Genomic DNA, 412,432 nt, shown 5'->3' on the forward strand with positions numbered 1-412,432 from the left:
TCTGTGAGATTTCCTAATGCTAAAGAAAAGCTTACTCACGTACTTTTAAAAATGGTCAAGTTCCCCAGGAAATGCTAAAAAATAGAGGTTTTTGTGCAGAAGGCTTTGCCGGGGTCCAGCCCCAGCTGATCCAGGGTATTCGAAGGGGAGACGGCTTCGGCGACTATTTAAATATTCATCAAAGATATAAAGAGTAATAGAATGAGGATAGCTCAGTAGGAAAATTCAGTGGAGAAAAGAGGCTGAGTAGCTTGGTTTACGCGGGAGACCAATAAAACTTCAAGACAAGAAGTTTGCACCACTTACGTAGGCCGCAGGCGTCCGTCCGTTCTCTCAAAGGAGAGGAGACACTGAGGTCTCCCTGGTCGGATCTTATAAGCCCAGGCATAATTAGTAAGCATGGCGGGTTCCGCGCTCCAGATGGAGACTCAGCCAGAGTGAGAGAGAGAGACATGGGGAGACCAGTCTTTTGAGGAACTGATCCCAATTCTTTATTTTCCAGAGTCTGTTTTTATACACTGAGATGTTATACAAAAGTCACGTGGGGACAGCAGTCCTGATTTTTATTAAAGTCAGGTGCTTCACACAAATGTATACAGAGGTCTTAGGGGTGTTACATCATCTTCTGGCCAGGGGCGCCTGCTGACAATTTACGACCCTTTCCTTGTGACAGTGGTCAGTCAACCAGAACACTTTTTTCTCCAAGGGTGATTATTCTTAAAACAGACGCCACCCAAATAAAGTTACATTCCTATAGGGTGAGGGTGTAGTGGGTTTAAGGAAAGAATTTACTTAGCCTAAGGTCTAACATGATTAATATCAAAGGTTAATACTTATTTCTTCTATATATTCATTAATGTGTGTAAGGGCAGGGGATGTGGAGTCTTAGCAACAAAAAATTGGCTCAACAAATGAAAAACCCTTCACCAATACATTTTCTAATCAGCCCACTATACTTATACTAATAATTTTCTAACTTCTCTAAAGAACCTGTTTTTAGAAGGTTTAAAGCATCTCATGCCTCTCACAGTTGGGAGGCTGTGAGCAATCACATGTGGCTGGACAAGCCTGTCAGGCAGGCTAGAGAACCTTCAGAGGAGTTTGTAGGTTGAAACACTCCTGTCACGCCCAGGAATTATTATTAACTGGAGCTCTAAGTTAACTCCTTCTCCAAAAGAGGTGGTGGGAGACAGCCCCCCGTAAAGTCAGAGGTGTAGGGGAGAGCACAAAGTGGTAAAGTAGGCAGGCTCTGGTTATGGGGGTAGATGCTCAAGAATTTCCAGGGGGACTCCTGAGGCTCGATCCCACCTTTGCGTATGTCAAGCCTCCTTCCTCATGACCTTTGTCATGGGCGGAGTGCCTCACGCCGGCCCCCAACAAGTCTTATTGGGTTGTACTTTGGGATGGGCTTAAGCTTTGGGAGGAGGGTATAGGAGAGGGAAGCAGAAATGGGTTGAAAGCAAAGGGGGGTTGTGGTACAGTTGCCCTAGGGGCTATATCCATCCCATGGGTGCTCTGGAGCTCCGATGGAAGAGTGAAGGCAACAGGGCCACGTCTCTGAGTCCCCACAATGAACCAGTCACTGGATGTGGCTGCCTTCCCAGGAGGGACCACAACCTTTGAATAGGTATCTGCCTTTCATCAAAACCACTTCTGGTGGAAGACTCAGATGTGTGCCAGTAGCAGACCCGCTCCAGGCAGAATAAATGTGTCAGCTGTAAAGTGTATACCAGGGTGGCATGCCATAGCATCCATTACATGGATAAAGGTGCTATCAGATTGGGATGGCATTTCAATTTTTAAAATACATTTAGAAAAGAGATGTAACCATTTCATCTTAAAACAGTCCATTTTATAACATGCTAGAAATTACGTCTGTATCTATTATTCAGATTTATGAAAATGCCTTGTTGTCAGTGTAAAAAATGTGTAAGAGAGGACTGACAGTTTTTCAAAGCTCCCTTAGTGGTTAGTGAGCAAAAATATTTAAAGAGCACTGGTGTAAAGGACAAGGTGTGGCAGCCATCACAAGTGATTGCAAAAATCTCTATTAATGTGTAAAATGTGTTTTGGTTACATGCTACAACAGTGATGATGTCTGATAGAAAAATAAATGAGTGGGTCATGCAGCCTGGGGATGTCTCAAGGAAGGAGTCAGAGTCCTAAGACAATGCCTACCTGTTCCTAAGGAAGAAAGTGTGCCTCTTGAGTGTGTCCGAGTACACAATCACGAAAACAAGTGTGCTCCCATAGCAATTCAGTGCTAAAGAGCAGTTTCAGCACAATTTTTCCAAACAGATAGTATCTATTTCAGGTTCTGCAGATTCTAAGTATTTCAAAACTACTCAACAAATGAGTGTGGGTACTCAACAAATGGGTGTGGCTATGTTTTACTAAAGCTTTATTTACAAAGAAAGGTGGCCTGCCAAATTTTGCCTGAGGACTGTGTCTTGAAAAGCAGTCAATATCTATAACTATGTAGACTAATCCTCACGGAAACTCCCTAAACCCTCACTGCCCCATATACTACAGATATTTTAGTTTTCAAAAATATGGCTTAGGCAAAACACTCTCGGACATAAATCACAGCAGGATCCTCTATGACCCACCTCCCAGAATATTGGAAATAAAAGCAAAAATAAACAAATGGGACCTAGTTAAAATTAAAAGCTTCCGCACAACCAAGGAAACTATGAGCAAGGTGAAAAGACAGCCTTCAGAATGGGAGAAAATAATAGCAAATGAAGCAACTGACAAATAATTAATCTCAAAAATATATAAGCAACTCCTGCAGCTCAATTCCTGAAAAATAAACAACCCAATCAAAAAATGGGCCAAAGAACTAAACAGACATTTCTCCAAAGAAGACATACAGATGGCTAACAAACACAAGAAAAGACACTCAACATCACTCATTATCAGAGAAATGTAAATCAAAACCACAATGAGGTACCATTTCACACCAGTCAGAATGGCTGCGATCCAAAAGTCTACAAGCAATAAATGCTGGAGACGGTGTGAAGAAAAGGGAACCCTCTTACACTTTTGGTGGCAATGCAAACTAGCACAGCCACTATGGAAAACAGTGTGGAGATTCCTTAAAAAACTGGAAATAGAACTGCTTTCTATGATCTAGCAATCCCACTGCTGGGCATACACACTGAGGAAACCAGAATTGAAAGAGTCATGTGTACCCCAATGTTCATTGCAGCACTGTTTATAATAATCAGGACATGGTAGCAACCTAGATGTCCGTCAGCAGACGAATGGATAAGAAAGCTGTGGTACATATACACAATGGAGTATTATTCAGCCATTAAAAAGAATACATTTGAATCAGTTCTAATGAGGTGGATGAAACTGGAGCCGATTATACAGAGTGAAGTAAGCCAGAAAGAAAAACACCAATACAGTATAATAACGCACATATATGGAATTTAGAAAGATGGTAACGATAACCCTGTATGCGAGACAGCAAAAGAGACACAGGTGTATAGAACAGTCTTTTGGACTCTGTGGGAGAGGGCAAGGGTGGGATGATTTGGGAGAATGGCATTGAAGCATGTATATTAGCATATGTGAAATGGATTGCCAGTCCAGGTTCAATGCATGATACAGGATGCTCGGGGCTGGTGCACTGGGATGACCCAGAGGGATGGTTTGGGGAGGGATGTGGGAGGCGGGTCCAAGATGGGGAACACGTGTACACTTGTGGCGCATTCATGTCGATGTATGGCAAAACCATACAATATTGTAAAGTAATTAGCCTCCAATTAAAATAAATAAATTTATATTAAAAAATAAAAAAATAAGGCAAATATTGCAAAACAAAAGCAAAAAAATATGGCTTAATAGAAAAAGTTAGGAAACAACTAGCACAAATGACCTAATTTCCCTTTAACTCCTCTGTGGAGTAAGATGATTTATTACAATCGTCCTCTCTTTTTAAGACTATTATTAAAAAGCTTCATTTTAGCCAGGTTTTCAAGCCCTTCTTCCATACCATTGCCATCTTCTCTGGTACATCTGTTAGAATGCAAATATGAGATGTTGTGAGGAAAGGGAAAGGAACTGTAGACTTGTGATAATTACATTTTCTGTAACATAGGCTGACTTGTTCTGCAATAGAATGTCAGCTCCATGAGTGAACAGGCGTGGTCTGCTAGGGTCCATGTTCAAATCCCTGTGCCAGAAGCAATGTCTGGATATGGTGCATATTCAAGAAATATCAGTAAAAGGATGACTAACGGACTAAAATGCAGAGGTAATACTGTTACGTGTTATCCTGAAATTTTTAAGTCGAAATTTAATTGACGTTGCTAGGATGCAGGGAGAAGGAAATGGCAACCCACTCCAGTGTTCTTGCCTGGAGAATCCCATGGACGAAGAAGCCTGGTAGGCTGCAGTCCATGGTGTCGCACAGAGTCGGACACGACTGAAGCGACTTAGCAGCAGCAGCAGGATGCAGGAGTATCTGAATTTGTGGAGTGAAGAAAAAAATGGTCATTATCTTCATAAAATATTAGAGGTAATAGGGGCCCAAAAGAGCAAAGGTTCCTCCAGCACCTCTGTAGATACCAGACTCAGGAAACAGAGACCCAGTGGGTCTGAGGATTAGGCTACACCCTGGTGGTGGTGGTGGTTTAGTTGCTAAGTCATGTCCGACTCTTTCGACCCCATGGACTGTAGCCCACCAGGCTCCTCTGTCCAGGAGATTTTCCAGGCAAGAGTACTGGAGTGGATTGCCATTTCCTTTTCTAGGGGGTCTTCCCAACCCAGGAATTGAACCCAGGTCTCCTGCATTGCAGGCAGATTCTTTACCGACTGAGGTATGAGGGAAGTCCATAGACTACACCCTGGTGAGGGTCAAAACAGGATTACAACTCCCATCTTTAGTCTAGAGCTTATTTCACTTCACAATGCTGTCCCTCGTTAGTCAGATTTTCTTGTTAGAGATGCAGAATCCCAATTTCTAATCAAATTCACTCTCTAAAACTTGATGTTTTTTTTTTTTTGGTTTTGGTTTTTAGAGCAGCTAATTTTGCTCTTGCTTTGCAAACCCTGAAATACAAGTTTTCAAATGCAGCTTATTTGAAACATTTTGGCTGTCTGAATTACAGATGTCCCAAGGTCTGTCATTGCCTGTTTACAATCCCCACTGAGAATACAAAGGTCTGTGGTTAGAGATGGCAGAAATACCATGTACTAGTTAATTTATGCACACACATGCATGCTCGCAAACACACACATACACCTCTCGTTGATTAAAGAAGAGAAAATCTTTGAAAATGAATGGAAACTCTCCCCATTGAACTAAGCATATTATTAGTGACTCCCTACTAAGCACAGAACTCTGCAGTAGAATTCAATAAATTATAAACCTATCTATGCATATATAAGTCAGCTTAACAAACTCAAGTCTGAATCACTGATTCTCAAATTTGGCTGCACATTAGAATTCCTCCAAGGAGAATTTTTAAACCTCTGGGGGTGAGACTCGGGGATGAGGACATAAAAAATCTCCTGAGGTGATTACTATTTGGACTCAAGGCTTGGCCTCACAGATCTCAATTTTGAGGAACTATTGACTTTAAAAGGTAAACTGTAAATGTGATTTCAGAAGCATAAACTAAATCAGTATAACACAGCTTAACACATTATACATTTACTACTTTACTCATTTTCTTCTTTTACTCTTCAATTTTTTTACTCATTAAGCCTCACAATGCTAATAGTTCCTATTAGCCCCATTTTATTGATGAAATGGAGAAACAAAAAGAGGAAATAACATATTCAAGTCATAAAGCTGGGAAGTGTCACAAATGGGGTTTAACCCAGGAAAAAGATGGCCCCATCTGGAGCAGAAGTTCTCAAAGTTTATCTTTGAATTACAATCACCTGGAGGGCCTTTTAGTTAGAATTTCCTGGGTTCCACTCCTAGAGTTTTCAGTTCATTAGAGCTGCAAGGCACCTGAAAATCTGTATTTCTAACAAATCCCCACATGATGCTGAGGTTGCCAAACCAGGGACCAGTTTTTGTGCCCAGAGTTCAGATCGTATTTTAAAAAACCCACCAGGTGACACTGATGCACACTGAAGTATGAGAACCACCCTTCTCAAAGGTTCTCCACCTGGGCTGCATATTAGAACCCACTGGAGGGTTTTGAAAGCTCCTGATATTCAGGCTGCCCCCAGACCATTAGATTCTCTGGGGAGTAGGAATGGGTGCCAGTTTCTTAAAAGAGACTTCCCATGCAGCTGGGGTTGAGAACCATTGCTTTTGAGTCTACTCTCTGAGCCAGAACTCTGTATCCTAACCTCCACACCACAGAGAGAGGGCTTCTGACACACAGTACTACTATAATTGTGAGCATAATGCTGGAATCATTCTCTGTCACCCGAGAGGCTGTATTTGAGTCATACCCTATTAGTCTACAAGTCCTTCCCTTCACCGCTGAGGCCTCTTCTAGAGGGGATTGCTTCTCAGTAGCAATTAGCTTCTGTTGTTTTCAAATGTTAATCTCTATTTGCAAACTGCAAAATCTGTGAAGCTGAGTCTCCGGAGATTTGTGGCTGATTTTAATCTTATGGACAGAGGAGCCTGGTGGACTGCAGTCCATGGGGTCACAATGAGTCAGGCACAACTGAGCGACTAACACTTACTTACTTAGCCTCTGGACAGTCATGGAGAGCTGAGTGCCAGTTCTCAGTAGAACCAGTGCTTCTGGCAATACCTAGCCCATGTGTCTCCTAAGGCTCAGTGTGAAAGGGTCGAGAACCCTGAGCCACCCCAGTCAAGGGATAACCTCTCAACTGAGTGCCTCTAACCAGTATGATAAAGAACTCCACATCTGTCCAGTCCAGACCTGGAAAACAGGTATCTCTGTTGATTCTAAGGGATCGGGGCAGGGCTACATCATAGATTATATTCACCCTGACTCTCAACAGTTATGTCCAGGGAAAACCAGAGTATAATGAACAAGAATGGTGTGAGGAGCACCAACAAAGAGAAAACAAAATTAGATAAGGATAATCTGAGGGCTTCCCTGGTGGCTCAGACAGAAAAGAATCGGCCTGCAATGCAATGCAGGAGACTTGGGTTCGATCCCTGGGTGAGGAAGATCCTCAAGAAAGGGTAATGGCAACCCACTCCAGTGTTCCTGCCTGGAGAATTCTATAGACAGAGGAGCCTGCTGGGCTGCAGTCCATAGGATAACAAAGAATTGGACGTGAATGAGCGACTAACACTTTCAATTTCAATCTGAGGCAAAGAGATGGAAAGGGACAAAGGTAGTCTCCATTCTAACTTTTTGGTATATAATAGTGGTTTCCACTTATGGGTTATTACCCCATTTACCTTGCATTGTTCCCATTAAGTAAAATCTAGTGGTAGACATAAGATAGGGCAGGTAGAGCTGGCCATCTGTAGTCATGGGTGCTACATTTGTGGATTCACTCAAAGACAGATAAAAAATTTACATTTTTTTTAATTCTAGAAAGTTTCAAAAAGCAAAACATATATTTGTCATGCACTGGCGACTATTTACACTGCATTTACATTTTATTTACAATTATTTACATAGCATTTACATTGTGTTAGGTAGTATAAGCAATCTAGAGATGATTTGGGCTTCTCTGGTGGCTCAGATGGTAAAGAATACGCCTGCGCTGTGGGAGACCTTGGTTGGGATGATCCGTGGGACAGGAAGATCCCCCTGGAGGAGAGCGTGGCAACCTACTCCAATATTCTTGCCTAGAGAATCCCCACAGACACAGGAGACTGGCAGGCTACAACCCATGGAGTCGCAAAGAGCTGGACATGACTAGCATATGGGAGAATGTACATAGATTATATGCAAACACTATAACATTTTATATAAGGGACTTGAGCATCCTTGGATTTTGGTGTCCAAAGAGGGTCCTGGAAACCCAGATACTAAGGTATGACTGTATTTTATAAATTGATAACACTTATTTATAACATTATATAAGTTTTATAAACAAAAAGAGCGGAGTGTTGCTCATCATCCAATACACAAAGGGTTAAGTCACAACTCATTGCAGTCACCCACTGACAGAACACCCTAAGGGGAATTCATAGTTAAGATGCATATCTAAGGAAGAACTTCAGTGACCCCAGATTCTTTCAGCTTCTCATACATAAAAAAAGCACTAAAATAATTAAATTGAGATGAACTGTTCTCTGTAATTAACAGTAACCTCTTACCAAAATGTATGCTTGATTATGGGCTTCCCCAGTGGTTCATCAGTTAAGAATCCACCTGCACTGCAGGAGACTGAGGTTCGATCCCTGGGTGGGGAAGACCCCCTGGAGGAGGGCATGGCAACCCACTCTAGTATTCTTGCCTGGAGAATCCCATGGACAGAAGAACCTGGCAGGCTACAGTCCATCGGGTGTCCACTGATGCAACTGAGCACACACACACACACACACACACACACACACACGCTTGATTATACATATTTCCCAGCTCCAAAATTCATATATATACTGACTTCAGCCGTATCTCTTCAGAGTGGTCCTCTCAGAGCTACTGAAAGATTGTTTCCTGGGCTATAGTCCTCAGTAAGTACCCTGGATAAGACTTAACTCATAATTTTTACACTGTGCGTTTTTCTTTAAGGTGATAATGTTATATTTTTACTTTTTGTATATACCCTATAATACACTCACCTCTAAAACTTATCCATCCAAAAGGATAAAGTTGAGTCCCTTTATTCATTCCCTTCCCCCTCCCACCCCTTCCCCTCTGATAATCACTACTCTGTATCTATGTTTGTTTTTGTTTGGTTTGTTCATTTTTTGTGTGTTTATTAGTTTTTATGCAGCCACTGTTGAAAACAGTATAGAATCTTCAAAAAATTAAGAAGAGAACTACCATATGACCCAGCTATTCCACTTCTAGGTCCTTATCCAAAGAACATGAAAACACTAATTGAAAATGATATCTGTACTCTTATGTTCATCACTGTATTTACAACAGCCAAGATGTGGAAACAACCTAAGTATCCATCAACATGAATAGATAAATAAGATGTGATGTATATATATATATGTGTGTGTATACACACACACACACATATATATATATACACACACAGTGAAATACTATCCAGCCATAAAAAGATGAAATCTTGCCATTTGCAGCAACATGGATGGATGGATGGACCTCGAGGAATGACTGCAGTTTAATTTTTATTTTACAGATGAGCACAAGAGTTTTGAGATTTTTCTACCTTTTGTTCCTTAAGGTTATATTCTGTGTAATTTCTTCAGAGCTATCTGCCAGTTCTTTTCTGTTTATCTAATCTCCTTTTTAATGCATTCACTGTACTTGTCCATTCAACAATTTTATTTTTCATTTCTTAATGTTGTATTTAGTCTTTAATCCAAGTCTACCTGTGCATTTTTTTCCACAAAAACTTGTCATCTGTTTGTTTTATATTCCATGTAAAGTCCATCAGTAAGCCTTTTTCATCTCTCTCTCTCCTTTTTTTCCTATATCTTTTTTTTTTTTTTTTTGCCGAGCCACATGGCGTGCAGGATCTTAGTTTCCTGTACATTCCTACTGAGTCATGCAGTTGACATGCAGTACATTCCTACTGACTCTTTGCCACCCCATGGACTGTAGCCCACCGGCGTCCTCTGTCCATGGAATTTTTCTGGGTTGCCATTTCCTCCTCCAAAGAACCTTTCCCACCCAGGGACTGAACCTGAGGCTCCTGCATCTTGTGTGTTGAAGGCAGTTTCTTTACCTCTGTGCCACCTGGGAAGCCTCTTAGTTCCCTGACTAGAGATCAAATCTGTGTCCCTTACAGTGGAAGCACAGAGTCTTCACCACTAGACTACCAGGGAAGTCCAATCATCTCTATAGTAAAGCATATTGAGAAACATTGAGCTATAACAATAGATACTGATTTTGAAATATTCAAAATGAATTGTTTAAGCTAACGCTAGCTAAAAAGTGATATGAAGTTGTGAAAACTAACTATTTGGTATAAGTCACTGATATGCACAAAAACTATTCTGATGTTTTTCTGTAATAGGCATAAAATAAGAATGAAATGCAATTGACTACAGGGCAGGGAAAAAAAGAAGTATAAAAACAACTTATACAGAAACTAAATTGAATTTCTAAACATGCCAAAAAACCTAAGGTATATATATTTATGTCACCTCTATCAACATTTAAAGAGGAGAAAGCATCTATGAAACTCCATGATAAAACCCTGGGATAATACTACAGTGGCAATAATCATCAATAGTATTAAGATAGCAAACTCTCTTATAACAGCAAAACAAATTTAAACATACATGAAAAGATAGATGCACAATGATATTGTCATTTATTATTCAGTATATCTCCCAATCCACCAGACGTTTCCTACCAACATTACACCTATTTCTTCATTATACCATGAGGCATGTGATTGTACTATCTACTTCAACACCCTCTCCTTTAACTACAAAACTGCAAATCTGTCTATTTATTTTTGACGGTCTTATGCTGCTTGCTAATTTTTTCGCTCTTTGTGTCATTTTATTTTTAGGATTTTTTTAAGTACCAACCAGTCCATTCTGAAGGAGATCAGCCCTGGGATTTCTTTGGAAGGAATGATGCTAAAGCTGAAACTCCAGTACTTTGGCCACCTCATGCAAAGAGTTGACTCATTGGAAAAGACTCTCATGGTGGGAGGGATTGAGGGCAGGGGGAGAAGGGGATGACAGAGGGTGAGATGGCTGGATGGCATCACTGACTCGATGGATGTGAGTCTGAGTGAACTCCGGGAGTTGGTGATGGACAGGGAGGCCTGGCATGCTGTGATTCATGGGGTTGCAAAGAGTTGGACACGACTGAGTGACTGATCTGATCTGATACACATAGTTACTTTGTATTCTGAAATGGATTCTTCTAACATCTGATATCTTTAGTGTCTGCAACTATTAGTTTATTATTTCTGTTAATTTTTCTTCTTGGTGGTTTATTTCTCATTTATTTGTCAGTACTGAGTTAATTTTAGTTTGAGAATAATTCTTTCAGGATCCAATTTAATGTGCCAATTTTTAATAAATTTCCCCCTCATTGGTACAAGGCTTAATCACCAATCTTAGTACTAATATCCCACTGCTCTCAGGGCATCCTTATTCTCCCATTTTGCTTACATGATCACTGAAGTTTTTTGCTCACCTTTTTCTAAAGCGTTTCCTTATTCCTTGCAAGTTCAGCATTACAGTAAAAATTTTAATTTTATTCAGGTTTCAGTTGTACTGTAGTGAGAAAGTCCTTTAAAGAAGCAAGTCCCTATATTACAAGAGGCAGACTTTTGATATAATCTTCAAATAATTATCTCATCTAATTGTGAAGTAAGAGAATATATTTTTTTCAAATATGCATAGTTAAAAATTCCCAAGAATAAGATTTGGGTTGACTGTGAAGATACTAGCAATTGAGACTAAATTTTTCTACAACTTTAGCTTCTTAAATGATAGCTTAACACAATTGTCTTAAAATGGTTGTGAAGAGATTTTTAAATCGCAATGCTGTTGTTATTGGCATTTAACATTGTAATGCTCTTTTTAGTGGCATTTAAAATTGTAATGCTCTTGTTAGTGGTATTTTTCCCCCTATTTCAACTTCAAGGAAGAGTTCACAGATGGGTCAAGGAAACAACTAAGTTGTATAAAACTTCCTAGTACAGAAGCAAAGAAGTATTCTACCTTTTGAGTACCTCAGTTTTAAATTTTTTTTCACTCTCTTGTAATATGTCTACTGGCTGGTAAAAGGAGACAAGCTCTGGCCTCTTTCTACTCAGAGTTAAGTAACAGGCCCCTTTAAAAAAGGGGGTAGACCTTGCAGCCTATTCAGCCAACTGTGCTGGTTTGTCCAGACCAAGTTCAAGTTCTGTGGCAGAAACTTGGTGGCAGAAAAATGGCTCAGCCTGGATGACTTTGGGGTCATATACATCCCCTGGTCAAACGGCAGGTCCTGCACTCAGGAAAGCCTTGGCACTGTCCCCTTCTTACTCATACCCATCAATAAATCTTACTTTCCTGTCAAGAAATAAAATAAAATTTAATTAAAATATTTTAAGAACAAAAAGGGGAATAGACCAATGTCTATTTCCAGGTTTGATATTGCACTGTGGTTAGCAAGGTATTTCACTGGGGGAGACTGGGTGAAGAATATATAGGACTTCCCTGTACACTGTTGTGTAAATTCAAAGGAACTGATCACTATCTAAAATAAGTTAAAAAAAAAAATAGCAGAGTGGAAACTAGGGTAAGGCCTAGAGACCACAGGGTGTGAAGGAGGATGTTGCTTCTGTCTCTGACCAGGCCTTAAAAGAGTGGGAGGGCTTTCTGGATGGCTCAGTGGTAAAGAATCCTCTTGCCAATGCTGGAGACACAGGTTTCATCTCTGGTCCAGGAAGGTCCCACATGCCACGGAACAACTAAGCCCATGCACCACAACTATCGAGCCTGTGCTTTAGAGCCCAGGGGCCTCACCTACTGCATCCATGTGTGGCAACTGCTGAAGCCTGTGCACCCTGGAGCCTTTGCCCCTAGAGCCTGTGCCCCACAAGAGAAGCCACCGCAGTGAGAAGCCCACACACACCACAAGTAGAGAGTAGCCCCCACTCTTCACAACTAGAGAAAAGCCCGTGCAGCAACGAAGACCCAGCACACTCAAAAATACACAATTAAATAAAAATTTTTTAAAAAGCCTGGGGAAAAGGGGCTCTGTGTGGCACCCTCAAGGCTTATCCTAGTTCTCCATAGGCATTGTGCAACAAAGCCCTAAGAAATGATTCAAAACAAACAAACAAACACTCATTTGCCTGCTTTATACTCTATCATAAAACCCTTGAGTGGCCCAGCAGGGTGACAGGTAGCTGCATGAGGGGACAGAAAGCAGGCATCTTCCCTTTGGAGACACAACTAACAGCTCCCTTTATGCAAAGTGGGTTTTTTGATAGTTATTAACGCCAGGTTTACAAATAAACACCATAAATTAGCACCACAGGCAAAATGAACCCTATAAAATGGAGTCTGTAAAAATGAAAGAAAACATGACTTTTAAGGCAGATCATTTAAAATTATAAGGAGATAGAGGATCTGTTTTTTAACGAAGTTAAGAACTCTGAGAACATTTGTAAACACTCCTGTTTGCTGTGCATATGGCTTTGATTAATTGCAGCATATGCTGGTACTATGGATAATCATTTTTGATACAGTAGTAAGACATCTGACAGAAAAACTGCAAATAAGGAAGTGTTTCTCTGTGATTCTTGAACTCTATTAATATTTTAAATCAATTAACAGCTTAATGGATAGTGCAGGAAAAAGGAACAAACTAATTTAGCTTTAGCAAGCAACTTGAACAGTTTTCACAACTCACTATTTTACATTTTGCAGAATTTCCATTTGTATTAATAACTTATTACTTCTATTAACATACATTTTCCCTTAAGCCTAATGTTTCTTCAGTGGAGACCAATTAACTAGGACAGTCTTTTCTTAGCTAGCCAATTATTTTAATTGCTGGAATTTTTTTAAAAAATGTGCTTACTTTGCACAGATTTGATAAGTTGAATTTGCCCCCAAAATGCATTGCCTTTGTAACACGTAGATGGAAGATTTTTGGTGAAAATGTGGATGTCAAAAAACCTGGATATTTGGGGTTCTGCAGAGTGGAGTGGTAGACTAAGAAGCCTATGTCTTTATTACATTGCTATTCATCCCGGTCTTTGCCTTTAATCTGGTGCCATTCTCAACCAGCCCTATTTTGTTCATTTTTCATTCAACTTCCATGTTGTCTATGTGAAGAGCTATGGCTTGAAGGATGGGCAAGCAATCACTGTACTAAAGCGGGAACTATAATATGGTAGATGGGACTCTGCAATAACAAAAATCTGAGCTTTGCTTTCTTATTCTTTTGGGACTGGTATTGAAAAAATACATGAAGTCCATTTTTAATAAGCATTGAAGAGTTAAAAGGAAAAACAATGACAGAGCATTTCATTCATTAGATCTCCAAGCAAGGGGTTCGAGGTGCTTAAACTGAAAGAACAAGAAGCACCATAGAGACAGAGTTTGTTTTGGAATTTAGTACCCTCCTGGCAATGCCAGGAGGCTGGTCGTTTTCATGTAAAAGACAGAAGTTCCAGAAGGTCATGTAAAAAGTCATTTCCAGCTTGCAGAGACACAGAACACACAACTAGGGAGGAAAAAGAATAGCAGTAATGAAGAGAAGGCTAAATAGTAACATACTAATAAAGTAGAAAAATTAGTAAGCAGATTGGTAGAATGAGAGAAATAATAACAACCAAAGAGGGAAAGGGGAAAAAAATCAGCTTACAGGAATTTAGAGGGAAGTTAGCAAGTCCCTAGCAACACAGTAATAGTTTTGCTGATGACAGGGTTACTTACAAAGGGCATAATCAAACATAGTAGTGCTAAGTACCACATACCACACATTAAAAAAGAAACTGTGACAGAGTGAAAACAGTGTTAAATTAATTAAACAAGGAAGCCACTAGACTTAGGTGGTTCTAATGCCTTAGCAACCTACTTAAGCAATCCAAAACCTAAACCTGTAAATGCCTCAAGGTTAAGAAATCAAAATCTAAGGACAACCTATCACAAACAACTGGCTAGGCTTTCCTAACCAAGGCAAACACTTGAGCTGAAGCCAATCAAACAATTGTTTTTCTTTGTTCCTGTTTCTTTTCCATAAGTCTTACCTCTGGTTCCTGCAGATAGAGTACTCCTGCTGCTGCTGCTGCTGCTTCTGCTGCTAAGTTGCTTCAATCGTGTCCGACTCTGTGCGACCCCATAGACGGCAGCCCACCAGGCTTCCCCATCCCTGGGATTCTCCAGGCAAGAAAACTGAAGTGGGTTGCTATTTCCTTCTCCAATGCATGAAAGTGAAAAGTGAAAGTGAAGTCGCTTAGTTGTGTCCGACTCTTAGTGACCCCATGGACTGCAGCCCATGAGGCTTCTCCATCCATGGATTTTCCAGGCAAGAGTACTGGAGTGGGGTGCCATTGCCTTCTCCGAGAGTACTCCTAACTACTCCCAATTGGTCACTGCCCACTGTGAATGAATTTTGCTCAAAGAAATGTTAAATTCTTTTTTAAAGTATTGTTGGCCATTTCTCTGTTTTTATTTTTATTTATTTTTAAATGTTTTTAGCCACACCTGGCAGCAAGTGAGATCTTAGTTCCCCAAACAGGGATTGTACCCACAGCCCATGCATTGAAGGCGGAGTCTTAACCCCTGGTCAGCTGGGGGAGTCTCTCTTAAAATTTTTTTAAATGCCTTGGTTTATCTTTTAACAGAGATAATATAATAGGAGAGTCAAAGTAGCTGAAAGAAACAGGCTAAAATAATGACCTCACTCCAGCAGACTACTGAATCCCTTTACTCCTTTGTTAATTTCATTCTCACTCCCATTTAATTATCCAATTGCTCACTCCATCATTCCACAAACCACTCCTTACTAAGAGTAACTAGCAGTCAAAATTCATTTATTTGCATGCTGTCTATCCTACCTTGGTCACTCTAGAAAGCTATTGTTGTTGTTCAGTCACTAATTGTGTTCAACTCTTTGTGACCCCATGGATTGCAGCACACCAGGCTTCCCTGTCTTTCACCGTCTCCTGGAGTTTGCTTAAATTCATGTCCATTGAGTTGGTGATGCCATCTGATCATCTCATCCTTTGTCACCCTTTTTCCCTTTCTGCCCTCAATCTATCCCAGCGTCAGGGTCTTTTCCAATGAGTCGGCTCTTTGCATTAGGTGGCCAATGTATTGTGGTTTCAGCATCAGTCCTTCCAATGAAGATTCAGGGTTGATTCCCTTTAGGGTTGACTGGTTTGATCTCCTTACAGTCCAAGGGACTCTCAAGAGTCTTCTCCAACATCACTATTCAAAAGCATCAATTCTTTGACACTCAGCCTTCTTTATGGTCCAACTCTCACATCCATACATGACTACTGGAAAAACCATAGCTTTGACTAGATGGACCTTTGTGGTTAAGGTAATGTCTCTGCTTTTTAATATGCTGTCTAGGTTGGTCAGAGGTTTTCTTCCAAGGAGCAAGTTCTCTTAATTTCATGGCTGGAGTCACCATCTGCAATGATTTTAGAGTCCAAGAAAAAAAAGTCTGCCACTCTTTCCATTGTTTCCCCATTTATTTGCTGTGAAGTGGTGGGACCAAATATCATCATCTTAATTTTCTTAATTTCAAATTTTAAGCCAGCTTTTTCACTTTCCTCTTTCACTTTCATCAAGAGGCTCTTTAGTTCCTCTTCGCTTTCTGTCATAAGGGTGGTGTCATCTGCATATCTGAGGTTATTGATACTTCTTCCTGAAATCTTGATTCCAGCTTGTGCTTCATCTAGTCCAGCATTTCACATGATGTATTCTACATATAAGTTACATAAGTAAGGTGACAATATACAGCCTTGATGTACTCCTTTCCCAATTTGGAACCAGTCTGTTGTTCCATGTCCACTTCTAACTGTTGCTTCTTGAACTGCCTACAGATTTCTCAGGAGGCAGGTAAGGTGGTCTGATATTCCCATCTTTTTCAGAATTTTCCACAGTTTGTTGTGATCCATGCAGTTAAGGCTTTGGTGTAGTCAGTAAAGCAGAAGTAGATGTTTTTCTGGAACTGTCTTGCTTTTTCAATGATCCGATGGATGTTGGCAATTTGATTTCTGGTTCCCCTGCTTTTTCTAAATTCAGCTTGAACATCTGCAAGTTCTTGGTTCACGTACTGTTGAAGCGTCACTTGGAGAATTTTGAGCATTGTTTTTTTAGCATGTGAGATGAGTGCAATTGTGTGGTAGGTTGAACATTCTTTGGCATTGCCTTTCTTTGGGATTGGAATGAAAACTGACCTTCTCCAGTCCTGTGGCCACAGTACCAGTAATCTTCCAGCTTGTGATTCATCCAGCCCTGCATTTCGCATGAGGTACTCTGCATATAAGTTAAATAAGCAGAAAGCAGAGCCCAAGCCTAAACCTCAGGTAGTACTGTTTCTTTAGGAAATGCAATTCCATGGAAGCAAGAGTGAGGAAGGGAAGCTGGGAGGAAGAGCCAATTCTACAATGCAGTTGAGCTGACACTGTCTGCAATCAAGGGCACCTGATGGTTAGTCTCATTGAATTGTCCTCTGAGACGCTAAGACTGGCGGTGCCTCAGGACGTTTGTGATGTGGTGGAGAAAGGAGAACTTATTCCTTGGCACTGATCCCTATTTGTCAAAAGTTTACTCCATACGTCCCCAAGTGTTGACTGCCAAGGTGACCTGCAAAGATCTCAAGAACTTGGAACATCTCTCCTTTGGATAACAGGAGTGTGCCATGGCAGTGATCTGAGGGGTACAAGGCAAGGTGTGGTCAAGTTGTGCCCACAGAAAGTTGGCCATGGTGATGGATGACACAGTAGCCAATGGCATAGGTGGGACCAAGATTTGAGGTAACACAAAAGAGGAGCCTAATACATGTTCCTTGGAGACATTAGTAATTAATTGTTTACATTTAACTTAACTGCACTTTATAATTTTATTCATGTTGTGCTTTTTATATTATTTTCATATTCATTTTGTTATATAGCCTTGATTATAGGATGCTAATTTAGGATTTACTTCTCTCACAGACACTTAAATTCTCTCAAACCATAATCCTTTAATTAGCATCCAGGAAGTAAATGATTTCCCCTTGGTGCTTGGTTGATTTCTCTCTCAGTCATGTTATATTAAGCATGGTCAGTTGCTATGGAACACTTATTATGTGCCTGGCACTGTGATGTGTGACTTTCCTGCATTATTTTACTTAATCCTCTCTTTGAGGTAATAATCATTGTCTCCACGTTATAGATGGGGAATCTGAAGATCAAAGGGACAGAGTAACCTGCCTATGGAAGGTCACACACACAGTGAGGGACTGAACTAGACTTTCACCTATGCTTGACTCAAAAGCTCATGCCCTTTACCAAAGTGCCAATGCTTCTCAAAGCATCATCCTGGCACCAGCAGCATCAAGTTTCCAGGGAACTTCTTGGAAATGCATGTTTCGGGGTCCCACTCCAAGACTTCTGATTCTAAAGCTCTGGGTTGGGGCCCAGGAATCTGCATTTGAATGAACTCTCCACCGATTCTGACAAACACCACAGTTTGAGAATGCTCTGTGCTATTCAGGTTCCTGTAATTTCATACCTGGTACAGGGTAAACATACATCATCCAGTGTCCCATTTATGTTTATTCTGCTCATCTCAAATTATCCTCAGTTCTGACACTGATTCTTTTCCCTTTGACTAATTTGAGTTTAAGGAAGGCAAAAAAAAAAAAAAATTTCCTCTGAAAGAAGAACCTGACACTCTTCACTGCTTCACTGTGGATTAATTTCTGAAGTGTTGTTGGGCAGACCATGGAGTATTATGAGTAAAAACTGAAGGGCAAACCAAAATTCAAATTATTTTTATTGCATTTCGTGGTCTTGCTGGAATCACCCTTTCCTGATTAGTTGAGATAAAAGAAGAGATGGAAGTTTGTGAAATTAGTGAGCTTCAAAACCTTCTTTAAAGATGGTGAAGATACCTTTTCCTGCATATGAGTCCATTGCTTAAAAGATAGATATTTGAGATGGTATTCTTTTTATCACACTAATTAAACATAAAGTTAGACTGAGTGTGCTTTGGAGACCTGTCCTCGTCAGGGGGGCCTGGCACCCGTGGCAGCGTTTTAATTCAAGAGGCCTAATTTAATTAGCACCCTGCCACTGGGTCGGCTGCTTGCTGCCTTGGATCTCGGGCCTGAGGAGAAATGTACAACCCCTGCTTTTTTTATATCTAGTTAGCCTTCTAAAAGGTAGGATGTCCAAGGAGGGAGAGGAACTTTGCTTCTCCATCATGTTTTGCATATGGTGCTAATTGAGCTGACAGTCTTGGACCACTGTCGGTTACAGCAGCAGCTGAGCCTTCAACTGATCCCCTGTGAAGGGATTGCAAATGTCAAATGGCTCATCTTTGCCCTTGTGGCTCTTGAAATATGGAAGGGAATTGATCAGGGGGAGCTTTGCGGTCTGCATGCTTGAGTAACTACAAGCAACACAAAACTAGGAAGGAATAAAGTATTCAAATCTTACTGGTAATGGCCATACCATCTCGCCTCACTTTCCCTATCCAGTGTGCTAATGAGGAGAGGAAAATGTGAAACTCCTTGGCTTCCCTAATTGCTGTGCTTTGCCCTCATAACTTTTTTGTTCCTGCTTATCGTGGTGAGAGTCTTGCTTCTGTCAATCATTTCTGGTTCTTTCTGCCTAGAAAATAACAATGTATGTTTTTTGAACCTTGAGATTATTCCAGCCCTCTTTTTTCCATAATTAAAACAGAGAAAACGATGATGATTTTTTTTTTCTTTTTTTTGGCTTGACTTTGCAATCATAAGCTATAGTAATCAAGAAAGGTTTGCTTTTTTATTTTTCTGGGTCCATGCAACTTCTCCTGGGTAATTCCCAAATTTTCCTCAGGCCTGCAGAACTGCAGATTTGTTTGTTTTTACCACAGTTTTGGATTGTGAATGTTGTTATTTTTATTCCTTTTTCTCCATCACAGTGGAGGCAGTACTATGTAGTGAAAAACTCATGGATACTAGTGCAAGACAAGCTGAGTTTTGAAACCTCATTCTGTTCTATAGAAGCTTGGATTCATTATTTACCCACTTCAAAAATAAAGAAGAGCATTCTCCCTTTCCAGAGATATTCCAAGAACTATTACTAATTGTCATAATACCCTTAAAATCATCTAAAACAGTTCTTGTCACACAGTAGATAATAAATATATATTCTTCCTACTTTTAAAAAGATTTCTGTTGATTGATTTATGGAGGTACTGGGTCTTGGTTTCCTCACACAGCCTTTCTCTAGTTGTGGCAAATGGGGCCACTCTGTAGTTGTGGCACACGGGCTTCTCGCTGTGGTGACTTCTCTTGCTGCGGAGCACAGGCTCTAGAGTGCTCAGGCTTCAGTAGTGGTGGCGCACGGCTTAGTCACTCCGAGGCATGTGGAATCTTCCTAGGGATTACACCCGTGTCCCCTGCATCAGCAGGAGGACTCTTAACAACTGCACTATTGGGTTCAGAAAAATAGATTTATAATTATCAGCCCCCTTGTTTGGGAAATTCTTTCTGGTTCTTATATTTCATTTAAAGAATTTCATTTCTCTTCAGGTTTTACTTCAAGTATAAATAAGACATCACTGTCTAAGGCTGATGGATCTTGACTCCAACTGCCTCAGAAGCCTAAGCTTGGCAGTTTGCTGTTTGCAAAGGTGGGTTTTTTAGGAATGTCGATGGTTATCGACAAGAGAGAAAAATCTCTACCCTTCTAATGCTCTTCTACTGTAGAACAGCTCTTTGGCTGCATGATGAAATATAACAATAAACAACATTTACAATATTAACTATGGTGTGGCAGGAATTCTACAATGCAGTTTATATTTATATTCTATATTCAATGCAATCCTTCTAGCAACTTTACACCATAATTTGTATTATCACCATCAAACAGATAACAAATGAGCTAGGGTAGGTAAAGTGACTTGCCCAAGGTCATACAACTTTTGTAAAAAATCGGAGTGACTCCAAATTTAATGCTTATTGTTGGAGGGAGAGAAGGAGGAAGGGAGGATGGAAAGAAGGGAGGAAAGAAAAAATTAAGGCAAGAAAGGCAGAGAGCATAAAGAGAAAGAAATCGGATATTTCATTTCAGATGGATTATCTATCACTAGCCCTTTTCCCTACTACTGGCACCCATTTTTCCCTCTTTCTCAGGGAAATGTCAGCTTTGGAAATAATTTAACCCAAATAATCACTGTGTTGGAATAACTCTTTCCTGGTGCTGCTGTTAATTTGGCTTACAATTATGGCTAATTGAACATCTTCTAAGTGAGCTCAGTGCTGCATGCACATGGAAAAAATGTTTTAATGTGCTAAGCATGCAAAAACATGATCATAGAAGTCCATTTTTACCAGCATAGAAAGAAAGCAATTAGTAAGACATTTTTTCCAGCAAGGAGGAAAAAAAAAAAAAAACCCATGATCTCGAGACAACTCTGAGATAATCCCTGGGCCCCGTTAAAGGCACAGTAATAAAAAGGCTTTGTGAGTTATAGGTTGGCATCTGTGAAAAGGTCCCTCTTCCCAGAAATCAAGATACATTAGTCTCATTATTTGCAGATACTTGATAAGAGAAGAGCCAGAGGGAAGCAGCAACATGAGATGTAATCTGGAGAGAGGAGGTGGTTAGAGGAAACAAAGAAAGGGAGCTTGACAAATTTGTTCTAGAAAATCCTTCTCTGAAAGAGGGGTATTTCAGAAGCGAACAGTCATTCCTCTGGATCTGGCCTCCATTCCGTGGGAACCTGGGAGGATGCCCATTTTACCCAGCACAGGTCTGATCAGACCCACATCCGTCATTACCCCTACTGCGAATCTTTTAGTTAAAATTGGTATGTACGTATATATTCAAAACTTTTTACCTTTCAAAGGTACTCCTTTCAACTCAACTCATAAAAGCCCCAAAGTTTCCCAGGCTGGTGCTGGCTCATTTCCTAAAGCAGCTAGAGCCGAGGACGAGAGGGAGAGCTGTGGAGACAGGTGCTTTTTAACCAGCCCTCTTCCTTTCCTTCCTTTTTTTTCTGTCTTTGCCAGAAAGTATTTTGCCTGTATGGCCACTTCAGGCTCCTTGGGTCCTGCTTATTATTAAGCCCCTTGGCGACTTGGTTGGTGGGATAGAGTATGTGAGACTCCAGAATAATTGGGTGGGAAAATGAAAAGGCTGGGGGCTAAAAAAGGATAAATCTAATTGGAAGTACCATGGTTTTTACTTCCTCCTCTGGATTCTCGTTGGGCTGTCACCAAGCTCTTCAGTACATGTAGGGGCTTTCAGCTTTGTGACCACAGGTCACAAGAAAATGTTCAGAAGGATTTAGAGATGGGGTTGCTGTTCTGATAGAAATTGCCCGCAAGCAACATAATTTCTAGTTCTTAGGGGGTCAGGAAGGATGGAACAGCTTGCCACAGACAGAAGGAGCAATCAGTGCTTATTCAGCTCTGTTTGTCTATGATTGCACATTACTAAGGAGGAGGAGAAAGCAGTTTTGCCTAAATGCAGCCAGCCAGAGTCAGAATCTATCTTCTCATTTCTCTTCAGGCTCCTAATCTCAAGATTGGGGGCACTGGCTCTTAACCTGGGGCAATTTTGTCCCCCCAAAACACATTTAGAAAAGTCTGGAGACATTTTTTATTGTTGTGACGTAAGGAGCTCTTACTGGCATCAGGGGGGAGAAGCCAGAAAGCTATTAAAAATCTCCCAGTGCATAGGACAGCCCCCACAGAGAGTCAGTTCCTCCAATAATTCTGAGATCCAGTAACCCTGATCGAGAGAGTGCCCAATCTTCCTTTACTAATGTTATTTCTCTTACCAAGGTGCAAAGCAGTCATTATAACACTGAATTTTCATTGTTTTCGGCTTGATTTTGCCAGGTCTATCTCTGAATGGCAAAACTATTTTGTTTGGTGGAAGTATTCCTGTCCCCCTGGTTGGGAGACTGAAGGGCAGATTTCTTATTTTCTGAAGGCAGCAGGCATCTTAGCTATCCTCCCAGTGCACCAGGCCAGACTCTAGCATGAATGACAGCTTTGCATTTGTGGGTTGCTTTCATAATGGTACCGATGGCATTTATGACACCTTGGTGATGACAGCAGCAGGTCACTCAGGCAGAGCACAGAGCACTTGGTACCATGTAGAGAGTAGGCCAAATAATTGTGCTATATATTTGCGAGCTTCTTAATCTGAAGATCATTACTTCTTTTTACCAGTATGTCTGAAAGAAAGGTGTACCTCGTGTAAGTCTTGTTGGAATGAAATACACTCTGAATCAATTTTGTATGCCACTAAAAATCTTTAATCACAGAACTGGGCACTAGAAGTAACATAATGAGATAAGAAAATGAACAATTCTAAGAAATCAATTGTATGACTTTCAAACACAAGTCTACTTAATTCAGTCTAGGAAGACATAATAATTGTTACATCCCCACCATGGACTGAGGCCCCATCTCCAAGCAACAACGTGAATTTATTTTTTTAATTTACAAAATTAAAAAAAATTCTTCAAATACATTTTGTTTTGGTTCTTGCATTTTATTCCTCAGCCCCAAATCCAAAGCCCAACTTGTGGTAGGGAATTAAATAGGACCAGTATGAGCAAGCCAATTTAAGGAGACCTTAGAGGGTAAAATATTATAATTGGAAGCACGACTGCCATGGTTGGAATTGTTACTGTCAGTTTGGAGGAAAACTCTCCTTAGGTAAATGTGGAGTGCTGTCAGCTGCTATCCTCAAAGCTGCCGCTATTCCGGCAAGAATGAAAATGCATCGGGCTCATGGGATCAGACACGTAGCCTGCATCAGGAAAGAAGTTCAGATGTTACTTATTAGCCTTTCAGCCCATCTCCCCATTTTTCTTTTCTTTTCTTTGTTTTAAATGTTTTGGCCGTGCCATGCAGCATGTGGGATCCTAGTTCCCTGACCAGGGATCGAACCCAGGCCCCCTGCATCAGGGGCTCAGAGTCTTGACCACTGAACTGCCAGCGAAGTCCCCTCCCCATTTTTCTTAACAGCTTCACCCAGTGTAACACATAGCTGCCAAGCAGCTTCTCCTGGCTCATGTAAAGAGTCTGCCTGCCCATTGCTGGCAAGCAATTATAAAACAAAAGCAAAATTTACAAGGATAACAGAGAGCTGAGACCAGAGGAACATCAATGATGGGAGTCTGATGTGAACCCAAGCTGGCCAGGTGACAGTTTGGAGTAAAGAAGGGTACAATTCAGGAAGGCGGTATATCATGATGGCTAAAAGGATGAGCTTCATGTCAGGCAAATCTGGGTTTGAGCTCTGGCTCCACTATTACCAGTTCTGTGATTTTTGTTAACCTTTCTGAACCTCAGTTTCTTCATTGTAAAGGGGAGAAGTAAAGTACTTAGCCAAAAAGTTGGTAACACACATAAGACAATTAGCAGTGTCTGACACACAGTGAGTGAGAAGCAGATGATGACTGCTGGAAAGGGGAGATATAGACGGCAATAGAGAAAAGCAGAGTATTCTGTATATCAGATTGGCTCTGATTGTTTTTTCTTTTCTTTCTGAGACTCCAATTTTTAAGTGTGCATTAATGCTTAGGTATGAATTCTAGTGGCATTTGATGCTCAGTGAAGCACTAGTCCTGGGTGTGTCCAGAAAATTGAGCTAGTGCCTCAGGGTCTGGCCGCGGTCCTAGAGAACGTAGGACGTGCCCAGGGAAGCAGTGTTACCTTTCCACTCTGAGCAGGGAAGCCATTCGTTGTTTCTGTGAAAATGGGCACATTTGTCAGTAGCTAATGCTGCTTTTGCCCCCTTTTGATAGCTGAGTTTTCAAAACCAACTCAGCCATCCACATTTTCATTAAGACATCTGGCGATACACAGTTCAATGGGCATATTTATTTTCATGAGAAAGGTCTCCATCAGCATCTCTTAGGCAGCACATAAACTCTCAGGAAAGGCAGAGCCACCACTGCTGATGCTGCTTGAAGGGCTCCTTTTGCTAGTGGGGCTGGCCCTGGCCAGCTGCAGTTAGGGGAAGTGGGAGTCACATTACTGAATCCTAACTCTGGGTGGGTGAAAAATCTGTATCTTGGAGCAAAAATATTTCCTTTTATTCAGCCTGAAGCTGCAACTCCATCCCAGGCATAGATAGATGCTTTAATAAGCTCGTAATTCTCTCATTACTGTATAATCAACTGTCTAATGTACCACATGCAATTTTACTGGTCTACAACGCTTCATGCCTCTCTCTCCATAGGGCTCCAGTGGAAATCTGATTGTGAGCGTCCTTCGTGCTAGTGTGGGCAGGCTTGCCTTCGGGTATGGGTAGCAAAATCAGCAGGACATAGATGCTGACATTTATTATTGATACCATAATCACCAGAGTTGAAGGGACAGTCTTTGTGCAATCAGTTGACTTAAGAGGGACCAAATGAAATTTGACCATGGCTGTAAGAAAAGACTGAATCATGTTTGCGTGTTTTGTTTCTTAAGGGTGAAAGGTCTCAAGTACAGCTATGTACTTAATTTTATCTGCATTCTCTAGCCCTGTTCTTTGGGGAAGAAACAGTTCATAAAGTTGCTGTTATGTACCACAAGTGGTTTATGAAGTGGAAATGGAGGGCAATTAAAGGGTTCTGTCTTGTACAATGTGATGTTCCTAGTGGGAGACAACGAAAACATCTTTTTCATCAACTGGGACTCTCACTCCATTTAAACACCCTAATGTTTTCTTCTACCCCTGGTACATATACACATAAGAAAAACCTACTGTTGTATGATTACATCTTTTTTTGTCTGACTTTTCCATCTTGAGGAATTCTGTTCAATGTATTATCCCTTTAAGAAACAGATCAAGAAGTGCTTCATTTTGAAACTCCACCAAGAAAGGATAGACTCCTGGTCAAAGCACACACTTCAAAGGGTGCCCTATATTTTGTGGTTGTGCAGTCACATCTGTAAAGGTTTGAAAAAACGATATTATATCTATAAAAAAATGTGATGATGTGACACTTAGCACATATTTTCCTCCGTTACTGGAGTGGCCAATTATGTCGTAAAGTCGACGATGAAAAGCACTCGGCTGCATTCTAGACATGTACTGGGAGTCAGAAGCACAAAGGTTTCTTTCTTTAATGTTCCCAAGTAGTTTGTCGTATCTATCCAGAACATTTTTCCCCTTCATTTCTTAAAGGCTTTCTAATGCCTTAGGTACTGATACTCTACAGACAAAGTGCATTGGTGAGGATCCCAAAGCTGCAGGGTCTGCTGGCATCAATAACACAGAGCCAGGACCATAACATGATTTATTCTTCCACAAACCCAGTTCTTGTAATAAATCTGATCTATTTAACTGACATACATTTTTTTTTTCAGTTCTACATATTGTCAAAGGAAGTTCCCATGAATAAATGAGCCCACTGTGCTAAAATTCCAATAAAATATAGAGCCTTTCAGGCTTAGAGGTTGGAGAAAGGACATCACAGGCCTGGCACTTTAATATGGGAGCTGATGATAACGGTTATTGTCCATCCTCTGGCTTCCAGGGGCAAGCACAGAACTGTGCTAACTATTTCAAAGAGCTCTATTAATTCTTTCTAAAGTAGTCCTGTGCAAAATGGATCCCATCAGTGAAACAGACCCTCAGCTCCTCTCCAGCTTTTTGAGAGAATAGCTGGGTTCACATTTTACCCACAGGTACTTGGTAAAGAGAAAACATTTCCCTAGGATATGGTGCAATTGTGGAAACTCATCTCTTGTTTTCTCCTCTTCCCTGTATGTCTGTGATGTGGGGCTTCGAGGAAGTGAACTCAATAAGGTGGCAGCAAGATGTTTGGAATGTCATGAGATGTAGATTATTTTCATAAAAGTTGTACTTTTTCCACATGTACACACACTCCCATATACTTGTACATACACTTAAAAACTTATGCACACATTATTAAACGCAAAGATAACTAGACTTATGACCTACAAGAGCAAATTTCCCACTTTTATAATGTTTTTCAAAGCACCCTTCATTTCTACTTATTACAAAATAGAATCTTCTCTCCCTCATTATCAAACAGATATCACCTTCCCAAGGGTAGTTTTCTTAGTCAATCTGGTGAATCTGTATACTTACCATATTTGTCAATGGTTGAGAACTGAAGACTTTTCTTCATGTCATCCAAAGACAGGCCTTGAGTGGAACATTGTCCAGCACTAGAAAATTCCATGAGACACTGTGAAAATTGCAGTGGCATTTGCTAATAACATTTTTATAAAACAGAATTTATTCTCTCAGCATAGATATCAGAGAACTGGCAATGTGATACAATGGTACTTTTATCTTATACTGACTTGTTGGGGAAGAACTCAGAATTATTTGCAGCAAGTTGATCTAAGTGTGTCAGATCTAGGTAGGCTCCAATTCCTAGCTGTATAATCTTAGACATAGAACCCTTTCTGAGCCTTAGTGTATTGATCTGTAAAATCAGGGAAAATACATAAATAATATGCAATTTGTCTTGATGATTAAATATAGCAAAAAGAGTTGAATATAAAATCTGGGTTAATATCCTTGCAAGTCTTGCTTAAAAGGAACTAATGACCAGAATGTTATCATCTTAGTCATAATCAACAGAAATGAAACACATCCCAAAATATAATGTTATTTTTATATGGATATTATTATAACACGAATTATAAGAGATAGTGATAATGGTATTTATTGTATGATTCTTATGTATTATTTGCATATATCATTATATTTAATCTTTATCATTATTATTTCTCTCATTTTCTAGATCAGAAGGGCTTTCCAGGTGGTGCTAATGGTAAAGAATATGCCTGCCAATGCAGGAGATGTAAGAGTCTTGGATTCCATTCCTGGGTGGGGAAGATGCCTTGGAAGAGAAAATGGCACCCCACTCCAGTATTCCTTCCAGGAGAACCCCATGGACAGAGGAGCTTGGCGGGCTACAGTCCATGGGGTTGCAAAGAGTTGGACATGACTGAGTGTCTCTGAATACATAGATTAGAAACGGAGGCTGGGGCAACTAAGAAACTTGTTACATACATTTGGTAAATGGCTCACCTAGGATTCAAACCCAAGTCTTCCATATTCTAAGGCCTATATCCTTGCCCAGTATTCAATTGGGAATTTTCTCATGATTCCTCGGCTTAATCCTTCTCTTTGCCAAACTTCTACTCTACCATGCAGGTTAATGGGATCGCTTCTTTTCTACTTTTTCAGACTCAAAACCTGAAGTTATCAGAGCTTTCAACCTAATATAAATCACATCTGTCAGTCATATATCTGTAATTCCTCTTGTATCCATTTCTCTCATCCATACTTTAGCATCCTTAAAGAGGCAACCCAAGTTACGCCCAGAGCTGTCCCACTATGTCCACTGTAGAACTTGTAACTCCCCCTGTCTCCAAGCCAGTTCTCCCCAGCTCATTACTGGTACTACACCATTCAGTTACTTAACCCAAAATTCTGGGGTCATTCTTGGCACCTTTCTTTTTCTTTTATCTTCCACCTAATTCAAATCTTTTTAACTTTGCATCCAAAATGTAACCCCAATCCATCCATCTCTCCTCCTTCAAGGTTTAGGCCATATATCTTTCTTGTTCGGACTGCTGCAATTTGCCTCCTAATTGATTTTCCTGCTTTTATTTCTGTCCCCTTATAATTCATTCTCCATATATTACCCAGAGTGGTCTTTTCAAAATATAAAAGCATAAGCCATTTACTGACTCATTTGAAAAGACCCTGATGGTGGGAAAGATTGAAGGCGGGAGGAGAAGGGGAAGACAGAGGATGAGATGTTTGGATGGCGACACTGACTCAAAGGACATGAGTTTGAGTAAACTCTGGGAGTTGGTAATGGACAGGAAGGCCTGGTGTGCTGCAGTCCATGGGGTCGCAAAGGGTCAGACATGACTGAGCAACTGAACTGAAGTCATTTACCTACCTAAGACATACTTAAGGGCTTCCCTGGAAGCTCAGTGGTAAAGAATCCACCTGCTAATGCCGGAGACACGGGTTTGATCCCTGATCTGGGAAAGTCCCACATGCCACAGAGCAACTAAGCCTGTGTGCCATAACTACTGAGCCTATGCTCTACAGCCTGGGAGCAGCAATTACTGTACCCATATGCTGCAACTACTGAAGCCTGCATGCCCTAGAGCCCATGCTCCACAACAAGAGAAACCACTGCAATGAAAAGCCCATGGACCGCAACTAGAAAGTAGCCCCTGCTCACCACAACTAGAGAAGTTTGTGCAGTGACAAATACCCAGCACAGCCAAAAATAAATAAATGAATAAATAAATAAATAAATAAAACATACTTAAAACCTTCCAATGACTCCCCAGTTCATTTAGAATAAAACACAAATACTTTGCCCTCAAATACAACGCTCTCTCAAACCTTGTTTCACACCCCTCTCACCATCTTTGCTAAGCACTTTTTTGGTCATTCTTTCTGTCCTTTGAACCTTCCAAGCTTTCTCTCAATTCACAGCTTTTGCATTTGTGAAGTCTGCTTGGAATGCTTTTCTTTTTCTCTTCTTTTTTTTTTTTAATTTTTATTGGACTGTAGCTGCTTTACAATGCTGTGTTAGTTTCTGCTATGCATATATATATGCATACACATATCCCCTCTTTTGGGGATTTCCTTCCCAGTTAGGTCAACACAGGACTGAGTAGAGTTCCTGGTGCTATACAGTAGGTTCTCATTAGTTATCTATTTTATACATAGTAGTATATACATATATGTCCGTTCCAATCTCCCAATTCATCCCGCCTCCTCCTTTCCCCTCTTGGTATCCATACATTTGTTCTCTATATTGGTATTTCTATTTTTGCTTTGCAAATAAGTCCATCTGTACAGTTTCTCTAGATTCCACAGACATGTATTAATATAAATTTGTTCTTTTCTTTCTGACTTACTTCACTCTGTATAGCCTCTAGGTCCATCTATGTCTCTGCAAATGGCACAACTTTCATTCCTTTTTATGGTTTAGTAATATTCCATTGTATACGCACACCACATCTTCTTAATCTGTTCCTCTGTTGATGAACAGTTAGGTTGTTTCTGTGTCCCAGCTATTGTAAATAGTGCTACAGTGAATGGGGTGCACGTAGCTTTTTGAATAATGGTTTTCTCTAGGTATATGCCCAGGAATGGGATTGCTGGGTCATATGGTAGTTCTATTTTTAGCTTTTTAAGGAAATGCTATACAATACTCCATAGTGGCTGTGCCATTCTACATTCCCACCAACAGTATAAAAATAAAGTAAAGTAAAGTGAAGTTGCTCAGTTCTGTCCGAGTCTTTGCGACCCCATGGACTGTAGCCCACCAGGCTCCTCCATCCATGGAATTTTCTAGGCAAGAGTACTGCAGTGGGTTGCCATTTCCTTCTCCAGGGAATCTTCCCGACCCAGGGATTGAACCAGGGTCTCCACATTCCGGGTAGACGCTTTACCGTCTGAGCCACCAACAGTATAGGAGGGCTCTCTTTTCTCCACATCCTCTCCAGCATTTTTGTTCAAAGATTTTTTTGCCTATGGGTACTCTGATCGTGTGAGGATTTACCTCATTGCAGTTTTGATTTGCACTTCTTTAATAACTAGAATAATTTGTGATACTGAGCATCTTTTTATGTGTATCTATGTCATCTCTATGTCTTCTTTGGAGAAATGTCTTTCAGCCATTTTTTGATTGGGCTGTTTATTTGTTTTATATTGAGCTGCCTGAGTTGTTTGTGTATTTAGGAGATTGATCTCTTGTCAGTCGCTTTGTTTGCAAATATTTTCACCCATTCTGAGTGTTGTCTTTTTGTCTTGTTTATGATTTTCTTTGCTATGCAAAAGCTTTAGATTCCATTTGTTTATTTTTGTTTTTATTTTCATTACTCTAAGAGGTGGGTCAAAAAAGATCTTGCTGCAATTTATGTGAGTGTTCTGTCCATGTTTTCCTCTAAGAGTTTTATAGTGCCTGTCCTTACATTTAGGTCTTTAATCCATTTTGAGTTTATTTTCATGTATGGGGTTAGGGAGTGTTCTAATTTCATTCTTTACATGTAGCTGTTCAATTTTTCCAGAACCACTTACTGAAGAGACTATCTTTTCTCCACTGTATATTCTTGCCTCCTTTAAGAATGACAATAAGCCTTCTGGTGCAAGACTCCTGAATTTGAGTCTTCACTCCACTGTTTATTAGTTCTACGACCTGTTTGGCAAATTGTTTAACTGGCATGTGCCTCAGTTTGTGCAACTATAAAATGGGAATTACAACAAGACTTCGCTTATGATGTTTAATTTTAGAGAATAAAAGAAATATTTATAAGTTTTAAAGTATTTTGAACAGTTCTAACATTTAGTAAGCACTCAAAAATGTTACCTACTTTTATTATTTATCAAGTTCCAACTCAAAGCATTTCCTCAAAGTCCTCTTGGATACTCCCAGTTGGAATTCCATATCCCTTTAGTACTTTTTACTCCAGACACAGGGCTTATCAGAGTCTGCCTTGGTGTAGAATGATCTGTAGTTCCATACTGCTGCTGCTGTGAAGTCGCTTCAGTCGTGTCCGACTCTGTGCAACCCCATAGACGGCAGCCCACCAGGTTCCCCCATCCCTGGGATTCTCCAGGCAAGAACACTGGAGTGGGTTGCCATTTCCTTCTCCAATGCATGAAAGTGAAAAGTGAAAGTGAAGTCGCTCAGTCGTGTCTGACTCTTCGCGACTCCATGGACTGCAGCCTACCAGGCTCCTCCGTCCATGGGATTTTCCAGGCAACAGTACTGGATATTTCCATACTAATACCCCACTAAACAGAATGCCTGTGCAGGTCTGAGATCCTAATACCTGTGGGTCTTCTGCAGGACCTAGCTGGTACTTTGTAAATAGTTAAAATAATAAAAGTGTGTTAAATTATTACAAAATATTCATTTGGAGAAGTTTAGACTTTTCTAAACACTTACATGAATTCATATAGATTAATTCACTTAGCTGCCTTAAAAATGATTACATATTTGGTTACTTTCTTAAGCTATAAAGTGAAGATACTGTTTCTTAGAGAAAAACAATGATTAAAAAAAGAAAGTATTAAACTAAAGTGGGACTTAGAGTGATCTCAATCAACATTAAATGGCAAATCACACTCAGTTTTGGACAACATAATCTCATTCCAGATATTTTTCAAAATCAAAATTACCTTACTAATTCCTGTAACCTCCTTAGCACTCAAGCTCCTTTTAAGAAATGAGCCATAAGCAGTAGTCTTGGCAACAAGAAGATAATAGGGAATAAATATTTTATCATCAAAAAGGCTATCTGGTTTCCTATGAATAAAAGCCCATCTCCAAGTTGTCTTATTTATTTAGTTGCTGAATGCAATCCGTGCCAGGGGACTTAACCTTCCTGCCCAAGAGATACCACATAAGCTGTCTCTGGCTGCTATTCTAGGATGACAGACAGATGGAAGCTAAGCACAGTCAAGGCAAACAAAGCAGAAGAAACCAGACCTTGATCAGTGGAACTAACTGTCCTCAACCCATGGGTATCCAGACTTCAGTGGGAGTTTCACAGAAGCCCAGAGTTTCAGAGACACACCAGGACCTCTGTTTGCTAAAGTCATGGCCAGTGTAAATAGGCATTTCCAGGATGCAGCTGCCCCATGAATTCAGTGAAAGTAAATCTGAACCAATGGCAGGTAAGTAAAACACTCAATTTTGTAGCACTTCATGTTACTGGTCACCTAGGAGGCTTTCTTTATGCTAAAAGGATAATATGTATCATATATAAGCATATATATGAATGATATATAATGTTATAATGATAATTTTATATATACCTCTTTTGGGAATGGAATGAAACTTTGTATTTTAAAGAGAATAAGATAGTCTTTAGGTTAGTTTTTGCATACTACAACATTATATTGATATATCTTAGTGCTAAAACAGTTTCAGTCATTTTAGGCTAAATAGTTCATATTAGCTCTGTGATGGACATACAAAGATAAGCATAATCATCAGTCACTTTCTCTTATAAAGATATCCTGTGTGTGTGTCTGTTCAGTCAGTCAGTCATGTGTGACTCTTTGTGGTCCCCACGGACTGTAGCCCACCAGGCTCCCACTGTCCGTGGAATTTCCCAGGAGAGAATACTGGAGTGGGTTGTCATTTCCTTCTCCAGGGGATCTTCCCGACCCAGGGATTGAACCCGCGTCTCTTGCGTCTACTGCACTGGCAGGCGGGTTCTTTACCAGCTGAGCCACTATACCCAAAAGGTACACTAGAGAATGAATAATTTATCCAACGCAACATAGCCTGCTTGCAAATAGTCACTCAAGTACCCTGAACCAAAATTCAGAAGTTATTTTTTGCTTCTCAGTCCACATGTTATGTTATAGACTACCTAGTTGATTGGCTGCTAACGAGGCCAGTTCACACCCAAATCCAAATAAGACAATTTGTATTTTTGTGTGTGCACACCATTCAGACTGTGGCTTGTCAGCGCAACATAGCCTGCTTGCAAATAGTCACTCATGTACCCTGAGCAAAGACAACAAGGACATTCAAAACTAAAATATGAGGCTATGTTGGCTGAAATGAATGCAGAGATAATGACTCTCATGACAAGCACATTAAGCAAAAATATTATCCAGGGAGAAGTAAATCAATATGTACATAAGATACAGAGGAACCTTGAAGAGTGGGAAAAGCAGTAGCAGATAGAACACACCCAAATATAGATTGAACTCTCCAAAGCAGGAGTTAGGCAGAGTTCACAAACTAAGCTGGTGGGTTAATGCGTACGATGGGCAAAACTCCCCAAAAGAATATGAAAACAGGTTTTCTGTACACTTAAAGACAGTTCTGATCACTAGAAGCTAGCATGGCTTCAGTAAGAAAAAAAATATGCCAGATTGGCTTTATTTCTTTTCAGTAAGGATAAACTTAAAGGGGCAATCCATAGGTTAGAACATAGAGCTAGACTCATATCATGGGCAGAACTTTGCCTGATTGCTTTATGAGTAATGAGGGGAGGTCTGTGCCACTTGACAATGGTTAGATTGGATTGTCACTGGTTGAATATCCAGAATCGACAAAGACCTCAAGTAGGTGACATCTCCTACAGTTTAGACATTGGGAAAAGTTAAAACAAAGTACTGCATTTCCTAACATTAGAACTGTCCATAAATAGATTGAGTTGTTCTAGAAGCGGGTACCATCCCATCTCCAGGCATATTCCAGCTGTGGTTGGAACATCTTGTTCCAGCTAGGTGCTACAGAGGGATCCCGGTATCCATCTGGAAGTCACATGACCTCTATTTTTTACATTCTATGATTCTTTAGAAGGTATCTGGAAATGATGTAGTCTCTGAAACTAGCTTTGATGTATTGGAAAGGCAGAGTGAAATTACACAGTTCCCACTTAGGCAGAAGATTTTTATCTTCCTTATCTGCACTGACTGACATTTGGCCAGGGCTGAATGCCTGATTCCCATACACACACCACCGCATACCTAGCTCTACATTACCACTTCTGCTCAAGCTGGTGTTTGTAGCTTTTTGTCTATATACATTTCATTTGATATAGTAACTGAACCATGCTATTTGCCTGAAGGAACCGTCGTCTTGAGTGCTTTTTTTCTTCAAAGGAAGAACCACGCTGCCATCTAAGATGAAGCAAAGGAAAGTGTAGAGAAGTCACTTTCACATAACCCATCATTAAGGGTTTGAATGACAGGCTGTGTAAGGTTGGCACTGAAAAATTCTGAGCTGCTTCACAAGGGTTTTTATATAAGGCACATTTATAGAATACTCATATCGAACACCTGAGGGGTGGGGAAAAACCCTAAAACACTGTCACCTCTTAATCCAGAAAGATATGTTGTTAAGGTCCATAAGGAAGGAAGAAAAAGATTGTCTGAAGAAATCCCGGGGAATCTGGGTCCCATCTCTCCTGAGTAGTGGGAGCAGGCAATGCCTCAGTGGGTGCAAATGGCCCCATTTAGATCCTCAAAAGCAGCCAGTATTGTGGCTTCCCAGATGGCACAAGTGGTAAAGACTCAACCTGCCAATGCAGGAGATGTAAGATGCGGGTTGGATCCCTGAGTCAGGAAGATTCCCTGGGTCAAGATTCCCTGGAGGAAGAAATAGCAACCCACTTCAGTATTCTTGCCTGGAGAATCCTATAGACAGAGAAACCTGGAGGGCTACAGTCAACAAAGAGTTGGACAGGACTGAGCAGGCACCCGCACACACACACACACGCACGCACCACATTGTGGCTTCCAAATCACAGCCTGCCAAATGCGTCTGGTATTGAAGCAGCAAATCATGGCTTTGGCTGTGGGATTCATGAATTCTCGGAATACCTGTTAGTGCCATAATTGCTTTTGAAGAAATTACATTCCAAAGAAGACTTCAGATGGGCATACAATCCATTTTTATCATATTATTCCAAATGTGGCTTATGCCGAGCTGGGGATTTTGCCTTAGTGAATTACAGCACACGTATACTGTCTACATGACTTGCAAGCAAGAGTAAAATTAAAGCAACCGGATAAAAATAAAGCAACCTAGAACATTAAGTTCTGTCACAGTGACATAAAAATAATTTCTTATATTTGCAGAGGGCTTTATAGCTTGCACATACTTTTCGATTGATTAAAGAATTTAAAACCTCCATGGAGTTTAGCTTAAAACCTCCATGGTTGTCCAAGAAGGCATCAATCCCATGCAGGTGGAAAGCCAGGCTCAAAAGTTTGAATCACCTGCATAAACTCACAGAACTAGCAAGAAGCAGAACCAAAACTTGATCAACAGGTCTTTATACTTCCAGTGCATGCTTTGTCTTCTAAAATACACGTCATTTAACAGCAGTATGGGCTTCTGAGGTAGTTTAGTGGTAAAGACTCTCCCTGCCAATGCAAGAGCCACAGAAGAAGACATGTGTTTCATCCTTTAGGTGGGAAGATCTCCTGGAGGAGGGCCTGGCAACCCACTCCAGTAACCTTGTCTGGAGAATCCCATGGACAGAGGAGCTGGCAGGTTATAGTCCATGGGGTGACAAAGAATCAGACATGACTGAACACACACACACACATAACAGCTGCTGCTGTTGCTAAGTTGCTTCAGTCGTGTCCGATTCTGTGCGACCCCATAGACAGCAGCCCACCAGGCAGCACATGTCAAATTGTTGATGTGTTACCACATGGGGAGCTCACTGAATGAGTCATGACTTAACAGAGTTTTGGACCCTTTGCATGCAAAAGTGATCAAGAAAATTCTTATGGAGAATATGCCTCCTTATCATAGAGAGACCAGAATCAGCTTCTCATGTTTTGCTTTGTTAGACCTTTTAAACAAGTATACTTTCCACTGTCTGACAATGGCTTTCCCATTCCTGAGCAGTGATGTCAAAACATGAGACACACACACCAAACTTTATAAATGAGATGTTTATGATTCTCCCCGACTCTCTGAGCTTGTGTAAGGTTTCCTAAGCTGCACACATGGATTCATCTTCCTAAACACTGTCCTAAATTGAATAGAAAACAATTAGGCTACCAGTGTGATTAAACACTTTAGGCAAAATTTTCTTCTTTCAAGTGGTTCCAGTTAGTTTTATGCAGCTAAAAAGGCCCTCCAGGGTGGCCTGTAACCTGGAAGATTTAGCCATTTGGATTTTGCATAAAATAGCACCATCTAAGGCCTCACAGCTTTGCAAATATGCTTGGTGGTTTGTGGATCCTTTTGCCGTCTGTCTGAACCCTGTTACCTATCTAAGGATATTAGCCCAAGGATCGGCGCCATATGCACCCTCATCCCCTTCCTTCAGAGGAATATATCCAGGTTAGGAGTCATTTATTTCACTCAAAAGGAAACAAAGACAGGCAATATTTAACCAGAATTTCAGAGCTTTGACACTAATCTAAAGGACTAATACAAAGAAAAAGTGAAGAAACAGCCTGCTGAGATCCCTAATAAAGGTGTTTACACAAAGAAAATAAATGCCTTGCCATAGAAAAGGCTACTAGAGTCATCTGGCTATTCCATTTGGCATTTAGCTGGAAACAAATACATCTATTTAAAACAGATCTGTCAGAAGGGATAAATGCCGCTGTACACTTTGCAATTTCTATGCCACACACCTTTTCTTTGGCCTAAAGAGAAAGACGACACTTCTATTAGATACAGAATCACCTTTGGCCTAACTTTGAAATAGTCCAGTCAGATTACCATGAATAAACCTTTGTTAATTTATCAGCTAGATTCAACATATTTATTTATTCATGATTTCCCTCTGGCTGTTTTGAAAACATTGTTTTGTCTTTGTCAATATTCCTTACTTGATAATGTCCTAAATTAAAACAAATTTATTGCACCCATTACAGTAAATGGGCAATGGCCAAAGTATTTAATGGGGTCAGAGGTCAGTGCAAAGTATCTTTTTCAGGAAAATCAAGCCCATCAGCTTTCCGTCAACGGCAAATGTCCCTGGGCTATAAAAAGACTGAAAGACTTGGCAATGGGTCATGGCTGTGTTTGAGCCATTAGGCAAATAGCCAAGGTCTCAGCTCCCTTAATTTTAAAGGAAAAAGCAATTAGGTAAAGAATTATGAATAAAGAAAAATGCAGTGAGAACTGAAAGTGTGCATTAATTCCTTGATGGTTTATAAATTATTAATGTGCTCAACAGTAACCTGACAACACTACCACCTCTCAATTTACCTCTGCTTTAAACAGGTATAAACGAATCAGCTGTACAGTCTAGCAGGAGGTGGACTTTGCCTGCTAAACTGAGGAAGATCCTTTAAATATAGCAGAACCTTTCTTATTCTTCACTGTTTGTATCCAAAACAGGGAAATCTTGTTAAATACAGAACTGTGAGATCTTGGTAGCATGAGAGTTATTAAGCCCACTCCTCATCCCTCCATTTAACCACCTCCCATTTTACTGAGAAGTACACTGAAGCCAAGTAAAGTGAATTAATGTACCCAAGTTCATATGCTAAGGTTAGAGTGAAGTCAAGAATATAAGCTGGAGTGGTAAACCTCTAGTCTTCTTTGATGATTTTTATTCTTCTTTTTAAGTGGAGAGGGGAAACTAAAATTTTTAGTACATCTGCCAGGAACACAATCAGATGCCTTACAATCCCTATAATCTTTGCTCCACCCAAAAATTCATTTTACATGCAAGGAAACCAAGGCTTAGAAAGTCTAAGTCTTGTCCAGGGTCACACAGTTGTAATTCAAACCTCAGGGAAATCAACCCTGAATATTCATTGGAAGGACCTATGCTGATGCTCCAATACTGTGGCCACCTAATGCCAAGAGCCGATTCATTGGAAAATACCCTGATGCTGGGAAAGACTGAGGGCATGAGAAGAAGCAGGTTACAGAGGATGAGATGGTTGGATGGTATGAAGCATCAGTGTGAACCAAGCTAGTGGAGGTGATGGAATTCCAATTAAGCTATTTCAAATCCTAAAAGATGATGCTGTGAAAGCACTGCACTCAATATGCCAGGAAATTTGGAAAACTAGCAGTGGCCACAGGACTGGAAAAGGTCAGTTTTCATTCCAATCCCAAAGAAAGACAATGCCAAAGAATGCGCAAACTACCACACAATTGCACTCATCTCACATACTACCAAAGTAATGTTCAAAATTCTCCAAGCCAGGCTTCAACAATATGTAAACCATGAACCTCCAGATGTTCAAGCTGGTTTTAGAAAAGGCAGAGGAACCAGAGATCAAATTATCAACATTCGCTGGATCATCGAAAAAGCAAGAGTTCCAGAAAAACATCTATTTCTGCTTTATTGACTATGCCAACGCTTTTGACTGTGTGGATCACAATAAACTGTGGAAAATTCTGAAAGAGATGGGAATACCAGACCACCTGACCTGCCTCCTGAGAAACCTGTATGCAGGTCTGGGAGCAACAATTAGAACTGGACACGGAACAATAGACTGGTTCCAAATAGGAAAAGGAGTACATCAAGGCTGTATATTGTCACCCTGCTTATTTAACTTATATGCAGAGTACATCATAAGAAATGCTAGGCTGGAAGAAGCACAAGCTGGAATCAAGATTGCTGGGAGAAATACCAATAACCTCAGATAAGCAGATGACACCACCCTTATGGCAGAAAGTGAAGAAGAACTAAAGAGCCTCTTGATGAAAGTGAAAGAAGAGAGTGAAAAAGTTGGCTTAAAGCTCAACATTCAGAAAACTAAGATCATGGAATCTGGCCCCATCACTTCATGGCAAATAGATGGACAAACAGTAGAAACAGTGACTGACTTTATTTTTTGGGCTCCAAAATCACTGCAGATGGTGATTGCAGCCATGAAATTAAAAGACGCTTACTCCTTGGGAGAAAAGTTATGACCAACCTAGATAGCATATTAAAAAGCAGAGACATTACTTTGCCAACAAAGGTCCTTCTAGTCAAGGCTATGGTTTTTCCAGTGGTCATGTATGGATGTGAGTGAAAAGTGAGTGAAGTCACTCAGTCGTGTCTGACTCTTTGAGACCCCGTGGACTGTAGCCTACCAGGCTCCTCCATCCATGGGATTCTCCAGGCAAGAAAACTGGAGTGGGTTGCCATTTCCTTCTCCAGGGGATCTCCCCGACCCAGGGATTGAACCCCGGTCTCCCACATTGCAGGCAGATGCTTTAACCTCTGAGCCATCAAGGAAGCCATGGATGTGAGAGTTGGATTATAAGGAAAGCTGAGCACCGAAGAATTGCTGCTTTTGAACTATGGTGTTGGAGAAGACTCTTGAGAGTCCATTGGACTGCAAGGAAATCCAACCAGTCAATCCTAAAAGGAAATTAGTCCTGAATACTCATAGGAAGGACTGATGTTGAAGCTGAAACCCAAATACTTTGGCCACCTGATGCGAAGAGCTGACTCACTGGAAAAGACCTTGATGCTGGGAAAGGTTGAAGGCCGGAGGAGAAGGGGATGACAGAGGATGAGATGGTTGGACGGCATCACCAACTCAATGGATATGAGTTTGAGTAAACTCCGGGAGTTGGTGATGGACAGGGAGGCCTGGCATGCTGCTGTCCATGGGGTCGCAAAGAGTCGGACACGACTTACTGACTGAACTGAACTGAACAGAGGATGAGATGAATGGATGGTATCATAGACTCAATGGATACGAGTTTGAGCAGACTTTGGGAGACAGTGAAGGACAGGGAAGCCTGGTGTACTGCAGTTCATGGGGTTAAAAATAGTTGGACATGACTTAGCAGGTGCTCAGTCGTTTCGGACTCTTTGTGACCCCATGGACTGCAGCACTCCAGGACTGGGTGTCCATCACCAACTTCCGGAGCTTACTCAAACTTATGTCCATTGAGTCCGTGATGTCATCCAACCATCTCATCCTCTGTTGTCCCCTTCTCCTCCCGCCTGCAATCTTTCCCAGTAACAAGGTCTTTTCAAATGAGTCAATTTTTCACATCAGGTGGCCAAAGCATTGGAGTTTCAGCTTCAGCATCAGTCCTTCCAATGAATATTCAGGACTGATTTCCTTTAGGATTGACTGGTTTGATCTCCTTGCAGTCCAAGGGACTCTCAAGAGTCTTCTCCAACACCACAATTCAAAAGCATAAATTCTTGGGTGCTCAGCCTTCTTTATAGTCCAATTCTCACATCCAAACATGACTACTAGAAAAACCACAGATTTGACTAGAAGGACCTTTGTTGGTAAAGTAATGTTGGCAATGCTTTGTTGGCAAAGCTTTTTAATATGCTGTCTAGGTTGGTCATAGCTTTTCTTCCAAGGAGCAAACGTCTTTTAATTTCATGGCTGCAGTCACCATCTGCAGTGATTTTGGAGCACCACCCCCCCCCCCAAAAAAAAAGTCTGCACTGTTTCCATTGTTTCTGCATCTATTTGCCATGAAGTGATGGGACCGGATGCCATGATCTTCGTTTTCTGAATGTTGAGCTTTAAGCCAACTTTTTCACTCTCTTCTTTCACTTTCATCAAGAGGCTCTTTAGTTCTTCTTCACTTTCTGCCATTAGGATGGTGTCATCGGCATATTTGATGTGATTGACATTTCTCCTGGCAATCTTGATTCCAGCTTGTGCTTCTTCCAGCCCAGCGTTTCTCATGATGTACTCTGCATATAAGTTAAATAAGCAGGGTGACAATATACAGCCTTGATGTACTCCTTTTCCTATTTGGAACCAGTCTGTTCCATGTCCACTCTAATGTTGCTTCTTTTTTTTTTTTTTTTTTATTAAAAAATTTATTTCTCATGTGTTCCCCAACCTGAACCCTCCTCCCTCCTCCCTCCCCATACCATCCCTCTGGGTCGTCCCAGTGCACCAGCCCCAAGCATCCAGCATCGTGCATTGAACCTGGACTGGCATCTCGTTTCATTCAATGCCATTCTCCCAAATCTTCCCACCCTCTCCCTCTCCCACAGAGTCCATAAGCCTGTTCTATACATCAGTGTCTCTTTTGCTGTCTCGTATACAGGGTTATCGTTACCATCTTTCTAAATTCCATATATATGCGTTAGTATACTGTATTGGTGTTTTTCCTTCTGGCTTACTTCACTCTGTATAATAGGCTCCAGTTTCATCCACCTCATTAGAACTGATTCAAATGTATTCTTTTTAATGGCTGAGTAATACTCCATTGTGTATATGTACCACAGCTTTCTTATCCATTCATCTGCTGATGGACATCTAGGTTGCTTCCATGTCCTGGCTATTATAAACAGTGCTGCGATGAACATTGGGGTACACGTGTCTCTTTCCCTTCTGGTTTCCTCAGTGTGTATGCCCAGCAGTGGGATTGCTGGATCATAAGGCAGTTCTATTTCCAGTTTTTTAAGGAATCTCCACACTGTTCTCCATAGTGGCTGTACTAGTTTGCATTCCCACCAACAGTGTAAGAGGGTTCCCTTTTCTCCACACCCTCTCCAGCATTTATTATTTGTAGACTTTTGGATCACAGCCATTCTGACTGGTGTGAAATGGTATCTCATAGTGGTTTTGATTTGCATTTCTCTGATAATGAGTGATGTTGAGCATCTTTTCATGTGTTTGTTAGCCATCTGTATGTCTTCTTTGGAGAAATGTCTATTTAGATCTTTGGCCCATTTTTTGATTGGGTCATTTATTTTTCTGGAGTTGAGCTGTAGGAGTTGCTTGTATATTTTTGAGATTAGTTGTTCGTCAGTTGCTTCATTTGCTATTATTTTCTCCCATTCTGAAGGCTGTCTTTTCACCTTGCTAATAGTTTCCTTTGATGTGCAGAAGCTTTTAAGGTTAATTAGGTCCCATTTGTTTATTTTTGCTTTTATTTCCAATATTCTGGGAGGTGGGTCATAGAGGATCCTGCTGTGATGTATGTCAGAGAGTGTTTTGCCTATGTTCTCCTCTAGGAGTTTTATAGTTTCTGGTCTTACGTTGAGATCTTTAATCCATTTTGAGTTTATTTTTGTATATGGTGTTAGAAAGTGTTCTAGTTTCATTCTTTTACAAGTGGTTGACCAGATTTCCCAGCACCACTTGTTAAAGAGATTGTCTTTAATCCATTGTATATTCTTGCCTCCTTTGTCAAAGATAAGGTGTCCATATGTGCGTGGATTTATCTCTGGGCTTTCTATTTTGTTCCATTGATCTATATTTCTGTCTTTGTGCCAGTACCATACTGTCTTGATAACTGTGGCTTTGTAGTAATCAAAAATCTTCCAGCAAACAAAAGCCCAGGTCCAGACGGCTTCACAGCTGAATTCTACCAAAAATTTAGAGAAGAGCTAACACCTATCCTGCTCAAACTCTTACAGAAAATTGCAGAGGAAGGTAAACTTCCAAACTCATTCTATGAGGCCACCATCACCCTAATACCAAAACCTGACAAAGATCCCACAAAAAAAGAAAACTACAGACCAATATCACTGATGAATATAGATGCAAAAATCCTAAACAAAATTCTAGCAATCAGAATCCAACAACACATTAAAAAGATCATACACCATGACCAAGTGGGCTTTATCCCAGGGATGCAAGGATTCTTCAATATCCGCAAATCAATCAATGTAATACACCACATTAACAAATCGAAAAACAAAAACCATATGATTATCTCAATAGATGCAGAGAAAGCCTTTGACAAAATTCAACACCCATTTATGATAAAAACTCTCCAGAAGGAGGAATAGAAGGAACATACCTCAACATAATAAAAGCTATATATGACAAACCCACAGCAAACATTATCCTCAATGGTGAAAAATTGAAAGCATTTCCTCTAAAGTCAGGAACAAGACAAGGGTGCCCACTTTCACCATTACTATTCAACATAGTTTTGGAAGTTTTGGCCACAGCAATCAGAGCAGAAAAAGAAATAAAGGAATCCAAATTGGAAAAGAAGAAGTAAAACTCTCACTATTTGCAGATGACATGATCCTCTACATAGAAAACTCTAAAGACTCCACCAGAAAATTACTAGAACTAATCAATGATTATAGTAAAGTTGCAGGATATAAAATCAACACACAGAAATCCCTTGCATTCCTATACACTAATAATGAGAAAACAGAAAGAGAAATTAAGGAAACAATTCCATTCACCATTGCAACGAAAAGAATAAAATACTTAGGAATATATCTACCTAAAGAAACTAAAGACCTATATATAGAAAACTATAAAACACTGGTGAAAGAAATCAAAGAGGACACTAATAGATGGAGAAATATACCATGTTCATGGATTGGAAGAATCAATATAGTGAAAATGAGTATACTACCCAAAGCAATTTATAGCTTCAATGCAATCCCTATCAAGCTACCAACAGTATTCTTCACAGAGCTAGAACAAATAATTTCACAATTTGTATGGAAATACAAAAAACCTCGAATAGCCAAAGCGATCTCGAGAAAGAAAAATGGAACTGGAGGAATCAACCTACCTAATGTTGCTTCTTGACTTGCATACAGATTTATCAGGAGGCCGATCAGGTGGTCTGGTGTTCCCATCTCCTGAAGAATTTTCCACAGTTTGTTGTGATCTACACATTCAAAGTCTTTGGCATAGTCAATAAAGCAGAAGTAGATGTTTTTCTGTAACTGTCTTGCTTTTCGATGATCCAGCAAATGTTGGCAATTTGATCTCTGGTTCCTCTGCCTTTTCTAAATCCAGCTTGAACACCTGGAAGTTCACAGTTCAGTATTGCTGAAGCCTGGCTTGGGGAATTTTGAGCATTACTTTGCTAGCATATGCTGCTGCTGCTGCTGCTGTTACGTCGCTTCTGTCATGTCCGACTCTGTGAGACCCCATAGACGGCAGCCCACCAGGCTCCCCGTCCCTGGGATTCTCCAGGCAAGAACACTGGAGTGGGTTGCCATTTCCTTCTCCAATGCATGAAAGTGAAAAGTGAAAATGAAATTGCTCAGTCGTGTCCGACTCCTAGCGACCCCATGGACTGCAGCCCACCAGGCATATGAGATGAGTACAATTTTGCGGTAGTTTGATCATCTTTGCATAGCCTTTCTTTGGGATTGTAATGAAAACAGACTTTTTCCAGTCCTGTGGCCATTGCTGAGTTTTCCAAATTTGCTGGCATATTGAGTGCAGCACTTTAACACCATTATCTTTTAGGATTTGAAGTAGCTCAACTGTAATTCCATCACCTCCACTAGTTTTGTTGGTAGTGATGCTTCCTAAGGCCCACTTGACTTTGCATTGCAGAATGTCTGGCTCTGGGTGAGTGATCACACCATCTTGGCTATCTGGGTCATAAAGATCTTTTTGTATAGTGAAGAACTATATAAAGAACTATATTAAGAAGAGTTCCACCTCTTCTTAATATCTTCTGCTTCTGTTAGGTCCATAACATTTCTGTCCTTTAATGAGCCCATCTTTGCATGAAATGTTCCCTTGGTATCTCTAATTTTCTTGAAGAGATCTCTAGTCTTTCTGATTCTATTGTTTTCCTCTGTTTCTTTGCATTGATTACTGAGGAAGGCTTTCTTATCTCTCCTTGTTATTCTTTGGAACTCTGCATTCAAATGGGTATATCTTTCTTTTTCTCCTTTGCCTTTCTCTTTTCTTTTCTCAGCTATTTGTAAGGACTCGTCAGACAAACATTTTGCCTTTGCACATTTCTTGGGAATGGTTTTGAACACTGCCACTTGTACAACGTTCATATGTACCTCCATCCATAGTTCTTCAGGCACTCTATCAGATCGAATTCCTTGAATCTATTTGTCACTTCCACTGTTTAATCATAAGGGATTTGACTCAGGTCATACTTGAATGGTCTAGTGGTTTTCCCTACTTTCTTCAATTTCAGTCTGAATTTGGCAATAAGGAGTTCATGATCTGAGCCACAGTTAGCTCCCAGTCTTTGTTTTTGCTGACTGTATAGAGCTTCTCCATCTTTGGCTGCAAAGAATATAATCATTCTGATTTCAGTACTGACCATCTGGTGATGTACATATGTAGTCTTCTTTTGTGTTGTTGGAAGAGGTTGTTTGATATGACCAGTGTGTTCTCTTAGAAAAACTCAGTTAGCCTTTGACTTGCTTCCTTTTGTACTCCATGGCTGAATTTGCGTGTTACTCCAGGTATCTCTTGACTTCCCCTAAAATGAAAAGGATATCTTTTTTGGATGTTAGTTCTAGAAGGTCTTGTAGGTCTTTTAGAACTGTTCAACTTCAGCTTCTTCAGCATTACTGGTTGGGGCATAGACTTGGATTACTGTGATTGTGAACGGTTTGCCTTGGAAACAAACAGAGATCATTCTGTCATTTTTGAGATTGCATCCAAGTACTGCATTTTGGACTCTTGTTGACTATGATGGCACTCTATTTCTTCAGGGATTCTTGCCAACAGTAGTAGATATAATGGTCATCTGACTTAAATTCACCCATTCCAGTCCATTTTAGTTTGCTGATTCCTAAAATGTCAACATTCACTCTTGCCATCTCCTGTTTGACCACTTCTAATTTGTCTTGATTCATGAATGTAACATTCCAGGTTCCTATGCAATATTGCTCTTTACAGCATCAGACCTTGCTTCCATCACCAGTCACAAGTGGGTGTTGTTTTTGCTTTGGCTCTGTCTCTTCATTCTTTCTGGAGTTATTTCTCCACTGATCTCCAGTAGCATACTGGGTACCTACCGACCTGGGGAGTTCATCTTTCAGTGTCCTACCTTTTTGCCTTTTCATACTGTTCATGGAGTTCTCAAGGCAGGAATACTGAAGTGGTTTGCTATTCCCTTCTCCAGTGGACCACATTTTGTCAGAACTCTCCAGCATGACCCGTCTGTCTTAGGTGGCCCTACATGGCATGGCTCACAGTTTCATTGAGTTAGACAAGGCTGTGGTCCATGTGATTAGATTGGTTAGTTTTCTGTGATTGTGGTCTTCATTCTGTCTGCCCTCTGATGCAGAAGAATAAGAGGCTTGTGGAAGCTTCCTGATGGGAGAGACTGACTGAGGGGGTAAGGATTTACTGGCTCAGTAAATCCTTAATCCAATTTTCTGTTGAAGGGCGGGGCTGTGTTCCCTCCCTTTTGTTTGACCTGAGGCCAAACTATGGTGGAGGTAATGAAGATAATGTGACCTCCTTCAAAAGGTCCCATGGAATCCCTGCTGCACTCAGTGCCCCCAGCCTGCAGCAGGCCACTGCTGACCCACGCTTCTGCCGGAGACTCCTGGACACTCATGGGCGAGTCTGGGTCAGTCTCTTGTGGGGTCACTGCTCCTTTCTCCTGGGTCCTGGTGGGCACAAGCTTTTGTAAGTGCCCTCCAAGCATCTGTTTCCCCAGTCTTGTGTAAGTTCTGGTGGCTCTATGGTGGGGTTAATGGCGACCTCCTCCAAGAGGGCTTATGCCATACCCAGGTCTACTGCACCCTGAGCCCCTGCCCCTGCAGCAGTCCATCGCTGACCCATACCTCCACAGGAGACACTCAAACACAGTTTTGGCTCAGTCTCTGTGGGGTCTCTGGGTTCTGATGCGCACAAGGTTTGTTCGAGCCCTCCAAGCGACTAAACAACAAACCTGCTTTCCCCACTTAACCTTTTTGGCTCTAGGAATGCTTCCCAAATTTATACCATAATCTTGCCTCTATCCCCCTGCCCATGGCTGTTCATCAAGCAGATGCCAGGCACTATGAGTAGGATGGATTCAGATATGAGCGTGTTGGGCATGGACACTACCCTCTGTGGTAGAAATGTGAGCTTGGACAGGTAAATGTTAATTCTGGGAACATGGTATATATTCTAGAGGGTACCCTCTCTACACAGAGGAAAAAAACATGACATGACAGACAAGCAAAGGTTTCCAAGGGGAGGGGACTTCTGGGGAAAGGACTGAATAGGGGTATGTGTGAAGACCCAGGAAATTAAATGGCTAAAGTGAATATATATTTTTTTAACTTTTCATTTTGAAGCAATCTCAAAATAAAAAAGGATGCAACTACAGTACATTTTTTCCTGAACAATTTAAGAGTAAACTGCCAATCCGACACCCATGATCTCCCCAATATATTAGTGTACTCCTAAAATAAAGACATTCTCTTACATAGCCACAATAGAAGCATTTCATTCCACCATCTACCCTCAGACTCCATTTGTCTGTTATCTCTATAGTGCTCTTTACAGCAAAATGGTCCAATTCAGAATAACGGTGTTATACTTCTTTAATCTCCTTCGATCTTGAAGAGTTCTCAGTCTCTACTTGAATTTCCTGACATTCTCTGACGATGATGAGCCAGTTATTTTGCAGTGTCCTTTGTGCACGTGTGCGTGTACAGTCACTTCAGTCGTGTCTGACTCTTGGCGACTCTGTTGACTGCGGCACACCAGGCTCCTCTGCCAAGGGATTCTTTAGGCAAGAATACCAGAGTGGGTTACTATGCCCTCTTCCAGAGGATCTTCCTGACCCAGGGATGGAACCTGTGTCTCTTATGTCTCCTGCATTGGAAAGTGGGTTCTTTACCACTAGCACCACCTGGGAAGGCTGAGTGTCCTTTAATTTGGCTATATTTGAGATTTACTAACAATTAATTTAAAATCATGCATCTTTGGTGGGGGGTGTCACAGATATGATCCTGTATTCTATTCACTGTATCTCACTGCATTTGATTTATCCTATTATTGTGTTCAAATAATAATTTAGATTATTTGATCAAGGTGGTGTCTGACAGGACTCTCCAATATAAAACTCCTTTTTTTCTCTTTGTAATGAGTAGATATTTTGTGGGGGAGATGTTCTATATCTCAACCAAATTTCATTATCTTTATTTATTTATATCTGTATGGATTTAAAGTTACTATTTCATTCATTGGATTATGATATTATGATCATTGTTTATTTTGATGCTTAAATTTTCTCACAGTTGATAGGCAGGAGCCCCTAAGCTGTCCCTTTGCCATATACCCATCTTTCTTTGAGTACCACTTTACTTCCTGGCATAAGATGTGATAGGCATATTTTGTACACTCCTTGTCCCAGACTTGAAATCTGCCATTTCTCCAAATCATTCTATTTCCTTAGGAGGAAAGTGAAGAATAGTATTTAAAAATCAAGATTCAGGTGCTTGTTATGATCCTAGGCCCTGTCACTGAGCAGGCAAAGCTAGAAAAACATTTATGTACACTTGTATATACACATTTGGACTCTCCTCCCTCAACTCTAACTCTCAAATAATAAATTCATACCTATATCTCCAATTCAAATCAACAGGGTCTCTCCTAGCTTTCCCCTTTTGCACCCCTTTTGCATATCTATAATGCCCTTTTCTGACAGTGAGAGATTCCCATCACCCTTAATATCTTTACCTATTTGATTAATGCCCCTGAATGTATAAAATCTCTGGCTGCTGTGGCATGCCAACCCCTCAATGCACACAGACACCCTCCTTTACCCCATCTGGACTCCAGCATTCCATGCCCACTGTTGTCTCCACAAGGACGCTCTCCTTACCATCCTGTGTTCTGACACCCTGCTCTGGGATTTCCCCACCTGGGTGCCCCAACTGCATGTCCCCTACACTCTGCTTGGATTCTAATCAGTGGCACTATTACAGCCTGCCTACACTTACACCCTCACCCCTCTCATGCCCCAACTTATTCACATCAGATATCTTCCTGTGCAGACACCCTTTTCAATCTGTGTGGGAGCACAGTGGCCACAACCTCCCTGTGTCAATGTCTTTCTCACTGTGCATGGGCTCAGACATTCCACACAGCTCTACTGCTTCACCGCCCCTTCTCACGACTGCTCCCTCTCAGACGTGGACTCTGATATCCCGTGCTAGATTTCTCTACTATGTGGACACCTTCCTCCTCATACCTGGGCTCTAGCATCTTGGCAGGGCAGCCCCAACCCCTATGGAAACCCCCTCATTCTTCCACTCTGGCTCCTACCCTTGTGCCAGGCAGCTGCTGCTCACCACTTTCACCATCTACGTGGACATTCTCTGCAACCTACTTGGGTTCAGACGTCCTGCTCCACCTCCATGGGGAAGTTGACCTTGCTCAGTTCTATCTAATGGCTTTTGGTATTAAACATTCAGGAAAGGAAGGGAAGGGAAAATAGAGAAGAAGAGTAACATGGATGAACTTTTAAAAATATTAATCAGATCATGTCATGAAAGTGAAGTGAAAGTGAAGTCGCTCAGTCATGTCTGACTCTTTGCGACCCCATGGACTATAGCCTATCAGGCTCCTCCGTCCATGAGATTCTCCAGGCAAGAGTGCTGGAGTGGATTGCCATTTCCTTCTCCAGATCATGTCATGTTCTTGCTTAAAAGCCCTCAGTGACCACCCAAGTGCCATGTCCTTGCTGATAAAGCCTTCATGGCCTGACCTCTGCCAACCTAGGACTTCATTCTGTACTACTCTCTCCCTGCACCCTATCATCTGTCCACCACAGAGAGCTTCTATTCCTCTCCTTTGTTTCTGTCTTGTAAACTGCACTTGCTTTTTATCTCTGCTTAATGCTGTTTCCCAGGGTCTTCCTTGTATTTGCTATTCTAAGTGTTGCATTTAACGTAGCTTTTCCAGTCATTCTTTACCCTATCAACCTGTTTCATTTGCATAGCACTTATCACCATCTCAGTTTTATTGAATGTTTATTCATTGTTTGTCACCTGGATAGGTAGATATAGTACTTGTATCTACAATATGCCTTGACCTACCTGGGAAGTACCTTCAGATGTTTTTATACATGCTCACAGTCTCCTGTGTCTCTCTATCCTTAAGTACGGGTGAGAGCTAATGTTCCTTCCAACACATTCAAATAACCCTCAGTCAATGAGGAACAAAAGTTGTTGGATCAATACTCTAGCTATCTTGCTGCTCACGGGGAAAATTCTGAGGCTATTCATTATAATTGCATACAGCAGTGACTTATGTATTAACATGCTCCTTATTTATTTTCCTTCCTTCCCTTTGTTTCACTGTACTTCTTGAGATTATGTTCAAGAAAAGCAGTTTACACTCATATCCTTGTTTCATGCTGTTTTGGGGAAAAGGCAAACTAAGATGGCCTGCCTCACCCAACTGGAATGTAAATTCCATCGGGCAAGGACTTGTATGTTCTTAGGTATTTCTCTGTCTGGATCTGTAGTGCCTTAAAATCACTGTCATGTACTAGACAAATAAATAAGTATAAAATGAATAATTGAACGAATGAATGAATGATGGTGCTTTCGCAATATCATTCATTTTCAACTTTGTTTGCTCACTCCTGATTCATGGGCCAACCTCCTTCCTTTTCTTTAGCCACCGTTCAAGGGTAAGCTGTATTCCCCTGACAGTTCATGTATGAGAGCAGTAGCCTTTGCAGAAGGTTTCCAAGCTTCTATTTCCTGCTCAGCCCATCCCACCCCCGACCTCATTGCCAGAAAAATCTGAGAATGATTCTCTGTCTGGTAGTCCTCATCCTTTTGGTGGCACTCAGTACCCTCCAATAGACAGGGAAGTGAGATGGAGAACAACAGAGGGCCTCTGTTCAAAATCCACCTTTCTGTGTAATGGAGCTGACGGCCATATGGAAAAGAATAACAAACCACGGTGGCCTGAGTGTTGCCCCAGCCATCTGCTCTGATCATTGGCACAGAAATCTGTCTCACTGCATATTCACCTGATTCTCAATCAGGGCACTGGGATTCTTCATGGGGAAGGACCCTCCTTGTGAGTCTTCTATCCGCAAGAGCCTTACACAGCACCAAGCGAGGTGAAGTAAATGTGCTGGCTTCCTGAAGGTAGCCTTTACATTTTTCCATGAGGAGATGAGTTTCCAATGTATGCAGTTTCAGAGTTATGTGACTTGGAAAAATTGGATTTTTTATGTTTGTAGAGCAGGGGTCAGAAAACTTTTCTTGTAAAGGGCCAGATACTAAATATTTTAGGCTTTGTAGGCCACGTGGTCTCTGTTGTAACTATTCAACTACTGCTGCTATTTGAGCACAAAAGCAGACATAGACAATATGTAAACAAATCAAGTACGACTGTGTTCCATTCAAAGTTTACAAAAGTAGACAGGAAGTTGGATTTGGCTTGTGGGTCATTTTATTTCCTAACCTTTGTTTTAGAGCAATAGAGAAGCCCTCTTTGTGTTGTTCCCCTAAGCTACCTTCTACCTTTGGGCCAATCAACACAACCTCAGTAAAAGTAGAAAATCCACTCATCTTTCATTTTAATAGTTTATATTAGAAGTGGAATGTTCAAGACTAAAACATATGAGCTAATGAGAAAAAAAATACAGGGTTTACATTTATTCAGTGCTTACTGTACATGTATAAATTGTATTCTCACTTAACCCTCATGGCAACCCGGGAAGAAGGGGATATTCTTATTTTCATCCTATAGATGAGACATTTGAGACTTGGAGAACCCAACTAGCCCAAGATCACATAACTTGTAAGTGTTAGAACTTGAATTTGAACTCAGGTCCACCTGAACCCAGGCTTTTAACCATTACTGGATGGGTTTGTAAATAAAAATCACAAAACCTATTTTATTGATAGAAGATGAAAGGAGCAACTACACAAGCGCCTACAGAGCAGTACATATTCTTTTCCCCTTCTGGATTGAGGAAAGTTCAAAGGCCAGCTTTGTTGATTTTACATCTCTAGGCTTCATCCTATGAACTCAGATCCCTGCAAGAAATTCCATGTCCCTTTGTTCTTTATGACAGGCCAGTCTGAATGGAAAGATTTTAAAACTCCCTAAACTCTTTGAACATGCACAACATTGATCTTCACAAACCATTTGAAACACCCTAAGGAGGTTACAAAATTACAAGCAATTTTTTTTTCTGTTTTGTTTTGTTTTAAGTGAATGTACACCAAACCTCTGGGACCTTTTGCCTCATCACACAACACCAAAGCTTTCCTTTCCTCCTCTGTGTATCCTGTGCTGTCAGACCCTGAATAACAAAATAGTGTTAGGCTGCTAGGGTGCCTTGTTCTCATTGAAAAGCTCTTCTCTTGCCAGTAATGTGGGGGCTCTTCCCCTACTCTGGTGTGATGTGCTGTGATGCTTCTTTGAATCCTAGGGCCGCCCGGGGTTTGACATTTCCTGCTGGGCCAACCACTGCTCCTGCCTTCTGTGTTGGCAGAAACGCAACTATGGATTCTGTAAGAAAGGCTCGGTGGCCATCTGCACAGCCAGATCTGCATGGCCATTTTTATATTGTTATTTATTAAGCCTTGATGTGTGACACAGCAGACTGCACACCCCTTCAGTACAGGAGCCATGCTTTGTTATTTATCTCTGAAGTCCTGGCATTTGGGACCTGGCACAGAGTATACTCTCAACATGTATTTAAAAAGTGAATTTGGTAGAACTGAACTCCTGCGGCTCCATCTCTCAGTCCCAGTGATCTGTGCAGGTGGGCTGAGTGGTCAGCAGCCTCAGGTCTGAGTCAAACAGAGTCAGGTTTCCAGTCCCAGTGCCTCCTCTTCCTAGCTCTCGTCCTTCAGCAAGTAGCTTCATCTTCCTATGTCTCACTTTTCTTCTGTGCAATGGAGCATAATGATATAGTAACTATCATAGTCATAGGGTCATTGTGTGGATTATATGGTGCTATATGTGAAAGGAGGTAGAAGAATCCCTGATACATACCATCTTCATTCTCATGACCACTTCAGTCTCTAGCATTCTTGCCTTCTCCTCTTCCACTGGATAATGCAACACAGCTTTCAAGCCTGGGCTTCCCTCGCCAACACTTGGTTAGCTGCCCTCTTTGTCACATACTTAATCACATTTTTATCATTGCTTTGTAAACTTGTCTGCCTTCCCCGGTACATAGCTCACAGTCTGTGCTAAATAAAATGTTTATTAAATAATTGTATAAGTGGAAAGCAGATATAAAAGAGTAAATTAATTGCGGCCACCATCGAAAACAGTATAGAGTTTCCTTAAAAGCAAAAAAATAAAGTTACCATACGATCCAGCAATCCCACTCCTGGGCATATATTTGGAAAAGACGGAAACTCTCATTCAAAAGATACATGTACTCCAGTGTTCATATCAGCACTATTCATAATAGCCAAGACATGGGAGTACCTAAGTGTCCATCAGCAGATGAATGGATATAGATTATGTGGCCTATATATCACAGACATACAATGGAATATTATACAACCATAAAAAGAATAAAATATTGCCATTTGCAGCAACATGGATGGACCCAGAGATTATCATACTGAATAAAAAAATTAGATAGAAAAGCAAATATGATGTAACACTTACATGTGGAATCTAAAGAAAAATGACACAAATCAAGCTTTTTACAAAACAGAAAAGGACTCATAGACATAGAAAAGAAACTAGGGTTACTAAAAGGAAAGAGAGGAAGGAAGGATAAATTAGGGGTATGGGTTAACAGATATATACCACTATATATAAAACAAACAACGAGGACTTACTGTACACCACAGGGAACTATTTTCAAAACCTTGTAGTCAACTATAATGGAAAAGAATCTGAAAAAAATAATATATATATATATATATATATATTTATCTGAATAACTTACTTGTATACCTGAAACTAACACAATATTGTAAACCAACCATTTTTAAATTAAAAAAATCAAATTAATTGACCACCATTCTTCTTGGGACAATAAAGCACATCACATAGGGTGATCCTTTTAAGAAGCAGCCTAATCACAACACTTCTCTGCTCAGTCCCTGCACTGGCATTGGCCTGTTAACATCAGTAAATCCCAAGTCCTCCTAATGGCCTACATCCCCGTGAGGACCTGGCCCCCGTTATGCCTCCACTTTGTCTGCTACTACTTTTCCCTATGAACAATTTGCTCCTTTTGGTTTCCTGGCTGTTTCCTGAATTCACAGACATGATCCTGCCTCAAGGCATTTGTACTTGCTGATCCTACAATCTGGAATGCTCTTCCGTGGGGGCCTGTGGTTTCCTTGTCCACTCTGTTCACAGCTTTGTTGTTCAGTTGTTAAGTTATGTTCGGCTCTTTGTGAACACAGGGGCTGCAGAATGCCAGGCTTCCCTGTCCTTCACTATCTCCCGAAGTTTGCTCAAACTCCTGTTCACTGAGTCGGTGATGTCATCGACCATCTCATACTCTGTCACCTGCATCTCCTCCTGTGCTCAATCCTTCCCTGCATCAGAGTCTTTTCCAGTGATCTGGCTTTTCACATCAGGTGGCGAAAGAATTGGAGCTTCAGCAGCTTTGTTCCAAGGTTACCTCCTAGGTGAGGCCTTCCTTGACCATCCTATTTAAATTAAAAACCACATCTCTTTCTCACTGTCTATCCCTGCTTTAATATACCATATAATTTACAAAAAAAAAATGTGTATTTCTTCTCCCCCACTAGAATAAAAGCCCCATAAGGGAGGGGGTTATTTTATTTGCCATAGTATCCACAGAGCCTAGAAGTCTAAGCCGTGGAAAACATTTACTAAATGAATGATTAAATTGAAGAATGCTCATAGTCCTCAGAACTGAGACAAATGGGAAATCTTTTATGAAACTCTTCTTGCAAAAAAAAAAAATAAAAAAAATTACATGACCTTTTGTTAATGCATTTTCCTATACAATATTTGTATAGCGAAGGGTTGTATGGGGGCCCTGTAGGGAGTTACCAGTTGGCTCTACCCAGATCTGGCCGCAGCCAGTGCGATTAGGCAGCAGCCCTGGATCCATATAGTGCCAGGGGCAGAGGGCTGGCACCTCACTATTAGAAGGGCCAAATCCGCCCCCTCCAGGCAGGCCCACAGAGGCAGCCCCTCTGCAGGTTTCCATGGCCATCTGAATGGGGCAGAGGCCAGGCTGTTAAAACACCCAACAGGCTCTTCTGATGCTTCCAAACAGTATTAATGCCAAGTACCACATGGTGACTGTGTGTTTTAAAGACTTTTCACATAGAAGAATTCACTGAAGGCTTTGTGGACCCTGCAGTAAAAATCACTTGACTGTGTTTGTGGCTGGCCGCAGCCGAGCTCTTACCAAATGCCAACGTTTTACAAAAACACTTCTCTGTTGAAAGCATCCTTGCCTCTGGGACTGTGGCTTGGGAGAACTGCCTTGTTCTCTTAGACACATGACTGAGAGAATAGAGCAAAACACAAATATCATACAATTCTGTGATACGTGTCTTTAGCTATTAAGTTTCACAGAAGTATCAATGAGGATAATATCTATAAAAGCACTTTTAAAAAATCTTGTTGTTGTTGTTCAGTCGCTCAGTTGTGTCCGATTCTTTGTGATCCCATGGACTGCAGCACACCAGGCTTCTCCATCCTTCACCATCTCCCAGAGCAAACTCATGTCCATTGAGTCGGTGATGTCATCCAACCATCTCATCCTCTGTTGTTCCCTTCTCCTTCTGCCTTCAATCTTTTCCAGCATCAGGGTCTTTTCTAATGAGCTGGCTCTTTGCATCAGGCCTTGTTAGAACATCTACTTCGCATATATATTTAATTTCTCACTTCATATTTCCAGCAACCATGGGGGTGGGTGGTCCTACTGTTACTATTATTGTGATTTGAAGAAACTGAAGGGCAGAAAGGTCAGGTTGTTTGCAGAGGTGAGTGACCTTGTCAGTAACAGGGAGGGGAAGGATGGGCACATACGCTGTCGCCCCTTGTTTTTCTGCCCTATGATGTTGCTGTATTGGAGAGAGCTTTGTGATCTGCTGGGGTGAGAACACATGGGGTTCTTCCTCTCATTAACCATTTGGATTTTTCAGTTTCCAGTGGACAACTGGGTTTGGTGCTAGAAATTCGGGCTTCTGGTCATGAACCTACTGAACTTTAGATCATGCAGCGCTGGGTTTTATGTGCTCACAGTCTAATCTCGAATTTCCTCTGCAGGCAACATTTCCACTAAAGTCAGGGGCTAAGGTAAAAAGACGATTTTTGAACCTGAAACAAACACCAATTTTAATCCAGATTTGAATCACACAATCAGTACTCCAGTCAGAAAATGTATAATGTTATTCTGAGATTACTTCCTTAGATATTTCTTTCTCTCTCTTTATCTTTCTCCACTTGCACACTTTAGGGACTTAGAAAAACAACATTTTTGGAATATGTGGAAAAAAGAGAGTCCCTTTTTTTCATGCTACTTTTAAAATGTATAATATCCTTGAGAATAAGTCTTCTATACTGTGTTGTGATAATCAGTTGGGCCACTCCCACTACAAATATCCCCCAAGAACTCCTATGGGAGTGTATCCCTTGGTCCCCCTTTTAATATGAGATGCCACGCTGAAAGGAGAGTGCCTCTGGGGAATGGGTAACCTGAGCTGCTCAGGTTCCCATAGGAATATCCCCTTTATTTATACGCATTTGCAGCAGTTGCCTCCATTGGAGTCCGGCCCCTAGCAAATGCAAGCAGCAGCTCCAAGTGCAGAATGGCCCTTAATGTCTCTCTTTGAAACCCTTGAGTCCACAGCCTTCTGTTTGTGTCTGGCCCTGATTTATGGGCTGCAAGGAGATCTAACCAGTCCATCCTAAAGGAAATCAGTCCTGAATATTCATTGGAAGGACTGATGTTGAAGCTGAAACTCCAATACTTTGGCCTCCTGATGTAAAGAACTGACTCATTTGAAAAGACCCTCTTGCTGGGAAAGATTGAAGGTGGGAGGAGAAGGGGACGACAGAGGATGAGACGGTTGGATGGCATCACCGACTCAATGGACATGAGTTTGAGTAAACTCTGGGAGTTGGTGATGGACAGGGAGGCCTGGTCTGATGTGGTCCATGGGGTTGCAAAGAGTCGGACATGACTGAGTGACTGAACTGAACTGAACTGATTCATCATGGGCCTAAACGCTTTACCTGCTATGATAAGTTTCCAATAGAGTCTGAACCAGGCTGTTAAAAAAGAAAAATCCCTTGCTGGTGCATCTCAGCATGAGAGCTGGAAAGGGGAGAAGTGTAGGAACTGAGGCAGACAGTAATTCCTTCCCAACATCTATCTTTGGAAGGATATTGAAATATCTTCCTTACCTGAACTTTTTGCTCTACTTGGATCCCAGCTACCTGGGATTCAACAACAATTGAATGTAGACCCCAAATCATTTGGGCTTTGGATCAGTTATGATGAACAATTTTAGAAATGTCATTATAAATACACTGCCTGTGTGCTCAGTTGTTCAGTTGTGTCTGACTCTCTGAGACCCTGTGGACTGCAGCCCCCGAGGCGCCTCTGTCCATGGGATCAGGCAAGAATACTGGAGTGGGTTGTATTTCCTCCTCCAGAGGATATTCTTGACTGGATTGAACCTGAGTCTCCTGCGTCTTCTGCATTGGCAGGCGGGTTTCTTACCACTGAGCCACCTGGGAAGCCTGCCTGAATAAACTGGCACAGGTTTTAAAGAAATTGTTACTTATTCTCTGGGATCAAAACACTTAACATTAAAGTAAAAAATAACTAGAAACATTCATCCTCCATTTATTCATTCAGGTATTCACTTCTTGGACTCTGTGCCCCTCTTGGACTCTGTTCCCTTCATGAAAAGTCACGAAGCTTTTCATCTACGAAAATCCTGAAATGGCCCATTCACCAACTCTGGAGGACAGGGATTGATTTGGTCTTGAACACTGTACCCCCTGTGCCTGGAACAGAATGGGTCCCTACCAGCTATTTGCTAAACAAAGGAAAGAAGAAAGGAAATAAACGAAAACATTTCCTCATTTTATAGATAAGGCAGCAAATAGAAATGTTAATTTTAATTAGCTTGGACAACATCACACAGAGGAAAAGCCATTGCCAGAACATGAACCCAGCCAGTGTGACTCAAAGAGTCTGTTTTTAACCACTACTATACACAACCTCCATGCACATCATTTCACCCGGCAAACCCCCAGGGAGATAGACAGAGGACTGTTTCCAAAGATGCTCTGGATTTGAAGCTGAGGCCTGGGCTATTGCCCAAAGGAGAAATACCTGTAAGAACACTGTCCCATCAGCACAGCCAGAGCACAGAGAAAGTGGATCTGCAATGCCACGGGCAGGAGCCCCACACTGCCGAGTGACTGCTGGGGACTCTCCAAGTTTCTCTTTATCTCTTGTCTCATATCACCACTATTCACACCTGAACAAATTACAGCCCCCAAGGAAACACTCCAAGATGAACGAGCTACACATGGAACTTCCAGGTCTGGTTTAGTGAGGGGCTCCTATGCCTTCCATTAGCCTGACTTCAAGTCCCCCCAGCAGAGCTGCTTACATATACTTCACTTCAGAGGGCCTTCTTCTTTTGTCACCCTGAGGTGGCATGCATGTGTGTGCTCAGTTGTGCGGTCATGTCCAACTCTGAAACCCTGTGGACTGTAGCCCACCAGGCTCCTCTGTTCACAGGATTTTCCAGGCAAGAATATTGGAGTGGGTTACCATTTCCTTCCCCAGGGGATCTTCCCAGCGCAGGGATCGAACCCAAGTCTCCTGTGTCTCCTGTATTGGCAGGCAGATTCTTTACCACTGAGCAACTTGGAAAGCCCCTTCCTGAAGTGGACCACACCTAAATATCTCTTATTACATCTCAGAGTTCCCTTCCTCCTTCCCGCTCTTTTGCTATCACTATATCAAAAATGGAGATGGATCAATAAACTTGTCTCTTTTTTAAAGTTGTGAGACATCAATTTTAATGAGGAAGGAAGAAGTTGAAGGTAGAGAAGATAAGGAGGGCCTGCGGGAGAACGAATCAGAGGCAGAGGAGGTGAGGGGACACTGGTGCGGGGAGCAAGCCTGGGAGATGGGAGGTGCCATCTATAGAAAAAGCAGCACTGTCTATCTGAAGGTAAAGAAGAGTATTCATGAAGTTTCTGAGAGGTTTGCAGGGACTAAGGAAGAAAGTTGGTGGCAATCATGGGAGATGGACTCAGATTTTTAAGAAAAGAAGGTGAATTCTGTGAATGTATTTAAATGTCATGAATTTACACTTTCACATTAAAGATCCTGGTTCAGTCAACTTTTTGAAAAAATGAATTGCCATTCTTAATCAAAACGTAGACGACAAGCATTTCACACTAGATAGTGAACATGATAAATGTTGACCTTTGGCTCACTTTAGAAAAATTCCATGTGTAAAATCCAATTTTCTTTTAAAGATATACTCTGTGAGATTGTTTTGTAAAATTATTTATTTTATAAAGAGATTCTCAGAAGTTTTCTTTCCTATTATTCTACCTCCTCAATTATTTTAGTTTAGAAAAATCAATTTAAAGACTTTTAAAAATTGTACTTTTAAGGTAAGGTAATTTGTTTTAAATTGAAGACTAAATACTCCCTCAAGGATGAATATTTATAAATGGGATTTTTAAAATTCATTCTTTATTCCTGGAAAAGCAATTACATAAAAGCAAAATGTGAGTGCCTAAAACCAATACAATAACTTTGAACTTATAAACAGACATTATTTTGAACACCACTCATGATGGATTATGAGGACTCTGTCACTGACCATTTGTTCCCAAGATGGGTTGCAGGTAAACACAGAAATCATAAACTCAGTCATGATTAGTAGAATCCATTAAGATCCTTGCACAAGGTGTGAGCTATACTACCAACTATAAAGGAAGAGCTGACGGCGGGTGGGAGAATCCGAGGTCCTCTGGAATAGGAACAGCAGCTTAGAGGAGAGTAAGAGCCTACAGTTGCACTTTGGATCAACCGGCCCCATAGGTAAAGGGAAGGAAAATGTTTTGGAAATCTCATAAATAAAAAGAGTAAATAGACAGAAAATCGTAGGAAGCTATGTGGAAATAGGAGATGAAATACACCAGCATGGAGATCTCCCTCTGTCTTCTCAATTTCTAGTAATGGTGCAACAATTCATCTGGTCATTCAGACCAAAAAGTAGAGGGTCACCTCAGATGACCCCTTTATTCCTGTCTCTCTGTTTCTATTTGTCTTAGCTGGGAACCTCCTGGTCTGCCATCTGTCCTCTGTGTGCTTAGTCACTCAGTTGTGTCTGACTCTGCGACCCCAGGGACTGTAGCCTGCGAGGCTCCTCTGTCCACTGGGATTTCCCAGGCAAGAATACTGGAGTGGTTTGCCATTCCCTTCTCCAGGGGATCTACCTGGATCAGAACCTAGGTCTCCTGCATTGCAGGCAGATTCTTTACCACTGAGCCACCTGGGAAGCCCATACATAGCTGCCAGATTAATCTTTTAAAAGCAGAACTCTGGCCAGGTCATGACTTGTCCAAACACTTTGAATGGCTTCCCACTATGTGCTATAAAAAGTCAAAGATGCTTATAAGCATTGGTTAAAGCAGTGGTTCTTCAAAGTGTGGAATCTGGATCATCATCCTCAGCATCCCCAGGAAATGGTTAGAAATGCAAAATTTTGACACCACATCATACCTATCCAAGCATAAACTCTGGGAGACAGCCCAGCAATCTGTGCTTTAAGAAGCCTTTCAGGTGATTCTGATGAATACTAAAATTTGAGAACTATGGGCTTAGTGATTGAGACCATGAACTCTGGCTTCAAATGGTCTAATCTCAAATCCTTTTTCTGCTTAGTAGCTGTATTCCATACACAAGTCACTCTCTGAGCCTCCATTTCCTCATTTAAAACATGGAGTTTATTCTGAAGTCTGTCTTTTCACCTTGCTTATAGTTTCCTTTGTTGTGCAGAACCTTTTAAGTTTAATTAGGTCCCATTTGTTTATTTTTGCTTTTATTTCCAATATTCTGGGAGGTGGGTCATAGAGGATCATGCTGTGATGTATGTCGGAGAGTGTTTTGCCTGTGTTCTCCTCTAGGAGTTTTTATAGTTTCTGGTCTTATGTTTAGATCTTTAATCCATTTTGAGTTAATTTTTGTGTATGGTGTTAGAAAGTGTTCTAGTTTCATTCTTTTACAAGTGGTTGACCAGTTTTCCCAGCACCACTTGTTAAAGAGATTGTCTTTAATCCATTGTATATTCTTGCCTCCTTTGTAAAGGGGAGGGTGAGATGATTTGGGAGAATGGCACTGAAATATGTATAATATCATATATGAAATGAGTTGCCAGTCCAGGCTCGATGCACGATACTGGATGCTTGGGGCTGGTGCACTGGGACGACCCAGAGGGATGGTATGGGGAGGGAGGAGTGAGGAGGGTTCAGGATGGGGAACACGTGTATGCCTGTGGCAGATTCATTTCGATATATGGCAGAACCAATACAATATTGTAAAGTTTAAAAATAAAATAAAATTAAAAAAAATAAAAATAAAACATGGAGTCTAATCAAGGTGTTAGTTATAAGCAACAGATCACATATAATGCTCAACCCAGAGTCCACACATATGGAGCCCTCCATAAATGTCACCATTGCTAACTATTTTTATTAAAGGCTACTCCCTACATTGATCCTAAACTACTTTCTGCAGGCTGGCTCACTGACCCACTCATCACTTCCTGGCAGGTCTGTATCACTAACCCAGTGCTTTGCTCATATATGGGCTTAACTTATATGAGTATCAGTGAGGAAATGCCAGAAAATTCTTGATACTAATTGAGTGCCTTAGGGAAGGAGCTTAGTTTGAAATTGAATGGAGTGAAAATTCTAATGAACATTAAGGAAGAATTGATTTACTATCTGATCAGAACAAATATAAGCCAGTTGCTTTTATTCCCATCTGTAAAATGGGATTAATATTATTCAGTTCAGTTCAGTTCAGTTGCTCAGTCGTGTCCGACTCTTTGCAACCCCATGAATCGCAGCACGCCAGGCCTCCCTGTCCATCACCAACTCCCAGAGTTCACTCAGACTCACATCCATCAAGTCAGTGATGCCATCCAGCCATCTCATCCTCTGTCGCCCCCTTCTCCTGCCCCCAATTCCTCCCAGCATCAGAGTCTTTTCCAATGAGTCAACTCTTCGCATGAGGGGGCCAAAGTACTGGACTTTCAGCTTTAGCATCATTCCTTCCAAAGAAATCCCAGGGCTGATCTCCTTCAGAATGGACTGGCTGGATCTCCTTGCAGTCCAAGGGACTCTCAAGAGTCTTCTCCAACACCACAGTTCAAAAGCATCAATTTTTCGGTGCTCAGCCTTCTTCACAGTCCAACTCTCACATCCATACATGACCACTGGAAAAACCACAGCCTTGACTTAGACGGACCTTAGTTGGCAAAAAAAATGTTAACCTCCTTTAAAAGAATTACCTCTATAGATTCACATGAAAAGTGCCCACAGGTGTTGAGAATGAGTCCTGTGACACATTATAATGAATCCCATGTGCTGAAATGGGGACATGCTATGAATAATCTAAATCAGCAGAGCCAGGGACGATGGTGTTTCTGTTTTGATTTGAATTGTTATCGGTGTTTCCTTTAATTCTGTTTATGAGAACATGCACTACAAATATTTCTTTTGGGCTTCTGTCACATTTGGAGAGAGGATGCTAAAGAAAATATTGCCCGTTGTGTGGTTAACAATTACTGCTATCATTTGTGTGAATTGTCAGTAAGGACATATCATCTAAGGATATTCTAACACTGGAAAATTCCAGGAATAAGCTGCCTTGCTGCTGCTGCTGCTAAGTTGCTTCAGTCGTGTCTGGCTCTGTGCGACCCCATAGACGGCAACCTACCAGGCTCCTCCATCCATGGGATTTTCCAGGCAAGAACACTGGAGTGGGGTGCCATCGCCTTCTCCGATAAGCTGCCTTAACCTGTCATAATAACAACTGGGGAAAGAGTATAGATATGGAGAGCACATATCCATTATTAAACTACTGGAGAAATAAAATGCTTGAATTAGTAACACCATCTTTTATTAAAAAAAAAAAAAAGTACCATTCTATTTGTAACCTATAATACTCCCCAAGTCTTATCTTTCTTCTTTAAAACCCATCAAGTTTAACTAAAGTCTGTTTCTGACAATATTATAGCTAATTTCTTCTGCCACTAGGCAATCCCTTCCCCCATCTAGGCTGCAGCAGAACTGTGGAAATGATCTTCCTATAAAACACGGCTGACCATGCCACCTACTGCTGAGGCCCCAAGGCTCAGGTCCCCAGCCCAGACCAGGTCTACTTCTCTACCCAGCAGCTTCCAGCCTCATAGAGGCTCCACCCCCAACAAACTTTCCTATGGTTTCCCTCACACAGATCCCCATAGTGGAAGGATTTGCTGTCTTGATTATAGGCACTTACTGCATTGCAGTTTATGGATTTGATAATGCCTTTCTGACCAAACTGTTATCATCTTAAGTCAGGAACCAGCATTTATCAACTTATCTGGAAGTTAGGAACCCTCTCCCATTCCATTAAATTCGCTCAACCAAAACCGTGAATGAATGAGTGTGTATGTATGTGTGTGTGCTTAGTCCTCTGTCGTGTCTGATTCTTTGCAAAGCACGCCAGGCTCCTCTGTCCATTGGGATTCTCCAGGCAAGAATACTGGAGTGGGTTGCCATGCCCTCCTCCAGGGGATCTTCCTGTCCCAGCTCTCCCACATTGCAGGCAGATTCTTTGCTGTCTGAGCCACCAGGAAAGCCTGAATGAATGAGTGGACAGCAGCATTCACTGACTAGTCTTAAACTCACTAATTTGTTTCTCAATAATGGGAAAGTTTAAAACAAACAGAAATGGGCAGATTTTTAAAAAATCTTGAAATAGCGAAGGTATCATCAGTCAAAAAAAAAAAAAAAAGTATAGATACAGATGATTTGCACTTGAAGTCCACAATCTCAGCCTAGTTCTGGCTCAGAGATGCCCAGAGGATGACTTCATCAGGAAGTAGGTGGATAATCTCTCCTTCATCTTCATGAGGCTCCTCAGGACATCGATACTTGTATACTCCATTCACATTTTCCACAGAAGGCAAATTCCTCCTTCTCAACTGAATCTGATACTCAGCATTGCAAGGGAACGAGGGAGGTAAACTGGCTGCGTGGAGCACTAGGCTGGCATAGGTAGGGGCAGAGTCCTTTTAACAACCAAAGATCTCCAGACTAAGGAAAAAGCCAGTTGAGAGAGGCTACATTTCTGAAGATGTAAACCTCAGAACTTACCTTAGATTCTGTCTTATTTACTGTTTGACTTAGCTTGGATGTCCTTGTCAGAGCCAGCTTTTAATGATTTCCATCAGTGTTCAGTCTCTAGTCCTCACCTGTTGTCTCTGCCCGCCTCAAACCTTGATCCCCTTAGTTTGGCTACATCGGATGTCAGTCACCTGCCCGACCTCGGTTGCGTTTGACCTCAATTACCTGCAATCTTTTCTTGACTCCTGCCCTAATTAGGCCTTCACTTTTAGGATGGGTTGCCAACAGCAACCATCAGAGAGACACCAGTAAAACTTCAGCTAAAACACATCCACTCCCAGTGTCCTTGAGACATGTGTGCATGCGTGCTCAGTCACTCAGACTTTGCCACCTCATGGACTGTAGCCCCCCAGGTTCCTCTGTCCATGGGATTTCCCAGGCAAGACTACTGGAGTGGGTTGCCACTTCCTACTCCAGGGTATCTTTCCCACCCAGGGATCAAACCCACGTCTCCTGCATTGGCAGGTGGATTCTTTACCACTGAGCCATCTGGGAAGCCTTGGGACATGCATGGACATTATAAAATGTTATAATTTAACCACAGTTTCAATTAGTCATATATTTTTGTTTTCTGAGAAGTCACCAAAATGATGTATTTCAAATCTCATCCTGGGTTAGGGGTGGGTTTTCTGTACAACCACAAGTGATGAAGGGGAAATGAGTGACTATTACTTCTCAGGCAGTGCATCAGCCTAACATCAAATCTTAGGCTGGCAAATCTCTGTTATCCCTTGTGTTAGGGTCCTAGGGCCCTGTAACAAAATTCTACAAACTAACAGCTTAAAACAACAGAAATTAGTTTTCTCACAGTTCTGGAGGCTATAAGTCCAAAATCAAGGTGTTGGCAGCATTGGTTGCTCCTGAAAACTCTCATGCCTGTGTCCAGCCTCTGGTGACTGCTGGCACTTCTCAGAGTTCCAGCTTGTAGATGCCACCATCTCTGTCTTGATGTCCCCACATGGCATTTCCCTGTGTGTGTCTCTCCCCTTCTTATACCAACACAACTCATTTTGTATTAAGGGCCCACCCCACTCCAGTATGACCCCATCCTAAATTATTACATCTGCAACAATCCTATTTCTAAATAAGATCACATTCTGAGGTACTGAGGGTTAAGATTTCAACATATCTTTTTTGGGGACACAACTCAACCTGGGACACCCCTCTCACATTTAAAACCATGGCCTCAACCTTGTTTTCATCATGAGTTTCAAAGGGAATTTCTTACGCTATCCCTGGAAAGAACACACATGAGCTTTGGGACGTCAGAACAGCTGAGGTCAACCCCAGCTTCCCTACTCACTGTCTCAGGGCATATATCCTGTTTGGATCAGCTTTGTCATTCACCGTGAACATACATATATAAGTCAGCTAGGAATGTTACAGTAGTCCATAGTAAGTTTTCAATAAATTCCGTCGAGAATTTCCTTCTTTAATGATAGATTATTAAATAGCAGAGAGAGGAAAAAAAGCACTTTCTACTAAAAATGAATAATGAACATTTCAGTACAGGTACACACACAATCACACCAATTGTCAAAAGTGTGATAAGCCCTTTCATTTTGTCAACCAGTGAACCTTAAAAAAAAAAGAGTTGTGAATAAATGCTTTAAAACACTCACTCCTGACATTTTGGCAAGAATGCATGTATTAGACCATATCTTATACTTGATTGTGAAAATACAACAGGGACCTAAATGGTCTGGTTTTATGTGCTCTATAAAATCTGCTTTGCAGTACTCTGTTCTCTGATTCAGAAAGGAAACTTCTATTTTGGTGTGCCTGGGTAAATCTGGCCATGTAAACTTTGAAAAGCCTTTGAATTAAAAAAAGACGTGGTTATGGTTTACTGCTTGAATATCTTTTTCAAGGGAAAAGAGGCAGGCGCTGTGTCACCAAGATAACTTTATTTAAACTTAATTAGTTGCTGGAAGATTATTTACTCCCTTTAGTCTATAAAAAAACAAAGGTCTGTCAGCACCAGATGCATCTGAGTTTTGCAGATGTGGTGTGGTTTCTGAAATCTTTAAAGATTCATCTTAAATATGCTTTCAGGTCTCCCTTTTGTGAGACTTTGACAGGATAATAGAATTAGATTTGCTGAATTTCACTAAACTGTAAAGTAACGTGTCATCAGCTTCACTTACTTCCTAAAAAATATTTCTCTCTGGTAATGCTCATCAATCTAGCTTTTCAACCTCTACACACGAAACTCTGAAACAAAAAGGATGACTCCATCAGTTTTGCAAGTGACAAGATGTTAAACATTTAACATCCCCACATTGTAGCACCAGCTGCCTCTGGATAATGTAGACTTGCTTAGGTTTGGTTTAGGAAAAAAAGCGGGAAGAAAAGAAGAAGGAGGGACAGAAAAGGAATTACTCTTGCAGTGAGAATGCAAAATTCTCTGCAGATGTGGAGGGTGTGGAAGAGGCACGTGCCTACTGAACAAAGCTCTTCTCCCAAGGGAATGTTGTCAGAGAGTCTCTGTCAGATTCACAGGTCCTCAGGGCCCCTGCGTCTCCACCTTTCCATGGACTCACTCTGACAAGAGTACTCAATGCATTGGATTAAAATTTTCTGTTCACTGACAGAAGGGATGGGGCATTAGTCAAGTAGGTTCCCAAAACCCATTATAAGTGCTCAATAAATGTTGGCTGAGTACATGGAAAAGCATATGGGGCCCTGCCAAGGGTCACGCCAACTCTCTTTCTAGATCCAGTTCCTCATTTCAGGCACCTCTGCTGTGATCTCAGGCCAGTCAAACCATACTGATACAGCAACCTGTGTGGTGAGTTGGTCTAACAACAAAATCCTTTGGCAAAGCCAGTGTTAACCGTCCCAAACTAGCATCAACTTTAGAGTCAAGAGTCTTTCCTGCTTCTGGTGTCTTGTCATGAGTAATGATTATAAGATGGCAAAGTCATCTATGGTGCTCCACGGTGAGCCATCTTCCTGGATGAGAGGCAGGAAAGGCTGACTCTGGGCTCTTGCAGTCTGCCCAGTCATAAGGCTTGTGAAGAGAAAAGTTTTCCATGTGGAGTGAGGCCTGCTGCAGCGAAATGCCCATTTTGAAGGACATAGTATGAAGCTCCCAACAGGGAACACAGAACAGTATAAATAGCACTCTCAGTGGTAGGTGTTGGTTCTTTCACTCAATGAACTTTTGATGAGGAACTACCATGTGCCAGGTGCTATTCTAGGCACTGAAAGGATGAAGGCAGATGGAAGTAGTGTGGGAGTAGAGAGGCATATAAAGAGGACTAAGGCATATGGCTGAGACGCTGGGCAGCTAACTCAGTAGGTCTCAGTTTCATCATCCACTTTTCAATGTGGAGATGAGAAAACTACAAGCTATGGAACCTTTGGGTAAGTTAATTTCTCTCTCTTTTTTTTTAAATCATGATACCTGGATCCTTGCATCGTCATTTCCCATTCCTCACCATTTAAGGAGACAGCCAGGCTTCCTTGGTGGCTCAGACGGTAAAATGTCTGCCTACAATGCAGGAGACCTGGGTTCGATCCCTGGGTCGGGAAGATCTGCTGGAGAAGGAAATGGCAATCCACTCCAGTACTATTGCCTGGAAAATCCCATGGACAGAGGAGCCTGGTAGGCTACAGTCCACGGGGTCACAAAGAGTTGGACACGACTGAGCAACTTCACTTACTTACTTACTCACAAACAGATGATCATGTGTGTGGTGTCATCAATACAGGACTAGCTGAGTGCCAAGAGCCACTCCTGCAGTGCTGACTGGTTTGTATAGTCCCAGGGGCCACTCTTGGGTTCATGGTGCCACTTTACTGTGTCTATGTCACTCATATAGCATCTGTATCAGCACATTTTCTCTACCCACCTGAGTCTTTCCAATGACCTATTCTACACACAGCTACTGAAATCATGTTCATTCAGAGTCACTTGGAATTTAAAGACATGCTCCAGTGAAATCTCAATGAAGACTGCTGGTTGCTGTATCCAGTCCCTCCCAAAGCCGTATATGCTCACTGTCTGGATGAAGAGTCTGAGGTCTTAGTGACTGAAAGTAAAGCTACACAAAGGAAAGCTGTTCTCTTCCTTCCAATATTCCTTGGATAATGAACTTCTCTGTCTCAATGTTCATATTTCTATTTCTGCTCAATTTAACTCTCCATGTATCTCTTCTGCTATAGTCACACCCAACTCTGAGCTATTTTCCAAATGCATCACACAGCTACTTTTGTCCCTACCTCTTCCTTTCCCTAGTACGCATTTTCTTCCCTCCTCTGCTTGACTGATTCCTCCAAACTCAAGTTCAATAGCGTTAGCTTCAGGAAACCTCCTCTGACCCTTCCCAGACTCCCAGGGCATCCTATACCTGGTTCAGTACTTATCTTCCTATTTGTTTCTCTGACCTCATCATTAGACTGAATTCTCTCAGGACTAGTAAGATATGTTACCTGTCTTTTCTTCTGCAATGTCCATTACAGAATCTGGCGCATAGCAGATGCTTAATAAATGCTAGATGAATGCATCTCCAATGGAATACCTAGACAAAGAGTAATAGAGTCAAGCCCCATAAATGAAGAGGCTAGAGAAATAAGGGAACTTGACACATGCACTGGGTTCTTTTAGTCTATGTGTAAAATATTGTTGATCCTTTAAATAAAGAAAAAAGGGAAAGACAATGAGGGGGGAAAGAACAAATGATAATGTATTCAATTTGCCAAGCGTCTGTATACAAATCTAGCTGTCAAAATACTGGAGGTTCTCCAGATAGGACCAGATGTAGTTCTGTGTACCTAATAGGAGCCCAACACATATTTGTGAATAACAATAATTCCATGAATTTTCCAATTCTAGCCATATTCAATTAAACCTGGTACACTATTTAAGCATCTTTATCTGTTTCTCTAAGATAAAGAGGCATTTAAACAAATGTAACACATAGATCTTTATACCTCAGGACAAATTATACTTTAAGGTGCTGGCCTAATTTAGTGGTCAGCAACTGAAAAACAATACAAGAAACCTGATAATATTTCAATTATTTCTCCTTTCTCCTTGCAGTCAGCTATAAGAAATGGATGAGAATTTATCGCCCTTTGTGCTAAAGATCTCGGGAAGTAAAAAATCTGGAGGACAATAATGCAGCTAAACTTTTATAAGTGGTATCTAAACTCTAACTGCCCACGATTTAAAAAAGAAGGTAAATAGTCAAATAAACAAACAGCAGAAGCATTGTTTAAAAAAATGAAATTCAGACCACTCAGTATCAGAGAGTAGTTCACATGTATCTTTCACAGTCAAGCACTCTATTCCTTAATGTTCATCAAAAACAACCAACTTTTTGACACAGTGTTTTGTCATCAATTTTTGTTTTACTTATTTTATAATTCCATAATTGTATTTCTCTATGTTTATTTGGTGAAATATTATTGAAGAAAAAAAAGTATAAGTCTCATCTTGCCCTGAACAATAAGATTTTTTTTAATATAGAAAGAAAAATGCTCATTTGCGTAGAAACAGTATATTTAGATGTGTTGTTTTTAAAGCATTTTAAATCTTCTCCATTTTCATGTAGTACTCTAGTGTTTAGCAGGCACATTTACAATTAACTACAGTTTTCTTTTCAGGGATTTCAAAGAAAGAAAAATTGAAATCCTTATTTCTGTCATTTCACGTAAATAGCTGTTGGCTAGAAAACATTCAGAAAACTTGACTTTAATCCAAATGGCAACTTGACTAGGAAATGGTCAACCCTGTTGAATTTGACAAACACGTAGTGTAGAAGGAGAAGAAAAGCTATGAGAAATTTATGGGTAAAGCTGCTATTTAATGAGAAAAAGAACTGTTCTACTATCTCAAAGAGAATAAGTGATAAAAGGGAGAAGAGGGTGCTTGAATTAGAATTCTGAATTCCTGGCAAACACAGGCTTTCTCTTCTCAGCCACAGAAAGGTTTATCCATCTCTGGGTAGAACTATGAAAGTGAACAATTATCTTAGTTTAAAACAACACAAACTTCGCATGGATGATATAAAATGTTTTGTAGTATCTTCTCCTATCCTTGCAAAAACCAGGCAAGGTAACTCTTTTGGTAAACCCAAGCCCAGGTTTAGGAGGCAGAACTGAGATTTGACACAGGTATCTCTGGCTCTAAAATGCTTGCCCTTTTCTAGCCTAGCACACAGCTTCCACTTCCATTGTCAGCAAATCATCCTCTTCCTCCTGAGCGTCTCCTCCACCTGACACCTGTGCTGGGCCAGATTCTCACCATGAACTAACTCTCAATATTCGGAAGGCTTTTCATTTCCTGCTAAAAGCGTATAGAACAGAGAAACATGCTGGTACAAGCTAGCTCCCCAAATGAAGGCATGATACCTGGAGCTGCTGCAGTCATTTTGTGACCAAGGAGCCACAAATATGAAAAAGACAGGTCAATGTGCTGAAGATGATGAAGGAGAAAAAAAGTAACCTGGGTCTTTGAAGGCCCGTCAAGCAGCAGTATCGTTTCCCATAACAATCTCCTTTCAGACTTCTTGCTATGTGTGAAAAATGAACCCGTTTTATTAAATGACTATCACTGAGTTTTCTGTTATCTTCAGTTGAGAGCGTTCCTGTTTGATACATCAGTGTGAGCAGAAAGCTAACTAACTAGGTATTAGGTAACCAGTGATGCATTGAGTAGACAAGGAAGAATATCACCTCTTGTCCTTCCTACTTCCTATACGTTATCCAGACGCCATTTTGAGGAGAGACAAATCTGGTGCGTTCTGAGACTTTTCTCTTTCCCCGTGTGGAAGCTTAGGAAAGGGCCATCTTCCTAGGGCCAAGATAGTGGTCAGCTCCAGACAGTTTCCCTTTCAAACAAAACCTTTCTCAGGTCAGAGGGGATACTTTCTCTTTCAAACAAAGCCTTTTCTCAGGTCAGAGAGGGGAAGTTTCATCCTTAAGTAGTCCCCCAGATATTCCCTGTTTCATTTTTCTTTTAAATATTCAGAGAGGAAAAGCATAGGATCCTTCTATAGAGTTGATCATTTTAAGGGATAACATGAGCTCAAGGGACTATACACTTGGATACTTCTCTGTCTATAATATTTTCCTATCAGCCCTGTTTCTTTTTCTTTCATTGAAATATAATTGACATACAATATTATGCTACTTCCAGGTATACTACATATGATTTGGCATTTTGCATACATTACAAAATGATCACCTTGGTAAGTCTAGTAACCACCTGTCCCCATCCAAAGTTATTATAATATTATTGACCACATTCTTCAGGATGTATATTATATCCCTGTGACTTATTTATTTTATAGCTAGAACCTTGTACCTCTTAATCTTATTCAATAACTTTGCCCACCTCCCAGCCCCTCCCTTCTAAAACCATACCTCTGTCCTCTGTATCTGTATTTTCGTTTTGTTTTGTGTTGTTTTTCTCAATTCCATATAAAAGGGACATAATGCAGCATTTGTCTTACTCTGTCAGACTTAATGTCACTTAGCACAATACCCTCCAGGATCCATTCTTGGTATTGTAAATGGCAAGATTACATTTTGTTTTTGGATGACTGAGTAACATGCCATTGTGTGTATATACCTTGTCTTCTTTATCTATTCATCAGTGGACATTTAGGTTGGTTCCACATATTGGCTGTTGTATATAACGCTGCAATTAACACAGAGGTGCATATACCTTTTTGAATTAGTGCCTTTGTTTTCTTCAGGTAAATACTCAGAAGTGAAAATGCCAAACTGTGTGGTAGTTCTACTCTTAATTTTCTGAAGAACCTCTGTATTATTTTCCATAGTTGTTGTTTAGTTGCTACGTCATGTCCAACTCTTTTGTGACCCCCTGGACTGTAGCCCTCCAGGCTCCTCTGTCCATGGGATTTTGCAGGCAAGAATACTGGAGTCGGTTGCCATTTCCTCCTCCAGGGTATCTTCCTGACTCAGGGATCAAACCCACATCTCCTGCATTTTCAGTCGGATTCTTTACCACTGAGCCACCTGGGAAACCCATAGTGGCCACATAAATCTACATTCCCACCAACAGTGTAGCAGGGCTCCCTTCTCTCCATGCCCCCCTCCAGCATTTACGGTTTGTGGATTTTTGGATAATAGCCATTCTGACAGGTACCAGGTGATATCTCACTATAGTTTTGATTTGCAATTCTCTAAGAATTAGCTGTGTCCCAGAGATCATTGTATTTCCATTTAAATTTGTCTCCATGTATTTTTTATTTGCTTTTTGATTTCTTCAGTGCTGCATTGGTTATTTAGTAGCATACTGTTTAACCTCCATGTGGTATTTTTTTGTTTGTTTTCTCTTGTAGTTGATTTCTAGCATCGTATGTTATAGTCAGAAATGATGCCTGATATGATTTCAATCTTAAGTCTACAGAGACTTATTTTGTCCAGCATGAGATCTCTCCTGGAGAGTGTTCCATGTGTACTTGAAAAAGAATGTGTATTCTGATGCTTTTAGATGGAATTTGATTTATATATAGTAAATCCATCTGGTCTAATATGCTCTTTAAGCCACTATTACCTTATTCATTTTCTGTCTACAAGTTAGGTGATGCTGAAGCTGCTGGTCTGTAGCCCACACCTTAGCAAGGTCCAGTTCACATGCTTAGAATAGATGAGAATCCTGAAACTCAGGGCAGGAAGGGACTTGCCCATGCCACACAGCTGATTAGTATGAGGGCAGCCCTCTGTCTCACACTGCAGCAGCTCAGCAAGTAGTGAAAAGATCATAAGACTTGGAGTCAGGCTGATCTAGGCTCAGTCTTGGCCCTGCTGTTTACTTGTTGCAAAGCCCTGGTAAGATCATTTATGTTTTCTGTGCTCCAGTTTTCTCATTTGTAGAATACTGATAAATAACTCCTAACTTGTAGAAGAGTTGTGATGTGACTGGCATACAAAAAAATGTACAACAGTGTCTGGAACATAGTGATCAAAGCACACAATGTGTCTTCTTTTGCTTTTTTGACCAGGTTACCACTGCTATCAGTGCACATGGCTTTATCTCCATCGTCTCTCTCTTGGGGCCTAGGCTGTATTAGCATCGAGTGACATGTAGGGGGCTGTTAACACAGGTTGGCTAATAGATTCCTGATTAAGGCTAAAAACAGAGGATTTAATTTTGTTTTGTTTTGTTTTGTTTTGCTGTCTCTTCCCTTGTGGCTCAGCTAGGAAAGAATTTACCTGCAATGTAGGAGACCTGGGTTCGATTCCTGGGTTGGGAAGATCCCCTGGAGAAGGAAAAGGCTACCCACTCCAGTACTCTGGTCTGGAGAATTCCATGGACTGTATAGTCCTTGGGGTCTCAAAGAGTCAGACATGATTGAGCAACTTTCACTTTCATTTCACTTTGTGAAAGGATTAAGAGGGTAAATATATTCTACTTGTGCATTTTTGGTACTTCTTTGCATCTAAGGTCTTTAAAAGACGGTAAAGCGTCTGTCTACAATGCAGGAGACCTGGGTTCAATCCTTGGGGTTGGGAAGATCCCCTGGAGAAGGAAATGGCAATCCACTTCAGTACTATTGCCTGGAAAATCCCATGGACAGAGGAGCCTGGTAGGCTACAGTCCATGGGGTCACAGAGTCGGACACGACTGAGTGATTTCACTAAGCTCATCAGAAAAAGCTTCACAAATATTAATGGTAAATATTTTTCATTCCACTTTGGTTAACATAGGAACTTTTTCTTTTCCTAGGTTACGATTTTTTCAGGTTAACTGCTTAACTAAATATTAAGAAAATCTCAATCTCATGGTTTTCAAGGAGATAATAAGAAACAATGACTTGTGAGATGTTTTCTCTAGTGAGAAATTTTCTGTTTCAAATACTGGCAAGCAGAAGGAAGGATATTTTTGCATTATATGAGGGTTAGATTCAGTCCACCTGGAAGAAGGTAAAGGTGAAAAGAAAAAAAAAATCTGAGGAATTAAACCTGTTAAATTGTGCAGTGTCAATGAAAGAGCTGCTTCAGAAGTCTATTTAGAAATCACTGCTCTTGTATCTGAATCATTACTGAGATACCAGCATCACGCACTTCTTATTACTGCAAACATAGCAACAGTTGCCATGCGAGCAAGAGATTCAGAGCACAAACACTGGAGTCAGGAGGGAGCAGGGCGGGGCTGGAGCTGGAGTCAGGGCAGCTGAACAGTGCACAGAGCTGCCTGTGCAGATTTAATTAGGCTGGTTTTTCTCTTTGGCCCTTGTGCTGTGTCCTGTCAGACATTTCAGTAGAGCAGCAGCAGTCTCAGAAGCAGCTTTTTGGGGCCAGGTCTTACTACAGGTCGTGCACAAACATCACAGGATCTGTGTGCTTTGGTGAAGGCAAGGATGAGTCTGGGCCCTCCTTTTGTTTACGAATGGAGGAAGGACCAGCATTCCTCTTCATTTCCAGGAATGAAAAACTCATAAAACTCTTATCATTAGGAATCAGGCCGTTCACTGTCCCAATATGTCATTTCATCTAATTGAAAACTGAGAAATCTGTCACCATTTATTTAGCAGTTTGCCTCAGGCGAATCTTTACACGTTCCCTTCCTGTGGCTGGGAATTAGTTAATTAGTATTACAAAACGCTTGAAGAGGGACAGGCACTCTGGATCGCCCTTTGGGTTACGGGGGAACCCATTTTAGGTTGCTAACTAGCACTGCTGAAGGAGATAAAAGAAAATGAGATTACAGCATCAGAGTTGCCGTGGTGCGAGCTACATCTTTCTCTCTTCAGTGCATATGTTGTAACCTACATATGTCACTCCCTCACTCTTTTCGTGCAAATCTTTTATGCTTGACAATAATTCAGGTCCTTAAAGCTTATTAAAAAAAAAAAAAAAGCTTATATGCCAATTTGACATACCTAGGGCTCTTCTCATATCTTCACTTTTATTAATTTCCTGTTTTTCATCACTTCCTCTTTGGAATAGAATATTTTGTCTGATGTTCTTGTTTTTACATTTTTTATGGAGAAAGGCTGTTTCAAACTATGGGTGGTTTAAAGTCAAGGCACTGAAGGGAAGGACTGACATTTTTCACGTGCTCCTAACTTTAAAGCTGAATGCCTCTGGTGAAATCTCTAAGCCTCTTCAGCACAGCAAGTCAGAAGGCCGGAGGCCTCACCCGTGCTTTGTCAACTGAATGCTAGGTGGCGCTAAAGAGCAAGGCAACTAGAACAGAGCTACGAACACAACCGCTGTAGGTGCACAGAAGCTGAAAGGAAGTTCTTACATTGAGATCTGGCACGTTTCAGAACAGACTGTTTCCATTTTTGATCGATGGTAGGATATCAGCAGCAAGAGATTCAGAGGACACCAGCAATCAATTTAAAGTCTTCCATCTTTCATTTTGTGTGTGTATGTTTTCATCTGGGAATTGTTTTATTTCACTAGTGTTTTCTGGGTGTGGCTCTTAGGGCTGTGGTGAGGAGATTTTCTGTAAATATAAACAACTGGATGTGCTTATTGTTTGACATTTATGGAAACAGTTTTAACTTCCTGCAAGACCTCTCCGCTTTCTTTAATTTCCCCCCCTTATTAGGTGACATTCAGGACATAATGAGAAGGTATAACAAGTGTGTTCACACCCTCACATCAACGTGCATAGCTATATATTTCCTCTCTCAACCCCATACCCCATGACATTAAGAAATTTTCTGCTTTTGTTAATTAGGAAAAAATGTATGGGCAGTTTTGAGCTTAAAAAGAAAGAGATAAAAGGCAACTGACAGGCATCATGGCACGTGCTTAGATTCCAGCTGCTCTCCTTTGCCTTTTATATTTTGCCAGCACAGACCCTTAATGAGCTTGATATCTGACCTTCAGCAAGTGAGTGTCACGAAAATTATACATCCCAGAGGTGAGAACCATCCCGAGGAAAAAACTTGTCTCGTACCTAGATTAGGCAAGCAACTTCTTACTCTAGTCATTATACAGACAATGTGAGAAAGGCCCATAGAATTAAGTCAAGTGAGTTAGGCAACTCTTTATACAAGCTCAGAAGATGCTGGTGAACTGAGATGGTTTGATATACACTGAGTTCTTTTGTACACACAATGTTTAATAAGTAAAAGACAGTTCAGAAAGTCAAAGATGCTATCTTTTTATTATTTCCTTAAATTTATAAATCTTGCAACTGATGTGTAGAATCAGCTAAAAGATTCTGGGCCTTCATTGTATTTACGAGTGAAAGGGCAGTATTTCTTTTCATTTCTAGGATTGAAAAACTCATGGAAACCCTCACCTCTGAATAGGTTTTTTACTGCACAAAAATGTCAGCTAAAGGATTTTTTTTTTTATAGTGAATTCAATTGACTACTGTAATAGAGAATACATATAATGAGAGAAAATATCTGGTTTTTACAAGGCACTTAATTCAATAAACAAACCATATTGAAGTAGAGTTATCTTCAAAACTGGTCCCCAAATATTTAGAAGGAAGGAATTTATCTTTTCGTATGTTCCGATTAGTTTTTGCTGCTACTAAAAATGTGGCCAGGGAGTCGGGCTGGCTTCCAGAGACATGACTAAAGAAGATAGAGGGCAGGGTTAGGCCATGACCTGCTGGTGAATGAGGCAGCAGATGTGGAATTTGTTTGGTTCAGGTTAGGTATGTATCAGTGCAGGCAGCTGATTATAAAGGATTGTTATGAGCAGACATAAGCTGAGATAAAGTGGCTATTATCAGAGGTAGTCAGAGTGAGAAGGGAAATTTTTCCTTCAATCAAAGGCTTGGCCATGGACTGAGAGTGTGCTGTGTGCCATTGAAGCTCGCAGAGCATCTGAGGGAGGTAGTTCAGTACTCTGGATAGCTCCCTGCTGATCATCCTCAAAGTGCAAACCAGAGGTTAGAAGTTTCTGCTTCTTAAAGATAGTTCAAACATGTTGGCCAAGCAGAGCCTCAGAGACAGCATGATGTAATGGAAACACTACATTACACTACAGACAGACCCAGGTTCAACTATTAATTACCATTTTCTCACTATACAGTTTCATTCAAATTACCTAAATCATTGGAGTCTCAGTTTGTTTTATCTGGAAAATGGAAACCAGGAGGCCAACTTTATTAAGATAATTCTAAAGATGAAGTGGAATAATATTGTGAGATCTGTCATGATCATTCATTAATTCCACAAGTAGGTATTTAGCACCTATCAGACCTTGTTCTAAGTACTGGAGATACAGCATCAAAAAGGAGAGAAGTTCATGCTCTCATGATGTTTACATGACAAAATAAAGAGCAAAAATTATCAGAAACAATAAGCTACATACTTATATCTAAAAACTTCATATATAGAAACAGAAGATATTCAGATATATGATAGAATATAAAATAAGTGTGTGTGAAAAAATAGAAGTGTGTGGAAGAAACGGATTTTCAAAAGAGTCTAGTCAAATTGAAAAAAGCATACAATTTCTAGGATTGAAGTAGATATTAGAAATGAATTGAATCAGAATTGCAATGAAGAGAGCAGCATGCTAGATCCAGCTACCAAGGGTACTAGATAGATTTGAAGAAGTTACCAGAAAGCAGCACAGAGAAAATAAAGGGTGGAAAAAATATTTTAAAAAAGAGTGAGGAATGTGGAAAACAGAGTGAGAAGATCTAAAATACATCTAATTAGAATTCCATAAAGAGAGAATAAGGAGATGGGGTAAAGACATATAAGAGGTGGTGAATAAGAGTTATTCAGAATTTATACAGTATATCAATCTTCATATTCTAGACACCTAATAAGTTCAAAGCAAGATAAATTTTAAAAAAATCCATACCTATATACAACATAGTTAAACTGTACAATACCAAAGACAAAATTCTAACAGCAATTAGAAAGTCCAGATTAAAAATTAAAAACATGATGATTAAGTTCACAGATGATATTTTAGCAGGTGCAACAAAGGTGTGGAAACGCATCCTAAAGGTGCAGGGGAAAATTAATTAAACACCTTAAACCCTATATCTGCTAAAATATCTTTCAGGAGACAGGGAAAACAAAGGTGTTTTCAGATGTTTACTTCTATTAATAACAGAGTCACGCTAAAAGAATTTTAAAAGATGTGTTTGAGAAAAAGGAAAATTATCTAGGAAGATGGTGTAAGATGTAAGCATAATGAATAGTGAAAGAGTATATATAGGCAAATCTAAATAAATCATAGCTATGTAAAAACCAAAATAATACTTAGACGGCAGAATCAGAAAAACCATGATGAAAATAAAACAGTGGACAGAAATATGTAATTCAGGAGGGAATGAATGAGACTAAAATTCTCTAAGATCTCTCTTTTTTTTTTGAGAGTAGGAAAAATAAATTAACATAAAATTTATTAAGTTTAATATGCTCAAGTTTCTAGGATACCCCCTAAGGAATAGAAAACCAGTGTGTCTATTCAAATAATCCAAAAGAAAACAAGAAAAGGATAGATTGAGGAAAAAACCTAGAGAGAATAAAGTAATATGGTAGCAATGAATTCAAATTATTTCAGCAAAAACAATGAATTAATATGGCAAAAGGTATAAGAACCTCACAGTGAAGATTATAAAACCTAACTAAAAGATATTAAGGAATATCTAAATAAATGCAAAAACATCACGTTCAGTGCAATGGAGACTCAATATCATAAAGATGTACATCTTCCCAAATTGATCTATAGATTTAAAATACTTATAATCAAAAGCTTATGATTTTGAGAAAAATGCAAGCTGATTATAAAATTTATATGGAAGAGAAAAAGTCAAGAATAATCAAGAATAGTCAGGATGGGATGTACCTTATCAGATATCAAGTATTTAATAATGCTATTGTAATTAAAATTGTATATAACTGACACAGGGATAAACAAATGTCCCCATGGAAAAGAACAGACAAACTGAAAACAGACCTATCTAAATATAGACCCTTGTTATGTAAAAGAACTATTATTACAGGTCATTAGGAAAGAGATGGTTATTCTTTTTAGAAAAGAGGAAAAGAAAGTTCATGGTCATCATTTCACATTTGTTTACCCTGTTTTGTTTTTACCTGAACTATATTTCCATCATCTCTCTCTTCAGTGAAACCTTTCCCAACTACCTCAACTCAAAGAAATCTCCCCTTTTTAAACACAATGGGAATAAAAGTGTTAATTCCTTCTCTCTTCACTCATTTCCAGCACCCAGTTCTTCTTTGGTTTATTAAAAAGAAATAGGCAGACATTTATTGCCCTAATATTGAGGGGATGGGATGGAAATAAGCTTGAATTAACTGGTGGTTTGTAACTTTTGGACAAAAAAAAGTTTGAATTTGATAAGAAGGTAAGGGTCAAAAACTCTGAGTGTTGCAGTTGTACTCAAATTTGAGAAACACAAAGCATGGTGTTCATAACCCAATTAATGATTCCTCTAATTTATTATAGTTAAAAATATTTAACATTCATCACATACAGTTCTACTATAAATGAGATACTGTAGGCACCAGAAAAAAAAAATCCTGCCTTTAAGTAATTATGAGCTAACGGGAAATTAAAAATAGTCATAATACATTCTTTCAAACTGTGGTGCTGGGGAAGACTCTTGAGAGTCCCTTGGACAGCAAGGAGATGAAACCAGTCAATCTTAAAGGAAACCAACCCTGAATATTCACTGCAAGGATTGATGCTGAAGCTCCAGTACTTTGGCCATCTGATGTGAGGAGCTGGGAGAAGGGGAGAAGAGAAGAAGGGGACAACAGAGGATGAGATGGTTGGATGGCATCACCAACTCAATGGACATGAGTTTGAGCAAACTCTGGGAGACAGTGAAGGTCAGGGAAGCTGGCATGCAGAAGTCCATGGGGTCGTAAAGAGTCAGACAGGACTGAGCAACTGCACAACAACAATCATTGTACAAGACAATATAGAAATGCATTGTCTAGTCAAGGCTATGGTTTTTCCTGTGGTCATGTATGGATGTGAGAGTTGGACTGTGAAGAAGGCTGAGCACCGAAAAATTGATGCTTTTGAACTGTGGTGTTGGAGAAGACTCTTGAGAGTCCCTTGGACTGCAAGGAGATCCAACCAGTCCATTCTGAAGGAGATCAACCCTGGGATTTCTTTGGAAGGAATGATGCTAAAGCTGAAACTCCAGTATTTTGGCCACCTCATGTGAAGAGTTGACTCATTGGAAAAGACTCTGATGCTGGGAGGGATTGGGGGCAGAAGGGGAAGGGGACAACAGAGGATGAGATGGCTGGATGGCATCACTGACTCGATGGATGTAAGTCTGAGTGAACTCTGGGAGTTGGTGATGGACAGGGAGGCCTGGCATGCTGCGATTCATGGGGTCGCAAAGAGTCGGACATGACTGAGCGACTGAACTGAACTGAGTGGCACAAACTGCCATGGCCATTTATAAGGCATGAGTGGGAAGGAGTTAGGTTCAGTAAAGCTTCTCACATGACATAGTGATCAAGCTGACTGAGATACTACTGATGGCTGATTCATATTCTTATAGACTTGGTGGAGGGGGAGCTGTCAAGCTTAAAGACTAGGATATGGGAATCAGTTGACAGTTAAACATAGGGTGTGCATGGGAAACAGTAGAACTTCTAGCTGTCTATAATGTGTGTCACCAGGATATTGTCATTTTGTGCAGGATAATTCTTTATTTTGGGGGGCTTTCTAAAGCACTGTAGGAAATTCAACACTTGCCCTGCCCACTAAACATCAGTAGTACCTCCCTAGTCACTGGGAAATATTAAAAATACCAAAACACAAAAAAATATTTCCTATAGTTCCCAAAACTCTAGACTATTTTTTGAGAAGTGATGGGATCATTGTCTAGAACTACTGGAACATCTGATGTTCAGGGAGAGGTAGAACTGGAAATGTGTCTAACTGGTCATTTTGGACTCTGGATTCAGGATGACATGACTTCACGTAATTTTAGAGGCCATGTGGAATTGGTGGTGGTTTTAAAGTAGGGTAGTGATAAAGCTGGAGGTCTACAGAAGGAGGATTGTGCTGGCAGTAGAAGGTTGAGTAGATTAGGGCATGGAGAAGCTGGAATGGGAGTGAGAGAAATTAGAGACATGCATGACAAAGGAAGCCCAAGTTTGGACAAAGGGACTGGGGACTAATGTTTCGTGTGTGTGTGTGTGTGTGTGTGAGAGAGAGAGAGAGAGAGAGAGAGAGAGAGAGAGAGAGAGAGAGAGAGAGAGAGAGAGAGAGAGAGGCAGAGTTTAGAAAGAGAAAGAGCTGGGGCCATGGGTTGAAACGATTGTGGTGAGCTGGCAGGAGAGAGAAATTGGGGATGAAGAAGGGATTGAAAGAAAATGAACATTTAAGGAGCTTGAGGGAAATTTTCAGTACAAAAAAGCATGTAGGAGCAGTGGTAGACTAAAAACGGGCATATTTGCCCTTCAGTAGTGAGGAGGAGACACCAACCATGGCTGTTACTGGATAAACATCTTGCTCCACAGCGGTGAGTGGACATGAGCCCTTCACTGCTTCTTTTTTTCATTCCTCCTAGGTTTCGTGGTGCTATCATCTTATACAATTGCTGCATTCTAGAAAAACTATGTGTAAATTAAAAATTTATACCTTATATTCAACTTTTGTAAATTGAATTGCATTCTAAGTGCACTAGGCAAGCTGTCTATTTAAAGGAATCCTCTGATGGACCCTTTTGTAATGTGAAAAATTAATTCCAAATGAATCTGTTTCACAGTTCCAATCTCTGTATCTCTGCTTTTCTTCTCCTGGACAGCTAACTAGGTCATAGCATTCTATTCTCAGAGCCCAGCCCCACACAAACACTAATTGGTTTTCACATCTGAAAGGTTGTGTATCACTTTGTCATTTCTAAATTTACATGATGCAATCCATGTACAAGATGGGAGATTTCATACCCTGTGGGAGGAGCAAGTGCCACATGCTTAGTTTTCCAAATATATCTAGAGACACAAAATATTTTTAAAAAGGCAGAACTTCGGGAGTGCCTTCCTTAAACTCAGATTTCATCAGTTTGGGGTTTCTTTGGGAATTAATGAATGCCTATTACCCGTGGAGAAAATATCTGACATAATTTCCCACCTTGATACTTATTTTATAATGGAAGATAATAATTAAAAACAAATGTGGAAACAAACAAAACCAAAACCCCCACCTAATCAAGAATTACAAAACTACAGACTGTAAACTTTATAACCCCAAAATTGAAAAATAAATAAATAAATGCACCATTTAAAATATATTGTTGAGGGCTCTGGAACCCAAAATTGGGAATGTACATTAGTCAGCATACAGGTCAAACCTTATTGCTATTTAAGAAAAAAATCATGCTGGGCTAAAAATCATACCTTGTGTGATTGTAATTAATTAGTTAGGCTGTCTCTTAGATCAGAGGTTGCTAGAACCTTGCAAGGACTTTTGGGAGAGACCACACAGGCATTCAGGTTTTACTAGTGGTGGCTCAGCGGTGAAGAATCCTCACCTGTAATGCAAGAGCTGCAGGAAACGCAGGTTCGATCCCTGGGTGGGAAAGATCCCCTGGAGGAGGGCATGGCAACCCACTCAAGTGTTCTTGCCTGGAGAACCTCCCAGGGACAGAGGAGCCTGGCGGGCTACAGTCCATAGGATCACAAAGAGTCGGACACAACTGAAGCAACTATGCACGCACACAGGCACTCAGCCTTCAGAATAGTCTCCTTTGGTAGCAGCTGCTGTTTCACCTTGGCTCTCAGGTTCCTCTTTGTTTATCCTATCAGTTGCATCAGAGTGACTGGAAGGTTAGATTGTAGCATTCTCTTCCAGAGTGTTTCTCATGTTTGGATGTATATTGGACTCAACTGGGAAACTTTAAAAGCTTCCCATGTCTGGGTGACATCGCCATGGATTTTGGTTTAATTGGTCCTGGGCGCTGGCACGTGTCAAAGTTCCCCCAGGTGATTCTAATGTGCAGCCAAAGAGCCACAGAATTCCAGGCTGTTAAATTCATGGCTCTGCTGGATCCTTGGGCTCTTGGACTTTAAGAACCTACTGATCTCTGGTCTCATGTGCTCTGTCTTTCATATACACATGCTGAAAAGACAGGCTTGGGAAGAGTAGTTGAATTCTTTCCCTGACCAACTTCCAGGAGGCACTGGAAGAAGTTCAACAAATACAAGTATTGGCAAAATACATCAAACTTCTGAAAAGTGACACCTCCTGTGCCAGAGAAATTCAGAAAGCATAGGAGCATCCTGGGTGAGAATTCCAATTCTGCTTCCTTAAACTTAATAAAATTACTTACCCTTTCTCAGCCTCAGTTTCCTTATCTATAAAATTGGAATACTTCCTTTCTAAGGTTTACTTAAATGACTATTCAAAGTGTCTAAAATAGTGCTTAACATGCCGTAGAAGTGCATAGTTATAGCTGTTTAAACAGAAAGAATACAGAAAATAATTAAAGCTTATCCACTGACTATGCTCCAAAATAATAATAATTAAAAATTACTGAGCCAGTTTATTCAATTATTTATCCATGGAACAAATATTTATTACATACTGACTTCATTCCAATCATACTGCTAGCTACTAGGGACACAGATATGAATTTAACAGACATGATTCCTATCTTGGTACATCTTACAACTCAGCTAAGTACTTTATTTCTGGAGGTGATTTCAAGCAGTCCAAAGACTGAGCTTTCTAGAGGAGTGGTAAGACTACAAACTGACCTTCACCACACCCTCACAGCAAATATTCAGAGTGTACTAGGCCGTTAAGAAATTTGTGCCAAACAGACAGACAAGCACTTTATCAGGGTTCCATAACTGTCTTGAAGGGCCAGGGAGGTATAAAAACCCTTATGAGAATATCAAAGGGAGCATCTCAGAACACCTGACGATTTGTGCCCACTCTGTTCGGGCAGTTTTAGGAGTAGTGGTGTACCTTCTGGGTTCTCCTAGGCCAGAGAAGCTATGTTCCCTCCACCCCCAGCTCACCCAGTTGGGAGTGCTGCTGTGCCTCCCTTCCACACAGCCGTCTATGTGTTGTAAGTTGTGACTTACCTACATTATGGGAACTTGCATCTTTTGTTTGGGTCTGTTAGCGTTTTTCAACCAATCGCTTTCTCTTTTGACAATACTGCCTCTCCCAATCACAATCCTAACAGCTAGTACTATTATCTGTGTATTACACATAAGGGGCTTCCCAGGTTGCTCTGTGGTAAAGAATCTGTCTGTTAAGCAAGAGATGGGGTTTGATCCCTGGGTTGGGAAGATCCTTTGGAGAAGGAAGTGCAACTCACTCCAGTATTCTTGCCTGGAGAATCCCATAGACAGAGAAGCTTGTGGGCTACAGTCCAAGGGGTCACAAAGAGTCAGACAGGACTTCATGACTAAACTGCCACTCACTATTAGGTGTAAGACTTAGGTAACTTGCCCAAGGTCACTTATCTGAGCTGTTAAGAGGCAAAGCCAAGACTGAACCTCTGATCTGTCTGACCCAAGAGCTCATTGTTTTAACCTCTGCCTCACTGGACAAATCTCAGGTGAGTATGCTTTAGAAATACCAAAATATGGCTCTTCAGAGAATTAATTTTAAAACCACAAGTAAAGAAAAAGGAGAGCAGGTGGAACTAGAAGATGATGCTGGGACTCAACCTAATCTAATATTGGCCTGTGAGCTCCTTATGAAATGATGTGAGACTGGAATCCAATAAAGAATTGTGTCCAGTTTGCCTTGTTATCAATCAGACCTCCTGATACTTAATTTCATGACATTCCATAGATTAAAGTCTAAATGATTAAGGTTCCCACCTCTTCAGAGCTGTAGCTGCAACCCTTTTGTCAAACCAGGAATGTAATAACTATGGCTAAAAAGGCAAAAGTAACAATTTGTAGAGGGTACAAGACCCTTGCTAAAACTAGATAATCTTTCCCCACCTTCAGGATAAAAATTTTGACAGAATGTGTGGATGTGCATATGTGTGTGTAAGTGCACGTGTGTAATGGCTTATGTGCAAGTACTCGGGTGTGTGTAGACAGACAGAGATTTTAAGCTAGCCTTTTCTGATTCTCCATAGGTTGCAGTATACACTTTGAAAGGTATCTATCCAGCTCGCTGTAACTGCTTTTATTGGTCCCTATCCCAATCAGGTCATTGTCAACCATGTTTATTGAATGAAATATGACCCCCATCTCCATTCCAACCACATTTGTTTAGACTAGAGGTGGTCATATGATCCAAAGGGACCAATCATATTTTCTCTCATGGCTAACTGTACTTATCATTCTGCTTTTTGTGTTTATGCCCTTTGCCATATGACTTTGTAGGACCTCCCACTAGAGGGTGAGTATATTTTCTCTCCCTATCAATGTCAGACTCAGCCCTGTGACTTGCCCAGGGAATGCCAGAGGATACAGGAGACTGTCTAGTGGGAACTGGGGCATGTAAATGGCAGTTTGTTGTGGAAGAAGGCTGAACTCATCTTTTCTCTTTTTCTGACTTGCCCTTTTGCTTAAACTTATTTGTGGCTTTTTTCTTTCATTGAGGTGAAGTTCACATAACATAAAATTAACCAGTTTAAAGTGAACAAGTCAGGGGCATTTAGTACATTCACAATATTTTGCAACCACCACCTCTATCTAATTCCAAAATATTTTGATCGTCCCCAAATAGAACCCTGTATCCAAGAAGCAGTGTTTCCTGATTTCCCCCTTCTCTACCCAGATCCTGGCAACCACCAGTCTTTTCGTTTTTATGGATTTACCTATTGCTCTTGACTGAATTGTGTCTCCCTCCCTCCAATTTCATATGTTAGAGCCCTAACGCCTCATGTGACTGTATTTGAAATAGGGCCTTTACAGAGGTGAACAGGGTGAAATGAAGTCAAAAGAATGAAGCCTTGATCTGACAGAATTGGTGCCCTTATAAAAAGATAAAAAGACTCCAGAGCTCTCTCTGCCATGTGAGGGTGAGGTGAGAAGGTGACCATCTGTAAACTAGGAAAATGGCCCACTGTAAGTCCCATTGGAACCCAACCATGCTGGTACCTTGTCTTAGATTTCTAGGCTCCATGGTAAGAAAATAAATTTCTGCTGTTTAAAACATTCAATCTATGGTATTTTGCAATAGCCTCTTAAATACACTTTACTCCGGATATTCGTATAAATACAGTCATACAATATAGATCTTTGTCCCTTTTCTTTATTTAGCATGTTTTCAGAGTTCCTCCATGCTGCAGTATGCATCACTACATCATTCTTGTTAAGACTGGGTAATGTTCTAGTGTATGGATACCACTTTTTAAAATCTATTCTTCTGTTGAAGGATATTTGTGTTAGTTTTCTTTTTTTTCTCCCCACCTTTTGGCTATTGCGAATAGTGCTGCTATAAACATTTGAGTACAGGTATTTGAGTATTTGTTTTCAATTCTTTGGGGAATATATCTAAGGGTGGAATTGCTGGCTCATATGGTAATTCTCAGAACACTGAAATTTTGGTGCTCAGATTTTTCAGAGCTATTTCCTGATTCCCACACAGAAATTCTCCCTTGAATTCCATAAGAAACTCTTAGAATACTTTCAACAAATTCCTTTTGCGGCTGTAGCTAGACAATTCTTGCTTCGGCAATGAATTAAAGCTTAGAGAACCTAAACTAATAGACAACAAAATTTCTACATTTTGGTCAAAATATTATAAGAAAACAGGCTCAAAACTCCCCTTTTGAAGTCTGTCACAGGGGTGGTAAATCCCCTGAAGATATTAATCAAGTCAGGTGACTATGTTGGGAAGACCCTGGAATCTGACTTGACTGTGTAACTGTTGCTTAGATTGCTGTTGCTATGTTGCTAAGTCGCTCAGTCGTGTCCAACTCAGCGCGACCCCATAGACGGCAGCCCACTAGGTTCCTCTGTCCCTGGGATTCTCCAGGCAAGAATACTGGAGTGGGTTGCCACTTCCTTCTCCAGTGCATGAAAGTGAAAAGTGAAAGTGAAGTCGCTCAGTCATGTCCGACTCTTAGCAACCCCATGGACTGCAGCCCACCAGGCTCCTCCATCCATGGGATTTTCCAGGCAAGAGTACTGGAGTGGGGTGCCATTGCCTTCTCTGTTGCTTAGATTACCACGTACCTTTGCGACCAGGCAGCATAGGACCTTGCATTTAGAGCATATTCCAGTTCAAAACGACTTCGTAGAGCTGCCACATGGCTCCGGCCAGGCCCTCCGCGGTTCACCAGACAATCAGAAGAAGAGGAAGGTGAGAGAGACCCGCTGCTGTTACTTGAAGCAGGAGACATCAGCTGAATGAAGGAGGGGCCATTTCAATCATTTAATAAATCCAACAGGCTTAAAAGCATAGTATTATAAAATGTAGATTTATTTTAGCTTTCTATTCTAGGATTTCTCATATTTTAATTTCTATTCAGCTCAGCTTGCTTCAGGCCTTTCCTTTCAGCTTCTGATGGCAACACTTGGCTAGCTTAATTTACTTTTTTTGACCCAGTTATATGCTGAGAACTGACCCATAAAACTTACGCTTTTCTTTCTCAAAACACAGTAGGCTCAAGTCAGATTCATAAAACAGATAGAAGATCATTATTCAATGGTTAAAAGATTCTCTACATTTTCACTATAGTGATAAGATTCATGGGAGAGTTCCTTAAAATTGGAACTTATGATTATTCCCTTCTTACATGAAATGATTCCCTTTACATGAACTGAATTTACACACTTTTCCAAGGATACATCCATTTCATAAAATGAAGGATGCTTTAATTTCCAGCAAGGATGAGGACTAAATAGAGTTAATGTAGAGAGTTTTGAAAAATAATTACACATAGCTAAGTGGACCATGAACTTTCAGATATTCAAGGTGGTTTTAGAAATGCAGAGGAACCAGAGATCAAATTGCCAACATCTGCCAGATTATCAAAAAAGCAAGAGAGTTGCAGAAAAATATCTATTTTTGCTTTATTGACTATGCCAAAGCCTTTGGCTGTGTGGATCACAACAAACTGTGGAAAATTCTGAAAGAGATGGGAATACCAGACCACCAGACCTGCCTCTTGAGAAACCTATATGCAGGTCAGGAAGCAACAGTTAGAACTGGACATGGAACAGACTGGTTTCAAATAGGAAAAGGAGTACATCAAGGCTGTATATTGTCACCCTGCTTATTTAACTTATATGCAGAGTATATCATGAGAAACGTTGGGCTGGAAGAAGCACAAGCTGCAATCAAGATTGCCGGGAGAAATATTAATAACCTCAGATATGCAGAGGACACCACTCTTATTGGCAGAAAGTGAAAAGGAACTAAAAAGCCTCTTGAAAGTGAAAGAGGAGAGTGAAAAAGTTGGCCTAAAGTTCAACATTCAGAAAAGTAAGATCATGGCATTGGTCCCATCACTTCATGGGAAATAGATGGGGAAACAGTGGAAACAGTGTCAGACTTTATTTTGGGGGGCTCCAAAATCACTGCAGATGGTGTTGCAGCCATGAAATTAGAAGACGCTTACTCCTTGGAACGAAAGTTATGAACGACCTAGATAGCATATTAAAAAGCAGAGATATTACTTTGCAAACAAAGGTCTGTCTAGTCAAGGCTATGGTTTTTCCAGTAGTCATGTATGGATGTGAGAGTTGGACTGTGAAGAAAGCTGAGCACCGAAGAATTGATGCTTTTGAACTGTGGTGTTGGAGAAGACTCTTGAGAGTCCCTTGAACTGCAAAGAGATCCAACCAGTCCATTTTAAAGGAGATCAGTCCTGGATGATCATTGGAAGCACTGATGCTGAGGCTGAAACTCCAATACTTTGGCCACCTCATGAGAAGAGTTGACTCACTGGGAAAGACCTGGATCCTGGGAGGGATTGGGGGCAGGAGGAGAAGGGGACGACAGAGGATGAGATGGCTGGATGGCATCACTGACTTGATGCACATGAGTTGGTGTGAACTCCGGGAGTTGGTGATGGACAGGGAGGCCTGGCGTGCTGCGATTCATGGAGTCGCAAAGAGTCAGACACTACTGAGAGACTGAACTGAACTGAAGTACAGTTAGAAAATAGAAGAGTGTGAGGGAAGAAAATGAGAAAGAGAAAACAAAAAATAATAGTTTTCTTGAATTTTTTAATAAACTTGCTGTTTACACACTCTGTGGTTGTGGTTTAGCTGCTAAGTCATGTCTAATTCTTGCAACCCCCTGGACTGTAGCCCACCAGGCTCCTGGATCCATGAGATTTTCCAGGCAAGAATACTGGAGTGGGTTGCCATTTCCTTCTCTAGGGGATCTTCCTGATCTAGGGATTGAACCCTGGTCTCCTGCACTGCAGGCAGATTCTTTACTATCAGAGAAGCACTATCAGAGCAGAACATTAATTCTTTGATATAATAATTTCATGAGACAGTAGATTTTTATTTAAAAAATAATATATGTAAATTTTAGGCTCTTCAAGTAGACAAGACATTTCTCAGTAAAGAATCATGCAATGTTGAAATGAACCTTCAGACTTTCCAATGATTTAGTCTCATCCTTGTCATCCTTACGCAGTCTGATGGGGTATCTACTACATCCAGATCCATTCATTTATCTTAGGATGGCTCTGACCATTGGAAAGTTTCCTCCTCATAATTAACCACATCTACTACTGGACTTCATTTCCATCTGTTGGCCCACAGAGAACTAGGCCAATCCCTTTCCTATATGATATAGTTCTTCAGATGTTTATAAACAGCTGTTGACTCATCCTAATTTTGCCTTGTCCAGGATAAGCATCTTTGATTCCTCTAATTGGTTGTCGATCCATTCTCCATTCTGATTTCTATTCCTTAAAATTTGTGTTCCAGTTTTAATAATCCCTTTATAAGAATATGTGCTCAGTCACTCAGCTATGTCCAACTCTTTGTGACACCATGAACTGTAGCATGCCAGGCTCCTCTGTCCATGGCATTATCCCAGCAAGAATACTGGAGTGGGTTGCCATTTCCTCCTCCATTGTAAGGATATATGTTGGGTACTATTTTGTTTGGCCATCTCAGAAGAGAGAGGAACGATCACATTCTTTATTCTGATGTAAGACAGATATTTCATATTCTAACTCCCCCAAGGTTTATTATCCACTAATCATGGTGCTCCAAAACCATTATCTCCATTGTTTGATGCTTCTGCTGTTGTTTCCTTGACTCTAGTGCATGATGATATATTTATTCCTGTTAAACTTATTCTTGTTATATATGTCCTACTACTTTATCTTCCAAAATACTCTAGAATCCTGCTTTCAAATATTTGTTCTGTCTCAACTTTATTATATCTGCAACTGTGATGAGCAGAGAGACTTCTTGACCAAGATCTGAACCACTGACCAAAAGTTGAAGAGTAGAGAACGGAGCCTTATGGAACTCCACAAGTTAAATCCCATAAAGATGATCCTAGTCCATTATTTAGTGCAACCCACTCCAGCAACTTCTCTTTGCATATAGCCTGTAGTTACTCATCTTCTCTACTAGGGGAGACTGTGCTAAGAGGCTTGGTCAGTTTAGTACATCCTACCATTATCTCTGTTTCTGGAAATCACTCTCTAATCTAACTGGATATACCCCATGCTTGGCACAACCTTGCTCTTTCAAACACAAAGGTTCAAAGTGAGAGGATACTTGAAACTGAAGCCTTAAAAGTGCTTCTCAACATCCCAGGCCTCTGGTAGATGCTCTTGTTTGTAGGGGCTACTGTAGCCCTACCAAATATGCCTTTACTTCTCTCTAGTTTGTATGTTTCAGGATTGAAGAGAAGGGAAAGGAAGCTTTATGTCTAAGACCAAAGTTTCATTCCATAGGAAAAACTTTCTCTTTATAAATCCCGGTAAAGAGTCATGAAATAGAGACACTCCCTGCAGGCTGTAGTTGCAGACCTGGGGCACTTCTACAAAAGATTGCATTCAGATCACTCTTGGCTAAAATTTTTAAAAAAGAAAACTTTTGTTGGATGGTTTCACTCTGGGATTTAGTTGTGCAATCTCAGATTGATGCTGTCTTTCTTCATTTTTGCCTCTACACTTCATACACTCATTTATACATGAGCCTGTATGTGTAATGTCCATCTTCCTCTCTTGTAGCACTTACCTGCATTGGGGAATATATTATTATTTTTGAATTAGTGCTGATGTTCCAGTTCCCTTGACTATTTTCAAATGCTATCTCCTGAACAGGTGTATAGAAGATTAAGGCAATTATAGAGAAAATTAAAGCAAACAGCTCCTTAATATTAAGGAAAGAAAATTCCATTAGCCTCATTACCAACACATATCTCTTTATGCAACCTATGTGTGGTACACAAGCAATGCCTCCCGATTAACTTAACATGCTAATTTTAGTAACAATTTTTTTCTGTTCTTACTGAACATAAATGGACAATGGCTTAATGTTTTAGCTTACATTTCATTGTATGTAAGAATTTTTGTATAGAAAAAATTGATTTAAATCATCTTCTAACATTTTTGTTATATTTTTAAAATTTTTACTTATCAATTTTTTAAATTATGCATTTGCTTGCCTGATCATTTCTTGGAAGAGCCCAAATTCACTCTGAATTTGCCTTTGTCCCTATAGATGCAGTTATTAGAACTTAAGTGACAGGGTAAAAATATGAATGGAGTTATGGACACTCACACTTATATTCTTTCCATAAGTACCAGCAACATCCATCCCCCAAGAATTCTGTGTATCCACGCCTTTTTAATGGACATATTTCAGAAGGTAAATTTCTTACCTCAATGTTGCAGAGACACTCTTCTAACTTGGTAACAACTTCAGAAAATTCAGGTCTTCCCTGTAAATAAAGAAAAGACTTTTTTCCCCCAAAGAATAAAAGAGAGGCAGCTCTCTTTGGATTTTAAAATTTAGTATTTGCATGTATAAAGAATGAGATTAACCATCAAGTATATTTTTATTTAAAATACACTTGTATTGAAGTGTTAATTGAATGTTCATTTGCTGTTCAGGGAGGAATGTTGAGTCTCCCTCTGATAAGAGTTTTAAGTCAGCATTTGCAACTACATTCAGATAATGGAATAGTGGAAAAGCTTTAATTAGCTTTGCATGCTTTTAAATGGCAGGTTTTCCTCTTCAAAATGAAAGAATAAAAGTGAATACTAAAAACTATTAACTATCTCTGTGCCTTATAATACACTGTACAATGTGTCTGTAAGAAAAGTACTGCTACAGCTAATTTTATAATTAGGTTCACTTTTGAAAATAGCATCTCAGATTCAAAACTATGATCAATAGCAACCCCACGACTATGCCCTACTTTAGAGGTTAAGATAAGCTTTTTATCTTCAAAAAGTGTCATTAAAGGTATTGTCTACTATGAATCTTCCTGCCAGATGAGTTTGGTTAAATAAACAGTTCTTGTATTCTGATTATATTGTAAGCTTTGTTCTAGTTGCTAGGGATATATAAGCGAGTATAGATCTGGGGGAAAAATTCTTGGGATTTTAGAAAATGTCGGTCTCTTTGGAAGAAATTATATGCCTCCTTTTGTCAGGTCCTAAGGACTACATAACCTATCATTTCTCCCTTTATGAAACTTTCACTGCCAGGAGGTGGATAGCCCAATTTAACATTCAGGTGCTGTAACCAACTAATTTAGATTCTTAGTAGAGCAATTTCTCCCTTAATATCTAGCCCTCTCCTGAGGACACTGCCTCCCCGGAGCTCTCCAAGAGGAAGCTGTTTTCTCTTACATGTTCCTGTACCTCCAGGAGTGTGCGGGTGATGGTGGGGTAAGCAGGGGTCTGTGTCTTTCCCACTGACTTTGCAAATTCCGAATGGTTTCTCCTTGAAAAGGTACCAGTTTATCAAGCTTTTCCACAGAGCCACTCTCCTTTGGTCAAAGATTTTGCATCTGGCTCACTGTTATGTTCTCTAGCATGACTCTCAGGGTTTTTATTATCCAAGCAGATAATCACAAAGGTGACCCCTGACTTCCGGGTTCCTTTGTCTCCTCTTCTTCGATGATCTTATCCTCTACCTTCCCTTAGTTAATTAGCTTGCTGGTCACTCATACCCTAGACTCATTCCTAGCGATGCTTGCAACTTCTCCGAGCTATTCCACCTCACACTTTCCACCAGATCACTCTCAGGGCTCTGCCTCCTTCCTATCTAGCTCACTTTTTCCAGAAGCCTGACTCCAACAAACTTTGACCACATAAATCATCTCACCACTTAAGAAAACCCTGCTTTTTATTGTGATGATTTTCAAATATACCCTAAAGCAGAAGAAAACAGTGCAATAAACCAATATCCATGTGTGTATATATATATATATAGTGTGTGTGTGTGTTTATTACTCAGCCTTAAAACCCTTATTCTTGCCAATATTGCTCTATCTTCTATCTATCATCTAATCTGTCTCCCCTACTTTCTGTTCCTGTTACCATCTTTTCACTGTCACAGGGTCACCACATTTCCTCCCTGATTTAGCTTGGATTTCATTGACAATCACTCCCTTCCACACAGCCTCAACTCCCTTGCCCTACTGTGTAATTGTACACAATTGGAAAAATCCTAGTCTTGATTAAATCATCCTGATAGGTCTTATTTCAAAATTATGACCCTCTAATCGGAAGTGACCCTTAGTACTGCTCAGAGAGCCTAGCTCATTCTGTTTAACACTCTATGTGGCTATTTTGCACCTTCTCTTTCCTCAAACCTTCAGCGACCAATGCAAAGAAATAGAGGAAAACAACAGAATGGGAAAGACTAGAGATCTCTTCAAGAAAATCAGAGATACCAAGGGAACATTTCATGAAAAGATGGGCTCGATAAAGGACAGAAATGGTATGGACCTAACAGAAGCAGAAGATATTAAGAAGAGACGGCAAGAATACACAGAAGAACTGTACAAAAAAGATCTTCACGACCCAGATAATCACGATGGTGTGATCACTGACCTAGAGCCAGACATCCTGGAATGTGAAGTCAAGTGGGCCTTAGAAAGCATTACTACAAACAAAGCTAGTGGAGGTGATGGAATTCCAGTTGAGCTATTCCAAATCCTGAAAGATGATGCTGTGAAAGTGCTGCACTCAATATGCCAGCAAATTTGGAAAACTCAGCAGTGGCCACAGGACTGGAAAAGGTCAGTTTCCAATCCCAAAGAAAGGCAATGCCAAAGACTGCTCAAACTACCGCACAATTGCACTCATCTCACATGCTAGTAAAGTAATGCTTAAAATTCTCCAAGCCAGGCTTCAGCAATATGTGAACTGTGAACTTCCTGATGTTCAAGCTGGTGTTAGAAAAGGCAGAGGAACCAGAGATCAAATTGCCAACACTCGCTGGATCATGGAAAAAGCAAGAGGATTCCAGAAAAACATCTATTTCTGCTTTATTGACTATGCCAAAGCCTTTGACTGTGTGGATCACAATAAACTGTGGCAAATTCTGAAAGAGATGGGAATACCAGACCACCTGACCTGCCTCTTGAGAAATTTGTATGCAGATCAGGAAGCAACAGTTAGAACTGGACATGGAACAACAGACTGGTTCCAAATAGGAAAAGGAGTTCGTCAAGGCTGTATATTGTCACCCTGCTTATTTAACTTATATGCTGAGTACATCATGAGAAATGCTGGGCTGGAAGAAGCACAAGCTGGAATCAAGGTTGCCGGGAGAAATATCAATGACCTCAGATATGCAGATGACACCACCCTTATGGCAGAAAGTGAAGAGGAACCAAAAAGCCTCTTGATGAAAGTGAAAGTGGAGAGTGAAAAAGTTGGCTTAAAGCTCAAAATTCAGAAAATGAAGATCATGGCATCCGGTCCCATCACTTCATGGCCAATAGATGGGGAAACAGTGGAAACAGTGTCAGACTTTATTTTTCTGGGCTCCAAAATCACTGCAGATGGTGACTGCAGCCATGAAATTAAAAGATGCTTACTCCTTGGAAGGAAAGTTATGACCAACCTAGATAGCATATTCAAAAGCAGAGACATTACTTTGCCAACAAAGGTCCATCTAGTCAAGGCTATGGTTTTTCCTGTGGTCATGTATGGATGTGAGAGTTGGACTGTGAAGAAGGCTGAGCACCGAAGAATTGATGCTTTTGAACTGTGGTGTTGGAGAAGACTCTTGAGAGTCCCTTGGACTGCAAGGAGATCCAACCAGTCCATTCTGAAAGAGATCAGCCCCGGGATTTCTTTGGAAGGAATGATGCTAAAGCTGAAACTCCAGTACTTTGGCCACCTCATGCGAAAAGTTGACTCATTGGAAAAGACTTTGATGCTGGGAGGGATTGGGGGCAGGAGGAGAAGGGGACAACAGAGGATGAGATGGCTGGATGGCATCACTGACTCGATGGATGTGAGTCTGGGTGAACTCGAGGAGTTGGTGATGGACAGGGAGGCCTGGCGTGCTGCGATTCATGGGGTTGCAAAGAGTCAGACACGACTGAGCGACTGAACTGAACTGAACTGACTGATAGCTCCTACTACTATTTCAACCACCTACCTATGTCTAAATTCACATAATCTGCCTTCACTTCTTTTTCTATAGATGAACTTTGCCTGATTCTATCTAAGGGCAGTTCCTTCACTGTGTGCTAGACCTTATCCCTGCTAATCTACTCAAGGACATTGCTCTAAGGATAATTCTTCCTTCTGTTTTTTGCATCACTTCACAGGTGGCTCAGTGGTCAAAAGAATCTGCCTGCCAATGCAGGAGACACAAGAGATGAAAGTTTGATCCCTGTGTTGGGAAGATCCCCTGGAGTAGGAAATGGCAAACCCCTCCAGTATTCTTGCCTGAAAAATCCCATTGTCAGAGGAGCCTGGCAGGTTACAGTCCATGGGGTTGCAAAGAGTTGGAAACAACTGAGCACACATAAAGTTGTCTAACAAATCATCAAAAATGCCATGGTTTAAAATAATGCCAACTTATTAGCTCACAGTTTCTGTGGGTCAGAGTTTAGTATAGGTTAACTGGGTCCTTTGCTCTGGGCCTCAACAGCTTAAAATTATGGCATCAGTGCACTCTGTGAATATCATCTGAGTCTTTTCCCAGCTTGCTGGTACAGGAAGAACTCATTTCCTTGTGGATGTATGACTCAGGTCCTTATTTTCTTGCCAACTGTTGTTCAGCGGTGACTGTCAGCTTCCAGATGATGCCCACAGCTCCCTGCCACACAGCCCCTCTAAGCAGTTCACAACATATCCATTTGCTTTCTTTCTGGCCAGCAAGGACGTGTGTCTCTAAACTTCGCCCCCTGTAACCAACTGAAGAAAAATTCTTTGCTTTTAAAGGGGTCATTTGAGTAGGTCACACCTACCCAGGATAATCTTTGTTTTGCCATATTAGAAAACATAATTACGTGCTTAATTGTTCATCATATGCATAGATTCTGCTCACACTCAAATGAAGGGAGTTATTCCTGGCATGTATACCAGGGGGTAGAAATCTTGAGGGGGCAACCTAAAATCCTCTTTATTAAATGTTAGCACTAAAAATGGGGGGGAAATCCTGGAAGAAAAGGGTCTGGGAGAGGGAGCCCCATTATTTGGATTTGCATGCATGCATGCTAAGTCTCTTCAGTCGTGTCCAACTCTTTGCGACCCCATGGGCTGTAGCATGCCAGGCTCCATTTGTCCATGGGATTCTCCAGGCAAGAATACTGGAGTGTGTTGCTATTACCTCCTCCAGGGGATCTTTCCTACCCAGGATTGAAACCCTGCCTCTTATGTCTCCTGCACTGGCAGGTGTGTTCTTTACCACTATGGCTACCTGGGAAGACCATTTGTATATAGACTCTGCCTAATTCTCTGGCTGACCTCTGAAACACATATGCATAGGGCAGACTCTAAGCAGTCCAGGGAGGCTAAAAGAAGGGAACTTGGATCTTCTGCTCAGTGCAGAACATTGTTCTTACTATTTTTTGAGTCTAGAATTATCTAACTCTTATTCTCTGCCTTATTCTTTGCCCTCTTCAAGTCCAACTTACAAGATACATCTTTTTTGAAAGTATCCAAGGACTTCACAAAATAATTTTTCACTTTCACTTCAGTCAATTCAGTTGCTCAGTCACGTCTGACTATTTGTGACCCCCATGGACTGCAGCACTCCAGATTTCCCTGTCCCTAACCAACACCTGGAGCTTACTCAAATTCATGTCCTTAGAGTTGGTGATGCCATCCAACCATCTCATCCTCTGTTGTCCCATTCTCCTCCTGCCTTCAATCTTTCCCAGCATCATGGTCTTTTCCAACGAGTCAGTTCTTCACATCAGCTAGCCAAATTATTGGAGATTTTGCTTCAGCATCAGTCTTTCCAATGAACATTCAAGACTGATTTCCTTTAGGATGGACTGGTTGGATCTCCTTGCAGTCCAAGGGACTCTCAAGAGTCTTCTCCAACACCACAATTCAAAAGCTTCAATTCTTCTGGGCTCAGCTTTCTTTACAGTCCAAGTGTCACATCCATACATGACTACTGGAAAAACCATAGCTTTGACTAGATGCACCTTTGTTGGCAAACTAATATCTCTGCTTTTTAACTTGCTGTCTAGGTTGGTCATAGCTTTTCTTCCAAGGAACAAGCATCTTTTAATTTCATGGCTGCAGTCACCATTTGCAGTGATTTTTGAGGCCCCCAAGATAAAGTCTTTCACTGTTTCCACTGTTTCCCCGTCTATTTGCCATGAGGTGATGGGACCGGATGCCATGATCTTAGTTTTCTAAATGTTGAGCTTTAAGCCAACTTTTTCACTCTCCTCTTTCACTTTCATCAAGAGGCTCTTTAGGTCTTTGCTTTCTGCCATAATGGTGGTGTCACCTGCATATCTGAGCTTATTGATATTTCTCCTGGAAATCTTGATTCCAGCTTGTGCTTCATCCAGCCCAGCATTTCTCACGATGTACTTTGCATATAAGTTAAATAAGCGGGGTGACAATATACATCCTTGACATACTCCTTTCCCTATTTGGAACCAGTCTGTTGTTTCATGTCCAATTCTAACTGTTGCTTCTTGACCAATACAGATTTCCCAGGAGGCAACTCAGGTGGTCTGGTGTTCCCATCTCTTGAAGAATTTTCCACAGTTTGTTGTGATGCACACAGTCAAAGGCCTGAGGTAGTCAATAAAGCAGAAATAAATGTTTTTTTGGAACTGTCTTACTTTTTCAATGATCCAGTGGATGTTGGCAATTTGATCTCTGGTTCCTCTGCCTTTTCTAAATCCAGCTTGAACATCTAGAAATTCATGGTTCACGCTTTGTTGGAGCCTGGCTTGGAGAATTTTGAGCATTATTTTGCTCATGTGTGGTAGTTTGAGCATTCTTTGGCATTGCTTTTCTTTGGGATTGGAGTGAAAAACTGACCTTTACCAGTCCTGTGGCCAGTGCTGAGCTTTCCAAATTTGCTGGCATACTGAATGTAGCACTTTCACAGCGTCATCTTTTAGGATTCGAAATAGCTCAACTGGAATTTCATCACCTTCACTTGCTTTGTTCGTAGTGATGCTTCCTAAGGCCCACTTGACTTCACATTCCAGGATGTCTGGCTCTAAGAGTGAGTGATCACACCACTGTGGTTATCTGGGTCATGAAGATCTTTTTTGTATGGTTCTTCTGTGTATTCTTGCCACCTCTTCTTAATATCTTCTGCTTCTGTTAGGTCCTAACAGAGAACATTCACGCCCTTGTTTGCATGAATTGTTCCCTTGGTATCTCTAATTTTCTTGAAAATATCTCTGTCTTTCCTGTTCTATTGTTTTCTTCTATTTCTTTGCACTGATCACTGAAGAAGGTGTTTTTCTCTCTCCTTCTTTGGAACTCTGCATTCAAATGCGTATATCTTTCACTTAGATTTTTTCGCTTTCACTTAGATTTTTAAAAGTCTTTCTTGTGTTAAAACTGGATATTTACATGTATATATCACTAGCTGAAACATGATTTGAGGGTAAGCAAAGGTCTGTTTACTCCTGTATACCTAGCATGTTCCATTGCACAGAACAGCTTAATTGACCTTAAATTTGTTACATTAAATTGCATCATGATAATAAAAAGAATTATACAGAATCTGACTACCTCTTATCCTTACCATCATCTTTTGCTAGTATTATTATAATTTTGTTCTAGCTGCTTTTGCTGCTTCTAATCTCTGCCTATTAAAAAAAGTGTGTTCTCAACATGGTAGCCAATCCAAAGCTACCATCATACTCAATAGTGAAATATTGAAAGATTTTCCTTTTAAGGTTAGGAATAAGACAAGGATGCCCACTCTCATCAATATAGTATTGGAAGTTCTAGTCATATACATTAGTCAAGAAAAAGAAGTAAAAGGCATCCTACTTGGAAAGGAGAAAGTAAGTACAACTCATTATATGTGGATGACTTGATGTAGAAAACCCTAAAGACTCCACCAAAAAACTCTTAGAACTAACAAACAAATGCAGTAAAGTTGCAGGATATAAAAATCAATATACAAAATCTTGTTTTGCTTTTATGCTATTAACAAGCTATCAGAAAGAGAAATAAAGAAAATTATCTCCTTTATAATTACATCAAAAAGAATGAAATACCTAGGAGTGTACTTAACCAAGGAAGTGAAAGACCTGTACACTGAAAACTATACGATACTGAAGAAAGAAATGGAAGACAGAAATAAATGGAAAGATGTTCTATGCTCATGGAGAGGAAGAATTAATAATGTTGAAATATCCATACTACTTAAGGCAATGTAAAACTATACTAGAAATGAAGTAATGCCACTCAAAAAGCCTCCAGTTACTCTCATTTTATATCGATTAAAAAAAACAGAGTCCTTGCTTTCCTCTCTAGGCCATGCACAACCTGTCCCTGCTACTTCCTGGCCTCCGCATCCTCTTGTACACCAGATCACGCTGACCTTCTGAGAAAAGAGCATACCATGCCTTCAGGGATTTTGTCTTTTTCATTCTTTCCACCTGGACAGACCAGAGCTATTACCTTTTCCAGGTCTTTGTTCAAATGTTACTTTTTTTTCTTGTCTACCATTATCGTCCTTTATTCCATACAACTTAAACCATTAGATGAATTAATACATATTAATACATATTGCATACTTTTGGTCTGTTGTTTACATCCCTTCCTAGCAATACTGGAGTGGGTTGCCATTTCCTTCTCCAGGGCATCTTCCTGACCCAGGGATCAAACCTGCATCCCTTGCATCTCCTACATTGGTAGACAGGTTCTTTACCACTAGAGCTACCTGGGACTGTCCAATAAGGGGAGGGATTTATCATTGATTATTCTATCCCTATTGCCTTGAGGAGTGGCTGGTGAACAGAAGGTGTTCAATAAATACTTGAAAGTATGATAGAATCACTAGTTTTAAATTTTATTTACATTTTATTTTCAAACTGTCTTTTTGTATGGTAGAGGATTTTTATTATAATTTCCTTTACTTTCTTTATTTTAACCAGTCAGGAAATGCATTATAAATGAATAGCCTTTTCTTGAACATTAAATCCAAATGACATTACTCTTTCATTGGAGGACTAAAAAAGTATCAAAATAATGGTAAAATATGGTATAACTTCATGGCAAATAGACAGGGAAACAATGGAAACAGTGACAGACTTTATTTTCTTTTGCTCCAAAAATCACTGCAGATGTTGACTGTAGCCATGAAATTAAAAGATGCTTGCTTCTTGGAAGAAAAACTATGACAAACCTAGACAGCATATTGAAAAGCAGAGACATTACTTTGCTGACAAAGGTCTGTATAGTCAAAGCTATGATTTTTCCAGAGGTCTTGTATGGATGTGAGAGTAGGACCATAAAGAAGGCTGAGCACTGAGGGATGGTATGGGGAGGGAGGTGGGAGGGGGGGTTCAGGATGGGGAACACGTATACGCCCATGGCGAATTTGTGTTGATGTGTGGCAGAACCAATACAATATTGTAAAGTAATTAGCCTCCAATTAAAATAAATAAATTTAAATTAAAAAAAAAGAATTGATGCTTTCAAACTGTGGTGTTGGAGAAGACTCTTGAGAGTCGTTTGGATGGCAAGGAGATCAAAGCAGTTAATCTTAAAGGAAATCAACCCTGAATATTTGTTTGAAGGACTGATGCTGAAGCTCCAATACTTTGGCCACTTGATGTGAAGAGCTAACTCATTGGAAAAGACCCTGATGCTGGGAAAGATTGAAGGTAGGAGGAGAAGGGGACAACAGAGGACAAGATTGTTGGATGGCATCACCAACTCAATGGACATTAGTTTGAGCAAGCTCTGGGAGATGGCGAAAGATAGGGAAGCCAGCATGCTGCAGACCATGGGATCCCGAGTCGGACATGACTGAGCAACTGAACAACAAATGATACTTACTAGACACTTAACATTTTATCAAACTCATAAAACTCTGTAATGTTGGCATTTATTATTTCTATTTTAAACATGAAAAGGAGAAAAATTAGAAAAATAATTTATCTAAGATAGTATAGTCAATAAATAGGAGAACTGAATTCAAAGGTAGGTGGAGCTTGTGATCTTAATGCTCCTTCATTCTCCCTCTCTATGTGTGGCATCTATAGCTATAAAGAATAATTTAGTTGTAATTATGTAAGATTCAATGCCTAAGATTAGCTTCTACGTACTAGAAAGAACAATGGATTTAGAATGAAAAGACTTGATGTTAAATACGTAATGGCTCTGTGACCTTGGATGGTTTATTAACCATTCTGAGCTTCAGTTTTCTTGGCCACAAATTGAGTTGCCAAATTAAAAGAATTAAATCAGGTAATGTATTTACAAAATCTCAACAAACTATCAAGTAACTTAATTTTTTAATAATCTATACTAATAGGTGTGCCTTAGATGTGATTTCTCTGAACTTATGGTCAAATGCTTTAAGAGTTCTGTTTGTTTGTTTATTGTGGGAATTAGCAAACACCCTCTTCCAACAACACAAAAGAAGACTACATATGGATATCACAAGTTGGCCAACACCAAAATCAGATTGATTATATTCTTTACAGCCAAAGATGGACTCTATATAGTCAGCAAAAATAAGACTGGGAGCTGAGGGTGGCTCAGATCATGAAATCCTTATTGCCAAATTCAGACTTAAATTGAAGAAAGTAGGGAAAACCACTAGACCATTCAGGTAAAACCTAAATCAAATCCATTATGATTAAACAGTGGAAATGAGAAATAGATTTAAGGGACTAGATCTGATAGATACAGTACCTGATGAACTATGGACAGAGGTTCGTGACAATGTACAGGACACAGGGATCAAGAAAAAGAAATGCAAAAAAGAAAAATGGCTGTCTGAGGAGGTGTTACAAATAGCTAAGAAAAGAAGAGAAGTGAAAAGCAAAGGAGAAAAGGAAAAATATACCCATTTGAATGCTGAGTTCCAAAGAATAGCAAAGAGAGATAAGAAAGCCTTCCTCAGTGATCAATGTAAAGAAATAGAGGAAAACAATAGAATGGGAAAGACTAGAGATCTCTCCAAGAAAATTAGAGATAGCAAGGGAACATTTCATGTAAAGATGGGCTCAATAAAGGACAGAAATGGTAGGAACCCAAAAGAAGAAGATAATATTAAGAAGAGGTGGCAAGAATACACAGAAGAACTGTACAAAAGAGATATTCATGACCCAGATAATCATGATGGTGTGATCACTGACCTAGAGCCAGACATCCTGGAATGTGAAGTCAAGTGGGCCTTAGGAAGCATCACTATGAACAAAGCTAGTGGAGGTGACAGAATTCCAGTTGAGCTATTTCAAACCCTAAAAGATGATGCTGTAAAAGTGCTGCACTCAATATGCCAGCAAATTTGGAAAACTCAGCAGTGGCCACAGGACTGGAAAAGGTCAGTTTTTCACTCCAATCCCAAAGAAAGGCAATGCCAAAGAATGCTGAAACCACCACACAATTGCACTCATCTCACACACTAGTAAAGTAATGCTCAACATTTTCCAAGCCAGGCTTCAACAATACGTGAACCGTGAACTTCCAGATGTTCAAGCTGGATTTAGAAAAGGCAGAGGAACCAGAGATCAAATTGCCAACATCTGCTGGATCATCGAAAAAGCAAGAGAAATTCCAGAAACACATCTACTTCTGCTTTATTGACTATGCCAAAGCCTTTGACTGTGTGGATCACAACAAACTGTGGGAAATTCTTCAAATGATGGGAATACCAGACAACCTTACCTGCCTCTTGAGAGATCTGTATGCAGGTCAGGAAGCAACAGTTAGAGCTGGACATGTAACAATAGACTGGTTCCAAATAGGAAAAGGAGTACATCAAGGCTGTATATTGTCACCCTGCTCATTTAACTTACATGCAAAGTACATCATGAGAAATGCTGGGCTGAATGAAGTACAAGCTGGAATCAAGATTTCCAGGAGAAATATCACTAACCTCAGATATGCAGATGACACCAAGCTTATAGCAGAAAATGAAGAACAACTAAAGAGACTTTTGATGAAAGTGAAAGAGGAGAGTGAAAAAGTTGGCTTAAAGATCAACATTCAGAAAACTAAGATCATGGCATCCAGTCCCATCACTTCATGGCAAATAGATGGGTAAACAATGGAAACAGCAGCTGTTCTGGGGGCTCCAAAATCACTGCAGATGGTGATTGCAGCCATGAAATTAAAAGACGCTTACTCCTTGGTCTTGGTCTAGAGTATGACCACCTCTAGACACCTAACTGGCACTGCTGTAACACACCCTTTGAGTTAAATGATTAATCACTTATTCAGAGTGATGGGTTTTTGTTTGTTTGAGTGATTGGTATCCCATCTCAGAATAGGCAAATGGCACTCTCCCCTGGTGGCTCAGAGGTTAAAGCATCTGCCTGCAGTGCGGGAGACCTGGGTTTGATCCCCAGATCGGGAAGACTCCCCCGGAGAAGGAAATGGCAACCCACTCCAGTACTCTTGCCTGGAGAATCCCATGGATGGAGGAGCCTAGTGGGCTACAGTCCATGGGGTCGCAAAGAGTCGGACACGACTGAGTGACCTCACATTCACATACTCCTTGGGAGGAAAGTTATGACCAACCTAGATAGCATATTGAAAAGCAGAGACATTATTTTACCAACAAAGTTCCGTCTAGTCAAGGCTATGGTTTTTCCAGTGGTCATGTATGGATGTGAGAGTTGGACTACAAAGAAAACTGAGCCCAGAAGAATTGATGCTTCTGAACTGTGGTGTTGGACAAGACCCTTGAGAGTTTCTTGGACTGCAAGGAGATCCAACCAGTCCATCCTAAAGGAGATCAGTCCTGGGTGTTCATTGGAGGACTGATGTTGAAACTGAAACTCCAATACTTTGGCCACCTGATGCGAACAGCTGACTCAGTGGAAAAGACCCTGATGCTGGGAAAGATTGAGGGCAGGAGGATAAGGGGACGACAGAGGATGAGATGGTTGGATGGCATCATTGACTCGATGGACACGAGTTTGGGTGGACTCTGGGAGTTGGTGAATGATAGGGAGGCTTGGCATGGTGCGGTTCATCCAGTCGCAAAGAGTTGGACACAACTGAGCAACTGAAGTGAACTGAACTTATGCTGGGAATGATTGAAGGCAGGAGGAGAAGGGTAAGACAGAGGATCAGACGGTTGGATGGCATCACCGACTCAGTGGACATGAGTTTGAGTAAGTTCTGCGAGTTGGTGATGGACAGGGATGCCTGGCATGCTGTGGTCCATGGGGTTGCAAAGAGTTGGACACAACTGAGCAACTGAACTGAACTGAATATGTATTTATTGAAGCACAGTTGATTTACAATATTATATTAGTTTTAGGTGTACAAAATAGTGATAGAAACGCAGATGTAGAGAACAGACAGGTGGCCACAGTGGGGGAAAGGAAGGGTGGGATGAGAGTAGCATTGATAGATACACACTAACATGTAAAAGAGATAGCTAGTGGCAACTTGCTGTATAGCACAGGGAGGTCAGCTGAGTGCTCTGTGATGACCCAGGTGGGTGGGATGGGAATGGGAGGGAGTGCCAAGATGGAAGGGATATATGTATACATACAGATGATTCACTTTATGTACAGAATTGTAAAGCAACTACTTGTACTCAGTCACTTCAGTCATGTCCAACTCTGTGACCCCATGGTCTATAGCCCACCAGGTTCCTCTGTTCATGGGGATCCTCAGGCAAGAATATTGGAGTGAGTTGCCATTTCCTTCTCCAGGGGATCTTCCCAACCCAGGGATCGAACCCATGTTTCTTATGTCTCTTGAATTGGAAGGCAGGTTCTTTAGCACTAGATCCACCTGGGAAGCCCAAGATTGTACTCCATTTAAAGTTATTACACAGTGCATACACATGATGGAATATTACTCCATTTGAATCAGTTCTAATGAGGTGGATGAAACTGGAGCCTATTATACAGAGTGAGGTAAGTCAGAAAGAAAAACACCAAATCAATATATTAATGCATATATATGGAATTTAGATAGATGGTAATGACGACCCTATATGCAAGACAACAGAAGCAGCAGAGATATAAAGAAAAGACTTTTGGACTCTGTGGGAGAAGGCAAGGGTAGGATGATTTGAGAGAATAGCATTGAAACATGTATATTACCAGATGTGAAATAGGTGACCAGTCCAAGTTTGATGCATGAAACAGGGCACTCAAAGCCGATGCACTGGAACAAGCAGAGGGATGGGATGGGGAGGGAGGTGGGAGGGGCATTCGGGATGGGGGACACATGTACACCTGTGGCTGATTCATGTCAATGTATGGCAAAAACCACCACAATATTGTAAAGTAATTAGCCTTCAATTAAAATAAATACATTTACCAATAAAGTTATTACAAATCATAGCTATATTTCTTTGCACTGTCCAATATATCCTTGTTCCTTATAATGGTTCAGTTTAAATTCTATTCAGATTAAGGATTCTTGCCATTTATCTGGCACCATATGAGAACTCACGTTGCTCATTAGAAAGGAGAAATCACCAAAATGCCTCCTGAACTGAATGTACTGAAATCCTTGGATAATAAATGCTGACATTATGACATGCATTGGCCTCTACTTTCCTTTCAGGTGGATGGCTCATACTCTGCCATCATGCTGCAGCTGGTGGTAGCCTGCCCTGCGTCGTGTGCGGTGTGCACCAAAGATGCAACTCTCTGTCACCAACTAACCTATATAGTAGGTAATAAAACCGATCACTCTAAAAATCAGTGTTCAGTGTACTTGGAAAATTCATTACTATGCTCTTCTTTGTCCTGCCTCATCTCTGGGCTCAGCCTGAAAGAGGTAAACATTTTTAAAGAGCAAGCCTTCTTTAGTAACTATATATTGATAATATTATTTTATTTTCCTATTAGTTCCTGGTGGTCTCAACCAAAACTATGTTAAGACCTTTAGAGGTAATTGAGATATCTTGCTATCACAAAAGAATACCATCATTTCAGTCAGTTGCACACTTATTTAATAAATGAAAAAAATAGATCACTTTAATTATATTTTGTCCATACTTTGTGCAGATTTGAAACCTACCACAGGGTGAAAGGAATATCAATGAATCAGAAACCTGAACTGCAATTGTTCAGTATTAGTAAGATTAAGTGATGTACCAGCAAAACAGATTATTATCAAAGTGCATCTAGTTTTGAAAGTGTAGTCTTTTTTTATTGGTGGTAAATGAGCTGTAGAAATGCTAACAAGATACACTGCCTGTATTCATTACATATTGCTTGCTTAAGTCAACAATTTAATAAGATACCTTATTAACAAATTTGAGGAGAATGTGATTTACATCCTTATATCCAAGAAGAGATAAACAAGCTATAAACTCTGCCAATCGAAAAACTTCAGAAAAAAATCTAAGATGGAGTAGAAGAAAATGAGTTCTTTCATTTCTAAAATCCTATGACTCCATGAGAATTAAGAGGAAAATAGCATTGTCCTTCCTGACAGGGAAGAGACAGTTTCAAGGCTAGTTGGTCATACACTGTTTCCAGTCTGTGTAGAAAACACTTTAAAAACACTAAATTCCCATCCACTCAAATAAACTTCACTACATTTTTTTTTTTGATCAGAGATAGCTGATGTCTGTAAGAAACAAATATTGCTCATCTACATACTGCACCTTTATATCTTCCTTCTCATTTACAGAATGCCACATTTGTGAAGTTAGATTTCATAAACACAGAGAAGTAAATGGATGACTTGTGAATGGAGCCTGTCTGGTCCTAGACAAGAAGTAACTGACAGAAACAATAGCTTGCTCCCTCAGAGTCAGAAATCTCTAGGGGACTGAGGATTCTTAAAAAAAAAAAAACAAAAAACAACTCTCTCAATCCATATCAAAAACAATAATGAAAGAAACAAAATGCCAGCCTGGCCAGAATTAACAGAATTCAAATAATCAGTAATAAATTCTAAAAAACAGCACCCCCACCCTGCCAAACAAAACCCCACGACACAGACTTGCTACTGCTACAGAAATGAGAGCAGTTCTTCCAAAAGAAGACGCTGTGGAAATCTTTTGTCTTTTACATTCTTTTTTCCTCTCTTTGTTTCAATGCTATAGTCTGAATTTCATAAGGGAATTCTGATTTGCTTCCCCCATGGCTGATTGTTCAAATATCACCTGTAGACCTCCCTGGGACAATGGACTCTTCCATCCTTATGACACTGTCATTGGCAGTCAAAACAATTTTAGCATGATAAAGATGTGTTACAATAACTCTTGATTATAATACATCTTTATTGAGTTAAAATGCTTTGATTTCTAATGACAGAGCAGTGATAGCTCTGGGGTGATTATGGTGAAGGGATTTAACAGTTGGAAGCCCTGAGTACCACCTGTCATCACATGATGGACTTCATTGGAGGGAACAGATATTAGACAGGAGGCCAGGATGGCCCAGACTATAATGAGAACCCCACTGACAGATCCTCGGCTTGTCTGGAGAGAATATAGATCCTTACCAAGTTGCCGACTTTTAGCCTGAAGCTAAAAAGCAGAAACCAGCACTCCTTCTCACTTCCCCCACCCCAACCCACACCTTTATGTTTGAGAAAAAATATGACTGGCTTTACAGTATAAATATACATTGCTTGCAGAAAACTGGTTAGGAACTCAGACACAGGCTCAGCTCTGGACTGAATCTGTCTTGGGCCAGCAGGGCTAGAGTAGGTTGGTACACAGCTTCACAGACAGAAAGCCTGAGAAGCCACTTTCAAAAAAAAAAAAAAAATTCATGATAATCCCAAACATTGAATTAAATTTGACATCTAAAGGAACAGATGGGTTTAGGTTTCTCAAATAAACATGTCATGGTAACAAAAAATATAAAAATCCATCATTCTGATAAAGAGCTGCCTTCCCCTTAAACTGAGAAATCAGAGGATCATTTTCATTTTGTTTATTGTTCTTACCCAGGTGATAAGATTGCTCAGAGGGTATTGATTATCTCTGCTCTCCGCGGTGCTCCCCTCCCACGTGTGTGTACTTGCTTCTAGTCTGTGCTTTTCTTCCCCACAGCAGCCCCTGTGACCACGAGGGTTTTAATCATCACTGATGGATATCTCTCCTCTATAGAGTACAAATCTGTCCCTCTTGTTTAATCTTGCCCTGCTCTCTTTGAGCAGAAATGGCATCGAGGATGTTCGGGAAAATGCCTTGCACAGCCTTTCAAAGTTGCAGTCGTTGTTGCTGGGGCACAACTGAATATCCAGCTCTTCACTCACCGATCACACCTTCAGCAAGCTTCGCAGACTGCAGGTGCTGGCGCTCAGCCACAACGCCCTCCACACCCTGCAAGGGTCTTGGTTCTGAAACACCAGGGGCCTGACCTGGCTCCAGCTGGATGGGAATCAGATCACTAATCTGACGGACAGTTCTGTTGGAGGCACACGTCTCCACAGTCTCAGGCATCTGGATTTATCTAACAATTTTATTTCCTTTATTGGGAAAGATGCCTTCCAGCCCCTGCCTCAACTACAGGAAGTAGACCTTTCTCGAAATAGGTTGGCCCACATGCCGGATGTTTTTACTCCCTTGAAGCAGTTAATCCATCTGAGTTTAGATAAGAACCAGTGGAGCTGCACTTGTGCTCTCTACCCGCTTGCCCGATTCTTAAGAAACTACATAAAGTCTTCTGCTCGCACGCTCAGGAACACCAAGGACCTAAGCTGTCAGCCGTCCACCATGGCTGCAGCCACTACCAACAGTGTACTAAGGCTGTCTGAGACCAACTGTGATTCCAAGGCTGCCAACCTCACTCTGGTTCTAAAGGACAGAAGTCCCCTCTTCCCAGGGCAGGATGTGGCCCTGCTGACTGTCCTTGGCTTTGCAGGTATGACAGGGAGAAGCGTACCCAGCTCTTCTCCATATTCTTGAAATTCACTATGATGTCTTTCTCTGGCAACTGGGGAGCCTTTTCAGAGCTTGTAGAAGACAGACATTGTCATTAGTGTGGGAAGATGCTAGCTGATTTGGCATAGGTTGCAAACATTTCCTGTTGCAAAGAAACTGTCTAACACAGAGGAAAGGGCCTTGAGCCAGAATTCAAGAGCTCTGTGTCGATGTGTGGGTGTGTGCTAAGTAGCTTCAGTCCTGTCTGACTCTTTGCGACCCTGTGGATCATTGCCCACCAGGCTCCTCTGTCCATGGCATTCTCCAGGCAAGAATACTGGAGTGGGTTTCCATTTCCTCCTCCAGGGGATCATCCCAATCCAGAGATCAAACTGGCATCTCTTACTTCTCCACATTGGCAGGCGGGTTCTTTACCACTAGCGCCACCTGGGAAGTCCCAAGAGCTCTGGTCCTGGTATAACTAGCACTGCGATCTTCAGTACTTTGCTGTTCAGACTTTAGTTTAATTGTGTGTAATGAAGGAATACCCTATATTTCAGTCATCCATTACTGATACGTACTGATACATTCATTAAGATATTAGGGGTTTCAAAAAGCCATGAGACCTAGTCTCTTTCTTCAAGGCACTCATATCTGTGTGCCTGTCTGTGGTAGTAAGAATCAGTGGGCTTTACCAAGGACAGGGGGAGGCTATAATGACAATCCAGTGTGTCCTGCTTTATAGCGCTTGTATAAGTGATGATTGGGCTTCCCTCCTGGCTCAGTGGTAAAGAATCCACCTGCTAATGCAGGAGATGTAAGTTTGATCCCTGGGTTGCGAAGAGCCCCTGGAGAAGGAAATAATAACCCACTATAGTATTTTTGCCTGGGAAATCCCATGGACAGAGGAGCCTGGTGGGCTACAGTCCAAGGGGTCACAAAAGAGTCAGACATGTCTAGGGACTAAACAAAAACAAATAAGTGATGATTAAGGGCATGAGCTCCACAGTTAGGTTACCCAGGTTGGAAATTTGGTTCTGCTCTTACTTGCTGTGTGACTTGGGCAAATTATTTAGCTGCTCTGTGCCTTGGTTTCCATCCATTTGGGGATTTTGAATTTTTTAAAGATTTCTGTTTATCTAACTTGTTCATATACTTGGCCCATTACCACACCCACTCCCAACTAAGGAAAGGATACCATCCAACCCTTTAATTTTTCTATAGTTGTTTTAAATTTTTTAAACTATTCATCATTACATCTCATTATATATCATTATGATATAGTGTAATGTTTCATTGTGATTAGTCAAAGACCAAATATGCGTGAGATTTGTTGAGTTATCTAGATGTTTGTATGCTTTCAGTGCATGGTAAGATCCTTTGTATTTGTGGGTACCATGGTGATGAAAAGTGTGTGAGTGTGTTTGGGGGATTTTTAGCTCTTGACACTTATACTTTTAATCAGGATAGATGGAAACCAGTATCAGGTCTAGACACTGAAACGACCACCAGCAGTAATCAAATTCACTTGAAAGTGAGTTCAAATCCTTTCAGAAAGATAAATTGTTTTAGAAAATGTGTAACCATCTCAGTAATTTTATGTGCTAAGAAACAATTTACTACAAAAGGCAAAAACACTAGGGCAACAGAGTTTTTCCTTAAATGTGTTTCTTATCATAGAATCCTACTTCAAGGGGAAAATTAATAGACATTCCAATAAAAATACCAAGAGATACCCATATAAGCAATATGTTGTCAGGTTCAAATAGATTTGAGCAATGCTGGATTAAAGTGAAATAGGCTTCTTTACCACAGCATTTCTTGTATCTTTCATTTTTCTAATAAACATTATGAGTCTCTAAGAGGAAGATATACTGTGGAGCATTTCTCAGACTTATTTGACCATTAACCTTTTTTTCCCCCACAGAGGAAATTTTCATTGAACTTGTATTTTGTAGGAGGTTGCTTTGGAAATATTACAATAGATACAATTTTTAGTATCTCCTAGGTATTTTTGATATATATTTTTAGAAAAGATTTTGCCAAGTTAACAACTCTGCATTAGTGTAGAGATACATAAAAATTCTGGAAGATTCCAAAGGTTTTATCAAAATGATAGGAAGCTAAACTTTATAAATATTATTATATGCCTGTTAAGTTATAGCATGTGAAATTACCAGAAAAATGTACCCTTCATTGATTAACTATTACAGATGCTGTTTTTAAGAGAGATTCATCTTTAAGACAACTCTTGACTTTTGATATTAATTTACTCCTTTTAAGGTGCTACTTTTCCTAAAGCAAAAGTGTGATCAATAATCTATATCTCTAGATTGTGGGAAGAAGACTTAGAACTAAAATTTGGCCTCTGATTTTATTTTCTTCTTTGACTATAGATAAATCATCACAATTCCAAAGAATATATAAAATCATATCCCGTGAATTTAAACCAATAAGTGGCTAATTGGCACCTAACCCTTCCTATTCTGTGAACTAGAGGATAAACAAGAAAGCTTTCATGAAGCTGTAACATTGCCAGTACTTCGATGAGATTTTTATCATTAATATTGCATTTTTCTAACTCAGAAGGATTGTTAGAACACTTTTTTAAAAAATTAAAAAATAGCAACAATGCCCATGGCAATGAAAATTCAGCCATCTTCTTGACAGCAGGTTCAAACTGCCTACAAGCTTCATTCGCTGCTTTTGCTCTCTGTACTAATAGTGAGTGACCATACCTGAGTGGTAACATGATACAGACATAGCTCTAGCATCAATAGTGGGAGAGTGAGTGGTTCCTCACTGTTTGGACACAATTACAGAGAAACTTTATCCCATAATCAAATTATATGTACTTTCGTTTCAATGGCTGAATCATCTGTTTAATAAAATTGAGGTCTTTTCTTCCTTTATTATGGTTTAGTAACTGCATCAGTCATACAAAGTATTCTCTTAATAATCTGTTTTGGACTTTTCTCCCTAATAGCTGAGGCTTCTAGGATCTAATAGAACAATACAAAGCCTACTTTGGTAGCACCAACAATTATAACCGCAATAATACATAACAATGACCACTCACTGAATCTCACTATGTCAAAGAACTGTGTTAAACATGTCACATATATTGTCTCACTTTATCTCTGAGTGGTATTAATTATTCCTGTTTGATAGAAAAGAAACAATAAGGCTTAGAGAGGTTAGAAAATGTGCCCAAGAAAAGTATCAGGACAGAGCTTTGAATCCTAAGCTTTCTTACTTAGAAAGTAAGAGATATAGAGATGTGTCTAAAATTTTATTATTTTCATACTTTTGACATTTAAAAATCAAAACTTTTATTTGGAATAGCCCAGACTATAAGATCTTGCAATTAAAATGTTCTGACCTAACTTCGGCTACTACTTTAAAAAAAAAAAAAATATTGTGTTTTTATTAGAGATTTCATTATCTCAATATGTTATAACATTCTCCAAGAGTGTATTGATGTTAAATAAACTAAAATGGGGTGCAAAACATTAAGATATGGTAAGCTACACAAAGGTTAGCAGATTTTTGTTTTTGATTTTTTTTTTTTTACCAGAAACTGCTATTCTATTTGGTTAATCTTCATCTTTAACAGAAAAAATGAAACAACTATGCTTGATACCTTCTCTTTTCTTGAAAGTTTAAAGAAATATCATCACATTTTCACTAAAGTTATCTGCCATAGACAGAACCAGGCAAAGTGCTATCAAGGAGTCTAGAAAGCTGATAACATCTCATTCACTGCCATTATCTCCAGAGTCAGGGAACTGAGTTTACAGGGCAACTGACTTGCTCAAGGTCACACAGCAAGTTATAGATAAAGCTGGATGTAGAACACAGAGCTCCAAACTCAGTCTATACTGACAACATGTTCTCCTGATTACCGTTCTGGAGATTTGCGAGATTAGATCACTCTGCTTTTCATTATTAGAATTCATAAAACAGAATTCTTTCTGTTTACTTAAGAGTATTCAATAAATATTTCTGGAGTGCCTCCTCTCTGCCAGTGTTGTGGTCACTGGAGATACAATGTCAAACAAGACTGAAAAAGTCCATTTCCTCAGAGTGCTTAATTCTAACAGGGGAGGACAGACAGTGAACAAGCAAATGAATAAGTGAACAGAAAACTTTTACATTGTTATAAGTGCTAAGAAAAAGAAATCATTGTGTCAGAGGAAGAGCTGGGTGTAACTGAGACTTTGGTTTGAGCATCTAGGTGGCTGAGGGTGCCATTTGTCAAGATGAAAAACTGTGAGGCAGAAAGAGGTTAGACTCTGCACTCGAGTCTGAGAAATACTGCCCTTTACTATTATATTTAGATGATAAGCTAGCCTACAGAGAACATGAAATGACAGTACCAGGAATTCTGAGATTAGATGTCAATCATTTTATTGTGGGAGTTCATAGAAGGGGGTGATCTTTGCAAGATTAAAAAAAAATAGCAAAACGATCAAGAAACCATGAGGTATTGGTTTAGATTTTAAAGGATAAATAAAATTCAAATAAGCAGAGATAGGAGAAAGTATTATAACCATGAGTAAGAGAATACACGAAGGCTTAGAAGGACATTTTAAGACTAATGAATTGAAGAGTTTGAAGCATAGTGCTTGGATGTGAAAAATAATTTAAAAAATAAGGCTAGGAAGGAAGGTTATGGCCAAATTAGAGTCTTGAATGCCAAGGAGTTTGACCTTTATACTAATAGAAGCCAATGATGTATTCTGAGGTAGGGGATAAATCCTTAGGGATGATTAAAATATGGCAATAGCTTGTAGAATCTTTTTTTCTTTGGGGGAGGAGGTTATTGTATATGAGAATTTCAGGGTATATGCTAAACATTGTCTATTTTTATTAATTATGGGATTAATAAATGGAAGTTTCAGTTCCCTTAGGCAGAAAAGAATGTTAATGTAGGAATTATTTTAATCTGAATGAATTTCAGTCCGTGAAAAAACTTTTTCTGTCAAACACATTCCAGATGGTATTGTTTCTTATAATTTTTAATAGATACAAAGAAAGATCCAAATTGGAAAACAGAACAATGTTGATTAAATAGCCTCTATCTGAACTAATATTTTCCACATGGTGATAGATCACCCACCCATTTCAATGCCCTCTAAGCCATTAACCTTGGTACTTGTGGATTTCACATTTGACGATTTATGTTTCTTTCTATGATGTTATCTTTTAATAGTCTCTCCATTTGTCACAGGAGCTGTTGGTCTCACTTGCCTAGGTTTAGTTGTATTTAACTGGAAACTTCAACAAGGCAAAGCAAATGAACACACATCAGAAAACCTTCCTTGCAGAACCTTCAATGAATCCCTGTGTGATCATGAGGCAAGAAATTACCACGCTCAGGGATACTGTAACTGCCACTTAACTCAGGAAAACGAGATAAAGGTCATGTCCATTGTGGGGGCCGGAAAGGAAATGCCACTTTCACAGGAAAGCAGCCATCAAGCAGTACAGGCCTCTGGCTCCACAGCCCTTGACGGATCATTTAGAAACCTGAAAGGGAAGGGCCATGGGGCAGACAGCACTTTCTTCTGCTTTGGTGGCAGATTGCTGCAGTCAGGATGTTCAGAGCCTTCTGGGAATATGGCAGCTTTTAATGAAGCTGGCTTACTTACAAGATATTGTCCACAGAGAGTTGAAGGGTGGAGGAATCATGAGCCTGGGGAAGGCCAACCTCAAACTTTGCCACAGCATGTAACAAGAACGACAGGTGAGTTGTCTTGCTTGAAAAGTCCCACTTGGTTTAAATCGCTTTTGATTTCCTCGAAAGAGTAATGCCATAGAAGTCACCATGGAACTAGGTTATTCTTCTCCTAAAGATACTGGATGTGCATTTTTGGGTGTATGTATGCACATGTGTGTTTACAGTGAGGTGTACATGGATGCTTCCAACCCTCAGGAGCTGAGAGTACATCTTGTACCCCTTGGAAAGTGAATTTCATGACCCAACACCTAAATTTTTTTTTTTTTTTAAAGAAGACTTTTCAATAGCAATAGCACTGTTAAGTGGAGAAGGAAATGGCAACCCATTCCAGTATTCTTGCCTGGAGAATCCCAGGGACAGAGGAGCCTAGAGGGCTGCCATCTGTGGGGTCGCACAGAGTCGGACACGACTGAAGTGACTTAGCAGCAGCAGCAGCAGCACTGTTAAGATTTATGGGAAGCCGAGTATTGGCTTCTGTTCCAACATCCGTCGAGCTCTAATGCCAGTTCTGCAGTAAGCAACCTTCCCAGAGCATGACATGTTAGAAGAATGGGCCTTCTAATGCTAGTGATTCATTTCAGGAATGATGTCAAGACACACACTATGCTTGCTGAGCTGTCAGGGATGATAACTTCCCAGTTCAGGGAAAGTCAGGACTTAATTCATCGTCCCATGTTGGAAGCCAAGTAAATCTGGCCGTGACACTACCCACTGTACATGGGCGATGTCAATATTTAGGTGGAAGCAATGAATTAAATGTCTTCCTTTTTCTCCCTGAATAGTAAGGCAATGCTCTCAGGCTTAGTGGTGAAAACTTTGACAGCCGCTCTGTAAAGAGGTTCCTGTCATTTATTTGAATTGGTTTACAACAAGCAGAGCTTTCTCTCAGAACATGAATGACAGAGGTGCTGCACCAAGAAATTCTTACCATGGGGATCTGGCCCTAAGGATTTAGGGACAATTGGAGATAAATAAAATTGTATATTGTTTCACATGTGATATAAAGTAGGGTGTGAATTTATGCCACTGCATCCCTCAGACTTCAGCTCTTACCAGTTTTGGGGTCATCATGATTTGATTGAAAAGAGAAATGGCCAAGAAAGGAAACATCTGCTGTAGAAACTCGATCCGATTAGTTTTATTTTATAAAGGAATAAGCACTTAACCTTTCCATAAAATCATACCTTAGGCAGATGTTTCCTTTTAGCTTTGTCGAGAGCCTTCGCATCTCTGTGGGAAACTCCTATACTGAAGGGAATGTTGTCTCTTAACCATTTAAAACCCAGTCTTTTGTTTCACACAGAGAAAACGGATTTGTCAAATCAACACAATCACTTTAAGAAAGACTTGAAATTCTACATGCCAGGCATTGTACTGTATCCAGAAAAAGAGAAAAACAGTCAAGACCACACCTACTCTGAAAAAGAAGTCTGTAAGAGGCAATGTCACTCTGATTAGGCCATCTAAGTCAGAAACACAGAATTACAGTGTTTCAGGGGTAGAGGAGACTTTGGAGATGATCTGGTCCAAAAGCTTTTAATATTTATCTTTGAGCCATGGAGCTGTCTTAGAATATGATAAATTCTCTCCCCAGAATAATTTTATAACTGCAAAAGTTCCCTTCTAGTCTAATCTCCTGATATGCAGTGAGTTAATGACTTCTCCAAGGTCATTCTGAATGTTGAAGGCAGATCTTAGATTAGAATTGGATGCAAGCTGGGGCTATTTCACCTGTTTCTTTCTATCGCTCCAAGAAATACTTCTTTGGATAAAACAATTTCACAGACCCAGAGAAAGAACACTGATAAGATGTAATTTTAAACTTAATATGCATTGTGGAAGAGGATAGGGTTTAGTATCAGATAGATCTGGGTCAAACTCTGCCCATATCATTTAGCTGACACATGACTGGGGGAGAATATTCAACTTCTCTAAACTTGTTTCTTTCTCTGTAACTGTGATAGGATGATAGAACTTATCCAATGGATCAGGTCTCTTAAATGAAATAATGAATGCACGCTATTTTGTACAATGCCGACCTCTTAGTATATACTCAATGGTGAACTATTACTATTATTTTTGTCATTAACATTATTTAACATGGTTCATTAATATTATATTAATGCAAACCATTTAAAAGTCTTCAACACAGACCAGGCCACAGTCCAAAACACATTCATTTAACAAATATTTAATGAATACACTATTAAGTGAAGTAAAATAGATATGGACTCCACATGAATGGAGCCAGTAATATCACAAGTATATCTGTTGCTGCTGAGGTTACGGAGAAGGCAATGGCACCCCACTCCAGTACTCTTGCCTGGCAAATCCCATGGACGGAGGAGCCTGGTAGGCTGCAGTCCATGGGGTCGCTAAGAGTCAGACATGACTGAGCGACTTCACTTTCACTTTTCACTTTCATGCATTGGAGAAGGAAATGGCAACCTGCTCCAGTGTTCTTGCCTGGAGAATCCCAGGGACCCGGGAGCCTGATGGGCTGCCGTCTATGGGGTCGCACAGAGTTGGACACGACTGAAATGACTTAGCAGCAGCAGCAGCAGCAGCTGAGGTTATCATCTGCTTGAAACCTGTTACTCAATATTGTATTACATTCTTCTTAATGATTTAGTTCCAAGTGGTAAATGAGTTAAGAAAAAGTTACTATAGCTATTTGGAAAGAATTTAAACATTATTCATATTTAAAGCTAACCTAACTGACAACTAATCTAAAGATTTACAACTATGAATATTTTTATTTCTAATTCCACAACTTTTACATCAGTATCAATCACAACTGATTAAAATGTGTCCATAAAGAGTGTCATTGCAAACACACCAAACTGCCAAATGTCCCTTAAGTATTTGGCTAAAATATTAAGGAAATATTCAAGAATTGCCATAATCGGAGGAGTCCTTTTTGTACCTTTCATAAGGTTTCTAAGCATCTGTTTGGTTGGGGTAATAAAACTATGCTCAGTGCTAAATTCCTGCATTTATTGTTCAGCAGATATCAGCAGTGACACATTTAGTAGAAGATATGCAACATCGGCTTCAGCCTTGGCAAGAGGAAGTCTTGAAAAGCATTTAACAAATGAATCATGGCAGCCTCCAATGGAAAAAGGAGACAATGGCTTACAACCTCACAGGCAGAGACATTTTATTACAGGCTCATCATCCAAGCCTTGTGAGCCTGAGGAACACTCTGTACAAAGGATCTTGCAAAAACACAGGTCAAAATATGATGATCCTTGTAGACTGTTAACACAGAGCAGTCCTGGGTATTTTCAGCCAAATAATTCTCTTATCTGTAAATATGTGCCCTGTGATCAATTTCAAGATTACATGAAAGAAAAGAAGCCAAATTGTCGAAAACATTCAAAGCCCAAGAAAGAGCAAATCCAAATTAACAGAGCAATAGAAAAATTCCTCCTTAGTGAGAACAACATGGAGTTATCAGGGTTATCAACAAAAATCAAGAAAACATATTCCCCTAAGAAGGTTAGCTTCCATCATCCTGATTTAATAGAAAAAAATAGTTTGGTGATGTCATCCAAAACATCAAGCCATTGGAAAGAGCAGAAAAATGAAAGTAACCTGACCAACTTGGACCTCAAAAAATGTATCAACCCTCGTGAAAGAAACAAAGGAGGAAAGGGGCTTACTGATCCACCGATTCTGAAAAAGAAGAGAACCAATCCAGCTGACTTCAAAGGGAAAAGTAAAGCACAAAATTTAAGGATAAAATTAAATTTAAGCCCTTTTAGAAAAGTCAGAGTCCATCCAGAAAAATCCTTGCCAGATCTCCCAAAGAAACTCAAACGAGCATCATTACCTCCTGATAAATTCTCCACAGCTTCTGAGAAAGAAGCCAGAGTAAACCTTGAGCCCTCTGCAGATTTTCGCCAACAGTCAGAAGGTAACAACTATGTTAAATTCACTGCAAAGAGGCTGCCTCTCAAACATGCCCCCAAGCAGACCCCATATTACAGAAAAAACATGAAAAAGCCTTCTCTGCTCAGTGCTAACGACTTGTCTGTGGCCAACCAGAGCTCTATGGAAGGCACCTGTCACCCTACTGGTCATATTCCCAATGGAGACCCATCAACACTGACTCAGCCCACACCCACTGTTGCTGAACATGGGCATTCACACTCCTCCTTCTCAACTGAGCATGTGCGAGGTACAGCTTGCATCGTAATGGGCATCCCAAGTTATTTACCAGCAACTTTGGAAAACATAGGAAGGGATGTTTTATCATCCCACCATTCTAGGGGGTCTACTGACCAAGGGGCAACAGAGCCCACTGAACACATGGAGCAGGACAAATTGAAGACCAGTGAGCTAAGCCAGTTTTCTATGTCCCTAGGGAATCAAATCAGCAGGACTGACACCTATGAGGAACATACTTTAAATCAAAAACAAACCTTAAAACATACAGAGCAACTCTCAAGTCACGAACAACTTGGAAATGAGAAAACATTAATGACAAAACCCAAAATATCACATCCAATTGTGGAAAGCTGTGTTATGGATGAGGGAAATGATGTAGAAACAAAACTTCCTAAAACAGAAACTTTTGATTGCTCTCCTGTTCTCCAGACACAATCCAAGGGCAACTTAACATTTATGAAGACAAATTTTATTCCATACCAAAATAGAATAATGCTTCCCAAGGATATCAGTACCTCTCTGAGTACTCAAGCCATCTGGCCTCTAACCAATAGCAGTGAAAAAGGAATTGACAGCATAAATGCATTGCCCAGAGATGACGGAGCTGAAGCACTGGAGATAAAAATAGTAGGGAAAGATGAGAAAAAAAGGCTCGATGAAAGCACGGCAGATTCTAGTATGTTAATTAGGACCACACAGATGACCTTAAATGGCATCAGAGAAGAAAAGCAACAAACTTGGGAAAATGGAAAAAGTGAAAACCATGTATTCTTTGATTCAGATTCTGTTGAGGCAACTAAAGATTTAAGAATGATGAGTCCCCATGAAACCCAAAATAGACTACCTTGTAGTGAAATAGATCTTAAAATTAACAGTAATATGCATTATTTGAAAGAAGTTCAAAATATTCAACCAGATACAGATGATAACAGGTACACATAAAAAAGGTGCAATGACAGGGGAGACATTACCAGAGTCAAAAGACATTAGTTTTGAGGCAGAAAATGAGGTGCCTCTAATTCCTCGAAGAATAAATGAAGCTGAAAACTCTGCTCCTAAACCTACACTGTATCCACCAGCTGCTGAATATGTTAATTCATCACCTTTAGAGGCAGAACAAAGTGAACACAATAACTCAAATAGTAATCCTTTTCTACTTCAGCTTTCTTAAAAAAGACACACAAACACCCCCTAGCCTTTGCATGCATTTCAAATGCATTATTTTGAAGGGAGAATCCTCAGTGACTCTTTGTTATCAATAAAATAAAAGTACATAGTTGAATATAACACAAAAATCAAGCCATAAGATATGTTTGACACAATTAATTGAGTTTGCATCTCTAAGGAATGGGGAAATGGGAAAGAAGAATTGGGCCTCATCCTGGAAAAGAAAGCAAACATTAAAAAAAAAAAAAAAGCCTTAAGCAAATGAAAGATTAAATAGGAAAAAGTGCTTGAGCAGATTTATACTTGATGATTATTTTATGGAAATTACTATACACATCTCAATTAGTGGTATTACAATATTGCTTTCTACACAGATGATTATATATTCATATTTGTGCCTGATCTGTTTTCCTAATTATGGTATGAAAATAAAAATTGAGCTTTGTTAACTGTAGTCTAGCTGATATGCATATTGGCATGTTTCAACCATTTGCAACTGTTCTGTTAACAATTATGCTAGGTCCTAAGTAGAAGTCTTTAAAACCTGTTATTTCTCAAAGGGAAAAACATTACAGATTTCCAGAGGTAGTAGGCCATTTCTATAAAATCTGTTAAATCCTATAAATCCACTAGGTGGAGACCTCGACTTCAATCATTTTAGAACAAATGGGGCTTCAAAATCAACACAATAGCTTCAGAACAAAAGGCATCTTAACAGGCTTTATTGCCAGTTGTTATTAACTTAAGATTTTGAAAACTAAATAACCCATTAGCGTGTAAGCTTTAAGGCCTGAGCTCTTGAATTTAGCATGCCACTACTGTTTGGTGTGAGTATTCCTCCTTGTGCACAGAGATTAAATGTCTTCATAAATATTAGATTTCAAGCAATGGTAGAATAAGCATTTCTTATTCAAAGCCACACTTATTTCAAAGTTAGAGGTATACTCAATTTTATTAATGATATCCTAGTAAAATGTTGAAACCGTATCTTCATGGTATAGAATAATATATTTCACATTTCCTAGTGGGAAAAAAAGGTTGCAAAGACAACTTTCTTTTCCCTATCTCCATATATAAGTCTCTGTATCCTTGTAATCTACATGTGGCAATATTATAAAGCTTAAAAGCTTTTAGAACAATGTAAATATTGCTTAGAAGGCAACCTGTCTCCTGTTTTCTTTCCTATTCAGAATTGCTAGCAAATGACAAACTTTTTATTTTGAAAAGTCCCTAAACATATTCTCTCTCTTTCTTTCCCATCTTACCTGGGTTTCAAAATTTTCTTGCCTTTAATTCCTACTCATCTCCCCTCTCTGCTTGAGCTCAACTCCTACGCCATCTGTCTGCCTCGCCTGATCCCACTTCATTTTGTCAAGTACCTTGAAGGTGAGAAGTTTGCACCTACGCAAACCCCTTGCACAATAAATTTACTGTATTCTAATTCCTGAGCTTCTCTGGTGGCTGCGTGGTAAAGAATTTGCCTGCTAATGCAGGAGACATGGGTTCAATCCCTGGGTCAGGAAAATCCCCTAGAGAAGGAAATGGCAACCCACTCTGGTATTCTTGCTTGGGAAATTCCATGGACAGAGGAGCCTGGTAGGCTACAGTCCGTGGGATAGCAAGAGGGTTGGACACAGCTTAGAGACTAAACAATTCTAATTGCCAGCTCTCTCAGTTTTGTAGAGCTGATTACACTTTTTCTCTGTAGCTATCTTTATTTTTCCTTTTCCCACTTTTAAAAACACCTTCATCTTACTGCAGACCCCTTAACTTTGTTCTCTTGTCACTGCCAATAATGCCCCTGGTACATAAGGGCCTAAAGTACTCTGGTCACTAGCTTTCACTCAGAGGGCAGGGATGATGGTTTTCCTGGACTCTTTCTCCTCATCCATTTCTAAATCCAGTCTTTGACCTCCTTTTGTTTCCTTTGAAGAAGTTCTTGGGTTTAGCCCTGCTCCTGAATCCCCATGGTAACCATTGTAGTCTTTGTGTTGTAATCAACTGGATTACTACTGCAATGGCAGCCCAGTCAGAGGCTCTGACTTCAATGTCTTTTGCTTCTGTTTCAGCCCACTAGTCCTCTGCCTTTATTAGGAATAAATCACCTGCGGTACATGTTAAAATGCAAAGTCGCAGGCTCCATCCCAGAGATTTTGATTCAGTCGATTTAGAATAGGGTCCCAAAATCTTCATTTTGACAAACATTTCAGGGTAATCTGGAGCATGTAATATATAGCCTATACTAAGAAACAATGCTTAGCTATTCCAGTGCACACTATGAGATAATTCAATGACTGCCTCACCATAGGAACTACATACAGTTCTCTAAGTGGGCAAATCTTTCATACTAAACTCCAGTGAACTTTCCAGAGAATTACTTTTTGTCATATCTTTCACTACTTTAGAGAAAAAAATGTAACTGTCTAAAATTTCATGTCCAAATTCTCTATTCTGGTTTCCAAAGCTTTCCAAAATCTGATCCCATCTAATAATCAGAACACTTCCCCCCTTCTCACTGTTTTCCAACCAGCATCTCTATCTCTGATAGGCTAATGTTTTCAGTGTCCTCTTCTTTTGTTAAATGTTTATTTATTTGGCTGTTTGAGCATCAGTTGTGGCATGCGAGATCTTCGTGTGTCAGGCAGGATCTTTCTTTGCAGTGCATGGACTTTCTAGTTGCGGCATGCAGGTTCCAGAGTACATGGGCTTTAGTAGTTGTCACACGTGGTCTTCAGTTCCTTCACAGCATGTGGGACCCTAGTTCCCTGCTCAGGGATCAAATCTACGATCCCTGAATTTCAAGGCAGATTCTCAACCACTGGACCACCAGGAAGCCCCATGCACTCTACTGTCTTTATGGGCCTTGGCTAAGAAGACATGCACAGGAGACCACAATGTGCTTCAAATTTAAGGAATGAAGCAAAGTCAGACGTAAAAGAAAGAACGTGAAGTGAAGCTGATAACCTAGCAAACACTGACCAGGCAGTGTGATGTTGGTGTCTTAGATCTAAAGATGAATTTGTTTCAAATGAGGGTCTGGGACAGTCCCTCAGTAGCTATTAATACAACATTCCAGTGACTAATAAGTCTCTCGTGTGTCTTTTCTCACAAAGAATTTGCCTTCGCTCTCTTTGTTCCCTACTTGCTGGAACTCCTTTAGCATCCATTCTCATCTCATCTATTCCTGGTTCCCTTCATTTTTGCTTGTAACTATAAAACCATAAATGTGTATATGATATTAATCTCCGTATGACTGCTTAGGCCTTTAAATGCTATGAAGAGCACATCTCCACTGAATCTCCTCACCCATCCCTGAGGCTGTATTCGGTAGAGATTCAATTAATAGTTGTTTAAGGAAAGAGTGAAAACTAGCCCATTGTTCCCTTTCTTCTTACCACTTAGCTTACTGACCAGCTGAAGACCTTTCTGGGCAATGCAGTGATGACTTAGGCATGTCACATACAGAGCCAGCTCAAATTTAGACTGCTGAGATGGATACCACAGCCAAGCCAGGACCCACCTGACTGAGTGACTGAGAAGCCCAGACTTTGCCAGCCAGTCCGAGACTTGGCCTTTCCTACTATACTTTCTCTCCATCCTCCTCTAGAAGAACCACATCCCCGGAGCCAGAGTTTGTACAGCCCCCTGCTTAGCAGTTAAGAGTCTTCTACTAAGCACTCAATTTTTGGCCTCTTAGTATTTTTATTTTTAATCTTTAATAGTATTTTCCTTTGGTCCTATTCTGGTTTCTCTTTCTCATTCTCCAAACTGTTACTTGGGCATCTATCCTATGCCCTCAAAGAACGAGAAGCCTGCATACTGCAACTAGAGAAAAACCAGTGTATCAAGGAAGACCCAGTGTACCAAGGAAGGCCCAGCACAGCCAGAAAATTTACAAAATAAAAAATAAAAAAACAAGCACTGGTCATGGAGTCTCTGCTTGCAGGCCTGCCTCATGGTGAAAGGCCCACACAAATCCATCTTGTGCCAAACTTCTTTCTTAAAAAAATGACTAAGTATGGCTCAAGCGTAGTTAATAAAATTGCAGCTGAGATGAGACTGAGTCATCTGTCATAACCTGGTCTCTCTTTTACTAATCAGTTGTGAGAAACATTTCAGAACCAGAGAGCAGCAGCAAAGAAATATGAGATGCTCAGACTTCTCGAGGCAATTAGAGACTAAAGAGCAGAAGGCAAATCGGTCTTTCTGCCTTGACAGCCTTAAAATACACATGGAAAGTAGACTTTGGAGCTACACTATTGGTGACAGATTTTGACCATAACACATTTGCTAAGAGGAAATAAAAATTACTCACTTCAGGACACGCATTCCACCCTCGCATAAGCAGGGATGCTATGGGCTTTGGGATGGAATAGCCGATGGGAGGTCTGATGTGGTGGTAAGCCATGTCTGCTGCCGCAGCCGCTGCAAACCAAATGGTCATGTCAGTTTTGAAATTCACATATTTATTTCAAGAAACATATGAACAGACAACAAAGAAATCATTAAAAATCAATCTGTGCAACATCAGCAGAGATTCAAAGAGGGCTCTATGATATTTTTTTAAATGCCTAAGCAACACAGTGGATAAATTGCTACTGTAAGTTTGTAATTGTTCATTTTTTCGGTTGTTCATTCAACAAATGGTGAGCAGAGGGGGTTTATACAGGAACAAAGAAACAAAGGAGCATATAAGCAGCAAGTAGTATTGGGTATGTACGTGATGTTTTAGGAAGTAAAGACTGAAAGGCAGATCGGACCAGGCTATACGATGCCATAAATCCCAGGCTAAAGCACTTATATTACACATAGTAAGATGAGGTACCACTGAACTTTGAACCCCTGAAAGCACTTGTATCATTTGGGCAAAAAAGGTTATTTTTTAAAACTTAAATCTGGTTACTGGTTACAAGAACGTTGGCATTTTAATTTTTAATGTTTATAAAGTAGTTATTATTTGCTGAACTCAGATACTCCAATCCATCATTTTAGCTAATACTGCTCATTGATTGAACTCCCTAGTGTTGCCTGCTTGCTTAGATTTCTGAATATTGCTCATCACAAAGTCCTCATCACTGTTTTGTGATTCTTGGGACTTCTTTGTAGATTCATGATTGCTGATTATTTTTTCTGTTGTGCAACCAGTGATTCTTATACTCCCTTGGAAACTAAACTTATAGTTACTTTTATTGAACACATTTTACATTAAGTATCATAGAGTCCCTTGGACTGCAAGGAGATCCAACCAGTCCATTCTGAAGGAGATCAGCCCTGGGATTTCTTTGGAAGGAATGATGCTAAAGCTGAAAGTCCAGTACTTTGGCCACCTCATGCGAAGAGTTGACTCATTGGAAAAGACTCTGATGCTGGGAGGGATTGGGGGCAGGAGAAGAAGGGGACGACAGAGGATGAGATGGCTGGATGGCATCACTGACTCGATGGACGGGAGTCTGAGTGAACTCTGGGAGTTGGTGATGGACAGGGAGGCCTGGCATGCTGCGATTCATGGGGTCGCAAAGAGTCAGACACGACTGAGTGACTGATCTGATCTGATCTGATCATAGTAGATACATACATAAATTATTTCAGTCCTTTAAAACTATTCATGAAAGGTAGGTGTTACTGTTACATGTGTTTGTGTGTGTGTGTATATGTGTATGTGTATTGTGTGTATGTGGGTAGTTTTTAATTTATAAAAATTTTACTATAACCAGTAGTTAGCATAGCCTCTTTTTCCCCCAGATTTCATGCTCTCTTCATCCACTTCACATTGAAAGTACTTCATAAACAACACACGAAGCTCTTTTATTTCTCTGAAAAATTGCTCTGCACCCATGGGAGGCTAAAGTTCCAGGACACTGCTTCCTGTGTTCTTATGATGTCACAAGCATCTGTCTCTATCTTAATGACTTTTGAGATATGACCCACACCCACTACCTGTCTTTTACCAAAGTTTACTCAAATTAAAATCTGTGTATGGATCTACATGCAGCAGATGTAATGCAATTATATGCAATGTCACTTAACATTTTGCTTTATGGATCATTCAGAATTACTACATAATTTCCCAACATGTAAAATTAATACTTGTTTTTCATACAAGTTTAGAAAGTTAAAATAATTAGAAAGATTATAATCTTATTATTCAGAGGAAACAATTGTTAAAGTATTTGAGCATTTCTTATATATTCTTCACATCATTGAGCTCATGTCCAATGTAAAATTATGGAATATTTTTCTCCTAAATTAAATATAAGCATTTTCTCATGCTATTAAAATTCTATGTTAGCATATTTTTAATGATTGCATTTAATGTGATTTACCTAATTATTTCTCAGTTTTAGGTTGTTCAAATTTGGGTGTAAACACTTCAAAGAATATGTTTTACAGTATAACTTTCCCAATTTCACAGATCATTTTTGAGGTATTTTGAGGAGTGAATTTATATGTCAAAGGCTATAACCATTTTAGAGACTTTTGATACATACTAATGAACACTTTCCCCAAATAGTTGTAATAGTTTATGCTCTCAATAAGAACTGTGTGAGAGCATTGTCATTATACCTGCATCAGAGTTAGGTTTTCTCATGTTATAAAATATTTTGCTAATATGAGAGGTAAATATATCCCAGGTGGCACAGTGGTAAAGAATCTACCTGCCAATGCAGGAGACGCAAGAGACACAGGTTCGATCCCTGAGTTGGGAAGATCTCTTGGAGTGAGGAATGGCAACCCACTCCAGTATTCTTGCCTGAAAAATTCCATGGACAGAGGAGACTGGCAGGCTACCGTGCATGGGGTTGCAAAGAGTCGGCTATGACTGAGTGACTGGGCATGCACACACACACACAAATATATCTGCTCATTCGTTGCTGTTTAAATTTTGTTCTTTGATAAGTAGTTAGGCTTAATATTTATTGATTAGTTATTTGTGTTTGAAGTCTTAAGTTCATTCCCTTTGCCCACCTGGAACTTCAATATTTCCTTCCAATGGCCATCTAACTATACAGTGGTTCCAGGCTGAAGGGAGAGTCAGCAATTTCATTCCTGCTTTTGTCTTCAATGCCCTTTGTAATATGTTTATTACATTTTCAATCCATTTCTGGCCACTATCAAGTAGACTTACAGTTGCTGATACTAAGAAAACAAAGAAACAAAAGACTGCTTATAACATATTTAGCAAATTTAAAAACATGACATAAAATATGTCTTTGGTGTCACAGAAAACTAGGCTTTTTAGGTTCCTCCAGAGGCCGATGCTGCTGCTAAGTCGCTTCAGTTGTGTCCGACTCTGTGTGACCCCAGAGACAGCAGCCCACCAGGCTCCCCCATCCCTGGGATTCTCCAGGCAAGAACACTGGAGTGGGTTGCCATTTCCTTCTCCAATACATGAAAGTGAAAAGTGAAAGTGAAGTTGCTCAGTCGTGTCTGACTCTAGCGACCCCATGGACTGCAGCCTACCAGGATCCTCTGTCCATGGGATTTTCCAGGCAAGAGTACTGGAGTGGGGTGCCATTGCCTTCTCCGCCTCCAGAGGCTACTCTTGACTATTTCTCATTCATTTTAGAATGACGTAAATAAATAAGCAAACAAATAAACTGATAGTTAATGATCATTGGTCTTCTAACCCTGCTTTTTCACCTTATGATCATTTGGATATTGTTGAGCTGGTACAGCTATAAGCACATAAACCAGCATAGAGAACACATTTAAACTAATTATACATCTCCTAATGGGTGGGGAGGGACTATTCATAAAGTGAGTTAAACTCAGATGCAGGTGCCAAATGTCTCCTCTGAAACTCTTTTAGACTCTGACACCAAGTATATAAAGTTACTTGTTTGCTTCTTGGCACTGTGTCTGAAAAATCAGTTTAAGATGAATGATATTTAATTCTTCATTATTCAAAGTAGATTCTGCAAGGCCTTGGCATCTGCTTCTCCCTTTTGCTTTATGCATTGTTGGCAGTGATACTACTCATTAGCACCTCTGCCAGAAAGTGGGCAATGCAACGTGAATGAAATTTGTCACCTTTGAGATTGCTTTGCTTTGTCAGTCTTGCCTAAGTGGCCATGCTACGCTAGCAGCCGGGAACTTTCTGGTATTCCAGATTCAGGAAAGAGAACTGTCAGCCCATTAATCAAATTTTTTACCTTGATTGCTACATAAAATATGTGAATTGACTTACATAAACATTGGTTTCCACTTTCACAACTAAAACTTTGCTATTAAAGGAGAATAAGGATACATTTGAAAATATCAGTAACTTTTTATTGAGTGCCTTTTATTTCTTCAGTACTACTCTGATATAGTTATCAATAGTTTGGCAAATTTATAATCTAGATTCTAGAGTAGGACTGTCCAATAGAACTTTCTGCAATGATGAAAATGTCCTTCTGTCCTGCTCAATATAGTAGCATACGTCTATTTAGAACTTTAAATATGGCTAGTGTGACTAAGAATCTTTTTAATTTTACTTGGTTTCTATTATTTTAAATTTAAATAGCCATGTATGTCTCGTGATTTCCATACTGTACAGCACAATTCTAGAGCACAGTTCCTATTATCCTGAGTGAGACAAATTAAACACAAATTTGTGAGTCAACCTCAGGTGTTTTCATAACCACAGTTTGATTTGTGGATTCAAGTTCTTTGTTACCAAGAAAAGAAAAGATATGAAAGGAGATTGTGAATGTTGTCTCTCAAAAGAGGTTAGTAACAGAAGAAGCATTCAATACGACATGCATTAACCTTCATTCATTTATTCAAAATGTTATTGCACATTCTATGTGAGTGATGACAGGCAGAAAAAATGAAGTGTGTGCTTTTCAAAAAATTACTAAATGAATGAGTAATAATGAATTACTGTAATTTTCACTGCTTTAATAGTTCAACCATAAGTTCCGAAATGTGACTCTTTTTGCCTCTGATTCCTTTTTCCCTATCTTCTTTCCCTGCATTACATCTACTGTCCTTTGCTGCCGCTGCTGCTGCTAAGTTGCTTCAGTTGTGTCCGACTCTGCGACCCCATAGATGGCAGCCCACCAGGCTCCGCCGTCCCTGGGATTCTCCAGGCAAGAACACTGGAGCGGGTTGCCATTTCCTTCTCCAATGCATGAAAGTGAAAAGTGAAAGTGAAGTCGCTCAGTCATGTCCGACTCTTAGCGACCCCATGGACTGCAGCCTACCAGGCTCCTCCATCCATGGGATTTTCCAGGCAAGAGTACTGGAGTGGGGTGCCATCGCCTTCTCCGACTGTCCTTTAGGTCTTAGCTTAGATAAACTCTCTCTGGGGTCCTTTCCTATGGATTCCCATAGCACTCTATACTATAACAGCAATTACTTAACTTAATTGCCTAGTTACTTGCTTGTCTCTACAAATAGATCACAAGCTCCTTGAGGTCAGGACTGTGGTCTTTTCACCATCGTCTCCTGTGCTTAGCACAGTGATTGGCATTTAGCAGGCATTCAATAGATAGGTAATGATAAATCAATAAATGTGATAGTTCGAAATATAATTTCCTTGGAAAAAATATAGACCATGGTATATAGGACTCGCTACACATTTATTATACAAATGAATGAAGATGATGGATTAATGCCAATTAATATGTTGCTCATTATTATGCTTTTAGGACAGAGCATAATGCTTAGCTATCAAGAAATGTAGAATGAATATTAGGTTTTGTTTGATGTGAAATTAAAACATACTTATCTCATGACATATTGTTGGACAAGGAAATGGCGACCCACTCCAATATTCTTGCCTGGAGAATCCCATGGACAGCACAGCCTGGCAGGCCACAATCCATAAGGTTGCAGAGTCGGACATGACTGAAGGGACTTAGCACGAGCATGTGACATATGGAGCCCATGATGTTATTTTTTGTTCAAACATGTTGGGAGGGGGCTTCAATAAACTGAAGCAGTATGAAGAGTAAGAAATGCCCTTAACTAGGATATCTGGAGCCTAATTTTCAGTCTGGCTTTGCTTTTAATTCTCTGGGAGATCCCAATTAAGCCAGTTTGCCTCTGTGAGTATTAATTTCTCTAAATGTAAGATGAAGCAGGGAGGGCACACTGTAATGGTGACAAGCATGGGTTCTGGGGACAAGGAGCCATGAATTTAAGTCTTGACCATACCTGTTAGTAGCAGATGATATTGAGCATGCATCTTATCCTGATAGAACCTGATTTGTGATATACACTTAGAATTAAATAGAAGAAAGTCTACATAGAGCATCTGTCACGTTGTTGACTCTCAACAAAAGTTAGTTGTTGTTGTTGCTATAATCATTACCTACAGGTCTAAGGCTCTTACTGCTTCTTTTTAGTCTGAGCCTAGAGAACCAGATATCAAAAAATATTATATATTTTCTATTCTCTTTAGACCCCAACACATTGCATTGAGTTACTGCAAATCACAAGGCTAAAAACCTCCTCATCTGTCATCAGCCCCAGTTCATAACATGACACAGCCATTGTGGAGAGAATGACTATGCAGTAATCCATGATGAACTTAATTAGCTTTACATTGTTTATGGATAAACTGGTACTATATTCTGAATTCTTCAAGGAACCTATCACTTCCTGTCTTATGTTTTATAAAAGTAAAAAAGAGAGCAACAAAGTACAATATTTTGTTTGTAAGTTTTGACTAAGATAAAATTGCCAGAATTTTTTTTTTCTGGTTTGTGTGTATATGTGTTATAAAAAACACAATTGATTCTACTTCATTGTTTTTTAATGGGTAGGGATGTGGTGAAACAAAGAAAAGGCAGTCTACCATCCCAGCAAGAGCTAAGACACATTCTTTGTTAAACTGACACTTTTCAGTGATGTATCACCAGAGCATACAGCATCTGAGAGAGACCATGAGATTGCAATCTTGAGATTGTACTAAGAATGGCTTAATTTTTTAAACCACATCCCATTCTCATTACAGGCTGTCAGAAGAATAGATTAATTTGCACCATTGTCTGTTCTCATTGCAATCTTTGTCAGTGTAATGAAGTATTGGAATGTTAATATCAGCTATATTCATAGAAATATCACCATCCATTGGACCGATTTGATCTTTCCTGTGATCTGTGTAGTGACTAGCTGGCATTACTCTTCTGAGTGATAAACTGATAGGATTAGCACAGCAAACATAGGACTTCAGAACTTTAGTTCACTCCTATTTTCCTATCACTGCCATAGCACTGTCCACATCTGCAATGTGCTTCTTTCTGCCCTTTGAGGTTATTCTGTATCATGCCCTTTAGGATCCCAATCATATATGGAGCAGAACATAGTCATCTAATATTAAGCAAGGGTAGAAAAAGCAAATGGCTACAAATATATGAGATCTGTGACATAACTGGGTCTCTAAATTACATTAATTCATATTTTTTAAAACCACATGTGACACAAAAAGTTTGCAAGCCATATTTAGCTACTGGACTATATAGATCTGCAACTCTGACGTAAAGCCTCAGTATAAAGTTTCACCAAAATTTGGCTAAATTGGATAAATTATCAGTTGTTCTTAATTTCTTGCCATATCCCAAACTTAGTTAAGAGTCTAGCATTAAGGAATCCCAGGACACCGAGTTGAGTCCCCTTGCGAACCAGATGGCAGCATACGTGGAAACAAAAGGAGAATAAGAGGCTCTTTTCTTGGCTCCAAACTATAATCCAAAATGACCCGCAAAATTGAGTACCTGGTTATAAGGGAATGGGACTGGATAAAATATGGACTGATGAATTAATTCATCCCAGATCTCTCCTTTAGTTTTTCATGATATATGAGAGGAGACAGACCCAGGAGAGAGATAAAATCTGGGAGGCAGGTGTTGGTTTCCTTCTTTAAAATGTATCCAGGACAGGTCTTGTTTGCCAGGTCATACCAGCTTCTTTTTCATCTTGCCTGATTCTTCTCTGCTTGGCTTCATAGCTTGGCTCCTCCTCCCTCCCATCTCATCATTTCTGTCAGAGATCTGCTCTCTTCCTGTGTCCATCATCTTCCAGCTGGCTAAGTCAGAGGCCCAGAGGCAGTCCAGGACTTCTCCTTCTCCTTCGTGCTCTCACCTCAATCCATCGGCAAGTCCTGTTAAAAATCTCAAAACCAGCCTCTCCTTTCTCTTCACTAGTGAAATCTTAGTTAAGATTTGATACATTCTCTTCTGGATTACCTGGTTTCCTTGCCTCTTTTTCAGACTTCTCCAATCTACCCTCTGTTTTGCAGCAAGAGGGAACATTCTAAGACAACAGAGTTGTACCACTGCCCTGCTTAAAATCCTGCAGTGACTTCCACTATTGACAAAGGCTCTTTACCCTGAAGCTCTAGCTTTTTGTTTAGGGCATGTCTTTTGCTGCTGATTCCCTTATATGCTCTGATTCATCCCTCCCGAAAGATGCCCCTGCATCCTAGCCAGGCTACCTTCTGCCAGGATACTTTTTCCATCTCCCCATTATTTACCTATTAAATAATACTCATCTTTTAAATATGCAGTTCAGTATCATCTGTCTAAGAATCCTTCCCTGATATCCTATTGCACCACCATTCTGGGCAGGAGAGCCCTCTAGGGAGCATTCTTTGCACTCTCTGATTCCCTCCAGTTGGGATATACTCTGCTGATGGTTCTTTTTCTCATGCTCCCTCTACACTACAAGGTCCTAAGCAATGCTGTTTTCCTCTTTGTCTTCCCTCTTACTTTAGCACAGTTTCTGGCCAGAGTAGTACTTAATGATGACTTAAGATAATATTTATTGAGTGCTTATTATTACCAGCCATCATTTCAACCCTTTGAGGCAGGTCTTACTATTATCCCCATTTAAAAAATAAAGACACTGAAGTACTCAAGTATAGCTTGTTTAAGCAGCTTTGAGTAAGATTACAAGACTCATGCTTTTACACTTATGCCAAGTCTCTTTAGCCTGAAAAATATTTTCTAAAAAATTGAGTTAATTGCCAATGTTTAAAAATCTTTAGATTTCTGAAGAAGCACACAGAAGTTAGTTGATATGGCAACAGTGAGCAGGCATCCCTATGTTTCTTTCCAGGCACTGTTTGGCTGCGGCTAGGTAGCAGCTGTCCCCTTGAGTCAGAGCTTGTGATTTCCTGTCCATCACACTGGCCTGCATCAAGCTTTTACTTGCTTCCCCTGATCATGTGGGCATTTGATCGTGGGATGCTAGATGTGATGGCTTTTTCAGTTTTTTCTGAACCTGAGATTATAAGGTTAATTTGAATATATTTTGTGTAAAACAAACTCTAGCTTCAAATTCTTCTAAAGGCACACTCATCACTTGTATCACTTGTAGTCAGTGCTAATATTTGCATTCTATTTATATATTCCTCCCAGGAAGTAGGATTCTGTTAAATCCAGAAGGATGAGCCATGTGTAATGTTGCTGTTCCCATAATTGATAATGCTGTCCCACACTGTAGTCATGGATTTGTTCCTCATTGTAAATGGCTAATATGCAGCTTATATTGAATCTGATCCTTCACATAATTTATTGCTGAACATTTGCTAGACTGCCTAACCACTGCAATGATATTAACAGTCTCAGTTCTTGATGCATGGTAACTGTCTAACTTTAAAAAATTCAGCATCTATCATAAACAAACTCTTTTTTCCAATAAAGTACTATATATTCTAATATATGAGATATTGGATTCAAGTTATCTTTGGTGAGACTTCTGTTTTATTATATAATATTCTCCCTCCAAAAACAGTAAATATTTCTGAGGGCCCATGAGAGAGGGAATCTTTATCTTTTTGAAATATTCATTTTATAATTAGCAAAGGGTAAAAGAGTAGAGAACATTGCAAAAATATATAAGTAAAATATGATAAATATGATAATAAATGATAACCTAGGGCATGGAAGAGACTGCACTTAACTGAATATTGAAGAATTCAGGAGGCTATTTTTGGAAGAAGTAATATTTAAACTAAAACCTAACAGTAAATTGGAGTTAGTATGATGAAAAGTGGGGAGGAGTGTGTCTGACAAACAACTCCTGTGTGCAGGGACATGGAAGTGAGAGGAAATGTGTCATGTTGGGAAAAGGAAACAGTTCATTGTGACCGAGCATAGAGAGGCTGCAAGTGGGAGGCATTGGGCCTGGAGAGGCAAGAAGAAGCCTAACCACAGGGGCTTTTAGATTGTTTTAAGAATTTTTTTTAATCTTAAGAACAAAGGAACATATTGAAGACTTTAAGTAAGGGGAGCCAGATGATCAAATTCGGGTGTCTAGAAAGCTATATCTAGGGCTTCCCTGAAGGTTCATCTGGTAAAGAACCCACCTGCAATGCAGGAGACCCTGGGTTGATTCCTGGGTTGGGAAGATCCACTGGAGAAGGGATAGGCTACCCAATCCAGTATTCTTGGGCTTCCCGGGTAGCTCAGCTGGTAAAGAATCTGCCTGCAATGTGAGAGACCTGGGTTTGATCCCTGGGTTGGAAACATCCCCTGGAGAAGGGAATGGCTACCCACTCCAGTATTCTAGCCTGGAGAATTCCATGGACTGTATAGTAAACTGTTACTGTGATGTTTTGCAGCAGTTACTTTACATTGTAATTTTTTCCTTTAGTCCATCAGGATGTACTTTTGGGGGAAGAAACCCTGGAGCCTAAAGAAGAAAATATCATGGAAGCTAAGCACATTTGTCATTGCTCCCATAGGAATTGCTTTAATAGCTGGCATTGCTATCCCTGCCATGATCACTGGCACTCCTGTATACCAATAGATTGTTTTTAAAATGTTTTTTTTTTTTTAATCTTAAGAACAAAAGAACATATTGAAGACTAAATAAGGGGAGCTAGATGATCAAATTTGAGTGTTTAGAAAGCTATATCTAGTTATAGTATGGAAATTGGTGAAAAGAAGATGGTAAACAAAACCGGAGACATTTAAGACAGTTAAGATACTCTGCAGAATTCTACTTGTGAAATAAGGAAGTAGCCATGGACAGGGAGGTAAGTGGATATATTTGAAAGATATTTAGAAAGAAGGATTGAAAAATAAGAAAACAAGTGAAAAACAAAAGTAAATAAGGAAGGAAGGAAAGAAGGATGGAAGGAAGGAAAAAGGAAAGAAAGAAGGAAAGAGAAAAGTCAAGGATGATTTTAAAGTTTTTATATGGTCTCCTGATGAATGATAATTCTACTTAAGCCCAGAATCATAGCAAGCCTTGACCCTGCATTACAATTTTCCCTTATCTTTTATCTTACAGTTGCAGAGAGATTTCAGTTTATAAAATTCAGTCATAGAATCATCTCATTTGATCCTCAGCGTAATCTCTGTGGAGTCATCGTTAATTGCATTTACTGAAGAAACTGAGCTTGTGAAAGATACTAGAGGCCAGATGAAATGCAACACATTCAAGAAAGCAAAAGAAGGTTTGAGTGGCTGGAGCACAGAAGTGAAATATTATGAGAAGGTCAGAGGTCCTGAATCATGTAGAGTGTTGCAGGACATATTAAGAATTTTTAGATTTATTCCAAAGAACAAGGGAAACCATAGGATGATTTTAAGCAATGGTAACATAGTCACGTTGACTCACTGGAAAAGACCATGATTGGGGGCAGAGGAAAAGGGGACGACAGAGGCTGAGATGGTTGGATGGCATCACTGACTCGATGGACATCAGATCAGATCAGTCCCTCAGTCATGTCCGACTCTTTGCGACCCCATGAATCGCAGCACGCCAGGCCTCCCTGTCCATCACCGTCTCCCGGAGTTCACTCAGACTCACGTCCATCGAGTCAGTGATGCCATCCAGCCATCTCATCCTCTGTCGTCCCCTTCTCCTCCTGCCCCCAATCCCTCACAGCATCAGAGTCTTTTCCAATGAGTCAACTCTTCGCAAGAGGTGGCCAAAGTACTGGAGTTTCAGCTTCAGCATCGTTCCTTCCAAAGAAATCCCAGGGCTGATCTCCTTCAGAATGGACTGGTTGGATCTCCTTGCAGTCCAAGGGACTCTCAAGAGTCTTCTTCAACACCACAGTTGAAAACCATCAATTCTTTGGCGCTCAGCCTTCTTCACAGTCCAACTCTTACATCCATACATGACCACAGGAAAAACCATAGCCTTGACTAGACGAACCTTTGTTGGCAAAGTAATGTCTCTGCTTTTGAATATGCTATCTAGGTTGGTCATAACCTTCCTTCCAAGGAGTAAGCGTCTTTTAATTTCATGGCTGCAGTCACCATCTGTAGTGATTTTGGAGCCCAGAAAAATAAAGTCTGACACTGTTTCCACTGTTTCCCCATCTATTTCCCATGAAGTGGTGGGACTGGATGCCGTGATCTTTGTTTTCTGAATGTTGAGCTTTAAGCCAACTTTTTCACTCTCCACTTTCACTTTCATCAAGAGGCTTTTGAGTTCCTCTTCACTTTCTGCCATAAAGGTGGTGTCATCTGCATATCTGAGGTTATTCATAATTCTCCCGGCAATCTTCATTCCAGCTTGTGTTTCTTCCAGTCCAGCATTTCTCATGATGTACTCTGCATATAAGTTAAATAAACAAGGTGACAATATACAGCCTTGACATACTCCTTTTCCTATTTGGAACCAGTCTGTTGTTCCATGTCCAGTTCTAACTGTTGCTTCCTGACCTGCATACAAATTTCTCAAGAGGCAGATCAAGTTTTCTGGTATTCCCATCTCTTTCAGAATTTTCCACAGTATATTGTGATCCACACAGTCAAAGGCTTTGGCATAGTCAATAAAGCAGAAATAGATGTTATTCTGGAACTCTCTTGCTTTTTCCATGATCCAGCAGATGTTGGCAATTTGATCTCTGGTTCCTCTGCCTTTTCTAAAACCAGCTTGAACATCAGGAAGTTCATGGTTCACATATTGCTGGAGCCTGGCTTGGAGAATTTTGAGCATTACTTTACTAGCGTGTGAGATGAGTGCAATTGTGTGGTAGTTTGAGCATTCTTTGGCATTGCCTTTCTTTGGGATTGGAATGAAAACTGACCTTTTCCAGTCCTGTGGCCACTCCTGAGTGTTCCAAATTTGCTGGCATATTGAGTGCAGCACTTTCACAGCATCATCTTTCAGGATTTGGAATAGCTCAACTGGAATTCCATCACCTCCACTAGCTTTGTTCGTAGTGATGCTTTCTAAGGCCCACTTGACTTCACATTCCAGGATGTCTGGCTCTAGGTCAGTGATCACACCATCGTGATTATCTGGGTCGTGAAAATCTTTTTTGTACAGCTCCTCTGTGTATTCTTGCCATCTCTTCTTAATGTCTTCTGCTTCTGTTCGGTCCATACCATTTCTGTTCTTTATCGAGCTCATCTTTGCATGAAATGTTCCTTTGGTATCTCTGATTTTCTTGAAGAGATCCCTAGTCTTTCCCATTCTGTTGTTTTCCTGTATTTCTTTGCATTGATCGCTGAAGAAGGCTTTTTTATCTCTTCTTGCTGTTCTTTGGAACTCTGCATTCAGATGTTTATATCTTTCCTTTTCTACTTTGCTTTTCGCTTCTCTTCTTTTCACAGCTATCTGTAAGGCCTCCCCAGACAGCCATTTTGCTTTTTTGCAATTCTTTTCTATGGGAATGGTCTTGATCCCTGTCTCCTGTACAATGTCACGAACCTCATTCCATAGTTCATCAGGCACTCTATCTATCAGATCTAGGCCCTTAAATCTATTTCTCACTTCCACTGTATAATCATAAGGGATTTGATTTAGGTCATACCTGAATGGTCTAGTGGTTTTCCCTACTTTCTTCTATTTAAGTCTGAATTTGGCAATAAGGAGTTCATGGTCTGAGCCACAGTCAGCTTCTGGTCTTGTTTTTGCTGACTGTATAGAGCTTCTCCATCTTTGGCTGATGAGTTTGGGTAAACTCCGGGAGTTGGTGATGGACAGGGAGGCCTGGCGTGCTGCAATTCATGGGGTCACAAAGAGTTGGACATGACTGAGCGACTGAACTGAAATGAACATAGTCACATTTATATTCTTAAAATATCATTGTAGTGGATGTGTAGAGATTGGGGAGGAAGAGAAGAACAAAGAGAGAATGGGCAAAGAGCTATCGCAATAAAGTGATAAAGATGGCACTTGGAACTAAGGTGGTGGTGGGTAAAACTTTAGATGAAGATAGGGTATATCTTCACTAATTCTATTCAGTATTGTACCAGAGACCCTTGCCTGTGTGAGAAAGCAAGAAAATAAATGAAAAATACACATATTTGAAAGAAATAAGTAAAATATTCTTTATTCTGAGATGACATAATCATCTATGTTTAAAATCCCCAAAAATGTATAGGAAAGCTACTTGAACTGATAAGTAAGCTTAGCAAATTTATAGGGCACTAGGTTGTTAAAAATTAATTATATCTCTATATTTACAAAAATCATTATTCATTGAAATTAATAAACCTTTAAAATAGCATCAAGAAACACAAAATACATAGAAATAATTCTAAAAAAATATGTGTAAGGTTTCTGTGATGAAAACTACAAACACACTGATGACAGAAATCAAAGACCTAAATGAAGGGAGAGATATACTGTTTATCAATTGGAAGATTCAATATGTGTAAGTTGTCAGTTCTTCCCGAATTGCTCTCCAGATTCACTGCAATTCAATCAAAATACCAGCAACATTTTTTTGTAGAAATAGACAAGCTGGTTCTAAAATTTATATGGAAAAACAAAAACTTTACAATAGCAAAAGCAATTTTAACAAAGAAGAGCAAAGTTGGAGGATTCGCATTATGTGATTTCTAGATTCACTATAACTTATCAATATAGTGTGATATTGGCATAGGGAAGCCTTATATTGATGGAACAGAATAGAATCTATATGTGTGGTCAATTAATTTTTGATAACTACCAAAATAACTTAATAGATAAAGGAAGTGTTTTAAATAAATCATGCTAAAAAAATGGGTATCCATATTAAAAAAAATTAACAAAGAATACAAATTCAACTCTTACCTTATACCATTAAAAAGTAATTCTAGTAGATCTTATAAATATAAAACCTAAACCTATAAGGTTCCTATAAGTAAACACAGGAGGAAATATTTGTGATCGTGAGTGTAGCAAGAATATTTTAGATAGGATACATAAAAATATAAGTTTGATAAGGTAAATTTCACTGAAATTAAAAAAAAAAAAACTTCTGCTGTTTGAAAGGCATTGGTTAGATTATGAAGAAGCAAGTCACAGACTATAGGAAACTATTTGCAAAATACATAGCAGATGAAAGAGTCTACCTAGAATCTAAATACTCTTATTAGTATATAAGATAATTTAAACAAATAATTCACCAAAGAAAGAGATATGAACAGCAGATAAACACACAAAATTATCAATATTATTAGTCATTAGAGAAATATAAAATAATACCACAACTATTTACCATAATATACCTACTCAAATTGTTAATAATTTATTTTAAGTGGACAATAAAAAGAGTGCTGGCAAGGATGTGTATCAACCGAAATTCTCATACACTTCTCATACAAGGCATACTGGTACAGATGCTTTGGAAAAAATCTTACTGTAATATCTAGTAATTATTATATATATTTGTCCAAGAGTAATTAAAACAAACACACAAAAACCTAAATGGTTTTGGTAATTACACTCATAATATCACCAAACTGAGAATAACTCAGATGATCATCAACTTGTGAATGGACAAATAAAACCAAAGTACATCAACACACCTCTTCATAGATCACAGTCTTGTGATGAAAGGGCTTGCATAATTCAATAAAGCTATGAGCCATGCCATGCAGGGCCACCTGAAATGGACGCATCATAGTGGAGAGTTCTGAAAAAGCATGGTCCACTGGAAGAGGGAATGGCAAGCCACTCCAGTATTCTTGCTGTGAGAACCGCATGAACATGAATGGTATGAAAAGGCATAAAACACGACCCTGGAAGATGAACCTTCCAGGTCAAAAGCTATCCAATATGCTACTGGGGAAGAATGAAGGGCAATTACTAATAGCTCCAGAAGGAATGAAGGCCTGCACCAAAGCAGAAAGGATGCTCAGTTGTGGATGTGTCTAGTGGTGAAAGTAAAATCCGATGCTGTAAAGAACAATATTACATAGGAACTTGGAATGTTAGGTCCATGAATCAAGGTAAACTCGAGGTGTGAAGCAGGAGACGGCAAGAGTGAACAACGCACTGTAGCAATCAGAGAACTAAAATGGATGGGGATGGGTGAATTTAATTCAGATGACTATTATATCTACTACTGTAGGCAAGAATCCCTGAGAAGAAATGAAGTAGCCCTCATAGTTAACATGACATGCAGTACTTGGGTCCAATCACAAAACAGATTGATCTCGGTTCACTTCCAAGGCAAACCATTCAATACACAGTAATCCAAATCTGTGCATCAATCACTGATGTTAAAGAAGCTGAAGTTGACCAGTTCTATGAAGACTGACAAGACGTTCTAGAACTAACACCAAAAAAAAAAAAAAAAAGATGTCCTTTTCATCATAGGAGATTGGAATGAAAAAGTAGGAAGTCAAGAGATACCTCGAGTAACAGGCAAGTTTGGTCTTGGAGTACAAAATAAAGCAGGCCAAAGGCTAACAGAGTTTTGTCAAGAGAACACACCGATCATAGCAAACACATTTTTCAACAACACAAGAGACGACTTTACACATTGTTGTTGTTGTTCAGTCACTCAGTCGTGCCTGACTGAGCGACCCCATGGACTACAGCACACCAGGCTTCCCTGTCCTTCACTCTCTCCTGGAGTTTCTTCAGACTCATGTCCATTGAGTTGATGATGCCATCCAACCATCTCATCCTCTATACCTCCTTTTCCCCCTTGCCCTCAATCTTTCCCAGCATCAGGGTTTTTTTCCAATGAGTCAGCTCTTTGCATTAGGGGGCCAAAGTAGTGAAGCTTCAGCTTCAGCATCAGTCCTTTCAATTAATATTCAGGGTTGATTTCCTTTAGGATTGACTGGTTTGATCTCCTTGCTGTCCAAGGGACTCTCAAGAGTCTTCTCCAGCACCACAGTCGAAAGCATTAATTCTTTAGTGCTCAGCTTTCTTTATGGTCCAACTCTCACATCTGTACATGACTACTGGAAAAACCATAGCTTTGACTATATGGACCTTTGTGGGCAAAGTGATATCTCTGCTTTTAAATATGCTGTCTAGATTTGTTATAACTTTTCTTCTCAGGAGAAAGTGTCTTTTAATTTCATGGCTGCAATCACTGTCTACAGTGATTTTGCAGCCCAAGAAAACAGTCTGTTACTGTTTCCATTTTTTCCCCATCTATTTGCCATGAAGTGATGGGACCAGATGTCATGATCTTAGTTTTTTGAATGCTGAGTTTTAAGTCAGCTTATTTATTGTCCTCTTTCACCTTCAGCAAGAGGCTCTTCAGTCCCTCTTCACTTTCTACCATTAGGGTGGTATCATCTGTGTATCTGAAGTTATTGATACTCCTCCCAGCAATCTTGATTCCAGCTTGTTATTCATCCAGCTGGGCATTTCTCACCAAATGGTCCATACTGAAATCAGATTGATTATATTCTTTGCAGCTGAAGATGAAGAAGCTCTATACAGTCAGCAAAAACAAGACCTGGAGCTGAAACTGTGGCTCAGATCCTGAGCTCCTTATTACAAATTTGAAGAAAGTAGGGAAACCACTGTACCATTCAGGTATGACCTAAATCAAATCCCTTAAGATTACACAGTGGAAGCGTTAAATAGATTCAAGGGATTAGATCTGATAGACAGAGTGCCTGAACAACTATGGACAGAGATTCATAACATTGTATAGGAGTCAGTGACCAAAATCATCCCAAAGAGAAAGAAATTCAAGAAGGCAAAGTGGTTGTCTGAGGAGGCTCTCAAATAGCTGAGGAAAGAAAGAAGCGAAAAGCAAGGGAGAAAGGGAAAGATATACTCAACTGAATGCAGAGTTGCAGAGAATAGCAAGGAGAGATAAGAAGGCTTTTTTTTCAATGAAAAATGCAAAGAAGTAGGGAAAAACAATAGAATGGGAAAGACCAGAGATGTCTTCACGAAAATTGGAGATATCAAGGGAAATTTTCATGTGAGGATGGGCTTGATAAAGGACAGAAACAGTAAGGACCTAACAGAAGTAGAAGACATTATGAAGAGGTGGCAAGAATACAGAGAAGAACTGTACAAAAAAGGGCTTAATGACCTAGATAACCACGATGGTGTGGTCACTCACCTAGAGCCAGACATCCTGGAGTGTGAAGTCAAGAGGGCCATAGGAAGCATTACTACAAACAAAGCTAGTAGAGGTGATGGAATTCCAGCTGAGTTATTTCAAATCCTAAAGGATGATGCTTTTAAAGTACTGCACTCAATATGCCAGCATATTTGGCAAAATTCGGGAGTGATCACAGGGTCATTCCAATACCAAAGAATGGCAATGCAAAGAATGTTCAAACTACTGGGCAATTGCACTCATTTTGCATGCTAGTAAGGTAATGCTCAAAATCCTTCAAGCTAGGCTTCAATAGTACATGTACTGAAAATTTTCAGATGTATAAGCTGGGTTTAGAAAAGGTAGAGAAACCAGAGATCAAATTACCTACATTCGTTGCATCATAGAGAATGCAAGGGAATTCCAGAAAAAATATCTACTTCTGTTTCATTGACTGTTCTGAAGCCTGTGACTGTTTGGATCACACATACACACACACACATCAACACAATGGAATATTACACAGGAATGTGAAAGAATAAATAACTGATAAATGTACTAACATGACTCCATTTATTTGCCATCTGGAAAAGGCAAACTTACAGGGACATAATTCAGGTCAGTGGTTGCTAGGGGCTGGAGGTATGAAAGGTGAATTGATTCCAAAGAGGCATGGGGGAACTTTTGAAGTATTGAAACTCCTGTTTATCATGATTGTAGTTGTGATTATATAGCTGTATATAGTTGTTAAAACTCCTTGAATTATTAGCCTAAAATGGTAACATTTACTATACTATAACTTATAGTATAAGTTGAGATATAAGTTATATCTCAATTTATACTATATAATTAAACATAATTTTTTTAAATGACAATTGCAATAATTTAAATGATGAAGATGGTGGCTTGAGCTAAGATGGTGGAAGATGATGATAAGTAGTGGATAAATCTAAGATGTTCTTAGGATGTAAAATGCACAGGAAGAAGTGAACTGATTGATACAGGACATGAGAAGAAGGGAGACATGTGAAGTGAAAGTTGCTCAGTTATGTCAGACTCTTTGCGACCCTATGAACTATATAGTCTATGGAATTCTCTAGGCCAGAATACTGGAGTAGGTAGGCTTTCCCTTCTCCAGGGGATCTTCCCAACCCCAGGATCAAACTCAGGTCTCCCACATTGCAGGCAGATACTTTACCAGTTGAGCCACAAGAGAAGCCCAAGAGAAGCACAAGGGAAGAACAAGGGAAGCTCTGATAAAAATACCACAATATGTCTAGAATTACAGTGGATTTTTTAATATACTCATAAATCTTACCAGAAATCATATTCTAAGAGGTAGAGAGATGATAACAGATCAGAACAAGAAATAAACAGCAATTCTTGTCCAGTTCAAAATAGAGTCCTCTTATCCACACTATAATAAGGGCCCGATCCCATCATTTAAAACTCTGAAAGCATATAGAGAAAGGTTAGGACAATTATGTACAGAGCATATCATTTGTGAAAAGTTCTTGGTTAGACAGTATGCAGAGTGTAATTAAAGACCATATGGTTATTAGGAGGAAAATATCTTGAAGACAGTATGAGATATGGCTATTGCTCTGCACATGAGTACTAATAAATATTGTGATCCTGGTTAAGACTTTGAACTTCTGTGAATATCCACATTTGTATGGTATGTCTTTCCCTAACATCCCTTTTGACTTGATCCTTCTGACGTATTTGTGCTTCCCTGGTGGCTCAGACAGTAAAGAATCTGCCTGCAATAAGGGAGACCTGGGTTTGATCCCTGGGTTGGGAAGATCCTCTGGGGGAGGGCATGGCAACCCACTCCAGTATTCTTGCCTGGAGAATCCCCATGGACAGAGGAGCCTGGCAGGCTGCAGTCCATGGGGTTGCAAAGAGTTTGGACACAACTGAGTAACTTTCACTTCACTTCTGATATATTCTGATAGGGTGACCACTTAAAGAGCTTACACTATAGTTCGTTATAAAATTTATTTATGATTTAATTTGAAAACTACTTTTGAATCATGGTAAGTTTTGGGGATGCAAAGTCAAGGGGTTTTTAGACTCATGGTGAATACAAGTAAGAAAACAGTGTGACCAGACAAAAAGAGCAGAGCAAATAAAATGGAGAGAAATGTAAATCAAATTTACTTCAAATATTTGTACATTTTCCCCTGTGATTAGATTCCCTACCTCCATCTTCTGCAGTTACACAGAGTATAATGTATATTATCAAATATAATCAACAACAAAATTATAGGCTCACTCGCAAAGTCCCAGTTTTCAAATACATCTATATGTATTTAATACAAAATTAGAAAAAGCCATTCTCCTTTGTATAAGGTGAGAAGCTGAAAGTAGACCTGATAGATAATTTTTATGTGTTGCTAATTTCAGCTCACCCTTATATGAACACCAAAAAGGCACTTCTAAATCAAATCTCAAAAAGTAAATGTGGCATTATTTACATGATTTGTACCCACATTCCACATGGCCTAGTCATCTGCTTGTTTTTATTAACAACAGATAAATCAAAACCTTAAACTTTAATAAAAAAAATACCTACCCTTCTGTGTGTCTATGTCCAAAATCATATAGTTATAGGCCATTAAGTCTTCTGGATTGGGCACATACCTTGAGACCGTTTCTTTACTTCTCACCTTGCCAGTCCACCAAGAACTGTCATTTTGGGGGAACGATGTTTCTTGAATTTGTGAAAATGCAGAGAACTCTGGAAATCAGAGAAACTTTTCTTTGTTCCTGGCTGCACCCTGCAGCTTGTGGGATCTTAATTCTCCAAGTAGGGCCCTCGGCAGTGAAAGCATACAATCCTGACTGCTGGACCACCAGGGAATTCCCTCAGAGAAACCTTAACTGCAGCATGGCTTACCTGGCTTGAGATGAGCAAAGGGAATTTCTCCAGTGAGAAGCTCCCACAGACACAGAGCATAGCTGAAGACGTCGGCTTTGATCGTGTAGCGTGTACACTGTGTGAACACCTCAGGAGCCATCCAGCGGAGGTTCTGCAGGTCAAGAAACATCCACAAGTCACTGACCAAGTGTTTAGTTCTTCTACTGTAGGACAGTGTTCCTCTTAGCGAGGATTCGTTAAGTATTCTATGTTCTCAAAAATGTAAACATAAAATAACATCAATACTGCCCTCAATGTGTGCAATAATAAACTGGCTCCTTTACACAGAAATGGTGTTTACTGCTGCCTTTTAGTTTTTCAAAGGACGTTTTTTTAATTATTGGAAGATCATGAAATCCATAATTCTTCCAAATATACTGCAACAATATTAATTGCCAAGTAAAATGGTGAGCACAGCAGCGGTACTGTTTTGCTTATCTCTGAGTATCTTTCCCTTGGAAGCCTTGAAAACTTCTGAATAGCCATCCATGGATTCATCCAAGAACTCTATGCCTCCCTGTGTGTGAACCATGCACTCTGGGGGGAAGCATCTCCCCTTTAGAGCTTCAGGCTGTAATTTAGGAAGTCACTAAATTAGACCAATAAGCAGTGCCCTGATGACTGAGGAGAGAAAGGGTCTCAGGGGAGTGCCCAGAATATTCGTGTGAAGGAGGTGTCTCACTGGCAGGATCAGGTCTGTCATATCTCCTTTGTTTGCCCAGTGGTGTTATTTCTAAATGCTGTTTGTGCAATATTCCTGAAAGCAAGCCCATAAAGCATGACAAGTTTCTCCGTACAAAGTTCTACCCTCATGTTTTGATGGTATCATTTACATTCTTTTTATTTGCAATTGTATATTTTTTCATTTTTAAATATAAGTTTCCATTATGGGATGCAACTGCATAAATTTGATTTATGTGTGGTTTAGGAAAAAGAATACTAGAAGTAGGGAAGGAAAATTCTAGTCCTGGGCCTACTATCAACTATTTGGGTGGTTCTGAGAAAGTCTCCTATGCTTCTTGGACCTGAGATTCCTCAAGGGTAACACAGGACGCAGGTCCTTCTAGCTCTAAAATCTCATGGCTTCATAATCATATCAATGAACTTCGCCAAATACCTTCTGTCTTTGTATTTCCCCTGAAAGAAACTAGTATTCTCTTATTACTCTTGGTGATATTCTGTGTGTAGTGCTGCCTGCTGATAATTCTTTTGAAGTGTCTACATTATTTTGAAGTCATGCATAATTGCAGCTTTCCAAGAATGTCTTTATTTTGATTATGGTGCTTATATGCAATCCTTCCACATGAGCTTTCACATTCCAAGTAGCCTCCAATTATATAGCAGATTATGAGTTTTGTCACAACATTGCATCAGCAGGAGTAAGCATACAATATGCCCATTTTTTTAACAGGGGGTAATAGAAATAATTAGCAAACTTATACAAGGCCACATAACTAATAAGAAATAAAATAGCCTTCAAAATAAATCTTGAGTAGGGCTGTGCTTAAAGACTCCACTCCTAGGATAGAAGAATGTTACTTGCTTTGCGGAAATTCAATTCAATTTCATTCAACAAGAATGAATATTTAACCAGAGTCTCCATTGGCTACATTTCAGAATCTCCTGGGGAAACTTTTAAAAGATACATGTACTCAAGATGAGCCCTAGGACAACGAGATCAGAATTTCTGGGGGCTGGATTCAGGTTGAATGTTTTTACAAATGTTTCCAAAGTGATTTCAATGTGCACCCACGGTTGAGGTCCATCCATTGTGTTAGCTATCTCTATGTCAAAGATGCCAGATAAGATCTGTATTTCCTGTCAATAAAAGGACCCACTCTTCCACCTCTCTCATATCTTACCATACTTCTCCTTTCTTACTCCACTCCAGTCAATCTGGCCTTGAACACACAAAGGACTCTCCTGCTGCAGGACCTTTGCACTTACTGTTCTGTCTTCTACACTGCTCTTCTCCTCTTATGGATAACTCCCACATAGGTCTCTTAACAAAGGCTATTTTTCTATTTCACTCATCTAAATGACACCCCCTATCACTTTTCATTCATCTGCTCTGCTTTGTTTTTTTCTTCATAACACTTATCACCACCTGATATATGTTTTACTAATTTGTTCAATGTTTACCTTCTTCCATGAAAATATTAGCCCCATAAACACAAGAATTTTGCTTTGTTCATGGTAATAGTCCCAGGTCCTTGAAAATGTCTGACACTTAGTAGGTATTCCATAAATGTCTGTTGAATGAATGAAATTTAACTGGGGAAACCAGCATGCTTAATCCTTAATCCATGATGTGGTTCCTGCCTTCCTCTTTGACTTGTCTCTCACTTTGTCTTCTCACACAGTGCATGCCAGCAATGCCAAGCTATTGAAAGTCCCCAAGGAAAGCTGGTGTTTCTGCCTCCCCTGTGCCTTTGCATATGTGTTCATTCTGTTTGAATTGATTATTCCTGTTCATTCTACCTGAGCTCCCATGAGGCTTTGCCACACCTCTATCACTGAATGCCCATACTGCCTTCACCCTTACTTGCATATGGTTTTTCCCACTACAAAATGAGCTACTTGAGATCAAAGACAAGCTTTTATTCACATTTTGTATTCTTGGCCCTTTGTACAATGCCTGACGCATTGTCAGTTCAGTTCAGTTCAGTTCAGTCACTCAGTCCTGTCCGACTCTCTGCGACCCCATGAATCACAGCACACCAGGCCTCCCTGTCCATCACCAACTCCTGGGGTTCACTCAGACTCACGTCCATCGAGTCAGTGATGCCATCCAGCCATCTCATCCTCTGTTGTCCCCTTCTCCTCCTGCCCTCAATCCCTCCCAGCATCAGAGTCTTTTCCAATGAGTCAACTCTTCGCATGAGGCGGCCAAAGTACTGGAGTTTCAGCTTTAGCATCATTCCTTCCAAAGAAATCCCAGGGCTGATCTCCTTCAGAATGGACTGGTTGGATCTCCTTGCAGTCCAAGGGACTCTTAAGAGTCTTCTCCAACACCACAGTTCAAAAGCATCAGTTCTTCGGCGCTCAGCCTTCTTCACAGTCCAACTCTCACATCCATACATGACCACAGGAAAAACCATAGCCTTGACTAGACGAACCTTTGTTGGCAAAGTAATGTCTCTGCTTTTGAATATGCTATCTAGGTTGGACATAACTTTTCTTCCAAGGAGTAAGCGTCTTTTAATTTCATGGCTGCAATCACCATCTGCAGAGATTTTGGAGCCCAGAAAAATAAAGTCTGACACTGTTTCCCCATCTATTTCCCATGAAGTAATGGGACCAGATGCCATGCTCTTAGTTTTCTGACTGTTGAGCTTTAAGCCAACTTTTTCACTCTCCACTTTCACTTTCATCAAGAGGCTTTTGAGTTCCTCTTCACTTTCTGCCATAGGGTGGTGTCATCTGCATATCTGAGGTTATTGATATTTCTCCTGGCAATCTTGATTCCAGCTTGTGTTTCTTCCAGCCCAGCGTTTCTCATGATGTACTCTGCATATAAGTTAAATAAGCAGGGTGACAATATACAGCCTTGACGTAGTCCTTTTCCTATTTGGAACCAGTCTGTTTTTCCATGTCCAGTTCTAACTGTTGCATCCTGACCTGCATACAGGTTTCTTAAGAGGCAGGTCAGGGGGTCTGGTATTCCCATCTCTTTCAGAATTTCCCACAGTTGATTGTGATCCACACACTCAAAGGCTCTTGCCTAGTCAATAAAGCAGAAATAGATGTTTTTCTGGAACTCTCTTGCTTTTTCCATGATCCAGCGGATGTTGGCACATTGTAGACCCTTCATAAATGTTTGTCGAGTAAGAGTACTACCTAGCAGTGTGAAAAAAGTGCTACAAAAGCACAGACAGAAAAGTGTGTGGGGAGGAGGTGGAAGGGGCAGTTTACAGGATGGAAGGTACTTAAAATGGGTAAACTTTTCTTGGCCATGCAAGATAATTAGACTTTCTCGAGGTGGGATGTAATGAAAGGTTTTTTAGGCAGAGAATATGACCCTGGGAGAGTCATAAATCTGTGAAAGTGAATAAAATATTTGGGGAATAGCCAGATGGCTTGTATGTATGTTGCAGGAATCATTGGGGACTTTAGAAAATGTTTAGTGGAAAATGAAGTCACAGAAGAGTCTTGGGTTCAGACTAGAGGGAGAGTGTTATAACATTTTAATGCTTCCCAGGTGGTGCTAGAGGTAAAGAATCTGCCTGCCAATGCAGGAGATGCAAGAGAAGTGGGTTTAATCCCTGGATCAGGAAGATTCCCTGGAGGAGGAAATGGCAACCCACTCCAGTATTCTTGCCTGGAAAATTCCATGGACAGAAGAGCCTGTGGACTATAGTGGACCATAGTCCATGTGGTCGCAGAGTCGGACAGGACTGAATGTGCACACACACACACACACAACATTTTAAGCATCATTGACGATTTACAGGAAGAAGTGAATTGTCAGAACACAACACTTGGCTGATGTTGCAAAGAATGAACTGGAGGAGAGGACTGGAATTAAAAGCCTAGAACAATGGTCCAGAAAAGAGAAGGGGAAGACCTGAACTGAGGCAGTGGTAAATGAAAGTTTGGGATGCACTAAAAAAGAAAAGAAATAGAAACAAACATAGCCAGAAGGAAAAACATAAATACAGTATACTAACGCATATATATGGAATTTAGAAAGATGGTAACAATAACCCGGTGTACGAGACAGCAAAAGAGACACTGATGTATAGAACAGTCTTATGGACTCTGTGGGAGAGGGAGAGGGTGGGAAGATTTGGGAGAATGGCAATGCAACATGTAAAATATCATGTAGGAAACGAGTTGCCAGTCCAGGTTCGATGCATGATGCTGGATGCTTGGGGCTGGTGCACTGGGACGGCCCAGAGGGATGGTATGGGGAGGGAGGAGGGAGGAGGGTTCGGGATGGGGAGCACATGTATACCTGTGGCGGATTCATTTTGATATTTGGCAAAACTAATACAATTATGTAAAGTTTAAAAATAAAATAAAATTAGAGAAAAAAAAAAAAAGTTAAGGAAAAAAAAAAAAGAAAAAAAAAAAAAAAAAGTGATTGAGCAGTGTGTAAGCAGAAGCAGGAAAAGGAAGGAACAGAAGTTAGCCCAAGCTTGGGTAATTAAATAACACAGCTAAGTCAGAAAGAGACGTACACTCCTTCATGGGGAGGTGAGAGGGAAAAGCAGATAATGAATCTAAATGCAGACATTTTGAGTACAATTTATGTTTGCTTCAGATGTTATAATTTATATTTTTCTTAAACATTAATGCTTGACTGTATCACCTATCGCTTTACAATGTTAAAATGGAAAACTATAAATTGTTAATAGATGCAGGTAAACTATGGATTTTATGGTTACCTATTAAATTTTAACTCTACCACTTAAAAAGGAGATCTAAACATGAAAGTCAATTATCCATGCCCGCCATGTACTTTTCAATTAGATTTGAAACAAATTCTGTTACTTTTTCTGTAACATTTTTCAAATATATATCTAATCTATTTCTCTAACAGAGCCTTGAAATAGTTCTTTTGGGGGCTTACTAAAAATAAAAACATAAAACATTATCCTGCCTCTGGGACAATGACATTTCTTCCAGTTAAAGCTGCTTTCATCTCCTTTTCTCTCATGCTGAGTTTACACATTCTAATTGTTTCATAATTATAGGGAACGTGAGCCGCAACAAACCCCAGGTTGTTTTGTCATGTTGTCTTCATCCAGAGACTGCAGAAATCTTGATTCTGGGGAAAAGAGAAAACAAATTCATGTCAAAGGAAATATTTTAAAACCAAGGTCAAAGATTATAGCCAAAAGTTTGAAACCCCAAGGAAACCTGTCTCATTTAAATTTTTACTTCCATTTTTTTAGCTGAGGATATAAAAGAGGAAAAACTGAAAAGAAATGACATACTTTTAAAATTAATTGAAAAATTTAAAAATTCATTTGTTTTTAATTGGAGGATAATTGCTTTACAATATTGTGTTGGTTTCTGCCATACAATGACATGAATCAGACACAGGCACACACATGTCACCTCCCTCTTGCTAATTGAAAACTTCCCAGTACCCCTCCATGACAACTTGAAATGTGAATAATTTAGAGAAATATAGCTGTCGGGGTGATAACCATTTTCAGGTTTATCATATAATATCTCCACCGATGAGGAAGGAAGAAAGAAACTGATGTCACTGGGGATGCATTATTCATTGAAATCTCACCTCCGAAATCTGCCACCACAGCATGCCCATCCTCATAGAGAAGAATATTGTGACTGTAAAAAAATAAAAAGTAGATTTTGAGTAACGTTTACTATTTTCAGTCTGAATGGTCTCTCAAGGAAGAGGATGACAATCATCATTTGTTTACCCCAGAAGTTAAACAACTCCCCAAAAGTTAACAGACATCTCAGGTTAGTGACTCTGATTTTCGTAGTTTACTAATCTGAAAGGAATGTTTATATAATGTGATCATCTTATCTTTGACTTTGAAAGTATTCAAAGTATTTTACTTTAGGTATACCTTCTAAACTTGTCAAAGACCCATTAGCTGAAGATAAGTTTTTCAGCTCTTTGAAGTTCAGTTGCTAACAAAATTTGGTTACAGGCAGTAGTAAAAGGTATCTGTGAGCATATCAGAGTCAGAGCAAGGGAACAAGTTTGCCGGAACTCTAGGTACAAGAGCAGTTCAAGGGAGGACCTGACATGAATATAGGAAAAGGACTCTGTATGGAAAATGTCTTGGTCAATATGTTCTAGCTGGTATCCTAGAAAAAAAAGTGTTTTTAAGGCCTGTGAAATGAGGCCAGCTAAAGCACTTTTTAAGCTCTTGGAGAGGAAAACATAGAAAGGTCTTCAAAGTCTCCTTTCCAAACTAGAATTCAAGCTAGAACAAGGCTATCCTTTTCAAGGACAACTCTCTGTGACCTCCTGGACTGGACTGTAGCCTGCCAGGCTCCTCTATTCATGGGATTTTCTAGGCAAGAATATTGGAGTGGATTTTCTAGGCAAGAATATCTCCTTCTCCATGGGATCTTCTTGACCCAGGGATAGAACCCTTGTTTCCTGTGTTTCTTGCATTGGCAGACAGATTTTTTATCACTGTGCCACCTGGGAACAGAGAAGTAAGAGGATGTCAAAATGAAAAGCCCCCTGAGATGTTATCTTTAACTGTAAATTACCAATTAATACAGTCAGTGAGAATGACACTGTCATGATAAAAAACTCTCCAGTATCAGGAGCTCTCTGGAAGTTCAAGGACAAAAAGAAGAATGAATCAAAAATGCTGTACCACTAGATTACTTGAAGGATTTAGGTGTGTTATTATACCACAGTCCCTTAATCTATCAAAAGATAATGAGGGTCACAGTCCATAGATATCATTAAAACATGCTAAACATGAATTACCAATTGAATTAAATGATTATATGTATAGTATCCTATCCATTAATTTAATTTTAATTCAAATTAATAATGTAGAACTATGGTTATCAAAATAGTTAGCAGCATATTCTCAATACAAATAACAGATATATAAATGAAGTTGCCCTAGTTGAACACCAGAAAAGGCTGACAGAAACCCTACTTAATCTTCACCTGTTTCAAAATCACGGTCCTTGAGGCAACAGCTTAAAATTTTGGATGTTGTGTGTGCAGGCCTGTTAAGTCATTTCAGCTGTGTTAGACTCTGCAATCCTATGGATGGTAATCCACCAAGCTCCTCTGTCCATGAGAAGCCTTGGGCATATTTTGTTTATTCATTTGCATGTTTAAATTTCTTCTAAATTATTTATGTTACTAAAAATAAGGATGATAATGCCAGGTAACTGGAATTGGGATAGTTTAGCATAATTTTACTCTTCAAGCAAAAGAAATGGCTTCCCTGATGGCTCAGTAGTAAAGAATCCATCTGCAATGCAGGATACACAGGTTCAATCCCTGGGTTGGGAAGATCCCCTGGAGAAGGAAATGCCTACCCATTCTAGTATCTTGCCTGGAAAACCCCATAGACAGAGGAGCCTGATGGGGTACAGTCTATGGGGTTGCAAAGAATCAGACACAGCTGAAGTGACTAAACAACAGCAAAAGAAACAAATGAATTTGATCACTGGGCTGCCCTGTTCCTCGTAGTATGAGGGGCAGGATGTCTGAGGATACAGGGATCATGCTGATAGTTGTAACTACAGCATTTTTAGCATGTGCTTATTTTGGGCACACTGCTTACACTCCTTATCACATTTGATTATACTCATAAATGTTTTTTAAACAAATAAACTTAAAATAAAAAGTCACAAGTTTGGTAGCATAAAGATCACATTAGTTAATAAGCAAGTACTTATTGAATTGTGGTTGTTTAGACACTAAGTTGTGTCTGACTCTTTGTGACCCCATTACCTGCAGCACGCCAGGCTTCATTGACCTTCACTATTTCCTGGAGTTTGCTCAAACTCATGTCCACTGAGTTGGTGATGCCATCCAACCATCTCATCTGCTGTCTTCCCTCTCCCCCCTCCCCTCAATCTTTCTCAGCATCAGAGTCTTTTGTAATGGGTTGGTTCCTTGAATCAGGTGGCCAAAGTACTAGAGCTTCAGCTTCAGCATCAGACCTTCCAGTTAATATTCAGGGTTTCTTTGCTTTAGGATTGACTGGTTTGATCTCCTTGATGGCCACAGGCTTCTCAAGAGTCTTCCCCAGCACAATTCAAAAGCATCAGTTCTTCCGTGCTCAGTCTTCTTCATGGTCCAACACTCATATCTATACATGGCTACTGGAAAAACCATAGCTTTGACTATACAGATCTTTGTTGACAAAGTTATGTCTCTGCTTTTTAGTATGCTGTCTAGGTTTATCATAGGTTTTCTTCAAAGGAACAAGCATCTTTCAATTTTGCGGCTACAATCACATCTGCAGTGATTTTGGAGCCTAAGAAAAGAAAATCTCTCATTGTTTCCACTTTTCCCCATCTATTTTCTATGAAATGCTGGAACAGGATGCCACAATCTTCATTTTTTGAATGTTGAGCTCTAAGTCAGCTTTTTCACTCTCCTCTTTAACCCTCATCGAGAGTTTCTTTGGTTCCTCTTCTTCTTCTTCTTCTTTTTTTTTTGCCATTTGAGTGGTAATGTCTAAATAACTGAGGTGGTTGATATTTCTCCCAGAAATCTTTATTCCAGCTTGTGAGTCTTCCAGCCCAGCATGTCCAATGAAATGATGCATATAAGTGAAATAAGCAGGGTGACAATATATAGCCTTGATGTACTCCTTTTAGGATTTTGAAATAGTCCACTGTTTCATGTCCAGTTCTAAGTGTTGCTTCTTATCCTGCATACAGATTTCTCAGGAGACAGGTAATGTGGTCTGGTATTCCCATCTATTTAAGACTTTTCCACAGATTGCTGTGATCCAAACAGTAAAAGGATTTAGTGTAGTCAATGAAGCAGAGTAGATATTTTTCTGGAATTGTCTATTTTTCTATAATCCAATGGATGTTGGCAATTTGATCTCCATTTCCTCTGCCTTTTCTACACCTAGCTTGTACATCGGAAAGTTCCTGGTTCACATACTGCTGAAGCCTAACTTGAAGGATTTTGAGCATATTCTTACTAGCAGGTGAAACGAGCACAACTGTACGGTTGCTGTTCAGTCACGCAGATTGTCTCACTCTTTGTGACTCCATGGACTGCAGCATGCCTGGCTTCCCTGTCCTTCACCATCTCCTGGAGCTTGCTTAAACTCATGTCCATTGAGTCAGTGATGCTATCCAACCATCTCATCCTCTTTCATCCCCTTCTCCTTCTGCACTCAATCTTTCCCAGCATCAGGGTCTTTTCCAATGAGTCAGTTCTTCTCATCAGGTGGCCAAAGTATTGGAGTTTCAGCGTCAGCATCAGTGCTTCCAATGAATATTCAGGACTGATTTCCTTTAGGATGGACTGATTGGATCTCCTTGCAGTCCAAGGGACTCTCAGGAGTCTTCTCTAACACCACAGTTCAAAAGCAGCAATTCTTTGGTGCTCAGCCTTCTATATGGTTCAACTGTCACATTCATGTATGATACTGGAAAAACCACAGCTTTGACCATATAGACCTTAGTTGGCAAAGTAATGTCTCTGCTTTTTAATATGCTGTCTAGGTTGCTCATAACTTTTCTTTCAAAGAGCAAGTGTCTTTTAATTTCATGGTTGCAGTCACCATCTGCAGTGATTGTGGAACCCAAGAAAATAAAGTCTGCCACTGTTTCCCCATCTGTTTGCCATGAAGTGATGGGACCAGATGCCATGATCTTAGTTTTTTGAGTGTTGAGTTTTAAGCCAGCTTTTTCACTCTCCTCTTTCACCATACAAAAGGCTATTTAATTCCTCTTCACTTTCTGCCATAAGGGTGGTGTCATCTGCATATCTGAGGTTATTGATATTTCTCCCAGTGATCTTGATTCCAGCTTGTGCTTCATTCAGCCCAGAATTTTGTATGATGTAGTCTGCATATAAGTTAAATAAGCTGGGTGACAATAAACAGCCTTGACATACTTCATTTCCAATTTCAACCGGGCCTTTGTTCCATGTGCAATTCTAACTGTTGCTTCTTGACATGCCTATTTCTCAGGAGACAGGTAAGATGGTCTGGTATTCCCATCTCTTTAAGAATTATCCACAGTTAGTGGTGATCCACATAGTCAAAGGCTTTGGTGTAGTCAATAAAGCAGAAGTAGATGTTTTTCTGTAACTCTCTTGTTTTTTCGATGATCCAACGGATGTTGGCAGTTTGATCTCTGATTCCACTGTCTTTTCTAAATCCAGCTTGAACATCTGGAAGTTCTTGGTTTATGTATCATTGAAGCCTGGCTTGGAGCATTTTGAGCATTACTTTGCTAGCATGTTAAATGAGTGCAATCGTGCAGTAGTTTGAACATTCTTTGACATTTCCCTTCTTTGAGTTTGGAATGAAAACTGAGGTTTTCCAGTCCTGTGGCCACTGCTGAGTTTTCCATATTTGCTGGCAGTTGAGTACAGCATTTTAACAGCGTCATCTTTTAGGTCTTGAAACAGCTCAGCTGAAATTCAATCAACTCCACTAGCTTTGTTTGTAGTGATGCTTCCTAAGGTCTATGTGAATTCACGTTCCAGGATGTCTGGCTTTAGGTGAGTGATCACACCATCGTGATTATCTGAGTCATGAAGATCTTTTTTGTATAGTTCTTCCATGTATTCTTGCCACCTCATCTTAATATTTTCTGCTCCTGTTAGGTCCATACCATTTCTGTCCATTATTGTGCCCATCTTTGCATGAAATGTTCCTTTGGTATTTCTAATTTTCTTGAAGAGATCTCTAGTCTTTCCCATTCTATTGTTTTCCTCTATTTCTTTGCACTGATCACTGAGGAAGGCTTTCTTATTTCTCCTTGCTATTATTTGGAACTCTGCATTCATATAGGTATATCTTTTCTCTTTTGCTTCTCTTCTTTTTTCAGCTATTAGTACGGCATCCTCAGACAGCTTTTTTGTATTTTTTTTTTTTTTTACTTTGGGGATGTTCTTCAGCACTGCCTCCTATACAATGTCATGAACCTCTGTCAATAGTTTTTCAGGCATTCTGTCTATCAGATCTAATCCCTTGAATCTATTTGTCACGTCCACTATATAATTGTAAGGGATTTGATTTAGATCAGACTTAACTGCCTAGTGGTTCTCCCTACTTTCTTCAATTTAAGTCTGAATTTGGTAAAAGGAGCTCATGATCTGAGCCACAGTCAGCTCCGGGTCTTGTTTTTGCTGACATATAGAGCTTCTCCATCTTTAGCTGCAAAGAATATAATAAATCTGATTTCAGTATTGACCATCTGGTGATGTCCATTTGTAGAGCCATCTCTTGTGCTGTTGGAAGAGGGTATTTGCTATGACCAGTATAACTTGGCACAACTCTGTTAGCGTTTGCCCTGCTTCATTTTGTACTCCAAGGCCAAACTTGCCTGTTACTCCCAGTATATCTTGATTTCCTACTTTTGCATTCCAGTCTGCTATGATGAAAAGGACATCTTTTTTTTATTAGTTCTAGAAGGTCTTGTAGGTCTTCAGAGAACTGTTCAATGCCAGGTTATGTAGCATAAGTGGTTGGGGCATAGACTTGAATTACTGTGATAATGAATGTTTTGCCTTGGAAATGAACAGAGATTACTCTGTCATTTTGAGACTGCACCCAACTACTGCATTTCAGACTCTTTTGTTGATCATAAGGGCTACCCCATTTCTTCTAAGGGATTCTTGCCCACAGTAATAGATATAATGGTCATCTGAATTAAATTCACCCATTCTGGTCCATTTTAGTTCACTGATTCCTAAAGTGTTGTTTATTCTCACCATCTCCTGTTTGATCACTTCCAATTTGTCTTGATTCATGGATCTAACATTCCAGGTTCCTATGAAATATTGTTCTTTACAGCATCTAACTTTTTTTCACCACCAGACACATCCAAAATGGAGTCTTGTTTCCACTTTGTCTCAGCCTCTTCATCCTTCTGGAACTATTTCTCTGCTGACCTCCAGTAGCATATTGGGCACCTAGTGACCTGCAGAGTTAATCTTTCTGTGTCATAATCTTTTTGCCTTTTCATACTGTTCATGGGGTTCTCAAGGCAAGAATGCTGAAGTAGTTTACCATTTCCTTCTCCAGTGGACTATGTTTTGTGAGGTATTTTGATCTTATTGAATATCGGTCATCACCTTATTAATATTTAAATTTGATATACTTGTAAGATTGGAAGATAAACTAGAACTAACCTAGTTTAACCCTCTTAGCTTCAGAAGTGAAGCCCAAATCTCAGAGAGTCTAAGTATATCGACAGATGTTATATAAGTAGCTTGGGGCAGTGAGGATTCCCAGGTGGCACAGTGGTGAAGAATCCCCCTGTCAACGCAGGAGATGCGAGAGACATGGTTTGATCTCTAGGTTGGGAAGATTCCCTGGAGTAGGAAATGGCAACTCTCTCCAGTATTCTTGCCTGGAAAATTCCATGGACAGAGGAACCTGGTGGGCTACAGTCCATGGGGTTGCAAAGAGTCAGACGTGACTGAGCAACTGTACCACCACAGGGGCAGTGAAGATACTGAACCCAGTTCATTGAGGCCAGCATCTCAGTGAAGAACACTATAGAGGTTTCTTAAAAACCTAAAAATAGAGCCATCATATGATCCAGCAACCCCACTCCAAGGCATATATCCAGAGAAAACCATGCATGCACCAGAGAAAAGATACATGCACCCCAATGTTCATTGCAGCACTGTTTATAATAGCCAGGACATGGAAGCAACCTAGATGTCCATAAACAGCAGAATGGATAAAGATAATGTAAGTATATACAATGGAAAATATCACTCAGTTATAAAAAGAATGAAATAAAGCTGTTTGCAGCAACATGGATGGACCTAGAGATTGTCATACTGAGTGAAATAAGTCAGACATAGTGAGACAAATATTGTATGATATTGCTTATATGTGGAATCTAACAAAAGGTACAAATGAACTTATCTACAAAACAGAAATAGAGTTCAGTTCTGTTCAGTTCAGTCTCTCAGTCATGTCCGACTCTTTGTGATCCCAGGGACTGCAGTACACCAGGCTTCCCTGTCCATCACCCGGAGCTTACTCAAACACACTTATGGTTAACAGGGGTAAGGAGCAGGGAGGGACAAAAATGAGAGATTGGGGTTGACATATATACACTACTATATATAAAATAGATAACTAATAAGAACCTACTGTATAGTACAGGGAACTCTACACAGTAGTCTGCAATGGGAAAAGAACCTAGGAGTGAATATATGTATACCAATAACTGAACCATTTTGCTGTATACCTGAAATTAACACAACATTATAAATCAACTATACTCTAAAAAGTTTTTAAACATTTTTTGTTAAGTTTGTAGGACATTCCCAAGAGGGGTTTTTCCTATATCTATATTTTAAGTCAAAATCTTATATAACTAATTTAATTTTAGGGTAACACAAATTCAATAGCAAAGTTATATGAACGCTGCTAACTTGACTTTGCCTTAGAAACCTCAGCCTTTTTTTTTTTTTTTTAAATTTTGTTTTATTTTTAAACTTTACATAATTGTATTAGTTTTGCCAAATATCAAAATGAATCCACTACAGGTATACATGTGTTCCCCATCCTGAACCCTCCTCCCTCCTCCCTCCCCATACCATCCCTCTGGGTCGTCCCAGTGCACTAGCCCCAAGCATCCAGTATCGTGCATCGAACCTGGACAGCACCACGTTTTTGATGACCTGAACTTTAAGAGAAGAATAATGACAAAACATAAAAAGAAGAATAACTCAAGGTTATTAAGATTTAGTTCTTCTTTTCTTATTTCTCCACTGGCTTTCAAGTAATAATGGTTGCATTTGCTTGGGTTTTTCAGCAAAAAGAGATCAAACCATATAAATATATGCAAACATTGGACTGATTTAGCAGTCATACAGCAAAGTGATGATGGAGACAAAAAGCAAAGTAAACCATTCAGAAGCCAATGACTGTCACAACTTCTGGAAGTGGAAAGAAGCCAGGAAATCAATCTCTCTACTAGAGGCTGCAGAAGGTACTGTCTCTGATGATTTTTTGAGGTTAGCCCAGTAAAACTGATTTTGATCCTCTGACTTCCACAAATGTAAAATAATAAGTATATATTGTTTTTAAAAAAGGACACTATGAGAGATGCTAAGTGATGCACATTATAGATTCCATCTTCAAGGACTTTATAATTGATTGATGAAAGCTTAGATGAGTGTTGGTATATAAGAACTTAAAGAAAATAGTGTAATTATAAAAGAAATTAGTTTTTAAGTGAGCCTTGAGGGGCATTGAAAGTCTATAAATATTGACTGAGATCTGATGATGTGCTAGAAAATTTCCTGTACCCTTGGAACAGTGGAGACCAAAACAGGCAAAGACCTCATGAGCTTACAGTGAAGTGAGGAGAAAATGAGGCAGAGACAAAGTGGGAAAGAAGCGTAGGTCAGGGAAAATCTTGGTAAATGCCAAGGATTGGGAATGTGTGTAGTCTTTAAGGGGAATAAAAGTAGAATGTACTTACTAAATTGGAGACCACATGCTAAAGAATAATGAGGGGAAGGGGGGAACTGACTGGTGGTGGTGTTAGATTACAACAGAATTTGAAAGTCAGAGAGGGAGTTCCAGACTTGATACAAAAAGCTAGCAGGTTTTTATGTAGAGGGTGCAATACTCTGAAAGCAAGGGACTAGTGTTCAAAAATAATTTGAGGGTTTTGGTACTGAAAGACAAAAGCAATAACGTAAAGTGGAAAACAAAACAAAACAAAATAGTATGAATCCATCAACATATTTGAAAGAGTCTAGTTCTTGGGACAGCATAGCTATAGAGAACAAAAGGGAACAAAAAACTTAGGATAAGCTTCAAGTTTTCTAGTTTGGAATTCTTAAGCAGAAAGCGATAACATATCCAACTAGAAATGGCTGTCTTACTAAATATCCCATGACTTTTTTAATGAAAAAGATAGTGAATGACTTTGGACGCTGTGGAACTTGACTAAAGTGATTTCTGCACTTGGCAATATTGGACTTACCACATAAACAGCTATCATTTTTATTAAACTGAAAAAACATTCAAAGTGAACTCTTGTGTCCTTAACAATAGCAAATTAAACAAAACAAAGAGGCAGTGACAATTTAGGAACCTAAAGACAATGTGTGTTCATAGCAGCAAATGGGGCCAAATGTGAAAAAGAATGCTATGGAAATGCCATTGCAGAATTAGAGCACTTTGGGAAGTGCTGGAATATAATGAAATGATTTTTCCACCTCAAGATAGTCTTTTGGATTTGTCCATTTCTTCTTTAAATGCTCAGTAACAGAGAAAATAGAACTACCTTTCAGTCCAGTTGCTCAGTCGTGTCTGGCTCTTTGCAACCCCAACGACTGCAGCACACCAGACTGCCCTGTCCAACAACTCACAGAGTTTACTCAAACTCATGTCCATTAGTCGGTGATGCCATCCAACCATCTCATCCTCTGTCATCCCCTTTTCCTCCTGTCTTCAAGCTTTCTCAGCATCAATGTCTTTTCCAGTGAGTCAGTTCTTCACATCAGGTGGCCAAAGTACTGGAGTTTCAGCTTCAACATCAGTCCTTCCAATGAATATTCAGGACTGATTTCCTTTAGGATGGACTGATTGGATCTCCTTGCAGTCCAAGGTACTCTCAAGAGCCTTCTCCAACACCACAGTTCAAAAGCATCAATTCTTTGGTGCTCAGCTTTCTTTATAGTCCAACTCTCACATCCGTACATGACTACTGGAAAAACCATAGCCTTGACTAGACAGACCTTTGCTGGCAAAGTAATGTCTCTGTTTTTTAATATGCTGTCTAGGTTGGTCATAGCTTTTCTTCCAAGGAGCAAGTGTCTTTTAATTTCATGGCTGCAGTCACCATCTGCAGTGATTTTGGAGCCCCAAAACATAGTCTGCCACTGTTTCCATTGTTTTCCCATCTGTTTGCCATGAAGTGATGGGACCAGGTGCAATGATCTTAGTTTTCTGAATGTTGAGTTTTAACCCACTTTTCACTCTCCTCTTTCACTTTCATCAAGAGGCTCTTTAGTTTTTCATTTTCTGCCATAAGGGTGGTGTCATCTGCATATCTGAGGTTATTGATATTTCTCCCGGCGATCTGATTCCTGCTGTGCTTCTTCCAGCCCAGCGTTTTCATGATGTACTCTGAATATAAGTTAAATAAGCAAGGTGACAATATACAGCCTTGACACACTCCTTTTCCTATTTGGAACCAGTCTGTTGTTCCATGTCCAGTTCCAACTGTTGCTTCCTGACCTGCATACAGATTTCTCAAGAGGTAGGTCAGGTGGTCTGGTATTCCCTTCTCTTTCAGAATTTTCCATAGTTGGCTGAGATCCATACAGTCAAAGGCTTTGACATAGTCAATAAAGCAGAAGTACATGTTCTTCTGGAACTCTCCTGCTTTTTTGATGATCCAATGGATGTTGGCAATTTGATCTCTGGTTCCTCTGCCTTTTCTAAAACAGCTTGAACATCTGGAAGTTCACGGTTCACGTACTGTTGAAGCCTGGCTTGGAGAATTTTAAGCATTACTTTGCTAGCATGTGAGATGAGTCCAATTTTGCAGTAGTTTCAGCATTCTTTGGCATTGCCTTTCTTTGGGATTGGAATGAAAACTGACCTTTTTCAGTCCTGTGGCCACTGCTGAGCTTTCCAAATTTGCTGGCCTATTGAGTGTAGCACTTTCACAGCATCAGCTTTTAGGATTTGAAATAGCTCAACTGGAATTGAATCAACTCCACTAGCTTTGCTCATAGCGATGCTTTCTAAGGCCCACTTTATTTCGAATTCCAGGATGTCTGGCTCTTAGTGAGTGATCACACTATCATGATTATCTGAGTTGTGAAGATCTTTTTTGTATAGTTCTTCTGTGTATTCTTGCCACCTCTTCTTAATATCTTCTGCTTCTGTTATGTCTATACCATTTCTGTCCTTTTTTGTGCCCATTTGTGAATTAAATGTTCCCTTAGTATATCTAATTTTCTTAAAGAGATCTCTAGTCTTTCCCATTCTATTGTTTTCCTCTATTTCTTTGCCCTGATCACTAAGGAAGGCTTTCTTATTTCTCCTTGCTATTCTTTGGAACTCTGCATTCAAATGGGTATATCTTTCCTTTTCTCCTTTGCTTTTTGCTTCTCTTTTCACAGCTATTTGTAAAGCCTCCTCAGACACCATTTTGTCTTTTTGCATTTCTTTTCCTTAGGGATAGTCTTGATCACTGCTTCCTGTACACAAACCTCCATCCATAGTTTTTCAGGCACTCTGTCTATCAGATCTAATTCCTTGAATCTATTTGTCACTTACACTGTAAGGGATTTGATTTAGGTCATACTTGAATGGTTAGTGGTTTTCCCTACTTTCAATTTAAATCTGAATTTTGCAATAAGGAGTTCTCAATATGAGCCACAGTCAGCTCCAGGTCTTTTTTTTGCTGACTGTATGGAGCTTCCCCATCTTTGGCTGCAAAGGATATAATCAGTCTGATTTCAGTATTGACCATCTGGTGATGTCCATGTGTAGAGTCTTCTCTTGTGTTGTTGGAAGAGGGTGTTTGCTATGACCAGTGCATTCTCTTGGCAAAACTCTATTAGCCTTTGCCCTGCTTCATTCTGTACTCCAAGGCCAAACTTGCTTGTTACTTCAGTTGTTTCTTGACTTCCTATTTTTGCATTCCAGTCCCCTATAATGAAAAGAACATCTTTTTTTGGGGGTGATAGTACTAGAAGGTCTTGTAGGTCTTCATAGAACCATTCAACTTCAGCTTCATCAGCATTACTGGTGAGGACATAGACTTGGATTACTGTGATATTAAATGGTTTTCCTTGGAAACGAACAAAGTTCATTTTGTCCTTTTTGAGTCTGCATCCAAGTACTGCATTCCAGACTCTTCTGTTGACTATGATGGCTACTCCATTTCTTCTAAAAGATTCTTGCCCACAGTAGTTGATATAATGGTCATCTGAGTTAAATTAACCCATTCCAGTCCATTTTAGTTTGCTGATTCCTAAAATGTCAATGTTCACTCTTGCCATCTCCTGTTCGACCACTTCCAGTTTGTTTGATTCGTGGATCTAATATTCTAGGTTTCTATGCAATATTGCTTTTTACAGTATCAGATTTTACTTCCATCACCAGTCACATCCACAACTGGGTGTTGTTTTTGGTTTGGCTTCATCTCTTCATTCTTTCTGGAGTTGTTTCTCCACTGATCTCCAGTAACATATTGGGCACCACTCACCTGGGGAGTTCATCTTTCTTTCTTTTTTTTTGGTGGGGGGAGTTCATCTTTCATTGTCCTATGTTTTTACCTTTTCATACTTTTCATGGGGTTCTCAAGGCAAGAATACTGAAGTGGTTTGCCATTCCCTTCTCCGGTATACCACATTTTGTCAGAACTCTCCACCATGACCTGTCTGTCTTGGTTGGCCCTACATGGCATGGCTCATAGTTTCATTGAGTTAGATAAGGCTGTTGTCCACGTGATCACATTGGTTAGTTTTCTGTGATGTGGTTTTCAGTCTGTCTGCCCTCTGATGGAGAAGGATAAGAGGTTTTTGAAAGCTTCTTGATGGCAGAGACTGACTGAGGGGGAATCTGGGTCTTTTTCTGATGGGCAGGGTCATGATCAGTAAATCTTTAGTCCAATTTTCTGTTGATGGGTGGAGATGTGTTCCCTCCCTGTTATTTACCTGGGGCCAAACTATGGTGGAGGTAATGAAAATAATGGCTATCTCCTTCAAAAGGTCCCATGAATGCACTGCTACACTCAGTGCCCCCAACCCTGCAGCAGGCCACTGCTGATCTACACCTCTGCCAGAGACTGCTGGGCACTCATGGGTAAGTCTGGGTCAGTCTCTTGTGGGGTCACTGCTCCTTTCTCCTGGGTTCTCATGCACACAAGGTTCTGTTTGTGCCCTCCAAGAGTCTGTTTCCCCAGTCCTGTGTAAGTTCTGGCGGCTCTATGGTGGGGGTAATGGCAACTTCCTCCAGGAGGGCTTATGCCACACCCAGGTCTGCTGCACCCAGAGCCCCTGCCCCTGTGCAGTCCCCTGCTGACCCATACCTCCACAGGGGACTCTTAAACACAGTTCTGTCTCAGTCTCCGTGGGGTCTCTGGGTCCTGGTGCAAACAAGGTTTGTTTGAGCCCTCTGAGCGTTCCTGTGGGTATGGGGTTTGATTCTAAACGCAATTTCGCCCCTCCTACCATCTTTCTGGGGCTTCGCCTTTGCTCTTGGATGTGAGGTATCTTCTCAAAGTTGCTCCAGAGCCACGCAGCTGCTGCTCCAGTGCCTACTGTCTTGCTGGGGCTGCTCCTTTTAGATTCATATATTTTTTAGTTAGTTATTGCTAAGTCATACTTCCTATTTGGAGTGAAATAAATGGAGGGGCAGGTAGGGATGAAATTGATGGGATCTGTGCTAATCAGTCACAGCTCCAAGGCCTCCTGGTAGGTGTTATGTCAGTGAGGTCATCTGATGGGTCACCAGCATCAGAGTGGAGGGTTCCTAGGGAGAGGGAAGACCTTGGAGTGACACAGCTGCTATAATAGAAGTTGTATGATAATTATTAGTGATGAACTCAAGGTTTATCCTGAATTTTCTAGGAGAAAACTTTCAGGAGAAATTTTCTAGGGTAAACTTTCTAGGAGAAGCTGATCCTTGCATTGAGATGGACCCTGAGGAGCCAAAAATTGCTATGTCCAGATGTCTGGACAGAAATTCCAGAAATTTTGTTTATAGGTAAAGAACCTGCCTGCCAATGCCTGAGATGCAAGAGACTTGGGTTTGATCCCTGGGTCAGGAAGATCCCCTGGAGTAGGAAATGACAACTTACTCCAGTATTCTTGCTGGGAAAATTCCATGGACAGAGGAGCCTTATGGACTACAGTCCACGGCGTTGTAAAGAGTCAGACACAACTGAGCGACTAAATACACACACACACACACACACACACACACACAGGTCTATGAGGATTTCCCTTGTGGTCCAGTGTTTAAGACACCATGTTTCCACTGCAGGGGGTTGCAGGTTCCATCCCTGGTTGGGGAACTAAGATCCCATATGCCATATGTTATGTAGTATGGCCAGGAAAAAAAAAAGAGAGAGAGAGAGAGGTCTACTAACTAGTGTCCAAAATACTTGTGCTTGATGTATGACTGTAAGGTAATGAGACTAAAGTCAACAAGCTACATGGAATGTAATCTAATATACCTCTGTACCAAGACACAGCAGGCAAAGACTAACCTTCCTCCTTTTCAGAGTATGATTGATGGCCATATGTAGGAATGAAGCACAGTCACTGTGAACCGAGCCTTGCAATCGGACCTGGGGAGGAAGCTAGACACGGGAAGAATGCCAGTACCTTGGATACTGTCATCAGAATCAGAAGAGAGAAACAAAACAACAGTGATGGGAATCCTGAGACTTCCTCTCCCCTAGAAGACCATTTGGGAGGTTCATCTTATCTCTTTGCTTTTGCCGAAGGTTTTGGGGAGAGGCAGTCTGTGGTTAAGTTGATGCTTTACAGAGCACCTTCACCACATGGTAACATCTGGTGGAAACAGTCCTGTGAGTCAGACCCTTTTGATTCGAACTTGATAGATAAACAAACCAGTCAGTAGCTGCTGGCGCTAGCACCTTAGCTCAAATCCTTCCTCCTGGGAAAGTAATCCAGGCCAGGTAAGGGGCACGTGAGATAGGATACTCTGAGAGGAAGGAGGAAATGGAGAAGAGCCACTGTAATATACCAATCTGTACACACGATAGCACCCATGTCTACCAATAGACATGCTTGTCTCCTAAATTCTCAAGACATGTGGTTTAGGGTGAAGTGCCACCAAAGAACACTCTCTAAATAGTGGTGATTTTGACAAACCATTAAAGCAAGTAGATAAAGGTCCATGTTAAGTCGTTTCAGTCATGTCTGACTCTTTGTGACCCCAAGGACTATAGCAAACCAGGTTCCTCTGTCCATGGGATTCTCTAGGCAATAATACTGGAATGTGTTTCCATACCCTCCTCCAGGGAATCTTCCTGACCCAGGGATCGAACCGGCATCTCTTACATCTCCTGCATTGGCAGATGGGTTCTTTGCCACTGGTGCCACCTGGGAAACCTCACATAGAGGTCCACAAGTCCTCAATTCTTACAGTAATTTTTGGCAGTTCTGGATTTATCATTTTGATTTAATCTAAGTGAGTACAATTTTAAAAGTCCATGTTATTTGCTAACTTTTGATTTTGTTGTGACAAGCAAGGCTGAAGCTCAGAAGCAAGCTGCTTGCCTGACCACCGGGTCACCCTGGCAGTGTCAGCAGCTCAGAACGCTTCCTCACCACCATGGATCATCTTGCGTTGTAGGAGAAATGATAAGCTGTAATGATGGTCACCCCCGTGAGCGCCGCTCAGCTTCACTCTTTCTGCTCTAAAGGCTTAGTTTTTTGTGCTAGAAACTGCAGTCTCTGCCTTCAAAGAGAAGGCAGTCTGATTGGAAATGCAATGCAGACTCAAAGAGATAAACTTTATCACCACAAGCTAGAATTTAAAGCAGTTTTCATTGTGAAAGACCCAGAGAAGAATACAGTAACTGTAAGAATTAATTCTGAAAAGATCATTAACAAAGGAGAAGAAAGGAACTTAGGAATAGGAGGGGTAAGAGGCAGTATGTAGGACAAGGACCCATATTCAGGATGCCTGGTTTTGCTGTTTCCAGTCCTGTGAGTAAATTATAATACATAACATCAAAGTTAATAATACTTAAACTTTTTGAGTCTTCCTTTCCTATCTTTAAAAATTGTGAGGTGAATGAGGAAATTAAAAAGAGATAACACATGGGATTTTGTAAACTGTAAACTTCTAAATAGGTATTGTTTATTATTAATAAACATAAGACCTAGCTTACAGAGTATTTGTATGACTTAAATGCAAATGTGCTGTACAAGCACTACACAGCCATATAGGAGTCCTGAATCAAAACCATAATAGAAACTGACTTATGAAATATTTCAACTCACTCTTAGCCTTAGAATCTCTTCTCCTTCTGTTCTCATTGTCTAAGTCTACAAGACTATCACTTCTTGATTGAACGACTGCATTTCAAATAAAGGCATCTTTGTTCCCCTGACTATGTTGATACTGCAGTATTTGGACTTGGCTCTAGCTTTGTCTTTCATCAGAAAGCAAATGATTTGGGTCAATTGTTTATGTAACAGAACTGAGTATTTAAATCTTTGAAGTTCTATCCCTTACAGATCACTCCACAATAATGTTCTTTTAACCTTAACAATGCATGCACTTAGCAGAATACAGAATATAACTGAGGGCAAGATTTACTTCATACAAATAAGTGATGTGAATACAACTGATGCTCCGACCTTCACTTCTGTCTTCTACAGTAACACAGTTCACTTTTAGAAAAGAATAAGCTGTTTTCAACGTGATATGTGTGTGCCTGAGTCTATGTGTTTATATCATTTGAGTGTTTTCTTCAATTTTCTTTTTAACACAAACAAATGGAAGTTAAATTTTGCTGGTTCCTTGCAACAAAAGAAAATTTTCTCTAACTTCATAACTGAATTAATTTAATGAAGTCATTATGTAAGCATCATGAGTCTTTTCATTTTAATTGCCTGTATTGAAAATTTACCTAAAGTGCTCAAATGATTCATAATCAGTTGGTTATGCACTATAGTCCAATACTAATTGTCACTATTAATCAGACTGGCCTGATTATTAGACCACTTTCCAATTCTGACTTTCTTCCAGAGCCAGACTGAGGTTCATAGTGGCTTTAGAAGGATCAAGGTGACTTGCAACTCTCACTTCACTGCCATTAAGAGTTTTTTTAAGTCACTTTTAAAAATCGCATAAATATTAATTCATTTTTTTCTGAATTATAGAACCATGTAATTGCCTATGTCAGTTGCTACTAACAAATACTAGTTTAAGGGCACCATGACCAACCTCTCAGTGTCCTTATTTGAAGAGATGACAGCCCCAGAACTGTAAATCTAATAACAGAACAGAAATGCATCCCAGACTTCCTAGAAGCCACTGTTTTCTGTTCTATGCCTGAAGGTGATTAACTTACATGATTAAAGACACATGGCTATCGGCATGCCTGGAAGCATTCCAAGGGTTAAATCAGTGGAAGCAATTAGGCTTCATTTTCAATCTCATCACACTGTGAAAGTCATTAGTTTACAAACACATCTGTTTGACAAGCAATCACTCAGACCTGATGCTGAGGAGTCCTGGAACTGCCTGCTGTCACATTTTGCCAGTGGCACGGTGGTACTACATGATGGCCCAGGACTCTCTTCCTGCTAAAGACCGCTCTCTGGGGAGCATTGCCCTCTTGATCTCCAGCACAGGCAACCACATTATTACTCTCTCCTCACCAGCCATCCTTGAACCTTTACCACTGCCAAACTCAGTGTGGCTCCTTTACCTCTGAATATGTGACCTCCATACTTTGAACTGCTTCCAATTCGTTTCAAGTGTAATCCAAGGTACTAACTAGACTCTTGAAATGCAGTGCAACTCACATTTACTTGCTTTGGAGCCTGTACCCTTTCCTAAAAATATACTTCCAAGTCATCTAAATTAGCTTCTTGTAGTCTAGACATATTCTCATAGTCACCCTTTTTGGAGGAATATCTTTCTACCTCTACTTCTTACTTCATTAGATAACAACAACTAATCAAAAACTCACTATTTTCATGAGTGATAACTGCTGGAAGTCTTGGGTTTGAGCCCCAGATAATGGGGAGAGCACATTCGGGTTCAGAGAAATTACTGATAGTCACTTAGTATGTATGTTATGTGGTAAGAGGACCCTCATCAACCACCTGAGAGTCCCACGATTAGGCTTCATGTAGAAACCTGGTAACAATCATACAATAACATCAGAAATCACATACTCGGCTTCATAGCCAAATAAAGTCTCTACATATATTTGTTATGCTTCCTTTGTACTCTGGGGCTCAATAGAAACTATTCTGAGATGCCTACCACAACCATGAAATTCTGTTGTCAATCTTCTTCAAGAAGTACGAAGCCTCTGAAACCCAATTTTTAAGATTTTATTTCATCAGGGTACCCTCCTTGCCAAAGGCCAGAGAAGTCTAAGCCTATATTTCTCTATTAATCTCTCTGAAGGTAGTTCTTCACTAAAAATAAGAACTGTAATTTTATTTTTTCATGCTGCCAAAAAGTGACCCTGGTTTGACGTTATACAAACTGACTTGTATCTATCCTTAATCCTTTGGAAAAGGCATGTAGGGAAGAACCATGTTGACAGAACAATAGCCCCTCAAGCTAATTCACAAATAGCAACATGCTGATCTTGAACATAATCAAGGTAAGTAAGAAGGACTTCACTAAAGTCCCATATCATGAACTTCTAAACACTGAAAGCCTAATTTCAGTGAACTCTTGGAAACCATGGAAACAGAAAACTCCAATAAACGCAGAGGACTGCAGAACCTTGACTTTTCTTAAAACAAGCTCCAGTCTGTCAGTAGAAGTATATTTGAAGGCTTACTTCTAAAGCTACTGGATTTGTCCCATTGCCAGTGGGATTGAAGAGGTGGATTATAAGATTTGTATTGTAGTTAAACCCATTTATTGAGGGTAATGTGAAAAAAAACTCCATTCTTTTCACTCACTGTTTGCTCAGCACCATGAAAAACAAGTGGAGCAGTGAGAATGACTGAATAAATCTAACCACACGGACACAGACACACACACACACACACACACACATACACACAGACACACACACACACAGACCCACACACACACTCACACATACATACACACACACTATTGATGTGACGTTTCTGCAAGCTAGTGCCCTAGAATAACAATGAAGTATGATTTACATTTCTATGTATGGCTAACCATACTGCTTATCAGCTTCTTAACAGGGCATAATCTTATGAGGAATCTGAAGTATGCAAACTGGAAAATGGAACCTTTTTAAATGAGAAAGTGACAATCAATATCACAGGCATCAACAGCTGTGTGTTCATTATATATCATTTGTTTTATTTTAATTCAAAATTGAGAAAGGGAAAATTGGAAAACATCATATTGACTACATTTTCTCCACAGAGTCTAACATTTTCCTAATGCACTGGGACCATGGATGAGCAGAAGGTTTTGCCTTCCGACAGTTGGTTGTGAAACCTATGGTTGTTTTTTTTTTGGGAGGGGGGGTCACAGGACAGTGGGGGGCATTTTCTCCCACAAAGCACATGGTCAAAATTTTGAGGAAGGATAAAAATTCAAAGATGTATGCTATCAAAGAGTTAATTATTACTTAACAAAGAGTTAGACAAGTAATAGTTAACTAACCTGATTATCAAAATAAAACCAGAAAACCAAAAGCATTGAAAAATTTCCAGCTTTTGCTACTTCCACTATCATTTAAATGCTGCTTCCCAGTCACTTTTCTGAACACACTGATTTTTTTTTTAACTTTATTTTATATTGAGTATCGCGGATTAACAATGCTGTGATAATTTCAGGTGGAAAGTAAAGGGACTCAGCCACTCAAACATACATTTACATGGAGGCATACTCCCCCAAACTCCCTTCCCATTCAAGCTGCTATGTAACACTGAGTAGAGTTCCCTGTGCTATACAGTAGGAACGTATTGGTTATCCACTTTGAACACTCTGATTGTTAAAGTTTATTTATTTTTAATTGAGGGATACTTGCTTCACAATGTTGTGCTGGCCTCTGCCATACATCAACATTAGTCGGCCATAGTGATACATATGTCCCCTCCCTCTCGAGCCTCCCTCCACCCTCTCATCCCTTTCTACCCCTCCACGTTGCTATGGAAGTGCAGTTTGAGTTCCCTGAGTCACACAGCAGATTCCCACTGGTTATCTATCATACATATGGTAGTGTATATGCTTCCATGATACTCTTTCCATTCGTCCTGCCCTCTCCTTCCTCCTGCCCATGTCTGTAAGTCTGTTCTCTATGTCTGTGTCTCTATTGCTGCCCTGCAAATAGTGAACACTCTGGTATTTAATAATACCCTAAACTTATAAGTCCATATGCAAATCCTACTTTGTATGAAAACTCTGAAATGCACTGGACATTTACTTATCTGTGAGGAGAGAACATGAGTCTGTCAAAACAAAACATAGCCTATAATATGGAAACAAGAACTAGGGGTACTTAGGACAAGCAAGAGATATAGCAAGCAGTATTTTAGAATTTGAAAGGATATGAGAAATTATTAAATGATATATTCATAAAGGAAGAATTTGAAGTGTTGTTTTCTGTCAAAGTCACTATTGGATCTCCTGACTAATAACTATTCATATTCTTGCCTCACTTACTTCATTTTTCCTGATCTCTAAGGATCCAAGCAAGTCTCCAGTTCATGTTAAATTCAGAGATGTAGACCAATTACAGGTAACCCAGACTCACTTGTACCCAAAATGTTACAGGACTCTTCTCACCCACGTTTAAGAGAGCAGTGAAAGTCAAAGTGTTAGTTGCTCAGCCATGTCCTACTCTTTGCCAGCTGGTGAGTCTCCTCTGTCCTTGGAATTTTCCAGGTGAGAATACTGGAATGAATTGCCATGCCCTCCTCAGGGGGATCAGTGCCAACTCTTTGAGAGTGTTGAGCCTTTTGAGCATCTATTCAACACTCAGACACAAAAGATCTGTGAAAACCCTCTATCTCTGCATGTTAAAATTAGATCCTAGACACTGATGGGGGAGAAAGAAAAGGCCAGAGAGAGGGCAGAATAAGAATGGAAATATATGAAAAAGTAAGAGAAGAAAAATCTCTGACTTTGGCATGCACACACCATCGATTATGTGCCAAGTTTCCTGTTAAAATACCCCGAAGTAGGTGTACACGTGTTGAGCAGAGGAGAGCTGAGCTTAAAAATAACAGCTGAGAGGAGAGCTGGGCTTTATCAACAAATAAGGCTCCTTGAGAGCAGGCGAAGAGGCTCTATCTCTGACAAACAGAGGTGCGCTCCTGCGGAGCTCGACCTCTGAGTGTCTCTTTCTAACTCTCAGAATGAGCCACAGATGAGTATTTAAACAAGTGTGGCTCCAGGGGAACTTGTTTGTCGTCCTCCAGGAAGCAGGGATTTGTAGCTAAGTCAGGAAAGGAAACCTCTGACCTGCCGGACTAATCGGATGCTATGGGTTTTACTATGGTATCTTCATCCCTCTCCGTGAGGACAGGGAGACTAAATATCCACAAAAGGGCAGGTTAAAAATGTACTTAATCCTGTGTGCCTTCCTTCAAGGACACTTTGAAAATTCAAAAGAAATGAACGAGTCTATTTTTATTTTTTTTTAAAACTTTCTGAATCGTTCTGCTCCTCTTCCCTTGCTGAGAAGAGGAGCTGTTAGTTTTTTTCAAGACACTAGATGGTCTATCCCCGTGGGTTAGAGTATTAGTCACAGATACGAAACTCATCAGCCGTGAAGGTTTGGGGCTATTTTAGTTCTAACCCTTTGTCAATGCTGAGTGGCTGTCCCCACATACCCCTTGGCCCTTCCTCCCGCTCTCCTTCACTTTGTTCCTGTTGTCTCTTTCAAGTTTGAATTCACTTCTAACTTTTCCTCTAAATAAATAGCTCCATTTTCCAGCATCCAGTCCAGTGATTTTTTTTCTCATCCTGGTTTTCCTAGCATCTGACCCCAGTATGACTATAAACTCTACAGGCACAAGATCCATGAACCAGGGAAATTATTAGTGATCAGTAAACTCTCATTGAATTACATTTTCTTTTTGATACAAGAGAACTAATGGTAAAGAAAGAATTACAATGATTGGAGATTTTATGGGGTGGTTATATTCAGCAGTGACTTTTCCTAATTTTCATAGAATTGATTCTGTAGGTACTCTGACCATATTGTCATTGTATATTTTCCATAATAGATCCAGATTTGTGACTCAGAATAAGTTCTCTGAGACTTAAGACCTTGATTTCACTTTTTAGCCTTATTCCAGGAAAATTCGTATTTGTCAGTTTCCTATAAAATCTGCATTTACCAAATATTTGGTCAATATTTATTTGGTATCTACTATACTGCTGAACACAGACAAAGCTTTAGAACAACCCACCTTTCTGTTAAAGATAAGGAGATGAGCTGAACAAACACGTCTCACTTTATCCCTCTGACTGCTCTGCCTGACACATTCTTCACCTGGTTGACCCTTTCTCCAGGCCCCTGATTTATTAGCTGCTTCAAGAACAAGCTTGCCCAAATATTCTAGCCCACATCAGTGACTCTGACACTGAATGCCTATAACACTATTGTTCAGTTCCATATATCTGGCATTTAGTATTTGCTCTTTTCTTATTTCTTCTATATCTTATTTCCCTAAGATATATTAAAACTATTCTTAAGCCATGTTATTATACTTTGCTCTCTAGGACTTGACAAATTATAGCAGTTCAAGAAATATGGTTGGGAATAATCAATATAAACACTAATGCAACATCCTGATTTTTTCAAAGTAACCCTCTAGACAAGATTCTATTTCTCTCCTCCCTTTCATGGTACATATTCTTAAAGGGTTTTCTTAAATTTACTGCTGCTGCTTTTTTAATGACTATGCTCTTTTCAATCCACTAGTCTGACTTTTACTCTGCCACTCTAATAAACCTTCTTTCCACTGTAAACTTCTCTTCTGCTAAATGCCACGGGCTGTTAGTCTTGTATCATATGCTATCTTAAGCTTTCCTTGGCCAAACCTGCTTCTTTTCTCTTAGTGAAAGATATCACCATGAATTGAGCTACCCAACTAAAAACCAGGGAACCAACCTTGATTGCTTCCTGTCCTTCAGTCCCCTCATAAAAGTCAGTCATCATGTCCTATCAATTCTACCTTTCTAATATGTTCCCTATCTGCCCAGTTATGCCTTTTACACTGGAGCACCTATTCCCTTTGGACAAGTCAATAATATTTACTAGCGTCCCATTTGTAGAAAAGAACAATTTATAGGAGATCTTTCAATGTTAGACATGGTGTCAGGCATTAGGTAATAACAGTAAGTAACACTTAAATATAACTGTGCACTAGGCATAGTTCTAAGTAATATTTGTTAACCTATCTAATTGTTACATAACCCACTGAGGTCGGTATAATAATTATACCATTTTAAACATGAAGAAATTGAATCATAGAAAGGTTAGGTAACTCCCTTAAGGTAACACAGCTAGGAGCTCTGAATTCCTCATTTCATTATGTTTCTGTAGTAGCCTTACATGGTGGTATTAACATTTCAATTTATAGCTGAGGAATTAATGCTGAGAAACTTAAAATAATTTTCCTTAAGGCTATATATTTGGTAAAAGTGTCAGAATTATGATTGGAATCCACATCTAGTTGCTTTGCAAATTCGTTTACTGTCTTCCACACATACTTTAACAAGGTCACAGGGAAGAGTTCAAGAAACATTAAAAGGTACAGACTAATTCCTAATCTGTCATATTTATTTAGGAACATTTATCCCTGGTGGCTCAGAGGTTAAAGCCTGCAATGAGGGAGACCTGGGTTTGATTCCTGGGTTGGGAAGATTCCCTGGAGAAGGAAATGGCAACCCACTCCAGTATTCTTGCCTGGAGAATCCCATGGACAGAGAAGCCTGGTGGGCTACAGTCCACGGGGTCACAAAAGAGTCAGACACGACTGAGCAACTTCACTTTCATTTTCATTTTGAATATTGTTTTAATGAAAGCAAAGAGACTGAGCATCAAAATATTGAAGTTTATAAATTAAAGAAAGTAAGTGCAATAAAGTACAGAAAATAATGACTAAAGGGAAAAGACGACATGGAAAGAGGAGGAAAGCAGAGGAGTGAAGCAGAGAGGTGAGGTAGGAGTGTGGAAGAGTGGAGGAGTGGGGCAGCAGGAGCTAAGCTGGATCATGAGAGGATGAACTGCCTTGATAGTGTTTAAAAAATCTAATGAGAATGTGTTAATAGAAAATGTGACATGTGACTAAATAGTTCAACGACATGCATATTTCATGATTCTGGCTTTATGTGACTGGGTTACTCATGAATCTACCAGCTGAAACAAAGCCAAAAGATACCCAGTGATTTTATGCAAGTTTAACGTCTACCCAGTCTTTGCATGCAGCGTGGAAGTGACACATGATTGGTATTCTAAAAACAACGTCTACAAGCTATCCAGCATATTGTGGATACTTTGTATTCTGTACTTACGCAGCACTGCAGAACATTTTGTTCCTAAAGTATTTAGTGGTTTTTTGTTTTGTTTGTTGCTTTTGGCTTTGGTTTTGATTTGTGTTTAGCCCTTCTATTTAACTTGATGATGGAAACAACAATCCTATAAATGTTACCCATAAACCCTGTGTAGTCAGGGAAACAAATGCAAACATCTATTTGAATGTCTGGTTTCCAGAGGATGTGATGATTTGAAGTGAACCTCTATTTAGGCCCTTGAAGTTCGGGTAGAGGACATTTATGGAACATGGGAAGAGGAAGGCACTGGGAATCAGAGCAACTGGGTCCAAATATCAGCTCTGCCATTTAGTCAACTGAGTGACTTGAGTGAAGACGTTAATTTACTGACCTTCAAGTTTCTCTTCTTTAGGATTGTTTCTTGAAAACAAAGATTAAATGAAATAATACTTGTAAAAACTTCATGTAACATAAACCTGACACAAAGATGACGATGCAAACAAATAAATGATACATTCTGAGACATTGGGGGACCTGGGACCCCTTGCTGCAGTGCTGCAATGCTTGAACCTGCATAAACTTGTCCTCCAGTAAGAAAATACAAACCTGTCCTCCAGAATGAAAACAAAAAACAAAAAACAAAAAACCGTGCATGCGCAATTGGGGCAAATTCTGGACAAAAGATACAAAAAAGACCCAAAATCCCAATTGCCACTTCTGAAGAGCCTGGAGCAAAAATAGGGTACTTTGTTTTGTCCCAAGCAAAGCAGGGTACAGAGTTTGCTCCTTGCACTCAACACCAGCGGAGGGGTGGGCAAACCACCAAAGCCACCCTCTGGCCCAATTCCTGGACACACTCCTACCCTTACCCCATTTAAGGTATAAGCTTGCTCCCCTTCAAGAAGTGAGCAAGCAAGGAAAACTGTTGTTTGTTCTCACCCCCCTGCCACTTTAGCACGGGCCCCAATAAAGCCTTGCCTGAATTTCTTGTTTGACCACTAATCAATTTCTATTTATTGGAGAAGACCAAGAACCCTGGTTGATATCAATTCCTCATAGAATCCCCATGTGAATGGGGATGTATGATCAATTTTAAATTGTGAGCAAAAGAACAAATAACCTTGAAATCACTTAAGACATTAAGTGGCCCCAAAGATTACAAGTCATTGCATATCTCAGAAGGGTTGATTTAACCCCCAGATTTAGAAAACTCATTCTTAGGAGGAGTAGCTCCTAAAAAGAAGCTGCTGCTGCTGCTGCTGCTGCTGCTGCTGCTGCGTCGCTTCAGTCGTGTCCGACTCTGTGCGACCCCATAGACGGCAGCCCACCAGGCCCCACTGTCCCTGGGATTCTCCAGGCAAGAACACTGGAGTGGGTTGCCATTTCCTCCTCCAATGCATGAAAGTGAAAAGTGAAAGTGAAGTCGCCCAGTCGTGTCTGACTCTTAGCGACCCCATGGACTGCAGCCTACCAGGCTCCTCCATCTATGGGATTTTCCAGGCAAGAGTACTGGAGTGGGTTGCCATTGCCTTCTCCATAAAAAGAAGCTATTGCACTGAATAAATTAAAAAGCATAACAATCTAGGTCTCTTGTTTTTTCCTTGACTCTCATGTTGCTCTTGGTTTTTCAGATTTTGCTCATCTGGGGAAGACTCTTTCAGAAGGTTGCTAAATAGAGAGTTTGGTGGTCAGGAGTGCATTCCATACAGGAATGCTGATTGTGGTAATCTGCAGAGTGGGCCCAGTGAGCACCCACCTCTATGACATGACTCATGTCTACTCCTGCCAGCTTTTAGGTGATGTTAGTATTCTTATCCTTAGCAGTTAGACCTCTCCTGTGAAGTCCCTACAGATTTCTTCTTCCTATAATCATCTTTGTTCCTAGTTTAAACTCTTACAGCTATAGCATTAATAGAAAGAACAGTAGATTTAGAGAAACAAGACTTCGACTTTAATACAAGTTTCCCAATAAGGAAGCTTTTTTGAAAAAAAATGATTCAAATTATTTATGTTACCTGAAATTCTCTTATCTTTAAGAGCTATTAATATCTTTTCAGGTTATGGTAAAGATAAAAAAAAAACAAGTTTGTATGACTTTAGTAATATGCAAAACACTATAAAATGTAACCATTCATCACATAGGTGTATTTCTGCATCCTTCATGAGCACTTTACCAACATGAGCCCTCTTTTTTATGTATTTGAATCTTCAGGGATTAGAACTTGGTGAAGTTTTTGTTCTTGTTTTCTGCATGCAGGGTACTCTGTAGATATCCATGCTGGCAGTGTTGTAGGAATTGTCAAATAGCAGGAAAAACCTTTAAACTTCATAGGAACTCTTAAGAAAGTTCTAGTAATTTCTCTCCTGTCTAGAAGCTAATAGGTAACTGATAATGACTATAGATAGACATAAAATATGTTCAAAATAAGAAAAAGAGGAAAACTCATTAAAATTACAGACAGTACAAGTAAGAACAAACTATCTTTCCCACTTTTAAGGTAGCACGTAAACTTGAAGTCAAACAATTATTTTCAAAGATGGATAAAAGTCACATTGCTAACTTGAAAGAGCTACCATGAGATAATGTTTCCTCTGACACTTATTACAGCTATTGCTTAAACTGGCATCTGTGGAACATTATGTCTTAATGCCAACATTGCTTTGTTATAGCTTGAGAGGAAGCATTGCAGCTTGGCTGCAGCTGCTTAATGACATGAAAAAGAATTTTGAAAGTTGAGATGCTGTTTGCAGTGTCTTTTCCTGATAAAGTAATAGTGTTGGAGATGTATGTTGATGTTTGATAATTTTGAAAGCTTTGAGAAAGCTACAACAGCTTGGCGAAACATGGATGGCCAGAAAACTCTGAAGTATTTCTGGAGTCCTATGCCTAACCTCAACGTTACTGGTTGCGGCATAGACTTGGATTACTGTGATATTGAATGGTTTGCCTTGGAAATGAACAGAGATCATTCTATCGTTTTTGAGATTGCATCCAAGTACTGGATTCCGGACTCTTTTGTTGACCATGATGGCTACTCCATTTCTTCTAAGGGATTCCTGCCTGAAGTAGTAGATATAATGGTCATCTGAGTTAAATTCACCCATTCCAGTCCATTTTAGTTTGCTGATTCCTAGAATGTCGACGTTCACTCTTGCCATCTCCTGTTTGACCACTTCCAATTTGCCTTGATTCATGGACCTTACATTCCAGGTTCCTATGCAATATTGCTCTTTACAGCATTGGACCTTGCTTCTCTCATAAGTCACATCCACAACTGGGTATTGTTTTTGCTTTGGCTCCATCTCTTTGTTCTTTCTGGAGTTATTTCTCCACTGATCTCCAGTAGCATATTGGACACCTACTGATCTGGGGAGTTCCTCTTTCAGTATCTTATCATTTTGCCTTTTCATACCGTTCACGGGGTTCTCAAGGCAAGAATACTGAAGTGGTTTGCCATTCCCTTCTCCAGTGGGCCACATTCTGTCAGACCTCTCCACCATGCCTGCCCGTCTTGGGTGGCCCCACAGGGCATGGCTTAGTTTCATTGAGTTAGACAAGGCTGTGGTCCTAGTGCGATTAGATTGACTAGTTTTCTGTGAGTATGGTTTCAGTGTGTCACCTCTTGAGAAACCTATATGCAGGTCAGGAAGCAACAGTTAGAAACGGACATGGAACAACAGACTGGTTCCAAATAGGAAAAGGAGTACGTCAAGGCTGTATATTGTCACCCTGCTTATTTAACTTATATGCAGAGTACATCATGAGAAATGCTGGCTGGAAGAAGCAAAAGCTGGAATCAAGATTGCTGGGAGAAATATCAATAACCTCAGATATGCAGATGACACCACCATTATGGCAGAAAGTGAAGAGGAACTCAAAAGCCTCTTGATGAAAGTGAAAGAGGAGAGTGAAAAAGTTGGCTTAAAGCTCAACAGTCAGAAAACTAAGATCATGGCATCCGGTCCCATCACTTCATGGGAAATAGATGGGGAAACAGTAGAAACAGTGTCAGACTTTATTTTTTCGGGCTCGAAAATCACTGCAGATGGTGATTGCAGCCATGAAATTAAAAGACGCTTCCTCCTTGGAAGAAAAGTTATGACCAACCTAGATAGCATATTCAAAAGCAGAGACATTACTTTGCCAACAAAGGTCCATCTAGTCAAGGCTATGGTTTTTCCTGTAGTCATGTATGGATGTGAGAGTTGGACTGTGAAGAAAGCTGAGTGCATAAGAATTGATGCTTTTGAACTGTGGTGTTGGAGAAAACTCTTGAGAGTTCCTTGGACTGCAAGGAGATCCAACCAGTTCATTCTGAAGGAGATCAGCCCTGGGATTTCTTTGGAAGGAATGATGCTAAAGCTGAAACTCCAGTACTTTGGCTGCCTCATGCGAAGAGTTGACTCATTAGAAAAGACCCTGATGCTGGGAGGGATTGGGGGCAGGAAGAGAAGGGGACGACAGAGGATGAAATGGCTGGATGGCATCACTGACTCGATGGATGTGAGTCTGAGTGAACTCCGGGTGTTGGTGATGGACAGGGAGGCCTGGCGTGCTGCGATTCATGGGGTCACAAAGAGTCGGACATGACTGAATGACTGAACTGGACTGAACTGATGCCTAACCTCAAAGGCAAAGTGAAAGTCAAGAAAGGCACTTCACGGAAGCAAATTCCAGCACCTGCCTCTGGCAGCCTTGCTAGAATCCTTTCTTTTTCTTTTCTTCCTCTTCTTTGAGCAATTAGATGCATAGAATGAAATATATGAGATCTAAAATGTTTATTTTCGAACAGCAGCTTTTAAATCCATAAATTTTAAACATAGAAAACATCCAGCAACTGTTTATTTGCAGTTTTACATTAGAATTTCTTCCATATAATTTCTGCTTTACACTTACACAGATTTCTACATCTCTGGTAGTTATAGATGCATAAAATGCATGCTAATCTACTTATTCAATCATTTCATACATATGTGGTAAAAGAACAAAACGCACATCTCAAAACCAAATGCTGAAGCAACAGGAACTCTCATTCATTGCCAGTGTGAATGCAAAACAATACAGCCATTTTGGAAGACAGTTTGTCAGATTCTTACAAAATCAAACATAACTCTTACCAAAAGATCCAGCAATTGCATTCCTTAGTATGTACCCAAATGACGTGAAAGCTTATGTCCACACAAAAAACATGTACATGGATGTGTATCACAATTTCTAGAACATTATTCACAGTTATTAAAACTTGAAAGTTGATTCATGGATAAATAACTGTGGTTCATCCTGGCAATGGGATACTTTCAGTGCTAAAATGAAATGAACTATCGAGCCATAAAAAGACACGGAGGAGACTGAAGTGCATAGTACTAAGGGAAAGAAGTCAATCTGAAAAGACTGCACATTCTATGATGCTCTGTATGTCCAAGTATATGACATAAACTATATGAAAAGGCAAAACTATGGATACAGTAAAAAGATCAGTTGCCTCAGTTAGTGGAGAGGGAGGGATGAATAAGCAGGGCACAGGGGATTTTTAGGGTAGTACAACTACTCTCTATGATACTATAATAGTGGGTACATGTCATTATAAATTGGGCCAAACCTACAGTATGCAAACCCCAAGAGTGAACCGTAATGTAACTAACAGATTATATGTGATAATGATGACGTATAACATAGATTCATCAACTGTAACCAAGGTACCCCTCTGCTAGGGGATGTTGACAATGTGGGACGTCAATGCACCTGTGGGGAGAGGAAGTCTCTGGGACTTCCTCTCAACTTTTCTGTGATCCTAAAATTGCTCTAAAAATAGTCTATTTTTTTCTAATGCACCTCTTTCCTAAAATGTTTGTCTTTTGTCTGTCCCTGACTCCCATGCCACTTGATTTCTTCTTGGATACTTATTATTTTCTCTTTTGATATATAGACATTTATATTATATCATACTCTTCTAAGATATTGTGGAGTCTTTGTTAACTTCCTGTATACATTGTGCTTGGTATCTAGTAGCCATTTAGGAAATGTGTATTGAATGAACAAATAAAATAATACTTAGCTTTTGCCATCAGTTTCCATCTATTATGCTACTTTGATAATATTCTATGTAGGTTATCAAGAATTTCTACCTTTTGGAAGAAAACTGGGCTGAAACTTTTGCCTGAAAAACTACCATGTCATTTAATTAGGTCCTGATTACCTAACTTGTATACACTTGTTACTGGGTAGCCCTGAGCTCCATTATGGAATAAAGATACACACACACACACACACACACATTCCACAACAGCACTATGATATACACATAATACACAATGACTCAAATCAGTGATTTGCTTATCTTTTGAAAGAAATCCCCTTAACTGTAGAATGGATAGTGTTGAATGGTGTGTTGAATGGTGGTCTCAAAGACATATGTCCATCTTCTAATCCCCAGACCCTGTGAATAATACCTTATTGGTAATCTTATATTGTCATCATCTTATTTGGATCTGGGTGGGTCCTAAATCCAATGACAAGTGTCTTTGTCAGAGACAGAAAAGGAGACGTAAATACACAGAGGGGAAAGTGATTTAAAGACAGGCAGAGATTGAATGATGTGGCTAAGAACCACCAGAAGCTAGAGGAGGCAATGTAGGGAATTTTCCCTAGATCCTCAGGAGAGAATGAAACTGATTTTGGACTTTTAGCCTTGATTTTGGAATTCCAGTCTCCAGAATTGTGAGGTAATCAATTTGTGCTACGAAGCCACTGAAAGTGTGACAATTTGTTACGGCAGCCATAGGAACCTACCATAGATGGGACTGGATAGAAATTGATTCCCTGCTAAATCAAGCACAGAATTTTCACAGAGGACCACCAGAAACAAGGGAGGAACTAGGGGAAGGCATCCACATTCTCCTTAATGATCATCACCTGTCTATTATGTAGGACCACTCAGATATTGATACATCTAAATGTATCCTGATAAATGATTAAAAATTTGATCATTGACGATACCCTATAAGCATCCAAGAAAGAAACTGAGTTAAGAAAAAGGGATAAAAATCATATCTACTTTAGGTTTTTTTCTTGACAACCTGTAGGCCATAAGGTAATAGAATACTGTTCTGTAGTGTTCTGGGATAATAGGATTTTAACCAAATAATTCTATCCCCACCCATTTACTAAAAATTATTTTTTGAGACTCTGCTATGTGCTAAACACATAAACACATTAGAGTCACTGACAGAAAATCAGTTAGAGAACAGAGATCTTAAGTGACATAATAGGTTGGTTATCTTCAATAAGTAGTGCTTGAAAAACTGGACAGCTACCTGTAAGAAAAAATCAGATTAGAATATTTCCTCACACTATATACACAATAAACTCAAAATGAATCAAATGTCTAAATGTGCAACCTAAACACATAAAACTAGAAAAGAACATAAAACATATGTCAAAGAACACACTTTGACATAAATCATAGCAATATTCTATTAGATCTCTCTCCTAAGGCTAAAGAAATAAAAGCAAAAATAAACAAATGGGACCTGAGTAAACTTAAAAGACTATACCCAGCAAAGGAAACCACAGACAAAATGAGAAACCCACTGAATGGAAGAAAGTATTTGCTAATTATATAACCAAAAAGGGGTTCATATGCAAAAATATATGAACAGCTCACACAACTCAATATCAAAAAACAAACAATCTGTATAAAAAATGTGCAGAACTGAATAGACATTTTTCCAAAGAGGATGTACAGATGGCCAATAGGCATATGAAAAAGTTCCATATACACATATACACACACACATATATATACATGTATACACACATACATATATACATGTGTGTGTATATATATATATATATATATATATATAATGGAGTATTACTCATCATAAGAAAAAATGAAATTCTGCCACAGATAGACCTAGAGAACAATATGCCCTACTGAAATAAATCAGACCGAGAAAAACAAATTCCTTTTTACTTATATGTGGAATCTAAAAACAAATTCTTTTTTACTTATATGTGGAATCTAAAAAATAAAACAAATGAATGTAAATAAAACAAACAAAAATAGATTAATGAGAACAGACTAGTGAGAGAACAGGCTACCACCGGGAAGAGGAAAGGGGAAAGGGGCACAGTGAGGGTGAGGTAGTGAGAGATACAAACTGCTATGCATAAAATAAATAAGCAACAAGGATACAGCACATGGAAGTAAAGCCATTATTCTATAATGAATTTAAATAGAGTATAATCTATAAAAATATTGACTCACTATGCTATTTACCTGAAACTACAATAATATTGAAACTATACTTCAGTGGAAAAAAGTACAGAGTTTTAGAAGGTGTACTTAAGGATCTAGAAGAATGAACTAAGAAGAATGTTGATTTGGGAGTGGGGATGGAAATCAAATCTTCACCTTTGAGTGCTATGTTAATTTAAATTAGCTGTCTAAAGAAACTCAATAACAAATAAGTTCTTTAACTAGATAGGAGTTAGTTTCCCTCTCTTGTTAAAGAATCCTGGAAGTAGAAAGTCTAGGGCTCCCATGCTAACTGCAGACATTAGGAATCCAGACTCCTTTCTTTTCTGCTATGCTCTTTCTGATGTGTTGTGTCATGGTTTAAGAACACTGCTTGGAGGTGGAATCATAAAAACGGCAACTAGAGCAGTAAACTATGCTCCTACAATAGAAGATTTGAGCAGCACATTTTCATCATTGCTGTAACATCTAATAGTTCATTATGTTCCTAAGAACTGAAATATTCTCCTACCATTGTCAGTATTAGGCCCTTGAAATTTCCATGCTGACACAGTTATCTAATATATTCTGAGATATCTTTTAAATGTTCAAGTGGAGATGACCAGTGGACAGTTAACTACTATAAGCTTCTGGAGTTCAGTGCAGAGTTAAAAGGTAGAGGCAACCTAGCAAAAGTTTTATTAATATCTCAAAGTACTAGGAGGGGATTATCAGATATTCAAAGGTTCAAATTATACACACATCAGTCTTTTACACAGATATACTCTAGAAGAAATGAACAGAAAAAAAAAAAAGATAGAAATGGAGGAATTGTGGCACATCAGAACTCCAGAAAACATTGCTACCAGCAAAAATAGGTACGGTTCTCCAAGTGAGAGTGGGGAATACAACAAAATTAAATTGCAAGAGCTAAAATTATTCTTCAAAGATAAGACATTTAATAAAAGTAGAAAGATGTATTAATAAAAATAAGTGTATCTAATTTCAAATAATTTTAGAAAATACTAAGAAGTGGAAAAACAAAAGCATATTAGAGTCCTCATTTTCAAATAGGGGAGTCCAAAGTTATAATACGGTTCTTCACTTTATATAAGCTCTCTTTCCACAACCCCACCTACTAAGATGTCTATCTCCTAGAAAAATTTAGTCTCATAATTTCTAGGGTGCTGAGAACTATGTCATGTGTGCTAACAAATTCTTCTTTTCAGTTGCGCCATACCTGTTCAACAGGCCCTGCTGCTTCAGCTCTGCCTGTTATGCTTTGTCATCAGCGCAGCTCTTCCAGGGCACCACACCATGGTACCTTTAGGTAGGAGCCACTGTGACGTCCTAGGCAATTATCACCAGAGGCTGCTGCAGATCATCCACTGAAAAACTGACTCAGCTCTTTGAATTCTTCTGGCCTTTGAATTCTAATCTATGCTGTTTCATATCAAAGCAGGAAAAATTCCCTCTCCCAATTATGTGCCATATCGGACATCTGAGATCCAGACACACTGCTATGAAAATAGTAACTGTTACTCTAGTGTAGAGCCCCTTAAAGATTTCAGAACTGAGACTCAGAGGAGTCTGGGACCAGATTGAGCTTGATCTATGCTAGTTCTCCCCTTTCCACACAGACGCTTCTTTGTGCTCTTTCTGTACACAGAATTCCTGAAGCAAACCATCTAAAATACAATCTTGCCTGAAAGGAAAACCAGAAATGGCTACACATCAGTAGTAGTGACACTTGGCCAAAAGCGAGGGCTCCCACCTCCCTATAAAAACAGGGAGAAAAAGTTCAACAGTGGTTTGTAAAAAAGTAAAGATGACTACAACCTGCAAACAAGAACAGGGTGTATATTGTTCAAATCACTGGGGAAAAGAAATACAAAGAAATCTTATTCTATATACAAAAGACATACTGATATAGCAAGGAAACATTACAAAAATTCAATAAAGCAGCCAAAGTATAGAAACCAGGAAGCATTGGGTTGGCCAAAAAGTTCTTTCAGGTTTTTCCATAACATCTTACAAAATCTGAATGAACTTTTAGGCCAACCCAATTAGTAAAGTCTAACTGTGTGGATCACAATAAACTGTGGAATATTCTGAAAGAGATGGGAATACCAGAACACCTGACCTGCCTCTTGAGAAACCTATATGCAGGTCAGGAAGCAACAGTTAGAACTGGACATGGAACAACAGACTGGTTCCAAATAGGAAAAGAACTATGTCAAGGCTGTATATTGTCACCCTGCTTATTTAACTTATATGCAGAGTACATCATGAGAAACGCTGGGCTGGAAGAAGCACAAGCTGGAATCAAGATTGCCGGGACAAATATCAGTCACCTCAGATATGCAGATGATACCACCCTTATGGCAGAAAGTGAAGAGGAACTAAAAAGCCTCTTGATGAAAGTGAAAGTGGAGAGTGAAAAAGTTGTCTTAAAACTCAACATTCAGAAAACTAAGATCATGGCATCTGGTCCCATCACTTCATGGCAAATAGATGGGGAAATAGTGGAAACAGTGTCAGACTTTATTTTTGGGGGCTCCAAAATCACTGCAGATGGTGATTGCAGCCATGAAATTAAAAGATGCCTACTCCTTGGAATAAAAGTTATGACCAACCTAGATAGCATATTCAAAAGCAGAGACATTACTTTGCCAACAAAGGTCCATCTAGTCAAGGCTATGGTTTTTCCATTGGTCAGGTATGGATGTGAGAGTTGGACTGTGAAGAAAGCTGAGCACTGAGGAATTGATGCTTTTGAACTGTGGTGTTGGAGAAGACTCTTGAGAGTCCCTTGGACTGCAAGGAGATCCAACCAGTTCATTCTGAAGGAGATCAGCCCTGGGATTTCTTTGGAAGGAATGATGCTAAAGCTGAAACTCCAGTACTTTGGCCACCTCATGCGAAGAGTTGACTCATTGGAAAAGACTCTGATGCTGGGAGGGATTGGGGGCAGGAGGAGAAGGGGACGACAGAGGATGAGATGGCTGGATGGCATCACCGACTCAATGGATGTGAGTCTGAGTGAACTCCGGGTGTTGGTGATGGACAGGGAGGCCTGGCGTGCTGCAATTCATGGGGTCGCAAAGAGTCGGACACGACTGAGCGACTGAACTGAACTGAAAAGAGATTATGATAATAAACGTGATTGTACTTAAGGCCAGTACTAAAAGACAAACATTTTTACAAAAAAGACTTTTTTAAAGTAAGGGAAGATTTATCATATAAATAAACCCAGCAAAAGCAATCAAAGAATGTGTGGAGCCCTATACCAAGGTCACAGGTGCCAAGCCTTGTACCAAGACCACACACACCAAGGTCATCTCCAGAACTGACTGAATCCCATAGCAACCATTGCCATGAGCCCCCAGGTCTAAACTGGCCAGCTCCCTGACCCTGTACTAGGTAAAAATACCTACCCTATTACTCACCCAGTAGCCCCTTAACCAATCACCTCATGGCATCTTTTCAGCTGGAATTCTCTTTGTCTTGAGGCTCTAAAAATTGGCTAGTAACCCCTGCTTGGGGTCTGCTCTCCCACGAGCCAGACTACTGTTCAAATAGCATCTCCTGCACTAATAAACTCTATTTTCTTCTCATTCTGCCTTATATTTGGAAATTCTTTTCCAATCTGTGCACAGGTCATGACAGAAGGGATAGTAAAAGTTAAAAAAAATAGATACTATATCAAGAAATAATCTGTTGTTGTTATTTTTCAGTCACTAAGTTGTGTCCATCTCTTTGTGACCCACGGACTGCACCGCACCAGGCTCCTCAGTCCTCTGTTATCTCCCAGAGTTTGCTCAAATTCATGTCCATTGAGTTGATGGTGCTATCTAAGTGTAAAAAACATATAAATTCCTACACTCGTGAATTTATGTACAGTGGGAAAAGTAAATTAACATTTAGCAAACCACTGATTTAAATAAATGAAAGTATGAGAAGGGATGTGTAGTGGGGGAAGAAGGTTTTGGGCACATGGAGCAGAATGTGTAAAATTCTGAGGTTGAGTTTGGACTGTTCAAGGAACAGCAAAGGAGTAAACCAGGGGGAGAGTACTAGTGTTCACATCAGAGCATTAGCTGGGACCAGAAGATGTAGGATCTCTTAGGTAACTGCATTTTGACTTTTATTGCAAGTGACCTGGGCAGTTACTGGAACATTCTGAGGGTAGGATTGACATGATCTGGCTTTTTTTTTTTTTTAATGCCTTATTTGCTTTGTTGAAAATAGAATGAAGAGTTGAAGGGATCAAGAATGGAAAGAGGAAGATAAATTCTAGATTTACTATGATAGTCTAGGTGAGAGATGAGAGAGGTTGGGATAAGATAGTAGTGGTGCACAGAGTGAGAAATGGTCTAAGCTGGACATGTGTTCAAGAAAGAGTTGACAGAATTTTCAGATTGGTTAGATGCCTTTTGTAGCTCTTGATTTGCTTGTTTGTCTTCCTTACAAGAATTTAAGTTTCACAATGACAGAATAAATGTATTATTTAGCTTATAACCTTTGCACTAACATAGTATTTGCCCTATAATAAGCAATCTGTATTTTTTAACTTAATTTAATTTTTATATACAGATCATTTAAAATGAGCACTGTCAGATGATATTAGAAGCAGCAAAACATAAAATGTACTCAATGTCACCCAGGAATTATGAGCCCATTACTCAATGTAAATCACGAGAATAACAATCTACCGTAGAACTAAAAGAAAGGCTGAGATTCATTCGCTGGACCAAATGGTCATACGTCTCATTCATTGACATAATTTTTCATGCAAAACTCCATGCATATTTTATTCTTTAAAATGAACTGCTATTAGAATCTTACAGCATAATGTCAAAACATAAATTTTAGAGGAAAAGCACAATACATTTAGCACTATATAATCAAAGTAAAATAACCAGCATAGATGGTTATGTACAGTTGGAACATTTTCAAGTCAAAACTTCAAAAGACTTTTAATAAGTGGTTAATTCAGATGCTACAAGTACAGTAATAATAAACACAACAGCTCGATTATAAAATCATTAACTCTCAGAGCACTCAATGAGCTATTAATTCAAAATTTTTACAGTAGGCTTTGATGGGACTAAAACTAGCAGAGTGTTCCTATTCTACCACCATGTAGCAAACAGTCACTGAAAATGAAGGGCTCGTCGTTATGTAATCCAATAGGTAGTATACATCTTAAAGCAGTCTAAGTGCGAAATAAATACACCCACTTTAAATCCTTTGCCATCATGCAGCTGAAAAAACTGATTACAACTGATTTCACTATAATCTATATATTGTTCTAACTTTACAGATTCTTTTCTATTCTCTTTTAAAAACATCTTGAGCATATTTAGGAATAACACCAAAAAGTAAAGTAATCTGGATGCACACTGAAAAACCAAGTACATTATCCCACTATAAACACATTTTTGGTACTTCCTTGCATTCAAATTAGGCAGAACTCTCAATATTCTTCATATAGAACATAAAGGGCCTCCAATTAATTTCCATTAAAGCTGGATCTTCAAAATTACGTTAAATGCAATGACTCATATAATTTGCATTAAAGACATTTCATCAGAGAAGCTCAGTTAATTTCTTGAACATTATCAAATCAGATTTTATAATACTCCTGAAATTTAGGAAGAATATGTGTCTCTCCTGTGACCACTCCTTTAAAATTGATTACCACTATGTTAGACACTGAGCTTCCCAGGTGGCTCAGTGGCAAAGAACCTGCCTGCAAAATGCAGGAGAGGTGGGGTCAATGTCTGGGTTGGGAAGATCATTTGAAGAAGGAAATGGCAACCCACTCCAGAATTCTTGCCTGGGAAATCCCATGGACAGTGGAGCCTGGCGGGCTACAGTCCATGGGGTTGCAAAAAGTCAAAAGTGCAAAAGAATCAGATGTGACTTAGTGCCTAAGCAATGACAACATGTTAGAAACTACTATAGCTCAGAATTGTTTAGGATGAAGTATGAAATACACTTTCTACAGTGAAATGTATTGTGTTGGTATATTGGGAAGAGGCTAGAAAAGTTTAACAAAGTACATCTTCTAGACCCTGATGCTGGGAAAGATTTTGGACAGGAGGAAAAGGGGGCGACAGAGGATGAGATGGTTGGATGGCATCACCGGCTTAATGTACATTAATTTGAGCAAACTCCTGGAAATAGTGAAAGACAGGGAAGCCTGGCATGCTGCAGTCCAGGGGTGGCAAAGAGTCAGACACAACTTAGCGACGAACAACAAAGTGACTACCTAATACTAACTAGGACTGTCCTCTAGGTCCAACAAACACACTTATGAATGTAACCAATATTCCTATCTTGTTGTTATACAGTTGCTATCTACTTGTTATTTAGTGCTTTGTAGAAGGAAATGGCAACCCACTCCAGTATTCTTGCCTGGAGAATCCCAGGGACAGAGGAGCCTAGTGGGCTGCCGTCTATGGGGTCACACAGAGTTGGACACGACTGAAGTGACTTAGCAGCAGCAGCAGCAGAAGAGCCTCTCTTATTCCTTTCTCTGCTCCTACAATGCCTGACACATGGTAAATATTTAATAAATGTGTAAATAGACAGTTAAACAAGTAAAATAAACAGATGAATGAATTAGTTAACTGACCAACTGATTAAACAAGGCATTGTTAATTGGACATCACTGATATAATCCTTGCATTGGATTGCTTTTCTAGCCATAATGAGTATCTTCTCCTGAGTTACCTACATTTGCTTTTCTGACTCACTTAGAATGCATGGCCTATGTTTAAGGAACAGGGAATTAAGATTGAGTGTGACCAAGAAACTGTACAAAATCACGTGACTTTTATTATTGAGACAAGGTAAGACAATGTTTAGAAGGAACCTTGAATATCCTAAATATTAAAAAACAACAACAATAAAACACTGGCTGCTTCCACTTTCCCCTCCCATGTTCGAGCTGCATCCAGCTTCTTCTCCCTGTTCTTAGCATGGGTTTCTCTGCATGGTTACAGCAGTGTTCCCAAGGGCAAGTCTCAACAAACAAGCACTTATCAAACCTCTGTGTGTGTCATGTTTCCTGATTTCCCTTTGGTCAAATTTAATCACTTGTCCATGCCTCAAACTGGGGTAAGAACAGACCTCACAGGGAAATGGATACACAGAAGGCATGATTTATTGGGGTGGGTGGGCTTAATATTACAACATACCAAAGCATAATATAGTTCATTATATATTTTGGAACAGCACCCCAGACACAAAGTAGAGGACAGATAAATGTGAGGAAGATGAAATTTGGGAGGGCCTGTTCAGAGCCTATTTCAGCCACTAAGCGAGAGATATTAGTAGCCCAAATTGAGAGGATGGCATGGGGACACAGAATAGCAAGTAAATTTGAAAGCTATTTATGAGTTAAAAATCAAAGGACTTGGTAGGATTGGATACGGCAATGAGAAAAAGGGAATTATACAGGATGACTCTAAAACTTTTGGTATGTGTACTTGGGTAAATGGCAGAAAAGAAACACTGGATAAGAACACTGCTGTGATCACGTTTGTTGCTGAATATCTTGAGTTTGAGATTCCTTTCAGTTATCCAAGTGAGAAGGCCAAGTACATAGTTGGATATTTAGATCTTAAGCATAGAAGAGAAGTTGGCGCCAAAGAAAAAAGTGAGATCATAACTAAAGTCACAATTAAAGTCATGGCTTTGAATATTGCAATGGGATAATCAAGGTAGAATTTCAGATTAATGAGTATACAGTAGGTAATGGGAGAAGTAATAGTGATAGCCTGGTGTTTCTAACTTTCATTAGAAGCTTGCTTGTGATGGGGGGAGAACCTATGGAGATAACTGAAGGGAAAAGTGAAGTAACAAACTTTTTTTTTTTCCACTAATTCTCTAAAGACAGGGAAAAGATGAAGGCATGAGCCCTTCTTGACTCATATCCTTGTTTTATTGTTGAATCTAGTATAAATAAATCTTAAGAATCACCTGCTATTAATTGATAAGAATACGTTCAAGAGGTGTTTGGACATTAATAGGAAACAGTTTCCTAATTTATCTAATTCTCTCAACCTGGAAAGCCAGTTCTCCATGTTTCTATGTGCCCAAATCCTGATCATCCCTTAAGGTCAGATTCAAGCACACATTCTCTATTAATTCTTCCCTCATGCCCACTCCTCCAACAGTTAGATATTAGTATTTCCCTACTTTACCTGTATCCCTTATGTTCTTCTTTCTTTTGAATGTTTTTTCTTTACCTATCCTACTATCTTCCTGTGAGTAGTGATTTTTCTATTCCCTCAGTGCAAGACACATAATAGGCAATCGAGAATGATTTAGTGAATAGGTGTGTTGGCAGAATTTCAGGCAGCAGTCAGAGTTCTTTAAAGCCATTATTTCTGGACAAGAGGATTGCACATGTGTACGTGCAGTGAGGGGGAATTTTTTTCAATGCACACCATAGTGTTTGTTACCTATTTGACATACTCATTAGACCCCTTTATGCTGCATTTGTACCAAGAGAATTTCTAATTGAGGGTTGTCTCAGGTTGATATGTACAAGAGCCAGTGAGTTTTACCCATGGTAATTATCCTCTCTTTTAGATAAAAAGTTTTTATCTCAGGGTATCCACACTTAGTTGCATCGCAAATGGTTTATAATGATGATAATTAGCATTTAAATAGAACCTTACCTGTTCAGGGGCCTTACGGTCATGCTTATTATTTAATGGAACGGTCACACTATTATCCTTCATTGAGAAGTCTTCAAATATAAAAACCTACAGAATATAGATATCATAAAAGCCTAGCAGCTGATAGAGTTAGTGATGCTATGCATTTTGCCAGAAACTTCAATTTTATGGTATAAAATTGGAACGCAGAAGACCATTAGAACTCTTCCAGCCTTGAAACTTAGCATGCAATGTATGCTCTAAGGTACAACTACATAAAGACAAAAAAAAAACCAATTCCACAATGACCCACCATTTGTCAAGGAGAGAAACCTTTTCTTTATAACAATCTCTTAATCACCACAGGACATGCGTGAGCACTGAAAGAAATCAGTCTGTTTGAAACTCGTGGTGGGATCATTCAAAGCCAGTCTCAGGCTGTGATCACTCATAAGATACTACTGATTTTGAGAGCACCCTAAGAGGATAGTTAGGCCTTCAAAGAATAAATCTCGATTCAAGAAATCTATTGGCATTTGACGGTTATCTCATCATCTTGGCTATTATACTATTATATCTTGGAAGGAATACTAGGTTTTTTTTCCCATTCTCCTCCTATGTCAAGTTTATATCTGGTCTTTCATGGCTTAATTTTACAGCTGGTAAGCTCTTAAGAAAATACAGGACAAGGTCTAAAACCCAGTTGATGAAAGAACTGTAGTATAACTTGAGGTTAAGGGTGAAATGCAGATAAAAATAGAAATTTCTTTTTCTGCTAGAAATTAAGTATACCTTTCTATTTCTTAAGAGATACAACATTTATACTGTCATAAAATTTGGGAAATTCAAATATTGACAGAGACTAAAGTAGTGGAAGGAGAAAATAGGATTAACAGTCAGACTTGAGGCACAGTTCTAATTTCTATTTATATTAATTTGTTGGGTGATTGGGTAGGGGGATTAAAGCAACCTCTCTAGGAAGTATTAATTTATGTGTGTGTGTGTGTATGTGTGTGTGTGTGTGTGTACTCAGTTATGTCTGACTGTACTCAGTTATCTCTGTCCCTGGAATTTTCCAGGCAAGAATACTGGAGCCAGTTGCCATTTCTTACTCCAGGGCATCTTCCTGGAAGCTGCATCTCCTGCTTTGGCAGGTGGATACTTTACCACTGCTCCACCTGGGAAGCCAAGATAGTCATAATGGGACTTTGCTGGTGGGGAAGTGAATAAGAATTGACCTGCTAATAAGTAATTGGAAGTTAATTGTTACTCTAATTGTATATTTTGAGGTGAGAGTCTATAGATGGAAATATATGATTAAAAAGTAGAAATTGCCTTTACTGATGTGATTAGGAGCTTGGGTCCTCTAATATCTATCCAGAATTAACTCATCATACAGAATCCCATTATCATATTCATCAGTCAAGAATTATTTTAAAACAAAATTGTTTTCATATGTGCTTTAAATTACTTCTACTAAGACAACTTTATGCTCAGGCATCTTTAGCAGAAGCCAGTTGTTGAGGTATTTCTGAAGAACCTGTGTTTTTCAGAGTATCTAGGAATAACCACTGAATCAGTTAGAATACTCTTTCAGATTTACTCACTGGCTTTCATAGTAAAGTTACTATACTATCCAAGTGCCAATAATACTAAAATATTATCCTCAAAAGTTCTACATAAATTTTTGAGATATACACAAATACAATCAGAAATATGAAATAAACTATTTATATGCTATAGAATACATAGTTCAAAGCATTATGCATGGGACCTTGAGAAAAACCAAAGCAATAAAGAACCCCTTCACCATATTTCAAAATAATGACAAAAAATGGACAAAACAAATTAGAGCAACCTAACCTCTCAGAAAAGGAAAGATATAAGCATCTGAATGCACAGTTTCAAAGAATAGCAAGGAGAGATAAGAAAGCCTTCCTCAGCGATCAATGCAAAGAAATAGAGGAAAACAACAGAATGAGAAGGACTAGAGATCTCTTGAAGAAAATTAGAGATACCCAGGGAACATTTCATGCAAAGATGGGCTCAATAAAGGACAGAAATGGTATGGATCTAACAGAAACAGAAGATATTAAGAAGAGGTGGCAAGAATACACAGAAGAACTCTACAAAAAAGATCTTCACGACCAATATAATCATGATGGTGTGATCACTGACCTAGAGCCAGACATCCTGGAATGTGAAGTCAAGTGGGCCTTAGAAAGCATCACTATGAACAAAGCTAGTGGAGCTGATGGAATTCCAGTTGATCTATTTCAAATCCTGAAAGATGATGCTGTGAAAGTGCTGCACTCAGTATGCCAGCAAATTTGGAAAACTCAGCAGTGGCCACAGGACTGGAAAAGGTCAGTTTTCATTCCAATCCCAAAGAAAGGCAATGCCAAAGAATTCTCAAACTACCACACAATTGCACTCATCTCACACACTAATAAAGTAATGCTCAAAATTCTCCAAGCAATATGTGAACCGTGAACTTCCTGATGTTCAAGCTGGTTTTAGAAAAGGCAGAGGAACCAGAGATCAAATTGCCAACATCCGCTGGATCATTGAAAAAGCAAGAGTTCCAGAAAAACATCTATTTCTGCTTTATTGACTACGCCAGAGCCTTTGACTGTGCGGATCACAATATACTGTGGAAAATTCTGAAAGAGAAGGGAGTACCAGACCCCTGACCTGCCTCTTGAGAAACCTATATGCAGGTCAGGAAGCAACAGTTAGGACTGGATATGGAACAACAGACTGGTTCCAAGTAGGAAAAGGACTACGTCAAGGCTGTATATTGTCACCCTGTTTATTTAACCTATATGCAGAGTACATCATGAGAAATGCTGGGCTGGAAGAAGCACAAGCTGGAAACAAGATTGCCGGGAGAAATATCAATCACCTCAGATATGCAGATGACACCACCCTTATGGCAGAAATTGAAGAGGAACTAAAAAGCCTCTTGATGAAAGTGAAAGTGGAGAGTGAAAAAGTTGGCTTAAAGCTCAACATTCAGAAAACGAAGATCATGGCATCCGGTCCCATAACTTCATGGGAAATAGATGGGGAAACAGTGGAAACAGTGTCAGACTTTATTTTTGGGGGCTCCAAAATCACTGCAGATGGTGATTGCAGCCATGAAATTAAAAGACGCTTACTTCTTGGAAGGAAAGTTATGACCAACCTAGATAGCATATTAAAAAGCGGAGGCATTACGTTGCCAACAAAGGTCCATCTAGTCAAGGCTATGGTTTTTCTTGTGGTCATGTATGGATATAAGAGTTGGACTGTGAAGAAAGCTGAGCGCCGAAGAATTGATGCTTTTGAACTGTGGTGTTGGAGAAGACTCTTGAGAGTCCCTTGGACTGCAAGGAGATCCAACCAGTCCATTCTAAAGGAGATCAGTCCTGGGTATTCATTGGAAGGACTGATGCCAAAGCTGAAACTCCACTACTTTGGCCACGTCATGCGAAGAGTTGACTCGTTGGGAAAGACTGATGCTGGGAGGAATTGGGGGCACGAGGAGAAGGGGACGACAGAGGATGAGATGCCTGGATGGCATCACCGACTCAATGGACATGGGTTTGGGTGAACTCTGGGAGTTGGTGATGGACAGGGAGGGCTGGCGTGCTGCAATTTATGGGGTCGCAAAGAGTTGGACATGACTGAGTGACTGAACTGAACTGAACTGAACGTCCCTAGCCTCAATTTCCTCAGGTGTAAATTGGTGATAAATGTGTCTTTCCTGACTATTTTACAAGTTGTTGAGAAGATCAAATGAGTAATGGATGGAAAGGTATTTATAGATTTCAAAGTGCTGTGCCAATTTTATTTTATTTAATGGAGCAGTAGCTAAACTTGGCACTAAGCAGAGCCTTTGTTCTTCTGGCTATGTTGAGGCATTAGATCAGTGTCAACTTTCTTGAAGCCTTCTATATTAACATATAATGAAGAGAAAGATTTTTCTAATTAATGGGTATGTATGATGAGTTAAAATAAGTGTTCTACAAAAACGTACAACACCACAAAATAACTTACACAGATTTGGGTTATGAAATTGTCAAATTGAACATCAAACTGCAGCCTTATCCTGAAGGACTGCAAAATTTAACACTATGCTGTATTTGGATTTGAAGCAGGGACTTTTGATTTGTTTATCAAGACACACCAAATAGAGAAGGATTTAATATTCTAGGCCTATGACCTGAGACTAACTTGAGTTTACTTGATTAATAAGGAACACAAAATTAGGGGTCTTTATTTTCTAAATTTGATTTGTGGGAGGATAAAATATGAAGGGTAGATGTATAACTGCATAGACAGAATGAATGATTGGAAAAATAAGAATGCATACTTGACAAAAGTAAGAAAGAGAGAACTGAGGAAAGGAGACATATTTGTTATATATCTGTTACATGCTTGGCAGTGTGAAAGGTATCTTAGAAACATATCCTCAATCAGTCTTCACTGAAACAGGAATGCTGGGCAAATGGCAATACTAATTTCAATTTTTATAGAAGAAGAAAGTGGGAGTGAATAAAATGGAATACTTGATATTGCCCACAAACACTAAGTGGCAGAGATAAAAGCATTTTGGTGATAGCTAATGGCCAGGAAATTAAAAGACGCTTGCTCCTTGGAAGAAAAGCCACGACAAACCTAGAGAGTGTATTAAAAAGCAGAGACATCACTTTGCCAACGAAGGTCCATGTAGTCGAAGCTATGGCTTTTCCCAGTAGTCATTTATGGATGTGAGAGTTGGACCATAAAGAGGGCTGAGTACCAAGGAGTTGATGCTTTCCAACTGTGGTGCTGGAAAACTCTTGAGAGTCCCTTGGACAGCAAGGAGATCAAATCAGTCAGTCCTAAAGGAAATCAGTCCTGAATATTCATTGAAAGGACTGATACTGAAGCTGAAGCTCCAATACTTTGGCCACCTGATGCAAAGAGCTGACTCACTGGAAAAGGCCTTGATGCTGGGAAAGATTGAGAGCAGAAGGAAAAGGGGATGATAGAGGATGAAATGACTGGATGGCATCACTGACTCAAAGGACATGAGTTTGAACAAACTCTGCAAGATGGTGAAGGACAGGGAAGCCTGGCGTGCTACAGTCCATAGGGTTGCAAAGAGTCAGACACGACTGAGTGAACAAAAAAAGGGCCTTTCTAAAGTCAGTACATCATAAGACAAGTCATACTGAAAAATTGTCATCAGCTTTGTACTCAGAATCCCACCCACATACCCATAGAACTTTTTGGTAGGAAGCAAGTTTGACTGGTTACTATGAAGTCTAAGGCTCTCATGTCTAGCCATTACATGTGCGGCGGGTAGAGAGAAAATCACCTTGTTATTCAAGTGGTAAAAGAGGGGTTTTTAGGAATCTAGGGATTTCTTGGAGACAAATGGTTATAATATTGGCCATGGCGGGTGGTAGGGGTACAAGCGGAGATAGGCAGAGAGTAAAGTAGCTCACATTTGTGAACAAGATCTATGAGGATGAGTGACATCATGGAACAGAGACAAAAGCTTGGTACTAACCATGGGCACACCCAAAAGGGTCTGCACAATAAGTAGGTGGCTACCCAAATGCCAGAGTTCCATCTTTCTCCTTATTTAGGAATCATAAGCGGTGTCTCCTTATATTAGCCTCTAGTAGATCTAGAGAAGCCAAAAGCTCCAACATCTTCTCTCAATGGGACCTAAGAAGAGGTTCTATTTTGTACCATCCTGTACAATTCTTAATACAGAAAGGGAGTGAAGGTTAGAGACCAGAGAGAATTGTCAGGTATCAGAAGGCATCGTCTTTTCTTGGATTGTAACAGTCTCTATACTTAGAGCACACTGGTTTTTTATGTTGGAGATAGTACTTTTCATTTCCCTGGCCTGCTAAGTATTTCTCTCAATCTCTAACACTAAAGGATTTAGGTTTACAGAAAATAAATTTCTTCTCTTCTAGAGATTTAAAAATGAGAACCAGAAATATGCTGGCAAAGATGGGAGAAATATTCTGATAATCATTTGTCTTGCTGAATTCTTCCAAATCACCAAGGAATGTGGCTTGAGCTCCCTTGTTTTCTGTAACACTGAAAGAAAACAATGAAAATTCAAGTATTTCAAAGTGAAGACAGGGCATGAGTCTGGAGAAGATATAGGATCCAGCTAAACTCTACTCCAATATGTATTTTCAGAAAAAGCAAAATAACAATAAAACCTGTGATTGTACCAAATGCAAAGTTGCAAATCTTTAATCATAAGACCTTGAAAATGTTAATCACTCAGTCAAGCCCAACTCTTCATAACCTGGAGGAGGACATGGCAACCCAGTCCAGTATTCTTGCCTGGAGAATCCTATGGCTGGAGAAGCCTGGTGGGCTATAGTCCATGGGGTCACAAAGAGCTGGGCATGACTGAAGCAACTTAGCACACAATCATAAGACCTAAAAAAATGGTTCCTTCAGCAAAGTTTTATAATTATATAATAATTTATAAAATTTATAAATTTATACAGTTATAAAATTATAATTTTATAATTGTAAAACAATATAATACTAATTTAATTTCCTATTGATTCCTGCCATCACATTTCCTTTTCACATTAGGTACCAGAATTACATTTCTGTGTATCTGATATGGCAGAAATCCCTGCTGGAAGACAAAGCAACATAATAACAGCAATAAAGGATATTATACAATTACATCTTCCAAGGAGTTCTGAGTTAATAGCATATTTAGAAGCCCCTGGTAGACTTTCTAGTGTAGATTAACTGCATCATCAATAGTTGAATTATTTGTCATGCAATATTGACTTTCAGTGGAGAGGGGGTGGCAAAAATGTGAGCAAATAATCTTCACTGATTCTCTCATTAACTTTGGTTTTCATCGAATACCATGCCTTCAAATATACATACTAATCTTGTGTGTTCATTAGCTTAAAAAGAGCTCAAATCAACAACTGATTTATTGTACGCAGCTTCGACAGAAATGCATTTTCACTGATACTAAAGATGCTAACTTTGACAAATGAAGTGACAAAAGTGGAGAAGAAAGAAAGAAGAAAAAAGGTAATTATAAAGCAGTTAGTCTGATGCAGCCTATTTATGGAAACTCTTTGTGTCAAGAGGAGAGAAGCAGAGAAATTCTGCACTGACAGTGGTAAATGGCATAAGCCATTCATATTGGACTGCAATTTCTGTTTACCTTAGGAAATGGAAAGGCCTAATAGGAGTTGTGGTAGGCAGAATAGGCTGCCCAAGATGTCCACACTCTCATCCCCTTAATTGTGACTATGTTAATTATTATATATGTGACAAAAAGGACTCTGCAGATGTAATTAAGATTACAGACATTAAAATAGAGATATTATCCTGGACTGACTGCTGCTGCTGCTAAGTCATTTTAGTCGTGTCAGACTCTGTGTGACCCCATAGATGGCAGCCCACCAGGCTCCCCCGTCCCTGGGATTCTCCAGGCAAGAATACTGGAGTGGGTTGCCATTTTCTTCTCCATCCTGGACTGACTGGAAGAGCTCAATGTAGCCACCAGTTAAAAGTCCAGAAATTTCTCAGCTGGAAGCAGAAGAGATATGGCAGAAGTCAGAGAGCTCCCAGGTCATGAGAAGGATTTGATGTGCCTTGTTGCCTCTGAAATGTAGTGGTTAACATATCAGGACTAGAGAGAGGTCTCTAGGAGCTACAGGAAGCTTCTGACTGACAGCCAGCAAGTAAGCAGGCACTTTAGTCCTACGACCACAAGGATTGGGTCTGAATGACTCTGGAAATGGTTCTTCCCAGAGCCTCCCAATAAAAGCCTAATTGACTGGCACCCTTTTGTATTTTTTTTTCTTTTTCCAAAAATAAAAAGCTCAGCCAAGCCAACCCAAATTTTCTCCCATAGAACCATGAAGTAATAAGTTTATATTCTTTTAAGTTAATAAATTTGTGGTTATTTATTATAGCAGCAAGTAATTAGCAGAAACTAATTAATGAATAGAAGTAAAATTTAAGATGTCAATGTATAGTAGAAACCAGCACAATATTGTAAAGCAATTATTCTTCAATTAAAAATAAATTCATTAAAAAAGAAAAACGTCAACATCAGATGTAAAAAATCCAGATTAGCACTCAGTTTACTTTTTCAAAATCATAAGGGAATAATACCACATTAGTTGGCTCATTCTAATATTACTCAAATCTTTATAGGGAACTTAACAGTTGATCACAAAAAAATCATGTTTCTTTCTTTTCACTTAAAAATATTTTGTAACCTTATGACTATACAGTGGAAGTGAGAAATAGATTTAAGGGACTAGATCTGATAGAGTGCCTGATGAACTATGGACAGAGGTTTGTGTCATTGTACAGGAGACAGGGATCAAGACCATCCCCAAGAGAAAGAAATGCAAAGAAGCAAAATGGCTGTCTGAGGAGGCCTTACAAAATCTGTGAAAAGAAGGGAAGTGAAAAGCAAAGGAGAAAAGGAAAGATGTACCCATTTGAATGCAGAGTTCCAAAGAATAGCAAGGAGAGATAAGAAAGCCTTCCTCAGCAATCAGTGCAAAGAAATAGAGGAAAGCAATAGAATGGGAAAGGCTAGAGATTTCTTCAAGAAAATTAGAGATACCAAGGGAAAATTTCATGCAAAGATGGGCTCAATAAAGGACAGAAATGGTAGGGACCTAACACTTCTGCAGAAGATATTCAGAAGAGGTGGCAAGAATACACAGAACTGTACAAAAAAAGATCTCATGACCCAGATAATTACGATGGTGTGATCACTGACCTAGAGCCAGACATCCTGGAATGTGAAGTCAAGTTGGCTTTAGAAAGCATCACTACGAACAAAGCTAGTGGAGGTGATGGAATTCCAGTTGAGCTATTCCAAATCCTGAAAGATGATGCTGTGAAAGTGCTGTCAGTACGCTAGCAAATTTGGAAAACTCAGCAGTGACCACAGGACTGGAAAAGGTCAGTTTTCATTCCAATCCCAAAGAAAGGCAATGCCAAAGAATGGTCAAACTACTGCAAAATTTCACTCATCTCACATGCTAGTAAAGTAATGCTCAAAATTCTCCAAGCCAGGCTTCAGCAATACATGAACCGTGAACTTCCAGATGTTCAAGCTGGTTTTAGAAAAGGCAGAGGAACCAGAGATCAAATTGCCAACATCCGACAGATCATTGAAAAAGCAAGACAGTTCCAAAAAAATATCTGCTGCTGCTTTACTGACTATGCCAAAGCCTTGATTGTGTGGATCACAATATACTGTGGGAAATTCTGAAAGAGAAGGGAATACCAGACCACCTGACCTGCCTCTTGAGAAACCTATATGCAGGTCAGGAAGCAACAGTTTGAACTTGACATGGAACAACAGGCTGGTTCCAACTAGGAAAAGAAGTACATCAAGGCTGGATATTGTCACCCTGTTTATTTAACTTATATGCAGAGTACATCATGATAAATGCTGGGCTGGAAGAAGCACAAGCTGGAATCAAGATTGCCGGGAGAAATATCAATAACCTCAGATATGCAGATGACACCACCATTATGGCAGAAAGTGAAGAACTAAAGAGCCTCTTGATGAAAGTGAAAGAGGAGAGTGAAAAAGTTGGCTTAAAGCTCAACATTCAGAAAACTAAGATCATGGCATCTGGTCCCATCACTTCATAGCAAATAGATGGGGAAACGGTGGAAACAGTGGCTGACTTTATTTTTCTGGGCTCCAAAATCACTGCAGATGGCAATTGCAGCTATGAAATTAAAAGATGCTTACTCCTTGGAAGGAAAGTTATGACCAACCTAGACAGCATATTAAAAAGCAGAGACGTTACTTTGCCAACAAAGGTCCATCTAGTCAAGGCTATGGTTTTTCCAGTAGTCATGTATAGATGTGAGAGTTGGACTATAAAGAAAGCTGAGCACTGAAGTATTGATGCTTTTGAACTGTGGTGTTGGAGAAGACTCTTGAGAGTCCCTTGGACTGCAAGGAGATCCAACCAGTCTATCCTAAAGGAGATCAGTCCTGGGTGTTCATTGGAAGGACTGATGTTGAAGCTGAAACTCCAATACTTTGGCCACCTGATGCGAAGAGCTGACTCATTTGAAAAGACCCTGATGCTGGGAAAGATTGTAGGCAGGAGGAGAAGGGGATCACAGAGGATGAGATGGTTTGATGGTATCACTGACTCAATGGACATGGGTTTGGGTGGTCTCTGGGAGTTGGTGACAGACTTGGAGGCCTGGAGTGCTGAGATTCATGGGGCCGCAAAGTGTCGGACACGAATGAGTGACTCAACTGAAATGAACCATCATTCCTTATCTAACTAGCCTGTTCAATTTTTCCTCCTGGTGTATCTATTGGTTCTGCCATAGATAGTGAAATAGTCCTTGAGAGTTTTCTTTTTTGTATATGAGATATTTCATTAACAGTTTTTAAAAATCTCTTTTGTTTGTTGAATATCAGCTTTCACTATTCTGCTTTATTTGCTCACTATTATTCACTTAGATCTTTGCTTATTTCCCTAAGAGTAGTACTTTTCACTACTTTCTAATTCTAAATAGATTTTGAGGATCAGATCATCTACCTGCTTAAAATCCAATGACTCTCTACAGATCCATACTCCCTGGCTTGACCTCAGCAACCTCGTATATTTTAGCACATGCTTAATTCTTTAGCCTCATGTTCTTTTTAGACTCATATCTAATACTCTTTGATTAATCACACTGAGATTATTAAGTTTTTCACAGTTATTTGTAGATGTTCCACCCTCTCTGTGTATCTTGACTTTATCCATCAACTGGATAACTCCAACTGGTACCTCAGGGCACAACTAAGGCACTTTTTCTATCTAGAAGTCTCTTCTGCTCCTGTGTAGTCAGAGTTAGATCTCTCATTTATGTGTTTTTATAGAACTTGAGCTTAACATTATCATAAAACTTACTGTATTGTATTGGCATCAGATTTTTAATGATCTCTCCCTCTTAAACTATGACATTCTTTATAGTAAAGCAAACATTTTCTCATTTGCATAGACAATGACTGTAACATACTAGGCATGAAATAATATGTGATGATTATGGAATGAATTAGTAATATGAATAATGAATTAAGTTAACAGAGCTCTGGTTGTTCTTCAGGTCTAAGAAAACCAAAGCCAGCCAACCAACCAAACACACAGATCAAGAGTTAGAATTGGGAGTTTAGTTAGCAGGCGTACAGTGGGCTGTAAATACACATAAGAATTAGAGCCAAAACATAAGTGATTCATATAAGGGATGACCTATAGGGAACTGAACTTAGAATGAGTCGAAGTTTAGGGGATTGGCATAGGCCAGTGGTTCTCAAAGTGTGGTTAATAAACTAGCAGCATCAGTCTCACCTGGGAACTTGTTAGAAATGCAGTTTTGACTCTAACCCAGACTTACTGTACTGGAAGCTCTGAGAATGGAGTCTAGAAACAGTACTTTAATAAGTCCTCAAGATAGTAGTCTGAGAACCACTGGCATAGGCCAAGATAATAAGATGGGGCACTTGGAGCTTAGCAAGCAGTGTCAAATATCTAAAGGATCAAAATTGCTGGGAAGAAAGTTTGGAGTTAAGAGACACTAGATATAAAACGTTAAGCTATCAATCCTGATGGAATTGAACAGATATAGAGAGACAGAGAAATAATTACAGGGGGAAAGAAAGTAAATAAGACTGCAATATTGAGCCAATATTTCCTAAGGTGGTAAGTCTCAATAGGTTAGTGGCAATGGTAGGTATGGATTCTGATACACCCTTGGGGGTGATGAAACAGACAGGAGTAAGAACTCATATTTAATAAGATCTTTCTAGGTGACTCAGATATGTATTACCCTTTGTTCCTCGGTGAGAGGCATTAGCTTCTTATAATCCTTACCTAAACATCCTGACTTGGAGCACAACTAAAGCATAAGCATGGGTAGGAAGCAGTGGATCTAGTTCATATAGTAGGATATTGGGGGTAGGAACCAGCTTTTTGACTGACATACATCCTTAAATAGATTAAACATAAATAAGACCAAACAATTTTCAATTCCTTACTCAAATGAAGGTAATGAGAATAGGATGTAGGCAAAATGAAGCACAACACTTGAAAACAAATACTCAGCTTGTTTTCCATCATTCATAGTAATATAATTAGCATGGACTTTAGCCAAGTCTTTCAACTATGCTTTTCATTAACTATGCCCAAGAATTCTTAGCAAGAACAACAGTTTCCATGTGGCTGTGTATGTGATGCCAAAGATTCACATAAGAATGAAAACCCAGCAGATGATTTAGAAATTTCCCCAAATCTAAATGTCTGGTGTTGTATAAACAAAGCCACTGATCTATTTTCACTTGTTAGCAGGTGTTCTGATAGCTATGGCCAGTACAATGTTTTTTGTTTTTTACTCCCTTTGGTAACTTGCTATTGTTTTGAGTCTATTGATCAAATGTCTATTGAATCCAAATATATGTTCAACAATGCTTAAATAAATTAGCAATGAGATATCCAAAGTTTGGCAGTAATACAGGAGAGAAGAGAAACAAATGTTATTTCAGAACCAAGAAAATTCAGAACAAAATACAATCCTATCTGCTATATGGAATTGAACATGAAACTTGATGTTAACAAATTAAAAATCAGTTAAAAGAGGCTGTGCCTTTAGAGTTCCATTTCTGGTGATAGCACCTCAAACTTCATTCTGATAGGATCTATGCTGTTTAGTGTCTCCGTTTTGGCCAACTCTTTGCAACCCTATGGACTATAGCCAGCCAGACTCCTCTGTCCATGGGATGTCCCAGGCAAGATTATTTGGATGGATTGCCATTTCCTTCTCCAGGGAATCTTCCTGACCCAGAGGTTGAATCAGTGTCTACTGCTTGGCAGGCAGATTCTTTACCACTGAGCCACCAGGGAAGCCTGAGAGGAGCGCTACAAAGCATTTAAAAAAATCTATTTGAAGACATAAAATGGTTAAAAATCAGTGTAGAATTAAGGGGATAAGATAAGGAGGAGAAGGAAACACAGAGATGTGACACTAGAATTGAAGGGTCAATTTCCTGCTTTGAGAATTTCCCTGTTGTATTCCCAAATAAATAATCAACAGAAGTATATGCATATGACCATCAAAAGCCATGTAAAGAATGTTCAGCACAGCATATTCTTATGCTATGGAAATAGCCCAGATACCCATCAACACGAAAATGGAAAAATAAGTATATTTGTACAATAGAATACTACTGTTTTAAATGGATGAATTCATAAAAAGACTGGAACAAAGGAAGCCAGATATTTTCAGAGTGTCTATAATCTAATATACAATGCTAAGAACCAGGCAAGATTAATTTATGGTGTTACACATCGGGAGCAGGGAAGGAGTGACGCTTAGCCATTCAAGCTTGGATCTGATACTCCATTGTTTAAGACTTCAGAGTATATCTTAGAATGGGGGAAATGAGTTTTCCATATGGTTCACAGCAGAAACAAGTTTTTCAGTAGGTTTTTGGAGCCAAATTCTGAGCTAACAATTCCTTACTATTCCTTCCTTTGTCACAATTCTCTGTACTAAAACTTCCTCAGGGACTTCTAAAGGAAGAGCAGTATAATCACCATTAAGGCAGGCTGTAGGCTTACTGGATTGCCCACTGAAATTTCATCTTAATACTGCTCCATTCCTTTACTTCCAAGAGTCACACAAATTACTGTCAAGAGTTGATATAAAAAGTCTGGTCACTTGATCCAGTGCTATTTTGATTTATATACATTTGGATAACTATTATGGAATAAAAGTTAGTTATTAAAATACAAAGAAATAAACTAAAAATGTGAAGGATGCAGCTACTCAGATTATTCCATTGTGAGTTTATCATTCAGGGTTCAATATATACCAATATAAATTTTGTATCATCTTTATGAATATCATTTAGGAGGGCAATAATAGGGATAGATCCAAAATTGCATTCTTTCCTCTTAAATAATGAGCTCCCCTCAAAATGCAAATAGTAATGGATGATCCAAAGTCCAAATGTACTAGAAAACCATTGCTTGAAGAATTTAATATTGAAAAATTAAATAAGCAAGGTTTTAAAATAATTACACAGCCATCTTATTGTTTGAATTTATATGGCAAAGACAGATCTGATTATACTTGACATCTTATTTCTTTTGTTATCTCCTTCTGTGTGTAGCTGTTATTATCTCTCTTAACTCCCTATTGGGAGAATTATATTTGAGCAATTGCCTCTCCAGCAACATTTATGAAAATGAGTGTAGTACTCTGAAAATACCTCCCTCCATAGCTCATTAAATGCTCTTTTCTAACTTGTTCACATGGAGTGTGGATTATTTAGCTTTCCCATAACTGAGCAGTAGAATTTACCAAACAATATCAAGCCATTTATATATTTTTCCTTTTTGTTACAAAATGCACACAGGTACATACCTTTTCACTGATAGTGTTATTAAAGATTCAATACAACTTGTGAATTACAAAGGGCTGGATTATATAGTTAAGTATTAAAACTGATAAAAAAGTTTTTAGAAAATCTTTTTCCTACTGTGAATGCATTAAAAAAATCTTTAGCTCATCACAAAGAAATGTACAAAGTACCAGAATTGCTATGACCTGAAAAAAATCAACAAATATGGGCATTTAGTGTATCCTATATATGTGTGCAATGGATTTGAATATGTTATAGAAGGAAACATATGTTTGTCTCTCACATAGCTATATCTGCATGGAAGTAAAAAAACCCTTTGCTGGTCCAGAACAGCTACTTAAAAACTTACTTTTAGTACAAGGCTCATAATCAACTTTGAAAAGAAAGTGAATCTTGAATTTAAGACTTTAAAACTTTTCAATATTCCCGACATCCTATCTCTAAGTGCTACTGAGGTCAGCTCTATCTTAGATTGTAAAAATCACACAAAACTTTTCTGATATTTTCTTATTTCCTCATAAGATGAGAATTGAAATGGTTCAGTACTCTGCTCCCAAAGACATTGCTGCAATAATCGGAATTTCTTCCTATTCCTCTATTTCTCACCAAGAGGCGCTGGTAAACTCTTTTTATTCCTCCCTTTTTAAATTGACTTCTCTATTGCTTAACAGGGCTTCCCTCGTGGCTCAGGGGTAAAAGAATCTGCCTGCAATGCAGGAGACATGGTTAGAGCCATGGGTTCAATTCCTGGGTTGGGAAGATCCCCTGGAGGAGGAAATGGCAATCCACTCCAGTGTCCTTGCCTGAAAAATCCCATGGACAGAGGATCCTGGTGGGCTACAGTCCATGGGGTTGCAAAGAGTCGGACATGACTTAGCGAATAAACACACACACACACCACACTGCTAAATAGCTCTTGAGAAAAGCTGTCTTATCAAGTAGTGGTCTGAGATGTTGTATAGGGTTTTTCTATAAATGCTCACGATGTTTTAAACTGCTCCCAACCTTCCTTATCTCATTGGTGTTTGTGTTTGTGGTATATGTGAATACTCAAAGTTTTCCCTCCTGACCTTCATGTACCTATTCTCTCAACTCATAGAGCAGTAAGAGTTTAGGAATCCCTCTTAAGCATCAAATTACCCTGGCTTATTTTAGTCATTGCTGTTTTACTTTTTGTTCTGGCATAAAATTCTTAGTCTGTTAAGTCCTACCTCAAATATCATTGTGCCTGTGAGCTCTTTCATATTCTCTGTATAGAGTTGGCTATACTTTCCTTTGTACTTTCCTAACAATTGGTTGATTGCTCATCAATTTTGTCAAGGCCTAGAGCTCCTTGAAATGGAAATTACATCTCAGTTAAATCTGAATCTCTTGGTATTAAAACATAATACACAATAGACTCTCAATTAATTCTTCCTGGATAAAGGAGTAAGCTGGGGCTTCCCTGGTGGCTTAGAGGTAAAGATTCCACCTGTAGTTCCGGAGACACAGGACACGTGGGTTTGATCCCTGGGTTGGGAAGATTCCCTGGAGGAGGGCATGACAACCCACTACAGTATTCTGGCCTGGAAAATCCCATGGACAGAGGAGTCTGGTGGGCTACAATCTACAGATTTGCAAAGATTCAGACACAGCTGAAGTGATTAACCCCAGCAAATGAATAAGCCAATTACCTGTAAGAACAAGGCAAGCCTATACAAATATCTTTCACTGTATAATCTTTATAGGAGTGATGTCAAACACATATGCCATTGTCCCTAGTGGCAATGGAGTTATCTCATAGGGATTATATTGTTGGAAAACTGTTATTTTTGTTTGTTTAGCATGCATTCATACATCTTCATTTTCCTCTAGGAATTTCTCTCCCTCTTCAGTTTTAGTTCATGAGGTTCATGTACATCTAGGATTCTAGGAGTGGTTTATGAATTATCTGGCCAATTAGAACATTACATTCTCCTGTCTATAGAGATTGGCTTGGGAATAAGCATGAGGCCACAGCAAGGCCAGTCAGAGCCAATGATACACAATTCTAGGACATGTGTTGGTGATGTGGAACCAGAGGATTAATTTGCTCTGCAGCAGGGGCCACCAGGTGAAGATTAAGAATAAAGCCAAGAATGAGTAGGTCAACACGGAAAAAAGCCTAGACGTGGGGAAAAACAAGTCTGATGATATAATTTGAAATCCTTGGTCTAGCCATGGTTAAAACACATCTATTTGTGGACTTTTCAGTTATGTAAGCAAAAATCATTTCCTGTTTTGCTTAAGCCAGTCTGAGGCTGGGTTTTCTGCAATTTGTAACTTTAAAAGGCTAACCTTGTTGTTTAGTTGCCCAGTCGTGTCCTACTCTTTGCCACCCCATGGTCTGCAGCACACCAGTCCCTCACCATCTCCTGAAGTTTGCCCAAGTTCATGTCCATTGCATGGGTGATGCCATACAAGCATCTCATCCTCTGTCCCCCTCTTCTCCTTCTGCCCTCAATCTTTCCTAGCATCAGGGACTTTTCCAATGAGTCAGCTGTTCGCATCAGATGACCAAAATATTGGAGCTTCAGCATCAGTCCTTTCAATGTGTATTCAGGGTTGATTTCCCTTAAGATTGATTGGTTTTATTTCCTTGCTGTCCAAGGGATTTTCAGGAGTCTTCTCCAGCATCATAGTTCGAAGGTATCAATTCTGTGGTGTTCTGCCTTCTTTACGATCCAGCTCTCACAACCATATGTTACCACTGGGAAGACCATAGCCTTGTCTATATGGACCCTTGTCAGAAGAGCAATGTGTCTGCTTTTCAACACACTGTCTAGGTTTTTCATAACTTTCCTGCCAAAAAAAATCGTTTTCTGATTTCATGTCTGCAGTCACCATCCGCAGTGACTTTAGAGCCCAAGAAGAAGATATCTGTCACTACTTCTACCTTTTCCTGGTCTATCTGCCATGAAGCAATGGGGGCAGATGCCATGATCTTAGTTTTTTTTTTCTTTTTAAATATTTAGTCTGAAGCTGCTTTTTCACTCTCCTCCTTCACCCTCATCAAGAAGCTCTTTAGTTCCTCTTTGCTTTCTGCCATTAGAGTGGTATCATCTGCATATCTGAGGTATGGTCAGTCACCCAGAGCCAGACATTCTGGAGTGTGAAGTCAAGTGAGCCTTCCTTAGGAAGCACTGTGGCTAACAAAGCTAGTAGATGCAATGGAATTCCAGTAGAACTATTCAAAACCCTAAAGGATGATGCCACCAAGGTTTTGCATTCATTATGTCAGCAAATCTGGAAGACCCAACAGTGGACACAGGACTGGAAAAGGTCCATCCTCATCCCAATTCCCAAGAAGGGTAGTACTAAAGAATGTGCTAACCATCAGACCATTGCACTTATCTCCCATGCTAGTAAGGTCATGCTTAAAATATTGCAAGCTAGGCTTCAGCATTATGTGAACCAAGAACTTCCAGACATCCAAGCTGGGTTTAGAAAAGGAAGACCCAGAGATTAAATTGCAAGATTTGCTAGATCATAGATAAAGCAAGGGAATTCCAGAGAAATATCTACCTCTGTTTCATTGACTATGCTAAAGCCTTTAACTTGTAGACCATAACAAACTGTGGAAAGCTCTTAAAGAGATGGGAATACCAGACCATCAGACCTGTCTGCTGAGAAACCTGCATGTGGGTCAAGAAGTGAACAGTTAGAACCCTGTATGGTACAACTGATTAAGATTCAAGATTGAGAAAAGAGTACAACAGAACTGTCCACTGTCACTCTGTTTGTTTAACCTATATGCTGAGCACATCATGAGAAATGCCAGGCTGGATGAGTTACAAACTGCAATCAAGATGGGTGTGAGAAACATCAACAACCTCAGATATGTGGATGATACCACTCTAATGGCAAAAAAAGGCTAACACAGCCTATCAATCCAAATTTGCACTAAGCCTTGTCTAGTGATTAAATATGTAAATGTACATGTTCCACACATATACATATATGTGTGTATACATATTATTTGCATGTGTATATGTATGCTATTATTTTTCAAATATATGCACCATCACTGTAATAAAAATTGTTTATAAGTGTTATTGATATTGTGCCAACTTGGTTGTGCATTTTCTCACTTGATGGACTCTAAAGGTAGAACAGCATCCCTGAGGTCTGTCCAACTTTTAACACTCAAAGAGATTATCATACTCAAAATCATTGTTACCACTGATTTGGAACATTTGGGGAGGTTCTAAATCTGTACTCCATGTTCAGCAAATATATATTGATTGACTTCAGTTATAAAAGACATTTTCACTATTAAAGATAGCATTACATTGAATCATATGATATTGTCAGTTTGCAACCACTCTGACAGAAAAAAAATATTTCATATGGTTCAACCTAATAGACGCCCAATAAGTATCTATTGAATGAATGCATCAATTGTTTTTACTATTTTTATCCTGTAGCTATAGAATACTATTCCAAAAGAAGCAGAAAAAAAATAAATTTTGTGAGTACTTGCTACTTGACTCACCTTCAGTTCTGTTCTGTTCAGTTCAGTTCAGTCTCTCAGTCATGTCCAACTCCTTGTGACCCCATGAACCACAGCACGCCAGGCCTCCTGTCAATCACCAACTCCTGGAGTTTACCCAAACTCATGTCCATTGAGTCCGTGATGCCATCCAACCATCTTATCCTCTGTTGTCCCCTTCTCCTTTTGCACTCAATCTTTCCCAGCATCAGGGTCTTTTCAAATGAGTCAGCTCTTCGCATCAGGTGGCTAAAGGAGTTTCAGCTTCAAGATCAGTCCTTTAAATGAACACCCAGGACTGATCTCCTTCAGAATGGACTGGTTGGATCTCCTTGCTGTCCAAGGGATTCTCAAGAGTCTTCTCCAACACCACAGTTTAAAAGCATCAATTCTTCAGTGCTCAGCTTTCTTTACAGTCCAACTCTCACATCCACACATGACCACTAGAAAAACCATAGCCTTGACTAGATGGACCTTTGTTGACAAAGTAATGTCTCTGCTTTTTAATATGCTGTCTATGTTGGTCATAACTTTGCTTCCAAGGAGTAAGCATCTTTTAATTTCATGGCTGCAATCACCATCTGCAGTGATTTTGGAGCCCCTAAAAATAAAGTCAGCCACTGTTTCCACTGTTCGCCCATCTATTTGCCATGAAGTGATGGGACCAGTTGCCATGATCTTGGTTTTCTGAATGTTGGGCTTTAAGCCAACTTTTTCACTCTCCTCTTTCTCTTTCATCAAGAGGCTCTTTAGTTCCTCTTCACTTTCTGCCATAAGGGTGGTGCCATCTGCATATCTGAGGTTATTGATACTATTTTTATTCAAACAGGTGTCTGTGTTTAGACTTTGTCTAAGAGACTGAAATTTCCTGGGAAATTTTCATTTGCATTTCTTCATCTGAAATAGCCATTTTAGGGGCTGGAATACCAGTAGCTCTTTCTCCATCACTATTTAAAGGAAACTCACTTTCCCCCCCCTCTTCATTCTTGATGGGTGAGCCACACCTCTGTGTGTATGTCTATTTTTCCTTTTTTTCATTAAACAATAATTACGTGGCATGCTGATCCAGCAAAGTGCTTATAAATAACTTTTAAATTAAGATTTCGAAACTTCTCTGTGCTCAAAATTTCCCCAGAAGTCTTTACTATCCTATTTGTATGTCCATCTGATTCACTGTTCCTTTCTCTCCTCACTGTTTGAAATACCTGAGAGATCATCTAGAATGAAATTGAAGAAAACTGCCTTGCAATTATGAGAATAGAAGAAATGTAAAACCAGTGCCCATTCCCGTTCACCTCCACCTCTCCCCCATTTTCTGTTTTCTACTATTTGTCACAATCACAACTGTGCATTTTGCTTGCCACCTCTATGAGGACTACATGTTGTGTTTCTTTTGCCAGGCACTTGTGTTGCAAAGAAGAGCGGCCCTAAAAGGTCTGTATTTAAGTAGAAAATGTTCTCAAAGTTCTAGATACAAAATAGTTTATTTTGTATTCCCGAAGACAGTTAGGTACTGCCTGAACCTGAGTTATGCTTCTCAACACTCACAAAATTAAAGCCTCAAATTAAACATCTCATTGGTGTAGCCCCTTTATAATTCATCTATTTGTTTCAGAAATGATAAAGGAGCAAATGATGCATTTTAGGAGGTACTTGGTCACAACACAAACTCACATTTATTTGGAAGTCTCAGAAAATAGAAACCGGAAAGCCTGTTGAGGGAAGAGTGTGGAATATAGGAAGTCAGCCAAGTGAGTAAACATGAAATGGAGGATTATCCTTATTGGTAGAGAATCCATTACAACAAGAAATTGAAACAGGGTATTCTGCATCTCAGAGAAGGCAATGGCACCCCACTCCAGTACTCTTGCCTGAAAAATCCCATGGACGGAGGAGCCTGGTAGGCTGCAGTCCATGGGGTTGCTAAGAGTCGGACACGACTGAGCGACTTCACTTTCACTTTTCACTTTCATGCATTGGAGAAGGAAATGGCAACCCGCTCCAGTGTTCTTGCCTTGAGAATCCCAGGGACGGTGGAGCCTGATGGGCTGCCGTCTATGGGGTCGAGCGGAGTCGGATACGACTGAAGCGACTTAGCAGCAGCAGCAGCAGCATTCTGCATCTAAAACAGTGAGACTACTGACAATTTCCAAATGCACTATACTGTATTTCTCACAATTTTACATAAAGTATTGATGATTATTTCATTGGTATTTCAACCATACATGGTTGAATACATGTTTTCAACACACTTGAATCTTAATGTACAAATCATCATCTCCCCAGTTACCCACAGTATTTTGATATCTTTCAATTTTTTCCCCTCTGGATCCTCACTTCAGATCAGTTACCAAATCCAATTTTATCTCCACCATAGATCTTTAATCCTTTTATTCCTTTATTTCCCCACTGCCATTGCCTCAATTCAGACCCTTATTACTTCTGGCATGGGCTACTTTAACTCACTAGTAACCTACGCTTGATTCATGGACCTAACATTCCAGGTTCCTATGCAATATTGTCCTTTATAGCATTGGATCTTGCTTCTATCACCAGTCACATCCACAACTGGGTACTGTTTTTGCTTTGGATCCATCCCTTCATTCTTTCTGGAGTTATTTCTCCACTGATCCCAGTAGCATATTGGGTGCCTACTGACCTGGGGAGTTCCTCTTTCAGTATCCTATCATTTTGCCTTTTCATACTGTTCATGGGGTTCTCAAGGCAAGAATACTGAAGTGGTTTGCCATTCCCTTCTCCAGTGGACCACATTCTGTCAGACTTCTCCACCATGACCCGCCCGTATTGGGCGGCCTGACATGGCATGGATTAGTTTCATTGAGTTAGACAAGGCTGTGGTCCATGAGATTAGAATGACTAGTTTTCTGTGATTATGGTTTCAGTGTGTCTGCCCTCTGATGCCCTCTCACAACACCTACCGTCTTACTTGGGTTTCTCTTACCTTGGACGTGGGGTATTGGAAGTCAAACAGGAGATAGCAAGAGTGAACGTCGACATTCTAGGAATCAGCGAACTAAAATGGATTGAAATGGGTGAATTTAACTCAGATGACCATTATATCTACTACTGTAGGCAGGAATCCCTTAGAAGAAAAGGAGTAGCCATCGTGGTCAACAAAAGAGTCCAAAATGCAGTACTTGGATGCAATCTCAAACACGACAGAATGATCTCTGTTCATTTCCAAGGCAAAGCATTCAATATCACAGTAATCCAAGTCTATTCCCCAACCAGTAACATGGAAGAAGCTGAAGTTTAACGGTTCTATGAAGACCTACAAGACCTTCTAGAACTAACACCCAAAAAAGATGTCCTTTTCATTATAGGGGACTGGAATGCAAAAGTAGGAAGTCAATAAACACCTGGGGTAACAGGCAAATTTGGCCTTGGAATATAGAATGAAAAAGAGTAAAGGCTAATAGAGTTTTGCCAAGAGAACACGCTGGTCATAGCAAACACCCTCTTCAAACATCACAAGAGAAGACGCTACACATGGACATCACCAGATGGTCAACACCAAAATCAGATTGATTATATTCTTTGCAGCCAAAGATGGAGAAGCTCTATACAGTCAGCAAAAACAAGACCAGGAGCTGACTGTGGCTCAGACCATGAACTCCTTATTGCCAAATTCAGACTTAAATTGAGGAAAGTAGGGAAAACCACTAGACCATTCAGGTATGACCTAAATCATATCCCTTATGATTATACAGTGGAAGTGAGAAATAGATTTAAGCGACTAGATCTGATAGATAGAGTGCCTGATGAACTACAGATGGAGGTTTGTGACATTGTACAGGAGACAGGGATTAAGACCATCCCCATGGAAAAGAAATGCAAAGAAGCAAAATGGCTGTCTGGGAAGGTCTTACAAATAGCTGTGAAAAGAAGAGAAGTGAAAAGCAAAGGAGAAAAGGAAAGATATAAGTATCTGAATGCAGAGTTCCAAAGAACAGCAAGGAGAGATAAGAAAGCCTTCCTCAGCGATCAATGCAAAGAAATAGAGGAAAACAATAGAATGGGAAAGACTAGAGATTTCTTCAAGAAAATTAGGGATACCAAGGGAACACTTCATGCAAAGATGGGCTCAATAAAAGACAGAAATGGTATGGACCTAACAGAAGCAGAAGATATTAAGAAGAGGTGGCAAGAATAGACAGATGAACTTAAAAAAAATATCTTCATGACCAAGATAATCTCAGTGGTGTGATCACTCACCTAGAGCCAGACATCCTGGATGTGAAGTCAAACGGGCCTTAGAAAGTATCACTACGAACAAAGCTAGTGGAGGAGATGGAATTCCAGATGAGCTATTTCAAATCCTGAAAGATGATGCTGTGAAAGTGCTGTACTCAATATGCCAGAAAATTTGGAAAATTTAGCAGTGGCCACAGGACTGGAAAATGTCGGTTTTCATTCCAATCCCAAAGAAACACAATGTCAAAGAACGCTCAAACTACCACAAATTTGCACTCATCTCACACGCTAGTAAAGTAATGCTCAAAATTCTCCAAGCCAGGCTTCAGCAATACATGAACCGTGAACTTCCAGATGTTCAAGCTGGTTTTAGAAAAGGCAGAGGAGCCAGAGATCAAATTGCCAACATCTGCTGGATCATGGAAAAAGCAAGAGAGTTCCAGAAAAATATCTATTTCTGCTTTATTGACTATGCCAAAGCCTTTGACTGTGTGGATCACAATAAACTGTGGAAAACTCTTCAAGAGATGAGAATACCAGACCACCTGACCTGCCTCTTGAGAAACCTATATGCACGTCAGGAAGCAACAGTTAGAACTGGACATGGAAAAACAGACTGGTTCCAAATAGGAAAAGGAGTACATCAAGGCTGTATATTGTCACCCTGCTTATTTCACTTATATGCAGAGTACATCATGATAAATGCTGGGCTGGAATAAGCACAAGCTGGAAACAAGATTGCTGGGAGAAATATCAATCACCTCAGACATGCAGATGACACCATCCTTATGGCAGAAGGTGAAGAGGAACTAAAAAGCCTCTTGATGAAAGTGAAAGAGGAGAGTGAAGAAATTGGCTTAAAACTCAACATTCAGAAAATGAAGATCATAGCATCCCGTCCCATCACTTCATGGGAAATAGATGGGGAAACAGTGGAAACAGTGTCAGACTTTATTTTTTTGGGCTCCAAAATCACTGCAGATGGTGATTGCAGCCGTGAAATTAAAAGATGCTTACTCCTTGGAAGGAAAGTTATGACCAACCTAGATAGCATATTAAAAAGCAGAGACATTACTTTGCCAACAAAGGTCCGGCTAGTCAAAGCTATGGTTTTTCCAGTGGTCATGAGTGGATGTGAGAGTTGGACTGTGAAGAAAGCTGAGCGCTGAAGAATTGATGCTTTTGAACTGCGGTGTTGGAGAAGACTCTTGAGAAACCCTTGGACTGCAAGAGATCCAACCTGCCCATTCTAAAGCATATCTGTCCTGGGCGTTCTTTGGAAGGACTGATGCTAAAGCTGAAACTCCAATACTTTGGCCACCTGATGCAAAGAGTTGATTCATTGGAAAAGACTCTGATGCTGGGAGGGATTGGGGGCAGAGGAGAAGGGGACGACAGAGGATGAAATGGCTCGATGGCATCACCGACTCGATGGACATGAGTTTGAGTAAACTCCGGGAGATGGTGATGGATAGGGAGGCCTGGCGTGCTGCAATTCATGGGGTCACAAAGAGTCGGACATGACTGAGTGACTGAACTGAACTGAAGTGAACCTGTCCTTCCATACTAAGCCACCCTCTATAACACTGCCAGAGGTATGTTTGAAAATTTATCTTATGGTGTCCTGAATCTGTGGTCTGTCTTCTTTCCCATTAAGCTAGCAATGAGATGGGTTATGCTGTCTGTTCTCAACAATTTTCTTACAGTGGTATGGGTGCTTTGAAGATGGCTAAACTTTTGTATTATTTGCCTGCAGCAGGCAGCATGCAAATGTTACAGACAGGGGAACAAGGATTCCTAGTAAGAATGGCAGCTTCTGCACTGTCCTGGACTCACCAGCTCTTGTCTCATTTCAAAGCCTAAAGGAGCGAGATCTCTGAGATATGTTTGGGCAGTGTGAAAGTTTTAAATGGGATCCTGTGCCTATGATTTGATGGCACAAAATACAATAGTAAAAAGGCCTGAAAATGTCTAAATATGACAACCATTTACTTTGTTCTTTTTTTCCTCAGATAAGCCAAAAGATGTAAGCTATGATTAAACAAAACATAAACAAAAAAGTAGGGTAATGTTAATTCTCAATTATCCATCTATGAATTACTTATGGTGAGCCAATGTTTCCTTTTTACCTATTGACATCTCAGGAGTTTTATTAAGGTAAGATTTGACACTACAGAAGAGAGGAGAAAGACTGACTCTTTATGGTTTGACTTTTAGAAGGTATGTTTTTAATAATGAGCTTTAGGCTATTAGTTCTTTTTGCTATTGCCTCTGCACATTTTCTTCACTGTCATTTATGTTTGATATGGACCATTTTAAAGTTGTTACTGGATTTGTTACAATATTGCTTCTGTTTAATGTTTCAGTTCTTTGGCTGTGAGACATGTGGAATTTTAGCTCCCCGACCAGGGATAGAACCTACACCCCCTGCATTGGAAGACTAAGTCCCAACGACTGGACCACCAGGGAAGTCCCTTCATTGTCATTGTTGTCATCCTCCTCTTTTCTTCCTCTTCTTTCTATGCCTCCCCTTCCCCTCCTTTTTTATTCTCTCTCCCTCTCCACACTCACCCCCCTCTAATTATTAAACAGTTAAGAACACCAGGAATTTTGGTTGAGTGAGAGAGTAAGAAGTCAGAGAAATAGTTACTAAGTTTTTTTCCTTGAGAAATATTCTTTGCCATTCTTATTTGTAGCAAATATATGAATTGGAACTTGAGTAAACATCCAGGCAAATAAATTACATGTGAAACCATTTTAGGAGAAAGGAACAAGTTGTGCCAAGACCTGGCTATAAGGTAGATACCTTGCCTATTTTATAAATGAAGAGAAAGATGCTTAGAAATAATTTATTAGGGAATGGCAGATTAAGCCTTGATATTTCTGACGAAAATACACAGTCTTTCTGCCATATCTGGAATATATGTTCTCTTTGATACTAAACTGCTCTTAAAACTGCTACTTTAATTTTTAATTTCTGTATTGCTGGCCCAAGCCTACAGTAACTTTCTTTTTGTATAAGAAATGGTATTGTAAGCTAGTGTGGGCAAACTAATCCCAGCTTTTGAGAGAAGAGCTTTAATTTTAGAAGACTTAAAGGTTTTCTTGTTGCAACAAATCACACTTCTGAGTGCTGGCCCTCAGAGCAGAAACTTCTTGTGTATAAAGTTCTGTAAACTTACTGGTTATAACAGCACTTCATTGATTAAATGTTCAAAATATAAATTTTAATTAAATTTATGACTTGGTTTCTTTGGGGGGTGTACTTTCACCAAGAGTATATTCTCTTTGTTCTTGCTACAGTAGAAGCTTTTTTTTATTTACCAAAAAACCCCAAAGACAAAAAACATACTTTCCTTTAAAACATTCTGAAAAATACAAAGTAAAAAAAATATATAATACATATATAAATAATAAGATACTTGCAATATCCATTTATTGAGACATTTGACCAAAAGAGGTCTAAACTTTTAAACTAGACAATCTAAGTTTCCTTCAGTAATTCAGTAATTGTTTTTGTAGCAAAAACTATTTGTTAAATGTATTCTCTAAATTAGAATAATACATATAGTTGATACATTACCATGTAGCTTATATATAGAAATTTTAACATTTAAAGTAAGCAAATGGCTAGCTGAAGTGACTAAACATGCCTTGAAGGCAATGGCACCCCACTCCAGTACTCCTGCCTGGAAAATCCCATAGACGGAGGAGTCTGGTAGGCTGCTGTCCATGGGGTCGCTGAGGGTTGGACACGACTGAGGGACTTCACTTTTCACTTTCATGCATTGGAGAAGGAAATGGCAACCCACTCCAGTGTTCTTGCCTGGAGAATCCCAGGGACGGGGGAGCCTGGTAGGCTGCCCTCTATGGGGTCGCACAGAGTCGGACACGACTGAAGTGACTTAGCAGCAGCAGCAGCCCTCATAACAAGTAGAATAGCTTAGTATCCTGCTAAATTTAGCAAAATAAATGAACTACTGCTCAACTGAGAACCATCCAAACTGTACATTTCTGAGCCATTTACAGTCATAAAGAGAAGATTCTGTTTATCACACCTTCATTGTGTTTATTGTTGAAGGGTAAACATTCACATTGATCACGTAATGCCCTTGTCCCAACTAATTTTCAATTTTCTGACCCAATGTTCTGAATTTGGGCTATACTGACCTCAGATCAGAGTGCAAATGGGAACACTTTTCACAGAGCAGGTATTTGGGCATGTGCTTTTTCATTTATTGACACTTGTATAAAAGTGTTTAACAATTCTAATTTTGAAGAAATCTGATTTTATATTTCTTGCACATGTGTTATTTTGTTTATCCAACCTCACTTCCATAATCTTGATTGTAAATTAATTCTTTCATTGTATCTTTCCTGAATCACAACATCAATTTTCATTAGACACCTTAGATGTCTTCTCTCATAAATGACATTTTTAAAACTGAAAAAGCCAGTTGGCTGCATCCCCATGATCCACAGTTTCATGCTGCAGATCTAGAAGCACATTGCTTTTAATCAACTTAGTGATATCAGGGTAGATTTTTTTCTTTCCAGGTATTGTATCTGCCAGTTTGCAATTTTTGAGACCTAATGTCTTCATTCCATCAGTTCTTTTTTATGATATATAAATACTTAGGGCCTTTTCTTTGCCATTCAACGTATGCACTTTCACATTTGGCTGAGGAGTAAATTCTGGTACTGAATATCATTTGCATCAGACCAGAACCTACAAGAATAAATAGAGGGTAAGTGCACAGTCTCAAAGACATTCTCCCATCTTCCTGCCTGTCAATGTCTACAGTCCTCTGACTGAACGCTAACATTTGCAGACAGCTAACTTGACCTCAGTGTGATACAGATTTGTATTCAGTGATGGCATCTGGGTAAACCTTTTTTCTTCCAATTCAGTTATGTTGATTCTTCTTCTCCAGCCAGAATTGATTTTGATATCCTCAGTGAGATTGGAGAAGGCAATGGTACCCCACTCCAGTACTCTTGCCTGGAGAATCCCATGGACAGAGGAGCCTGGAAGGCTGCAGTCCACGGGGTTGCTGAGCGTCGGACACGACTGAGCGACTTCACTCTCACTTTTCACTTTCATGCATTGGAGAAGGAAATGGCAACCCACTCCAGTGTTCTTGCCTGGAGAATCCCAGGGACAGGGGAGCCTGGTGGGCTGCTGTCTCTGGGGTCGCACAGAGTCGGACACGACTGAAGTGACTTAGCAGTAGCAGCAGTGAGATTATTTGGTAAATGTTTATTTTTCCTTTTTAAGGTTTTAAAAAGAGTGAATAAATACCTTTTGTTCATGTTAGAAAGGTACAATTCATATTACCTTACCTATCTCTTTTTAAGGATTTCACTTTTAATATTTACCACTTACATTAGGGAATTCATTTGTATTCATATTAGAAGGAAGAACTCATCTATTTAAAAACAACAATTCAATGAATTTTGAGAGACATATACTCCTGTGAAATCACCGTCTCAATCAAGATACAAAATATTTCTGTCACCCCAACAGAATTCCTCAGTCCCTTTGCAGTTCATTCCTCTCTCAACTCAGCCCTAGGTAACCACTGATCTGCTTTTTGACACTGGAGATTAGTTTGCATTTTCTAAAATTGTATATAAATGAAATCTTATGGTAGGTACTCTTTAGTGCATGCCTTCTTTGATATGGCATAAGTTGAATGTAGACAGAGAATGCAGACCATATTTGAATCCATATTTGGGATAATTCTGATCAATTAGGAGTGAAGAGTAACTAAGAGGTGAAAGGATAATTTAGGTAATTTTTTTGTGTTAAATTGTTTTTTTGTGTGTGTTAAAAAAATAAGGGAAACAAATCTTAATATGAGTCGATGACATACTATATTTGTACTGTTGAAATTACAAAGAACATTTTAAAAAGGAACATAAATCCTTACCAGAAAACAACTTCTGGGTCAGTTAAAAATTAAAACTTTTCCATTAAGGCGTCCAATAATCACTGTATTTAAGAAGCTGAACATCAACTTAAAAAAATTGTGAAATGATTAATTTAGACATAAAAATATAACAAGTTCAGGAAATGTCACCACTGGTTTTTCAGGTTCACATGCATCTGATTTTAGTTTCCACATACTTTTTTCAGAGGATATTTAAATAATTTGACTGTGACAAGCCAAACTGTTTTGAGACCTCATTGAAAGTCAAATGAAAACATTAATCAAATGCAAAAATATTCCAGTCAGGCATAGAAGTGCTTCAGGTTAGAAAATAAAATGTTGCCTATGAGAAGGAAAATCAATCAATTTAGAAAAAGGAGGTATTGGTTCAAATCTACATGGTCAGTAGTGACTAGAAATCACTAGAACTTCAGGGGATGGTATTTTTCTTAAGATTCATCAGACAGTCTTCAATTCTTTGTTTGGCTAACTTTTCACCTGTGTAAATTAGAAAATCAGAGCAGTCAAACAGCTGATTACATTTTCTTTTCTTACTGTCTTCACTGTTTTTTGGACAAGCTTTAGAGACTAGCACGCAAATAATTATCTACGGCACAAAACAGCTAGGTAAGTGACCTGTGGGATAGCAGTCTTAATTGAGCACAGGAATGACTTTCGTATTATTAAATGCTACTGAATTGTTCAATATTAACTAAAAATTACCCTCTCATCTCTGCTATGAATTCTATAAACTACACCTCCCTTGGTAAGGCAATCTTTGAAACACTGCTTTGCTGTTCAGTCAGGGCTGCTCCTGGTTTGAGGGACTGTATGACTATATATCTCTATGTATTAGACTACATGAGTATACAGTATGGGGAATAACCTTAGGTCATCATTTACTAACTCTATCACCTTCATAATTCACTTACTCTCTTTAAGCATTTCTGTAACATATTTTTAAAAAAGCTATCATATAGAATTATGAATATTTAATAAGGTAATATCTAGAAACACTGAGCTCAGTGCCTGGCACAAAGAAACATTAATATATGATATTCTCATATACCTTTAAAGTGGAAGTAAAAGTGAAGTTGCTCAGTCCTGTCCGACTCTTTGCGACCCCATGGACTGTAGCCTACCAGTCTCAGTCTATGGAGTTTCCAGGCAAGAATACTGTAGCGGGTTGCCATTTTCTTCTCCAGGGGATCTTCGCAATCTAGGGATTGAACCAGTGTCTCCTGCATTGCAGGCAGACGCTTTACCATCTGAGCCACCAGGGAATACAAGTGTACCTTTAAATGTTATTAATTAATTCATGCAATTGATAAATATGATTTGAATTTTTATTAGGACCCAGTCACTGTGCTAGGATGGTAAAGAATCTACCTACAATGTGGGAGACCTGGGTTCGATTCCTGGGTTGGGAAGATGCTCTGGAGGAGGGCATGGCACTCTAGTAATCTTGCCTGAAGAATCCCCTTGGACAGAGAAGCCTGGCGGGCTTACAGTCCATAGGGTAGCAAAGAGTTGGACATGACTGAGTGATTAAGCACAGCACTGCACTGTGTGAAGCATTTGGGAATAAAATGGTATAAAATCCACAGCCCCTGTCCTGAGTGTATAGCAGGAAAGGTATTGAAATACACGAGAAATTTTAAGAGTGCTATCCTGAGATAAGTTGGATGTGCTGGGGGAACACCTAGGAGTGCATCTTGGAAGGAGGAGCAGGAATTAGACAGGAGAAAGGTGTTATTGAAGGAGGTGAGAGAAGGGGCACTAAGAAGAAGAAAGGAAGGAGGTTTGGGTAGGGGTGGGTATTTTCATCAGCATGTGTTAACTCCTATATTAAGTTCTATATTTAAGAGCATATAGATACAATTCAATGGACAAAGCCAAAAAAAAAAAAAAAAAAAAGAGAAAACCCCAAACAAAAACAACAACAAAAAAAACCAAAACAAAATAAAATAATAAAAATAAATCCCCAAACTTTTGTTTTCTCTCTACTACTTACAATTCTGGGGAAGAAGCTTAGTAAAAAGGAACTCTTTAGCCTCATATTTAGGAAGAAAAGAAAAAAAAAAATAATTTTTGTCAAACCCAGTAGAGGTTAATAAAAGTTCAATGCTAAAATGTCTGCCCTAAAGGCCAACTATATCTCAATAAGAGGAAACTCAGAATATCTTTCTCATTCTTTGTGTGAAATGGGAAAAAAGAAATTAAAGAAAGAGAAAGAATTAGAGGAAGGCTGTAATCAATTCTTTCCTTTACAAATCCCAGCAATTCAGGAGGCCTGCCAGCGGCTAAATCTTTCTGGGACCACAGACAGGAAAAAGCCTATTAAAATGTGCTCCATTCCCAAAGAAAGGGGTCACTCAAGATCCTCAGACCCTTAACTCTGAATAGATTTAATGAAAGCCAACTGCTATTTTAAGAATTTAGAAGGGGATTTCCCTCCCCAAAGAAAAGAACCAGACATCATCAATGCTCTAACACTGTTTCATCTACGGCACCAGGCACGCTTTTCACTTACTTTCTGTAGGTTGTTAAAGCTGCTAAAAGAGGGTTTAGTGACAGAATACAGTTCTTCGCATACAAGGCTTAAAATGTAATTGATACAAAGACCATCCCTCCAGGATTAAAGAGTTCTAATCATTCTGTGAGGCTCATGTGGTCTTTTCTCCACGCTGGTCAAGGTAATAGTAAGCCTTTCAGAAAAGGAGTATGTTGTCTCCCATACCATTTATTAACCACAGCAGCTTTCACCTTCGGTGGGAGGAAGATAATTCAGACTACTCTACAAATAGTAGAGATCCAGCAGTTGGATGCAAAATGAGTCTTCCTTTGAGACGTTCTGGCAACCCAGTACCATATGATTAATAAAAATGTTATACTGATTTTTCTTGTAGAGTATTTCTCTAAAGTGCTCCATGTACCTTTGTCCTGACACCCCTATTAACTGCAAAGATATCTCTGTGAACAGGTCGACACAGACATCATTATCTTCATTTGCAAATGAGGAACCTGAGGCAGAAGGAAGTCAAATGACATAACAAGGGTGACACGATGAGAACAGAAATAGAAAGGAGAAAAATGATGGTCTTCTGCGAATCAAGAGGGTGTGATAGGATGAATTTTTTCCTTTTCTTTTACTACTGAAGGAAGAGCAGAGGCAACCTTCTCAATGTTAACTTTGAAAACATTCTCCCCTTCTCCTTAGAGTGAGAAGGACAGTGTCTTAGCTGGGTGGCTGGGTGAGCTAACTGGGTGCAAGGAAGGGAAGATGCCTACCTACCTAGACGCCCCACCCCATACATCCTCTGCAAAATCAGGGTTTTTCCTACTTGACCTTTTCACCTGCATGAACTCTGGGATGTGCCTTCCCCGTCTCTGACATTGTGCTCCCAAGCAGTGATTGTTGAATGACTGAATGGCAGGTGTTTAAACTGTATGTTTGTGTTTTTTTTAACATTATTAATATCATTTTATTTTATTATGTTTAATTAAAATAGCAAATGTTCTTCTTGAAAAGTGAAAATTACCCATTCCCAATAACATGTTCCACAGACTAAAGGTCACATATTCAGTTATCCTAACTGCCCATTTTTTTAGAAAATATAGCTTACAACAGTCAGTTACAATATAAATTATGATAATGATATACACATTTTTCATATGTTTAAGTTGTGTGAATGAGCCCTAGAAAGAAAAATCACTGAGAAGGGTGTCGGATAATCAAATAACCCTGTCAACCCTTAGCTATGTTTTTATCCAAATTCTGTTCTACATCTGCATCAACCCATGTGACAGACTGAATCCCTGCTGCAAGTTTGAACCATGAAGGGATAGAGAGGTCTCAATGAAGGAAGTAATATGGGATGAGACTTCCCTGGCCCCGTCTTTATATATATGAACAGTTGTTATTTAGTAGCTAAGTCATGTCCAACTTCTTTGCAACTCCATGTACTGTAGCCTGCTATGCTCCTCTATCCATGGATTTCCCAGGCAAGAATACTGGATTGGGTTGCCATTTTCTTCTCCATACATAAAGAGATCTACAGTCAAACAATCCAGTTAGCTCTTACATCTTTATGACAAGAAGAAACAAGGCATCTGAGATATCATTAACAAAATTTGTGGCACTATAATAAAAAAGGGAGCCTGGTCTTTAGAAACATTTAATTAAGTAAAGAAATTTGGGCATTCAAGAATATTAAGTAGTGAAAATATTCCTTCAGAAAAAATAAATAAGAAAAATAATGACAATAATATCTAATGTGTTTTCTCATTAAAACCAGTAAGATAGGTATTATTATTGCCATCCTGCAAACTGGAAAACTGTTATTTAAACAAACTGCAGAAGGACACGGGTAAGATGTAACAGAGTTGGTACTTGAACCTGCACAGGATGGTTTTGTGGCCTGAAATCTCAATTACTCCATCCTATAGCCTTCTAATAGGGTGGTAACTCACAGCAATACAGATTGCCAGAACTGTCCATGCTGCAAGCTCAAAAGAAGACTAATATTACTGGAAAAGTTACTTTCTCACAAGGCTGACAAGGAGGATTTTGAGATAGAAAATATTAAACAAGGCAAGAACATTTATGATTTTCTGCATCTCTTTTTTCTAGATCAAATTCAAGGTAGAGCTATTGGAAATTCAATCAATAGAAAAATAAATATCCACCTATTTTGTTCCTCATTTGTTAGCTAGAAATTCTGGTTGTGGGCCCTGAATCAGGTTGGTCTCTATTAAACTCCAGGATCTTAAGAACACAACCTCATAAATGAATCCCAGCAAACAAAGGTTGAAAATGATGAACTGAGAAATAGATAACCACAAGGCGGCATTAATATTATTGAAAGGTTAGCTGCTTAGGAAATCGACAAGGTGCCAAGAGGAGCCCTCACAGTGCCTCCCAAGAAATGAGAGCAGAGAAGAAAGGAGACCGACTAGAGAAAAAGCCTTTGTTGACATTTTCAAAGGCTAACTTTATACAGGCCGTATCCCCGAAGAATGGAAAATGGCAATGTGAGGAAACAGCAACACTAGAAAATTGCAGGCCAGTAAGTTCACGGCCTGGAACAGGCAAGCACTGGAAAGATTTTGTCAGGTCAGGAGGGGTACTGCTTTTCCTCCAAGCTCCAAACTAGGTGAGAGAAGGTAGCCCTGCCCCAGGCTCTCCTGCTTTGGGAATTCCCAAGGTATGGCTGTGTATTGAGCAAAGAAGCAGTGGACTGAACCAGCTCACCAGAAAAAGCACTGATGTAAGAAAGCCTGAGGCCAGGTTTCATTGTGGGGCAGTAGTATTTTTATGTCAAACCAAAAGTGAATTTTGGAATCACAGAATTTCTGTGTTTGGCCAAATCATGACCTTTTATGTTCTCTTTACACATACATTATTTTGGGTGCACACATAATCTTGTGTATTGTGTCACATGGTGTAGGGTGGCTTAGATTCTACCTCTGTGATGTGAGATTCAGGGTTGTGTCTAATTGGGAGGACCAAGGCAAAGATTCTGATGGAAGTTACAGTGAAAGATGGCAGCTTCCACTAGGTTTGTGTTAGCAATATGATAGTGTGGGCAAAAGGAACAGAGCTTTCCTCTGATTTAAATATACCTGCTTTAATTTAAAGGAAGTATGTTCCTAAGGGAATTTACTTAATGGGGTGTTAAGTACGAACACTATTTTTAGAATTAGTAGATGCAGCCAAAAATTAAATGAGAGGTTCTAATGGAGGCAGCTGAGAGAGGAAGGACATTTTAACTGGGCCTCTGAGGAAACTTTCTATTTCCACTGGAGTACAGAGAAAGGACAACTCAGGGCTAAGGGATATTATAGGACAGAGTAGGGGAGGGGGGAACTGCTAATTTGGTTCAGGATGAGGAACCAAAATGAAATGTGCTGAGAATGTTTGGGACACGGAGGACGCTTTGGAAACTGTGAGAATCAGGTAAGAGGGCAGGGCTAGATCAACTATCAGAAAAGAGGAGGGTGCACTGGGCGATGAATTCTATTGAAACAACAGGTAGAGAGTCAGAGGGAACTGTCTGCTTCTTCTGGAGGTTCATGGAGCTGAGGACAGACGGACTGACTTTAAACATGTCAGAAATAGGAATGGAAAATGTGACTGAATATCAACCCCTGAGTGAAGCTCTGACATAGGATCAATTTGTAGAATTAAATGTTTGAAGAACCCTTTCATATGGATATGGTATAATAACTTTCTTTGTATACCATGATCAGAGCCTGTGTTTAATTTTCACTTTCAGAGAAAAATGTGTGTGTGTTTTCATTGACACAGAGCGAATGGAATTGTGAGATGTTTTTGAATTTATATAGCCTATTTCATGCTGTTATATCTTACTACAGTACATGTTGTTACTCTTGAACCATGTTTTGGTTCAGGGACAAGCTCCACCATTCCCAAAGCTATTCTTATATTTTCAATGTAACAAAGTGAATGAAAATTATTTTTAGATTAATTTATATATAATATGCTTTACTGAGTAGCTTTCACTACATTTCCCAGTTAGTGGTATTAGTGTATACATTGTGAAAACATGTTTATAGACTAAAAATATTTAGTATGCAGTTAACATTATGTTTGTGCAACTAGTCCATGCCAATCTAGACCACCTTTCTACCCAAACCCTAGTACCTGTTATCACTAGTGCAAAGAAGGTGAATGTAATCCAGACCGCTGGCTGTCTACCAAAGCTCATTTCCTCTTCTGGGCAGACAGCTAGACTACATTCCTAAGAACTCCTGGCAGTAAAGCATGACTATTTGATTGAGCTGTGGCCAATAACATGTGACTGAAAGTGATATATGCCACGCTAATGCCTGGTCTGTAAAACATTTCATGCACATCTCACATATTCTTGTTCCATTGATGCTCACTTGAATGGAGCTGAAAACGAAGTAGACCGCAGACACCACGTGTTGAAAATGGGTCCTGAACAACTACATGGATGAGGGACAACCCCAATAACCTATTCATTCACACAATCATGATACAAACTTCTATTGTTTTGAACCATTATGCATTTTGAGGTTTATTATTGCAGTAGATAACCTACCCAATGTAGATAACCTATTCAAACAAATCCAGTGTTCATCTTGGAAAGCTGTATAGTTTAGAATTTTTCCTCATTACTTAGAGTAGTAATGAAATTGAAACAGATCTGTATCTGATTACTTAATTGATAGATGAATAGATAAAGAAGTTGTGGTACATATATGCAATGGAATATTATCGACGATAAAAAGAAACAAATTTGCATCAGTTGTAGTGAGCTGGATGAACCTGGAGCCTATTAAACACAGTAAAGTCAGAAAGAGAAAAACAAATATTATATATTAACACATATATATGGAATCTATAAGAATGGTACTGATGAACCTATTTGCAGGGCAGGAATAGAGATGCAGATGTAGAAACAGACTTGAGGACACAGTGTGGGGAGGAGAGGATAAGACGAATTGAGAGAGTAGGACTCATATATGCACACTGCTGCTGCTACTGCTGCTAAGTCACTTCAGTCATGTCCGACTCTGTGCGACCCCACAGACAGCAGCCCACCAGGCTCCCCCATCCCTGGGATTCTCCAGGCAAAAACACTGGAGTGGGTTGCCATTTCCTTCTCCAATGCACGAACGTGAAAAGTCAAAGTGAAGTCGCCCAGTCGTGTCTGACTCTTCGTGACCCCATGGACTGCAGCCTACCAGGCTCCTCTGCCCGTGGGATTTTCCAGGCAAGAGTACTGAAGTGGGTGGCCATTGCCTTCTCCATATATGCACACTACCATGTGTAAAATAAATATCTAATGGGAAGCAGCATATGGAGCTCAGCTTGGTGCTCTGTGACGGCCTAGAGGGCTGGGATGGGGTAGAGGTGAGAGGAAGGCTCAAAGGGGAGAGGATATATTTATACTTCTGGCTGATTCACATTGTTGTATAGGGGAAACCGGCACAACATTGTAAAGGAATTATCCTCTAATTAGAAAAAAAAAAAAAACACTTTGGAAAATCTTATGTCACCTTACAAATTTGGATATAGACATTTTACAACTATAGGCACCCCTTAAGCCCTTAGGCCCTAAGCCCTAAGCTCCAAGGCACCCCTTGCATGTAATGAATTAATTTTCCCTCTATAAATCCCAACTGATGATAGCTATGTCTCATCCTTAAACTGAGAAAAATATCTCTCAAATTATTTTCCTCAGGACTTAATTTCCTCAAAACTGCAGATGATAAAGAATGGAAGCATCACAAAAACATAAAAATGTGCATGCTTATTTGTGCACTGATATATAATATTAACATACATATTTATGCAAATCTTTATGTATGTGTATATTAATTTATTATATGCAGGTCTGTATCCTTCCAGGGTTTTTATTGAATACCTATATGAACTGTGTACATTGCAATTGTCCAAAATTGAAACTCTTACTTCTTTTTGGCTACTGGTGAAGATTCTACACTCCTGGGAACTTTCAACTATTAACTACGGATTAGAAATTAGATGCTCTAGAATGCATTAGTATACACAGCACAATTCCCATGATTAACTGATGGATCTTGGAACTTACTCTGTAGCAAAGGCATCATAAGCATGTGGATCTGTCTTTTGTATTAGTTGTTGAATGAGTGAATGAATGAATGATTATACTGTATTTGGGGCAATGATTCACAAACTCTTTAGAATTACATTGTGACTTGATTCCCCAATATTCCTATTCCACCCTGGCAGTGGAGAAGGATGAAATTGTATAGCAAATGATTAAGAGGAGTAACTGGTATTAGACTAGAAGGTAATTCTCATTGCTGCCTCATGTCTGAATTGCTTGTAGTGGTCTCTGAAAATATGACACTTGGGCATAGACCCTGAGATTCTGATTGAAGCAGTATCAGAGTTTCCTTGAACTTTTCCTACAAATTCTAGTGTTAGTCACTCAGTCATGTCCAACTCTTTGCAACTCATAGATTGTACCCCATCCAACTCTTTTTTCCATGAAATTCTCCAGGCACAAATACTGGAGTGGGTTGGCATTCCCTTCTCCAGGGGATCTTTCCTACCCAGGGATAGATCCCAGGTCTCTAGCATAGAAGAAAGATTCTTTACTGTCTGAGCTGCCAGGAAATATGCAGCCAAATTTTAGAACCACTCCAACTAGAACAACATTTTCTCTGTTTGCTTGATTATAAGAATTATATGGTAATCTTTTTAAAAGTATCAGTTCTCCGACCAATTTAGGATATTCTCAATCTGTGCCTTCAGAAGGGGTTTCTGAATTTGTTATCTAAATGAGGGCCTGTAGATGATACTTATGACAGGGAAGTGCTGGGAAATAATACTTAGGCTCTAAGCTCTGCTGGAAAAGGGCTGTTGGTCTTTCATTCTAAGCCATTCTTCCAGGCATTGCATAGACTCTAGTTCATATCAATCATTCAAAATGGATATTAATTAATTAATTACCTTAATTTTTAAGTCCAAGTAAATGAAAAACTTTTTGACAGAATTAAAAATGCCACTTGTGACTGGTTTTTTACTAGAGATTTACACAAGTAGAATTGTGAAAAATGTCATGAGTTTCAAGGGTTCTCTTTTAAGACTTACTATAAATATTGAAGTGTAATCAACTAATTGGCCTACATTCAAGTATTCAGAATTCTCTGCAAGATGGTACCTGCCAGTGAACACTAAATTCTATTCGTATAACCACTTATTAGAAAAGTCACAAGTGAAAGGACTAGCTAAGAGTGAACTCTATTATTCAGGTTAATCAAGGAATACAATTGTAACTAATAGGTAATTAGAAAAACAATAATTCGTTAATGTGTACTTAATTACTGTTTTTTTTAATGCATGGTTTTTATATTTTGTATTCAACAGAAAGACAAATGCATATGTCAACTTAAAATAATTATTAAAAATTATAGTCAATATTTTCTTAATACTTTCTGAAATCTTCACTAATTTAGTTAAATCCATTTTCAAAATTAAAATTCTTTTACTAGTGCCTGTCATTTGCCATCAGCAAGTTGGCTGTTTTTAAATCATCTCCAATTATTTTTCTTTGTAGTCACTCAAATAAGCTGACACTCAAAAATGTCCTCACATCTAGACCTAGAGCCCCAATTAATTAGTTGTGTTATATAAGAATACATATTCATATAAGTGAGAATACTGAGGAGTGTCTTTCCATCCTCGTAAAGGAAAATGTAAGGGATGAATTGTAGTAACAACTGATGTCTGTATTGTGCTTCACAGTTTACAGAGCTTCCCAGGTAGTGCTAGTGGTAATACAAGAGGCTTTCATTTATATCTCTCTTTGGAGCGTCATGGCCACTCTGTTGGAAATGTCACTATTTTGTTGGTTACAGTGTTGTTATACTATATACAAACTCCGGGAATTGGTGATGCACAGAGAAGCCTGATGTGTCGGACACGACTGAGCAACTAAATTGAACTGATACTATATAATTATATAGGGGAAAGACCATTTATTTGATGTTTGCAGTGATGTTTGGTTTCAACATAACATATTTGGAAAATGTACTTTTCCAAGAAAACATAGCTGCTGGTATAAAGTAAAAACATTAAAATGTGTAGCTGTAAACCATATTTTTCAAGCTCCAATGCCACAAAGTGAATATATAAATTGGACCAGATATAAAATGGTAAGTTGGTAGGTGGTGGGATCCATGATAAATTGAAAAGTACATTCCTGTCTAGAGCTACACATTTAAAAATATTTAAACACTGCAGATGGTGACTGCAGCCATGAAATCAGAAGATGGTTGCTTCTTAGCAGGAAATCTATGACAAACCCAGACAGTGTGTTGAAGAGTAGAGACATCACTCTGCCAACAAATGTCTGAATAGTCAAGGCTATGGTCTTCCCAGTGGTCATGTATGGTTGTGAGAGCTGGACCATAAGGAAGGCAGAACACCAAAGAATTGATGCCTTTGAACTGTGGTGCTGGAGAAGACTTCTGAGAGTCCCTTGGACAGCAAGGAGATCCAGCCAGTCAATCTTAAGAGAAATCAGCCCTGAATGCTCATTGGAAGTGAGAGAGTCATTTCCTAGGCAAGTTTATAAGAAGTCTAGGGGTCCCCAAGGAGAGAGGGGTCTGGAATTCTGAAGGAGGAAGAAAGGACAAACTTTTTTGTCCCTCTACATTCCTTAAGATTATATAACAATAATGTATCCTGCTTGAAGACAGTCTCTGGAAAAAACCTTCTGGCTAATCCTGTTAATGTAAGGTGTAAATTATGGGAGTAGGTCTAGTGAGGTCTTTACAACCTCCAGACATTCTTTTGACTCCCTGTAATAACTAATTAGAGAGTTATGGCTCTCTAATTAGTTATTAACTAATAACTAATTATTTAACTCCATGGCTAACACTAGCAAGGGGGTACTCTTTCTGCCCCCTTCTGATGCCTATGTCAGAAGCTTTCTCTAGCTCCTTCATACTTTAATAAAACTTTATTATACAAAAGCTCTGAGTGATCAAGCCTCGTCTCTGGCCCCGCATTGAATTCTTCTCCTCCGGAGGCCAAGAATCCCGGTATCTTTGTGTGGTGCAGCAACAGCCTTTCAGAAGGACTGAGGCTGAAACTGAAGCTCCAGCATTTTGGCCACCTGATGGGAAGAGCTGACTCACTGGAAAAATCCCTGATGCTTGGAAAGATTGAAGGCAGAAGGAGAAGAGGGTGTCAAAGGATGAGGTGGCTGGATGGCACCACTAATGCAATGGACATGAACTTGGGCAAACTCTGGGAGATGGTGAGAGATAGGGAGGCCTTGGTGTGCTGCAGTCCATGGGGTCACAAAGAGTCAGACACAACTGGGTGACTGAACAACAACAGTGAACACTATGGGACAAAGAAAACATCCGTGTGCCTTGTATGCAACCTCTGCTTCATACTTGCAGAACATGGGGTATAGAAGAAGAAATAAAACAGAAATAAAGAAGCACAAGGAAATGATAGGAGAAGTGATTTGGGTCACAGGAATTTAGCCTACAGGACTGAGGTACAAAGAGCAAGGTTGATAAATATGGCTGATGCTCATCCAATATCACCAGCTTCTTTCTATCTCTCTGTACTGACTTTGGTTTTGTTGTTGTTGTTGGGACAGCACAATATGTCTATAAGGATGTGGCTCTGGGCATAATACCTTTAGTCAATTTTCTTATAGTAAAATGACATAATAATAATTATATTATAGAATTGCTAAGAAATTAAACTATACATGACAAAGGTGTGGCAGAGCTTTTTCACATTGTATATACTAAATAAATTATTATAATCACTGGGAAGAACTACCTCCTTAAGCACTCCTTGAATTTCTAACATATACTGAAAATCGAAAATAACATTCAGATTTATATGGTAAGAAACTTACAAGGGAAAAGGCAAAGTTTTTTCTTTCACTCAAATAAATCAATAACCATGAAACCAAAGATACAAGTTTCCCCTCTGTGTGGGTTGATCTGTAACCAAAAACGTCTTCTTTCCTTTAGAACTATAAAAGGTACTGGGCAAGTTATTCGGACTCTATCTACAAGTAGTTATACTTGTACCAACTAGATCCTGCTTTCTGAAATGATGTTCATAGAAATGCCTCAGGAATTTGGTTCCGTTAAAAATGCATTGACTGAACAGCACTGTGTGAGATGCTATGCTCAGTTTTGTAAATCTGAGATGAAGAGAGCAGGATTGCTGATCCTGAAGCCCTGACCTGCCCAGAATAGAGAAGAGAAACATGGAAGAAGGTTATTTCATACAAATGCAATGCCTGAGTTTTTCACTCTGTTTTATATATTTTTCCTTCCACCTATTTCAGTGGGAGGGGATTTGTAAGCATTGTGCAAATGCAAGGATCAGTATGTTATGAAAAGATTGAGGGAAGACACATGCCTAGCCTTCAAAGTCTAGTTTTAGCTCTATATCCTCCAGGAAATTTTCCATTCTACTGTGATTTTTAATTTACTAAAAATCCTTTGAAAATGGCTGATTAATCATTCCCCATTAAATGGCAATTAATTTGCTTCCTGAGCATATGTTTTATATACCTAACCAGATTGTAGTAAGCCCTCTGAGGAGAGGACTGTTTTGGGCAGTATGCATGCTACATAATCCTGAAAAGCTGAATGTTTTATTGTCACTAGACTAAGAGCTGGACTAGACAGATGGACCTTTGTTGGCATAGCAGAGACATTACTTTGCTGACAAAGGTCCATCTAGTCAAAGCTATGGTTTTTCCAATAGTCATGTATGAATGTGACAGTTGGACTATAAAGAAAGCTGAGCACCGAAGAATGGATGCTTTTGAACTGTGGTGTTGGAGAAGACTCTTGAGAGTCCTTTGGACTGCAAGGAGGTCAAACGAGTTAATCCTAAAGGAAATGATTCCTGAATATTCATTGGAAGGACTGATGCTGAAGTTGAAACTCCAATACTTTGACCACCTGATGCGAAGAACTGACTCACTGGAAAAGACTCTGATGCTGGGAAAGATTGAACGCAGGAGGAGAAGGGGACGACAGAGGATGAGATGTTTGGATGGTATCACTGACTCAATGGACATGAGTTTGAGCAAGTTCCATGAGTTACGATGGACAGGGAAGCCTGACGTGCTGTGGTTCATGGGGTCGCAAAGAGTTGGACATGACTGAGCAACTGAATTGAACTCAGACTAAGGAGCAGTAGAAAAGAATGTCCATAAATAAAAAATATAATAATTTGGTACTCTATTTATATTGAAAGCTCCTATGAGCATTCATAAGACTTTTTGGTACAATTTAAGTATTTAGGTTAGAGACAGAAGAAATGGTAAATATAAACTTCTGTTATATAATAAATGTTCTATTGAAACTTTTAACCAACAACATTTATATTTTTGGTCCTGCTTTATTACCTGGTGGTAACAATTTACACTTACTCTCAGGGCACCAGAACACACATTCAACTGCCCCATAAATGAAGAGTTGCGGCCAGAGAAAACTCAGTGATCTCTCATTTGTTTTAATGACACATGGCAAAGGTGATTGGGATGAACAATAATATGCCTAAAACACAAATCACCAGTTTGAATTTGATAATTTATCAACTAAATCTAAATTTCCTAACTATTGCTACTGAAACCCATAGAAAAAATATGCTTATTAACATAAATATTTTTGAAAGAGACGTAAAGAAAATAATGGGCTTCCCTGGGGCTTCAGATGGTAAAGAATCTGCCTGCATGTGGGAGACTCAGGTTTGATCCTTGGGTTGGGGAGATCCCCTGGAGAAGGAAATGGCAACCCACTTCAGTATTCTTGCCTGGAGAATTCTATGGACAGAGGAACCTTGCAGGCTACAGTCCATAGAGTCACAAAGAGCTGGACACAACTGAGCTACTAACACACAAAGAAAATAATAACAGGAAAGAAATTAATTTTATTTGAAAACTAGTAAGTAATTATAAATAGATTGAGTCCTATATATGTTTACTTCCAATATCTAAGATTCAGCTGCTGCTCATATCTAATTTTATCGCTCCTATATTTCATATCTGTCTCTTCCTTTCATTTCCTCTGCCATTAGTGAAATTCTGCTTTTCATTACTTATCTAGATCACTGCAACAACTGCTTCACCAGTTTCTTGACTTTCTGCTCAAGCTGATCTTTTATAAAGATGCTGAATTAATCTTTCCATAATACAGTCCCAAATTTCTGACTCCTTGCTCAAATATTCTCAGTGCCTCCTTCTTGCTTTTAGAGCAAAGTCTAAACTGCTTTACTCTAGCATTTAATAATTTCTGGCTCTTGTTTCAATTTATTTTTCTCTCCCAACAGTCCTCTTCATACATTACATACACTAAATACATTTATACATTTCATCCACTGAAGTGAAACTATTTAGTACTCCTATAACATGCCTTTAACTTTCTAACATCTATTTTTTTCACATCTTCCTTAAGCTTGGGATGCTCTTCCAAACTCTATCCATCCTTTAGGGTCAAGCTCGAATGTCACCTCTTCCATAAAGTTGTTTCTAAATTCTTCAGAAATAATCTTTATTCTTCTTTCTGAAATATTACAGAAAATACTTCACTATATCCTTAAAATAACTTATTGGTTTATACCTAAGTATACTGAGTAATGGAGTCTATGGCAGTTTTACCTGGCTCTGTTGTGCCAAGTATAAAGGCTTCGAACATGGTAGATACCTAAGTAGATCTTGAACAAATGACTGGCATAATTAATGAATATTTAGTAGTTTCAGAACTGTGGACTTTGTATAAAGTGTCATCAGTTCAGTTCAGTTCAGTCGCTCAGTCGTGTCCAACTCTGTGACCCCATGAATCGCAGCATGCCAGGCCTCCCTGTCCATCACCAACTCCCGGAGTTGACTCAGACTCACGTCCACTGAGTCAGTGATGCCATCCAGCCGTCTGATCCTCTGTCGTCCCCTTCTCCTCCTGCCACCAATCTCTCCCAGCATCATAGTCTTTTCCAATGAGTCAACTCTTTGCATGAGGTAGCCAAACTACTGGAGTTTCAGCTTTAGCATCATTCCTTCCAAAGAAATCCCAGGGCTGATCTCCTTCAGAATGGACTAGTTGGATCTCCTTGCAGTCCAAGGGACTCTCAAGAGTCTTCTCCAATAGCACAGTTCAAAAGCATCAATTCTTCAGGGCTCAGCCTTCTTCACAGTCCAACTCTCACATCCATATGTGACCACAGGAAAAACCATAGCCTTGACTAGATGGACCTTTGTTGGCAAAGTAATGTCTCTGCTTTTTAATATGCTATCTAGGTTGGGCATAACTCTCCTTCCAAGGAGTAAGCATCTTTTAATTTCATGGCTGCAATCACCGTCTGCAATGATTTTGGAGCCCACAAAAACAAAGTCTGACACTGTTTCCACTGTTTTCCCATCTATTTCCCGTGAAGTGATGGGACTGGATGCCATGATCTTCGTTTTCTGACTGTTGAGCTTTAAGCCAACTTTTTCACTCTCCTCTTTTACTCTCATCAAGAGGCTTTTTAGTTCCTCTTCACTTTCTGCCATAAGGATGGTGTCATCTGCATATCTGAGGTGAGTGATATTTCTCCTGGCAATCTTGATTCCAGCTTGTGTTTCTTCCAGTCCAGCGTTTCTCATGATGTACTCTGCATATAAGTTAAATAAACAGGGTGATAATATATAGCCTTGACATACTCCTTTTCCTATTTGGAACCAATCTGTTGTTTCCTGTCCAGTTCTAACTGTTGCTTCCTGACCTGCATATAGGTTTCTTAAGAGGCAGGTCAGGTGGTCTGGTATTCCCTTCTCTTTCAGAATTTGCCACAGTTTATTGTGATCCACACAGTCAAAGGCTTTGGCATAGTCAATAAAGCAGAAATAGATGTTTTTCTGGAACTCTCTTGCTTTTTCCATGATCCAGCAGATGTTGGCAATTTGATCTCTGGTTCCTCTGCCTTTTCTAAATCCAGCTTGAACATCTGGAAGTTCACGGTTCACGTATTGCTGAAGCCTGGCTTGGAGAATTTTGAGCATTACTTTACTAGCATGTGAGATGAGTGCAATTGTGTGGTAGTTTGAGCATTCTTTGGCATTGCCTTTCTTTGGGATTGGAATGAAAACTGACCTTTTCCAGTCCCATGGCCACTGCTGAGTTTTCCAAATTTGTTGGCATATTGAGTGTAGCACTTTCACATCATCATCTTTCAGGATTTGAAATAGCTCAACTGGAATTCTATCACCTCCACTAGCTTTTTTCATAGTGCTGCTTCCTAAGGCCCACTTGACTTTACATTCCAGGATGTCTCGCTCCAGATTAGTGATCACACCATCGTGATTATCTGGGTCATGAAGATCTTTTTTGTACAGTTCTTCTGTGCATTCTTGCCACCTCTTCTTAATATCTTCTGCTTCTGTTAGGTCCATACCATTTCTGTCCTTTATTGAGCCCATCTTTGCATGAAATGTTCCTTTGGTATCTCTGATTTTCTTGAAGAGATCTCTAGTCTTTCCCATTCTGTTGTTTTCCTCTATTTCTTTGCATTGATCGCTGAGGAAGGCTTTCTTATCTCTTCTTGCTATTCTTTGGAACTCTGCATTCAGATGCTTATATCTTTCCTTTTCTCCTTTGCTTTTTGCTTCTCTTCTTTTCACAGCTATTTGTAAGGCCTCCCCAGACAGCCATTTTGCTTTTTTGCATTTCTTTCCCATGGGGATGGTCTTGTTCCCTGTCTCCTGTACAATGTCATGAACCTCATTCCAGAGTTCATCAGGCACTCTATCAGATCTAGGCCCTTAAATCTATTTCTCACTTCCACTGTATAATCATAAGGGATTTGATTTAGGTCATACCTGAATGGTCTAGTGGTTTGGGACCTATTTGAACCTTATTGACAACCATAAAATAAACATATTGATTTTGAATAATTTGACTTCTTTCATAAACTAGTGATTTATCAGATTTTTCCACCTTTTCTCCTTAGCATCTCTGGAATTACAGAGAGATGGCCCAAGGAGCTCCCTCTTTGGCAGTGAGAAATGAACAGTAGAGAAATTAATTCTCTACTGTATACTCGGCCTCCGACTAAAGCTGTTCCATTTTGTGTATCAGCTTCCCTGTAAGACTTTGCTTAGAGAAATCATTCACTAAAATAGACAAACAAACAAACACAAAACCTTGGGATTCCACCACTGAGACACAATAATTCTCTATTTGTTTGAAGTCTCCATTCCATATGAAAACATCTTCATGTGATAGTGAGGGAAATGAGCTGCTGTGTTTTGGCTGAGTTTTTTCTTATAAGAAATATATCAAAATGTTAGCACAATAGTAGTATTTCAGACAATTTTATATCAGGTCCTCCTACAATACCTAACTTTGAATGAGACATGACATTCTATAATGATCATTGATCTCAATCCTTGATCTGACTCTAGTGGCCTGAGAACTAGTTAGCTATTGAATTTTACAGATGTTATCATCTTTCTGGATATTTTTCATAGATTTGAAATACCCCTGAGAAGCAGTTATACAGCTTTATATTTCTGTAAAAGACAATGGTGCAACATTCTATTGCCTAGGCTGATGTTAGCCCATCCCCTCACCCACAGAGTAGAAAATTGTATTCTACAATAAATATAAAGTGTATCTTCACTGAAATCTATCTTAGACTCCTGGTAAGTTACAGAATTTCAGATTCATTATTTAGGGGGAAAAATACCTGTTTAAGTCACGGTGAATAATTGGCTGTGTCAAGTTGTGAAGGTACTCCATACCTTTGGCAACATCTACTGCAATGATTAATTTTGACTGCAAATCAAGTATCCTAGAATTTAAAAATAAATTTAATGAGGATGAAATGGTCAAATCCAATACTACATCTTTTACAAGAAATCCATAGTGTGTGTAATTTGTTATTCTGTACAATTTCAGCCTTTTTTCTTGATTGAAGGTTAAGCTAAAAACTCAACAAATGCAGAAAAATAGCCTTTTCTACACCTGATAATACTTAACTATAGATCAATTCAGATACCAACCCCTCTTATTTAAACATTCAACTTGATTTTATAACATTTGTAATATTACACTTAATTTCTTTATAATAACATAAAAAGGAAATCTAATTACTAAGTAAAAACCACATTCTAATTATCATATGCATAGATCTAGGAAGTTAATTCAAATTAGACTTGTACAAGATTATTTTTTCTTAAAACTTTTAAAAATAAATACTGCAACCCCTAGTAATTATTTTATTCTGAGCTTACACATATCTGCTTTCCTGGTACATCAAATTTAGCCTAATTATTCAGTTACTAATTTAAATTCCTTGAATTTGTTATCTTAAATTGGATTCTTGTTAAGAGAACATAGAAGTCTTTCTATTCATTAAAAAATAATTATTGGGCATAAATTATTAGCCATCTTTAGAATGTCCCATTTCCTAGAACTCAGAGATTTCAGAAAGCAGAGGCTCATCTAAGCAGAAAGCATATGAGGTGTTGTAACTGTAATTCCAATGACATACAAAATGATGAATCAGTGATCATACCTCTTCTGTTCATGAAGGAGGGAGAATAGGGAACCCCCTGATATGTACTGAGTGACGATGGCAAACTGGCTGGGATCATTCAAGCAAGCACCCACAAACTGAATGATACATGGATGATTAAGCCGGCAGAGAATGGACACCTCTCGGCAAAACATATCCACATCTGACTTGGAGCAGTAGGTGTTGGCTCGGTAACTGAAAAACGCAGCAACAGGAGTCTTCAGTCACCAGATGAATCAAAACAAGGGGCTCACCATGCATATACTTCTCAACGTTTACTACTCAGATGCTAACATTTCTCATTTGCTTGCTTACCGTTTTATAGCCACTATTTTATTTCTGCATCGTCCTTTATACACTTTCCCAAAAGAACCTAAAATTGTGTAAGACAAACAAGTAAACACATGTTAACATATGGAGCTCATTAAACTGAAACAGACTAGTATTTTCTTTAGTTACCTGAGCCGATGATCTCATGGAACTCAATTTCTGAGAGCTGAAGATGGAAATGTGAAGGCAAGCCAGCCCTTAAGAGGAGAACATCTGCCTTCTCTGCAAACAGGAATTGTTATTTTATATTTTTTAAAAAATAAACAGCAAACATGTGGATATTTAAACACACATGCACATATATGCTTAACCAAAAATATCTTTCCCTAGTACCATTTAATTTTCTAACTGTAACTGACTATTTGGACATACAAAACCTTATCATAAATGATCCCTATCCCCGTGCATTAAAAACATGTTAGCTCTCTGCCTTTGCTACCTGACCTTTGTTATCAGGGCTGAGAGTTTATACCTGATTTGGTCAACCACTACTTGTCTGTATGATGTGGCAACTCTAGAATACAGTTCATATCACATCATGATAAAGAGCCTTATCTGGTCAATCCCTTCAACCTGTCACAAAAAGCTTAGTCAAATAGCCATAAATTCAACCTTAAAGAGATGCCAATTAGGAAATAAGCATGTGAATCATTCAGAAGACACATTCAAAGCCAGAAATAATTTTTTAAAATTTCAAACTCTAAATAGTTCAATATAAATTTACAGTTGTATATGTTTTACTTCCCTGATTCAGTGGTATTAATTTCTGTGTGTAGTATACATTCAAAAAGTTCCCAAAGTATTACTTACTTGGGATCTCTTGAAATATAATTTATTTTTTTTCAGTTTTTTCCCTATGACAAACCTATTATCAATTCTTATGAAAGATATTAATAGTTACAACTTAACTTTCATTAAAAATACAGAAGTCTATGAGAATTTGATCTTCTTTTAATATTCATTTGGAATTTTCACTTCATGAACTAAGAGGACATATGCAAAATAACAGCAGATGAGGTTAATCGTGGAAAGAATGATCTGCTAATAATATTACTTATGCCTGCAAAATAGTCATTTGTAATATGTAAGACAAAATAGGAAGTTATCATATTTGAGGCAGTAATTACTCAGTAATAAAATATAACAATTGTCCCATAGTAAAATACCTTTTGTCATACTTTTAATCTTCCCCAAAGGAGATGGAACAGACACATAGGAGCCATCTGAAATCAAATTATATTACAGAGTTAAAAGTAGCAAATGATTTTTCCTACATAAAAGTTAAACATTATACAAAGAAGCACATAACAAAAGAAAACTTGCTAATAACACCCAGTGAGAGTGTAACTTAAGCCCAGGTCTTTCTCTGGACACTGAAACTGTATAGCAAGTATTTATTTAGAGTGTACATAAAATGATTAAAAATAAAAGTCCAAGGTCTAGCAGACTCCAGCAAATTTAATTTGTGTCTGCATATGCGTATTCTTTGTCCTATCTTAATAGATTGCTGAAAGGGAAAATGACTGCTCAGCTTACTAGGCCTTCCCAGGCATCTACCAGCCTCAAAAACATCCAGTCCAGGGGATGTAAAACTTGGAGGAACTGCAGATGGGTGAGTTAGAAAGTAGCCTAAGTGGGGGCTTCTTTATTTTCAGCCTTACTCAGACATAAATTTTATTAAAATAAAGCTAATCTGATAAGCCTTCCTCTTAGACCCTAAAATGTTTCTAACAGAAACACAGGCTTACCTTTAGCCACAATATCACCACAATGAAAATTTAAAAAGAAAGAGGGTACCTCCTCCAGGCTGAGAATATTCATTACAGGGCAATTCATCCTGAGGTCTCTTATAATGTTTCAGAAGTGTGACAATTGCATCATGTCCTTTATGAAAAGACAAAGAAGGGCAAAGGGTCTTAATTCTTATTTGATCTATTCAGCTCACCATCTAATTGCAAAATAACCAGAGGTAGCTTGAAACAGGATGAATCTTAAGAAGCAATACACTGCAATAGGAATTGAGAATTTTCATTCATGCATTCATTCAAAATAATTCATTTAGACTCCACCATTGTTTTGTAACATATAAAAACATCAAATCACAAAGTCATATACCTGAAACTAATATAATATTGTAAGTCAAGTACACTTCAATTAAAAAAAAAGACGGCTATATGTGAGGCACTATTTCAAGCACTATGTTGGGTATGGGGGATGCAATGAACAAGGCAACTGTGGTCCTACTTTCAGGAAGTTTAGTGTAATTGAACAAACAATAAGAATTGTAGAATTTCTAAATGAGTAAACATCAAGTGCAATGGGAGTATATAAAAGGATCATGATTAGAAGAGTGAAAAGTACATTTGGTAACCAGGAAGGAGAGATTTATTTGCTGTGACTGAGCATTACATTTGACTGGCAAGTGCAGTATAACAAGGCATTAAGATAATTTCCATAGATTCCTGTGGCAGAAGACAGCTGGCTGCCTACCAATATTTGTACTTCCCATTCAGAGTGAATCTGTCAGAGAGAAAGGCTACCCATCCAGGGACAAAAACTCTGTATTCCCATTGCATCTAACTGTGGCTTTGTGACAGATACCCATCAAGTAAATATGAGCAAAAGTGATGTCATTTCCAGGTCTGGACTTTGAGAAATAAGTGAGTCTTCTCTCCTCTCCCTATTTGCTAGCTGGATGTGGAGAGCTCTGAGACCATATGGGAGGGGAAAAAGCAATCCACTGACCAGAAATGCCTACCCTGAACTGTAACATGACTGAGAAATAAATTTCTATTACATAATACCACCAAAATTCGGGAACTTGTTAATTGCACTATGAACTTAAAATTACAAAGAATAAAATGTCAAGTGCTCCTTGAGTAGACAGACAATTTTCAATAGAACTAAACTTTGATACTATTTTATGCTTTAACTGTGAAAATAATCTACTGTAGCTAATTTATACAAGAAGAAAACAAAGTCAGCCTTAAAGACCCTGCCAAGAGACTTGTGAATTGCAACAGAACTCACTGTATAAAGGGCAAAATTTAGAAATTGAAAAAGTATAAATGCTTATCTATCATGAAGGGTTCATAGTTAACATGGCTTCAGATACATTTAGCTAGAATATAGAGAATATGCTGTGAATTGTACCTGCTTATTAAATCCTCCCTTCAAAAAAGAATTAAAATTAATAGAGCATGAAGGATCATGAAATGAAATGATTAAGATATTTATCAGCACTAAAAGCTTTTTAAAATGCAACATTTCAGATCCAGATTCCTCAAGTTAAAAAAAACAAAAACAAAAACAATTGTAACTATGATTGTTTAAACTTGTAGAAAAACATATCTACAGTTAACAACTAGTGCCCATTATCTTATCATCTGTAGCAGATCAATGGTTTTCTCAAATCATCGACACAGGTAAGGAGGGCATGGCAAACCACTTCAGTGTTCTTGCCTGGGGAATGCCATGGACAGAGGAGCCTGGTGGGCTACGGTCCATGGGGTTGCAAAAGAGTCAGACACAACTGAAACGATGTAGCATGCACACATGGGTGATGAAATAATGGGAAACTAGTACCGTCAATACTCTTTTACTGGACTCTCATGTGCTCACCATCAGGGAAACCGCAAAACATGAAAGGCATAAGCCAACAGGTAAATTTCTAAAGAAAGAGTCTACTAATCAGAAAGAAGAGATAAGGTAAAGAGCCCCAAATGGGAGAAAGCATGACATGTTCAGAAAATGAAAGATGGCCAGTTTGGCCGGAGCGTCACAAACAAGGATGACTGGCCCGGATTTAGCTGGAGAAGTAGATGAATGCACATCATGTGGAGGACTTTTCAGACTTAATTGTGTGTACAAGAATCCCCTGGAGGACATGTTAAACCACAGATTCCTGAGCCTACCTTCAGAGACTCTGATTGAAAAGGTCTCTAGCGGGATCTGAGAGTTGCTTTTCTAACAAAGTCCCAGGTGAGGCTGATCAGTAATCCACACTTTAATACTACTGATGAGGAGCTTTACAGCTTATAGGTGAGGATAAGGAGTCTGGATACTAACGCAGAGAAGATGGGAGACTGCTGGAAGATTTTGATTAATTGAAGGGCATGATTTGTTTTTACTTTTCAAAAATATCCTTGTTTACAGATTAGAGGTGATGAGACTTATTCATAAGGCTGTCGTAAAGATTAAGAGAGGCAATAGATATAATATGCCTAACAGTTCTAACACATAAATATGCCTTTTGGATTTTTTCACTGCTTTCTTGCCTTACTATTTTGCTTCAAGAATTGTAAATGAACTTGGAAACTCTATTTTTGGAACTTCAGATAAATTTTCTAAATCAGTCAGTTCAGTTCAGTCGCTCAGTCGTATCTGATAATTTGCGACCCCATGGACTGCAGCACACCAGGCCTCCCTGTCCATTGCCAACTCCTGGAGTTTACTCAAACTCATGTCCATTGAGTCGGTGATACCATCCAACCATCTCATCCTCTGTCGTCCCCTTCTCCTTTTGCCTTCAGTTTTTCCCAGCATCAGGGGTTTTTCAAATGAGTCAGTTCTTTGCATCAGGTGGCCAAAGTATTGGAGTTTTAGCTTCAGCATCAGTCCTTCCAATGAATATTCAATACCAGTATAAATACCAGTATATTCATTTTCTTTGCTATTGTTAATTACCACAGATATAGTGGTTTAATTCAACTCTACCATGTTGTAGGTCTGGAGGTCAGAGTCCAACATGATTCTCACTGGCCTAAAATCAAGCTGTTGGCAGGCCTGCATTCCTCCTAGAGGTCCTAGGGAATATCAGTTTCCTTTTCTTTCCTATTCCAGTTTCTGAAAGTGAAGTAGCTCAGTTGTGTCTGACTCTTTGCAACCCCGTGGACTGTAGCCTACCAGGGTCCTCCCTCCATGGGATTCCCCAGGCAAGAATACTGGAGTGGGTTGCCATTTCCTTCTCCAGGGGATCTTCCTGACCCAGGAATCAAACCCGGTCTCCTGCATCGCAGGCAGACGCTTTAACCTCTAGAGGCCACCAAAATTCCTTGCCTTGTGGCCCCCTTTCTATATCTTCAAAACCATCACCAGCTGGCTGAGTCCTTCTTACATCCTATCACTCTGGCTTCTGCTTACATTTTAGGAGCCTGATATTACATTAGGCCCATCTGGAAGATCCAGGTTTCTTTTCTCTCTTTCAAAGTCAGTTAGTCAGCAGCTAGTCTGCAACTTTAATTCCCCTTAGCCACTTGCTATGTAAGGCAGCATACTCTCAGGTTCCAGGGAACAGGACTTCAGCATCTTTGGGGGCCATTGCTCTGCCTACCAAATCAAATCTCAGTGTACTTATGTTTGCATGTTGGTACTGCTTTTCTTTCTTCTCCACCGCTAATGACCATTTGAGCCTCAGGCAAATTAGCACCACCACCAAGTATTTCCCACAGAATTAAAACACCCCTTCATCTGTCCCACTGCTAGATTCTTAGGCTCTAAGGTTTTATCTGCTCCTATCCACACTATCTGATCCTACTTAAATAAGACCTGTGATACTTTTGAAATTGTTATTTTACTTAATTTGATTTTTAAGTGTTTGGGACCAGGAAGAACAGAACAAATCTTTTTTCTTATTTCTGTTTTTCCTAAGAGAGGCTCCTGCGGGGAAAGAAAAGAACCCAAACCACAAGCACTTACCCAAGCACAACAAAGCTTATATCACAGAGCCCACCTCCTCACCAGTCTCAGCCCCTCTGTTGGACTGACAGTGGCTGACAGCTGAGAGGGCCTCCTGCTTTCCCTAGTGAAGCAGAAAGCCACATCTTGAATCTTGAATGCCTGTGTGAGTCCGTGATCACACCCTTGATGTTACCTTTCATCTCAACAGCTCTCTTGGCTCCACTTGCTCTGAGCAGTTTTAATTTCCTGCCAGCACAGTGGCACAATTTGCTGGCATTTTCCTTAGGATGCTTTTCATCAAGAGCCTAATGAGTGCCTGGGTTCTGGCGGATGATAAGCACGAGGCTGCCAGGGAAATGCCAAGAGGCCCCCTTGGCTCTGGAAGGCATCTCTGCCTGATTTCCCACCTCCTGCTACATGTACGGGCAATTCTCCTCTACTAGCATTGCTCTGACAAACTACCAGTGTATGCAAAGAAACCTGAAAACCACTAGAGCCCAGTACCCTGATACTTGGCTGTGAGGGGTTAAGCAGAAAAAGGCCTTGATGGAACTCACTAAATGGACTTGTGAGCCAAACTCCTGATAATGGATATACCCAGATAACCAAGGTATACTAATGGAACACATCCAGAGATAATCGAAGTTCCACTAATTAAATAAAATGTTTTCCCATATCTAAGAATTTGCTATCTACATCCAAGTGTTTTACCCAAATAGGAGGTTGCTATGTTATTAGCCTAATGCAGTTATAATAATGATTTGCACTTTCAGACTATTACTCATGGGTGCCCTTGAGGGTTTTGGCATATGGGACTCTTCCCTGCTGGCTTGCAGTCACTTTCATTTCCAGCTCCCTGCTCTTCCAGTCCTGTCTTTATTCCCCAAGCACCATTCCCCTTTAATGTCTTCTTCTTGTGTAATCCTTACATTAGGAGTGATTTCCCCCACAACCCCCCTCTCCACACACACACCCTCACAACTTTCTGAATAGCTCCTTATTTTAAAACCTAAGTTGTCCTTTAAGGCTACAAGTCCATTCAAAGGGCTGGAACACCGACAATTTAGTATCTATATTGTGGCCACATACACAAAAGAGGATTCACAATTATTTGAGAAAGGAAAGTACAAATTTTATTATTTCCCTATAAGGTTGTCTGCCAGTCCCTACCATTTTGTCCTAGAAACAATGAATGTTGTTCACTGCTATGAGAAATTATTTTAAGAACACAGAAGAAAGCTTGCCATGAAAATCATTTTAAAAACTAGATCTAAAGATTAATGGTGAATGACACCAGTATTAAGACCTTCTCTCTGACTTTCCAACTGTGAGGCCCTGTGGGTCTGAGATTAAGTAGAAAACATGGAGATTTGATCTTGATAAAGAAGCCAAGAAATTCTTATTGATCTCATATGTACCACATGTCCAGGCCATCAAAAAACAGCTTGGACCTTCTTTATACCTGCGTCAAAAAATACAACTCTCACAGCAATGATATAGATGGGGCTTTGCTCAATATTTTGCTATTCCCCCTTACATTCAGGTTAAAAACCCATTTTCCAGAAACACTGAAAAGTGAGATCAGAGGATGGCTCCTGATGTCTGTTTGCCCTTCAATGGCTCATTTTCCTCCTGACAGTCCTGGTCCCTCACACTGTCAATAAAATCAGAGGGAACAAAAATTTCAGACTTGTGACATGTTCTTCTGACATAAATCTGAAAACTGATTTAATTTGATATCGTGAGAAAGAGAACACACTCCTTGCTTCCCCCATGATTCTTGTTCCTTATTAAGAATTCTTGTTCCTTGTTCACCAGGACCAGATAGAATGTCGCGAGTCTTCCTTCATCTTGAGATAAGACTCCACAAGGATGAAAACTTTTGGCAAAAGAACGTTTATACAAACCATTTAACATTCCTCTTTCCTCTTTTTCCTCCCTTTGCACTTTGACTTTATTTCTCCTTCTTTTCTCTTCCACACATATTTATTGAGTGCCCATTAGAGACTAGCTCAAACAATATCTTTCCAGGGAAGCCCTCTGTGACTTTTTCATTTGAAATAGTGTCCTTGAACTTTTTACTTGCTATCATGTTTCCTTTTTATTTTATTCTTAGCACTTATTATTATCTGATAGTTTCTATTTGTTATCCTTCTTATGACGTGTCTCTTCTACTAGAAATGCAAACTTCTAAAGTGCAGGGAGATATTATCTCTTTTGCTCACTATTTTACCTCAATTCTGAGTATACTGTCTATCACATATTAGTTTTGTGACACAGATTTTTGAATGAATGAATGAATGGCACAAAGTATAAGAGTATAATGTTGAATCAGAAATGCCCTTTAGTCTTGTGATGTTGTGTAGTAGAAAAACATATATGTATATATATATTCACTGTAAATTTTGTGTATGTTGTATAGTATATATATATATATATATATCTTTTATATGTTTTGTTTAGAATACAAATATTTTGGTTTAGTCACTAAGTCGTGTCCAACTCTTGCAATCCCATGGACCGTAGCCTGCCAGGCTCCTCTGTCCATGGGATTTCCCCAGGCAAAAAGACTGGAGTGGGTTGTCATTTCCTTCTCCAGGGGTCTTTCTGACCCAGGGATCAAATCCTGCATTGGCAGGCGGATTCTTTAGGAAGGAAAGGTAGAAGATGCTGTGAGTGTGCATAACGATGTTATTTTACAATAGGCTGGAGGGGTCAGGGAAGTGTTCCTTGAGGAATTGTCTTTTAAGCTGAACTTGAAAGATAAGCATGAGTTATTAAGCAAAAAGGGAGAATAAGAGCATTCTAGCCAGATTAAAAAATTTTGCAGTTCCAATGAGTGGAAAGAGGAAGTTTATTTAGAATATTCTTTAAAATCTTTTACCTATTACTTTGAGTATTAGAATTGTGCAGTTAACACAAAAACCTACAATATTAAAAAAAAATCCCCACAGAGAAAACAGATATCAGTAATTAGCGTTGTTGAAAAGATCAACTATATTATGACTGATTGTATGCCATGCAGTGAGAATCCTGATAGAATGTTATGACTGAAATACCTCCTCATTCCCTATTTCACTTCAGCAAATGTGTATTGAGCAGCTATTAGGAATCAGCCATTGAATTAAGGTTTTGGAAGACAGAGATTAATAGCCCAAATGTTTGTCCTCAAAAAGTTATGGGGAATAATGTTTCAACCAGAGACAGAAGTATGAGTATGGCACAGTAAAACAAATGGACATGTGTACTAGGCTGGAACGTCAGGGGAGACTTTCTAGAAGATAGGATCCATAAACTGAATCTTGAAGGCTAAGTAGAAATCAGAAATTTAAAGTGAAGTGGAGTAGGCAATGTGGAAGGGTATAGCAAAAGAGAGAATGGCATGAGAAAAGATTTAGAAAACTGGAAAAACAGGACATGTGTAGGGAGGAGCAAGTAATTTTGCATAGCTATAGTGTGAATGGGTTTCCCTGGTGGCTCAGCAGTAAAGCATCCTCCTCACAAAACAGGACATGCAGATTCAGTCCCTGGGTTGGGAAGATCCCTTGGAGAAGGAAATGGCAACCCATTCCAGTATTCTTGCCTGGTGAATCCCATGGACGGAGGAGCCTGCGGACTACAGTACATGGGGTTGCAAAGAGTTGGATACAGCTGAGCAACTGAGCATGCACGCATGTACATATGCATACGTAATAAGGTATTAACGAGTGTAAAGTTCTCTTCTACTAGTTGTATTAACGTATACAGTTTCACATATAGTTATTATGTTTCAAAATTTTTTGTATTATTCCCCTACTACAATAAAGGTTCTTCCTATTTTAATGAGAGCTGCTGCTGCTGCTAAGTCGCTTCAGTCGTGTCCGACTCTGTTCAACCCCATAGACAGCAGCCACCAGGCTTCCCCATCCCTGGGATTCTCCAGACAAGAACACTGGAGTGGGTTGCCATTTCCTTCTCCAATGCATGAAAGTGAAAAGTGAAAGCTGGTATTATTTTATTTATTTTTTAAAGAGAGCTAACTAAACATGTAGAGAGATAACCAGAAGACAGAAAATTACACATAGAATTTTAAACACCACCTAAACGTTTTGTTTATTCCTTCCTTTACCTCATCCCAATCCACCCTGGCATAATAAACTATGTTTATTAAACTAAGTAACTAAACTCCAAGTAGGTAAGAATTCAATACAGAAAAAGACTGGGAGTTTATAAACCAAGGATGAAGATTTATCAAAAAATTTAATGAAGTCACTTCTCCTTCCTTCTACTCCTCCCTCAGCCTTATCTCTTAGTTATTTTTTACTGGCTGAAAACTGTAGAAACTCACAACTATAAGACTTCATTACTTTTAGAGAATACACTATGGTACGTTTACTATAAATAATTCACACCATACTACACTTGTCAAAAAGAATGAACAAAGTATATATCATGGTACAGGAGCCTTGATTTTTATTGTTTTTGCTCACTTACTCACTAATTTTCCAACTGCAGCTCCCTGTCACTGTGAATTAGAGTAGTTCTGCTGTATACAAATATTGTATTCTGGGTAATTAGATATTGGAATAGGAGCCTCTGTAAATTACTTTAACTGGTGTCAGTACTGAAGCAAATAAGAAGTTTTTAGTTCTGTTTCTGGTTTGGGTTATTTTCTGACCCTAAACAGCCTGACATAAAGAAGTGCTTTTCTTTATCAAAGGCAGCCTTTTCAAATCTAACTGCCAGACACACTATTGAGCTATGTGTTCAATTCTAATTGGCTGAGATCTTTTCAATTCAGCAGTTTCATCTTTAATGCAATGGATGTAAGATTATGTGTGGCTCTTTTCAATGAGTTTTCCATACTGGTGATTAGGGCAGAGGATTTGGACATAAGCAGGCTGCTGGCTATTTCTTCTGGCCAATTTAAATTGATTCATACAAGTCCTTTGTACCCCAGAGGAAGGGCAGAACAAATCCCAGTGAGTAAGCCAGATATGGCTACTCTCAGAAGAGTGAAAAAGAAGAGGGAGGACAGACTGGGGAGAGGAAGCACTAACTATTGTAAAATTGGAGGTCTGAGCAGTCTGGCAGAGAAATATTGAAACTTAACCAGTAGGCTTCTGTATAGAACCAAGGTCACTGGGAAAATTATTTCCAAAATTGATTTTGATATATTTAGGTTAAAAGGACTATGTAAATAGAAAATATTCTTCATACTTGATCCCACAGGGAGCCATAGTGAGCAAACTCTTTTCTAAAAGTATTCTAAAAGACAGTAGATAATTATTTCAGAACTCCAAAGCAGCTGTAAATATGTGATAACAGAATAGTAGAGCGGGTCAGCTAACAATTTTGTTTGGGACAGATGCAAAATTGGCCTTAGAATCACTCAGAGATGAGTGCCTTTCAGAAAGTCTCCTGGTTTTCTGTTTCGAAGCTACACTAGGAGGAGCTATTCAAACAGGGCACATCCAAAAGTAATCCTTTTCAAACAGATAGACTCTGGTTATAAAGCTCTTTTCTGGGTTTTCTCTTTTAAGGACTGGATAGGGTACAGGCAAACCATGGTGGGGTCACCTCTATTATACATCATCTCTATTTCATGAAGAAAGAACTCCAAGTTAAGTTTTAGTGCTTTTTCAACTCCATTTCCAAGCAGCTCAGAAAATCCTTGGTAAGCCAGATCAATTAATTTGGTGACTCCCTCTCTGAAGGAGAATGTAAACTATTTATCCAAAGAAAACAGGGACAGTGCACTGCTGACAATATTTTAACAAGGACATTTCAATCCTCCCTGAACACATGAAAACAAAGAAACGTTTCTCTAGCAAGAGAAAATAGCAATAGTTTTATTTTGTTGCTTTGACTTGCTTTGCCCTAGAACATATGCAAAACATCCATCTGTCTCCTGAGTGGTAACATTCAATTTGTTAAAATTCATAGTAATAATGAAATGCAACACTGATGCCTGCCACATTAGTTGAACAAATCAGGGTGACAAAGTATGGCATATGTTGCAGAGACCAGTGGGTAAGTCCTCTAAGCTAAAGGATTTTTGTTGTTGTCTTTTGGTAGGAAATCTTAGGAGCTTGCACAATGATTCAAGGTTTTATAAAGTGTAGAACTCCACAGAAAATAAAAGTAAAGCCAGTTTTCAACCATCATTCTCAATCAACTAAAAACAAACAAAGCCAAACCCTGTGAAGAGCTGGCTGCAGCAGCTATTTTTGAGCTGTCTGCCGAAAGACTAATGCTTTGTAAAGTCTTCCTCTGAAACTCAGATTTCTTGAGAGGTGTTATCAGAGAATCACTGGAATTATTGCAACATAACTAGAACTTAGTAAGGCCTCTTGAAGTTTAAGAACAAGTAAAATTTTCCAACTGACACACAAATACAAAACTACCTGGACTTCCCTTTATACAAATTAGAAGGCGGTTATACCTAACAGAAATGTGCACAGATATTCAACAAAAGATATGTATGTGATATGTACATGTATAACAGCTGTGTTCCTAATAGTTCTCAATTATCCGAATACCCTGAAACAGCAGAATAAATAAATTTAATATAGTTAAAAACAATACCATAAAATAAGAATGAATGATCTGGAGCTACATTCAACAATATGGCTGAATCTCGGAACTCATTGGGCTAAACAGGTCAGACATTAAGACGTATACATCCCAGCATGTCATTTGTATTAAGTACATGTGTGCATGTTCAGTTGCTTCAGTTGTGTCTGACTCTTCGCGACCCTATGCACTGTAGCCTACCAGGCTCCTCTCTCCATAAGATTCTCCAGGCAAGAATACTGGAGTGGGTTGCCATGCCAGGGGATCTCTAGGCAATCTTCCTAAACCTGGGATTCAACCCGCATCCATATTAAGTACAGAAAGAGGTAAAGCTAATCTATGCCTCAAGAAGGCTATGATACCATTTTTGGTGAGTGAGCTGAAGACAATGTCAGTGGGGCTTCTTGGTATGGATCATTCTCAGTTTCTTCATCTGAATGCTTCGTGAGTTCAGTTAGTGAAAATTCTTTGAGCTATAATGTGCAGACATGTGTTTATGTGTGTGAGTATCTGTATTTATACAATACTCAAATAAAAAGTAAAAACATAACAGGCCTATATCTTAACTCATGCCTTGTTATTCCACGTCTTTTTACTTTTCTTTTCTGTAAAGTAATTTGTATATCATTTCCTCACTAGCAGTCTTCAGACCTATATGCTTTTCTTTCTCCTTGTCTATGTGCTTACAATAGCTCTCTATTTCTATCCATCAAACCTCATCTCTCCTTTCATTAATGGACTTTCACGTCCTACTTCAGACAGAAAATATTTTAGATCACCTTGACAGCCTAAGAAATCTTCCAGTTTAGTAACTGTTCTTATAAGCATGGTGTTCTAATACTTAAAAACATAAGAATGCTTCTTTACATACTTTGAACATCCTAATAAGGCAATGCAGACATCAAAATCTGATATATTTTACAGTATTTAGTTGTATCTCTCTGATTTCAATACTGTCCCATCTCACCTGAAGATTTAAACTCTGTTTGAGTTTATGTGTTTATGTAGAGCTCGCTTAAGTGGTATAATATATCTCAATAAAAATGACAAAATGATATTTTACCTTCTGATTGTCTCTAGTTTCCTTTCCCTTAAAAGGAAAATTTATTAGTTTTCGTTTTCATTCTTTATTTATGGACTACTACTATAACCACTACTATCATTGCCAAAATGCCAAGTATTAGGTATTTATTTTGTGCCAGTCACGTGATAAGCAATTTGCACATATTATCTCATTTAATCTTTACAATCTTATGAAGTTGATACTGTCTTCATTTTTCAGATGAAAAAACTAAAGTTCAGCAAGTATAAACAACTTAAGATTAGCATTATAGTTTGATTTAAACCCCATGTTCTTCCAACCCAAGCTTTCACCAATTTGAGCTCAAGTAAGTTTATACTTAAGCACTGAACATTGACTCCCTTACTTTTTCAAATACGGGCATTGTTAGCAGGGTTAGATATGACAAATACACGTTCATTCTTTCTTTGCATTAATTTAATTTTAATAATTCAAATCCATATCCAAATTCTTCCATATAAGAGGTAAAGACTAGCTCTACATCTCCTCTAACAAAGTAATTAACGTTGCCTATCACAGTTTTGTTTCTCCAGGAACTAGAAATGTGACAGCTCCTTCTCTCTTCAAAATGCCAATGCCAAAAGTGCCTTTGGCTCACCTGCAGCCCTGAAGTTGCCTTCCCTACTGTACTCTTTGATCCACATTCCTAGTGATTCAAATACAATCTCCAAAGGAAATGGGAGTATACAAGTCACGGAAGCAAAAGAACTATTGATGTAGTGACATCAGCAGTGCTCACAGTTCAATGTTATCACTACAGCAATGCAATGGTGAAAAATATACCTTTTTCATAAGCCCACATCAAACACGTCTGCTCGTCTTTTTCACCACTAGATCTGCTTGGATCACAAGCTACCAGATTCATATCAGCTCCATTATCCAGTAAGAACTGAACCAGGCGAATGTGACCATGGTAGCAAGCAGAGTGCAACCCTGTAATAGAATAAGAATGAAAATATGAAAGGAAAAAGGGGAAACTGAACCCCAATTTTCAAAAGATAGTCATTACCACATAATAGCATTGTTGCCAGAGATAAATAACAAAAGTTGAGTTCTCTGACAGATAATTAATTCTATCTTTGAGAAAAAAATACATACTTTAAAGAAGTATCTGTTTGATATATAGAGAGACTACTTTTGCTTAAGCACACTTTTTAGTATTTTTACATTCACTGTAATTACCAGAACAAACATTAGCATCTTTGTATAAATCAAAGAATAAAGACCTCAAACAAACAAAAAAAATTTGTTTCAGCAGCAAACCGAGGGTAAAACAGTGTGATCAGTGTGCTCCTGATGCAGGTCATAATGGATGCATTGACTGTAAATACTTTTGCACAAAAATGAAACTGACCAAAGGTCAGTCTGCTTTCTACTATCACCAACGCACCATCAATTTAAAAAATGTCATTGATAAAATATTCCTCATCACTGGGGTTGACCACTGCCACTGCTCCCCTCCCTCTTGACAATACTTCTCTTGAGCACGGATATGCATCAGAAACTGTTGTTCTCACCACAGTCTTACCTGTGTGTCCATCCCTTCCTTGGTGGTTGACGCTTATGACATTCTGATCAAGAAGAAATTTAACCAGGTCAATGCTCTTGCCATAAGTACAAGCACTGCAAAGATATAACACAGGGGAAATAGAAGACCTCTCTTATGGACTGAATGTGTGCTCTCCAAATTTAATATGTTGAAGCTCTGACTCCCATAACCTTACAATGTGACTATAATTTAAAGAGGTATAATTTACAGAGGTAATTAAGCGAAAGTGGATTAATTAGGGTGGGCTGGGCCTTCATCAAATATGATTGGTGTCCTTATAAGAAGGAAAGATTAGAAGATTAGGACAGGGACAGAAGGACAGCTCATGAAGAGACAGAAAAGAAGGTGACCATTGACAATCCAAAGAGAAAGGTCTCAGGAGAAACCAAACCTGACACCTTGATCTTGAGTTTTCAGACTCCAGAACTATAAGAAGATCCATTTCTGGTGTTCAAAGCACCTAGGGCATGGTACTTAGTTATGGTAGCTCTAGAAAATTAAAGCAGCCCTGATTTACCCAGGCTATTTTAGATGCTGGTGTTTACATAAGAGCGCCAAAAAGCCAGAAAAGAGAGAAGGAGGAAGGGAGAGAGAAGCAGGGGTGATAAGAAAAAAAAGCACAGAAAGCAATACAATCCTGAAGATTCTCAAAGATGAGCCTTTAAGAAAGGAGCTGTATAAAATTTCTAGCATTTTCTTATTAATTATTAAATAGTTCTTATGATATGACTTCTTTTCTAGGCATTCTGCAGGGAAACTGAATGGAATGAAGAAACCCAGGAAGGTTCTGAGAAATTTAAATGAAACATTACACTTGTGATTGCATCTGAAGCAGGAGAGACAGCCCTGTGAGATCTGATGCTAATTCCAGGTAGGTAGTGTCAAAAATAATTTGAACTGGAGGACACACACTCAGTGACTCCAGAGAACTGGAGAACTGTTTGGTGTAGAAAACCCTTATATGCAGCTGGTATCCTGTGTTTGGAAGTGAGGTATTGTGTGTTATGGGACAGTACAGAAAAACAGGGTTTTTTCCTTCCAGGTTTGTTCCAGAAGACATTGACTGAGTCTTACTATTTCCTCTTCCTGGGATGACTTTGCCTAAATCCTTCTTCTATTGTAGAATTTTATTATTTTCTTTAAATAAATGCCACTATTTATCTAGTTGAACTGATGTTCCCTCTATGAAGTCTTCTCATGGACCAAAAGTTGAGTTCATTGTTATCTCCTCTGCTTCCTTGTTAGTTCAGTTTATGGCGCCTTTCATGTTGTGTTATGGTAATGGATACACCTGTGTGTGCTTTGATGCCTTACAACAGAGTTCCATTAAGGAGGGAAGGGATTGTGTCATGTCAATGTTCCTACCAGCGACAACACAATATAGGTCCTTAATAAGTCTTTCTTGAATAGTTGAGTGAATAAAGTCACTATCAGTGTAATAGATCCTATCACCATTAGTTATTTGTATTACAAATAGGACTCTTAACACTATACTTTTAATGTTTGTCTGAATTCCCTCATTGTTTCCTTTCAAAGTAACTATTTACAGGAAATTATAAGTTCTGAACATACATACATGTATATATATATATGCGAGTGTGTGTATACAAATGTGTGTACATATAGCATATGAGAATAAAAACAGAAATGTACCGAGTGCTATGTGCAAAGCACTGTGATTTGTACATAGAAAAAACCATAATTGTAGTGAGCTCTTCATGTAAAAGGAGTGTTTTTTTTTAATAAATATGTACGTAAAATGAATAGAATAAAAATAATATGTTGTTCCTAGTAGCCACAGGTTTGCACAAAATAAAACAATTGAGTACATACTTTTAACTCACTTCACTAATCTCCTTATATGCAGAGTACATCATGGTGAAATGCCAGGCTGGATGCAGCACAAGCTGGAATCAAGACTGCCAGGAGAAATATTAATAACCTCAGCTACGTAGATGACACCACCCTTATGGCAAAAAGCAAAGAGGAACTAAAGAGGCTCTTGATAAAGGTGAAAGAGGAGAGAGTAAAAAAGCTGGCTTAAAACTCAACATTCAAAAAATGAAGATCATGTCATCCGGTCCCATCACTTCATGGCAAATAGATGGGGAAACAGTGGAAACAGTGGTGGACGTTCTTTTCTTGGGCTCCAAAATCATTGCAGATGGTGACTGCGGCCACTAAATTAAAAGACACTTGCTCTTTGGAAGAAAAGTTATGACCAACCTATGCAGCATATTAAAAAGCAGAGACAATACTTTGCCGACAAAGGTCTGTCTAGTCAAAGCTATGGTTTTTCCCGTAGTCATGTATGGCTGTGAGAGTTGGACTGTAAAAAAAGCTGAGCACCAAAGAATTGATGCTTTTGAACTGTGGTGTTGAAGACTCTTGAGAGTCCCTTGAACTGCAAGGCCATTAAACCAGCCAATCCTAAAGAAAATCAATCCTGAATATTCATTAGAAGGTCGGATGCTGAAGCTCAAGCTCCAATACTTTGGTCACCTGATGCGAAGAGCCAACTGATTAGAAAAGACCCTGAGGCTGGGAAAGATTGAAGGCAGGAGGAGAAGGGGATGACAGAGGACTAGATGGTTGGATGGCATCACCGACTCAATGGACGTGAGTTTGAGTAGGCTCCGGGAGTTGTTGATGGACAGGGAAGCCTGGTGTGCTGCAGTCCATGGGATCACAAAGAGTCGGACATGACTGATCAACTGAACAACACCACTAATATTCTCCTATGGACAATCTTCTGAAGGTGATGATAATCCTCAGATTATAACTGGTTTCAGTGTGTGCACAGAGTAGCAGAAGGATTTGAAAACTAGACTGAGGTGTCAGCTTCCATAAGAATGACCTATTGGAAAAAGTGGACTTAAGTACCTCACAAATATCAGTTCTCCCGATTGCCCCCTTTGGGGACAAATTCCACGATCCACTTTGACTGAAGGCATGATCTAAAGAATCCATGCATCTGTTCTGTGACAGAATGTGTAGAAAACAGGCAAAATATTTTGGTTCAAAATGTTCAAAATAATATGAACATGAAGATACATAAAAACACAGGATTTGGAATTAGGCATTTAATCAGAGCAGGCAATGGCACCCCACTCCAGTACTCTTGCCTGGAAAATCCCATGGACAGAGGAGCCTGGTAGGCTGCGGTCCATGGGGTCGCTAAGAGTGGGACACAACTGAGCAACTTCACTTTCACTTTCACTTTTCACTTTCATGCATTGGAGAAGGAAATGGCAACCCATTACAGTGTTCTTGCCTGGAGAATCCCAGGGACGGGGGAGCCTGGTGGGCTGCTGTCTATGGGGTTGCAGAGTCAGACACGACCTAAGTGACTTAGCAGCAGCAGGAGGCATTTAATACATAATTTTCTAGCCATAAGAATCTTCGGCAAGTTAGTTTTCTTGAGCCTCAATTTTCTCACTGGTAAAAAAAGGGATAGTAAATCCAACTTCATAAAATGGTGATGAGGATTAAATGACATAATGGATGCAAATCACCCAGCACATATTCACTGTTCCATAATCGGAAGTTGTCTTCACCTCCCCTTTGGCTGACCTCTTTGGCTGGTAAGACAAATCTGGAAATCCAAGTGAAATTTGACACACTGATGCCTGAGGCAGAAGTATAAGCTTAATTTTAGTTCAGTATTAATCAGTAGTTAGTCTCTCATTTCTATTATTCACCAGTAAGGTACAGACACTATATAAATAACACAGTAGTGTCAAATACATGTTTTAGGTGTTACAAACCAGCTGGGAGATCTGCAATATGTGGGTGAATGTATCTTATATTCAAGGTTTACTCAATTTCAATGACTATGCTTTTATTTAATAGGCAAAACAGTAGCCTGTTAATGAGGGTTTTAAATTATATGAATATCTGCCTTCCTTTGGGACATTTTAGGGACCTATGACTCTTGAGTTTTTATCAGCCCTTTTCTTCCCTCTCTCCTTCTCTTTTCTTTCTTTCTTAGTCACAACTTTTCCAAACCTAGATGCTACTCCAGTGTGCTTTTCCAGAGCTCACTCTAAAGGACTCTAATGGATTCCTAGCAAGGAGTTAATGCCTTCTTATGTATCTCGGTGGCCACCCTGACTAAGCTCTTACAGGCTGACAGATGGATGTTTTAGATAGGTAGATACATTTGCACATAAGGTTTAAGTGGCAAGGAAAAAAAATGTCACTTTTGATGCTGATGAATTCTAGTAATGAGATTCTTGTCGGAGGAGGATTATGGGCACTGCTCCTTTTGGCAGCTTTCTGCAGAGTGGAATGGAATAGAAGCAATATGCTTACAGATGTTGACATGCCTGTTGCCTTGGCAACATCAGCCCCTGTCTTTGTGGCTGCTGCCAGCAAGGCAGCATCTGGCTCCAGCCCCATCTGTTGTACTGACTGCAGCATCTGCCTCTACCTTTTCTTCCGTGCATCTAGCTTGGACTTCCTATCCTCTGCCCACCCTCTGCTCTTGCTCTCGGATTGTAACATCTGCCACTATTCGTTCTTGCTTTACTTACATGACTTCTAGTGTCAAAGAGTACTCGCTTAGTGGCAATTGTGCTTAAATATTCCTTTACCTGTGAAAAGCTGTTTCACTGAAGATGTTTTCTTTAGTCAGACTTTCTACTCCTGATATTTGAATGATTTCCTTGGCAACTTCAAATTTGCCATTGTAGCATGCCCTAGAGATAAAGAAAATATTTTGAGAATAGTAGGAAGGTACACACAGTATACCTGGAGTACCTATGGAACGATACATAATACTCACAGGTGCAAAGGGGTGTCTCCATAGATATTGACAACATGTGGCTGAACTTCTAAATCACTCTGGAGCAGGTACTTCACTATATTGTGATGTCCAAAGCGAGAGCAGAAATGGAGTGGAACGTGATCTTCATTGTCCTGAGCATTTACTGTCATCAAAAGAAAGATATGTTTTCTAGAATTCTCTATTTCTCAACCTCCTCATGTGTAGTATCAGGAACTTTTCTAAGTACCTGAGAGACTCCTGGAATTACCAATTAATGACAACAATAAAGAAAATTAAGTGCAACCGATTAAAAAAGTTATGATTCTCTTCTATAGCCTATTACCACATGAAGCAGGCTTTCTTCTAGCTCCCATAAATCTATGGAACACTTCTAATCAAATCTGCCTTGCACAATGAAAGAGTTCAGGAAACTATTAAGTATCTAAATGGTACTCATGGCCTTATTTCCACAAGTACCACTGTTCAAACTGATTATCCTTCCATCCCCCATGGAAGATGTTAAAAAGTTCAGACTCTGGACAGAGCATCATTTCCCCAAATTTTGGCCCAATATATTAGCATGAGGCCTAGTATGCTGTATGTTTATGGTGCTATTTAGGAGGTTCTGATGTTCCCTCAACTGAAAAATGTTATACTGTAGTACACAAAGCATGGTATAATGAAAAGGCAACAAGTGATTCAGACCTCATTAATTGTGTTACCCAAGACAACTGTTTAACATTAACTGCAGTTTTAAATTGTCCAATCGGTAATGATCATTTGACTTTTTCTTTGTCCAATCCAGCCTTATAGCCTCTTCTGACATTTAGGGAATTCCCTATGTTGAAAGTGCTAACTAGATAACAAAATCACATTTTATCATAGAAGCTGCAAAAATGCTTTCCAAGTCTCCTTTGCAGTTAGGGCACAGGATTAGCACAGGGTGACCATATGTCCCAGTTTAGTGTTCTTACGCTAGCATAGTTTTTAATAGCAACACTTTCGCACTCAACCATGCCATGGTTGGGTGCTTATCTGCAGGCTCTTCTATTCAAAATGTTACTTCAGACTCTTACATCAGAGCTCATGACATACAAAAGCAGAGTCTCATCTGTTTTGGGAAAGTAGCAGAGGTAGAATAGCTCCATCTAATTTCCAGTACTAGTGTTTCCAGCCACAGACTGGGTACCCTGCATTGTTGGTGCCAGAAACACAAGTGCTGGTGTGTATGTTAGCAGGGGCGGCAGTGTGCCTTCAAAGGATTAATTTGGGGAGTGTGGTTCTGGACACCATTTCTCACTGTGAGAATGCCAAACCCAGTTTTCTACTCTGTTCTGGGGAAGATTCTACGATAATTGATACATTGTAATATATTTCCTTCATGTTTAAATTAGCAAGCATTAGTTTCCAAATCTGGCAAATAAGAACACCTGACTGACACAGTCATTCCTCAACAAGTAATAAATGATCAATATGCACCAGCACTGTGCTAGGTGTTGTGGATATTGATTTCTTATCAGTTGATGGAATAACATTGTTGGGCAGCAGAGATGCTGAAAGGATTAAAGGAGATAATTTTGGGAAAGTATCTAGCATGATGGCCGTCACATATTAGACATCTAATAAAAATGTCTACTTTCCCTTTTTACTAATTTCCCTCTTAGAAATTTACCAAATGCTAAGGCCATTAAGGTATAAATGCATAGAGTCTATGCCCTCAAATAATTTACAATCTAGTTGAATAGTCAATAATTATAGGCTTGAAGTAATACAAGTCAACACCAAGCTGCTAAATTTTGGATTTGCTTTAGCACAATTTTTAAAATTAAAAATAATCAGATCAACTGCTCTACAGCCACTTTTTGTTATTTTATTACTCTGTCCATCTGTATAGAGGGCTTTATTCAAAATAGAAAAAAAATAGCCCTTAACATTCATTTTCATTATTATATGTAATAGAAATCATCTGTTGAACCAAAAAAGTTTATGGGAAGATTTTCTTTTAATAATAAGCAATAGGAAGGAAAAGAAAGGCAAGATACTAGTTTTTTTTCAAAGTTCAAATAGAATAATCATTTAACATCTAATAAGCACTGTAGGCCTTATAGCTGCTATATTTGTAGACAATGATTCTTATTTTATTGTTCTATAAGATCTTAAGCCAAAAAGAAATCTTTAACAAAGTTACTGAACTCCTCCTCTCAGGGCTGTTATTGAAAAATGAATCTTTGAATCTTTTATATTAATGAGTGGCTCAGAAGGACACTCTTCCTTCAGAAGAATGTGCCTGGGTGTTTTGATTATCTTCCTTTTAAAGATTCTTTTTCTTTGTTCATATTCTGTTGGAAGTCAGGGAAAGTCAATACCATGAGTCAATGCTTGAGAACAGTAGGGAGCCCAGGGAATCAGGAGGTCACATGAGGATTCTTGAGGTCCAGAGGGGACATTGTAAAACAGAATAAAGCACAATATTTCATTAATTCATGATTTTCCTTTGGCCATCTCTGGTCCCACCCAACATTGTTCTCTAGTTGAATCAATAAACTTCAAAGCAGATTATTTCCTTGATAAATTATCCTCAGTAGCCTGGACATTATTCCCATCAAAGAAGATATTAATACCAACCAAAGGGATAAGCCAGGAGAAATCTGGACCAGATGCAGAGTTTATATATTATATATAACTCCATTTCTGCTTCAGCCATTCTGATACCTTAATTTTTTCATAGACCAATTTGCAAAGATAAAAAAATACATATATTATTATTATTATCTGAGGAAAACTGAATGTATGATAGTCTGTTTGCTCTAACTTAATACATAATTTAGAGGTCTAAGTAAAGGAAAAATTTAAACCAAGGAATACATGTAAATCATTATTAGAAAAATATGTGGTCACTAGTCCTCTACCTTGAAGAGCATATGTATTCAGTAGTGTATTTTGAAAGGAAGAGTAGATGAATATGTAGGTAGATGGATGCTACTTCCTGCTTAATTCTGCTCATTGATCTTAAAGATAGAATAAATGCTTCCATAGTAACCCATTAATGTTAGCACATCCCAATAACTCAACTTGCAAATGTATCTTAAATAATTTTTCAGTGTGATAATAAATCTGTGTGATAGTTTTGACAAGATATATTTTTTAAAATAAATTACTTGTCTTTACTGACCATGTCCTAGAAACTTTTGTGACTTTTTCTGATATCCATGTCCATGTTAACAAAATTATATCTTCATCAGATGACAGAAATTAATAGTTTCTAAACTTAAAATTTTCCATTTTTAACTGTATCTCTATTTTTACAAATACAAAAAGAATTTAACTTTGTATCTATATTTTTACAGATACAAAAAGAACTGTATCTCTATTTTCTTTTTATGGAGTCCAGAAATATTTGATCTTTTCAATCTCAATCAACAAGCATTGTGTTTCTCCTTTTTCATTTCCCTACAAGGTATAAAGAAGACTAGGGACTTAGAACATATGTGACTGAATAGGTCAGTCTCCCAAACATGCTGAACATGCTTTTGGAATTATATTTTGGTTAATTTTATAACCTTAATTTATTTTCATTTGTGATGTTCTGTTACCATGGGAACATAATGTAAATACCAGATTTCAAATTGTGCTTCTTTTGGGGTCATTCATTTACTCCTCCCCTGATGTCCATTAACCACAGGCAAGGTTCAAACCTAAAATAAATCATCTGAAGGCTTAGATATATTTTAGAGTAAGTGAACTAGCTGATAATAAATCTTGTGCAGCATCCACTAGCACTAAAGATTTTCTGGTTTATTCTTTGCAATTGGTTTAAGTACAAAAGGGACTTAAATATCAATTGTGTATTAGAAGGAAATACAATGCTTAAAAATCTGAGTCATGTCTCTTGGTTTTTTTTTTTAAATGATTGAGTAGGAGGCATTAGAGTGCTTCTGTGAGTCAGAAAGAAAATGCTAAAAATTATATCATATGATGCCGGTATGTACTGGGAATACGGGTGCAGCACACATTTCAATGCCTTTTGTAGAAGAGTCCTTTGATCCTGGAGACATGCTGATCATAAATGACACTCATTTTGACACCACTGAGCTTTGGAGTTGTTCAGAGGAATAAAAGGCTGAGGTTGGCATTGATAATAAAAGGAAGAATGTGAGCAGTTCCTGACCCGTTGGAAAAGTGAGGCAGTTTCAGAAACAATTACGTGCTCCGTGATTCACACTGGTGTACTTCTGACTATTCTAAAACAACAGAATCAAAGAGACTGCTTAAATAAAGTCCAAGGAACAGCACTCCTTGCATCCTGTCAACACAGGTTGTTTATGATAATGCTATAGAAAAATTCCTGAGTTACTGTACACTGGCTCAGAAAATGATAGAAACTACATTTCTCAAACATTGCCAAATGAAACGGTCCTGTTTCCAACATGGAAATGAAACTGCCTTAGCCTCTTGGCACAGTTGTCCCTGGGAGCCTTTGTGTTTTCCTTATGAGTAGACGGAAACATCGATTAGTTTTATTAACTGAATATCAATCTCAACCTTGGACCAAGGAAATGGCAGTTCTAGAGCTTTGACAACCTTGTGCTTTTGGAAATGTGCATCATTTCTGCTGCAAAGGCCAGCAGTTCTTACAGCTGGGCTTTTAATTAGGTCTCTTGAGGGTCAGTGGAAGAAGACTGGATATGCCTGAGAGAATTTAACAACAAGATGTAACTCTGAGTGAATCTGTGTCAAGAAATAAAGTTTGTGAGGAAGATAAAAAAAGAGAAATAAAGTGCTTTTCTTTAAAACTTTCAATTTTCCAAAACACATTTTGTGATTAAAAAACTAAAAAAGTTGCAGAAAATTTTATTCTATTAAATGCATCTAAAATATTTCTGTGTATTCTAAAGCTTTTTTCCAAAACTGATCACACTCTAACTCTATTTCCATTTAAAATAATAGTAGTCTCAAATACTGAGGTGGATGTGGGGAGTAACATGGAATGCTTATATATAGCTTTGGGAATGAAAAATAGTGTAAATATTTTGGAAAGCTGTCTGAAATTTCTCCCAAAGTTAAACATGTATATGACCTTTGATTTAGCAATTCTCTCTCTCTCTCTCTCTCTCTCTGTATATATATATATATATATATATATATATATATACACATATATCTTCATTTTCTAAAAAACAGAAAAAAATTAACCTATGGCAATAATAGAAGCCAGAATATTGATTACCTTTGGTGGTGAAAGCTATTTACTAAGAAGTGGGCACAAAGGATCTTTCCAGGTGAAATATCTGCAACCTTCCAGATAAAAATACTATATCTTGGTCTTGGAGGCTTTTGTGTGGGTGTATTCAAAAGGGCGTATTCAATAACTGAGTATTAAGTTAGGATTTGAGAATTTTGCTACATGTAAGTTTTACCTCAATTAAAAAAAGATTAGTGAGTAACAACAAGTAGGAAAAGCTTAAGAAAACCCCTTACTTTTATGGTCATACCTAATATATTAAGTTGAAATAAAATATGCAAAGAAGGATTAACATATAGGTTTAATTAATATATTTAAAATAATAAATTATGACTTGAGGTACAAATTAGGACATGAAAACTAGAATTAATCAACTTCAAGATTATTCTCTAGTAAATAAGTAAAGTAGAAGAAAAAGCATACATAAAGTAAAAGACTGCAAAATTCTTCTAACCATAATCTTACCATCTGCTTTGCTGCCTTCTTCCACCAAGAGTTTCGCAATATTAAAGAATCCTTTTGCACATGCTAGGTGGAGGGGCCTATCTCCAACTTCACCACTTACATTTACATCAGCACCAAATTTCAAAAGGAGGCGAGTTACCTAAAGGATCCAAGCATTTGAGATTAGTGTCAAATGTCAAATAATAATGCAAAGCTTTCAGCAGTATGGAAGGAGACATATCATTAAGATGTTCTTTTGGTTAATTTTTGCATGAAAAAAATCCTAATTCAATTGGCCTAAACAATAAGGTATTTATTATTATATCACCTAGCAAGAAATTAAAAACTGGAGCAATTTCAGAGTTCAGTCTTCACTGTACATAAACAGTCTTCTCTAAAGTCACCCATAATCATCTCTAAACAATTCTTTAAAATCTTCTTCTGGCCAGAGTCAGCAGTGTTTATGTGATTCTTCATTTTCATAGCAACTCCATGCATAGGTCACCAATGGTCATCTTGTGACTGGGATTCTAGGTCCTGTTTTGATTTGTGAGTAAGCAGGAGATAGCCACACTAGCTTTTAGCATCTTCCCACACTGGTTGAGATTCACAGCTCAGGAGTCTTCCAGGGGTTGTTTCTGGTAATTTATGGGATTTGTCCAAATTATTTACACATCCACTTAGGAATCTTTCAAATACTTTTTCTAAACTTGACATTGTCTCCTCTGGGAATTTCAGAAGTCATCACAGTGATCCCAAGAGATAAGTTAAGATGTATCTGTGCCATTAAAATATCAGTTATGGGAGGACTCCTCAAAACTCTTGACCACTGAGGGCCTTCCACTGTGGTCCTGGGGTTAAGACTTTGCCTTCCAATGCAGGGGGTGTGGGTATGATCCCTGGTCAGGGAGCTGAGATCCCACATGCCTTGCAGCCAAAAAACCGAAACATAAAACAGAAGCAGTATTGAGACAAATTCAATAAAAACTTTAAAAATGGTCCATATCAAAAAAATCTCTAAAAACAAGTCTTGACCACTGACGCATTAGCATAAATGTGAATTCAAGCTCTGAAACTATTTTGTGGCAGCAAATAAATATATTTTGGGCAGAAGTCTCTCAAGAATATGGTATACATTTGATAGAAATCTAGGTGAAAAAAATAGCTGGTGGAATGTGGGAGAACTTCTTATTGTGTGCAGTGGGTAAAGAAGAAAGGTTCTGAAATTAGGCTTCTATTTATTAGTTATGTCACTTTGAGTAAATGATTTGGCCTTTTCAAAATTCAGTTTCTTCATCACTAAGATGGGAATACCTCATAGGGTTGTCATGAGGATTAAATAAGTTATTACACATGAAACACTTAGAAAAGTGCCTGGTACTCAATAAATGATATCAGAAGAGGGAGTACCAATGTGGAATATGTGTTTTATCCATTTGTTGGCTAATGGGCATACCAATGCTTAACTCAGGAGAAAGCTGAACAGTAGTAGACATTTAGTTTCAGGAACCTTGCACTCCTAAGCAGAAATTTCCACTTATACAGACTCCATAAATTCTGATTATGTGACTTTATAATGGACAGATTTAAACTATCGTTGAAATCGATTGTCTATTAAGCACTATTATTATATACCTAGGAAATATTGCTCTTGGTACAAAACATCTACTCTTCCACTTAAAAATAAGTAAATAAACAAATGCCAAGGAACACGGCATATCAGGCACATTTATAAACCAAATGTGCCATTCCCCTGTCAGCATATTTTAGTGAGTGACAATAGCATCCATAAATTACTTATGTGCTGTCTTTGCACATAGAAAGTGAGTCCCTTATCATAAAAGGGCCATCCACATTTTAGCATAATTTTATAATACTGTGACTATATATTCAGGGAAAGTAAACAAATTTAACACTCCACATAACATGCAGAGAAGCTCTTTATGTTTCTGCTGGGTGAGGAGGTTAATCGCCAAAGAGGATGACTTAACAAACAACGTGCATTGTGTATACCCTGCCTGTGCCTGAAATCAGAAAAAGTTTGGAGTTTTTCATCACTTGAGCTTTGGACCCTGTACTTTCAGAAGCATTTTCAGTACCCAGCTCTCCAGTGCACTCCAGTGCACTCTGAGCAGCACATCAATGAAATGAGCAATCTTCCCTAGCTAGAGGTCACGCTTCACAGGCTTGAGAGTGTCCAGGCATATGCCAGCCAGCAAAGAAATAAAGGCACAATGACTGGAACAGCACAGAGACAAAAATAAGTTTGATTTTCAACTTGGGGTCCTCAGGAAGTGCAATAGCATGACCTCTACAAAGGTGTGATTCTGCTGCATAACTGAGTAATACTAGAGATCTAGGGAGATAATATGAGGAAGAATGAAAATGGTCATTGAAAATGAAGAACTTGGTAGCTTCTATTTTTCTGTGGATCTACAAAAGCTTTTCAAGGGTGGAACCGATGAGAAGATGGCAAAAATGATTCAAAGGATATCTCAAGTAGCCTTTCTTTGAATATAGTACAGTTCAAGAAAAAGCCTGGAACACTTAAGTGATGCCCCAGGCTTTGGACTTACCTACACGCTTACTTACTAACTTACCTGTTCATGCCCGTAGTATGCTGCAATGTGCAGTGGAGTGAAAAAAACTGCATCTTGAACATTGACATTAGCTCCATGTTGCAGAAGCACATCAGCAGCCTGGATAAGAAAGAGCTAGGTTAGGAGATTCATTGGGGGCATCTGTCCAACAAATTTATTTTACAATTAAAATGTATTAATACAACTAGTTTCTAGGAGTCACCATTCTAAAACACAATATTTTTCCATCTCCCTTCTCTGAAATCTCCAATGGCTTGCTTTTGCCTAGAAAATAAAAGCCAAGCTGCTTACTATGGTATTCAAAGTTCTCTCAATCTGATGGTATCCTTTAAAATGTACTTTCCATGACTCTCTTTCATAAACCCAACTGTACAATCAAACTGCACTCCATTTTCCACTTCTCTGAGTCTTTGTTCACATTATTTCCTCAGTCAGAAGTTTCCTTCTGCCCAATCTACAGATATTTAAACCCAAGCTAAATATCATCTCCTCCAATATTTCTTTACTTTCCCCCCATTTGTTGCCAAATTATTTGCTAAAATTGTCTTTCTTCCTTTTACATCTCACTCAACTTTCTTTCATACTATTTAGAACATTTACAAACTTATATACATGCCTTATCACCCTTATTAAAGACCAAATTCTTTAAGGACAAAATGTGTACCAAATTCATCTATATAATCCTACTCTAGCATGTTGCCATGAAAATAGTAATCATTCAATAAAAATTTGTTGAATGAGTGAGTGATTAAAACAAACCAACAACAACAAAAAAAACTAGCAGGAGCTATCGATCAACTGCCTTCATGGAAAGGCACAGACTGCCAACAAATCTGCTGACCCTTTAGATTTATTCTATCAAAGACTCATCTCCAAGCCTCTTTTCTCTAGAAAACTGATTGAAGTCATTTCCTCCAGATGTGTTCTTTTTCACTGTAAATTTTTCTAATGTACTCTCTGTTCTTTAGTTGGTAAAATAATATACATTTGGGGAAATTTTCAAAAGTCTGTTAGTCTTAGAAGAGAGAACATGAAGCTGGGATCAAAGAGCTCAAGGAACATCTGTTCCCACACCTCTTCTCTTCTATGCCTCCATCCTAAGTTGAGGGCATAAATGGTAACTGGAGTGCCTCTGTCTCACTCCAAAACATAGAAAGATAGGTTCCACTCTCCCATTTTAAAGGTAAAGACACTGAGCCTCAAGGAGGCTTTTTAACCTATCTGAGGTCATACAATCAATAAGAATCAGAACTGGAATTCAAATTTAGGCTTCTTTTAAGTTTCTTTGCATCAGATCCTTCCTGTGACCTTGATCGCATTAACACTAACCTTTAAGCAAATGAACTAGCTGAATCAATCTCAGGTAAAATGAAGCTTTCTGTCAGTAGAAGCTTGTTAGATTCAGCTTTGTAGATTCAGCTTGGAATTTAATGCTGGAACCATTTATATCAAATGTCTGCTATCTTAGACTTCATATGCCTGTGAGTTCAATCTTAGGAACGTTTAAAGGAGGTCACATGTGATCAAGGTAAATGGAGCTTTTTACAAATTCTCTTATTTTAAACATAGCATAAAATAAAGTAGACAGCATGAATTTTTATTGAACAAAGGATGTTCAAATGTTAACATATAGACCCAATTTCTTAGGCATAGTTCCAGAACTTACTTTCATTCTAAAAGATAAGGGCTCTTAGTCCAATGTAATTTTTTCCTAAGTTTGCACTTATCCAGTTATTCAGAAGGTCAATCTTTTGGCTCAATATTCATTAATTATGAAGTGCTGGCCTTCTGAGAAACTGTCAAAATGTAAGATTTAATGAAACCACACAGAGTCATTATTGAACTGTAGTTTTTAGTTAGTTTTAAAATTCAAGAAAATAGTTAACCATTGAGAGCAATGTACACTGGAATTATCTGAATAATTTCACAGGCTATTTATATACATTTAATGCATCTATTGGTTCTTATGATATTTCAAGTCATGATAGGGAGTATATCTCCTATCAATTTTACAGGGATACAATGTATCATGATATACAAATATGCTTGTTATTGTGGTTAAGATAAACACACTCATATTAATGCTTAGGCTGGAACATATATCTATTAAATAATTTTAACCATGCTTCCCCTAATCTAGAACCTGAAAGAGTGGGTAGATCAATTTCATCTCCTTTCCACTACATGAAGGCCCATGAAGGCCCAAACTGAATTGCTTTTATTCACCACTATGCTAAAAATATAATAGGCATCCAGATAATTATTGAATTGGACTGTATTTCTAGTTAAAAAATAAGAATATATATCTGTTAGTCATAGAGGAATTTAAACATTAACATTTAGGACCCAAATATATGATAGAAAAATTTTAAATAGTTCAACGTACACATTTATTGATCCTTTACTCTGAATTAAACTTTAGCAAATCCCAAGTGCCTGCTCCATGCCAGAAACTGTCACTGGCATTTTTACATACATTGTCTCATTAAGTTTTCTGCTGGCCATAAAATTCTGTTGTATTAAATAATTTTGAGAAAATCCATAGTTTTGATTTTTGTCCCCCAATACAATAACAAAACTACTAGTGAAATTGTATACTAGAAAAAAGTCTTATCACAGAAAGGATGTCTTAATAATCTTTAAATTCTTTAAAAAAAAGAACTTTATTATACTTAGATTTGTATAAATGATATATATATATACATATGTATCAGTATATATATACATATATATATATAAATATTATTATTATTAAAGAACCAAGATTCAAACATTCAGTTCAGTTCAGTCGCTCAGTTGTGTTTGACTCTTTGAGGCCCCATGAACCGCAGCACACCAGGCCTCCCTTTCCATCACCAACTCCCAGAGTTCACCCAAACTCATGTCCATTGAGTCAGTGATGCCATCCAACCATCTCATCCTGTCTTCCCCTTCTCCTCCTGCCCTCAATCTTTCCCAGCATCAGGGTCTTTTCAAAGGAGTCATCTCTTTGCATCTGGTGGCCAAAGTATTGGAGTCTCAGCTTCAACATCAGTCCTTCCAAAGAACACTCAGGACTGATCTCCTTTAGGATGGACTGGTTGGATCTCCTTGCAGTCCAAGGGACTCTCAAGAGTCTTCTCCATCACCACAGTTCAAAAGTATCAATTCTTCAGTGATCAGCTTTCTTTATAGTCCAACTCTCATATCCATACATAGCTACTAGAAAAACCATAGCCTTGACTAGGCGGACCTTTGTTGGCAAAGTAATGTCTCTGCTTTTTAATATGCTGTCTAGGTTGGTCATAACTTTCCTTCCAAAGAGTAAGCGTCTTTTAATTTCATTGCTGCAGTGACCATCTGCAGTGATTTTGGAGCCCCCAAAAAGAACATCCACCACTGTTTCCAGTGTTTCCCCATCTATTTGCCACGAAGTGATGGGACCAGATGCCATGATCTTAGTTTTTTGAAGGTTGAGTTTTAAGCCAGCTTTTTCACTCTCCTCTTTTACTTTCATCAAGAGGCTCTTTAGTTCCTCTTCACTTTCTGCCATAAGGGTGGTGTCATCTGCATATCTGAGGTTATTGCTATTTTTCTCGGCAATCTTGATTCCAGCTTGTGCTTCATCCAGCCCAGCATTTCTCATGATGTACTCTGCATATAAGCTAAATAAGTAGGGTGACAATATACAGCCTTGACGTTCGGTTATTCTTTATTGATGAAACGAATAAGCATGACAAAGTGTCTGTCACAAAGTCATTGTTCTATGAGCACAAAAAATGGGTTAGAGCTCTCTGGTTTTGATAGGAAAAGAATTACTATACATTACACACTAAAAATATTTTCATTTGCTAGTTGACTTCTCAAAATATCCAAGTAGAATCTCTACAATTTCCAGGTTGTAATTTAAATACTTGTTCGAACATTCTGCTCTTTCTTCCTAGAAAGTTTCTGTTTTCTTTCTTTGACTGTAGTATACCTAGTCTCAAGGCCAAGCTCAGTTCCCAGGTCCTCTGAGAACTTTTCACAAATACTTTACTCTATTAAACATTTCTTTCTCTAAATGCTTATATTATTTATCCTCACAACTTAATCTTTTCATTAATTATCACTGTGTGTAAACCACTATTATACAAAAATTAATTAAACTATTTTTGTCATGTTCTGAACTTGTCTCAATGAAGTATAGGAAGTTTTGATTCCAGATTAAGAAGGATTTTTCACCTGAGATACTGGGATTTAATCCTTCTAACTAAAAGAGTTATACCTTATCATTTTAAATTCCAGAGATTTAAAAAGTAATGCCTACAAAAGAAAGGTCCTCATTGTTCTTATTTGCTGAATGTTTCTGCTACAGTATGACTTTAACTTATTGACTTGCACTCAACTGGCTTCCGACTCTGAACTTCATCTTATGAAAATCATTGACGATGAAGAAGAAAAAAATGACTACATCAATAGGAGCTAAATATCTCATGGAAGAGAAAGTAAAGTAAGGTAAATTCTATATGGGATAAAATGGCAATCAATCAGAGCTGAAATTCCCAAAATTAAATATAAGTGTTTTATACCTAGTAGACTTTCCAATAAATATCTACACTTTGAAATTAAGTTTTTCTTTGCTTTATTTAAAGTGATATCTCATTTCTTGTGACTTCTTTGGAGTCTCCCTCAAATTCATACTTACACTGATGTTTTCCTTAGGATTTATAGTTTGTTTAAAGCCACAGTTTTCTCTTCTATAGATCTTTATCTAACCTTTACTATTGAGACTTACAGAGAACAGAATCATGAATCTCTTTGGGGATAATACTCACTTCCATTTAGTAGAAAATCTGTATTAACAAAGTTTTAGAAGAAAATGTTTTTGAAAGGTTATGCCTCAAGAACTCAAAATGATCCCAAAGATTTTAATATGCAAGTTGATTTAGATCTGAAATTTTTCAATGTTTCCAGTTCTAACTTTCAATGTGTGTGCTCAGTCACTCAGTCATGTCCAATTATTTGCCACCCCATGGGCTATAGCCTAAAAGGTTCTTCTGTCCATGGAATTTTCCAGACAAGAATACTGATCGGGTTGTCATTTCCTTCTCCAGGGGATCTTCCTGACCCGGGGACAGAATCCACATCTCTTGTGTTTAACTTTCAATAACCCACTCTAATTGTGTCCCATTGAACAATTACTCTCTCTTCTAAACTTTTCATTGTTTTTCAAGAGTAGTCTACATCTTTTATTCACATATTCTCACCTCTTAATCACTCCTCAGCCCACCTATAGTCTGGCTTCAGATCAGAATTTCCAGGGAAATTTCTTTGGAAAATGACATCAAAGATCGCCCAACTGTCAATTCCAATGTATATCCTTGGGTCTTTTCCTTATTTTAATATTTCTCCAGCATTTCTTACTATTTGTCTTCTCCTTAAGATCCTATCCTTCCTTAGACTGACTGACATAATGATCTTTGAGTTTGATCCCTACCTCTCTGCCAGCTTTTTATTGTCCTTCTCTAGAGGTGACTCTCTGTTTATCTCTTAAGTGTTTCTTCGGTTTTGCTTTTTTATCACTAACATTGTATTGCCTCCTGATTTCCTTTGTCTGCTTTAATTGCCTTGAATTAATTAAGATAATACACGGAAATCATTTAGGACAAAACTTGGTAACCTAAAAGGAAGTGTTCAGTGATAGTTAATAGCTATCTTGCCTTAAACATTCTCTACTTGATTTTTTCTATCACTATTGCGACTACTGCTACTATTACTAATACTGGTACTATTTCTACAACACACACCCACAAACAAACACACACACACTTCTCTCTCCAGATGCATGTATTTTACCCATTCCTCCAATATGGGGTCTACCTTAGTTAGCAACTCAGAATTTGATTATATTGTCGATTCTCAGGTGGCTCAGTGGTAAAGAATCTGCCTGCCACTGCAGGAGATGCAGGAGATGTGGGTTTGATCCCTGGGTCAGGAAAATCCCCTGGAGTAGGAAATGGCATTCCAGTATTCTTGCCTGGAAAATTTCATGGAGAGAGGAGCCTGCTGGGCTACAGTCCATGGGGTTGCAAAGAGTTGGACACAACTGAGCAACTGAGCAGCAGCAGCAGACTGGTTGTATATTTCCCCTGTTTCCCAATTACTTTTACTCTGGGTTTATTTCAATGATTTCATCTTTATCACTTGCCCTTTGATTTTTGGTAATGTGAATGAAGCATTAGAATGTGTGCTTTGAGAATGTTGTTATTTAGTTGCTCAGTTGTGTTTGATTTTTTTGCAAGGCCATGGACTGTAGCCCAGCAGGCTCTTCTGTCCATGGGCTTTCCCAGACAAGAATACTAGAGTGGGTTGCATTTCCTTTTCCAGAGGATCTTCACAACCCAGGAATTGAACCTGCACCTCCTGTATTGCAGGCAGATTCTTTATGACTGAGTCACTACAGAAGCCCATCTATGAGCTAAATAAGGATATCTCATTTAATTCTCGCAACAATCTCATGGCACTGTTACTAATAATCCCATTTTAAAAATAGGAAAAAAAAGTTAAGAATTACACAGTTTTAAGGAAAAGCACCAAAATTTAAACTTGAATCTATAGAAGTCCAAAGAATCATACTACTCCACAGTGTTTTTCTTCTTACATGTGCTATTATTTGGGGGCAGCCTATAATTCCTTGACACCTCAGACAGTTCTATACAGGATATAGCCCTTGGTTGATGTTCTTCAAGGATTTTCAAGGACATCTGTGTAGCTAGTATATCAATAAGTATGCTTCTGACTTTGTAATTGCTTGCAGATGACTGAAAAAAATAAAGTTAAAAGTTATTCTAAGTAGATGTTATATGGTAGGGATCTTGAAGAGTCATATATACTATGACAAGAATTTTAGAATTTTTCCTGAATTTTTTCCACAGAGGGTTTCACCAACAGGTTTCCAGCAAGAGCAAAGTATATTCTGATTTGCACCTTAAAAAGATCCTTCTGGTAATAGTATAGCAAACAGACTGAAGAGACAGCAAACTAGAAGCAGAGTGAGCAGCTAGCAGGGTTCAGCAGCCAGCTAAAAAGACAGGGGCAACGATAAAAGTGATCTAGCAGATAAAAATGAGGTAGTAGTAGTATCCAAGAGATGGAGAATGGGTTTTAGAGATATTAAGATGATACAATTGAATGACTCAGCATACTGGGGGTGTGGAGAGATGATGGAAGTTATTAACAAATGATGACTATAAAAGAGGAGACAATAAGGGGAAATAAGCATGAGGGTAAAACTGTGTCTAATTTGTGAATTTAAGAAGTAGGAACATCACCCATAGTTTCTCTCAGGTTAATCACTTAACATATTTAGTTTCTTTCAGTTCCCTTTAGCAATTCATTGTGAGCTTATCCAACACCACAGCTGTTTCAGCTGGGGTTGATCCCTCAATCAAAATGCAAACTTATTTCCTGAGTTTTTAAACAACTACCAAAAGCTATGCCAATTAAAAATACCAATAATTGCTTATCCGTTTGTATTTAAGACTTCATTACCTAGCATTTTAGATCATAACATTGCTTTAGATTTAAAATAAGCACTTCTTTTGATTTTATGCTCTATTTTCTGTAAAATTTTTTAGCTGTATATATACTGACTTCTCTATACCCATTACAACTATTAAGTGAGAACTCCCTATCATATAGTTACAGAGGCTTATCATTTAAAACACTAACTGAATATTTTTGTAAAGACTTTTTATTTTACCTGCCATAGCTCTAATTAAATATTTGAGTACAAAAACTTACTGGAAAATAGTTTCTTCAGGCTGTCACAGAAATGAGGTTCTCCTATGTGATCTTTCTCTTATTATCTCAGGTTAAAATTAAATCTGGTCTGAAAATTACTCAGAAAATGATTCCACAAGATAACATTATTAAAGAAATTAAAGGGACACTCCATATTCTTCATATGTTGTAGAAATAGAGCTTAAAGGTATATCAACTTATATACATAAAGTAAAAGAATTCCATTGATTATATAAATCTATAGCTTCTCAGGAAATTGTAATAATATAAGTAGAAAAGCTGGTGGATGAAGAGTGGTGAGAGGCTGTGAGGTCAAGGCTGGAGCTACAAGTGGGATCATTTTAGAGAAGTAATAATTGAAGTTAGGCGATAACACCAGTTCCATAGGTAAAAGGAGATACTTGAGGGATATTTATGGGTAAAAAGTGGGAAATAATGGAGCCAGCAAAGGAAAGAGAAGAGTCATCCATGAAAGAAAAGGAGAACAAAGGAATGCTTGTTAAGGAAGCCCATGGAAGAGAAATTCTAAAGAAAAGACAGGCTAAATTTTCTGAGCCTTCCAGCTAATCGTCATCTTGCTGTGCTATTTTCTTTCTTACATATATTCTTTTTTGCAGCATTTCCTTATGTGAGGGTCTTATTTTAAAATCCCTGGCTGAGAAAACAGGCTTTCAATGTTTATGTGTTATGAATACATCATGTTCTATGCATTTCGAAAGCCACAATTTTTTTCCTTATGAGATTTATTTTTATAGCTTGCCAAAGGTCCAGCATTTTTCGGCTATACTGCAATTGTAGAGACTTGAAAATTGTAGTACAAGTTAGGCTCCCTCTCATGGATGGTTTTCCTTATACTGCCTATACCCTGGACATTGTAATCTGACAAAGAATTTTCTCATGACCTGTCCTGCAGCCCAAGACTCCTACTGAAATCATGTAATTTGCCTCTACTTGAAAAATAAACTTCTAAATTACAGTTTGAAGGTGATTTGCAGTCAACTAATAGAACATAGTTCAGTTCAGTTCAGTTCAGTCGCTCAGTCGTGTCTGACTCTTTGCGACCCTGTGAATCGCAGCACGCCATGTCTCCCTGTCCATCACCAACTCCTGGAGTTTACCCAAACTCATATCCATCGAGTCGGTGATGTCATCCAGCCATCTATCCTCTGTTGTCCCCTTCTCCTCCTGCCCCCAATCATTCCTAGCATCAGGGTCTTTTCCAATGAGTCAACTCTTCACATGAGGGGGCCAAAGTATTGGAGTTTCAGCTTTAGCATCAGTCCTTCCAGTGAACACCCAGGACTGATCTCCTTTAGGATGGACTGGTTGGATCTCCTTGCAGTCCAAGGGACTCTCAAGAGTTTTCTCCAACACCACAGTTCAAAAGGACCAAATAAAGATTTTCGGCTCTTAGATAAAAATGACTAATAGAATCTTCCTAAAAATTATTTCAAAGATCAATTTATTTCCACCAGCAGGGATTTAAAAATCAAAAAAGACAACAGTGAACTCTCAGGTTCAGGGGTTAGTCCTGTTTCAAGCACACTCTACAGAATGTTTAGGGCTTCCCTTTTTGAGCTTCCTCATTAAATAAGGCAGAAAACATTATTTGATGAACTGCAAGATATGAACTTAAGTAATCAATTATATCCTATAGGCTCTGTATTTAACAACATAATTAAAAATGTTGGTCTGCAATAACTTAGAATAAGTGACACAATAATATTGGTAAATCCAGTCATAAAAATATTTTAGGCGATTTTGAAATAGTATGTATTGACTGGTATACAGATCAATTATAGATAATTTTCTTTCTAGATAAGTTTATTAAAAGAATATCCATCATTCAGTCAGAGACCTATTATCAGGACAGAAAGCAGAAGGAATAATGCTGGTAACTATTAAAGTAAGTTAAACTAAGATAAACACAGGGAGACTAACAATTGAAGCCTACAATGAAAATGAAAAAAGTGCAATACCAAGTATGCCTGTCAGCTTCAGACACAGAAAGGGCTAAGAAATAACTGTGGGTGAGACTCAAGCCCGGACTTCTAATTGTTTCACATGGGTAGTAAATAGCAGAACCTGGATACAAATAAACCTAGGCAGTTTGATTCTAGAGACCACATACCTAATGACTAGTCTATATATTATATATTGATATCCCTCGAAGCTCAGTTAGTAAAGAATCCACTTGCAGTGCAGGAGTCCGCCTGCAATGCAGAAGACCAGGTTTGATTACTGGTTTGGGAAGATCCCCTGGAGAAGGAAATGGCAACCCATCCCAGCATTCTTGCCTGGAGAATCCCATGGACAGAGGAGCCTGGAGGGCTACAGTCCATGGGGTTGCAAAAGTTGGACATGACTTAGAAACTACACCACCACCACATATATTACACTGCTGTAGCCAAAAAACATTACTCTAGAATCCCAGTTTCTCTAACATTTCAAACATTTTTCAAACTTTTACTTAATGAACTCAGCACAAGTACTCAGCAGGGGTACTATGATAGAATTGGCTTGGGTGGCTCCTGGATGTAGGAGGCATGAGCTTATAACTCCTTCTTTTCTCCTTGAATAAGCTCCAAGGTACCTCTGGAACACTAGACATCCAGAAAGTACATACTGGAAATAACTGTTCAACAAAAGAGTTGCTAGTTTGGGGAAAATAGAATTGTCACCACATTTACCTGCTAGTCATCTTTGATTCTAAGAAAAAGACAGGGTCAAATAATGTAAATATAGAATCATGCCAAGTTTCCTGGGTTAATAGAACTCTTCTCTTCCAGACATAATTTATAATCCCCCTATAAATCCATCTACGTATACATTTGTTATCATCTTTGAGAAAATATAAGTGGCATTGCTATCTATGAGGCTAACTTGTTCCCTTGAATGTGGGAATGACATTTCTCATGAATATTAATAGAAAATGACAAAAGTTATGGAATGCCACTTCCAAGATTAGGTTACAAAAAGACTGTGACTTCATCTCACTTACCCTACCTTGATCTCTCCATGACTCTCTCTGATGGAAACCAGATGTCTCATTATGAGCTTTCCTAAGAATAGCATCACATGGTAAGGTCCTGGTGTCTCTAGATAATAGCCAGAGAGGACCAAAACCTGCCAACAGCTACAAGAGTGAGCACAAAAGAGAAGTCTCTTCATTCAGTCCTTAAGAAGACTGCAGCCCCATTAGAAACCTTGTAAGAGATACTAAGCCAGGGGACCTTACCTCTCAGCTAAGGTATTCTGAGATTCCTAAGCTACACAAATGGCAAGATAAAAAATGTTTACTGTTTTAAGCCATAAAGTTTTGAGATAAATTTTTTATGCAGCAAAAGTTAGCTGATATATGGTTGTGCCTCTCAATTTATTACTAAAAAATCCAAGTCACAACTGACATCGATATTAAATAGTTAAATAGGCCACTTCTGAATATCAAGAGGAACAACAGTTCAAATCAGAAAATATTTATGAGAGCCTAAGTTTTCTAAGCACTGTGCTAGTTTCTGGGGATCAAAGATAAATTAATTTTTCAAAAGTAATACATAGGTCAGTGGAAGAAACAAAACAAAATGATTATGATATAAAGCAGAATAAAAATAATTTGATATGAGATAATACATGGACTAATAAACAAAAGAAAGGCTCTATCAAAAAAAAAAAGAAGTTATAAATTAGTTCTGTAAAGACAGAGAAACCTATATCTGGGAAGGTACCTGGAAACTGGAATAGAAGTTGCTAAGTGGAAAAGGGAAGATAAATCAATTAATTCATCCCTCAAACTTATTTGATCATCCAATAGTAACTGGCACAGAACATATGTTTGCCAAATTCTACTATTTCTTAAAATCTAGTTCAAATTCTACTCACCTCTTAAAATCTTTTTAGACTTCCACGTTCATTGAATTCATCACTGAGACAAATTATTACATACCCCAATATCTTTAGAATTACCTTGAGGCTTTATAAGAATGTATTACAGATACCCTCTGAGGAATTACTGAATCAGATTCCCTAGATACCAAAAATTCCCTAGATACTAAAAACTAAAAAAAAAGCTTCTTAGAGACTTCCTCTTGCATCCAATATGGAGTAACAAGGAGTATTCTGGAGAAGCTAAGGTAGCTAGAGTTCACAAGACAGAGTACAAAAACAAGAGGGTTGAATAAAGAGAGAAATACAAAGACCTGGAGAAGGTTCCATTAGAGGACAAAGCTGAGCACTGAGTAGTGTGTGCTTGTGAGGCAACTGCTGCTGACTGGGAAAAGAACCAATGAAGATTAGTGATAATTATGCCCAGTGCTCACACAAGTCCAAGGATAATGCCTAGGCTCATCACCCTGACTGGAAATGCTCCTGATTCATGGGGCACTGAGCAAAATACTCACAAGAGACTTCTCTCAGTAGCTGGTTATTAGCCTTACACAGATTATCTGGGTTGTGAAGATCTTTTTGTATAGTTCTTCTGTATACTCTTGCCACCTCTTCTTAATATCTTCTGCTTCTGTTAGGTCCATATCATTTCTGTCCTTTACTGAGCCCATCTTTGCATGAAATATTCCCTTGGTGTCTCTAATTTTCTTGAAGAGATCTCTAGTCTTTCCCATTGTATTGTTTTCCTCTATTTCTTTGCAATGATCACTAAGGAAGGCTTTCTTAACTCTCCTTGCTATTCTTTGGAACTCTGTGTTCAAATGGGTATACCTTTCCTTTTCTCCTTTGCCTTTCACTTCTCTTCTTTTCACAGCTATTTATTTGCAAGGCCTCCTCAGAGAGCCAGTTTACTTTTTTGCATTTCTTTTTTTGGGGATCGTCTTGATCCCTGTCTCCTGTACAATGTCACGAACCTCCATCCATAGCTCATCAGGCACTCTGTCTATCAGATCTAATCCCGTGAATCTATTTCTCACTTTCTATGTATAATCGTAAGGGATTTGATTTAGGTCATACCTGAATGGTCTCGTGGTTTTCCCTACTTTCTTCAATTTAAGTCTGAATTTGGCAATAAGGAAACAGTTCCACCTCATGGCAAATAGATGGAGAAACAGCAGGGGAAACAGCTGAAACAGTGGCTGACTTTATTTTTCTGGGCTCCAAAATCACTGCAGATGGTGACTGCAGCCATGAAATTAAAAGACGCTTACTCCTTGGAAGGAAAGTTATGACCAACCTAGATAGCATATTCAAAAGCAGAGACATTACTTTTCCAACAAAGGTCTGTCTTGTCAAGGCTATGGTTTTTCCAGTGGTCGTGTATGGATGTGAAAGTTGGACTATAAAGAAAGCTGAGGGCTGAAGAATTGATGCTTTTGAACTGTGGTGTTGGAGAAGACTCTTGAGAGTCCCTTGGACTGCAAGGAGATCCAACCAGTCCATCCTAAAGGAGATCAGTCCTGGGTGTTCATTGGAGGGACTGATGTTGAAGCTGAAACTCCAATACTTTGGCCACCTGATGTGAAGAGCTGACTCATTGGAAAAGACCCTGATGCTGGGAAAGATTGAGGACAGGAGGAGAAGGGGACGACAGAGGATGAGATGGTTGGATGGCATCACCGACTCGATGGACATGGGTTTGGGTAGACTCTGGGAGTTGGTGATGGACAGGGAGGCCTGGCGTGCTGTGGGTCATGGGGTTGCAAAGAGTCAGACACAACTGAGTGACTGAACTGAACTGAACCGAACTGAAACAGTTTGTCAGCTTCTTAAAAAATTATACATAAACCTACCAAATGATCCAGCTTTTCTACTCTTAAGATTTGTTCAAAGTAAATAAAAGCACTTATCCATATGAAGACTTGTACAGAAATCTTCCTTGCAGCTTTACTTGAAATTCCTAAAAACTGGAAAAAACTCAGATGTCCATCAACAGGTAGATAAACACTGTGGTATATCCAAACAATGCAATACCACCTATTGACTAGACATCTTATTTGATCATTTATCATGTAATTGACATTTAAACTTTACACATTTAAGGATCTTCAACCCTTCACTTCCAATTCTATACACACATATAATATTCCCCCATTGTTCCCCATCACAATGAACTGGAAATCATTTATCCAGTTGCTGATACCAGAAACCTATGAGTTTTTGTGGACACCATCACCTCGTGTACCCCCTCATATATAATCCATCAGCAGATTAATTTAATTTTACCCTTTAAATCTTTGCAAATCTGCTCTTATCTCTGCATATCTACTAATACCACCCATACTTAAGCAATCATTATAGATTATTGACTCCAAATACATCTGCTTGCATAAATTCTTCAAATTCAGTTGATTTTAAACATTGTACCTAGAATTATTCTATCAGAATGCAAGTCTGATCATGTTACCACTTCTCAAAGGCTTTTCATTGTTCTCAGGAGAGAGAGAGACAGAGAGAGAGAGAGAGAGAGAACTCCTTGACACAGTTTGTCATCCAACCCAGGGAGATTTTGAGAGTAAAAGAGGTATTCACTTAAAGAATAAAGGGAGCTTAGATCAACAATATGATCAGGGATTTTCCTGAAGAATCAGGAATATAATATCACTCTACAAATAAGTCTATTGGGCACCTGACCCCTAACCTTTTTCTCCTTGTTTTTCATTTTCCACCCATCCCCTAGGTCTCTTAGCTCCATCCACACACATTATGGTCTTGTTGCTGTACTTCCCATAGTCAGATAGTTTTAATATATATGATTTCCTCTTCCTAGAAAGCTCTCTCTGTGTCTCAACTTCTCATCTGTAAAGTGGAAATGAGTTTGCCTATTTTGAAGGGCTTTTTAAAGGATTAAGAGTTAATATATGCAACACTGAAAGTAGGAAGTCAAGAAATACCTGGATTAATGGGCAAATGTGGCCTGGGAATACAGAATGAAGCAGGGCAAAGGCTAACAAAGTTTTGCCAAGAGAATGCACTGGTCATAGCAAACACCCTCTTCCAACAACACAAGAGAAGACTCTACACATGAACATCACCAGATGGTCAATACCAAAATCAGATTGATAATACTGTTTGCAGCCAAAGATGGAGAAGCTCTAAACAGTCAGCAAAAACAAGACCGGGAGCTGACTGTGGCTCAGATCAAGAATTATTGCCAAATTCAGAGTTAAATCGAAGAAAATAGGGAAAACCACTGGACCATTCAGGTATGACCTAAATCAAATCCTTTATGACTATATAGTGGAAGTGACAAATAGATTCAAGGGATTAGATCTGATAGACAGAGTGCCTGAAGAACTATGGAGAGAGGTTCATGACATTGTACAGGAGGCAGTGATCAAGACCATTTCCAGAAAAAGAAATGCAAAAAGGCAAAATGGTTGTCTGAGGAGGCCTTACAAATAGTTGAGAAAAGAAGAGAAGTGAAAAGCAAAGGAGAAAAGGAAAGATATATGCATCTGAATGCAGAGTTCCAAAGAATAGCAAGGAGAGATAAGAAAGCCTTACTTACTGATCAATGCAACGAAATAGAGGGAAACAATAGAATGGGAAAGACTAGAGATCTCTTCAAGAAAATTAGAGATACCAAAGGAACTTTTCATGCAAAGATGGGTACAATGAAGGACAGAAATAGTATGAACCTAACAGAAACAGAGGATATTAAGAAGAGGTGACAAAAATACATGGAAGAACTATACAAAAAAGATTTCCCGACCTAGATAATCATGATGGTGTGATCACTCACCTAGAGCCAGACATCCTGGAATGCAAAGTCAAGTGGGCCTTAGGAAGCATAACTACAAGCAAAACTAGTGGAGGTGATGGAATTCTATTTCAAATCCTAAAAGGTGATGGAATTCCATCTATTTCAAATCCTAAAAGATGATGCTATGAAAGTGTTGCACTCAATATGCCAGCAAATTTGGAAAACTCAGCAGTGGCCACAGGACTGGAAAAGGTCAGTTTTCATTCCAATCCCTAAGAAAGGCAATGCCAAAGAATGCTCAAACTTCCACACAATTTCACTCATCTCACACGCTAGTAAAATAATGCTCACAATTCTCCAAGACAACCAGGCTTCAATAGTACGTGCACCATGAACTTCCAGATGTTCAAGCTGGATTTAGAAAAGGCAGAGGAACCAGAGATCAAATTGCCAACATTCACTGGTTCATCAAAAAAGCAAGAGAATTACAGAAAAAATATCTATTTCTGCTTTACTGACTATGCCAAAGCCTTTGGCTATGTGGATCATAAAAACCTGGAAAATTCTTCAAGAGATGGGAATACCAGACCATCTGACCTGCCTCCTGAGAAATATGTATGCAGGTCAAGAAACAACAGTTGGAACTGGACATGGAACAGCAGACTGGTTCCAAATTGGGAAAGGAGTATGTCAAGGCTGTATATTGTCATCCTGCTTATTTAACTTATAGGCAGAGTAAGTACATCATGAGAATTGCTGGACTGGAGGAAGTACAAGCTGGAATCAAGACTTCTGGGAGAAATATCAATAACCTCAGATATACAGATGACACCACCCTTTTGGCAGAAAGTGAAGAGAACTAAAGAGTCTCTTGATGAAAGTGAAAGAAGAGAGTGAAAAAGTTGGCTTAAAACTCAACATTCAGAAAACAAAGATCATGGTATCTGGTCCAATCACTTCATGGGAAATAGATGGGGAAACAGTGGAAACAGTGGCAGACATTCTCTTTTGGGGCTCCAAAATCACTGCAGATGGTGACTGCAGCCATGAAATTAAAAGATATTTGGTTCTTGGAAGAAAAGTTATGACCCACCTGGACAGTATATTGAAAAGCAGAGACATCACTTTACCAACAAAGGTCCGCCCAGTCAAAGCTATGGTTTTTCCAGTAGTCATGTATGGATGTGAGAGTTGGACCATAAAGAAAGCTAAGCACCAAAAAATTGATGCTTTTGAACTGTGGTGTTGTATAAGACTCTTGAGAGTCCCTTGGACAGCAAAGAGATTTAACCAGTCCATCCTAAAAGAAATCAGTCCTGAATATTCATTAGAAGGACTGATGCTGAAGCTGAAACTCCAATACTTTGGCCACCTGATGTGAATAAATGATTCTTTGAAAAGACCCTGATGCTGGGAAAGATTGAAGGCAGGAGGAGAAGGGGGCGACAGAGGATGAGATGGTTGGATGGCATCACCAACTCAATTGACAATAATTTGAGTAAACTCCGGGAGTTGGTGATGGACAGGGAGGTTTGGCGTGCTGCAGTTCATGGGGTCACAAAGAGTCAGACACGACTGAGCGTCTGAACTGAACTGAACACTGAAAGTAGCCACTATTGCTCCCACTGCTATTGTCAGGTTTATTTCCTCTCTTTACTTGCTAAGGAGACTCAATGGAAAAGACCCTGATTCTGGGAAAGATTGAGAGCATGAGAAGAAGGGAATGACAGAGGATGAAACAGTTGGATGGCATCGTCGACTCAATGGACATGAGTTTGAGCAAACTCTGGGAGATAGTGAAGGTCAGGGAGGTCTGGTGTACTGCAGTCCACAGAGTTGCAAAGAGTTGGACACGACTGAGTGATTGAACAACAACTTGCTAAACATTTACTGAGGTCTTGGGTTATAAGCCAAAGTATCAGTTCTGCAGAGATTCTCTCCTAACCTCAACTGAGTATGGACATATTCATTTAGGAAATGCTAATTGTGTGTCTCCTATAGGCCAGACAGGCCTTGTGCTTGGAATTGAGGACAACAGAGAGAAAATGAAGAGCTACAAAGACTATATCTTTTTGAACTTAAAATTTAGCACAGGAGACATACAGTAAACCAAAGGAGATAAACGATAGGCTATTATATAGTGACCAGTGCTGGAAAGAAATACAGAAGTAAATAAAGGAGTGCCAGAGCTTTGAAAAAACACATAATCTGGGAAAACCTTATTGAGAAAATTACATTTGAACTAGGATCTTAAGAAGATAGGAAGTAAGATATTTGGTTAGTAAAAATAAAAAAAGCGGTTTAGACCTGACAGAGCAGTGCAAAGGACCTAAGGCAGTGCATGATGCCTCGTTTGTCTAAGGAACTTAAAGTTGAAAAACAACAAATAAGAAAATGATGAAAATTACAGTTTTTGAAATTCTAAATGAAATAAAATTTAAAAGGCCCACCCAGGCTTTCTGTCAGAAAAGGCTGAGGGGGGAAGAACAGAGGGAGGGGGATCAAATTACCCTCTTTTAGATAAAGATCCAGGCAGACATTCACAGCTCTTCTCACAGAGGCAATTTTGTTTGTGCGATTTTTTTTTTTTTTTGATTGCCTGTGTTTTCCACTAGACTGCAAGCTCTATGAGGCTAGGTTTTACACATCACTAAATTACCAGTCTCAAATACAGACCTTGGAATCTATTACTTCCTTCAGATCAGATCAGATCGGTCGCTCAAGTCGTGTCCGACTCTTTGCGACCCCAAGAATCGCAGCACGCCAGGCCTCCCTGTCCATCACCAACTCCCGGAGTTCACTCAGACACACGTCCATCGAGTCAGTGATGCCATCCAGCCATCTCATCCTCTGTCATCCCTTTCTCCTCCTGCTCCCAATCCCTCCCAGCATCAGAGTCTTTTCCAATGAGTCAACTCTTCGCATGAGGTGGCCAAAGTACTGGAGTTTCAGCTTTAGCATCATTCTTTCCAAAGAAATCCCAGGGCTGATCTTCTTCAGAATGGACTGGTTGGATCTCCTTGCAGTCCAAGGGACTCTCAAGGGTCTTCTCCAACACCACAGTTCAAAAGCATCAATTCTTTGGTGCTCAGCCTTCTTCACAGTCCAACTCTCACATCCATACATGACCACAGGAAAAACCATAGCCTTGACTACACGAACCTTTGTTGGCAAAGTAATGTCTCTGCTTTTGAATATGGTATCTAGGTTGGTTGCAGGGAGCCGGCAGGAGGACCTCCACCCATGGCAAAGGTCATGAGGAAGGAGGCTCGACATACACAAAGGCGGGATCGAGCCTCAGGAGTCCCCCTGGAAATCCTCGAGCATCTACCCCCATAACCAGAGCCTGCCTACTTTACTACTTTGTACTCTCACCTACACCTCTGACTTTACGGGGGGCTGTCCCCCACCACCTCTTTCAGAGAAGGAGTTAACTTAGAGCTCCAGTTAATAAAAACTCCTGGGCGTGACAGGAGTGTTTCAACCTACAAACTCCTCTGAAGGTTCTCTAGCCTTCCTGACAGGCTTGTCCAGCCACATGTGATTGCTCACAGCCTCCCAACCATGAGAGGCACAAGATGCTTTAAACCTTCTAAAAACAGGTTCTTTAGAGAAGTTAGAAAACTATTAGTATAGTATAGTAGGCTGATTAGAAATTGTATTGGTGAAGGGTTTTTCATTTGTTGAGCCAATGTTTACTGCTAAGTCTCCACATCCCCTGCCCTTATATACATTAATGAATATATAGAAGAAATACGTATTAACCTTTGATATAAATCACGTTAGACCTTAGGCTAAGTAAATTATTTCCTTAACTAAAACCCACTACACCCTCACCCTATAGGAATGGAACTTTATTTGGGTGGTGTCTGTTTAAAAAATAATCACCCCTGGAGAAATAAGTGTTGACTGACCACTGTCACAAGGAGAGGGTCATAAATTGTCAGCAGGCCCCCCTGGCCAGAAGATGATGTAACACCCCTAAGACCTCTGTATACTTTTGTATAACATCTCAGTGTATAAAAACAGACTCTGGAAAATAAAGAATTGGGATCAGTTCCTCAAAAGACTGGTCTCCCCATGTCTCTCTCTCTCTTAAACTCTGGCTGAGTCTCCATCTGGAGCGTGGAGCCCACCATGCTTACTAATCTGACCAGGGAGGCCTCAGTGTCTCCTCTCCTTCGGGAGAATGGAAGGACGCCTGCAGCCTACGTAAGTGGTGCAAGCTTCTTGTCTTGAAGTTTTATTGGTTTCCCGAGTAAACCAAGCTACTCAGCCTCTTTTCTCCACTGAATTTTCCTGCTGAGCTATCCTCATTCTATTACTCTTTACATCTCTAATTAATATTTAATTAAAGCGATTGTTTCCTGATCGCCGAAGCTGTCTCCCCTTCGAATACCCTGGATCAACCGGGGCTGGACCTCAGCAGTTGGTCATAACTTTCCTTCCAAGGAGTAAGTGTCTTTTAATTTCATGGCTTGCAGTCACTATCTGTAGTGATTTTGGAGCCCAGAAAATGAAGCCTGACACTGTTTCCACTGTTTCCCCATCTATTTCCCATGAAGTAGTGGGACTGGACGCCATGATCTTCGTTTTCTGAATGTTGAGCTTTAAGCCAACTTTTTCACTCTCCACTTTCACTTTCATCAAGAGGCTTTTTAGTTCCTCTTCACTTTCTGCCATAAGGGTGGTGTAATAGATAGTAATTGGATAATTGAGTGGAAGAAAGAATGAATGTACACTGCTGCTGCTGCTGCTAAGTCGCTTCAGTCGTGTCCGACTCTGTGCGACCCCATAGACGGCAGCCCACCAGGCTCCGCCATCCCTGGGATTCTCCAGGCAACAACATCAGAGTGGGGTGCCATTTCCTTCTCCAATGCATGAAAGTGAAAGGTGAAAGTGAAGTTGCTCAGTCGTATCTGACTCTTATCGACCCTATGGACTGCAGCCTACCAGGCTCCTCCGTCCATGGGATTTTCCAAGCAAGAGTACTGGAGTGGGGTGCCATTGCCTTCTCCCAAATGTACACTATTGTATTCCAATTTTTTATTTCTTTACTAGATTGCAAGCTCCTAGTATGATACTTAAAGTTACATTTTATACTTCTGTCAATTTTTACCACAACTAGTCTACATTCTTGTGTGTAAATGCTCAATAAGCATTTACTGACTTGAATTGTTTTTCCCTAGTCATTTTTTACATCTTCTACATTATAAACATCCTTGAAGAAAAATCTGTAGAATAACAGAAGTTCTGTAAGCCAAGATAAGCCTTAAAAACTCTAAACAGGGAACATGAACTCTTAAGGTTTAAACATTGCCAGAAACTAAGAAACTTTCACAAGGGAGAACCAATGATGAATTTTTTCCCTGTCTTTTGGGAAATAAGACTTTATAATAGAAATTTATTTATAATCATAGCTGCAAAATTGCCTCTAGGAAAGCAACAATAATAGGGCAAGCTATCTTGTTTTCTTACAGATCCAATTAAAAAAAAAGAAACTAAAATTCGGTCACATTTGTCAAAAATACACAGAGAAAAATCAAAGCTACAGTATTTACCAATCAAGTCTCAGTCCAGTTTACTAACATTGCAATAAACAAATGTAGGCATCCATTGACTGAAGTATGCAAAAATAATATATTTTTGTTTGGGAATACTTGATACATTTGAAATATATAATAAATACATTATTCATTCTCTAGTGGTTCTTTGCTGGGCTGAATATATACAATGTTTTTAAAATATCAGCTTATAATAGGATTTAAACTAGGCCAATAACGGAGTCTTCACTGTCTCTGATTTCTTTTTCCTCTCTAAAGTTACCTTACTTGTAAAATTGCTGTTATGAGCTCTCCTTCTCTATGTCACAAATCCCCGTGACTAAATCAAGACAAAACCTAATTTCTTTCTATAAACACTCTGTATGCAAATCATGGACTATGCAGCATTCATATGGAGAGAAATTTCAAAGAGTTGTGGCTTCTTTCCAGAAATATATTTCCATATGCTTGTGTTTTGGTCACAGCTAGTGGAGGTTTAGTAAAAGACATTTTGTGACTCTTTTATGATTGGACAAGCAATGAGGTAGAGACCTAAAACACAAATTTCCAATTGCTTTTATTTCCCTTGTCCAATTTCTTAAGTATAAACTATGAATAACCCAAATAATTTTCCTAAGGTCTAGCAAACTAAAACATATAGCTTAAGAGGCTGTGGAGTGTCATTATTAACCAAGTATGCTTTCCCCCCTCAATTCTAATCAAACTAAGGAGAACAGAACCATTTTTACATGTAATTTTCTACTGTCAGTCTTCCATTTAATTATAATTTTGATAATTTTCCTGCTGAAATATTTTCAGGAACATTTATAAATTGTATGAGAAGTAGGGCCAAATCATGCTGTGCAACCTATACAGTCCCACAGGATTCCATGCTTAAAATAATCTCCACACTCGTTTTAATGATCTGCTGCTGCTATTCTGAAATTAATCCCTATTTTTAAAACAAGGGACTTCATATATTTTTCGTTGAGATCTGCAAATTATGTAGCCAGTAAAGATATGAAATAAACTGACTAGTCCAATCTTTAAGCAGAGCAGTAATAGAAGCTTTTCTGAAAAAGAAGAAAGCAACATGTGGAAACATAAATCTTTAGGTTCCCAGATAGCAGCTGAAGCAAAAGATACAGAAACAAATGAGATTTTAAAAATGACTAAAAAGTGACATGTTCTCTGTTGAAAATATTTTTAACAAGTTGAAGGATGATAGGAAGTATAATGTTCAAAGATTTACCTTATTAGTAAGGAATTTTGAGAATCATTTTTTAAAAAGAGCCAAATTTAGAAGTAGAAATACTTTAGAATATATACCTTTTTCCTATTAGTTTCACTGAGACAATATTTCCAAAATTCCTCTCTCTTTGGCTCTATAGAAAATTAAGAGCTGAGTTTTTGGAGCAAACAGCCTGGGTTAGAATTTGCACTACTGATACTCAACAGCTATGTCATTTGGTGTAAACTAGTTCATGTCTTTGAGCTTGTTTTCTCATCAATAAAGTTATGTGAGAATTGTGTAATAATAAAATAAACAAAAGACCTGACTAAAGGAAATCTTTCATAAATGTTCATTTCCTCATCTCTCCTGGTAGAACATCAGCTCTACTGGCATCTTAGAGAGAGCAGCTTCCAACCAGGACAGGATACTCTGTGAAATGGCATGGGATCCAAATCACGCCTGATGCCATGTCTAAAGGGAAGGCAAGTTTAGCTCCAATGGGGCAACTCCGAGGGCTGAATCTGTGCAGGAAACCCAATAGTTGTGTGTCCTGAGTGCACTAATATAGTTCAGCAGGGAGATAATTATCTTCTGGGCAATCTGTTAACTTCAATTCAGTTCAGTCACTCAGTCGTGTCTAACAATTTTGCAATCCCATGGACTGCAGCACGCCAGACTTCCCTATCCATTACCAACTTCTGGAGCTTGCTCAAACTCATGTCCATGGAGTCTGCTCCAGAAACCAGCACTCCAAGCTTTGGAAAAAGTCTGATAAGATGAGGATAGGAAAGGAGGAACCCAAACAGAGGCCAGACCTGGGAAGTCCTGTGAGAAAATTGTGACTCTAGGGCAATTTCAGACTGAGTCAACCAGTCATTCATTTACAAGCATCTCATTCCTATTCTGTGCCAAGCACAGGAGACAGAGAGAGATGACCAACACTGTAATTAATGAGGTTATTGTCTTGGGTGAGAGACAAATAAATATATGATAAAAACATAATGAGAGTAGTATGCTAGAAAAGAAATGGAGTGCTATAAGACAAAGATGAGACACTGGATAGGAGAAGTGGCTCCCCTATAAAGATAATGTATTATAATCTTGCTTGCAAAGATGCAAGGGAGTTATACAAGAGAAGGATAAAAGAAGTTACAAACATATAAAACTAGAGGAATCCCAGGTTCTACAGTCCAGGACAATGAATCATTCTCAATTTCATAGGAAGGGACCAGGTAAAATGTGGCTGATATCTTTGAATACTGTCTGCTTAGGTTCAGATTGGTCTTAAAACAAAACTGAATTTTCTTAGGAGAATTTCCTAATAGGATAAACCAGGAAGGTTGAGGCTAAGAAATTGGGGCAGAGAGAATAATAGTAGAGAGAATAGCAGAGTTGGGAATTATACCAGGAATCCCTGATTCTCATTTTAATTAAGATTCGCCCCTTCTCCTCTATGGAACTTTTAATTAGTATCTAGTGAAAAGGGCAGATGTCATAATCTCTTCTTTTCCTAACCATCTAATCAAGGTGATGATGAAGACAGAAATGGCCAACAAGATCATTTGGTAAGGTTAGCTAGAACACTTTACCAATTAGAAGATAGTTCAGAATAATAAGGAATTGACCTCCTGATCTAAGTCCTCTTCATAATTTAAATTCTTTATGTTTATTTAGATTGAAAATAAAAGAGACCTCATCACCACTTCTAGTAAATCTGCAGACAAGATCAGTCTTCAGCAGACTGAGCTTCAGAAGACAACCTGGTTTTTTGTCCTTATGTTTTATTTTCCCTTAACTCATCCTTGCTGCAAATTCATGAACACATTCTGTGATACACCTTGTATCTTGTGTTAAACAGTCAATGCCATATACTGCTGGACACATAAATCTTGGAGTAGAGGATCACTGAGAAGACAAAAGGAATTCCACCTGCTGGCTTCTTAGGCAGGTGACTGCATATATCAAATGGGATTGATGTTGATTTATCCTATTTTTGGTAATCTATAAAAGAGACATTCCACTATTTCTCTGTAATTATATCTCCCTCCTGACCTGCTTTTTATGACCATATGCTTCATAAATTAAAAAGTAAATAAGTGAATAAACATATGCAAATTTCAACACAGAAAGTATAATAATCAGATATCCCCAGAAAAGCTGTTTTTCTTTTAAAAATCAAGGGAACAGGGAACTCATAGAAATGTTAATACATACAACATGAAGTGAAAATCACAGAGGTGATCACAACCTATTAAGCTTACAAAGTTAGGCAAAACACAAAGATTTATAGTTTACATTTTAATCATTCATGATTAGGCCAAAAAGCTGTGAAGTTGTAAGTTCCTCAAAACATACACCTACACAAAATATAGTGGATCTATCATTTAGCATATAGCCTTATATAAAAAGTAGGGAATTTTCTCTGCACAAAATTTCAGTATTCAGAGGAGAGGAAGAGAGAACAAAGAGAACAAAATTTCATTTTCAGACCCATGGCAAGATTCACTCCCATTTACATGGTAAAATGCTCTAAGAACAAAGAAATCTCAAATTTGGTCCAGATAACAGAAATTTCCGAATCATCCTAAAAATAATTTACTGCTCTTGATACCGCCATAAATGTGCCCTGGGGGTCTATTATAGAAAGAAAGGGCTTGCATCTGCTTTTGTCATGTTTCAGATATTATATTCTTCTGTGTTAATATATTTACAACTGTTTTCATATAAAAATAGGGGGTGTAACATATCTAATACTACTTCATTGGAATCAAGGGAATTTATAATTGGACTAATGACTATCTTTACTAAAAGATAAATTAATTAAGTAATAATTTTAAAACTCCTCCATTGTATATGACAGATTTATTTTTCCTGACAGCTAAAAACCAACAACTTCTGAATTAATATTTCTGGTTATGATAATTAAAATCTTATTAGTATAACTCACTTTAACTCCTAAATTCCTCCATATTTGTGAAATGATTCACAAATAATGACTAAAAGTTATATTTTCAAATATCAAACAGCTCTAAATTTATCATATAGTATAGTTCAAAGTCAGTGAATCTTTCACTTTAAGATTAATTGTGGAAAAATTAAAAACGAACTTATCCAACAATAAGCAGAACTATAATTTGAAATCTCTGTCCTGAAAGAAATAATGTTTAACTGGGGACGAAGTGACTTAGAGCTGTCTGCAGTTTAGTTCTGCTTTGTTTATAAGTATGGAGAGGAAAGCGCAGTGTAGAGGTAGAGATGATTGTACTGGATCATCCTCTATCCTCTTGAATGAGGTACCCCATCAGTGAAACTAAGTGAATAAAAGGTGTCATGTCACCAAGTACAAAAAAGAGACATGGCATGTACTTGTGGTCAGACAGGAAGGAATTGATGTCCCATCACGTTACATGTAATCAGCTACATTCTTAGAAGCAAGGCAGATTCAGCATCATGAAGAATCATCTGGGAGTGATATCAGCAAAATGATAGAGTAGGGCATACCAGCCTTTGTCCCTTGGTCAATAGAAAAACGATCAAACTACAGTTTATGAAGGAAGATGGCCCTGGGAGGGTCCAAAAGGCCAGATAAGAACCTGCAGCAATACAATGGAGCAAAAAATGGAGAATAACCACACTCGTAGGATTTCTGGAGAGATGTAGATAGCTGAGATGTCTGGAGATGGCTAGGAAAAGGAGGGGTGAGCACTATCAGTATCAGCCACACTAGGTACCACATGGTCTTCAGTTATCGGCTCTGCAGAGGATCCCAGCAGCCTTTTCTTTGAAGAGCCCAATAGCCTCTACATAAGATAGCAGCTTTCACTGGAGGAGTGTGTTGCAGTGTCCACTGGTGTGGACCCAGTGGCCTGCTCTATAGAGGACAGAAACCTTTTAAAGACTCCACCAAAAAACAACCTGCTAAAATCAGTAAGTAAATTCAGTAAAAATGCAAAACATAAAATAAAATCAAAATATAAAAATCAATTGCACAAATAAACCAAAGAGACATGTAAGTGGAAAGATATTTCATGGTCATGAATTAGAAGTATTACAATTGCTAAAATGTACATACCTTTCAAGGCAGTGTACACAGATTCAAGGCAATCTCTATCAAAATTCCAATAGCATTTTTCACAAAACTAGAACAATTTACATGGAGACCACAAGAACCCAAATAGCTAAGGCAATCTTGAGTAAGAACAAAACTGAAGGCATCACACTTACTCAATTCAAATTATTAATTTGATAAAAATTAAAACAATATGGTAGCAGTTTGAAAATAGACATTTGGACCAATGGGACAGAATAGAGAGCTCAGAAATAAAACCAAGCATACATGTTCAACTAATCTTTGACGAGGGTACCAAGAATACACAAAAGGATAGGATAGCCTTTTTAATAAATGATATTGGGAAAGCTGGATATCCATATGCAAAAAATAAAATAGGATGCTTATTTTATGCTATGCACAAAGTCAATTCAAAATGTATTAAAGACTTAAAACATAGACATAAACATCCTAAAAATACAGGGGAAAGCTCCTTGACATAGGTCATAGTAATGATTTTTTGGATTTGACACCAAAAGCACAATCAATAAAAGTAAAAACAAACTGGGACTCTGTCACACTTAGTAGTTTCTACACAACCAGAAAAAAAAATAGCAAAATGAAGGGAGAACTCAATAAATGGGAGATAACATTTGTAAAGCATATGTCTCGTCAGGGGCTAATATCCAAAATATATAAGGCGCTCATACAACTCAATAGCAAATGACAACAACAGCAACAACAAAGTCAATTTCAAAATGAGCAAAGGATGTGAATCGAAATTTTTACAAAGAAGATACACAAATGGCCAATAGGTATATGAAAGATGCTTAATACCATTAATCATCAAAGAAATGCAAATCAAAACCACAATGAGACATTACCTCAACCTGTTTGTATGGCTACTACCAAAAGTCAAAAATAAGTGTTCATGTATATGCAAAAAGAACCCTTGTTTACTGCTGATGAGAATGTAAATCAGAACATCAACTATGGAAAGCAGCATGGAGGTTCCTCAAAAAATTAAAGTGTAACTATCATATTATCCAGGAATCCCACTTCTGCCTATATATCCAAGGGAAAAAAAAAAAAAAAAAAACAAATTGTCTCAAACCAGTATCTTCACATTCATGTTCATTGCAGCATTATTTACAAAGTAGCCACATTATGGAAACAACCTAAGTGCCATCAACAGACTAATGGATAAAGAAAATATAGTATATATAATGAAGTATTATCTAGCCTTATGAAAAAGGAAACCCAACCCTTTGCAACAACATGGATGAATTTAATGGCAACCCACTCCAGTATTCTTGCCTGGAGAATCCCATGGACAGAGGAGCTTGGTGGGCTACAGTCCACAGGTCACAAAGAGTTGGACACGACTGAGCGACTTCACTTTCACTATGCTAAGTGAATTAAGTCAGACACAAAAAGACAAATACTTCCTTATCTCACATATGTGGACTCAAAAAAAAAAAATTCAAACTCATAGAAACTGACAGTAGAGTGGTAGTAACAAGAGACTAAGTGGGGGAGGAAATATGATGTTGGTCAGAGGGCAAAATTCTGTTACATAATGAATAAGTTCTGGAGACCTAATGTATAGCTTGATGACTATAATAGTAATAATAATGTATTGTACACTTGAAATTGCTAAAAGAGTAGTTTCCAAATGTTCTCATCACACACACAAAAATATAACAATGCGAGGTGACGTTTATGTTAAATAGCTTGATTGTGGTAATTATTTCACAATATATATGTATATCAAAAACATCATGCTGTACAACTTAAAATATACAATTTTAATTTTTCAATCATGCCTCAAGAGAGTTGATAAAAAATAGGGACAGCCAATGAGAACAGGAGTGGGAGCTTATATAGCCTGTCCCAAAGTGATTGCTACTTATCTAGTAAAACAGAGGCTGGTAATATATTTCTCAAACATTTGCAGCTGGTAGGTCTCTTTCAAGAACTTCACTTCCTCCAATCTGAACCATCTGCTTCCCAAAAATCAGTCATATTTCATCCCAAATTTGATAATGCTAGCTTACTTGTTATTTTATGTATGTAATTTATATGAGTATTAATGAAAACTAACCAGATAAAAATAGTGATAAAGCGGGAAAGAGGATTCTGAATACCAACCGAGTGATCTGCATTTAAAGTAAAGGCCTTGGCCTCATATCAAAAGAATGATGAATAAATGTATATTTATATGTCAAATTAAAACAACATAGTGAAATATAGTATGCATTTTAATATAAGTTCTTTTTTTAATCAATGTGTTTTCAATTGATCAATTAAATTTGGGTCCTGATCACCTGAGATAAGAGGTTTGTAATGTCTGAGAAGGTATGACCTAAGCTGCCGGACCAACAGCACAGTCCTCAGCTGGCTGCCTTCTCTGGGGATTTCCCTTGGCTAAAGAGAGATGCCTTGTAACCAGAATCTAATGATAGGTTATTCTGCCAGTATAAAAGCTGAGCCAACTCATTCCAACTTGAAAAACTCTCAAAGGTCATCCCAGCTTCAGAGCTCTCTAAGGGACTGACTGAGCTTTTGTTGAAACTATATCACAGTCCAGCCTCTCCCCAGCTCAGTCCTACTTTCTCCCCTTCACTATAGGTGCTGATCCTGAAAGCGGGCTCCGATAAACACCCTGAACTTAATGTCTGTGTGAGTCTGCTTCTCATGAGTCCTGCAATAGGCTTCCACGGTGCTTTCACTTTAATCTGGCTCTCAGAGAACATCTAACCACTTGCACCCTGCCTGAGAATCCATGTCAAAGTTGACAATCTGACTTAGAAACAACCCAGAGATACAGTCTTCAATTTCTTTCCATCCCTTTACCTCTTTCAACTGCCCTCTCCATGCCTCCTCCTCCTCCTGTGTAGGCCCACAAAAATGAACAGCAGATTTCCTACTTCAGTGTATTGTAACTTTCATTATATCCATCACATATCATTGTAATTAATAACTACAATATGGTAACATCAGCTACTGTAACATACAAATTTATGTCTCAAACCCAATAGAAGTACACATTTAATCATTTACCAATAATCAATACACAAACAAATTGGCATTATAGCCCTCTTCCACACAGTTGTTTGGATGTTTCTGCTATTTTCACTAAGTGGTTTCCAAGGTTCCTCTGAGAATTAACTTCTTTTTAGTCAACTAAAAGGGGCAAAATATATGGAAGAGTAGCTGAGAGGGTTTTGGATCCACACCTAGAAATGGTATGCCTTGTTTTCACTGAGTCCTCAGTTGAGAGGCCACACCAAACTGCCAGAAAGACTGGAAGATGAAGTCATTTTGAATATCCAGGAAGAACGAAAGAACATTGATTTTGGTGAGCAGTTCTGCCACACTTGTTCAGTAGCTCAGTCAGGTCCGACTCTCTGTGACCCATAGACTGCAGCATGCCAGGCATCCCTGTCCTTCACAATCTCTTGGAGTTTGCTCAGACTTCTCAAACTTATGTCCATTGAGTTGATGATGGCATCCAACCATCTCATTCTCTGTCACCACCTTCTCCTCCTGCCCTCAATCTTTCCCAGAATCAGGGTCTTTTTCAATGAGCTGGCTCTTTGTATCAGGTGGGCAAATTATTGGAGCTTTGGCTTCAGCATCAGTCCTTCCAGTGAATATTCAGGGTTGATTTCCTTCAGGATCAACTGGTTTGATCTCCTTGCTGTCCAGGGGACTCTCAAGAGGCTTCTCCAGCAGCACAGTTTGAAACCATCAATTCTTTGGCACTCAGCCTTCTTTATGGTCCCCACTAAGGACACGACTGAAGCAACTTAGCAGCAGCAGCAGCAGCAAGGTTATCCAAAGACTTTAACTCCCAGAACAAAGGGGGTCACTCTTCTGCACTAAATTTTCATTGTGTTTTAGGGACTTGTGACTATCCTGTGAATCTGAACTATTCTCTGTTAGACTTTCTCCACCTAAGCATTTAATATGACTGTTGCTGTTAATCTTTTTTTTTCTATTCTTTTCTGGAATTATCTAGGTTACTTCCAATCTTCCATATTACTCCTTACTAACACACACAAGAGAGAAATGTGTACATATTTTATTTTTAAGCAGTTTTATTTAAGCATAAGTTTTATACAAAGAATTGCATATATTTAATGTGTATGATTTGATGAGTCTGGGTATATGTAAACACTCATGGTATCATCACCACAATCAAGGCAATAAATATATCCAGTACTAACTCAATAGCAAAAATACAAACTATTCTATTAAAAATGGGCAAAGGACTTGAACAGACATTTCTCCAAAGAAGACATACAAAGAGCCAATATGCATGTAAAAATTGCTTAATGCCATTATACAGAGAATGCAAATCAAAGCCACAATGAGATGTCACCTTACACCTGTTAGGATAGCTATTATCAAAAAGAGAGAGACAGAACAAGTGTGGGTGAGCTTATTGAAAAACAGGGAACCTTGTATACTATTGGCAGGAATATAAAATGCACAGCAGCTATGGAAGTACAGATATTCCTAAAAATTAAAAATGGAACTACTGTCAGATTCAGTATCCCCACTCTTGAATATATATTCAAAAGAACTGAAATCAGTATCTCAAAAAGATATTATCTCTCCCATGTTCACTGTAGCACTATTCAAGATAGCTGATATATAGAAATAATCCAAGGGTCCATCAAATGATGAATGGATAAAGAAAAATTGGTATATACTACAGTGAAATATTATTCAGCCTTACAAAAGAAATTTTGCTATATGTGACAATGTGCATGAATCTAGAGATCATGCTAAATGAAATGTCAGAAGGACAAATATTGCATGATTCTTCTCACATGAGGTATCTAATAAAGTCAAATTCTAACAAGTAGAAATACAACAGTGGCTGCAGGGCTGGTGTATGGGGAAAATGGGGAGTTGTTTTCCAACAATTATGAAGTTTCAGTTGTGCTAAATGAATACATTCTAGAAATTTGCTGCACAGTATAATGCTCATAGTTAATAACATGCTGCTGTGCACTTCAAAACGTTAAGAGGACAGATCTCATGTTAAGTGTTCTTACCACAAAGAAAACAAAACAAAAGGAATGTTTATGTATTTTATAATCATATCTTGTACAGAATCTCCAAATACATCTCCACTGAAATACACAAGCACACTTTATCAGCATCTTTTTGTTGAATAAAGGGAACAGAACATGCATTTATCAATATCAGGCATGCTTCTAGGCTCTTACATTATATTTATTTTTCACTGTAATCATAATTAGGTGAGAGAAAAAGAGATTTAGGGTTAGAGGTAAAGCAATATCCCTACCATACACCAAGGCCAGCTGGTTAATAAAAGTAACATTGACACTTGAAACCTAAATTTGTCTCCAGAGCATAATCACACTTTACACCAATAGGTATATTGCCTCATGACTGGTGTCTACTCAAAACTAGGATAGAAATTATGAATTTGTTATTTGGTTACTAAGTTGTTCCCACTATACAACCCCATGGACTGCAGCATGTCAGGCTCCCCTGTCCTTCAGTATCTCTGCGAGTTTGCTCAAATTCATGTCCATTGAGTCCACCATGCTATCTAACTGGCTTATCCTCTGCTTCCCCCTTCTCTTCCTGCCTTCAATCTTTCTCAGCATTGGGGTTTTATCCAGTGAGTGGATAAATATATTGCATATATACATATGAGCTTCAGCTTCAGCATCAGTCCTTCCAATGAATATTCAGAGTTGGTTTCTTTTAGGATTGACTGGTTTGATCTCCTTGCTGTCTGAGGGACACTCAACAGTGTTCTCCAGCACCACAATTCAAAAGCATCAATTATTTAGCACTTAGCCTTCTTCATGGTCCAATTCTCAGATCCATGCATGACTACTGGAAAAATCATAGCTTTGATTATTTGGACATTTGTCAGCAAATTGATGTCTCTGCTTTTTAATATACTTTCTAGGTTTGTCATAGCTTTCCTTCCAAGGAGCAAGCATCTTTTAATTTTGTGGCTGAGTCATTGTCCGCGGTGATTTTGGAGCCCAAGAAAATAAAATTTGTCACTGCTTCCATTTTTTCCCCTTCTATTTACCATGAAGTGATGGGACCAAATGCCATGATCTTAGCTTTCTGAATGTTGAGTTTTAAGCCATCTTTTTCACTCTCCTCTTTTACCCTCATCAAGAGGGTGAAAGGTTCTTTAATTTCTTTAAAACTAAAGGTTATTTAATTTCTTTAAAATTAAAGGTTCTTTAATTTAAAGAGGTTCTTTAATTTCTCTTCATTTTCTGCCATTAGTGTGGTATCATCTGCAAATCTGAGGCTGCTGGTATTTCTCCCTGCAATCTTGATTCCAGCTTGTGATCCATCCAGCCCAGCATTTTACATGATATTCTTTGCATATAAATTAAATAAGCAGGGTGACAATATACAGCTCTGTTACACCTCTTTCCCAATTTTGAACCAGTCACTTGTTCCATGTCCGATTCTAACAGTTGCTTCTTGACCAGGAGACAAATTTCTCTGTCAACAGGTAAGGTGGTCCGGTACTCCCATCTCTTTCAAAATTTTCCAGTTTGCTGTGATCCACACAGTCAACAATTTAACACAGTCAATGAATCAGAAATAGATGTTTTTCTGGCATTCCTGTCCTATCTCCATGATCCAACGAATGTTGGCAATTTGACCTCTGGTGTAATATCTTAGTAGAAGTGTGGTCTTTATTAGACAAAGTGCACCAGTTCTCTGCATTTAAGATTTCAGTGTTCCATGCTCCTCTCCAGGCACTCTCCTGACTTTCACTTTGCCCTCTGGCAAATCATTTATTGCGGGGAGCGAGCTCCGCCCCTGGCAAAGGTCATGAGGAAGGAGGCCTGGCATACGCAAAGGCGGGATCAAGCCTCAGGAGTCTCCCTGGAAATTCTCGAGCAATCTACCCCCAAAACCAGAGTCTACCTACTTTCTGCTTTGTGCTTTCACCTACACCTCTGACTTTACGGGGGGCTGTCCCCCACTACCTCTCTGAAAAAGAGTTAGCTTACAGCTCCAGTTAATTCCTGGGTGTGACAGTGTTTCAACCTACAAACTCCCTTGGAAGTCCTCTAGCCTGCCTGAATAGGTTTTTCCGGCCACATGTGATTGCTCAGAGCCTCCAAACTGTGAGAGGCATGAGATGTTCTAAACTGTCTAAATACAGATTCCTTTGAGCAGTTAAAAGATTGATTAGAAATTGTATTGGTGAAGGGATTTTCACTTGTTGGGCCAATGTATGCTGCTAAGTCTCCATATCCCTTACCTGCTGTGTCCCTGGCAGTGTATTGATTAATATAATTGGTGTAAATAGTAGCTTTAATGTTTGTAACCTGGGACCCTTGAGTTAATTCTTTTTATTGTTATAGCCCACCACACCTTTGCTCTGTAGGAATGCAACTTTATCTAATGCTTTTTGGAGGCTGGCGCCTGACTTTAGAATAATCACCTTTAGAGAAAAAGGCCTCTGGGCCAGAAGATGATGCAAATCACCTAAACTTTTGCATATGATAAGTTGCAGGAAGAAAGCCTGGCTTACTGCATGACTCTACCCCTTCCCCCATTATCCTCTATGCATAACTTAAGGTATAAAAACTACTTTGGAAAATAAAGCGCGGGCTTTGTTCACCGAAACTTGGTCTCACCATGTCGTTCTTTCTCTTACCTTCTGGCTGAATTATTCAGCCTCTTTTCTCCACTGAATTTCCTCACTGAGCTATCCTTATTTCAGCCTCTTTTCTCCACTGAATTTCCTCACTGAGCTATCCTCATTCTATTACTCTTTATATCCTTAATTAACGTTTAATTAAGCAATTGTTTCCTGATCCTCGCCGACGCCGTCCCCGCTTCGAATTCCCTGGATCCACCGGGGCTGGACCCCGGCAATTTATGTTATTCACTTCAGCTCTAACATTGAAATGAAAATTCTCCAGTTCCAGTCAGGAATAGTAACTAACAGTTGGAGGTCAAGTATGAGTTGTTTTTAAAAGAAAATCCTTAGAAATGAGGCACTGATACAGCTGTATAAATACACTATGAAATATTTGACTTTGTGAAATTTCTAGGTCTTTCAAATATTAACTTTTTATATAAAAATAACTCTTGTGGTCCACATCCTGGATTCAACACATATCTAGCCAAATAATTCTTTTCAGAAATGTTTCTCTTTCTTAGCATGTCCCTATGTGTCTAATGAATTGCTCAGGTTTTGTTTTGTGGAAGCTATGATGAATTCCATTTAATGCTTCCCCCATAATTGATAAGGCAAAGAAGATAGTCCTATAGCCATAAGTGGGGACTCAAAATGAAAACAAATGTGTTGAATTCTTGGTTATAATATGAGCTAGAAATTTTGGGAAGCTTTTTGAATGTGAAGAAAAAGAGTAAAACATTTCTTTGTTATTTGGTACATATTTAACTTAATCAGTTCAGTTCAGTCACTCAGTTGTGTCTGACTCTTTGCGACCCTATGAACTGCAGCATGACAGGCCTCCCTGTTCAACACCAACTCCCGGAGCTTACCCAAACCCACGTCCACTGAGTTGGTGATGCCATCCAATCATCTTATCCTCTGTCATCTCCTTCTCCTCCTGCCTTCAATCTTTCCCAGCATCAGGGTCTTTTCAAATGAGTCAGCTCTTCACATCAGGTGGCCAAAGTACTGGAGTTTCAGCTTCAACATCAGTCCTTCCAATGTACACCCAGAACTGATCTCCTTTAGTATGGACTGGTTGGATCTTCTGGCAGTCAAAGGGACTCTCAACACCACAGTTCAAAAGCATCAATTCTTTGGCGCTCGGTTTTCTTTATAGTCCAACTCTCACATCCATACATTTGTATGTTTATTTATATGCCAAAATCAGAAAATTATTCAATTTAATACAATATAGAATACAATATTGACTTCCCACTCCATAAGGTGACATTCAAGTCCCATCATAAAAGCCACTGCCTGCTTCTCCAGCATCATCTTTCCAAATCCCCTTATTTTAAACTTCAAAGTCCAGACACAGAATTGCTTGTATTCCCCTATATACCCTATTATGCTTCTTGCCTCTGTGACTTTATTTATACTGTTTGCTCCACCTTAAATGTTCTCATGTAAAAAGGGTGACTTAGTTTCCACATCTATAAAATGAGGATAATACCACCACCTATCTTATGGTGTTATTACACGAATATAAAGAGATAATCAATGCAAAGTGCTTTGAAAATAACTGGCATTTTGAAAACACTCAATAAAAGTTGTTTTCACAGACAGGTGGCTTAATCTGTGTTATATTTTACTTCCCAATAGTTTAGGCAATGACATACTGTTAGTATGGAAATCTACTATATCAAGATTTTTCTTTCAAAATTGCTAAAGTCTCTACTTAAGTAACTGTAAATATTGGGCTCACACTAGCAGCATGATAAAACAGCAAGATAAACAGGATTACATACAGATATATTGATAAATTATCTAAGTGAAAAATAAATTTCAGTGTTGTGTCATAAAGGTGCAAGAGCCAGTCCCCATAAGCATCCAAACCCATAAAGTCACCACCAGTCAGAACACTTCAGGTTTGAGGCTGCTATCGTTTTGGTGGCAAATAATTTGACATGTTTCATAGAATCAATAATTAAAGAGTTCTTTATTTCTGTCCCCGCCCCCACCACTGAAAAAAAGGACCTCACTCTGTCTCTTTCTACCTCTAATATAATTCAAAAGAATAACATCAAGCTTAAATTTAAAATGAGTGATGTAGCACAGAGTTTCAGACAAAATATATCTTCAAAGCTGTCAGTTTCCTTTCACTACTCTTCCTATATTCCAAAAACAAGTTTAAATTAAACATCGATCAATAATAAATCTGCCAGTTGCTATCTTATTTATGGCATTGTTAGAGGAGCTACTAATGTTCTCTTATAAGCCAAGATGGACACTTTCTGATTCCTTAAAATTTAAATTAAAACAACTAAAATATTTTATGGACTTTCATTAAACATGAAGTGTCTACTATTCTGATGATCTTAAGTATTATTACTTCATGCATCTCTCATATACGGTAGAGGGAAGTGTGTTCTATATAGTATATGAGAGAAGAACCTCAGTTTTCATAGCCCAAACTTGATAGGTATAAAATTATGATATGATTTGAGGATTTAAAAGGACAGTAGAAGATGATTTAACCTAATACCTAGGACTTGATCTATTGCAGATTTATGATACCTCTAAAAATTTAGACGATTTAACTCCAAATTGAATGATGACATATTAGTTAATATACAGCATAAAAATTATAGTTATCAATTCGCAGTTGTACACTTATGTTTAAATGCAATATACACACAATAATTTATTACTTTAATGTTTACTTTCAAAATTGTATAAATGAACAAGAGTTCTCACTATAATCATTCATTACTATTTGTACTCCCTGACTATACTGTGATGTTTGGGTCTTTGTGACACAAATATTGGGTTATCTGTTGTGCACCTTCATTTTCTACTTTTTGAACAGGTGTCTACTGTGATAATATATGCCTAGTTCGCCACTATATGCTGGGTGTTTTCTTAGAGACAGATAATTTGCCTCCTTCATTCACAGGAATTCAGATTGAGATAAAGCATAGTAGAGACATTGAACTCAAGGATTCTCATCCACACTTGGACCTAATTCACTTAATGAGATCCTGGAATCTGAGTATGATGAAGTAATGAAATATGGCTTTTGTAGAGAAGTTGGAGAGGTAAGTATATTTTGAATATGGGATTAAAGTAAAGAAGTGAAAAACAGTACAGTTACAATAGCACAGAAATTAACAAACTGATTTTTAAATTTATAATGGATGCCAAAAGTCAAAAATGGCAAAGAAAAATCTTAAGAACAAGATTAGCACATTTATACTTCTGGATATGAAAACTCATCATAAAGCTTCAGCAGTGAAGACAGAGTGATACTGACATCTGTAAAACAACTAGATCAGTAGGACAAAACAGAGCCCAGAAACAGATTGTTATAAATACAGACACCTAATTTTTGGCATAAAACAAGACAGAACAAATGGAAGCACAAAAAATTATTGGCAGATTTAACACTGAATATGTAAGTAATAACATTCAGTGTGAATGGATTAATCTTTAAAAGAATGAATATCTGAGAAGGATAAAATAAAATTCAATTGTATGCTATTTGTAAACAATATCTCAAAAGTATAGTATTTATAAAGGCTTAAACTAAAAGGATAAAAAATATATATGCCCAATAAATTCTAAGCAGGAATAGTTGGTACTGGTATATTGATATGAGAAAATTAGACTTCTTAGGTAATGAAAAGCACTGCTGGAGATAAAGGTCAATTCATTGTAATGAAAGGTTCATTCTTCAGGAAAATATAATCATGTTAAATTTCTGCATACCTAAATAGCACATAGCACCAAAGTGAAAGTGAAGTCACTCAGTTGTGTCTGACTCTTTGCGACCCCATGGACTGTAGCCTACCAGGCTCCTCAGTCCATGGGATTTTCCAGGCAAGAGTACTGGAGTGGGGTGCCATTTCCTTCTCCAAGAGATCTTCCCGACACAGGAATTGAACCTGGGTCTCCTGCATTGTAGGCAGACGCTTTAATGTCTGAGCTACCAGGGAAGCTAGGTAAAACTTTACAGAATTAAAACAAGAAACAGATGCAGAGTCATGGGGGGAGATTTCAACACATAGTTGATAGAATAAGCCCCTCTCCCACAAAAGGATATAAAAGATATGAAGGACAGAAACATTCGACCTAATTGGCAATAAAAAACATGTAATAAACAACTGTAGAATGCATATTCATTTAAAGAACACATGAAACAGTGACAACCTTCACCTATTGCAGATTTACAATACCTCTAAAAATATACTGGTCCATATAGCAACACTTAATATATTTGAAATATTGGGAAAATTAATGATAAAATTTTCTGACCATGGTGCAAATTAATTTAAAAAATAAGAGGTTAAGTTAAAAAAAATACTGTGTTTAAAGTTGGAAACTTACTTCTAAATAATTTGTTGGTCAAAAAGAACTCAGAGTAGAAAATACTTTGAACTGAATAATAAAATATGACACATCAAAAGCTGAAAAATATGTCAAAATAGAATAGTGAAATGCATCTCTTTAAAGGGTATTAGGAAAAAGGTTAAAAATCAATGAACTAAGCCTTGCACCTACCTTAAGGAACTGGAAAACAAACAGTAAAAGTTAACCAAAATAAATTTAAAGGTAGGATAAGAAAGGTTTGAGCAAAAAATTGGTGAAAAAGAAAACAAACATAATAAACAGCAAAGCAAGAAATTGATTCTTTGAAAAGACTCACAAAAATGCTAGGCTTCTGATGAGACTGGCAAGTAAAAAGAGAAACCGCTATAACTAGTATCAGGAATGAAAATTAATATAGTGCTATTGATGGTGTGGAAAACTAAAAATCCTAAGAGAGTATTGTAAGCAATTATATGTGATGTTTGAATATTTAGATGAAATGTAAGATTTTTTCCTATGGATAGTAATTAAGATAATATGATAATGTTCTATGGAGAGACAAACTGACTAACTGAACATAATAAAATCTAGAAAAGAACTCACAATGAAATAGATATTTAATATACCACAGAGTTTATATTATAGATCATCCATAAGGGACACACGGGGTTTTAAATAAATGTTGACAACATAGAAAAAAATTAAGTTGGACCCATATCTCTCACCATAAACTGCAATCAATTTTAGATAGGTGAATCACTTAATATTAAAGACAAACCATGAAACTTTAAAATGAAAATAAAAGAAAACAGCTTCATGAAACTGCGTTTTGGGGATTCTTGAAAGTGGAGAGTGAAAAAGTTGGCTTAAAGCTCAACATTCAGAAAATGAAGATCATGGCATCCGGTCCCATCACTTCATGGGAAATAGATGGGGAAACAGTGGAAACAGTGTCAGACTTTATTTTTCTGGGCTCCAAAATCACTACAGATGGTGACTGCAGCCATGAAATTAAAAGACACCTACTCCTTGGAAGGAAAGTTATGACCAACCTAGATAGCATATTCAAAAGCAGAGACATTACTTTGCTAACAAAGGTCCTTCTAGTCAAGGCTACGTTTTTTTCTGTAGTCACGTATGAATGTGAGATTTGGACTATAAAGAAAGCTGAGTGCCAGAGAATTGATGCTTTTGAACTGTGGTGTTGGAGAAGACTTTTGAGAGTCCCTTGGACTGCAAGGAGATCCAACCAGGCTATCCTGAAGGAAATCAGTCATGAATATTCATTGGAAGGAATGATGCTTAAGCTGAAACTCCAATCCTTTGGCCACCTGATGTGAAGAACTGACTCATTTGAAAAGACCCTGATGCTGGGCAACATTGAAGGCAGGAGGAGAAAGGCATGACAGAGGATGAGATGGTTGAATGACATCCTTGACTGAATGGACATGAGTTTGAGTAAACTTCTGGAGTTGATGATAGACAGAGAGGCCTGGTGTGCTGCAATCCCTGCGATTGCAAAGAGTCGGACATGACTGAGCGACTGAACTGAAGTTTATTCATTTGCACTTGATCATCCAGTTTTCCTAACACCGTCATTAAATACCTGTCCTATCCTCATTGGGTATTTTTGGCACCTTCATTGTAAATTAACTACCTGTATATGTGTGGGTTTATTTCTGGGTTGTGACACTCTTCCATTGATGTACATGTCTTTTTTTATGCCAAAAGATATGCTATTTTGATTACTGTAACTTTGTAGTATATTTTGAAATCAGGAAGTGTTTTGTCTTCAACTTTGTTCTTCTATTCCTCGAAAATTGTTTTTGGCTATTTGGGATATTTTATGGTTAAATAGAAATTTTCAGATTGTTTGTTCTACTTTTGTGAAAAATGCTATTGACATTTTTCTGGAGATTGAATTGAACCTGTGATTTCCTTTGTGCAGTATGGACATTTAACAATATTAGTTCTTCTAGTCCACAAGCATGGAATATCTTTGATGTATTCCTATTTCTTTTATTAATTTCTTTTAGTTTTCAATATACAGGTTTTTCATTTCCTTTGTTAATTTATTCCATTGTGTTTTTATTATTTTTGATGCAATTTTAAATGGAATTGTGTTATTGATTTCTCTTTCTGATAGTTCATTATTAGTGTATAGAAACACAACAGACTTTTCTGTATTGATTCTGTATCCTACAATTTCATTGGATATATCTATTTTTCTTATGATTTTCTGATGACGTGTTTTAGGGTTTTCTATATATAACATATACCAGACCACCTGACCTGCCTCTTGAGAAACCTATATGCAAGTCAGGAAGCAACAGTTAGAACTGGACATGGAACAACAGACTGGTTCCAAATAGGAAAAGGAGTATGTCAAGGCTGTATATTGTCACCCTGCTTATTTAACTTATATGCAGAGTACATCATGAGAAACGCTGGGCTGGAAGAAGCACAAACTGGAATCAAGATTGCTGGAGAAATATCAATAACCTCAGATATGCAGATGACACCATCCTTATGGCAGAAAGTGAAGAGGAACTAAAAAGCCTCTTGATGAAAGTGAAAGAGGAGAGTGAAAAAGTTGGCTTAAAGCTCAACATTCAGAGAACTAACACTATGGCATTTGGTCCCATCACTTCATGGGAAATAGATGGGGAAACAGTGGAAACAGTGACAAACTTTATTTTGGGTGGCTCCAAAATCACTGCAGATGGTGACTGCAGCCATGAAATTAAAAGACACTCCTTGGAAGGAATGTTATGACCAATCTAGATAGCATATTAAAAAGCAGAGACATTACTTTGCCAACAAAGGTCTGTCTAGTCAAGGCTATGGTTTTTCCTGTGGTCATGTATGGACGTGAGAGCTGGACTGTGAAGAAAGCTGGGCGCTGAAGAATTGATGCTTTTGAAGTGTGGTGTTGGAGAAGACTCTTGAGAGTCCCTTGGACTGCAAAGAGATCCAACCTTAGGAGAATCCATCCTAAAGGAGATCAGTCCTGGGTGTTCATTGGAAGGACTGATACTAAAGCTGAAACTCCAATACTTTGCCCACCTGATGTGAAGAGTTGACTCTTTGGAAAAGACTTTGATGCTGGAAAGGATTGGGGGCAGGAGGAGAAGGGGGCGACAGAGAATGAGATGGCTGGGTGGCATCACCAACTTGATGGACATGAGTTTGAGTAAACTCTGGGAGTTGGTGATGGACAGGGAGGCATGGGCTGCTGTGATTCATGGGGTTGCAAAGAGTCAGACACGACTGAGTTACTGAACTGAACTGGTTCACTCTAGTAAGAAAATCTTTCACTCTGGTAACAAGCTAAAAAGAAAAAAAAAAAGTAAATGTAGTAAGGAAGCTTAAATCACAATATATACTTCACAACACCTTGTTTACCTCTTTCCATGTCAATGTATAATCTTGCACAATGTCACATTTATTGCACAGTACTGCACAATTGCAAGGTATCCCACTGTGCCCATGTACCTTGTTGATTTAGTCAGTGTTTATTGCTGGGCATTTAGCTTGTTTTACAATATCTTCAGGGGGACTTTTATAATTTAACTGATAATTCCATAAAACAAATTTCTAGAAGTGGATTTGCTATGTCATAATGCATGACAAATTTTAAGGCCAAAAATGCAGAAAGTTTCCATCATAATTTGACAGCAGTATTTAAAGATAAATTTATTATTCACATATTGGTCCTGTGTTTTGTTCAATTACAAATGTTATATAAGCTTATGGAGATTTGAAAAGTTTAGTTACCAAAATTAGACACCATTGCAACAATTTCAGCAGCTCCAGTGAGAGCTCAGACGTGATCTCTTGCAAAAAGAAAAGAAATGTAGAATGGCAAAATACATACCTGTAAACCCAAACCTGGTATATTACCCCATATGTGGAAATGTTCAAAAAGTGCTTTCTTAGCTGGAAATTCTAAGTTTTCCTGGTTGACAGAGGATTTCCAGGGTAAACCCAGAAAAGTTAGAAGCAACTATCTAAAGAAACAGCAAGACAACAAGCTAAAAACATTCAGAGGCTTTTACAATAAAATATTATAATGCAGAGCCTTTTGAATTGATTTTCAAGGACTTATGCTGTCATAGTTGCTCATGGGAGTCCCACCATCTAAACTAACTTACTGTCCTTATTGGAACATCACATTTCAACCCTTCTTAGCATCATCAGTGTAAAAGCTGCACATTCACTTTGGCTACAAATTACACTAAAAGATATAAAACAGAACTGGTGAGTGTATGTGGACTTTGTTGTTCAGTCATGTCCAACTTTACGATCCCATTGACTGTAGCCCACCAGTCTCCTCTGTCCATGGAGATTCTCCAGGCAAGAATACCGGAGTGGGTTGCCATGCCCTCCTTTAGGAGATCTTCTCAACCCAGGGATTGCACCCAGGTCTCCCACATTGCAGGCGGATTCTACCATCTGAGTTACCAGGTCTCCTACATTGCAGGCAGGTTCCTTACCAGCTGAGCTACCAGGGAAGCCCAAACTGGATAGGGATTAGACAAATAGCAATTCTCTAATTATTAGATCAGTGTTGGGGGGGAGGGGTGTTAGATATAAATAATCCAAAGATCTTCATTTATCTTGACAGTTCACAAATGGATCACAAGCTACCAATGTGGAGGCTCTGTGATAGCACAGGACAGTGAGTCAGTAACTGATTTTACGCTAGAGAACACAATTCACATGTTGGATTTGAGAAAACATTATTGATTACAATGGAGATTAAGTAAAGTTCAGCCAAGTCATAGAAAGAGACATGCAGATCTAACTGTGAGCACTCCCTTTTGGGTATGCTGATTTCATTTTGTTGAGTAGAATTAAATTTAAACTCTATAATTTTTTTTTAAGGACAAGCTTAATCATTAGATTAAGTTTAAATTCCTCACTCATTTGTTAAATAGGTTAAAAGATATATTGAATGGACAGATAAAAAATTTTAAATATGAAACTTGATCATTAGTTTGTCTGCATAGTCTGTATACTTCATTTTACAGAATTTATAAAAGTAATTTGTATGAAACTATTCAGAAAAATTGTTTGTGACTTTGTAAGCTATTTTTCTTATGGAAGGTATCATTAGAATCTCTTCTGCGTGATGTTCAAGCTGGTTTTAGAAAAGGCAGAGGAACCAGAGATCAAATTGCCAACATCCGCTGGATCATGGAAAAAGCAAGAGAGTTCCAGAAAAGCATCTATTTCTGCTTTATTGACTATGCCAAAGCCTTTGACTGTGTGGATCACAATAAACTGTGGAAAATTCTGAAAGACATGGGAATACCAGACCACCTGATCTGCCTCTTGAGAAATTTGTATGCAGGTCAGGAAGCAACAGTTAGAACTGGACATGGAACAACAGACTGGTTCCAAATAGGAGAAGGTATACGTCAAGGCTGTATAATGTCACCCTGTTTATTTAACTTATATGCAGAGTACATCATGAGAAACGCTGGACTGGAAGAAACACAAGCTGGAATCAAGATTGCCGGGAGAAATATCAATCACCTCAGATATGCAGATGACACCACCCTTATGGCAGAAAGTGAAGAGGAACTCAAAAGCCTCTTGATGAAAGTGAAAGAGGAGAGTGAAAAAGTTGCCTTAAAGCTCAACATTCAGAAAACGAAGATCATGGCATCCGGTCCCATCACTTCATGGGATATAGATGGGGAAAGAGTGGAAACAGTGTCAGACTTTATTTTTGGGGGCTCCAAAATCACTGCAGATGGTGATTGCAGCCATGAAATTAAAAGACGCTTACTCCTTGGAAGGAAAGTTATGACCAACCTAGATAGCATATTCAAAAGCAGAGACATTACTTTGCCAACGAAGATTCATCTAGTCAAGGCTATGGTTTTTCCCGTGGTCATGTATGGATGTGAGAGTTGGACTGTGAAGAAAGCTTGAGCGCCGAAGAATTGATGCTTTTGAACTGTGGTGTTGGAGAAGACTTTTGAGAGTTCCTTGGACTGCAAGGAGATCCAACCAGTCCATTCTGAAGGAGATCAGCCCTGGGATTTCTTTGGAAGGAATGATGCTAAAGCTGAAACTCCAGTACTTTGGCCACCTCATGCGAAGAGTTGACTTATTGGAAAAGACTCTGATGCTGGGAGGGATTGGGGGCAAGAGGAGAAGGGGATGACAGAGGATGAGATGGCTGGATGGCATCACTGACTCGATGGACCTGAGTCTGAGTGAACTCCGGGAGTTGGTGATGGACAGGGAGGCCTGGCGTGCTGCGATTCATGGGGTCGCAAAGAGTCGGAACGACTGAGCGACTGATCTGATCTGATCTGATCTGCATGGGGAACACGTGTATACCTGTGGCAGATTCATGTTGATATATGGCAAAACCAATACAATATTGTAAAGTTAAAAAATAAAATTAAATTAAAAAAAAAGAAAGTAGAAAAAATTTTACTCATTTTGCATAATTTTTAAAACAACACTTGAATAATCATTAATATAGTCATTTGACAAACATTTATTTAAGGTATATACTATATGCAAAATCACAAACTTTTACCTGTGAAGGCTGTAAAGATTTTAACATGCATTTTGATGTACAAGAAAAATACATAATAAAGCAATCAAATAAAACCATGTTTATCAAACAGGCAGTACTAAATGCTACAAAAAAGTATAAAGTGCTGTGTTGTTGAGAGCGTGGAACCATCTCAAGTTGGAGGGATCCAGGAGTTTAACGAAGGTGGGATTTTAGCTGATCTTTGAATGTGGGTGGAATAGGCAAACTGTAAAGAGGCTGTGATGTAATAAAAATCATAGGAAACATAAAAGGGGGCATTTAACTTAATTTAGAGCATGGGTTGCAAAATTAAGAAAATGAGGATCCATGACTGAAAAGGTAGCTGAGCTGGGTCATTACCACTCTAATCCCTTTCAGGGTGTATCTTGTGTCACCAAGGTTCTTGGTCAGAGGAATGACTTTATCAAAGTCATGCTTTAGAGAACCCAGTACATCTTTAGGAATTCTTAGGATAAAGTGAACTGTAAAAGATTGGAGGACAGCCTTATAAGTCAGAGTACTACCACAAGAAGTCCAGGAGAATGATGACAGTACAAATGAAGAGAAGACTGAAGCAACATATTGACTACTAGGAATATTCTAGACAGTTCCAGACAAATGATGTACATCCATTGCCCTTTGTCTTAATTTATTTGGAATTTACTCCAAGTTTCCCAGTCAATGTATACCTTTGCAGGAGGGAATTATGAGAATGATTCTTCTACTCCTGGCAGGACATGTTCAGGTGTGGAGCTTTGTAATAATTATGGGGCAGCTCAGCCCAGAGATTTGGGAGTTAGTTAGTAGCCTGCTCCAGGCACAGAAACAGGGAAATGGGCAGAAAGGTTAAAGTTGCTTCAAGGGGTTCCACTTGAATTGCTTCTCAGGGTAACTACTGAAGGCTTTATGTACCTTTCTGAATTGATCTATGCTTTATAATAGCTATTCTGGTCTGATAGTTGTGCAAGAATACATGATAAGAAGTAGAGGTGCTGAGTGCCTTTAAAGGGCATCTCAGAAAAGAGATGAGAGAGGGAAATTGTTAGAACCAGTCATGGGGTTTTTAGTCTCTTACTTCCACTTAATCTCAACAAATTTCTAAAGGTTTTTTTGAGAGCCACCAAAGGAAGTCATCCAGAGAAGGCAATGGCACCCCACTCCAGTACTCCAGCCTGGAAAATCCCATGGAAGGAGGAGTCTGGTAGGCTGCAATCCATGGGATCACTAAGGGTCAGACACGACTGAGCGACTTCACTTTGTTTTTTTTTTTTTTTTAAATTTTACTTTATTTTTAAACTTTACATAATTGTATTAGTTTTGCCAAACATCAAAATGAATCCATCACAGGTATACATGTGCTCCCCATCCTGAACCCTCCTTCCTCCTCCCTCCCCATAGCATCCCTCTGGGTCGTCCCAGTGCACCAGCCCCAAGCATCCAGTATCGTGCATCGAACCCGGACTGGCATCTCGTTTCATACATGATATTTTACATGTTTCAATGCCATTCACTTTGAATTTTCACTTCCATGCATTGGAGAAGGAAATGGCAACCCACTCCAGTGTTCTTGCCTGGAGAATCCCAGGGATGGAGGAGCCTGGTGGGCTGCTATCTATGGGGTCGCACAGAGTCGGACACAACTGAAGTGACTTAGCAGCAGCAGCAGCAAAGGAAGTCATCAAGGAAAATAACACACAATATTCAGAGAAGATAAAATACTTAAAGGGCTCTACTCCCTAAATACCATCCCAGAATGAAGTATCACCGAAAGTTAGTTAGCACCCACAGTCTACTTTACTAGTATGTATTTACTGTTGGATTTGAAGGTCAGGTAGAAAATATTGGTCTTCCAATGTATCTGTAATTGAGGAGATAATAATGTTTGGCCCTCCTGAGACACAGGATGCCTGGGGGTCTGAAACTCTGGGGATATAACTTGAGCAAGCTATAGAAACCTTGATTCAAAACTCAGCTTTCAAATACCTGCTAGGGAGTGTAGCATGGGAAAAGAAACTTACATGCAGATGTATCAAAATATACAGCTGTTTCTTAAATGCCTAACAAATAAATTTCTATAGCTGATATACTGTATAATACAATTTACATATGAATGATACATATAAATCCTTATTGCTATCTTTACATCCATCTATCTGTCTATTTTTTAAATGTGTGAAGGATCTAGGGTGTTGGAATCAATTCAGTGCATAAGCGGGTTGGCATAGAGAGGCAAATTCACAAAAACACTGAATGGTAACAATGGGATTTCTAATTCAGATTGATTTGATTAGTAATAATCTTTGAATGTAATTTCTCAAGTAATGTTTCTTTCATCATTTTCTAGGGTAGCAAGCTGATGAATAGCTCATCTAAATTTTTATTAGCCTATAAAGCTTTCCTTGCTTATGCTATTTTACCTTATCCCGAATCCCCAAATGCAATACTTAATGTTTAATAATATCCTATAGAATCAATGGCAAAGACTTAAGTGCCAGAAAGAAAAGTGATACTCAGCTAGTATCTCCTTACAACTCTCTGACACTTGATACATGCTTAAAGCATTGCTTCTGAGACCATAATATTACTGGTTATGATGCATGATCTATGATCTTGTCTCAATCTCCAGACCAAAAGCCTAGACAGTAGGAGACTGCCTTCAGGCCTTTAATAAACAGTATTCTGCAACACAGGGCACATTCAGTAATTGGAGCATAGAGTTTCTAGTTTTGGCTTCCGAGAAAACCACTTCTGAATGCCACATAAGATATAGTGTTCCTAAATCAAGTCTAGTTATTTAAGCCTGTGTGTTGAGTTTCGGGCTTAACCAATTTGACTTGAAGCTTTCTCAAACTTTGGCATCATGGAACTGCAAATGACTATGCAGACAAAGTTTAGAATTAATGGCAATGAATGGTGATAAGAATACCTATCAATCATTAATGGCATCAGTAGGATGATATTTAAGCAATAATTTATAATGATGTGCATTGAGTGGTATAGTTGACCCTTGTTTATGCTTTTTGTACCTGAATTGTGGTTAGCCCATGATGTTCACATAGGATTTATTCCTGTCTGCAAAATTTTGGGTGAAATCAGAGATAAGGTAATAGTGCTGCATACCATGAAATCACATAGTGTTATATACCAGAATTTCAGAGAAAGAGAAACAGACAGACACACATGAAGTTTGTAAACTCTTTCTACAAATCCAGCATTTATTCCAAAGCCTGACAAATATAATTGGAATGGATTGAGTGGGGCCCCTCCTGAATGCTGTCAGATTTATACGTTGAAGCCCCAAACCTCAGTCCTTCAGAATATAATTCTATTCTGAGATAGTACCTTTAAAGATATAATTAAGAATGGTGGTCCCTAATCCAATACAACTGATATCCTTATAAGAGAGGAGATTAGGACACACACATACACACACACACAAAGAGAGACACCAGGTATGTGTACACTGATTCAGCCATGTCCACATGTGCAGAAGGCCACCTGCAAGCCAAGGAGAGAAGCTTAAGAAACAAAACCTGCCTACACTTTGATCTTGAATTTTTAGCTTCCAAACTGAGAAAATAAATTGTGATTTAAGCCATATAGTCTGTGGTATTTTGTTATGGAAGACCTAGCTAACTAATATAACAATACAAAAAAGAAAACCACAGACTAACCTCACTTATGAATATCAGCAAAACAAGTTCAGTAGCAAGCTAAGAGAATAATATGTCATGACCAGTTATGTCACTGTGCAAGTTCAAAATCATTCAGCAGAAGAATGACAATTGTTCTGGGAGAATCAGCCAATGAAATTAGGAAAGAGAAAAACAAGATTTTAATAACTGAAGGAAGCAAAATTATTACCACATTTGGGGAATATAACTGTCAATCAGGGATATACAAAAGATTCACCTGAGATATCTATTAAGAACAGTAAAATAAATCAGTAAGTTCAACCGTTATAAAATAAAAAATCAATAATCAACAAGTTTCCTATAAACAAATTGTAACAAATTAAAAAATACACTGTTATTTGCATTAGTGGCAAAAAAAAAACACCTAGCAATAAATTTTAACAAAACCACAGGGAAAATATTCTACAGAAACTTTAATAAATGGAAAGAAACATATTGTTCTTAAATAGGAAGACCCAATATTATGGGATTATTAATTTTTCTTAAATTAATTTATAAATTAGGATTTATATTACAATTTAAATAATCCTAGTTAGGATACCGTCATATTTTTCCTTAGAAAAAATCAAATAACAATGAAATCAGAAACAAATAAAACATGATAGCCAAATTTCTTAGCACTTTATGTTCTAGACAGTGCCTAAAATTTAAAATATATTAGGTCACAATATAATACACACACACACACACACATACAAAGCCAATAAGGTAGGTGCATAATAATATAATCAGTTTTCTAAAATTAGAAAACTGAGACGCAGACAGTAAAAGTGTCTTTCCCAATGGTATGAAACTAGTAAGTTGTAGATATTTTCTGAGATTTAAATTCAGAGAATCTAGCTTTGGAGTTCATGCTCTTATTATTGTAAGCGAGTGCTTCTGAAGGTCATTTAAAAATGGAAGAAAAGTCAGAAAAGTTCTGTGAGAAAAAAAATAGAAGAAAAAGGTGCCAGGAGAGAGTACTTGCACTTCTAGGTATTAAAACATAACCTAAATATACACTAACTAATAAAAGAGTTGTGTTTGCTATTAGCATTGGAATACACAGATATACCCAAGTATTTAAGACGGGGGGAAAACAAAGAGAATTCAGTACACACTGATTTAGAATACCTGGATAATTTTGTGGGTAGAAAACTAAAAACTGGATTCCTATATCTTATCATATATTGAAAAACATTACAGATATAATCAGCATATGGGAGGAAAAACAATTAAAAGTACTTGAAGAAATATTTAGGACTTCCTTTTTTTATACCATGTTTAAAGGACCAAGACTTTCTAAGCAGAGACCATAAAGCAAAAGACTAAAAATCTGGTCATAAAAATTTGAAAATACACATAAAAATTCTGAAAGGGGAAACTAATAAAATAGGCTGCAACAGATATGACAAAACTTAATTCCTCAAAATACTTAATTCTTCCAAGTCAGTTAGAAAAAACTTAATACAAAATAGGCATCAATAGAATAAGGAATATAAAAATCAATATATATATCAGTTAAAAAAACCCTCAATCCCTTATACTTAACAAGATTTTATTATTTAAATTGGAAAAGATAATGGATATTGATATTTTATGCAAAGGAAAGAAGGTATTCATACTGTAAAAAGTAAATAAATCTACCTTTTGAAAGGCTTTTCGCAATAATAAAAATATAAAATTCACATTCCCTTTTGCTCAGCTATACATATAAGCCTAAATAATCATGGATGTTCAAAGCTAGATAGGTCTATTGCAGCCCTCCTACCGTAGCAGCATTCACAAGTCAATGGCATTTTCAGGGTTCATCTATGTTGTAGCACATCTCAGTACTTCATTCCTTTTTATTGATGAAGAAAATCCCATAATAGGTTACACCAAATTTTACTTATTCCACTCATCAGTTGATATACATTTGTTTCTACTTTTTGATTATCATAAATAATAATGTACAAATTTTTGTACAAATGTACAAATAATGTACAAATGTACAAATAATGTACAAATTTTTTGTACAAATGTACAAATAATGTACAAATAATAATGTACAAATTTTTGTGAGTCTTGGGTATATACCTAGAGTGGAATTGGTGGGTCCTATAAGTAACTCTGTGGTTTCACTTCTTGAAGAACTGCCAAACTATTTTCCAAAGCAGCGGCAACATTTCATATTTCCACCAACAATGTATGAGGGTTCCAGTTTATCCATATCCTCACCAGTCCGTGTTATGGTCTTTTTAAAATTATATTTATCCTGTTGGATATGATGTGGTATCTCACTGTGGTTTTGATTTGCTTTTTCTAATGACTAATGATGGACAACTTTTCATGTGCTTCTTGGCCATCTGTATATCTTCTTTGGAGAAACATCAATTTAAATCCTTAGTTAATTTTTAAACTGGGTTATTTATAATTATAGCTTCCCTGGTAGCTCAAATTATTGTGTTGTATCTCCATTATATTTTAAATTTTTTTATAGTAAATACGTCTCTTATAAGATTTATATCTCAGAAAGGAAAATAGAAGTTAACATGCACAGAGTGCCTACTATGTGTCATAGTATTAGGCATATGATATACATAGTGAATGGTTATGATCCTGGGCTCTGGAATAAGCTCTGATAATGATGCAAAAGCTACTAAAATAATTCAAGTCAGGGTTAGTAAGAAGCAAAATTCTAAAACAAATGAAGATAGTACTTCTTTGTAATTATCCATAATAGTTTCAAGCTATCCTTCTCTCACAGATATCTCCTTTAAATCTAACTTCTAATATTTTTCAGGGAAGTGCCTCTTAAGTTTGAGTATGTATATCAATCACATGGGAATCTTGTTAAAATGCTGATTTTAGGTAGGTCTAAGATTCTATTTTTTTAACTAGCTCCCTGACAATCCTACTTTGTTGGTCAGTGGATCATAGTTCAATTAGTGAAGTTTTAGGGTATGAACTGATTAGTAAGATTTTAACCACAAGAGCTAACTTCAAGCATTAGGGGATTTTGCATTGTTAGAGATGTTTTAAAATTTACAAGTGCTTCAAAATCTAAAGAATGAGCCTCTGTTAGACAGGGGAATTGATCACCTTGAACTGGGGTCTCGTCTAGTACCCATGTAAGAGGTGGTATGCCCATTCAGAAACAGGCCTTACTCAGCCCCTTTCTTTAATGGAGGTGTTCCTAGCCTGACAACTTGAGCACATGCTTTTGACTACATAATATAGTTTGAGCATCTGAAGGTTTAGTTGAAATTTTTCTTCCAGCATCAATTTATAATGAAAATAGAGGAATAGCTTAAGAGAACTGCAGTTACACTATTGGCTGAATTATATACCTTTTGATAATTTGCTAAGTAAAGGCATATATAATTATAACATGATTCTGATATAAACCAATCCTGTTGCACTAGATAAACCTTGAAAATGTTATGCTAAGTGAAAGAAGTCAATGACAAAAGATCACATCTTTTATGATTCCATTTATATGAAGTAGCCAGACTAGACAAATCTATAGAAATGGTCAGTAGATTGGTGGTTGTCTAGATGGGGGCCATGAAAGGTAGATGGGACTGATGCTACTGGATACTACATTTCCTTTCAGGGTGACAAAATTTTTCTAAAATTAGATTATAGTAATTATTATACAACTCTGTGAATTTGGTAGAAAACCACCGAATGTCCACTTTAAATAGGTGAATTGTGTGGCATATGAATTATATGTCAAGAGAACTGTTTAGAAATACAATGCAGAAATATAAGAAATTAGGAATAGAGCTTAGAAGAATGCGGTTCATATAAAAAGGGACCAGAATATCTTGATGTGCTTAGTCTTTGAGACAATTCAGAACTGAGAAAATAAGAAGTTTCCATGACATTTGAATTCTGAGCTTCTGAAGCTTAAATTCTGGTCAGGTGGACTGAGAGGTTTTGCACAGATTAGAAGAAGGGTAGTATAGCATTGTGAGTGCTGGTTCTGACACCACACAGCATGTAAACATCTACTCTACCAATCATTAGCTCTGTCACCTTGGACAAGCTACTTAACTTCTCTGCACCTCAGTTTTTTTAAATCTGGAAAAGGAAGATAAAATTTCAAATGAGGATTAAGTCACTTGCCTGATTGCAAATGAAGTTCATAAGGAATTACTGCCTAGTCATAAACTGGAGGCACATCTGATACTTTTTAGCTATAAAACTCATGAGTACAATATCTCTTAGAGAGAGAAACCATATTTTATAATTCCAAGCATTCACTTGTTTGTGCCTTTGGAAAGACAACTTCAGCCATTTTAAAGAAACAAGAGTCAGAAGATTTTTAGCAAACAAAACTCTCTCCTGAAGCATTCAGAAGATTTAGTTAAAAATGAACTGGAAAAACAACAACATTTCCTTGAAATCAGATATAAATTACAAAAGAACTGAGAAGTATTTCTGAAGCAGGGTTTTCAACAGTCCCCAAAATAGGATAAGGTAGGACAGAATAAATTCAACTATGAAAATAATATATCACCTGCACAAAGCATACATGAAACTATAGCTTTCTGTGAAGAATAAAACACTCCACAATTCCTGTACATTATACATTGCATCATCCCAGACATGCTTTTCTCATTGCGATTCAGTTTTCTAAAGCTACACATAACTGATTTTTCTCCTGATAACTGCAGAAACAACTGCATGAAACATCAAAATGTAACAGCTTTTTAAAGAGATACTTGACTAAATATAATGTGTTTTCGCTTGGGGTATGCGTGTGTGCGTGCATATGCATGTGAGGGGATGTGTATATACTGAATGCTCACATACATGCATTACATCCCCATGGGTTCTTGTGACCATTTACTAAGCATCAAATAAAGTTATACTTGAATCAATTAATATTGCTTTAATTGTACTCATAGCAATATCTGGGCCTCAGATAGTAACATATTCAGTTTCCATTTTGTTTTCTGAATACTTGTTTTGTGCCTTATGGCTGTAAGCCCTGTTTTAGTGATATATACAAGAGTCATCATCTGATACGAACAGCCAACTCATTGGAAAAGTCCCTGATTCTGAGAAAGACTGAGGACAGAAGGAGAAGAGGGCATCAGAGGATGAGATGGCTGGATGACATCACCAATGCAATGGACATGAACTTTGGCAAATTTTGGGAGATGGTGAGGAACAGGGAGGCCTGGCGTGCTACAGTCCATATGGTTGCCAAGAGTCAGACAACTGAGCGACTGAACAAGAGTCATAAGGGAGTAACTGTCTTTTTATTTACAAAATCAGGGATTTGGAGTCAGATAACCAGGCTTGAGTCTTATTCATCTCATTTATTTATTATCTGCATGATCCTGTGGAAGTCACTTAACTTCTGCAATCCTCAGTTTCCTCACTGGTAAGCTGAGTCTAAGGATAGCTACCTCAAGAGAACAAAATAACAAATATATGAGAATGATAAAACACTACCACATGCTAGCCAATAGTTCTCAATTTCCATGCTTGAGAGAGCATATGATTCGTGTACCCTCTGGACTCAAAGAGGAGAAAAGGGCTTAATGCTTGTTTATTGATTGCTGACGGGATCTTAGCCTTGTAGAAAGCAGCAGATGCATATGTACTGATGGATGGATAAATCACTCAGGGAGAAGTAGTGAGACCCAGGACAACCAATATTTGCCTGCTTTTCAAAGCACAGTAAATCTAAATCTGAGTCTCAAATTGCAGTCAGCATGTCTCAGAATCTGTAGCACATGTTCCCTGTTATTGAAGGGGACAGCTGCTTAGTCAATGTAAATTTTATTGCAAAATTGTTTAATAGAATTCACAATTATGGGAGAACCAAAACACTTGAGACAGTAATGGAGGGTCTGAATTTGATATGCGTAGACAAAGAGGGCTGTCAGACAGCATCAGTCATTGTTTCACAGAAAAAAAGGTGGGCAATAAAGGAAAGCGACTACTAATGAAAGGAAACTCCCACCCATCCACTGCCACCGTTCCTGATAACCAAGAGTAACAAAAACTAGTACCTAAAACTAATGCATATTCCACTCCTATTATATATATATTATTCTCTTACACTCAAATTTTCTCCATTATTTGATACCCAGAATACTTTATCTATTGAAACTCTCCATCCCCCTAATTACTGTGAGGTTACAACATGCTTGTTTCCCTCATACCACTCCAACCAATCCTTCTTTGCTTCCTCAAAGGCTGTTCAGTAATTCCCAAAGTCTCTGTAGATTGGCTTAGTTCTCAGCCACATTTCAGCTACTGATATGCCTGCAAATATCCCATATAATTTCTTAAAACTTACATTAAGTCCCAAATTCTTCACTGTGTACTAACTGTATATTTTTAAATTATTAACAAATTTTTCCACTTGAAAATCTGGGTATTATCAGCAAATCTACATGTCTGGAGAGAAATACTTTTTCCTCAGAATTGAATCCTCTACCCAGTTTGTCTTCATCTATTTAATCATCATATTATCACTCTGGAATCAATACAAAACACTGAGGTCAAAGAAATCCTCTTTAACACATTATATATCATGCATCCAATCATTCTCTCGCTCAGAAAGATTTAATGTCTTCTCATTTCTTATTGGAAAACAATTGTATTTGTTGTAAGTATCTTGAAGAGTGGGAATTTGTATGTTCTATTCATCTTTTTATCTACCATACCATCTGGTCTTGCGTATAGGACATCATGAACTATATTTGCTTATTGAATTAAATTAAACTCCTTGGACTCCCATTTTTAGTTTCCTTAATCTGGTCCATTCCTAACACCCACATTTACTTAAAGGGACTCTTCACAATCTGTTTCATGCTATCATTGTATTTACTCTCCCCTAAATGTACTTAACTCATTTTTCTTTCATAGTTTTAGACATAATTCCTTTTCCTTTCTCTGTCCAGTTCTATCCACTTTTCAGCCTGATTTTAAACTTCTCAGAAACCCTTCCCTAAATCTTCTAATCTACCTTGATCTCAGTTCCCAGTGAAATCCTCATACTTTTCTCTGTTCTTTGCACATATTATGCAATGATCATGTTTCTAATTATTCCTAATATCAAACTTGCTCTGATCTTTGACTCTTTCCTTTCCTATACATATGACTACACTGCTATTTTACTTTTGAATTCTTTATATAAATTTTCCATTTTCTATGTTCAGCTATAATTTAAAGTCTTTAGGGGGAGAAACTATGTCTTATTTTCTTGTATCATTTCCATATTCTAACAAAAGACTGGAAAAAGTAGAGGCTGAAAAATATTTGTTAAATGAATGAATGAATATAAAGTCAGTACTGCAATTACTAACTATGAAAGAAATAATTCAAAGAAAAAATCTGTATTTTGAACATGATACTTTCAGGTTTTTTTAAACACAATTTTCCTACAAGATCTGTAACTAAATTAGTCCAATAGATAAGAGAATAAAGATTAATGTATATACACCTTATTATGGCAGTATTCATGATTGACTATAAAAGTCATTAAATATTACACCAGAGCTAGTGAAGGACATGCACTGGAGAAGGAAATGGCAACCCACTCTAGTGTTCTTGCCTGGAGAATCCCAGGGATGGTGGGGCCTGGTGGGCTGCCGTCTATGGGGTCGCACAGAGTCGGACACGACTGAAGCGACTTAGCAGCAGCAGCAGTGAAGGAAGTTGAAAAACTTGGAGAATTGCACCATAGGAGTAGATGCCTATTTGGAATTATTTTAGTAAAATTTGACCTATGGCTGGCAGAATCAGTATAATTCTTACTTCCCTACTATGATTTAGAAAGCAAGAAAACAGTTATTTGAATAAGACACCAAACTCTTAACCATCTTGCTTTTGACCCTTTTATAATTCTATCACTCACAAATGTAATCAGTTCAGTGTTAAACAAAAAGGATTTTGTTTTGCAAAATGTTTCCTGGCATTAAAAGGTTGAATGTATTTTACTGGGACTTTATGTCTACCTCATCAATTCTTCTACCCAGATTTTTGTATATTTACCTTCCATTTAGTTCATCACTGATCTCAGTCAGTTTCTTTTTTGGATAATATTTATATTTAAGTGATTCTAATGGGATTTCTCTTCTCCTAATAAGTAATACAAATTCATTTATATTTATAATGAATATCATCAAAAAGCTTTATATTCTGGGAAATGAGATAATCTATTTTCAGGGAAATACAGTAAGGAGTGGAAATGTCAACACAAAGGAAATTATTTTACCCCCAATGAGATATGTTAATATTTATTGAATGAAGAGACCTTTGAATTGACACTGTTAAGAGGGATGACACACACCTATTTTACAGGTTTTATGTGTGATTTTACATGCAGTTCTATTTGTTCACAATTGTGCCTGTGTGTTAGTGAGGAAGGTACACCTTAAATTGCAACATGATTAAAAGAGAGAAATAGATAAAGACTTAATAATGAAGACACAAGACTGCTCATTTATTACAATGTTGCATTTACATGGGTTTCCCTTGTGGCTCAGCTGGTAAAGAGTCTGCCTGCAATGTGGGAGATCTGGGTTTGATCCCTGGGTTGAGAAGATCCCCTGGAGAAGGGAAAGGCTACTCACTCCAATATTCTGGCCTGGAGAATTCCATGGACTATATATATAGTCCATGGGTTGCAAAGGGTCAGACAGGACTGAGTCACTTTCACTTTCACTTTGGGCTTCCCTCATAGCTCAGCTGGTAAAGAATCTGTCTGCAGTGCAGGAGACCCAAGTTTGATCCCTGGGTCGAGAGGATCCCCTGAAGAAGGAAATGGCAACTTATTCCAATATTCTTGCCTGGAGAATCCCATGGACAGAGGAGCCTGGCAGTCCATTGGGTTGTAAAGAGTCAGACATGCTACATGTGGGTACCACAATTAACAGCATGTGAAAATCATGGGAGTTTGAGTAAAATGACCAGGATTCCAAACATGGACTTTTTTTTTCTCCATGGCTTTGTAATCTGTAAAGATAATTACTGTATAACAGCCTTGGTTTTATATCTATTAAATGGCAGTGATGATAAAAACTATTTCATAAGGATTTCTACAATAAATTAAATAATGAAAATTAAAGTGTTTCTCATATATAAAATAATATTTCACCAATTAAATTTTAGATAAGAGCCAGAGTCCCTTCTATGGCCTTTAAAACGCTTTGCGATCTTATTTGTAACCGTCACCTGACCTTATGTCCATTACTCTACCTCCAGCTCGTATATACTAATGACTTTGGCTTACTTGTGCCCTTCAAATACACTTAGCTATCTCTGCCTCAGGGCTTTGCAGGTACTATTACATATATTAATCATAGCTTCACTATATAGCTTGTTTAAAATGGTGCCTACTTCTTCATGCTGTTTTCATCTTACCTCATTTTATTATTTTTCTTATATTCACAACTAACATTATATAATAATTTTTTCCTTATTGCTTGTTTCGTTCTCTAAAACTAAATTCCAAAATATTTCTTGTCTTACTTGTTACAGTCACCTCAGCAACTAGAACAATATCTGGTGTACAATAGATGCTTAATAAATAAAATAATGCATGAGTGAATGAATTACTGAATAATTTTTCACTGAGTCCTTACCTTGAGTGAAGCCATCTGCAAAGTCTTTTATGTGGATCACCTAATGCTGCTAAGTCGCTTCAGTCGTGTCTGACTCTGTGCGACTCCATGGACTGCAGCCTACCAGGCTTCTCCGTCCATGGGATTCTCCAGGCAAGAACACTGGAGTGGGTTGCCATTTCCTTCTCCAGTGCGTGAAAGTGGAAAGTGAAAGTGAAGTCGCTCAGTCGTGTCTGACTCTTAGCAACCCCATGGACTGCAGCCTACCAGGCTCCTCTGTCCATGGGATTTTCCGGGCAACAGTACTGAAGTGGGGTGCCATTGCCTTCTCCCAATTTAATCACTATGATGGGCCTATCATTTCTATTTTATAATGAGGAAAACAGATGCTTGAAGGTACAGTAACTTGCTTGAGGTAAATATAGCAAGTGGTAGCAACAGTTGCCTGACTCCAATATCTATGTTTCTAATAACTGCTATATGCTGCTACTTAGTTGCTCAGTCATGTCCAATTCTTTGCTGCTCTATGGACTGTGTCCATGGAATTTTCCAGGCAAGAATACTGGAGTGGGTTGCTATTTCCTTCTTTAGGGGATATCCCTGACCCAGGAATCAAACCTGCATCTCTGATGCCTCCTGCTTGACAGGTGGATTCTTTACCACTGCGCCACCTGGGAAGTCTCTCAATGCTATATAGCCTCTATGTATCTAGCCATCTTTATATTAATTAATATTTGATTACACTGTTACAAAACAGACTGAATTTACTATCAAAAGAACATCTATACAGCTTATTTCGGTCTCCCTCAAAATGTATGGATTCATTAGCTAAAATTAAGCCAACTCCTAGAATTTCAAAAGTCAGCATTTGAAAACAGTTAAAAACAAGATTCCAAAGAGGCAGATTTGTTTTTGCAGGTGACCAAGGTGTGACTTACCTCTAGGTGACCAGCAATGGTAGCAATATGCAGGGCAGTGAGGCCACCATACCCAACCTGCTGTATATCAGCTCCACTGTGAAGCAGAGAAGTGATCAATTCTGCACTATCCTGCAAGGAAACACATCTTTAGTGTTACTTTTCTCTTAATAGCAGGTTTGAACACTGTGCAACAGGATATATTGATTCCCTGACTGTCAGCCAGTTTATGCACCCAAAGAAAACTTAAGTGTGATTTCTTCAACAGAGCACATGAAAAAGCAAAGAGCAGTTCTCAGATGTTTGAAATGTAGGAACAGATGACAGACTGTTCAGTTATAATCAATCTTCTACCACTTGACCATGAAAGACAGAAAGGACATTTACCTACAGTAAGACACTTGCAAACTCAACTCAATCTTACTTGTAGGTCACTCCAGTAAATATGCTTTTTCCAGCAACTGCACTATTGAACTGGCTGCAGTGGACCATTTCATGGTAGTTCAGTAATTGATTCTCCTCTAACACATACGTGTTATGGGTCCAATACATAATTAAAGCACAGTGTCATGGACTCTATATATAATCAATCAGTGGTGATTTTCTTATTAATAACTTGACTCACTAAAATATTTTCACTCAGTGAAAATGTTTGAAGCATTGTTTGAGCATTAAAGTTAGAGTAATTTATTTGATGACCAAATTATTTTCTTCATACTATTATTTGCATAGTACTCCTCTCCATTGTCTTTGGACAGACATGATACTTTTTAATAGTATTAATAGAAATGAACATTCATTGAATTTTTATTATGTAATTAACCTTTCATATGCACTAACATTTAAACTGGCACATGGTGAGACTTCAAAAATAGTTGTTGACAAAAAACACATTAAAAATAAAATTTATCTAAATGATCTCAAGAAAAATTACTATAAACTTCATTTTATAATTCAGAACTTTCAAAAGAATAATGTGGAGTGTCACATATTCACAGAATTCCAGATCTGGAAGGGAATGTGAAGAAAGGTCTTCATGTTTAACTCTCTCCCTCAAAGGGAGAATCCAAACCATAACTTTATAATACTTGACCATCAATGTGTCACACACCCAGTGAGAAGAAAGCCAAGTCTTCATGGGATAGGCCATTGCATTTATGCATATAATTTCAAATACTGTCAGTTAAGAAAATCCTCCCATTAGAAAACAAAGTCTGATTTCTTAATGTTGTCACACACAAGTGAAGATCTGGAAGTTGTAAAAATTGAAAAAAAAAAAAAACTTTGACAAAGTACTTCAAATAGCAAGATAAATGTTATATTTTCCAAATCTTTCACTGTTTACCTGCTCTAAAAAGAAAGTTAAATATAAAATTCATCTTCCTTTACTATTCCATTGGCTCCTTCTGCTCAAATTACAGACTTAATGTTTCTTCCACTCTAAAACAAAAACAAACCAAAAAACCCCACCATTTTTTCCACTGAAGTAAGCTAATTTTATCAATATCCTTTCTGTCTCCAAAAATTGAGTGATTTCAGAGTGTAGCCCCAAGCTATTTTCTCATTCTAACTGCCACCTTTGATTATTCTTACACAGTCCAATAACTTCATTTTCAGTCCTGACTTCTCTGCTAAGTTCAAATTCCATATATCCTGACTACCAATGCCATCTCAAATTAAAAACTCAAAAGTACTGTTGTGAAAACCGTTCATAATTTTCCAAGTGTTTTCCAACTGTCATCTCCTAGCATTCCTTATTTACATTAATGGCACTTTCTCATTCCAAAATGACTTTGAGTCCCTCCAACTGAATCAGTTTCAGAATTGTGCTGGTTTTGACTCACTAGTACCTCTCACACTTTTTCTCCTTATTTCTAACATGACTCTTCACAGAAATAAGATGAAAATAAGCTTAGAGTATTTAAGGTCAGTGCTGAATACAAGGTTAAAAAAAATAAAAGAAGGAAAGAGTATTGTGCAAGATGAGATCAAAGGCATCTGATCTTATAGGGTTTTGCAGGCCATTGTATTAGGTATTCAAATTTTTCCAAGTGTAATAGCAGTAAAATGATATGTCACTGATATAGAGAAGAACAGGAAAAGGCAGTTTCTGAGGTAGAAATAAAATGTTCTGTTTTTCAAATATTAAATTGGGATACTTACAATGCAGGGTTAAGATTGTGTTAGAATTAGCCTCCCTAGTTAGAATCCCAGATCTGCTAATGACTATATAAACTAAGGCAAGTTATATAACCCCTTTACACTCATTTCCTGCATGAATAGTCTCTGAGATAAATGGGAGAGATATCACCTCAAAACGTTTCCTTGCAGATGAACAAACATTTAAATGTAAAGAGATGAAGGTGGCATTTTTAAGCATAAAATAATATTTTTAATAGAGGGAACACAAGCAAATAAAAGCATGAGGAAAACAATATTGTAAGAAAATGACAAATTGGAGAAAGAATATTCACAACATATAAAACTGACAAGTGGTTTGTATATTTAATATATGAAAAACTCATATAAATCAGTAAAAAGATGGATATGCTTTAATTCAATGAATATTTATTAATGGATATATACCTTATGACAAGTACCATACTAAGCTAAATTAAAATAAATTATATGAAAATCATTGAGCATATGAAATATTTATCTATTGGGCAGATTCTTGTAAACACACATTCATCTTTTTCTCAGCTGACTTTGTATGTCCTCTTATTTAGCTGGAATTTGTGGATTTTAAGAAAAAGTATGTTATGATTCCTTCAGAACTGATAAATAGTGAAGTTAAAACTTAAAAGTAGTAAATCACCCTTTCATATATCGGCTGGATTTCTCAAGCTGACTTCTGATTGATCCAAATATATTTTTATTAAATACTATAAAAATAGAACTCCAATTCTATCAAGTTACGCTAAAATGTAATGAAATAATCATTGCTACTTTTACATAATTTTCTATGAGCTAAGTACCAAGTAAAATGTTTAATCTACACCTCTTTCAAGCCTCACAATTTACCTATAAGAAAAATATTATTGTCTCTACTTTACAGGGATAAAGAATTGATGTTTTTGAATTGTGGTGTTGGAGAAGACTCTTGAGAGTCCCTTGAACTGCAAGGAGATCTAACCGGTCAATCCTAAAGCAAATCAGTCTTGAATATTCACTGGAAGGACTGATGTTGAAACTGAAACTCCACTACTCTGGTCACCTGATGCAAAGAAATGACTCATTGGAAAAGACCCTGATGCTGGGAAAGACTGAAGGCAGTTGGAGAAAAGGATGACAGAGGATGAGATGGTTGGATGGTATCACCAACTCAATGGACATGAGTTTGAGCAAGCTCCAGGAGTTGGTGATGGACAGGGAGGCCTGGTGTGCTGTAGTCCATGGGGTCGCAGAATCCAACACAAATGAGTGGCTGAACTGAACTGAACTACTTTATAGTTGATGACAGTCAGGCTCAAGAATTTAAAGTTCTTGCAGAACCAGAAATACTTTGTCTAAGTGTTGAAGCTAAATACAAACTCAGATCTGTTTGATTCCAAAGTCCATGCTTAACTTTTGACTATCCATAGTGTTTTCACTGATTTTTCCTTGGTTTCAATCTCAAGGAAAAAATTGAGAAGATTTACTTTTATTGCATTTTGTTGTATTTAATTGACACATGCCAAACATTTCTCCCCTACTCTACAGGAATATTGTTTCCTGATGGAATAATTTAAAAATTCAGCAATCTGGTGCACATATCCTAGAAAGGAAATTCATAGAAAATAAAAATATCAGGCAAATTTTAAATATTATAAAGCTGACCTCACTTCCTGCTTGTATTCTGTAATATATAAAAAGTGTCTGAGGGCAAGTGTTTTAAAAGAAAGACTCAAGATGTGGTTTGGGAATATTATTCTGGGGAACTGACAGGCTTTCCCTTAGGTTTTCCCTTTCAGCCAAATTTACATCATTATTATTTAGTGGGATACATAGAAGCATTCTAAAGTTATGTGATAAATAAGCCTCTGTAACACTTTCATGTGTGAAATGCTTATGATTTTTAAACAAAGGAAAATCCTTGTGTGAAAAACAGAATTAAGGGTACAATAGACCTTTGAAGATTTATTAAACCGATGAAAATTTTTTATAGTGGTAGCGACTTCAACATTTTCCTATGCACAAAACTCGAATACAGGATCTACTATCTTGCCTTTTATTAACCCTACAATTATTATAGATAAATCCAGAAAATGTAGGTATTAGTATGAGACAGCTCAGATTCTCTACTACCAAATTACATAAATTAAAAATACACACACACACACACACACACGTTTTTGCCAAATCTATTCCATAATAAAAATTAAACTGGGATTGTTTAATATCTAAATTTTACTTTTTTCTGACTATGCAAATATGTCCTCTGGTTATATGTCCTCATGCTAAGTTACTTCAACTGTGTCTGACTCTTTGTGACACTATGGACTGTAGCCCACCAGGCTTCTCTGTACTAGAATTCTCCAGGCAAGAATACTGGAGTGGGTTGTCATTTCCTTCTCTAGGGGATCTTTCCAACCCAGAGATAGAACTCGTGTCTTTTGCTTCTCCTGCATTGGCATGTGGGTTCTTTACCACTAGTGCCACCTGGGAAGCCCCATATCTTCTGGATGTTTTATTAATTAAATATAGTAAGCATTCATTTACAATCTTTCCATTTAGATGTGAAATCTGTATTCCTTCCCCTCATATCTGGGTGGATTGTGATCAAAAGAGTATGGCAGAAATGAGCTACATTTCTTCCAAGGCTAGGTCATAGAAAACCACATAGCTTTCTCCGTGTTTTCTGGAAAATTTGCTCTTGAAGCTCTGAGCTACCATTTAAGAAGTCTAACTTGAGGCAGCCATGCTGTACAGAATCCAAGGCCACATGAGAATGTACACAGCATATAAAGGTTCTTCAATCAAATGACCCACTTAAGACCAGCCTTATAGTCATCCCATCCCAGGCACCAGACATGTGAAATCTCCAGAGGATTCCAATTCCTCAGTTGATGGAGTAACTCCTAGTCATTCATGTCTTTTCAGCTAAGGCCCTACACATGGTGGAGCAGCATCAAGCCATCACCACTATATCTTGTCTGAATTTCTGAAATGATCGCTGAATGATAAAAATAAGTTTGGGGTAGTTTGTTATGCCTCAATAGATAACCAAAGTATCTCACGGTAAAAAATGTAGAAAATAAAGGAATAAAAATTTTAATAACCTGCATCCTGCCATATAGACTTCCTCGATGGCTCAGCGGTAAAGAATCCACCAGTCAATGCAGGAGACATGGGTCTGGTTCCTGGGTCAAGAAGATCCTCTGGAGAAGGAACGAGCACCCCATGCCAGTATTCTTGCCTGGGAAATCCCATGGACAGAGGAGCCTGGCAGGCCACAGTCAATGGGGTCACAAAAGAGTTGGACACAACTTAGGAACTAAGCAACAACAAACCTACCATATAATCACTATCACCATTTATGTGTGTATTTATTTTCTTTCATTCTTTTCCTATATATGTACCTCCATAAAACTAAATAGAGCACAGACTAGTACAGCAAACAAACCTGTGCTTGCATACTGAAGGCCACTTCCTGCATTTCTTTACCTCTTGAGCTCTGGATAAATTTTTTCCTGTAAAATGATGTTAATAACAGTACAAATCTCATAAGAGTTGTGTGGATTAAATCAAATAATGTAATAAATTTATCATAATGTTTGAAACATAATTTTTATTATCAATTATTAGGTACACAATTAAACTCATATTACATATAGAGGTAAGTAATCTCTTTCATTTAATATAAAGTCAGGAGCATATTCCCATGCCTGGCAGATGCAGAGATGTACCACTCAGATCCCCCTTCAAAAAGATTACACCACGAGGGTGGTTAGCTGGCAGCCTCCCTCAGCTAGCTATTTCAGGATTCTCTGCAGCGTTTGAGCTGAGATTATGATTTTTTTCAAGGTGGCCCCAAGTCAATGACTGAGAAAGGTGGTAGTAAAAGAGCCTAGCCATTTCCACTCGATGAGACACTCCTAGGCCAAAGTTTTCTCTGGAGATCCCACTGGGCTGGTAGAGATTCCAGAAAGTCTGCACTGTGGTCTGAAAGCGCCTCCAGACCAATCCTACCTTCTTTTTCCTTTTATTTTTTTAATTTTTTGCTTTTATTTGTCACTTTTATTTTTTATTAAGATATAAATGACATATAACATTAGCTTTAGATGTACAGCCTAATGATTTGACATATCTATATATTGGAAAATGATTACCATAGTAAGTCTAGTTAACATTCATCCCCACATAGTTATCTTCTTTCGTGTCTGTGATGAGAACTTTTCAGATCTACTCTCTTAGCAATTTCATCCTTTCTCTATCTTTTAAAATAAAACATTCAGAATATAATCCAAGATTTTCTTGATGATTTTAGAGTCTACTTCAACACTTTATAACTTGACAACTCTAATTCTCCAAATCTGCCCTTTGCTTTTAGTAAGGAAAAAAAAGAACCTTGCTAGTATCTCTGAATGCCATAATGGTGCCATATAGAATTATCACTGAGGGGGAAAAAAAAAAAAAACACTGCTCAAAGAGGTTTTATTAACTTGTTTAAGTTATACAGTTATAAGAGCAATACGGCTTCAATCGTTGCTATTCCCTGGGCTAAGACAGTAGTTATCAAATTTGAGTGTGCGTCAGATGCACTGAGGGCTTAGTAAAACACAATTGGTTTGGCTCTACCACCAGAGTTTCAGATTTAGTAGGTGGAAGCCTAATCATTTTCATTATATTTTTTTTATTTTTTTTCGTTTGTTTGTTTTTAGCATAGATTTATTTAATTGGAGGCTAATTGTATTGGTTTTGCCATACATTGACATGAATCCACCACGGGTGTACATGCGTTCGCCATCCTGAACCCCCCTATCACCTTCCTCCCCATATCATCCCTCTGGGTCATCTCAGTGCACCAGCCCTGAGCATTCTGTATTATGCATCGAACCTGGACTGGCGATTCATTTCACATATGATAATATACATGTTTCGATGTCATTCTCCCAAATCATACCACCCTCGCCCTCTCCCACAGAGTCCAAAAGACTGTTCTATACATCTGTGTCTCTTTGCTGTCTCGCATACAGGGTTATCATTACCATCTTTCTAAATTCCATATATGTGTGTTAGTATACTGCATTGGTGTTTCGCTTTCTGGCTTACTTCACTCTCTCTGTATAATAGGTTCAAGTTTCATCCACATCATTAGAACTGATTCAAATGTATTCTTTTTAATGGCTGAGTAATACTTCACTGTGTATATGTAGCACTACTTTCTTATCCATTCGTCTGCTGATGGACATCTAGGTTGCTTCCATGTCCTGGCTATTATAAACAGTGCTGCGATGAATATTGGGGTACATGTGTCTCTTTCAATTCTGGTTTCCTCAGTGCATATGCCCAGAAGTGGGATTGCTGGGTCATATGGCAGTTCTGTTTTCAGTTTTTTAAGGAATCTCCACACTGTTCTCCACAGTGGCTGTACTAGTTTGCATTCCCACCAACAGGGCAAGAGGGTTCCCTTTTCTCCACACCCTCTCCAGCATTTATTGCTTGTAGACTTTCGGATCGCAGCCATTCTGACTGGCGTGAAATGGTACCTCATTGTGGTTTTGATTTGCATTTCTCTGATAATGAGTGATGTTGAGCATCTTTTCATGTGTTTGTTAGCCATCTGTATGTCTTCTTTGGAGAGATGTCTGTTTAGTTTGTTGGCCTATTTTTTGATTGGATCGTTTATTTTTCTGGAATTGAGCTACAGGAGTTGCTTGTATATTTTTGAGATTAATTCTTTGTCAGTTGCTTCATTTGCTATTATTTTCTCCCATTCTGAAGGCTGTCTTTTCACCTTGCTTATAGTTTCCTTTGTTGTGCAGAAGGTTTTAAGTTAATTAGGTCCCATTTGTTTATTTTTTCTTTTATTTCCAATATTCTGGGAGATGGGTCATAGAGGATCCTGCTGTGATGTATGTCAGAGAGGGTTTTGCCTATGTTCTCCTCTAGGAGTTTTATAGTTTCTGGTCTTACATATAGATCTTTAATCCATTTTGAGTTTATTTTTGTGTATGGTGTTAGAAAGTATTCTAGCTTCATTCTTTTACAAGTGGTTGAACAGTTTTCCCAGCACCACTTGTTAAAGAGATTGTCTTTTCTCCATTGTATATTCTTGCCTCCATTGTCGAAGATAAGGTGTCCATAGGTGCATGGATTTATCTCTGGGCTTTCTGTTTTGTTCCATTGATCTATATTTCTGTCTTTGTGCCAGTATCATACTGTCTTGATGACTGTGGCTTTGTAGTAGAGCCTGAAGTCAGGCAGGTTGATTCCTCCAGTTCCAGTTTTCTTTCTCAAGATTGCTTTGGCTATTTGAGGTTTTTTGTATTTCCATACAAATTGTGAAATTATTTGTTCTAGTTGTGTGGAAAATACCATTGGTAGCTTGATAGAGGTTGCATTGAATCTATAAATTGTTTTGGGTAGTATACTCATTTTCACTATATTGATTCTTCCGATCCATGAACACGGTATATTTCTCCATCTATTAGTGTCCTCTTTGATTTCTTTCACCAGTGTTTTATAGTTTTCTATATATAGGTCTTTAGTTTCTTTAGGTAGATATATTCCTAAGTATTTTATTTTTATTCTTCTTGTTGCAATGGTGAATGGAATTGTTTCCTTAATTTCTCTTTCTATTTTCTCATTATTAGTGTATAGGAATGCAAGGGATTTTTGTGTGTTGATTTTATATCCTGCAACTTTACTATATTCATTGATTAGCTCTAGTAATTTTCTGGTGGAGTCTTTAGGGTTTTCTATGTAGAGGATCATGTCATCTGCAAACAGTGAGAGTTTTACTTCTTCTTTTCCAATTTGGATTCCTTTTATTTCTTTTTCTGCTCTGATTGCTGTGGCAAAAACTTCCAAAACTATGTTGAATAGTAGTGGTGAGAGTGGGCACCCTTGTCTTGTTCCTGACTTTAGCGGAAATGCTTTCAATTTTTCACCATTGAGGATAATGTTTGCTGTGGGTTTGTCATATATAGCTTTTATTATGTTGAGGTATGTTCCTTCTATTCCTGCTTTCTGGAGAGTTTTCATCATAAATGGATGTTGAATTTTGTCAAAGGCTTTCTCTGCATCTATTGAGATAATCATATGGTTTTTATTTTTCAATTTGTTAATATGGTGTATTACCTTGATTGATTTGTGGATACTGAAGAATCCTTATATCCCTGGGATGAAGCCCACTTGGTCATGATGTATGATCTTTTTAATGTGTTGTTGGATTCTTATTGCTAGAATTTTGTTAAGGATTTTTGCATCTATATTTATCAGTGATATTGGCCTGTAGTTTTCTTTTTTTGTGGCATCTTTGTCAGGTTTTGGTATTAGGATGATGGTGGCTTCATAGAATGAGTTTGGAAGTTTACCTTCCTCTGCAATTTTCTGGAAGACTTTGAGTTGGATAGGTGTTAGCTATTCTCTAAATTTTTGGTAGAATTCACCTGTGAAGCCGTCTGGACCTGGGCTTTTGTTTGCTTGAAGATTTCTGATTGCAGTTTCAATTTCTGTGCTCGTGATGGGTCTGCTAAGATTTTCTATTTCTTCCTGGTTAAGTTCTGGGAAGTTGTACTTTTCTAAGAATTTGTCCATTTCTTCCACGTTGTCCATTTTATTGGCATATAATTGCTGATAGTAGTCTCTTATAATCCTTTGTATTTCTGCGTTGACTGATGTGATTTCTCCATTTTCATTTCTAACTTTATTGATTTTTCTCCCTTTGTTTCTTGATGAGTCTGGCTAATGGTTTGTCAATTTTATTTATCCTCTCAAAGAACCAGCTTTTGGCTTTGTCAATTTTTGCTATGGTCTTTTTTGTTTCTTTTGCATTTATTTCTGCCCTAATTTTTAAGATTTATTTCTTTCTACTAACCCTGGGGTTCTTCATTTCTTTTTTTCTAGTTGCTTTAGATATGGAGTTAGGTTATTTATTTGACTTTTTTCTTGTTTCTTGACGTATGCCTGTATTGTTATGAACCTTCCCCTTAGCACTGCTTTTATAGTATCCCACAGGTTTTGGGGTGTTGTGTTTTCATTTTCATTCCTTTCTATGAAAATTTTGATTTCTTTTTTGACTTCTGTGATTTGTTGGTTATTCAGCAGTATGTTGTTCAGAGTCCATTGTTGGAATTTTTAATAGTTTTTCTCCTGTAATTGAAATCTAATCTTAATGCATTGTGGTCAGAAAAGATGCTTGGAATGATTTCAATTTTTTTGAATTTACCAAGGCTAGATTTATGGCCCAGGATGTGATCTATCCTGGAGAAGATTCCATGTGCGCTTGAGAAAAAAGGTGCAATTCATTGTTTTGGGGTGAAATGTCCCTATAGATATCAATTAGGTCTAACTGGCCTATTGTATCATTTAAAGTTTGTGTTTCCTTCTTAATTTTCTGTTTAGTTGATCTATCCATAGGTGTGAGTGGGGTATTAAAGTCTCCCACTATTATTGTGTTATTGTTAATTTCCCCTTTCATACTTGTTTGCATTTGCCTTACATATTGCGGTGCTCCTATGTTGGGTGCATATATATTTATAATTGTTATATCTTCTTCTTGGATTGATCCTTTGATCATTATGTAGTGTCCTTCTTTGTCTCTTTTCACATCCTTTGTTTTAAAGTCTGTTTTATCTGATATGAGTATTGCTACTCCTGCTTTCTTTTGGTCTCTATTTGCGTGGGATATTTTTTTCCAGCCCTTTACTTTCAGTCCGTATGTTTTGAGGTGGGTCTCTTGTAGACAACATATATAGGGTTCTTGGTTTTGTATCCATTCAGCCAGTCTTTGTCTTTTTGTTGGGGCATTCAACCCATTTACATTCAAGGTAATTATTGATAAGTATGATCCCATTGCCATTTACTTTATTGTTTTGGTTTCAAGTTTATACACCCTTTTTGTGTTTTCTGTCTAGAGAAGATCCTTTAGCATTTGTTGAAGAGCTGGTTTGGTGATGCTGAATTCTCTCAGCTTTTGCTTGCCTGTAAAGCTTTTGATTTCTCCTTCATATCTGAATGAGATCCTTGCTGGGTACAGTAATCTGGCCTGTAGGTTATTTTCTTTCATGATTTTAAGTATGTCCTGCCATTTCCTCCTGGCCTGAATAATTTCTACTGAAAGATCAGCTGTTATCCTTATGGGAATCCCCTTGTGTGTTATTTGTTGTTTTTCCCTTGCTGCTTTTTGTTTTTTTCCTTGCTGCTTTTAATATTTGTTCTTTGTGTTTGATATTTGTTAATTTGATTAATATGTGTCTTGGGGTGTTTTGCCTTGGGTTTACCCTGTTTGGGACTCTCTCGGTTTCTTGGACTTGGGTGTTTATTTCCTTCCCCATTTAGGGAACTTTTCAACTATTATCTCCTCAAGCATTTTCTCATGGTCTTTCTTTTTGTCTTCTTCTTCTGGGACTCCTATGATTCGAATGTTGGGGAGTTTAACATTGTCCCAGAGGTCTTGAGATTGTCCTCATTTCTTTTAATTCATGTTTCTTTTTCCACTCTGTTTCATTTATTTCTACCATTCTATCTTCTACCTCACTTATCCTATCTTCTGCCTCTGTTATTCTACTGTTGGTTCCCTCCAGAGTGTTTTTGATCTAATTTATTGCATTATTCATTATATATTGACTCTTTTTTATTTCTTTTAGGTCCTTGTTAAACCTTTCTTGCATCTTCTCAATCCTTGTCTCCAGGCTATTTATCTGTACCTCCATTTTGTTTTCAAGATTTTGGATCATTTTCACAATCATTGTTCGGAATTCTTCATCAGGTAGATTCCCTATTTCTTCCTCTTTTGTTTGGTTTGGTGGCCATTTATCCTGTTCCTTTATCTGCTGGGTGTTTCTCTGCCTCTTCATCTTGTTTATATTGCTGTGTTTTGGGTGGCCTTTCAATATTCTGGCAGTTTGTGAAGTTCCCTATATTGTGGAGTTTCCTTGCTGTGGGTGGGGTTGGACAGGTGGCTTGTCAAGGTTTCCTGGTTAGGGAAGCTTGTGTCGGGGTTCTGGTGGGTGGAGCTGGATTTCTTCTCTCTGGAGTGCAATGAAGTGTCCAGTAATGAGTTATGAGATGTCAGTGGCTTTGGAGTGACTTTGGGCAGCCTGTATATTGAAGCTCAGGGCTATGTTCCTGCGTTGGTGGATAATTTGCATGGTATGCCTTGCTCTGGAACTTGTTGGCCCTTGGGTGGTGCTTGGTTTCAGTGTAGGTATGGAGGCATTTGATGAGTTCCTGTTGATTAATGTTCCCTGGAGTCAGGAGTTCTCTGGTGTTCTTAGGATTTGGACTTAAGCCTCCTGCCTCTGGTTTTCAGTCTTATTCTTACAGTAGCCTCAAGACTTTTCCATCTCCTTTTGAAAACAGTGGACTGCTTTTCTGGGTGCCTGATGTCCTCTCCCAGCATTCAGAAGTTGTTTTGTGGAATTTACTCAGCGTTCAAATGTTCTTTTGATGAATTTGTGGGGGAGAAAGTGATTTCCCCATCCTATTCCTCTGCCATCTTGGGACCGCCTCCCTTCTTTTTCGTTTTAAAATGTCACTTCCTCATAAATTCTTTGTATTTCCAAATCATTTTCAGGTCTGCTACCCAAGAACTAAACTGGCACACCATAACATAGAATGTTTTCTTTAAATGTGCATTTAAATCAAAACCAATCTGGAATTTGAACTTAGGTCTCCTGGGTAAGATATGTTACCATCCACTGCCAATCACCTTTCTACTAGAAAAATTGTGCCTTTCATGTGCAAGCCTCTTGTATCTATCTTATGTAATTGCAATGAGTACAAAATGGTATAAATATGTAGAAATGTTAGTACATACCATATCCTTACAATTATGTTTATATATTCATATTAATGTACTGACCCCAAATCTGACCTAATTCTATGATAATAACTGCTCATGAAAGTTCATACTTTCATGGCTTTTGTTGAAATGATTCTGAATATATCTTCACAAAAGATATGAATTATTAAAGGTTTAAGTGTGATGAAAATACATCACAGTTCAAAAGCATCAATTCTTCAGTGCTCAGATTTCTTTATAATCCAACTCTCACAACCATACATGACTACTGGAAAAACCACAACTTTGACCAGACAGACCTCTGTTGGTAAAGTAATGTCTTTGCTTTTTAATATGCAGTCTAGGTTGGTCATAGCTCTTCTTCCAAGGAGCAAGCATATTTTAATTTCATGGCTGCAGTCACCATCTGCAGTGATTTTGGAGCTCCCCAAAATAAGTCTCTCACTGTTTCCATTGTTTCCCCATCTATTTTCCATAAAGTGAGGGGACTGGATGCCATGATCTTAGTTTTCTGAATGTTGAGTTTTCAGCCAACTTTTTCACTCTCCTCTTTCACTTTCATCAAGAGGTTCTTTAGTTCTTCTTCGCTTTCTGCCATAAGGATGGTGTCATCTGCGTATCTGAGGTTATTGATATTTCTCCCGGCAATCTTGATTCCAGTTTGTGCTTCATCCAGTCTGGCATTTCACATGATGTACTCTGCACATAAGTTAAATAAGTAGGGTGTCAATATACAGCCTTGTCATACTCCTTTCCAGACAGATCTGGAACCAGTCTGTTGTTCCATGTCCAGTTGTAACTGTTGCTTCTTGACTTGCATACAGATTTCTCACGAGGCAGACGAAACGTGGTTCATTGGAGAAGGGAAGGGCAAACCACTTCAGTATTCTTGCCTTGAGAACCCCTGAACAGTATGAATGACATAGTACATCTCTAATAAATGTTTTATGAAATAAAAGTTCAACAATAATAATTAGCTTTCTATTAAATACTTACTATGTACTAGGTATTTTTCTGCATGTCATACCGCACATGGTTTTTCCTTTTTTAAGCTGTAAACCACTCAATGAAATCAGAAATTATATTTCCGCCATTTCAGAGATACAGAGGAAGAGGGCAATTTGTCTGGGATATGCACTGTTAAGTCTCAGAACTGATATATTAAGAAGAATAGTGTAGCTTTTAAGCTGGAAGTATTTATTAAGGTACATTATTGAATAAATAAATATCAAGCAGTGTTTGTACTAATGTTTGAGTACCCATTCATTCCTCAAAAGTATTTATCAAGGATCTTTTACAGTTTGTATACATTGAGGAAACAAACAAAAAGACCAATGCTCAAAGTTCACATGTGAAATAAACAAATTAATAATTACAAGAGCCGTGATTTAAAAATAAATAAATAAACACGAATTTGTAACTGAAACCCAAAAGAGAGTACAGTAACATCTGTTCGAGAAAGTTTAAGAAGGTTAAATTTTATTGGTTTTAAACAAATAATACTTTTATATCAGGAAAAGAAATTTTAAAAAGATATCAAGCAGAAGAAATAACAACAATAAAAACAGAAGTATGAAAGTACATAATCTAAAGAATGGAGTAATCTAAAATAGTGTTTTTCAAACCTTAGCTCACAAACCTGTTATGTGGGATTTTTCTTTTCTTTAAAAAAAGCACATTCTGGCTGAATAGGGAGTAGTATTCTTCATTCCCCCAAATCTCATTTGAGGCAGATACAGCTGATTCTCTGACCACAATTTGAGTTGCAAGACTTGAACTATAATCCTCAACATGTAGCCTTTGACTGCTTGCATCAAAACTGCTTTAACTCTTTACTAAATAAAATTATATTCTCAGCCCATTTTAGATGTACCAAATTAGATTATGGTGATGTGGAGAGGGAAATATTCATTTTAAACCTGTAGTTACCCCCATTAAATTTGAAGCCATTAATTTTGGAAGTTCAGAGAATGTAAGAAAAAAGTCTGGAAATTGAAATCTGAAAAATGCTGAACTAAGGGATCTTGAATATCTAATTTAGGAGTTTGAATTTTATTATACAGGCAATGGGTGGCCATCAGATCTAATCCTTTGAATATGTTTGTCACTTCTACTGTATAATCATAAGGGATTTGATTTGGGTCATACTTGAATGGTTTTCCCTACTTTCTTTAATTTCAGTCTGAATTTGGCAATAAGGAGTTCATGATCTGAGCCACAGTCGGCTCCCAGTCTTGTTTTTGCTGACTGTATAGAGTTTCTCCATCTTTGGTTGCAAAGAGTATAATCAATCTGATTTCGGTACTGACCATCCATTGATGTCCTTGTGTAGAGTCTTCTCTTGTGTTGTTGGAAGAGGGTGTTTGCTATGACCAGTGCGTTCTCTTGGCAAAACTCTATTAGTCTTTGCCCTGCTTCATTCCATATTCCAAGGCCAAATTTGCCTGTTACTCCAGGTGTTTCTTGACTTCCTACTTTTGCATTCCAGTCCCCTATAATGAAAAGGACATCTTTTTTGGCTGTTAGTTCTAAAAGGTCTTGTAGGTCTTCATAGAACCGTTGAACTTCAGCTTCTTCAGCATAACTGGTTGGGGCATAGACTTGGATTACTGTGATACTGAATGGTTTGCCTTGGAAACGAACAGAGATCATTCTGTCGTTTTTGAGATTGCATCCAAGTACTGCATTTCAGACTCTTTTGTTGACCATGATGGCTACTCCTTTTCTTCTAAGGGATTCCTGCCCGCAGTAGTAGATATAGTAGTAGATATAATGGTCATCTGAGTTAAATTCACCCATTCCAGTCCACTTTAGCTCGCTGATTCCTAGAATGTCGACATTCACTCTTGCCATCTCTTGTTTGACCACTTCCAATTTGCCTTGGTTCATGGACCTGACATTCCAGGTTCCTATGCAATATTGCTCTTTACAGCACCAGACCTTGCTTCTATCACCAGTCACATCCACAGCTGGGTATTCTTTTTACTTTGGCTCCATCCCTTCATTCTTTCTGGAGTTATTTCTCCACTGATCTCCTGTAGCATATTGGGCACCTACTGACCTGGGGAGTTCCTCTTTCAGTATCCTATCATTTTGCCTTTTCATACTGTTCATGGGGTTCTCAAGGCAAGAATACTAAAGTGGTTTGCCATTCCCTTCTCTAGTCGACCACATTCTGTCAGATCTCTCCACCATGACCCGCCCATCTTGGGTTGCCCCACAGGCATGGCTTAGTTTCATTGAGTTAGACAAGGTTGTGGTCCTAGTGTGATTAGATTGACTAGTTTCCTGTGAGTATGGTTTCAGTGTGTCTGCCCTCTGATGCCCTCTTGCAACACCTACTGTCTTACTTGGGGTTCTCTTACCTTGGGCGTGGGGTGTCTCTTCATGGCTACTCCAGAAAAGTGCAGCCTCTGCTCCTTACCTTATCTCCTCATCGCCACCCTTCCTGACCTTCAACGTGGGATAGCTCCTCTAGTCCCTACTGCACCCGCGCAGATACCAAGGGAACGTTTAATGCAAAGATGGGCACAATAAAGGACAGAAATGGTATGGACCTAACAGAAGCAGAAGATATTAAGAAAAGGTGGCAAGAATACACAGAAGAACTCTACAAAAAAGATCTTCACGACCCAGATAATAATGATGGTGTGATCACTCACCTAGAGCCAGACATCCTGGAATGTGAAGTCAAGTGGGCCTTAGAAAGCATCACTACGAACAAAGCTAGTGGAGGTGATGGAATTGCAGTTGAGCTATTTCAAATCCTGAAAGATGATGCTGTGAAAGTGCTGCACTCAATATGCCAGCAAATTTGGAAAACTCAGCAGTGGCCACAGGACTGGAAAAGGTCAGTTTCCATTCCATTCCCAAAGAAAGGCAATGCCAAAGAATGCTCAAACTACCACCCACATCTCACATGCTAGTAAAGTAATGCTCAAAATTCTCCATGTCAGGCTTCAGCAATATGTGAACCGTGAACTTCCTGATGTTCAGGCTGGTTTTAGAAAAGGCAGAGGAACCAGAGATCAAATTGCCAATATCCACTGGATCATGGAAAAAGCAAGAGAGTTCCAAAAAAACATTTACTTCTGCTTTATTGACTATGCCAAAGCCTTTGACTGTGTGGATCACAATAAACTGTGGGAAATTCTGAAAGAGATGGGAATACCAGACCACCTGATCTGCCTCTTGAGAAATTTGTATGCAGGTCAGGAAGCAACAGTTAGAACTGGACATGGAACAACAGACTGGTTCCAAATAGGAAAAGGAGTACGTCAAGGCTGTATATTGTCACCCTGCTTATTTAATATGCAGAGTACATCATGAGAAACACTGGGCTGGAAGAAGCACAAGCTGGAATCAAGATTGTCGGGAGAAATATCAATAATCTCAGATATGCAGATGATATCACCCTTATGGCAGAAAGCAAAGAGGAACTAAAAAGCCTCTTGATGAAAGTGAAAGAGGAGAGTGAAAAAGTTGGCTTAAAGCTCAACATTCAGAAAACTAAGATCATGGCATCTGGTCCCAACACTTCATGGGAAATAGATGGGGAAACAGTGGAAACAGTGTCAGACTTTATTTTGGGGGGCTCCAAAATCACTGCAGATGGTGACTGCAGCCATGAAATTAAAAGACACTCCTTGGAAGGAAAGTTATGACCAATCTAGATAGCATATTCAAAAGCAGAGACATTACTTTGCCAACAGAGGTTCGTCTAGTCAAGGCTATGTTTTTTCCCGTGGTCATGTATGGATGTGAGAGTTGGACTGTGAAGAAGGCTGAGTGCCAAAGAATTGATGCCTTTGAACTGTGGTGTTGGAGAAGACTTTTGAGAGTTCCTTGGACTGCAAGGACATCCAACCGTCCATTCTGAAGGAGATCAGCCCTGGGATTTCTTTGGAAGGAATGATGCTAAAGCTGAAACTCCAGTACTTTGGCCACCTCATGCGAAGAGTTGACTCATTGGAAAAGACTCTGATGCTGGGAGGGATTGGGGGCAGGAGGAGAAGGGGACGACAGAGGATGAGATGGCTGGATGGCATCACTGACTCGATGGACGTGAGTCTGGGTGAACTCCGGGAGATGGTGATGGACAGGGAAGCCTGGCGTGCTGCGATTCATGGGGTCGTTATAAAGTCGGACACAACTGAGCGACTGAACTGAACTGAACTCAGTATTCTTTCCTGGAAAATTCCAAGGATAGAGGACCCTGGTGGGGTACAGTCCATAAGGTTGCAGAGTTGGACATGACTGAACATGAGTGAGTGAGTTCAAAGGTTATAAAATGGCTGTAATTTGAGGAACAGGGAAACTGAACAGAAAAAGAAGTTGCACAGACAGAGGACTGTAGAAGTCTGCATGGAGATTCAATATAGGTTCTTTAGTTGGGCTACAGAGAAAGATTCTGGGATGTAGGAATCATCACTTGATTTATGGCCAAAAGGTGAATGGTAAGCAAATCAGAGGTTATGATAGTTCAAGGAGATTTTAGAGTTTCAGTCAGTCAGAATGGTGAGATGTTATCAAGTATCTTGGGCATTCAGGTGAGATACTACAAATCCAGGCCTTAGAAATAAGGACCATATTCATAGGTCATTCTCACATCAAGACTAACTATAAAACATGAATCTGCCAATATAAACTAACTGCCAAAAAACAAAACAAACTCAACATTTTTAAGGGAAAATGGCATAATGAAGATTTCTTGCAACAATCACATGTCTAACATGCAATAAAAATTGGTATGTAAGGAAAACAAAAAATGCAATATGTAGTCAACAGAAAAGTATTAAATAGAACAAACACTGCCTTAATCCAGGTATTAGAAAAAATATATAAAGCATTTAAAACAGCCATTAATGAAAAGCTCAAGAATTTAAATGAAAATATGGAAACATATTTCCCAAATCGCGAAAGGAGTACATCAAGGCTGTATATTGTCACCCTGCTTATTTAACTTCTATGCAGAGTACATCATGAGAAACTCTGGGCTGGATGAAGCACAAGCTGGAATTACGATTATTGGGAGAAATATCAATACTCAGATACGCAGTTGACACCATCCTTATGGCAGAAAGAGAAGAACTAAAGAGCCTCTTGATGAAAGTGAAAGAGGAGAGTGAAAAAGTTGGCTTAAAACTCAACATTCAGAAAACTAAGATCATGGCATCCAGTCCCCTCACTTCATGGAAAATAGATGGGGAAACAATGGAAACAGTGAGAGACTTATTTTGGGGAGCTCCAAAATCACTGCAGATGGTGACTGCAGCCATGCAATTAAAGGACACTTACTCCTTGAAAGAAGAGCTATTACCAACCTAGACAGCATATTAAAAAGCAGAGACATTGCCAACAGAGGTCTGTCTTGTCAAAGTTGTGGTTTCTCCAGTAGTCATGTATGGTTGTGATTTTGGACTATAAAGAAAGCTGAATTTATCTCTGGGCTTTCTGTTTTGTTCCATTGATCTGTATTTCTGTCTTTGTGCCAGTACCATACTGTCTTGATGACTGTGGCTTTGTAGTAGAGCCTGAAGTCAGGCAGGTTGATTCCTCCAGTTCCATTCTTCTTTCTCAAGATAGCTTTGGCTATTCGAGGTTTTTTGTATTTCCATACAAATTGTGAAATTATTTGTTCTAGCTCTGTGAAGAATACCGTTGGTAGCTTGATAGGAATTGCATTGAATTTATAAATTGCTTTGGGTAGTATACTCATTTTCACTATATTGATTCTTCCAATCCATGAATACGGTATATTTCTCCATCTATTACTGTCCTCTTTGATTTCTTTCACCAGTGTTTTATAGTTTTCTATATCTAGGTCTTTAGTTTCTTTAGGTAGATATATTCCTAAGTATTTTATTCTTTTCATCGTAATGGTGAATGGAATTGTTTCCTTAATTTCTCTTTCTGTTTTCTCATTATTAATGTATAGGAATGCAAGGGATTTCTGTGTGTTGATTTTATATCCTGCAACTTTACTATAATCATTGATTAGTTCTAGTAATTTTCTGGTGGAGTCTTTAGGGTTTTCTATGTAGAGGATCATGTCATCTGCAAACAGTGAGAGTTTTACTTCTTCTTTTCCAATTTGGATTCCTTTTATTTCTTTTTCTGCTCATTGCTGTGGCCAAAACTTCCAAAACTATGTTGAATAGTAGTGGTGAAAGTGGGCACCCTTGTCTTGTTTCTTACCACGCACATATGGACACCTTATCTTTGACAAAGGAGGCAAGAACATACAATCGATTAAAGACAATCTCTTTAACAAGTGGTGCTGGGAAAACTGTTCAACCACTTGTAAAAGAATGAAACTAGACCACTTTCTAATGCCATACACAAAAATAAACTCAAAATGGATTAAAGATCTCAACGTAAGACCAGAAACTATAAAACTCCTAGAGGAGAACATAGGCAAAACCCTCTCCGACATACATCACAGCAGGATCCTCTATGACCCACCTCCCAGAATATTGGAAATAAAAGAAAAAATAAACAAATGGGACCTAATTAAACTTAAAAGCTTCTGCACAACAAAGGAAACTATAAGCAAGGTGAAAAGACAGCCTTCAGAATGGGAGAAAATAATAGCAAATGAAGCAACTGACAAACAACTAATCTCAAAAATATATAAGCAACTCCTACAGCTCAATTCTAGAAAAATAAATGATCCAATCAAAAAATGGGCCAAAGAACTAAACAGACATTTCCCCAAAGAAGACATACAGATGGCTAACAAACACATGAAAAGATGCTCAACATCACTCATTATCAGAGAAATGCAAATCAAAACCACTAAGAGGTACCATTTCACGCCAGTCAGAATGGCTGCGATCCAAAAGTTTACAAGTAATAAATGCTGGAGAGGATGTGGAGAAAAGGGAACCCTCTTACACTGTTGGTAGCAATGCAAACTAGTACAGCCACTGTGGAGAACAGTGTGGAGATTCCTTAAAAAACTGGAAATAGAACTGCCTTATGATCCAGTAATCCCACTTCTGGGCATACACACTGAGGAAACCAGAAGGGAAAGAGACACGTGTACCCCAATGTTCATCGCAGCACTGTTTATAATAGCCAGGACATGGAAGCAACCTAGATATCCATCAGCAGATGAATGGATAAGAAAGCAGTGGTACATATACACAATGGAGTATTACTCAGCCATTCAAAAGAATATATTTGAATCAGTTCTAATGAGGTGGATGAAACTGGAGCCTATTATACAGAGTGAAGTAAGCCAGAAGGAAAAACACCAATACAGTATACTAATGCATATGTATGGAATTTAGAAAGATGGTAACAATAACCCTGTATATGAGACAGCAAAAGAGACACTGATGTATAGAATAGTCTTTTGGACTCTGTGGGAGAGGGAGAGAGTGAGATGATTTGGGAGAATGGCATTGAAGTATGTATAATATCGTATATGAAATGAGTCGGCAGTCTAGGTTCAATGCACGATACTGGATGCTTGGGGCTGGTGCACTGGGACGACCCAGAGGGATGGTATGGGGAGGGAGGAGGGAGGAGGGTTCAGGATGGGGAACACGTGTGTGCCTGTGGTGGATTCATTTCGATATATGGCAGAACCAATACAATATTGTAAAGTTTAAAAATAAAATTAAATTAAAAAAAAAAAAAGAAAGCTGAGCACCAAAGAATTAGTACTTTTGAACTGTGGTGTCAGAGAAGACTCTTGAGAGTTCCTTGGACTGCAAAGAGATCCAACCAGTCAATCCTAAAGGAAACCAGTCCTGAATATTCATTGGAAGGACTGATGCTGAAGCCAAAACTTCAATACAATACTTGGCCATCTGATGGAAAGAACCAACTGATTGGAAAAGACCCTGATACTGGGAAAGATTGAAGGCAGGAGGAGAAGCAGATGCCAGAGGATGAAATGGTTGGATGGCATCACTGACACGATGGATATGAGTTTGAGCAAGCTCTGGGAGTTGGTGATGGACAGGGAATCCTGGCGTGCTGCAGTCCATGGGGTCGCAAAGAGTTGGACATGGCTGAGCTACTGAACTGAACTGAACTGATGGAAACATAAATGAACAGAAGTGTAATCATAGCAGAGAATTTGAAATTATATTTTAACACTAAGTGGAAATTCTGGAACTGAAAATTACATCTGAAATGAATAATTCTTAGTAGATTAATATCAGATGGGAGATGGCAAATGGTATTAAAAGTTGAATTCAAATAAACAGCAATAATCAAAATTTGAAAACAAAGAGAAAGAGGATCGAAAAACAACAGAGACTTGGTAATCTTTGGAAGTTTATCAAACAATCTAATACACATGTTTGAAAAAATAATGGTCAAAATTTATAAATTTGATGATAACAAACTTACATATTTAAGAAATTCAATGGTCAAAAAGCTTTGTACACAGGAAATCATACATGGGAATATTATAACCCATCTACTCAAAACCAAAGTTATTTTCTCTTCTTTTACTTTCTTAAAAGATATTAATGCTTAACAGGAAAATTCTAACAACATATTGGAGATTATACATGTATAGATGTAAGACATATAGCAAAAGTAGTATAAAGAATGAAGATAACGTGGAACTATACCATTGAAAGGGTGTTACATTTAGTGTGAAGTAGGCCAATATTAGGGCTTCCTTGGTAGGTCAGATGATAAAGAATCCGCCTGTAATGCAGGAGATCCTGGTTTCATTCCTGGGTCATGAAGATCCCCTGGAAAAGGGATAGGCTACCCACTCCAGTATTCATAGGCTTCCCTGGTGGCTCAGATGGTAAAGAATCTGCCTACAATGCATAAGACCTGGAATCAATCCCTGAGTTGGGAAGATCCCCTGGAGGAGGGCATGGCAACCCACTCCATTATTCTCACCTGGACAATCCCCATGGACAGAGAAGTCTGGTGGGCTACAGTCCATGGGGTCGCAAAGAGTCAGACATAACTGAGTGACTAAGCACAGCACAGGCCAATATTAAGAGAAAGTACCTGTGATATATTAAGGATCACAGTGTAATAACTTGAGTCCTCAATTAAAAAATAATGCATGTTACTTTTTTCTCTTTAAATGGCACTGTTAAATGAAAAAGCAAGCCATAGAAAAGGAGAAACTTTTTGCAAAATGTATATCCAACACAGAATCTATATCCAGGATATATAAAAGTCTCTTACAAGTCAAGAAGACAATAAACCAAATTTAAAAATGGGGAAAAATAATTGAACAGACACTATAGCAAAAAACCTTTCAGCAACAAACACATGAAAATCTTTTCAACTTCATTAGTCACTGGGGAAATTCAAAATATTCATAATGATATAATATAACATACATCTAATATAATGGCTAAAACAAAAACATATTTACCATACCAAATGTTGACAAAAATGTGGAACAACTAGGATTCTAATACATGGCTGATGGAAATGGAAAATGATACAGCCAGTTTGGTAAGGAGTTTGACATCTTATTAAAATTAAACATGACTTAGCTATGTGTGTATGTGCTCAGTCATTCAGTAGTGTCCAGTTCTTTGGGACCCTATGGACTGAAGCCTTCCAGGCTCCTCTGTCCATGGGATTCCCCAGTCAAGAATACTGGAGTGGTTGTCATTTCCTCCTCTAGGGGATCTTCCTGACCCAGGGATCAAATCTGAGTCTCTTGCATCTCCTGCACTGGCAGGCAGTTTGCCTACCACTGAGCTATCGTGGAAGCCTGTGCATATGACCCAGCAATTTTGCTAATAGGTATTGTAGCAAGAGAAATAAAAACATATGTTCAAACAAATATTTGTATATGAATGTTAGTAGCAGGTTTATTTATAATAGTCAAAATCTAAAAACAATTCTCAGTAAATCCTTCAACAGGTAGATTGTTAAACTGTGGTATATCCTTATAAGGGAATATAACTTCCCAATAAAAGAAATGAATTACTGATCACACAACAGTAACATTATCATAAACCATACATGAAATAAAATAAACTGAATGGACTGCATTCATATAAAATCCTAAAAAGAGGGAAACTGTAGGGGTAGAAAAGGCATCAGTGGTTTCCAGAGGCCATGTGACATGGAGGAAGGAATTAATTGCATAAAGGTATGAGGGAACTTTTGTGTATGATAGAAAAGTCCTATATCATAACAATGATGTACACGAATATATACATTTTCAAAAGTCATCAACTATTACACTTAAAATTGTGAGTTTTATTGTACACAAATTATATGTCAATAAATCTGATTCCTTCAAAAAAACAACCAAACAAAAACAAAGAAAGAAAAGTATGGCATCTAACTATTCACATGGCTTTTAAAAGCTAATCATCTTCCCGTCTCTTACTAATGAAAGCAGACATGCCCTCACCTGTGAAAAATACTTAGCTCTGAGGCAGGCCCAGCATTGGAGGATGTATAAGTGAATGTGGCCAATAAAATGATTTGAAAATTAAATTATTCTTTTTGTGAATATTAAGAATAAAATAAATTTCAATTGTAACATTTCTAAAAATCAAAAGAACTATATAACAATTATTGTTCTGTACGCATCAAAAATACTCAGATTAAGAAAGGCAAGGCAAATCAGAGAAACTCCTTCAGATGAAAGGAGATTACAGAGACAAGAAAACAAGAAACATATGATTCTGGACAGAATGCTAATAAAAAAAATTAATAGCTATAAATGACAGTATTGGAATAGCTGACCAGATTTGAATTTGGAGTATAGATTAGATAAAGAGTATAGTGTCAATTTACATTTTCTGATTTTGATAACTTTATTGTGATTATATAAGTGAATTTCCTTTTTCTTCAGAAATAAAGATGTCAATAGATTTTAGTAGCTACAGGGAATGTTGTCTTCAATTTATTTTCAAATGATTCAGAGAAAGAACAGACTGATGATGGAGATGGGACAAAATGTAAACAATTCATCTGGATAAAGTATTTCTTGTAATAGTCTAGAAGTCATTTTATTTAAAATAATAGTAAAATAGAATAAAAAATTATATGGGGGAAGAAAACTACAGCCCCAAATGAATCAGAGGCCTACTGCAGTAGTCCAGGGAAGATATAATTAGAACTACATATAATACATTAGTATGAATAACTAATTTATATTGTTTCCATGTTTATAGTGGAATGGTAAATTTCATTTGTTTTTATCTTTGTTAAAAAATAAGTAATCAGGCATTCTATTATGGCTTCTTAAAATTTTTTGCCTACCTTGTATCCTAAGATTTTAAATTTGTTTAAATTTGTTATTGAAAAGTTGTAGTCCATATATCCTTTGGTAAAATATAAGAAAACAGAAAAACTAGAGCAAGGGAAACTCTAAAAATGGAAATTTAGGTTTCATAAACAGAGGTGGAAGAAATATATTTTCTTAAGATTGTAGTACTAAATCATTCAGAAACCGTTTGGGTGGTTGTGTTATGCTGTCTTAGGAAAATGAACTAATATGGAAGACTCTTCCAGACAGTCAGATTCAGCGTTGCACAATACTGACTTGACTGCCTGTCTCCAGCTTCCTATTCCTTGGAGCTCTTCTACTGTCACATCCTGCCATTTAGCAGAAAAGCTGGTATCGGACACTGTTTCCAATACCCTGAACTCAGTTTTCATTCAAGTTCTGTAGGATGATTCAGTTCAGTTCAGTTCAGTCACTCAGTCATGTCCAACTCTTTGCAACCCCATGAACCAGAGCACGCCAGGCCTCCCTGTCCATCACCAACTACTGGAGTCTACCTAAACCCATGTCCATTGAGTCGGTAATGCCATCCCACCATCTCATCTTCTGTTGTCCCCTTCTCCTCCTGCCCTCAGTCTTTCCCAACATCAGGGTCTTTTCAAGTGAGTCAGCTCTTCGCATCAGGTGGCCAAAATACTGGAGTTTCAGCTTTAACATCAGTCCTTCCAATGAACACCTAGGACCGATTTCCCTTAGGATAGACTGGTTGGATCTCCTTGCAGTCCAAGGGACTCTCAAGAGTCTTCTCCAACACCACAGTTCAAAAGCATCAATTCTTCTGTGCTCAGCCCTCTTTATAATCCAACTCTCACATCCATACATGATCATTGGAAAAACCATAGCCTTGACTAGACAGACCTTTGTTGACAAAATAATGTCTCTGCTTTTTAATATGCTGTCTAGGTTGGTCATAACTTTCCTCCCAAGGAGTAAGCATCTTTTAATTTCATGGCTGCAATCACCATCTGCGGTGATTTTGGTTTTAAAGACAACTTAGCACTTACTGACACTCTCTTCCAGAAGGAATTGGACAAATTGACTAAGCATTGATTGAGCTTGAAAAAGAATGAAGATTAGAGCATTTGCATAATGAATCACAAGAACATATGTGAATGTGAATCATGGGAATATCAGCTCTCTCCCCCCACATCTTTGAGATAAACTCTCTAAAGGTTGGGGGAGGGTTGCAAAGCAAAGTGAAAGTGATCCAGATACAAGCAAACAGCTGCCCCCTCTCCACTCCCTGCCCCAGCCACTACCACACCTGCACATACAAAACTGAAATAAAATCCTGTTACAGATTCATACAACATTGAGAAAGAACAGTATATGCAATAAGAGCCAACTGTACTTGATACTAATCATTTGTTGTTGTTCAGTCGCTCAGTCAGGTCTGACTCTTTGCGACCCTATGGACAGCAGCATGCCAGGCTTCTCTGTCTAGATATCCAACTGTAATCTTCAATTTCCTTTTCCATAAAATAAGTACTAACAGGAAACCCACTAAGTTATTTTAATGTTAAAGAAATGAAGTATATAAAACCTAGTGAGATATTTAGCTTATAATAAGTACAGAATAAGTAGAAGCTTACTACAGTCAGAAAATGAGCTTTTATGTTTAATTTATATGTTGAATAAATTCATATTTATGACAGTCTCAAGGATCTACCCCAACACTGAGTATCCCAGTTTATCCAATCCACTTTTTTTTTTTTTAAAGGTACTGAAATTATGTTAAAACCAAGGTCTGATGCAAAGGAAAGAAAAAAAAAAAAACAACTGAAGCATAAATATGATAAAAGAAAGAAACTAAAAGGAGTCCTAGAGATATTTGTTTATTAGGAAAATACACAGAAAAATGCAGCTTCAACGTGCTTCTTTCATCCTCAAATGCAGCCTCATCATCTTCTACATTGAGGCAGCTTGGTCTCCTTGGAAGGAGCTCTGGCAAGAAAACCAGGCTGTCAGATCTTAAATTCTGGCTAACCACTAGCTAACCATGTAACCCTGAGATAATAATGTAATTTATTCCCAGGGTTCTTGTGAGAATTAAATGAGATAAAGATGGAAAGCAATAAAGTGAATATGTTCTGATGATATCTGCCCAACAAAGAAGTAGCTAGAACTCTATCCGGTAACGTAATGTTCTCATCACCCTGCGTATTTCCATGATCACTATTTTGAAAAATCAGACAAAAACCAAAGCCCCTCATCTTTGGTTCTAATATACAAAACTTGTGTACCTTATAAACTGCCAAATGCAAGGCTGTAAATCCATTTCTTGTCAGTCGAGATGGGCGGAGACCTTTTAACATAAGGGTTCTAATATGTGACTTGTTGCCTTAGAGAGAAAAAAGTTGAGAAAAGTCAAATTGTGGAGATAGACTAAAGGACTTAAAAATCTTTAAGTTAATCTGTAGTGGAATTATAAACATCACACCAATGAATGAAAATGCTAGACTACTGTTCTGCAGGCCATTTGTTAAGTTTTCAGTTAATCAACAGCCTTACTTATTAGTGAACATTTTTACTACTACATTTATAAAACTTTGTATCAGTGCTGTGTATTTTAATGAATTTATGCTACATTTTTTATTTGGTGCTCTTCTAATAGTACTTTAAAAAGTAAAAACATGAAAACATTCACCCTAGTAAATGATTTAATATTTGTGAAAAAGCTTAGATAGAAATCAGAACATCACTACACCATTAGTTTATTTAGATCAGAGAAATATCGAGGAAATGACTAAGGTTGGAAAGGTGTGTTTACATTTGGGAAGATATGTTGTTTGGGGAGTGGTGATGGGATATATTTAGAGTCAATACTTATACATTAGTTTTCTTTTAAAAACTGAGTCCAAAGCATACTAGCTTGGATTAACAAAAAAAGTATTCATTTACCAATTCAGTAAATTTACTGAGTACCTACTTATGCCAGGGACCATCCTAGATGCTTGGGATACATTAAGGAATGGAACAGAACAAGTTATGAACCAAATTTCACTTAGTCTTCACTTTGACTAATTTTCACTTTGGGATTTTGTCTTTGGCATTTATTACCTTCTATATATTTTACTGCAGATTGTAAACCAATTGCTAGATGATGTTTTGAGGAATGCTTTAAGTGCATCTGAATTTAACCTAATCCCTGGCTAGCATGCCTGATACTGAAAAAACGTCTTTAAAAATTTTTCCAAGCATACCTGATTCAAGGTAGGAACACAATAAAACTTAAATTTAGAGCTAAATCAATTGGAATATCTGTCTAGAAGTTAGTTACTTCTTCACTTGAAGCAAAGCAAAAGAAAAAACTGAGTACGAATAGAATTCTCTTGTAGACTATCAAGCAGCTCAAATCACTGACCATGTATACATATAACTAGTTTACAGAGTATTGAGTTCCAAGCACTCACCTCCACAAATGCAACATAAATGAAGCAGAGACAGACCATTTTCTGTGCGGTAATTTAAATTGACTTTACTGAAGGCATCATCAGAGCTAAAAAAAAAAAAAAAAAAAATTTACAGATGATTACAAATTTCAGCTTTTAGTTTATCATTTTCTGGTTTGAAAAATTATAATATGAATCTTGTTGCTACAAATTCAGAAATATGTCTTTTATAGGATTCTTCTGTACCTAGAAAAAATAATTTTGATTATACCTCTAGATGAAGAGGGGCGTCCCTAATGGTTCAGCAGTAAAGGATCCGCCTGCCAATGCAGCAGATGTGAATTCAATCCCTGGGATGGGAAGATCCCCTAGAGAAGGTAATGGCAAACCACTCCAGTATTATTGCCATGGACAGAGGACCCCAGTGGGCTACAGTCCACGGGGTCGCAAAGAGTCAGACATGACTTAGTGATCAACAACAACTAGCTGAAGAACAATTAAAATCATGAGAAATAATATTAAAAGTTTGAAAGATCAAGTTTAAATTAATGATTCTCATACAAGGTATGTTCTATGTATAATTTGAACTTCTCAGGGCACCCTGATGAATTAAAATTTATGAATAAGTAGAAAACACAGATATTTGAAAGGAAACTCATTTCTCTTACAATCAACACCTTATATAATACTTATGGAGAAATTGAAGAAATTCTCTCCAAAAAGAAAAAAAAATAGTAGCATTAGATAAGATTCTGGAGACAGGAATAGAGTCCCAATGTATTACAAATTCTGCCTGAAGGAAAATTTTCTTATACTCTGACTGGGTCAGATTTCACAGATAAAGAAGGTCTAAACTCTGATAGGGTACTATGATACAGTCCCAGGTGAGAAGAGAAGTAGTGTTACTGATTCAATTAATGAAATCCTTGACTTCGTCTGAACAAAGACCATTGCCCCAGGAGGGCCCTAGAGAGCCATAGGTAGCCTTTGAAAAAAATGTAAAGCTAAAATTCTTGACCTCTTGAGGTCACTGGTACTGCCAGGACATTTTTTCAGTAGATATGAGATCACATCTTTGGCCTCCCAGGTTAATTCCAGGCTGCCTCCTGCCATTTAAATCTCCAGCAGCTTTAGTGAGATAGCAAAGTCTTTGGTGAATAAGCCTTCTATTATCATTCGTAAAGTACGTACACTTGAAAGGTACTATGAATTCAGAACATTATTATCAAGGCACCCAGTTAAAAACTTCAAAAGCTATTGAAATTTTAAAACAGAAAAAGAAAAGGTGCTATTCTCCAGAGTGCTGCTAAAAAGAGAAGCCTCTAATTCTAGGGAATGTGAAGGATCTCAGTAAAATGGTTTAATTAGCAACGGCAAGTCCAGTGGTTTGTTTTCAGAGACAGGAGAATATTCCAGAATTCCACCCCCTTAGCCTTCTTGCTTCAACTTCTCAGTAGCAAAATCCATAGATACATTTCCTCATATTGAGAAACATACTTCAACTCACTTTGGAATGCCACACATAGAAGTACAATAAATTCCAAGTCATTTTTACTAATTGTTAATATAGCAAGGAGCCCAACTTTCAAAGCTAGGTAGATTGGATTTTTCTTTTAAAATTTGTAGGAAATTAGTGCCCATAATGGGCTTCCCTGATGGCTCAGATGGTAAAAATCTGCCTGCAATGCAGGAGACCTGGGTTTGATCCCTGGGTGGGGAAGATGCCCTGGAGAAGAGAATGAATGACTCCAGTATTCTTGCCTGGAGAATTCCATGGACAGAGGAGCCTGGCAGGCTACAGTCTATGGGATCTTAAAGAGTCAGACAAGACTGAGAGACTAACATTTTCACTTTCAGTGTCCATAATAAAAAGGAAAAGAAAACTGTAAGTAGCAACTGAAGATTGCTCTGAACTGCTTTGGCTTTTCTTCCTTGGTTCTGTCATCATCCAGCAAAGGAAACATACAATAAGAATATAAGACAGAATACAGAGCATTGGAGTGGGGCAGGAGAGGGAAGCCTTCTGTTAAGTGTAAAGAACTATGTAAAATCTTCAGCCTAAGAGAGAATGGGAGAAAGTACTGTCTTGTGAGCTAACTATAATGGAATATATGGCAAATGCTGAAAGAAGATAGAACTTGAGAGTTCCTCTGGAGTAATAAACCCTTGAGTAAATTAGTTTGTCAGTGTGTATCTCTAATATTATGCAGCAATACCTACCATGTTTTGATGTTTTAAAAGTGGAAGAAATCATTTCAGCAGTGTAAGTACTTAGATCATGGGCCTTGTATATACACCAGGATTGAAATCCTGTTTCTGTTTTTTTAAGTAGTATATTTTTCCCCTCCAATTTGAGCAAGTTATTTAACCTCCTCAAGCTTCGTTTTCTTCAGTTACAAAATTATTAAAATGATTCATATGACATTGCATTGTGAAGAAAATGAGATTAAGTACTTTCTACATTATTTGGTACATGATATGTTATTAAATATTATTTTGATTTTTAGCAAAGTTTACTGTGAATATGTGACTTTCCTTTTGTAGTCTAAATCTTTTTTTTTTTTATTTTTAAACTTTACATAATTGTATTAGTTTTGCCAAATATCAAAATGAATCCACCACAGGTATACATGTGTTCCCCATCCTGAACCCTCCTCCCTCCTCCCTCCCCATACCATCCCTCTGGGTCATCCCAGTGCACTAGCCCCAAGCATCCAGTATTGTGCATCGAACCTGGATTGGCAACTCATTTCTTACATGATATTTTACATGTTTCAATGCCATTCTCCCTTGAGAGAATTTTAGCACAGTTTTCAAACCGAGTTTGACCTTCTTTGACCTCTCACATTTGACAAACTGTAAGTTTCCCTATTTTAACTAAGTTCACTGTCGTGACACCTAGCACCTATCAGTGATTCAGAGCAACACTCAGTGATTCACAGCGCAAACTATCACGGTTTTGTGATGCAAGTCCAGCAGCATCATTATTATGGGGAAGGTATTAACACTGAAGCGATTAAAAGAACAACAAAATCCAAAGGAAAAAAGGTTGTGCTGAAAATCATTTTACTGAGAAGATAGACTTAATTGCTTTCTTTTTCCATGATCTAGCTTTGATGATATATTCAATCAGTCTGGCACAGCATCTACTGAACATCAACTGTGTGCTCCACCTCTGTTCTTAATGCTTGTTTCAGGTTGCTTTCAACAGTCTATTTGATAGAAACTAGTCACTAATTCCCAGATCATTTAAGTGCATCAGTCTTGGGAATATGTGTACTAGATAGAATCCTGCACTGACCTTAGCATTAATCCTGATCTTTAATGCTCCAAGCAGCTTTGCAAAGGAAGTACATACTGAATAAACAGAAAAGTAAAGTGCTAACATCCAATGTTTTATTTTTTTAAAAATACCAAATGAATGTCTATTTACATAAGACTGAAAATATGAATTAATTAGAGATTTTTTATTTACCAATCATTCTTTAACTTATTAAATCTTATACTAGACTTGACCATTCATAAGTGAATCAGTAGTAGTGGTGGTTTAGTCGCTAAGTTGTGTCCTGCTCTTGCAACTCCATGGGCTGTAACCTGACCCAGCGGGTTTGATTGCTGGGTCCTTCTTTACAGGTGTGAATCAGTATAGAGTGCTAAATAGCATTCTGTCAAAACTGAGCTGTAGTCTCTTATTTTTGTTTTCCTCTTGAATTCTTGAATTCTACTCTCCCTAAACTCATGCAGCTTCTGTGAATGCCAACAAAATGAATAAGCAGAAAATAGATTCCCACAGTGGCAGTCAAGTACAATTTTAATAGTAAAATTTTAATCTAAATTTTAATGACTGGAATGTAATTTTTTAATGAGAGTAACTTTGGGGCTATATTTGAATTCTAATTCTTACTTCCCACTTGCTTATAGTCAAATATTTCTGTTTTGACACATGCAATTAAAGTATTCAAGATTTTAAAGCAATCATTCCTGGGATAGATATTTCTTTTTCTCTTCTTCTGCTTCTTCTAAGGAACTGTACATGTCAAATTCGCTGCCAAATGAATATCACTTACATATTCTAATATTCTAAGCTCAATTTATTTTTTAATTCTCCCTTACATTTTTCATCACCTGCCATGCCATACTGTAACTTAACATATCCTAATAAGTTCACAGTGCTTGCTGGGGCATGAATGAAGTTCCTAATTAAAATGAAGTCACTATTATGAATATACTTCTAATAATAAATTCTGTCCTTAATCATTAAAAATGGTTGTTTTGTGTCCAAAGGTTACTTTCTTTGTTGTAACATAATGAACTCTTTCCTTAGCCTTTATCTTTTATCCTGAAAAGTAGTAGTTTTGTGATCCAATTAAACTTCTTCTCATGATCCCATCCTTTCAAGGAAATATGTGACATGATCACAAATGGAAACTTATTAAAATTTAACATTTGAACACTTGGCAAAGGCAAAATCTAAAGATAGGTAGATACATTTCTTATATTAATTCATTGGCTGAAATGTAGGTAAAGGCAAAGAAGTTGGAAAGAAGGCCAAATTTTGTTTTGGGCCATCTAGTTTCCAAAATCGATCATTTAGGTTTCAAACGGCTGGTTGTAACTTCTTGTGTAGTTTTTAATGGATGCTGCTGATACCAACCCACCCAAAAAACCCTAATAAAAACAGAAAAGTCATCAATAAGACCTATTCCCAGGATGTATATCCAAGAAATACACAGAAACGTATTTCTCCAGTATCTCCCAGACCAAGTTTGCAAACTAACACTATGAAGCATATTCATTCTTTCATTTATACATTTAAAAATTATTGAGATATGGTGGTAGATAAAGAAGAGTTGGGGATTCCCTGGTAGCTCCGCTGATAAAGAATCTGACTGTAATGCAGGATACCTTGGTTTGATTCCTGGGTCGGGAAGATCTGCTGGAGAAGGGATCAACTACCCACTCCAGTATTCTTGGGCTTCCTTAGTGGTTCAGCTGCTAAAGAATCTGCCTGCAATGCGGGAGACCTGGGTTTGATCCCTGGGTTGGGAAGAATCTCTGGAGAAGGGAATGGCTACATACTCCAGGATTCTGGCCTAGAGAATTCCATGGACTGTAAAGTTCATGAGGTTGTGAAGAGTTTTTGACATGTTACTGTATTCCTGGAGCTAAATGATATCAAAGAAAAAAAAAAAAAAAAAAAAAGGACAGAATGGTATGGACCTAACAGAAGCAGAAGATATTAAGAAGAGGTGACAAGAATACACAGAAGAACTATACAAAAAAGATCTTCATGAACCAGATAACCACAATGGTGTCATCATTCACCTAGGGCCAGACATCCTGGAATGCAAAGTTAAGTGGGCCTTAGGAAGCATCACTATGAACAAAGCTAGTGGAGTTGATGGAATTCCAGCTGAGCTATTTCATATCCTAAAAGATGATGCTATGAAACTGCTGCACTCAATATGCCAGCAAATTTGGAAAACTCAGCAGTGGCCACAGGACTGGAAAAGGTGTTTTCATTCCAGTCCCAAAGAAAGGCAATGCCAAAGAATGTTCAAACTACTGCACAATTGCACTCCTCTCACATGCTAGCAAAGTAATGCTCAAAATTCTCCAAGCAAGGCTTCAACAGTACATGAACAGTGAAATTCCAGATGTTCAAGCTGGATTTAGAAAAGGCAGAGAAACAAGAGATCAAATTGCCAACATCCGTTGGATCACAGAAAAAAGCAAGAAAGTTCCAGAAAAACATCTAATTCTGCTTTATTGACTATGCCAAAGCCTTTGACTTTGTGGACCACAATCAACTGTGGAAAATTCTTAAAGAGATGGGAATACCAGACCATCTTACCTGTCTCCTGAGAAATACGTAGGTCAAGAAGCAACAGTTAGAACTGGACATGGGACAAAAGACCAGTAGAAATTGGAAAAGAAGTATGTCAAGGCTATATATTGTCACCTGGCTTATTTAACTTTTTTGAGACTACATCATGCAAAATGCTGGGCTGAATGAAGCACAAGCTGGAATCAAAATCACCGGGAGAAATATCAATCACCTCAGATATGCAGATGACACCACCTACTTATGGCAGAAAGCGAAGAGGAATTAAAGAGCCTTTTGTATAGTGAAAGAGGAGAGTGAAAAAGCTGGCTTAAAACTCAACACTCAAAAAATGAAGATCATGGCATCTGGTCCCATCACTTCATGGCAAATAGATGAGGAAACAATGGAAACAGTGGCAGACTTTATTTTCTTGGATTCCACAATTACTGCACATGGTGACCTCAACCACGAAATTAAAAGACACTTGCTCCTTGAAAGAAAAGTTATGAGCAACCTAAACAGCATATTAAAAAGCAGAGACATTACTTGCCAACTAAGGTCCATAAGGTCAAAGCTGTGGTTTTTCCAGTATCATATATGGATGTGACAGTTGAACCATATAGAAGGCTGAGTGCCGAAGAATTGATGCTTTTTTTTTTTTTTTGAATTGATGCTTTTGAACTGTGGTGTTGGAGAAGACTCTTGAGAGGTCCTTGGACTGCAAGGAGATCCAACCAGTCCATCCTAAAGGAGATCAGTCCTGGGTGTTCATTGGAAGGACTGATCTGAAGCTGAAGCTCCAATACTTGGCCACCTGATGAGAAGAACTAAGAACTGACTCATTGGAAAAGACCCTGATGCTGGGAAAGATTGAGTGCAGAAGGATAAAGGGATGACAGAGGATGAAATGGTTGTATGGCATCATGACCTTGATGGACATTAGTTTGAGCAGTCTCTGGGAGTTTATGATGCACAGAGAAGCCTGGCATGCTGAAGTCCATGGGGTCACAAAGAGTTGGACATGATTGAGCAACTGAAGTGAAATGAAAGTAGTTAAGGAAAATAAAATGGATATAATAAGAATTCTTACCTCATAGGGTTATTTTGAGGTTTAAATGAGTTAGATCTTTTAAGACTTTTGTAAGTACTAGTGCTGTAATAATTATTTTTACTAGAGTGTTGAGACTATTGGTATTAATTATTTTAACTTTTTTATTATTTTGCTTTGCATTTGAGAAGAGGGATAGGAAAGTAGAAAGGGAAGAAGAAGGTAGCATGGGATGGGAGGGAAGATCGGAAGGAGGATAAAATGGAGAAAGCCAGTAAAACTGAGTTAAGTACGAAGTTAAAGAGAAAGAGGCAGAGAGAGAGAGTGAGTGAGAGTTTGAGATCAAGCTGCTTGAATGTTTTTGCACAATATTCCTGTAAAACTATTATTCATAACAAGTTTTACTTAGTAGTAGTAGTGTTACTTGTTCAGTCCTGTCCAACTCTTTGCAACTCCATGGACTGTAGCCCACCAGGCTCACCTGTTCATGGAATTCTCCAGGCAAGAATATTGGAGTGGGTTGCCATTCCCTTCTCCAGGGGATTTTCCTGACTCAGGGATTGAACCCGGGTCTCCTGCATTGTGAGCAGATTCTTTACCATCTGAGCCACCAGTAAACCCCACTAAGTTTTATGTAGACAAGCAAGAAAGGATATAGAGAGGTAAACAGTCTTGGGACAGTGTGAATTCTCTGCTTTTTGGTTTGCGATCTTTTTGTTTGTTTGTTGTTTGTTTTCTGTTTCATTGTTAATTAACACAATGCACTCACCAAACATACCAAATAATCTTTCACTCAATTTTATTAAGATGTAATTTCCTCCCTCAACACTCTACTTAGCGCCCTGATAGAGAATTTCACTCTTTTTAGGCAAGATCAGCCTGTATTGTTTCTGGAGCTATTCATTTTATAACAGCTAAATTTCATAATTGTTTATAGTTCTGAAAAAGTAGATTTAGGGGAGATATTTCATTTGTTGGATAAGTATGGTGGACTGCAGCTGGGGCCAGAGGAACTTTTCAGGAAGAAAAGAAGCAGGAAGATACAACTCAGAAAATGCCTTCATTATTTTTCTCTTTCCTTTTTTCTTTTTTTTTTTTAATTCCTCTTAACATTGCAACTGCTTTCTAATGGGATAAACTTTTGACTATTTTTATTCATTAAACCTAATCAATTTCAAAGTGAGACATTTCACAGTTTCAAAGTGTTAATACACTATTGACCAAAGTATATCTATTCAATGTCAAAATAAGGTTAAAAATGAGGGAAAAAAATAGGGTTCTTCTGATTATGTTGAAAAGTGACAGCACTGAAAAATTATAACTTCTTTGGGGATCTCTATAGATATATTACAGATTAAGCAGGTAAAAAGTAGGCTTGATGATGAAATCAGAAAAACATAGTTCTAAAATTTCTAAAGACTTAAAAACGTTGAAACAAAACAATTAAATTGGAAGTCTTTCAAAAGTTGCATGTGGAAAGCGAACTTATAAGTGGTTTACAAAGATCGTGGAAGAAGTCCATGTATCACCAAGGGGTGGGAGTGGGATTGTAAATTATATTCCTCCACTACCACATGTAGCGACAGTACTAATACACAGGACATAGCAAAACTGTACAGTGGCATTGTGAAGGTGAAAACTTTTCAAAGATAATATTATCCATATTTATTTTCCCTCCAGTATGGGATGGGAGAGAAGAATAGAGGGAGGAAAAAAGAGGGAAAGGTAGTACAAGTGAGCAAGGTACTAAATTAGAGAGAACTATGTGTAACCTGGTTCAAGCCAGTTTCACTTGATTAGCCTCATTTTCTTCAGGTATAAAATGGTAAGTGCAATACATACCCCAGAAAGATGTGAACATAAATAATGATGATTAGTTTTTAACTGACATTTTTGAGTGTTGTCCATGTGACAGTTACGGTGCTCAAAGCACCTTACATGTATACAATTACAATTATATGAGTTCAGTTCAGTTCAGTTGCTCAGTTGTGTCTGACTCTTTGTGACCCCATGAATTGCAGCATGCCAGGCCTCCCTGTTCATCACCAACCCCTGGAGTTCACTCAAACTCACATCCATCGAGTTGATGATGCCATCCAGACATCTCATCCTCTGTCGTCCCCTTCTCCTCCTGCCCCCAATCCCTCCCAGCATCAGTCTTTTCCAATCAGTCAACTCTTCACATGAGGTGGCCAAAGTACTGGAGTTTCAGCTTTAGCATCATTCCTTCCAAAGAACACCCAGGGCTGATCTCCTTTAGGATGGACTGGTTGAATCTCCTTGCAGTCCAAAGGACTCTCAAGAGTCTTTAAAATACCTAGGTGCATGCCTGACAAATGGTAGGCATTAAACTGTCAATTTGTTTTCAAGTGATATACAAATAGGTATTAAAAATAAATGCAACTATAGATAAAGCTGAATACACAAAGAAGCTGTCTTTAGTGAACATATATATTAATACCAGTTAATAGACAGACCTGTAAATTGATAACACCAAGTAGTAAGTGTTATTATATTGATAAACACAAAGAACAGAAATGGTGCAGAGGAGGAAATAACCACACAATGTACTTCAGGGTACCACTTTTGTCTTTCCTTCTTCTGCTTCTCTATTTACTCATCTTTTCCAGTCTCTCATCTATTATCTTAAGAAATGTTCAAAATTAAGAGTGAATGCAACTTTATTATGGAAGATGAAGGAACATTCAATTTCCATTCCTCTTCTTTCCCATATCAAGTTCCCTTTGCAAAGCTGCTATAAATTAGCATAATCAATCATCTTTTAGCTCTTTTTGTCTTTTTTAAGTTTAGCACTTATATTGCTTTGTATTATGTTGTGAGTGAAAGCTATACTGGAGATTGTGTATTTGATGTGACATAAGTCAGTAACTGAACTGAATTCTTGCTTTATGAGGCAGAAAGTCTCTTTTAATGAATGGGATTAGTTGCTATAAAGAAACTTCAACAAATGAAAACAACCAAAAAACTGCAAAAAAAAAAAAAAAACACCAGACAAACTTATGTTTGCACTAGTGATCCTTCATCTATGACTCTAGTATTAAATGATTCATTTTAGGTACTCGATAGTTTTCCTGCTATCTGCCTGTTCAGGGGAAGCCTGATGTCAAGCAGCATAACAGAGTTGTCCATCACTGAAGCACTCCTTACATTACATAAAGCATGAATCAAAATGAGAAAGAGTCTAAGATTTAACAGCTAAAATGTCCTAGATGCTCAATTAAATGTGATCTCATAAAATATTTGCTGTCAGTCACTCATTTGTGTCTGACTCTTTGCAATCCCATGGGCTGTAGACCGTCAGGCTCCTCTGTCCGTGTAATTCTGTTTAAACTTAATTACTTTTAAAATTTTGTTGTGTGAGCCAATGAGCAAGACAATTTATAATATATTCTCAATACTCCATTTTTTTCTTTGCTTGTCATCTATCATTTTATTCTAGAGAAAAGAAAAAAATCTCAGAACTTTGCCTTAGGCAGGATTGACTTTCTTTCCCTCCGATGCTGTTTGCCTTGATAGCAGAGCAGAGTACTCATGTTTTGTTTGTTTGCTTCCTTGTCTCTCTATAGACCATACTAGTTGCCTTGCTTTCTGTTTTCATGTTCCTCATCCCTTTACCAATATCACAGCAAGCAGAGTTCTCAGTGCAACTTAGATATCTTTCTGGAAGTGTCGTTTCCAAACTTTAGCTGAAGTATCATTTTTTGTATGCAAAGGTATTACCTGGGGAAGCTTGTTAAAAATTCAGGTCTCTGGAAATCAGCCCCAGAGATTCTGATTCACTTGATATGGGATAGAATGATGGAATCTAAAATTTTTGTTAGAAAACTGTGGGAGGTCCTTAGCCCTTGGAGAGACATGATTCTAGGCTGTGGGTAATCCTGGCCTCAGCCTCATTATTACTTCTGGATAATGGGACATTTCTACAGCTTCTTTAACAGCTTCAGCACCAGGCTACCAATCTTCCTTTCCTCAAAATGCCCTATCATCTTTGACATCCATTTTGATGAACTTTCTAATACTCTAGTCTGAAAAATGTTCCAATCCCTCTTGATCGCAAGCTTTAAAAGTTATATATCAGATTTTGGCACTATTTTGAATTGTTTCAACATTTTACATTTTTATTTTTGAAAATGTCTTCTTGATGTAAAAAACACTTTATCCTAATTTTCTCACTTCTTAACTTTGACTAAACTTGTCAAATTTACTCCTACTTGTCAATAAGGTGTTCAGTCTTTCAAACTGCCCTTATTTATCCAATTAATCATGATAATCAATACCTCCAATTATTCGATGCATACTGTGCATTAGGCCCTGTATTCATAATTTGACATCATTTTTTAAAGTCCTGTGATGCTGTAATTACATTTTACAGTATAAATGAGGCTCAAGGAGATAAAGCAATATAGCTAAGGATACATTGCCTGTAAATGCTGACTGAAACAGCTTTTTTACTCTACTTAGAGAAGATGGCCAAGACATAAAGTTTTCTTGGTTGTAGTAGACTTTCCATGGTACTCATCCATTCTTGCCTATATATACTTACTTAACTCTGCCTTTTATCTGGAATGCTTTATAAAAACCAATGAATAAATCAAGACATCAAACTTCATATTTTTTATATTTGAAAACTGTTCTGTTTTTCCTTCCACTTTGCGCTTGTCATAGACTGTCTTCTGTGAGATATTTATATATGTGTTTCCCCTCAACCAGATTGTGAACTCCTGGAACAAGAATCAGGATGTGGTAGGAAAAGCTCTCTCTATGGAGCTGGGTAGACCTCGCTACAAATCATAGTTCCAGTACTTGACCAAATGATCTTGACAAGATCCATCGTCTCTACTCCTTAGTTTATTATCCACCACAATGAATATTTCCTATCACACAGGGTCATGGTGATGATTTAATAATGAATGGTTCATATTCGATGTATCTGGAATAGCACCTTGAATATAGCTGGCACAATAAATTCTGAACTATAAGTTACACTGGTTCCTGTCTTTCACCTATGCCCCCTACAATACTAATCAGCAAAAAGGAGGTCACATTCATCACATATAGTAGAAATTTAGGAGAAAAGTAGGCCAGAACAGGACGTGTAGAAACAGCTACTTGTTGTTGATACGATTTGAGAGAAAAAGTACATTTCAAGCCTAATCCTTAGAAGGATATGTCTGTTTAAATTAGCCTTGACATATTTGCATAATACTTCCCAAATTAAAAAAAAATGACAAAGTTGAGGAAAATCTCTAATTTAATCACATCTTATTCAGCATATTTATCTGAGTCAATAAGAACTAGAGGACTTATGATTAAGTTTTATATTCATAGCTTTTTTCCAACAAAATTAATATGTATGCATAAATCTGTTATACCACAGTGTCAGTCACATCTCTATAGGAATTTCAAATGTTTTCCCGTAAGACAGTATGTGATAATACTTGCAAAAGCCATCCCAGGGTATCTCATCAAAGTGTCAAAATGGAGTTAATCATTTTGGGCTAAATAACATAGAGAATTAACTATTTCCCAAACTATAAACTGAATATTTGTGAAGGCCTTATTAAACCACTGACAATTTTATATAAACTCTATTATACATGGGTGGTTTTATTTGCCAGTTATGTGAGGTTTGTATGTTTACTATATCTAAATTTTTTCTTAAAAATATGTCATTTGCTCATTGCTTTATTACCTTTATTTTCCAAGTAAAATGGATAGAGTTCTTTGTTATAAAAGTATTATATGATTAACACAGCTATAAGTGAACATGGCTAATTGGCCTTCATGGAACTTTTCCTCAGTCAGGCAGCTAACTCAAATTGACTCTCCAAAATATATTGTTTCTCAATGCCACATTCAATTTCTCCAGAAGGTTGCTAGTGTGTATAAGGGCTCTGCCCCTCTTTTCTGAACATTTTGTGTCTTACAAGGTTGTGACACTATGCCAGATTATTTTTATCTTGTTATCATAGAACAAAACCCAGTGAAAGCCTGAAGCCAATATTACACATTGTTATAGGCTTGTTCAAGGGCAGAGCGATACTCAGTTTCATTAAGAGACAGCCTTTCAATGTCAAGGGACCAAAGGGTTTGATACATCTGGAGTTCTCCAGTAGTCCAAAAAGAAAAATGTGGCCAGTATTCCATCACCATTTGAGAAGAGAAGTCTTAGTGTTTGTTGCTGGCATGGCTTATAAGAGTGATCTAATTCTAAAGATTATTCAGATCAGCAACAGTTTGTTTTCAAAGGCTAACCTTCAGGTTCCTCTCTCTTTAAACTTAAGTGATGGGAACAGGCAAGGCATATTTTAAGGAGGCAATATATTTGTATTTTAGGGACTATATGAATGGTCAGGGGCTATATGAAAGGTTAGAATATAACCTTATATTCTAAGGTTAATGTTGAAGTTTACATGAGTTGCATTTTTAAACATAGGTATAGCTAAAAACTAGATCAACAATGAAGACACATACATAGAAATAATAACTCTGACAACTTTACCCAAATATATGCCTCAGTTCTGTAAGTTCTTTTTCTTTGATCTGCAGATCATCTTCTAATCTTTCTATTACAATAACATAAGATTCACTGACTTTCTTCTTCCATTCATCTAGTAAAGAAAAACAAAAAGGGACTGATTCATAGCTGTGCTTTGCAAAATGTAGACACAGCTCATAACATATAAGTGATTAAAACTCTGTTCTTACTCTGAATTAAACAATACTTAATTTAAATTACTGATTGGGTTTAAAATGCAGATGTTTATATTCAAAAGGCAATCATATAGAATTGTAGTAATTAAAAACCCATTCGATACTGGATAATATATTTATATAGAAGAATATATTTGACTTATTTCATTTGATTTTATTGCATTATAATTATAGCAATCTCTAGTTGCTAGACAAGAGTTTTTAGGTTTTAAGTACTAGATACTTAACATGTAATCCTAAAATCCCTATATGCAACAGTATTCCAAATTTTTTTCTATAGCATTATACCTAGGAACTAAAACACTATAGTATTATAAGAAATTTTGTGTTTTTTTCTAAAGATCTTTCAGAGAAAAAATAATTTGAGTTCAGATAATCTTAACACTTTTGCATAAATTTTGTCTTGTCCTCTTGCAAAAATTAGCAGATATTCCAGTGAAATGTTAACTATATATACTACCTACTGAATTATATTACATTTAAAGATACAGGAATAATTACCAGTACAAGTTTGCGTTGGTCTGGATTTATAATTTCCCATTTGTTAGAAGTTTCTTCTTTTCCCCAGTGCAGTTCCTGAGGTTGCAAGATTCCAAGTTCAAGTGCAGTGACAGTCCAGTTGAAAAATACTTTGATAGTCTGGCTAAAAATAAGCTGACTGCCAAATGGAATGTCATGCAACAATTACAAAGAACTAAATAGTTTGTGGTTTCAAGGGTGAAATCATGAAAGGAATTAATCAGTCTATTTAAAAGAACTATAGCAAAGATAAAGAGTAAATGTTTCCATACGATTATTTGCCTCCATCCATTGATTATCTATCCATATGCACCTTGATGGGCATTTCTTTTAATCTAGAAAGTCATTCTGTTACATCTGAGGTTCAGAAAGAGCTATTAAAACTACCTAGATCATCTTTCAGGATTGTTTTCTCCTAAGCCAAAGTAAAGATTGTTGGAAAATGGTGACTTGTGATAGAATTCGTCTTGATAGAATATAAATAATGGAAATCAACATCCTATGGCATGCTACTAATAGAAATGAATGTGAATTTGGCCTAAAGCAGAACTACAAAACTATTTTTCCAGGAAGAAATTCTCAACATAGACCATGATTAATTTATACCACTCGTTGATTATATTGACCATAAGTCACAGATAAGGATCTAAGACAGTGATTTCTACAAACGGCAATTCATAAAATAACAATGACAACAATAAGATTACAGATAATAAGATGGAAAGCTTAGCATGCCAGACACTAGTCTAAGTGTTTTATATGCATTTTGTCATTTATACCTTATACAATCCTGCAAGGTGTATAGTATTCTCATCTCATAGATGAGAAAATCCAGATTTGCTAGCAGGTAGAGGAATCTGAAATAAATTCTGAGTCTATATGATTCTAAAGTCCAAGTCAGATATTACACTTCACAGCGGCTTTTCTCTTTGTACATGCATATTTCTATTGATATAAATGAACTCAGGGTATGATGGAGGATAAATGGGAAACCCAGAGATTTTCAACTATATATTTCTTTTGGATAATGTAATTATACCTAGAATACACACACGTCAATCTTGAAATCCTCCTTTAGAGGCTATACTTTCAATTTCCTATTTATTAAAATTGAGAGTTCAAATAACTTCTTCTTTTTGAAGCAACTGCTTAGACAAATTAATCATTTCCCACAACTTTTTCTCAGCAAAGGTAATCTAAGTTCCAGAGGGACAGTCTCTATACTGATCAGATATAGTTAGAGAAGTTGGTATCTAACCTCTGTCCTCCCCTGGATATAATTCTGATTTCTCCTCCCTCAGTATATGCTGCCAGGGCCATTGATGTCTGCTACACTGTAGTGGCCTCTGATTACTTCATCCACGCACTCTGCATTTTCCTTGTTTGAGGACTTCAGCTATACCAACTTTCAGCACTTGTGTGATGCCCATCCCTTTAGGTCAGAAAATCCTTCCTTTCCCCAGACATGCTCTTCTCAGGCTCACTGGTCTAGGCACCTGACTTCCTAAATGCTTGGTTCTGGTGACCAAGCATTCAGTCCTGTCCTGAAGTCCTGAAGACCAAACTAGATAGTCTTTTTAAAGAGGCTGGCAATCTCCCAGAGCTACACCTTGGAATGCAAAGTACAAGTTCCCGTCTCTCAGATTTCCATGGTTTTCATACCGTGAATCGAGAGGGACAGGGATGGGAGCCAGGGCTTTTGACCTTCTTGAGGACGTCTAAATCTGTTCTTTCCTGATCTTCTTTCTTATTTCTCTCTCCACTATTTCAAACCTTATATCTCAGTGTATAAGTGGGTGTTCATTGCCTCTACCAATGAATAAAAAGCTAATTCTTATATCATCTTACACTGTCTTTTCAAATTCCCCTTCGGTACATAAATGTAATGCATTGATCTTTAGGATTTTTCCTTTTAATTTTTGCAAATATTTTTATTATCTCAGAAAGCTTGGCTCTTACAAATGAAAGCTTTGACTTTCAAAACTAAAATTTTTGCAGTAGGTTTTTTTTTTTTTATTAATGGAGTTTTATGTTTATCATTTCCTCCATGAAGCAATAAGGCTCTTCTGGAAATTAGAGAAATATTAAGTAAAGACTTAGCTATTCCAGTGTCCTGAGAAAACATTGCCCAAATCTGAAAGCACTATGCAAAGGCATTGCATGCTTGCACTTTTCAAAGAAAAAAATGGCACTCCCCTTAAAAAAGACCTGTAACTTTGTACCTGATGTGAAGAACTAACTCATTGGAAAAGACCCTGATGCTAGCAAAGAAGGCAAGAAGAGAAGGGGACGACAGAGGCTAAGATTGTTTGATGGCATCACCAACTTTATGGATATGAGTTTGAGCAAGCTCCAGGAGTTGGTGATGAACAGGGAAGCCTGGCGTGCTGCAGTCCATGGGTTCGCAAAGAATCGGACAAGACTGAACGACTAAACTGCAGTAGGTTTTAAAACCCAATCAACAACTCAATTGAATTTTTCTACACCCTGAGGCAATAGATTTTGCTAAAAATGGTGAGAATAATAATCTCGATACCTAAAATATTAAATGTTATTGAATTTTCTGCTTCCAAAGGAACACTATCTATTAGCCCTTTTGTGACTGTGAGTCAAGGTCATGAGTTGAGGACAATACAAATGCTTTCAGGGACATGAAGAAAAGGCTGGAATAAGCAAATGATCAAGGATAACAATCCTGTTTTACCTGCCCAAGGAATCCTGGAGGGAATCCACACAGAAGCAGGAAATATTTCCTTCATTGCACTGTATATCTCTGCAAAAATTACTTCTTTTTACCTTGAGTTGATAACATGCTCTAAATTGAACTCTGCTCTTCCCAGTTCTGAGATTTTCAGAAGTGCAGAATGTCAAATATTATAAAAAATAAAACTCAATTAAAAAAATGACTCTAGTCATTTTTCTCAGCTTCTCAGACTTTAGTGAGAGTAAACACTACCTGAGAAGCTTTGTGAAAACACAGAAACCAGGGCTCTTTACCCAGACATTCTGATGCAGTGGAATTTCTTTATCCAGAAATTCAGGAGTAGGGCTTAGAATCTAATTTTAATAGGCATCCCTAGTGATTCTAAAGTAGATGCTTACTTGAAGCTTTGAGGAGCACTATTTTAAGATGGCTTAAAGTGAGATGCATACTCACCAGGAATTTTCTGAGTCTCTGAATTCCGTGTATCGGAAAAGAGGAGAGAAAATTGAGATAAAGAGAAAAAGAAGATTGTTTAAGATTTTCAGTGGGTTCTATCCTATGGTAATCAGTGAGGCAATATGTGATTTGGCTATACATCTATAGACCCATGGGCTTCCCAGGTGGTGCTAATGGTAAAGAACCTGTCTGCCAATGCAGGAGAAATAAGTGAAGCAGGTTCAATCCCTGGGTCAGGACAATACCCTGGAGGAGGTCATGGCAACTCACTCTAGTATTCTTGCCTGCCACAGATGGAGGAGCCTGGTAGGTTACGGTCTATAGGGTCGCAGAGTCTGACACAACTGAAGCGACTTAGCATGCACACATGCATATACTCCTGTACTGTAAAACTGGATCACAAAAGTGGAAACAACCAAGATGCCTTTTACAGGTGAATAAACAAATGTGCATGTACATTCATACAATGGAAACTTATTCAGCAATTAAAGAAAGGAGCTACCAAGCCAAGAAAAGTCATGGAATAACTTTAAATGAGTATTGCTAATTAAAAAGCCAGTCAGATAAGGCAGTACACCACATGATTCCAACTACATTTTGGGAAAGGCAAAACTATGGTGATGGTAAAAAGATAAGTGGTTGCCAGGGGAGCAGTGAGAAGGGGAGGGAGGAATAGGTGGAACACAGGGAAACTTGAGGGCAGTGAAATTATTCTGCATGATATTCTAAGGGTAAATATATGCCATTATATATTTGGAAGAAACAACAGAAATGTAAAATAGTAATGTAAACTCTGAATTTTAGTTAATAATGTATCAATATCAGTTCAGCAATGCTAACAAATGTACCAAACTAATTTAATATATTAATAATAGGGGAAACTGTTCTGGGGGAAAGGAAAGAATGAGCATATGAAAACTCTATACTTTCTGCTCAGTAATTCTTGTAAATCTACAACTGCTTTAACAAAAGGGTTTTATTAATTTAAAAAACATTTTTTATTGGAGTATAGTTGATTTACCATGTTGTATTAGTTTCAGCTGTACAGTAAAGTGAATCAATTATACATAAACATATTGTTGTTGTTCAGTCGCTAAGTCGTGTCCAATTCTTTGTGATCCCATAGACTGCAGCACACCAGTCTTCCCTGTCCTACCCTATCTCCCAGAGTTTGCTCAAACTCATGTCCATTGAGTCAGTGATGCTGTCTAACCATCTACTCCTTTTTTGGGGGGTACTTCCCAGGTGGCTCAGTGGTAGAGAATCTGCCTGCCAACGTAAGAGATACAAGAGATGTGGGTTTGACTTCTGGGTTGGGAAGATACGCTGGAAGAGAAAATGGCAACCCACTCCGGTATTCTTCTCTGGAAAACCCCATGGACAGAGGAGCCTGGCAGGCTACAGTCCATGGGGTCACAAAGAGTTGGAAACAACTGAATATTCACGCATTCTTTTTTAGATTCTTTTCCCATATAAGCCATTGCAGAGTATTGAGAAGAGTCTCTTGTACTATATAGTGGGTTCTTATTAGTTATCTATTTTATATATAGTGGTGTGCATATATCAACCCTAATTTCCCAGTTTATCCCTTCCCCTTTAATCCCTGGTAATCATAAGTTAGCTTTCTACATATGCAACTCTACTTCTGTTTTTGTCTCTTGTTTTAAAGATTTTTTTTTCCCATGTAGGCCATTACAGAGTATTCAGTCGAGATCCCTGTGCTATACAGGAGGCTAGTGTTAGTTATCAATTTTATATACAGTAGTGTATATATATCAGGCCCAATCTCACAATTTACCCCTAACCCCTTTCCCTAGTCCTCTGGTAACCATAAGTCTGTAGAAAAGGTCTATTATTCTTTTTTAATTCAGGAAAATATAAAACAATAAATAAACATGAACAAAAACAGTAACTCCTTAGCAAGACCACTTGAATTTTTCCAGGCGTGTCTGTTTATAACTCATAAAGAAAGACTATCTCTAAGGAATACACAACTAACAGTATTTGTTTTTCTTTTACACTTGCTTGTATGTATGTATTTTTTCATTCAAAAATGTCAGGGTAGATTTAGTAAATACCTTATTTCTTCAACTATTCCTTTTTGACTAACATTCATGTTCTACTGAATTGCCTAAGTCTAATGTTAATGCCTTCATCTTTTCACCTGATTCATCAGAACACTTCAGCACATACATAGATATTCTAATACTTCTGTAATAAGCCTATCTACATTCTTTTTGAGTTCTTTTATTTTTGGTTATATGATTTATTTATCCCAACCTACGCTTGCACATCTGCTATTTTTATTTTATACTAGTCTCTTCATAAATATTTTAAAGGATGCTTTCAAGATGAAAAATATAAATTTGACCTTGACACTTCTATCTTTATGATTCCAACAGAGAAATTATAAACAACATGTACCTCATGAAATCAGACCAATGCACTTAAAACAATTTTTATCATATTTAGGACTGTGAATTCACTTACACTTAAATCTAGATGATTCTTCCATTGTTTATATGAGTTCTTGTTAAGATGTGCCCGAGTTTTAAAAGTTTAAATTTTTAATGTGTTGCATCTGGTTGACAAGCAGTTTAAAGAATCATAGCTTTAAAAATAATAAGCCAGAATTACTAATTGATATATATTTAGGTTTTTGTCTTCTTTTAATAAACATTATGCATATTGAAACAAAGATATCTAAAATAAAAACTGAACACTAAGATGTCTATACCTATTCAGTTAAAAACATTCTTTGATTAATTTCTTTTCAAACAACATACTTTTACATTAGACAAGCATAATTTATAAGATTATTATTGTTAAACAAATTTCCTTTCTTTTCCAATAGAATATCTAAATTTATAGTATTTTGGGTGGAACTATAAATCACCATTAGGAATCTGAACATTGTTGAGGTAATATTCAGATTAATCCTCACAAATGAATAGGACATGCTATATAATATTTAAAGTAACTATCATATAAAAATGAAAGCAAATGTGAAAAAAATCAATATCACAGTAATTTTAACTGGTGCTCTCAGTATCTCTAACTGTGAGTATATTAAAGAAAGAAAAAATATCACTACTTTTGTTTCTAATATACTACAACTGAAAATGAAAAGATTTTAATCTTTCTTGTACCTTCCTTTGTTGCTGAGTGAACATGTAGTAGAATTAATTAAAGAATCTAAATTAAACAGTATATCTCTGTCAGTGTCTAAAACTTTCTTTCCCAAATTGATAGGACTTCTTTCAGTTGTCAGCTCAGCTCTTCATTGGTTGACTGATTCATTTATTCACTCAATAAGTATGAACAGTACCTAGCACTCCAAAGAGATCACGGGGCCAGTGACAGACATGGAAATAGGCAATTGTAATATAGTATCTGTCTTATGATGGATATATATATGACTCATAATGAGAAGGTACATCTAATAAAGCCAAGCTTTCAACTGGAAAATATTTCTTTGAGGTATTAAAACCATCAGACCAATCTAAACTTCATGACTCAGACCACTTTTCATTCTTTCATCATTCTATTTCTCTCCTCCTGAGAGTCAGATAGCCTGCTAAGGAAATATTATTGTTTTACAATTACAGTTCAGTTAATAGCTACTTGTGCTTCCTTCACAGCTCAGTCGGTAAAGCATCTGTCTGCAATGCAGAGACCTGGGTTCAGTTCCTGGGTTGGGAAGGTCCCTGGAGAAAGAAATGGCAACCCACTCCAGTATTCTTGCTTGGAGAATCCCATGGACAAAGGAGCCTGGCGGGCTACAGTCCATGGGGTCACAAGAGTCGGACACGACTTACCGACTAAACCACCACCACCAATAACTACTTATTTTCTTTGGGCAAATACCATTTCCATGTCTGAGGTTCTTCATTTAAAGACAAAGGGAAAAAAGGTGGACAAAGGGAAAAAATGGTTTTACTTAATTGAAGTTTTTCTTTATCATTTATCCACTTGTGTCTGTGTCTCAAAATGAAAACTAATTTGATGTAGGTAAGATAAATTACTTAAAGCTTCAAACAATGGATCTATGTAACATGTAGTTGTTAAAGAGCCTGCTGAGTGATTATATATGACCAGTTCTTTGCTTAGACCCTCCAAGCAGAAACAATCTCAGTAAGTAGTCTGTCCAAGCATAGTTATCATTATTTTTGTTACATGCCCTATATTGTATCTTCTTAGTGGTAGAATAGTGATAATGGTTACCATGCCATACAGTTTCATGCCATCTTCCTTTCAATTCGATATCATGTCAGTGTTAGAAATAGCATCATTCATTGGCATGTACACAAAGTTCCTGATCTTCCTTCTGTTTAAACTTCCACTTTGGTATTCCACCAATCTGGAGAAGGCGATGGCACCCTACTCCAGTACTCTTGCCTGGAAAATCCCATGGACGGAAGAGCCTGGTGGGCTGCAGTCCATGGGGTCGCGAAGAGTCAGACACGACTGAGCGACTTCACTTTCACTTTTCACTTTTCACTTCCATGCATTGGGGAAGGAAATGGCAACCCACTCCAGTGTTCTTGCCTGGAGAATCCAAGGGACGGGGGAGCCTGGTGGGCTGCTGTCTATGGGGTCGCACAGAGTCGGTCGGACATGACTGAAGTGACTTAGCAAGCAAGCAATTCCACCAATCAGAACTGACATTGACTCAATTGTTAAATGTATTCTATCCATGTTATACTACAGTAGAAGAACTAAGCTGGCTCCCTTCACAGTTGAATTTTACAACACATAATCTTGAATATAAATTAAAAGCAATGTTATGGTTAAATTGGTGTAAAGTTGTTGGGGGTACAAAAAAGTCAATTTTTACCCACAGCTCCATTAACAGACCAATACTTTAGTTGGGTGAATCAAAAGAAAGTCACAGTTTATAGGTCTACACAGTATCTGATTTCTTCTTGCAGAGGCTATTGTCTCTGAGGCCAATTATTAGGGGACCTATTATTACATGTAATGTTTTAGTATATGTTTAATACCAGGCAGACTTTTGATAATAAACCCAAGTTCAGTGCTTCCAATTTTATAGTCAATATATGTCCTGATATACCTAATTTTACTGGCATTCAAATAATATATCTTTCCCATCCAGAATGTAATAATCTAAGTATAAATTAAAAAATTATGTTTCAAATTAGACTTTGTGAACAGTTATATACATTTTCTTCATAATTTTATGTCTTTTCTTTAATTTAGATTATCCAGAATAGACTGTAATTGGGAACTGCAAGACAATTTATTTTCTATTAAATCTGGACATGTACTAATTCACAAAATCATCTTAAGATCAGGGAAGCATTCTTTAATGTTATTAAGGCTAGTTATTGTACATTTTCAGTGGTCAAATATATTTATATTTGACAAGTATGTACTATAACTATATATGTGTATCCATACAGATTATATATACATACATTGGCATAAATTTCATACATATGTAATATATGTATATGAGAGTGAGTGAGTGCTCAGTCACTCAGTCTTGTCTGACTCTTTGGGACCCCATGAACTGTAGCCTAACAGGTTCCTCTGTCCATGGGCTTGTGTGAGTGAAAGTCACTCAGTTGTGTCCATTTCTTTGCAACTCCATGGACTGTAGATTATCCTGGCAAGAATATTGGAGTGGGTTGTTTCCTTCTACAGGGGATCTTCCCAACCCAGGGATAAAACCTGCTCTCCTGCATTGGCAGGCAGATTCTTTGCCACTGAGCCACCTGGAAAGCCCCAATATATGTATATATATACACTTTACACAAAAACAATAATATAACAAACTGACATTGTGAAGTCCTACCCTGAGTAAAGCCTATATGAAGGCAACATCTACTTCTATTAAAGCACTTATTACAGATGATAGAACTAATGCCTTCATCTCTCCTGTTAGGCTGTGAGCAGCTTAAGAGCAGAAATTATGTCTTACTCACTTTTGAATTCCCAACAGCCTAGCATAAAGCCAGACAGACACAGATATAAATGTAATTGTTTTGGTTTGAATTGAATTGAACTAAGCTGAACCAAGCTGTATTAGATTAAAACAATTAAATTGAGTAGACTCAATCTCTTCAGTAAGGGAATTATTGCTCAGAGGTAAAATGAGTAGAGATGAAACCATCGCCAATTCTGTAGACAAATATGGCAGCATTTTGAAATTCCATGCAAAGATAAATAATTCTAATCTCTTAATGTTTTCTCATCTTCTCTTTAAAATTTTACCTATATGTTAAGAAGTTTTTGCATTACTTGGAGTTGTTAACAATAACCATTTTTATAAGATATATGATGTTCTAGCAATAGTTTACAAATCAGACTTCATGGAGAGTTTCTAAACCCTACAATACCAGGCGGAGAAGGCAATGGCAACCCACTCCAGTACTCTTGCCTGGAAAATCCCATGGACGGAGGAGCCTGGTGGGCTGCAGTCCATGGGGTCGCGAAGAGTCGGACACTACTGAGCGACTTCACTTTCACTTTTCACTTTCATGCATTGGAGAAGGAAATGGCAACCCACTTCAGTGTTCTTGCCAGGAGAATCCCAGGGACGGGGAGCCTGGTGGGCTACTGTCTATGAGGTCACACAGAGTTGGATATGACTGAAGCAACTTAGCAGCAGCAGCAGCACAATTACCAGGACCTGATCAACTAAATCAGAATCCACTGGGATCAGGCCCTTGAATTAGGGGGAAAAAAACAAAAAAAACTTCCAAAGTGATTATGACACTGTCTATAAAATAAGTATACAGTAGGGTCCCTGTCTGCTGCATATATATGTCTGAATATAACCTAATTTTATATTCAAAAGTATCACTTACCCTACAAAGTAGTTTTTGATGTACATTAATGAATGGTGCAAAAAAACCTCCATGATAAATAAATTAAGAAGAGGAAAGGGTTACATCAGACTGGTTCAGTTCAGTTCCGTTCAATCGCTCAGCTGTGTCCGACTCTTTGCAACCCCATGAACCACAGCACGCCAGGCCTCCCTGTCCATCACCAACTCCTGGAGTCTACCCAAACCCATGTCCATTGAGTCAGTGATGCCATCCAACCATCTCATCCTCTGTCGTCCCCTTTTCCTCCTGCCGTCAATCTTTCCCAGCATCAAGGGCTTTGAAATGAGTCAGCTTTTCACATCAGGTGGCCAAAGTATTGGAGTTTCAGCTTCAACATCAGTCCTTCCAATGAACACCCAGGATTAATCTCCTTTAGGATGGACTGGTTGGATCTCCTTACAGTCCAAGGGACTCTCCAGAGTCTTCTCCAACACCACAGTTCAAAAGCATCAATTCTTTGGCGCTCAGCTTTCTTTATAGTCCAACTCTCACATCCATACATGACTACTGGAAAAACCACAGCTTTGACTAGACGGACCTTACAGAAGGATTTCTGAACATAGCAAACCTTAAATAGGTCTTCCTTCTTATGGCGTTTTTAACATCTTGGAACAGAAATAACTATTTAAGCTCGAGCATATGATAAATTGAGAACTTGGACACAATTTAAATCATTATATCAAGAGACAATTCAGATAAATGTTAAGAATATATTCATTAAAACATCTACTATTGTTCTACAGAGTAAAACAAATTAAAACTGATGGGATCAAAGTAGGGCTTCCCTGGTGGTTTAGGCAGTAAACAATCTGCCTGCAATGTTGAAGATTCGGGTTCAATTCCTGAGTGGGAAAGAGACCACCCACTCCAGTATACTTGCCTGGAGAATCCAATGAACAGAGGAGCCTGTTTGGCTACAATTTATGTGGTTGCAAAGAGTTGGACATGACAGCGACTAAGCATGCAGGCATGCATGATGGGATCAAAGTAATTTCAACTTAATTTTCATTTTTTCTTGAGACTAACAATGGATGAGATTAAGTTAGGAAAAGTCATAATTACCAAATAATAGAGAAAGTACATAAAGTGGTAGCAATGGTGGAAAACAGGAACAGGAAATACAATAAGAGTTTCAAAAGGAAAAAAGTCAAATCAAGAGATCTTATAGGAGGTTAAAGAGGGAGGGGACATACATTTACTGTGATTCACGTTGACACATAGCAGAAACCAACACAATCTTGTACAGCAATTATCCTCCAATTAAAAATAATTATTTTTATTTTTTTTTTTTTATTTATTTATTTTTTTTTGTGGGCGGCGCCGGGCGCGCGAGTCCGCGCGGGCGCGCCCCCTCACAGAGCGCGAGCCCAGGGGGAGCGCACGGGGCTCGGAGAAGCGAGCGGCCGCGTCTGGACTGAGCAGCGGCCTCTCCTGCGCCACCCCCTTCCCGAGTAAAAATAATTATTTTTAAAAGGAGAGAGCTTAGAAAAGCTAAGACAACCTTAATTGTCAGAGGAGAGCAGCACCTGGGCAGAAGCATAAGCCAGTGTCTATCAATGAGAGGACTATGCAAACTATATTTGAATTCAGGGTACATTATGGCAAGAAATACTGAGGAAGTTGAGGGGTTTAAACACTGGCATAATTTCTTAAAGAGGATAATAAAATTTTGCTTGTTGTAAGTCTCTTGAGATTACTTTTGAAATGTAGTATTCAATATCTACTCATGATCATGAAAGAAAGAACAAAGAAAGAAAATTTTTCTTGGAAATGCAGAAATGGGTTATGAAATATATTACTGGCTCAAGAGAGTAACTGTACATATTCTCTAAATGTTCCTTTAATAATTCCATTAAATTTCCCTAGATATCATAATTGAATGGGCTGTACATTTTTACCCATTTAGAAGGTGTTTTGTTTTAAATTTAAATTTGCAAAAGGCTTTCCAGTAAATTATATCAAACCATTTCAGACTTACACTGCCTAGTGGCCTTTAGTGTTCAGATATCTTAACTTACGGCCTAATGCAGATCACAGGGAGCTAAGGGTAGCATTAGGAACCAATCTAAAGCACTGTCCAATTTTTATACTTTGCCCTATGCCAAAGTTTATGCTTAACTAGAAAATTACATTCTGTTATTACTCACTAGAAAACTTAGAAGATGCTTTCACTGCTTTTACTAACATCTGATTATGGACTATAAAATATGCATTTATGTAAGTATTTTGGTTATGGTTGATTCTATTTTTCCACTGTGTAGCTTTCTACTATGTATCGAACTACAGAAACATAATCTTTTTGCTCTTTAAATCAAATTGATAAAATACATCATATGTGGTATCATTTCTATATTAATAAAAAAGCTACCTGCATATTGAATTTTTAGTTCAGCAAAGATGATGATAACATCTTATAAAAACAAAAGGTAGCTATTTGTGTCTAAACAAAAATATTCTCCAGAAATATGTGTTTAAATAGAATATAAAATACAGGATTAAGGTGAAAGAGGAGAGTGAAAAAGTTGGCTTAAAACTCAGCATTCAGAAAACGAAGATCATGGCATCTGGTCCCATCACGTCATGGCAAATAGATGGGGAAACAGTGGAAACAGTGACAGACTTTATTTTGGGGGGCTCCAAAATCACTGCAGATGGTGGCTACAGCCATGAAATTAAAATACGCTTGCTCCTTGGAAGAAAAGTTATGACAAACCTAGACAGCATATTAAAAACTTGAGACATTACTTTGCCAACAAAGCTCCATCTAGTCAAAGCTATGGTTTTTCCAGTAGTCATGTACAGATGTGAGAGTTGGACTATAAAGAAAGCTGAGTGTTGAAGAATTGATGCTTTTGAACTGTGGTGTTGGAGAAGACTCTTGAGAGTCCCTTGGACTGCAAGGAGATCTAACCAGTCAATCCTAAAGGAAATCAGTCCTGAATATTCATTGGAAGGAATGATGCTAAAGCTGAAACTCCAATACTTTGGTCACCTGATGTGAAGAACTTATTCATTTGAAAAGACTCTGATACTGGGAAAGATTGAAGGCGGGAGAAAGGGACAACAGAGGATTAGATGGTTGGATGGCATCACCGACTCAATGGAAAGGAGTCTGGGTAGGCTCTGGGAGTTGGTGATGGACAGGGAGGCCTGGTGTGCTGCCATTCATGGGGTTGTAAAGAGTCGGACACAACTGAGAGACTGAACTGAACTGAAAATACAGGATTAAACACTAAAAGTGTTGAAATCAATCAACTTTTTTTTCCCCCAAGTTCAAAGCAAACACACTTCTGTGAAATATTATGCTATGTGAATGTGCTTGTGAACTTTTATTTCCCCCAGTTTTTTCTTTTCTGTGCCATTTCTACACAGTTCAACATGCAGTACTATCACATGAATCACAGCTTTCCCATTATCAATTCACTAGGAAGTGATATGTGGGGATACACTGGATATTTTTTAAACTTCTCCATTTTTCACTGTTCAACAGAATCTCATGTCAATTTTGTCACTTGGTAGTCAAATACTTGGATGATTACCCTCACCCATCACACACACTATTGCTAGTACTATTATTACTACTACTTCTACCACCTCTGCTAACACTACATCACTTCCTTCCTTTTATTTTTGGTCAGCATTTTAATTTCTAAGAAGGTACCTGGACACTTTCATAAACGAGTATAAGTTAACCTAAAGAGTAGATATTTCCTCAAACCAATCTTACTCTCAGAAACTACACTTCAGGCTGGGCCTCTTTTAGACCCTCCTATCTTACCTGGAAAATCCCATGGACAGAGGAGCCTGGTAGGCTGCAGTCCATGGGGTCATGAAGAGCTGGACGCGATTGGGTGACTTCACTCTCACTTTTCACTCTCATGCATTGGAGAAGGAAATGGCAACCCACTCCAGTGTTCTTGCCTGGAGAATCCCAGGGACAGGGGAGCCTAGTGGGCTGCCGTCTATGGGGTTGCACAGAGTCTGACACAACTGAAGCGACTCAGCAGCAGCAGCATGACCAGGCACTCCCTCCTCCCAATCTTCACAAATACTGCTCCCACTGCTAAAATACATTCAAGCACTCATTGTCTCTCCTCCTACCCTCCAAAAAACAATCAAAGAAATATAAATAGGCCAATCTTACTTGTCTCTCAAGGTCTCAGTATAAATGTCATATGTCCTGAGAGGCTTTTCTTAATCACATAGTCCCTTAAGCTGGATGAAATCCTGTAGGTTGCTTATTGTAGCTCTAATCATAAATTTCAGACTTCCCTGGTGGCTCAGATGGTAAAACATCTGCCTACAATGCAGGATACCTGGGTTTGATCCCTGGGTTGGGAAGATCCCCTGGAGAAGGAAATGGCAACCCACTCCAGTACTCTTGCCTGGAAAATCCTGTGGATGGAGGAGCCTGGTAGGCTACAGTCCGTGGGGTTGCAAAAAGTCGGACACGACTGACTGACTGCACTTTTACTTTCACTCATTAGTTACTGCAATGGATTCCTTTTTCCATCTGTCTTATCATTTGCTAAACTGGAAAACCCTCAGAGTGTCTAGCAAAGGCGCTGACACATAGTTAACATTCAATATATGTTTGATACTTTGAAGTCAGAGAGGGCCTAACAGTGGCCTATATTATTTATCTGTTTGAAACTATAATCTTATTTTTGAAGGAATCATGTAGATTCATTTCCTACTTTAAAGCACATACATTGAGCACATTTTTATTTGCTTATGCATCCTCTGACTTCCTCTGTGAAGAGTTAAGGTAGTTTATCATCTCTAACATACCATCTCATAAGAGACACTACGTTAAGTGCTGGGCTGTTTGCCTCAATATATGGTTTCCTTACTGCTAAGTCACTTCAGTCGTGTCCAACTCTGTGCAACCCCATAGACGTCAGCCCACCAGGCTCCCCTGCCCCTGGGATTCTTCAGGCAAGAACACTGGAGTAGGTTGCCATTTCCTTCTCCAATGCTTGAAAGTGAAAAGTGAAAGTGAAGTCGCTCCGTCATGTCTGACTCTTAGCGACCCCATGGACCACAGCCTACCAGACTCCTCCAACCATGGGATTTTCCAGGCAAGAGTACTGGAGTGGGGTGCCGTTGCCTTCTCCGGTGGTTTCCTTAACATGGCCTAAAAAGGGATGAGATTCTAAATGTTTACCTTGTCTCACTTTTTCCTTTTCATACTTTCCTAAATTTAGCATTTCAATGATCATTATATTCCATGACCATGATATTCATTATAAAAATATAACATCTACTGGTGCCATCCCCTCCACTTATATACTATGCCCTCTACTATTAAAAACATACCATCACTAGAGAAAATGTTAAATAATAAGTCAATAAATGAAAAATGATAATGTATGCTTCATTGATAACATGTATGCTTCAATGATAACAGATGACTGATTTCTAAATTATAAATTAAATATTTAAGTAATAAACACAAATATCTGAGGAAATAAAAATAATAGCAGAGTATACAAAAACCATTTTTGGGCAAAGTTTGAACCCAGAAATGTAAATGGACAATGGAATATGTTTTTGCCTGGAGGAATTAGCCAAAACTACACATTTGGTCTTAATCAGAGGGTGGCCCAGTGTTCCCACATGTTAGAAATTCTTAGACGGGATCATTGATAGATTAAGCAGAAACTCCTCCCTCACCTGCCAAATGTGCCTTCAGATTAAAAATCAACTAGAAGTAAAATCTGTCATACTATACTCCAGACCAAAATGATTGTGGAAAAGGCTGCTTTGGCATTGAGCAAAACAGGGGAAATGAAAAAGAAAGTAAAATAATATCCCTGAGAAATTCCTAAATATGCTCAATATGGACTTCTCCTGTGGATATGCAGAGCTGCGTGGGCTAGAGAACCTCAGCTAAACATAATTTAAGATTGTAATACCTCTCCAGTCTCCTGACAGAAGCAAATGCAACGCCCTGGGGGAAGGGTCCATTCATCTTAGGCCGTGGGGAACTTCTACAGATACTTTACCAAGGACAATGAGCCACAGTTAATGCTAATCAGACATAAGAGAAAGCATGGTGATAGGAGCTGAAAAACTAGAATTAGAAGCTAGTGGAATTATCAAATACAGTCTATAAAACAACTGTGCTTGCTTATCACATTTAAAGGAAGAAAACAAGAGTAAGCATGAGACATGACAGCAATAAACATATCTCTAGAGAATAGGAAGCTCTCAAGGGAAAAAGCAGACTTCAGTGAAAAGGAAACCCATGAATTAAAAAATATTTAAGAATCAGAAATTTTTCATTTCATTTTTTCAAAATATTTTTAAGAAACCAACTAAATTTTGTCTTCAGTTTACATTCAAACATGGAATTTCATATTGAAAATAAAAAATACACCCTCCAAAAATATTGATCAATTTAATAAAAAATAGTTAGCAATTTTATTAAGTGTTATATGTTTGAATTTTTAGAGCCCCTAGCAAATTATTTTTAAAAAATCTTGGCAAAGTTTAACTTTCTTCTTTACCTAATGCTAGCCATTATTGCTGAAACATCATTATTTCAGATTGCTGATATTTCAAAGACCTTTGGGAAGTTACTGTATTTATTTTGCTTTTTTAACTCTTTAACACACATGGACTCAAAGCTCACCCTAAAATATGATAAGTATACCGGCCACCTATTATTCTTTGATTCCTTACTGAAATAAACTATTAGGAGTCCCTGCTATAATGATGGTGTATTTTGTGTATTTCTTTGAATAAATAATATACAGGAATCATTGAAATGCATCTTCAGTGGGAAGCCATCTGGCTCCATGTGAATTTATGAATATTTTAGCTTGCTCAGTGAGTCAAAAGTAAAATCTGGCACTTGGGATTATCATGTAGATTTGTGACATATAAAAATTTGCTTCTATAAATCAATGATTGACATATCTACTAAAGCATAGTTTCTTTTTTTCATCGATTGAGTCCACTTAAACTATGTGTAATATGGCATGCTTAGTTTGGAAGTCATGGCAATTCAACTTGAATCAGAACATGCAATGTTTTATTAAAATAGTTGCATATAAAAAGAGAATCTTGGATTGGGTTGAACTTTATAGGTTACTGTTGTGGACACTGTGATGTGGCCTCCACATTTTTCTTCTATGAAGGGCTTATTACTTCAGTTACTTCAGCTACCGGGAGTGCTGTCAATAGATATATTTAGCTGTCAACACCATTCAAAGATTGCCTCAGCCACAGAGAGCTATCTTGCCCAAAATGCTCCTTCCCAAGATAGCTATATCCAGTGATAGTTGATGAGTGCTATAAGTTGTGGCCACTAAGGTCCAACTCAGGATAGCACTAAGGTGCCATTCTGGCTCCAGAACTCCTCCTTGGATTAGCCAAACAAGACTGTCATTGGGCCTACATCACAGCTTGACTTCTCCCTTCTGCTCAATCCTGCTTCTGTTGCATTCCTTGAGGAATTATTAGTCTCAAAAGCATTTCTTAAGAAATGCACTGCACTCTAGACTCCATCTCAGATCCTGCTCTCCAGAACACTCAACCAGCAGCCATTTTCTAATCCTACCTCTTATCAAAAAAAAAGGACTTAGTGGGAAAACTCTTGGGTAAATTGTCTTCTAGTCTTCTAGTCACTTTGCTTCAATATTTCTGGCATTAGGAAGCCTATTATCTAATAAGACAATTTACTGTATTATTGGGAAAAGTTATTTCTAATACTGTATGAACACTTTCTTCTTTGTAATATCTCAAACAATACAAAACCAAATTCATCAGTCTACTGATTTAATCATTAATGAATTAAATAGAATTCTGATGAATGTTCACAATTTATAGAACAATTACATTCTTAACATTTTTGAGAATTATATCTTGATAATTAGAAATATAGATTCTAGAGGTGATAGTACACAGATGATATACAAATGAAGGAAATCCCAAAGGAATGAAAGCGGTAGAGAAACCTGAACACAATGACTTGTGATCTTCCAGTAATATGAGGTAAGAGTGATGATGAGGAACAAATTATTGACACTTCAAAGGAGAGTGAACGAACCAGGAAAAGAACTAGTACTATGGGATTCCCTGAAGCCAAATGAAGAATGTACTGCAAAGGCATGATCACTTGAAACAAATGCTGCTGACTTGGCATAAAGATGAGAACTAGAAAGAATACTGCATTTTTTTTTCTAGTTTAATTGAGACATAATTTATATACATTACTGCATAAGTTTAAGGTGTACAGCATAATGATTTGACTTATATACATCAAAAATGATCACAATAAGTTTAGGAAACATCTATCATCTCATACAGATATGAAATGAAAGGGAAAATATTTTTTCCTTCTGATAAGAACTCTGAGGATTTACTCTGTTAAAACATTCATTCTTAACTTATAACAGGGTTAATTATATTGTTCATGGTGTACATTACTTCCCTAGTACTTCCTTACAATTGGAAGTTTGTACTTTCTGACCACCATCATTCTATTCCCTTTCCCCTTACCTCTTGCCCTTTTTTTTTTTAACTTGTATTTAAATGTTCTTAGCAGCTTTATTTATAATTACCAAAAACTGTAAATAATTCAAATTTCTATCAAGTTGAATGGATAAACAGAATGTAGTATATCCACACATGAACATATAACTTGATAAACTGTTAACATGTTCAACAACATTATGCAGAGAAAAAAAAAATCCAGGTGCAAAAGGATACATACATTATAGCTCCATTTTTTATTAAATGCTATAAAAGATAAATCTATCATAACAGACTGATGATCAGTGTTTGCTTGAGGCTGGAATAGGGACTGACCAGGAAGATATACACCTGGAAAGGTCACGTGTAGGTGATCCAGTCAACAGACTCAGTTGAGCCCAGATTCTAGGTCATCCCAGTATCCATACCAGATTTGTTAGAGAAGCCTTTAAGAGAATTCCAGTTACCAATCATTTCAGTATTCCCAGGTGAGACTACAGACATCCTGGGAAGAAACCAGACAATCTGGATGTACTGTGTTCAAATTCCTGACCTCGAGAATCTCTAAATATAGTAAAACAGTTGTTGATTTATGTCACCAAATACTTTTTTAAATATGTTTATTTATTTTAATTGGAGGTTAATTACTTTACAATATTGTATTGGTTTTGCCATACATTGACATGAATCTGCCACAGGTGTACACGTGTTCCCCATCCTGAACCCCCCTCCCACCTCCCCCAACATACCATCCCTCTGGGTCATCCCAGTGCACCAGCTCCAAGCATCCTGTATCATGCAATGAACCTAGACTGGCAATTCATTTCACATATGATATTATACGTGTTTCAATGCCATTCTCGAAAATCACCCCACCCTCTCCCTCTCCCACAGAGTCCAAAAGACTGTTCTATACATCTGTGTCTCTTTTGCTGTCTTGCTTACAGGGTTATCATTACCGTCTTTCTGAAGTCCATATATATATGCATTAGCATACTGTATTGGTGTTTTTCTTTCTGGCTTATTTCACTCTGTATAATAGGCTCCAGTTTCATCCACCTCATTAGAACTGATTCAAATGTATTCTTTTGAATGGTTGAGTAATACTCCATTGTGTATATGTACCACAGCTTTCTTATCCATTTGTCTGCTGATGGACATCTAGGTTGCCTCCATGTCCTGGCTATTATAAACAGTGCTGCGATGAACACTGGGGTACATGTGTCTCTTTCAATTCTGGTTTCCTCAGTGTGTATGCCCAGAAGTGGGATTGCTGGGTCATAAGGCAGTTCTATTTCCAGTTTCTTAAAAGAATCTCCACACTGTTCTCCTTAGTGGCTGTATTAGTTTGCATTCCCACCAACAGGTAAGAGGGTTCCTTTTCTCCACACCCTCTCCAGCATTTATTGCTTGTAGACTTTTGGATTAATTGTTTGTCAGTTGCTTCATTTGCTATTATTTTCTCCCATTCTGAAGGCTGTCTTTTCACCTTGCTTATAGTTTCCTTTGTTGTGCAGACACTTTTAAGTTTAATTAGGTCCCATTTGTTTATTTTTGCTTTTATTTCCAGTATTCTGGGAGGTGGGTCATAGAGGATCCTGCTGTGATTTATGTCGGAGAGGGTTTTGCCTATGTTCTCCTCTAGGAGTTTTATAGCTTCTGGTCTTATGTTTAGATCTTTAATCCATTTTGAGTTTATTTTTGTGTATGGTGTTAGAAAGTGTTCTAGTTTCATTCTTTTACAAGTGGTTGACCTGTTTTCCCAGCACCAATTGTTAAAGAGACTGTCTTTAATCCATTGTATATTCTTGCCTCCTTTGTCAAAGATAAGGTGTCCATAGGTGCATGGGTTTATCTCTGGGCTTTCTATTTTGTTCCGTTGATCTATATTTCTGTCTTTGTGCCAGTACCAAACTGTCTTGATGACTGTGGCTTTGTAGTAGAGCCTGAAGTCAGGCAGGTTGATTCCTCCAGTTCCATTCTTCTTTCTCAAGATTGCTTTGGCTATTTGAGGTTTTTTGTATTTCCATACAAATTGTGAAATTATTTTTTCTAGCTCTGTGAAAAATACCGTTGGTAGCTTGATAGGGATTGCATTGAATCTATAGATTGCTTTGGGTAGTATACTCATTTTCACTATATTGATTCTTCCAATCCATGAACACGGTATATTTCTCCATCTATTAGTGTATTCTTTGATTTCTTTCACCAGTGTTTTAATAGTTTTCTATATATAGGTCTTTTGTTTCTTTCAGTTCAGTCAGTTGCTCATTCATTTCGGACTCTTTGCAACCCCATGAATTGCAACACAACAGGCCTCCAGAAAAACATCTATTTCTTCTTTATTGACTATGCCAAAGCCTTTGACTATGTGGATCACAATAAACTGTGGAAAATTCTGAAAGAGATGGGAATACCAGACCCGCCTCTTGAGAAACCTGTATGCAGGTCAGGAAGCAACAGTTAGAACTGGACATGGAGCAGCAGACTGGTTCCAAATAGGAAAAGGAGTACATCAAGGCTGTATATTGTTACCCTGCTTATTTAACTTATATGCAGAGTACATCGTGAGAAATGCTGGGCTGGAAGAAGCCCAAGCTGGAATCAAGATTGCCGGGAGAAATATTAATAACCTCAGATATGCAGATGACACCACCCTTATGGCAGAAAGTGAAGAGGAATTAAAGAGCCTCTTGATGAAAGTGAAAGAGGAGAGTGAAAAAGTTGGCTTACAACTCAACATTCAGAAAACTAAGATCATGGCATCTGGTGCCATCACTTCATGGGAAATAGAAGGGGAAACAGTGGAAACAGTGCCAGACTTTATTTTTGGGGGCTCCAAAATCACTGCAGATGGTGACTGCAGCCATGAAATTAAAAGATGCTTACTCCTTGGAAGGAAAGTTATGACCAACCTAGATAGTATATTCAAAAGCAGAGACATTACTTTGCCAACAAAGGTCCGTCTAGTCAAGGCTATGGTTTTTCCAGTGGTTATGTATTGATGTGAGAGTTGGACTGTGAATAAAGCTGAGCGCCGAAGAATTGATGCTTTTGAACTGTGGTGTTGGAGAAGACTCTTGAGAGTCCCTTGGACTGCAAGGAGTTCCAACCAGTCCATTCTAAAGGATATCAGTCCTGGGTATTCTTTGGAAGGACTGATGCTAAAGCTGAAACTCCAATAGTTTGGCCACCTCATGGGAAGTGTTGACTCGTTGGAAAAGACTCTGATGCTGGGAGGGATTGGGGGCAGGAGGAGAAGGGGATGACAGAAGACGAGATGGCTGGATGGCATCACCAACTCGAGGGACGTGAGTTTGGGTGAACTCCGGGAGTTGGTGATGGACAGGGAGGCCTGGCATGCTGCAATTCTTTAGGCAGATACATTCCCAAGTATTTTATTCTTTTCATTGCAATGGTGAATGGAAATGTTACTTAATTTCTCTTTCTACTTTCTCATTATTAGTGTATAGGAGTGCAAGATATTTCTGTGTGTTGATTTTGTATCCTGCAAATTTACTATATTTATTGATTAGTTCTAGTAATTTTCTGGTGGAATCTTTAGGGTTTTCTATGTAGAGGATCATGTCATCTGCAAACAGTGAGAGTTTTATTTCTTGTTTTCCAATTTGGATTCTTTTTATTTCTTTTTCTGCTCTGATTGCTGTGGCCAAAACTTCCAAAACTATGTTGAATAGTAGTGGTGAGAGTGGGCACCCTTGTCTTGTTCCTGACTTTAGAGGAAATGCTTTCAGTTTTTCACCATTGAGGATAATGTTTGCTGTGGGTTTGTCATATATAGCTTTTATTATGTTGAGGTATGTTCCCTCTATTCCTGCTTTCTGGAGAGTTTTTATGATAAATGGATGTGAATTTTGTCAAGGCTTTCTCTGCATCTATTGAGATAATCATATGGCTTTTATTTTTCAATTTGTTAATGTGGTGTATTACATTGATTGATTTGTGGATATTGAAGAATCCTTGCATTCCTGGGATAAAGCCCACTTGGTCATGATGTATGATCTTTTTAATGTGTTGTTGGATTCTGATTGCTAGAATTTTGTTAAGAATTTTTGCATCTATATTCATCAGTGATATTGCCTTTGGTTTTCTTTTTTTGTGGCATCTTGGTCAAGTTTTGGTATTAGGGTGATTGTGGCCTCATAGAATGAGTTTGGAAGTTTACCTTCCTCTGCAATTTTCTGGAAGAGTTTGAGTAGGATAGGTGTTAGCTCTCCTCTAAATTTTTGGTAGAATTCAGCAATGGAGCCGTCTGGTCCTGGGCTTTTGTTTGCTGGAAGATTTCTGATTACAGTTTCTACTTCCGTGCTTGTGATGGGTCTGTTAAGCTTTTCTATTTCTTCCTGGTTCACTTTTGGAAAGTTGTACTTCTCTAAGAATTTGTCCATTTCTTCCACGTTGTCCATTTTATTGGCATATAGTTGCTGATAGTAGTCTCTTATGATCCTTTGTATTTCTGTGTTGTCTGTTGTGATCTCTCAATTTTCATTTCTAATTTTTTTGATTTGATTTTTCTCCCTTTGTTTCTTGATGATTCTGGCTAATGGTTTGTTAATTTTATTTATCCACTCAAAGAACCAGCTTTTGGCTTTGTCGATTTTTGCTATGGTTTCTTTTGTTTCGTTTGCATTTATTTCTGCCCTAATTTTTAAGTTTTGTTTCCTTCTACTAACCCTGGGGTTCTTCATTTCTTCCTTTTCTAGTTGCTTTAGGTGTAGAGTTAGGTTATTTATTTGACTTTTTTCTTGTTTCTTGAGGTATGTGTGTATTGCTATGAACCTTCCCCTTAGCACTGCTTTTACAGTGCCTCACAGGTTTGGGGGTGTTGTGTTTTCATTTTCATTCATTTCTATGCATATTTTGATTTCTTTTTTGATTTCCTCTGTGATTTGTTGGTTATTCAGCAACGTGTTGTTCAGCCTTCATACACTGGAGTTTTTAATAGTTTTTCTCCTGTAATTGAGATCTAATCTTAATGCATTGTGGTCAGAAAAGATGCTTGGAATGATTTCAATTTTTTTGAATTTACCAAGGCTAGATTTATGGCCCAGGATGTGATCTATCCTGGAGAAGATTCATGTGTGCTTGAGAAAAAAGGTGCAATTCATTGTTTTGGGGTGAAATGTCCTATAGATATCAATTAGGTCTAACTGGCCTATTGTATCATTTAAAGTTTGTGTTTCCTTCTTAATTTTCTGTTTAGTTGATCTATCCATAGGTGTGAGTGGGGTATTAAAGTTTCCCACTATTATTGTGTTATTGTTAATTTCCCCTTTCATACTTGTTAGCATTTGCCTTATATATTGCGGTGCTCCTATGTTGGGTGCATATATATTTATAATTGTTATATCTTCTTGGATTGATCCTTTGATCATTATGTAGTGTCCTTCTTTGTCTCTTTTCACATCCTTTGTTTTAAAGTCTGTTTTATCTGATATGAGTATTGCTACTCCTGCTTTCTTTTGGTCTCTATTTGCGTGGAATATCTTTTTCCAGCCCTTTACTTTCAGTCCGTATGTTTTGAGGTGGGTCTCTTGTAGACAACATATACAGGGGTCTTGGTTTTGTATCCATTCAGCCAGTCTTTGTCTTTTGGTTGGGACATTCAACCCATTTACGTTTAAGCTAATTATTGATAAGTATGATCCCATTGCCATTTACTTTACTGTTTTGGGTTCGAGTTTTTGCATTTCCTTTCTAGAGAAGATCGTTTAGCATTTGTTGGAGAGCTGGTTTGGTGGTGCTGAATTTTCTCCACTTTTGCTTGTCTGTAAAGCTTTTGATTTCTCCTACATATTTGAATGAGATCCTTGCTGGGTACAGTAACCTGGGCTGTAGATTTTTCTCTTTCATCACTTTAAGTATCTCCTGCCATTTCTTCCTGGCCTGAAGAGTTTCTACTGAAAGATCAGCTGTAATCCTTATGGGAATCCCCTTGTGTGTATTTGTTGTTTTTCCCTTGCTGCTTTTCTCATTTGTTCTTTGTGTTTGATCTTTGTTAATTTGATTACTATGTGTCTTGGGGTGTTTCACCTTGGGTTTATCCTGTTTGGGACTATCTGGGTTTCTTGGACTTGGGTGATTATTTCCTTCCCCATTTTAGGGAAGTTTTCAACTATTATCTCCTCAAGTATTTTCTCATGGTCTTACTTTTTGTCTTCTTCTTCTGGGACTCCTATGATTCAAAGGTTGGGGTGTTTAGCATTGTCCTGGAGGTCTCTGAGATTGTCCTCATTTCTTTTAATTCATTTTTCTTTTTTCCTGTCTGATTCATTTATTTCTACCATTCTATCTTCTACCTCACTAATCCTATCTTCTGCCTCCGTTGTTCTACTGTTGGTTCCCTCCAGAGTGTTTTTGATCTCATTTATTGCATATTCATTTTATATTGACTCTTTTTTATTTCTTCTAGGTCCTTGTTAAACCTTTCTTGCATCTTATCAATCCTTGTCTCCAGGCTATTTATCTGTGATTCCATTTTGTTTTCAAAATTTTGGATCATTTTCACTATTATTATTTGGAATTCTTTATCAGGTAGATTCCCTATCTCTTCCCCTTTTGTTTGGTTTGGTGGGCATTTATCCTGTTCCTTTACCTGCTGGGTATTCCTCTGTCTCTTCATCTTGTTTATATTGCTGTGTTTGGGGTGGCCTTTCTGTATTCTGGCAGTTTGCGGAGTTCTCTTTTTGTGGAATTTCCTTGCTGTGGGTGGGGTTGTAAGGGTGGCGTATCAAGGTTTCCTGGTTAGGGAAGCTTGTGTTGGTGTTCTTGTGAGTGGAGCTGGATTTCTTCTCTCTGGAGTGCAATGAAGTGTCCAGTAATGAGTTATGAGATGTCAATGGGTTTAGAGTGACTTTGGGCAGCCTGTATACTGAAGCTCAGGGCTATGTTCCTGTGTTGCTGGAGAATTTGCGTGGTATGTTTTGCTCTGGAGCTTCTTGGCCCTTGGGTTGTCACCAAATACTTTTAAAAACCTGAAAAGTGCCACAAGTCCAGTCTGTCTCCCTTCAGAGGCATATGCCACGGACTATGCTACCAGAGAAAGTAGCAGCCCACACAACTTCACAGCAACTTCTCAAGGGAATTCTACATTTACCAGGCTCCTCTGTGCATGGGATTCTCTAGGCAAGAATACTGGCATCGGTTTTCATGCCCTTCTCCAGGGGATCTTCCCAACTCACCTTCTCCAGGGGATCTTCCCAACTCATGGATGGAAACCAGGTCTCCTGCAGTGCAGAAAGAGTCTATTAATACCTTTCTTTAAAACTCCATGGCGTGGTAGTTGTGCAAGAAAGCAGATAGAACCTCCCTTGGTAATACAGACATACAGTTGGGGCCCTCTTGCCCTTAGTAACCACAAACCTCCCCTCTTTTCCTATCAGCTTGTTTATTTATTCATTTGAAGTATTGGGTTGGCCAAAAAGTTCATTCAGATTTTTCTGTACGATGAGAACACCGAATGAACTTTTTGGCCAACTCGATATGTTCTTCTAACAGTAATGATGGCTTTCTCAGGTAGCACAGTGGTAAAGAATCCACCTGCCGATTCAGGGACAAAAGAGACACAGGTTTGATCCCTGGGTTAGGAAGATACCCTGGAGTAGGAAATGGCAACCTATTCCAGGATTCCTTCCTGGAAAAGTCCATGAACAGAAGAACCTGGCAGTTGACAGTCCATAGGGTTGACAAGAGTCAAACACAACTGAGTGACCAAGCACATATCCAACACTATGTTAGTTAATGGTGTACCATATAGAGATCTAATATTCCTATGCATTACAAAGTGATCAACATGATAAGTCTAGTTAATATCTGTCATTGTATGAAGATATTACTAGATTTATTAAAATGGAGAGACCTGGAAATCCTCAGAGGAACAAGCTCAGTAGAGTAGAAGTATAGAGGGCAAGACTGAACCATGTTGGAGAATGAATGAGAGAAAAGATATTAGACAATGCAAGGGCAGATAGCTTAGTTTAAGATTTTCAGTGTAAAGGGAGCAGAGAATACATGAAGAAAGTGGAATTAAGAAAAATTCTTTTTATCCTAATTAGAAAAGTAACAGTATTTTTGTGTACCGATGAGAATGATCCAGTAGAGAGGAAAAACCGTTGATAAAAGAGAGAAGAGAGAATTGCTGGTGTACTATACTTGTTCACCAGCTGGTGTACTATCCTTGTTCACCTCCTTCCTGTATCCTTGAAGGCAGGAGGAGAACAGGACAACAGAGGATGAGATGATTGGATGGCATTACTGACTCAATGAACATGAGTTTGAGCAAGTTCGAGGAGTTGGTAATGAACAGGGAAGCCTGTCGTGCTGCAGTCCATGGGGTCGCAAAGAGTCGGACACAATAGAGAGACTGAACTTAACTGATCCTTGTTCAAAAGAATGTGAAATTACAAAGAAAATCACATTTAAAGATCTTAATGCTAAATTATGATGATTCAGAAAACTCAACATATATGTTCATTAGAGAGTAGGCAAATTTAGGAAAATTATACTATATTCCTAAACCCATTTCAGAAGTCATAGCTTCTTTGGAGTCACTAGAATACTACAGAAAAGACACAGACAAGATTACAGAGCCTTACAGGGCATTCTAGAGAGTAGAAAATAAAATGCTTCAAGTTCAGTTGATAAGAGTAAGAGATATTAGTTTTTATAGTAAAAAACTCTCCTTATATACTATTTATAGCATCTTATAAGCTTTCAGCCTCCTCCCATAATCACAGTAAATCAATATCCAAAAATATGTAGCAGGCTATTACTTAGAAAAGTTTTATAGTAATGACATGTACTCAGTCAGTTACTAAGCACAGGGAGACTTTTTGGTTGTACTAGTTTACCTAATGCTCATACTGTTCATGGGGTTCTCAAGGAAAGAATACGGAAGTGGTTTTCATTCCTTTCTCCAGTGGAGCACATTTTGTCAGAACTCTCCACCATGTCCCATCTGCCTTGGGTGGCCCTTTACCTCATGGCTGATAGTTTCATTGAGTTAGACAAGGTTGTGGTCCATGGGATCAGTTCAGTTAGTTTTCTGTGATTGTGGTTTTAATTCTGTTGGCCCTCTGATGGATAAGGATAAGAAGTTTATGGAAGCTTCCCGATGGGAGAGACTGACTGACTGGGAAACTGGATCTTGTTCTGATGGACAGGGCCATGCTCAGTAAATCTTTAATATAATTTTCTATTGATGGGTGGGGCTCTGTTTCCTCCCTGTTGTTTGACCTGAGGCCAAACCATGGTGGAGGTAATGAAGATAATGGCAACCTCCTTTAAAAGGTCCCATGTATGCACTGCTGCACTGAGTGTCCCCTGGGTGCACTAAGTGGCAGGCTACCGCTGACCCACGCCTCTGCTGGAAACTCCTGGGCACTCATGGGCAAGTCTGGGTCTGTCTCTTGTGAAGTCACTGCTCCTTTCTCCTGGGTCCTGGTGTGCACAAGGTTTTGTTTGTGCCCTCCAAGAGTCACAAAAGGATAGGACACTGAAAGATGAACTCCCCAGGTCAGTAGGTGCCCAACATGCTACTAAAGATCAGTGGAGATATAACTGAAGAAAAAATGAAGAGATGGAGCCAAAACAAAACCAACACCCAGTTGTGGATGTGACTGGTGATGGAAGTAAAGTCCAATGCTGTAAAAAGCAATATTGCATAGGAACCTGGAATGTTAGGTCCAGGAATCAAGACAAATTGGAAGCAGTCAGGAGATAGCAAGAGTGAATATTGACATTTTAAGAATCAGTGAACTAAAATGGACTGGAATGGGTGAATTTAACTCAGATGACCATTGTATCTACTACTGTGGGCAAGAGTCCCTTAGAAGAAATGGAGTAGCCATCATAGTCAACAAAAGAGTCTGAAATGCAGTACTTGGATGCAAAAACAACACAGTGATCTCTGTTTCCAAGGCAAACCATTCAATATAAGAGTAATCCAAGTCTATACCCGACCAGTAATGCTGAAGAAGCTGAAGCTGAACAGTTCTATGAAGACCTATAAGACCTTCTAGAACTAACACCCCCCAAAAGACATCCTTTCCATTATAGGGTACTGGAATGCAAAAGTAGGGGGTCAAGAGATACCTGGAGTAACAGGCAAATTTGGCCTTGGAGTACAAAACGAAGCACGTCAAAGGCTAACAGATTTTTGCCAAGAGAATGCACTGATCATAACACCCTCTTCCAACAACACAAGAGAAGACTCTACACATGGACATCACCAGATGGTCAGAACTGAAATCAGATTGATTATATTATTTGCACTCAAAGAAGGAGTAGCTCTATACAGTCAGCAAAAACAAGACAAGGAGCTGACTGTGACTCAGATCATGAACTCCCTATTGCCAAATTCAGACTTAAATTGAAGAAAGTAGGGAAAACCATTAGACCATTCAGGTATGACCAAAATCAAACCCCTTATGATTATACAGTGGAAATGACAAATAGATTCAAGGGATTAGAGCTGATAGATAAGAGTGCCTGAAGAATTGTACAACAGGCAGTGATCAAGACCATCCCAAAGAAAAACAAATGAAAAAGGCAAAATGGTTGTTTGAGGAGGCCTTACAAATAACTGGGAAAAGAAGAGAAGTGAAAGGCAAAGGAGAAAAGGAAAGATATACCCATTTGAATGAAGACTACCAAGAATAGGAAGGAGAGATAAGAAAGCCTTCGTCGGTGATCAATGCAAAGAAATAGAGGAAAACAATAGAATGGGAAAGACTACAGAGCACTTCAAGAAAATTAGAGCTACCAAGGGAACATTACATGCAAAGATGGGCTTGATAAAGGACAGAAATGTTATGGACCTAACAGAGGCAGAAGATATTAAGAAGAGGTGGCAAGAATACACAGAAGAACTATACAAAAAAATATCATCATGACCCAGATAGCCAGAATAGTGTGATCACTCACCCAGAGCCAGACATCCTGGAATGCAAAGTCAAGTGTGCCTTAGGAAGCAACACTATGAATAATGCTAGTGGAGGTGATGGAATTCCAGTTGAGCTATTTCGAATCCTGAAAGATGATGCTGTGAAAGTGCTTCACTCAATATTCCAGCAAATTTGAAAAACTCAGCAGGGGTACAGGACTGGAAAAGGTCAGTTTTCATTCCAATCCCCAAAAATAGCAATGGCAAAGAATGTTCAAACTACCGCACAATTGCATTCATCTCAGTTCAGTTCAGTTCATTTCAGTTGCTCAGTCGTGTCTGACTCTTTGTGATCCCATGAATCGCAGCATGCCAGGCCTCCCTGTCCATCACCAACTCCCGGAGTTCACTGAGACTCACGTCCATCGAGTCAGTGATGCCATCCAGCCATCTCATCCTCTGTCGTCCCCTTCTCCTCCTGCCCCCAATCCCTCCCAGCATCAAGTCTTTTCCAATGAGTCAACTCTTCGCATGAGGTGGCCAAAGTACTGGAGTTTCAGCTTTAGCATCATTCCTTCCAAAGAACACCCAGGGCTGATCTCCTTCAGAATGGACTGGTTGGATCTCCTTGCAGTCCAAGGGACTCTCAAGAGTCTTCTCCAACACCACAGTTCAAAAGTGTCAATTCTTCGGCGTTCAGCCTTCTTCACAGTCCAACTCTCACATCCATACATGACCACAGGAAAATCATAGCCTTGACTAGATGGACCTTTGTTGGCAAAGTAATCACATGCTAGCAAAGTAATGCTCAAAATTCTCCAAGTCAGGCTTCAACAGTATGTGAACCGAGAATATCCAGATGTTCAAGCTGGATTTAGAAAAGGCTGAGGAACCAGAGATCAAGTTGCCAACATCTATTGGATCATAGAAAAAGCAAGAGAGTTCCAGAAAAACATCTTTTCTGCTTTATTGACTATGCCAAAGCCTTTGACTGTGTGGATCGCCACAAACTATGGAAAACACTTCAAGAGATGGGAATACCAGACCACCTGACCTGCTTCCTGAAAAATTTGTATGCAGGTCAAGAAGCAACAGTTAAAATTGGACACGGAACAACAGACTCCAACAACAGGTTCCAAATAGGAAAAAGAGTACGTCAAGGCTGTATATTATCACCCTGCTTAATTAACTTATGTTCAGAATACATCATGTGAAACGCCAGGCTCGATGAAGCATAAGCTGAATCAAGATTGCTGGGAGAAATATCAATAACCTCAGATATGCAGATGACACCACCCTTATGGCAGAAAGCAAAGAACAACTAAAGAAGCTCTTGATGAAAGTGAAAGAGGAGAGTGAAAAAGTTGGCTTAAAACTCAACATTCATAAAACTAAGATCATGGTATCCAGTCCCATCACTTTATGACAAATAGATGGGGAAACAATGAAAACAGTGAGAGACTTTATTTTTCTGGGCTCCAAAATCACTGCAGATGGTGATTGCAGCCATGAAATTAAAAGACGCTTGCTCCTTGAAAGAAAAGCTATGACCAACCTAGACAGCATATTAAAAAGCAGAGACATTACTTTGCCAACAAAGCTATGGTTTTTTCAGTAGGCATGTATGGATGTGAGATTTTGAGTATAACAAAAGCTGAGTGCCAAAGAATTGATGCTTTTGAACTGTTGTGTTGGATAAGGTTCTTGAGAGTCCCTTGGATTGCAAGAATATCCAATCAGTCCATTCTAAAAGAAAACAGTCCTGAATTTTCATTGGAAGGACTGATGCTGAAGCTGAAACTTCAATACTTTGGCTACCTGATATGAAGAACTGACTCATTTGAAAAGACCCTGATGCTGGGAAAGACTGATGGTGGGAAGAGAAGGAGACAACAGAGGATGAGATAGTTGGATGGCATCACCTACTTGATGGACATGAGTTTGAGCAAGCTCTGGAAGTTGGTGATGGACAGGGATGCCTGGCATGCTGCAGTCTCTGAGGCTGCAGAGTCAGACATGACTGAGTGACTGAGCTGAACTGAATCTTACACTCAGCTTTCAAAGTTAAAGAAAGCACCTGAATTACAGGGGACAATATCTATCTATCTATATATGTATATATATGTATGTATGTATATATATATAACCTTCTAATCAAAGTATATCTTGAAAATGAAAGACCCTTAGGTTTGTTAAGTATCCTGATATGTCTGAATGTGTGGAGATCAGCAGTGTTTAGAATACAGTCTGGAGAGAGAAGAACTGGGAAACTTATTAGAATGAAAGGATTCCACTTCCCGGAGATAATCTATGTGATTTATGTACATATGTAATGAGGGGAAAGGGATTTTTCAGGGAACTGAAAAAATACTTTTTGTACTAAACTCAGGACAAATACTTATTTTGTATTTAAACACATTCAGTTGTAACAAGGAAAAAGAGAATTTCCATACTTTCTCCCTTCCTTCTCATAGACCAGCTTCCAAAAATAGTTTCTGATTTGACTGGATAATGGTTAATTATAAACTGCATTAACTTTAACCAATTATAATGAGTGATGATCTTTATTGTTAAATTTCATTAATAAAGATCCCACTGACATATAAGCAGTGAATTTCATAAGTTAATTTATGATCTTGTCAGTGCACCTGTACATTTAAATCTGTACTTGGACCACTTGCTATGATTATAATTATTTCTTTGTGTAGCAAAAGTTTTCTAGCTCTAGATTTTATTAAAAGTGTTTGAAATTTCTCAAAGAATAGCATATTCATGGGTATAATTTACTTTCTCAAACCCCAAGGCTAAAATAAATAGGAAAGAAACCAATCATGTAAAACTTCCTTGAGTGCAAAGTTTCTCAATCTGCAAAGAAAAGAAACACTTACTTGATTTCCAGAGTTGTGTTTTAAAAGATTTCTGCCTCAAGATGTAAATGCTTTAATTCTTTTCAGGGCAATATGATACTCTCCTACAATGAAATGGTAAAGGAAAACTAATATGAACCATTTGAATGATCTGCAGAGAGAAAAAGAGTTGATACTAGTGAAGAAAAGAAATTTAAAATATCATTCACATTACTTAGCCACAGTGTTGGTTGTAAGCAAAGATATTAAGAGACTTTAAGGAGGCTGGAGATTCAATAAACAAATTGGGGACACACCTTAAGAGTGTCCAAAGAATATAGACATTAGAGTTTGATTGCCTTAGTGATGCACTGAAGCACATTTGGCCACCTCATGCAAAGAGTTGACTCATTGGAAAAGACTCTGATGCTGGGAGGGATTGGGGGCAAGAGGAGAAGGGGATGACAGAGGATGAGATGGCTGGATGGCATCACTGACTCGATGGACGTGAGTCTGGGTGAACTCCAGAAGTTGGTGATGGATGGACAGGGAGGCCTGGTGTGCTGCGATTCATGGGGTTGCAAAGATTTGGACACGACTGAGCGACTGATCTGATCTGATCTGATCTGAAGCACAATTGAAGAAAGATAAACCTGGTACAGAGAGCCAGGAAATGACAGTAGTAGATGGATTGCAACAGTCTGCAACAATCAGGGATGAACTGCTGTTTGAATGACTGAATTTTACACTTTGGAAGGCTACTAGATTCCTACAGCCAAAGGTTTCAAAAGATAGACTATTTGTCCAACCATCCCAGAAGAAAACATTAAGTCTGTTAGTTTCAATCATTTACGTACATGGGTTTCACATCTTTAGACACAAATGTCAATAATCAGGATGTGGTACAAGTAGATGATAGCAATGACTAATTCATAGGCATTTTCTGACTTAAACTCTTGCAGGTACAGATGCGGTAGGGAATCAATATTTATTATATATTTATTCCATTTTGGAGGCATTTTTAACTGAGGTATAATAGACAAACATTGTATTAGTTTCAGTAGAAAACTTGAGGATTTAAAATTTTTATATATTGTGAAATGATCACTACAGTAAGTCTAGTTAATATACATCACCATATATGAAAAAGAAAAAAAAATGAAAGTGTTAGTCGTTCAGTTATGTCTGATTCTTTGTGACCCCATGGATTGTAGCTCAATAGGTTCCTCTGTTCACGGGATTCTCCAGGCAAGAATACTGGCGTGGGTTGCCATGCCCTCCTCCAGGGGATCTTCCTGACCCAGGGATTGAACCTGGGTCTCCGGCATTGCAAGAAAATTTTTTACCATCTGAGTCACCAGGGAAGCTCATCGCCATAATGAGAACCTTTAAGATTTGCACTTATCAACTTTCAAACATGCAATATAATATTATTACTTACAGTCATCATGGTGTACATTACATCCCCATGACTTACTTTATAACTGGAAGTCTCTACCTTTTAAATCTTTTCACCCATGTGGCCCACCCCTCACAGTCTACCTTTGGCAACTACTAATCTGTTCTCTGTATCTATGAGCTTGGTTTTATTTTTTTTTATTGAGTGTTGCTATTAGGTTGGTGCAAAAGTAACTATGATTTTGGACCCTGAATTTTAAATCATTACAACTAGGCTCAAACACATCTCTATTAATCAAAATAAGAACCATTACAAATCAACACATTTTTGTCAATGAGAAATGTTTGTTTATTCTTGTAGCACAAAAAATCCATGCTTTAGGATTTAACAAACTTTTGGAAAGCATTTTTTGCTTCCTGCTGGTTGTGGAAGCATTTTCCCTGCAAAAAGTCAAGATGTTTGAAGAAGTGGTAGTCAGTTGGCAAGAAGTCAGGTGAACATGGCACATAAGGCAAAATGTTGTAGCCCAATCGTTGAGCTTTTGAAGTGTTGGTTGTGTGACGTGTGATCAGGCATTGTCGTGGAGAAGAACTGGGCCCTTTCTGTTCACCAATGTTGGCTGCAGGCATTTTGGTGCATCTAATTGATTTGCTGAGCATACTTGTCAGATGTAATGGTTTCACTGGAATTCAGAAAGTTGTAGTGGATCAGACAGGCAGCAGACCACCAAACAGTGATCAAGACCCTTTTTTTTTTTGGTTCAAGTTTGGCTTTGGGAAGTGCTTTGGAGCTGCATCTCGGTTCAGCCACTATGCTGGTTTTCACGTAAAATCTTTTCCTCTCGTGTCACAATCTGATTGAGAAATCATTTGTTGTTGTTGCACAGAATAAGAAAAGATGACACTTCAAAATGACATTTTTTTTGGTTAGCTCATGAGGTACCCACTTATCGGGCTTTTTCACCTTTCCAATTTGCTTCAAATACTTCGTGAGTTGGTGATGGACAGTGAGGCCTGGTGTGCTGCAGTCCATGGGGTCGCAGAGTCAGACACTACTGAGCAACTGAACTGAACTGAACCAAATAACCATAGAATGGTTGATGCTTAGTTCTTGGGCAACTTCCCCTGTAGTTGGAAGAGGACCAGCTTCTCTCAATGGTCATTGTCAACTTCCAATGGCTGGACACTATGCTCATCTTCAAGGCTCTCATCTCCTTTGCAAAACTTCTTGAACCACCACTGCACCGTACATTCATTAGCAGTTCCTGGGCCAAATGCGTTGTTGCGAGTTTCTCTCTGCTACTCTATGACTCATTTTGAATTCAAATAAGAAAATCACTCAAATTTGCTTTTTGTCTAATATCATTTCCATAGCCTAAAACACATATAATATAAACAGTAAGTAAAAATTCATTAAAAAAAGTATAAAGCAATAAATGTGCATTACAAGGATGCATAATGTAACCGCATTTAAGAATGCATTCCATGAAAGTATTCCAAGAATGTATCAAATGGCAAAGTTCAACAATGCAAAACCACACTTGTGCACCAACCTAATATTTTTTTAATCCCACATTACTCCATTTCATTATATGTGTGTGTGTGTGTGTGTGTGTGTGTGTGTGTGTATTCTAATTCTCTAACTATTCATCCATGAATGAAGACTTACATTGTTTCCATATCGACTACTGTATTGCAAACAAACATAATGCTGAAATGTACATGGAGGTACATATATCTCTGAATTAGCATTGTGGGCTTCCCTTATACCTCAGTTGGTAAAGAATCCACCTGCAATGTGGGAGACCTGGGAAGATCCCCTGGAGAGGGGAAAGGCTACCCACTCCAGTATTCTGGCCTGGAGAATTCCACGGGATTGTATAGTCCTTGGGGTTGCAAAGAGTCGGACACGACTGAGTGACTTTCACTTTTCATTTTAGGGGAATAAATACTCAAAAAGGAATTGCTGGATCATGTGGTAATTCTATTTTTAATTTTTTGAGGAAATTTGATACTGTTTTCCATAGTAGTGGCACCAATTTACATTCCTACCAATGCACAATGGTTTCTTTACCTCATATCTTTTCCAACATTTATCATTTCCTGTCTTTTATTTAATTTTTTTCATTTCCTGTCTTTTAAAATACACCATTTTAACAGACGTGAGGTGATATTGCATTGTGGTTTTGATTTGCCTTTCTTTAATGACTAATGATGTTGATCATCTTTTCACATACTCTTTGTCCATCTGTACGTCTTATTTGGAAAATATCTATTTAGATCTTCTGCCCATTTTTAAGTCAAATCATTAGTTTTACAAATTCATATATTTTGGATATTAGCTCTTATTAGATATATGATTTGCAAACATTTTCTTCTGTTCAATAGGTTGACTTTCCATTTTGTTGATGGGTCCCCTTGCTGTGCAGAAGTTTTTCAGTTTAATGTAGTCTCTCTTATTCATTTTTGTTTCTGTTACTTTTGTTTTGGTATCAGATTCAAAAAATCACTACCAAACCTATGTTAAGAAGCTTACTGTCTATGTTTTCTTCTAGAGGTTATGGTTTCAGGTATTACTTCAAGTCTTTAACCCATTTTAACTTTTGTGTATAGTGTAGGATAATGGAGAAGTTATATTCTTTTTCATGTTGTTGTCTAGTTTTCCCAGCATCATTTAAGAGGCTGTTCTTTCCCCACTGTATACCCTTGGTTCCTTAGCATAAGCTAATCAACATATACATATACAAATGTATATTAACATATATAACTCTCTCTCTCTCTCTCTCTATATATATATATATATATAGTTTTATCTCTAGACTCTCTATTCTGTATCTGTGTAGTGGTTTTTATGCAATACAATGCTATTCTAATTACTATAGCTTTATAATATAGTTTGAAATCAGGGAGTGTGATGCTTCCAGCTTTGTTCTTCTTTCTCAGTATTAGGGATCTCCTGTGGTTCCATGTAAATTTTAGGATTGTTTGGTCTATTTCTGTGAAATATGCCATTGGAATTTTGATAAGGAGTGCACTGAATCTGTAGACGGCTTTAGGTAGAATAGGCATTTAAACAATATTAATTCTTCCAGTCCAAAAGCATAGAATCTTTCCATTTATTTGTGTCTTCTTAAATTTCTTTCATTAACGCCTTATAATTTTCAATATACAAGAATTTCAACTGTTTAATATTAGCCATTTTATTCTTTTCAATGCAACTGTAAGTGAAATTATTTTCTTAATTTCTCTGGTAGTTTCTTACTAGTTTATAAAAAGACAGCATATTTTTGTGCTTTGATTTTCTATACTGCAACTTCACTAATTTTTCATTAGTTGTAACAGTTTTATTTTTTTCTGTGGAGTCTTTAGGGTTTTCTATATATAGTATTATACCATCTGTAATAGTGACAGTTTTACTTCTTCCTCTCCAATTTGGATGCCTTTTTCTTTCTTTTTCTAGCCTGACTGCTCTGGCTGGGACTTCCAAAACTCTGTTGAATAAAACTGACAAAAGTGGGCATACTTAACTTCTTGCAGTTAGAGGAAAGGTTTTCAGCTTTTAACCACTGTATAGTATAGGTTTTATACTATTCTTTCATTTGGACCATATTTCTCTTTCATTTTGCTTAACTCTCTGCATTGGTTTGTACACAGTAGATGAAATCATCACCTCACTCTGCCTAAAGGAGTGATCGCACATAGGAGATGAACCTTGTCACTCAACCCACCCTAGCTCTTGTCCTTCAAATCTTTGTGTTTGTCCAATAAGCTATTATATTTTAATAGCTCCTAGAACATAAAGATGCTCCACGACCCATCAATGTCTCAAAGGGGAGGATATCATTATCTAGATTCATGCTGACTGGAAGCCAGACCTTCACTCAGCAGCTTTAAAAGTATGCAAACACATACTGTCTTGTAGGACCACAAACCCAAGTCTCACTAGCCACCAGAGTCAGGTAATCTAGGTGTACCATATGTAGCAACTGCAAAAATAGGAGCCCTAGACAAATCGTGTCTGACTCTTTGTGACCCCATGGACAGTAGCCTGCCAGGCTCCTCTGTCCATGGGATTATCCAGGCAAGAATACTGGAGTGGATTGTCATTTCCCTCTCCAGGGGATCTTCCCAATCCAGGGAATGAACCCATGTCTCTTTACATCTCCTGCACTAGCAGGCAGGTTCCTTTACCACTAGTGCCAACTGGGAAGCCCAAGACAAGTGAGTGAGCTCATTATTTTGGAGATGCCAGAGAGCTGGTGCAAGAAAATGCAGAGTACCAAGGTGGTGTCCATAGCCAATGTTCCTTAAGAGCAGTTTGGAAGGCCACAAATCTGAAGCCTGCCCCTCAGGCCAAATTCTCCAGGACAAGCAAAGAAACATGTCTATTCAGATTCTCTGCCCATTTTCCAGTTAGACCCTTTATTCCAATTTTCAACTTAATCCAAAATGGTGGTCTATTAGAGTACACCCAAACTGCCAAGTCTGAATGATATGGCATATTTGGCTTGTTATGGCTCATGTAAATAGCTCTGTCAGAGACAGGAACTGGTTGTTTCCCACCAGAAACTGATGCAATTTGCTCTTTATAATACTTTAAAAACAAACAAGCTCTAAATTTCTGTGAATATAGACAAATGGGAACATGAATACTAGCATACTGGAATTGAGCTTATCAGTACTGAAAGGAAGGAGAATGTGACGTGTGACAAACTTCAGTACATGAAATACTTATAATTTCACTAAGTATAAACAAAGTTGTATTCCTCAGCTACAACAGAAATTGGTTTTATCTAAACATATTTTATAGGAACAAAAGATTTTTTTAAAATATAAATTTATTTTAATTGAAGGTTAATTACTTTAAAATATTGTATTGGTTTTGCCATACATCAGCATGAATCTGCCACAGGTATACACGTGTTCCCCATCCTGAATCCCCCTCTATCCTACCTCCCCATACCATCCCTCTGGGTCATCCCAGTGCACCAGCCCCAAGCATCCAATATCATGCATAGAACCTGGACTGGAGATTCATTTCATATATGATATTATACATGTTTCAATGCCAATCTCCAAAATCATCGCACCCTCTCCCTCTCCCACAGAGTCCAAAAGACTGTTCTATACATCTGTCTCTTTTGCTGTCTCACTTACAGGGTTATCATTACCATCTTTCTAAATTCCATATATATATGCATTAGTAACTGTATTGGTGTTTTTCTTTCTGGCTTACTTCACTCTGTATAATAGGCTCCAGTTTCATCCACCTCATTAGAACTGATTCGAATGTATTGTTTTGAATGGCTGAGTAATACTCCATTGTGTATATGTACCACAGCTTTCTTATTCATTCATCTGCTGATGGACATCTAGGTTGCTTCCATGTCCTGGCTATTATAAACAGTGCTGTGATGAACATTGGGGTACACGTGTCTCTTTCAATTCTGGTTTCCTCAGTATATATGCTCAGCAGTGGGATTGCTGGGTTATAAGGCAGTTCTATTTCCAGTTTTTTAAAGGAATCTCCACACTGTTCTCCTTAGTGGCTGTACTAGTTTGCTTTCCCACCAACAGGTAAGAGGGTTCCCTTTTCTCCACACCCTCTCCAGCATTTATTGCTTGTAGACTTTTGGATCGCAGCCATTCTGACTGGCGTGAAATGGTACCTCATTGTAGTTTTGATTTGCATTTCTCTGATAATGAGTGATGTTGAGCATCTTTTCATGTGTTTGTTAGCCATCTATGTCTTTTTTGGAGAAATGTCTATTTAGTTCTTTGGCCCATTTTTTGATTGGGTCATTTATTTTTCTGGAATTGAACTGCAGGGGTTGCTTGTATATTTTTGAGATTAGTTGTCAGTTGCTTCATTTGCTATTATTTTCTCCCATTCTGAAGGCTGTCTTTTCACCTTGCTTATAGTTTCCTTTGTTGTGCAGAAGCTTTTAAGTTTAATTAGGTCCCATTTATTTATTTTTGCTTTTATTTCCAGTATTCTGGGAGGTGGGTCATAGAGGATCCTGCTGTGATTTATGTCGGAGAGGGTTTGGCCTATGTTCTCCTCTAGGAGTTTTACAGTTTCTGGTCTTAGGTTTAGATCTTTAATCCAATTTGAGTTTATTTTTGTGTATGGTGTTAGAAAATGTTCTAGTTTCATTCTTTTACAAATGGTTGACCAGTTTTCCCAGCACCACTTGTTAAAGAGATTGTCTTTAATCGATTGTATATTCTTGCCTCCTTTGTCAAAGATAAGGTGTCCATAGGTGCGTGGATTTATCTCTGGGCTTTCTATTTTGTTCCATTGATCTATATTTCTGTCTTTGTGCCAGTACCATACTGTCTTGATGACTGTGGCTTTGTAGTAGAGCCTGAAGTCAGGCAGGTTGATTCCTCCAGTTCCATTCTTCTGTCTCAAGATTGCTTTGGCTATTTGAGGTTTTTTGTATTTCCATACAAATTGTGACATTATTTTTTCTAGCTCTGTGAAAAATACCGTTGGTAGCTTGATATGGATTGCACTGAATCTATATATTGCTTTGGGTAGTATACTCATTTTCACTATATTGATTCTTCCAATCCATGAACATGGTATATTTCTCCATCTATTAGTGTCCTCTTTGATTTCTTTCACCAGTGTTTTAATAGTTTTCTATATATAGGTCTTTAGTTTCTTTACGTAGATATATTCCTAAGTATTTTATTCTTTTCATTGCAATGGTGAATGGGATTGTTTCCTTAATTTCTCTATTTTCTCATTATTAGTGTATAGGAATGAAAGGGATTTCTGTGTGCTGATTTTATATCCTGCAACTTTACTATATTCATTGACTGTTTAGCTCTTTTCTGACCACAATGCAGTAAGATTAGATCTCAATTACAGGAGAAAAACTATCAAAAATTCCAACATATGGAGGCTGAACAACACGCTGCTGAATATCCAACAAATCACAGAAGAATTCAAAAAAGAAATCAAAATATGCATAGAAACGAATGAAAATGAAAACACAACAACCCAAAACCTGTGGGACACTGTAAAAGCAACGCTAAGGGGAATGTTCATAGCAATGCAGGCATACCTCAAGAAACAAGAAAAAAGTCAAATAAATAACCTAACTCTACACCTAAAGCAACTAGAAGAAGAAATGAAGAACCCCAGGGTTAGTAGAAGGAAAGAAATCTTTAAAATTAGGGCAGAAATAAATGCA

The 412,432-nt window shown here is 38.5% G+C and overlaps 2 protein-coding genes across 6 annotated transcripts; one reads left to right on the forward strand and one right to left on the reverse strand.

Moving 5' to 3' along the window:
• Positions 1-20,605: 20,605 nt before the first annotated feature.
• On the reverse strand, positions 20,606-371,668 carry TNNI3K (TNNI3 interacting kinase). 5 transcript variants are annotated; one of them, XM_061411580.1, is made up of 25 exons: positions 371,568-371,668; positions 370,855-370,963; positions 357,478-357,563; positions 356,308-356,405; positions 328,887-328,997; positions 269,870-269,968; positions 267,291-267,429; positions 261,602-261,746; positions 261,411-261,515; positions 256,795-256,889; positions 256,050-256,199; positions 243,749-243,835; positions 243,118-243,174; positions 242,081-242,173; positions 241,937-241,994; positions 241,622-241,816; positions 240,791-240,895; positions 151,924-151,976; positions 151,394-151,446; positions 145,653-145,785; positions 124,877-124,986; positions 91,909-91,968; positions 87,276-87,445; positions 26,800-26,879; positions 21,105-22,915 (listed from the first exon to the last, which is right to left on the reverse strand). In XM_061411580.1, the coding sequence occupies exons 1-25, from the start codon at positions 371,605-371,607 to the stop codon at positions 22,860-22,862; spliced, it is 2,487 nt and encodes an 828-aa protein (XP_061267564.1). In that variant the 5' UTR covers positions 371,608-371,668; the 3' UTR covers positions 21,105-22,859. The 5 variants fall into 5 exon arrangements, with proteins under 5 accessions (XP_061267568.1, XP_061267564.1, XP_061267563.1 ...); XM_061411579.1 differs by lacking the exon at positions 21,105-22,915 and adding an exon at positions 22,974-23,496; XM_061411584.1 differs by lacking the exon at positions 87,276-87,445 and having other exon boundaries at positions 20,606-22,915.
• On the forward strand, positions 106,238-121,263 carry LRRC53 (leucine rich repeat containing 53). Its single transcript, XM_061411578.1, is given in 6 exon segments — positions 106,238-106,325; positions 108,666-108,723; positions 108,725-109,479; positions 114,712-115,227; positions 118,232-120,318; positions 120,320-121,263. Coding segments are annotated over 6 exon segments (3,750 nt in total). The 3' UTR covers positions 120,566-121,263.
• Positions 371,669-412,432: the final 40,764 nt, after the last annotated feature.

Source organism: Bos javanicus, chromosome 3 (genome assembly GCF_032452875.1).
Source record: "Bos javanicus breed banteng chromosome 3, ARS-OSU_banteng_1.0, whole genome shotgun sequence".
In the NCBI taxonomy this organism is placed as follows: domain Eukaryota; kingdom Metazoa; phylum Chordata; class Mammalia; order Artiodactyla; family Bovidae; genus Bos; species Bos javanicus.

Excerpts from the sequence above, each read along its gene's own strand:
- TNNI3K (XM_061411579.1), bottom strand. The coding sequence starts at position 371,607 with ATGGGAAATTATAAATCCAGACCAACGCAAACTTGTACTG. Across the intron at positions 241,995-242,080 it reads CCATGAGATCATCGGCTCAG|GTTCTTTTGGGAAAGTGTAT; the intron begins GTAACTAAAGAA and ends ACACAATTTTAG. Across the intron at positions 26,880-87,275 it reads TATGCTGCCTGGTCGCAAAG|TGCTGGACAATGTTCCACTC; the intron begins GTACGTGGTAAT and ends GGAATTTTCTAG.